This window comes from Protopterus annectens, chromosome 9.part0 (assembly GCF_019279795.1).
Source record: "Protopterus annectens isolate FY-2018-M chromosome 9.part0, PAN1.0, whole genome shotgun sequence".
Taxonomy (NCBI): domain Eukaryota; kingdom Metazoa; phylum Chordata; order Ceratodontiformes; family Protopteridae; genus Protopterus; species Protopterus annectens.
In genome coordinates, this window is record NC_056743.1 from 630,533,993 (window position 1) to 630,973,992 (window position 440,000).

Genomic DNA, 440,000 nt, shown 5'->3' on the forward strand with positions numbered 1-440,000 from the left:
GGATAACTAATGCAATCCACAGAGGTTCCTCAGTAAAAGAAAACAGGGCATAAGTAACATGTCGGATGCAGACCACCTCAAAGTCCTATCCCTGTATTCTGTCTACTACAGGCTACTGAGGGGGGTCTATGCCTGATGTACAGTGTATTGTCAAATCCCAACCTGACCGACCTCCTGCATATCCAAAAAACAAACAGCACCAGAATTACCCATACTAAACACTTAAACCTTACCTGGGATATAAATAGAACTTGCTGGAGTGACAGGTATATATCCCAGAGACTATGCTTTCTCTGGAACAGGCTCCCCATACATATGAAGCAGAGTTTCTCTCTAACCCAGTTCAAGTGTAACTTGGCCAACTGGACGGAGAACAAGAAATTCATCCTTAGTTTGGCACCTATGTCTCCAATGGACATGGGCAGCCTGTAAATGGTTCATCTCCCAGACCCCTTATTGTAAATGCTTTGTCTCCCAAGCCTCTGCTTACACTTATCAAGGGTACCAAAACTTGTCAGAGATTTGGGATGCATGGCTAATCTTAAAACGGCTCTAATGGTCATTAGGCTAGTTCACACCTATGAACCTATAGTAGAAAATCCAGCACTTTTAATTCCAGATTCTAAGGGCTTAACTCTCAAAATAAAAAAAAAACTCTATAATCTTTCTAATATACATATAGACTGCTGTTGTTTCATATTTGTCTTCCCTGCTTTTTGTGTGCATGTGTGTGTGTGTGTGTGTGTGTGTGTGTGTGTGTGTGTGTGTGTGTGTGTGTGTATGTGTGTGTCCAAGAGACAAAAATAACTTTTTTATCGGGGAGATACATTTTACATGAAAATGAAAATATAAGTTTCAAACAAACATATTACTAGATACTTCAGGAATGCATATGAACTGTTTACATCTGCCATTGCCTAACTATTTTAAGTTTTTCACAGTACTTCCATGGATCTACAGAATGATATATATATATATATATATATATATATATATATATATATATATATATATATAGGTTCATAGGTTCATAGGTTCATACTAGGCTATCTGCCCGAGGGCATTTACAAGCCTAGCCCATAGTTTTGTGGCCTACGCCACCCCTTAGGTTTGGGGAACTATGCCCATTATTTTGCTGTGCCTCTGTCGAGCAGTGACACTGAGGTAATCCCTGGGGTATACTTGCGATCTCCCATCCATTGGTCAAGATTTCTCTTAAACAAAGCCAGCGAGGTGCTTTGCCTCACATATACCGGGATTTTGTTCCACAGCATAGGGAGTCTTTGGGTAATGAATCTATCCCTCCAGCACGTTCTATTAATGGCCGTGTCAAGGTTTAGGTCTCCGCCTTGTGGCTCTGATGGATCTAGATTTTGAGGTGAAGCATGTACATCAAGTCAGGGTTTGATAATGCCTTGTATGTCAGGCACAGGTCACCCCTGAGCAAGCGGTGTTTACTGAATAGAGTTGGAGTTCTTTCAGTCTGGCAGCATAGGTCAGATTTTGAGACCCATAATCCTGTTGGTGAGGAACTTCTGCGGCCTCTCCAGCTGCTGCAAGTGTCGGGTCAGATACATTCCGAATGGGGCATTGTACTCAATCATTGGTCGGATGAGTGATGAATATAGGGAGACTATGACCTCTCTTGATCTAGATGTGAATCCCTTCATGATAAGGTGGGCAATGTAGAAGGTCTTCCTAACTATTTTTGCAACATGGGTGTCGAATGACAGACTGTTGTCAACCTGGGTCCCCAGGTCCCTAATAACCTCTTCTGTGCTCAGTGGATTTCCACCTATATGGTAGCTAGGGGTAACCTTGTTTTTCCCGAAGGGTATGACTATGCATTTTTGGCATTTAACTTTAGGCCGTGGCTCTGGCACCAGTTATCCGATTCGTGAGACCCTTCTGAAGGATATCTGTGTCAGATGTGTTTTCGACTACGCACCCAGTTTGCAGTCATCTGCAAACTTTGTCAGCCATAACCTCCCGTGTTTGCTTGTACTTGAAAAGTAGATGCTAAACAAGAGTGGGCCCAGGACTGAGCCCTGTGGGACACCACTTGAGACAGGCTTAGAGTCAGACATGGCACCGCAACTCTGACCCTGTGGGTTCCGTCACTCAGCCAGTTTGCAACCCATCTTGTGATGTATGGGTTAACATTTAGGCTGATGAGTTTTTCAATGATACCCGAGTGGGGTATTGTGTCAAGGCCTTCGCCAGATCGAGGTAGGCTGTATGGACTGCCTTTCCTCATCAATGGCCTTGGTGACTGTTTCAAAAAGTCAACCAAGTTTAAAAGGCATGACCTGCCCTTGACAAAGCCAAACTGGGTTGGATCCAGAGTCTGCAAATTCCTATGTCTTTATTTATGAGATCCATTATGATCCTCTCCATGGCTTTGCAGATAAGGCTTGTCAAGCTAATGGGTCGGTAATTTCCAGGGTCGGTGGAGGCACCGCCTTTGTGAAGTGGGACTACAGTCGCTGTGCGCCACTCCTGGGCACGTATCCCGAGGTGACGCTACGGTTCAAGAGCTGCCCTAACCCAGGATTTAATTCCTCGTTCCGTGCATGTAGCACACAGCCGGGACACCATCAGGTCCCATGGATGCTGTGTTTTTGCCTTTGAGAGCGCTGCTCACTTGGGCATTAGAGATGTTTGGGGGTCTGCAATCTGTTGGTATAGATATCTCTCCTTTGGGGAGGGGAGAAGTTTGCACTGAACCTGTCAGCCAGTATGTTGGCAATGTCTGTAGGATCAGTAATCTTCTCATCATTTTGAACTAATTCTGAGCATATCTGGGAGTTTCCTCCCAGGTTTCTAACATAGCTAAAGAAGGCCTTATGATTGTCTTTAGAGTCTTTAGCTATTCTTCTCTCAAAATTTGCTTTGGATGATTTTATGAGGGCTCTCAGCTTTTTACTTATAGTGATCAAAGGCGTCTTACCTTTCAAGGATTTTGCTCTATCATGTAGTAGCTTCCTCCTTTTGTTGTAGAGTTTGTTTATGGCTGGGGTCCACCAGACTGGACGCTTGCCTTTGGTACAAAGAGTCTTTGTTTTGCTTGGGATTGCCTTATCCATGCAGTCCTGCAGGTGCTGGTAGAAGGCATTTGTAAGTGATTCAGCGGCTAGAGTACTGTTTTCCACCGCTCAGGGGCCTTAAAGGAGACCACACTAGTCTTTAGAAGTGCAAAGTCTGCTTTCGAGAAGTTCTTTACTGTGGTCTATTTTGTTTCAGGAGGGGGTGGGATGAGGACCTCCAGCCAGATTTGTTTGTGATCTGATCTCACCAGTGAGGGGTATACTTCTGGTATTGAACATTTGCTCCCATGTTCGTGATGATGAGATCAAGTATGTTTTCTCCTCTTGTGGGGATAGTGACTAGTTGTTCCATGGCATTTGAGTTTATGAATTCCAGGAACTTTTGGGCCAGGGTGTTTGGGCTTGAGTAGCATTCCCAGTCTATATTTGGGTAATTGAAGTCACCTAGTATGATGGTATTAGGGGATACATTTATTCCCTCCAGTGTTTTCAGGAAGGCCAAGTGAGATTCCTGAGTTTGTGAGGGTGGCCTGTAACATGCTACAATTTGTAGAGCAGTCTTGCCTATGGTTAACTGCACCTGGATGGTCTCCGATGCATCGTGCGTTGCCACCAATCTTGAGGTGTAAGTATCCTTGATGAATATGGATACCCCCCCTCCTTTCTTGGTATTGTCCGGATTTTGGGGCCGGAACGCATGATATGAGGTAAAACCTGATAGTGCTGGGGTGCTCTCAGGAGCCTTGAACCAGGTTTCTGTCACAGCACAGACATCGATGTTCTCCATACTGAGAAGGGCCTCGAGTGAGTGCATTTTGAGATTGAGACTTCTGGCATTGAGCAGCATTACCCTTAGTTTTTTTCCTTTTTTGTGTTCTATATATATATGGGTCTACTTTGTTTCGTTGAATCTCATTTCACTGAATTTCATTTCATCCCGACCACTTCGCTGAAAACTCAAATTACTGAAAATTAATTTCACTGAATCTCATTTCACTGAACTATAGTTAGTATATATGGCACTGTGTAGAGTACTGTAAGGCAAGTAAAAGGTATATGCCCCTTTCCCCACTGTAGTGTGATCCTGGAGTTAGTATATATAGTTAGGGGGGGTGGGGGGTGTTGCCTCCCTGCTTAGTTTGAGTACATATTGTCTTATGGAGAGAGTTAGTCATTGGTGTTGTAACTATGCATGTCTATTGTTTAAAATGTATTGTTTTGAAGTTTTTGGTAAAATAGAATATAAAACAATCAAGGTGGGGGCTATGCCTATTCAATATTCGGAGACAATTGCACATTGACTGCAGAAGCAGTACGTTGCTATGTATTAAGAAGGTAGCTGATGTGCAATACAAATGCATATACATTTGAGGTATATATATATATATATACAACACATGGTAAGACTAGCACAATTAAAGCAGAATGCAGAGATATCTGTACTGTGTACCAAAGCTGTCTTCTGAAACAGACTTACATCACAGTCCAATGAGTACACTAGAAGGGCAGGGGTCCCTATGCTACTACAGAAGCCCCTAGAGTGATGCCATTAATCAAAATGTTGGAAAAGTGTACCTTCCATACCTCTCAAACAAATCTGGACAAGACCAAAGATAATGGTTGGACAGAGGCCCAAAAATAGGGACAGATTTTAAATATTGTTCTTATAAACTTAAAAAAGTTGCTAGAATAGGTTCATAGGTGTGTACTAGGCTAACAGCCCTGGAGCCTATATAAGCCTAGGCCAAGTAGATTCCCTAGCATCATGTTGTCCAAAGTTAGTTCCAAGTGCCCCTGTCAAGCAAGGCCACTGAAGTGATCCCCGGGGTGAACTTCCTATTGCCCATCCACTCATCAAGATTTCTCTTAAAGAGGGCCAGTGAAGTGCTCTGCTTGACGTGAATGGGAAGTTTGTGCCAGAGTATGGGAGGTCACTGGGTTAGGAACCTGCCCCTCCAACATGTTCTGCTTATTGTGGAAATAAGGTTTAAGTCATTGGAGCATGTGGCACGGAAGGATTGGAATTTCTTTAGGTGCAGCATATCTAGCAGCTCTGGGTCAGGCATGGCTTTGTAGGTCAAACAGAGATCGTCTTTAAGTAGGCAATAAGACACAGAGTATAGCTGGAGTTTTTTGAGTCTGTCTGTATAAGGCATGTGTCTAAGGCCTAAGATCCCCTTAATGAGGTATTTTTCTGGTCTTTCCAGTTGTTGTAGGTGTCTAGTGAGGTATATACCAAATGGGGCATTGTATTTTATAACAGGTCTAATGAGGGATGAGCAGAGAGGGATTATGACCTCTTTCTTCCTGGATGAGAAACCTTTTGTAATGAGATGTGCCACATAGAAGGACTTCCTGACTACAGTGGTAATGTAGTTATCAAAGGAGAGGTTGCTGTCAACCTGTGTCCCCAGGTCTCTTATCACACCTTCAGTGTTTAGTGAACTACCACTTACGTGGTAGTTCATGGGCACCAACTTTTCCCAGAGGGAATTACAATGCACTTTTTGGCATTGAGCTTAAGGCCATGGTTCTGGCACCAGTCACTGGTGTCACTGAAGCCTTTTTCAGAATGTCAACATAAGGTGGAGAATCAATAATGACTCCCAGTTTGCAATCACCTGCAAACTTTGTCAACCAGAGTCCCTTTGTGTTGGCTTGAACTTCAGAGACGTAGATGCCAAACAGAAGAGGAACAACAGGTTTTGCATTATCGTGCCCTTTCTGAAGGAAATGAAGTGTGAAACTCGAATGTCTCTCATTATTTAGCAACTTTAGTTCTCAGTCACTTGTTAGAAAACCGCAAATTTTATGAGGAAAAGACAAAAAATATGAGGCAAAAATCTGGACATTCTATGAACATCTGGACAGTTGAGAAGTATGGTACCTTCACATAAGCAGGACTGATATGTACAAGCTGTTTTTTTTCTCTATTTTTCTCTCTTGCATGTTCATGACCATATAGTAAGAAAGCTTTGAAGCACAGCTTTAGACTCTTTATTTCTTAATATTAATTAAGGTTGTTCATGTAGGGCAAATACAGAATAAATGGCGATGTGGCTGGGGATCTGCTACAAGTGCTTGTGTTCTAGAAACCAGACTTGCTCGTTGACACTTTTGTGAAATGGCATGGGGTCTCCATTCCATTAGCTTGAACTTCATAATTGACAAAGCTTTCCCACAACCCAATCCTAGTAAACTAAGCTACACTCCGAGAACCCCTGACTTAAACTGTAAAAACTCTCACCAAGTCCATAACTTCAACCTGAAGCCTTACTCAACTTTACCCTCTTGTTCTGATCCTTATCTTCCCTAAACCTAAAACTCCTCTCCTGCTCCTTTTATCTACATTTGCTGATTGCTTCCTAAATCTAATGCTCCCATTTTGTAACCTAAACCTAAATTCCCCACTCATTGCCTAATATTAAAACTTCCTTCTTGATTCCTAAGCTTACATTCTCCGGATGCTCCCTAAGCCTTAAACTTGCTTTCCACTTCCTAAACCTAAATTCCCCAATCATTCCCTAAACCTAAGACTCTAGTCTTGCTTCCTCACCTTAACAGTCCCATCTGGTTCTCTAAATTTTAATCTTCTGATTGTTCACCAGACTTTAACTCTTACTAATCCCTGACCCTAAGTGTAACTCCCCAGTCAGCCCCCAAATGTAGCAGATAAACCTCCCCCATTCCCTCACCATTCCGTGCTGCATTTACTTTTCTTGAACTTGATTACAGGATCATGTGACAACTGGCAGCTCCTCTCTCTTCTCAGGGTTTCATCTTGCCCGAACACAGAATCAAGTCTGAGTGTGAATGGCAGCTCATGCAAGCTGTCATACAGAAGATTTGTCTGTGAGACTGTTATCTACAAACCGCTGGGACTCGAACACGTGAATTACATGCTGAGCCATCTCCATTCATTAAAGCAGCAAAAGTAAGGGAAAAAGGAGAGAATATGTTGTGACATGGCAGGAGAGAAGAAACACCATGCTCATCAGCATGGCAGACTAGGTGCTTGTGTCAGTATAACATCAAAAAGACAGGAACAAAAAAGTTATTTTATATGACAAAAATTATATTACTAATAATAATTCAAAAGAAAAACTTTCAGAACTTTTTATGAAATAGCCACGGCAGTGTGATTTGATTTTTAGATCAAAAATGTTGACTAACAAGGCTCAGTGTACAATTTTAATGATATTGTCTGCAAATATTTTAAGACAACATTTATGAAGCTAAACAATTATGGGAATTAATTAATGGTGGTACTGTTATGAATGTATTTGTATTAGAAAACTTTGTGCATTTATCAAAGCAAATGGGACAACCATTTGTTATTTTGGGGCCTGCTAAAGTGAATCCCAGACCATGTAGATTGAATTGATAAATAATGGACTTACATACACCAAGTCTGAGATGGTCATTTCTTGGTATATTCCCTTTTCCTCTCAGGTATGGTGATCTCACTGTTTGCATATATCTGTTCGGAGGGGGTGGTGGTATGGGGTGTAGTTTAAAAGTGAAGTGTGATGTTTTAGAGTGTCTCCTTTCCTTGGTTTTTGGTCTTTTTTCCTCTGGCTTGTTATCAGTCTGCATTTCGAGTACTCACATTTCAATAAGGAGCCATCAAAGAGACAGGCGGGTATTGCAAATATGTGTGTGTGTGTGTGTGTGTGTGTGTGTGTGTGTGTGTGTGTATATATATATATATATATATATATATATATATATATATATATATATATATATATGGGTCCATTTCAAAATACTGACTTTCAAAATACCTAAACTCAAAATGCTGAGACCAAAATCTCTAAAGCTCAAAATACTGAAAACTTAAAAAGGTGAAAAAACACAGGATACCAACACTGATTATATTCCAGCACAAGTACATACAGAAACAAATAAAAGACAAACCATATTACTCTTCTGCAAGTATAAGCAGGGGGGCAAGCCCCCCTGTACCCCCCACCCCCTGCTACTTAAATATATCAACTCCAAGATTGCACTTTAGTGTAGTGAAGTGGAATGTCAGAGTTGATACATTTAAGTAGCAGGGGGTGTGAAGGAGGGCTTGCCCCCCCTGCCTACACTTGCAGAAGAGTAATATGTTTCTGTATCTAGTTCTGCTGCAATATAGTTGTGTTGCTGTACTGTATTTTTTTTTCGATATTTTGAGTTTCGGTATTTTGAGTTTTCAGTATTTTGAGCTTTAGAGATTTTGGTCTCAGTATTTTGAGTTTAGGTATTTTGAAAGTCAGAATTTTGAAGTGGACCCATATATATATATATATATATATATATATATATATATATATATATATATATATATATATATATAGTTATATAGTTATACAGATATATCTTTAAGTATGTTGATACAAGTACCATGATTATTTTGTGTGATGAATAAACAAGCATTTAAACACACTTTGGAATAGCAGGAAGCCTTAAAAGCAGAATGTCTGAACATAAATATATTTTTAAAATAACTGAACAAGATCATTTAGGGAAGACCTAGGCCTAGTCGTGTAAAATGATACAGTTGGCATAAAGGCTAAAATCCAGGGTTCTGTCCTAACATCATATTACTGTTTGAATAAAGATCACGTTTTCCCATATTTATATGGAATCTATCTGAGAAACATGTAGGTTGTTTTCATCTCAAAGATAAAAGGTATCTCCAGAAGTAGGAAAAAACAAACAATTATTAAGGAAAGGTTACCAAATTAGGGGCACTTTTTAAATACTGACACTATTACATTAACACTTCTCAAACATATTCAATTTTAGGATGGATAGAGACATAATTAGGAACATTCCTAACAAATGGGGACAGTTGAGGGGCGCAAATCTGTCTCTTCCAGTTCAGCTTGTGAGGTCTGCTAGCAGAATGCAGACAAAACACAAATGGAATCATAGGAAGTAGCAGAAACCTTAGTTGGTGCCTGTGGAGGGAAATTCATGTGGACCACTACTTTAGGCATTAATTGTGGTGTGCAGTTTCCTCTACATAAAGAATACTGGCTACAGGCTGCATGCTGCATCAGTGCTAGCTACTCAGTGTAAAAAAATGGTTCTATCTGATTCGGTCACATTGACTAATTTTCTCAAAAAAGGGCGTGGGTATTTGTCAGTGCTAAGTGAGCTGAAGGCCAGATCCATACCACAGACCTTGTGCCAATGGTGGGAGGAAATAATCCACCCCTATTGGCCAGTGTATGCATGTCATAAAGTCCATCAACTATGGTCCAAAAAAAGCTATTGGCGCAATAGTGTCCAGTTGATGGGATGCATTATGTGAAATACATATGCTGTGCAAAAGCTGAATGCAAGAACAATCAACCTGCAAAAATGATCTAAGAACTGTTACACTGAATTTAGGTTCACTAACTTGACACACCTTGGAAGTGGATGAGATGATGGTAAAAGAAGAGACTGGACATTTTGTGTACCCAGGAAACATGGTGGATGGGTAGCACTCCAAAGTCTTTTGACCTGAGATCTAGTGCATAGTACTCAAAGCAGGATTGATATGTACAAGCTGTTTTTTTTTCTCTTTTTTTTCTCTCTTGCATGTTCATGACCATATAGTAAGAAAGCTTTGAAGCACAGCTTTGGACTCTTTATTTTTTAATATTAATTAAGGTTGTTCATGTAGAGCAAATACAGAATAAATGGCGACGTGGCTGGGGATCTGCTACAAGTGCTTGTGTTCTAGAAACCAGACTTGCTCATTGACACTTTTGTGAAATGGCATGGGGTCTCCATTCCATTAGCTTGAACTTCATAAATGATAAAGCTTTCCCACAACCCAATCCTAGTAAACTAAGCTACGCTCCCAGAACTCCTGACTTAAACACTGTAAAAACTCTCACCCACTCCTTACATTTAACCTCTTGTTCTGATCCTTATCTTCCCTAAACCTGAAACTCCTCACAGATTTGAAGTGATGTGAAAATGTGGTGAAAGACAGGGTCTTCTGAAAACAATGACAGATATCATCAAAATCAATGAAGGATTCATGGCAATCAGACTCCTGTACAAACATGGGGACATCTTCTTGATTTCAGTATATGTTCTAGAACAAGGCTACCGTGGTGAGGAAAAGAGAGCAATTACTCAGCAGTTGCAGGATCTCTTCAGTAATGAGTTGGTCTTGAAAATGGGTAACCTGAATACTCATAATGTGACAGACAATCAGGATATGAGGATCATTTACATTGCTTTTGTGGGGTGAAACATGAATAATGAAGGAGAGGCCCATATATGGTGTGCCAAGAGACAGTAACAAGATCACATACAAGAGTAGCCAGTTTTGACCATCACATATAAAGAAAAGTATACCGGTCAAGTTATAGATTACAAATTCATCCCTAGTGAAATGGTGGCCCTCAGTATAAACCACTGCTGGCCGCAATCAGCTCTAAGCAGTGGTCAGAGAATCTCTAAGATCAACAGAGACTTGGATGAGGAGCTGGAAGCTGACTGGAGAAAAGGCACAGCAGTTCAGGGAAATACACATTGCTTTAGCACCTTAGGAAGAAGAGGAAATAGATGCTGCAGCAAAGAATTATTGTATTTCAAAGCAGCATGTCCAAAGAAGTTATGATAGATCTGATGCTGGGCCAGCTGTGGACATAAGGTACATTAGAATAAAGCTTCCGGTAAAATGCACAGGTGCAGGAAGTTGTCAAAAGAAATAAACAGTGCAAGGATAAGTGAGAGATAGATAAGATGGACCAAGCTAAGAAGGAGTACTGACTGATTTACAATAAGCCAAAACAGAAATCAGTCCAGCATGCAGAGACCAAAGCTAAATAAACCAAAAACCGTGGGCAAAATATCAAAGCACCAGGAGCTGAAATAAGTAAATATTAAGGGTCTATATTATATAGATGAAATTTCAAAATCTGGAACGCTCACATGAGTGGAAATGCAGGTAATTGAAATTACTATTGTGGGGGGCTGCACCCCCCCCTGCTAAATATATATTTCCACTCTGAGATCGCACTACTGTGAGGAAAGGGCAAATTTTCCAGTCTTCACTGTACCGCTGACTCACAATAGCAATTATGAAGAATGGCATTTTCGACACCTAAGCCGTTTGAGATTTTAATTTTTCTTCGATCTAATAGGGACCCAATATTAAGCACTTTTGTTTTGAATATGAAAGACTTCATCAGAACACCAATGTACACTCAATATTTTCCTGTTATAACTTTAATCCAAAAGCCATGCGATCTCATGTATTTGAAAGGTCATTTATTGAATCATAAAAAAATATTTACAATAAATACCAAAAATGCTCAAATAAATACCCCTAAAATCACAGCTTAGCTGGTTGTGTTTTTAAAACACTAACAATATAAATATTGTCATTTAAACAGGAATGAGGGATGGGGAACGGTTGTGATTTTACGGGTATTTATTTGAACATTTTCGGTATTTATTTTAAAGATTTTTTATGATTCAATAGATTAAGTTTCTATATATTGTTATGGAATTTTTAAATGCTTTTAAGAATTAATGTGATGGAGTAAACCAGAATACTTTGCGCTGCGATTGTATGCAGAAGGCCCAATGGCTTTTGGATTAACGTTATAATATGAAAATATTGAGTGTACGATGGTGTTCTGATAAAGTCTTTTATGTTCCAGACAAAAGTACTTAACATTGTTTATCAATAAATTTATTTATTTCAGCTCCTGGCAATTTGGTAATTTGCCCACAGTTTTTGGTTTATTTGATTTACAAAGAGGGCAACAGAGCAGTGACAATGGTAAAAGAACAAGATATCAGAGGAGTTCTAAATGCTTCTGAAGGGTGACTCAGTAGACAGCACAAAGCAGCTCTGTCAGGTTACAAGGCAAAGTGAAATAACAGAAAGAAATTTATAAGGGATGTCAGCAACCATCTGCTGACCAGTCCAGAAGATACCAAAGACAGCTGGAAGCAATATTTCAAAAAAAGATTGTGAATGAAGAAAATCCCACAGAAGTGGCACTCCTGTATGAAGGAGGAATAAGACCCCCCCCAAAAAAAAAAAAAAAACTTACAGAGCTCACTATGGAATATGAAGTCAAGCACAGAGGCAGACTCAGATGACATCACAGCATAAATGATCATAAAAATGATGGGTGCGTTAGAGGTGAAATAGCACCTGAGGTTATTCATCACAGCAAATAGAGTGAAGCATATTCCAGATGGCTGGAGAATAAACATTCTAATGGCATTGTACTAGGAAGAGGAGACATTCACAACTATGGACAGGACAGAGGTATCAAATTCCTGTCCCACTACATGACAGTGCTGGAGAGGGGGATTGATACCCAAATACACAGAGTAGCAGAGAGTAAGATAGGAGATGAGCAGTTTAGATTCAGATCAGGATGCAGTACAACATGCTTAAAGTGAGACAAAAAGTGGAGAAGAAGCTGAAGATGGTAAAAGGCTCTAATACCTATAGACATATATTAAGTACCTAAGAACCTAATGAACCTGTACCACAAATTCACCACTGGTTTATCACCCATTTTCATCATAGATAGGGGCAACAAGTAAATGTCTTAACATTTCTTTGACATATCCACCTCTAGGCTATTCATTTACAAAATATAAGGTTTAAAAAACTACCATGAAAATGTAAGGTTAGGCTTTCTAAGATCCTCACAGATCAACATATTGCCTCTGATGGTTCAATGTCTTTGAAACATCTGGCAAATAGCACAGAAGATTAAAACTCTGAGCTGTTAATGTGCTGCTTATTGTGCCCATGGTATAGGGCTTGAGTCCTTCCACCTTCATTTGACTACTGTGTGATTTTGAGCAAGCTACTTAACTAGTCAGTGCTCCCAAGGTGCCCTGGAAAGGTGCAGTTCTGCTTAGACATTGCATAAAGATGCTTTTGCACAGCAACATTTTAATAAGCACCTTGTAAATGAGAGCCATTGACACATCAAGGCTTGTTCATGAGACTACCAGGATACCAAGCCTCAAGCATCTGAGTAGCTGTTGATAGTGCGGAATGTGATTCACCAACGCACATGCTTTATTTGGTGCAGTTATTCCATTGTAGTGCTGCTCAGAATATCTGAGCTGAGGAGGGATGCTATGCCTGTTGCACTGCCTGCATGTATCTACATCTCTAATTACTGCTTCTTGCACTGTGCAACAGCACTTATTTGCATTTTGTGCTATTCAGCTAAACAAAGATTCTTTATGAATTTTACCCAATGCTTCCAAATGCAGGAATGAAAGGGTCACGTGTTAATAGAGCTTGTTTATATTTCCCATTTCTAAATTTATATATTCTCCCTGGAAAATATATTTGAACTCTTTACAACTTGTCTAAATGAATGTTATTGTAATAACAAAATAGAGTGTCTAAAACTGACCTGACGAAACATATGCATAAAGGTACTACTAGGTCAGCACTGTTTCTTAATGACATTGTTCAGAAAAATATATATATAATGTACAGACTCTTTTGTTACATAAGAAAATTTTACATTCAGATTCAGATTTTCATTTACCATTGACCCAAAATCTTTACTGCAATTTATGCTCCTCAGTTTAACATTTCTCAAAGTTTCCATTGAGTATTAAAGTTAATTTTCTCGCTCCAGTAATCAAAATCATTTAGAACGTTTGAAATGTGTTTATATTTTTATTATTAGCAATAATATGATCTAATATACAGTCATCAATAAATGTATCGAGCTGGCAATTATCGTAGTAAATATCAGAGAAAAGAATATTCATTAATAAGGGAGCTACTGAAACTACGGTAGCTGTTTCTTTGATTGCCAGTAGATTAAAATTATGGCAAAACAATTTTTGGCAACAGTGGAGTTTTCCCTTTTCTCTATTGTTGTGTGACATTGCAGTAGGTAAATGCATGTTTGGGGTGTGTGGAGAATGTCCTCCCGCATGACAGTTGCAGGGGGGACTCATTCCACTGCAAAAAAATAAATTGCCTTTGATTTTTGCTGGAAGGTGTTTCAGTGTGTTTTTTTTTCAATCTCTGGGCAGTCAGATAAATGGCTGTTGATATTTTTACATGATTAAATGAAGTATCAAAAAACAGTTTAAGGAGAAACAGGGTGCAGAGGGTTCCTTAAAATGGTTAAGAACCTTAAATGTTATCCTGAATTTTCTCTTGATTAAGCAGTCATTAACCCAGTTCACAATGCATATACTTTACTATTGTTTAGATTAAATAATCTTTTCATGAGGAAATAACATGGGATATAATTTAATGTTTCTGCTAAGTCAATGTAAATGTAAACTACCAAATACTAAAGTTCTTTATCTACAGCAATGCTGACATAATTGTAAAATGCAGCAAGGTTAGAAAAACAAGGCCATGATGCAATAAAACCACGTTGGTACAAATCTGTATTTATTAGACACTGAATAAGGAATTAATCAGACTGTGTCAAAACATATATACAAATGGATTCCCTTCACAAGCTCAAAGTTTCTTGAATTGCAAATGGTCGAGACCAAAAATGTAAAACAATTTTTTTTAAATTTTTTTATTGCAATTTCAAAGTTTCAAAACTTTGATCTTATGGTCTCGACCATTTGCAGTTCAAAGTTTTGAAACTTCGAGTTTGTGAAGTACATCCATAGAAATACATTAGACTTATGGGTCTTTAGTATGGGGGGGGGGGTACTGTTATCTGCTTCCTTAAAGATGAAAATTAATTTAGTGCATTTCTGAATAAGTGGTACATAAAGTTAATAACAACTCAAATAAATGAATGAATGAACAATTTCCAATAATTCTTTATATATTTGTTTAGTATTTGATAACCAAGGCAAAGTACTTGTCCCCATAGACATTTTTTGGACAAAGCCCAGAAGCACTGTCTGAGTAAGTTACTTGTTCAGTCACAGTGTAGGCATATGGAAGCTGAGGGAAATCAAACCCTGGACCACAAGAACAAAATCTGAGGGAATCAAATACTAGACCACAGGAATTCTTCCTTTATGTTATAGATTATCAAGGCTAGAGTTGCATTTATCACCATATTAGTACCTTTCTTGACTTTATATAACTCATAACAAACCTTGAGCATCTTTTCTTTCCCCTTCTTCCTGTCTCAGCAGGTGTCCCTCAAGGGTCAATACTCAGTTCACTACTTTTCTCCATATTTCCCAATAAACTATCCATAGCTACCAACAATACTACTATTATTCAATATGCTGATGACTCCTCCCTTATATGCTCAGCCCCAACTCTTCCCAAACTCCTGAAAATAACACAAAAATCATTCCTTGACATACAAAAATACTTATCAACCTATCAGCTAATACTCAACCCAAATAAAAGTAAACTGATGATCTCTACTAAAGGCAAATTGCAAGTAACTCAACCTCCCTTCAGTATCTTCTCATCTAACAATGCCAAAATAGAAGCAGTAGAACACACACAATTTCTTGGGGTAACAATCAATAACTCAATAAATTCAACAAATATTTGGCTTTAACAATTAAAAAGGTGCATATTAAAATTGGTACTCTCTATTCAGCAAAACCTTTCCTCACCAATATCACCAGACAAACCATAGCAAGAACATATCTTCTTTCCACCCTACTATATGCCTATCTCATATTTACTAATCTAAAAAAACTGACCCAAACAAACTCGAGGCTTGCTATAACAGAATAGCTAGATTTGCCCTAAACCACCCAAAAAGAACTCAACACTGCTCTACACTACAGGAACTAAACTGGACTGAACTTCCCACCCTCATCCACTTAAACCAATTAACTATCACCCACTCCATCATCTACAAACCAGACTACTACCCAGCTCTCAAAGACCTAGTACTGCAATACAACAATGACAGAACTTTAAGATCCTCTGATAAATTATTACAAAAAACACAAAAGTCAATAACAGCTTTGGTGAATCCCTCTTCTCATACAAAATTTCCAAGATCTTCCACAACAAATCGTAAACACTACTAATACAAAAAAATTCAAATCACTCCTCAAAAACTACCTAAATGACAAATGGCTATCCCCAGGAGGACCATTCACCTCACCCCTCTCCAGTCATCCACTCTACTCTTTTACCAACATCAATTATCAAAGTCTTAAATTCCTCTAATCCTCTCTTTGTACAGAAATCCTGACTCATTAAATACATACTCTCTCTATGCTTAACACATTCTTCCTACAGCTCAGACTTCTTTCTGACTATCTCAAGCTTTCTACACTCCCACTTATTCTTTCCTTCATGTTCTCCATCACAAGATTGCCTTAGTATACACAACTGTGAATTAGTAAAGTCATGTTTCATTTTTTTCTTCTCTGTAACAGAGCTTTTAGATTCTGAGCTATGTCATGTAATATTTTGTATTTGTATCCATGATCTGTAATTTTTTTATTTTATGGGATGTAATCATTTTTTTTCAATGTATTTTTAGTTTCTAGGTAATAGAGGAGCTTTTCTCCCTGGGCCTCTGCTGAAAAAGGGCCAATCTGGCCTAGTTGGACTTTTCTGGTAAACAAATGTAAAATTTAAAAAAATTCTGGGGCAAACATTTACTGGAGTATCAAAGAAAAGGGTAAGATACACAGGGAACTCATATTAATCTGAAATATGGATGTTATTTTCTCTAATAGTCCTCCCTTTTTATTTAATAATCTATTCTTATTGGATAGGTTGTTTGTGATTACAGAATGTTTAACATGACTTGCATAGCTGTAAAATACTTTGCAGATATCAGTTAGTCCTATTGTTAAATGGTATCCAGAGTTAGCTTATTACTAATCATCTTTTTAGTTCTGCTGTAATAATTTTGAATCTTTTTTTTTCAAATTGAATTCCTGATAGAAATCTTCTGAATAGTAGTTTCTTCTTGTTATATAATTTATTTTTGTTAGAGGCTCACTACTTAGATTTATAGTTGCCTTTATTACTTACTGGTAAGTATTCGGCTAGCTGCTCTTATGGGCTATTTTAAGCCTAGCCAATTTCCCCCAGAGGTGAGACTTAAACCTTGTACCTTGTGTCTGTGAGATAAACACCTTAACTGTTATGTCAACTCCAACACCTTACAAGGGGCACATTAATTAAATTGTCACACATCATAGCCAAAATTGTTAGCTGGTATACCTCAACAGTGCTCTGTTGAAATAAAAATTTCCAGTTCCATTGATGCATGTCATAATTAATTTTATGATAATAAGCACTTCTAAAACATTCTATAAACGTCATTAAAAGCTTTCTTTAGTCTCAATGGTCTAACCTTAGCTAACACGGTTTCTACAGAATTTGTCAACTGTTAGTGCAGAATTATCAGGAAGCAAGTAAAAGCTGGAATTTGTAAACAACACTGAAATATGAGTACCTGTACATACATATTGGATACCAGTCAGCATTACAAACTGTATCATTTCATTTTTTCACAGTCAGTGATGTACTTTGATATGAACTAAGACTATAGTTTTGCCTTCCATAGTACTTTCTGGTGCAGTTAAAAAAAATATATCAGTTGGCTACATTGTATTGCACAGGTCTTACACTGACAGTACAAATATCTGTGTTTTTACAAAATACAGATTATGGACAAAATCAATTCCTCAGCTTCAAACTACTTTCAGCATGCATATCTTACCCACCTCTCAGGGTGCAGTGCATGTGACAGAGTAAAACTCAGTATAAAGTTATATAGTACTGTATTCAGCACAAGAATTGAGGTCTACTCTGACAAGTGCTTTCTGCCTGTATAAAATATATCCTTTAGCTAGCAAATAACGTGGTGTAACATACAGTATGTCTAAAGAGGACGAGGAACCAGTTTTGTTGGGTATATTGATTTGCTTATGTCTTGCTACTTTTCTTTCTTGGAGCTAAACAGCATGACCGGAGCTCCAGTATTAATTAAATCACTTGTTTCCTGCAGCAAAATTAAACCTTTGGAAATCGTTTTAAGTGTATCAGACATTTAAGAGTCTTGACTGAATATGAACTCAGAATTAATGCTCACTATATCCATGTTTGATAAGTTTTTACTGCAGTGTAAACTGCATCAGATTTTTATTATACAGTGATGCATAACATTTCAGTCTATTTCAGAGTATTGAAAGGCCAAATTATCAAAACCCATATAGTTGAGTTATATCATCGACAATTCAGTCTGTCGAACCATTCTGACTGAGATTGTGGCACAGTGTGGATCATGGAATTTGCCCTTTTCCCCACTGTAATGAGATCTCTGAGTTGGTATATATAATTAGCAGGAGAGTGTTGGGGTGCAGAGGGGCTTTGTTTCTGTTGTTTGCAGGCATTGTTAGGGCTTGGGTTTTTTGTCAATGGACTCAGTTGTCGATCATATGGTCTCAACAGTATTGGATTCCACAATTCGGCCAGTTGATACTTTGAAATAGATTCTATACATTTTACTGTATACCTATAGCAATGTTACATTTGTGTATTGGGCTTCATTTATACTTATGTCTATTCTAAGAGTGCCCTCTGCTGGGATTCCTAATTAGTTTCACTTGAACATTTTGTAAATTGCTCTAAACTAAAGTATGTCCCTCTTCCCAGGAAATAAGATGTATGTTAGAAAGCATGCATAAATGGGTTGAGTGCAGTATCATGTATGAAATGAACTGCATGAAGCTGTACTCATCATTTTGGGCCAACCAATCATCTAATATAACTTCAGTCACATTAAATTTTGTTATGCGCTACTCTCTGTGTTAATTTCTTTTCGGACTCTGAATAAATCATATACAGATTAAATAAAAATGCTAATTGGTTGCTAATTTCAATGAAAGCTTGTTTTCATATTTAGTAAGCAGATATGTTATGTTACGTTTTGGTTTCAAACCAATGGAGGTTGCATGTAGCAAATTAATAGGCAGAGCTAATTAAAGTAAGTGTGGTTACATTAGTGAGAGGCTAATCTTAGAAGGACACTCCCAATTTTACATAAATGACTTGCAATCTTTACACCATTGTGCATACTCACCAGCTGTTCTCTAACATTAGTTGACATGTTTAGACTGAATACATTGTGGAAAGATACACAATGCACAGATGTCATTTATTTATTTTGTTTGTTATCAAGGATGGACTGATTGGGCTCAATAAAATGCTCATTTTTAGTGGTGCCCTCGGGAAAAGCACATCAGATAACATTCAAGTAACTGTTAGAAAAAGTATAGACATTAAATCCATGATGATTTGCTCCATGGCCTTGCAGATAAGGCTAGTCAGGCTAATAGGTCTATAGTTCCCGGGGTCAGTGGGAGCATCACTTTTGTGCAAAGGAATAACGATGGCCATTTTTCATTCAGCTGGGGTGAAGCTGGTGCTTAGTCTATGATTTTAAAGAGTACCCAGTTGTGTTGCTAATTCTTGTTTGAGCCAATGCAGTATGCAGCCTGGGATGTTATTAGGTCCCACAGATGCTGTGCTTTTGGTCCTTAAAGAGGGCATTTATGATCTGCTCTTTAGAGATACAAGGCAGAGGATAGGTGGCAGGGATGTCATGAGGTACATGTGGTGGGACAGGAGAGTGAAGTTTTCACAGAACCTGTCGGCCAACAGGTTAGCTATCTGCACAGGACAGCTGTTGTTTCCTACAGTGAGAGGTGATTTATGGGTTCTATATTATAACATCGAAGTCTTAAAACTTCGAATGTTATAATATTGACCCCAATTCAGCGAATGCTTGAAATAGCGAAGCTGCAGAACACTGAATATTTTCCTAAGGAAAGTATTCAGTGGGCCGTTTCTGCGGCTTTGCTATTTCCTCGACTGTGGTGCAAAGGTGACGGACCGAGTTAAGGTAAGTGTGCGAATGGACCAAGGTAAGGTGAGTGTGTGATAGTTAGGGACCTTAGGATTAGGGAGCGGGTAAGATGAGTGTGCGTTAGTTAGGGACCTTAGGGTTAGGGAGCGGGTAAGATGAGTGTGCATTAGTTAGGGACCTTAGGGTTAGGGAGCGGGTAAGGTGAGTGTGCATTAGTTAGGGACCTTAGGGTTAGGGAGAGGGTAAGGTGAGTGTTCGTTAGTTAGGGACCTTATGGTTAGGTTTGGGTTAAGGCAAGTGGATAGCTAGTAGTGTATGTACTGTTTAGTGTAGGGTTCTGTGAAGTGTGTATGTGTGGATTATGTATTTTGGTGTGCTTGTGCTGTGTGTGTGTATTCTCAGAACAGCTAATTTTTTCCCTTGGAAAAAATTTGCTGTTGTGAGCGTTCGAGTATATCACATTTCGAGATTCCAAGGTCGAGCTTATGGTGTTCGATATTTTGGAATTTTGATGTGATATAGACCCAATTTATGCATGGTATACAAGGCATCCTTGGATCCCATTCTGAATGATATTTTGCATATCCACAAAATGAACAGCATCAGAACCACTAGATCTAAGGATTTAAACTTTGCTTGTGACTTTAAATAGGACATGTTGGAGGGACAGGTATGTAACTCAGAGAATCCTTTTTCTCTGGAATAAGCTTCCCATCCATGTGAAGCAGAAACCTTCCATAACCTTATTCAAGTGCAATCTGGACCAGTGGATGGAAAATCAGACATTCACCCCAGTCTGACACATATATCTCCGAGGCACTGAGGAAGCCATTGAATCATGCCAGAACAAACATACATCCCCCCCCAGTGGCAGCTGGTGACTTCAAATCAAAGGAGGGGCTGCAGGAGACAGCTGAATGGGTGGGGGGTCAATGGGCAGGCTGTGGCCAACGAGAAAGGGGCAGAGCTATTCTCAAAACCACCAAAACTGGGACTTTAATTAAATGCTCTGCCCTGGGTACCAAACCGTCATTATGATAGTCCAATCAAGACAAATGAAGTGAAGAAGAAAAAAAAGTATTTCAATGCATTGGCTACATGACAGTTTACCTAATATCTAGATGGAACAAAAAGGCATGAAAGAATAAATTATTTTTAAATACATTACTGGAATGGCAGTCAAAATCAAGTAAAAAAACAAGCAGCACTCAACTCAAACCACTTCTCCTCACACTGCAGTTCTAATAATTTATATTCAGCTTTATAAAAGTACCAAGTAACATGCTGAAAGCAGCAGTCTCTGTGATACTGATTACCCCCACTTGTAAAAATGTTTCTTATCCAAAAAAGACCTGCTGCCTGACAACAACTATCTACTTGTTTCATGGGGAAAACATGATCAAAGTAAAAAATGAACAGCAAACAACAAACAAGCTCAAGATAAATTGCTTAAAGGATTACTGCACAGGTTATGGACCACACATGATAGACTGGCATTCTGTTTAGTTTATGGGTAAAGCCTGCAAAGATGATTGCAAGTCTCCAACAAATGTAATGAGCTTCTGAAATACTGTAATCCTGTCCTTTATTACAAATACTGTCATATGCATTTCAATACCCAAGACTTATACATTATCTAGTTATGTAAATATTCTCTGCATGGCAAAAACAAAAAGGCTTTCAGCATTGGTAATTCTTTAACAGTATGCTTATTAAAGCTTACTTGCATCTTACAATCTCAGACAAGCTTACCTGATGGTCATTAAAGCATTGCTACTTAAACACAGAGCAACAGGCACTGCAACAACATGCATTTTCAGAATAATAAGAAGCATAAATCAACAGTATAAAAATATGACAGAAAACCAGACCATTCTGCAAAATCAAGGACAGATGAAAAGCCACTGTAGTACTTGTGTCTACGTTGTATGGGGGATACTTTGCACACTTACACTGCATAACTGCTCCTTGCCTTGCATGGACACATCCAGAGTCACTACATGGGGGAGTGGGGTACAACAAGTATGTCAACATTTGAAATGTCTGTGGCTGACAGTGATGGCCCTGACACATTTGTCATACCTCTCAACCTCAGAGCAAGAAATCTGGAAAAAGCCATAAACAGAAGTGGGACAAAGGGCCGAAAATAAGGACAATTTTTAAACATTGCTCTTATAAACTTAGAAAGATAATAGAATAGTAGGTCTTGCATTAGTATGAATTTTCTGAAGGGTATGAAATCTGAAACTCAAATGTCTTCATTATTTTCTAACTTCAATCTTTAATGATTTGCTACTAATGTTTCCAGAAAACCACAATTTTATGAAAAATGGACCAAAAATGTGATGCAAAAATAGAAAATAGCCACACAATACAGCTGGGAACCTGTCAAAGAAGTGACACTTTTTTTAATATTAGTACTGTTAAGTTGAGCAGCTGGCAAAATAAGAGAATCTACATGCATTTCTACAGTAAAAGTAGTCTGTAACTCTGATCATTACAATTATTTGTTAATTGTAAACCCTCCATGTTTCTTCCAAAATTGCCATTTTGCGGAGGGATTATTAGGGGGAGAGCAACATTTTGAGCCAAAATCAGGGACAGTTGAAAGGTTTGGATATATAATTCTATAAAGTGATTTATTTGTACATACCTCTCAACCTCTTAACACAGGTAATCTGGACAAGGCCAAATATATTGGGGGAACAAACAAACAGTACTAAAAATTGCTCTTGTATAAACTTAGGCAGTTGACAGAATAAAAGGTCTTGCTTTAGCATGCATTTTTCTGAGGGTATGAAGTCTGAAATTCAATGTCTGTCATTATTAAGTGACTTCATTCCTAAATGATTTGCCAGAAAACCACAAATTTTATGAGGAACAAACCAAAAATAAGACGCAAACATCTATTCATTCTGCGAAAATCTGTACAGTTGAGAGGTACAGTTCAGCCAGGAGAATTGTGCAGCAGAAATCCTACACAACGGACTTAGCTCCCTAGGTGTGGACAATAAGTACCCCCCCCAAAAAAAATGAAGATCTAAGAGACGTGATTGCTTCAATCTGGCTTCAGCACTTTCAGTAGCATTCAGACTCAGTCAGTAAAAATATTCAGTAACAGAAAAAGTTTGTGACTGTAGACAGTTGATTTAACTGGTTCCTAATCGAACACATCCAACTAAGAACTGGGGGGGGGGCATACCTGAGCTGATCAGATAATCAATAAACACCTTCATGATTGTATTAAATTAGATATCCTTAATAATGGATATATAATAATAATAATGGTTAAGGTGTTTGTTTTACAGACACAAGGTGCAGGGTTTGATTAGGCTCACTGACAGAACCCACACTGTAAAAGTTGCAGACTCCAAATCTAACTTCAAACCAGTGACAAGTGGAGTGCCACAGGATTCAGTCCTGGGACCTCTCCTGTTTGGTATCTACTTCTCTGAAGGACAGGCTAACACAGAAGGCCTTTGGGTAATGAAGTTTGCAGATGACTGCAAACTAAGAGCCATAGTCAAGTCCCCAAATGATGTGGACATCCTACAGAAGGGCCTCACTGAGACAGATGCCTGGTGTCAGAGCCATGGCCTCAAGCTCAATGCCAAAAAATGCATTGTCAACCCCTTTGGTAAAAACTCTGTACCCATGAACTACCACATTGGCAGCAGTCTACTTAACGCTGAATGTGTGATGAGACCTTGGGACCCAGGTGGACAGTAGTCTCTCCTTTGATGATCACATTGCCACTGTAGTCAGGAAATCCTTCTACGTGGCACACCTCATCACTTCTGTGGCTCTGCCACAAGAAAATAACTTTATTGGGTGGCGTAAGCCAGGGAACCTTGTTGACTAGGCTTACTTAGGCCCTTGTGCTGATAGCCTAGTACCTACCTATGAACATATGAATACAGTACAGTTGCTAGGGTTTACTATCAAATGACTGAAAATCAAAAGACTGAATCCAAAAAAACTGAAAATTCAAAATATTGAATACATTTTTAATGCAAGGGGAAAGTCCCCCTGGCCCCCTCATGTGTGGGGCTGTGCTCCCAACACCCATGCTAAATATATATACCAACTCCAAAATCTCACAACACTGGAGAAGGGGCAAATTCCAACATTCAATATTTTGAATTTTCAGTCTTTTTGGGATTCAGCTTTTTGATTTTCAGTCATTTGATACTAAACCATTGTTAGAGGGCATTTTTAATGTATTGTTTTGAACATTTTTTCCAGTAAACAATGGAACAAAATGCATGTACCAATAATGACAAAACTGCCCAATTTAGAACATTTCCATCATAAAAGTCTACTCAAACTTCTACAATATACCAGTATCAGTAAATATATACAATCTTTGCAGAAGTGAAAGTAATCTAATTCCACATTAAAGAGATCTGTAACTAATGAAGAGGTTGCTGCTAGCAAACAAGTTTATATTTCATTGTTTCATCTACAAAAAGTACTTGTTGCCCTTGAGGAATAAATTGCCTATGTTACATAAAAAAATGATAAGCTAGTAATATTGCAACAGGGAATGGATGGCAAACTGATAACAGGTTCATAGTTACTAGGTATCTCCAGCAAAGAGGACATTCTCAGGACTGCAGCATCCACCCCCTTTAAAAGTGCAACACAGTATAGTATCAATAATGCATGCAGACTCTGCATATGCAGTACTAAACTTCTCTTCCCCTGACGCTCTCAGCTCCTGTAAAATGCACTCAACACTCAACTGTATCTCTCAACTTTGCAGCACAAGAAATCTGGAAAAAGCAAAAATTTATTGGGGGGGGGCAAAAGCCCCAAAACCAGGGACACATTTTAAACATTGCTTGTATAATCCTGGAAAGTTGCTAGAGTAAAATGTTGTATTACCATCATGCATTTCATTGTCAAGACTTGAACCCAGGACCCTGTGTACTACAGTCAGAGCAACATACCACTATGCCAAATCAGCTATTTCTTGAAAGATGGGAAGACTGAAACTTAAATTGCTATCATTTAGTGACTTCAGTTCTCACCATAGCTCTCAACCTTTTAGCACAAATTACCTGGACAAAGCCATTAATGGGGGAATACAGCCCCCAAACACATTCAGTGAATTCAGTTCTCACCATTGTTCTCAACCTCTTAGCACAAACAACCTGGACAAAGCCAATAATGGGGGAATACAGCCACAAAAATAGGGACAATGTTCAAATAGTGATCTTATAAACTTAGAAAATTGCTAGAATAAAAGGTTGAAGTCTGAAGTCTGAAATTCAAATGCCTGTCATTCACTGATTACAAAAATCCAGAAAACCACAGATTTTATGAGGAACAGTACAAAAATATGAGGGAAAAATCTCAACAGTTTTCACAAATGATGGTGGGTAGGGAATTCAGGCTCTTGCTACCTTTACCCAAGGTACAGGGTTTAAGCCTGAGTAACCCTAGCCACCAGGTATATGTAACTGGAGCATTACATGCACACACCTCTTTCCCTAAGAGACAGTACCTGTATATATTCCTCTGCAGCATATTTTACTTGCAGAAACAGTACCTCAGTATATTCCTTCAGCAGCGGATGGAGTGTCAGATACAAATCCCCTTTCCTTTCCTTCCGGGAGCCAATCAGTGGACGTTGCAGTCTGATTTCCTCATGTATGTGACTGCAGACATTATAGTCCAATCTCATTCCAGTCTATGTGGTACATTTGGTGTACAGATGCCTCTCTTTGTAATCCAGCCTGGTTAAACAGCAGCCCGGATAGGAACTCACTGATCACGCATGCGCAGTTCTGCGACTCACAGCTATCTTCATTGTATAGGTGGGGGGCTGCAGTCCTGCAGTCCAATAGCATGAACTTCCACTGACACAACTTTAAGACAACCTCTAAGGTACAATAACTCATGATTGTAAATGTTTAATTTCCCATGCTCCTACTTACACTTATCAAGGGTACTAGATCTTGTTAGAGATTTGGGATGCATGGTTAGGCTTAAATGCCCCTAGCGGTCATTAGTATACAACTATGAACCTGTAAACCTATTTATTCCCTGAAAGTTGAGATCTGGGTGTTGAGAAGCAGGCCACATGTCATTCCTATAGTAGATTCCCTTTCGTCTTATCCCTTACATAGCAGGTGGCTTGTGAACTCTGCAATGACTACCTGGCTGGGGAGAGACATGTTTACTTGCCCACATGCCTACCTCTCTAACTATATAGTGTTCATTGATGCAACAGTGTGATTCTGCCTAGTCACTTCCATCAGCAATCACCTATATGTAGGTGTCATAAATTAAGTAGTTCTTGCTGCTCCTTCCTCCGAGGACTGGTGAGTTGGAATGATTTGTTCAAACTCCACCATTGCCAATGCCACCAGTCAAAACCCAGGATGACATGTTTTGGAATAAACTTGTCATCTTCTATTACTTAGGATTTTACTTTGAAGTCCAAACCCTTGATTCTGGAACTGGGCCCCTTAGAAAGTGAAAGCACCTAATATTAGTGTACTGTTCCAGCCTGCCTTATAGCGCCTGTCTGTATAGTAACAATTTTAATTCTAGTATGACCTGACTGACTTGAAAGATACCAATTAGAAGTAGTTAATAAATGCATGGCTGTAGACATTTCTTCCAATAAACTGTTTAAAAAGGTAATTACATGCTTTTCTTATCCTCTTCCACAGCTGTCTGGTAAGCCAGTCACAGCCAATGGGCCTTTACAGTGGTAAGAAACAATGAGTGGCCACTGGGAGAAAGGGAGGGAGCAGACAGCTAAGAGAGGTAACACAAACAAGATGGTAGCAATAATGGCAGGAAAGATGACAGGTAGGAAATGAGGTATAGTGGAGGGAATTAAAAGGAAGGTGAATGTTTATGTAACTTATGTAACTTAGACAGGTTGTGCAGTTTGCTTAAGGAGATACTAACACTGTAGTTGCATCAAGACCAGTAGTTCCAGCTCTCCATTAAAGAAGAGGGAAATGGCAATTAATAAAGCAGTAGATACTTGCTGTACACAGGGTGATAATTTAAGGATCAGGAATGAATTTCTTGTTCTTCCTGAATGTTTTTTAAGGTTTTTCTCTTCACTGCAAATAGTAGTAGTAGCAGAAACTATTCATAGCTTTGGCCCTTTGGTAGCATCCCTATAAAAAAGTGGTTATCAGAAAATAGTTGCATGGATGATGGGATTCTCTCTGGATAGAAAGTCAGTCCTAGGACTTGATATTTAAGATGGATTAAAGGGGAATAAACAGTTGAATAGCTTTGCTCCTTTAAATGATGGCCAGATGTTATTTATTTGCTTTATTTATTGCAATTTGTAAACAGGGATGGTAGGTTGGTAAAGTGACCCTTCAAAGCCACAACCCAGGATCCCAAGAAGCAACAGTAAAACAACAGATCAGTGTAACAATAATATACAATAACAAAATAAGAAGGAAGAACATGTAGGCAGTACAATACAGAGCATTTGCAATAAAATTGGCATCTAGTAAACATTTTAATGGTAAGTTATATATAAGGTTCACAACAGCGATTAGTTACATATTTACAGGAGTGTTTGGGTGCCTATCATTTTATCAACAGCACTTTTATTGGGTGACTGATGGAGTTGCAGGGAGGGATAGGCATTACCAACCTGGGGTGTGAGGATCAACCTATTAGAGTCTCAGGGTGAGCCCTGGTAGAGGCTGGGGATAGCATTTTGGTAGATGTGCCTGGCAAGAAGTGAAAGGATGGAATCATGGCTGAGCTGCTGCAGTGGTGGGGTGACATGCCACATATCTCATTGCACATCTGCCCCTCAGGCATACCATTAGATCTGCAGGGGAGGAAAGAAGTGAGTAGGTCATATTAAAAATCACCCCCCTCCAGACAGATGCAAAGATGTGCAGAGCTCCTGGATGCCTAAGGTCATGACCAGCCTCAGCAATGCTAGTAGACCTTGGCATGATGGGGTACATGGGTGCCAGGATGATAAATAAATAAATATATAAAAAAGAATAAATATATAAAAAATATATAAAAAGGAATAAAACAACTTTCATCAACAGTGGATTTTTTTTACTGTTGATTAGGTATATTAAGTTAGGTGATTTGCAGGGGGCTTGTCCCCCTGCAAAGAAAATTACCTCTGAGGTTTGGAGAATGTTGTTTTGATTGTGATCAATTGCTCTGCACTTAATGAAAGTATTGTTGATTATGCAACATGTATTCCTGAGTTCAAAGATGTAGAGTATAAGTTTGTTGTAAAGCTAGTATCCAATGTCTCGAAAGAAGTTATATGTCACTTCCTCGAGAAGATGTTCTTTCAACCTTATTTTCAACTCATCTAACATATTCTGTGACCTTAATGTTAGAGAGAAAGTCAATTCATGTGGCTGGGGCAATTTTGATGACTGCTCATTCCCCTATTGTGATACCAAATTGAGGTTTAACCAGTATAATGCCTCCCTCTTGGCTATCTATGAGTCCATATGTTGGTGGAGGGCGTTATTGCACTAAAATAATGTGCTATCTGTTAAATTATTTTGTGTTTGTGTTTTTATTAATATATACATTTTTTTATATTTTTGATGCAAAGTAGTTTCTCCATCTAATGTTTCAAACTTGCTGTAGCAGATGTAATTGCTGTTGAAGGACGTAGTTTATATCCAAAACATATGTATTTTACACACACACACACACACACACACACACACACACACACACACACACACACACACACACACACACACACACACACACCACAATGACATGTATAATGAGAAACATACACACTGAGACAGAGAGAAAGAAAGGTAGGCTGACAGAGAGATAGACTGATATAAACAGATGAGAGACTGACACATATACATGTACATGTATATATGCATATACATATAGATAAAAGTATACACAGAAACACAGACAGACATGCACACACTATCTTTTTCTTTTGTTTTACTTTTTTATGCTTGCCAAACAGCAAAGCAGCATTTAGTGATGTAAAAATAGCTGCAGTTTGCGTTTTTCCAACCCATTATTCACTGCAACTTAAAATTCTGGCTTGAAGTGACAGATTTATATTTACTGGATGATATCTGTACATTAAGACCCTGTTAAGAGTATGTTTATTCTCCAATAATGTAATAATGTACACTTAGCCCATTCTCTAAGCATTATTGAGATTCTGCTGTTTATTGGTAGCAAGTGGAATCTTTTTAGCAGGTCACCCTGATGGGTATAGTTGCTGACTACAAGTACAAATTGACATATTTTGTTTTCTACCATCTGATGCCTTTGGGCACTTGCACTAGAGTAGAGTAATACATAAGCTGTGATTAGCAAGTTGTTCATTGAGAAGCATAAAGCAGAGAAAAACAAACTGGAAGCATCATTGGACATACAATGAGAGTACTAAGTCTGACAATGAATGCAAACAAGACTGAAGGTACTAAACTTGTATATAGAAGACGTATAACCATGTTTTACCAGGAAATTGTATTTCTGGAGATGTGTATCAATCATTCTTGTCACCAAGACCAAAGCTTGAGAGGTCATATTTATCTATAACCACTGTGAAAAGTATAATTTCATGGTAACTGTTATAGCAAGTATTCTTGATACTGCATGCATTTTCCTAATTTTATGGCTGATATTCATAGTCTGGGGCTTCACAAATGACTTACAATTATCTGAGAATAACGGCTCTACATGGATATGCAAATAAGGTCAATGAAAGTCATTTATGATGAATATGGGAAAGCAAAGTCTTTTAAGAAAACTCACCCGCAGAGTGGTTGTGAGCAAGAGCAGATTGTGTAAAGTTCAGCATTATGAAATTATAAAGAACTTTGCCAAAGCCTGAGGGTTTGTATTATTATTATTATTTTTTTAATCTCTTAGTCTTTAAGGAAAGATGCAGACTGTGCTATGCTTAAAACTTCATGGACCCTTGCAGTTTTATTAAAAAATAGAAAGGAATAGATAGGAAAGACTGAAAATGTGGAGACAAACAAAGAGGAGAATACACAAGGAAAACATCAAGAGGGTTTATGCTGGATTATGTAGGAGAAGATGGGCACTATGTTTGTGTTGGAGGATAGACCCCCCATTTTTTTCAAATTTTTTTTTCTATGAGCGGGTAGTGTATGTGGGAAATAGGTAAGAGGATGTAGAGGAAAGGATGAAGGAAGAATGGCTGAGGCTGCCCCTTAGAAAATATATATATTTTCTGCAACTCTACGCATAATTTCAGATACTGTGGCTTGCCTATGCTATTGTCATATTGGTTTAAGAAATATTCATAAAATCAGGAACTTGTATTAAAGTCATTTTTAGCAAGGAGACTGATGTTGTTGTTGTTGTTCCTGAACACTTAATGGTGGTTTTGAAAATGTAGCAGCATTTTATTAAATAGTAACTATATAAAGAGATCTTTAAGTGTTGCAAAGCATAGCCACTGTAAGACAAACTGCAGCTGCACAGTTTAACAATGTTTCAAAGATGGAGGATAGGGTTAAAAAAGTTGCATAGCCATCAGGACCAACCTAAATGTGAAATTCTTGCAGCATTAGGAACAGCAAAATGAAACAATTTTTACATTCCCAAGACATCTTTCACAAATTATGAAAAACACATCTGACTGTACTCATTCATGTGTGATTTTGTCTAGTCTGTTATTTTAGTGAGTAGCATTTCATTATAATTAGCATACCTTTTTTCTTCAGTAATGTATGTAAACCTCACTATCTGAGACAAATAGAAAATCACAAATTATTTAAAACACATACCTGGGGATTTAATAAAATCTGTGTAGGCATTGTGTAAAGCCTACACGGAAGGTACCATGGCTGTGTATGTGTTACCCCCTCAGTAGTACGCCATGCATATTAATGAAGGTGCATTACTGAGGAAGAGCCATGTAACACGGTTATTGAATCAGTGTAGGGAGTGTGTTACTGTGTCCAAAGATGAGTAACACACCCCCTACACTGTCAAAGTGCCGGATATCAATATATGGATATGTAATAAAAAGTTTAATATATATTTTTTGTGCTTGCACGCTGCAGTGTGATGCACAGCAGAGGACACATGCCAGACATCTAAAAATAGAAACTGGATGCTTTTAATTATGAATGAAAAGGTCAAGTTTAAGCATAGCTGAGCAGGTTTGCACTGCGTGCTGCAGTGCTCAGCTGTGCTTAAATGTAGTGGAGAGATATATGTAAAAGTATAGCAGCATCCCACACAGCCACATGGTCAAATGGGTAGAGTGCCAGCCTTATGCGCAGTTGGTGCAGGGTTTGAATACAAAAACAGGTTATTTTATAGATACACATTATGAGAATTATATTAAATCCTGAATACATTTTGTATGATTACACAGACAGGTTATTATATTTATTTTGCAAATATGCATTTATGAGAAGTACTATTAACCTTTGATTGATTTTTGTATGAATACACATACAGGTTATTAATCATTTTATGTTGCCAATACACATTATAAGAAGTATGTTTAAACCCTTGATTGAATATTGTATGTATGCTGTGAAGATAGGTGAAGGCTGCCAGCCTAGCCAGATAGAATTTTGTAGATAATTCTGTCATTTGTAAATATTAATATAGACCACAGGCTTGTTCTCTTAAATGGGAAAAATGGTTTAAATGTGGAACTGCAAAAATGTAACAACAGTGCACTTTGCTATAACAAAGCTGACAAGTCAATTCTTTGATGTCAAAATTTGGAGCCAATATGTCTGGATGAAGGAATTCTGCCTATTGTTTTGAGGCCAGAATTAATGGTTAGAATTTGCATGTATAATTTCTTTTATTGCTCTGGTTCCTGACCAGCTATGAGATCAAAGGGGCTATTAACTTCTGAGAGTCTATTAGCCTGGGAACCAGAAAGAAATGATGTAATCTGAAATGAATCAGAGGTACTGTGTTATCAATTTAAGAACAGAAAGAATAAAAGCATTAGAGCATTTGTCTTGAGACCATCCAACATCACCAACTCTGCCCGTATCTATATGTAAGTAGGATCTTAAACGTTAGTGTTTTCTCTTAAATATAGCTAGAGAATAGGAAGATTAGACTAGTTTATTTTTCTGTGATGTCAGGACTTTTCTACCGTATTATTTTAAGTATTTATCTGTGATCTCTGAACTCTTGACTAGCACTGTATAGTAAGAAGTATTGTCTTGTGTTTTAATTATTTATTATTAAATATTTTAAAACTTTTCAACTGCGGCTGATTTGTGTAGAGATAATTTAAGCTCTAAGAGTACATTGCATGTATATAGTGATACTGTACCAAGACACTCCAATAAGCTTTGCTGTTCAGTCACATGCACAATTTGGATAATAATAATACTGCACAGTAATAATTGGACACCCTTTAATAAGGGCCTTTGAGTAGCTGATAAATATTAGTGGGTGGTGGCAGCTGGTACTACCATATAGCCTGGGCAGAAAGGGGGCACAGCTGGAGAATATGTGCCAGCCTTCCCCAGGAGTGTCTGTGTGGTTGTATATAACTCTAATCTCAAAGTGTGTGTGTGTGTGTGTGTGTGTGTGTGTGTGTGTGTGTGTGTGTGTCAGCTTCTTGGGCAGGGACACGAAGCACTGGTTTGACAGAGAGGCTGCTGGAGGTTTTAGCTTGCCCATTAGGCTGAGATCTGGACCCTATAGCTATGCCAGTGGGGAGTCTTATTGGGGATCTCGAGAAAAAGGGAGAGACCAGCCCCAGACTGACTGTGATCTCTGTGTGCTCTTAAGGGAAACTGTACTTTACTGTGTGTGTATTTAGTATCCTTTCCCTATATAGACATGCCTCACTTGGGTTAGTGGTGAGGATTGAGGCTCCTTGATTGCTGGGCCAATGCATGGGCGTCACATATGCACAGACTTGTTCTTAAGCATTTATGTGATAAATGCACATTATGAGATGTATTTTTAAATCCTGCTTTGCTGCGGTCAGCTAAGCTCCACTAAGCACAGCTAAGCCTTGCCAAACACTGTTTAAACAAGGAATGTTTTAGCAGTGCTTAGCTGGTTTCTGTATTACTAAGCAGCGTGAAGCATTGCTAAGCAGTGCCAGTTTAAGCACTGCTCATATGAGCTCAGCAGGTTTGCACAGTGCTAAGCAAAGTACCGCATTTTTAAAAATTGCCCAATGGCAGTAAAGGGTGGGAAAACAAGCTTTTTAAAGTGCAACAGGTGGGAATACAGCAGAACCAGTTGGAGTTTGAACCTGGCAGGAGCTATGGCAGGTGTTGGAGAAGGTGTAGGCTTCTGGGACCAGTGGTGGGGCATTCTGGAGTCCAGGATCAAGGTTGGACTCCTTGTAAAATACCATGGTGTCTGGCTGCTGCAGGGTCAGTACCAGGGATCAAAGTTCAAGTCAGAAGCCTGGGACCGGCTGGCATGGGATCTCATGAATGCTACAGGTATTCCCCACACAGTGAGTAGGTCCATCATCATTTTGACAATCTGAAGCTATGGAAGAGGAGACTTCTGGACACCTGGGTCCAGGATGCTCTAGATGGGAATGCGCCACAAGTTTGTAAGTGCTGCTTGCATTGTTTTGCCAGTACCTAGTCTAAATGTGTGATAGACAGGTACTCATAATGGTGTGCTTCTCTCCCTATAGCTGCAGAGGAGAGAGCTCCCAACCTAGAGGCCCATGCAGGGTGCCTGGCCAGGTTGCACCACGAGTGTGGTGAGTACAGACGTATCTTGCAATCTATAGTCATATAAGCAAGAAGGAGTAGTGTATTAACTGCCATTAGGTATACACAGTTTTTATGTTACTGCAATGGATTTCTTCAAAGAGCTGGACTGCAATAAGTGAGTAATGCCAGGTGTAGTTCAATAAAGATGGAAGCATGAAACCTGAGAATGTTATGGAAATAAAGTGTCTACTGCATTAATTGTGGAATTGCAGTTGTATTGCAACACCTGCATTATATGAACTGTTCTGCAATAAAGACTGGAAAATATACCAATCACTGCATGAAGTCACCCCTAAAAAAGCTTTGTTTTGCAATATATGTGTATTTTTGGCTGTTGTTCATGAAATCAAGTATTACATCTGCTGTGAACTAAAAACACAAAGAATACCACTAAGTGAGTGAAGGTTAGCTAATAAACAGTGTTCTGCTAAGCTGTAGATTTGGAGCTGTACTACAAGATATAATGCATTCAGATATTTGTTCTGTGCTAAGATTTGAAGCAGTAATAGGAACACCCAAGGTATATTGTGTATATCATGATTGTCTTGTGTTAACAATTGCATTTCAGCTATATGCATTGCTGCTCTGAGGTATGCTGCTGCAGGTAAGTATGAAATAGCTGTAGACTGCAAATATACCATCTGCAACTGTATATGGGTCAGGTAGCCAACCAAGTACTCCGATATGGTTTGTACACATCACAGATATTTCCACCCACTAGGGGTATATTGCGTACACCTGCATTCTATGTATTAATGTACAGTTCACCTAGTATCTCTGTCATGCATGAATCTCATGCATGTGCATTCAACTGTTAGTGCAGTCTTGTATAACAATCTACTTCTATTATCAGGTCATATTTTGTTAGCAGGTGAGCTCTAGGCAAATATCAGTCAGTCAATATGCAGTAGTGGCCCTGTAGCTCAGTTTGATAAATGCTAGGTCTGATGTACGTTTTTTCACACACAGACCAGGGTTCGAGTCCAGTGAAAAGTACTAGTAAATATTATTGAATCAGTTAAGTATTGTGAACAGATGTTCTCCCCACAGGAATTACAGGTAAATAAATGGCTGCAGTAGCCCTTAAATGTGTTAATAATTTGTGTTTTCAGATGTAACAGAGTGTCAACAGCATTGCTCAGCAATGTGATAAGACCTCAGAAAATAAAGGCAACAAGTACGATACTAATAAAAGTTATTGCAATAAATAAAATATTTAATTGTGGTATGGGTGTATGCCTGGTGTGTCTGTGAATGTCTGCTGATAGTCTAACCCTATGTCTGCCAAGGATGGCATGATAGTCGTAAACTTTCTGTACTGTGCACAATAAGTGTCTCTCAAGTGTCACGCTGTCATGGACTATGATCATTGTTGCCCAATCCCTCTGTCACAGATATATCATAGACACGATTTATGTCAATAGCACAGTCACACTACATCAGTCCACAGTACACCTTGGTAGTCACATCTGTCCCCGACATGTAATAGTCCTCTGTAGTTGTATATCTGTAAGTGTTACAGCTTAGCCCATACTGTCAAATGCGGATAGCTTGAGAGGTATGTATGTGCTGCAGAAGCTATAGGCCACATGTATACATAAAGGAAGAACAGATTTGTAGAGTATGTAAGAGTACTGTTGAAAACAATATATCCTATACTGGTATTACTGGACTGCATCCCCCCCACCCCTTATCTACATCATAATTTATTATTGTTATATATTGGTTATGGTTTGCTATTAACATAAGTTCTTCTCAAAACATTATGTTGGGCCTTGTGTTTTATTATTGTTATGTATTATAATGGTTGCATACTAACATACCTTGTTGGATTACCTACGTTGTTGGCCTTATGCTGTAACTGTTACTGGTATGCTGTTACTATGCTGACTGTTATCTCACTTATTGTTGTGTTCCATATACTATACAATATTATGTTACTGGGTTATTTGCAATGTTCTGGCATGCTGTTATAACTAACTAAATGTTCTGTTCATTACTAACCTATACACTTTGAAATAACTCAACACCATAGTTTGACTGGGTAGGCCAGTTCCTGGCAATCCACCTACCCTACCTCAGCTGGCCATGGCACCTGGTCCCAGCACATCTGGGACCCAAGCACGTGGTGCCCCCTTTGCTGACTCTACACCACCTATTGATGTAAACACCTCAGCTTATGGGGCCCTTCCCCCTGGAAGCGGGGGTGGAGGGGGGTTGTCTCCCAGGAACAGCTACTGGTGATGGTACGCAGGATGGTGCATTGTGGCTATGAGAATTGCCTGTGCCACACTGAGGGCAGACTCACCAACCTGGAGGGGCAAGGTATCCCTGGTGCCTAGCCTCCAGCACATCCACTTTGGGGTAGTGAAGGAGCAGTGGTGACTCTCCATGAGTGGGTAGCTCAGGATCACTGCTGCCATCTGGGGGCACATGGTGCTCTGATTCCACAACACCCTCCCCGTCCAAGGTGTTTACCCCCTCATGTGTCACACACTACCCCTGTATGCTGTCTTGTTTGTCTTGTCTGTATGCAAATGCAACCCCTCCTAACCAACTTACCTCCCCACATGTACCTATATCCCTTTCACAATGTTCCACTCTCACCTTAAAAAAAAAAAATCACCTGTGCCACAAAAAAATATCGCCCCATACATAGCTCTCCATTTCACATCCATGTCCACTGGACACAATCAATTATTGAATGAATTAATCAACAGAGTTATTTTGCCCTCAGCCCTCTCTATGGGGTGTGAGGCTCCAAATTCTAAATTCTGTACAGCCCGCATAGCTGTTGCTGTACAAGAAATGGAGAGCTATGGTCCTTTTCTACACCCTTCCTGCAAATCCCTACTTGCCTTTCAGTATGTTTTTCCCCCTGCTTGCCCCCATTTCATCACTTTCCTATCACTCCTTTTTTTTCTTTTCTTTTTATAATTAGCATGGTTTTAAGCAGAGCTAAGCAGTGCTGCGTGCCATGCTGCACCACTCAAACCCAATTAAAACTGCTTAAAAGTGCCTTAATCACCTTCTGTGTTTCTTGCCCTGATAGACACATCTGCAAAATAATCACCCCCTGTCAAGTCTTAGAACCAAGCCCCTGTCAACTACAACATAGTTCATTAGCCCACTAGGCCACTCAGCTCTGAAGTCAAACAGGTGTTTCCATAAACATATCCTGATTGCCAATGACACACTGCATGCACGTATAATGGGAAAATTGGCAGTGCACTTCAGACTGTGATGCAGACACCAAACCAGTATACAGCCAAATAAATAATGATGGATATATGTGAGGCCTGGTATAGCAGATATAGCCGTCAGCTGCACAGACTGTTATAGAATGTCTGCAGTTGTGCCACCTACTTTTGGCACGGTTTTCACAAAACCATTTCTGTGCACTAAAGTACTGACAGGCCAGTGCAGATTGAGGTTAGAAAATCATGACAGACAGTACAGTATCACACATCATACCCATCTGAACACACATGCTAATGTGAATCCTGTGTAACAGACTGTATGCATGCACATATATCTTGCAAATACACATGCTGCAGTATTGACTCAGTAGCTCAGTCTGTTAAATTCCTGGCATGCTGTACATTTTGTCAACCACAGTCCTGTATTCAAATACAGTGTGTTGCACTTCAGTTGTATGCTTGTGAATACAACAAATAATGACTGAGTCCTGTAATTTTATCCAAATCAGGTTGCTGCTACTACATTCACTGCTATCCATGTTAGCACATCAAAGGCCTGTAGGTAGGGACACATTGCACAAATATGTATAGGCTACCTCTATGTCACCTACCACTCTCCAATTGGCACTGTTACATAATATATGTAGCTTAAGCACATACCTCAACCTGGACTATTATGGGTACCCTCACCCTGGCTGTGCTGTAATGACAGAACTGACACTGCTCCCTCACTGACACATAAAGCTTGCTGTCCTTCAATGTGTATACACTCCACAGTATGAGTCCTGGGCAAAAAGCTGCAGCTGTAGCCTGCAACATATGCAGCAGTATGTTCATCTACCTGCTACAGACCTACCATAACTCACAACCCCCTAGAACAAGGGATCCACACAACACCCATACATAAAGGGATGGGGCAAAGGTTAAGTGACAGAGACATGTGTCACAGTCTGCCCCTACAAACATACAGAGTAGATAAACCAGCAGCTATTGCAGCAGCATGCATATTCTGATGTGTATGACGTATGACACTCACATGTGTCTTCCCCCTTACTGACCTCAATCCACATTAACACTGAACTGCCACATAATCAGAAAGTCATTTGACAATGCCCAAACATATCATGCAAAACTGTGGACATACCACATGCATCTCAACAGTGGACAGTATTTGTACCTGCCCTCTGTGATGCTGTAGTCTCCACACCTCAGTAATATCCATCTCAAAGAGTAGGAAAGGGGCCAAGGCCTACATGAAGGCCTTAAATATTGCACTGTTGTGCCATGTCATTGGCTAATGAAAGTGCAACCCAGCTGTTCAGGATGCAATTAGAAAGTCTGAGTCATGGACTGGTGCACAGGCAATCACCTGTTATCAAGCATTACCTACAATTCAAAATGATGTGAAGATACTGAAAGCAAAACACAGCATCCATGGGACCTGATGGTGTCCCCGGCTGTGTGCTCCCCTAACTCAATGAGGAATTAAACCACAGCTAGGACAGCTGTTTAATCATAGTCTTACTGGATACCAGGATGGGGGGGGTGTGAGTGCTGCTGCTGGTCCTCCTCTTCACAAAAAGTGCTCCTCCACACCCTGAAAATTACCGACATTAGTTAGACACAAAGCCAGCTTGCAAAGCCCATGGAGAGGGAGATAATGGACCATAAAAACAAAGACATAGGGATTTGCAGACTTTTTGCATCCCAGTCAGTTTTTGTTTGTCAAAGCAGATCAGATCCTTCTAAACTTGTTGACTTTTTGAACAGTCACCCAAAGCCATTGATGAGGAGCCATTGAGGGAAGAAGCTACCTCGATCCCTCCGATCTCGATCTACAATACAATACCCCACCTATCATTGAAAAAAATCATTCAAATAAATGTTAAGTCAGACTCAAAGCCTGTCACAAGTGGTGTCCCACAGGGCTCAGTCCTGGGGCCCACTTTTGTTTGGCATCTACTTTTCCAAGTACAAGTTGCCCACCTTATCATGAAGGGATTCTCTCTAGATCATGGGAGGTCATAGTCTCCCCTATACTCATCACCATCAGACCAATGATTGCAGCTGGAGAGGCCACAAAAGTTCCTCACCAAAGGATAAAGGGTCTCAAAACATCTGTCTATGCTGCCTGACTGAAAGACTGCACCTCAAAAAATAGATCCATCAGAGAGCCACAAGGGAGGAGACTTAAACCTCACACAGCTATTAATAGGGGCGTGCTGGGGATGATAGATTCATCAAGACTCCCCTATGCTGTGGAATATAAAATCGGTATATGTGAGGCAGTGAGAGGCATTGTGTGGCCTTGAGAAATCGCACAGCAAAATAATGGGTATAGTTTCCCCATACTAAAGGGGTGGGCTGACAAAATTGGGATAGCCTAGTATGAACCTATGAACCTATGAACCTAAAGGCAAGCAGCTGCATATGGTAAACAGGTCTGTAACTTGCTGTACCAAGAAAGACTGTGATTTTGGAAGCATTTTTTCTTCAGGATTTCTGCAGAAAAGATTACAGCACTCTACCAGATATGTAATACAAGTCCCCATATAATGGGATGCAGATGGGAGGATGCAGTTATGGGGAATTGGGGAATAGGGGTTACAACAGTAAGCCTGAAGTACATCTCTGGAATGACATGTTGCTGACAGTGTGCTGTGCAATGACTATAGGCATGCCTCTCAACTGTGCCTGCTGTGACTTAAATCACAGCTCTGGCCTTCTCACTCCCTCCTACAATGGTCAGTTCCTGTATGAATGCTACTGGATTGTGTGTTAGACATAGTGACAGTTAAGTAATGGTGGACACAGCTGGCATATCACATGATGTACTGTCATTCAGCTCCTCTCAGTCTGTAAATGTCACACCAGAATTGTTCAGACATTGTACCAGTTTCCCTGACTGTCCCTGGTGTACTCTGGCTAGGTTACTGTTTTTTTGACATTCATAACTCATTACTTGACAGCTATGGCTACCATACCTGGCAACCCCATAAAGCAGGACTGCAGGTCATAGCCATTAATAGTGAGGGGGCACAGGCTCAGCCTCAGCAACAGAGTGTACATATTGATCATACAAAGTAAGGGTATGAATACAGTAACATATATTACTGTAGCATAATTGTTTTCTGTGGGTTCTGGCGCATGACAAATAGATTCTCCACATTCTAAGACCAACCATCAATTATTGTCCAAATGTTTGCCAAACATCCATGTGTCTTACAAAGGGACCACATATATTAGGCACACATACACATTCTGCAGACATCTGTGTACTGTAGAAATAGGTCATCTACAGGAAAGATACCCTACAGCACATTTGCATTGCTGTCTGTCATTGTGGCACATGGATGTTGCTGGACTGTCCACATATACGTGTAATAACACATCTATTTGTCAAACAGTGGCTGTCTGACATGGTACTGAGAGATTGCCCATAGGGGACACACCACAGTAGATGGCATTGAAGGGAGTGGAGACATACATCACACTCCATCATGGTGCACTGGGACATAACCAGTATTGCTATGTTACTGATAGCCACATACATACTGTGTTGATAGATGGTGAGGTATGATGTGGGAGGTAGCAGTGGATAGTGCAGGCTGATTTGGATGTGCAGGGTCTGTACATAGTAGAGAGCAATGTATGTGGTCCTGTGATGTGTTCCCCTATTCTTGTCTTTCAGAAAGGATGTATAGATGGAGGCATCCGCTGTTTTCAGCTGCAGAAAATTATGTTATCCTGGATGGCCCCAGACTACATCATAACATTCTGCAGTCCAGGACTTGCCAGAATCATGAACAATGTGCAGTACTGTCAGCTGACCTCATCACAGCAGTCAACCTCGTAGGGCTACAGGACAGAAGCTACAAGCAGGTCCACCACAGGGTGACAGACAAGTTAAATGCTGCATGGCAAAGGGCTGTTGCTGTGACCAGGGACTGTGCTGCCACCAGTGGAGGGCTTGCAGCAGGAGAAATACTCGGCCACAGAAGAATTCCTGGTGAATCTAGGATCAACCACCAGCTCCCATTATGTTGGGCCTTGTGTTTTATTATTGTTATATATTATAATGGTTGCATACTAACATACCTTGTTGAATTACCTACGCTGTTGGCCTTATGCCGTAACTGTTACTGGCATGCTGTTATCATACTGACTGTTATCTCACTTATTGTTGTGTTCCATATACTATACAATTATGTTACTGGGTTATTTGTAATGTTCTGGCATGCTGTTACAACTAACTAAATGTTTTGTTCATTACTCAGCCATCCATCATCCCATACCTCGTATAGGTGGGTTTCACAGCATCCACAGCAGAGGAACATTCAGGTAAGCCTCCTGTGTTCATCGCTGTAATGCTGTATCAGTCATTGTGGCAGCCTCTGCATACCAGTACATGGATATCAGATCAATCTGCATTGGGGGTGGGGGTTGTTTGTAATGCACAGTTGTGCACACATACTCAGAATATCAGAGATGTAGGCAGTATTACAGTACCTACTGTACATGCTGATATACGCACATATTATCCTGTAACAATGCCACATTTGGTATTGCTGACAATACCTCTCCCTCACATTTCCATAGGTATATCAGAATCCAATGTCCTGTACCCGGTGAGTGTGATACTGTTTTGTATGGATTACATATACCCTAAGAATGTTAAGGGCTGCCATTTTTTTGTATACATAACTGATATGCTTAGCCAGAGTACAATACTTATATGCTCATTTTAAGAGGAGTTAACTGAATTACATTGAATCGGTAATCACAGTAGTGTACGTGCAGGAGCTGTAACATATTTGCACTTATTTTTGTGAAGGTCTATGCAGTCTGCTATACAGGGGGCAATAGTATGTTCAAGATGGGTGCACTCATTTTTAGGTGTAGGTCTGTCACATACACTGACATATACTGACATATTGCTTATCTCACAGGTGTATAGTAGTGTCAACATTAACCAGATGTAGCTGCAGTGCATGTGGTTTAAGTGGGCTGTCTTGTCTGTGTATGTTGTAGTCTGCTTGTGTGTTGGGCATGGAATCAGAAATAAGATGTGGTATGTTTAATGCAGTTGTGGCTCCTCACCTGTATGTGTGTGTGGATCATCATACATAACAATGCAGGTAGTAATGTACTTATTTTGTCTTCCTCCTCAAAGGCGACTGTGGAAGTTGGAGTCTGTCCCCCTCACAACCTGATGTCAGTGTCTAATCGGACTCTGATGATGATGGTGGCCATAGTGAGGTACAGGTGGCATTGCTGGGGGCTGAATCTGTCCCATGGGTTGACATTCCACTCCCTCCCCCTTTGTCCCCACACACAGTCAGTATGTTCACACATACCCAGTCACCTGAGGCCACAGATATTGGACAGTAAGAGTGTGCTGGCATAAACTTGAGAGTGTGGCAACAATGGCATCAGTGAGTGTAGACCCTAGCCATAACCAGAGAGCTGGTGGGGTCCCAGACTGGCAGATTGACAGAAGTGCTCAAAGTAGGACTGCTGCCCATCCACTACCTGTCACAGGTGTCACATCACAAGTCGCTCAACACATGTTTCGGGCCATCATGAAGGCACAGGCACATTTCGAACACAGCACCAGATGGATGCTCAGGATCATGGATGCATCACTGTCTGACATCCGTGACTCCCTCTACCACATTGGTGATGTCATGCATCATTTCACTGATGTAGTGCACAGGGGGGAGGGTGAGACATTGTCAGTCCTTGACTGCACATTATCTGTGCTAGAATATGTGGTGGGAGTAGGGCATTGGACACGTGGCAGTAGGCCAGCAACAACATCCACTGAGAGTCCATGTGGTCATGCACACTCACACCCCCATACTGCCAGTACCTCCAGCACTCCAGAAGGGAGGGTGCTGATCACATCATAACATGGCAGGCCATGGGCATGGGGTTCTGGGAGATCCTGTGAGAGGCATGGGGCCAGCAGATACCAATCACCTTCAGTGACTAGTACCGCATCTGTCCCTGGCCATGGTGGTGACAGTGCCACTCTTGGTAGAGCCAGTTCCTGTTTTCTTGGCTAGAGATGGTGAACTGTCCATTCTGCCATGCATGGTCCACAGCTGTCCAACATATCCATGTGTAGGGCTATCATATGGCTTGACTGTGTACATGCACATACTCATACATCACTGTTACTTGCAGGTCACCAACATACACATACAGCACGTCTCTATATCTCAGCTGACCAACACCCCTTCCTGACTCCCACACACGATGTCAACTGCTTGGCACAGCCTAAGCCTCTGGCACGCCATATCACACCCTGTGCATGTGATGATACCTGTGCCATACCACAGATGCAGAGACATGCAACTATATGTCTGATGCACAGGGTGACTATAGTACATTACTTGACATGTTGTAGTGTGGTTGTGTTATGCCATGACAGGTGCTGTATGCTGGGGTATGTCATGAGTACACATCACAATGTTTGTATCTTTGTTACATGATATTAGTTTGGTGGTGGTGTAGCAGACTGACAGGTGTCTCTTAGAACTTTGCATGTTTTTGTTGCAGAGGTCTGAGTAGCTATGCTGTGGAGACTTGGCAGTTCAGTAGCTCAGGATGGCATGGTTGTAAAGCAGAAATATGACATTAGCAAGGTACACTGTATATGTGCATGGTTACCTAGGTGCGTGTGTGTAGAACAGTGTGTCTGGAGCAATGAGGGCAGACAGCGTAATCCTGCATACATACCCCGTGACAATCCATTCTACCCTTGATACATGTTGTGAGTCCCCTGCACTGGCCTAGTAATCAAGGAGCCTCAATCCTCACCACTAGTACAAGTGAGGGATGTACACATACGAGTAAAGTACAATTTTCCTTAAGACCACACAGAGAAGACATTCAGTCCAGGGATGGTTTCTCCCTCTTTCTTCAGATCCCCAATAAGACTCCCCACTGGGACAGCTATAGGGTTGAGATCTCAGCCAAGTTGCCAAGCCAAAACCTCCAGTACCCTCTCTGTCTAACCAGTGCTTTGTGTCCCTGCCCAAGTAGCACACACACACATACACACACACACACACACACACACACACACACACACACACACACACACACACACACACACACACACACACACACACACACACACACACACACTTTGAGATTTGATTTATACACAAACGTAAACACACACCTGGGAAAGGCTGGCACATGTTTCCTAGCTATTCCCCCTTCTGCCCAGACTATAAGGTAGTACCAGCTGCCACAAGCTACTACTTAAATACTTTTAAGGTCCTTACCAAAGGGTGCCCAATCTTACTGAGTAATGTTACTATTAATCCAAATGGTAAGTGTGACCTAGACCAAGGCTATTTAGGAGTGGCCTATACAGTGTCACCAAATACATATGCAAGTACTCTGAGAGCTTAAATATCTCTAAACAAACCAGCCATGATTAAAAGGTTTAAATATATTTAATAATAAATAATAAAAGAACAAGACAATACTCAAGCAACACAGTAACTACAGTGTTCAGAATCATAGGAAATATTTTAAAACAACATTGCAGGACAATCTCAAATAAATACAGAAAACAGCTAAACTAATCTTTACTATATTCCTATCTATATATAAAAGAGATTACTGTACCCTAGACTTACTTACAGACAACATGCAGGTGTGAGTGCTGAATAGATGTTTCTAGGTCCAAGACAAGATAAAAAATGTACACACTTTCTCTGAGAGAGTTCTTAAATTAATAATCAACATTACCGCTGGATCCACCACACTTTATTACACGTAGCACCTTGCTTTATTGTTTTATTGGTTAATTAATTGTTATTGAGGGATATTTATACTGGGGGATGTGGGATGTATAATTGTAACTCTTAGAAGGCTATTTCAGCCGAGGCACTAAGTGTAATAAAGTTTGGTGAATCTGTATCGTGTCGCTTTATTCTCTGCATTGAGTTTGTGTGGATTTTGTGGTTTTATAGTTTTCCATGGCTACAGATCCATCTGCTAACATTCCCTGGATTTTGTGTGAGAATAATACAGAGATTTCTACAAATTCAGGTTTAAATTTGTCTTCCTCGCAGAAAACACTGGATAATTTTATTGTGCAGAATATACTGTCGAGTGACACAGTTAATCCTAGTATGCAAGCCAGAGCTTCAGGCATTGTTCCTTCCCAAAATTTTGGGGAATCTGGAACTAATAACATTTTTAATAAATGTACTGAGGAAAGATCGTATAGATTTAATAACCTGTTTGCTTGTATTGGACATGTTGCTAAAGGTCCCTTCTCCAGTGAAGTGCAAAATTTGAGGATAAGTTTGAAAAACTTATCTATAAAGAAACACAGTGTCATTTTAACTTATTAGGGCTCCACTGGTATGCAGAATTGAATATTTCACTACTGTGGCTATAAGCATTTAAGAGCCCTTCCACTCCCTTTGACTCGTCTGATGCAACAGATGCAGCTTTAAAGATCGGTGGCTGATGGCTGCACATAAAAGTGCGATGGAGTGGGTGCCATTCTTAATAGTGAGAGACCAAATGCAACAAATACAACTAAAAGAAGAGTTAAATAAGATGCATGCAGATATTATAGCTGAAATTGGTCCTGTTAAAATGCAGGATTTGTTTTCCAATATGAAGGATAAACTGAATAAATTTGAGAAGGAACAAGTGGATTACAAATTAGGTAAGATCAGAAGGGACCTGCATGATTATAACAGTGGGCGGGTCTTCCTTTGGGAAGCTTAGAATATAGATGCTAAGAAAAATGAAGCTGCGGGTTTTAAACAAGGACAGGAAAAAACAACATACAGTCTCTTTTGTTTCTTCGAAGGGTACTGGATAGATGACGGAGTTGGACAGTGATATCTGGTCTTATTCTCCTCTTCCTCCAGCTAAAGAACAGGAATAAAATGAACAGCAATTTCAGAATAATGGAGGATATGCAGGAGATGGTAGCAACAGAAAGACAGGTATGGCAAACATGTTGACAACTTATGAAGGACCTTGTAAATAAACATTTAAATGAGGTAGATGGCAATGACGTTCAGTATGATGATAATTATGTTAATTTATCTGGCGGTTGCTTAACTAATGAGGAATTTAATGTGCTTAATTTTGGATTAAAATTTATACAGATGGTTACACTGAGACTACATGTTTAAAAATAAGAAGTTTTTCAGTTAGTGAGGACATTGCATTTAAAGTATTTTTTGCAAGTAAGAATCAACAGAATGTTATTAATAATTACCTATAAAGTAATAGTGAAGATGACAGTTTTTATTCCTGTTTGTTTGATGATTTTGAAGGTATGAGTCATGTGAATGCTTATTATTTGCTGGATATTGCTGCTGTGAATTTTAAAAGTAAATTTATTCCCCCCATATACTAATGAGTGCATTAAACAATTTTCAGAAATGTTGAATTATGCTGTATTACAGTTGTGTGCAGAATATGAAAAAAATAAGTCACATTGTAAATTTAATATGACTGAAAGAGAATGGGTTGCTTTAAAACACATTGCTGGTAGGAAGGACCTTGTCATTAAACCAGCTGATAAGGGTAATAAAGTGGTAGTTCTCCATTATTCTCAGTATTTGAGTATGTGTGAAAAACATTTACAAAATGGTAAAATATATGAAGAAAGTGATATAAAAAAGTACTATGAAACAATGCAAAACAATGTTAATCTTATGGAAAAAGGTTGTTGCATAGGGTATTTCAGTAAAAAGAGATGGATGCTAAGTTTAATATTGAAGGCTGTAGCTTAGCAACCTTTTATTGTCTTTCAAAAATTCATAAGGATAATGTTAATCCTCCTGGAAGACCAATTGTGTCAGCTATTAATTATTTTTTACACAATATTGGGGTCTTCCTACATAATTTTCTATTGCCTTATGTACAAAAGATGCCTTCATATATTAGGGAATCATTTGATTTTTTGGAGAAGATATCACAAGTAAAATGGAATAATAATATGTATTGGATTTCAGTTGATGTTCAAAGTTTATATATGAACATTAAACATAATGATGGTATTAAAGCCTTACACCATTTTCCAGGGGACAGTCCGGTTTCACATTAAATGGTTGAGTCAATATATTTTTGTTTAAGTAATAATTATTTTAGTTTTAATAAGAAGATATATCATCAAGTACAAGGTACGGCCATGGAGGCACCTTTTGCCCCCATATATGCCAACCTTTTTGTGGGTAAGTTTGAAGTAGATTATATTTACACAAATAAGTTTCTACAAGAACATGTTCTTTTTTATTTTAGATTTATATATGATTTGATTTTTATTTGTGAAAATGGTTTTGAAAAAATGCATACTTGTTTGATCAGATGAATAATAATGGATATAATTTAACATTTGATGGAATGCAATATGGAAATGAAGTGAATTTTCTAGATTTATATCTGACTGGCATTAATGATCAGTATACTAGAACATCAGTCCACCGCAAATTTTCTGACAGTGGTCAATATTTATATGGCTCGAGTTGTTATCCCCCACATACCATCAAAGCTTTACCATATGGGGAGAGAGTGAGTTTATCAAGAATTTGTAATAGTGAAAGTGACTTAGAAAAGGAAGTTCATCAGACATTATCTATGTTTTTACAGAGAGGGTATGACATAAATATTCTTAAAGAATCAATGGGAAATTTTGATAAGTCAAATTTGAAGCAGTATAATATATATATATATATATATATATATATATAAGAATAGGGGGGATTTTCATGAGAATAAGGAAGTGGAAAAATATTTTTTGTTACCACTTAAAATGTGTTGGGTGAGGATATTTTTCAATTTGTCAAGTACTAATAGAATTTTCTCAAAAGGGATGAGACATTGAATAAGATATTGTGTAGTGTGCCATACATTGCTTATAGAAGAGGACAAAATTTAAAAGATAAATTGGTGAGGGCTTATTTTGTATTACCAACTCAGGAAATTAGACCAATTTTGAGAGAAACAGGTACTGTTCCATGTAATAATTGTAGTGTTTGTTCCTATATTGTTCCTAATTTTAATCTTATTACTGGTAAGGTATTCAAATCTGTTACTAACCTTTCCTGTGATACTGTTGGTATTATATATGGTCTCAGATGTCCCTGTAATCTTTTTTTATATTAGAGAGACTAAAAGACAGTTTAGAACTAGATTGCAGGAACATATTAGAGACATTAGAAAACAATTAGAAAGTTCTATAGCAACACATTTTGTGGATAAACATAATAGTGGTTATAGTTTGTTAGAAGCAGCAATTTTAGAAAAAGTTTTTGTGAAGGTGGGGGATGACGCATTGTTGAAAAATATATTATTATATAAATAAACTGTTTATATTTTAAAATATTAACACCTTATCCCCGAGAGGGTTAAATCAAGAAGTGAACTGGAAGAGTTTACTTTAAGATGTGTAAAAACTTTTTTATTTAATTGCTTTATTGTTTTATTGGTTAATTAATTGTTATTGAGGGCTATTTAGACTGGGGGATGTGGGATGTATGATTGTAACTCTTAGAAGCTTATTTCAGCTGAGGTGCTAAGTGCAATAAAGTGTGGTGGATCTGTATCATGTCATTTTATTCTTTGGATTGAGTTTGTGTGGATTTTGTGGTTTTCTAGCATTACTGCTGGGTTAGCTCAGATGACATCACTCTTTGTCACCTGCCTTCACTTCCCAAGCTAACAGAAACTTAACAAAAATTTTAATTTTTCTGTGGAAAAATACGTATCTCTCAGATGTTTGCTCAGAACTGGACGTCGTAAAACAATTAAATACTTTTACATTTTAGACCTAGTAATTGCTTTTCTCCAAGAAAATAGAAATAAACTTCTAGCTGTAGACATTGTCTCCTTGCTGCACTGAAACTATTTTTATAGCACATTGTAAGGCACTTTTAATTTCAACTTATTTTCTTGAAGTTCTGCAAGTTAGCTCTGTATGCTCCAGCTTCTACTATTAAAACATACATTTGCACAGGTATATAGTTTATATTCATTTCTGTTCTTTTCCAGTAGGGTAAACTGTGGTTACTTTCTTAAAGCTAAGTATATAACATACAGTTCTGTATAAATCATAGCAATATTCACAAATAACATATAATTATTTACAAAATTCCAGATAGCTGGGCTGGCAATGTTACAACCCCTCCGCTTTGAAAACTCAAGCTAGTTTTTTAAGTGACCCTTGAGAAATGTTGCTTGAGAGGGTTGAGCCTATCTGGGAATACTTTACCCCATTCCCTGTCTTGAGAGCCCATGTGCGTTGGCATTGCTAAACCCACTACAGTGCTGCACTGTCATATCATATGCTTGCAACCCTAGGGTCCACCTTAGTAACTTGACATTTTGCTGGCTGGCTCGATGTAGCCATGTTAAGGGATTGTGGTTTGTAACTACAGTGAATTACCTTCCATACAGATAAGGCTGAAGTTTCTGCAGTGCCCACACTATGGCTAGGGATTCCTTTTCTACAGCTGCATAGCATTCCTCCCTGTGTTAGACTCTACGACTGAGATATACCACTGGGTGATCTTCTTCCTCCAAGGAAACCTGGCTAAATACAGCCCCCACCCCATGGTTTGAAGCATCCACCTACACAACAAATTCTTTGCTGTAATCTGGACTGACTAACACAGGGGGTCCTCCCAAACCTCCTTTAAGCTTCTGAAATGCCTGCTCACATGCTGGGGTCCACACTACCTTATCTGGCCTGTATTTCCTTGTCAGGTCTGTGAGGGAAGCAGCTATAATGTTATAATTGGGGATTAATTTTCTGTAGTACCCTGCTGTTCCTAAGAATGCCTTCACCTTCTTTTTGGTAACAGGGGCAGGCCATGCCTGAACGGCTTCCACTTTGGCAGGTTCTTTCCTGATCTTACCACTCCCCACTCTATGTCCCAAATAGGAGATCTCTGCCATACCCACCTGGCATGTACTGGGCTTATTGGTCAACCCTGCTCTCTGTAATCTGCCCAGCACCTCCCTGACATGCTGAAGGTGCCCTTGCCAGGAATAGCTGTAGATGGCAATATCATCTAGGTAAGCAAAGGCAAAATCTCCTGCTCCTGCTAGGATATGAGCTACCAGCCTCTAGAAAGTCACCGGGGCATTTTTCATCCCAAAGGGCATCTTTGTGAACTCATACAAGCCAAAAGGAGTGACAAAGGCTGTCCTCTCTCTAGCACTGGGAGTCAAGGGCACTTGCCCATAAGCTTTCTTAAGCTCAATGGTGGTAAGATACTTAGCCCCACCCAGCTGTTCTAGGTCTTCATCTGTCCTAGGCATGGGGTACTCATCTGACTCTTTGTGACTATTTCATTTCCTGTAGTCCACACAGAACCTGGTGCTGCCATACTTTTTCATACAAGCACCAGTGGGGAGGCCCAGGGACTGCTGGACTCCTGAATTACTCCTAGTTCCAACATTTCCTGTATCTCCTGTCTCAGAGTCTGTTTGATTCTCTCAGGCACCCTATAAGGGGCCTGCTTAATAGGCCTTTGAGTTCCTGTATCCACATAGTGCTGCACCAGGTGGGTGCACCCTGGTTTCCCAGTGAACATGTCCCCAAACTCCTGTAACACTGCTCGGATTTCTCAAACATGGTTAGGGGATACCTGCTGGGACATTGCTACTCCTTTCATTGAGGTGTCAGTCTGAGCCTCACTGAGGAGATCAGTCACCAGATCCCCCTCAGACTCCTCCTGAAATCCACTGCAAATATTTAGCACAAGGGCCTCCCTATCATAGTATGGTTTCATCATGTTAACATGCTACAATTTGTGCCCCTGCCTCCTGCCTAGCAGTTGTACCATATAGTTAACACCACTGACCTTCCTTGCTACCTTGTAGGGTCCCTCCCAGGCTGCCTGCAGCTTGTTATGTCTGACAGGAATGAGAACCGTTACCTGCTGCCCTACAGCATACTCTCTAGTTCAAGCATTCCTGTCATACCAGACCTTTTACTGCTGTTGGGCTTCTGCCAGGTTCTCTTGGGCCAAGCCCATGGGTTTTCTGAGCCTTGTCCCGAGGTTTAGGACACATGCTGTAACAGACTCATTATGGAATTCACACTCACCCTCCAACTCATCTTGAGTCAAATCTAGGGCTCCCCTCACCCTATGCCCATACAGAAACTCAAAGGCTGAAATACCTGTGGATTCCTGGGGCACCTCTCTGTAAGCAAACAACAGATGGGCCAGATATTTGTCCCAGTCCCTCTTAAACTGGTCTGCAAATGCACGTAACATCATCTTGAGTGTAGAGTTTAACCTCTCAACAAGACCATTAGTCTGGGGATGGTAGGGGGTGTTCTTTAGGTGCTTCACCCCACACTACTTCTACAGACAAGCCAGCAGGTCTAACATGAAATTGGCACCTCTGTCAGTCAGTCTTTCTTTTGAGAGACCTACCCTGCTGAAAATCCCTAACAACACATTTATTACCTTTTCTGTCTCAATGGAGGACAGAGCCACTGCTTCAGGGTATCTGGTTGCATAATCTACTACCACTAGATTATACTTTTTCCCTGTGGAACTTGGGGTACTCAGAGGCCCTACAATATCCATAGCTACCCTCTGAAATGGATCTTCAATCACAGGCAAAGGCATCAAAGGAGCTTTTACATTGTCTCCTGCCTTGCTTACTTTTTGGCACTGCTCATAGGTCCTGTAGTACCTTGTTACATCTCTGGAAGTCCCAGACCAATAGAAGTTCTGCAGAATAGGTATCTTTGTATCTTTTATGCCCATAAGACCTGCAAAGGGAATATCATAGCCTATGGTTAGAAGTGCCAGATGGTAGGCTCTGGGCACTATCAACTGCTGTATTCTCTCACCCTCTAGCCCTCCCTCAGGGGTCCACTCTCTATACAGTAACCCTTTGCCCCAGTTTATAGATTCCCCATTCCCTTGAGAATCAGGTACCTCACTAGCTACCTCCCTCAGGCCTTGTAATATAGGGTCTGAGAGCTGAAACTGTCTCAACTCTCTCTTTGTAACCCTTCCCAGCTCTCCTTCACAGTAATTCTGGTATCCTCTGACAGCAGTGCCTCACTGTCAGCCTGGGTACTACTACTCACATCTGCCCTTGTAGTCACTGTCCAAGGGAACATCAGTATCCAGAAGCAGCTGTGGCTCACCTTAAGTCTCACTGCTACAGGGTAGCTCCCTCTCTGAAATAACCACCTCACCAGTCCTGGCTGCAAGTGTGTGGTCTGTCTGGGTCTTCCCCAGGCTACCAGTTTCACATGCTTCTCTCCAAGTCTGACTGCATGTGACTGCATGCACACAGGGCACTGCATTATCAGCATAATTCCCTGTCAGCACATCTGCAGGGATATCCTTAAACACACCTACTTGCTTGCTTCCTTTTCCACCCTCCCAGTCAAGGTGAACCCTAGCCAAAGGTATTGGAAATGGGGTCCCTCCTAAAGCTCTGACTGGAGTAGACTGCCCAAGCAAGTAGTGCTCCTCTGTAAACATTGCAGGCTTCACAATGGTTATGTCAGAGGTTGTGTCTCTCTTAGTCATGGCCTTGTTCCCATTCCCTAATATAGGATATAACCTTTTGTGGTAGTTTGGTACCCTTGTTGTCTCGAGGTAACCTACTGTTGGCATTTTGTCATTCCCACTTACTGGCTCTCCCATCTTTTGTTCCCCACCTTGCCTCAGTCTATATGCTACATGGCCCCAGTGGTTTCATTTGAAACATTTAACCCTTGGTTCTGGGCATATACCTGGACTAGTGGCTTCTTCTGCTACTGGTGGACTCTGATGGGGCAGTCTGGGCTGCCCACCATGGGTTCCCTTAGACCCATAAGCAGCACTGGGTGTCCCTTTCCTGTGCAGTGATGCCCTGCCTGTTAGATATAGGTCTCCCTTCTTCCCCAACTCTTCTGCAGTAGTGCATTGTCTATCAGGGTTCCTATTATTTAAGAGAACGTTTAAGTTTGCGAACCCAGCTATCTGGAATTTTGAGTGTGATTATGCTAAATTGCAAAATGCCGAAGGCATGGAACACCGACTTTTTTCCTAGGGAAAAAAATCTCTGGGCCGTTTTCGGGACTTTGCCATTTCCTCCACTGTGGTGCGATCTCGGAGTTGGTATATTTAACTAGGGATGGGTGGGAGACACAGCCCCCCACATCAGGGGTGTTGGGGGTGAAGCCCCCCACTTTATTTTGTGTTTGGATTTTTTTTTTTACAGATCAGTGATTTTTTTCTTTAGGAAAAAAATTGCTGATCCGTGTGTTGGGCATTTTGGATTTTTAGGTATTGTGGGTTGATTGTATAGCATTTGCAATTTAGTGCTAATATAATATAGACCCGTCTATCAGCTAACGAGATTCTCATGTCCTCAGACAAAGTGCTAAAGCCTTGTTCCCTCACCAAAAGGTCTACCAGCCCTTCATAAGTGGTGACCTGACATCCACTCACCCATCAGTGCTTAATTCAGCAACATATTGACACATACTTTCACCTGCCTTGTGTCTATGCTTATGAATCTTCTTCCGATAAGCTTCAGGTGTTAGCTTAAAACATTCTAGCAAACAGTTCTTTACAACATTATAATTTAAACAATCAGTATCAGATAGTTTATAAATAGTGGTTACAGCTTTACCATGGATTAAGGGGGTCAGGAACCATACCCAGAGTCCTTGGTCAACATTATACTGTTTACATACCATTTCAAACATATGAATGAAACTATCAAAATTACCCCCTATGTAAATTGTGGAAGAAATTTACTGACCTTTGTTGCTTCTGGGGTTTGGTTACTCCCTTCCCCATTACCTCCATGACTCTGGCGAAGAGTCAGCATCTCCTTTTCATATTGCCTCTGCCTCTCAATGTCCTCAGCCTGCAGATGTTGGAGTTTCTCATTTTCCTCAGCCTTTAGACATTGCAGTTTCTCATTTTCCTCAGCCTTCAGATGTCTCAGTCTCTCCACTGCTTCTATTTCCAAATGATTGGCCTCCATAACCAGTCTCTTTAACTCATGAGGGATTTTTATGTCCTCTGTGGCAATGTTGAGCTGTCCATTTTCAGAGTGTTGTACATCTCCAAGGCCAGTCTGATTGTCCTCCTGCTTGCTATTCTGTGATGCAGCTGTGACTAAAGCTGCAATCATATCTGCTTTATTCAGGTTGGGATGCACCACTCCTTTAGTCTGGCACATCTCAGCCAAATGGCTCCTTGTCAGTGTGCCATACTCCTCTGTTGACATGCTTGCCTGCTCCCCCTGACTAACTATGCTAACAAAAAAATAAAAACAATTGTAATATGAACTCTGAATGTTCACTGCATGGCTGATTGAGAGTACAAACACCTTCAGTGACTACTGTACACAAGCTACAGAAATTCAACATCCACACCACTGCAAGGCAATTAATATGTAATGTGACTAACTCACCACTGTCAACCAATTAATATGTGATGTGGATATCCAACCACTGCCAAACAATTAATATGTGAGACCCCTGCACTGGCCTAGTAATCAAGGAACCTCAATCCTCTCCACTAGCACCAGTGTGGGATGCACACATTGGGAGGATGACAAGTACACACACAGTAAAGTATAATTTCCCTTAGGAGCACACAGAGAACACAATCAGTTTGGGGCTAGTTTCTTCCTCTTTCTCCAGATCCCCAATAAGACTCCTCACTGGCAGAGCTATAGGGTAGAGATCTCAGCCAAGTGGCCAAGCCAAAACTGCCAGCACCCTCTCTGTCCATCCAGTGCTTCATGTCCCTGCCCAAGCAGCTGACACACACACACTTTGAGATTTGATTTGTACACAAACACACACCTGGGAAAGGCTGGCACAGGTTTACTAGCTATGCCCCTTCTGCCCAGACTTTAAGGTAGTACCAGCTTCCACCAGCCACTACTTAACTACTTTTAAAGCCCTTACCAAAGGGTGCCCAAACTTATTGTCTAATGTTACTATTAATCCAAATGGTAAGTGTGACCAAGACTAAGGCTATTTAGGAGTGGCCTATACAGTGTCACCAAATACATATGCAAGTACACTGAGAGCTTAAATATCTCTAAACAAACCAGCCATGATTAAAAGGTTTAAATATATTTAATAATAAATAATAAAAGAACAAGACAATATTCAAGCAGCACAGTAACCACACAGTTCAGAATCACAGGAATATTTGAAAACAACATTGCAGGACAGTCTCAAATAAATACAAAAAAACTGATAAACTAATCTTTACTATATTCCTATCTACATCTAAGAGAGATTACTGAACCCTAGGCTTACTTACAGACAACACACAGACAGAAGTGCTGAATGGATGTTTCTAGATCCAATACAAGATACAAAATGCACACACTTTCTCTGAGAGAGTTCTTAAATTAATAATCAACATTACTGCTGTGTTAGCTCGGATGACATCACTCTTTGACACCTGCATTCAGCTCCCAGGCTAACAGAAACTTAAAATTTAAAATTTTTCCATGAAAAATGCATATCTCTCAGATATTTGCTCAGAACTGAAAGTCGTAAAACAATTAAATACTTTTACATTATAGACCTAGTAATGACTTCTCTCCAAGACAATAGAAAGAAACTTCTAGCTCTAGACATTGTGTCTGCTTGCTGCACTGAAACTACTTTTTATAGCACATCATGAAGCACTTTTAATTTCAACTTATTTTCTTGAAGTTTTGCAAGTTTACCATGTATGTTCCAGCTTCTGCTATTAAAACAAACATTTGCACAGGTATATAGTTTATATACATTTCTGTACTTTTCCCATAGGTTACACTGTGGTTACATTCTTGAAGCTCAGTATATAACATACAGTTCTGTATAAATCATAGCAATATTTACAAATTACATAGAATTACTTACAAAATTCCAGATAGCTGTGCTGGCAGTATCACATGTGTCACCTAAGTGTTCTGTGGCAGATAGCATTTATGTCAAGGTAGATGTGGGCTATTTAGGGCCTGCAGATACTCACAGGGCCTGAAAATGTATGACTAATGCACATACATAGGCAAGACAGACACATTGTTGAAAGGGGATATATTTACATATGCACATAGGGTTGCCCTTTTTTTGAGATTAGAACCCCTACCTATCTAGGTAGTATATACTATAATACTATGTACTTATCAAATGCACCATGGAGCTTATGTGTTCTGGGATTATCTACCAGTGGTGCTAAGGTGAATGATATCAGCAGCTGTTGACAGGGATGCCACTGTTGTGGAGGACAGTAGTAACAGGGCCATAAATAATTGATCACTGTACAGACATAGGCTTGATAAGCATTTCTGTACTACTACTACAAGTAGAGAATTATATAGAAGGATATATGAGCATCACTATGCAATAGGTAGAGGGGATGCAGAAAATGCAATGGCTAAACATTATATAGATAGCAAATGCAAAATTAATTTTAAATGCTTAGTTATTGATGCAATTCATCCCAAAGTTATAAACATTAACATTGAAGAAGAGTTGGGTTGGCTTGAATATTGCTGGCAAGTCAGATTAAATGCATGTTTTTACCCTGGACTAAACAATAGAGAAGAATTCATTATGTATCTAAAAAGAAAGGGGCTTAAGCATTAGCTTTAGTATTCTTGTCTTTTTAATTAACTAATTCCAATTTATGGGTTAATTATGTTTCAATTGATGTTTTAATTGATTTTAGAATGATATATAAGTGTATTGCTTTTGCTTCACCACCAGTCTGAAGAAATCTCTGATGTTAGGAGATGAAAGCGCTCACTTGTGGTGGAATTTTGGAGTGATTCGTGTCTGGAATAAATCCTGGTTTTACCTTCGTGCTGTGTCTGTAAACGCTTTTTACTTTTGGAGTTTGTTTTGCGATTTAGCATTCTTTTTGGCTGCTTTTGTGGATTTGTGCTTTTCGTTGCAGTTTTGACAGGCATGGAGAGAGGTGTGGCCTCGAAAGGCTCTACAGGTTTCACAACTGTTTCCGCCGGTTGTGTTTTGAATGACACACCGAGCGGTTCATTTATAATTAATGAAGAAGGTATGGTCAATACTGTGAATAAACTGTCTAAAAAAACTGTGGTTAATAACAATGAAGAAGACATCCTAAAGGGATGTTTAGCTCCACCGTCTAACCCTTTTACGAACTGTGACAATAATGGTGTACAGCCGGAAATGAGTATGAGTGCCGGCGTTAATATTAAAGAGCTGTTTAATGGGCTGGAGAAAGATCTTACTACAGTAAAACGCCTACAATGGGACAATTTGTTTTTTGAAAACAGCTTGAAAGCCCAAGTACCGAAGGGGCTAAGGGTTAAAAATTTACCAGCAGGAAAAGACCTGCCAAAGGAGTTTACTGATAAATGGTTGAACATAAACCAAAGGGCAGGTTTACAATATATGGAGCTATTATATGAAGCCAATACCATCAAATTACAATAATTAACTGTTAGAATTAGAGAAAACCACAAAATTTTGAAAGACAACACCTCCAGAGACAATTTTGGTAGCAAAATGGTGCAAATTCAAGAAAAATTGCACAAGTTGAATGACGAGCTGTGTCAAAGAAAAAGAAAAAAGTTTTTTAGAGACAAGAATGAATATGCTAATGGTACGGCTTCAGCATATGGGCTGAGGCTTGAAACAAGTGTTAACGAAAATGGTCAAAATGAGTTTGATATGGGAAATAAAGCTGCTGGAGAAGATACAAGTTTATTAAGGAGGTCGGAAAGACTTGGAAACAAAAATCAGATTACAATAGTGGCGGAGGTCCATGCCAATATGGCAGTGGAAATAATACAACATGCAAATGAACAAGCAGTTAAAGCCAAAACCAAAGATAATTTTAGGAATAAAATGAATGAAATACAACATAAAGTGAATGAGAATAAGCAGATTATTGAAGTATATCAAAGAGTTGACAATCAAAATAAAACTTGGGCCCAAGTGACAGCAGATGGCTATAAAGATAAGCCTTATTATAATAAACAACAGCAAAAAAACTGGGGGGCAGAAAAGTTCCAAAGAAGAACTGGAATTACCATCAAAAACAGTGGAAGACATAAATAATGTGAATTTCAAAATTGTTAATCTGTGTGAGAAAAATATCTCCTATGAAGAATGTTGTATGCTGAGCAAAGGATGGAATTTTGCCCCTGCACAAAGGGCTGACAAACTTACTATGATTAATGAATTAAGAGACTATGTTAGAAAGTTAAATTTCAGACTTCTTTTGAAGTCAGAAATTCAATAGCTGTGATTTTTATAAACCAAGCTGCTATAATCCACCTCTGTGTAAAGAATTAGAAATGTTCTTGAATGTTTCAAGTGCAATTGTTAGAAATGTTAGATAATGATTCTAAATTTAAATATTACAATGTAACAAAAGGAGAAAAAGAGTGTTTTGATGCCCTATTAAAAGATGAAAACATCTTATTTTTTAAAGCAGATAAAGGAGGGGCAATGGTTTTAATGGGAAGACAAGATTATGAAACTAAAATGAAGGAATTATTATCGGATTTTAGTTTCTATAAACCAGTTAATATGAATGAGGTTAGAAAAGGGTTCTCCTTGATAGATTCTTGTATAACAAAGTGGTTTTATGCTAGAAGAATTGATGACAAGATAAAGTGGAACATTACCAATAATAACCCCAAAATTAGCAGAATTTTTGGTATACCAAAAATCCACAAAAATATTGACTGCCCTCCATTAAGACCAATAGTTGTTAGTAAGAACAGCAAGACTGAGGGTATGTCTATTTTTGTGGACAAACACCTACAAAAAAAGTAGTACCAAACGGTATAACATACATAAAGGACAGCTATGATTGTATAAAGAAACTAAATGAATTACAAGTCTCTGTTACAGATATATTAGTAACTCTTGATATAAATTATCTTTATACTATGATCCCTAACAAAGAAGGGATGGAAATGGTCAGAATGGGATTGTTGCAATCCAAAGCATTTTCTACAAATACTGTAAGTTTGCTCATGGAAATGATAGATTTAGTTTTATCATATAACTTTTTAGAATTTTATGATGAATTGTTTGTACAAGTCAATGGGATGGCTATGGGTGCAGCCTTAGCACCCAGCTATGCCAATTTATTTATGCAAGGATGGGAGATGGCCAATATTTTTGGAAGTACTTTTACAAAGAATGTCACAAAAATGCTGAGATTTATTGATGACATTCTTATAATTTGGAACGGTTCTGTGGAAGAACTAGAAGCATTCTTAAATTATATTAATAATATATGTTCATATATCAAATTTACTCATACTTATAGTAAAGAAAAAATCAATTTTTTTGGATCTCACTATTTATAAGAAGGATGGAAGATTATTTTCAAAGATTTATAAAAAGGAATGCCAAAATAATATGTACTTACATTACTCGAGTTTACATCCCAAGAAGACAAAATGGAATATTGTTAAAGGCCAGACTAATAGAATCAGTAGTCTAACAAATGATGAAAACATTTTTTATAAAGAAGCGAATAGTTTTTGTAAAAAGATGAGTAATAGAGGATATCCTGAACATATGTTAAATAAAATTATGAATGAAGAAGTTCTTAAAAGAAACAATGTGATGATAGATGAAGCCCATACAGAATATAGTATGGACTTCACGACAGCTTTAGGAGTACAAAATAGCATTGATTCTTACGAGATCAAGAACATCATTAGAAATAATTGGGCCATCTTCAAAGGTAATAAGGATTTCCTACAGAAACTAGGGGATGAACCCAGATTTGTGCAGAAGAGAGCTAAGAATTTTAAAGATTTTTTTCAAACCAAGTTAAATAAATGTAAGGTAATGGAAGAAAGAAAAGGCATGTTTAAATGTTTCAATTGTAATTATTGTCAATTTTTATACACAGAAAGTAATGAAATATTATTAGGAAAAACTATAGTTAAGGTTCTGGGCAAATTTACTTGTAAGTCCAAAATGTAGTTTATTTATTAGTATGTTTAGAATGCATGTGCTTCTATATTGGTAGAACAAGTAGAGAATTATATAGAAGGATATATGAGCATCACTATGCAATAGGTAGAGGGGATGCAAAAAATGCAATGGCTAAACATTATATAGATAGCAAATACAAAAATAATTTTAAATGCTTAGTTATTGATGCAATTCATCCCAAAGTTATAAACATTAACATTGAAGAAGAGTTGGGTTGGCTTGAATACTGCTGGCAAGTCAGATTAAATGCATGTTTTTACCCTGGACTAAACAATAGAGAAGAATTCATTATGTATCTAAAAGAAAGGGGCTTAAGCATTAGCTTTAGTATTCTTGTCTTTTTAATTAACTAATTCCAATTTATGGGTTAATTATGTTTCAATTGATGTTTTAATTGATTGCTTTTCCTTCACCACCAGTCTGAAGAAATCTCCGATGTTAGGAGATGAAAGCGCTCACTTGTGGTGGAATTTTGGAGTGATTCGTGTCTGGAATAAATCCTGGTTTTACCTTTGTGCTGTGTCTGTCAACGCTTTTTACTTTTGGAATATATATATATATATATATATATATATATATATATATATATATATATATATATATATATATATACACACACACACACACACACACATATATATATATATATATATATATATATATATATATATGTATATATATATATATATATATATATATATATATATATATATATATATATATATATATATATATATATATATATACATGGGCTGAAATTTGCTAAGTGTAGGAGCATGCCCAATGTGACCATCAGTACTTACAAGATGACTCCAGGCCAGAACTATGTGTACTCCAGTCCAGGATTTTGTGTGCTACAGCCAATTGGTTGCTGCAGCTGATTCAACAGTCCAGCACTTCTCTGATATTATGCCCAAGGGAATTACCAGCTGTGTGTTCACATAATATCTGAGTCATACCTAGAGTGTGTACAGATTGTAATAGACTGTACAGGGTTTTGCATCATATGTCTGCTATATTTTACGTAGCATTGTGATTTTCTGGTACATCAGTGGCAAATTACTATAGATTGACATTAGGAACTGATGACAGACAGTTAATTTACTGACTCCGTACATAGCAGGGAACCCATGCTATTGGACAACCTGTTATTCTTTGCACTTTCTACATTTGTGTGGCCAACAGTTAATCCTTCACCTTATATGTGGGCCTTTGTCCCACTCCTTTTCATGGCTTTGTCCATATTGCCTGTTCTAAGTAGATGCAGGTATACTGTGACTGAGGTACATGATGTAGCACCACACACAGGGTTACAGACTTCACGCCTCTAACTGTACATGTTTTGCATGATGTCCAGCATTTCACCCCATATGCCTGCTCTGCTCCTCAGACAGTTGTGTTTTTCTGGTAATATACTACTACATGGTGCTCACTGACTTGTTGTAGGTAATGACATATTTACATGATGGCCTTTGCATCCTGCTACTACTCTGACTTGTTACAACCTGCTGTTATACTAACCACCTAATAGGTTACTCAGAGCATGTGTAATGTCCATAGCTGTTGTCCCTGTCCCTGTATTGTCTAGCTTTCTTGCAGTAACAAATAGTGACATATTGACAGTCTATGGGACTGCTACCACAGGAGTACCTCACATGCAAAATTGTAAATGCTGTTAGCTTAGAACCATGAACACCATTAACCATGCTACTGTACTTAGCCCACTAAGCCACACCAGCCACCAGAGAGTAAAGTTTAATTCCTGACACTATCAACAGCAGGCAGACATACACTTTTACCCCTGTATTTTGAGGAAATAGAACATGTCACCAGGTTGTTTGGCACAGCCCTGGGATTGTGTGGTCTGCTGCTATACCCTTGCAAACATACTGTTACTGCAGTTGTATAGGAACACGGCTGTGTTGGAGATAAGGGACCATAGCATTGGCAGTCATGTGTCTGTCCTATGACTCCACTGTTTGGCATTTCCTTCGCATACTGCAGTGGGTTTTGCTGCCTTGTGGCCTACTGCATATGATGGGGAAGCCAGTACTGGATAGGGAGTTCCTGTTTTCCCACATAGCTGTTAGTTCTCTGCAGGTATCCCAGTAGCCCATTCTATTCCCTTGCATACATTAAGTAGGCCCATACATATGCTATCATAGTCTAGTACCCCATACATTTGTTGTAAAGAAGAGTGACTTACCTTATAAATGCAGCAGTTGAGATAACAGTGCTTTAGGGCTGACTCTGTCTGATGCACATTGTACACAGTCAATACATGGTAAGGTACAGGTTATGTGGTTTGGGTGGCATCCTTTTTACTATGAATGTGAGTTGGAGCGAAGTGCAAGTCTCTAGGACCCTAGGTTGTCAGTGCATGTGCTATGCATTGTCTCTTGGCCAAGGCAATACTGGGCATGCCTACATTTGCCTACAGGGACAGGCTCAGGGGGTTCCTCCTCTGAGTCCCCCTGTGGGTCTAGCTGTGGAGACCTTGACACTGGTGGGGGGCTGTGCGTCCCTACCCTGTAATGATCCTGCCACAGCAGTTTCCGCAGGATCATATTGTGTAGCATGGCACATACTGTGAACATCTGTGCACATGTGGCTGGAGAGTACTGCAGGGCTCCACCAGATATATCGAGCCAGCCTAACCGTGAGTTGAGCAGCCCAAAAACACGCTCTATGATGTTCCTAGTTTGTGTGTGTGCCTCATTATGGCATTCTTTGGTAGGTGTGTGTGCATTTCTGATGGATGTCATCATCCACGATTCCAGTGCGTAACCAGTATCCCCCAGTAAATGGCCATACAGGGTGTCCCCCCTGTGAAACATCTGGTACAGCTGTGATGTGTGCCAGATATGGGAGTTGTGATAACTGCCAGGGCTGCTGGCACACACACTCATGATAATGCCCTGAGCATTGCACATAACCTGACAGTTGATGGAGTGATACCCCTTGCGGTTGACAAAGACTCTACCCTCCTCACCTGGTGGTGCTTTGATGTGTACATGAGTGCAGTCTATGGCACCCAGTACCTAAGGGTAGTGTGCTACATGATGGAAGAGATGCATACTGCTGGCCCTGTCCTCAGGGGTGTGGGGTAAATAAATCTGCTCACTGGCATATGTTTGCATGGCATGTAGGAATTGGTGAAGTACCTTGGATGCAGATGCCTGTGAGACTTCCATCATGTCCCCAGTTAGTCTTTGAAAAGTACTTGTACCTAGTATTCTAAGGGCTACACATACCTTTGTTTCCACTGGGATGGGTTCCCCTCTGTTGGCTCTGGGTCTGAGTTGAGGGCAGCAAAGCTCAGTGAGTTCTTGTAGTATGTCCCTGTCCAACCTGCAGCACACTACAATCTCCAGCTCATGTAGCTCTTGGAAGGTTACCCTGGGCCTGAACACTCTTCTCCATCTCAGTCTAAGCCCATTGTCAGCAGCATCAGCATTGCCCTCAGCCTCTAGCACATAGAGATGTAGCAGAGCAGCTGCCGCCCATAGCATTCTGTCAGTTAAAATTCCCAAGTCTGTACTCCAATGGTGCAGAGTATGGGTGAAAAATCAGATTGTAGGGTGTATGCATACTTTATAGTGGTGTGCTGCAGGTGCAGCCTGTGTGGTTGGCTAACTGTGATGCATTCCATCTGCCAGGTATATCATTAAGGGGTTTGAATGGCTCAGTATATATGTAACTTGGAATATCAGTAATTTAGAAGTGATTGGCTTTCTCAAGCGATTTCCTTTTTTCCCCCCTGCTAAGCACTGCAGCGAGGTGCGCAAACCCGCAGCGCTGGTGTAAACAGTGCTCAGCAGTCTGGACACCCCCCCATGCACAGGCATGCTCAGTCATCTGCTTCCTGGATCACAACACAACCTCATTTGCATGCAGTTCACCTGCTTATGAGGTGATGTGCATGCCACGGACACTTCTCTGTCCGCACACTCCTGCATGCCCCTCTGCTCTGTTTACTGGATCGCATAGCTGCTTAAATCCATGTTAACTCCGTGCCACTCTGCCTACACAGAAAATCACTCTGTTTAGGCTTCATTGAATTCTCCCCATAGTCTGAAACAGCATCTAAACCTGTAGAGTTCAATTGTGCTAGGTGTTCAGAGGTGAAGTTTTCTGAAAAAAAAACTGTAGTGAAATAAAACAAGCATGTCTCAGAGAGATTCATCAGATGAGGGCAAACCTCCTCACTCACTTTCTGAGAGATGCACTGCTGGGCAAAAGTGGGATTTAGTAAGTATGACACTCAATCCCATTAAATATTCTGGTCAATGTAGATGAGCAATCCACAGAACAGACTTCAACCATGTAGTATTGACCCACACAGGTGCACTGTTAACAGCTGTCCTGAAGTACAAAGACAAAATAGCTGAAAAATTGGACTTATACCAAATCTGAGATGCCATTTCTCAGAATATTTCATTTTCATTGAGGTATGGTGATCTTAGAGTTGGTATATATAAATTTGTGGAGTATATGGGGTGCAGGGGGCTTACCCCCCTGGAAAGAAAAGTTTAAGGAGAAGAGCGATTTTTGAGATTTGGTTTTCTCCTGGCTTTCGGTGTTTTGGTTTTTTTTTGGCTTTTTAGCACTCAACATTTCAAGTGCTGATATTTCAGTAGGGAGCCATCATATAGTAATGAGAATAGATTAAGACATTTTAAATGAAACTACTCATAAATATGGTTCGGAATTCTCTGAAAGAAAAGGATTTTTATCTGTTTACAGTTTTGAGTTTTAGAATATATATGGTCTATATGAAGAATAAATGTCATGAGCACAATGCAATATTTTGTGCATGCAGCAGTGACGTTTACATACATTACTGAGAAAAAAATGTAGGTTAATTTTAATGAAATGCTTCTCACTAAAATGTTAGCGCAGACTAGACCAAATGGCACATGAGTAAGTACGGTCAGATGACAAGCTCTATCTCTGTAAGTCAAGAAAGGGAGATTTAAGTGAATATTGAACTGCATTTTACAAAGGAATTTTCTTGAGGTATTATACACAGTTATGGAGTACTGTTCAGTTATACAAACATCAATGCATCGTACCTGCTTATATAAAATTTATAAGAACAAACATCACAATAGTGCTCTAAATTCATTCCCTGGATTCAGAAACACTGCATCTAGCCCTTGTCTGATTACTGGGGGTGCACAAAGAGTAGTAGTTCTCATTAACAATGATCATGGTCAGTCAAGTGTGAGTGAAGAGCAGCTCATTAAATACTCAGCTGAGGCCACAGCAGGGACTGCGAATGGACCCTGAAGGAGAAGGTGCAGTCGCAGTAAGGGTCATTTGTTGTGCATGAGCCTCTGTGGTGCTTATTGCAATCTTGCATGCACAGCTGCAGCTAGAGAAAGAAATTATGTGGCAGCCTTATAGGCCATGATATTTGTGCTGATATATGTTATGACCCAGAAATGCATACACATATATACATGCTGAGAAGATAACTTGTGCAAGGTAATAAGGAAATTAGGAAGAAGCTAGATGGCTGGAGTAGCTACTAGGGCATGCAAGCAAACAAGCAAACATACAACAGACAAGACTGCAAAGGGAGGTCCCGGCACAATCAGGGAAGTGGAAGGCAATGGAGAAAGGGGCATCATACACGTAGCTATAACTGTCAGCTAAATGAAGATAGAAAACATAAAACACATATTTGGGTGGGGGAGACAAAAGTACAAATGTATCAGACAAATGCATGTACAACATCTGCAGTCTGACCATTTTAACTTTATAAAAATGCAAATGTCAGGAAACAGCAAATCTACTGTATTATTGATGTGTCTATGTGCAACCCCTATGGGACACAAACTCAAAACCTTTCTCACTTGTAGCTGTACTCTATGTTGTATGTGCTGTCATGCAATGACAATTAGCTTATGTGGGCAGCCAGTACTGCCCAAGGCCAATATATGTAGTGCATGATTGTGGTTGTACTTAGTAGCTTGATGTATGGAACATGGCAGCCCAGCTCTGTACTATACAGTGAACAGTTCCAGTTCTCATCAGTTGTTCATGGGTCCCAGTGTTATTCTTCATGACCCACTGAATACAGCACAATCACTGATTTGGAAGCCCTAGATGGGTATGGATTAGGTGTCTTTATCCATTTTTGACCATGCTAATGGGTGAAAATGAGAATGTACAAAAGTGATGTAAAAGGAAAGGCAAGAATAGGATAGAAAAGAAGGTGATAGAATAAGAAATCAGCAGGATGGATGTGAGGAAGGTGGAGTAATTTTTATTTTTTGTGGGTCAGGTGCCCATTTTTCATTCAGAAAGAGAAATTTAAGTTGGGAAAGTAAGTAAGGGACATACAAAGAAGATAAGAAGGTTAGATTAGTTAACAGAGAAGGCAGACATAACTGACAGGCTGGGCGACCATGATCCCACTAGCTGTTCTATGGCTACATCTGTTGTGGATGTGTCCACATGTAGTAAAGGACACCCTGTGATCATGGCTGTCCCCACAGTGGCATGCTTGTGGTAAATCCATTGCACTTCCTGATAGAGCTGGCTGTCATGGGCAGGGGCATTCATGGGATGCTGAAACCTCTGCTCTGCATATCCTGGGTCTGTCCAGTAGATCGAGCCACAGTGCTGCAACTCCTACTGAGGCTTTGTCCCAGCAAACACACACACACACTCACTCTTACAGCACCACCACAGCTCCTTGCACATCACACACTTTCACTACACTGACAGTTTTCAAAGAATTTTACGTTAAAGGCCCTCAAGTCCCAACAACTGATATGACAAACTACAGCACGCTCTACTTTCATAATCCTCAGCATTTATACACTTTCTCGTGAAAGACATCCACTCCTGCCTCCCTTCCCCACCTGTGAAAATGATGATAACTGACCCCTGCCCTTTGTGCATTGTTACATAGGTTGCCTACAGCCTATGCATGGGTAAACATGGCTTGGTATTGGTTCTACATGCATCATTTTTATTGTAGTCTATCTTGACTACTGTATTCTGAAGCTTTGTGCAAGCTGCTGCCTCTTGTCCAGTACCAAAACTTACTGTGCCCACTTCTGATTGACATGATCATCTCCAGCTGCTGGTTCCTCCACTGACTCCTTGCCTGATTCAGCCTCCATTGCCTGGGGTGTTGGAGACTGGTGCCCCTACAAGTGCCCCACCCTGCTGTAATAGCTTCCTGAGTATGATACTGTGTAACACTGCACACACTGACTGTATTTTTGTACATCTGACAGGGTCATAATGTAAGGGACCACTAGATGAATCCAAACAGCAGCCTAACTACACTCAGTAATATTTCTTGTTTGTGATCGGGCACTGTTGTTCCCATAGTCTATTTTATTTAGTGGATTTCTTATGGATGTCATGAGTCAGGGTTCCAGGCCATATCTGGCATCAGAGCAAGATGCCCCCTGGGGGAAGTCACCGTCTTGCAAACCATTGGTACAGGTCACACATGTGCCATATGTGGGAGTTGTTATAATTGCCTGGCTGGCCTGCGCACACATTGTAGATTATAGTCTGTGCATTACAGTTCACGGAGAAGTACCCTTTGCGGTTAAAGCACCTTCTTCCCAGTTCACCAGCTGAGACCTTTATTTTAAAGTGGGTACAGTCTAGGGCTCCCAGTCCCTCAGGGAAATGGATTACATCACACAACTCCCACATGGTGTTGTCTCTCTCCTCTATGGTATGCAGGAGCCACGTATGTTACCCAACATGCTGAAGCATGGTATTTAAAAACTGATAGAGTAGGTAGGTACCTGAGGTACCCCCACTGTGTCCCAGTAGTTCACTGAAAGGTCCCTGAAGATAATATAAAGAACACATACCTTAGAATTCATTAGAATACATACGCCATGACTCTCACTGGGTTGCGGATGACACCTACACATTTTTACATTTTCTAGGATGGTGTACCTATATACACTGCACTAGTCAATAATGTTGGTATCGTAGTGTCCATGAAATGTTAAGACAAGTTGGGTGACCTGGGATCTCCACTGGTGATGTTGTATACCAGTAGACACAGCAGAGGCAATGAGAGCCTCTTGCAGATAGGTATTTACTAAAGTTAACTAAATATTAAAACAAAATTCAAAAACAAAAAAGATGATGATAGTTCCAACAAACACATTTATCGTTAGCGCTTTCGTCTACTACAATCAGTAAACATCTTCAGACATCAACCATTCATTCACACAATGTTTAAATAGTTTGTGTAACCATGACATCCCTTCCTGAGATTCTTAAAGCTGCATTCCACATAAAATTCACTTGTCAATGCAAATGTTATGACTGCATATAAAATATCAAATAACAAATTCACTATTAAGTGATTGTGTGATTATATAAAAAAAAAAAAATATATATATATATATATATATATACATATATATATATATATATATATACACACACACACACACACACACACACACACACACACACACACATACAGTTATTATCTGTCTAGTAATTTTAACTTTAATACACACTTCAGGGAACTGTATTCATTTAGATTCAGGGAAGACTGGGCATTTAATCTTAGTTGCCACAATAGATCTCTTTCCTCTAACCTTAATGGCCAAGCTCCCCCACTAATGTCTTGTTTCACTTGATCAATAACCATATACCGAAATTCATGATCAGGGTACTCCATGACATGTCCAGCCAGGGCATTGTTATGATTGGCTTTAGATATAGTGTACTGATGTTCATAGATACGTTGTTTTACACAACATTCTGTTTTTCCTGTATAGAAACTTGGGCATAATTGGCATTGAGCCAAATATACCACATCTTTTGTTTCACATGTATATTTCCCATTGATGTTAAAAATCTTGCCACCTATTTTAAATTTTGCAGTAACTTCTATATATTTACAATAGTGGCAGTGCCCACATTTTTTCATACCCCTATGTGGTATGTAAAATTTCCTCTAGACTCTAGTAGGTTTTCCAAATTCAAGCCACGTTTGAAAATAATTCTAGGTGTGTCACCCAATTTCTGATTAATTCCAGTATCTTCATTTATTAAAGCCCAATTTTTAATCAAGACATTCCTAAGTGTGCTGGCATCATTTCAAAATGGGGTAATGAAGCTCAAATTATAGCTAGTATTGGACATATTATGTCCTATAGGGGCATCCTGTACTGACTCACTTGATGTTTGGCACCTAACAGTAACTGTGCCCTGGTTTAATATTGCTGCAAAGTGCCCCACTTCCCTTTTTATGGTGACTTCCTTAACAATGTCATCCACCAATGTTGTTGGATATGCCGTCTTGATAAACATCTGTCTTAAAAGTTCACATTCCTGATGATAATCATCATGGAATGTCACCATTCTAGCAGCTCTAACTATTTGCCCCTTTATCACAGAGCTTTTTTGGTACTTAGGGTGGGGGCTGCTATAATATAGGAAGCTGTTTGAATATGTTGGTTTTCTATAGATGTTGGCAATATATCTACCATTGATGTTGTCCTTGGCTAGTCTCACATCAAGATAAGGGATTTGGTGCATCTAAGAATGAAGTAAATATATCTTACCAGAGAGTTGAAACAATAATAAATGATTTATTTCTGGAAGCTACTATTGATATTGATACATTTAAGTATTTAAATATGACAGCGCATAGGTATCCGGTTATGTTTGGAGCACCACAAATTCACAAAGATCTAGGTAGCCCACCCCTCTGACCCATTGTGGATGGTTGGGGGTCATTGACCTATGCCTGTGCTAAGCTTGTAGACTCTAATCTTAAGACATTTTTGAATGGGGAATCACAAATATGTTCAGATTCATGGAAATTTTTGGAAGATATTAATAATTTAGAATTTGTTGAAATGTTTAATTTCCTTACTATTGACGTATGTGGTTTATACACAGTCATACCCCAGGAATTAGGCATTTCTTGGACTAGAGAATTTTTATTTAAGAAAGGGGTAGATTCTGAAGAAATTAATTTGATTTAATGTTTATTGGAAATTATTCTCTCCATCAACTTTATTTTGTTTGACAGTCCTTTCTACCTTTAGAAAACAGGTGTCACAATGGAGTCACCATGTGGAGGCAGTTTTGCCAAATGTGTTATGGCTCATTGGGAGCAGGAACTACTTTCTCCTAACCACATGTTTAAAGAAAAAGTCCATTGGTACACATGATACCTGAATGACATTTTTGTCATCATTAAAGGTGACGAGAGGGTGGCAAATTATTTTGTCAATGAAATCACTTCATTAACAAACTTTTGACACTTTACATCATCATTTAACACGTCTTCTATCCCTTATCTTGATGTGAGACTAGCCAAGGACGACATCAGTGGTAGATATATTGCCAACATCTATAGAAAGCCAACATATTTGAAAAGCTTCCTACATTATAGCGGCTCCCTCCCCAATGACCAGAAAAAGGTCTGTGATAAAGGGGAAAATAGTTAGAGCTGCTAGAATGGTGACTTTGGATGACGATTATCATCAGGAATGTGAACTTTTAAGACAGATGTTTATCAAGAGGGCATATCTAACAACCTTGTTTGAATGACGTCATTAAGGAAGTCACCATAAAAAGGGATGTGGGGCACTTTGCAGCAATATTAAACCAGGGCACTGTTACTGTTAGGTGCTAAACATCAAGTGAGTCAGTACAGGATGTCACTATAGGACATAATATGTGCAATACTAGCTATAATTTGAGCTTCATTACCACATTTTCAAATGATGCCAGGACTCTTAGGAATATCTTGATTAAAAATTTGGCTTTAACAAATGAAGATACTGGAATTAATCAGAAACTGTGTGACACACCTAGAATTATTTTCAAACGTGGCTTGAATTTGAAAAACCTACTATAGTCTAGAAGGAAATTTTACATACCACATAGGGGTATGAAAAAATGTAGGCACTGCCACTATTGTAAATATACAGAAGTTACGCAAAATTTAAAATAGGTGGCAAGATTTCTAACATCAATGGGAAATACACATTTGAAACAAAAGCTGTGGTATATTTGGCTCAATGCCAATTATGCCCAAGTTTCTATATAGGAAAAATGGAAGGTTGTGTTAAACAACGTATCTATAAACATCAGTACAATATATCTAAAACCAATCATAACAATTCCCTGGCTAGACATGTCATGGAGTACCCTGATCATGAATTTCGGTATATGGTTATTGATCAAGTGCAACAAGACATTGGGGGGAGGAGCTTGGCCATTAAGATTAGAGGAGAATGAATTATTGTGGCAACTAAGATTAAATGCCCAAGGTTCCCAGGGTCTAAATGAGTACAGTTCCTTGAAGTGCGTATTAAAGTTAAAATCACTAGACAGATAACTGTGTTTTTTTGTGTGTGTGTGTGTGTGTGTGTGTGTGTGTGTGTGTGTGTGTGTGTGTGTGTGTGTATATATATATATATATATATATATATATATTTTATAATCACACTTAATAGTCATTTTTTTATTTGATACTTTAGATGCAGTCATAACATTTGCATTGACAAGTGAATTTTATGTGGAATGTAGCTTTAAGAATCTCAGGAAGTGATGTCATGGTTACAATTTAAACTTGTGTGAATGAATGGTTGATGTCTGAAGAAGTTTACTGATTGTAGTAGATGAAAGCACTAACAATAAATGTGTTTGTTGGAACTATTGTCATATTTACTAATGTTGTCTCAACCCATAACATTATTTAGTAATTTCTTTGATCTGAACATGAGCATTCGATGGAGTTCAAATATGCAATGGCTGCAGCCTTGTTGCACTGCATTTATGAATCACACCACCAACTTGTTTTGCCTCATTAGCATACATGGAGAGATGCATTTTAATAAAGTTGCTCATTACCATGCCATTACACAGCTTTAGCTTGGCATGCCTGTGTTGTCGATCCTGTTTTTTATGAGTTGCACATACCCTATGTATGTCTCCTTGTCACATAAAAATCACTTACCCATGATGCAGCAAAGTTATTTGAACCAGCCATTGTATTCAGACAACATATTATATAGAATATCAAATGCTTTACAGGGTATTCTGTATTTTGCATTTTTCTTTGTCTTATTTTTGATAAAAGGCTTATCAGTTGTATTTCAATAAATCTGTCCAGGACATTCCCTGAGGGATATCACAGTGAATAAGTAATGTGTCTTTTGTAACAGATTCTCATGGAATATGGTCATTTATGAGAAAAAAGGCATTTTACTGGACCTCTTACAAGGATAATTCTTCGGTAAAAGCTGAATGGCATCTAATAGGGCCTTATGGAAGCTTGCCTTTCTAGGTGAAGCAGAAAGATAAGGAAAGGGATGTCATGTTTTAGCAAGTGAAAGTGCCTAAAATTGGATACCTTCCAAATGCAACTTCTAGACTATGTTTGCTTACTGGAATTTTTATATTTAAGTTGGTCTAATTGGCTTGAAGGATGTAAAATGAGTTGATTAACAAACCCATGGCAGAAGCCATTTCTTCAAGAAATCTGTATTGCCTTGTTTTGCCAAAGTAAGAACATGGTTTCTTAATTTAACTGCAAATTATTTTTTGTCAGATAGCCTAAAATGTTTATCATGTTTTGATGTTTATTATATTTAATGCAGATTTTCAGCAGCATAGCCCTTTCAATATCCGTTCATTCATGACTCTGGAGTGCGGTGTGCATGACAGGAACTTTAGCTGCTGCTGGTTTGGAGGCCTTACAAGAACTGTATACATGATTCTAGTGGTTTTCTTAGCTTTTTATCAGTATTAAGGTATTTTTAGCAGTTCTTATTTATTTATTATTTATTGACATTTGATTACCAGGAAAGTTATTTTGTTTATCGTTCTCCTCATTTAGACCATATAACAACTGGGTAAAAAAGTGTTTAAAGCTTTCTAAGCTCTTATTCAGACAAATTCCAGTTAATCGCTGCACCGTGTTTTTGCTATTTAAGTGGTCTAGCTGTTAGAATTAAAGCCTGTTTTTTTTTTTTTTTTTTTTCTGGTGAGAGAAGAGAGAGCCAGGCTAGTTCAAGAGTTTTGATTGCTTTGAGGTAGCTTACAGTTGTAATTGCTATTGGTTGTTGAGTTCTGAGAGCTTTCTTTGAATCCTTAGCACTTATTTTAAATGAATCTACTACCAGTGCAATAATGGGAGAAGCTATTTTTAACAGTTCTTATATGATTCAAGTTCTTTTTTTTTATTAGTTTAGCTAATTTTACCAGTTTGAGATATTTGCTTTCATCAGCTTAAGTTATTTTTGAATCCATCTGCTATATAGTTTTAGGCTTATCAAACCCATCTACTACTGGTTTCCAGGTCTTGCAACAATTGGCTAAGTGATCACTTCTAGTGACTTCCTTTGCTTTTTACTACTTTTAAGTTATTTCATTAGTTCTTAAGTGATTCAAGTTCTTTCTTTGTCAGTTTAAGTTATTTTGTCAGTTTAAGCTGTTTGTTTTTATCAAGTTTTCCACTTGTTTTAAATTTGGAGTTCGTGTGTAGGGCTGTGCTGCATATAGTAGGACTGCAACATACACTATATGGGTACACATGATTTTTTTCATTTTGTATCTGTACTATTCTTAAAACACTTTTAGTATGTAATCCGCAACTAAGAGTGGGGTTTCCCCAGGCTGTGTAATGTGTCACTATTCAATGCCTTGAGCCACTGTTCTACTACAAATTGAGACCAGCTATCCCCTTCTGTTTGTGAAACCATGACATTATTATGTCCATCAATAACAGTGGGTCATTTGTGCAGAGTGGCATTGAAACCAATGCTCAAGTCTCATTTTGTTCCTACACTTATTAAATAGAAATAGACATTCCACTGTACCCACCCCACAAAACAACAATTCCTTCATCTAGTTTTGCCTGTGCACTATTTTACACATTAGAACAAACCTACTTATTTCATACAAATAGTTTAGTTTGCACTGATCTTTGGAATTTAAATTAAATTAAGCTACTAAGTCACATTCATCTTATCTGCATACATCTCCATCTAATACTTCAAGCACTGGATATTATGGGAAGTCATCCCAATTGTTTTCCTTTTTTTGCCAGCCACTTAGCTCTTAGTGTCCTCAGGCAGTGTAGGAAGAGCCTTATGCTCACCGATAATTAACTGTTACTTAATGCCAGCCCAAAGCCATGCACAATGAGCCTCATAAACTCACCATGAATGAAAGATGTTTTGGGTAGATACCTACATGAAAAAAATGTCCCGTTTTAAAAAATGGAAATGTGTAGAGCATCTCACCCAAATTTTGGGCACGTGTTTAGACACGATGGAGTGCACTTGTCAAGATCAGGGAAGAGAATTTTTGCAGCAGATATTTTGCAATATTTGACAAACACAAGGCAGGATTTTTGCCAGGTCAAAAATTTAACAGTTCACAGATAACAGCATTTGATGCATCTATAATGGTTCTTTATGATAGGATCATTAATAAAATGTTTTATTGGAAAATGTGCTACATTCCCATAAGATTGATGCTGTTATTATTTGTGAAACATAGGTAAAGATCAATGACAGGAAACCAGTTCTGTCAGGGTATAAAAATCAGTTAGAGGTGTTATGATAGGGAATAAAGATTGCTACCATTGCTGCCTCACAGCAGGAGGTTCTCTGGTTTGATCCTCGTCTGGGGTGCCTTCTGTGCAGAGTCTGCATGTCCTCCCTGTGGTTGCATGGGTTTCCTCCGGGTGCTCCGGTTTCCTTCCACATCCCAAAGACATGCTGTAGGTGGATTGGACACTCCAAATTGGCCCTAGGTGTGAGTGTGTGCATGTGTGTGCCTTCTGTGGAAGGTTGGGCACTGGGCTGGTCCACTCGACACCGTAAAACTCCACTGCCAACCATGAGTAGACAGGTGACCCGCTATGGTGACCCCTAACCGGGAAAAGCCAAAAGAAGAAGAAGAAGAAGAAGAATGGAATAATATTGATTCAACAACATTAGTAAGGAAATTATTTACAGTGTATGTTCAGGAACACCAATTGTTTCAGATTGTAAGAAAGCCTGCCAGGGAACTGAACATTCTAGACATTGTTTATGTTCCTAAAGCAATTACTGTTACTTCATTCCAAGTTTTAGCACTGTTAATGTGCAGAGATCATGAGGTTATAAAGGTTAATTTCTTGCTAGATAATTCTGCCAAATTGAAATCTAAACCAATGCACAGAAGATTAATAACAGATTATATGCAATCAGAACAGCCACTATGTAAAACTTACTGAATTGATGTGTTCAGTGGAAAAACTGCAGAAGGAATGTGGAAAGTTCTGAAAGAGAAATTGTATGAATGCAAAAAATAAAAGAAAAATTATGATAATGACCAAAACAGAATGACCAGTGAAAAACAGCTCTACTTTCCACAAACACTTTTAATCACAGAACACACTTCTCTTAACGCCTCGGCCGTAGCATGTATAGGCTACGGCCGAGGCACTAAGAGAAGTGTGTTCTGTGATTAAAATTGTTTGTGGAAAGCAGAGCTGTTTGTCACTGGTCATTCTGTTTTGGTCGTTATAGTAATTGTCAGTTCTACCAGGAGTGGTTACATTAATAAAAGAAAAATGTTTAACATCAGGATCTAGGCACACAACATCAGAACACATTTCCATAACAAAAAGGTACTTGGTTAAGGTGAGAGACAAAAAAATATAAGAAATGGAAAAGAGGTCGAACTATGACTTTGAAAACTGAAATAAACATGCTGGACAGACTAATTAAACAGAGTGCTAGCTAGACAAGATCAAGAAAAATTTGAAGAAAATTTATATACAGATATTGATCATAATAGGAAACCATTTTATAGATACATAAGATGTAGCAGGAGTAAAGACATCCAAATTGATAAACTTTGTGTAGAATCCAAAATGTATTATCAGACACACCAGATTATAGATGTATTTATAAAATATTATGCAAAGCAGTTTTATTCCATAAAGGGAGTGATATGTTGTCCTAGTGACATCCAGGTAACCTCAGATACTGAAATCAAATTCGATTATATAGCACAAGGAGGATACAGAATTAGTATTAATGACCTGAGAATACTTTTGCATGAACTTACATTACAGTTATATCTGTTATTTACTAAAAATGATGACGTCATTGTTTGTTAGTTACATTACACCCAAAACTTGAGTATGGAATAACAATATGGAAACCCTATAGAAAAACAAGCATGAGTAAACTACAAAGAGCACAAAGGAAATATACCAAGGGCATCCACAGATGTGAAAATTTAAGTTATTATGAAAGACTAAAATATCTGAACTTGTACAGTGTATTTTACAGATATCTAAGAAGAGACCTTATTCAGATTTGCAGGGCATTTAGAGACAACTACCTCTAGAAATGTCTGGGGTTATCAGAAAGTGCTAGAGAATCATCACACAACCTATGTAGAAGATTCTATAGGCATGAGAAGTGTACTTACTGGTTCTCTGACAAAGCAGCTGATACATGGAATAGACTACCAAATTACATTAAAGCAAGCACTGGTTTAGATATTTTTAAGAACACCCTGGACACTTATTATGGAAACACATATTTTGGTATATTGGCAAGCTAAAAGGGCATTTATACCCATGCTTGAAATATTTGTATGTATATATGTATGTATGTATGAATGTATGTACTATGTCAAATAAATATGGAGACATTCCTCATGAATAGAGGCAAGCAGTTGTTAAACTTCTCTTTATGGGAAAGGGTAGGAGGAAAAAACAGATCCATAGGTTTATTTTCATGTTGTGGAAAATAATGGAAAGGGTTATATTGGATAAATTATTGTCAGAATTGGAAAGGCTGGGATTTGAAACCATATATCAGCATGCATATGTTGAAAACAGATCTGTTACCACCTGTAACATGAAGTTCTATAACAGTAAAACAACAGCTTTGAATGAAAAAATGTGCTGTGACGTAAATTATATAGATTTAACTTCAGCATTTGATAGAATCATACACAAAATACTGAGCAATAAATTCAAACAAGGCATTGATTTACTCTTGATGAGATGGCAAATATCATACAACAGTTAAGAAGGTGAAATTTGAGGTTACAGTCAGGGTGTCCCTCAGGGCTCTGTACAGACCCATACTTGATTAGATTATATCTTTCATGTCTATCTTTTTAATCTGATGTGTTCTACAGTTTGTATGCAGATGACTTGAAAATGTGTAAACTGATTACGTGTGTTACAGACAGGGCATGTTTGCAAAATAATTTCACTAAATTGGCAATTTGGGTACAGGCGAAAAATGTGCTCATAAATACTTCAAAAACTAAGCATATGAGATTTGCGAGACATAAAATGAAAGGCAAATACTTAGTACAGCGCACAGTGATTATAACTGTAGATTCATTTAAGGACCTGGGAATATGGACTCTAGCACTGAGTTTTTCTAATCATTATCAACCATTTGGTTAATGATTGTTATAGAACTATAGGTTGTATAAAAAATGTATAAAGTCTAGCAAATCAGAAATTATGAAGTTATTGTTTGTTGTTAGACCCAAACTTGAGTATGGAATAACAATATTGGAACTGTATAATAAAAATAAGCACAGGTACACTGTACAAATTTAAGTTATTATGAAAGCCTAAACTATCTGAACTTGTACATTGTCTCATATAGATATTTAAGAAGAGTCCTTATTCTGTTAATAGGGCATTTAGAGACAACTACATTTGGGAATGTATGGAGTTATCAAAGAAGTAGAATCATCAAACAAACTATATAGAAGATTCTATAAGAATGAGAAGTGTACTAACTGGTTTTCTGAGAGAGCAGCTGATGTATGGAATAGAGTACCAAATTACATTAAAGCAAGCACTAGTTTAGATATTTTATGAACAGCTCAGACACTAATTATTATAGGACAACTGTTCTAGCATATTGGCAGGCTAGACAGGCATATTGCCAGTGCTTGAAAATTTTGTATGCATGCATGTATGTATGTATCCTCACTGTCACCACCACTACATTCTCAACAAAACATCATACTCGGAGACTGCTAAAACATTTTAAGAAAACCTCATAGAGTTAGTCAGACTAGGTCTCAGTTGAAATTCTCCAGTGCATATACACCTACAGCATTCAGTTATCAAAAGTAAGATTGCTCCTCAACGCTCTGTGTAGTGATTGGTAACTCAGTTGTTAGGAACACATATTCCTTACTCACAAGGCTGACTAAGGATAACCTTATAGTCAGCTGACTTTTGGGTGCTAGGATCTCTGACATTACAAGAACCCTAAAGACCCTTTGCTGGGGATAATATGACTACAACATGGTGGTAGTTTACATGGGAGTGAATACCATGGGAGTGACATGCCAAGAGATATGTCAGAATGCTCTATATGTCTGACAAGTGCAGGTTAGATTCTGGACTGCAGTGAAATCCTTCATTTGCCAAAAATGATGCCTGGGAACAAAGAAAAAATAATTGACTTCACCAACAGAATGAATAGGTGTTATCATTCTAGGGGGATCCAGTATGTGCCAGCATGGAATGAAATGGTTAATTGTCCCACTTACTTCACTTGGGATTGCCTGTACCTTTTATTTAAAGGCTTCCACACACTGGGTCAAGCCTTTGCTGCTCATATATTGCCTTTTTAGGTAGATCATAGTTAATGGAAATTTCAGTTTAACAACTTCATCAAACTGCAGTATGGACCACATTAAGGTTGCTCTTCTCAGTGTGCGATTCAGGAACAGATCCATGTTTGTGTAATTACTAAGGCATAGTTTATGTGCAAATAAAGTATTCTCTTCACACCTGGGTTTTGAACCTCATCAAAAAGTATTAAGGTAAAACGTTGACTCCCTCCATGGTTCTGTACTGGGACTTCTTCATTTTGAAATTTACTTCTATGATCTCCAAACTGAGAACCAGGAGCTCTGGTTAACTATGTTTACAGATGACAACAAACTGGAGGCTATTGTCAAGATCACCACTGATAACTGTACCCTTTAGAAATACTGTAAACTACTTAATATGTGGTATACTGAAAATGGGGTCAAATTTAACACAATAAAGTGTGGCATCATTTTGTTTGACAAATATCCTGTACCCTCAAACTATAGTATATATAGTACTCTATTCTTCTTCAATCACAATGTGGGCAAAGAATCACAAACCCTTTCTACTTAGCGCAACTAATAGCTAATGTTATATTCAGCAAAAGTAAAGATGTATTCTTTTATATTCAGCACTAATCAGGCCAGTTATAGAGCACAATGACCAGTCAGTATATACCCCATTTGACATATCAAATAACTAGAGAAGCCCCAAAGTTTCAAAATGAAGTAGATTTTAGGCTTACAGACCTAAGAGAGGCTAGATGTTCTATTCCTTTACTCAGTATCTTATAAAATTTTGAAGAGCAGTTTATGTCTCACCTATTGGCACCTTTAGAAACCTTGTTCTCCTTTATCTGTTATATCTCCATAAGTCTAATAGATTAATAAACACCAGAACCAATGACCTCAATCTTTACAGATAAATGCAAAATGGTGGAACAATAGATTTATTATATAGTACCTCCCTCTTCTCTGGAATAAGCTGCCCCTGCAGGTTAACCCGTGCAATATATTACCATCCCTCAAATAGAACATGGATGACAGCATGGGTATCTTCAAATTTATTCTGAGACTAACTGGCCTAGCCTTCTTTGAGAAAAGGGGTACAAATGGAGGTGGGTATTGGCAATGCATTGATGGGCATGTGACTTAATTGCCTTGTAACTCATATGAATGTTATATGGTATGCACAGAGCAAACATTTATAGCTGTTTAAAATCTGCTTATCCACTAATAGACAAATAACCTGATGTCATCAATGTACAACACGTGTGAGGAAGCAGTTTAGTTGTCACTCCTACCTTACAAAATCAAAAAGGGTTATTCCCTTTCACAAAGCTAAAAGAGTTTGGACAGAAGATCAAAACACATAAGAACTAATACATGTTTTCTACATCCGTGTGATGCATCTGAGGAGGCACTGTTTTTCATATATTTTACCAGTAGGAAGATACATTGTCTTTGAACCTAGATTTAACATTTTGTGTATGATAATGTTTTCACTGCCATGCAAACTGTTTCAGTTTTTTCTATATGACAATATATTTTATTGAATTTTTCAGTAGTGTCAGATTTATACATTTTCTTCTTTTATGCTCACTTCTGTTGTAAATAAAGACTGCCCCCTGCTGAAAATTGTAAGCAATTGTGCATGAAAATTCTCAATCACAATTAAGTTAATAACAAGATTTGGTAATAATAAACTGTCTTAAGCTAAAGTAAACTGATGTCCCCAGAAAGCAAGATGATGTTAATGAAGAAGACCATGCTGTGTAAAGATGATAACTGCAAATTATGCTGGCATGTATTAGATGAAAAGTGCTACATGAGTAAAGACGCACTTGTCATCTGGGTTCTACCCAAGATCAGATTGATGCACAGTGATATTAGAATTCACAGTGCTGGTTCTCTGTTTGTTTTGAGTTCATTTGGTGCATATAGACCCTTTTAAACCCTTTAATTTGTTATACTTTATGGTGAACATGTAAACAAGAGCAAAAGTGGGTGTAAGTGCATTCGATTTTCTTTCTTTCTTTTTTTGGCTCTGGTTTGGAAATATTTAACATACTTTTGTATGTGAATGGCTTCATGCCACCGACATAGGTGAGGATTTAATATACTCCATGTAGGAATAGTGGGAAGTATCTGTGGCTCCCCCTCTGCAGCGTGCCTTGCATATTAATGAAGGAGCTCTCCTGAGAGAGACCCATGTAACATGGTTACAGAATTAATGTAGGGGTGTGTTATAGTGTCTGGAGATGAGTAACACACCCCCTGCACTGTTAAAGTGCTGGAGGGCACTGAAATATAAAAGTAAAATGTTATTTCTTTCTTTCTTTTTTTTTTTGTGTTTGTGAGGCACAGTGCTTAGCAACGGACACATGTCAGACATCTAAAAGTAGAAATTGGACACTTTTACTTTTAACTTTAAGGTCATGTTTAAGCATAGCTGAGCATATTTACATGGCGCTGTGCTCAGCAGTGCTTAAATGTGTGAGCTATATAGAACTGTTGTATAGGTGTAGTCAGCATATCCCCAGCAGCTGAATGGTTAAAGTCATTGCCTTGTGTACAGTGGGTGCACAGTTCAAATACACAGGCTATTCAGCTTTTACATGCGATAGCAAAATGTTATAGAAATGTACTTTTTTAATTATGTATACATTGACATTTGTTAACTGGGTTAGTCCAGCTGGGCCAGAAGCCCATTTTTAGTGGAGACCTGAGGAGAATAGCCCAAGTTACACACATGTGTCCAATACATTAAAGTCATACTCCAAGATAACGTAATTAGAATACATAAGGTTAGGAGATAGATAAAGTATCATTAATGAACAATTTATTGCAATATTTTTTTTTATATTTAATGAACACTGGTTTGCTCTTAGCTAAGCTCTGCTAAGCACTGCTAAGCCAAGCCAAGCAATGCTTAAACAGGACTCGTTTTAGCAGTACTTAGCAATGAGCAGCTCCACTTAGCTGGTTTGGGAACTGCTAAGCAATGCCAGTTTAAGCACTGTTTTGCTAAGCATAGCTGGTTTGTGGGGTGCTAATCTTTGCTTAGCATTTTTAAAAATGGTCCAATGACAGTAAAAGGTGGGAGCACAGCCTTATTTAAGCTGAACAGGTGGGAATACAGCTAGAACCTGTTGGAGTTTGACCAGTGCAGGAACTGTGGCAGGAGAATGAGAGGGTTTGTGCTTCTGGGCACAGTGGTGTGGCATTTTGTAGTCCAGGGTCATGCTTGGGCTCCTCATGAAAGACCATGACATCTGGCTGCTGCAGGGCCAGTACCAGGGGTTGGAATACAAATCAGAGGCCTGGGACTGTCTGATATGTGACCTCAGCAGTGCAACAGGTATCCCCCACACTGGTGAGCAGGTGTATCACTATTACAATGACCTGAAGCATAGAAAGGGGCAATTATTGGCCCAGTAGATCCAAAATATTTGGGACAACAATGCTCCACAAGTTTTTAAGTACAGGAAGCATTGATTTGCCAAAGTCTAGTATGAATATCTGATAGACAGGTATGGATAATGGTGTATTTCTCTCCCCACAGCTGCAGAGGACAGAGCTCACAACCTGAGGCCCATGCAGGGTGCTCGACCAGATTGCACCAAGAGCGTGGTGAGTAAAGATATATCCAGCAATATATCGTAATATAATTAAGAGAGAGTACAGTACTAACGGCCAGTAGGTATATTCTGTTTTGAGTGTACTGCAAGAAATGTGTTCATAGACCTAGACTGATATAAGTGAGTAATGCCAGGTACAGTTCAATACAGATGAAAGCGTGAAACCTGTTAATTTGAAGGAAAGAAAGTTACTACTGCATCAATAATGTTAAGGAATAACAAATGTATACTGTATTATTAATAATATTCCGATAATAAAGTACAACTGCATTCATAATGTGAAGAGAATAAATCAACTGCATTCATAATTTTCATGAAATAAAATACAACTACAGTCAGAATGGTTAAGAAAATAAAGTTAGTAATGCAAACATTGTGGAATAACAGCTGTCTTTCAATACCTGCATTATTTAAAGTGTTCAACAATAAAGACTGTTAGATGTATACCAATCACTGTTTCATGTCACCCCTAATAAAGCTTTGTTGTGCCAAATGTTGTGTGTATTTTGGGCTGTTGGTCAAGAAATTGATTATTACAACTGCTGTGAAGTAAACACGGGTATAATACCATGAAGTGACTGAAGGTTGGCGATAAAGAACTGTTTTGCTAAAGTGTAGATGTGTAGCTGTACTACAAGATATAACGCATTATAATATTTGTTCTGCACTAAGATCTGAACCTAGAGTAGTACTGTCTAAGGTATAATAGTGTGTTTATCTCAGAACTGTCTTGTGTTAACCTTTGCATTTCAGGTATATGCATTCCTGAACATAGGTATGCTGATGCAGGCAAGTATGAAACTGTAATAGCTGCAGACTGCAAATATGCCATCTTCCAGTGTTTATGGGTCAGGTAGACAACTCAGCACCCCAATATGTTCTGTACACATCACACATATTCCCATCCACTAGGGGTTAAATGTGTACACCTGCACTCCAAGTATTAATACACAGTTCACCTACTATCTCTGTCATGCATGAATCTCATGCATGTGTGTTCAACTGTCACTGTAGTCTTGTGTGACACTCTACCTACATTACCAGGTCAGACTTTGTTACCAGGTGAGCTCTAGACACATATTAGTCAATCAACACACAGTGGTGGCAAATAAATGTCTGTAGTAACTGTATGAATGGTATAGTAATTTCTGTGTCCAGATGTACTAGTGGGTAAACAGCATTCCTCAGCAAGGTGATAAGACTTCATTAAATAAAGCATCAGCAAGTACGCTACTATTCCTAGTTAATAAGACAAATAAAAGGGTTTATTAGTTGGTAGGGCTGTATGCCTGGTGCATCTGTGAATGTCTGCTGATAGTTTAACCCCATGCCTGCCAAGGATGGCAGGATAAGTGTAAACTGTCTGTATTGTGCACAATACATGTCTCTCAACTGTCACGCTGTCATGGAGAGTAATCACTGTTGCTAAAACCATTGGACACAGATATAACATCCAGTTGAAGTATGTCAGTAGCACAGTCACACATCATCAGTACACAATACACCTTAGTAGTCATATATTCTCCAGTGACATGTAATAGTCCCCTATAGTTTTGTACCTGTAGGTGTTACAGCTTGGTCCATACTGTCCCATGTGGATAGCTTGAGAGGTATGTACATGCTACAGAAGCTGTAGGGCACTTGTATACATAAAGCAAGGACAGACCTGTAGAGTAGAGAACAGTAATGTTGCAAACAATATAGCCTATACTGTTGTTAATGGAATGTCTCTCTCTTCCCCCACCCCTTATCTGCATCAAAAATCATTATTTCTATACTATGAGTATAGTTTCCTTTTCACATATGTTGTTCTCAAACACCTAATGTCGGGCCTTGTGTTTTATTGTTGTTATATATTACAATATTTGCATACTAACATGCTTTGTTGAAATACCAATGTTGTTGGCCTTATGCCATAACTGTTACTGGCATGCTGTTGCAATACTGACTGTTATTCCATTTATTCTTATGTTCTGTATGCTATGCAATTTTATTGTTCTGGGTTACCTTGCATGCTGTTATAACTAATGGTTAAATGTGCTGTACATGACTAATCTGTGCACTTTGAAAAAACTCATCACCATAGCACAAGTGGGTAGGCCGGTTCCCGCAGATTAACCTACCCCACCTCAACTGGCCATGGCAGTGGGTCTCAGCACGTCTGGGACCCAGGCTGGAGCTGCACCCTCCAGTGGTCCTGCATCACCCATGAGTGGAACCACCTCAAGGGACATGGCCCATCCCCCTGGGCACAGGCACTGAGAGGGAATGGTCACCCAGCAACAGTTCCCAGGGATGGTGCACAGGATTGTCCAGTGTGATGTGGACAATTGACTGCACCAAACTGAGGGCAGATGGTGCACCTGGAGAGGCAGACTGGCCCCAGCACAGCCACCATCAAGGCCATGAAGGAGCAGTGATGACTGCCCATGGGTGGGGAGCTCAGTCTCACTGCTGCCATCTGGGCACACTTGGTTCTCTAATTCCATAACATCCTCCCCATCCAAGGTGTTTACCCCCCTCATGTGTCATATACCACCCCTATCTGCTGTCTTGTCTGTGTCTGTTTGCAAATGCTACCTCTCCTACCCAACTTACCTCCCCACATGTACCTATATCCCTTCCCCAACATTCCACTCTCTCCTTAAAAAAATGTCCGTCTGCCCCACAAAAAAAAAATCTTGCCCCATACATAGCTCTCAATTTCACACACACACCTACACTTCAATCAGTCAATCATTACAGCAATTAATCAACAAAGTTATGTCACCCACACCCCTCCCTCTGGGATGTGAGGCTCCAAATTTCATATTGTCTACCACCTGCACAGCTGTTGTTGTAGAAGAAATGGAGAGCTATGTTCCTTTCCTACACCCATCCTGCACACCCCTATCTGCCTTTCTTATTGTTTTTAACCCTGCTTGCCCCCATGTCACCACTTTCCTATTGCCCCTTTTTTTCTTTTTTTTTGGAAATAGCACGGGTTTAAGCAGGTCTAAGCATGGGTTTAAGCAGGGCTAAGCACCACTTCTCATCATGGCACATCACGCAAACCCACTCAAACCTGCTTAAAGTGTCTTATAACTGCTTTAATCACCTTCTGTCTTTCTGACACTGTTCTGTACATCAGAAAAATGATCATCCTAGCAAGTCTCAAACCTGGGATCCTGCTAATTATGATATAGAGCATTGGTCCACTACACCACTCAGTTTTGAAGGCTAACAGGTGTTTCCATAAACTTATCCTGTTTATCAGTGATGCACATGACAAAAATATTCAGCCCTGCCAAGTGTCAAACTCAGGACCCTGTCAACTATAGCACAGTGCATTAGCCTTCTAGACCACTCAGCCCTGAGAAATAGTAGGTATTTCCAGAAACATATCAATATTGCCAGTGACTCAATGCTTGTACATACAATGGGAAAAATGACAACGTACATGGGACTGTGATATAGACAGAAAACCAATACACAGAAAAATAAATGTTGATGGATGTATGTGAGGTCTAGGATATCAGGTAGAGCTGACAACTGCACATACACCTGCTAGAGTATTGACTCTGTAGCTCAATCTGTTACATTCCTGGTATGCATAACATTTTTCAACCCACAGTCCTGGCTTCCATTCCAGTGTTTTGCATGTCAAGTACATGGTTGTTGAAACAATTAAATGACTGAGCCATCCAATCTTAAGCGCAAGTTTTTTCTGCTATTGCAGTCACTGCCACCCATATTAACACCTCAAAGGCCTGGAAGTTGGGACATGTCACAAATATGCATATGTGTCCTAAATGTCACTTACCACTCTCTGGATGGCACTATTATATAACATATGTACCAGAGGCACATGCCTTACCTGGACTGTTATTGGTACCCACACCCTGGCTATGCTGTGACAACAGAGCTGACACTGCTCCCTCACTCACATATACAGCTTGCTGTCCCATGATGTGTTTGCATTCCCCAGTATGATTCCTGGGCAGAATACAGCATCTGCAGCCTGCAGCACATGCATCAGTATGTTCAGCTACCAGGTATAGACCTACCATACCTCCCAACCACCTAGAACAGGGAATCCACACAACACCCATATATAAAGGGGTGGGGGAATGGTCAAGTGACAGGGACATGTGTCAAAGTCTTGCCCTACAAACATGCACAGCTGAAAGACCAGCAGCTACTGTGGCAGCATGCATATTCTTATGCAAATGATGCATGACACTCACATGTCTGTCTCCTTACTGACCTCAACCCACATTGTTAAACTGCAAACTGCCACATAATTAGAAAGTCTGTTCACAATGGCAAAACATAGCATGCACAACTGTGGACATACCACATAAATCCAAACAGTGGACAGTATTTCAACCTGCCCTCTGTGATGCTGTAGCCCCACAACTCAAGAATGTCTTTTTGACAGGCCCGGAAAAGGGTAAAGTCCTATATGAAGGCCTCAAATACAGCACTGTGTTGCCATGACTTTGGTTAATGAAAATGCAACCCAGCTGTTCTGAATGCAATTAACAAGTCTCAGCCACAGATTGGTGTGCAGGCAGTCAGCTGTTCATGAGCATTACCTACAAAAGGCAAATTTCTGCCTATGGTACACAGGTCTGTGACTTTTTCTATAATGACTGCACTATCCTAGCATTCTACCACAGGATGTCTTCCCATAAAGGAGTACAGCACTATACCAGGTATGCAATAGTATTCTCCATTTAATCAGATGCAATTGGGGGGTGCAGGCATGGGAAATAGGGATTACAACAATAGGTTTGTGGTAAGTATCTTGGAATTACATGTCACTGCTAGTCAGCTGTCCAGCAGCTACAGCCTTCTCTTTTGGCTCTGTCTGCTGTGATATTGATCACAGCTCTGGTCCCTGAGTCCCCCTCATAAGTGGTCAGCTCATGTATGAATGTGACTGGATTGTGTATTAGACAATAGTGACAGTCAGTAGTGATGGGTACAGCTGCCATATCACATGATGTACTGTCAGTCTGCTCCTCTCACTCTGTGAATGTCACACAGGCATAGTTCAAACATTGCCCAGGTGTCCCTGACTGTTCTTGATGTGCTCTGGCTAGGTCACTGTGTACTCAACACCTGTATAGCATCACCTGAGAGCTATGGCTAGCATACCTGTTAACCCTCTACAGCAGGACAGCAGGTTATAGCCAGTAGTAGTTGGGGGGGGGGGGCACAGGCTCCACCTCAGCAACTGAGTATACATATTGAGCATGCAATGTGAGGGAATGAATACAGTACCAGATATTAAAGTACCATAACTGTTTTCTGAGGTGTCTGTCGTGTGACAGCCAGATTCCCCACAGTCTGATAACAGGCATTACATATTGTCCAACTGTTTCCAGACATGCACATTTGTCTGGCAGAGGGTCCACATATATCAGTCACATGTACACATTCTGAAAACATCTGTGTACTGCAGATGTTGGACACCCACAAGAAGGATACTCTACAACACATTTGCAGTGCTGTCTGTAATTGTGTCACACAGATGTTGCTAGACTGTTTCCATACACCCGTGGTACCACTCACCTATGTGTCAGATGATGGATGCATGGCATGGTACTTTTATGTTGCCCATAGGCGACACACCACAGTAGATGGCAGTGATGGGAGTGGACACATAACAGCACAGTCTACCACAGCACACAGGGCCATAACTGGTATATCTAGGATCATGCAAGATTACTAAGCTATTGGCCCTAAGGCCCTCACAAGCCTAGCTCAGATTTTAGCACATGTGTATGCAAGTCAGCACCCAATGCCCCAGTCCAACAGGGACACAGGGGTATCCCAAGTAGGTAGGTCCTGTTAACCATCCAGTTAGCCAGGTCTCACTTGCAAATTTGTAAATAGCTACCCTGACTGATGTAGACAGGGTCTCCATTCCACAGCTGGGTGAGTATATGGGACACACATCTGACCCGCCAACAAGTCCTGTTGATGTGACACTAGGTTGAGGATATATGTGTGAGTTAATAGTTGTGCAGCAGTTCCCATCAAGGTGGAGTCCGTGGTCACCTTGTATGCCAGACAGAGGTAATCTCTGAGGATTCTGTCTGAAACTGGGTAGAGGAATGTGCTAATCTGTGTATATTAGATGTGTGAGGCCATGCTATTCCCTGCTGGGGAACCTCTGTGATCTCCACAGCTGCTGCATGTGCTTTGCCAGGTAAATGACCGCAGGGCATTATACTCAATAATGGTTCTTATTAGGGAGAATACAGGGATGTTGTGACCCCCATGTCCCTGAATGACATATCATTATGTATGAGGTGGGCCATGTGGAAGGTTCTCCTTACAATGGAAGCAAAATGATGGGCAAATGTCATGTTGTCATTAACCTGTGCGCACATAACCCTCCTGACTGATTGCATGCTTAGGATGTTATTAGGACTGTGATAATATGTGGGGACATCACTCTCCCCAAAGGGAATGACACTGCATGTCATGGTATGCAGCCTGAGGCTATGTTTCTGGCAACAGTGATGTGTCTGCGTGAGAGCCTCTTGGCAAATGTCCACGTCATTAGGGAATCCAGTGACAGCACCCAGCATGCAGTCATCTGCAAACATGGTTGACTGTAGCCCAATGCCTGTGCCCTGCACCTCAGAAGAGTACATCACACAAAACAGAGGCCCAAACACAGAACACCAGGTTATGCCACTAGTTATGGGTCTACCGCTTGGGAGCATTCCCCTATGTGGACTAGGTGGGTCCTGTCAGTGCACCAGTGTGCTACTTATCTGGTGACATATGGACTGATCCTTAGGTGGGAGCTTATGCCAAATGGGGCATCCTGTCAAAGTCTTTGTCCAGGTCTAGATAGGCAGTGCACACTGTCACCCACCATCCATGGCTTTGGTGACTGTGTCAAAGAGGTCATCCAAATGTAACAGACATGATCCCTGCCTTGACAAAACCTAACTGTGTGTGATGGAGTTTGTGGAGGTAGCCAATGCCCTTGTTAATGATGTTCACTATAAACTGTGCCATGGCCTTGCAGATCAGCCTACTTAGGCTGATGTGTCTATAATGTGCTGGATTGGTGGATGCCCCACCTTACTGTAAAGGGGTGACTGTGGGTGTCCTCCACTCAGCTGGGACAAAGGCAGTATTCAGGCTTTGGTTGAATAGGTCATGCTTGAGGTCATGTAGGATGCATCCTGTGATGTGATAGGCTCTCATAGCAGCTCTATACCATGACTTTGAGGTGGCAGTGGTGACCTGTTCCCTACATATAAGGGGAAGGGAGCAGATACTGGGGATGTCCTGATGTACTGATGGGGGGACAGGGGGTGAAGCCTACACTGAATCTATCAGGCATCATGTATGCTATAACTACAGTGCTTGTATGTCTGGTGTCCTTGACCACCACTACTGAGCAGATCTGTGTGCTTCCTATGATGTTGCAGACATATGTGAAGAAGGGGAGATGATTGTCTTTAGTGGAGGTCACCAATGTAGGCTGAGGGTTTGCTTTGCAGGATTCCAATAGTGATGTTATTTGCTAGTTCTGACTAAGGTGATATTGTGTCAAATGAGCACCTGCCCCTACTTTGTCTTGAACAGCAGTATGTCATCCCAGTTATAGACACTATTTATTGCAGATGTCCACCAGACAGGTGTACGTATCCTTGCAGAGGATGATGTAGTCTTGTCGGGTATACCTGCCTCCATGCATCTATATAAATGCATGTATAGTGCTTCTGTGTATTTGTGGATATTGGTGCCAGTTCCTACAGAGGGGTTGGGGGCTGCAAAGCTGTGTGTACCACCCCTCAGGAGGCTGTATTCAACTTTGGAGTTGTGTGTATGTCTGACCTTAGCTAGATGGGTATTGTGGGCGATGGTGACTGTAAACGTGACTGCTTTATGATTGCTTTCACCATGGAGGATGACACTGTCAGGTTGCTGCAGTGATTCCCCATTTTGTCTAATATCAACTCCAACAGACATTCATTTCATGTGCGGGTAGCACCTAGCTGTTCACAGATGTTTGCATTTCTACTGTTGATGGCTCTCTGGCCATTTGTGTGATGGCATGAGTACATCTTCCAATGCATGTTTGGGTAGTTCAGGTAAACCCAGGATCAGGGTATGGAGCTGAATCCTGATGCAGTTGATCAGGTCCATATAGGCAGAATGGGCTTCCTGGTCACATGTGGGGGCCAGTAGCTAGCTATGATGTGGATAGGTGTTTTGGCAATGGAGAACTGCCCATGCAGTGTACCCTGTACATCTTACTGCCTGTACAGCCTGGAGGTGTGTATGTCTTTCATATATAGGGAAACCCCATGTCCCATGGCTTTACCGCCCATACTTTGGGGTCTGATTGTATGATAGGATGGGTTACCATGTAAGGGTGGGGTGCTCTCTGCAGCTTTGAACCATGTATATGTGAGTGCACAGTTGTCAGCATTTCCCAGGGTTATGAATGCTTTCAATGAGCGCAGATTCATGTTTAGGCTCCTAGCGTTTAGCAGCATGGCCTTCAATGTGTGATTTGCTGACAGTTGTATGTTGGTAGTATTATCCTCACCATGTCTCCTAATAAGGGCACTATGGGGGTGGCAAAAACCATTGCTAGACACATGAAGGCCATTTGAGACAGATGGAGGCTATCTCTGGCAAAGCAGAGTCTGTTGATCATATCATCCCAGGCTCTCAGGTATTGGATCCCCCTGGAATGGCACAGGATCACAACCCGATTGTTAAGGTCAATCATTTCCTGATTGAATTGTGGCATCACTCTGGGTGACAGTGAAATGCTGCATAAGGCTAGGGACATACCTGCCTGGGACACATAATCAGCGTGCTCAATCATGGTGCACTGCATACAGTCCAGGGAGGTACATATCAGGTCAGGCACACTAACATGGACTGTGACACACTCATGACAGTACCTGTTGTTGAGAGACAGCAGTGTGAATGTGATATAGCAGATTCTGGCACCTGACTGACAAGTAACTGTGACCTTGTCCATATACAGCCTGGTGAGAGGCACATCTGCCTTTTAATTTCTCCAAGTCTTTTAGGTTTCTAATACCATGATGGGAATAGACCCCATTCCTAAGTCAAAGTACGATTAAAGTTCCTGAAATTAGTATTGTTTCACTCTTTGATGTTAGCCAAAAGTGTTTTTCGCAGCACCCACAATGTGCCCAGTAATGACTCTTTCTGCAGTTCGTATGGTGTTACATGAATTGGTAACATATCCGAATACCATTGTAAATTCTTTTTTATAAGACCAGTTGCTTCTACTACTACTGGAACTGTCGGGTATCTTTCTTCCACATGGCTCTCATTTCTGTCTGCAGATCAAGATATTTTATGACTTTCTGTCTCACTGTATGCAAGACACTGTAGTCACTGGGTGTGATGATTTCAATGATCAATGCTACTTTTGTCTTCTTTTCTTGGACCACTATATCCGATTTTCTAGCATCTGTCTTTTGAACTGTTGGTATTGGGTGATCCCATGTGATATAAACTTCATCATTTTCTATAATTCTTTGTGGTTCATGTTTTCAGTGTTTTTCAGCCACTTCGATACCATAATGTTTGCACAATCTCCAGTGTAACACTCTTGCCACATTATTATGCCTTTCAGTATACAGTCCCTCTGCCATTAGTGCATCACGACCAGCAACAAGGTGTGTTACTGTTTCCAATTTGGTTTTACAAAACCTACATATGTCTGTTTCTCCCACATGTTCAATGGACTTTGTAAACCAGCATGTACATAGCCCACTATCTTGGGCTGCCAATATTAACCTTTCATTTCTTGATGTGAAGTCACCTCTCCTTAACCATTCCTGCATTCGTTCTTGATCAACATGAGGCTCTTTCAGAAGTGTTCTATACTTGCAACTATATTTATGTCTTTTCCACATTTCTTGCCTTCTCATTTGGTCCTTCACCTTATATTCTTTCTTTTGTTTTTTAGCACATTCAGTCGCTGTCTGGTTTTTATCTACTTCTTGTTTGATTTCCACTCCTGCTGGACGTCGATATGCTTTTACTAAATTAAGTAGAGATGTCATCTTAGATTTATTCTCTTCATGTTTCAAAACTTTCACTACATTTGGATCTTGTGAGGTCAGTAGATATGCGTGGAGTCTCACGATTGCAGATCTATACATGTAATCAATTTCAAGGAGGCCCATCCCTCCTTTGGAACTGGGAATATGTTATCTTGGTATACAATGATTTTTATAAATCATTTGGTAAGCATGAAGCATCCTTCTTGTTTTAATACCCAGTCTATCCAACTTTTTGGGGTCAGTCAATCACTCCAAAACTATAAGTTAGGACAGGAAGAGAAAATTGATTTATAGCTTGGATCTTGTTCCTAGATGTCAATGCTGTTTTTAGGATTAATTTAAGTCTTCTAAAGTACTCCCTACTGAGTTTTATTCACATTTGTTCATGTTTTATTGCAGATCCTTCATCATTTCCAAAATATTTATACACTCCCTCTTGCTCAAGTTCTTTTATATCACATTCTTGTCCCAAACTGATGTTTTCTTGGTGCTGCAGTTTTCCTTTTTTAAAGGTTGCTTTTGCATATTTATCAAGACCAAATGACATTCCAATATCATCTGAAAAAGTTTTGACAACCTGCAGCTGTGCTTTCAGTTCCTCATCTGATGAGCTATACAGTTTTAAATCATCGACAAAGAGAAGATGAGAAGTCATTAGACTTTGTTGTTTTCTAGGAGCCAAATTGTAGCCATGGCCTTAGCTGTTAAGTAAACAGCTTAATGGATTAATGGCAAGGCAGAATAGCAACAGTGATAATGAGTCACCCTGGAATATCCCCCTTTAAATTTTTATCCCTGGGATAATAATCTGTCCTTTATCATGGCTTAATTGCAAAGTGGTCTGCCACTGTTTCATGGTTACTGTAATGTAGTCAATCAATGTAGTGTGTATCTTATGCATTTTTAAGAACTCTTTTATCCATGAATGTGGGATACTATCAAATGCTTTTTTGTAGTCAATCCATGCCATACTTAGATTCTTCCCCTTTTTACAGTTCTCCACTGTAACGTTCCATATGACATTCTTTTATTGCCCTTTTGTTCTACTGCCATAATTGAGTTTTCTTCTAAATGAATGTAAACTATGTCAGCGTCAGTTCCCATGTATGGTTTATACGCCGTTGGAAGACAAGTTATTGATCTATAATTTTTAGGGTAGCTTGCAGGTTCACTCTTAAGTAAGTGCATTGTTTTTTCTGTTTCTAACCAGTACGATGTGTGTTTGGGGTGTGCATATAAATAGTTCTTACTTATGGCTAAATCCTCATGCAAAGAAGTTAATACTTTAAGCCAAAAGTTAGGTACTGCATCTGAGCCTGGGGTTTTCCAGTTAGAGGCTTTCCTCAACTTTGTTTCAATCTCTCTGGTTGTTATTTCATCCCATTTCATATCCTGTACCTTTAAACTTCTTATTCTTTCTTTTACTTTTTCTATCCATTTAGCATCTTTGTTATATTCCACAGGATCTTCATAGATACTTCTCCAAAATGTACCTACTTCCTCTATTTTGGCAGTCTTTCAATTCCTTTTACCTTATTTCCCATTTCTCTATAAAACTTTTTGGGTCATCAATAAATTGCTTATTTTGTGGTTTTCCCTTATATTTATCTTTGTATCTTCCAAGTCTTTCTACCTGTTTTGAAATGTTTAGTTTATCTCCAATAGTCCATAATAGATCCTGGTCTGTTCTAATACCGCGCATTACTTTTATCACATCTATCTTTCTTAGTATTTTTATTGATCTATTCCCTCTTCTATAATCTTCTAACAATGACACTTCTTGTCTTAGCTGCTTTATAGTTTTCTCTATTCGATATTTTCATGATGGCATTTGCTTTTGTTCCCTCTTTTCCCTCCCTACCCTGTGTTCCTGTGGTAGAACTTTATCGGTTATTAATTTAGCAGACAGTAATATATTCTGTTTACTTCTGTTATATCACATGGATCTCTATGGATAGTCCTAATTACTGTGTTCATTTGTTTTATCAAGCTTCTGACTTTTGAGGTTTTATTAACCTTCTGCAGTCTATTTCTCTCATTGATCTTGATATATCTGTCTTTGTTTATTAAATCAAGCAACTCTTCTGTTAACTCATTTTCTTCCAAACTGGGGGCACATCCCTTATTCTCTGTTTCCTGTGTGCATTCTATAGGAAGGTCTATAGCATCTTCTTGTGGTACATTCTCTTCAGTTTCATCCTGTGTCATCTGTTCTGTGATATGGGAACTCACTAGCCTATCACTCTTCAACATTGACTGCATCAGTTTCCTGTTCCTTTCCTTGCTGTCTAGCTTTAAATGAATGTTTATACTGGTTTCCTGTGGAAGGCTCCAAAATTTCTTGATATGGCAAATGACCAATTGCTTTCTGTTCCACTGGTTTCCCCTTAATTTGGATATCCATTGCTCTATCCTGTTGTGGTGCTTTCTGTATTTGATTTATTACACTGAATCATTCTCTTTGCAGCTGTTCCATAACATCAGTTTCTATTTCTTTGACTTCAACATTACTAATCTCTTTTTCTACTTTTCCTCTTAGTCTTCTTATTTTTTGTATTATAATGTTTTCCATATCCAGATTCCTTTCCTTATATTTTTCTTCAAATATCTTTGGTGCTACTCTTTTTGCATTGGTTAGTTTTGCTTTCTCCTTTGCATAAATATTACACCATATTAAATCTCTTTTCCTTTCCCCTGTCCATATTTCATCTTCACATGTCTCCTGATCTTCTTGCTTTTCCTTATTCTGGGGACTCAATCCGTCTGTTTTAGACCTTCTACACTAAATCCTTCACTTCACAGGCACTCCATAACTTCAACTTCTATTTCTTTAACTTCTGCTTTACTAATCTTCTTTTCTACATTACATCTTTGTGCTGTTAATCTTTTTATTGTGAAATTTTCCATATCTGGATGCCTTTACCTGTATTTCTCTTTGAATATCTTTGAGACTGCCTTCTCTATATTAATTAATTGACTTTCTCCTTTGCATAAGTATTGCACCATATCAAATCTCTCTTTCTTTCCCATGTCCATATTTCATTTTTATATTTTTCAAATATCTCTAGGTTTTGTTGTTTATATTTTCTCACTTTCTCAGATGCTTCTTTTTCCAAAGAGATCAACGTTTCTTGATCAATATACTGTTTTTAAAAGTCTGTTGTATTAATGAACACACATTTTTATTTGAAGCTTGTGAAAGTTTATCCTGCGGAAGTATTTTTCTTTCCTCTAATTTCTCTCTTAATCGTTTTGTATATCTTGTATCTGGACATTTTGGGCTTTTTGCATAGTAGTAATAATACATCATTTCTTTCTTATCCTCAATAGTCCACTCTATTGTCTTTATGGTTCTTTTTTGGCCAATCAATTTTTGTCGTTTTTGTGAACTGCTACTTCCTTCTACTGACAAGTAACTGTGTCCTTTCCCATATACAGCCTGGTGAGAGGCACATCTGTGTGTCTCACAATGGAGTCTTATATGACTAATATGTTTTATTTATGGTGACACCTTTGTGGCTGTGAGACACAGGTGTGTGGCTATGTGTGGTATGTGCTGTGGAAGGCTGTGGAGTTCATGTATGTCTTTGCCTCGGAGGTCTCCTTTGTTAGTGGATGTGTATGTTGTGGACATATGCATATGTTGGTGTATGTTGTGTAGATGTGAGTGGTGTGTGAGGTTTGCTGATTGTGATGACAACTTGTTCCATGCCAGATATCCGACCTTGACAGGGAGAGAGCATGGAGTGTTCATTGCATCTTTCACAAATTGTGTTCCTTGGTGGTGTTTGTGGATGGTTGTCTGTGTGCATGAGGCAGTTGCTACACTGAGCCAGGATGCCCATGTCAACAAGACTGGCAGGGGAAACTGTAGGACATTGTGCAGCCATATATTTCAGACTCTGAGGGACAAAGGCCAGGGAGACCTAATGGATTGGCCTACAGCCCAGGTGCTTAAAACAGGAATAGGAGGTTGACACCGCTGCATACAATGTAGACAGGCTATAAACAAACAGTAACAGGTGTAACAGTAAAATGCAGTGGAACACCTAAGAGAATATGTAGCAAGTAGTAGAAAACAGCAAGATCTGGAGGGAAATGCATGATATATTGGCACTATGTTGGTGATAGCCACATACGTGCTGTTGTGATAGATGGTGGAGTATGATGTAAGAGTTAGTAGAGGATGTTGTTGTTGTGTCTTTCGGCTTTTCCTGGCTAGGGGTTGCCACAGTGGAACTCCGGTCCGCTAATGATTGGTAGTTGATTTTTACATGCTGAGTTACCAGCCCTGATGCATAACCTTCAACGAAGGTACGCCCATTCACGCATGTCTCCATGGAGAAGACGCTCTAGCTGAGAATCGAACCGGACAACATCTTACTGTGAGGCGACAATGCTACTGCAGCACCACCACCTCGGGATGAGGATATTGCTGGCAAATGTGGATGTGTAGGGTGTGTACATAATGGAGAGCAATGTATGTGGTCCTGTGATGTGTTACCCTCTTCTTGTCTTTCAGGTGTGATGTACTGACATAGGAACCCACCATTTTCAGATGAGGCTAATGCTGTAATACTCGAATGACTGACACTCCATCACCAGATCCTGCTGTGGAGGAGTCGCACTGTGGGCAGACCTTGTGACATCAGTGAATTATGTCGGGCAACAGGAAAGGAGCTATGAGCAGGTCCAACACCGTGCCACAGACTTGATAAATAATGCATGGCAAAGAGCCGCAGCTGTGGCCAGGGACCATGCTGGCACCGGTGGAGGGCCTGCAACACTACAACCACTCTTGGCCATAGAGGAGTTCCTGGCAAACCTGGGTCCAGCCACCAGCTCACATAGATCCATCACACCATATGTTGTGGAGGTAGGTGGCACAGCTTCCACAGCAGAGGAGGGTCCAGGTAAGCCTACTGTGGTCATCACATTAGTACTGTAACAGTCATAGTGGCAGCGTCTGCATACCTGTACATGGATGTCAGTTTTTTCTCCATTTGTGGCGGTGGTGGTTTGTAACACACACATGTGCATACATATTGAGAATGTCAGCAATGTGTGTGGAATCACAGTTCGTATTGTACATGTTGATATATGCACATATTATTCTGTACCAATGCCATATTTGTGTCTGCTGAGAGTACCTCTCCCCCACAATTGCATAGACACCTCTATTGTGGCCAGAGTCCATCATTCTGTAGCCGGTGAGTGTACACCTGTATTGTTATGGATCATTTATACCCTAAGCATGATCAGAGCTGCCAGTTTGCCATGAACACAACTGTTAAGCTTAGCCATATTACAATACTTGTATATTCAGTTATGGAGGGGTTCACTGCAGTGCATTACATTGGTAATCACAGTAGCATATTTGCAGGAGCTATAACATATTCACACATAGTTTTGTGAAGGTCTAGGCAATCTGCTATACAGGGGGCATTAGTATTGTGGAAAAGGGTGCACTGTGTTAAAGGTGAAGGTCCATCACATACATTGACATGCCACATATCTCACAGGTGTATAATACTAACAACATTAACTGGACGTACCTGCACTGAAATTAAGGGCCTGTCTTGTCTGTGTCTGTTGTGGTCTGCTTGTGTGTTGTGCATGGGATCAGTAATAAGGTGTTATATGTATAATGCAGATGTGGCATCTCACCTGTATGTGTCTTTGTTTGTGAAGCAGCAGCCATAATAGTGCAGGGAGTAATGTAGTTAGGTTATCTTCCTCCTCACAGGTGACCATGAGGGTTGGAGTGTGTCCCCCTCACAACCTGATGTCAGTGTCTAATTGGACTCTGGTGATGATGGTGGCCATAGTGAGGCACAGGTGGTGTTGTTGGGTGCTGAATCTGTGCCATGTGTTGAGATCCCACTTACTCCCCCAATGTCCTCGCACACAATCAGTATGCCCACACATGCCCAGTTCCCTGCGGTCACAGATATTGGACAGTCTGATGATAGTGGCATCAAACAGGAGAGTGTGGCAACTATGGCATCTGTGACTGTGGACAGTAGCCATTGCCAGGGAGTTGTGGAGAAGACAGCGGGGTGAGACATTCTCACTCCTTAACCATGCATTGTCCATGCTGGAAATGTGGTGGGAGTAGTGCGTTGGACATCTGGATGTAGGTCAGCAACAATATCAGCTGAGAGCCCACGTGGCCATGCACACACTCCCATAGTGGCAGTGCCACAAGCACTACCAAAGGATGGGGTGTTGTACACACTACAATGTGGCAGGCCATGGGCACTTGGTCCTGGGAGGTCCCGCAAGGGACTTTGACCCAGCAGAAAAAAGTCACCATCAGCAAGTGGTGGTGCCAGTGGCACTCCTGGCAGGACTAGTTCCCATGTTCCTGACCAGATATGGTGAACTGTACATTTTGCCATGTACAGCCCACAGCTGTCCAACATACCCTCATGTAGGGCTAACACATGCCTTGACTGTGTATACATACACACTCACACATCAATGTCATGTGCAGGTCACCACCAGACACACTATGGCCCAGCTGACCAGCACCCTTCCAGACACACTTATACTTAGTGAGTGCATGTGTGTAAGTATATTCCCTTGCTGCTGTATTTATTTCTTGCCTATGTGTGTGCAATACCAATACATTTTAAGCCTGTGCCTACCTGTGAACCCCTCCTTGGCCTACTTTGCAGGACCTGCTGATGTCATCCACCTTAGATGCACAGTTACACACTCTCCAGACACACATGCTCTGTGGTGCTTGCGATAAGTATGTAGCACTATACTGTATACACCTAGATAGGTAGTGGTTCTAACCTCAAAAATGGCAACTCAGTGCATGTGTGTAAGTATATCCCCTGAAGTTGTGTGTATGTCTTGCCTATGTGTGTGTAATGCCAATATATTTTAAGGCCTGTTCCACCCTGTTAATCCCCCATTGGATTACTTTACAGGGCCTGCTGTTGTCGTCCACCTTAGATGCACAGGTACATAAGCTCCATGGCACATGCAGTAAGTACAAAACACAATATACTTACACACATGCATTCACTGTGTTGTTGCTGCTGGGATTAGAACCACTACCTATCTAGCTGTATACACTTAAATGCTATGTAGTTATTGCATGCACAATGGAGCTTACATATTTGGATAGTGTCTGCCACTGCTGTTGGGGTGAATGACATCAGTAGCTGCTGACAGAGAGGCCACTGTTGTGGAGGACAGTAGTCACAGGGCCATAAAATGAATGACCATTGCACAGGCATAGTCTTGTTGGGCAAGTGTATTCTGCTGTATGTGGAATATATACACAAACACACACACACACACACACACACACACACACACACACACACACACACACACACACACACACACACACACACACACAGTGGCTGATGTGAGATGAGAATGCCTACCTACTGTTACACACTATAGTTCACCATACTATTTGCACGTGCCACTAATTACAGTTGGTATATGAGTGGCTGCATCACTCTATGCCTTTCTGGGTCTCCCCCTCTTTTTCTCTGTCTCTCTCTCTCTGTATATATATATATATATATATATATATATATATATATATATATATATATATATATTTATATACATATGTTACCTATATATATATATATGTACCTATATTAAACTCAGCAGATCCATATATATCTTATATGTGCCACATATGGATAGATATGGGTAATCATGTCTGATGGAGATAGGGAGAGACAGTTAAGGTATACATAGCTGTCTATATGCACAGAAATATACGGACATCACAGTTCGGGTTCAGACATGGGCTGAAATTAGCTAAGTGTAGGAGCATGCCCAGTATGACCATCAATACTTACAATGAGACTCCAGGCCAGACCTACCTGTACTCCAGTCTAATTGTCTACTGAACTTGATGAAACAGTCAAGCATCTCCCTGATATAATGCCTGAGGGATTTCCTGGCTGTGTGCTGTCCATACTATCTGACCCTTATCTAGGGTGTATACAGGGTGTATTGGACTGAACAGAGTTTTGCATAATATGTTGGTACATTTTACATAGCACTGTGATTTCTTATGTCAGTGGCAGATCATTATAGACTGATGTGAGAAACCGCTTACAGACATTTGAGTTACCAACTCCATACAATGCAGGGAACCCATGTTACTGTACAAACTGTTCTTTTCTGCACTTTCTACATTGTTTGTTTGGTTCCTCCTTCCCCTTATATGTGGGCCTTTGTTCTGCCTTGCTCCAGTTCCTGGCTTTGTCCACAGTTGCTGCTCTATGTAATTGCAGGTATGCTGTGACTGTGGTAAGAGATGTAACACCACATACAGGGTTATGGACTTCACACCTCTGAGTGTCCCTGTTTTACAGGTTGTCCAGCATTGCTCCTCATATGTCTGCTGTGGTCCTCAGATGGTTTGTGTTGTACTGTTATAATAAGGCTACATGTTGCCTATACCTCTCAAACCCTTAGAGCCAAAAATCTGGACAGGGCCATATATAATGGTGGGACACAGGCCCAAACATGGGGACAAGATTTTAATATTGCTCTTACAAACGTAGACAGTTGGTAGAATGGTTTTGTATTAGCATGCATTTACTGATGGGTTTGAAGTCTGCATCTGAACTGTCTGTCGTTATTTTCTCACAGCAACCTTTATTGATTTGCCACTAGTTTGACAGAAAACTGCAATGTTATGACAAACAGAACAGATATATAAAGCATAAATGTGGACATTCTGCAAAACTATACATTTGTGAAGTATGTAAGGTGCCCACTGACTTGTTGTAAGTATGGACACAGTAATGTGGCAGCCTTTATATCCTTGTGCCATACTGACTTGTTGCAACAAGCTGTTGTACTAACCACCGTCTAGGTTACTCAGAGCTGTGTACTGTCCATATCTGTGGCCCCCTGTCTCTCCATTGTCTCTGTCTTTGTCCAGCTTTATTTTAGTAAGAAATACTGACATATGGACAGTCTATCGAACTCCTACTATAGATGTAGCTCATATGCAAAACAGTAGGCGCAGCCAGTCTCGAACCATGTACCCCATCAACCATGGTAATGTACCTAGCCTACTAAGCCACGACAGCCAACAGTCAGTGCATTTTATGTCCTGACACTATCATGCACAGACATACATAGCACATTGACCCCTGCATATTGGGGAAATAATACATGTCATCAGGTTGATTGGGACAGCCCAAGGATTGTGTGGTCTGCTGCTATTACCTTGTAAGCATAATATTACTGCAGTTGTATGGGAACACGGGTGTGTTGAGGGTAGGGGACTCTAGCATTGACGGTCAAGACTCTGTCCTGTGATCCCACTGTTTGTAATTCCCTGGCATATTGCACTGGGTTTTCCTGGCTTGCGGCCTACTGCATATTATGGGTCATCCAGTATTGGACAGGGAGTTCCTGTTGTCCCACACAGCTGTCAGTTGTCTGCAACTATCCTGGTAGCCAACTCTATTCCCTTGCATATATGCAGCAGGTCCATGTGTATACTACCACAGTCTGCTGCAGCATTCATTTGTTCTGCAGAAAAGTGACTTAGCTTGTGCCTGCAGCAGTTGAGATAACAGTGCTTCAGGACTGTCTCTGTCTGATGCATGCAGTACACAGCCAATACAAGGTAAGGTACAGGTTGTGTGGTGTAGCTGGCATCCTTTTTACTATGTATGTAAGTCAGAGTGAGGTGTCAGTCTCTACGACCCTAGATTGTCAGTGCATATGCTGTGCATTGCCTCTTTGCCAAGGCCAGGGCATATTGGGTGCACCTACATCTGCCTACAGGGACAGGGTCAGGGTCAGGGGGTTCCTCCTCCAAGTCCCCCTGTGGCTTTGGGGACCTTGGCACTGATGGGCGGCTGCATGTCCCTTCTCTGTGATGTTCCTGCTGCAGCTGTTTCTGCAGGGATCATTTTGTATGGCATGGCACATACTGTGAACATTTGTGCACATGTGGCTGGAGAGTACTGCAGGGCTCCACCAGATATATCAAAGCAGTGAAACCGTGACTTGAGCAGCCCAAACACATGCTCCATGATGTTCCTAGTTTGTGCATTTGCCTCATTATGGTGTTCTTCAGTAGGTGTGTGGGCATTTCTGATGGGTGTCATCATCCATGGTTCCAGTACATAGCCAGCATCCCCCAGTAGATGACCATATTGGATGTTCCCCCTGGCAAACATCTGGTACAGCTGTGAGGTGTGCCAGATGTGGGAGTCATGATAACTGCCAGGGCTGCCAGCACACACATTCATGATAATGCCCTGGGCATTGCACATGACCTGGCAGTTGATGGAGTGATACCCCTTGTGGTTGATGTAGACCCTACCCTCCTCACCACATGGTGATTTGATGTGCACATTAGTGCAGTCTATGGCACCCAGTACCCCAGGGTAGTGTGCTATGTGGTGGAAGAGGTGCATATTGCTGACCCTCTCCTCAGTGGTGTGAGGTAAATAAATGTGCTCACTGACATGTGCTTGCATGACATCCAGGAACTGGTGGAGTACCCTGAATGCAGATGCCTGTGAGACCCCAATTATGTCCCCAGTTGGTCTTTGAAAAGTACCTGTAGCTAATATTCTAAGGGGTACACATACCTTTGTTTCTACTGGGATGGATTCCCCTTTGTTGGCTCTGGGTCTGAGTTGAGGGTGGCAGAGCTGAGTAATTTCTTGTAGTATGTCCCTGTCCACCCTGTAGTGCTGTACAATCTCCAGTTCATGTAGCCCCTGGAAGGCTACTCTGGGCCTGAATACTCTTCTCCTTCTCAGTCTGGGACTATTGTCAGCATCAGGGTTAGCACTGACCTCAACCTCAAGCACATACAGATGTAGCAGAGCAGCGGCAGCCCCTATCATTTTGTCAGCTAAAATTCCCAAGTCTGTACTACAATGGTGCAGAGTATGTGGGAAAATGAAATTATAGGGTGTATACATACTTTATAGTGGTGTGCTGCAGATGCAGCCTTTGTGATTGGCTCATTATGCTGCATTCCACCTGATAGGTATAGCACTGGGAAGTTGAATGGGCCAGTTTCTGTTGAACAGGGCTTACCAGTCATTTCTACCTGATTGGTTTTCGCAGGATATTTTCTTTTTTTTTTTTTTTACATTTTTTTCTTATTTCTTTCACTGCTAATCAGTGCGGTGCACTGCACAAACCCGCATTGCTAGTATAAACAGTGCTCAGCAGTTTTGACACTCCCCCAAACATAGGCACACTCAACATTTCTTAAACAAGCTAAAACATGTGCCATAGGGCTGAACACAGCTCAGCAACATAAGACATACCCCCTGCTTAGTTGTGCTTAGCTGAGTGCAAATGGGTGCCTCTAAGCTCCAATCTGCTTACACATACTGTGATACCCCCTCTTTTGATGTCATCTATCTGTTGTACTACTACCTACATGGTTCTAGCCCTACCTTGGGTTGTATCTGCGGACACTGCAGCCCTTTTTCTATTCAGTAACCCCAGTTCATTTACATACAGCTAATTGCGTATGCCCTGGATACTCCCCTACTCCAGGGCCTGCCTCCTTAGCAACCACTGAAACCTGCCACTGTAGGACTCTATGCTGGGCACTATAATGCAATATTTTTGTAAATGTCTAATTTTAATTTTTTTACATTTTTTTTTGCCATAACAGCATGTTTGCCCATCACAGTGCAAACATGCTAACATAATATATGTGTTAAAAAAATAATATTTTTTAATGATTTGCATTGCTTTCTGGACTCACTGGCCATAGTTTTGGCCATTTGCCTGTCTACAGTGCCATATCCACCCTTTTTTGGGGGGCTTTTATAAGCACTGTTTAAAATTTACAGTCCGGTACACGGTTTCTATCCACTTACATTTCTTACACCACCACAGCACCTACATGGGTGCCTTTCTACTTATTATATTACAAATCAATCTCATTTGCAAGGATTTCACCAGTTTATGAGCTGATTTGCATTCCGCGGACACTACTGTGTCCGCACACTCGTGCATGCCCCTCAGCCCTCTTTACTGGATCGCTCGGTGGCCATGTTCCGTGTTGGGGCCATTCTACTATACCTACATGGAGAATCACTCCATGCAGGTTTTATTGAATTCCCTCCTCAGTCTTTTGCTTATTTTTATTGTTTGTAATTCTGGTTGTTAACCTTTTACATAAATGCTGAAAAAATAGAAACTTTGAAAATTAACACAAAATTGAATCAGAAGATGTGAGGATTGCAACGTGCTCTTGTTCTCTGTTGTTTGATAAGCTTCGATTTGGTACCACAGGAAAACAAGTACATATTCTTCAAGATCATGGCACATCTGTCAGGTTAAGGAGCACTTATTTTCTGATCACAGTAATTAGCAACCTATCTTGTACCTTACAAAGCAAAGAGAGTTTTTGAGGTGAACCTTATTTGTTTTATTTACATTTTTACTCATAATACTGGGCACTTGGTGTTTGAAGTAGCAGTAGTGATCTGTACCCTATAGGTTATGAAGAGCACAGGAATGAACATTATCCTGTTGCTTATCACTGCATTGGATATTCTATTATGAATTTCACTGAAGGCGATGAAAGACTTTTTAAGCCCACTAAGCCAGTAATTAACTTTGATCATCTTAACTTGAGAATTGAGTCTTGTCCAGAGAAAAAGATAATTGGCATGCATTTATCCTTTGAGTCTCATAGATCTTTTTTATGAAAGTATTTTTCATTACTTCTCCCTTGAATATAAGTATTGCAATTCAAATTATCCTGAATACATATACTGTCTTGGAATGACAATGCACATTCAAAAGATAAAAAAAAGATTGTTTTCTCATACAGTTATTTCACAGGAGGCAAACATTTCTAGCTAGTAACATTTGAAGATAGTGAAATTTAGCTATGATATTATATTTTCATTTAGAATAGATAGAATAATTGCTTAGGGAATATAATTATTTGGTTCATAGTTTGAAATATCCCTAATGGTGGTCTAGATCCATTTATTCTTGGTTCTGTCCATTACTCAGGTGATAGAGACTGCCAAAATAATGCTGGTTCATATATATAATTTTGTAGGGCGTTGTCATCAGTTGTGGCATATATCACTGAATCTTGTGGATGTGGAGCCTTCTATATGGGTAAAACCACAACATGGGTCTACTCCCAAATTTACAAGCATTATTATCATGTCAAAAGAAAAAAAAATAATGCATTAAGCAACCACAGACATCGTTGCAGCAAATATTTAAAAGTTTGTGCTTTATGTTATTGATTATGAACTTAAAGAAATTAGAAGGAGGGTGGTGTACAAAATAGAAAATTGAGATGGGAAAAATTAATGGATGCCATGGATATTCCAACATAAATGCTACTGTTAGATGTGGGTATATTTAAAAAAGTCCTTTGATTCCTGTATAGAGGTAGCTGAACAAGTTTAAGTGTTTTAAATGTATAAAATTTTCATCATCAGGTAGATTTATTAGAGTTATATTTCAGTTTGTGATCATTTGCCTTGGCTTTCAACAACTCATGAAAGTATGCAAATTTATGTTTTTAATTTTGAGTTTGTAATACTGTTTGAAAAAGTCATACACTACATCTCTGTAGATGAAAGTGCTTACCATTGATATAAATAAAATATTTTTAGATTTTCTTTTGGTTTATTGCCATTTTTTTCTTTAAGCTTATTTAGCTGTTAGGGGGGAGTGACTGAGCAAGACTGAGATATAGAACCTAGGAAATTAGAAATTGTAAACATGTTGAATGCAAAATTAGAATTTAAAAATAAGTTTTTGAAACTGAAGAGTTTTGATAATTCTCCCAAGGCAGTTAAGGGTTTGGCCTTCTGATTAAGGTAATTCAATGTAGATGACTTTGCTTCAAGATACGGGACCAGGGGAATCAGTACAATATGTGTAAGTCTTTAGAAATGTTGAAATCTTTAAGAAGTTATATGAGTCATTATATAGTCAGGATGGTGTAGATCCACAAAAGGTGATACGGATGACAGCTTTTTTGAATCTTGTCATTTCTTAGACTAGACATAGATCAGACAGAAAAGTCTGTTGACCTACATTACCTTGGAGGAGTTGCTGGCACTGATTGTATGTTCTCTGGATTCTGATGGGATATTTGTGGAGTTCTACCAGCAATGAAGTTGGACTGAATAATTCAGTTGTTGCTCTGGACTTTAAATCAGAACCTAAAGAATGTAAAAGTGCTTCCTTCATGTTGTGAAGCTGCATTTCTGGTAATTCCAAGGGATGGTAAATAGTATTTTTGTCTGGATTCTTGTAGGCTTGTATCTGCCCTGAATCAGAACTATAACATTTTCATGGCCATTGTCATACTCAGGCTAGCATGTCTGATTCCCCAATTGACAAGTCTTGATCAATGTGATTTATATTAAGAAGACAGTCCTTGGACAATATTAAGACTCTGATGCTTATGCAGGAAACTGCACAGTCGAAGAACCCCTTGCTAGTGGTCAGTCTGGATGCCAAGACTTTTTGTAGGATGAAATGGAATTATTTGTTCTTGGTCCTGAGGAACTTTGATTTTTTTGGGGAATATTAACATATGCTTATAAGGAGTCCTGGTTCCAATTTAAAGGGAATGCAGGCTTCTTGACTACTTCGAGTTGGGTAGTAGTGCTAGACTGGGGTGACTGCTTTCCCCCTCCTTTCCTCTCCTTACTTGAAACCTCTTGTAGAGGCATTCCATAGCTCTGCCATTTGTGGTTTCAATCTAGCAGGGCAAGATGATAAACATTCTTTTTATGCTAATGACCTGTTGTTTTACTTGGGAAAACTCAAAACAGATTAGACTAATTTATTTGCCTTGTTAGGGAGATTTTTAAAAATGACATGCTATAAATGCAAGTAAAACAAAAGTTATATTTTGTTTTTTTCATTACTTTATTTATGTAGCCAGTTTTCTGCATTGTATAAGTACAAGTTTGTTAAATATCTGGTGATCAGGTTGCTTTGACTCTGGAGGCCTCAGCAAAAAACTCTTATAATATAGTATTGGGAAAATAAAACAGATTTTATTCATAAATGGAAAATTCAGCCATTGGATTTAAATGAGAGGACAACATCTATACATTTCCTGTTGTTTTATATACTTTTCAAGCAATTCCTTTGTATTCAAACTCTCAGATTTTTTTTCTATAATTAAGAGGACAGATGACAGTTTGCATGGGATAAATCACTAATGTCTAAATAGAACTTGCCAAACCAAACTTTGTACTATGTTGGTGTGTATCCCAGGTACACATTTTTTGTTTGTGGCGTGCTCATGATTCTGTCCCAGAATGGGAAGAACTGGGTGTACTTTGCAGGCAAAGAAATGAAGGACCTTCATGGTTTACATCTTAGGATATGTTAGAGCAATGGAAGTTAGAATTGCAATTGGCAGGTATGGATGGATAACACTGGTCAGTTATGACATAGTCGAAAGGGGTGTGGAAAGAAACAGTAGCTCCTACTCAGGTTAGCTTAGCAATGATAGCAAATGCCAGTCATTTGAAGCATTGCCTAGCTGCTGATTAGTGGATTAGATATTGTAATCAATTCCAGGATTTTTTTATTTACTCTTGGAACTGATACCAACAGATGCTTGCTCTTATTAGCAAAGATTTTTTTATATGTCTTGGACTGGCAAAATGGATGGGATCCTTTACTAAGATAAAAGAAGGGGGTTGATAGTGGAAAGGACTTATAAGTAGACTTTCAAAACAGCTGATTCAGATTAAAGGGTTATTTGGTGATAATATAGAAGAGAAGTGGATGATGTTAATAGGAGTGCAAGATAGTTCCACTTTGGTGTTGATCATTTGTGACCCCTAATTATGTAATCTTGTTATGAATATTTTGATTTTTTGGATCAAAATGTCTCTAGAGATATTTTTGTACAATGTATAGGTTATAGAATGCATTTTCTAATGTCTCGGCACATTATTGGCATTGTGGAGGTAGCCCCATAAAGACTTAGGTGGGTATCATCTTAGAGAGTTAAAGCTAGACTTAAATGTTATAGTGTGAGGCTAATGTAAATAGTGTACATAGTTATTTAAGATGTTATGTATAAATACTATGGAATTCATTCAAATGTATTTGAAAAATAAAAAAAAAACTTTTTGAGAAATAAAAAGCTAGACTTAAAGCATCAGTTGGCAATTTGGCTACAGATATAAGAGATTAGTTCATAAATCAAATGTTTTCTTGATGGCTACTTCCCATGGGGAAGGAGGGGCGGAACACAAACATTCACTCTTCCTTATTATTTTTCTTACTCTGTAAGGAGGTAATAGCTTAAAAATGGAAGTCCAAAGACCATTTTATAGTCAGTCACTTGGGTGTTCCTACAGAGTGAGCTGATGAATTTGGAGTCTGTCAAGATTACTGAAGAAACAAGACATGGCTATAGTAGAAAATGGCTCCCATGATTACAGTGACCCAAAGCTATATCAAATCTGGTACAGTTTTGGATTTGAGTCTAGTTATAGAATATTTAGAGATATCAGTTGACAAGCTGCATAGTAGAATCCCACATCAAAAAAAAAGGAACTGCATTTAAGAGAATGCATGTTGTAGAACATTATAAGATAAACATTTATGTTTTATTCAGCTTCTCATCATCCTTTAATTATCCAATCTTTTCTGCTGATGCTTTTCCTCTTACAATTTCATATTGTTGAATATTTTTCTAAAAAAGGTCCTTGTTGTGTTTAAAGATGTTGTATGAACCTGTTAATACATTGCATGCTGTGTTGTAAAGGCTGCTATAACTTAATAATTTTGGTTGGTGAAGTTGTCTAATGCACATATTTTGGAAAAGGAGACATAGCATATTCCATGTCCCTATAGAAAAGTCAGTGTAAATGTTTATAAAATGGTTAATTGACTGAATGACCAATTTATGATTTCATATTGGGACCACTGCTGATAAAACCAACACTGTCATGGTTACTTAATTCCCAGGACTATGGACTTCTGTGCCACTCAAATGAATTTATATGCACTCCATCTTTACAGACACACACACACACACACACACACACACACACACACACACACACACACACACACACACACACACACACACACACACGCACACACACGCACGCACACACACACACACACACACACACACACACTGCTGATCTAGAGTATGATCTGACATTCTGAATCATTAAAGTCAAAAAGCCTGGAAAAGTGCTTTCTGAGTTTCTGACATTACATTTCCTATTTCAGTTCAATAGTTTCAAACAAAAAAATTTGAAATGCAAAATAAATCAAGAAAAGGTGATCAGAGAAGGCTGTATAAAGATACAAAACAGTGTACTAATTAAACTCAGAGAAAATGGTTCCTGCTTATTAGAGTTACTGCAATAAGTGTGTGATTCATAAATGTTTTTACATCTAAAACCTGATCTCTATTGATAACTTCCAAAAGTGAATAAATGATCAATGACTTCTGCTGATAAAAATGTCTTCCTATTCACAATATAGAACATGAATAAGTAGCATTAAGATAGTCCTTCCCTAAGTGACATCAGTCTGAAGGAAAAAATACACTAAAATTAGCAGGTCACATTTACCTTCATAATATATAACTTGATCACTCAGTGGTATGTGCATGGGTAGGACATGGAGGGTCAAGTGTGGGGACCATCCCTCTTCCAGGACACAGATCTAGATTGTGCAAGGCACTCAGCTGTGACCTAGAATATCAGTAAGGCACAGCCATTACTTTTGCTTTCCTAAATCTTCATCTTCCTTCCTTCTCATACCATAGCCTGTCGCCTTTTATAGGAAGACTGGACCACTGGCCTGTTTCTTTTTGTCATTCTCCTGTACTGAACCCTAATGTCCCACTCATGAACTTGAATTTGGGTTAACAGGGTAGACAAAAGTCTGTTGTTTTGTAATTCATTCATTGGTGCATTTAACATGTAATTGCTTTGAAAAACAATATTATTTTCATCAGGCCATTAGACATCTTTCTGCTGGGGCACACTCAAAGTGAAACTCCAAAGCATGTGTCCTGCTATGAGACAGAGGTGAAAAAAAAGGCTCATTTCAATATTTAAGAGGTCTTTATCTCTGAATCCACTCATCCGAATAGAATAACATGTCATAACAAGACATTTAAAATGTCATGCAAATTAATTGAGCAAACTTATCTTAAAAGGAACACATTAACTGGTGTGAAAATGGAAAGAAGTGCTAATTCAGAAAAAGTAAGGGGAAGGGTAAGAGTGCTGTTGTAACATGCAACTTTATATTTTGCATTTAATCTTATATTACATCTGTAAGCCAGGCAGGAAATTACATGGTTATCAAAATGTAAGAAAATATAAATGTAGGATACAGTCATAAGAAATGCAAAACATTTTTGATATTGACAAAAGAAAATGGACACAATCAGAAGTTGAGCTGTACCCACTTTAAGTGTAAAATGGAGTTCCTGTACTTGTTATTAATGGTGCAATGTCTTTAACAGTAATTTAATGACAACTCTGGTACTTCTGTTACTATTCTTAATAACTGAAGTGCTACTTGTAGGACACACACACATACACACACACACACACGCACACACACACACACACACACACACACACACACACACACACACACACACACACACACACACACACACACACACACACACACACACACACACACACACACACACACACACACACACACACACACACACACACACACACACACACACACACACACACATACACACACACACACACGCACACACACACACACACACACACACACACACACACACACACACACACACACACACACACACACAAACTGTCATTTAGCGCTACTAAATGTCAACTCTATAAAGTCCCACCTGGTTCATCAACAGTGCCAAAGGTCTTGCCATTAAGTGTACACATTTTTTCTGCTAACTTTTTTTAAATAATTGCTTCATAAAGATATTTAAAAGCAGGTTGTTTATTGTGATTTGTGTCTTGTTAAAACACTACTGCCCTTATCAAGGCTTTTGCTTGATTTATACTCCTGCTGTGTAGAGCCATCAATCAGGTGGTTCTTTTGTAGAAAAACAGACAGTGCAGCTTGTATAGTTTTCTCCCTTATCTACTCTTCCTTTGCCCTTCAAAGTGTATCATGTGTAGCAGCTTTGCAGCAATGATGAGATCCTGAAACATACATGGGAGGATGGTATCTGTACGACAGAACCCAGACCCTTCTTTTTTGGCAGAACTACACTCTTTGGCCAGTTTTTAGTGTAAAACTGACATTCTTTTGCAAACTCCAGATGATGCCTTATCAAAGTTACACAATATACTCAATGTCTGACACTCTTGGTAAGTTTTCAGTGTGACAGATGGCATTCACTTGTAAATTCTGGGTGGTAGCTTATTTAAGTTATGTGAAGTTATGCTGTGTGAATGTGTATGTGTGATTGTATGTGTGTGTACTCACGTGTGTATTTGTTGCATGTATCTATTGATACGAGTGTGTACATGCAAGTTAATAGCTAATTTGTCTATTCACACTTGTTACAATATGTCCACCCTGATCATTTTGAGTTTTCTCTACCGTTTCTAAGGCGATATCTCTCATGTACTTCATAGCAGTATCACTGCATTTGTGTAAAGTGTGCCTTAGTATACATCATCTGGAAAATCTGTAGGAGGCATGGGAAATTCTTCATTCTTTGTAGATATTTTACATTACATTGATGACATTCTAAACTGACACATGCGAATAGATTGATAAACTCAATATCTTTTAGGTTGAAATACTACTGAAATTGTAACATAGACAGGAACACAAGGCACCCGACAATGTTTGCATTCTGATGGAGTTCTTCAGTATCCTTTGTCATGTTGTTATACTACTGTAGAATATGGCGTATTTTGACATTTACTTCTCTCAGTGCTCCGTCATCCACCCCTGATTTCCTGGAAGATTACACTTGTTGTACTTTGTGGAGGATAATACCATGCTTTTTATAAAGGAATCTGGAGCATTTCTCCCCGGGCCTCCGCTGAAAACAGGATCTGTGGAACCTAGTTGGACTTTCTTGGTCAACAAATGATAAATAAATAAATAAAAATAGTTCAGAATATAGATCAGAGTTCCAGATTACTGAACTTTGGATTCTGCATTTGTTGAAGTTGCTTTGAGACATTCTTGACAAGTAGCCATGCAGATTCTATAGGATGTCAGAATATAATCTACAAGATAGGTTTTATATGGGAGTTGTAGGAGTACCCCATCAACCCAAAGTATGAACAGCTCAGGTAGTAAGACAGTGCAGACTCTGCAGAACAGGCATTATATTGGATAAGCTGCAGACAACTCAGGCAATAAGGCAGTACAGACTGTGCAGACAAGGCATTACATTGGATTGGCCAGGGTTACCCATTAGCCCATGCTACAGACAGCATAGGCACTAAGGCAGTGCAGAATCTACAGAACAGGTGTTATATGGGATGGGCCTGCTTTACCCATCAGCCCAAGCTACAGACAGCTCAGGCACTATGGCAGTGCAGACTCTACAAAACAGGTATTACATGGGATTGGCCAGGGTTACCCATCAGCTCAAACTACAGACAACTCATGCATTAAGGCAGTGCAGGCTTGGCAGAACAGGTGTTGTATGGGACTGGCCAGAGTTACCCATCAGCCCATGTTACAGGCAGCTCAGGCACTAAGGCAGGGCAGACTCTGCAGAACAGGCATTATATGGGATTGGCCATGGTTGCCCATCAACACAAGCGGCAGACAGCACAGGCACTAAGGCAGTTCAGACTCTGTAGAACAGGTATATGGGATTGGCCAGGGTTACCCATCAGCCCATGTTACAGACAGATCAGGCACTAAGGCAGGGCAGACTCTGCAGAACAGGCATTATATGGAATTGGCCATGGTTGCCCATCAACACAAGCGGCAGACAGCACAGGCACTAAGGCAGTTCAGACTCTGTAGAACAGGTATATGGGATTGGCCAGGGTTACCCATCAGCCCATGTTACAGACAGATCAGGCACTAAGGCAGTTCAGACTCTGTAGAACAGGTATATGGGATTGGCCAGAGTTACCCATCAGCCCATGTTACAGACAGATCAGGCACTAAGGCAGTGCAGACTCTGTAGAACAGGTATATGGGATTGGCCAGGGTTACCCATCAGCCCATGTTACAGACAGATCAGGCACTAAGGCAGTGCAGACTCTGTAGAACAGGTATATGGGATTGGCCAGAGTTACCCATCAGCCCATGTTACAGGCAGCTCAGGCACTAAGGCAGTTCAGACTCTGTAGAACAGGTATATGGGATTGGCCAGGGTTACCCATCAGCCCATGTTAAAGACAGATCAGGCACTAAGGCAGGGCAGACTCTGCAGAACAGGCGTTATATGGGATTTTTCAGGGTTGCCCATCAACCCATGTTACAGACAGATCAGGCACTAAGGCAGTGCAGACTCTGTAGAACAGGTATATGGGATTGGCCAGGGTTACCCATCAGCCCATGTTACAGACAGATCAGGCACTAAGGCAGTGCAGGCTCTGCAGAACAGGCGTTATAGGGGATTTTTCAGGGTTGCCCATCAACCCATGTTACAGACAGATCAGGCACTAAGGCAGTGCAGACTCTGCAGAACAGGCGTTATAGGGGATTTTTCAGGGTTGCCCATCAACCCATGTTACAGACAGATCAGGCACTAAGGCAGTGCAGACTCTGCAGAACAGGCGTTATAGGGGATTTTTCAGGGTTGCCCATCAACCCATGTTACAGACAGATCAGGCACTAAGGCAGTGCAGACTCTGCAGAACAGGCGTTATAGGGGATTTTTCAGGGTTGCCCATCAACCCATGTTACAGACAGATCAGGCACTAAGGCAGTGCAGACTCTGCAGAACAGGCGTTATAGGGGATTTTTCAGGGTTGCCCATCAACCCATGTTACAGACAGATCAGGCACTAAGGCAGTGCAGACTCTGCAGAACAGGCGTTATAGGGGATTTTTCAGGGTTGCCCATCAACCCATGTTACAGACAGATCAGGCACTAAGGCAGTGCAGACTCTGCAGAACAGGCGTTATATGGGATTGGCCAGGGTTACCCATCAGCCCATGTTACAGACAGATCAGGCACTAAGGCAGTGCAGACTCTGCAGAACAGGTATATGGGATTGGCCAGGGTTACCCATCAGCCCATGTTACAGACAGATCAGGCACTAAGGCAGTGCAGACTCTGCAGAACAGGTATATGGGATTGGCCAGGGTTACCCATCAGCCCATGTTACAGACAGATCAGGCACTAAGGCAGTGCAGACTCTGCAGAACAGGTATATGGGATTGGCCAGGGTTACCCATCAGCCCATGTTACAGACAGATCAGGCACTAAGGCAGTGCAGACTCTGCAGAACAGGTATATGGGATTGGCCAGGGTTACCCATCAGCCCATGTTACAGACAGATCAGGCACTAAGGCAGTGCAGACTCTGCAGAACAGGCGTTATAGGGGATTTTTCAGGGTTGCCCATCAACCCATGCTGCAGATGCTGCAGTAATGTTCAGATAATAAACAGTATATTCAATGCAGGAAAAGTATGAGAAAAAGCTCATTATAGCGAATGTGACTGCAGCAATGATATTGAGTATATTAATGAAATTCATCACAGATCCCTTGGAAGAGAAGCATTTCAGAAGTGCTTTGGTGACTGGTGTTTGCCATACAACAGCCACAAACTGTAGTTTCTGGAACTCTGTAGCATTTTTTAAATTATTTCAGCATTGAAATTAAAAAAAATATTCAAACTTCCAGGCTGTTGTCAGGCTCTGAACACTGTTCCCACTGAAATCTATGGCTACAATGCCTATGCAGCCACAACCTCTGTTCAGTTCCTGAAGTTATAAATGACATGCATTTTAAGGTTTTTGCTTCCTGGCTTAGTATGGTGTATGCAGAATGCTGTCTGATAGTTTACTGCAGAAAATGAAGACTATGAGTTGCTAACACACTTTATTCTGTTGTCGTGTCCTTCATTTCGTCAGTCTCTGTTTGTAGACTGGGTGCTTCCGAGCATCATGTGCTCTATGCAGTGGTCCCAAGTCACACCTGAAAAGAGGTACTTCTGCCATATGCCTTTCTTGGTTAAAAGATAGATACATTAAATAAATGCAAGAGATGTGCTGATTATAAATTGCAAGTGACCTGTAAGAATCAAAACTTAATGTATATAAAAGTTGGATCTGCTTTCTAAACTAAAGTAATAATACACCACTCATTCATTAAAGCTACTTGAGTTCAGACAGCATGGTGCTGATGACTAAGCAAGGGAAATGGGTCTTGCAATGTAATGTAAGGCAGTGACACAGATATATCTGTCACATCATGACAGAGAGAAATGTAGCATGACAGAAGTGGTCTGCCTTTCTCATCAGTCCCAAATTATCAGTCTCTGAAACATTTAAGTGACTGAATCAAATAGTGTTTACACAGCATGAACATATTTCTGTACCTCTGAGCATTAAAAATCATAACACCAGCCTTTACGTTCATAGTAGAGGGTCAGAAAGATGAACACTTTCTTATTTTTTTTCAAAATAGAAGGTGTTTATATAGTAGACTCTACAGGGGGAGACTTTGTATAGGCAATGTCTCTCAACTGTTCAGATTTTCACAGAATGTTCAGATTTTTGCCTTACGTTTTTGGTTTGTTTCTCATAATTTGTGGTTTTCTGGCAAATAACCAAATATTGAAATTACTAAGTAATGCCAGACATTTGAGTTTCAGATTTCATATCCTTCAGAAAATGTATGCTAACACAAGTCCCGTTATTCTAACAACTATCTAAGTTTATAAGAGCAATGTTTGAAATCTGTTCCAATTTTTGGGCCTTTGCGCCCCCCATTATTTTAGCTTTGCCCAGATTTCTTGCATTAAGACATTGAGATGTATGGTATAGGCTTAGTTTCTTTATTTTATATGATATGTGTCCATAAATAAACCTCACCTTATGAGAAGCATCAGTAAATCTAGGAGAAGCAAGGCTAAATCTGAAGGCCAGAATCATAGCACTGTGCATAAATCATAGCAGTTAAGAGGTATGAGCATGGATCTAAAGTTGCAGTCATTTTGCCTAACATGTCTCTTTCTTTTCCCATGCATACCTGGGTGAAAATGAATTGGCTGAATGTTTTGATAAGAAGCTTGGTTTGGGACCATGGCAGGCAAAGGCTAAGTGCTGAGAACATGTGGAACTTGAGCTCAGCTATTTCAGGATAATCCACACTTGACCTTAAAGCAATGTCATACAGTTGTTTTCTATAATAATGGTGCATCTGAAATAGGCCTGATAAACAATCAACATTCATCTATATTTCACAAGTTATGTTTACTTTTAAAAGATCCTAGCTACTTAGTTGACATTCATACCCCTCAACTCCTGCTAAGGTTCACCTAGTGACTCAGGGTATGACTGATGTCTGAACTGCAGAGGACACCATCATCTCAATAAATATTGCCTCTCTTATGAGATTAGTTATGCTTTTGGTGAGCAAGAAGAAAAATGACGTGACGTTTTGGGTTTGTATTCACATGGCCTCAGCTTGATCAATAAAGTTAAAAACATTGTCAATTTAAAGTTAAAACTGTTGGCAATCTAAAGTGAAAAGGCCTGGTAATCATTAAAGTATATTAACTGTTGAGACACTGTTTTGTCTACCAACTCCAAGATCACCATACTCTGGGTAAAAGGGAGCATACCAAGAAATGGTATCTTGGGCTTCGTATGTGTAAGTCCGATCTTTTGGTCATTCAGTCTCTGCTTTTCTTGACCCGCAGTAGCGGGCCCCAACATTTCAAGTGGTTACTATACAAAGTTTAAATATAATGAATGTGTAAATAATGAATGAAAGATATATGGAAAAGCATTAGTATAATAAAGCAACTCCTGTTCTTTTTGATAGATGCATCAGGATCTTTCACATCCACCTGAGCTACCACCAACTCAAACTGATGGGACCTTGGTTTAACATTTCACCTGAAAGATGAGTTGAAGTTTAAGTAACAACACTTGAGATACTGTTTCTATAGGGTTGTTAAGTGGGCTCTCCAGGCTGTCCTGTAGTTGTGCGGGTGGTTGGGGTCTTTGGAGTTGGGTATAGTGCAAGTGTTGTAGCCTTACTGTCAGAGGGCCAGAGAACAACTGTAAAAAAAAAAAAAAAAAGTTGGAGTTTTGATAGCTCTCCATCTCACCAGGCATATAGTCAGAGGATTATGGTACTACTTGTTTATACATTGCCTGTTGCGTTACAGAGTCTGGTTTGTTCAAATAATTGGCAGTGAGTTGACGCAAGAGATGGGGAGGGCTGAGGGCAGATGCAGAGGATGCCAAGCGGACACTTAAGTAAGTGTGTTAAGCAATTGTAGTAATAAAGGACAGAACAAGGATTTAAATAGCGAGCAAATAGTTAATTTAAATGAATAAAATTTATCAAGAGTTTCTCAAGAATGAGATGAATAATACAGCAAAGTTTATAAAAAAGATGAAAGGGGGAGCTAACAGTTTTTTAGGCAGGGCTGTAGATCTAAGGTAGTTTTCACAAACAATATTGTTAACTAGTCTTGTAAGGTAATACTAACATAACATACAGTGGAAAATACCATCCTAGGCACAGGCCACTGATGTGAAATAATGTGGGCAGCAGTGGTTAGAAAAAGGGGGTGCGGGGGATAACTGCATGGGTCCCTCTAGTGCATTTGGTTAACTTGATCAGCTGGCAACCAAATGGAGTGGCAGGCAAACCTAATTTTGTAGATATTCAGGAATTGTTTAAGTAGTGCAGTAATCAAGGCTTTGAATTTTGTGATAGCATGCAATAATAGTGGTGGGTTTGTTTCCTCTGTGGCTATTGAGTAGGGTTGGTGGTGCAACAGGTAGCACCTGCTATTTGGTGCTAGAAGGGCATAAAGCTCTGGGGTCAGCTCCCACTCCAGTTTTATCATTGCATGTTGGAGCATGGATGCAGTTTTTTATAAATAGTTTATCAGTTATTGCCATACTGCTGTGGTTCATGCCAGGTAAGGATGAGAGGGGAAGAGCAAATCACAAGAAGAGGGGTACATGGAACTTAAACACCACATGAGCCCTCCTATGACAACAATAGCTAGTGGAAAAAGAGAAGGTATACTGTGATCTCGCTTTTCTTTAGGATAGCCACAAGTCGCAATAGGGGTGGGGTGGGAAAATAGCATATATTTGTATACATATGTATATGCGTGTGTGTGTGTGTGTGTGTGCCTACTGTATACTGAAGTTTTTTGACTTGATTGGTACCACAGGCATGTAAAGAATTCTAGTTGCTGAGACCCAGGGCAACAAAGACCAAAGATGTGGGGGCTGGGCTTGCAACACCAGATAAGAACAGACTATTTAAAGGGAGGAAAAGGAATCTGAATAATTAGGCGACAGGTTTGATGTACCTCATAGCAGTGACCTTAGAGAAGTATACACATCAAGGGCTGCCAATGGTAGTGTACTTTATGCCTCTGAGAGATTCAAAGAAGTTGTGTGGGAGGGTGCACTGGCTCTGGTATGGCCAGAAGTTCCACTAGCTGAAGGCATTGGATAAAACACTACTGTGGGAGGTAAAACATGCTGACACATGGCTAGGTACCACAGATAAGCCTCAGTTCTTACAGCAGGGAGACAAGTTACTAGGAGCTGCTGGGCCCTTGACATTAACATTGACAAATGCCTTTGAGCAGCATACCCTTTGTAGAAACAGTGCACATGTTGTGGGGGAATCCATCTATTGTAGGGTATGTCAAAAAGCCATCCATCACCTCAGAGACCTGGAAGAGCCTTGGCTTGCTTCTAGGGTTATTTTTAGATCTTACACAAGTGGTTTTGTCAGGGGAGCAGGTGAATGGGGAGGTCCGGTTATCCCTATTTACAGGCAGTGTGACTATTGTCTCTTCAAAGTTGAGGTTTATTAACCATATGCCAGCTAGCTTTCCTGACAAGGGGTCAAGCAGGCAGACTGTAGAGAATTTTGGCTGTGGCTTTCCAATTAAAGCCTGGCTAAAACCAAAGAACAAACTTTGCAGTGATCTGTCACTGGCAAGCTGAAGGGAGGGCTTCTTACATGGCATATTAGACAAAGAGATCCATTTATTCCAGCCAGTTGGTCCATTTGTTATAGCACCTTTTTTAAGTACATGGCCTTTCCACTGGAGCTAGTGTTCAAGAGTCTATCAGTCAAAAGACACAGAGGTCAAGTTGCAGTATACATTTCTCGATGTTGTCAGAGTCATACCAAGGGCTGAAGTGTTCACATGGATGGCCAAACTGGACATTGAGTCATACTTCCACTTATTGCTGGTACCCTGGAAGTACTGGCACCTACTGGAGATGAGTTTGGTGAATAAATTTTACTTCGACAAAAAACATCTCTAGGGGCTGCACTGTGGCTTATACCATCTTTGAAAAAATTAGCACAGCATTGCACTCTATCTGACAGTCATGGAAGGACAGTGTATGTTGGTGAATTACCTGGATGATTTTCTAATCATGTGCCTGTCACACTGCCAGCCCAGCAATCTGGAAATTTGTAAATAATTCTATGTCATTTTTGAATATTGATATGATGTATGAAGAAATGTATGTTATGTACTGAGATTCAAAAATGTAACCACAGCATACCCTGCTGGAAAATAGAAGATTAACTTGCAAAACTTCAAGAAAATAAGTTGAAATTAAGTTGCTTTATTATTGTGCTATAAAAGTTAGTTTCAGTGCAGCAAGGAGACAGGATGTCTAGAACTAGGGTACCTTCTGCATTGTTTTGAAAGTGTTTTATTGTTTTATGTCTTCCAGCAGTGGCAAATATCTGAAGGATATGTATTTCTCACACAGATTTGTTAAATTCTGTTAAGTTTCTGTTTAGCTTGGTAACTGAAATCAGGTGACAAAGAGTGATGTCATCCAAGCTAACCCATCAGTAATATTTGATATTAATTTAAGAACTCTCTCAGAGAGACACTGGGCATTTTGTATTTTATCTTTGACCTGGAAACATCCATTCATCATCATCACCATCTGCACTTGCTTTGCTGTAAGTAAGATTTAGGGCATAGTATCTATTTTACATATAGAAAGAAATATAGTAAAGATTAGTTTAGATATTTTCTGTATTTATCTGAGACTGTTATGCAATGTTGTTTTAAAATATTTCCTGTGATTTTGAACTTTGAAATAACTGTGTTGATTGACTGAGTATTGCTTTGTTCTTTTATTCATTATTATTAAATATATTTAAACCTATCTTTGTGGCTGATATTTGTGAGCATATTTAAGCTCTTAGATACTTACATATGTATTTGGTGACACTGTACAGGCCACTCCTAAATAGCCTTGCAAGACTTGGTCAAAACTACCATTTGGATTATTAGTAACATTGCACAGTAGGATTGGATATCCTTGGTTAAGGACCTAGAGTAGCTGATAAGAGTGGTTGGTGGCAGTGATAACTAACTTATAGTCTGGGCAGAAGTGGACATAGCTAGTAAACCTGTGCCAGCCTTTCCTAGGTATGTCTGTGTGTTTATGTATAAATCAAATCTCAAAGTGTGTATGTGTCAGCTACTTGTGCAGGGACACAAAGCACTGGTTGAACAGAGAGGGTGCTGGAGGTTTTGGCTTGATCACTCAGCTGAGATCTCAACCCTATAGCTGTGCCAGTGGGGAGTCTTATTGGGGATCTGGACAAAGAGAGAGAAACCAGCCCCAGACTGACTGTGGTCTCTGTGTGCACTTAAGGCAAATTTCACTTTACTGTGTGTATACTAGGCATCTTCCCATTGTGTACATCCCTCACTGTTGCCAGTGGTGAGGATTGAGGCTCCTTGATTACTGAGCCAGTACAGGGGTGTCACAGTGCCCAACAAGGGTGAGACAGCTGGAGGGGATAAGATTCAAGGACCTATGTGCAACACTAGGAATGCTACTAGTTCTAGACAAGGAAGAGGATTAGTCCGAGGTGATAAAGTTGATAACCTTTAACTGTAATAGCAGACAAACTGATGATGGAGTCATGTGCACACAGCATGAGGGCAGACTATACCAGTGCACTACAGCAGATTATAACTTTCATGAAAAACCTACCAGATAGTGAAAGAGTAGGGACAACTAGCTTAGTAAGGAAATTTTTTGTGCACAAGTGAGATTGTGGAGATGCAGCTGCAACCACTGGGTGTACCTCGCTGATATCTTTTGGTGTTGTAGGGAGCACATATCCCATATTTAAAGAATGATTGGGTAGTGACCAGAATACTGAAGAGTTGGGAGAGGATTAGAGAACAAATCTGAATTTGCCAAGGAAGCCACTTGGCAAATTGCTCCTGCCAACACTACTAAAAGGCTTGAAGGTGGCACTGAGCAGCTACCAAGACTTTGCTGCATGGGCCAGTCTGTTCCCCGTGATGTATTATGGGGCTTTCAGAGTTGGAGATCTAGTGCTCTGGGAGCTAGCCACATCACAGGACAAGGGCTTGAGGAAGCATGACTTTGTGATGGTCATGGCTGTAGTGAAGACTTGGTTATGTTCTTCTAAAACTGACCAGGAGGCAGCAGGTCAACAAGCATTAATTTGACTGGTGAAGGATAGGGCATTTTGTCTGATGGCATGGCTAACCACTCTGAACCACTGGTTTCAGAGATGGATCTGGATGGGCTTGTCTCCAGGACATGAGATGGGAGGCCTATTACAAAGAACCAATTAATTTTTTTTATCTTAGTTTACTAGGAAAGTCTGACTGGGATTGATCCCATTTTTTAGCAGATGCCTGGGGTGAAAAACTAAACAGTTATTACAGATACAAAGTACAAAGAACATTGCAAATACATACATAAAGCAACACAGTAGGAGTTTTACACTGCACAGGGAGAAAAGCTGTACACTTTTGTACAAATACAAAATATAGAATATATGCACTTTATATACTTATATTAAACCATTAGACAGATGGTCAGCAGTGTGTGTGAGAATTGGAATCCTTGGGTAGAAGATTATTCCCTTTTCACAGGGATTGTGCAGTCTTGGAGTTAGTGTATATAATTATCAGGAGGTGTGGATGCTGACCCCCCCCCCCCCATGGGGGTGCAGGAGGCTTGCCTGCCCTGCAAAAAATGATGTTATTTGTTTGTTTTGTTGGAAAACTGGCATGCACTAAGGTTCTTTCTCATCACATGTGTAGTAGTGTGTCAGAGTTTGGCTTGTCAACCTTTTGTGGTCGATATATGGTCTACTTGGCTACTTAACTAAAGTGAGACCCATAAATATATATATATATATATATATATATATATATATATATATATATATATATATATATATATATATGGGTCTACCTGACATGGTCGACAGTTCATATGATCGACACTCATTTGGTCGACAGTTCATTTGGTCGACAAGCAGATTTTCCCCCTTCCCCAATGTTGTGCAACCCTGGAGTTGATATATATAGTTAGGGGTGAAGCCCCACCTAAAATGCTTGTCGATCAAATGAACTGTCGACCAAATGAACTTTCGACCATATGAACTGTCGACCATGTCAGGTAGATCCATATATATATATATATATATATATATATATATATATTTATATACATATATACATATCTATGGTTCTACTACATAAGATCGACAGACCATTTGATCGACTCTTATTGGTACCCGTCTGTCACAAATCACTCCTGACACTCTTCTCCACCCATTCCACCCTGCCTGTACTCTCTTCTTCACCTCTCTTCCACACTCACCATTACTCTGAACTGTTGATCCCAAGTACTTAAACTCATCCACCTTTACCGACTCTTCTCCCTGCATCCTCACCATTCCTCTACCCTCCATCTCATTTACACACATATATTCTGTTTTAGCTCTGCTGACCTTCATTCCTCTCCTCTCTAAAGCATATCTCCACCTCTCCAGGGTCTCCTCAACTGGTCCCTACTCTCACTACATATCACAATGTCATCTGCAAACATCATAGTCCACGGGGCCTCCTGTCTAATCTCATCTGTCAACCTGTCCATCACCACTGCAAATAAGAAAGGGATCAGAGTTGATCCTTGATGTAATCCCACCACCACCTTAAACATATCTGTCACTCCCACCACAGTCCTCACCAATGTCACACTACCCTTGTACATATCCTGTACCACTCTTACATACTTCTCTGCCACTCCCGATTTCCTCATACAATACCACAACTCCTCTCTAGGCACCCTGTCATATGCTTTCTCTAAGTCCACAAAAAACAATGCAACTCCTTCTGACCTTCTCTGTATTTCTACAACAACACTCTCAGAGCAAATATTGCATCTGTAGTGCTCCTTCCTGGCATGAAACCATACTGCTGATCACTAATCATCACCTCCCTTCTTAACCTAGCTTCCACTACTCTTTCCCATAACTTCAAGCTGTGACTGATCAATTTTATCCCTCTGTAGTTACTGCAGCTCTGCACATCACCCTTATTCTTAAAGATAGGTACCAAAACACTTTTTCTCCACTCCTCAGGCATCCTCTGACTTTACAAAATTTCATTAAACAATCTGGTTAAAAATTCCACTGCCATTTCTTCTAAGCACCTCCATGCTTCCACTGGTATGTCATCTGGGCCAACAGCCTTTCCATTCTTCATCCTCTTCATAGCTGTCCTTACTTCCTCCTTGCTAATCTGCTTCACTTCTTGATTTACTATCCCCACATCATCCAACCTTCTCTCTCTCTCATTCTCTTCATTCATCAGCCCTTCAAAGTACTCTTTCCATCTACTCAACATACTCTCCTCACTTGTGAGTACGTTTCCCTTACTGCCCTTTATCACCTTTACCTGCTGCACATCTTTCCCAGCTCTGTCCCTCTGTCTAACCAATTGGTACAGGTCCTTTTCTCCCTCTTTAGTGTCCAATCTGTCATACAACTCTCTATATGCCTTATCCTTAGCCTTCGCTACTTCTCTCTTTGCCATGATCCTCATCTCCTTATACTAACGTCTACTTTTTTCATCTCTTTGACAATCCCAATTCTTCTTCGCCAGCCTCTTCCTCTGTATACTCTCATGTACTTCCTCATTCCACCACCATGTCTCCTTGTCCTCCTTCCTCTGTCCAGATGTCACACCAAGCACCTTCCTAGCAGTCTCCCTTACTAGCTCTGCTTTAGTTACCCAGCTATTTGGTAACTCTTCACTGCCACCCAGTGCCTGTTTTAACTCTTCCCTGAACTCCACCTCACAATTACCCTTTTCAATTTCCACCATTTGATCCTTGGTGCTGCCCTCACACTCCTCCTCCTCTTCTTGATCACCAACATCATCTTACAAACTACCATCCTATGCTGCCTAACTACACTTTCCCCTGGGTGCAGTCATCACCACTTCATCCAACTCACTCCAAAATGTTTCTTTCTCGTCCATTGTACACCCAACTTGTGGAGCATATGCACTAACAACATTCATCATTACACCATCAGTTTCCAGCTTCATAAACATCACTTTATCCGACACTCTTTTCACCACCAATGCACTCTTAGCATACTGAAAACCACCAAACGAAGCAATAATATATATTACAGTGAACTGCAGGAATTAGACTGCAGAAATATATGATATTTTATTCCAAAACCATTGTGCTTCATTCCAGTGCTCTTCACTCTAGCGCCTCGGCTACAACATAGCCTTTAACAGAGTACATCCATTATCTAAAAACAGTCATCTTGTATATTAACCTTTAAACAATTAAACAATTATTCAATTAACTTAAAAAAATTATTTTTTTTAAAAGTTCATTAAACAAAACTCTTCCAATTACATTCTTTATTTATGCCTCTTGCCTGTAATGCATTAAATTTCAGTATCAGGATGGATTCCTTTTTTCTTAAAAAATATTTAATACTTTCTTCATTTAGAAATTCATCCTTTACTTGTTCTAAAACTGAAACCCTTAAACTTTCCAATTTACCCTGATGTTTCATATTAAAATGTTGTGCTACTGGACTAATATCCTTTTGATTTTTGGTATCTCTGATGTGTTCTTTAACTCTTTCGTTCAAGCACCTTTTTGCCTCTCCTACATAAAACTTTTGACATTCACAGCTCAAAGCATACACTACCCCCTTACTTTTACATGTAAAAACTCCATTTGTTTGAAACTTTTTACCATTAATCATGGGAAATGTGGGTACTATATGTTGACATATTGAGCATTTGCCACACTGTTTTGTACACACAATAGGTACTTCCTTACTTCCTCCATAAATTTAAGCTGTGGTCTTTTGTAAGCTTCTTTCACTAGAAAGTCCTTTATACTACACCCCCTTTTATATGAGAAATGTAACCTTACATTCTGAAGGGCAGAAACCTCTTCTTTCAGGAAGTTCCAATATTCAGATAGCAGTTTTTCTTGGGTGGCTGAAAATAAATTATACACTGACACATAAAATATTTCTTCATTTTGATCTGTACACTGTCCAGTTATCAAACTACTACCTTTTTGTTTTTTGTAAGGTAAAACCCTTCCTTTACGATTTATCCTTTTTGAACTTTCATTGATTATGCTATCAGTGTAGCTCCTTTTACTAAACATTACTTCTACTCTTTCAATTTCCTCTATTCGTTCTCGTATATCACTACATAACCTGCTTACTCTAAGTAGCTCACCATATGGAATCACTGTCAGAGTATGTTTGGGATGACAACTGGTGGCATGAAACATAAAACTGGGCTGATCAAATTTTCTATGAATGTAAGTTTTAATAGCTCCTATATCAAGTACTTCTAATGTAATGTCTAAATAATTAACTTTCGTCCCTGTTTGCAATCCTTCAAATTTAATAGCAGATTCATTGTCATTCAAATAAATCACAAAGGCATCAACCTGTTCTTCTCCCCCCTTACATATAAGAATTAGGTCATCTATAAATCTACAGTAATCAGGTACATATAAATTATAAAACCTGCTTTTATAAATATGATGGTTTTCTACCAGGCCCATAAATAAATTTGCATACATGGGGGCGAAGGCCGCCCCCATGGCTGTACCTTGTTTCTGCCTATATAAAATTCCATCGAACATAAAAATATTATTAGTTAGACAAAACAGGAGCAATTCCTTGATGTACTGTGTGCGTGGATAATCACCAAAAAATGATCAATTGCTTTCATGCCCAGATTGTGTTGGATGTTAGTATATAAACTAACTACATCTAGAACTATAAAATATACCCCCTTCCCCCACTGAACTTTTTGATTCTTTCCAGGAAATCAGATGAATCCTTTATATAAGAGGACAATTTTAGTTTCCCTGTTGACAAAAAAGAGTGTAAAAAACAGCTCAAATTATAAGTTAAATAATCTCTCGCTGACACTATTGGTTGGCCAGGTGGAAAAGGCATCGCTTTAAGTATTTTTGGTACTCAAAAAAATGTTGCCATTTTGTTGTTATTACATATAAATTTGTTTTTGGCATCAGATGCTTTAAAATAATTTAAGCACACTCCCTTAAATATCAGTGCTTCATATTCCACCCTAGCCCGTTCGTAAATCAAAAAATAAAATAGGTGCATACACTTCTTCATTGTCTAGATGCTCCCTACACATTTTTAAATAATCATTACAGCTCATCACCACTAACATGTCCCCCCTTATCTGCAGGTTTAAATATTAACTCATCATTATGACTCAGTTTTAACGTTTCCCATTCTTGTTTGGTCAAGTTATATTCTATACTCTTTTTGAAAAAGTCATGAAATTCTTTTTCTATCACCAAATTTATCATATGATAAAACCTTTGAATGTTCTCATTTTTAAAGGGTGGCATAAAAAAGTTATTATTAGTTACACTGCTAATGTCTAAGAGACAGTAAGTGTTATTTTCCACATCAGAGTCACATGAAATAAATTCATCACTGCTAGATGAATATGCATCAAATTTTGAATCAATAAACTCTAAATTACAATTCTTAAAAGAATCATTAGTATCCACATTATAATTAAAAAATCCTTTAAATGCAGTTTCCGAATCAGTTTAAACAAGTCCCCTTTTACTTCATGTAATCTGGGTAGGACTGAGGGAACAAACTTCAGGCCTATATTCAAAACTGCCATTTCAGTATCATTGAATACATAACCTGATAAATTAACAATATAAGTATCCTTAAACAGATGGTCATTCAGTACCTTATTATTGTGTCCACTTTCCCCTCTTGGTATGTCAGCCAAAACCTTGTTCTCTGTTGCTTTCTGGCCCGTACCAAGAACGTTTCTTGTTGTTGTTTTTATAGCCATACGGGAGACAAAAAGTTTGTCGAAAATTCTCTCTATCCTGTGGATTTGGTAAAGCTGGATAAGCCTCTGTCTCCCCTTCCCATTCATCCATTGAGGAGACAGCACTCTCGCCTAAAATGCCAAGGAACTGATGTGAGGACTCATTTTCTTTTCCTTGTTGAAATCTCACTTGCTGGCGCTTCCCTTGTTGATTCTTTGTTAAAATGAACGCCCTCTTGTGGTCATAATCACGAATGTCTTTGTGTAACTTTTTTTTCTTTTATTCCTCCAACATCTTCTCATAGGCGGATAAATGATCGTTCATGCTATTTAAATATGTATCCAGATCTTATTCTGAGGACTCGTTAATTATACTAAAACAAGTCTGTTTATTCTCTTCTCCCAGTTGATCTCTCTTTAATGATTCCCTCTCCACCAAAACTGCTACCCATTCGCTACTACAGCGGTGGGCTGCTGCTATCCATCTATCATAAAATACTTTTTCTTGTTCCTTGAATAAGTCAAATGGGGTGGAGGGACTCTTAATTGTACGAAGATCTTGTGGTGTAATTTTCAATTCCTGATACCTTTTAAGACTCATAATATTAAAGTGTACAGCAGTCTCTTTATATATTAACTTCTCCACTTTTTTGAACAGTTCTTGAACAGCTGGTATAACTGTAGATTCATTGCTCTTGCCTATTAACTGAACTTGAATTGAAATTGAATTTAACTTGAAAAAGGATTAACCTTTAAGTTTGCTCTTGCTTCCTCCCATTTTTTGAACAGAGGTAGTGAAATATTGGACAAATTACTCACAGTCTTATTGGCGTTATCCACAGAAACATTGGGTCGCTGATCTTGTGGTATACTGGATAAAGCACTCGCTCCTTGACTTGAGTTGTCCGTAGATATAGTAAGTTGCTGACCTTATGGTATGTTGAAACTACCACTCAATAGTGAAAACTCCATACCCGTTTCCGAAAATAAATGAGGCAAGGAAGAAAATGAATCCCTGGACATAGAGATAACCAAAAACCACCAGACTAAGTAATAATATATATCACAACGAACTCCAGGAATTAGACTGCAGAAATTTATGATATTTTATTCCAAAACCAATGTTCTTCACTCCAATGCTCTTCACTCTAGCACCTCGGCTACAACATAGCCTTTAAAAGAGTACATCCATTTTCTAAAAACAGTCATCTTATATATTAACCTTTAAACAATTAAACAATTATTCAATTAACTTAAAAAACTTATTTTTTTTAAAAGTTCATTAAACAAAACTTTTCCAATTGCATTCTTTATTTATGCCTCTTGCCTGTAATGTATTAAATTTCAGTATCAGGATGGATTCCTTTTTTCTTAAAAAATATTTAATACTTTCTTCATTTAGAAATTCATCCTTTACTTGTTCTAAAACTGAAACCCTTAAACTTTCCGATTTACCCTGATGTTTCATATTAAAATGTTGTGCTACTGGACTAATATCTTTTTGATTTTTGGTATCTCTGATGTGTTCTTTAACTCTTTCGTTCAAGCACCTTTTTGTCTCTCCTATATAAAACTTTTGACATTCACAGCTCAAAGCATACACTACCCCCTTACTTTTACATGTAAAAACTCGATTTGTTTGAAACTTTTTACCATTAATCATGGGAAATGTGCATTTCTCTTAGCATACTGTTCCTTCAGGATAACTCCTACGCCATTTCTCCTCCCATCCACACCATGATAAAACAATTTGAACCCACCTCTGATACACCTAGCCTTACTCCCCTTCCATCTGGTCTCTCGCACACACAATTTACCAGCCTTCCTTCTGTCCATTATATCGGCTAGCTCTCTCCCTATACCAGTCATACTGCCAATATTCAAAGTTCCGACCCTCACTACCACAGTCATAGCCTTTCTCCTCTCTTTCTGCCTTCGGCCATGCCTTCCACCTCCTCTCCTCCTTTGGCCAACAGTAGCCCAATTTCCACCAGCATCCTGTTGGCTAATAGTACTGGTGGCGGTCATTGTTAACCCGGGCCTCGACCGATCCAGTATGTAAATATTTACTGGTGTCTGCGTGAATCATTTGGCCAGGTTTTATGCTGGATGCCCTTCCTAATGCAACCCTCCCCATTTATCCAGGCTTGGGACCAGCACAAAGAAATGCACTGTGCTTGTGCACCCCCAGTGGCTGGGTTTTATATATATATATATATATATATATATATATATATATGCGTCATCTTCATGTCACCTAAAGTTTATTTGCCCGACAGAAATTTCAGGCAGCCCAATTGCCTGACAGTTCATTTACCCGACAGTGCATTTCCCCGACAATTAGAAAAAGGCAAGTAAAAGGTATATGTCCTTTGCCCCACTGTAGTGTGATCCTAGAGTTAGAATATATGAACTTCAAAAATCAGGTGAAATGGTAAAACCACGCAAACTATTTAATGTTAGCGCTTTTGTACAACAAGTTTTATGTACTTCAGACATTATTTCCCAGAATCCACTGACTTATAAAGGCATCTTCATTAAAACAATTATGTACATCAAATCACATTAACAAATAAGTGAATTGATTAAATACTTAAAGAACCGTTCCAAAATCCACTGCTAAAAAACATTTAGCATTCATACCAATGTGTACTGTTATTTGGTAAGATTGGTTATGCAATAAACTAATATGTTAAATTTATATTTAAACATGATACAAACATAATACACTTTTTTTAAAATATTAAATTTATATATGTATATGTATACTACAAAAGACATTATTAATTAATAAGAACAAAATCATCTATCCAATGATTTTAACTTTAAGAGACATTTAATAGAACACGTCTCATTAAGTCCAGGATAAGTGAGTGCATTGGTCTGGAGTTGCCACATTAGCTCCCGTTCTTCTAGTTTAAGCTCTCATGGGCCACCCCTGCTATTTTTACCAACAAGATCCACCACTATAAATTGAAAACTATGTGACTGAAACTCAGCTATATGTCTAGCTAGAACATTAGTGCCAATATTCCTAGTGATATTATATAAATGTTTGTATATGCGCTGTTGTCTTCCCCAAATAAAAAGCTGTACATTGGCAGCAAGTAGCCAAATATGCAATGCCTTGACTATTGCAAGTAAATTTCCCGTTTATAACATACTTAATGTCATGTATAAAAACGTGTGTACCTGTCTGAATGTAACGACAGTAATGGCAACGTTCACATTTGAACATTCTGTCATGTATAAAAACGTGTGTACCTGTCTGAATGTAACGACAGTAATGGCAGCGTTCACATTCGAACATTCCCCAGGACTGACTGTGTGTAATTCTAGGGGTCTCCAACAATGTTTTTAAACTGAGCCCTCTTTTATAAGTCACTAAAGGCCTCATCCCTAAGGAATTTGTTATCGTACAATCTTTTAATATAAAATTCCAGTTATTAACAAGAATATTCTTAAAACCTAAGGCATCAGCAGAGTATTGTGTTAGAAAATTGGTGATGAAATTATTTTCAGAATCAACGTTTATGGATTCTTCATTAACTAAAAAAAGTTTGTGAAAGTGAAACTTCCAAGTCTTGGGAATATCCCCTTGACAGGATTGGTTTAAAGTTGCCTAATTCCCGTTTTCTTCTAACTTCTACTATAAGGTGGTCTATAAGGGTGTCTGGATATGCATGTTTAATAAACATGTTTTTAAGTTTATCACATTCTTCCCAAAACTCATGATTTACAGATATCATTTTGGAAACTCTTACCAGCTGCCCTTTGGCCACTGCTCTTTTTTGATGATAAGGATGATTACTATGGAAGTGTAAGAAGGAATTGGAATGCATAGGTTTTCTGTAAAATTTTGTTGCATACCTTTTATGTATTTCATCCTTATAAAGCCTGATATCAAGAAAATTAATGGTTTGGTTATCAAATTGAAAAGTAAAATCCAGAAAATTGGTAAACCCTGCCATGGTTTCAACCAACTGGGTTGCTTCTCTTTCTTCACCTTTAAGGATGAAAAACATATCATCTTGTTATCTGACATACCAAGCTATCTTTTCATTGAAATATCGGTTCTGAAAGAGAAACGTCTGCTCCCAAAATGCCATAACGGCATTGGCAAAACTGCCACCACATGGGGAGCCCATGGCAACTCATGTTTTTTGTAGGAAATACTCCCTTTTGAAAATGAAATAGTTATTACTGAAAACTATTTAAAGAAGTGTAATAATAAGGTCAATACTAGTTCCTTCCACTCTTTTAATTAGCAGAAATTCCCATACCCATTCAAGTCCGAGATCTTGAGGTATGACTGTATACAGGTCCTTAATATCTACAAGTGAAACACATTGAGAACTTACTGAAGCAGAAGGGGTGAATGGAGAGTGACAGAGACAGATGCAGGGCTGTAGCCAAAAATCTTCCTTTTGTGATCAAACCTAATGTTGCTGCCCCACCAACCCAAAAATGTACTTAACCCTCAGAGTGCTACCCCCAGATATACAGTAATGGGAAGTGTAATTTTAAACTGTTCCTATTTATACCCATAAAAAGATATTTGCAGAGATGATTTATTTTCACATAACTATTCTTTGTATATCTCTATACTGTTAACATTTGTTTACACAGTTTTAAACTTTCAGTGTTTTTTGAGTGTTGAAGTTTTCAAGGGATGCTCAGAAAAAAAATTACTCATCTGAGGACACTGAATATGCCTTGGACAGATGCAGAGGGGATTAACAACAATATGTTTTGTGATTGTACAGGAACATCTGTATGGTGTGTTATCATCATTAATATGTCATGCTATGTGCAATACATGCTTGCTATAGGGAGAAATAAGGGGTAGGAGAGCGCAACAAACATGAAGATGTAAGCAGGATAAGGTTAGCTTAATAACTTTCCTTGGCTGGAATGTTTTTGCGAGCAATGTCTTGCTGCACTATTGAAATCATATGTTAATGAAATGTACATGGAGAGAAATACAGATGTTTGCAGTTAAATATATGATAACAATATGAAATGTCATGAATTAATTAAGTGGCCTGCAGTTGTAATCAAACCTATGACACTATGCAAACATGTCACAAAACAGAGTAATTATCTGAACACACCACATAGGAACTTCTACTTTACTGCAGCCAGAAGTCTAACAAGTGTTATGTTAGCTGTTTCACAGTACTGCCTTTAGTCTGTCTTTACTCTATATTGCCACAGGGCAACAGATTTGAGCACATTTGCATGAAAGTAACCAGACCACTGCTGATTAAATTGAAATCATCAGCTTTTGCAATAAAAGTTAAACAGTGTTCACTAGCAGTCAGCGTTGTTGTGCTGTGTCAGTGTCTGCGCAGATGCTGATGACATAAAGTGAAGGCTTTTCCATTGGCCATTTCTGGCCAATTTTTTGTTTTGTGTGAATCTATTTTTGACCAGTTTAAACATGTGAAAAAAGGGTGAATAGGATGGAAATGGGGTTGGCAAGTAGAGGGTAGGACACAGGGAAAATACAGGAATTTGCAGGAGGGTAGTGTGAGTGCACAAGAGCTATTCACTTCTTCACAACATAAATGTACATTATGCATACAATTTCATGACTTTGGAGTGTCACTACACCAGTGATGGGTGACAACAACAGAAACATATTGTATAGTTAATTGAACCAGATCAAGTGTGTCAAGATGACACTTAGGCAAAGTAGAGATCTATATATGGGGCATAATTTTTTTGTGGGACAGATGCCCATTTTTTGGGTTGGTCAGAGAGAAATGCTGTGGAAAGTGCTTAGGAATGAGAGGGGTGGTAGGTATGGTAGGTGTGAAAGCATCTATTGGCATACAAGACATAGAAGACAGATTGGAATGGTGATGGAGACAAACGGTTAGAAGACACCATGATTGGAAATAAGTAGTGGACATCAGAGTTGCACCTACATCCAGATTGAGAACAATGAGAATCTAGTCCTCACTGTCAGGACTGTCATGACTGTCTCCTGCAGCAGCTACCTAGGTCAGTGTCAGACATGGCATCATTTTAGCAATCTGATGCAGAATATTTTCATTGCTGCTGATATGTGCGCTGAGGTCCCTGTCCATGCTATTCTCCATCAGCCTTGTCAGCTTCTGCCAGGTGAAAAAAAAAATGAATCACAGTTGGTACTGCACCTGGAGGGTAGCACTGCACCAGCAGCTGGGATAAAGCTACCTAATGCAGATGAAGCAGGTAGGGCAGGGGCTGTGGAGACAACATTGACAGGTTGTGAACTCAAAGTGATGGATGCCTGTACTGCCATCTGTGGAGATATGGAGGGCCGAGCCTTAGTGGTCAGTCTACCTCTCTGTGCTGTTGGCCATTTTGTTTTCTGAAGCAAGATATGCAAACAGAAGAATGTTAATAAATTATAATCCCCCCAAAAGAGAGGTAGGGCAGTGAGGGGGGACAAAAAATGATTAATTAAATCCATGGCATGTCACATTAATTTATTTATTCAATGCAATTTTGGGGACAATACATAAACAATTATGAAAATTTATTATTGTACACCTTTACCACATTGATATATGATGCTAAGGTATGATTGTATTATGCAATAGAGAAACTTCCCTGCTAGAATGAATATAAGAAGAAGCAGCCTTTATTTCCCCATGATGGATAGGGTATATGCATTCAAATGTAATATTTACAATTATCATAAAAAAATAATTGCTGCTTCTAGGTATTGAACCTACACACAATTAAGATGGTGTTCTCATTGCCTAACGCAACCGGCAAGATTTATTGGTGAAGTCATGCATGCTTGTTATCAAGGTTGAGTTATGCCTGCTTAAGATGCTAATGATTGAGGGGCTGAAAATAATTTTCTGGTTTGAATTTTGACCTAAGTCATACTTACCATCTGCCTGTCTGAGACAAGTTAATCCCTCCTGGTGAGCTTAACAGTTTGCAACTATTTCCTCTGCATCTGTACAGTACAAAAAAAAAAGAAATATATATGAAAGCATAAAGCATAGCTGTGGTGGATGGCTAGATAAAAAATACTAGTACACAACACACACTGTCAGCAGTCAGGAAATCTCAAAAAGGTTTTCTTGTGTAGTCGAACACAAATAGCAGCAATAAAATCCAGTTTAATAGTAAAACTGGAAAACCACCGGATTGAGCGCTTTCATCCCCTGACCAGGGATTTCATCAGAATCAACACTCGCTTCATTTGAACTAGAGATGCTCCACCTTTAGGGCTTTCAGCTGCAAAAGTGTTTTGTACTAGTGGTTTTGGTCAGCGCTGGTCGCTCCATTTTGTACATTTAATTAGATAAAAAAATACCATAAATTAGACAGGTTATGGATCAGTATTCTTCTATAACTGAGGTGTGTTCACAGTCTGAAGTTCAGCCTAGGAGGTCCTGTTTGCACTTCTTTAGGTCACTATAGTAGTGGCAACACTGTTTTTCAGTGCTTTCAATGCCAGTTGCACTGGAGACAGTCTTGGTCAAGCTATTACAAGCCTTAGCCTTATACTGAGTCCTGGTATAGTCCTCCCTGCAGCCACTTATGGCTGTAGCAGTTCATGAGGAGTGCCACAATTATAAACTACAACAAACCATGCTTTGTTATGGTTTATGAGTGTCTTACATGCAGTTTCTGCCTCGTGTAGTGCCACAATTATTCTGCCCTCCTCAACACCCCGCTTTGTGCTTTAAATTTATCACAATTCTCTCTTTCGCCAGCCATGTCTGTGAAAGTCAAACTAACAAGATATGTTTGAATTGGTTTGAATTGGTCACAAATTCAGATCTCACTTGTAACTGGTTGCATGCAAGATGTACTGACTTGACAACTGAATTTGCATAAATGAAAGCATGTGGATTCCTTGGAAAACACATTGGCATTATACAGACAGTGCAGTGGTGCAGCAGTTTGTGGCTTTGCCTCACAGCAAGAGGTTGTCTGGTTCAATTCTAGTCTAGGGTGTCTTCTGTGTGGAGTCTGTATGTCCTCCCTGCATTTGTGTGGATTTCCTCCCATGTTATAAAGACATGCATCTGGAAATTTTCTCCCCAGGCCTCCACTGAAAATTGATTTGTTCCAAGTTTGACTTTCCCGGTAAAATGAAGTAAAACACTGCAAAACTCACCACCAAAGATATAAAATATCACTCTTTTATTAACGAAACAGACAGATAAGCGCTTTCATGTACCGGAGTACGCTTCATCAGATCTACTTAATGATGCTTATCCCTTCACTTTTATACTCAACTTAGAAAACAATTACTCAAATTATTCAATTAATCATTCAATAGACATAAAAATTGCTAAAATCATTCTTAAAAGGGCATGTCAAAATCTTTATGTTATCTTTCCCGGTAAACAAATAAATAAATGTAAAATAAAAATTCCTTACATCATATAGCAATTAAGATGTGAAATATGGCATTAAACTTTGCCATGTGTGATGCTCAACCTTCTGACACAGGTTCTGATGTTCAGCAATAGCATAGCTTTTAATCCTTGCAGTTTGGAAGGAGAAAGATGATGAACTGTGATGTATTGTGATCTTGAGACATACATAATGTTAAAATATTGTTGTGCCAGTTGGGAAGCGAACCCATGGGATAAAGAATGCAAACATTTAAACTTACCTTATTAGTTGATATTGCCACAGAAGAATTACTGTTTAAACATCATACTTAGAGATATATTATCAATACATTTACACGTTATGCCACAGAGATAGATATGTGACAACTTGAATTTTTTTATTCAGTATTGTCAATAGTACTGAGGCAAATGTATCAATTCTAATCTCAGTTGCACTGTTGATGGCATTCTCAATTAAATTTGTCAATTTTACCTTGTGAAGTGAACAGCTGTTTACTGTTACTGACCACTGCCAATCAATGGAGTGCAATGACAAATGGTGCACAAATTATAATGAAAAAGGCACATTTTGAAACAAGTACTGTAAATGTACATTTCTGATGTTTACTCAACTTTATCTTATAACAGGAACCTGTATGGATTTGAACCATCAAACCAGAGTATTAATAACAATCATTGATGAGTAATTACCCTATTTGCCACAAACAAAGACATATATTAGCAAGGATAAAATGTTTTTAGATGTACTTAAAATGTGACATCATATTAAGTCACATTGAAAGTGCAACAGAACCAAGTTATGACAGTTGTCCTTTCTCATTTGCCAGTAAATGTCTGAATGATTGGGATTATTACCAACAATTAGGACACACATGTAGACATACACTATTAAACAAAGAGTGCAAACACTGCAAGTGTATTTCTCTCTTTCTTTACTGTGCCTCATTCTCTTTCTATGCTTTCCTAAGAGCAATGCTACCTTATTTTTATTGCATGTGCTATCTCTAGCAATGCTTAATGTACTCCCTTGAATATGTATAACATTTATTAGTAAGAGGTTGTAACTGTGGTCATTAAAACATCATTTGAATGTCAAGAATGTTTCTCTTCTAACTCAGTGAATGTACTTTCAGATGTTTTAGTAAGTCACTTCTCCCTAAGACACCCTCAGTAAGTGTACATCATGTCATCATGTGAAACACTGGTTGTTCCTGCAGTCAGACTAATCATCATAGATGCTTGCAGCCATTAGCGTGTAACACTTCTCAGCATTTGTCCTTGTGTTGCTAGACATGTGCATGAAAGTGTGTAGCTCCTTACACCATATTTAACTTCCCTGCACTTAGTGCAGATTATGGTATTCAGGAATGCTAATGATTTTATACCTCACTGGCATACTCACTGTGCTGACTCTGCACTATATAAAGGTAATTGTGTAACTAAAGAGCTTGTATCATAGTGGGGAGACTGATTAGATCCAGAGAGCTTCATATTGCTAAAGACACACAAAGTTTGGAGAGTTTTCTACTTTCTACACTGCTTTCTTTTCAAGATATGTTGCAGTTTCTTGCATAATGATTTTTAGTACAACACTAAGGATGAATTGCAAGGTCCACTATAAAACATGTATTTATCTTTCTGATTTTTCTATCCTTTACTGTTGAAATAGCCCATGCATATTAGTTGTATATTCATTTTAACAAAGTATGCTACAGAATGCTACCTGACCTATATTTTGTAGGATTTATTTTATAGTGGAATTTGAAAAGTTAATGCAGATTAGTGAAGTGTAACTTCATAGCAAGATCAGGTGTTTTTACATGTGTTAGCACAAAGAAATGTAAGTTTATGATATCTACCTGGTTGTCCTCCACAGCAGTGGAGATGGCACTATAATAGTTTTTTTACATTTCTACTTGTACATTATGAATTGTTATTGTTGATGTTGTGATGAATTACACTGCTCTCTGCATTACAGAACTGTTATATATAGTTATTTTATTAGAATTATTTCTTTTGGAGGGGGGCTGTCCTAACTTGCATGTAGTCATAGTGATCTGTCCATTGTAGGGTTGCTATGGTAGCCCAAGAACAGGTGCCTATTTGAGGTGGTTCTGCGTCTGAACCACCACTAACTGAAACAGAGGGGTTCCTGTCAACTGTCAGAGATCCAAATAGCTCAGCTGAGGTTTCCCAGAGACTTCTTCATGTTGGTGCTCATTTGGACTACAGATCCAGATTGTCTCAAGCAGAATTCCAAGTATGCAACATACATGTGTCATTGTTATATCTGTATATGCATATATCTTATAAGTCTGATATATAAAGAGCCAATGATAACTGTGACTCAGATGACACAGAAATAGAGAGACAGAGGAGTGTGTGTGTGGGGGGAATAGGACAGGTCAGTAGATTTTTGTATGAGAACATTATTCATCAGTGCATGTAAAAAGAATTGTTCCATGTTTCTTGTTTCATTTGAATTGTGCACATATCATCATTCTTTCCTTTCCCTTCCTTACTTAGAGGTACATCTGGATTTCAGGCAAGAACACCTGCGTATAGTAAGCACACATATTTGGTTATAGTTATTACTGCATATAAGGTAGATTCAGATGTAACTGAGATTAGAATTTGTGTTGTTTTAGCATCTATTATAGTTTAACAAACCTTTTATATAAGAAAAGATTTTGATCAGTTTTATTCTCTGTTTCTCTGTTTGTTGTGTTTCTTGCTTATTATCATAGGTGATCCTGAGAGTGGCACTGTGGAAGTGCTACCACCAGATGCTAGAGTATCGGTAGTCTCTGATGATGATGGTAGTGAAGTGGCACAGTCTAGGTGTGTAAAGGTTCTGTCTGATACTGAGGTTGTGGCTGTCATATCTCCTGTCCATATTTTAGACACAGTCAATATGCCTATGCATACTAATGATACAGAGAGCTCTGATAAAGAACAGGTTAATCGTGACACAGTTGTTTAGTGGAGTGTGCTTACTCTTGTTGCAGAGATGGTTGCTTTTCCCTGTAGACATTGTGAGGGTGAGGTGTCACATAGGAGAAGTGGTAGAGGTGTTCAGAGGAGTCCTGTCCACCTTCCTCCTGATGCTGGTGTGTCATTAGGTTCCACCAAACGTATTTGTAGAGCATTCTACCATGCATGGCTCATACCTCTCCAAATTCCAGGATGTATTGCTAGCACAGTGCTTGATTGTATTCATGCAGACACACATAGAAAAAAATAACTTTCCCATACCACTTCACACACACACACACACACACACACACACACACACACACACACACACACACACACACACACACACACACACACACACATGCATAAAAACTATTTAAATGTACTGTTGAGTGCCACATATCTGTTGTTACTGACCATAAGCACTGCATACTCTGATAGATACATGTGTTTCTTACTCGCACACACTCACTTCTTTGGTGTCAGCCTTGCTTAATACCACCCCCACCCTGTGCAAATACTGATGTTTGACCCCTGCCCTTTTCACATGTATGTCTGATGCGCACAGTGGATAGCTAATGCTTACTTATGCACAAGTTTGCACTTATCAGTATGTATTGCAGAAGAAAATGTATTGATTTCTTGCTGTTACTCATTTGTGAATTATTGCTTATATAATTGTTGAACCTCATTGCATTTCAGTTAGTACTGTAAGTAAAGCAGTGGAAGCAGTAGGTACTTCAGTCCTGCTTTTTGGTATAGTTGTGAAAATGATGGTGTAATTGACCTGTTCCTTGTTTTGTACATTGGTCAATTGATATACTTGATGACGTTATTGGTTAGAATACATAAATGCATAGTGCAAAAATCAGACACAGGAGACATTACTGACATTAATGTACACCTCAGATAAATGCTCTGCTTAGGGGCATTTCCATATTTCCATATGAGAGTTCTCTGTTATGTAATTTACAGGTTCCCCACTTACCTTGTAATTACTGCTATTAACAACTGTGTTCTTGGGGACTGTCCCTTTCTGATGCTAACACAGCACAGACATTACATGGTTAAGTAAAGATTATGGAGTTTGACAGACAACAGTTTTCCTTTATGTATATGTGTGGGATTCTATTCTTTGACCAGGTAGTGATTGTGTCCTCTGCCTCTTAGCCAAACCCAGGGCATACTATGCATGCTTCCATCTGACAACACCAACTGCAGCTAGTAGTTCATCCTTAGACTACTCATTTGCATCTGCTGCTGCTGGCCCTTCCTGTGGTCCTTGAAACTGTGGTCCTGTCCCTAGCTGTTCTTGTTGAAGCAGTTTCCTGAGAATTAAATTGTGTAACATGACACAGACTGTAATTATTTTGACGAGTTGCTTGGGTCATACTGCAGTGCACCTCCTGATATGTCTAGAGACCAGAACCTTGATTTGCGCAATCTAGACACACATTCTATGATATTCCTAGTTTGAGCATGGGTCTTGTTGTGTCCATGCTGAGTGGAGTTGTGTGGGTTTCTAATGTGTGTCATGAACCATGGCACCAGTGCATTGCCTGCATCCCCTACTAGATGCCCTAGACCTGGTGTACATCTTACAGGCATGCCATATGTATGAGTCATGCAAACTGCCTTTACCTGCACAGACATGGAGGATGATCACTTGGGCATTGCAGACAGCCTGATAGTTTATAGAGTGGAAACCATTTCTGTTGATGTACCTTCTTCCCTGCTCACTGGGTGGGGCTTTTATTTCTATGTGTGTGCAATCTATGGGAACACTTCATGGAGGTGTGCTACTGCTTAGAATTCCTGCATGGTTCTTACTCTCTCTCTCCTGTGGGGTGCGTGAAAAACAGATGTTATCCCTTGCATGTAGTAGCATTGCATTTAAAAACTGATGTAATGTTCTAGAGGCCGATGCCTGTGACATCAGTAATATTTCTCCTATGAGTCTGAAAAGTGCCAGTAGCTAGTTCACATAATGCTACACATGCATTTGTTTCCACTGGGATGAGTTCTCCATGATATCCCTAGGGCCTGGGGTGGGGGGGTGGGGGTGGCAGAGGTTGCATATTTCCTCCAGTGTTGCCCTGTCCACTCTGTAACACTCAGCAATTTCTGTGTCATGCAGTCCATGATAAGTCAAATGGGGTTTAAACACCCTTCTTCTTTTTACCCAGTGTCTGGTAGCAGCAGCAGAACCTTGACTTAAAGCCTGTTGCACATACAGCATAATAATAACTGTAGCACCCCATAACATGTTTTTGTAAGTGTAATTGTGTTGTATTCCAGAGGTTGGTGTTCATGACAAATGGTTATACTGAGTGTGCATGATTGCTTTATAACTTCCTGAATAGCTCTACCATGTTGGATTGGTTAATTAGCATGTACTTTAGCTCTTTATGTTGTCATTAGCATATTCTGCCATTTGCTTTTGTTTTCCAGCTCTACAGATCATTTAATTAATATCAAATACCGTGCTGTCATGTAGTTGGTAATAAATCTGGGTGACTTTGTTTTTAGTTACCAAATGTAGTCTGAAGTCACCAACAATACTTTTACAATATACTAGCAGACAGGACGTCGAGACAAGAAAGACACTGTAGCTTGAGTCTCGTTCTTTCCTTTTTCTACATACAATTTCTTGTATTTTACTGTATGTACCAGTCTGCAGCTACTGCCTCCTTTGATGCATTGTTTACTTATTATAAAAACCTAACATGTTCTGACTCATGTAAGGCTGGAAAAAACTGATCTAATGTTTTGAGCTGGAAGTCCTTTTTTTTCTTTTGTTTTAGTTGACTTGGCACTTGCAATTGGCATTACTGTATTTTAAATAAACTGAAATTCAGGCCCATGAGACATACCAGACTGGGTTGTTACATTTCACTGAAAATTCCCTATACAATACACCTGCATTCCTCTGGCCTGTCACTGCTCTTCCAGGGTGTGCCAATAACTCCTTTCTGGAAATCCCAGACATAACCTTTCACTGTGTCCCCTTGATTGCTTGAGAAGTCAGTCTATCAGCAAAAGACATAAGAGATGTGGAGTAAAGACCCCTTGGGGAACAATGGATGAAACAATAAGTGATGGCATGTTGCTGCAGTCAATCTGATTCCCTTTCTGGAGGACCAACTTGTAATCATGTCAACATTCCTGGTGTGCATCTCCTCTGAACAGTCATTATGCAGTCCTCCTTGGGCTACAGTTAGCATGTGAAGATCGTAATCTCCATCATACAGGTAGCTAACCCTTACCTACCCTTCTCCAAGATAGTAGAGTTGACCATCAGCTGTATCCCCTAGATGGCCCCAACATTGACTTGAGTCTGTTCTTGAATTCGAATCACTAGTGGCAGGAGAGATGGTATGCTTACTTTTGTGCCACTGGGCTTACTACTCATCTACTTTACAAAGCACAATACTTACTGGTACTGCACTGAGCTGGAATTAATTTATTCCTGTCTTTATGATGGGCTGTAAAAAAAAAAAAAAAAACTAATGCTGTTTAACATTTATTAACAGACAAATCAAGGAGTATAGTAAATGTGTGCATCCATGTGTGGGTGCATATGTGTGCATGTATAGGCTTGAGTGTGTGTGAAATGGTGGTTGTGGAAGGTTAGGGTGGGCATATTATTTTTATGTTGTAGATTTTCCCTTTTTAATATAAAACTAACAGGTTGGTACGTCTATTCAATTGGGTGTCTGTTCCTCATCACAGCTACCATTTGATGTACTGCCAAAAGCATGCTTTCAGATTTTGACTGCTTCACACTTTTAATTTGTTATGATACAGTCATATGATCCTAGCTTGAACATGATGTCATCAAAGTTTACCACTGCAGACTTGTCAACATAACTCAGTGCTCCCAGAGAAACCTGGGTGTCCTGGGGCACTGCAGGGGCCTGCTATACATTTGCAGTTATTTCTAGGACTGGCTTCTCCCCTTTAGAACTTTCTGCAAATGAAACTACTCTCTAGCATTTCAAGGGTGGGGGTGAACTTTTTCAGTGGTTTGTTTTCAGAATGTGTAATTTATTTAAAATGAAATTAAAAAAATACTCAATATGATAACAGATATTTGTGAAAACCACAACTTGAAGGAGAATTGTCTGAAAGAACATTTATGCCAACACCCCAAATAAATAAATTGTTCCTTCCTAATGTGGCTTCACTCTCATAGGTTCATAGGTTCATAGGTTCATACTAGGCTATCTGCCCTAGGACATTTATAAGCCTAGCCAGAATGTGTTTGGCTTTCGCCACCCATTTTAAATTTATTTTGCTATGCCCTTTTTCGAGGTTAGTATACTGTGCCTCTGTCTAACAGTGACACAAAAGTGATACCCGGGGTAAACCTACGATCTCCCATCCACTCATCAAGATTCCTCTTGAAGAGAGTCAATGAGGGACTCTGCCTAACCTGGACTGGGATTTTATTCCAGAGTGAAGGGAGCCTCTGGGTTATGAATCTGTCCCTCCAGCATGTCCTATTTATTTCAGTGCTGAGAACTTATTCTCAAACTTACTATCATACTTACTCTCAAACTTATTATGCAGAGGGAGACCCCCTGCATCCCCTTGACTTTAATCAGCTCCATGGTCACAGCATCTCAGGGATACAATAATTTTGGAGAATCAGTAGCTCACATAATCAGAAAAAATGCAAATAAGATTCATATAATTTGCTTCTAGCCAATAGCTGACCCACCACTCTCTTTTGCTGCTTAGATTTGATCACATCTTCTAGCTCATGGCTTCAAGAAAATCAGCTTTTCTTCAGTGTTTCTGAATCCACTTAGACCTCAGTGTCACTCTTAGTTAAGATATGGGTCTTAAAATTAGGAAAATGAAATGTGCTGGTCATTCTGTTTGTCCTAATGAAGCATGTAGAGCCTTCTGAAAGGGCTATAGCGTCCATGCAGAATACCTTGTAGTATGCATTCTCCTGTTCATTGTTAAATTTGACATATGTTTATCTCATATCTTAATTCACTTACCATTTTACTGGCTTTGTAACAAAAAACACTTTCTTACATTACGTCTGAGTCACAATTACCTCAAAATACCAAATCTGAAAGTATGCTTTTTCATTGTTGTTCACTACTGACTCTGTGGAAAAATGCTTTCGTTAGTCATCTCTGAACCATACTTCATGATGCAACTGTACATATGCCTAGTACCATATCTGATTAGTGCATGTATATATGACACAATTTGGACAATATTCTAGTTGAGGTCTAGTATACAAGAGTTCAGATAAAGTCTGAGAAATGCTTTGAGATTATAGACTGGATTAAACATATACCATTATGCAAACTAGGCACTGCCTTATAGAATCTGCAAAATGTACTTACATCATTGTTTCTGACATTAATGTCTACACCTTGTACCTGATACCCACTCACTGTGGTGCTTGTCTTGTCCTTTGATGTCTTGCACCTCAGAGTAATTTACATGTAAAATGGACAACAGATCCATACACTTCAGAAGTACAAATATTTGACTTTAACCTTCAATAGAACTGGATGCTCAAACTAAACTGGAACTCTCATTCTTTTTTCTCTCAGACCCTCACTCTGTCACTGTAACTACTTACACACACACACACACACACACACACACACACACACACACACACACACACACACACACACACACACACACACACACACATCTATACATATATATCTATAGCTATCTCTGTCTCTCTCTCTTTATATATATATATATATATATATATATATATATATATATATGTGTGTGTGTGTGTGCATATGTAGAGACAGTGTAAAAGAGAGATACAGACAGAGACAGAGATAGAGACAGAGAGAGAAATGCACCCACCACACACACACCTATCCACACCCCCACACACAGCATAGATACACCCTGTTGAACATAAACAAAAAGACACAGCATTAAACTTCTCCTTTAACAACAAAATAACGAGATCCTTCATACTATCTGTTTGTGATAGAATTTGAAATGAACTCTAAAAATCAGTAATGTAATGCAATTCTGCAACAGCAATAAGGTGCTTCCTGTATATACTTCAGTATTTAAAGGCATTTGCTATTTCTCGAGTCAGTAGTTCTACAGAGTGACACGTTTCTCTTTTGTGTTTTTACTCAAGTTAGAATTCCCGCATGTCTTGGCTACAGTTCTAACACTTTAATACGGAGCATATTGTGTATATTTTTAATAACATCTTGTGATCACTTATTAAAGATGTTTTTCTTATTTTATACGTGTACTGATTAATTAAGTGGCATTTGCTTTTTCCTGTGTGTGTGTGTGTGTGTGTATTTGTGTGTGTGTGAGTGTGCCTGTGTGTGCCTAAGTATGTGTGTGTGTGTGTGTGTGTGTGTGTGTGTGTGTGTGTGTGTGTGTGTATGTTTGTGTGTGCATGCGTGCGGGCGTGTGGTTTTGTGTGTGTGTGTGTGTGTGTGTGTGTGTGTGTGTGTGTGTGTGCGGTATGCATAAGAAATATGTGGCTCTATGTGCAGTTTAGCATGACATGTAAGGACATCTGCTGATTCACAGAATTACTTCCTGTTGTGAAGTCTTTTGCTTCTGAAACAAACAAAAACATTTCTAACTACTTTTGACTGTGGATTGATTTGGGCCTGAGACATACTAGTCCTGCAAAGTGCCTGTTTTTACTGTGGTGTTTAGCATCAAAGACCACGCCTATTTTTAATGTACTTCTTTTCATTACTCATCACATCTGGGCCACAGGGTAGACAAAGAGTATGAAAACAACAGTGCTTGTAGGATATCATCTGTTCAGCAGTTGAAGTATAGAGAGCCAAGTTATGATGTTCAGCATGGTTTTATTCGTCTGTTTCTATGATTCTGCTGTTTCTGCAAGTAAGTGCTATTACCCACACAACTCTTTATACCTTGCCTTATAACTTAATTCTTCATATGTTTGTATGGAAGGCAGATAATATATTGAGCTGTTTTGAAGCTTTAAACGTACATTCATTGCATATGCTTGACCATTTATTTCTATTAATTTATTAATCTGTTAGTTGCATGTCACAGTCTGATCCTGTTGAACTATTTATACCCAAGAATAATCCTAATACCGTTATATAATACAAGAGCAAATAATTTAAACATTCATACAAGTTTACAGCATTTAAAATTCTGTATTTTACATGAAATTAAAATGACCTTTACTCACAAGATGGAATAACAATGCATTGCTAGAAAGATTATATGTTTCATTAAAGGAGAAAGTCAAAGTGAATTAAACCATTTCAAGCAAACAGTGTCAAAAATAAACATTCTTTCAAGTAATTATTAGACCTGGGGCCAGATCCCCAAAAACTTGCACTCAGAATAAGTCACTTACTCTGAGAGCAAGTCTTTTGGAATCTAGTCCCCTGGTGTAAGCCTGTTTATAGAAAGGTCTTAACATCAAAGTAAGTCACTTAGACCGAGAGCAAGTCTTTTGGAATCAGGGCAGACTTACACCGGAGTAAATCATTTACACTGAGAGCAAGTCTTTTGAAACTGCGCCCTGTTTTAAACCAGATAAAAAACATTTAGTCAATATAGCCAAATAATGGCTTTATTGCTGGTAAAATATTTTTAGCTAGTGAGGAAAAAGAGGTCTTGAAAACTTTTATATACAGGAATTGTACTGTGACTTGTCCTTAATTGTGGAAACAATTGTTTTTAGAAAATGTGGCCTATTACTGAATCAGCACTGTGTAAAATGCGGCCTATTACTGAATCAGCACTGTGTATGCTAGTTCATTTCTTTGTAGGGATAGCAAGAACAAAGTCTGCATGCCATGTGGATCATAGTTCCATGGCAGAGACAAGTTATTTTAGTGAGCTTACTAAAGGGAGTAGAACTGCTAACATGAATAAGAATGAGCCTGATAGATAGGAGTTGTGCTCTGTAGGTAACTCTGAAGTCAATTTGCACTCATTAGAAGACAGCAGTACATTAACAACAACAACAACAACAACAGAACAGCAGTACATTTCAAGCCTTAGTGTTAGTAACAAGGCTAGTAAAGAAACATGAAAAGGTTTTGGACTGCCTGAAGCTTCTTAGCATTTCCTGTAAAGTCTAAAACTACAATGAATAAAATACCAGAACATTTTGTGCGGCAGCTTTTGTAGCTATAGGTGGAAGAAAGTTGAAAATGCTCAACATTTAACCTGTTTTTCCATCCTAACATTCCCTTTTTATTTGCTTCTGAAAGGAAAACAATGAATGAAGATCTACTGCAGGGTGATTTTATGTGTTAACATTTGAAACTGTTGGTTTAGGATAGTGTTTATTTTTCATTCAATCAATAAGGAGGCTATACTCAGTGACAGACTCAAATGTCATGTATACGTTTTAGTTAGAATGACGTAGGAACCAGTGGACTAGCAGCCTGAATTTATTGCATATAACCTTATATGTGTGGCTTTGAAGAATGATGGTTTTGTCTACGTGTATCATTATGTTCCATTGAGGAAGGTTCAAAGGAACAATATTTATGTAAACAGAGAAGAGAAGGAGTAATCCTTTGGTAAATCCCTGAGAACCTCTAAACTTCACAAAGGATAATGAAAAAAGGGTTTCATTGACTTTTAAAATAATGGTTTTAAGAGCAAGATACCAATAAACCAGTAAATGACTCAAATGCAACAGTGATGTTTTTCTAGTTGGGTGTAAAAAAAAAAGATGGTGACGGACTTCAGCATTATAGGAACTTCTCTTTTTTTAAGGATTTTGCTAAAACTTTGTGAAAGAGGAGAAGCTATTAAGGGAGCACATCATTTTAGCTATTTGTAAATGACCTTTAGTTGTTGGTGATACTACAGAGTTCTTCAGTTGTTTGATGCTCACTGTTAGGTTGCCTACAAGAAATAAAGGTAGTAACTAACTAGTGCATTACTAGTGACTTTGATGTTTGTGATAACGTGACCATTAAGGTTAGGTTTCATAGCATTAAATCTGGCAGTTTTGGGGGTGGGGGTTTAAAAAAAAGCAAAGGATTATTTTGCCAGCTGTCCAGTATGACATTTAGTTGCATTAATGCATTTTTCCATGCTCTCTCAGTAGTTTATTACAGACAAGTCCATCCATCTATGCTTATGAGTGTTATCTCACTTATATAATGATCATGTGAACAGCAGCTGTCATCCATGGAGTTTACTAGGCAGGTAGGGAATAAAAATAGATTGACAGGCCATTCTTTGTGTATCTCACACACACACACACACACACACACACACACACACACACACACACACACACACACACACACACACACACACACACACACCTAGGGACAATTTAGATTTATCAGTCTGCCTAATGTGTGCCTTTGGGATGTGGGAGGAGAAAGAAACTGTAATATCTGGAGAATGCACATGAGTGCAGAGATGACATGTGAATTCTGCAGAGAAGGCACCCATGCCAAAAATCAAACTGGAGAACATCTTGCTGTAAGGTAGTAATGCTACTCACTCTTCTATTATTCCACTGATTCAGACCAATAGATGGTCCTTTATGTGGCTACTTTACATATTTTCACCAATAAGAGTTCACCTGAGTTTTTCCAACCTCCCTGTACAAGCATACCACTCTTGCTGCCTTCTACTCCTGAAGTACTTCCATAATAGCCAGTAGTCCCTTCAGTAAGGGGAAAGGTCCGAGGTACAGCAACCGCAGACTAAGATCAACTATTTGAAAGTTGCAGTTATGGTTCTCAGAATTTAACAGGCACCTCACATTCTAAAATGTAAAAAAGGGCAAGCTATAGCTATTTGGTTACTTGAGGCAGTAAGATTCACTGCTGTTTCAGAGACCAGTCAGGGTAGGAAGGGCACACAGGTCAATCAGTTTATATGTCTGGATAAGGCATGGGGGGGCTGCAAGAAACTGCCAGATGAAATCCAGGGAAATATTTATTCAGACTTCAGCATGATAACACTGCGACCAGGTATAAATTCCTTTTGTTGTCATATGTCCACTGAACATTTGCTACATTCCTCAAAATGCTATAGCTTTCTATTGTATAACGAAATCCTGGTGATTGACTGATTACAGAATGAAACAGCATATGAGAAACAGTGTTTAAACTTCAGTTGACTGACACAAAAACATTGCAAAAGATAAATGAAAAAAAAAAAGAAGATTGACATCCTAACATCCAAGACACAACCTTGAACCATGCAAAGTCAAGCTACTATTTTTTTTTGCAGGGGAGGGATCCCACATCCCCCACTAGATGCATATATATATATATATATATATATATATATACAGAGAATGCACAAACACCAGCATAGTGCATTTTCCTCACCCCAAGGGATTGTTGATTTCACACAGCTATTGACCCACTGTTTGTTGACCAAAGTGTGTCAACATTTGGGAGTTTCAGTTATAAAAAGTGCTCCCATAGAGACTTCTCCTGTAGCACTTGTGCCTAATTCTGTATCTATAGATTGTGTAAAAAGATAGGTAGGGGGCTTGAATCCAGCATTGATCAACTAATGTAACTGCATGTTGTACCGTCATGTAGAACTGTGTCTGTGACAACTACCCTTATTAGGGGTTGGGGGTTCGTATAATGGTTAAGGTGTTTCCCACACAGACACAAAGTACAGAATTTGTTTCTCACCCTTGGAAGGGAAATTGGCTAGATTTAAAATGGTCACCAAGGGTAGCTATCCTTGTACTTACCTATGAATATATATATATATATATATTTTTTTTTTATTTAACATTCATTTTAGTGGGAAAGTACAACTGGCCCAGAGCCTATTTTCCGCACAGGCCTGTGGAGAAATGCTTCAGATGCATGTCTTTGGAATATACATATGTTTAAATATGTGCACATATACATATGAATTCACTTTAGAAGCTTAAAAGCCCATAACATTGAAATTCAAAACATTGAGACCAAAAGCTTGAAAATTCCAAATACTGAAAATTCACAACATTGACTCCCATAACATTGAAAAAAGTTAGGAAAGCAACATGTACTATCTCGGAGTTGATATATTTAAGTAGCAGGGGATGTGGGGGGGTGCAGCCCCGCAGTGGGGCCTGCCCCCATTTTATAGTTGGAGAAGTATAATATGGTTTGTTTTTTATTTGTTTCAGTATGTAGTTTTGTTGGAATATATGAAATGTTGGTTTACTGTGTATTTTCAATGTTACGGGATTCAATATTTTGAATTTTCAGTGTTTTGAATTTTCTCTTTTGAATTTCAATGTTATCGGCTTTCAAGCTTCTGAAGTGAATCCATATATGTGTATATATATATATATATATATATATATATATATATATATATATATAAAATATATCTGTGTATTTATATATGTGTGTGGTGTGTGGGTGTGTATATATAATATATAATTATATATACATACACAGACACATATATATACACACACACACACCCAAACTATTGCAGTGTATTCAGATTTGTGTTGTCAATTGTCGCTTGTGTATCTTCGGTGCCATTATATTATTGTTTATTATGTACATGAATATAAAACACATGCTTGTCTGATAAATGTGTTAGAGTAATATATCCCCCTATCTATGCTTGTCCAATGATAACAAATGGTAACACATGACCCGTTCTGCTGTCCATGGCACTGCAGCTGTATGGCTCATGCCTTGTTTATAAAGGATGAAGGGGAAGGATAGTTTCACTTTATTATAAAAAGACAACAAATCATAATCTCCAATTTTTCTTGCAAGAATTATTAATATGAATCTTTTTGGCATAATCAGTAAGATTGTTTAAATTTCACTTAGTCATGTGATGCATCAGATAACACCCAAAAGATATAATATAATCAAAAAATAAATAAATACATAAGTAATTAAAAACCAAAATAAAAAAAAATAATTCTAATGCATGTAATTAAAAAAAAAAAAAAAATATATATATATATATATATATATATATATATATATATATATGTATATAGATATACAAATATATAAAAAGATATTTCCTGGGATTCATTAACAATTGTGTAGGATTTGAGCGAAACTTGTTCATGCAATGAGTAGTAGCGCTCGTTGAATATGCATGCTGCTCATTGTGTTTACACATTTCCAAGGGCAGCTTCATGGCCAGAAGCAGTACTGTCGACAATGAAACCGTGTTGGGAAGCACAAACACACAACGTAAACAAAACTCCTTGTCTGTAGGCAAACTTATTATGCAAGCATGTGCAGACTGCTTATATGAAGGAAGGGCAAGTGGATTATAAGAATTTAGATGCAGAAGATTTGAAAATTAGGAGAACGGAGGGAGGGGTCTCCTACCATTCCTATGCAAAGTAGTATCACAATTCCATCTAGTGTTAATAGTGCAGAGATAAGTACAAGGGGAGGGTAAATGGAACAAATGTACTCAGTTAATGCATTAAATATGATGATGTTACAAAGAAACATTTTCAATAGAAAGATGTCCATATTAATAACAAATAATCCTGTTTTCAACTGTTTGCCCAAATGCATAACTAAAAAGGGGCATGCTAATAATGAATGTGAGAGGGACACAATGCAACATTGTAAGAAAGGCTAGTAAATGTGATATCAATGTTCATAGAATGCCAAGTTACAGTTAGCAAGGAGAGTTGATACATTAGGGGCCATTTGCATACAGTGCAGTTATTGAATATGTCATGTACAATATATACAGGGAGTGTACAAACAAGGCATGAGCTGTACAGCTGCTGTGTTATGCACAGCTGAAAGGGACATGTTTTATCACTTGTTATCACTGGACAGCCATAGTTGGTGGAATATACTACCCTGACAAATTTATTAGACAAGCTTGTGTTTTATATTCATGTACATCATGAACAGTAGCATAATAGCACTCCAAGTACACAAGTGACAAACAACAAGGTCTGATGACACTGCGGTAGTTCAAGGTCTTCATTTGAGAATGGAGCACATCTACTACATGATTATACTGGGCATGCTCACAAGACAATACAGTGAACACTGTCATAATAGCATGTAACAATACAAACACACAAGAAAGTGTCTGAACACAGGCCCAATCACACTTTATGATGATCTGGCATCATGCAATACACAAAGACATGTTATGTAAGTAAAGCTGTACAGTGCGAGCCCATAAATGTTTAAGGAAGGCATGCAATACAATGCATTCTTATCTGGAACGTAAGTAATGCCTGTGAATAATCAATGACATTCTCAACGTTTGCATCTTGCCACACTAGAACACATGCCAGGCCAGATATCAGAAAGATGCATATCAACCTGTGATGCGACAGAAATAGGCATATTGTGTGTGTCATGATAAACACACTTTAATGGCTTGCAGCACTTCCCTATTGTAATGCATACGGATCCACTAGCATGGAGAATAATGCCTTAAAAAATTTGCCCTTTGACTGTACCATAAATACTTCCTTTGCCTAAGGCCACTCCAGACTGACAAATTATCTGACAGACAGATGTTACCTGATTCAAACCCCTGCCTTTCAGACTACACACACTACAGACCTCGGTATAGACTGCATCTGCCACACAACATAGCACTGGATCTTCTTGCAAGTTCATGAAATAGGATCATAGGATCACAGGGGGATTACTAGGCTATTGGCCTGGAGGTCATTTCAAGCCTAGCCATTTCATCCCAATGTAATACCATAGAAATGTTAGTTAATACCCAAGATTGCATTTAAGAATTGATTGCCCATGTCTAGGAGGATTGTAGCCTCTATTCCCAGTAAGAATTTATGGTGCCCCATCCACTCATCCAGGTTCCTTTTGAACAGTGTCATAGAGGTGCTCTGTTTCACATGAATATGTAGCCTATTCCAAAGACATGGTAGTTGCTCCAGCATGTCCTATTTAAGTCTCAGACCATATTCAGGTCCCTGGAATGGGTGGCCCTAATCCTGTCTGGTTTATGGATATGCAGCAAGTTCATTTGGTTTGAGTCTAAGATTACTCTGTAAGCCTGGCATAAGTATCCCCTAAGAAGTCTATATGATGCAGAGTAAAGTGACAGGGACTTCAATTGGTCTGTATATGGCATGTACTGGAGTACCTTAATCTTCTTTATGGCAAACCTGTGATGTCTCACCAGTTGCTGCAGGTGCTTTGTACGGTACATGCTGAAAAGGGTGTTATACTTAATTATGGGCCAGATTAGTGCAGAGAATACAGGGTTTATAACCAATTTTGCTCTCAGGACGATGCCTTTACTAATCAAGTGTGCCATGTAGAAAGCCTTCTTTACTACAGTAAACACATGGCAGTCGAAGTTAAGGTCACTGTCAACTTGTGAACCCAAGTCCCTTACCACTTTGTGGGTACTTAGGGTATTGTTGTTGATTTAATTGTGTAAAGGGACATTGCTTTTGCCAAAGGGAATGATGATGCATTTCTTTGTATTTGGTTTGAGGCAGTGACTAAGACACCAGTAATTGGTCTGCATAAGACCCTCCTGGAATATACTGACATCATTTGGGGATTCAAAAATTGCACCCAGTTTTCAGTTGTCTGCAAACTTGGTCAGCCACAACCCCCTTAGTTTTGACATGAACTTCTGAGAGGCATATACCAAGCAGTAGGGGTCTAGCACAACCACTGTGGCACCCCACTGGTAATAGGTCTGCTGGTTGATGTGGAGTCACCTATTCTGATAGTGTGCTTGGTTTGTGAGTTAGCAACCCATCTTACAACAAAGGGGTTTACATTCAGTTTGCTAAGTTTATCGGTAATGCCCAAGTGTGGGATTGTGTCGAAAGCCTTTGCCAAGTTGAGGTATGCTGTCAGGGGCCCTGGTCACATTTTCAGAAAAATCCACAAGATTTAACAGACAGGGTCTGTCCTTGACAAAGCCTAATTGGGTAGGGTCCAGGGTTTGAAGGTCGCCTATGTCTTTATTTATGATGTCTATAATGATAAATTCTATGGCTTTACAGATGAGGCTGGTCAAGCTTATGGGTCTGTAATTCCCTGGGTCTGTTGCTAGGTCACCTTTGTGGAGGGGAATAACTGTTACTGTTCTCAATTATGCAGTAGCAAAGCCTGTAGTTAGACTATGATTGAAAATGGTATATAATGGTGATGCTAGTTCATGTTTTAGCTTGTTTAGAAGACAGCCAAGGATGCCGTCTGGTCCCATAGAGGCTGTGTTTCTTTTGCCTTGGACAAGGTTTTGATGACCTATTCTTCAGATATGTAGGGAAGGGGGGAAGATTGCGGCAAGGTTTATGATAGATTTTTAGGGGATATTGGTGTGAAAATTTGCCAAACCTATCCACTAGCAGGTTTGCTATCTCAGTGAGGTCAGTGTGTGTGATACCATTGGTCATTCCTTCTGCACATGCTTGAGTCCTACGTTTTAGGCTACGTATGTAGGTGTTAATGGCCTTATGGTTATCCTTGGCTGTGCTGGTTAAGTTTTACTCAAAGAGGCCCTTATAGGATTTGACAAGTTGTCTTATTTGCCTGTTGAGATGGAGGACAGTGCTTTTCCATTGTTGGGTTCTCGCCTTTGTTTTCATGGACAGCAACGTTTTGCATTTATTGTAAATTTTGTTGATGCTGGATGTCCACCATGGCAGCTTGATTTTACTTGGGGCTCTGGCTTTGATTCTTTCTGGTACAGCCAAGTCTATACACTTATGCAAGTGATTGTACAGGGCTTTAGTGTAAGCTTTGGTGTGGCTACCACTTTCAGCTGGGGTGGGGCTCTAAATGCATTTATACCTTCACCTAGGAGGGTATAGCTTGCTTTGGTGAAGTTTTTTAGTCTGATTTCACCCTTTGTGAGTTCTGGTGTTAGTGTCAGCAAAAAGGTAAAAGATTTGTGGTCAGATTTAATAATAAGGGTATGACAGTTGCTGGAGTGGATACTTGGAGTTGTCCAGTCTAACCAGATGGGAGGTGAATTTATCTCTAATATAAATAGGAACACCACTTCCTTTGGCTCTCACATGTTCATTTTGCCATCTGAAAGTGTGGAAGGCATTGTAGCCTTGCAAGATCAGGGCACTCTCTGAGGCCTTGAACCAGGTTTGTGTGACGGCACAGACATCTACATTTTTCAGTGAAAGAAGTGTTTCCAGGGTGTGCAGTTTTTGGTTTAAGCTCTTAGCGTTTAGCAACATGACCCTTATTTTGTTATAATAAGCAAATTTCACTTTGATAAGTTTGTCTTCCAGACCTCGCCTGAAAAGGCACTCTGGGAGAGGCAAAAGCTTTTGCCAGCAGCTGAAAGCCTAGACGTGCCAGGTACAAACTGTCTCTGGCAAAGCAGCGAGGTTTGTCGACCATGGCTTCCCAGGCTGACAGGAAATGGATCCTCTTTGACTGACACCAAAAACAAAGCCAATTATTGAAATCAGTCAGCCACCAATTCCAAAACATACACAGGAGCGAAAAACAGCAGTTAAAAATCAGTAAAGTCTTGCCACAGGTAAATGTTCCAAAATTCAAATGAAACTAATAGTCAAAACCAAGGCGTAAAAAGTAAATAAAAATTGTTTATTGACGGGCGTAAAAAAGTAAGCGCTTTCACCCTAAGGCTTCATCGGACTATAAAAACATTCATCAGAGAATTATTTAAAAAACAAGAAAACACCATAGGCTGAACCAGTCATACATGTCAGTAGTGTCTATTAAGCACATAAAGGTAAAGATCTCCTTTTAAAGAAAGCGCAACCATGTACATAAATAAATCAAGGCAAAATACTCAATATGAACAAGACAAATGTCTATTTGAAATCATTGTTGGCGTTAAAAAACTAGACTTCCAAAAAGCCTATAGATTACATTATAGGGGCGTCCTTGATTTCGGTCTGGGCAATCTCCTCTTCCGGAGGATGGGTTTCAAGTGGATCTTATCATTTAACCCAGGTGTTCTGTCCACTCTACAGTGGATGATCCAACATAACTCGCATTCCTCGGTATAATTATCTATATCGCCCCCTCTAATACTGGGTGCAATAATTTGTATAACATAAAATTTAAAACAATGTGTCACCCCTAACTGTTTACAGTGTTTGGCCAGAGCATTGTGGTCTGAACCAACACGTATATGATAAACGTATTCTCTAATGCGTTCTCTCAGCTGTCTATTAGTCTTCCCAATGTAGAACGCTGCACATGATACACACCTAGCAAAGTATACCACATTTATACTCTGGCAATTGGCCTTAGTATGGAAACGAAATTCATGTCCAGTTACAGGTTTTACAAAAACATTGTCAGTATCAATATACTGACATTGTCTACAATGATTACATGGTATAGTATTATAAGTGGATGAAGTAGATAAAGTGTTGTTCAAATTCATAGGGTAGTGACATAGCATTTGTTTCAAATTTTTCTTGTTTTTATAAAGAAATTTAGGTCTTGAGCCCACAACATCACTGATATCATCATCAAGTAAAAGGGTTTCACAATGTCTCTCAATAATTTCTCTTACATGTCCAATGCCTTCTGTAAAAAACAAGGGTACTTTCAATCCACGTGCCCTCATTGGTTGTGCGATGTTAACATTATTACCCCAATCTGAGAAGTATGGACGTGCCCTTGAAGTCCTTAACTCATTCACCAACAAGACCGCCTTATCCACCTCTCCTTTATTATAACACCTCTCAGTAAGCCTATTCCTAAGATTTAACACTTCTTGTTCATATCCCTCATCCAAAGGATTAAGTCTGGATGCTCTCATTACTTGTCCTTTCACTACATTGTCAAAGACATGCCTGGGGTGCATGCTGTGCCTATGAAGTAAAGTGTTCCTATAGCATGCTTTCCTATGCATGGATGTATTTAACAATCCATTCTCAAGTCTTGTTATGTTGACATCTAGAAAAGAGACATCATACGTACAGAAACATAAGGTAAAACTAAGGAAGTCAGTTAAATTGTTCATAACGGACACAAAATCCATAAGACTAGCTTCATCACCCCTCCAAATCAAAAAGAGGTCGTCCACAAACCTCCTGTAAAATCCAACATGTTGTTGAAAGGCTTCTAATGGAAAAAGAAGTTCTTCCTCCCAGTCAATGCCATCCTTCTGAAGGTAAATATTACCGTTAAACATAAACACATTATTATATAATACTGTTTCCAAAAACAGCACTAAAAGATCTATTGTGTTACTGTTCAAGATGGATTTCGTGGTTAAATAACGTTGTAATCTGACAACTCCTAAGTCATTGGGAATGACTATAAACAGGCTCTTAACATCTAATGTTACTAAAATATAAAAATCATCATCCCCTAAAGTCCTGGTATAACTATATAGATCTAAAAGAAACTGTTTGCTATCTTTCAAAATCAATGGGTTAGCCTCCATGACCGGCCTTAGATGGTATTCTAAATCGATTGAAAAAGGTTCAGTGAACCATCCCTGCCCAGCAACTATAGGGTGCAAGGGTGGCTTAAGGATTGATTTATGAACCTTGGGCAAACCTTGAATTACAGGTATAAGTGGATTGTTCACCCTTAAATACTTAAACAGACTCAAAGTGATGTTGTGACTCTTGATCAAATCATCAAGCATATCATATACCCTAAAAACCTTGTTGGTTACTTCCGACAAATCAGTTTTTGAGTAGAAAGCCTCTTCTTCTAACATAACCCTCATACTCTCAAAATAATCGGCACGATCCATTAAAACAATGGGACCTCCATTGTCAGTCAGTCTAATTACTATCGAACCATCCCTACTCAAGTCTAAAAGTGCCTTTCTCTGCAAGTAAGTTAAGTTATATCTCTTATCCCTGTTCTTGACACATCTCCTCATAGTACTTATATAAGTCATTTTCCACTAATCTGGAAAAAGTATCTAACCGAGGATGTAGTGTAGGTGTGTAGGTACTAATGGGACGGAATTTAACTGGAAGTTCATTGCCATCATTATTTCCTTCATTATCACCAAAATCTAATTTCAGTTGAACATTCCGCACATACAATTTAATGTCTAAAATAGAATCAGTTATATCACCATTGTTGGTGGGTATAAACGTTAGTCCTTTATTGTTTTTTAAATAATTCTCCGATGAATGTTTTTATAGTCTGATGAAGCCTTAGGGTGAAAGCGCTTACTCTTTTACGTCTGTCAATAAACAAATTTTTATTTACTTTTTACGCCTTGGTTTTGACTATTAGTTTCGTTTGAATTTTGGAACATTTACCTGTGGCAAGACTTTACTGATTTTAACTGCTGTTTTTCGCTCCTGTGTATGTTTTGGAATTGGTGGCTGACTTACTTCATTATTGGAATCACTGGAGCATTCATCTCTTGGTGGTCCTTGCTTTAATTATTGAAATCAACCATTTTTATTTATACTGTGGCATCATCATTCTAGGCGAGGGTAGTATGCTGCTCAAGGCTAGGGGCCTACCTGCCTGGGACATATACTCAGAAAGCTTAGTCATGTCTGTCTTCATATTGTCCAGTGAGGTACATCTCAGGTCATTCAGTCTAGCATGAACTATGACAGAGTCATAATGGTACTTGTTGCTGAGAGACCTGAGTGCATGAGTGATCTGATGAATCCTGATACCGTACAGGCAGCTGACTGTGACTTTCTCCTTATCCAGCCTGATGAGTGGGACATCTGTGTGTCTCACTACTGAGTCTCCAATGACTAGAATATTTGGTTTTTGAGTGTTACACCTAACGGGCTTAGTAGGTGACTGAGACATTGGTGTTGCTTTGTGCCATGGGTGCTGTGGGAACTGTGTTAGTTGTAGCAGTCTTGTGATTTGGAGGTCTCTGGTATCTCAGTAGATTTTCTGAGACAACATCCACGTATGTTGCTTTATGTGTTGGATGTATACTATGTGTATGAGTATTGGTACTATGTGCATGTATAGTGGTGGGTGGATTGACAGCCTCTTCTGTGTTACTGTTTTGAGTGTGAGAGAGCATGGATTTATAATTCTTGGTATAGATACATCTCACACATTCTGTACTAGAGTGAGTTATTAAAGGGTTGTTGGTGTACATGAGGCAATTGCTACACTGCCTCAGGAAACCCAAGTCAACAAGGTTGGCAGGAGAAACAAGGCTGGTCCAACTGTCCATAATGCTAGGCTGAAGACTGTTGCCACTAGGGGTGACTTTTCAGGATCTGTCAAGGAGGAGCTCAGTGGATGGATAGTTCTGCCTGGGGTTTTTTTCTTGGTAATTTAATAGCTTTCAGCTCACTAGCAGTATTTCTTTGACTGTGAAAGTACTAAAGATGAGGGCTACACTAATGTGCTATAGCTGTTACTAAGGGAAAAACTATTGAATTAATCTGTCCGGCTATGATGCACAATTGTAGTATGCGATGCTGTGCAACATGCAAAGAAGAAGAAACCTGTTGAAATGCAGGACTTTAATACCAGAAGCTACAAACTGAAAAAACTTCATAAAAGGCTCAAAAGAACCACTGAGGATGCTTATTCCAAGCCCTAGACCAACCACCCTTCACCATACAGGTTCCAATCAGCACAATCCTCTCACTACAGTGCAGAGAGGTCCCTTCCATTTCAAGATAGCCTAAAAAATGTGCTCAGAACAAACAGCCCCTACAAGCAGACCCAGATGCAGCAAACCTGTATCTGGACTATGCTATAGCTACTAGCTACCCTAGTTTCTGTGGGAACCACTAGTGAATGTTTATCACGGCAGAAAAATAACAACAAGACACTAAAAAATGTTTACAATAGTAGAAAATCAACAAGGAGATTCTAAAGAATGTTTTAAACAGCTAATATATCAGTTATTATAACACCGCTTGACAGGAAAACCAGAACAAGCAGAACAAATTGCTTTGCAACAGTGAAAAACACCAACAAATACTTAACAAACGGTGAAAATTGCAAAATAAACTTAGTAAACAGTGAAAACAGCAATAAAATTCAATTTAACAGGCACAGTAAGGCAGACAGTTGCAGTACAACAGTGTAGATTAGTACACAGTATATAAATACAGCATTAAAGTAGGCAGCAGACAATAAAATGTGCAGTAAATAGTATAAAAAAAAAAAAAAAACAGGCAACCTATGTTTTTTTGGAAGCTCAGAAGTGTCTAGTCATCTGGTATCTCAGCTCAGAGTTGTGGCTGGTAGCCCACCTCCTTTCATCTTGGTACAAACAAGCAGAAACCTGCTCAAATGCAGGGCATAAATACCAGAAGCAAAAACCTGAAAAAAACTTTAAAAAGGTTAAACAGGACCAATGAAGATGCTTATTCCAAGTGCTAGACTAACCACCCTTCATCAGACAGGTTCCAATCAGCACACTCCTCTCGTTAGAGTGCAGAAAGTCCCATTCCACTCCAACATGGCTTGGAAAACATGCTCAGAACAAACAGGCATTACAAATATACCCAGATGCAACAGACCAGTATCTGGACTATGCTACAGCTACTAGCTACTCTAGTTTTGGTGGGAACCACTAGACAATGTTTAACACAGCAGAAAAATAGCAGATATACACTAAAAACATTTAAACCAACAGAAAATCAGTAGGAAAACTCTAAAGAAAGTTTTAAACAGCTAACAAATTAATGTGTGAAGTAATAAAGGACATTTGAATATGTCTGCAATATGATTTTGTCAGAATGATGACAAAGAGGTAACTATACCAATGTTCACAGAACTTTGAGAAGTGCAATACCAATGTTTCTTGGGCAATGAAGCTGTTCCTACTGTTTTATAAAACAATGTCATACATTTGAAACACACTGTATCTGTGTAGATATGCTGCAGAAGTCATTACTGAATCTATGTGGCACAGGAGCACTCACAAGACAACATTTGCAAAAGAACTGTTTCACTGACAGGATATTACAAAAATGACTTTATGTTTCTTTCCTCAAAGAACACAATGAGAATTTAAACTTTGAGCAGTGTTGTTTTTGTAATGTCAGTGCATTCATATAATATTGACCTTTTCTGGAATTGAACAGCAAGCTACTTAAGTCCACCAACTACAGACATGTGTATGAATCACACGTGCCACAGTGGAAGTCTTAACAAAGCTGCGAGACTCCACCTATGTGAAGTCATTACATCGTATGATTGTGTTGCAGTTTGTATGACATAAAAGTGCTTGGGGTAGGTTTCTCCCATTGTAATTATACACATTATAACAGTTGTGGATTTCATTCATGCATAACAGCATTAGGGTACATAATGCTTACTGTCAGCCAGTGCAGACTTTGAACACCTGACTATGTGACAACAGAAGCTACGTGACACTGGGAAGAATGAACAGGGGTATGTGAGTTTGTAATTTCTTAAAAAAAAACTTGCTATATGTGTCCTTTCCATACAACATTGCCTGCTACAAGGTATACCCCAACACAAGTGATGAGTAATGCAGTCATCCCTGTGATGTGAGAATGGCAGTCATGCATAATGTGTGAATATTCATGGATTCAAACTCATGTTTATGAATGCCAGAGCATACAGAACATTACCTCCTGTCCTGGCACCACAAGAAAGACCTTAATATTTCACATGGGAAGGCCAAATTATTATCCAGTAAAGCATTTCTGTGTGAAAAATGAGTATAAATTGTTGTAATAGGAATCACCAGATATACATGTACACAGCAGATAACTGGCTGACAACATTGTTACCTACCTGCACATGCACAGACATACTGACACAAGTGTGTCTAAGGAGCAGTGGCTGCATTTGAACAGACTACCTAAGATGACAAGGTACAGAACACTGCCTGAATCACACGTACCACATAAGATGTTGTTTTATAATTGTGACAGTGCCTTTTTTGAATGGATGACATCACAATTCATTCATACACTGATGTTCTTCTAAAATGTATGAAGGTAGTTAATGAGCACAGTAACAATACTTGTATTAGAAGCCTTCTCTGCATAGCACAACAGATAAATGTACAATAGTCAGGCATTGCTGGATTCAAACCTCCTCCCTCTGTATGTATGCAGTCTGCAGAGCACAATATCAACAACTAGCACCACAGGATAACTCATACAACCATTGTGATGCAGTCCATTTCTGACAGCATGATGTAAGCATTGTATTTCCATAAGTGGTTAATGTCTGGGGGTAATACAAATTTATAGACTAGTCTTCTGCCAGTGAAAATGCATCTCCTTTGTATTATCACAGACACAGTTGTACATGACAGTACTCACAGTCATATTAGTTACCTAGTGATGGATTTGAATCCACTGCCTATCTCATTTCACAATCTATACAACACAGACTTAGCCACAAGTGCCACAGGAGACGTCTAAGTTGCAAGGGCACAGAGTGTACTTTTGACACGATGACCTCATCATTGTGATGCAGAGAAGATGTTTGTGGTAAAAGTGGGATAAGGGGATGGGGACATCCTCTCTCATGTTAAAATCTTCCCCTGACTGGAACTTGGTACAGCACATATGTTCAAGAAGTTATACATACCTGATATTGAAGCCACACACACATTTCCCCACTCTGTTATCTGAACCTCCTGTCATTCTATTTATACAATATAGAGAGCATATTATTATGTGAAAACACCACAGGAAAAGTCAACCTCTTTATGGGAGAGAGAGCACTTTTGGCATGATGACCTCATGAGAGTGTTGCATTCAGACCATGACATTTGCTCCTGTAATATCAATTGATACTATGCCACAACTTGAGTTAATGCAACAACACTTCCTTATTGTAATGGGTATGGATCCCCTACCATGGAGGGTGATGCCTTAAAAATATTGCAGAGAAGAAGTTTGTGGTAAAAGATGGATAAATGGATGGTGGAATATGTGCTCAAGTTAAATGTTCCCCATGACTGGAAGTTGATACAGCGCATCTGTTCAGGATGACTTGAACTTCCTACCTATTCTAGCTATACAGTTTAGAGAACACAGTATTAATCACAAGAGCCACAGGATCTGACTCTTAAGGGGACAGCATGAACGTTTGACATGATGACCTCATCCATGTGTTGCAGAGATAATGTTTCTGTTAAAGGTGGGATAAAGTGCAGGAGGAGGTGTGTCCAAAGTTAAATGCATTCTCCCAAATGGAAGTGGACACAGCACATCTGACACTCAGGAGTTACTTACCTGTCACTAGACCCCCCCCAGCACATACACACACAAGTTCCCTGGGTGTGAATTGAACATCTTACCTATCTAGTTACATAATATGAACTGTAAGAGATGCCAGAGAAGTCTGACATTCAATGAAGTGAAAGTGCACATTTGAACTTAGTAAAATTTCACTGTTTGTAACATCTTTTACTTTGCCACACAGGTTTTGGGACAACTGCATGTGTTTGTGGACAGTGTCCAAACACAAATGCCAAGAGGTCCAGCAAGACAAACAACGTTCTCAGTAGAAAAAACACTTTAATGTGAAGAGCAAAGCTTTTGGATAAAATTCTTTATCAATACTGAAAATACAAATGCAAATGCAGAGTATATATAGGTCTAAAAAAGTCATATGACCGGCAGCCAAGAAGTCACATGACCCAATCATTAAAACAAAACATGTAGAAATAAATAAATATGCAAAGCTAAAAAATGCAACAGCATAATGCATACATGAAAACAAAAAATATTTAAAAAAGGAAGAATGTATATTTTTTTAAAAAAAAGCAAAGTTTTAACCTAAAAATCACATGTACAATCATATACATAAAGAGAAAATCTCATAATCTAGATCTACTCATTCTAACCAAAATAGGTTTAAGGCTGACAGTACTATTCAAACCAGGGGGTGAGTCACCCATCAATCTAATTATCCAGTTGTATTCTTTAATTTCTAATTTGTTATTGATATCACCACCTCTGGGTGAGGGTGAAACATGGTCTATAGCTTTAAATTTAAATACATGCTGTTCACCAAAACATAGCCTGTGTTTATATAAAGCATTAGTGTCCACACATCTTCGGATTTCAGACTTGTGTTCTGTGATCCTATCTTTAAGTTTACGGGTGGTTTTACCCACATAGAAAGAGTTGCATAATACACAGGTAGCGAGGTAAACCATGTGGGTGGTAACACAAGTAGCAGTTACATTGAACCTAAACAGCCTCTTACTGACTGGGTGTTCAAAGATACCTAAATGTTCATCATCAATGTCATCACAGCACGAGCAATTATAACATTTTTGTGTGCCCATAGTGCTGGATGGATGTGTTGTGATATTTGTAGGAAAATCTTTGTAACAGAGGACACTCTTGAGGGTTCTCATGTTACGATATGCAAAAAGGGACATTGCCCAGCATTGCTTTTAACTCTTCAGATGCCATCAAGATTAGCCAATTCTTATGGATAATACGTTTAATACATGGTGTATTTGTACTAAACGAAGTAACGTATCTTACTTTCATCTCATTCTGGATGGACACATTGGGCAAGCCAACAGCTTGTGTTTCTATGGCGTCATTTAACATAACAGGGGCCACCCTCGACTTTCTTTCCTCTAGCACATTTAGTTTCTCATTATTTAAGATGGTAGCATCATAACCACTGTTAGTGAAATCAGCTATCATCTCATTCAACTGTTCGGAGAAGCTAGGATCTTCCGTGTTAAACCTACTGGCTCTATAAAATTGAGACCTGACAGTACCTCTAAAAACATGTGGCACATGCATACTACTTGCATGAGTGTACCTTCCTGCACAGACTTCCTTTCTATGGAGGCTTGTTCTAAGTGTACCACCGTCAAGACTCAAGTTGATATCTAAAAAATTAATAGTAATTTCAGATGAACACATTTTGAACTTCAAAAAAGATGAGATTGAATTGATGTACAGCATAAAATCATTCAAATCCTGTAACGTGCCCCCCCAAATCAAAAAACAGTCATCCACAAATCGTTGAAAGAACTTTACATTATCTTTATATGGATTCAAACCACTGAATAAATGTTTCCTTTCCCACTGGTATAAAACTAGGTTGGCATAAGTATTGGCTACCGAAGTACCTATAGCCACACCTGTAAGCTGAAGATACAAGGATTCATTGAAAAGGAAAACATTATTTCTCAACACCACATCCATGAGAGTACATATTTTTTCAATTTTGTGGAAGTTGGGATCAGGAGATGAGAGTAAGAATTCCCTCAACAAGTCCAGGCCAATATCAGTTGGAATGACAGTAAACAAAGATACTATGTCTAGGGTTACCAAAAGGTACCTTCTTAGATGTAGAGACGCCTTCTCTATGTTATACCATTGCTTAAGCTTCTGAACAAAATCAATGGTGTCACGTAAGATAGAGTCACATTGGCTAAGATATGGTTGAAGTTGATCATGCAAATAAACTGAAAGTGGCTCTGTTACCCAACCAGCACCTGAAACATATGGCCTCATTGGTGGATCAGTGAGGGATTTGTGGATCTTAGGGATGCCATATAACTGTGGGGTAATTGGGCACGGTACGGTCAAATAATTGAATAGATCTAAGTCTATGTCACCTTGGATCTGTAGGTCATAAATTACCATATTCACGTATGAGATACATTTCTTAACATCCAATGGGGTGATTTCCTTAAATGCAGTGTCATCACTAAGTAAACTAGACATAGCCAAAAAATATTTGTCTCTATTCATAAGCACAACTGCACCCCCCTTATCAGCTTGCTTAATGACAATATTTATGTTAGATTGCAAGTCTCTGTATGCTTGAAACTCTTCATAGCTAAGGTTAAAACATTTTCTATCATTATATTTCTTAATATTTATATCAAACATTTGTCTAATTTCTGCTTCACATACATCATGGAACGCTTTGACAACAGGTACATTGACAGGGATGTATGTACTAAGGCGTTTGCAGCCTTGAGTCAACATCTGTGTGTTGTCAAATAACAGTTTTAGATTTAACAGTCTCGTGAACCTTTTCAGATCTGTCAGTGTCGAAACTAAATCATCTGCACATGTGGGGATGAAGTTCAAGCCCTTAGAGAGAACAGAATAGTGTGTGTCGTGCAAAATGAAATCTGACAAGTTTAACGTACCTCTGTAGACTTGCGGCTCATCTTGCCTGAGCCTAAAGGGCTATCCAGTTTTCTTTTGTTCATTCTATTTGGTGTTTCATTCCGTGTATTCGATGAATCTCTCGTGTTAATTACACGCTCTCTAACCGCTTCTGGATGGTCCAGACTGAAGCGTTTATTGGAAAAGTTTATTTTAGTCTGCTGTATCTGCGGCGTTTTTTTTTTTGTATGCATATGTATTCCCAGTAGTAGCACTAGCATGTCTGCCATCTGTGAGGCTCTCAGAGGAGCCGGCAACGCCTCCTATTGACGTTGAGGACGTAGTGCGGACAGAACCATCAGCTCCGTGTACCAAGGGGGTAGTTGACTTTAATTCCGAGTCATTCTGAGTTAACTGAACACTACTCGAACCAAAATCATCAAGGGAGTCCAAGCCATCATCACGAACATGCACAGGGACAGTTACATCAGTTTTTCTGTATTTATGACTGTTGTCTCTAGGCCAAGAGAAAATGTTACTTCTTGTGAAATCATTTACATCTCGGAGAAGCTTACGCTTTTCGGTAGCTTCCATCCTTGAATCAAGTAACTGCATTTTTTCCACCATGCGCTCATAATTACTAGATAGGCTCGTAAATGCAGGCATATTAACTAAGTCATTCTCCATTGACATAATCTCCTTCTTGAGATCATCTTCAATAGTCTGGAAGACATCATTCATCAAATGCATGTAGTCTATTCCCAGTTTAATGTTTAGCTGTTGCCATTTCTTAAGTAACTCAGGGTAAGTGTTCCCGTAGGAGGGCATTTTCAGGATTCTCAGCCCTCTGGGAACAATACCTTTGTTAATATAGGCAATGAAACTAACGCGCTGCCATTGCAGCCACTTAAACAAACTTGTTTTCCTCTCCAATAATTGCAAGGATTTGTTAAAATCCAAAATTACATCCTGAGCAGGTGCAGGTACATCCATGGATAAGCTACTGGTATTTTCAACAACAGTTAGCAGAGGATTAACCTCAATGTTAATCAGAGATTTAATGGAAGTCATTGAGTTTGCCATAGAGAAGCAAAAAGGCTGCCAACAAAAAGACCTTGAAAGTAGCAAATCTTCTGAATAGGCAGAAGAAAATGTCCAAACACAAATGCCAAGAGGTCCAGCAAGACAAACAACGTTCTCAGTAGAAAAACCACTTTGATGAGAAGAGCAAAGCTTTCGGATAAAATCCTTTATCAATACTGAAAATACAAATGCAAATGCAGAGTATATATAGGTCTAAAAAAGTCATATGACCAGCAGCCAAGAAGTCACATGACCCAATCATTAAAACAAAACATGTAGAAATAAATAAATATGCAAAGCTAAAAAATGCAACAGCATAATGTATACATGAAAACAAAAAACATTTAAAAAAGGAAGAACGTATATTTTTTCAAAAAAAAAAAGCAAAGTTTTAACCTAAAAATCACATGTGCAATCATATACATAAAGAGAAAATCTCATAATCTAGATCTACTCATTCTAACCAAAATAGGTTTAAGGCTGACAGTACTATTCAAACCAGGGGGTGAGTCACCCATCAATCTAATTATCCAGTTGTATTCTTTAATTTCTAATTTGTTATTGATATCACCACCTCTGGGTGAGGGTGAAACATGGTCTATAGCTTTAAATTTAAATACATGCTGTTCACCAAAACATAGCCTGTGTTTATATAAAGCATTAGTGTCCACACATCTTCGGATTTCAGACTTGTGTTCTGTGATCCTATCTTTAAGTTTACGGGTGGTTTTACCCACATAGAAAGAGTTGCATAATACACAGGTAGCGAGGTAAACCACGTGGGTGGTAACACAAGTAGCAGTTACATTGAACCTAAACAGCCTCTTACTGACTGGGTGTTCAAAGATACCTAAATGTTCATCATCAATGTCATCACAGTACTGCTGTGCAATGTCCCATTTTTTGCATATCATAACATGAGAACCCTCAAGAGTGTCCTCTGTTACAAAGATTTTCCTACAAATATCACAACACATCCATCCAGCACTATGGGCACACGAAAATGTTATAATTGCTCGTGCTGTGATGACATTGATGATGAACATTTAGGTATCTTTGAACACCCAGTCAGTAAGAGGCTGTTTAGGTTCAATGTAACTGCTACTTGTGTTACCACCCACGTGGTTTACCTCGCTACCTGTGTATTATGCAACTCTTTCTATGTGGGTAAAACCACCAGAACTTAAAGATAGGATCGCAGAACACGAGTCTGAAATCCGAAGATGTGTGGACGCTAATGCTTTATATAAACACAGGCTATGTTTTGGTGAACAGCATGTATTTAAATTTAAAGCTATAGACCATGTTTCACCCCCACCCAGAGGTGGTGATATCAATAACAAATTAGAAATTAAAGAATACAACTGGATAATTAGATTGATGGGTGACTCACCCCCTGGTTTGAATAGTACTGTCAGCCTTAAACCTATTTTGGTTAGAATGAGTAGATCTAGATTATGAGATTTTCTCTTTATGTATATGATTGTACATGTGATTTTTAGGTTAAAACTTTGCTTTTTTTTTTAAAATATACATTCTTCCTTTTTTAAATGTTTTTGTTTTCATGTATGCATTATGCTGTTGCATTTTTTAGCTTTGCATATTTATTTATTTCTACATGTTTTGTTTTAATGATTGGGTCATGTGACTTCTTGGCTGCCGGTCATATGACTTTTTTAGACCTATATATACTCTGCATTTGCATTTGTATTTTCAGTATTGATAAAGGATTTTATCCGAAAGCTTTGCTCTTCACATTAAAGTGGTTTTTCTACTGAGAACGTTGTTTGTCTTGCTGGACCTCTTGGCATTTGTGTTTGGACATTTTCTTCTGCCTTTTCAGAAGATTTGCTACTTTCAAGGTCTTTTTGTTGGCAGCCTTTTTGCTTCTCTATGGCAAACTCAATGACTTCCATTAAATCTCTGATTAACATTGAGGTTAATCCTCTGCTCACTGTTGTTGAAAATACCAGTAGCTTATCCATGGATGTACCTGCACCTGCTCAGGATGTAAGTTTGGATTTTAACAAATCCTTGCAATTATTGGAGAGGAAAACAAGTTTGTTTAAGCGGCTGCAATGGCAGCGCTTTAGTTTCATTGCCTATATTAACAAAGGTATTGTTCCCAGAAGGCTGAGAATCCTGAAAATGCCCTCCTACGGGAACACTTACCCTGAGTTACTTAAGAAATGGCAACAGCTAAACATTAAACTAGGAATAGACTACATGCATTTGATGAATGATTTCTTCCAGACTGTTGAAGATGATCTCAAGAAGGAGATTATGTCAATGGAGAATGACTTAGTTAATATGCCTACATTTACGAGCCTATCTAGTAATTATGAGCGCATGGTGGAAAAAATGCAGTTACTTGATTCAAGGATGGAAGCTACCAAAAAACGTAAGCTTCTCCGAGATGTAAATGATTTCACAAGAAGTAACATTTTCTCTTGGCCTAGAGACAACAGTCATAAATACAGAAAAACTGATGTAACTGTCCCTGTGCATGTTCGTGATGATGGCTTGGACTCCCTTGATGATTTTGGTTCGAGTAGTGTTCAGTTAACTCAGAATGACTCGGAATTAAAGTCAACTACCCCCTTGGTACACGGAGCTGATGGTTCTGTCCGCACTACGTCCTCAACGTCAATAGGAGGCGTTGCCGGCTCCTCTGAGAGCCTCACAGATGGCAGACATGCTAGTGCTACTACTGGGAATACATATGCATACAAAAAAAACGCCACAGATGCAGCAGACTAAAATAAACTTTTCCAATAAACGCTTCAGTCTGGACCATCCAGAAGCGGTTAGAGAGCATGTAATTAACACGAGAGATTTGTCGAATACACAGAATGAAACACCAAATAGAATGAACAAAAGAAAACTGGATAGCCCTTTAGGCTCAGGCAAGATGAGCCGCAAGTCTACAGAGGTACGTTAAACTTGTCAGATTTAATTTTGCACGAGACACACTCTTCTGTTCTCTCTAAGGGCTTGAACTTCATCCCCACATGTGCAGATGATTTAGTTTTGACACTGACAGATCTGAAAAGGTTCACGAGACTGTTAAATCTAAAACTGTTATTTGGCAGCACACAGATGTTGACTCAAGGCTGCAAACGCCTTAGTACATACATCCCTGTCAATGTACCTGTTGTTAAAGCGTTCCATGATGTATGTGAAGCAGAAATGAGACAAATGTTTGATATAAATATTAAGAAATATAATGATAGAAAATGTTTTAACCTTAGCTATGAAGAGTTTCAAGCATACAGAGACTTGCAATCTAATATAAATATTGTCATTAAGCAAGCTGATAAGGGGGATGCAGTTGTGCTTATGAATAGAGACAAATATTTTTTGGCTATGTCTAGTTTACTTAGTGATGACACTGCATTTAAGGAAATCACCCCTTTGGATGTTAAGAAATGTATCTCATACGTGAATATGGTAATTTATGACCTACAGATCCAAGGTGACATAGACTTAGATCTATTCAATTATTTCACCATACCGTGCCCAATTACCCCACAGTTATATGGCATCCCTAAGATCCACAAATCCCTCACTGATCCACCAATGAGGCCAATTGTTTCAGGTGCTGGTTGGGTAACAGAGCCGCTTTCAGTTTATTTGCATGATCAACTTCAACCATATCTTAGCCAATGTGACTCTATCTTACGTGACACCATTGATTTTGTTCAGAAGCTTAAGCAATGGTATAACATAGAGAAGGCATCTCTACATCTAAGAAGGTACCTTTTGGTAACCCTAGACATAGTATCTTTGTTTACTGTCATTCCAACTGATATTGGCCTGGACTTGTTGAGGGAATTCTTACTCTCATCTCCTGATCCCAACTTCCACAAAATTGAAAAAATATGTACTCTCATGGATGTGGTGTTGAGAAATAATGTTTTCCTTTTCAATGAATCCTTGTATCATCAGCTTACAGGTGTGGCTATGGGTACTTCGGTAGCCAATACTTATGCCAACCTAGTTTTATACCAGTGGGAAAGGAAACATTTATTTAGTGGTTTGAATCCATATAAAGATAATGTAAAGTTCTTTCAACGATTTGTGGACGACTGTTTTTTGATTTGGGGGGGGCACGTTACAGGATTTGAATGATTTTATGCTGTACATCAATTCAATCTCATCTTTTTTGAAGTTCAAAATGTGTTCATCTGAAATTACTATTAATTTTTTAGATATCAACTTGAGTCTTGACGGTGGTACACTTAGAACAAGCCTCCATAGAAAGGAAGTCTGTGCAGGAAGGTACACTCATGCAAGTAGTATGCATGCCACATGTTTTTAGAGGTACTGTCAGGTCTCAATTGTATAGAGCCAGTAGGTTTTACTCGTAAGATCCTAGCTACATCGAACAGTTGAATGAGATGATAGCTGATTTCACTAACAGTGGTTATGATGCTACCATCTTAAATAATGAGAAACTAAATGTGCTAGAGGAAAGAAAGTCGAGGGTGGCCCCTGTTATGTTAAATGACGCCATAGAAACACAAGCTGTTGGCTTGCCCAATGTGTCCATCCAGAATGAGATGAAAGTAAGATACGTTACTGCTTAGTACAAATACACCATGTATTAAACGTATTATCCATAAGAATTGGCTATTCTTGATGGCATCTGAAGAGTTAAAAGCAATGCTGGGCAATGTCCCATTTTTTGCATATCGTAACATGAGAACCCTCAAGAGTGTCCTCTGTTACAAAGATTTTCCTACAAATATCACAACACATCCATCCAGCACTATGGGCAATACGAAAATGTTATAATTGCTCGTGCTGTGATGACATTGATGATGAACATTTAGGTATCTTTGAACACCCAGTCAGTAAGAGGCTGTTTAGGTTCAATGTAACTGCTACTTGTGTTACCACCCACGTGGTTTACCTCGCTACCTGTGTATTATGCAACTCTTTCTATGTGGGTAAAACCACCCGTAAACTTAAAGATAGGATCACAGAACACAAGTCTGAAATCCAAAGATGTGTGGACGCTTAATGCTTTATATAAACACAGGCTATGTTTTGGTGAACAGCATGTATTTAAATTTAAAGCTATAGACCATGTTTCACCCCACCCAGAGGTGGTGATATCAATAACAAATTAGAAATTAAAGAATACAACTGGATAATTAGATTGATGGGTGACTCACCCCCTGGTTTGAATAGTACTGTCAGCCTTAAACCTATTTTGGTTAGAATGAGTAGATCTAGATTATGAGATTTTCTCTTTATGTATATGATTGTACATGTGATTTTTAGGTTAAAACTTTGCTTTTTTTTTAAAAATATACATTCTTCCTTTTTTAAATGTTTTTTGTTTTCATGTATGCATTATGCTGTTGCATTTTTTAGCTTTGCATATTTATTTATTTCTACATGTTTTGTTTTAATGATTGGGTCATGTGACTTCTTGGCTGCCGGTCATATGACTTTTTTAGACCTATATATACTCTGCATTTGCATTTGTATTTTCAGTATTGATAAAGGATTTTATCCGAAAGCTTTGCTCTTCACATTAAAGTGGTTTTTCTACTGAGAACGTTGTTTGTGTATGTGGACAGGCCAGTGTAACATCACTATGCTTGTGCCATGTAATGACATACTTATCTGGTAAGATTTATATACAGTTATTAATTTACATTGCATTATTGTGAGGGACATTTACCTGCTTCATAGTTTGGGATGTCTGTGACAACCACAATTCTAAACTAGTGGAGAATCAAGCAAGCATTCTTGCCAGTTCATTCTGGAATGATTGCATGGAAATAGTAAACATTTATGTTGTCGCTGTCACTTGTCTCGTCTCATGGTTGCACAATGTGCATTAACAATACAGACCCTTCCTAAATATGACAGCGCACTTCAGAATAACAGTGATGGATTATGTGTGAAAAGGTTACCCACCATTATAACATAGTTGCAAGTGTAACTGCTGGAGTGCAGACATACATTAGCAGACTGATTTAACTTAGTCAGCATCACTCTGAAATTCAGATACCTAGTTTTTCAAAGTCATTAAAGGCATACATCAGTCATACAACCTAAACAAATAATTATGTGTTGTAAATGTTTTTCTACTCTCTGCCTGAAGTGCAGCTGTGACAAGTCCACTTGCACTTCTGATGGCAAAGTAGTAACACATGCCTTATCATACCGTGAGGTGTTAAACTTAGAATGGAAATTAGCAGTAGTGGATGGTGCTCTGTGCTGGCTTTCATGCAAATAAGCACTATTCACATGCACCCATGTCTGAATCTGATGGAATATTGAACAAATATGTCTTAATGTCATGTTTCAGGTGTCATGATTTATACATTTGTCAAGACAGTTGCAGTTCTTAAATCCTTATAATGTATGCTACAGGTGTATTGAAACACACAAGGACCAAGCATGTTATTGCTGGTGGAAACATACGGAAATGGTTTTAAATCAAGAAGGTTTATGTGATGACACAGAAGGGGTGAGAAGAAGTTGACAGTTGGAGACAGGAATATACATACAGATGTAGAGATTTATTTATGCTTCATTTTTGCATATATTTGTGTTGTGTTACTGTAATTATTCAGGCAAGATCTATAGATGACAATCTTCACAACAAAGAGAAAGTGCATTAATACAGCAGTTGGATAATGGCATGATAAGAAAATGTGTAACCTACAGTTACACCCACAGCAGTCATAACAGGAGTCATAACAAACATTCAAAAACACTTTGGCATACATCTGGATTCAAACCTTGACAGAATCCCAAGAAAAATGCACAGACCTGAGTCTTATCTAACCATACCATATAGGAACTCATACTTCACAAAGTTCAAATATGATAACAGACTGATGAAAAGGAGAATGTCTGCATTACTCTTCATTGCCCTTATGACAACTGTATGCTGTACATTCAGCTCTTCAGCTTGTCCAACTAAAGATTACTGCAGCTAAAAATAGCTAAGCACAGTAACATGAAGGTTACCCGAGCAATGTGTCCGAAGTCACAAACTCACAAGATTTTGCCATAAATTGTGTACATCCCTGAAATTCAGCAGTTGCCAAAAAGTACCAATAACCAAAAGAAAGGTAGCTGAAGGAGAATCAGGCAGTAAATGGTAAAAAATCCCGCTTTAATCCACTAGGCACTCAGAGGAAGTTCATTGAAACAAAAACACAGTGTGATTTTAAAGCGTATATGTATCTGTTATGTGGTGCTGTTACAGTTTTTGCCTAGTGGATTAAAGCTGGATTTTGTACCATTTACTGCCTGATTCTCCTTCATCTGCCTTTCTTTTGGTTATAAGTTGTGTATATCCATTTAGCTTAAGCTGCAGGTGTTTCTCGGTGACACTCATTGCACAAATGCAGAGGAGAAAGCTTAATGAGACAGAAGGAAGAAGATACATAGACAGGGGGAGAGGGAGGCAGGGACTATGTAGCTTTTGGCAGAATTAGGGCAATGGTGTCTCATAACAATATGTAGGCAAAAGCTACATACAAAACTGCATACTGAAAGTAGTAACACTTAGTGAATGCCTAAATTAGAACCCTGGACAGTATGCAAAAATCTATTTATAGAGCTGAGTGTTATCTCATCACCTCACAAACTTTAAACCATATGATTGTAGAACAGTAACAACTTACTAAAGCCGTACGGGTGAACAGAGAGAAGAGAGAGAGAGAACTATCAATAGTATTTTTTCTGGGACATGTAAGACCATCTGTATGGTGAACATCAGTATACCATCAGGAACAAAAAAAATAAATAAATTGACAATGCCCTAGCTAAACACATTTCTATTAACTCGATCCACTGTTTTTCATTTAGCGCTATAGATCATATAGAGAGAGGAGGCCCATCATCTTTGTGGTTGAAAGAAAAAGAACTAGTTTGTCAACTGGAACTCTTACTTATTTCCTCATTAAGTTGTAATGCTCTGTACAATAAACTGCTTACAACAGGGAACGAAAAGGGGTGGGAGAGTAAAACCAACATTAAAACGATCATCAAAACGAAAAACTACTGAGAAGGAAACAAAATTGGCAAGACACGACTCACTCACTAAAAAAACTTACTGAAATTTAATATAAAAGTTAGTGCTTTCATATAGAACAATGTCAATACTTCCTCAGACAACATAAAACTGTAAAAAATGTCCTTATATACAAATTAGTAAGCAGTCACATGATAACAGTCAGCTGACTATGAAACCAAGTCAAACTTTTCAATTTCAAAATGCAAGCAATGGAACATATATCAAACTAGTTCTTTTTGTTCCAACCACAAAGATGACACGGGGGTTCAATTTACTATTAGGGACGGAAAGTACTTCTGTAATGGGAGGTATAACTTATTTATTTGGCTAAATGTAAAATCTGCCCAAGTTTCTATATAGGAAAAACTGACAGGAGACTTAGGGAATGAGTATATGAACATCAGTATACCATCAGGAACAAAAAAAATAAATAAATTGACAATGCCCTAGCTAAACACATTTCTATTAACTCGATCCACTGTTTTTCATTTAGCGCTATAGATCATATAGAGAGAGGAGGCCCATCATCTTTGTGGTTGAAAGAAAAAGAACTAGTTTGTCAACTGGAACTTGATGCCTTTCAGGCAACCTGGCTTAAATGATATTTGTTGCATTGTTTGCATTTTGAAATTGAAAAGTTTGACGAGATAATTGTTGTAATTGTTTACTAACTTTTTCTTAGTGGGTGTTAACACATTATAACAATATGTTTTGTCAACATGTATACATTTATATATATGTTTTAATTTTTATTTTTCAGTATTTACAAGTTTCAGTGTAATCATATGACTTGGTTTCATAGTCAGCTGACTATCATCTGCCTGCTTACTAATTTGTATATAAGGAATTTTTTTACAGCTTTATGTTGTCTGAGGAAGTACTGACATTGTTTTATACGAAAGCGTTAACTTTTATATTAAATTTCAGTGAGTTTTTTAGTGAGTCGTGCCTTGCCAATTTTGTTTTGTTTCTCAGTAAAACCAGCATTAAGACAAAAGCAGGATAAGGATGACTTACTAAGTGTCCCTGTTGGGGATGCAGTGTTTTTACAAATGATGTCTTGATGTAGTATTCAAATAGTACGCTAATAAAATGTTGTAAATGAAGATAATTGCATATGAAATGAATATAAAATGTTAGTAAATAATGATTTGACCTACAGCTGTAACTGAACCCATGACACTATGGAAAAACATCAGTTTACAGACAGGGGAATTATCTCAACAAGCCACATAGTAACTTTTAGTGCATTACATCCAGCAGTATAACAACTGTTACAGGAACTGTTTCACAGGGATGCCTTTAGTCTGCCTTTACTCTGTATTCCCATAGGGCAGTAGCATACCTCTCAACCTGGAAACATCAAAAATCTGGACAGAGGCCCGTGAAAATAGGTACAAATCTGTACGCTGATTAACATAAAATTTGCATATATAATTATGTAACCCCACCCACTCCGATGGAATTGTGGGATACCAACTTTCAAACACAAACTGAAAAAACACAATCAAAATATGGCCCCAGACAGAGTCCCCCCTGAAGCCATTCCAATGTCCCATTACTTTGCTATTTTGCCCCATTTACCATAAACACTAATATGCATACTGCTTACTTCTACAATGATTATTTGTATTTCATTTAAACTTTTATTTTACATTTTATAGCACAAATAATGAGACATCTGCTAAACAAAGCAACACAGTCTCACAGTGAAAACAGACTTAAAATTACAGCTTCTCTGCCATTGAAACAGCATTGACATCCGCATTCAAAGAAAATGCATCTGGCCAGTGGCGGATAAAGATTTAATTTGGCTTGTTTTAAAATCATAGGCCCCTTGCACAGGACACACACACGTTTTCTTTGATACACCTTCCTTCCCGACTGTATATATTCCTTATATAATGCAGCACACTTGTTAGTGTGTTTTAAATTTATTATGAACATTTTTCAGCAAGCAATGAAACAAAATGCATGAACCAGTAATGACAAAAATGCTCAATTCAGAAATTTCCATCAGGTTAATAGTTACTAGGTATCTCTGCCAAAGGAGGACATTCTCAAGAGTGCAGCATCTGGAAACAGCATTGGGGGGGACAAAGGCCCAAAACCAGGGACACATTTTAAAAATTGTTTGTACAATCTTAGAAAAGTTGCTTCTTGCTAGAATAAAATGTTGTGTTAGCATGTGTTTCCTGAAAGATAGCCATTTAAGTTTCCTGTCATTAGTGAATTCAGTTCTCATTCTCACTAATTTCCTAGAAAACCACATATTATAACAGGAGCAGCCCAAAGAGCTGGTCTGGGTAGGGGATTCAGCTCTTGCTATCTGTACCTAAGGTACAGGGTTTGAGCCTGACAACTAATTACTAGTTATGCTTACATACACACACACACACACCAAAGCTTTCCAACTTGGGAACTTGCAGTGGTGCACAGTTAAACTGAAAGCACACACACTTAAACGGCCAACTCAGCAGCATAAAGCTTTCCAGCTAGGGAACTTAAGCAGAAACAGCAGAGGCATGCAAATGCACAGTTAAACTGAACCTTTACAATGAAAATGCAATGACCAACTTTTCAGCTCACACCCCTTCCCAGCATTTACAATAAAGAAATAAAATGACACACACTTAAACGGCTCGCTCAGCACTGCAGCATAAAGCTTTCCAGCTCAGAAACTTGCACAGTTAAGCAGAAATGGCAGAAGTCAAGCAGAAGCACACAATGCACAGTTTAACTGAAAGCTATCCAGCCCAGGAACTTGCACAGTTTAAGCAGTTTTACCATAAATTCAAAAGAGTAGCAACAGAACATCAGATGAGTGGAACCAGTGCTTCAGAATATTAGTATAATGCAATAACTGTGACTGTATATGTCTTACGAAAAGGCAAAAAAATCAGTTTCACCATGAAAGTTTTAGTAACAAAACGGACATGTAAAGCACATCTGTCATCATATCTACTGTGGAACGAGGGGATTTATATCAAGAAAGCATTTATGAATGGACTGCATTAGCCACGTTACCATAAAAAGCAGAAGAAAAAAATGGTCTACGGATATTCAACAGCAATTTAAAATACTAAGCACAGTAAACTTCACACTTGTCATCTGATTATGCTCTGTGGGAATACTGTCAACACAAATCTCATGCAGTAACACGTGTCATGCCTAGTTGACCTTACAAGTTTTCAAGTGGTAAAAAGACAAAAAAAGATGCAAAGTACATATTGCAAAAAATAGATTAGAAAAGAATGATATATTTTACAAATGCAGCAGTTGCATGAGGCGGCGTGGTCTGCATGTTTGTCCTCTCATATGATAATACATGGGTAGCCATGACTTCTAAATAATAAATCTGACAGTGAATATATTTCTATAGACTTTTCCATTAAATATTCTGTTTACAAAGGAGAATCCGTTTGTCTCATCCTACTGTAACCATGCGCATTCACCATAGCTCTCAACCTCCTATCTCCAAAATGAGGAACACACTAGCCCTCATAATGGGGAACAAATGGGCAAAATGTGGAACACATACTAATGGCTTACTAACAAATGTCAACTAGGAAGGCCATAGGATGGTTAAAATATGCTGGTTTTACTTATAAAGATCTTTTAATGAATTAATATGATTCATTTATATTTACCATGAATTTCACTTAAAAAAATTCTTAACACTGAATGTGTGACAGAGTCTTTCAATGTGGAACTTCAAGGAACTTTGAGGAACATGAACTTTAAGACCCCAAATGAGGTGTGTTCCTTGTAATGAGGTACACTTGAGAGATATGAAGGTAACTGTATGTTAACCCAGCAAGCAAGTTGAGTACTTCAGACTTCAGGTTTACTAAAATATGTTCAGCCCATGGAAATTTCTCCTTTAACAACTTAGCTTACTGTGATACATTTTTTTCATTTCTCAAAAAAATTACTCTTGATTCCTTGTGATAAAATAAAAGTGTATTTCATGAGTGTAAGGAATCTGTAATTGCAACTTACTCCCCAGGGACAAACTTTTGACATCACTGAGATCAGGTTTCATTTTCCTGTGTAGGTTTAAGAAGGAACACTTAATATTTCATAATATATCTTATGGGAGATATAAGGCTCCTCCATCTTTTCACTACCACCCTGAGTTTTTTAACAAACTTAGTACCACAGTCAGCAAGCACTTTGCAGAATCTTAGCCTGCAAATACTTTCATACCTATACTCAGCACAGTTTACCTCTTTTGCAAATTAGCAATCAACTCCGAGAAACTACACTGGTTAACACTGGTGCAGCTGATGATGTGCCATTTCAAATAGAAATACACAACCCACTTTCGGAACTGAATGCCAAATGAGGATAATGTGTCCACTGCCACTCTTGTTTCAGTGAGGAAATCAATAAGAATACGTCTATTTAAATGTTTTATTAAAGGAAAAGTATATAAAATTCCTCTGTATCATACTCAGTCTTTTAAGCAAAAAAACTAAAAATGGGGAGCTGGGGCCATACGTGTGTATTTCATTACCGGATGTTATCCAACTCTATTAGAAAAAGAAATGGATGCATTTTGGGCATCTGAGAAATGAAGTTATGCCCTGGCACAACCTATTTGTTCTATTAATAGAATACTTGCCTGGTTTAAAGTAAAAAGTGACCATCACCTGAACCCAGATACCAGCTGAATTTCTTACTAAAATATAACACTCTTAGTCTCCACTATTTTCACTGTAACATTTGTAATTGTTAGTGACGTCTGTAATCACACACACACAGACACTCACACACACACACACACACACACACACACACACACACACACACACACACACACACACACACACACACACACACAAACAACACAACACTTTGTTTCCTTACCTAATGCCTTGCTTGCTTCATCCGGTTCTTTCTCTCAGCCTGCAGCCCAAGCCCCAAAGCCAAAGTCCATTTACGTTGTAAAACTCCAGTTGCCAGCCCATTCGCAGCATTGCAGTACTTTGAAAAAGTAATAAAGCGTAAACCCATTCTCAGCAGCATTAGTGCTGCTACTGTTTAATTTTCATTTCCCGCCTGCTCATAGCCAGCCGGAAATAATGATGCAAGCTCCTTGAGCTCAATTCCGACTGGCTGGTAGCGTTGATGGAGCTGACATCATCGCGCACGTGATGACGTCAGCTCCGACAGCGCGAAAATTCAAAACATAAAAAAAAAGAAAGCAAAAAAATTGGAAATGAAGAGGTGCCACTCGGGAATTGTGGCACCCCTTCATTTTGACCCCACAACTCGGTAAAAACCGAGTAATTCGGGACGGTTGGGAGGTCTGGCCAGTAGTTTTAAGCACATTTGCATGAAAGGAACAGGACTACTGTAGCTGAAATTAAAATCTTCAGCTTTTTGCCATAGGAAGTTAAACAGCATTCACTGTCACTAAGCATTGTTGGGTGATACTAACTTCCTTGAAAATACCTTGACAAAGGGGCTTTTGATGGGGCATTTCTGTCCATATAAGTTGTGTGTTGTGTCTTCTTCTTTCGGCTGCTCCCATTAGGGGTCGACACAGCGGATCATCTGGTTCCACTTCTTCCAGTCCTCTGCATCTTGCTGTGTCATACCAACCACCTGCATGTCCTCTTTCACCACATCCATGAACCTTATCTTAGGCCTTCCTCTTTTCCTGTTACCTGGCAGCTTCATCCTTAGCATCTTTTTTCCAATATACTCTGCATGCCTCCTCAGCACATGTCCAAACCAACGTAATCATACCTCTCTGGCTTTGTCTCCAAACCTTCCAACTTGGGTTGACCCTCTAATATACTTATTCCGAATCCTGTCCACCCTCTTCACACCCAGTGCAAATCTTAACATTTTTAACTCTGCCACATCCAGCTCTGACTCTTGCCTTTTTGTCAATGCCATCGTCTCCAACCCATATAACATAGCTGGTCTCACTACCCTCTTGTAGACCTTGTTGTGTATTGTGTATGATTCTATTTTTTGATCAGATTAAACATGTGAAAAAAGGGTTGCTAGAATAGTGGTAAAAATGGGGGTGTCAAGCAGAGGGTAGGACAGAAGGGAAAGAAAACAAGAATTTGAAGGAAGGTGGTGGGAGAGCACCATAGCTATTCACTTCTTCAGAAAATAAATACAGTATTGTACACACAATTTCTTGACTTTGATGAGTCACCACACCAAGGATGGGCAACAACAGAAGAATGAAGTATAGCCAATTGGACTAAATCAAGTGTGTCAAGATGACACATAAGAAAAATTGAGAGCTATTTATGTGGTATATATATATATATATATATATATATATATATATATATATATATATATATATAAAATAACCACCAAAAGGAAGCAGCAATTCAATCAACATAGAGGCTTTTTCCAGCTAATAATCTAAACGTCAATGCTGAGTTAGAACTTCTTTATTTCAAAGAATAAAACGTGAGCGCTTTTGCAGAGATACTCTCTGCTTCTTCAGACATTACAAAATCAAGCAGCCATCATCAGTTATATAGCAAACATCAATCAAGCAATGATTCAATTAACCAAATTAGCTACAATCTTAGAATTACTACTTGGTAGTACTGTTGAAACAGCCTGCTTCTATAAAAACCTAAAAACACATTAGATACCAAAGTATCCTATATAACACTTAGCAAAAAGTACACCAACTAAAACAAAAACATAAACATTACGATAATACATAACTTTAAAATAAATATATATAAAACCCCTAAAATATGAATCTTGAGCCCATCTACTGGAGGGCTCTGGCTTTAAGAACCGGCTTAATAGTAACACTTTCATTTATACCCCTGCCCCTGTGTGCTGCCAGTCTAAAGATCCATTTTAACTCAGCCTGTTCTGTTAGATTAACAATATCACCCAGCCTAATGTTAGGATATTGTACATGCAATACTTGATAATAAAATATATGATCAGATCCTTCTAAAAGTATATGCTTAGCTGGCGCACTACAATCTTGCTTCCTTTCTAAACAATATACATGGTCTCTAATCCTCTCTCTTAATGATTTGTTGGTCTTACCAACATAGTATTTAAAACATTTGCCACAGTAACATACACAATATTGCGCATGTTGCAAGTACTGTGATTCCTCAATTCCCATAGATATCCTGTATCCGGGTTCTTAAAGAAACGGGATTCATCTATAAATATACATTGCGGACAACTACCACATTTCCTTGTGCCAAATGGCACAAAATTTTCCACTGACGATGGACAAGCACCTATATTCCTATAGCAAAGATGTTGCTTTAAACATTTCATATTTTTATAAGTAAACAATGGTTTGTCACCCACTAAGTTTCTTGTTTTCTCATCAACCAATAAAATATTCCAGCTAGCCACTATTGCTTGTTTAATCTTTTCTGTGTTGCCACCGAATAGTAGCAACACTGATAAAGATCTATTAGAGCCAGCGGCTGGAACAGTTTCTATCTTTTTCTCTGAGAAATAAGGTTTGGCTCTAGTGCCCCTCATCCCCGAAACTTCAGCGTATCTCTCAACTATAAGTTTTTCCTCATAGCCTCTGGATAAAAAATCTGATTTTAGCCTATCCAACTCCTCTTGTAATCTCACTTCCTCACAGCACTTTCACAATATTCCCAAATATGGATGGATTGTGCATGCTATTCCTATGCAAAAAAGAAGCTCTATAACAAGCCTTCCTATAAACAGTGGTTTTAAACTCAGAACCCTCTTTATACACAGATACATCCAAAAAATCAATGCTTTTCCAAGAATGTTACAGTAAATCTAAGAAATGAACTACTGCTATTCAAGTTCATATGAAAGGACTTGAGACTATCCACAGTGCCATGCCAAATGAAAAAAAGATCATCCACAAAACACCTATAAAACAGAATTTGGCCATTGCCTAGCAAATGGTTCCTTTCCCATGCCACCATGACCAAATTCACATAGGCGTTGGCACAGCTAGTGCCCATCGCTATCCCTTTCTTCTGTAAATAGCAACCTTCATCAAAGAAAAACACATTGTTCTCCAAAACTGTTTCAAGTAATATAGTAATAAAGTCTGCTTTAACAACGTCAACTAAACCACTATCCAATAACAATTCCCTAACCATCTTAACTCCATTTTCATTAGGAATGCAAGTAAACAATGATTCTACATCCATTGTGACTAATAATAGATCTTGTATTGAGTCAACATTCCTAGCAAAATCATATAGATCTGATAAAAACTGTTCAGTGTCCCTTAATACATAGATATACCTCTGAAGTACTTGTTTTAATTCAAAATCTAAATAAATAGACATTGGCTCAGTTCAATACATAAAACTATATGACAAATACATAAGTACACCTTGGCTATATCCAGATATGATAGGAAGGCATTAATGTGTCATAGAATCAATCACCTACAATGGTATGATGTGACCAAGAATCATGTATGTCACTGTGCCATATCAGATATCTGTTTTCTAAGGTAATACTTGCATTTGAAAAAATGTGATTGTTAATGTCATGCAGTATTGCAGTTAATATATTATAAATAATATTCTGAAAAAATCTAATGTGTGTTTCTGAGTAGTGAACCCACAGGCAATTAAATAGATGTGTTCATTGCCTAATGCAATCACCAATAGCATTGGAACAGGCTTGTCTGCTTGATACAAAGTTAAGGTATGCCTGCAGAAGATTATATACAGTAATGGAATGAAAATGCTTCCCTGCCTTGCATACTGACCTGTTGTATACTTACCCATTTTTCAATGAGCTGACTTAGTCTCTGCTGATGTGCCTCAAATTTTCTCTGCTGCAGCTGTACAGTAGAAAAAATTGAAATTAGAAAGCATGATAAATAACTGAATTGGCTGGCCAATTAATACCATATTATGGACTATTGATGGGTCAGTATAGTTACACAAGTGAGAGGTGTTTGCAGTCATAAATACATCCTCCCATCAGCTCAGGAGGTCCTGCTTGTACCTCTTTATGTCACTATAGTGCTGATGACATTGTGTGGGAGTGGATGCCAGTGCACTGAAGACAGCATGAGACCCAGTATATTCCCCCTGCAGTAGCCTCTAGCTGCAGTGCTTCACAAGGAGTGGCACAAAAATCTTGAACTCCTCAGCATTCCACATTTGTGCTCTAAATGGAATACTATCCGTATCATCTCAAGCCATGTTTGCAGCAGTCAAGCTCGAAATATGTGTCTGAATTGCCACCGAATTCTAATCTTGTTTGCAACAGCTTGTGTGCAAAGATGTATTTGTGTAATTGGAACCACATCAATGTCTTGCCAGACACATTGGCACTGATTATGTCAAGAAGCACAGAAGGTATTAAAAATGGCAGCAAGATTTGGCCATGTGTGATGCTCAAACTATTGAGACATACCAATGTTAAACACTGAAATGATTTATGGTGTTTGTTATAATCATCGTTGTTTGGAGGAAAAATGGCATGACTTGTGACCTATTGAGCTTTTGGGACTTATGCATTAATACAATTGAGTAGTACTACCTGAAAATCAAACCCATGAGAAAAAAAAGATCAAATGTTAAACTTTGCTTATTAGCTGTCATTGTCACAGGAGTACTTACTTTTAGCATAGTAAGTAGAGGTATAAACATTTAAGAATGAGTGGAGATATACTTCAGAGATGCTGCATGTCTGCAACTCTACTTAGTCATGGGACTGCATTTCTATGTAAAAAGCAGTATTTGTGTTTATGATTATGTTTCAAGTGCATGCATTTGCATTACCTGAGTAGTACATGGTGTGTTAGGTTACATACATACTTTATAAGACATACAGTCATAAACACATAATTATGATATGTGATAAGTCATAAGAATTATAACAAAAATATTGTTGACATCATCCATATGCATATGTATTCTAAATCAAATACATTGTCACGTTTAACATAATTTACACACATTAAATTGGGCTTCTATAGCAAGCATTAATGAAACATTTGTTGCAATAAACATAGTTATGATACTCATGTGCATATACTATGGCATTACTTATCAAAATGTGACAAATTTCATTCTGACCCCCTTTTGTAAAAGTATCTGTCAACTGGATTCAAACATTGTATCAGCTGCCCTCTTTCTTTAAGCTTGCTTCACTTACACCTTGTACCATGGGGATCATTAGCTGACAGGTGAAATTTATTCCCGGTATATTATCCAGAGTGTAGACATCCACACATTAGTGCCAGAATCATTTGTACTACAGAAGGTGGATTAAATTAAATTTTTTATTTTTTCCATAGGAAGTGAAGCATGTTTCCACTCTGCTGACTGGAACAAAAATGCAAAAGGCATTATAAAAAATTAAAAATTAAAAAAAGGACCAAATTAAATTATTTAATGGATATGTGTGGCATTGGCATGACACAGTCATCCTTTTCACATATGCTTGCACCATCACAAGTAGCATTTTAGGCTACACATAACCAGGATTTCATGTCATGGCAATTGTTCTGAAAGGGGACACAGACAAAGGACAGGAGGTCATTCTTACCACAGCACATACAATTACTTATCAAAGTTTACAAAATTTTATGTTTCATGGTGACAAATTGTGACATATGGATACTTTCTCCAGCTTATATGACGCATATGTCCATGTTACTCATGTTACTACTTTTGTGTTAGCACACTGTAAAAATTGATATCTTACAACATCCGTAGCACATATTATTATTACTAATGAGAAGAGGGATGTAGACTACAGGTAAGATATTTTGCATGTTTTACAGACTTTAGTTTGATCATTTCAGATACTGCATTGGGTGTCAATAGTTATTCTAAATCTAACAATAAAAAAATTCTGTAAACTGGATTTGAATCTACATCACCTGTCTTATGTCTCTACATCTACACTCACCTCTCATTCACATTGTGCCACATACTTATCTGATAGGTGGAATTTTCTTCCCTAAGTACTATCCAGGGTGCTGAAGTTCATGCGACTGTGCCAGGCTTGTATGTACTACAGAAGGCAGCCCAAACTAAATTTTTCACTTTTTCCTTTAAGAAGTGAATTGTAGTTCACTGCTAGGGGCCAATGCCAGTACAGAGCACACAATGCAAAATGGCACACAAATGATGAAGAGAAAAGATAAGCAGGTTTTACTGAAATAGAGGAATAATTATGAAACAAGTAGTTAAAATAATAATTTCTTATAGTCCATCAACTTTGTTGTGTTTCAACATGAGCATATGCTCCTTAAACATCGTTATGTTCATACAAACACCACCATCTCTAGTTAGAACCTCAGGAGAGCAGGGCATTTTTAAGACACACTTGAAATTCTAATCAGTATGTGACACACACACACACACACACACACACACACACACACACACACACACACACACACACACACACACACACACACACATATGCACACACACACACACACACACACACACACACATATGCACTAGCACACACACACACACACACACACACACACACACACACACACACACACACACACACACACACACACACACACACACACGTGAACACGCATGCACACACAAACACACACACACATACATACACACACACACACACACACACACACACACACACACACACACACACACACACATGTATACTGTGAAGATAAACAGGAGGTACATATACTCAAGATGTGACATAATATCAGTTGATATAACAGGTGCAACAGAACCAAGTTCTCACCGTTGTCTTGTGAAATGTGCAGCTAGATGTGTGGATGGCAGTGATACTGGCATGGGGAAGATAATCTTTTCTCATACAATATAAAATAAAAAAAAAATGAACATTGCACCTCTTGTCTTCTGTTTATTTTGTGAGCATCATTCCATTATCTATACCTCCCTAATAGGACTGTTTTGTTCTTTGCTTTTCAGTAAATATGTTTCCATAAGTAATCAACTTCCTTAGAATTGCAGATACAATGTACTGAGAGGCAGAAACTGTTGTTGTAAACATTTCATATAAATGTTAAGAATGTTCCTCTACTAAGTCAGTCAATTTATTTACAACTTTTTTGTAAGTCCCATCTCCTTGACACACCCTTGGTAAGTGTACAACAAAGTGGACTGAGTATGAAAACCTGATTGGTGCTTCAGTTGCACTAATAATTCACACTTTCAGGCACTTAACAGGTAACACTTCTCAGTGCTTGTCCTTGCAGAAGTAGGGTGTGTGTATGCAGTTGTGTAGATCCATACACCATGTTTGCATTCCTTGCACTTACTGCAGATTTTGGAAATCATGTTACTGTTGTAAACATATTGATGTATTTTAACTTTCAGTTTGGTTTGCATTTCAAAATACACGTATTGTTTTACTGTCTGCAATATTCTCTGCAGCTATTGGCATGGGCATGATTACCACAGCTATTTGTTGACCTTTCAGAATTCTGTACATAATGATGGCAGTTTAATAGAAATGGTCTTGAAAGCTGACTACTTTTTTCTGAAGATTGTTTTATTACTTATTTTCAGGGTCAGAGGTTTCTGCATTATTGGATGCATACTCACATGAAGCCTTCCTTCCTCATGTATTTTGTTTATGATGGATAGATCCATTCATAGATTTTGTTTTGGTTTATTATTTATTTATTTATTTGCAATTTGATTACCAGGGAAGTCCACTGGGCCAAATTGACCCATTTTCAGTGGAGGCCCGGGGAGAAAAGCTCCAAGATGCATTATGCAATTTAGATACAAATGATAGTTAATATTAAAGATCTTATGTCGAATAGTTACTCATAAATGCATTCAATATCATGCATAGTTAACAAATTCATTAAGTTTGTAGGTAGGGATCACATAGTTTCATTTGAGGAAAACAGATATGGGTTAGGTGTGGAAACAGTTTATATACAAACCTTATAAGAAAATGTAAATACACTTTACATACACACATCAACAGTAGAATGCTATTTACAATATTTACAAGGTTGGGCTGTGTGAGGGTAGCTGTAGGAGGTTAGAGCTTAGAGCGAAGCTATAGAAATTGTTGAGAGCTTAGATAGGCTCATAGGAAGATAACTATGTGAGTTGTAGAGTTTGGGAACCAGAGCAAGAACCCCCTTGGATTAGGTTGGGTGAAGGCAGGTACATTTCCATTTAGTGGACAGGTGCTTGAATAGTTGAGTTTTGAAGTTTTCTGAGTTTGGTATGGTTTTTTGTGTGGAGGAAAGGGAATTCCATTTTTTGCCTAGTGAGAAAGATAGGAGAAGTTGGCCAGCAAGTTTAACAAATAAATTATATATATATATATATATATATATATATATATATATATATATATATATATACATACATATACATATATACACACATATATATACATACATATATGTGCAAGAGGAACCTACAAAAATACAGTAAGAGCTACCCTGACATGCACTATTACAGGTGAAAGATTTCATGATTTAATTTCATTTGCTGGGGCTCGTTAGCTAGACCAAGTTGTGCTGTGGTCAGAGATAAATTTTGATGTCTGAGACTACTGTACATATGCAAAGTAAACATTCTGCTCAGGCATACATATATCAATCACAGATGATAAGCAAAGGACAGCCAGGCCTGTTGTATGTTATGAAATATACTGCAAACTGATAATAATGATCGTACATACATGTACCTTGCATTGCTACGTGGTACTAATTGTCTGACAAATGTACATGAAATGTTTTCCATAATCACAGTAATTTGGTGGGGGGGGGTAGCAACTGAACCCACAGACATCCTCATCAGTGTAAGAAGGAAAACACTTAACAGGAAGATCCATTTGTCCACCTATGCAGGAGAAGTCACAAAGAAACACTTTTAATGTTGCACAGTCATACTAATAACTTTGCTTTATGCCAGTAATGGCAGGTGTGCCACTGATTTCTTTACTAGTACCTTTGCTCTATGACAGTAATGACAGGTATGCCATTGGTTTCTTTACTAATACCTTTGCCCTATGCCAATAATGGCAGGTGTGCCAGTGTTTTTTTACTAGTAACTTTGCTCTATGCCAGTAATGGCAGTTGTGAGACTGATTTCTTAACATACATGATTGTGTACTGTCTATTATTGTTACTATTAAAACAGATATTTTTTATGACAGTATGCACTCTCTTATATGAGCCAATCTGTTTATTTGTATCTGCTTGTTCCCTTCAATCTCGGCTGGGGCTTGAGACATAAAAAGGGCATAATGAAAAACTGGAAGCTGACACACAGTGGCAGATTATTTTGATTGCTAAAAGATATGATACTTACACTACAGGGGTGGTGACTGCACCTTAACTTCATCCTCCCATCAATGAAAGAGATTAGGTTTGAGAAGACTCATGTCAATGTAATGGTGACAGCACTATTTCCCTGTGTGCAGGATGCCAGTAGCATGAGTGACCACCTTAGCCAACTATTCCAGTCAACCTTAGACTGTGATCTATTAAAACCTTCTTGCAGATCGAAGATTTCTAGAACAATACAGAACTTCTCCTCAAATCACCCCTGTACTCTAAAAGGAGCACTAATCTTTCCTTCTCCAGCCATATTATCACACCTTAAAAGATCTCAGGAAAAATGGCAGAGAACTGACACCCAAAAGAGTTCTTATGTGTGCCAGCCTCTGTGCAATGATGGGCATCAATGAGCAACTGATTAGTTAGGTAGATGGCAAACTGAAAATATAGATACTGGGTTTTTATGATTCCTGTGGCACTTTTAAGTTGTGAAACATGGCAATCCTCCATCCTTGTGTATCCTGTTGAAAATGCATGTTCTCTAATGACTTCATCTGAAGTTACTTAAATATAGAATGACAATTCCCAACTCCCTAAAATACTTGGCAGCCGTCTCATCTTCAGAGCTGTCCAAGTTTGCTTAGGTGTCCACAAAGTATCATGTAAAAATCACCATGATGTTTATCGAATTTGTTTATGATACAAATTGAGTGACTCAGAAACAATAATGAGCAGAACCCTGGCTAGCATAATCATCATGCCCAGAGGAGTGAATCTACATACTATAAGTGCAACAAGAAACACAGAGCCTCATTGTGTTACAAAAGAAAACAATTTCAGACATGTTGAAGTTTGAATCCTGCTAAGGGTGTTTTTCAAAAATATTCTTCTCATGAACATAACTGCTTAGAAGAAGTAAATGCTACTTTTGCACATTTGTTTACTTGTATAATGATAGCTTTGTGTATGTTCTTTGCTCTAACACCTATAAGGGATGTCATTTTGTCAGTACTTGTATCACTTGTTGTTCACAAATGTATTAAGGGATACATTGCAAGTGTAATGATTCTAGTAGTGTGCATAAATGTTAGCACAGATGGTAGTCTAAAATTTCTCTAAATATTAAATGATTGTCATATACCTTGTATTGACTCTTAACCAATGTTTTAAAATTATGTCTAATCTATTATAATTATTTGAACTGCAGATGTTTTTGTTTTATTTTTGAAAGATTGTACAATTGTTGTTCTAAAAATGTTTTGTAAAAATGTGTAGCTTTTTTCTCTGGGCCTCCACTAAAAATGGGCTTCTACCCAGTCAGACTTTCCCGGTAATCAAATGCCAGTAAATAAATAAATAAATAAAATAGATACACCCCTGAGCTCCTACTGAGAATAATGTTCAATACTTTTGTAGTGTTGTGTGCCTTCCACATATGTAATTAATCTCAACATTTTCATCAGTGCTTTTGCTATGGTCAGGTGTCATACATTCGCAGTTATGTGCTTGTATTGTTGATAATTTGTATTCAGTACAGAATACATACCTGACAGTTACATAAAGATTGTGGATACAGATATCTTACTGTCAGGCACAACTACAACATACTACATGGCCTACTAGGATAGTAAAAGTAGTGTAAGGATTATTAAAGTTATGCTGGAAGAGGGCTGTTAAATCCACTGTTCTCTATACTAACAGTGCTGTGCTTAAAAACAGGGCCTTAAGAAACATACTTCATCAGGTGGTGCTTCCACATCCACCTGCAAACCCAATACCTTATAGTCTCTCTGCACTTCATTAAATCTGACTAAGTTATGGTTTAGAAGTACATTGGAGCTCCAACAAACACTTTCATCTGCACAAGGTATGATCTTGGGTATTGTTTTTTTCTTACGTTTTTAGCTGTAGAGATATCAGTTGCATAAGTAGTTGTGGTGCTGGGTTGTACTTACACTGGATATCTTGTTTCTTTAATGTATTCACAGGCAAATGTTTATCTGGAAGCAGCACTACCCTTGTTTGATGTTGGAGTATCTGTAGTGTTTGATAATGATGATGGGGATGAGCTGTCACAGCCAGGGTGAGTAGGGGGTGTGTCTGACTCAGAAAATGTGACCACTGCATTTCCCTGTACAAACTAAGGATATGGCCTCTCTGCCTGTGGATAATCAGAGGACAGGTTGATGGGAACACTGTTCATCAGAGAGGTGTGCTGGCCCCCTGTAGACTGCTGTCTGAATCTGCCCCTAGCACTCCTTGGCCAGGAGGGCCACACATGGGGGTCAGTCATGGTGCTCTCTAGAGATATTATCACTGCCCTTACCATGAGGTTGATGTGTCAGTGGCTGCAGCCGAATATATATGCAGGTCCATCATGGAGTACAGGATACTTTCATCACAGCCATGACAAAGATAGTGAGAGCTGGCCTATGGGAGTGCATATCCCATATGTGTGATTTATCAGATAGAATGACTCATACATTGGATTATGCAGTGTCTACACTGGGTCATCTGGCCAGAGCAATGGTCTGCCCTCATAGCTTGTCATCTGATATATCTGCAAATGTTAACCAACTTGGCTTTGGATGAGGTAGGTCCTGCTCGTGCAGTACACTTCCATAACAACATTGGCAGTGGATGTGTTTACACCTAAAAAAGACTGTGTTTGTTGTCATGGCTGTTCTCATCCTGGCAGATCACCAGCAGATGTCAGTCAAAGTCATGTAGTACATCAGCATCTAGCTAAGGTTGTGATACAGCCTGTGCAACTCTTTTCAGGGCCATTTCCTTTGGGTGGGACTATACATAGGAAGCTGAATCCTCTGTCACACATGGTCTGAACCTATGTGGCAGGCTGAGACACAATGTTGCACCAAGTGCTGAGACTGTGCCCCTACAGACACACACACACACACACACACACACACACACACACACACACACACACACACACACACACACACACACACACACACACACACACACACACACGTGCCACCACAGTCCCCAGTGCATCCCACACATCCACTGACCTTGGCCTTCTTGACATTAACTCCCCAATCTTGTTCTTGCAATGCCTGCAAAAGCATGTTTTCTTTTGGTACACCTCAGCATTTGTACTTACACCCTTCCTTGTGAAAGACACGCATGACTGTATTTCTTTGTCCACTTGTGAAAACTATAATTGTATCCTGTCTTTTGTATATTCTTACCTGAGTTTCCCAAGTCTGATACATAGTGTGGCCAGGCTGTCCATGGGTAAACTCATTCTGGTCTTTTTGCATGCAACAATTTTATTGTAGCAGATCTGCATAACTCTTGTGTATTCGTGTTGTACAACTATGTTCAATCTGCTGTCTTTTTCAAGTACCACAAATACTGCACCTAGCTACATCAGGCATTGCTATCACCTCCTCTAACACCTTGAGTGTCTCAGCTTCCACTGCTTGTGATGCTGGGAACTGTTGGCCCTGTAAGAGGCCACCCTGCTGAACTACTTCCTAAGTGTAATATTGTGTAATATTACACATATGATCAGTGTTTGGCACATATAATGGACCCATACTGCAGGGCATCTCTGGATGAATCCAGACAACTGAAAGATGCTTTCAGTATCCCAAACATGTGCTCTGTAATATTTCTGGTTTATGATGGTGGTCGGTTTAATTGTGTAGATTCCTGATGGGTATCATGAGCCAGGGTTCCAGAACATATCCAGCATCACCAACAATATGAACCTGTGGGAAGTCACCCTTGCAAATCATTTGTACAGGTCACATGAGGGTTACATGTGTAAGTTGTGAAAACTGGCCAGGTGGCCTGCACACACATTATAGATGGTACCATGTGCATTATGGGACAACTGGCAGTTAATGGAGTGATAATTCTAGTTCATCAGCTGGGATCTTTATTGCAATGTGGGTACAGGCTATGGTCTCCAGAACCTCAGGAAAAAAGACTATATCACAGAACTGCCAAGTAGTATAGGCTCTCTTCTCTGAGGTTTGCGGGAACTACATACGCTCCCACACTTGCTGAAGCAGGACACCAAAGAAATGATGTTGTATTCTCAAAGCAGATGCCTAAGATGCGACCATTGTGTCCTCAGTAGGTCACTGAAACTCCTTGTAGTTGATAAATATAAAGCCACACATACCTTGGTACCCACATGATTAGGTATGGGGCTGCAGATGAGGTCAACACATTTGCATGATTTTTTGCAAGGTGCTGCTGGCCACATGGTAATGGTTCACTATGGTGGTGTTGTGGTGGGCATGAGATGCTAAGTACAGTCAGATGACCTTATAGCTTGCACCTCTAGGGGCTTCTTCACTCATACTCATACAAAGCAGCTACAATGACAGTCTCCTGCAGATACACATTTACAATGGCTGTAGCAACCATAAACATATGTGTTTGAGAAACTCTGAATGCAGGCATATGGCTGAGTTCAAATCTAAAGTGAGCTCAGCATACATGCTCAGCATTTAGACATTTCTGAATCACTCTGCCATCTTATTTTGCCTTCTTGACATGCACAACATTTCATTATCTAGTCATTAGCATATAACACAGCTGACCATTTATTTGTCTTGACCAAATTGTGAAGCTGAATTTTTTGAATAGCACCCATCCTGAGTGTGGATGCTCGTCATGCAAATTTCACTTAGCATGATGCATAAATGTTTTCTGAATCAGGCTCATAGTGTTTTGTACAATACTTAGTTATGTTTATAATGAGGCAAATTGGCTTATGATTTCTTCAACAATGTATCTATCAAGCATGTTAAATAGACTTGGACCTAAGTCATATTAATACTGAATTCTGTTGATGAACTGTCTGACTCTCCTTTTGTCTTTCCGCATCTTGGTCAATGCCTCAAATTGCTGTGCTTGCTAACTGTTTAAAATTCATATTGCTATGGCCTTTAACATATATTACATTTTTCTCAAAAGCCTTGTGGCAGTATTGCACTCAGATTCTTGTGATAAAAGTACAGTATTTCTAAAATGTGTCTATAACTCATTAATGATAATGATTAATATAACGTTGATGTTGCACTGTGATGAATAAATTTGTTAATCAAAATTAAGCAACACATTATTCCCCGTATAATTTTTTTTAATTCAAAGAATAACTTCATTAAAATATCTTCAAAGTAGTTTTTGGTCCAATGAGGTTTAAAATGAAAATAAAACATTTTGTCCCTGTCTGGAGAAATGTTGCTTTTTTAATTATTTCCCAAACATCAGTGGTGAACTCTTTTGTAGTGCAGCCAGTTTTAAGTTTTCTGCTATTAATTAACTTTTAATTTTTGCATACTGGTATATTTAAATGTTATGTATGTTGTTGTTGTTGTCTTTTGGCTTTTAGGGGTCGCCACAGCGGAACTCCGGTCCGCTAATGATTGGCAGTAGATTTTCACGGTGCCGAGTTGCCAGCACGACGCCCAACCTTCAATGAAGGCACGCCCATTCACGCATGTCTTTTGGAACGCCACTCGACCCACGGGGAGGACATGCAGACTCCACACAGAAGGCACTCCCCGCACACTAGCTGAGAATTGAACGGGCGAACCTCTTGCTGTGAGGCAACAACGCTACCGCTGCACCACCGCGGATTCTTATAATGCATTAATCTCTGGAAAACGGATAGAGTGCAACAGTAAAGCACCTTAATATATTTTGTATTTGTTATTATGAATTATTTTATGTATTTCCTTTTAGTTTGTTGTGATTGCTATCAAATAATTTGCAAAAGAGTTCAAAGAAACCAACATATGGTATCTGGTTAATAATTGTCTTCCAGTATTCTTTTATGTTAGAGATTCACATATTAAATGTTTCCTGTCTTTTTATAGAACAATTAGGTATGCTTGCTGTCTCTCTCATTCTTTTACTTTTATCCCTGGTAAGTTGATTAGTAAGCCTAAATATGAATTAGCCAGTTTCACTGCTGTCAATAAAGGCCAATAATGACAAATGTCACAAAAAAGTCTGAAAGATTCACATCTGCAGTGGGGTTTGGCTTTATTAGCCTGATTGTACCAATAATGACTTAAAAAGTAAAAAAATCGTGGACATTCAGTAATTATGTAGCTGAAACACTGGCATGTCCTTAAGAGGTCATTTGCATATAACCCATGGGCCTCCATTACAGGAAGATTAAGATTTTACATGGTAAAGACTCTAGCTTGGCAATGAATTGCTATTCTTATTTTAGTAATTTAAAATACATTTCATAGTTGGGTGAAAAATTATTTAATGTAAAACAACGAAATGGAAATCTTGAAACTTCTCCAAAAATTTGCTGCCCTGCATCAGTTGAAAATGAAATCATCTATATAATTTTTTGTAAAATGTAGCATGTCCGCAAATGTAAAGATCACAATATGTTTAGTTTTCAACAAAGATTAAAACCTAATTGTGACCCACTCCCAACTGAAGGGTTCACCACCACTTCGTTCTGTTTAGCAACTTCTGTAAATGTCATTCTTACTTAGTTAATTGTATTTAACCTTAAACTGTTTGCATTTTCTGTACCATTTTCTAATATTCATTTTCACTGTCATGACAACCTAAAGCAGTTTGATTTAATAAGGGAGATGCAAATATATTTTTTCAATATGTATCTGATAATAACTCTGAGCTATACAAGAGCAAAAGTGTCAGAACTAATAATCACTTCGTACCCTATGTGTACATTTGCATTAGGACAAAGAGTTCCCCAGAAACCAACATTTGTGTGGACATACTAGTTGAACTAGTGCATGTACATACCACAAACTAATCTGTATTTGAAGTTTAGCATGCATTGTGTAGTGGAACTAGTGCATGTACATACCACAAACTAATCTATATTTGAAGTTTAGCATGCATTGTGTAGTGGAACTAGTGCATGTACATACCACAAACTAATCTATATTTGAAGTTTAGCATGCATTGTGTAGTGGAACTAGTGCATGTACATACCACAAACTAATCTGTATTTGAAGTTTAGCATGCGTTGTGTAGTGGAACTAGTGCATGTACATACCACAAACTAATCTGTATTTGAAGTTTAGCATGCATTGTGTAGTGGAACTAGTGCATGTACATACCACAAACTAATCTATATTTGAAGTTTGGCATGCATTGTGTAGTGGAACTAGTGCATGTACATACCACAAACTAATCTATATTTGAAGTTTAGCATGCATTGTGTAGTGGAACTAGTGCATGTACATACCACAAACTAATCTGTATTTGAAGTTTAGCATGCGTTGTGTAGTGGAACTAGTGCATGTACATACCACAAACTAATCTGTATTTGAAGTTTAGCATGCGTTGTGCCCATGTAGTATTTGAAAATACCATAATCTCAGTGGAAAAAAGTGTGAAATACGTACATTTATACGTGCTATTCAATCACACTGTTCCTGTGCACTTTGTATAACCACACAGTGTTCCTGCATATTTAAAATATCTTTAAATGAGTAGTGTCTTACCTCTATCCTCTGTTTTAGCCCATATCTCCCTTTCTCTGCTTATTTTTTAAAGTCAGTGTTGTTTTTTTCTTAACTCATGCACCATTTTCTTGTGTTCTCCACAGTGCTGCACATTCCTACAGCAAACTGCACCTCTGTTTCTTAACGCAGTATGTAAATACAAACATGTGGTTTCTACAAAAGTGTGGATTTAGTGACCTACTGCCTTTTGATAAAGTCAGACTCTGTGGGGTTAGTGAAGTATTAGAACCACAGAGACTCAAGGAAAGGGGATGTTAGATATGGTGAACATATGGAGTATATACCTCAATAGTATTTTGAAGTATATGGGGTATATACCCCAAAATCCTAGTGAGCAAGTTTCTGAGATTAGCTTGCCATGTGTGACACACAAAGTCCAGAGAATGAGTTTGAATATAGACCTCATGGAAGCTACATCACATCTCCTGACTGTGTGGCATTATTAAGCCTCCTGATGAGACAAAATCTATGGTAGGATGATTTCCTCTAGAACCAATACTGTGCTAGATAAGATACTAATCACTAATATCTAGGCCGTTAGCATTAAAGGGATATGTCCATATAGACTATCTTACTAGTTCTTCCATACTGGTGCATTTATGGTTTCCCATAAGTCATTGCATACTCCAGATTCCATCCCTGTGCCATTTTCTTCCTCATTACTTCTGGTATTTCCTCATAATTCACTGCCTTATATAGCCAATGCACTGTGCTGATGTATCATCATGATGCCCATGCTGTAACCACAGACTTTGCTGTGCCATGATTACTAACTGCATGGGGGCTCCTTTACATCCACTCTCTCATAGACCAAGAGAGATCCCTGGTGATCTAATGGTAAGGATTTGGTGCTCTCACCACCATGGCCTGGATTCAGTTCCCAGTCTGGAAATTACAATGAAAATTTCAAAAATTCCTTTCTTCTCTGAACAGTACTGGGTATGTTATCAACTCCCGGTGCTAGTTATTTAGAAGGGGGTAGAGGTCATACAGGTGATTGGAAACATTTCATTACACAAGAGACTAGGTCAGTGCTAAAGAACAATTTAAAGCATATAAAAATGTAGGTACCCAATTTATGAAGGGAATATATATTGCTATGTGCCATGGATATATGGTTATTTTCTTCCTATCAAAAATGTGAGACATGATAGTGTGAGACCCAGTACTTCAAAAACAAACTGGATTCAGCCATTATAACAGTAAACTCATGAGATATATAGTTTTTTAAGGGTCCCCTTGGACCTTTTTGTTACTGGTCCGGCCCCCAATATCTAATATATACTCCAGGTCTACCAGCTACTCTCTAAACTCTCAGACTTACTCTATATTTTTTGCTAGGGCTGGTCATGGATTCTGAGGGTGTCCTGATGGTTTGTCGTATTTGTGCTTCCATCCAGGAGGATTTTTTGCTTATGACCTACCCACACAATTTCTCCACCCCCCACCCTTATTGACTACACCTGAGCTCAACTCCCTCTTTGGCCACACCTCTCTTTAAGGAGCATATCAATGAGCACCCTCCCACCTGTGATGGGCATGCTCATCCCTTCCCTGCCACTCTGCTAATTGAGTCTAGAAGTCTAGACTGGCTGGGCCATAGTCAGAGCTTTATAAGTTGATGCCACTGGAGCAGCAAGACTCATATTTTTGATGTATTTTTGCACCCCTGATATACATTTCTTCAACTGCGGTGGTACAACAGTTAGCATTGTTGCCTCACAGCGAGAGGTTCTCCAATTCAATTCTCGGCTGGGATAACTTCTGTGTGGAGTCTCCATGTCCTCCCTGTGTTTGCACGTGTGTTTCCTCTGGGTTTTCCTGTTTCCTCCCACATTCCAAAGACATGCATTTGGAATGCTTCACCCCAGCCTTTGTTGAAAATGGGCTCTGTCCCAGTCAGCCTTTCTGGTAAACAAATGTTAAACAAATAAATAAATAAGTTCTCTCTGCAACCATTTGTACCTCAGAGTAGGGGAATACTCTGTGATACCACAGTCTAAGAGTAACAAATGTTAAACAAATAAATAAATAAGTTATCTCTGCAACCAATTGTACCTCAGAGTAGGGGAATACTCTGTGATACCACAGTCTAAGAGTTAATGCATATTCCCCTATTTGAATTTTTTTCATTTCTGAACATCGCAAATACTGTTGTAAAAAATTCATAAGACTCCTAGGGTACTTACTGCTGGGGCTTCTATTTCAGCAGTTCTGTGATCATCTGCTCCTTATTGCAACTGTAGGACTCAGCGGTATGAATCTCAACATTTTGACAAATAAGTTATGATTCAAATAAAAAACAAGAAATTCGACAAGTTACTGTTATACCATTCAAGTGAATCTCCACACATTTCCACATCATATACCCCAGCTTACATTTACTAACTTCAAGATCTCTGTACCTCAGAATGATTGGGGTGGTGCTGATGGTGGTGGGAATACTCTGGCATATTGCAATCTCAGCCTTAGTGTATATTCCTGTCATTCGTACTTGTTGTTCCTCTATTCTGAGGATTTCTAAGGGTTACACTTGTGGTCCTTGAAATTTCATCTTCCCCGTGTTATTTATTGACATTTGATTAATGGGAAGTTTTTCAGTGGATGTCTGGGGAGAAAAGCTCCAAAGTATTACAAAAACATTTTAAAAACAATAATTTTACAATCTTCAAAAATAATGCAAAAACATCTAGAATTAAATATATATTCCAAATTCAACACAATGTGAAAACAATGGCTAAGAATAGCTACATATATACAGAAAATTACAGACCCATAAATCTGACTAATCTCATATGCAAGGCCATGGAATGAATGATCATGGATCTGAAAGACAATGACATAGGACATCTGCAAACATTGGACCCAACCCAGCTTGACTTCATCAAGGGCAGTTCATGCCTACTCAGTCTGATGGACTTCTTTCAGAAAGTCACCAAGGACATGGATGAGGGTAAAACAGTGCATACTGCCAACTTTAACCTGGCTAAGGCATTTGACACAATTTCACTCTCAGGTACTGTACATAAACTCACAACATTGGGCATAAATCCATACATCACCACATTGATATAGCCTGTTGGCTCACAGACAGGACACATGTTGTTAGAGTAGGGGAATCCAGCTCCAGCAAGAGGCCAGTTACTAGTGGTGTACCACAGGACTTAGTGGTGGGACTGCTCCTGTTCAGAATATCTTTCTCTGAAGTCAAAGCTAATGTAGATAGCCTTAGGCTGACCAAATTCACTGAAAACTGCAAGTTGGGGAGTAATCATTGAATCCCTCAAAGACATAGATATCCTCAGAAAGGTCTGACTCAGACAAACAATTGTTGCCAGAGCCATGGCCCAAAACTAAATGCACAAAAATGCATAATTATACCCTTTGGGAAGTCAAATATCCCTGCAAATTGTACTAACATTAATAGCACACCCCTGGGAAAGGACCCAGTGGTGAGAGATCTAGGTACACAGATAGATGGTAACCTGAACTCTGACCACCATGTGTCCATAGTGGTGAGGAAGTCTTTCTATGTGACACAGTTTATAAGTAAAGACATGGTATCCAGATCCAAGGAGGTTATAGTCCCTCTATACTTGGCCCTGATCAGTACAGGAATTGAGTACAATACACCTTTCAGCATTTACCTGACCAGGCAGTTGCAAAAAGTGGTACAGCCTCAGAGGTAGCGGTTCCTTACAAAAAAAAACAAAATACAGCATGCAAACAGCATGTCCTACGTCGATTGCATAAAAACCCTATTATTTTACTGTGTTTTCTACTATTAAGGGGTGATCTATGCCTTACCTACACGGCATTCTATCCTGATGGAACTGTTACACATTCACAAAACAAACAGTGTGAAGATTACCAGATCCAAGGATCTAAACCTGGTCTGTGATGTGAACAAAGCATGCTGGAGGAATAGCTATGTCTCTCAGAGACTACCCTTTCTCTGGAACAGGCTACCTATTAACATGAAGCAGAGCTCTTCTCTGATGGTCTTCAAAAGCAATTTGGATTAATGGATGAAGAATCACTCCTGGGATGGTGCCTGAATCCCTTATGGACAGGGGAAAGTCTGTAAAATACCCAAAGGCGTAGGCACAAACTCAAACCATCCTCTAGCCCTAGGGTATCAAACAGCTGGGTAAATCCAGCTAATAATGCCTGGGTTTGTAAGGGCTCTTCAACCCTTATCCAAGTAATGTCATACGAAACTATGAATCTATATGACATTAATTTAATATTTAGAGAAATTTTAGCCAGTTTATAGACAAATTAAAGGTAAGTTAATATAATACAAACAGGACTTGCAATATGAAGTGAGAGAATAACCAGGGTTATGACATATTTAGAAAGAGAAAGAGAAAAAGAGAGTATCGTCATGCTTTATTGTATACTTTCCTGCTGCGTATGGCATACTATCAGTTCCTCTTCGCAGATGCTGGCAAACATCTTACTTTGCATTCTTACCGGTGACTCTTCTCACCTTTTTTAGCCAACAGACATCATTGAACAAAACATTTGGAATGCTTTTTCATCTTTGCTAATAGTTACTTATTTTGAAAGCCATATGACTTTTGACAACTGTTGCTATAAAATATATACAAAACGAACCAGTATTCCAAAAGCAGAGAAAAACAATAGAGTACATAAATATTTAAAAGCAAATTTAAATATAAATAACATAACTAAAATATAAAAGAGGTAGTGTATGCATCTATATTTTGCATCTGTAATGTGTGAACTTTCAGTTAGTTTTTAGAGAGCGGTATAAACATATCAGGCTTAAGGAAATCTTAATAGCTTTGTTGATGCAACAAGCATGTAGGTATCAAACAATCTTTATAAAGTGTATGAGTTTACATGGGTCCACTGTGAGGAAATATATAAAACCTAATGAAATAATTCAACAAATGAGGACAATATCCTAAAATGTGATTGTAACAACTCTTTTTTTCATGTTTCGGTAAACTCTTCTAAGCAAACAATTTTTTTGGGACTTCCAGAATGATGATGTCACTTGTACAGGTTAACATTTCATATTGACAAGTTTTTGCTCTTACTAAGTGTCTACTCTTGCAGACATAATTGCCTTCACTAGACATGACTCTTTAGCTGACATCTGTAAATTTATGTTACCTGCCAATGGTTAATCTCCGTCTAGTTTCACTAATTTCCAACTAGGTGAACTTTGCAGGGTATAACATCATCCATTATCTCTACACTGAAGGCCAAGCCTCGTAAGCATCTTTCAGTTGTAATTTCGTCAGTTAAGCTAATAATGTTTTCATAATGCAGTAAAAACATTACTCAATAATTTATTCACATCAATAAGAGCTTACAGAAAGAAATTGATACTGACAGTGAGTGATTGCCAGCATTTTAAACAAGTAGACATCAACCGATTCCATCTGTTCTGGAATATTTGCACTGCCTGCTTCAAATGGTTGTATGTGTAAAACTATTGATTTCCTGCATGATTGTGCATTGCTGTCTGAAGCTATTTTAAGAATTCTAGGTATTTTAAGAATTATGGTGCATTCAGTTAAACGGAAATCATGCATTATAACCACACTTAAGTTTCGGTTTTAGTAGCACCAATTATATGCGGTACTCAGACTTTACAAGAACTGATGGAAACAGTGCATTATGTTCCCATATACAGAAAAATGATCAGATTTTTATGGTTCATAGGTTCATAGGTAGGTACTAGGCTATCGGCCCAAAGGCCTACGTAAGCCTAGCCAGCAAGCTTCCATAACTTGTACCACCCAAGAAAGTCATTTTCCTGTACCACTGTCCAGCAGAGACACAGAAGTGAACCCCAGGGTGTATTTCCTATTTCCCATCCACTCATCAAGATTTTTCTTGAAGAGTGCTAATGAAGAACTTTGCTTGACATAGATGGGTAGCTTGTTCCAGAGTATAGAAAGTCTCTGGGACAGGAATCTATCCCTCCAGCGTGTCCTGTTTATTGTGGTGACAAAGTTTAGGTCCCTAGAGAGTGTAGCTCAGAGGGATTGGGATTTCTTTAGGTGTAGCATGTCCAACAGCTCTGGGTTTGACATAGCTTTATATGTTAGGCAGAGATCACCTTGGAGTAGGCGATATGCTACAGAGTAAAGCTGGAGTTTTTTGAGGTGGTCAGTGTAGGGAATTTGTTTGAGACCAGTAATCCTCTTTGTGAGGTACTTCTGTGGCCTTTCCAGCTGCTGCATATGTCTTGTGAGGTACATTCCAAAAGGGGCGTTGTATTCTATAATGGGTCTAATGAGTGACGAGTAGAGGGGAACAATGATCTCTTTTTTCCTGGATGAGAGCCCTTTTATGATGAGGTGTGCCACATAGAAGGACTTCCTGACTACTGTGGCGATGTGACTATCAAAGGAGAGACTACTGTCCACCTAGGTCCCAAGGTCTCTTATCACGCATTCAGTGTTAAGTAGATTGCTGCCTATGTGGTAGTTCATGGGTACAGAGTTTTTACCAAAGGGGATGACACTGCACTTTTTGGCATTGAGCTTGAGGCCATGGCTCTGACACCAGGCATCTGTCTCAGTGAGGCCCTTCTGTAGGATGTCTACATCATTTGGGGACTTGACTATGGCTCCTAGTTTGCAGTCATCTGCGAACTTCGTTAGCCAGAGGCCTTCTGTGTTAGCCTGTACTTCAGAGAAGTAGATACGAAACAGGAGAGGTCCCAGGATGGAACCCTGTGGTACTCCACTTGTCACTGCTTTGAGGTCAGATTTGGAGTCTGCAACTTTTACAGCATGGGTTCTGTCAGTGAGCCAGTTGGCAACCCATCTTGTGACATAGGGATTTATACCTAGTTTAGTGAGTTTAGCTATAATTCCAGAATGGGGGAGGGTGTGATGAAAAGCTCAGTGACTTGGCTGTATGGCAATATTTCAGATTGTGCACTGGAGATTGTTAAATCATTTCAGCAGTTATATCTCACGCTTCTTTATGATAAAGGTATACTTCGATTTTATAACCTTTTCTGCCTTTTTCACATTTTAGGCCATCCAATAAATTTTCCACATTTTAGGCCATCCAATAAAGTTTTAGGACTTGACACATACAGGGTAACTTTCAGCATCACTGATAACTTTCAACATCTCTGTTATTGTGTTACCTTTTCACATTATTGCTGTTGTTGAAGGCTGATAAAGACTGGAACAGTGTTTTAGTTCACTTATTCCAATCATAACACACAAACACGGACTTTAATGGAGTTATCTACAGGTAGAGATTCCAAAGACATGCATCTGGAGCATTTCTCCCTGGGCCTCCACTGAAAACAGGCTCTGTGGAACCTAGTCGGACTTTCCCGGTCAACAAATGATAAATAAAATAAAATAAATAAATAAAAATAAATAGAGCCTGGATATGACATTACCTGAATGACTTCCCAGAATGCCCTTGGATGGTAGCATCTTGTAATTGGGAATATCCACCTTGAAATAGTTTTAAGCACTCTGGTACTATTTCTCTGTTTCACATAGGATGCCTGTTTATAGATTTCACAGCATTCTGTAATGGAGCTCATGCTGAACATTGTCAACTTTCATTTTTACATATTTTAAAGTAAAGGAAGGGAACATTTCAACTCAGCTAATAACAAGACTTTATCGGAACAAGGAATTGTTTTGTCTTTACATTAGCAGGGAGTATCAGGCATCTTACTGAAACAATGCGACTATACAAGCTGCAATCAAGACATTAAATATGTATCATTAGGCAAAATATGAAAATTTTTCTCATTTTGGCAGACCTTATTTATGCTGAATAATCAAACAAGTTATTTGACGGAAGGCAGAAAGCAAGAGCCTTATTCCGTTGGCATGGTAGTCGACACTTTGATGTCTTCTAAGGTCAATTTCATTGACACATTCTTTACAAATCCACTGCCTTTCAGAGAAGATGACAATCCTAGTTATCCAGTAGCCCAATTCCTTCCATTTTCCACAAAGGCTGTTTTATGTTTATTTTATGAATTCTAGAAGTTTCTTACTTTTTCATCCCTCAAATACTTCTGGAAGACTATTCCATGTGTCTATTATGCTTTTTTGAAATGAATCTGTATCTGTGACATGCTATTGTTTCTCCTGACGAGAATTATGTCTAGCAAGGTATGGAGAATAATCCATACTGGTGCAGCAGTAGCGTTGTTGCCTCACAGCAAGAGGTTGTCCCGTTCAATTCTCGGCTGGAGTGCAGGGAGTGCCTTCTGTGTGGAGGCTGCATGTCCTCCCCGCAGTTAGGTGGGCGTTTGAAAGACATGCGTAAATGGGCGTGCCTTCGTTGAAGGATGACCGTCGAGCTGGCACCTCGGCGTTTGTCAAAATCTACTGCCAATCATTAGAGGACCGGAGTTCCGCTGTGGCGACCCCTAACTGGGAAAAGCCGAAAGACAACAACAACAACAACAACCACACTCATTTTTATATTAGTGCTGAATGATTTTTCTAAAGTCAAACATCCTTCTTTCGTAGCCCATTTCTTAAGAATCAAACCTGCCACTGTAAATGCAGGTTTGTAATTATCCAGGCATGCCTACTTGGCACAGGTGGCACATGCCTCGATATCCACCTTGCATACAGATAAGAAGATGTAGAGTCAATGAAAATAGACAGGCAGAGATGGAGGTGAGATCGGTTGGTGGATCACATGTGGATCAAAGGGAATTGAAGCTGACACTGAAGACTTGAACAGCTTCTACATTACAAAAAAGAGAAAAATATGACAGAAAACCAACCTCTAGCATAAGAAGATATACATCCAATATGGGCAATAAAACAGTGTTAAAACCATGTCAAGGAATAAGGAACAAGGCAAAGGACAGGGAGTCTGGGATCAAACAACTAAGAAGCAACAACTTTATTTATTTTCTTGGTCCACCAAGGAGACACTAAACACTGCTGAAGGACATTGATTCACCAAACAGTTCATAGGTTCATACGTGTGTACTAGGCTAATGGCCCTGGAGCCTTTGCAAGCCTAGCCCATAGGATTACCCTGGCATTGTGCCACCCGACCTTAGTTCCCAGTGCCTCTGTCGAGTAAAGCTACTGGAGTGATCCCCGGGGTGAATTTTCTATTTCCCATCCACTCATCAAGGTTTCTGCTGAAGAGGGCCAGTGAGGTGCTCTGTTTAATATGTATGGGAAGTCTGTTTCATAGCATGGGCATCTCTGGGTTATGAACCTGTCCCTCCAGCATGTTCTGTTGATTGTGATAATGAGGTTGAGATCTCTGAAGTGTGTGGTGCGGAGGAATTGGGATTCCTTTAGATGTAGCATTTCTAACAGAGCTGTGTCAGACATGGCTTTGTAAGTCAAGCAGAGATCGCCTCTAAGTAGGCAGTATGAGACAGAGAATAGTTGGAGTTTGTTTTAGTCTGTCCATATAGGACAAATGTATAAGGCCTAGGATCCTCTTTGTGTGGTACTTTTGTGGCCTCTCCAGTTACTTCAGATCCTACTGACTGGGGAAATGATGATTCACTTAGTGGTTAACAAACTTTGAAACTTACTGAGGTTCATTTAAGAGGTTCAAGAAGTCTGAGCTTCAGAGGTTCATGGAATCCTAACTTTTATGAAGATAGTCAACAACTAAAACTCTTTTCTTGTTCTGTACCATAATATCAGCATAGTTTCAAATGGAATTTTCATATTACTCTTATGTGGTAACCCTAAACCTGACCCTGCCGTAACCCTAATCCTACACATTAACTTACTAAAACCCCTTTCCCTAACAGTGTGTAGAATATGAATGGCCAAAAGCATGTGTTTAAGGGAATTGAGTCAATGACAATCTGTAGGTATCAAAATGTACTTTGTACTGTGAACTCTAAGTAAACTGTAAATAGTGGAAAAGTACTGAAAAACAAGAGATTTGCTTAAAAGCAGGAAGTGTGCCTTATTTGGAAGTATATCCGATTTTCTTTCTTTACCTAGGGATGTAGTGACATGAACTGCTTTGAGCCTATGGGTAAAGTGCTGATTGGTTAATTGCTGTCTGTAATGATCTAATTGGTTCAATTTATATTTTTGTACTGTCAGCAGCATTAACGGTATATAAGCTTATGCATTCCTTTGTTCTGGGAGTCTCCCTGGTACTTTCCATGAGGCTCCCATGCATGTGTAATAAATACCACTGAAAGAGAGGAAGTGTGTCATGTCTTCATTAAAGTTAAAGCCAAATGCAACAATTGGTGCTGTTTACTTGGATCTGAATTGATAGTGGCTGCGGCAGTCAGGGATTGAACAAAATACTGCTAAAGAGTCCACAACAGATTTTTCTGTTTTTGTGGTGTTTCTTTTATTTCCTGCACTCGCCTGCTCTAAAATTTGATTTTTGGGATATTAGTACTTTTGTAGGGGTCACATAATTCCTTTCATTCAGTCGTTCTAAGGTAAGTGGCATGAATTTCCTTTTTTTTTTACCATTGATTGTCCAGTATGAGTGTGGGTTAAACGAAAAACTGGCGACGTAGGAGTGAAAGGAGATACGAGAGTGGGGAAAAACAATGCTTAAAAACATTGCAGCTAAATCTGTGAGATACAGTATAGCTTATTGTGTGAGAATGGGAGTGACTGTGGGAACCATAAAAGAGCCAGAAAGAGGTACATCAGCTGGTTATATGTATTTTTGCGTGTCCCGGGACAGTTCATAGGTTCATAGGTAGGTACTAGGCTATCGGCCCATGGGCCTACATAAGCCTAGCCAACAAGGTTCCCTGGCTTACGCCACCCAAGAAAGTTATTTTCCTGTGCCACTGTCGAGCAGAGACACAGAAGTGATCCCCGGGGTTTATTTCCTATTTCCCATCCACTCATCAAGATTTTTCTTGAAGAGTACTAATGAAGAACTTTGCTTGACATAGATGGGTAGCCTGTTCCAGAGTATGGGAAGTCTCTGGGATAGGAATCTATCCCTCCAGCATGTCCTGTTTATTGTGGTGACAAGGTTTAGGTCCCTAGAGCATGTAGCTTGGAGGGATTGGGATTTCTTTAGGTGTAGCATGTCCAACAGCTCTGGGTTTGACACAGCTTTAAATGTTGGGCAGAGATCACCTCAGAGTAGGCGATATGCTATGGAGTAAAGCTGGAGTTTTTTGAGGTGGTCAGTGTAGGGCATTTGTTTGAGTCCAGTAATCCTCTTTGTGAGGTACTTCTGTGGCCTTTCCAGCTGCTGCAGATGTCTTGTGAAGTACATTCCAAAAGGGGCGTTGTACTCTATAATGGGTCTAATGAGTGCCGAGTAGAGGGGAATGATGAACCCTTTTATGATGAGGTATGCCATGTAGAAGGACTTCCTGACTACTGTGGCGATGTGACTATCAGAGGAGAGACTACTGTCCACCTGGGTCCCAAGGTCTCTTATCACGCATTCAGTGTTAAGTAGATTGCTGCCTATGTGGTAGTTCATGGGTACAGAGTTTTTACCAAAGGGGATGACACTGCACTTTTTGGCACTGAGCTTGAGGCCATGGCTCTGACACCAGGCATCTGTCTCAGAGAGGCCCTTCTGTAGGATGTTCACATCATTTGGGGACTTGACTATGGCTCCTAGTTTGCAGTCATCTGTGAACTTCATTAGCCAGAGGCCTTCTGTGTTAGCATGTACTTCAGAGAAGTAGATACCAAACAGGAGCGATCCCAGGATGGAACCCTGTGGTACTCCACTTGTCACTGGTTTGAGATCAGATTTGGAGTCTGCAACTTTTACAGTGTGGGTTCTGTCAGTGTGCCAGTTGGCAACCCATCTTGTGACATAGGGATTTATGCTTAGTTTATTGAGTTTAGCTGTAATTCCAGAATGGGGGATGGTGTTGAAAGCCTTGGCGAAGTCAAGATAGGCTGTGTGAACCACCTTACCCTCATCTACGGCTTTGGTGACTACCTCAAAGAAGTCGATCAGGTTCAGGAGGCATAATCTACATTTCACAAACCTGAACTGGGTGGGATCCAGAGTTTGGAGGTTACCAATGTCTTTGTTTATGAGTTCCATGATGATACATTCCATGGCCTTGCAGACCAGGCTCGTCAGGCTAATAGGTCTATAGTTCCCGGGATCAGTGGTGGCTCCCCCTTTGTTGAGTGGGATAAATGTTGCTGTGCGCCATTCAGTGGGCACAAAGCCTGATGTGAGGCTATTATTGAACATGGTGCTTAAGTGGGAAGCCAGTTCATTCTGAAGTTCGTGTAAAATGCAGCCTGGGATGTTGTTCGGTCCCATGGATGCTGTGTTTTTGGCTTTAGAGAGTGCAGCTTTCACCTGCATAGTTGTGATTACAGGGACTCTGCATTCTTCCTGTATAGATATGGGTCCTTTAGGGGGTGAGGGGGGGGGTAAAGTTAGCACTGAACCTATCTGCCAAGATGTTGGCAATATCAGTTGGTTCTGTAATTTTCGTGCCTTTGTGCTGTAACTCAGAGCAAATCTGGGTATTGCCATTGAGATTCTTGACATAGCTATAGAATGCTTTGTGGTTGTCCTTGGAATTAGTGGCGATTTTATTTTCATAGCTAGCTTTGGAGGATCTTATAAGGGATCTCAGCTTCTTACTGAGGCTGACCAGGGAGCTCCTCCACTCATGGGATTTTACTCTCTTTTGCAACAGTTTCTTCCTTCTGTTGTACAGTTTGTTTATGACAGGGGACCACCAGATTGGCTTCATTTTTTGGAGGATAGCATCTTGGTTCTGTTTGGGATAGCACGATCCATGCACTCATGTTGTATGTTGTATGTTTATAAATCAGTGGATCACCCTCACTAAAGTCGACGGTAAACTTGCTTTCCCAGAAAATGGCAGTTTTAATAAAAATATTTTGCTTAATCTTCAGGGAAAATTAAAGAAAAAAGGGAAAAAATTCCAGAGTTGTGTTGGGCAGCATTTAATGATTGGATGACGGAGGCAAAAGAGAGAGAAAAAGATTCAGTAATGAGTAGTCTAAAAGACAATCAGCAAAAATTAAAAGAACAATTGAGGGAATTACAACACACTGTGAGTAACTTAGACATAGTAAATGGTAAATATTTGAAGGATCCACCCTTTTTGGGGCTTTATCCTGTGAAGGAATTAGCTAAATTACAGATAACTGAGTCTTCAGAGGACAGTAATGCTTGGTTCCCTCCTCCACCTACTGCGTCACCGGTGGCCCCGCCATACGGCCCCCCCCCAGCTCAGTAAAGAGCTGAGATGTCGCAGCCAGACTCCAGCAGTAGAGATGGAGAACAAGCTGCGAGAAAACAGTCCAGTGAATCTGATGAAGAACTAAGCGACAAAAAGGAATCAGGGGGAATAAGAACTCACAGCCAGACTCACAAGGAAGCAAAAGCTTAAATGTATTTAAAATCTAAACCCTATAATAAAGGAAAAGGGAGGAGACCTTTACACCAGCAGAAGCATTTTGGGCAGTTTCCCACTATTATCGATGGTGAGGATGGCTACTTTGGGCAGATAAATTTAACCCAGACACAGATTCTGAATTGTCAGATGATGACAGACTGCTGCCATTGAGGGAAGTACCCAACCCAGCCCATGCCAGAAATGCACAACAACCACCGACCATTGTAGTACCTAGGGTGTGGTCAGCGGTTGATTTCCAGGCCATTACTAGGTCATTACCATCCATCCGTACTAACCCAGCTAAATTTCAACGTGTGTTAGCGGGACACATTAGCCTACAGAATCCCACGATAGAAGAGGTCAGAACAGTCCTTCAGTATGCCATGTCAGCTGATTTAATGAAATGAATTTGGGACCATGCTAACGTCCCTAATCCAATTCCGAAACATAGTGTACAGGGGGATAACGGATTTGAAGTGGTTAGACAATGTATAGTGGATGCTATCACTGTAATAGTCCTGCCCACACCCAACTGGTCCAGGATTAAGTCAGTTCTTCAAAAAGAAGATGAACCTGTGGATGGATATCTAAATCATCTCACTGAAGTCTTTGAGGCTTACATTGGTTACCCAGAACCCACCGAAGGACTGGCACAAAGTGGATTATCGGCTGCCTTCATGGAAGGGTTGCGCTCACAAGTATGGGACAAATTAAAGGAGGTATGTCTAAACTGGCCCAGTCTTGGACTGCATGAATTGGTCACACAAGTGCAATACCTATCTGACCATTTAGCAAAGGAAAAAAAAGAGTTACAGGAAAAATTAAGGCACAGATTCAAATGTGTACTGCCTTTGGGCAACGTGGAAGGGGAGGACGAGGAAGATGAAGAGGAAGAGATGGACGTCAAGAGGCGGGAATTCAAAATAGACAAATCTGCTAGGAGACACAATCAACCCCACCCCAAGGTTACAATAATCAGACAGACTGTTTTAATTGTGGCCAAGCAGGCCATTGGAGGAATGAATGTCCATATTTGGCTGAACAACCTGCTCCACCCACTGATAAGTCACAACAATGGAATTCCAATTGGACACCACCCAATTGGCAGCAGCCATCAATGGCTCATTCACAATGAAGGTTCCCTGAATGCCAACAACAGCAGTTGTGTCCCATCATTCCAGTGGATCAAGACGGACCTAATGTCATGTTGCTTGTCAAAAATAAACCATACCCATTCCTAATTGACACTGGAGCAACTAAATCCATGTTAGCAGGCAAAGTGGCACTAAATATCCCTCTCTCTAAAAATACAACCAGAGGGGTAGGGGTCTGTGGTGTCCCTATTGAATATTATGAAACCATCCCCATCCCAGTAACTTTGAGACCTTTGCAGAACAATCACGCATTTCTAGTAGGACCCTCAGCACCTTTAAACTTATTGGGAAGAGATTTGCTCTGCAAAATGGGGGCCACTATTTTTTGTACAGCTGATGGGGTATATCTACAGGTACCCTCCCATGAACAAAATAGTATTTTGGCTGCTCTAAATGAAACAATCATTTTACAAATTATGCACGTGGCATCCAACCCTAATACAAACAACTATTTGAACTCATTACCCTCCCATCTATGGACCACTCATGATAATGACGTAGGATTTTTTACTTCGGCCACTCCCGTAACAATAACCTTAAAACCTGGGTCAAAGCTACCTTGTGTGCCGCAGTACTCTCTGACAGCTGAGGCTACATCTGGCATTGTCCCCATCATTTCTGCTTTGATGCAACAAGGAATCATAATTCCTACAACTAGCCCATGTAACACTCCAGTATTACCGGTAAAGAAACCTGGTAAACAAGTTTACAGATTTGTGCAAGACTTGCGAGAAGTCAATAAAGCTGTTTTGCCTGTTTTTCCAATTGTGCCAAATCCAGCTATGATTTTGAGCTGTATACCACCTACGGCACGTTGTTTCATGGTCATAGATATCTCGTCAGCTTTCCTCTCTATCCCGGTGCATTCTGATAGTCAGTGTTTGTTTGCATTCACTTACCAGGGTCAACAGTACACTTGGACCCAACTACCCCAGGGATATGTAGAATCTCCAAACTTATTTTCCAGAGAAATGCACAGACAACTACAGGATTTACAGTTACCACCCTGTTTAGTTTTGGTCCAATATGTGGATGATATTCTTATAGCTTCACAAGATACAAAGTCTTGTATTGATGACTCTCTTCTAGTCCTAAAGTTTTTAGCTGAATGAGGCTTCAAGGTAAATAGAGCTAAACTACAGTTCTGCGAAGAAAAGTTGCAGTACCTGGGACATATCATTTCTATGGGTTCGCGTCATATACTCCCAAGTAGAATCACCTCTATTCAAACTGCCTCTCACCCTGTAACCCAGAGACAACTCAGAGGGTTTCTCGGCCTGGCAGGTTATTGCAGACAGTGGGTGCCCAATTTCTCAGAAATTTCGGCCCCTCTGTTACAGCTCTTAAAAAAGGAAGTAACAGACCCTTTGCCCTCGCTATCTGAGCATGAAAATGCTTTTCAGGCTATTAAACCAGCCTTAATAAACCCAGCTGCCCTGGGATTACCAGATTACTCCAAACCATTTGTTTTCTTTTGCTGTGAAAGAAATAAAACAGCCCTGGGCCTCCTAGCTCAAACCCGCTCAGGGGGCTATCGATCTATAGCATATTACAGTACTTAGTTGGACCCTGTAGCCTCTGGCTATCCACCTTGTTTGCGGGTGGTAGCAGCTGCTGCTATTCTGGTTGACATGGCGGCACCATTGACCCTGGGTCATAATACTATACTAACAATACCCCACTCAGTACTAGCACTACTATTGAAAACAAAAACTCAGTATCTTTCCAATGCTCGCCTCACTAAATACGAGTTAAGTTTATTAAGTAATCCTGCTGTATAAATTACACGTTGCCCACCATTAAACCCTGCCTCCTTAATACCAACTAGTGACGAGGGCGAACCACATGACTGTATACTTCTTGTTGACTCTGTTCTTTCTCCTAGGGTGGACTTGCATGATGTTCCTTTGCCTAACCCTGATTTAGTTCTTTTTGTGGGCGGATCCTGCTTACGAAATAATTCTGGTGAACTCCAGGCTGCGTGGTCTGTATGCAAGTCATCTGAAATACTGCAAACTTGGCAATTACCACCTGGCACCTCTGCACAGGCTGCTGAATTAGTGACACTTTCACATGCATGCAAAATAGCCAAAAACAGATCTGTTACCATCTATACTGACTCACGTTATGCCCATGGCATTGTTCATGATTTTGGTACCTTATGGAAAGAAGGAGGTTTTTTAACATCCTCTGGAACAGCTATTAAAAATTACCTATACATTAATCACTTACTACAAGATTTGTTACTACCTTCCGAAATTGCTGTTGTTAAGTGTGCAGCTCACCAGTCTAATGACTCATTTATAGCTAAGGGAAATAATTTGGCCGACTGGGTTGCCAAGCAGGCTGCTCTTTCACAGGCTGTTCAGGGACAAGTTTTGCAGCCTACTTTACAAGTGGTTACATTTGACACCACTGTTATAAAAACTTTGCATGACAAAGCACCGGAATCAGAAAGAAAAACATGGCTGGCACAACATTGTTTCAAACGCTCTGATTCAGTTTGGCAACATCCTGATGGCAGGTTACTCTGCCTTACATCCATGGTAAATTCTCTTATTAAAGCTTATCACTTGCCAGCTCATGTAGGGATACAAGCATTAATAAAACAAATCCAAAAGGATTGGTTTGCCCCAGGACTTTCTGCTTCTGTGCAACATTCTTTGATCATGTGCTCCATTTGTTTACAGCATAATGTTTCAAAAGGCACTATGGCTCCTGCTCAACCTGTGCAAAAACCAATGGGACCATTTTGCCCCTTACAGTGGGACCTTATTGAACTCCCACCTTGTACACATTTTAAATATGTTTTGACTGTTGTTGATGTTTTTTCTGGGTGGTTAGAAGCCTACCCATGTGCCAAAAATTATGCTATTTCTGTTGCAAAAAAACTGTGTTATGAACTAATACCTCGTTTTGGTGTTCCCTGTCAAATATACTCTGACAGAGGGACACATTTTACTGCTCAACTAATCGATTCATTATGGACAATGTTAGGCATTACTTTAAAATTCCATTGCCCTTATAGGCCACAGGCCTCAGGTATTACTGAACAAATGAATCAAACTTTAAAAACTAGACTTGCTAAAATTACTTCAGAAACAGGCCTTACTTGGGTACAGGCTTTACCACTGGCATTATTATCTATGTGAACCCAAACACATCCTACTAAGGGTCTTTCTCCTCATGAAATTCTCATGGGTCGCTCTATGCATATGCCTATGATGTCACCACCACCCATTTCTGAATATGATACTTTTGATAATGATATTCTTTTGTATTGCAAATCTCTTGTTTCTTTTCAAAAGTTTCATCACCGACAAGTGGCAGCAGCACAGCATCTTCCAGATCCCTTCCTGTCATCTGCCCTACAACCAGGTGATTGGCTGTATGTTAAATCCTTTTCTAGAAAAACGGTGCTTCAACAGCGCTGGAAGGGGCCCTTCCTGGTTCTCCTGATGACTTCATCTGCAGTTCGACTTCAAGGTTCCCCGGTGTGGATCCATGTGTCACACGTTAAAAAATTTGAACCATCAGACTCCCAGCAGCCCCTTGCATTTCTTACTCCTGCTCCTGAACCCATTGCAGCTTGCACCAGAAGCAAAACTGCCACAGTTCCAGATGATGCCTGATGACAATGAGTTCCTTTGTCCCATGGCTTCAGCACCACCTCCTACTACACCAGTGCACCGTGCTTTTCCTCAACAATACTGGATGGCCATTCTTATCACCATTCTTCTTGTACTCCTTTTTCTATTCTGGCCATTCCTATTTACAGCAACTACCATTTCCGTTCACAAAAAGGCAGTCTGGTATCCACCTTTCAACACCTACAAAGCTAATACATTTACTTATGCATCATCCCTCAATGTCTCTGACTGCTGGATCTGTACTGCTATCCCCTCTGTCCATGGGGATTGTCACTGACTGCATTCCTACTAAATGTTACTGACACATGGACAAGCTTGCTTAATAATACAGATAATATCACATCCGTCAAATCAGTTGCTCTGCAACTGTCTGTTCTCCATGATGGCATTTTGTGTTTTCAACGAAGCTATTCGGAAAAACATCACTGCACTCGTAAGATGGGCTAGAGCAAGTGTAACCATTCAATTCAAGGGTATAAATTCACAACCAATGGCTGTCTAATGCCATTTTATCCTATCTATCAAATCCTCAAGAACACTACCTTCTCAAATGATAGCATTAAAACGGTGGTCTGGACTGTCTTTCATGAGTTTATTCCTGGAAATCCAACGCTATCAAATATTACTATCTTAGTACAGGACTGCTATTTTATCTGTGGAAAAAAGGCCTACAAGTGGCTGCCAGTAAACTGGTCTGGTAGCTGTTTCTTAGGTTATTTAATCCCAGCCATTCGACATGCAACTACATTACCACAAGGAAGAATTAGAAATACTCGAGAAATAAAAACACCCTCTAATCCAGTGGGAAATGTAGATGCGTTGTGGATCTATCATCATGATCTTGCTCATGCAAGTACTAAAGGACTGGCCCGCATGGACCTTGGAGATGATGTCATATCTTGGGCAGGCGTAATACCTGCTTATGGGGCTGTAAAATAAATCTGGGAATTGAGAAAGCTTTCTAAACTTCTTGAAGTCTTAAGCAATGCCACCTTTTCTGCTTTAGAATTAGTGACTGATGAATTGATGGCTATGAGGGCTGTGGTCCTACAGAGCCATATGGCACTCGATTGAGTGCTTGCTATGAAAGGGGGTACTTGCGCTTTAATCCAGGAGGAGTACTGTACATTTATTCCTGACAATCAGCACTTAATTACAAGTCATCTTGAACTGATTCAAAAAGTCTCCGAACTTTCTAAGGCCAAAGAGGCCGATAATTCAACATGGGCATGGTTAACCAACCTGTTTTCGGGTTGGGGTGGTGGACTATTAAAGCTGATTTTATTAATTGCAGTATTAGCTATTGTTGCTTTCCTTGTTGTGTTTCTAATTAAGGCACTGATTTTAAAATGAATGTCTTTTAAAACTACTAAAAAGGTGCCAAAGTTTTATATTCTTGCAGCTATAAATATGGATAATGAAGTAAAAATGTTTGACAATACTGAAGGGACTAATGACATGGTAATGTTGGATTTGGGACAAATGTATGATAGACTAAGTGGTGATGCTTACACAGCATCAAATGGGGGTTAGTAGAATATGAACGGCCAAAAGCATGTGTATAAGGGAATTGAGTACGTGACAATCTGCAGGTATCAAAATGTACTTTGTACTGTGAACTCTAAGTAAACTGTGAATAGTGGGAAAGTACTGAAAAACAAGAGATTTGCTTAAAAGCAGGAAATGTGCCTTATATGGAAGTGTAACCGATTTTCTTTCTTTACCTAGAGATGTAGTGACATGAACTGCTTTGAGCCTACGGGTAAAGTACTGATTGGTTAATTGCTCTCTGTAATGATCTAATTGGTTCAATTTATATTTTTGTGCTGTCAGCAGTATTAACAGTATATAAGCTTATGCATTCCTTTGTTCTGGGAGTCTCTCTAGTGCTTTCCATGAGGCTCCCATGCGTGTGTAATAAATACCACTGAAAGAGAGGAAGTGTGTCATGTCTTCATTAAAGTTAAAGTCAAATGCAACAAGTGCCATTACTCAGTCCCTTAGACACAGACAGAGGCAATATTAAGTATGGACAACACCAAATATATCCCCTGTCTTGCCCTTAGTGTAGTCATAACCCAAACTCAAAACCACAAAAACTTGCACACCCACACATCACTCATTCTATGCCCTTAACTAGCTCTTAATCAAACTCTAACCCACAAACACTTCAACAGAATCTCACCTCTGACATCAAAATCACTTGCCTTAACTCAAAGTAAATCCAATATGTAACGATGAAACCTCATTTGGCAAATTTTGCACTCACTTTATAACAGTGAATCACACCCTTTTGTTCTGCTGATGAAAGCAACATTCAACAAAACAAGTTGCAACTGTGTGTGTGTGTGTGTGTCTGTGTATATATATATATATATATATATATATATTTATAAAGATATATATATATATATATATATATATATATATACGGATCCCCTACACTACACTGACACGCCACAAAGCCAACACTCAAAACAGCGACACCAAAAGACCGACAAATCACAAAACCGACAACTCACAAAACCGAACACCATAACACCGACACACAAAACGTAAACTACACATTAGACACAACTATATATGCACTAACCTTAACCCAAACCCTAACCCTAAGGTCCGACACTACCGCACACTTACTCTACCCACACCCTAACCCTAACTCACGTAACCCACCCCGAAACCTAAAGTCCGTCACTATCGCACACGTACCCTACCCGCACCCTAACTCACTTAACCCACCTTTAAACCTAAAGTCCGTTACTATCGCACACTTACCCTACTCACACCCTAACCCTAACTCACTTAACCCACCCCTAAACCTAAAATCCGTCACTATCACACACTTACCTTACCCGCACCCTAACCCTAAGTCCGACACTACCGTACACTCACCTTTCCCGCACCCTAACCCTAAATCCCTCACTATCGTACACTTACCGAGTCACGCTCACACGTTGCCCATGTCAGTGTTTCGACTGTCGGGATTTCACCTTGTCGATCATCTGTGTCGTCGGTCTTCTGGTGTTGGTCTTTTGGGCGTCGTCTTTGTGGAGCATCGGTCTATTGTAGGGGACCCATATATGTATATATATATATATATATAGAGAGAGAGAGAGAGAGAGAGAGAAAGATACACATAATAGTCAGTTTAAAGTAGGAAAATACACAAAATTAGGAAACTGGAGTACTCGAGAAAATTCTGGTCATTGTGGCTTGTGTAGTGGATGAAAAGATCAATGATGTCCAGTTCATCTAACCAGTAATCAAATGCAAGAAAAAAAACTTATGCAACCATATAATGATATTATTTTCAATTTTCTGTTTTTTGTTATGTTCCATATATAAGTTCATAGGTTTTCAGGTGCATACTAGGCTAATGGCCCTGGAACCTTTACAACCCTAGCCCATAGAAGTGCCCTGGCATTGTGCCACCTGATGTTAGTTCACAGTGCCTCTATCAAGTAGAGCCACTGGAGTGATCCCCGGGGTGAACTTTCTATTTAACATCCACTCATCAAGATTTCTCTTGAAGAGGGCCAGTGAGGTGTTCTTCTTGACATGTATAGGAAGCCTATTCCAGAGCATGGGCAGTCTCTGGGTTATGAACTTGTCCCTCCAGCATGTTCTATTGATTGTGGTGATGAGGTTGAGGTCTCTGGAATGTGTGGTGTGGAGGGATTGGTATTTCTTTAGATGTAGCATTTCTAGCAGGGCTGGGTCAGACATGGCTTTGTAAGTCAAGCAGAGATCGCCTCTAAGTAGAAGATAAGAGACAGAGAATAGCTGAAGTTTCTTGAGTCTGTCCATGTAGAACATGTGTTTAAGGCCTATGATCCTTTTCATGAGGTACTTCTCTGGCCTCTCCAGCTGTTGTAGGTGTCTAGTGAGGTACATGCCAAATGAGGCATTATACCTGATGATTTGTCTAATGATGGATGAGTAGAGAGAAATGATGACCTCTTTCTTCCTGGATGCAAAATCCTTGGTTATGAGATGTGACACATAGAAGGACTTTCTGACCATAGCGGAAATGTGGTGGTCGAGGGAGAAGTTGCTGTCAACCTGGATGCCTAGATCTCTTATAATATCTTCAGTGTTTAGTGGGCTCCCATCGATGTGGTAATTAGTGGGGACTGAGTTTTTGCCAAAGGGAATGACAGCACATTTTTTGGCATTAAGCTTAAGGCCATGGCTCTGACACCAATCATTGGTCTTAGTGAGGACTTTCTGTAGGATGTCTGCATCACTTGGGGAGTTAATAATGGCTCCCAGCTTGCAGTCGTCTGTGAATTTGGTCAGCCAGTGTCCTTCTGTGTTGGCCTGGATGTCTGAGAAGTAGATGCCAAACAGGAGAGGACTCAGGACCAATTCCTGTGGGACTCCACTTGTGACTGGTTGGCAGTCTGACTTGGAATCCGCTACTTTCACTCTGTGGGTCCTATCTGTGAGCCAATTTGCAACCCACCTAGTGATATAGGGGTTGATGCCTAGTTTGATGAGTTTATCAATAATTCCTGAATGAGGACTGGTATCAAAGGCCTTGGCCAGATTGAGGTAGGCTGTGTACACTGCCTTACCCTTGTCCACAGCATTGGTGACTGATTCAAAGAAGTCAACCAGGTTAAGCAGGCAAGATCTCCCTTTAGCAAAGCCAGATTGCTTAGGGTCTAGAGTTTGGAGATTACCTATATCTTTGTTAATCTGGTCCGTGATAATGCACTCCATAGCTTTACATATCAGACTCGTCAGGCTAATGCCCCGATAATTCCCAGGGTCTGTAGTTGCTTCTCCTTTATAGAAAGGGATGACTATAGCAGTGCGCCATTCAGTAGGGACAAAGCCTAAGGTAAGGCTGTGACTGAACAGGGCACACACATGTGGTACCAGTTAATTTTATACTTCATGTAGAACACAGCCAGGGATATTATCAGGTATGATGGATGCCATTTTCTTGGCCTTGGATAATGCAGCTTTTACCTGTGCTGCAGAAATTTTGGGTCTGTCCTTTTGAGGGGGTAGAGAGGGGTAAAGTTGGCACTGAATCTGTCAGCCACTATGTTGGCAATATCTGTTGGCTCAGTATAGGAGGTACCATTGTTCAATAACTCAGAGCAAATCTGGGTATTGCCATGGAGGTTCTTGATATGAGAAAAGTTGTTTCAGATGATTGCTAATATTTCATTTAAAATCAAGATAAGCCACACATATATCCTAGTTTTATCATCTGTTGCTTTGGTCAGCTACTCAAACACACAAATGAACAAACAAACAAACAAACAAACAAACAAACAAACAAACAAACAAACAAACAAACAAACAAACAGATTTTATTACATTCAATTGACATGTTCCCGCTATGTTGCAGCACATTATACACCAAGCATCAGTACTGACATTTCCTTCTTTCAGACATGGTGAGGATAAATTATCAGTTTGCTGGCTTTATGCATTTGACTTGCTTTTGTTCTTGACAAACTTCATCATACTGTTTGAGCATACAAAAGGCAATATAAGTGCATAAGTGGTCTATTTCATGGAATGAAAAGTGTCCATTTGTATTAGATAATTGTCTTTCTTGTAAAATGCATGCATCATAACTGTCTACATCACTAGAAAGACAATTTTTCTGTATCTTAAACAAGGTATAGTGATTTGGTATAGACTAGATTCGATATTTTTTAGCATCTAGTTAGGACATGAAGTTGTTTGCCTAAGGATTTTCTACTTATGAAATCTAGGAAGTTTTGTGCATCCTTATATATGGTAGTATAGGTTTCCCAGTTATTTGAAGGTTAGTTGAAATCTCTCAGGTGAACAATATTAAGTTCAATGGAAAGGGATTCTACTTTTGTTAAATATGCCTCTTGGGCTGCAGGTGACATAGAGGGAGTTTGGTAGTTGGCCATGATATGACGTGGATTTTTATTGATGGCAAGGTATGGAGAAGCTCATGCCCATTGTCTTGCCTTATGGGTCTTGATGTGGTTTGACTTCTGCAGTACACAGGTAGGCCGTCAACACCACAAACATAGTCATTTTTGGAGGTGGATCTGAACGAGTGGTAGGCATTGAATCTGGCACTTAGGAGGGTACTAGTGCTACACAGAAGTCATGCTTCTGTAACAGTATAGATACCTGCAGTATCAAGGGTCAGGAAACTGCAATGAATGCAAGTTCTTATTCAAGCTTCTAGTGTTAAGCAGTACTACTTTTATATACCCTTGAATTTGTTTGATTATGTTGGCAGTTTGGAGAGACTAACCTTGTCAAAACAGGCACTGGGGGGGGGAGGGCTTGAGAAAATTTTAGCCAGTACATAAAAGACATGAGGAAAGATGTGCAAAACACCACCTCACAAAACAGGTAGGATTGTCAGTCGTGATATATTAGAATGACAGCAATAATTAAGATGTCAACATCCTGTACTACCTTTTCAAAAATTTAATGAGATTCATTAGACAGAATCTACCCTTAAAACCAGATCACTGTGGGTCTAGACTGATGAGAATTTTTATATCATAGTTTATCAGGTCAGTTATACTATGTTCCATGGCTTTTCAAATAAGACTTGTCAGGCTGATGGTGGGACCATAATTGTGGTGTTTCCTCATTACTACTGTGCATAGTTCTCAACATCTTAGCACACAAAATCTAGACAAAGCCACAAATAGTGGGGGACAAAGCACCAAAATAGGGACAAATTTTAAATATGGCTATTATAAACTTAAAAGTTGCTAGAATAAAAGGTCTTGTGTTACCCTATATTTTCTAACTGACATGTAGCCTGAAACTCAAATGTCTGACATTATTTAGTGAATTCAGTCCTCTCTGATTTGCCACAAAAATCCAGAAAACCTCAAATTTTATGAAGAACAGACCAAACTTATGAGGCAAATATCTGGACATTCTGTGAAAATCTGGACATTTGAATGGTATGCTGCTGTGTGCCAAGCCTCAGGGACAAAGTCAGTGTCTAAACTCAGGTTGAATAGTTTTAGGAGTGCCCCTGCCAGGGTTTTGTTTAGTTCTGTTTATTGAACAGACAGATATATTGTCGTGTTCCATGGAGTAAATATTTTGAGTCTTAGACAGTATCTTGGGCACATGTTCTTTAGCTGTGATAGGGGTCTGTAAATTCAGGGATAAGTAGCCTTTGGATAGTCATTTCTGGGGTGCAATTCACACTTAATTTGATTGCTAGTATGTTATCAATGTCTACTGTGTCAAAGTAAGTGGCACCATTATGAATTAATTCAGGGCACTGTTGTAGGTTATATCTTGGTTTCCTAACCTAGCTGAAGAAGGCCTTGTAATTGTCCTTATTTTCAGATTCATCCAAGTTCATTTGCTACTTTAGTAGACCTAATAGTCTTCCTTTTAGTAAATTGTCTGACCTTGTCCTCGATATGTGTATCACTTGTCACTTGATTTATGTTGGTGGACCATCAGGGTGGCTTGGGATTACCAGATCTATACATTTATCTTCATAGGCATAGAATTCTCTTGTGAAACTGCCAGGTATGGCAACATTTGTTGTCATGCTAGCATAAGTGAAATTTGAAACTTCAAAATAGAATTTGATGAGATTAATATGTTTGATATCCTTAAATTCTGAGATACTGATTTCGGTGGGTTTAGAGATTTGGAAGGTGAAGATACCTAGTTTATGATCTGACTTAACTGAGGAAAGTGATTATAGGGGGGTGGTACACAATGAAGCTATATTCATAAAAATGAGCTCAAGAAGATTATGTTCTCTAGTTGGTTTGCTACCAGTCTGGTCAGCTCAGTTCTTAGTGATTATAGTCTAAAACTTTTGAGCATATCCTACACTGGAGTTATAGATACTTCAGTTTATTGAAAGGGAGTTAAAGTCTTGTTTATAGAACGTTTATCAAGTACATTTAGGAATATTACATGATTTTCAGTGGACATATTGGGTGTCCTATAACAGTATAAACTGATTGTTGGTTCCAATTATTGTAGGATCTGCCTAGAGGTGAAATGATCCCTAACAAATACAGACCTGCCACCACAGGTGCCATAATGTCTGAAGGCATGGTAGGTGAAAAACTCAGGTATGGGGGGGTGGAGGTGATTTAAACCAAGTTTCAGTAATTGTGCAGATATGGATTTGTTCCAAATGCAGGAGAGTCTCATTGTTAGGCAGTTTGTTATTGAGAGTTTGGTATTCAGCAGAGCCACCTTAATGTGATTCTGTTCTGGATTTGATATCCTAGTTATTTTGGGATGCCCATTTTCTGAACTCTCTCTAAAGAGGCTCTGTCGGAGGAGCAAGGGATTTAGCCGGTATGTGAAAGCCCTGGAATGAGACGTGCAGGTCACCCTTTACTAAGCAAGTAGGATTGTCAAGCATCTTGTCCATGCTGACATATATTGGATCCCACTAGAATGATACCAACTATTTAGCCAATTGTTAAAGCCAGTTATCTTTTCTTTGCACCTCGGCATCATTCTTGTAGAAGGATGGATTTGACACAGGACCAGAGTCTTGCAAGCATTTGAGACATGCATAGAGTTCTGAAATGTCTCTCGGCATATCCCTCAGGGTTTGGTGTCGCAAGTTGTTCACACCCATGACGTCTACCACCATGTCATTGTAATGTTTGTTCGGTAAAAGGGTCTTAAGGTACCCTTGAGATAGTCAGAGATCCTGGCACCTGAAAGACATCTTACTATTACCTTGTCATTGCCCAGCCTAGTGAGAAGAGAATCAATGTTCAGAACGATTATAGTGTGTGTGTGTGTGTGTGTGTGTGTGTGTGTGTGTGTGTGTGTGTGTGTGTGTGTGTGTGTGTGTGTGTATGTGTGTGTATGTGTTGGAGGTTCGAATTGCGCTCATACATAATTAATTCTAACATCAAATGGGATAGGTTAGTTTAAGCACCAAAAGTGAAGTTGAAGAGGCTTAAAATGACCTGCAACAGCAGTTAGCCTTGTACTTACCTATGAGCCTATGAACCTAGGCATATTAGTGCCAAACGTATTCTACTGATTTTTTTTTCAATTAGAGATATACATTTAAAATTTGTCCCTGATTTGTCACCCCATTCATTTTGGCTTTGTCCAGAATCCCTGAGTGAAGAACTTGAGAGGCATGCACTTAACTTTAAAAGTAATAGCAATAAATGTTCCATTTGTTTTGCATCTTCAGTCAGGTAGTGCAAGGACTTGAAGTGCTGGCTATTTCCCACATTAATTATTGCCATTTCTTATTGTTATTCTTTTTACACTGACAGTCTCACAAGTTGTGTGTTACTTTGATTGGAGCTCAAGTTCTTCTTATGGTAGTGTTTAGTGTGGAAGTGTCTGTATGTTGGGAGGATGGAAGGTTGCATTGTGCTCATTCATACTTGATTAGATAGCCATATTTTTAATGGAGAAAGTGTATGTATCAGAGTATGTACTGTCGGTTATGTTGAACATTACTGGAGTCAAGAGCAGCCGCCATGCCACTTTTCTTTTCTTGGAAATAGGCTTTCTTATATTTTAACACAGTCAGACATCTTAGGTGTACACAGTCAAATGAGACTAAAATAATTGCTGGGTACTGGAGCTGTCTGTGGATCAGAATTGTTGACACTGACTCTACATATAGTGCTTTAAAATTAGTGCTAGTGTACTCTAATTCCAGACAAAACCAGAAAATAATCACCTCCCACATGTAGAAGAACCTAGTTTGATGTCAAAGCCAAGAAGATGTCCTCATGTGTACTTGTGTAGCAAATGCTCTGAGTTTACACAATTAAATTGGATCACACAAGCCAATTAAAGACACACCACTTCTGTAAGAAATAACATATTTTGCCCAAAACAATAACCGTAGCCTCTATACTTACTAAGGCATTACTTGCTAAACCAATTCTAAATGCAAAAATCCACTACAGTACAAACACAATTTAGTACTTTAAAATTAATTATAGCACACTAATTTTTTGGCACCTGACCAGAAAATAGTTTTTTTTCTGTGTTTAGTGGACGTTGTCGCCTCACAGTTAGACGTTGCACATTCGATTCTCAGTTGGAGCGTCTTCTGTGTGTCAACATGCGTGAATGGGCGTTCCTTTGTTGAAGGTTGTGCGTTAGGCCCGGCAAGCCAGCACGTAAAAATCTACTGCCAATCATTAGCGGACCGGAGTTCCGCTGTGGCGACCCTTAACCGGGAAAAGCTGAAAGACAGTTAGACAGTTTATAGTGGAATCTGGTTTGACGTCAAAGCCAAGCAGATGTCCTCCTGTGTGCATGTTTAGCAGCTCTTATGCATGACAGTATACTAAGTATCCCTTAAACATAGGATTTTTTTCATTTTTCGTTAATAACTTCGATGCTATTTTTGACTTGTACATCTATATAGACCTTCCTTCTGACCGAGATGGTAAGGCGGACTAAAACACTTTTGTTATTTAACTAAGGGAAAAGGGTAACTAATTACAATATTTTTTGCTTTAGCAATATTATCAGTTACCCTGCACTTGGTATGATGCGGAAAAATTGAATTCTCTGAAGGCATCTTCTTTGAAGCAATATTAATCAAAAGTGAATTCAGTAAAATACTATATTTTATGCAGGGTGTCAGGCCTCCTATACTCCCATGTGACTGATACATACTCCTACCCCAAGGTAACATTCAGTAAAATACAATATTTTATGCAGGGTGTCAGGCCTCCTATGCTCCCATGTGACTGATACATACTGCTACCCCAAGGTAACAATCCTTGCTGAAGAAAAATGAATTTACATTTCAAATTAGATGATTCTGCCTATGTGGAAATCCTATGAGGATTTCATATTTTCTTCTCAATATAAATCCCATTACCTTTATCTGCTAGAGATTTTTATATTTAACTGTTACTCATAACGTCTTTAAAAGCTATTTATACAACATTAGTTTAAGAAGAATGATTTTGGCATGGAAGGGTATCTTGCTTGCCTGAAACAAAATACTGGTACATGGATCTTGTGAACCTATGGGTATTTGACATTTCTAGGCACAGTGTTTGTAGTGGGGAAAGGGATGTAAAAAAAAGAAGTCTCACCATGGTGATGTATGTTTACCTCTGAACAGGTAATTATTTGTAATTAGAAGCATAGAAGTGAGATAGTCTGACAAATAGCATATTTTTGGTACTGTTGAGAAGAGATGACTGTAGAAGTGTAGGTGATAAACTGTTGTGATATAATTGGCATTATGTTGAAGTGGGACTGACTATAGCTGCCTTTTATATTTTTAACATTTTACATTCAGCCACATTCTTTCAATTTTTGTAGCAATGGTATTTAATAGTTCTTACATGTCTTAAGGAATTGATTTTGGGACCTCCTCTATTGAACATGGCTATACAAATGCAGAAGTTTTGTCCCAAATGTTTATGTGTTGGTGAGTGTGAAAACTTTCCCTTCCAATCACAATTGTAAAATAACAGAAACATAGCACAAAAAGTGGGATGCAGTAATCAGCATGGTAAAAATGCTGAAAAATGTTAAAAATGGAAAAGAGCAGCTCTCGTATGAAATGAAGGCTTATGTTGTTGTTGTGTCTTTCGGCTTTTCCCAGTTAGGGGTCGCCACAGTGGAACTCCGGTCCGCTAATGACTGGCAGTTGATTTTTACGTGCTGAGTTGCCGGCCCTAATGCACAACCTTCAACAAAGGTACGGCTATTGATGTATGTCTCCACAGTAGACGCTCTAGCTGAGAATCGAACGGGACAACGTCTTGCTGTGAGGCGACAATGCTACTGCAGCAAATGAAGGCTTATAATAGTAATAAAAATACATACTGCAAGATTTGACATTTAGGGTACAATATACCATTTCAGAATGGAGCTGCGTATCAACAGCGATGCCTAAGAGATGGCTTAGGAGGAATGTATCTACAGATATGTCACTTGGAAAAATCAGGGCTTGAGTGCTGGAAACTGGTGAAATTATGAATAACTTTCATTAAATATATATTTTATATCCTTCTCTTATGACTGTAGAGTCAGTTCAGATCAGGCCAGGAATCTGTTCACTAGTTGCATAATTACAATCAAATTATTTAAAACTTAGGGACAGATTTTAAGAATCCTCTTCTAACAACCTCATATGATTAACTGTTATAATACTGTTTTAGCTTTCTGTTTTGAAATGTGAACATATAAAATATGGGTCTATATCAGAATAGCGAAGAGACGTTTAATCTAAAGCCTCTTCGCCAACACATAAACAGCGAATGCACTAAAGCGTGAACGCTCCCCACTGTAGTGCGATCTGGGAGTTGGTATATTTAGTTAGGAGGGGTGTGGGGGGGCAATATGTCTGAAAGTGTGTGTGTTTTTGTGTTAGTGCCACCAATTTCTTTCCCAGGGAAAGAAATTGGTGTTCTGAGCGTTCGCACTTTAGTGCATTCCCTCTTTATGTGTCGGCAAAGAGACGTTCGATTAAACGTCTCTTCTCTATTCTGATATAGACCCTAAAATACAACTATAGTCAGCCCCACCTCCCAGATAATACCAGTTGCTTAACTGTCATTGTATGAAATCATTTTATGGAATAGAATAGCACCTGGTATATAAAATAGATTTCCTGGACGGTATATTAAATTTTGGGTTAAATGTTAAATATGGAATTATAACAGGAAAAGATTCACCAGATTAAAAATAAGCCTGTTTTAGTAGTTATCATTGGATTTAAGGATTTACTGTAATTTATTGCATTGCTTAAATGGGATGCAAATAATCAACAGCAAACATGTAACACTACCTGCAATAGTACTCCTAAAGCAGACATCAGCCCCCCCCCCCCTTTGCCATTTTTTCTACATAGGGTCATGGTATTGTGTTAACTGTTGACAACTCTCTCGATTCAGTGCCACACTCCTGCCTTCTTCAACACTCATGCCTGACTGTCACAGATCTTCTTTCACACAATCCGTCCACCTCTTTGCTGGATGGCCTCACTTCCTCTTACCTTCTTCCTGTCTGTCCCAAATTTTCCTCACCAGATTGACTTCTCCTTTTCTGCACGTGTCCAAACCACTGTAATCTGTTCTCTTTGATCTTTTCTGAAATTGGAGCTACTTTGGCTTCTGCTCTTACATTCTCACTTCTTCATCTGTCCCACAGTGTATATACTACCACCCTTCTCAGGCACTTCATTACCATCATCTCTAGCTTCTTCAACTGTTCTGCCTTTACTGCCCCAGTTTTTGTACCATACAGTAGTACTGGTTGCACCACTGTCTTGTACACCTTATTTTTTAGCTTCTTTGGCATTCTTCTGTCATAGACTACAACTGAAACTTTATGCCAGTTGGCTGCAGCCCCTCTGATTCTAGCTTTGACCTATTCATTCAGTCTTCCCTTCTCCTCATCCACCCCTCCCAGGTACTTGAAGCTGTTTACCTGTTCCTCTGTCTTCCCTTCTGTCTTTATTCTCAGCTTCTTCTGATTTCCCTAATTTGCTGCCATTACCACCATCTTATCTGTGCTTAGTTTCATCCCATGTGCATTCAGTTTTGCATTCCATTCTCCTATCCTTTGCTGAAGTTCTAGCTCAGAGTCTGCCTGTAATGCCACATCATACTCCTAAAGAATTGCAATTAAAATAATTAAACACTCTTAAATAATTGTTTTTATGAGGTAAAGTCCCCCTGAGCTATCACTGTCTTGATGTCTACATATACAAACTCTGAGGTCACACATATTTTAAGAAAAAGTAAAAGATGTAAAAGAAACATAAATCTACTTCCCACAATCCAAAACAAATCTTAACATGTGTGACAAAACAAGTTCTGATGTGCTAAAATGTTGTTGCATTATATGACATGATCATATTCCGGATGATAATCTGTAGTATTCCCGTTTTAGACCACATTTCCACAACTGTTATTTTAGGGTCCCTCATCATAGTGTAATTACTTTTCAGGAGAAAACTGCATAATTATGTTGCCACATTACACAAGTTAGAACCATTGAGTCAGGGTGCTGAACAATTGGATTCACTGTATTGAGGCATCTATGTTACATGTATTTGCAGAAACACTTTTAAATGACACAGAACCAATAATATCTCCCAAAATACATTATAATAGTTAGCTTTGCTTGGTTTGCAATCTGTGCCACTGAAATGAATCTATATGGCACAGTTAGGAAAGAGAAGGTTCTTGTTTCTGCTGATGATAACTAGGGAGGGCATACAGTGACAATGTCACTTCAAGGGTGGGAGATGGCAAAGAACAGTTTTATTCATTTCATTCATTCATTTTCAGTGCCTATATTATCCATTTCAAGGTTGTAGCAATTGTGGACAAGATATGAATTCATTGTAAAATACATATGCACTCACGAGACAGTGCACATGTGCTTACACATACAGACATGCACACATATATACACAGTACATGCAGACTGGAATTTTACCAGTTCGTATCTTTTGGATGTGTGAGGAAACTAGAGACTCCAGCAAAAGCCTTTATTGACAAGGCATGGACATGTAGTCATTGCAAAGAAGGCACTACAACTGGGAATCAAATCAAACAACCGAAGATGTCTATCTTTACTTCAGGTGTTCAGCAGTGTTGAATTGTGCACCAACCAAAGTTCAAATGTTAGAGTGGTGACATGGAGAGGAACCTTGAGCCCAAGTTCAAATGTCAGAGTGGTGACATGGAGAGGAACCTTGAGCCAAAGTTCAAATGTCAGAGTGATGACATGGAGAGGAACTTTGTGCACCACTGATGTCTTGTAACAGTTTGGAGAATGAGGAAGAGCTGCCACACAGTGGGGTTCAATAGTTCTTATTACTAAATTATAATAGTGATCTCATTTTTTTGCATCAAGTGTATACTGTATTAAAAAGATTTTTACCTCCCAGATGATAGGAAGTAGTCTGGGCATTTTCCTGTATTATGTATGTTTTCAGGTCTTAAGTACAGATGGAATACATTCAGTAGATGAAATAGAATTATTTTATGTAGTACTAAACAGCACAATCAGTCTAATGACTTGTACTTATTTTCTTTCATTCAGGTGCTACACATTGCCATCGACTTAGCACAAACTAATGTGTATATATCGGGGGGGTGGTAGAGATAGGATACATGCAGGAGGTAGGCAGATGAGAAAGTTTTTTATCTTATTTTTGCTTTCAGTTATTACAGGACCAAATTTGAAGACTATATGTTAGAACAGTACCTTATATTTGATGTTAGGTAACACTTCTCGGTGTCCTAATCTAAAGAGGTAATAACAGGTGCATAGGTGTAACCAAATATACTCAGTGTACTCAACTGAGTGAATTGTTTTCTGAATATGTCTTTGGAACATTGACATTGCAGTTTATAGGTTTCACAATGTCTGTAAGTGACTAACCTCAGCAAATTTCTGTGCACAACATGCTCCAATAAACAAAAAACAAAACAACAAACTGAGACAGACAGACAGACACACACACACACACACACACACACACACACACACACACACACACACACACACACACACACACACACACACACACACACACACACACACACACACACACACACATATTTTAAAGTTGAAGGGAGAAAAAAATTAAAGTAATGTGTACATTTCTAAACTATAAAGGGTAAAGTGCAATCTTGGAGTTGGTATACTTAAGTATGTGACGGGAGCACCATGAGAGATCTAAGTACAAAAGAAATTATGGCTGCACCCTTGAGTGGGGGACTGAAACACCCCATATACAAATATGTACTGCTGGCTTCACTTCTTCAATGGTAGGTTTTTGTATTATTTATTATTTTGTTGTTTTGTTTGTTTGTTTGCTTGTTTTTTTCTTTTACATTACCTGGGTATCTATCTTCCAGTGTCCTGATGTAAAGGAGTCATTACTGGAGATTATTTTATATACAACTGATAAATAGATTTGGGGCATGGCTTGGGGGCCCAGCACAACTAATCAAACTGGTTTCATCATCAGTGCAGAGTGGCTTACCTGTGATAGCTTGTGATGCAAGTGAAGAGTAACTAATTATGAAGCATTATCTTATCTTCCAAACAATGTAAAACACAAAAAACTCCATCAAACCTGACTTCATTGACTCTTCATTATTTCATTGACGAGGAACTATTATATTAACAGAAAAAGAACAAAATGAAAAAAAGACCCACCACCCACCACCACCAGGACAAAACAACAAACAGCAAGACAAAAAAAAACTCTGTGTGGGGGGCTTCACCTCCCACACCCCCCTAATTAAGTATACCAACTCCAAGGGAGTGAAGGGGCAACCAGTACCATAAGTTCACCATGGTCTTTCCTGGGGATTTTTCTCTTCCTTCTTCGATTTGATTTGATGGGATTTGAATTTGATATGATGATGAAGTGAGCTTTGAGACAATGAGAGTTGACAATGTTTTATTCCAATTCTTTGAAGGAAAAGGAATTCAACTGGCAAGATAACTAATGATCAGCCTGGCAATATTTTATATTACTGGGCTATCAGACTCCATTTAACTGCTTGTATCATTTAACTTAACCACTACTGCAGGTTACAAGTTACTTGCTAACAAGTTGCTGACGTACAAACCGGCACTGATGGGAGGCTATATTGCGGTTGGGCTATGGCCTGTTGTATCAAGAAAAAGAAAGATCAAAAAAAGTGAAAGTATTTCCAAATTCTAAAATCTGTTTACAAATTTAATTTACAAAATTTCACCAAAACTTTAACAAATTTATAAATTCTTTTAATATTATGGAATATTTCCATAATTTCCAAGGCATGTAGCAGAGATTACAAATTGAGATGATCATGTTAATGATTAACTGTGGAAATGTGTCAAGTATGTATAGTGTTATTAAAATTGATAATTGCAGTTTATAAGTACGGCCAGCAACCAGCATTATTTGTCTTGCTGATATTAAGGAAAAGGGAAGTTTCATTTTGGTATTGTTATTCATCTCTGTTATATAAACTGCCTAATTCACAATATATTATCCTTCAGTAGTACACAGGCATAGATGCTTGACTCTCATTCTCATATCGGTACTTTTCCGTTATCGGGGCAACATTTGTTAAGAGTGCATGGAATGTTAAAACACACTTGCAATTATTTTGCAGCTGATGCTTAATTGGGTACTTTTCAGTGTGCAGCAGATTGACTCGTTTTAAGAAGAATTTGTGATTTCATCTGGAAAAATCAGATTATTGTCTCACCACCTTACTTCCTGACAGCTTTGGGTTAGATAGGGAATCACTTTCTAGAAGAGACAGAGCTCTCGTGGACTTTTGGTTTTTAGCTTCTGAAAAGTGATTACTGCAATTGTCCTCCCACAGAAAGTTATAAGGATCCTGAAGAAGATGCTGAGCTAAAGGAAATAGCAATGTACCTTAAATGAATGACCTGAAATACTTTGACATCTTCAGATTGTTTGGTAGATACTAGTTCCTTTGTTATTATGCATTAACGTCTATGTTATCTGCTATACCTTGACTAGCAACAAGTAGTAGTAGTAGTCTTCTTTCGGCATTTCCCGGTTAGGGGTCGCCACAACGCAACTCTGGTCCGCTAATGATTGGTACTGGGCTGAAAATTACCGAAATTTCCTTAAATAAGTTTCCGATCCAAGGGGCGTGCTGTGCATCCTAACTTTGTTCTCTGCCATACTTGTCATAGTGAGTTTTAGGCAGATAACTGTTTGACTCAGATAAGAAACCATATGTATTTTACAATTATGCTGTCTTAATATCATGTAATGGTGAACTGCTGTGCTTCTGTAATGCACACACATGAGCTGATATTTCTGTGAAAGCAAAGAAACACTGCAGCACATACATCCGTGTCTCTTTTGATTTTCAAACATGCGGTGTCAGGGCTGACAGCTGTGCAATCTTTGCATTCACGTGCTTCTACATTATAAGTGTTGCCCTGATAACGGAAAAGTACCCTCATATCATTAAGTTGTAAAATGTAGACCCTTACTTAAACATATATCTAAAATGAGTAGTCACTAGCATTTAAAAAGATCTTATAGGCTTTGCTAAGACTCGTGGTGCACAGAAAGATCTTAACAGGTATAAATTATAATAAAAATAATTATATTTAAGCATATATTTAGTTCCTATAGGAATTGAACAGCTGATGTTTTTCTTGCTTTAATATTTTTTGTTGATTTGTTTATTTTTAGGACTCCATTCACTTCGATACTTCTATATGGCAGTACATGGAGCACCTCCGGATTTTCCAGAGTTCATTTCTGCTGGATTTTTAGATGACATCCAGATTGACTGGTATGACAGTATTACACAGAATTATAAACTCAAGCAGGAATGGATGAATCAGAGTGAAATAAGTAAATACTGGCTGCAAGAGAAAGAGAAGCTGAAACACTCTCAGAAGGCATTCACAGTTAATGTGAAGACAGGCATGGAACGTGTTAATAAAACAGAGGGTAAGTATTCCTTCACAGGAACTAAAGGAACCTAAGACAAACTCTGTCTTTAGTGAGACTACTGAATGTTATACTACTAGAACTTTCTCTTCTAATGTAGATTTTCAGGTTATTGAGAGTTCTGTTAGCAAAAATTAGTTTATCAAAGATCACATTACTTAAAAATCTTTGAACTTTGATGTCTAAATGGCCACTAAACAAAGGAAAAAAAATAAAGAAAAGAAAAAAACACAGAGGATGAGGTCTAGCCTTAATTAGGTGCACATTCATACTAAATTGTTTTGAGAAAACTTGTACCACATGATATGTAACTTCTTGTAAATGACTCATTATCACTTAAAGATACAGTCCCCATAGCTCACACCTCTCTTTTTAAAAGTAAAAATGGGTATATATTTTCTATATGATCTATGAGGAAATATTCATTATGTTAAATTTATTATAAACTAATATTAACACTATACTCAGAATAACACTTTTATGCATATTCAAAAATATTGTGAAGAAGTGCAACATTAAGTTCATAGAATTAACTTGATTAAAACTCAAAACCAAACAAACCATATGACAATCTCAGAGTGATAGGAGACATTTTAGTATGGTAGAGTAAGTGCTTCCATCTGCTATAATTTCAGGATTCAGCAGCACAATCACATGACTGACAACTCCCATTGAAATGGATCATTGAATGACCTAGCTTTGAGAACACTTCTGTAATTTAGTGAGACATTAATTTGATTGGGAGTTGCTAATTTTGTCATTATGCTTGTTTTTACTGTTTAAATACTCTTTTCATTTCATTACCTCACATGATGAAATACCTAATGTGAAAGGCTGTACCAGATTGAGTAAGAAAGCAGCCAAAGATGAGATTTTCCATGGGTAACTCTAGTATGCATATGGAAAAAAGTTAGCAGGATCCCTTAAGCTTAAGTTGGAGAGTATTTTACTGATCCTCTAAGTGGCTGATTACAGGATAATGATTAATGAACTATTTTGCAATAATATAATCAGTTTAACTTTAGTTTTTAACTGTAGTGTTTTCAATATCTGTTGCTATGCTAAAATGTGTTTTTACTTTTCTGTTTCCTTCAGACTTTAAAAAAGTGTGAAAGTTCACAATCTCAAAAGTAATTGATATCCTAGTGAGATACAAGGCTAAGGGGAGTAACATGAAGGTAGACAGTAACTATAGTGTGGGTGTATGAGTATGCTATATCTTTGCACGGGATGAATGTGTGAGCAAGTACTTGTCATTATTGAGGGAAAGTAGATTAGGTTTCCAGAGGCATGGGAAAAGCGGTGAGGGACAGTTACTCCTACCATTCCCATCTGTTCAGCTCTGTCCCAGCTCTATCCTAGTCTAGTCTCATTAGCTCATCCTGCCTAATACAGAGAGAACAATTGAGTAGGCATACCCACTTAGGCCCTGAACTTGTCTGACTGAAGACTGCTGGAACAGGGCTAAGTTCTGAGTTTTTTTACTGATTAATTGGGTAATTTGTTTAAATCAGTTTGCTCATTTTCTCTTGTTATAAAAAAAACAAAAAAAAAAAAACAAATTTGCACTTTATCTTCTTTTACTGTATTTGTGTTTCTTCCTAGTTTATTACCATATTTTGCTTTTGCCTCTTCTTAAAAGTACTCAGTTATGTTTATTCTGCTGCATTCTAAGTCTTTTGGTTAAAGCACTTGGGCTTCAGACCAGTTGTTTTACATTAAGAAGGTTTGTGGACTGCATTGTTGTGGCAGAACAGGTAGCTTACATCCTTCTAAGTTGGGAATTGCTGATTGAAGGCTCGGTGTCTGTTATTCTAAAAGTGTATTAGTTCTGGTTTAAGCACTTGGCCTACAGGCCAGTTATTTTACATTAAGAAGGTTTGTGGTCTGCACTCTTGTGGGAGGAGAGGCTAGATTCTGCCCTTCTGAGCTGGGAATTTCTGGTTAAAGGCTTACTGTGCCTGCTTATTTGAACTGTTTTTCTGATATTGGTGCGCCTTGTCTGATGTAGCATAGACTATATTCAGGCCTGCTGAATCTAGCTTTGTTTGTGTAACTTAAGCACTAATCCAGGCCATCTTTTTTGGAGAAGGTTCCCTTGCACCCTTATGGCAGGAGTGAGCAGTTAGAACCTGCCTGATTGAATATTGCTGGAATAGGGCTCAGTTTTAAGTTTTTTTAACTGGTTAATTGGGTAATTTGTTTAAATCAGTTTGTTCGTTTTCTATTGTTATAAAAAAATTGCACTTTATTCATTTGCTTTTACTGTAATTGTGTTTCTTCCCACTTTATTACCTTATTTTGCTTGTGCTTCTTCTTAAAAGTACTCAACTGTATTATTCTGCTGCAGCCATTACTGATTGGTAGTAGCCTGATTAAATTGCAACTGTTATTCTAAGCCTTTTGGTTTAAGCACTTGGGCTTCAGACCAGTTGTTTTACATTAAGATGGTTTGTGGACTGCATTGTTGTGGCAGGAAAGGTAGCTTACATCCTTCTAAGTTAGGAATTGCTGATTGAAGTCTCAGTGTCTGTTATTCTAAAAGTGCATTAGTTCTGGTTTAAGCACTTGGGCTTCAGGCCAGTTATTTTACATTAAGAAGATTTGTGGTCTGCACTCTTGTGGGAGGAGAGGCTAGATTCTGTCCTTCTGAGCTTTGAATTTCTGGTTAAAGGCTTATTGTGCCTGCTTATTTGAACTGTTTCTTTCTGAAATTTGTGCGCCTTGTTTGCTGTAGCCCAGAAGTTAGTAGTTTATTGGCCATTTTGGGGTAATTTCTATCTCTTTCATTTCCCTACTATAAAAACCACATTGGCATGTTTTTTTTGCACTTGTATTCAGCTCAGCAAGTGTCTGACAGGTGTCCTGCAGAGTTCTACAGCAGCAGAGAGACAAAGCAGAGAATTTGGAGTGATTAAGTATAATTTTTCTGCATTTTTTTGCTGTCTTTAACTAATTCCGCCTAAAACTTCAATTATTTAGCATTTCTGTGATTTAAAAAGCTTGCTTCTGCTACTTATTGTACTTATTTACTGCCTGCACTTGAACTAAGTCAGTTTTTGTGTTTAAATAATCTGTTTAACTGTTGTAGGCTACACACTAAAGTGCGATAGCCATTTCTGTGCATTTAAAGTGTTTTTTTTTATTGTATCTGCTTTATTTTCTGAAGAAAACAAAAAAAAAAATACTGTTTGCCACCTTTCTGAACTAGTATAGTCCAGTTTTTAGGTTATTGCTGAATTCTGTGTTGCCCATACCTTACTTGGATAGAAGGAAGTTTTTCTGTTCACCTGTGAGAGAGAGGAACTTTGAGCAGCCTATCTGTCCCTGGAGGAGCGGTTTCAGCCCAGAAGTTAGTAGTTTATTGGCCATTTTGGGCTAATTTCTATTTCTTTCATTTCCCTGCTATAAAAAACAGTTTTGCACACTGGGCAGTGCCGGTTAGCTAGGGTATAACTATTCCCGGCTACACAAAGTCTACTCTTCAATTTTTCCCCTTGGAACTAGACAAACTTTCAACTTAAGCACTCAAACCATTCATTTCACAGCCCAGCACTTTCTCAAAACCCATAGCAACGACTAATTAACCCTAGCACTAGACCCCCCCCTATACTGTCCAGAAGGACAAGGCTCTCTATTCATTCCTACCAGACAATCAGTAAAACAGCTCATTTCACCTATTCAGGCATGTCCAAAGGGCAGTTTCAGGTGTACTCTCCAGTCCAACTGGTGAGTCTGGGCATTTTGAGGCAATGTTACAACTGCCTCGTGTACACAGACAACCCTCTCCTCCTATCGCCAAACACTAATATATGCAAGAGATGCAATTATACAGCCAAACTGGAGACAAAGCTCTCTCAACCCAAGACTGTAACTGACGGTCAAGAGGAGAAGGGAAATACATGCAACACACCACCAGTCTCACATAGACCTACTAATCCAACACCGGCAAATAACACATATAAATACATGAAAACGTACTCAGAGGTTCTAAATAAAAATCTGCAAAAGCAACAGAGACCTCCAAAACAGATATCCAAGCAACCTCCACACCCCATCAAAAACCATGAAACACATACTTCACATAATCAGTGTGCCACGTAATCACAGCCCTTAAGGCAAAATAACATACCCAACACACTAGAGATAGGCGAGACTATAGTCAGGCACACTGATGTCCCACTAACTAGGCTGGACAAGGAGAAGGTTACTGTTAGATACCTGTCAGGTGCCAGGATCTGCCACATAATGCAAGCACTCAGGTCATTCCAGAACAAGTACAAATACAACTCTGTCATTGTCCATGTTGGTGTGAATGACCTGAGATGTACCTCCCTGGACTACATGAAAAGAGACATGGAAGAGTTCTCTCATCACATAGCCCAGGCCGGTATGACCCTGACCCTGAGTAGCATCCTACCCTCACCAAGAATGATGTCACAGTATAAAGAAAAAAATGATCAATTTCAACAATTGGCTACATTTCTGGTGTCATTCAAAGGGGATCCAATATCTGTCCGCCTGGGATGACATGCTTGACGAGCCACGTTGCTTCGGAAGAGATGGCTTGCACCTGTCACCCTTAGGCTTTCGAATACTGGCCAAGGCTTTTGCCACCCCCATAGTTCCTTTTTTATGCAAGGCTCAAAAGACAAAACCACCACCGTAAATAGCACTGTAAATAGCACAAGTAGCCAAAAATTTAGGGTAATGCTACTCAACGCCAGACGTCTAAACCTCAAAATGCATGCACTCGAGGCACTCCTCAGTATGGAGAACATCGATATCTGTGCAGTAACAGAAACCTGGTTTAAGGCTCCAGAGAGCATCCAAGCACTACCAGGCTATAACTCATACCATATTTTTCGGCCACAGAACCCGGATCGAAACACAAAAGGTGGGGGGTGTATCCATATTCATCAAGGATACCCACACCTCCAGGTTAGTGGTGCAGCACGAGGACTCAGAGATCAACCATGTGCAACTAACAACAGGCAAAACTAAAATTCAAATTGTAGCTTGCTACAGACCACCCAGCATGACCCAGGACCCCCATTCCACATTTCTGGAGACACTGAAAAATATGAAGGTCCTATCAAACACCCTAATATTGGGTGATTTCAATTACCCAAACATTAACTGGGAAAACTTCTCAAGTACTAACTCCCTTGCCCAAAGCTTCCTAGAATTTATAAACTCAAACACCCTGGATCAACAGGTCAACGCCCCCACCAGAGATGACAACATATTGGACCTGGTCATCACCAACATGGGTGACCAGTGTTCCACACCGGAGGTCAACCCCTTGCTGGTTAGATCAGACCATAGACTAATCACTTTGGATATCCACATTCCGCCCCCACCCCCAATCAAGGAAACCACCCTGAAAAACATTTCAAAAGCAAACTTCACATTACTTAAGACCGAGGTGGAAAGGTTCACAGCCCCCATGCTAAAGGACAATGCTGTCCAAGCTGCTGAATCCCTTACAAAGGCACTCTATGAGCAACTGCAAGAATGCATGGATCATGCTATCCCAAGCAAAACCAAGACTCACTCCTCCAAGAAAAGGAAAACAGTCTGGTGGACCCCTGCCATTAACAAGCTTTACAATAGAAGGATGAAACTAGCACAGAAAATAGTAAAATCACAAGAAGGAAAGACATCCCTGATCAGTATCAGCAAGAAACTACAATCCTTCATAAAGTCATCCATGGCTAGCTTTGAAAGAAAAATTGCCAAGGACTCCAACTATAACCACAAAGCTTTCTTTAGCTATGTCAAGAACCTAAGTGGAAACTCTCAGATCTGCTCTGAGTTAGTGCAGAATGGCACAAAATACACTGAACCGACTGATATTGCTAACATTCTGGCAGACAGGTTTAGTGCAAACTTCACTCCCCTCTCACCTCTAAAAGGGTCATAACCATACCAGAAGAATGTAGAGCCCCAGCAATCACTGACACACAGGTTAAAACAGCCCTATCCAAAGCCAAAAACACAGCTTCAATGGGACTGGGCGGTGTCCCAGGCAGTGTCTTACACGAGCTCCAAAATGAACTAACCTCTCACCTAAACACACAATAGTTATCCCGCTCCACAAAGGTGGAGACACAATGGACCCCAGGAACTATCGCCCTATAAGCCTGACTAGCCTGGCTTGCAAGGCTATGGAGTGCATAATCATGGAACTCATTAACAGAGACATTGGGAACCTCCAAACATTGGATCCTACCCAGTTTGGCTTTGTTAAGGGCAGATCATGCCTTCTAAACCTGGTGGACTTCTTTGAGACAGTTACCAAGGCTTTAGATGAGGGAAAGGACGTCCACACAACCTACCTAGACCTTGCAAAGGCTTTTGACACCATTCCCCATTCTGGTATTATAGACAAGCTCACCAGTTTGAACATAAACCCCTACATCATGAGATGGATTGCCCATTAGCTCATGGATAGAATCCACATGGTGAGAGTTGCAGGCTCTAGTTCCGACTGTAAACTGGTTACAAGTGGCATCCCCTATGGCTCAGTCCTGAGACCCCTCCTGTTCGCTATATACTTCTCAGAGGTACAGGCAAGCACAGGAAGACTATGGCTGACCAAGTTTGCAAATGACTGCAAGCTGGGGGCCATAATTGACTCTCTGGCTTATACAGACATCCTCCAGAAGGTTCTCACTGAGACAGATACCTGGTGTCAAAATCATGGCCTCAAGCTAAATGCCAAAAAGTGCATAGTCATCCCCTTTGGAAAAAACAAAGTACGCGCGAACTACCACATATGTGGTAGTCTCCTAAATACAGAAAATGCAAAGAGGGATCTGGGGACCCAAGTAGATAGTAATCTCTCCTTTGATAATCATATTGCCAAGGTGGTTAGAAAATTCCTTCTATGTGGCCCACCTAATCACAAAAGGGTTCGCATCTAAAACAAAAGAGGTTATTGTACCCCACTACTCATCACTCATCAGACCCATCATAGAGTACAATGCCCCATTTGCGATGTACCTTACAAGACACCTGCAACAGCTGGAAAGACCACAGAAGTACCTCACCAAGAGGATTACTGGCCTCAAACAAATGCCCTATGCAACCCGACTTGAAGAAACTCCCGCTGCACTTGGTTGCATGCCGCTTACTCAGAGGTGATCTCTGCCTGACATACAAGGCCATGTCCAACCCAGAATTGATGGACGTGCTCCACCTAAAAAAAAAACAAATCCCCGAGAGCCACATGCTCTAGGGATCTAAACCTCCCCACAATGATAAACAGGACATGCTGGAAGGATAGATTCCTGTCCCAGAGACTCCCCATGCTTTGGAACAGGATTCCAATCTACATTAGACAGAGCCCCTCACTAACACTCTTCAAGAGAAACCTTGATGAGTGGATTGGAAACAGAAAATTTACCCTGGGGATCAGTGTGGTGGCTCTGCTGGACAAAGGCATAGGGAACTAATGGCTCTGCTGGACAGAGGCACAGGGAACTAATCTAAGGGGGTGGCAAAAGCCAACACATTCTGGCTAGGCTTATAGATGCCCTTGGGCAGATAGCCTAGTACTTACCTATGAACCTAAGGTATAAGTCATTATATTGTGTTATTGCATCATAATAATTAGTGCAGTTTGTATACCTCTTTTTATTAGTAAAAAACTGAATCTCCAGTAGGGGTTCAAAGTTTGAGGACTGAGGTAAATCACTCAAGTTTGAGGACCATGGATCATAATGAAGGAGGGACTGGGTAGAAATATTTAACTTATGGGAAAGAGTACCACCAGACTGTAATGTAGAGGGTTTAAACTATGTAAGATGTTTTACTTTCGGAAGTGCAGCTGTGAAATATATATGTTATGAAAAAATTTAAAATAGGGAGTGCAGACACTGTCCTAGATTAAATGTTTGACACCTGAGGAACACAGGGACTTAGCAGCAGTTCTAAGTAAGTGATCATGAGGACCATAAAATGCCTAACCAAACACATTTAAGAAGACACAGTTAAAAGTTTGTGCCTCCTTTTTTACTTAATAATGCTTGCCTCATAAATTGAACATGGCTGTACATGACAATCCTGGTGAACGTTTATGGCTACCCATCCACTCATCAAGACGAGCCTTAAAGGTATTCATAGTCAAACTGTGACATGTGGTCATGACTTATTCCATAGGGTGGGAATACAATGAGTTAAGAACACATTTCTCAAGTGTGTTTTGTAAATTTGGTGGTGCACATTTAGATATCTAATGCAGGTGTTTAACTCATTCTCACCAATGTAGCTCTGGAAGTTTGCACTGTAACTTCCAATGGGTGGAGCTTATGCTTTTTTTAGAATCAAATTATGAAATTATGTCCTCACATTTCAAACAAAATGTTCACTTCTCTGGAACCATGGGGGCTAGTAAAGAAGTGTAAATGGCAAACTGTTCAGCACAAACTGCTTTTTTAGTGATAATATTTTTTAAGTTCTAAGTCTTAAACTAGATTTTGTAAGTCACAGTAAACATAGTAACTACTAAGCTTTGTAAATCATACGTCTCAAATGTACCTCATTATGAAGAACATACCTTATTTGGGGTCTTAAAAAGTTCATGTTCCTCAAAGTTCCACGTTGAAAGGGTCTGTCATACATTCAGTGTTAGGACGTTTTTTAACTCATATCCATGGTAAATAGAAATGAATCATATTAATTCATTAAATAATCTTTTTTTATGAATAAAACCAGCATAATTTAACCATCCTATGACATTCCTAATAGAAGTTGATAGTTAATTCACCAGTGTGTGTTCCACATTTTGTCCATTTATTCCTCATTTTGGAGATGGAAGGTTGAGAGCTATGTTGTAAATAACATAAAATACCTCAGCTACCACTCAAGTTACACACATACTGTCAGCAGCATTTTATTCATCCAGCTGAGAGTTTTCATAGGAGGTTAAGCAGTTCTGTCTGTGCTACTTGATTTTTAAGATAGTTAGAAAAACATGAAATATATGACAGTATAAATAAATATTGTACAAACAACAGTTATTGGGCAGGATTCGCGAAGGCTTGCACAGAGTGTAAGAGACGTGTAACACTCCATGCAAGCCTCGCGTTCCAGCAACAGCCCAAAACTCTGTGTAAGAGACCAGCTAAAATGTGTCTTACACGGACTGGGCGTGGATATGCTAAATACCTCACTTGCAGCCGAAAGGCATGCAAATGAGGTAGAGTAGCGATCCACGAAACAGAAAGCAGCCCGTGTAAGAGCCGTTTTAGCTGCAGAAATGTACTCAGTTGACAACTGAGTACGTTTCTGCAAAAACCACAATGGAGCCATGTCAGCTCCAAATAAAGGGTGCATATGTGTCAGGCAGCATGCCAATGGCCAAATATGTGGCCATTGGCAAGGTACCCCGATGCAAATATTAAAAAAAAATATATATTTTTTTCGACGATCGGCAAACGGGCTGCGCTGTATAAAACATAAAAATGAAGGTTATAAACCCACAAATGTGGGTTTTATGCAATACATGGAATGACAATGCAGGGACCAGCAGACCAAAAACAACATGGCCACCATTTAGTGGTTGCTAAGGGGGGAAGCTGAGTCTAAGACATGTAACTAAGCATTAGTAGGCAATCTGATGTAAATGAGGGTCAGGATACTGAATCCCACAGTCACATAGCAAATGAGCACATTCTGAGTAGTGTAAGAGATAGATAAAGGGGAGGAATAGAGTAGGAGATAGGTGACATCACAGGGGGGAATGGTAGAAAGAAATGCAGTTCATTGGAGGTCAGTGTTACATGACAGGTGAGAGACACAGATCATGGAAAGAGGAGTGCCACAAGATAAGCATGGGAAAGTCAAGAAATGGAAGGTGTACACTGTTACTTACACCAAAGTTTCTTGCTGGGCGTGCATGCGCACATGTGCGCACCATGAGGAGCGAGTAGTACAGTGTGCGCACGTGTAAGACAGACGGAGCATGTGGGAGTGTGTTGGTAGATATGTAACACCGTTTGCGCTGGTGTGCGCGCGTTTTAACCTGAATAGGCAGATCCTGAACTGTGTAAGCATGTGTGCGCGCATGTAAGCCACTGTGAGCATGTTTCTGCTGGTATGCACGCTGCTCCCCCCTGAAGAAACAGAAAGGAAAAAGGAAGCAACAGAATTAGTAGGAAGCTAGCAGGGAATACTGCTGGAGCCAGCAGGTGAAAACAATTAGAAGCAGGCAATTACACAGGCAGAATAGTAGCCCAGCCCAGCACTTAAAACTCTGCAAACAGCAGTGCAGGATGTTTCTCTCAAGAGACACTGCAAGACAGGAGTAAGCTATTAGAAGTGAAAACTGAAAAAGCTGAACTCAGAGCAGAAATGCTAGGGGCTGCCATAGCTGTCATAATGAGACATAGGCGACTTGCTGAGGGTGGTGACAATGCAGATGGTGCCAGACAACCCACAGTGAGGAGATGGAGAAGAGTGTACAGGCCCAGGGTCACCTACCATGGGTTACATGAGCTGGAGATAGTAGAGCGCTATAGAGTGGACAGAGAGCTCCTGCAGCAAATTGTCGAGCTGTGTAGGCCACGCCTCACACACAGAACCAACAGAGGGGAACCCATCCCAGTGGAAACCAAGGTATGTGTTGGCCTAAGAATACTAGCAACAGGTACATTCCAGAGACCAACTGGTGATATGATGGGGATATCACAGGCATCGGTCTCCAGGGTACTGCACCAGTTCCTGGATACCATGTCAGCACATGTCGGTGATCATGTATATTTCCCCAATGTCCATGAGGTATTGGCCAGCAATATGCATCTCTTCCAGCAAATAGCGGAATACCTTGAGGTAGTGGGTGCAATAGACTGCACGCACATACGCATCAGAGCACCAGCTGGTGAGCGGGGTAGGGCCTACATTAACCGCAAGGGCTTCCCCTCCATCAACTGCCAGGTCGTGTGTGATGCCCAGGGCATAATAATGAATGTGTGTGCTGGCTGCCCTGAGAGCTACCATGATTCCCACATCTGGCATTTGATGCAGCTGTACCAGACATTTGCCAATGGGGACATCCCACACGGACACCTAGTGGGGGATGCAGGTTATGCACTGGAGCCGTGGCTGATGACACCCATCAGAAACACACACACACCTGAACAGGAACGCCATAATGAGGCACACGCACAAACACGTAATGTAATAGAGCGTGTGTTTGGGCTGCTCAAGTCACGGTTCCGGTGTCTGGACACATCTGGTGGAGCCTTGCAGTACTCACCAACTACATGTACCCAAATTGTCATGGTATATGCTATGCTACATAATATGATCTTGCGAAAACAGCTGCAGCAGGACCAGCATAGGGCTGGGCCAAACAGCCCCCCACCATTGCCAAGGCCATCACAGGCAGAGCGTGACTCAGAGGAGGAACAACCTGAGCCTGCCCCAGTAGGCAAAAGGAGGCATGCCCAGTATGCCCTGGCCTTGGCAAAGAGGCAACGCATAGCACATACACTGGCTCAGTAGGAACCCTGGGAATGATACCCCTCTCTGACTCACTCAAATAATAACAGGGATGCCTAAAATGACATGACCTGCTCACAAACATGTACAGGGAGTGTAATATGTGCATCCGATAGAGGCAGCCCTGCAGCACCACCTGAGGCATGAATGCCATGTGTTAAGTAATGTAACACCATATGCACACTTGAGGACCCTGACTAACATCCACCCTCACCAAGCATGAAGCCACAATATGACGATGGGATGATCAATAGCAATAATTGGCTGAAGTAATGCAGTTAGTCAAAGGGGAGCCAATGTGTTTCAGCCTGGAAAGACATGCTGAGCATGACATGATGCACCACCTGCTAGGGGTGGCGTGCACCTATCAGTCCAGGCCCCATGGATACTGGCAAAGGCTGTCAGTACCCACAGCATGCCCTGAATAGGTAAGTCTCAAAACACAAACCCACCTTCATAGGTACCACAAGGAATAGGAACCTAGATGTAATACTACCCAATGCCAGAAGTCTAAACAGCAAGATGCTTGCAGTGTAAATGCACACAGTATGGAGAATGTTGATATCTGTCCTGTAATAGAAAACTGGGTCAAGGCTCATATCAGCACCCTAACACTACCAGGTTACACCTCATACTGTGCTGTACAGCCTCAAAACATGGAACAAGCTACAAAAGGTGGGTGACTAGCAATAATTGTCAAGGATAACCACACCCCCATGTTGGTACCACAACAAGAAGCAGCATGGACTAGCCATGGTCAAGTACCAGTGGCTAAAACTGCCTCCCAGTATATAGCCTGCTGCAGACTACTGTCCTAACACCAGGAACTGCACCTGGCCTATGTTGGAATACATGAATATATCAAGCCCCCCAAACCACATTATATTGGTTGACTGAAAATACCTAGACATACACTGAGAGCATTATACTAGCACCAACACAGTAGGAGAAAAGTGCCTAGAATACATAAACCAAAATGCCCAGGAACAATGTACCACATCCACAAGAGGGGTAAGCATACTGGATGTGATAATCAGCAACATGCGTACTGGATGGCAAGATGAGAAGTGTATCCCTCACAGGTAAGACCAGACCATAGAGTAATCACACTGGATATACACATCCTGACCACAGTCCCTGGCCAGAAAACCACAGTGAAAAACATGTGTAAAGCATAAGTTGCACCCCTCCAAACTGATGTGGAGTCCACTAAAGGCCCTGTGCAGGTGCAAAATATGGGACAGACCACAGAACCTGTTATACAGGCATTCCATGAACACAGCCAGGAATGCTTGGATTATGAAATCACAAATAACAACAAGACACAATGCCATACACGCAGGCATCTGGCATGCTGGACTCCAGCCATTACCAAACCATGCAAGAGAATGAGGAAGCCACTACATGATAGAGCAAACATAAAAAGGGAAGTAATCACTGATCAGTAGTATGGCAATAAAATATGTCCACACATACAATCCACGAAGGCCAGCTACAACAAGTAGAATCTCTGAATCCTGAGGCAATGTTACACCTGCCCCAAGTACACAGACAACCCTCAACTCCCCCCAATAAATACAAATATATGTGAGAGATGCAACCATCTATCCAAACTGGAGGCTGAGCTCCCCCAACTCAGTACTGTCAAAAATAGTCAGGAGGAGAAGGTAACCACACACACACCACAAACCCAGTCCCACATAGACCTATCACAACTGTAAACCAAACATATAAACACAGAAAAACATTCCCGGAGGCCCTAATTACAAACACATCACACCAACAGAGGCCTCCAAAGCAGACCCCCAAGCAACCACAACCTCCAAACATAGCACATGCAACACATAGTACACAAAGCTGGTGTGCCAAACAGTCACAGGCCAGAAGGAGAAACAACATGCCTGATACAGTTGTAATAGGTGTCTCTATAGGCAGACACACTGCTGTCCCACTCACCAGACTGAACAAGGGAAAGGGTACAGTAAGCTGCCTGTAGGCTGCTACAATACGCCACATAACACAAGTATGCAGGTCACCCCAAATCAAGTAGAAATATGATGCAGTCATTGTCCATGCTGGTGTGAATGACCTGAGATGTACCTCCCTGGACAACATGAAAAGAGACATGGATGAGCTCTCTGAGTATGTACTCCAGGCCGGTATGACACTGGCCATTTGCAGCATCCAACCCTCACCAAGAATGATGCCACAGTACAAACACAGAATGATCAGCTTTAACAGGTGGCACAATTACAGCTGTCAGTCCAAGAGGATCTAATGTCTGTCTGCTTGAGATGTCATGCATGACAAGCCATGCTGCTGTTCCAGGGATGGCTTGCACCTGTTACCCCTGGGCGTCTGGATATTGTATAAGGCTTTTGCCACCTCCATAGAGCCATACGTAGGCAAGGATGAAAAGACTAACCCACCACCCTAGAAAACATAAGTGGTAAGAAACATAAGGGTAATGCTGACCAATGCCAGATGTGTAAACTGCAATATGCATGCTCCTGAGGCACTTCCCAGTATGGAGAACATCGATGTCTGTGCAGTGACAGAAACCTGCTGCAAGCCTACTGACAGCACACCAGCACTTCCAGGTTATACCTCATATCATGCGTTATGGCCACAACACCTGGACCAAAACACCAAAGGAGGGGGAGTATCCATATGCAGCACAGACACCCATATGGCCAGGTAACTGACAACGCATGAAGCAGCAGAGATCACACATGTGCACCTAACTGTAGTCAGAACTGCTGTACAGTCTGTAGCATGCGACAGACCACACTCTCACACACAGGAACCCCACCCAGACATCCTGAAGACACTGGACAGTATGAATGTCCCACCAAATACCAAACAAGGTACTCACAAATTACCACATAGGTGGTAAACCATTATGTATGCAAGGAGTAATCAAGGACCTAGGGACACAAGTCAACAGTAACCTGTTATGTGACACTCACAATGCCAATGTGGCTAGGAAGACTGTCTATATTGGACACCGTATCATGAAAGGATTCACATCTACATCAACAGAGGCCATTGTGCCCCTGTACTGTTCTCTTAGCAGACCCATAATCTAGTACAATGATTCATATGGGATGTACCTTACCTAACACCTGCAGTGGTTAGAAAGACATCAAAGGTACCTCACCAAGAGGATAAAGGGTCACAAATATATGTCATATGCTGACTGTCTGTAGACACCCCAGCTGAATGCAGTCACAGACTGCCTACACAGAGGCATTGTATGTCAGTTGTACAAGGCCATGTCCAACACAGGAGTAATGGACATGCTCCACCCAGGAAATCAAAGCCATTGGAGCTGTGAGAGTGACAGATGTCATCCTCAACACATAATGAAATAGGATGTGCTGGAGGGACAGATACATAACCCAGAGGCTCCCCACACCCTGGCACAGGATCCCACTCCATGTTAGGCAGAGCCCCTCACTGACACCCCTCAACAGGAATTTTGCCAAGTGGATGGATGATCGTAGATGTACACTGGGGGTCTTCACTGTGTCACGTCCAGACAGAGGCACAGTAAAGTAAATCATAAATGGCCATAATATTCACATAGCAAGGCGAAAGACACACACACTCTTGCTAGGCTTACTAATGCCCTAGGGTGGATAGCCTAGTATGAACCTATGAACTTATGAAGATACAAATTGTACAGGACACTAAGGATAATCACAAGGCTTACTCAACTGATGGTAGGAACCATGTTGGGAATTCACAGATATGCTCCGAATCACACAAATATTACAAACAACATACCAAACACACACACATATTGCCAACATACAACCTGACAGGTGCAGTGCACACCCCCAGAATGCAAAATATCTATCCAAGCAGACTGCTGGCCCCTGACATTGCAGATGCTGAGGTAACAGCCATCATCTACAAAGCAAAACACACAGCAGCAAAGGTATGAGATGGTGTCCTGGGCTGAGTCCAACATGGACTCCAAGAAGAATGGAATGCCAAATCACACTACTGCTCAATGTCAGCCTTACCACAGGATATGTACCCAAAGAGCAGTGTACAACAACAGTGGTCCTTCACAACAAAGGTGTTGCCTGAATGGATACTGCAAACTACCACCCCAGGATCCTGACAAGCTTGGTCTGCACAGCTATGGAAAGGATCAGCATGTACCGCAGACATAAAGCTATCGGGGACCTACTGACACCGGACCCTACCCAGTGTGGCTGTCATAAGTGCATATCCTGCCCCTAAACATGTTTGACCCATTTGAAACAGTCATTAAGGTCATTGATGAGGGCAATGTGGTCCACACAGCGTAGCTGGACCGTGCCAATGCTTCCAGACAATACCCTACGTGTTCAGTATGGATATGTTCACCAGCTTAAACATAAACCCCTATGTCAGTAGAGGGGTTGCAAACCAGACCAAGGACAGAACTGACATGGTCAGACATGCTGCATCCATGTCAGACTACAAACCAGATATAAGTGGCATCCCACAAGGCTTGGTCCTGGGATCTCCCTCGTTCCGTATATATGTCCCATAGGTACAGGCCAACATGGAAGGACTGTGACTGAACATGTATGCAGAGGAGTACAAACTGCCCACCATATCTGACCCCCAGCTGACACAAGCAACCCACAAAAGAGCCACATAGAAACAGACAACTGGTGCCATAGCCATGTCAGCAAGCTAATTGCAGAAATGTGCATAGACAATCACCGTGGATATACAGTAAGTGCCCACCAATTACCACACAGGTGTTACACATTACATACCTAACATGTAATGAGAGACCTGGGGACACAAGGTGATAGATATCCTGCATTGGACAAACATGTGGCTGTAGTGTTCACAGAAACATACCATATACCCACCCAATCATGAAGGTTGTCAGATCTAGATAAGGGGAGGTCACTGTGGCTCTGCAGTCATCCTTCATCAGCATCACAATTGAGTACAATAGCCCCTGTGGGATGTACCTCAGCAGACACCTCCATCAACTGTAAAGTCCACAACAGTACCTCACCAGGAGTAGCATAGAGCATGAACAGATGCCATGTGTTGCCTGATTAAACAAACTGCAGCTCCACACACTGCCATGCTGCCCACCCAGAGGCAAGCTGTGCCTGATGTATGAAGCCATGTCCAAGCTGGAATCAATGAACATGCTGCACTTTGTACAATCTGAATGGCAGTGAGCTATGCACATGAGAGACCTAAACCCCAGCACTGACATACATAGGACAAGCTGTACTGAATGATCCATAACACAGAAGTCACCCCCACTCTTGAGTAAACTCCCAGTACAGGTTAGCCAGAGAGTCACCCATCGACACTCCTCAAGAGGAATCTTGATGAGTGGATGGGAGATGGTAGGTTTACCCTGGGTATCACTGTTATGTCACAGGTAGACGGAGGCACAATATACTAACCATGACATATGTCATGGCAAACTCCAGTTACAATGTGTGTCGAAGGACAAACACACTCTCTGACTTGCATCTGAAATGGCCTAGGGCACATCGCTAATGTTTGCCAATGTCCACCTATGTTGTGGAATACACTACCAATGTTGGACAAGCCTGGTTTAGGTAGTCCATATCTGAACATAATGCAACATGGTCATATGTGCACAACTGGCCCCTACACAGTCTGTTGTGCTCACTATGAAGATTTCAAACAGTGATAGGACTAAAGCCCATGATACTGTCCACCACAGTGAAAGTACTGAACCAGTACACTATACGGTACTACAGTGTTAGGTCAGTATGAAAGGATGTTGACAACTGTATGCAAAGTATCCCATGCAATCCCTGCAGGCACAGTATAATCCTTGTTGTGGTCAGACACAAAGCAGTTGGCCAGTAAGTACACTACATGACACCCAACACACAACCATAAACGTGAGATATTGTTGAAGTTCACACTCACCCAAATATGTGGTGGACTGCAGAGTTCAACATATGGAAAGCTCACACTGGGCATGCTCGCACACTTTGATAAATGAGGCATATGCCAGACAACATGCCATGGAAATGCTGAACTGGGCATGCTCACACACTTAGGCCATACCTCCGTTTAGCAGTTGGCCACACATATCTGGTATTTGTACGTGTCATTCCTGGAACCAACCACAACACAGCAATCTGCCCAGTGCACACAGTAAATTACTACAGAGACATAAGTGATATAGTCGATCCCCCTCATATTCAAAAATCTTCCACAGATACACAAGTTGTTCATAGGAACAGGGAATGCTATGGCAATAGAGACCTGCAAACAGTCTAACAGCAAGTAATATTGTGCATCTGACATTTAAACATATGGGTGTAGAGGTCAATACTAGGCTGTTTGCCCTAGGGAATGAGAGCTTAGCCAGAGTGTGCTTGGCATCTGCATCCCCAGTACAGTAGGCTACTGTGCCACTGTAAAGTAGGCCACATAAGGCAACGTGTGAGGCTAGTGTGCTGTGCCTCTGTCAAGCAGGGACACAGTGGAGACCCCAGGGTTTGAATGTGCTAAGCCACATCCATGTTGTTGGTGTGTGCTGGAAGAGGGTTGCTGAGGACCACTAACAGTAAGTGGGCGTCAATAACAAACTGAGGGGAGCCCTATCTGCATTGTCTGGACAATTTCACTGTCAACACTGTGTTGTGATGATTATGTGGGATTGAAGTGTCGTGCCGGTACTGTTCTGAGATATCCTCCTTCTGTGGGCTACAGCTCTGCAATGTATTAGCTCACTCTGTCTGTTGGACGGCTCATATACGGCTGGTGTATACCTGACAGGTGTCCTGTTGTGGAGCAGTCATGGGTATATGTGGGATAGCATGATCAATGCAAACCTTACACATGCTCATAGAATGCAATTGCCAAGGATTATGCAGAATGGCCAGTATAGTCCCCCAGCATGGGTCCTTTGAAGTCTTCCACCCCAGTCTTCACAAGTGTAGAGTCTGCTTGTACTAAATACAGTTTGTTTGCAGTGACAACCTTGCCTGGGGGTGGGGATGGGATATGGATGTCCAGGGAAAGGTGGGTATGGTCAGATATCAACAATGGTGGTCTACCTCTGGTGTGGAACAGTGAGTACCCATGTTGCAGATGGACAGGTGAAATATGTATTCCCCCATGTGGCTGTGGTGAGTGGTACTGCCATAGCACATGGACCCACAAATTGTAGTGGCTGTAGGGTAATGTTGTAGAGGCCTGAGTAGTTCACACACAATATGCCTGTACCTGACAAAACTGGAATGGTATATGTGAACACCTGCATATCCCGGCACTGTTCCCAGGGAAGCAAAGTGCATGTCCTGGATGTGGGAGTGGTGTTCTGGACTGGTTGTGTTGTGTGTTACAAGTGCTGTGGTCACGAAGCATGGTATAGAACATAATTATTGTTATTGTTCGGCATCTACTTCTCAGAAGTACAGGCCAACATGGGAGGTCTTTGGCTGACAAAGTTTGCAGACGACTGCAAACTGGGTGCCATAGTGGAAAGTGCATCGGACACGGATATCCTTCAGAAGGGACTCACGGAAACAGATAGCTGGTGCCAGAGCCATGGCCTGAAGTTAAATGCCAAAAAATGTATAGTCATACCCTTCGGGAAAAACAAGGTAACCCCAAGCTACCATATAGGTGGCAATCCACTAAGCACAGAAGAGGTTATCAGGGACCTGGGGACCCAGGTTGACAGTGGCCTTTCTTTTGACACTCACATTGCTAAAGTGGTTAGAAAGACCTTCTACATTGCCCACCTGATCATGAAGGGATTCACATCCAGATCTTGTGAGGTCATTGTTCCCTGTACTCTTCACTTATCAGACCAATGATCGAGTACAATGCCCCATTCGGGATGTATCTCGCCCGACATCTGCAGCAATTGGAGACCCAAAGTTTCTCACCAAAGGATAAAGGGACTCAAAATCTGTCATATGCTGCCAGATTGAAGAAACTCCAGCTCTATTCAGTCGCATACCGTCTGCTCAGAGGTGACATGTGCCTGACATACAAGGCCATGTCCAACCCGAATTAATGGACATGCTCCACCTCAAAATCCAAATCCACCAAAACCACTAGAGCAAGCGACTTAAACCTTAGCACGGATATAAATAGGGCGTGCTGGAGGGATAGATTTATCACTCAGAGACTCCTATGCTGTGGAATAGAGTCGGTCCATGTGAGGCAGAGCACCTTGCTGGCTCTGTTCAAGAGAAATCTTGACCTGTGGATGGGAGATCGTAGTTTACCCGGAATCATCTCTGTGTCACTGCTGGACAGAGGCACAACAAACTAATGGGTACAGTATTTTTTCATATAAGGGGTGGCGTAAGCCACAAAAATTCGGGCTAGGCTTATAAATGCCTTGGGGCAGATAGCCTAGTATAAACCTATGAACCTATGAACCTATAACCTGCCAGTGCGATGTGCATATCTGACCCTGGAGTAGGTGGCTGCAAATGTATATATATGCTATCCCCCACCTGACAGGTAGTACTAGATGTACATACCTCTGTAGAAATAAAGATGTCAGCACCCTATAAATACTGCAGGTACAGAACAGATGCCCAGTAATTTGGATAGTGCGCTCTGCTAATGCATCTCCCTCAAGTGTCATAATATAGTTCGGTAGGAGTTCGAACCATGCAAATACTCAGTGTGTGTGGGTGAGCGGGGTTGTTGTGTGTGCAAGCCTGTGTGAGGGAAGTGTCCCTTTTGGCAACTGGGAAAACACTCTACAGGATGCACATTCCCCTTTCTAAGCACTGATGATGTCAGCACCCTATAAGTACAGCAGGAGAAGGGAAACCTCCCAGTAATGCGAATAGCGCACTCTGCTAATGCATCTGTCATGAGTGTCATAACATAGTTAGGTAGGGGTTTGAATCCTGCAACTGCCCAGTGTGTGTGGAGGGGGGTTAGTGTGTGTGCAAGTCTGTGTGAGGAAAATGTCCCTTTTGGCAACCAGGATAACACTCTACAGGATGCACATTCCCCTTTCTAAGCACTGATGATGTCAGCACCCAATAAGTACAGCAGGAGAAGGGAAACCTCCCAATAATGCGAATAGCGCGCTCTGCTAATGTGTCTGTCACGAGTGTCATAACATAGTTAGGTAGGGGGTTTGAATCCTGCAACTGCCCAGTCTGTGTGGAGGGGGTGGGGTTACTGTGTGTGTGAGGGAAATGTCCCTTTTGGCAACTGGGTAAACACTCTACAGGATGCACATTCCCCTTTCTAAGCACTGATGATGTCAGCACCCTATAAGTACAGCAGGAGAAGGGAAACCTCCCAGTAATGCGAATAGCGTGCTCTGCTAATGCATCCGTCACGAGTGTCATAACATAGGTAGGTAGGGGTTTGAATCCTGCAAATGGCAAGTGTGTGGATAAGGGGAGTGTGTGTGCTGGCAAGTCTGTATGAAAGATATGTGCATTTTGGCAATTAGGAGAACACACTACATGATGAACATTACCCTTTCCAAACACTGATGATGTCAGCACCCTATAAGTACAGCTGTAGAAGGGAAACCTCCCAGTAATCCGAATAGCACACTCTGCTAATGCATCTTTCTCAAGTGTCATAACATAGGTAGGGGTTTGAAACCTGCAAATGGCAAGTGTGTGTGTTTGGATGAGGGGAGTTTGTGTGTGTGCAATTCTGTATGAAAGACATGTGCTTTTTGGCAATCAGGAGAACATACTACATGATGCACATTACCCTTTCCAAACACTGATGATGTCAGCACCCTATAAGTACAGCCGGAGAAGGGGAACTTCCTAGTAATCCAAATAGTGCACTTCGCTAATGCGTCTCTCTCATGTGTTGTGACATAGTTAGGTAGGGGTATGAATCCTGCAAATGGCAAGTGTGTGGATAAGGGGAGTGTGTGTGTGCTGGCAAGTCTGTATGAAAGATATGTGCATTTTGGCAATTAGGAGAACACACTACATGATGAACATTACCCTTTCCAAACACTGATGATGTCAGCACCCTATAAGTACAGCCAGAGAAGGGGAACTTCCTAGTAATTCAAATAGTGCGCTTCGCTAATGCGTCTCTCTCACGTGTCGTGACATAGTTAGGTAGGGGTATGAATCCTGCAAATGGCAAGTGTGTGTGTATGTGTGGGGGTAGTAGGGTGTGTGTAATTGCAAGTGGGAAAGAACAGATCTTTTTGGCAACTACTACAATACACCAGATGCTGCATATTCCCCCAGTAAACACAGGGGATGTCACCACACTATCAGTGCAGCCAAACAGGGCTAATTGCCCAGTAATGCCAATAGTGCGCTCCGCTACTGGGTCTATTACCACTCTCAGAGCACAGATAGGTATGTTTTGGAAACCCACAACTGCCACGTGTGGTTGTGTCACACATTATGACCATGTGTGGGTTGTTGTTCATAACAATGCATGCCATTGCCTAAACTAGCAATGGCAATGAACACATGATGTATGTGTGTGACACATACACATATATACCTGCGACCTTCAGTAGTTACCATGTCTGACATGTGCCTCAAGTGGATAAATGGTATTCACAATGCATAACATTATGACTGTGTCTTACTGTGCAGGGGCCGCATGTGGTATGTGTATATACAGTGTGAGTTGTATATGGTATACTACCAACAGCAGGGGATACACATGTGGTCTGGGCCATATAGTCTACATGTAGTCGATGAGCAGGTGCTGCATGTTCCCACCTGTTGTGGTATTGGTAACATGTTGTTCCACTGCAATTCAGTGACTACATGCTGGGAACCTTTCAGCTAGTGTGTTGTAGCTACAGTAATGCTCATGCACAATGTTTGGCTGGATGCAGTCCAGCCATATAAAGACATTTCTAGAGACTGTCATATTGCCAGTGTTGTTAGGGAGGACAGGTGGGTTTCCTGTGTATGGGAGGGTTGTGTGTGCCAGACTATGAACCAGAAGGCAGTCCAACACACTGTTAGCTGCTCATGGATAGGCCCTGATGCTTTGTGCTGTGCCAACAACCTGGAGGTGTGTGTATATGTGGTGCCTTGAGATACCACCCCCCTGTCCATGTGTGTTACATGTGTAGGGGATAACAGGCATGGTATGAGGTATGACCTGGCAGTGATGGGTTGCACCTGTGAGCCGTGAATCAGGAATCTGGTACTGCACAGATATTGCAGTTTACCGTGCTGAGGACAGTGTCCAGTGCATGCATCTTGTGGTGTACACTGCTGGTGTTGTGTAGCATCACTGTTAGTGTCCTATCCCGTGTGATACCTGTGGAGTTGGCTATATAATCTGTGTCCTGCAGCAAAAGGCACTATGTGTGTATCAAGGGGCTTCACCAATATACAATGGCCCATGGGTGTCACATGCAAGCTGCCCCTTGCAAATCATTGTGGCTTCCCTAGCATGTAAGCACACGTTGACAGCCATTGCATACCCTATGAATGACATTGGAGATTGAGCAGAATGTAGACATAGAACACACTTCCTACATATTGTGGTAGCATACCTGGTGAGGGTATGATGGCAACCAAGGTCAGGCTCATACTGGCCCGTGCCACATGCTGGGAGAGCCCTTCTATCTTCCCTATCATGTAGTCCAGGGAGGTATGTCTCTGGCCATCCATAGTGGCATGGACAATGACTGAGTCATATGTGTCCATGCCTCTGACTGACCTGTATGCATGTGTTTTGTGGTGGACCATAGTGCCCCACGGGCATATCACTGTGACCTTCACCATGTACAGCCTGTTGAGCGGAATCCCACTGCAACGGCCAAGAGAGGTACCTGACATCTGTAGCAGGTGTGTTGTGTAGCCCTACAGGCTGTGAGTGTGTGGCACACGGGATGTGTCTGTCTATAATTCCTATAAGAATTGAATATATATTTATTTGCATTTGTGACTGATTGTAAAAGTTTTATCTCAATATTACTAGCTTTATAGCCCTGCTACCTGTGCTAACCTCTGTTCTATCTCTTCATTTGTCTCCCTTCCTCCCCAAAGTACCTAGCTCTACACTGTTCTGAACCTGCCCTAGCCTCAACCTATCTGGTGACTTAAGAGCCCAACCAACCTCCATTGGCTGAATCTGCTTGACTGTTTTTCTTTGTACCTTCTAGCAAGGAAGGAAGGAAGAAAGTAGGTTATGGACTTATACCTAATTGTTCAGTAGGCCTCTAATATCTATTTTTACCTGGGTTCTAAAGTTCGCTTGGGTTTGTGTAACCAGCAGCCTTACCCCCCCTTTTCAGCTACCCAACAGACAATCCACCTCCTCACTTACAATAACCTACTCTCTTAGCATTAGATCTTCCATAGCTCTTGACTAGCTAGCTCTCCCAAACACCTTCCTCAGGACTAGTGTTGTCCACTAGGTGGCACCCTTATCCTACTCCCTTATTCACTGCTTCTTACTGTCTCTCTCTGTCCAACCTCTGCAATTTCAGTATATCTCTTCTTATTTTCCTTCAATCTCATCCTATCTAGCACTCACTGCCTCTCTCCCGATTTTACCCCTGCAACTGTACTATACCGTCTTAGTTCTTGATTCTGCTTCTCCTCTCATTCACCTACTGCTTAACAGTATTTTACCCTCCCCCACTTCTTATTCGATTGGAATCCAGTAGCATTCTAAAACTTCCCTACTCAGGCACTACCTCACTTACCCATAGTTTCCTGCATTTCTGATAGTCTCATTTCCAGATTTTCCTTCGATTGTGTCTGCCCACTCCATTCGCCCTACGGGCTCACTCCGCTCCCCTACCCTACCCCCAAATCCCACCCACCCCTAGTAGTCCTACTCTTATACTTCCTAAACCACACCCCTCACCCATCCTGCCTATTATCCACCCAATCAATTTACTCCACCTAGCCACACCCTCCTCCTCTAATTCTTTCACTAGTGTCTACTTATACATCTGTTTTCCCAAATAGCATCACTCCTTTCTCTACATAGGTCTCTCCCACTCCTACCTCTCCTTCATTACTTTATCCCACCAAACCTCCTCAGTTTTTGTATATTTGCAGTTTATCAACATGCCAACTACAATAAAAGTCCTCATAACCAACTTAACACTCCTAACTATATTCTTACCTGTCCTGAACTCAGCCGATCTCCTAACCCATTTTGAAAAATCCAAACTGTTCCTCTACAACCTCCCTCCAAGACAAACAACCACTGTTGATATCTTCCACTCCCATAAACACATTAACATAATTTCCACGCCCTATTATATGTCACCTCAATACCATCGATGCACACACATAAAGCTTAACAACCTGATTACAAAGAAATGGAAACTCCTAATAAACTATTCACACAACCCCATATCTAAACCACTAAGCCCTATCTTAAGGGATGGTGACATACACCCTAATCCAGGCCCTACCATAGCAGCTACAATAAATATCCACTGCACATCTTACCTAAACCCGCCTACCTTAAGCAAACTCTCCAACTCTCTACTTATAGCACATCTCAATACCCACAGTATTAATAACAAAATTGCCCACATTCATGCTCTCCTTGAAACTCACTCCTTTGACATTTTCTGCCTTACAGAAACGTGGTTAAAACCAGGAACAAAGGATAATGAAATTATCCCTCCTGGCTATAACATATTGAGACAAGACCGCTTAAAACGTAAGGGCGGGGGAGTTGCACTCCTCTACAAAAATGGATTACAGATCTCCTCTATAACTGAAAACCCACCCTTGCACAATAAGGCTGAAGTCCTAATCTCCAAACTGCAAATCAACCCAAACAAATCCCTCTATCTGATCTGTATCTACCTACCCCATGGTTTTATTCAAACTATCAACTTAACGACCAGAATCAACAAACCAACTAAAAAAGAGAGCACCTTAGACTGGATACTTATAAATAAAGACCCACATACTTATAATGTAGGTACCTTACCAGATGATCTAAGTGATCATATGCTAACATATATAACAAGACAAAAGAATAATATCTCTATCACTCCAGCCTATAGGATAACACAAACAAAGAAACACTTTAACCCTGTACTCTTCCAAAATGAACTCAAAGCTTGTGACTGGAAACCTGTAAAAATACTCCCACTAGATGAAGCTGTCAAACATTTTAACTCTAAATTTCTTGCAATCCTAGATGAGCATGCACCCAAACGATCTATTAGAATAAAATCCAAACCAGCCCCCTGGCTAACAAAAGAGACTAGACAAAAAATAATACTTAGAAATAAAGCTTGGCACAAATGGAGAACTAACAGAACCTCCCCTGAAAGACAAACCTTTAGACAACTGAGAAACATAACTAAAAAGGCTATACTCTCTGACAAAAAGAACTACTATAGTAAGCTACAACAAACACACCACAAGCAGCCTCAGAAATTTTGGACTAACATCAATAGACTCGTCAAACCTGGTCACTGTAGCACACCATCCCCTCATGATTCTGATCATAACACTCCACTTCAAATAGCCAACAACTTCAACACCTATTTCACAGAGACCATACAGTCCCTAGCTAGTCAGCTTTCCACTGATAACATGAGGCTCCCTTCTTCTACAGCTGGATCTCTACCAACTTTTAGATTTCATCCTATTTCAACAACTTTCATCTACAAAATCCTACTAAAGCTTAAGCCTTGTACTCCTTCAGCTGACCAGTTACCTTCTGAGTATTTGCAAATAGCAGCGAAAGTTATTGCCTTTCCCATATCCATCCTACCCAATAGAACCATTAATGAAGGTAACATTCCAGACATCTGGAAAATCTCCCACATCATCCCCCTACATAAAGGTGGTAAATCCAATGACTACTCTAATTACAGGCCAATAGCTCTCCTATCACCCTTAGCTAAAGTCATGGAAAAATGCATTAATCATCAGTTACTCAACCACCTAACTAAACACAATATTCTGGCTACATGCCAGCATGGCTTTAGACCATTTCATAGCACTACCACTGCTCTACTATCTTTCACTGACACCATTAATAAGAACCGTAATAACAGCATCCTCTCTTCTGCTCTCTTCATCGACCTTTCAAAGGCTTTTGATATGGTTAATCATCCCCTACTTATAAATACTCTTGAACTTCTTGCTCTAGATCCCCCAGTTATACAATGGTTCAAGTCCTACCTTATCAATAGGCAACAGGCAGTTCTCTGGGAAAATAAACTATCATCCCTCCTACCAGTCACCCTTGGAGTCCCCCAGGGCTCCATTTTAGGACTTCTTCTCTTTTCTTTATTCATCAACAACCTTCACATAGCAGTCCCTGAAGCTACCTGCTTTCAATATGCCGATGATTCCACACTTATATGTTCTGCTAACTCCACATCTGAACTACTCTATCTAACTCAAAAAGTATTTAAGAAAAAAACAACCGGCAAAAATACAAATAAAATCAAGAACACGTAAAAAAGTGACAAAGCAACAAATATAGAAGCCACTGGTAGAACTTTACTAAATTAAAATCACTTAAGTGCTTTTCGTCAGGCAAGTGCCTGACTTCTTCAGAATACAATCACATAGTAACAGTAAGACCACACATTTTTATACTTAATTGTTTAGAGAACAAACACTGCATCATCTCATTAATCAATTTACCATTTAAAGTGAAAATGACTGACAACACCATATTCTCATAAACCCCTACTATTTAAATAAACACAAGTATTTACAGCAGTTAAAACTTGGTTGATTTAAATCATAAACTCAATATTAATCATCTCTTGAGACTTTTTAGTTTTAAAAGGCTCGAAATTGAACAAACATCATTTATCCCAGGGTAACAGTACGCATGTAATCTTACCTGCCAAGATAGCTCAGCTTCCTCTAATTGTAAAGATCTAGGTCCACCCCTCTGGTTAATCTCAATGTAATCTATTGCAACAAAACTAAAACTATGATTGTGGTTAATTGCAATATGTTTAGCCAGTGCGTTTTCCATCTTCAAGTTATATTTTAGTCATATTAAGTTTGACACGGATATGCTTGATTTGTTGTCTAAAGGCTTCCGTTTTGTGCCATCTAAAGCTATTAATATTGTTGACACTGTTCTTGATATCAAACTATTTGCTAGGAAGCTCAATTTTAAGTTATTAATGGGTGACCACCTAGATACTGATGTTTCTAACAAACTGTATGTACCTAGTACTTTTAATCCTCCGTTGCACCCTGCCATTGAGCTTTTTGAAAGATGTTGTGAACAAGATGTCAGACATTTGGGTAAGGTTAAATCTTACAAGTATGGGTGTGGTAACAATATTTCTAGGTCGGAAGAAGAGTTCCTTCAATTTTTTAAAACTCAAAACTTAAGGTTCTGCAAACCTGACAAAGGTGGTGGGCTGGTGGTTTTTACTACTTTGGATTATGAGAACCGTTTACATGCGGTATTAAACTCTGGTAAATATATGTGTAGTTCAAGATCTGAGGTCAATACTGCTTATAAGATAATAAGAGACAGTACTGAAGACCTCTTTATTGAGAGTAGAATTGACCTGGAAACGCACGCTTATTTGACTACTTCCTTTCCTAAATACACGTGTGTTTTCGGTATTCCTAAAATCCATAAGAGCATTCAAAATCCCCCACTTAGACTGTTGGTGGATAGTAGAGGATCTCCAACGTACACCTGTGCCAAGGTAGTGGATGCTATACTTCAAAAATATGTCCTTATGGAAAATCAGATCTATAAGGATTCATGGTCCTTTTTGGATATGATTAAAAACATTGATTTTAATAAAGATAGCAACTTTTTAACAATAGACGTCAAGGACTTATACAGCAGCATACCCCAAGACATTGCACTTGAATGGGTCAGTTATATGATGAGAAAACACCATGCACCAGACAGAGAGATCTACTTGGTGACTTTGTTGGGTGACCTCGTACTCTCCTACAATTTCTTTACTTTTGCGGGAGAGTTTTACTTACAAAAAGTGGGTGTAGCAATGGGTTCCCCATGCGGTGGTAGCATAGGCAACTTGGTTATGGCATATTGGGAATCCCATTATGTATTCTCCCAACAGAACACCTACTATGAGCATTTTTTATTATATACGATGTTCCTTGACGATATATTTATCCTTTTGAATGTGTGTGAACAAGAAGTTGATAAAATGTTACAGTACTTTAACAACAGTACTGAATTTTTAGAGTTTACACACACATTCTCAACTGAGAACATTGCTTACTTGGATGTGTGGTTAAGCAAGGACTTGACGCTAAACTGCTACACTGCTAAAATTCATCGAAAGAAGACATATTCTAATACCTTCTTGCACTTTACCAGCTGTCACCAGTTCTTTCAAAAGAGGTCTGCGGTGAAGGGTCAGTTGGTTCATGCTGCAAGAATGGTTACACTGGACATGGACTTCAATGATGAATGTTTAACACTTAGGAACATGTTTTTGTCACGTGGTTACACGGAAGGGCTTTTGGATGAGCTCATACAAGAAATAACTAACAAAAGGTGTCATGATATTTATTCACCCTTGTTACCAGTCATTAAAATCAATTCTAACAACATGTTAGTTGGTGATGCTGTGAGTGATTTACCACATGAGCCTGTATGCCCTGTAACCCTTAACGACGACAGCCAACAATATAGGCGAGGGTTCAACAACCATCTTAGTTCTGAGGGATTTGAAGCAACCACTACTACTATGGCACTTATGGTTGAGACTACCAAACCATCATTTATCACAACATTTAGTATGGACAGTGGTCAATGTACAGACATTATTCTCAAGAACTGGGAAATGTTTAAACTATACCCTAGTATTTACAGCAAACTAGACTTCAAACCTAAGGTTGTTTATAGAAAGGGAAGAAACATGAAGAATATCTTAGAATCCAGAAAACCACGTCTGGTTCTGAATGTAGGAATGCATAAATGCCGGTGTTGCAACTATTGCAAATACATCGAGGAAAATACACATTTCCACATTAACAATCATACATACAAAATAGGTTTTAAACTCAATTGCAATTCAATCTTTGTGGTTTATTTAGCTAGGTGCAAGTTGTGCCCAGCCTTCTATATCGGGAAGACCGAAAGAAGGCTAAGGGATCGCATATATGAGCACATGTATATTATTAAAAACTTGAAGATGGAAAACGCACTGGCTAAACATATTGCAATTAACCACAATCATAGTTTTAGTTTTGTTGCAATAGATTACATTGAGATTAACCAGAGGGGTGGACCTAGATCTTTACAATTAGAGGAAGCTGAGCTATCTTGGCAGGTAAGATTACATGCGTACTGTTACCCTGGGATAAATTATGTTTGTTCAATTTCGAGCCTTTTAAAACTAAAAAGTCTCAAGAGATGATTAATATTGAGTTTATGATTTAAATCAACCAAGTTTTAACTGCTGTAAATATTTGTATTTATTTAAATAGTAGGGGTTTATGAGAATATGGTGTTGTCAGTCATTTTCACTTTAAATGGTAAATTGATTAATGAGATGATGCAGCGTTTGTTCTCCAAACAATTAAGTATAAAAATGTGTGGTCTTACTGTTACTATGTGATTGTATTCTGAAGAAGTCAGGCACTTGCTTGACGAAAAGCGCTTAAGTGACTTTAATTTAGTAAAGTTCTACCAGTGGCTTCTATATTTGTTGCTTTGTCGCTTTTTTACGTGTTCTTGATTTCAAAAAGTATTTAACTTAGTAGAAGACTGGTTCCTAAAACGCTGCCTTCTTTTGAACGCCAAAAAAACCAAGCTTCTACTCTTTGCTCCCACCAGTAGGTCCTCTCCTATTGATTTCTCTATTATATCTAACAACAGTACCCTTATCTCTCCCGAACAAACTACCAAACTATAAGGAGTCACAATTGATAACAACCTCAACTTTGGTATGCATATAAATAACACCATTCAAGCAGTGAACAGAAAAATTGGCTCCTTATACAGAATCAAACCCTTCCTAACTCCTCTAGCTAGAACCACCATTGCCCACTCTCACTTAATCTCAACTCTTCTCTATGCTTCTCCTATTTATACTAATCTAAAAAAAATAATCTTCTCAAACTATCTTACTCCTATAACAATATTGCCAGGTTTGCCACTGGCAATGCATTTCAAACACACCACTGTCTGAATCTTAAGCAGCTTGACTGGCTTGAACTCCCTAACATGCTAACTTTTTCCCAACTCACCATTGCTCACAAAATCTTTTACCAACCTAATAATACTCCAATTCTCGCTAACCTCATTACCCCTTATAATAATCTGATTTCTCTACGCTCTTCAGGTAAATTACTTGCTAGTATAAGTAAGTCCAATAACTTGTCAGGCGACAGCATTTTCTCCAATACTGTTGGGAAATACTGAAACCTTCTACCTACTAATCTAACTCTACTTCCATCACTGTCACTCTTTAAGCAAAAACTCAAAATTCACCTAAAATCACACTGGTTATGTCCCTGCACTAACCCTGATTAATTAACTAATTAATTAATTAACCACCTTTCCTTTTTTCTTTTTACTGCCTATGGTTCTACATCTCACTCTATATACCCCTCTGTATGCTAATATCTGGTCTCCGAAAACTTATAACCACAAGTGTTTATGTTAACCAACAATGAACTATAGTGTATCTTGCTTATCAAATAATCTCACAACTGTTATATTATTGACCTACTTGTATTTTTACTTTGAGTATGCCTTCTTTTGATTGTATATACCTCTTATTATTTTTTTTACTTGTACTTGTTTTTGTTATATAATTGCATAATACTGTTTATACTATGTTGGAGCTTTTCTCCCTGGGCCTCTACTGAAAATGGACATATATCCAGTTAGACTAGCCCGGTCAACAAATGTAAAATAAATAAAATAAATAAATAAATGTGTGTGCCATGTGTGGCATGTGCTCTGTTCTGACTTAACGTATGCCTGTGTGCCAGCTGCGGAGGTGTGTGATGCTCAGGCAGGATGATATTCTGAGTCTACAGGTATGCCCCAGTGTGTTCGGATTGCTGTCAGTGCGGGTCTATGTCAGACTGGTATTGTAGTCACTGTAGTATGTCATGCCACCTGACAGGGTATGGCAGTACTGGCTTCAGAGTGCTCAGTCCCCAGATTGGCTATGTGGTGGCATCTCACACATGTGTTGTATGTTCCTGGCCAGGAGAGGGTTGACTGCATACATGTGGCAGCTGTGACATTGCCACATGACTCACATAAACCACAACTGGACCATAGAGGTGATTCACAGGTTACCTTTGCACATGCTACCATAGTAGTGTGATTGCCATGGTGATTACCAACACATAGGGCCAATGGGGAACAACATACTGAAGGTGAGTATGTGTGGGTGTACTGCTACTGATTTCATAGCACTGGCATATATGACTGCACACATGGGTAAATGCCAGGGAAGTCATATGCAATGTGTCACAGGCAATGTACATGCAAACAGGACAGACAGTGATGTTCTGTCATGTGGTAAATTGACATACGTATAATACTCTATGCAGATGTCACTAGGAATCCACAGAAGCTCTGTAACTCTGCATTGCAGGTGGAAGCAGTGTTCCAGGGAACCCCAAGCAAACATGCATGCAAACAAAGCTACAGTAAGCAGGGCTGGAAGTAGTCCATTGTACAACAAAGAAGGGGTAACACTTCCAGTAGGTAACAGTGGTACCACTCCACTAAGGAGGCACCTCTACTGACCCTGGGATTACCGCCCCATAAGCTTAACCTGCCTAGTCAGCAAAGCTATGGAATGAGTCATTATGGGATACATATACGGCGATATTGGGTACCTGCAGACACTTGATCCCACCCAGTTTGCCTTTGTGATGGGCTGCTCCTGCCTTTTGAACCTGGTTGGCCTTTTCAAAACAGTCACTACAGCCATTGATGAGGGCAAAACAGTCCATACAACCTACCTGGACTTGCCTATGGCCTTCAACACAGTACTCCACTCAGGCATCATAGACAAGCTCATCAGCTTACATGTTACTACATATGTCACATGATGGGTTGCACACTGGTTGAACTACAGAATCCATAATATCGATATTGCGGGAGCCATGTCAGACTCAAAGTCTGTCACATGTGGTATCCCACAGGGCTCTGTCCTAGGACCCCTCTTGTTTGGCATTTACTTCTCAGATGTGAAAGCAAACATGTGCGGGTTGTGGATGACAAAGTTCCCAGATGACTGCGAACTAAGCGCCATAGTCGTTACACCAGCTGACACACACATCCTACAGACAGGCCTCACTGCAACAGACAATTGGTGCCAGAATCATGGCCTAACACTGAATGACATGTAATGTATAGTCATCCCCTTTGGGTGAAAGTACGTGCACACAACTTATCACATGGACATACCTATAGATACAGACCAATGACACATATGGAGGGTTCACAGTATGTAGACTATTAACTTGTTACTTTACATTACCTGTGTTTGTCGCAGCTGGTTGCGTTACCGTTACTATAGCTTCCTGCTGCTGCTAGCCCAGCTTGATACTGACATTGATGACAGCTTCAACTTAGTTTGTCTTACGTGCGTTTTTGTTTGTGTTCTTATTTTCGTTTTATTTCTAGTTTTCTTTCTCTCTCTCTCTCTCTGTCTGCCTCCAGACGGTGCAATGAAAGTATTGCATGTGTGGAGTGGGAGTACAGGATGCTTTTGTAGGTATCTGCGTAAGTCCATGTGATGGCCTCTGCAACAATTGTAAGCCAGCATTTGCTAACTGCATGCAGCCAGTTGTGTACTGATTGCAGTTCTCACTGTGATTTCAGGACAGTGCTATAAAAGGGTATGTGAGATAGGCATTTCCCTTTCAGATTGTAAGGGCGGGGACCATGCTGGTATGCTGTGGACACTGTTCTGTGAGTGTAAAGGTTAGTATCTCTCTCATGATTCAGGCTGTGTTGTAGATTCACATTTCTCCATTCATCTCTCCTGTTTCCTGTACTAAGTGTGTATGTACACTGACACCTACAACTATATATATATATATATATATATATATATATATATATATATATATATGTATATATAAATATACATACATTTATATATGTATAATAACTGACATTATTACCTACTAGCTACCAACTGGCATGGCTGTTTCTGTTCACACACTACTATTATAGAAATCCACTAGATTTGACAGTAAGTATACATGACATGTTTTGTGTACTACACATCCTATATTCCCTTTACATTCATTCCTACTATTACATGATATATTTATTTTAGCACAATGTTCTTGTATAACAGTCATGACTTAGTGGTAAGTCATGCAGACTACTGTTTCCTGGGTTCGGGACTGACAGTGGGAATTTATTTTGCTTTTGAACTGACTACAGGACCTGTCAATCAGAGTGACTAAGGCACTTTTAAGCAGTTGTAACTGGGTTAGCGCTGGTTTGCATGGAGCTCCCGCATGCGCACTGGCGTTCAGCTTCGCGCACACCCACTTACAACCGCTTAAAAGTGCTTACTCATGCGCACACCCGTGCTATTTTCTTTGAAAGAAATGAAAATGGGGAGACAGGAAAGTGGTGAAAAAGGGGTCACAAAGAGGGTATGACAGTAGGGAAACAAGCTTGGGTTTTGCAGGAGGGATGTAGGTAAGGCCCATAGCTGCCCATTTCTTCATCAGCAGCAGCTGTGCATATGTTTGTAATTTGGTGTGACATTTGAAACTTTCCACCCCTGAGAGAGGTGTCAGGACAACAATAATACTTGTTGTACAGCCAATTGTAATTGATAGTTTCCATGTCCAGCAGACATGTGTGTGGAATGGGCAGCTATGTATGGAGCGTAATTTTTTTGTGGGTACAGAGTGCCCTTTTTTTATTTTTATTTTTTCAGGTGAGAGTGGTATGTCAGGTAAAGGAAGTCGGTATAGCTGGGGAGGTAGGTTGGGTAGGTCAACAGACAAGACAAACAAGACGCATACAGGGACGGTGTATGACACGTGTGGGGGGTTACACAATTGACGGGGATGGATGTTTGGATATCCAGAGCCCATGAGCCCACAGATGGCAACAGTGGAACTGATATCCCCACCCATGGGCAGTTGCCACTGTTCCTTCACTGCCCAGGACAGGGCTGTGCTGGGGGCTGTGTAGGCCGGGCAACAGGCATGCCCGTAAGTTGTGCCACCTGTGCCTCAAGCTGGCGTAGGGGCCCAAGAACAGAGTCCCGGATCTCCCTACACACCACAGTCTGGACGCTATGGAGGGTGAGTGGTGGTTCTCCTCCGGCCACACTTACAGAGGGGGGATGGGCCCCATCCCCTGCAGTGCTTCCACCTGCAAGTGGCACAGGGCCACCGGAGGAGGGTCCAGACTGTGCACTAGTGCCAGGTGCACTCGCCAGCTGAGGTGGGAGAGGTGGGTCCGCTGGAACCCGCCTTCCCTGTCGTCCTATGTTTTGCATTATGTCATGACAGTTTGGGTTAGTAACATACAATACCATTCGCGATTAGTTGTAACAGCATGCATTAGTATTCCCATTAATCAAACACCCAGATATTCACACCATTGAACAGCGAGCGTAACACATGCATAATTTGAACAGCAATACACAGTCCAACAACATGCAGGGTTGATTGATGGCAACAGGCCATCAGGTTTGGATGTATGAACAGGGCAGATGCATCAACGTACATGCAAATATGTATGACCCAGCAGGATAAATGTCCAGGGGCGTTAATTGTGATTGCACATACCAATTTCAAGTGGAATGGATTATATGTGGTTATAGGGTGGGGTGAAGAAAATATAATTAACACCTTCAAATACCAATACATATGCTGTACATTTCTAATAGCTGCAGATATATACACACTACTGTTCTAACTACAGTTTCCTGTATGATAACTACTTCAAGTTGGTGATAGGACTGTTACTGCTACATCAATATACATTTTATTGTTATTCATACACGTTCATATCTGGCTTTGTTCAGCTACATCATCCTGCTACATTTGCTTTATATAGCTATAGACAACTGTGGATGTTTGGTATTTCAGACAATCATACTATCTGCATATTGCAGACTGGGAGCAACATATCCAGATTTTGGGATACACATTCCAGCTGCAGCAACACTTTAAACACATTTCACAGTTTGGTTCTGCTTGTCACATTCATTTCATTCTGTACTGACTGCAGTATACTTTATTCAGGGGTTATTACTACTTTATTGGTGGATTCATAACTCTTTCTCACACTCTCTCACTTGTTTTCATTTTACTATTCAGAATGGTACTTACTTCTAGGCTTTATTGACATGTTTTACCTGTAGTTATTACAATCCTTTCCAGCAGTCTCACTTCTGTCATGTTTCAGTATTTTAACAGGGATATATTTCACACATGTGATTTGCTCATCTTCTGCAGCTGTACTTTTCAGCCTGCTGCAGGTTGTGTACTATTATATTACAGGTGGGGCATCTTTATTTCAGACTTTATTTCAGACAATTTCATTTTTCTGTTTGGATTACAGACTGCAACACACTTTTGTAATCAAGCAATACTTGCAAACACTCTTACACTGTTACTTGTACATTTTATTACTTAGTGACTACACTGCACTCTTTTGCTAACTGTCATACTTTTATATTTCTTTACAGTTACTGGGAGAGGATTACTGACCTGCCTGGTGGCACAACCGCACCACCCTATCGCCATAGGCTCTGCGGTTCGCAGAACGGACACCTGCAGCTGTAATATAAATGAAGTAATATTGGAATACACATCTCCATAAAATCAGATAGTTTAATTTCTTACATACATTATTAAATGTAACTTGCTCAGTAGTGGGGTGTTGGGCATTTGCCGGGCCTCCTGGATCCAAAGGTTCAATTGGTCCTGCTTATGTCTCTTCAGGTCCGCATGGTGGTGACGGACCTGCTCACCAGTCCTTGGAATCCCTGTGGCACTGTTGAGATCATGAGCCAACCGGTCCCACGCCTCAGCCCTATATGCTCCCCACAGGACCTGGCCCTGCATGAGTTGGGCCTCATGATTGTGGACTAGGAGCCAGACCATATATCTGGACTCCTCAATGCCCCACCTCTGTGCTCGAAAACAACTACCCTCACCTACTCCTGACATTCTGGCTACAGGTTAGTTCTACAATCGTTTATGCTGTGTATTCCCACCTATGGGGCTTATATATGCCGTTTTTCCCACACTTATCTGTGATTGGCCATTTTGGAATTGTATCAGCTTCACAAAACCTGCTTTGTCATGCTCCACTTTCTATTCATTTCTATATATTTGCTATTACTGCATTTCTAAGTACAGCTGTCATGGCTTAGTGGTTCAGTACCTTGACTATGGTGCATGGTATCCTGGGTTCGAACCTGGCCACTGCTTTTTATATTTTATGACTGTCTAGACAGGCTAGGGGGTGTGTCTGTGTAAAGGCAGTTTTGTTACAGCTTGCTCAACGTTGCCCGTCGGTTAGCTTGTTGGCGCAGTGCGCAGCTCCGCGCAAACGGGTTACGCTGGTTTACGCTTCATTTGGCTGTCAGCACGCATATTACACTCAGCTCAGCTAGGGGCACACAGTTTCAGCGTGTTAAACCACTGCTTACCTTCGGGCACTCATTTTACATCTGTTAAACCACTGATCACCCACGGACAGATGCACTCACCTTGTTAAACTGTAGCTCAGCTCTAGGCACATCTGGCATTCTTTATTATTTGGTTATCTCACATTTCTTCAAAATAAATGGCCCATTTCATTACATTTTACATAAAATATAATTTTATATGTGTACATATATGTCAGGGACAAGTTTCGTGCTTATTTCACTGAAAATAAAAATTGATGTTGTGGGGGCTCGAACCATGACTGCCTGCTCTTCAGCTGATGTCTCTACTGCTACGCTATTGCTTCTTGGTTTGCTTTGCATATTTAGTTCTTATATGCTTTTCCACTGACTGCTAACTGTGGCTAAGCGCCGGGCACGCCCGCACAAACGAGCACACTCACAGGCAATTTAAAAAAATATATAACATGTTCATTTCTATATTTTATGTTCATAGTCTGTGGGGGCATGTGTTGTGTTGTGTTTATTCACAGTTCCATGGACTCTGTCATGGGTGTTTACTTTGGGCACTTTTACTCTTCTAGGGGCATGTCCGCTTGCAGGGCTTGGCCTATGGACACGCCCCCTACTATCTTCCATGGACCGTGTTAGCCTTAGGTGTGTTTCAGCATGCCCTCATGCATATGCATGACATGCTGACGTCACACCGTTTAACTGCAGCCTCCGTGTAAGCCTTGTATTTCTTACACGGAGGCTTCATAAATCCTGCCCAATATCTTTTTTACCTGCACTAGAGACAGGTCAAATATTGCTTTAAGATGAAATCTCTTAATACTTTGCTTGTAGCATAATTTTGGAATTATTAATGCCAATAGGAACAAGCAGTATTTGATGCCTAGAGGTATCAGGAGGATGTAACATGAGAAATGCCTGGAAGTTTCACTCAACTGTAATGAGATAAATTGCCACTGGTTTTGCAAAGAAACAGAAGGTAAAATAGGAATGGATCTTTCATGGATAGAAAAGCAAGACACTAGTCATCTTAGAGTGGCCTATAGGCTACTGAGTATCAGGAGAGGTGTATTAATCTCAGTCCAATATCAGCCTTATACAGTTAGTCAGTGACACTACATGTCCAAATCTCCAAACCAACAACCATTCTCTCCTGGATTTGATAATCACTAACAACCCTCCCATTATTTCCAAAATATATGTTCTTCCACCCTCATTCAGTGACCACTCACCAATAACATTACAGATTATCCAGAAATCACCAAACCTTTCCCCCAGACTAGTTACCTTCATACTCATATCTATAAACAATACAGAAAACCTCAAAACATGACTAACAGCTATTGACTGGTCTCCCATTACTAACATACAGAACCCCAACTCAGCTGCCATGGCTCTTACACAGACAGTCCTTCAATTTCAAGACAAATTAATCACTCTCATGCAGTGTATTTTCAAATGCAACACAAACCCTGGCTAACCAGTATACTGAAAGTTCTGCTCAAACTTAGGGACAATGTGTGGTCTTCACAGAGACAAAACTCCTCACCAAAAATTGTAGTATCTTTATTGTTCTACATAACCTACTAACCAAGTGATACTCATGCACAAAACCAGGTCTATATTATAAAACCGAAAATACTTTACCGTGAACGCTCACATGAGCGAAAATGCCAGTAATCAAAGTTGCTATTGTGGGGGGCTGCACCCCCACACCCTCCGCTAACTATATATTCCAACTCTGAGGTCGCACTACAATGAGGAAAGGGCAAATATCCCACTCCTCACTGTAACACGACCCCACAATAACAGTTTTGATTCCCGGCATTTTCACTCATGTGAGCGTTCATGCTAAAGTCTTTTCGTGCATCTAATATAGACCCCACAAAACCAACTATTTCAGGCACACACAACTTGTTCTAGGCAAACCCAAACACATTTGTCAGGAAGTAAATCTTCTCACTGGCCAAAATCTACAGAAAATAACTCACAAAAAAATTGAAGCCAACTAGAAAACATACCCCTGGATGCACCCTTTGGTGCAGGCTACTTACTGCCATAGTTTATATCACTCTGCAAAGACTTTCTTATTATACCATATTTATAACTTCTGCTTAACTCAAAGCATGATGCCAAACATATGGAAAACTACTCTTGTCAAACCCCTTTCCAAACAGCCTCAGCAAGAAAATGGCTCCTACTTCTGCCCTATCCCCATTTTCTCTACACTTGGAAAAATACTTAATAAACTAATCTACAAACATCTGTCCACTTACATCCAATAGTACCACCTCTTCACTCTTAAACAGCATGGATTCTGGGCTGACCAGAGCACAACAACAGCACAATGGTCACTTACAGATGAGATATTTCTCAACATGGATAATGAAAACCTTTTTTTAGGAGAATTCTTCATTGACCGTACCAAAGCTCTTGATCTTATCGAATATCTCCTCCTTAACTCCCTGCAGGAAATCAGGGTTGACCCCAATTTGGTCAGCTGGTTCCAAGATGTTTTAACAAATAGCTATATCAAAGTCAGAATAGGCTTATCCCTATCCCCTCCAGCACCCCTTATAAAAAAGCTACCCCAGAAATCTCTACACTCCTCACTGTTGTTTTCAGTCTTTATTAACAAACTACTCTACAACCTCCCCAACCTTTCTGTCATGGTTATCCTTTGATCCAGTCCCTTACATTCAACTACTCAAACCACTATTCAGTCTGACCTCCACTACCTTAATTCTTGGCTAAACAACTATAACCTACTGCTTAACCTTTCTAAAATACGAGTATGATATTTGGAACCTCACAAAAGCTGAAACAAACATCTAAAAATGTTAACATCACTGATCTCAATGGTTCCCCAACAGAAACAACCATGTTCTTTAAACACCAGGGTTTGTGGTTAGAACACTCACTTAACTTCTAAACCACATTGAAAACATTCTTTTACTGTGGTCCTGGAAAATAGTTCTCATTATTTGTAGACCAGCTAGGGCTGCAAAAGGCAAATGAGTCCTCTCAGCACAACTTGAATACTGGCTACCCCATCATAGCTACAGCCTCTAAAAAACATATACTCTGTAGCCCATTAAAAACAAAATCTGTTGATTCATTTTGAATACCTCCCCACCTCTGGAACACTATTTGCACCACCCTCTCCAAAGCCAAATGGCTACCAGTCTCCTTCAGAGTTGAGGTATTCCTTGCGTCTCTTCTTTTCAAACTACTTCAAGCAGGTGCTTTCTTAAGTCTTGGTGCAAAACTCCATAATAAAACCACCCCTGCAATCTCTGCAACCTCTCCTAATTAAGTCCTTCCCTCACTTCAGACACCCCCAAACCAAACTGCACTGTATGGATCAATCCTTCTCCATTCTTGAACCCAAAAGTGGCAATCTCTCCACTCTCACCTAAAAGATGTCTACTCTTTCTCCACTTTCAGAGCAGAACTCAAAGAACACCTCTGTCAAAAACCTGACTGCAAGTGCTTTTCCACTGGAGACATCATGTAATTCCTCCTTCACCTGAATCACTTCTACTTCAACCCTCTATTCTTACTTACTGCTTCTCTCCTATATTTACTACTAAAGTTAATCAACATGTGTTTTTCTACTTTGTAAATAATATGTACTCATTACTTCACTTGTCTGTGGAATTCTCTACCTTCTATGATTACTTCATGTTTGTGATTTGATCTGTTTTATATTTTAATTGATTTTTTTCATCTGGGTTGTGCCTGCAAATGGTTTATTGTGATCACTGTACTACTCCTCTGTAATCAAAATAAAAAAATAAAAATAAATAAATCTGCTGTGATTGTTGAAAGGTTACGGCCTTTATTTTTTTCTAAGATATCTTTGGATCCTTTCTAGTTGAGCAATGTGCTTCTATTTATATGCACCAAATGAGGCACTGCATTCAGCAACTGAGTCTGCTAAGGTGAGAGCACAGTTACAAGATGACTTCTTTGGATGCTGAAGATATTCCCTTGGAAACTAACTGGACCAGCTAGAAGGATTTTATGACTATAGTGGAAACATGATGGTCAAATGAAAGAAATATTCAGTTAAGTAACCATATCTGTTACGACAGTGTCTGTCTGAAAAGAGGTGCTATTTATAACATGTGAGGTGGGAACAGCTTTATTGCTAAATGCTTCAATGTTGCACTTTTTTTGCATTTAACTTGTGACAATTTTCAATACATCAGGTATGTGCATATTCCAGCCCTTGCAGGAGATAGGTAGTATCAGTGGACATGCATGTAATAGTACCTAGCTTGCAGTCATCAGCAAACCTGGTCAACTACACTTCTAGGATATTGGACTGGATGTCTAAAAAATAAATGCCAAACAGCAGATCAGTACTGATCTCTCTGGTACCACTATTAATTGCAATTTTACATATGGAGAGGGTAGCAACAACTTTCACAACCCAGGACCTGTTAGATAGACAATCTGAAATCCAGTGGAAAACACAGAGGTTTTCATTAAGTTTGTCTAACATTTTAACAATACCAGTATGGGAGATAGTGTCAAAAAGCTTTAGCCAGATGATGAGAAGCAGTGTGCAATGAGTGGCTACTGTCCACAGCCTCTGTAACCTTTTCAAAGAAGCTTACTAGGTCCTGGAGACAGGATCTGCAGTTCACAAAGCCAAACTGACTGGGATGTAGATCAGATAGCATGCCTGTGTCTACATAAATGAGTTTTGCTGTGATCCAGTTCATGGCTTTACATATAAGGTTGGTGAGACTGATGGGGCCTATAATTGTCTGCATTTGTAGTGGGACCACCCTTGTGAAATGGAGTCACAGTGGCTGTTCTTCAGGCATTAGGGATGAATCCTGTAGGTAGACTAAGGATGCCCGGTTTAAGCAGAATATGAGATGGCGCACACTGGACACTGATGATAATGCAGCCTGGTATGTTGTCTGGTCCCATGGAAGTAATAGTTTTAAGGCTTTATCCAAAGTGATTTCAGGTAAAACAAAATTTCCAGGGATATTGGGAACAACAATGTGTGTAGATGGGGTATAGTACCAAATCTGTCTGCTGGTATATTGGTTATATCCTTGGAATTTGAACATGTGATATTACTATAAATGAGCTCAGTGGATTATTGGATATTATTTCTTAATTTCCTGACATAACCGAAGTAAGATTTTTGGTTTCTTTTGGAATTTGTAACAACCTTAAATTTGTTTTCTGTCTTGCATTTTCTAATTGCACTCTTACATTCCCTACTGGCATATCCTGAGATAAAGTCTTCCTACTTTTCCTCATTTCATCCTTTTGTTATATAGTTTAATGCAGGCATTCCACTACAGAGGTTTATGCCTAAATTTACCAATATATTTAGTCAGAAGTGAAAGTGGCAGCTATCTCAGTTAGATCTAGTAACATGAGATTGTAGGGGAATTTTGCACAGGTCTTCTGCTTGCTGGTAGATTTGCCCTGGTGAAGTCCATAAAGATGGTTTCTTTTGGTGATACAATGGTATCACTAGGCCTGACAGAGAGAAGACTGACTTGTGGTCAGATTAAACAGGGGATGGGGAGATTTAAGGTGGGGCAAAGGCAGGGGGATGGGATGCTAAGGAGCAGGCCCAGGATATTAGCGTCTCTAATTTCAAGGTGTAGAATACGTAGAGTTCTGTTTGACACTTAGCCTTTGTTGAATAGGATGAAAAAAATGGAGACTTTATTGGGTAGGTCTTGTATGTTTCTAAAAGAACAGAACACTGTTAGTAATTCTGCATGAATATGGGAAAGAAATACTAGAAGGCAGATTGATAACTGGGGCAACTTCAAGGCATAATTAACAGTGAAGAATATAAGAAGTAGTATACTTGTAAGTAGTAGTAGTATAGTATTAAGAAGTATCATGTACAAGCCAGTGCATTTCTTTGTGCCAGTCCCAAGCCCGGATAAATGGGGAGGGTTGCGTCAGGAAGGGCATCCGGCGTAAAATTTTGCCAAACCATACATGCAGAAAACAGTACAGAAATTCATACCGGATTGGTCGAGGCCTGGGTTAACAATGACCACCACCAGTACTGTTGGCCAACAGGGTGCTGGTGGAAATTGGGCTACTGTTGGCCGAAGGAGGAGAAGAGGCAGAAGGCATGCCCAAAGGCAGGTAAAGGCTAGGACTGTGATAGTGAGGGTCGGAACTTTGAATGTTGGCAGTATGACTGGTATAGGGAGAGAGCTAGCTGATATGATGGACCAAAGGACGGTTGGTATATTGTGTGTGCAAAAGACCAGATGGAAGGGGAGCAAGACTAGGTGTATCGGAGGCGGTTTCAAATTGTTTCATCATGGTGTGGATGAGAGGAGAAATGACATAGGCATTATCCTGAAGGAACAGTATGCCAAGAGTGTTTTGGAGGTGAAAAGAGTGTCGGATAGAGTGATGTTTATGAAGTTGGAAATTGATGGTGTAATGATGAATGTTGTTAGGGCATATGCTCCACAAGTTGGGTGTGCGATGGATGAGAAAGAACATTTTTGGAGTGAATTAGATGAAGTGGTGATGACTGTACACAAGGGTGAGAGACTGGTGATTGGAGCAGATTTCAATGGGCATGTTGGTGAAGGGAACAGAGGGGATGAGGAAATGATGGGTAGGTATGGTGTTGAGCAAAGGAATGCAGAAGGTCAGATGGTAGTGGATTTTGTGAAAAGGATGGACATGGCTGTGATGAATACATATTTTAACAAGAGGGAGGAGCATAGGGTGACATACAAGAGTGGTGGAAGATGCACACAGGTGGATTATATGTTATGTAGAAGGGCCAATCTGAAGGAGATTGGAGACTGTAAAGTGGTGACAGGGGAAAGTGTAGTTAGGCAGCATAGGATGGTGGTTTGTAGGATGACATTGGTGATCAAGAAGAGGAGGATGAGTGTGAGGGCAGCACCAAGGATCAAATGGTGGAAATTGAAAAAGGGTAATTGTGAGGTGATGTTCAGGAAGAGTTAAGACAGGCACTGGGTGGCAGTGAAGAGTTACCAAATAGCTGGGTAACTACAGTAGAGCTAGTAAGAGAGATGGCTAGAAAGGTGCTTGGTGTGACATCTGGAAAGAGGAGGGAGGACAAGAAGGCCTGGTGGTGGAATGAAGAAGTACAGGAGAGTATACAGAGAAAGAGGTTGGCGAAGAAAAAGTGGGATTGTCAGAGAGATAAAGAAAGTAGACAAGAGTATAAGGAGATGAGGTGCATGACAAAGAGAGAGGTGGTGAAGGCTAAGGATAAGGCGTATGAAGAGTTGTATCAAAGGTTGGACACTAAGGAGGGAGAAAAGGACCTGTACCGAATGGCTAGACAGAGGGACCGAGCTAGTAAAGATGTGTGGCAGGTAAGGGTGATAAAGGATAATGAGGGAAACGTACTCACAAGCAAGGAGAGTTTGTTGAGCAGATGGTAAGAGTACGTTGAGGGGTTGATGAATGAAGAGAATGAGAGGGAGAGAAGGTTGGATGATGTGTGGATAGTGAATCATGAAGTGCAGTGGATTAGCAAGGAGGAAGTAAAGATAGCTATGAAGAGGATGAAGAACGGAAAGGCTGTTGGTCCTGATGACATACCTGTGGAAGCATGGAGGTGTTTAGGTGAAATGGCAGTGGAGTTTTTAACTAGATTGTTTAATGAAATCTTGGAAAGTGAGAGGATGGCTGAGGAATGGAGAAAAAGTGTTTTGGTACCAATTTTTAAGAATAAGGGTGATGTGCAGAGCTGTAGTAACTACAGAGGGATTAAACTGATCAGTCACAGCATGAAGTTATGGAAAAGAGTAGTGGAAGCTAGGTTAAGAAGGGAGGTGATGATTAGTGATCATCAGTATGGTTTCATGCCAGGAAAGAGCACTACAGATGCGATGTTTGCTCTGAGAGTGTTGATGGAGAAGTACAGAGAAGGTCAGTTGGAGTTGCATTGTGTCTTTGTGGATTTAGAGAAAGCATATGACAGGGTGCCTAGAGAGGAGTTGTGGTATTGTATGAGGAAATCGGGAGTGTCAGAAAAGTATCTAAGAGTGGTACAGGATATGTACGAGGGTAGTGTGACAGCGGTGAGGTCTGTGGTGGGAGTGACAGATGTGTTTAAGGTGGAGGTGGGATTACATCAAGGATCAGCTCTGATCAGCTCTGAGCCCTTTCTTATTTGCAGTGGTGATGGACAGTTTGACAAACGAGATCAGACAGGAGTCCACGTGGACTATGATGTTTGCAGATGACATTGTGATTTGTAGTGAGAGTAGGGAACAGGTGGAGGAGACCCTGGAGAGGTGGAGATATGCTCTAGAGAGAAGAGGAATGAAGGTCAGCAGGACTAAGACAGAATATATCTGTGTGAATGAGAGGGAGGATAGAGGAATGGTGAGGATGCAGGGAGTAGAGGTGGTGAAGGTGAATGAGTTTAAGTACTTGGGATCAACAGTTCAGAGTAATGGTGAGTGTGGAAGAGAGATGCAGAAGAGAGTACAGGCAGGATGGAGTGGGTGGAGAAGAGTGTCAGGAGTGATTTGTGATAGACGAGTACCAGTAAGAATGAAAGGGAAGGTTTACAAGAGGATAGTGAGATCAGCTATGTTATATGGGTTGGAGACAGTGGCATTGATAAAAAGACAGGAGTCAGAGCTTGACATGGCAGAGTTGAAGATGTTAAGATTTGCACTAGGTGTGACAAGGATGGACAGGATTAGAAATAAGTATATTAGAGCATCAGCCCAGGTTGGAAGGTTTGGACACAAAGCCAGAGAGGCAAGATTACATTGGTTTGGACATGTGCTGAGGAGGGATGCAGAGTATATTGGGAAAAAGATGCTAAGGATGAAGCTGCCAGGTAACAGGAAAAGAGGAAGACCTAAGATAAGGTTTATGGATGTGGTGAGAGAGGACATGCAGATGATTGGTGTGACAGAGCAAGATGCAGAAGACAGGACGAAATGGAAACAGTTGATCTGCTGTGGCGACCCCTAATAGGAGCAGCCGAAAGAAGAAGAAGAAGATGTAGTAGTAGAGTTGCAAGTAGTAGTAGAGTTGTAAGTGGTAGTATTGTAGTAAGTAGTGGTACAGTAGTAAGCAGTAGTATAGTAGTAAGTAGTAAGATATTAGTAAGTAGTGGTACAGTAGCAAGTAGTAGTACAGTTTTGTTTGTCTTTTCGGCTTTTCCCGGTTAGGGGTCGCCACAGCGAAACTCCGGTCTGCTAATGATTGGCAGTCGATTTTTATGGTGCTGAGTTGCTAGCCCGACACTCAACCTTCAGCGAAGGCACTCCCATTCACGCATGTCTTTCAGAGGCCACTCGACCGCGGAAAAGTAGTACAGTAATTAGTAATAATATAATACTAAGTAGTAGTATAGTAGTTAGTAGTAGTAGTAGTAGTAGTAGCATATTTCTCGGTTTAATTTCTCCATGTCTTTTGGGTTTCTAGTACTATGGTGGGAATGGACCTAAGTCCTAAGTCATGGAATGATTAAAATTCATGAAAATTCATATATTTTTTTAGTTAATTTTATACATTTAACTTTATTATGTGAGCTGGTCCTCTGCACAAATCCTGAATTTTGTTACAGTATGGAGCTGGAGCGCTATTATATTTGAACATAGTATGTATCAAAGTTGAATTTCAGGAAATTGAAAAATGTCATTTCCTGTTTTTTAGGATATTTATGCAGCGTTCTTCATTTGTATACAATTTTACCTCTGATGAAGCTACATACAACTGTGGCGAAAACGCTTGTTTTATCTTTTAATAAATTGCATTAAGGTCTTTTCCGTGGAATTGCTGTTTTCTGACAAGGGGCCTCTAAGTGGTTTTTACTCGTTTTTCTAACGTTTGTTCTGGTGTGTTTTGTTCTATGGCGACGAGGAGCCCTGTTAGTCCCGGCAGTCCACGAACTCAAAATATCGTGCCAAGCGGTAATGAAGTTACGAACGTGGATGTTACCAGTTTATTAGCTGGTCTCTCTCGTAGATTGGACCAGCTTAATAGTAGGATGGATGAGATGCAGTATGCTTTGCGCTTACCATCCGCAGCGACTTCTGGCATTACTAACTTGAAAGGGTTGAGTCAAACCAGTTCTGAAGATAGTATCCCTGCTGGACAACCAAGCAGGCAGCAAGGGACCGGTCATTCTAATATAACGCCATCTAACAACTCGTATGAGGAGCTGTTATTTCCGGACAGTGTACTGGAGCCTTGTGAAGGGTCCGGGCAAGCGGTAAATTACGCTGGAGCTGTAAGGAGTAATGGTGCACTTCTTAATTCTCGGGAGGTCAGTACAACAGTCCTTCCAAATAATAGAGTGGACGGTGCAAACCCTGGTGTTCCGAACCTAAATGGCTGGCTGTTAGATACAGCACATTTCGCTTTTGGACAGCAAGGTATGCAAAACACTAACGTTGAATTGAATGTGGAAAATGAGTGCTTAGCTGACAAACTAAAATCTTTTGATGAGAAATTGCTTAAATTAAAGAAATTACAACTGGAGTCGGCCTATTTTAAGCAATGTGTGACTGAGAACTTAATACCAAAGGGGCTGCGGAACAGTTTTGCACCTTCAGGCCTTTTAGTTGACAGGGCCTTTTACACCGACTTGGAGGCACTTTTCCAGCAGCAAGGTGTCCAACTCCTTGAACTTATAATTAAGCATTATGCTTTAAAAATTGATTTATTAATGGAGCAGATTAATAGTTTGGACAATGACATTAAAACTGACTTGGACTTCGCCAGATATAGGTTTGATTATGGGCGGATATTGACCAGCATTGATACTTTATTATTAAAGCTGAAAGTTAATAAAAACAAAAAACTGGTAAGAGATAGGGCGGCCTATCTCAATAATAGTGCCTACCCCAAATTGGTGTTGCCCAACACTACTGTGTCAAACTATACGAATAATACTCAGGTTTCTGAATTGGTGGATGACAATTATGGCCTTGATGACATAGTTGAGGAGGGTACTGAGGGCCAGGTTAATACTGGACCCAGACGTAGTAATAGAATAAAGGGTTTTGCTAGGAATAATGGAGGTCCTAGTGGTAACCAGTATAAGTTAAATTCCAACAATGGAACAGCCAATTCTAGCAATGGTAATTTTTTAGGGCAACGCAACAGCAGGCCTTACACGAACAGGAGGAAGAACCGACCAAACTTGTAGATGATTTGGATATTACTGGATCCCCATTACAGAGCATATTGAATGCATCTGTTGTTAATGATAAACCTACTATATTAACTAACAAGAAAGGGGATTTTAAGATCTATAACTTTTCTGACATCACTCTAGATGAACAATTAATTGAATTGCTAGCACTTGGCAACTCTTTTGTCCCAAGTAGATCGGGGAGTATTTGTAGAGAAATTATAGATCTGAAATGTTTCGTGAGGAAACTTAATTTAAAACTACTGTTTAATCAACAACATGACACGCATAACGCTGCTGCAGCAGGTAGTGATGGTAACTTACCAGCATTAAAACTAGCTAGTGTTTTTAACCCACCGTTACATACAGTGTTGCAATTATTTGAGAACACATGTGAGGTGGACTTTAGGTTCCTAGCAGGTAACAACAGTAATATTGAAAACAGGAGTGATTTTAACATCACTAAGGAACAAGTTACACTACTAGATGACCTTTGTCGTCTACCTGTACGCCTCATTAAACCTGATAAAGGTGGGGGTCTGGTGGTACTAGACAACATCTTCTATAATGAGAAGATGACTGAAGTGTTGAACACTAATGCTTACATTAAATCATCTATGAGTGAAGTGAATGGTCAGTACCGTAGAATCAGGGGATATTTCAGGGACTTGTTCCTTTTAGGAAAAATTGACAGTGAGATGTATAATTACATAGATATAAATTTACCTAAAGTACCTGTCATGTTTGGAATCCCCAAGATTCATAAAGATATAAAGAACCCCCCTATGAGGGCTTTGATTGACGGAAGGTCATCCATCACATATCCCTGCTCTAAACTTATTACCAATATACTAGACAAGTATATTACAGCTATACCTAGTATTTGTAAAGATTCCTGGTCCTTCCTTGAAAATATTAGTGCTATTCCATACAACTGTGAGAATAACTTCTTAACTATAGACGTGGTAGACCTATACACTTCCATACCGCACCAGGAAGCGGTGGAGTGGATAGGTCTGATGCTTCAGGAATGTGGGGCTTCCAGACTGGAAGTTGATCTAGTAACGGAATTACTTGACGTTATTTTAACGTCAAACTATTTCACTTTCAATGGAGAATTTTTTCTCCAAAAGCGAGGAGTAGCAATGGGCTCTCCTTGTGGGGCCAGTGTGGCCAACTATGTAATGGGCTACTGGGAGGCTAATATTTTAAGAAAAATCCCAGGTCTAATGGAACCTGTTATGTACTACACCAGATTCCTAGACGATATTTTTATATTGTTTAGGGGTTCAGAAACCCACGCTACAAACTTTGTTGAAATATTAAATACAACAATGGAGTTTTTGAAATTCACTTTTAAATTCTCAGAAAATGAGATAGACTACCTTGATTTCAAACTGACCAGGGACCCCAGGAGTGGCACTTTGACATCAACAGTGTTCAGAAAAACTACGTACTGCAATTCTTTCCTGCACTTCACCAGTTTCCACCCATACAAACAGAAACGATCGATTGTAAAAGGACAACTGGTGAGGGCAGGGAGAATGTGCAGTACAATGACAGATTTCACTATAGAATGTGAATTACTGAAAGAAATGTTTAAGAACAGAGGGTACCCTGATCAAATGCTACTTGACTTAATTGAGGAAGTCACTAATAAAAGAATCAACGGCTTCTATAAACCCTTACTAGTACAAACTATGCTTACACAGGCTGACTATCACACTGATATAGGCACAGTAGAGTTGAATGCGAGTAATGAGGAGCCTGGTGTAATTACGCCTATAGCAAAGGAAAGTGATTTTGGTTTAAGTTTTATCACTACTTTCAGTAGAAATTCTAAAGGAATTTCAGCTATAATACGCAAGAACTGGCACTTCATTAATTCCAACTCCTATCTGGCTGAAAAGTTAGGCAATATTCCTAAGATTATTTTTAGAAGGTCTATCAATATTAAGGAACTGTTACAAAGAGACATAGCCCAAGATGCATTCAACAAAAGGAGGGGGATGAAGCAATGTGGTTTTTGTAAGTACTGTAACAAGGTAAAAACAGGTGAAACATTTATGGTGAGGGATAAAAAATATCTTATTCGCTTCCCATTAAATTGTGAGAGCAAGTCCATTATATATATAGCGATGTGTGTCTGTTGCCAAGCGTTTTACATCGGAAAGACAGACCGTAGGGTCCGAGACCGTATATATGAGCATTTGTATGCCATTAGGAATGGCAAGAATGATAACGCTTTGGCAAAACACATTGAATTAAACCCAGGCCACGATTTTTATTTCATGGCCATTGATCATGTGCCATTGAAGATCAGAGGCGGCCCATTCTCACTGATCTTGGAGAATCGAGAGTTAGAATGGCAGTTGCGACTGGATGCGTTTAGACATCCAGGACTTAACAACAACTGCAATATTACACCTGTACTGAAATTAAGAAGTTATCTTAGATAAAATAAATGCACTTGTTATATGTATTTACAATTGTCAGATACTTATACACGTTTAGGATGGGACCTATGAAAAATGGGTTGTTTTACACATAACACCTGATTGTAAAATATTGGTTATCTCCGTCTTATAATATGAATATTATTACTTGATGGGGTTTCACCTATTGGAATACATGTGGATTTATGATTTAATGTTTTAAGTCAAGTTACTTTGAAAAAACACACATGTTAATAATGAATTTTTTAGTTAGAAACATTTTTGATGTTAAGTGTAGTATTTTATATGTATATTGTTAATTTAATATTTTTTTAGTTAATTTTATACATTTAACTTTATTATGTGAGCTGGTCCTCTGCACAAATCCTGAATTTTGTTACAGTACGTGAGCGCTGGAGCGCTATTATATTTGAACATAGTATGTATCAAAGTTGAATTTCAGGAAATTGAAAAATGTCATTTCCTGTTTTTTAGGATATTTATGCAGCGTTCTTCATTTGTATACAATTTTACCTCTGATGAAGCTACATACAACTGTGGCGAAAACGCTTGTTTTATCTTTTAATAAATTGCGTTAAGGTCTTTTCCGTGGAATTGCTGTTTTCTGACAAGGGGCCTCTAAAGGATTAGAAATAAGTATATTAGAGCATCAGCCCAGGTTGGAAGGTTTGGACACAAAGCCAGAGAGGCAAGATTACATTGGTTTGGACATGTGCTGAGGAGGGATGCAGAGTATATTGGGAAAAAGATGCTAAGGATGAAGCTGCCAGGTAACAGGAAAAGAGGAAGGCCTAAGATAAGGTTTATGGATGTGGTGAGAGAGGACATGCAGGTGGTTGGTGTGACAGAGCAAGATGCAGAAGACAGGACGAAATGGAAACAGTTGATCTGCTGTGGCGACCCCTAACGGGAGCAGCCGAAAGAAGAAGAAGAAGATGTAGTAGTAGAATTGCAAGTAGTAGTAGAGTTGTAAGTGGTAGTATTGTAGTAAGTTCTGGTACAGTAGTAAGCAGTAGTATAGTAGTAAGTAGTAAGATATTAGTAAGTAGTGGTACAGTAGCAAGTAGTAGTACAGTTTTGTTTGTCTTTTCGGCTTTTCCCGGTTAGGGGTTGCCACAGCGGAACTCCAGTCCGCTATTGATTGGCAGTCGATTTTTATGGTGCTGAGTTGCTAGCCCGACACTCAACCTTCAGCGAAGGCACTCCCATTCATGCATGTCTTTCAGAGGCCACTCGACCGCGGAGAAGTAGTACAGTAATTAGTAATAATATAATACTAAGTAGTAGTATAGTAGTTAGTAGTAGTAGTAGTAGTAGTAGCATATTTCTCGGTTTAATTTCTCCATGTCTTTTGGGTTTCTAGTACTATGGTGGAAATGGACCTAAGTCCTAAGTCATGGAATGATTAAAATTAATGAAATTAGTGATGTTGCAATCTTTGATGTTAGCCAAAAATGTTCTTAGCACCCACAATGTGCCCAGAATCTATTCCTTCTGTAATTCACACAGAGTTATGTACCATATCTAAGTACGACTGTAAATTCTTTTTTATGAGACCCATTGCTCCTACTACTGTTGGAACTGTCTGGGTAAATTTCTTCCACATTGCCCTCATTTCTGCCTGCAGATCCTGGTATCCTGTGACTTTCTTTCTGTCTGTAGGTAAGACACTGTAATCACTTGATGTAGCATTTTCAATGATCAATGCTACTTTTGTCTTTTTCTCCCCAGAACTACTATATCTGGTTTTCCTCACATCTGTTTTTTTAACTGTTGGTAATGGGTGATTTCCATGTGATATAAAATTCATCATTTTTATATTGCTTTGTGGTTTATGTTTCCGATGCTTCTCAACTACTTTAATAATGTAATGTTTGCACAACCCCCGATACAACAGTCTTGCTACATTATTGTGCCTTTCAGTGTACAGGCCCTCTACCATTAATATATCACACTCAGTAACAAGATGAGTGACAATTTCCAGTTCTCTTTTACAGAACCTGCATTTGTCTGTTTCTCCCACATTTTCAATGGATGTCGTGAAAAAAAGTGTCCATAATCCACTATCCTGAGCCGCCATTATTAACCTTTCCTCTTGATTTTTGTCCACCTCTCCTTAACCATTCTTGTGTCAAATCCTGACTGTCATAAGGTTGTTCCAGGAGATCTCTATACTTGCCACAATATTTATGTCTTTTCCACATTTCCTTTCTTCCCATTGAATTCTTCTCCTTATATTCTTTCGTTTGTTCTTTGGCAGATTCAGTTGCCTGATTTATGTTTACTTTTGGTTTGATTTACATTCCTGCTTGATGCTGATATGCTTCTGCTGAACTAAGCAGGAAAGTAATCTTAGTCTCTTTCTCCTCATGTTTTATAACATTCACTATTTCTGGATATGTTGAGGTCAGCACATATGTATGCAGTCCCACAATAGCAGATCTATGCACGTAATCAATTTCAAGGAGGCCCATATCTCCTTCAGAATGGGGAATATGCAATCTTAGTATACACTGATTTTTAGCATGAGTATTTTTCTTGTTTTCCTGTCCAACTGATCCAATAACTTTTGGGGCAGTCAATCACCCCAAAAATGTAAGTCAGAACAGGAAGAACAAATTGTTTTATAGCTTGGACGTTATTCCTAGATGTCAAGGCAGTTTTAAGTATTAATTTTAGTCTTCTAAAGTATTCCTTACTGAGTCTTATTCGTATTTGTCCATGTTTCATTGTTGATCCTTCATCAATTCCCAGATATTTAAACACTCCCTCTTGCTCACATTCCTGTCCCACACTGATACGTTCTTGGTGCTGTAGTTTTTATTCTTTAAATGTTGCTTTTGCACATTTATCAAGACTAAATGACATTTTTATAGCATCTGAGAAAGTTTTAACTATTTGTACTTTGTTTTTTCAACTCCTCACATGCCTTCTGCTCCACTTTGCTGCTCCATCATGTTGCAACATTACCTGTGCTAAATTTATGTACACTGAATCCTTCACTTCACAGATAATCCATGACTTCACTTTCTATTTGCTTAACGTTTACCTTATGAATCCTCTGTTGTACATTTCCTCTTTGCTTTCTTATTTTTTGTATTGTGAGATTTTCCACATCCAGATGCCTTTGCCTGAATTTCTCTTAAAATATCTTTGGAGCTGCTTTTGTATTGATTAGTTTGGCTTTCTCATTTGCATAAATATTGCACCATATTGGATCGCTTTTTCTTTCCTTTGTCCATGTTTCTTTTTTATAGCCTTCAACAATCTCTTGGTTTTGTTCTTTATATTTTTGCACTTCCTCTATCACTTCTTTTTCTAGGTGGCCCAACATTTCTTCATTTATGTAATGATTTTCATAGACCTTTAGTACTACTGCATTTTGTACTGTTTATACTGTTTTACTTGTATTTGCATTGCTAGATACTGTTTTATTACTGTAACTGCATTTTTATTGAATTAATTAACTGCAAACTGCTTTTTCATACTGAGAGTTGTATTTTCTGTTTGTGAGTGCTCTATCTGTTGATTTTTTTGAGGTTTTGTGTTCTAGTCAAGTAGCACAATCTGAATAGAGGCTTGCTGTTTTCCAGGCCTGGTTGTTTTGCTTGTTGAGTTTCCTGTGTTTCTGGCATTCATCTTCTGCTGGTAGTGTCTTGTCTTCACTGTTAATTAGAGAACCAGGGTTGCCTGACCTTCTCGAGCACAAGTGATTGGTTGAAAGAGCAGGGGCTAGCAGGACAGGGTAGAAAGTTGAGCTTCTAAATTCTTCCATCTTTTCTGGTATTTAAACCCTGTGTCTGCAGGGGGCTGTGCTTGTTTTTACCAGACTGAGATATAGTGATTCATCACTGTGAAAAGCAGAAATTCCCTGAGGCTTCAAGAGCAGAATACATTTTTCTTACATTTATTTCGTTAAATTGCACTTCTTAATGCTTATAGTTGTGCTATACAGCCAGTCTACTACATTTTGCACTGCTATAAAGCTTTTCTTACTATTCACTGCATTTTTATACTGTTTAATACTGTTTTAACTGTATTTTCATTGACTGATAGTGTTTCATTACCGTAATTGCATTTTTATTTAATTACTTAACTGTAAACTGCGTTTTCATACTGAGAGTTGCATTTTCTGTTTGTGAGTGGCCTAACTGTGCTTTTCTGTGCATTTTTGTGAGGTTTCTGTGTTCTAGTCAGGTAGCATAGTCTGGGTAGAGGCCTGCTGTTATCCAGGCCTGGTTGTTTTACTTGTTGAGTTTCCTGTGTTTCTGGCAGCCATCTTCTGATGGTAGTGTCTTGTCTTCACTGTTTGTAAGAATAACAGGGTTGCCTGACCTTCTCTAGCATGAATGATTAGTTGAAAGAGCAGGGCCTAGCAGGACTGGGTAGTAATTCGAGCTTCTAGATTCTTCCAGCTTTTCTGGTATTTATAACCTGTGTTTGTAGGGTGTTGTGTTTGTTTGCTCACTGCGCACTGCCGCTGTGCTTTTTTAACCCATTGTGAGGTGTCTCGGTTGCATTTTTTACCTTACCAGCACTCCTGTGTAACTGAAGCCCTCTCTTGCAACTACTGTGATTTTATCCAGCCCTACTCACACCTATAGGTACGCTATTCTGATAGCACCCACTCTACCATCCTTTACCTCTCTTCCACAGATTCTGACAACCATGGACGAACAATTTCTGGTTGTTTCTCCTGATAGTCTTGTTGATATGGGCATCCTGAGTCAGTGTAGTGACTGCCTCATGTACACAGACAGCCCTCTTCTTTTACCACCTAGGAAGACAATATGTGAGAAATGCAATTACATTAAGAACCTAGAATCCTTGCTGTCTCAATCACAAGCCAGTACATCTGACACTGAGAAGGTTGTCTGCACAAACACCACAAGCACCGCACCTCTAACACCACCCACACCTGTACAGTACATTCCTACATATGTTAAGGTTCTGTTAAAGAAACTCCAGCTCTACTCAGTGGCATACCGCCTGTTCAGAGGCGATCTGTGCCTGACGTATAAAGCCATGTCCAACCCGGAATTAATGGACATGCTGCACCTCAGAAAATCCAAATCCCATCAAGCTCACAGCTCGAGACTTGAACCTCAGCACTGAAATAAATAGGACATGCTGGAGGGACAGATTCATAACCCAGAGGCTCCCTTCACTCTGGAATAAAATCCCAGTCCAGGTTAGGCAGAGTCCCTCATTGACTCTCTTCAAGAGGAATCTTGATGAGTGGATGGGAGATCGTAGGTTTACCCCGGGTATCACTTCTGTGTCACTGTTAGACAGAGGCACAGTATACTAACCTCAAAAGGGCATAGCAAAATAAATTTAAAATGGGTGGCGAAAGCCAAACACATTCTGGCTAGGCTTATAAATGCCCTAGGGCAGATAGCCTAGTATGAACGTATGAACGTATGAACAAAAACATACCTAAACAAAAGAGACCTCTGAGGCAAAAGCACACATGCACATCACAACCTACTGCACCAAGTACCACACACAGTACACATGCCTGTGTCTCACAGCCTCTGAGGCCCAGCCACAAACCCAACATGCTAGTCATAGGAGACTCTATCTTGAGACACACAGATGTGTCCCTCACCAGGCTAGACAAGGGGAAAGTCATGGTAAGTTGCTTGTCAGGTGCTAGAATCTGCCATATCATTCACGCACTCAAGTCTCTCAACAGGTACTGTTTTGACTCTGTCATAGTATTTGCTGGTATGTATAACTTGAGCTGTACCTCTCTGGACTACATGAAGAGAGAAATGATCCAGCTTGCTGAATATGTGTCCCAGGCAGGTATGTCCCTAGCTTTAAGCAGCATCCAACTGTCACCCAGAATGATGCCTCAGTACAAACAGAAAATGACTGACTTTAACAATTGGCTTAGTTTCTGATGTCATTCCAAGGGGATACAGTACTTAACAGCCTGGGAGGACATGATTGACAGACCATGATGTTTTGCCAGAGATGGCCTTCATCTGTCTTTCCTGGGCTTCAGAATTCTGGCAAAGGCTCTTGCCTCCCCCATAGTGCCTTTTATAGGCAAAGTCATGAGGACAATATTACCAATATGAAAAAATCTTCTAAATGAAATGTAAAGGTGATGCTGCCAAATGCTAGGAGTCTTAACAGGAAACTGCTCTCATTGCAAACATTCCTCACCCTGGAAGATAGCTGACATTTGTGCGGTTAATGAACACTGGTACAAAGCTGCGGAGAGCACCCCAGCCTTACCAGGTTACTTATCCTACCAAGCTTGCAGACCCCAAACAGAGGGCTACAAAGCCAAAGGAGGTGGAGTTTCAGTATTTATCAAAGACATACACACCTCCAGGCTGGTCAAACAGTAGACACTCCAGGTGCAGTTAACTATTGACAAAACACTTATTCAAATCATAGCTAGCTAGCTACAGACCCCCAACCATGACTCTGGAGGCCCACTACACCTATCTGGACTTACTTGAATCCATCAAGATTCAACCCTCTACCCTGATCCTGGGTGACTTTAACTACCCAACCATAGAGTGGAAAACCTGTTCTAGCTCAAACACGAATGCCTAGAAATTCCTTGACTTTATCAGTGCCAATGCATTGGAACAACACCCCCACAAGAAGTGACAATATCATGGACCTGGTACTAACCAACATGAGTAGCCACTGTAGCACCCCTACAGTGTCATCCTCCTTGGTAAGATCCATCCATAAAGCAATAATTTTCAAAGTGATCATCTCTCCTGACCCCCCCTGCCAGGGTCGAACAAAAAACCTTTTCCAAAGCTGACTCCAACTTCCTGAGAGCAGGTATAAGCAGCTTCACAGCCACCATCCCTTCAGTTGAATCAACCACTAATGTTCAAGCCTACACCAAAAAACTATATGAGCACCTATATAGCTGCATGGACTAAGCAATACCTGACAGGACCAAATCATCTTCCTCAAGGAAGAGTAAACCTGTCTGGTGGACAGCATCAATAAACAGACTCTATAATAAAAGGAAAAAAAATTGCTGGCCAGGACCAAGAAAGAGTAGGTGCCAAGTTGGAAGCAATCTGTCCTTTGAACAAGCAAATAAGGTCACTAGTGAAATCCTCTAAGGCTAACTTTGAGTCCAAATTGGCCACATCCACTAAGGATGATCACAAGGCCTTCTTTGCATATGTCCACAATCTCAAAGGTAACTCCAAATTCTGCTCTGAATTTGTGGTCAAGAATACCACATACACAAATGCCATAGATATAGCCAACCTGCTGGCAGACAAGTTCAGTAAAAACTTCACCCCCCCTTTCCCCCCTGTCAGTAAACCATGAAATCCTCAACATCTGCACCCCACCCCTCATCACCAGGGAGCAGGTTATTAATGCCCTCTCAAAAGCAAAAAATACAGCCTCCATGGGACCCAACAGCATCCCTGGCTGTGTCCTACATGAACTCAGGCAAGATCTCTTAGCACCACTAGGCACCCTTATAAACCAAAGCCTGAGCACTAGCTTTGTCCCAACAGAATGGTGGACATCCACTGTCATCCCACTGCACAAAGGTGGAGTGTCCACCAATCCAGGCAATTATAGGCCCATCAGTCTAACTAGCCTGATCTGCAAGGCCATGGAATACATTATCATGGACCTTATAAACAAGGACATTGGCAACCTCCGAACACTTGATCCCATACAGTTTGGTTTTGTCAAAGGGAAATCATGCCTGTTAAACTTAGTCGCCTTCTTCAAAATAGTCACCAGAGACATGGATGAGGGCAAGACAGTGCACACTGCCTACCTTGACCTAGCCAAAGACTTCGGCACTATTCCCCACTTGGGCATAATAGATAAACTCTCCCAGCTGGGCATCAACCCATATGTTACCAGATGGGTAGCTAACTGGCTCACTGATAGAACCCATTCAGTCAAAATAGGGGAAGCCACTTCTAGTAGTAGACCCGTAACAAGAGGCGTACCTCAAGGATTGGTCTTGGGGCCTCTACTGTTTGGGATATACTTTTCTGAGGTGCAAGCCAAAACCAGTGGTCTGTGGCTGACCAAGTCTGCAGATGACTGCAAGCTGCATACTGTCATAAATTCCTCTAGTGATGTGAACATCCTCCAAGAGGGCCTTAACCAAACTAATGACTGGTGCCAGAAGCATGGTCTCAAACTGAATGACAAGAAATGCATCATTATCCCATTTGGAGAAAATGGTGTCCCCACTAATTAACACATTAATAACAATATGCTAAGTACACAATCAGTCGTGAGGGTCTTGGGCACCCAGGATGATTGCAACCCGACTTTCGACCACCATGTTGCCTCCATTGTATGCAAGGCTTTCTACATGACCTACCTCATAAGTAAGGGTATTTTATCCAGGAACAAGGAGGTCAAAACATCTCTGTACTCCTCCCTTATCAGACCCATTATTGAGTACAATGCCCCCTTCTGCATGTACCTTGCCAAGCACATGCATCAGTTGGAGAGACTACAGAGGTTCCTGACCATGAATAAAAACTGGGTCTCAAACACCTATCCTATACAGATAGGCTAAAAGCCCTGACCCTATACTCAGTCTCATGCAGACTGCTCATAGGTGAACTGTGCCTGGCATACAAGACCGTCTCAGACTCAACCTTGATGGAGTTGCTGCATATCCATAAGTCAAACTCCACTCGCTCAACCCACACGCAAGGTCTGATAAGGGCCTCTGAGCCAATAGCTTAATATTGTCCTATGAACCTATGAACCTATAATGAATGTAAACTTTTATTTGAAGCTTTTGACAATTTTTCTTGTGCAAGTATTTTTCTTTTGTCTTATTTCTCTATTAATCTTTCGGGATATCTTCTATCAGAAAATTATGTCCTTCTAGCATAATAGTAACAATGCACAAATCCTCAGTAGTTCACTGTGTCATCTTTATGTTTTTTTTTTTATCATCCTGTCAGCTTTGGGGTTTTTATGGACTACTACTTCCTTCTACAATAGGGGGCCCATCCCCCTTGAGCCTGGCCTATTGACCCATTGTAAGAATGTTTTTGAGTCTTGGGAATTCTGCACTGCCAGTTTTTCCAGTCCTAGTTCCATTGCATATACCAGGATTGGGCACGGTTTTATCCTGGGAACTATGCACCCAGTTGTCTTTTTTATTTATTTTTTAACCTACCTCTCTCCATGAGATGTGCTATATAAAAATACATTCTATATATCGGTGTCATATTGGTGAGATTTTGTGAAAGTTGGGTCCACCACGTGAAGGTACTCACGTGAAAGCCTGAATTAGTATCTTTCAGGTAGCGAAAAGCTGGGCAGGTTATATCATCAGCTGGATCAGTACAGATAATCTATGGGAAACGGGTGGAGGAGAGTCTGTTAACTTTGCCCAGAGATGGAGAAACATTGGAGCAGAGGTAAGATAGGGGAGTGATGGAGAATTCTGGAATCGGAGGAAAGGTAATTATGAATTATAAGTAGAATTGCTGCAGAAGAATTTTGGTTGACTGCTGTTGTCATTGTGATGGCTAACAGCAGCTGAGGAGCACTTCTGCTGGGGGGGGGGTAGGCATTCTTACAGAACCTGCCGTGGAATCATTCAGACCTAGCTCCACATGAGTGGCAGGGGGTTCTACATGGAACACAGGATCAATGAGACTATTAAGAAAGAGATGATTTTGGATAAATCAGTTATGGAGAAGATAGATAAGTTTTGGCTTGTAACAATTATAGCTTAGAAGGCAAAAAGCAAAAAATTGCAACAAAAGGGGTATCAGTGTGTGGATGAAACATGTGCAAGGGGAGGCTAAGAAGGGAGGATAAACTTTGCTGATGAACAAGTTTAGATGGGTATGTAGTAAGGTCTCCCAGAGTGAAGTGCAGATGTGTTGGTGGGAGGTGTGAATGAGAAGAGGGGGATTGTAGTAGAATCATACTCTGGACTGACTGTGGATAAAGAAAGCGCTCTGAGGGAATATTTAGGAGAAATTAAGAAGTTTGCTAAAAAGAAGGACAGAAGTAAATGGGGGTGATTTTAATTTTATACTGGATTTCAAGACAAGGAAATTATATAAAAAATGTAATATATAATGTAAACAACCATGGTGAACCTTGCTCTTTCCACACTGTCGTGCGATCTTGGAGTTGGTATATTTAGTTATGGGTGGGGTGGGGGTATGGGGGTGGGGTATGAAGCCACCTATTTGGAGGGATATTGTTTTGCTGTTTATTGTTTTGCCTGGTGGTCAAGTGGTTGTTTACCCTGAGTGAATTGCTGTTGATCCGGGTGTTCGAAGAAATGAAGATTCGATAAAGTGGTTTCAATGAAATGGGATTCGATTATCTGGTATGCCAATGATTTAAAGTAAATCCATTTACATATATATATATATATATATATATATATATATATATATATATATATATATATATCAGTAGACTGTTTACCACAGGAGACAGAGGGCTTTGTAATGTAGAATGTAAGACCTAGCAACTGTGGATGAAAGAGAGATGTATGTATTACCTAGGTACCAGCTACCAGATACTCAATGGTGAAGACAACTTCAGACCCAAGGCAGTAGGTGGGTCTTGGTATCCCCCCTCTCTGCAAATTTCTTGGATTCTTTAACTGAACCATAATGAAGGGAATTCTATATTGTTGGTCATCTGTTTTCTACTTGCTGACCAGTTTCCTAAGACTGCTTATCCCAGAAGTATACAAGTAGGTTACACTGCTGCATGGCTCACAAGGGGACACAAGCATTTCCATGCTCATAAGCTCACCATCCCGGGAAAGAATATTAAAACAGCTTGTCAGAATAACACCAAGTTGAATTTAAACTGTTCTGCAGTTCATATTTTGCAATGTTGTCTTAGTGTATTATCTGTACAGACTTCTGCAAGAGTCCAAGTCAAGTTCTAAACAGAAATAAAACTTCTGTACCACAATAAGCATAGCACCTAATTAGGGATTTGACCAGGATTTTTTGAATGGTACATCAAGTTGTACACCATCTTCAGGAATGTAGCTTTCCAATGCCCATGTGCGCGTGCGCGCACACACACACACACACACACACACACACACACACACACACACACACACACACACACACACACACACATGCGTGCATGTACACACACACACACACTTATGCATGAATGCATGCACACACAGACACACACAGACAAACACATATACACACAGACATAACTGTTGCCCTGACAATCCTAAATGAATTAAAATCTTCTTGAAACGATAGATTAAATCAAAAGATGTTTTGTTCAACCAGGCATCCAAGGAATAAAGCCATTTTCCAAAAATAATCAATCTTAAACCAAGATAAGATTGCCGGGAATATTTTACTGTAACTCGAACACCTATAATTGCACAACATAACTGTTATTTTTAAAAAGTGTATGCTATGAGATACATGCCACATGCCTGTTTATGCTCTTGCATTTAACAAAATGATCCTGCAGTGGACTCACAGATACAGAACCACAATTTATATCACAAACAAGTTCTATAGCTATGTGGACTCATCACATGGTACATTTGTTTGAGGCATTGCATTATAGAACATTGTTTAATATGCTGCATGTTTTACCACTAAACCTTTAAGGTTACTATGTTAACATAAAACCTCTAATTTTTGCCACTTCAGTCATAAACATTAATATGTTTTAGGTGGTTTGCCTATTCTTGGGGTAACTATGGACTAAATCCTTCTTTTTCCAGTACATACACTGACTGCTCCGTCAGAACTGAATAAACAGCCTGCTACAGCTCACATCACTACAACGCCAAAATATACACCTTGTCTCCACTAGACAAATATCTACTGAGAGTAATAACATATGTGCAATATTGGTTCCTCTTCCCTTTCTTAGTCAGTATTGGAACCAAATGCGTTCTATCAGTGCAGTGTGAATTAGACTGACTGATAGCCTGGTGAGGTTTTACATTTTCAAATTATGTCTGAAAAAGACAGGCAGTAAGAAGTAGGCAAGCAAAGCCTTCCCCTTAGTAATCAATAGGCATCAGTTAGCAAAACAGCTCTATCAGGATCGCTTTTCCTTGAGGAAATAGATTTCTATTTTTTAAAAAATCTGTATTAAATCATCTCAATTTAAAATGAACATGACTGCACATGCATTAATAAAAATGAAAACAAACATCAATAACATTTACCGTTGTTATTTTCATGATCCATACATGTATATTTTCTTTTTAGCATTCAGTCCAACATTATAGAAAATTGCTCAGTTCCTGCCTTCCCTTAAACTCACTCCATCTCGTGAACTTTATTCTGCACGTGTTATTCCCACAGATTCCATTTCTTTCTGCATAATCTACTCCTTCCCTTTTCTACAGATATCATCTCCACTTCTTTTACCCCCTTTACAATATTCAATACTTCATTTACGGCTAGTTCAGAATTTGATTTTCATTTTCTAGTAATTGCTTTTTGGGCAGCTAATAGAATTAACTTAGTGAAGTCTAATTATGTATAGGCAATTCAGATAATTTACCCCACTTCAAAAGAATAGTTTCCATAGTTACAGCCCTTTGTTGCCCAACATTTTCTGACACAGAATTCTGTACGGAATGTTGCCAGCTTGTTACATTCTGGAAACACAAATTTCCATTTATCTCTTCCTTTCGCATTATACCTCCACCATTGTCATCAGCCTGAGGAAAAATATCTAAATACCTATACAAACACTTCCTTGCAAAAATCTTAAACCTTTTGGGCTTTATGGCACACTTAGGAGCCACACAGATGCCCTTACGTTGCTCCTTTATGAACTGCCTTTCCACTTTCTTTTCCCAATCTTTTCTAACCTCTTCTGATTCATTTTTATACTTACCATGCAAAATTTTATATGCCCTTCTAATTATCCCTTTTTAATATCGGCTTCTGTTCTAGATTCATCTATGAACTCTACTAGAGCGGATCATTCACTCAGCATTCACCTAACTCTTTCTCTTTGCCTATACTCTGTGTTAACAATCTCTTGTAATGAATGCAATCTCTGACTTAACAGTCCAAACTTTTGCTTAGCCTCATCCCAACCTATTACCTTTTCACCTTAATTATTTGCTTCCACTACCTTGGTTCCTTTGCTAATTTCCTCCAGCAAATTACAGCCTACTTCTTATATATTTTTTATACCAGTTCTTGTTGTAACCTCTATTAATAAAGTCTCATTTCCCCATTCCTATGATGGCTTACTTCTTAGAATATTTTCTTCTTCTTTATGAATGCAATATAATTCATATAATGTTTGGTTCTTGTTATACATGCAAACTCCTACTCTCTCCTTATTTCTGAAACTCCTCCACTGTTTAATCATCATGCATTTCTACTCTGATTTATAACTGTTTGCATGAGTTATATATATATGACCCTTAACTGCATTATAACTGTCTTAAGTTATGTATATGACCCTTAACTCCATAGCTCTAAAGTATCACTTCAAATCAAATAATTCTAAACAATTTTTTCAATGGGAAAATCAAATTATCTCACTTAACTCTTGCCTTCTTTCCCTCCCAAGTAATTTCCTTCATTTGTTTATTAATTATCCACAGTCTTTCCACTGGTTGAGAAAATACACCAGACCTGTATATAAAACTAAATGGACTGAAAACATATTTGCTGCTTATATCTTACTATAACTCCTACTCTCTATATCAAGGGCTTCCAGCTTTTGAATTTTTGTATTACCTTTTTAGACTCTTCCCATATATCCTTAGCTGTCACAAGAGAATCAGTTTTACTTCATACACCTATATACTTCATCTTGTCATGTCCCCATGAATATAGATATTGCTGAAACAATTCATTTCCGGATAACTGTTTACCACTATAGCCTCTGTTCTATCTTAATATGTTTCATATCCGAAACATGCTGCCTCAGAATGCCCATAACACTGAAATATCATATTCTGAATATATCAAGTACAAAATAATACCATCTGCAAATAAAATTAACTTTTATTGATTACCACAACAGTAATATTCTTAAATTAGTAAGTCCCTTGCTTTCTTTGCTAATAGTTCTAAATATAAAGCAAACAACAAAGGGGAAATACAACATCCCTGCCTGTGTCCTCTGCTGAAATAAAGCTCGTCAGAAAGGATCCTTCCTGCCTTAATTCTTGCCCCCAGCCCTTTATATATCCATTTCCTTAAACTTATTATTCTATCATAGAACACAAATGTTGCCATTCCCCTATTCAGATAAACCCCGCTAATTCTATTGAATGCTTTCTCTGCATCAAGAACCACCAACAATAGCAGCATTTTCTGTTTTCCTCCGGATCATAATTGCTCTTTAGTGTTGTTGAATGTTTGATTTAGCTAACATGGACAAAACACTTTATAATTATGTTTTAATAATGAAATGGCTTTCTACAAGCTATGTGTGATGGGTCTTTACCCTCAATGGTAATATAGCCACAATGGCTTTTGTACAAAATGCCAGTGCTTTCTTCCTTTTAAAATATTGTTAAACAAATCTGGACAGATCTTTATCACTGTCTTCCTTCCTAACTGCCAGTCTTCCACAGGAGTACCATCTGTTCCTGGAAACTTCCTTGTTGACTGATTATACAACACCATTTTTATTTCATCCCTTTCTATCTTCGCTATTAATTGTTGAGCCTCATCATCCTCTAACCTTGGTATAATTACATCTTCCATAAATATTTCCATTTGTGTCTTTTATTGGTTTCCCTGTTCCAGTACGTCATGCAGTTTTTCATAAAATTTATGAAAATTTTCTAATACTTTTATAAGATCTGAGAATGAGTCTTTCTTTTCATACCACTTTTGCAAAATGCTGTTTCAGCAAAAAAGTTGCTATGAAAACTACTTTCTAAGATAGTGGAGAATTCCTTTTTCTCCACTGTTTTGCAACCTTGTGTATTTATGTCTGGGGGGTTTGGGGTCCCCTCACATGGAAAATTGCTTTGAGTTTCCACAAAAGTCATGTCAGCAAACTATTTCTGCTGAAACTGGATTCAGTGATTCAGGTGGTGTTGCTTTATTGACATGAATCAATAGGATCTTCAGTTACTTTCCCTGTTGTAGGCCCTCTCAGTTTAGTGATAGTCCTTTCCACTTTCTATTGCCTAAGTCATTGTGCTAACATTTGATGTGCTATATAGCAGTTATCAAAATACTTGCTTAATAATAATAATCTTTTTAAAGTTATGCACATTATTCAAATACTCCTCTACTTCCCATCTAATACTCTGCAGTTGTTTCTCTTCTTGTTTTGTGAGATTCAACTTCTTCTTCTACAATACTTTAACTATTTTAGCCTCCCTAAATAATCCCTGTTACTTCTTTCCCATTTAACTTTCATGCTTATTTCCACCATGTTTAAAACACCATTTTAATTTATCCCACTCGTGGGCTATCCATTCTGAAGAAATTTCTATTTTCCCCAATACCATTCAGATAATTTCCACTACTCATTCCTTAAATTCCTTTATTTTTAACAAATACGTGTAAAAAGTGCCAAATCTTTTATATTTTACTTCTTTACCCTGTATATTTATCTTAGCTGCTAGTGCATGATCTGAAATACATATTGGATGCGCCTCAATTAAATACACATATAACTTTAAAATACAGTTTTTCTCCAGTCTAGCCCAGTTATTGTACCTTGGGGAATAATATGTAAAGTGTGTCTGAACTTGCACTTCCATATTAAATATTCTCATATTATTCTTTCAGAAATCTACTGTCTTTTGTTTTCTTTTACTTCTCTGTCTTCCTGATACCACTCGCTCAGATTCCAGTCCCCATTCATAAATGATATTCCCCTCCTGAAAACTTTTTATGTCTCCACAAATTCTGTTAGGTGGAATTTAAATACATGACAATGTAATTCTATTCCCTTGCTAGCAAACACTTGCCACCACAAATCCACAAGTAGTGTCTTTTTTTCTCTTTTATTGCTGTTAGAGTTCCTCTGGTAACTGATATTACTACTGCTCTTTTCCTTTATCCAGAATGTTCTGCTGAATGTCCACCACAAAATTCTTTTTGTCAAATTCATGTGCTAATTTTTATCTAAGTGTGCCTCCAGTAATATTGCTATTTGCATCCTATATGTCTTAACATAATTCAAAAGTCTTTGTTTTGTCTGTATGTGTAAGGCCATTCATATTTCATATTAATACTGACAGAGTAGCTATTGTGATATATTACATTCTTGAATGTATATTTTCAACTTTTAGCTTACATTCACATACTAGTATCTTGAAGACTGATCTGTTATGCAGTTGCTTCTTCTCATCTCAGTTTGAACCCATGTTTCCTTTTCAAGACTCTTAGCTTCAATAAAAAAACTCCAAAATTGATTTTTAGAATTCTCCATCCTTTTTTACTAACATTAGACGTACAAAAAAAATTAACATTTTCCAAAAGTAAAGTTTACCCAAATCAAAAGAAAAAACTGCACAAATTGATGGTGCGCGTACAGATATTAGTTATTCTAAACTTAAGATTACTCATGTTAAAGTGCAACTTAGAGCCTGTGTTCCAACTTACACTGATTGCTATTTGTACTTTTCCTATCTCTATTCCACTCAGATGTGAAAAAAACAGCTTGCACATTTTAAGTAAATATTAACTTTTAACACAGAGGAAAAGTACACTGCTTACCCTTAAACAAATAAATGAAATTGTGCACTGTTATATTGAATATATTAAGTACTAAGGTTGCTTGGGAGGCAGCAGATTATACAACGTATTCACTTTTCACTGTTTCAAACTTCATTTATTTTTCTCTGAACTGCTCGCCAATATATCTTTAGATATTAATAAAACAGTTCCATGTATGTCACTCAGAATGCATTCTTCAGACCTCACTGCTTATCTCCAAGTCAAAGCAGTTGATAATGGTGGAAAACAGCTAATAACTTTCCACATTCATGGAAAATCTTTGTAGATTTCATTCAGAACAGAATCTTCAAACATCTCATGATTAATTAATTGCACCATAGGAGGATATAAATCAATTAAAACCTCAATCAGAAGAAATCAGACCTCAGACTAAATTAGTGCTTTTGCTCATGTACAATTTTAAAACATGAACTTCATCAGAAACTTTATTTAAATGGTCACTCTAGACAGTGCAAACAACATGTGGAAGTTTAAAACTACAGTAACAGTTCTAAATTCAAAAAAATATAAATAGAACCTTGGCCACTAGGTGGGCATTATCAATTATCTTAAACAACTTAATAAACATTTAATATTTAAAGTTCCATTGAGGCCTGGGGTGTGTCAGCTTGAAGTCTCACTTGCTATTGTAATTCCCTGACCTCCAATAGAAGTTTATCATCACCAAAGGGAACAACCACTTTGCCCAAAACTGCAAACTTAAAATTGGAGAAATGGGAGCACACTACATTATGTTTAGCTAAAGCATTTTTACTATTTGTGATTCTAATTGCTCTTTTATTCTGTCACTTAATCTATGTATAGTTTTTTCAATATAGGAAGAGCCACAATTGGAACAGATTACAATGTATGCAACATCTTTGAATTGGAGAGAAAAGTTTTGTGCTGTTAACTTGACATTAACTTCAATCAGAATATGTTGGCAGCAAATACCGTGTCTACAACTGTTCATTCCCGTGGAACCAGAGGGTTGTTTCTTCTGATATTACTTTTCATTTTCCAGAAATGACTTCAAGGATGTAGTTTTTTATAGCAGAAGGACGGGGATGGTCCTAGAGCTTTTGCTAATTCTTGATTAACATTAATGATGCTCTAGTTTTGGCAATACAGTGCCTGATGCTATGTGAATCTAATGAAATATGTAGCAGAAAATGCGAACAGTCATTACTAATGGGACCTGTGTTAGTAGTAAAACCATATTTCAAAACTGGTTGGTGCTGAGAATGTCTATTAGAATAAACATAATGAAAACAATAGTTAGAGAGTTCAATGGGGTAGTTTTTCTCTATAAAATAAAGAGACTTCCAAGAAAGCTGCATTCTTTAAAAAACTGATCTTCTTCACTAACAAGTCTACTTACATGTACAAATTGGCCCGTCACTATGTTTTTCTTTATAAACAGGGGATGTTGACTGTTGTAGTCCAGATAATTATTTCTAAAGGTGTCTTTACGATAACCCACAAGAAAGGGTAATGGCCAAGAAATTAACTGTTTTACCTATACCTGATATGGTAAAGTCAAGAAACCATATGCTCTCTTTAACATTTTAAATAAAATCATTTAATTTGACCTGAATGCCCAGTCAGAGAAAAAAAATATATCCACTATGAAACGCTTGTAGGGATGCACTTGGTTGAATTCTCTCAAATTAATGAGTGTGCCAACCTACCAGGAAATAAGCACTTGATAAGCGTAAGCCAGTGCCATTTTAGCACCCATGGCTACACCTGTAATTTGATGGTAAATGTTATCATTGAAAATGAAAAAGTTGTTTTCCAGAACTAATTGTAGAAGTTTACCAAACTCTGTACCAGCATGGTTTATGAGGAATCTCTCCACTAAGCACATGCCATCTACATGAAGAATGCTACTGTACAGAGCAACTATGTCAAGTGTAACCAATAAAACATTGCTTGAGGAACCCATAAAATCAAGGGAATTGTTGACAAAAATATAGACCTCATTCAGGAATTCCTAAGAGTCTTTCAGATAAAACTAAGAGTTTTGAATTATAGGGTTCAGATAAAAATAGAAAAGTTCAGCAATAAATCAAGTTTTAATTTTTTTTGGAGGAGACAGTGTGTCTCAAAGTTGGGTTAATTTGATTTTTGTGAATTTTCGGAATGCCAAACATTTTACCAAGACAAGGATTCCCTACGTGCATGAAGTCAAACTCGTAATCTGTTATGAGGTTGTCATGACTTTAATCAGTTTCTCTCATGTTTTAAACCAGTTTGCTTAAATCCCATGTAAATAGCTTAAACTAAAGCTATTAATTTAGGCATCCACCTCTAAAAATAATAGAAATCATCTTATTCTATATATAAAAGTATCAATACACATTTACATTTTCCCATTCCAGTAATCCAAGATCACAGCATTATATTAACTTTAACTTGATTCTTTCCTGCCTTTTACTTTGTTACATTGTATAATTTAGCTATATTACAGCTAAGAAAAATGTACTTTCTTACTTTAACATCTTTAATGGATGTAATAGTCACTGCTAAGACTCCCCCATGTCAAAATTTAAAAGACCTCTGATTGAACACTGTACAAAACCGTTTTATAATACACCATGCCATTAATGTCATGACTTTTATACAAATAGTAAAAGAGCAAAATATGCTTTACTCACACTTACTCCTTCTGTCCAGTCATAGTCTTCTAAACATTAATGGCATAATGATGGGTTTATGCTTTACAGCTCACCCACTGGTTTAACATAGTCAAAAAATTTCCAGTCTTTCTCGGACACTTTTTGCAAAGCCACATTTTACATGCTTAATGCTATATATAATGTGATTGATACTTTACAATCTCATGTTTACTAAATAATTTCTCACAGTTGCTGATCTTTGCCTGATCATCTCTATCACCCAACATTAGCCTCTAGTTCAAGTTCACAGTACTCATGAGCCTTCTATTCAGCTCCTGTGTTTTGTTTTCTGTCACTCAGGCATATACTATGGGAGCAATGGAAAATGTTTAACTGACAAAGTCTCTCTATGGGCTTTGTTGTTGTTAGAAGAATGAGAAGCAAAGTTCTCTCTTTTTAGGCCTGCTTTCCATTCAAAAATTCTTTGATCTTCCAGGAAAGAATATCATGAAGAGAGCCAGATACAGCTACCTGAATTGAACAGCTGCATCCCAAAATTTCCTGATTGGTAGGAAAACCTTCTTTCTCTTCCGACTGGTCTAAAGTGAAAAATTATGTTCTACAAGCATTCTGCTGACTTCAATGTTTAATACAGTTTTTCTTGAACAGCGTTTTCTTCTTGAATGGTTGCCCCTTTACTAATATAGATCTCTGCTTTCCCACAACTTAATTTGGAGCATGCACATAATGTGCACTATCAATTAACAAATTATTTTGTGGAACACAAGACCAGTTGCTTATCTGTACTTTCCTTCCAGTTGCTCTGGTACAGTAGAATATCTCAGGTTTTCTCTGTGTGCTCTTTCTTCTTGCTCTATGTTTTTAAAACAGCTCTTCTTGAGCAGCCTCGTTCTTAGCCATAATTGTGGTAATTTCATTCATTTACAGTTTTATCAGTTCATCTAAATAACTAGTTAAATCACCTTTTTCAGCTTTTTTTTATTTGGTATATTGTTTGAGTGCATTTGGTATATTGTTTCTGCTAAATCACTCAAAGCCATCTTCTGTACCAAAGCTGAAACTTGGATTATTTTTTGCTGAACATCTGCCAGAGTTTTTTCTTCTTCTTTTCTGAATGATTTTTCTGGCTTTCTCTAAAGTACTGCTTTGCTGGCATCTAGGCAGTGTAATTTCTAGTCAGTTACTGAATTTTATCAACATTGATAGGCTTTACTGACTTTTTTTCACAGTTCTTCAGTTTGCACACTGGGAGAGTTCTAATCAACCAATTGATCATTGTACAGCCATCTTTGAAGACAGGAATTGGATTTTTGACCTCTGGGGTTAAAAAGGAAAATGGAAAAGAGACTTGAAGGAGCTACAAAAGCAGTTTGAAGGGTATCCTTGAAGTCTGAAGTCTGAAGGCATCCCCCTAACCCAAAATGAATATGAGCTTTTTTGAATTATCCTTGTTTACAGTGAGGATTGATGGATAGAGTAATACTGCTTGAGTGATACAGAGTACAATCTGGTACATGTTGAAGTACTGCTGCTTTACTTGGGAGAAGCCTTGTATCAGAAAAGCTCAGTCTTATTGAACAAAAGCCACTGGGTTTTGAAAAGAGCATGTGTGTGAACTTGTATGACCACTTGCCGAAACAGACTTTGTGACTGCATACTTCTGTTACTCCCCATTGTTGCAAGAAAGCATTGCTTATTTTTAACCACTTTAAATAAACTTTAATTTGAAGTGAAAGTTGACTTCCAGAGACGGATTCTATTACTAAACACGTAGCACAGTACTACATTGATGGATTGCATTTGGCAGAAGAACATTTATTTGGTTTTATCCTCTGCCTGAGTTTTGAATTGTTTATCCCTACATCTGAAAGGGATGTAGGTTTCAAGAGTTGATGTTAATTCTTAAATGGTAGAAAACATGGAGTGAACTACATGAGAATCAATGGGCAACTGCTAACTCTTGTGCCCATAAAGGGGCCTACTGTGGCTGAAGGAATCCTTGCGGCAATAAAAAGGATTGCTTTGAGGAACTCTTAAAACCCTTGTGCCTTTATGGGTATTTTCTCTAGAAAAGTAATTCACATGCCAGTGAGAATGGTTCCCTTGAAGTGCATGCAGTTTTTTTTTTTCTGGTGGAGAACTTCTTCTGAAGCCAACAAAATATGTGCACTGAACTATATAGTTGTTGATTTTTGTGCAAAATGGAAAAAAAATGAAGTTTTTAGAGAACTTTAATAACACTTTAGTGAGAATAACTACAGCTGTCAAGGAGAGATATGCAGTCATTGAGCAACGGATGTTTAGCATGCAAAACCAGTTGCTAACAATCATGATTCTGCCTCCATCCTTAGTGGGAATCACAATAACAATGGCCATCTGAAGAAACCCAGAAAAGAAGATGATATGCAGCTAAAATAAATTGGCCCCAAATGGAGTGGACGAGAATAGTGTCCTCTTATTTCACAGAGACTCACTTAAGACCTGGAGGATGCTGATCACATAGGTATGAAAAACTGAAACAAGAAATTGTGCCTAGGCCCATAGCATATCCCAAGCTACATTCCATTAAGTTTGGACATTCCGGATGGATAGAATTTGAAAGTGTGACTAGAACCTCATGTAGATAATTTAAGTAAACGTTTAGAAGTTTAGCCTGTAGATAAATTTAACAGGGCAGTCCTTATGAATTTAAGAAAGTGGGAATTCTAGAGTGATCCTAAGTCTTCTAAGCAGCTACCTCTTTTATAGAACATCTGTTGTTAATCGAAATTGCAAATCTTTAGTCAGATGTGCATGCATCAAGGGATAATAATGTCTTTACATCAAGATAGCTCTTTTTGTACAAGCAAAGGGAAGTGTTATCATTTGAGTTAGTGTGTATTAAATGTTCTAGAAAGGGAATATGTTCAAGTACTGCAAGTTACTGATAACAATACAGTACCTCAAACAGCTGCTAGCCAAAGAACTGCACCTGAAAGTGTGGCTAAGGAGTATTATATGCTGAATTTGTAAGTGTTTGAAGTATAGAATCTACCTTTGCCACTGTGGTGTTGCTAAACTTGTAGATGTAATAGGTAGAGGGAAGGGAAATGCAAGTATTGTTGGACTAAGTAGATCACAGTATGTGTATAAGCATAAAATAACAAGTAAACTGAAAACTGAAGTAACATGTACATGTAGACAAAAGGGAATAACATCAAGAGGAAAAAGAGACTATAACAATAGCAGAAATGCATGCCCTATGAGGCAAAGTGCTATAGCAACTAGACATAGTGCCTAACGTAATACATTCCCTAATGGGAATAGCTGTGAAAGCCATGTGGGAAAGGTTCAGCAAGTTATACTGTCAGAAATCATAACCCTAGTAAAGGGAAATGTGTAGTATTAGGAAGTACAGAACAGCTAAATGTTTTTCTCTTGGTGGAAGGGTTAGATAAATCTTACCTAACGGTTCCAGTAGTTAAAAGTTATAAAAGAAGCTGGGAAGAGCCTGACAAGGAAGGTAAGTCTTACCAAAAGGTTCTAGGAATTAAAGTGATAGAAGAGATCAGTGAGAATTTGAAAGTAAGAAACCAGAGTTTACAATATATTAAGAGAGGTAGATGTAGGAAATGAGGATGAGACGGATGTGCTTCAGATTTAATAATAAAAGAAAGGAGAATTTTAACAGATCATTAAGCTTCTCCATACTATGCCAAAGCAAAGAGCCAGCTAGAAACAAAAGATGCATTGTAAGAGTATAGCAATTAAAATGACAACAGAAGAAGAGAAAGGGAAACTACCAGTATCCCAGGTAGAAGAAAACTATTTTTGTGAGTTGCATTTTTTAGAGGATGAACTGGATGAAGGCAAATAAAGGCTGCGCTAGTATTCAGAAGAGAAGCAACTACACCATCAACTTAACGTCAGAGTGCTGAGAGAAATAAGGCTAACTTGTCTGACCTGCAGATAAGCCATGTTAGTTTCAAGAAGGCCGAGTTGAAAGATAGAGTAGGTTTAGAAAGAATTTAGCAAGATTAGATGGAAAAGTGAAGAAACAGAGCAGTCCCACTTCATACACATGCTTTGGCTTACGGAATGACCTGCTCTACATGGTAACTGAAAAAAAAAGATATGGATCCAGTTAGTTGTAATAAATTTAGGAGATAGCTGCATTTTAAGTAGACATTTGGGAATGGACAACACCAAGGCTAGGATTTTAGCTAGGCTTTACTGTCCTGGTGTTGTGAAAGAAATAGGGAATTTTAGTGCTGCTTGACCAGAATGTCAAAAACACCATACAGCCCAAGGTTCAAGAATCCTTTGATACCCTTACCTATTGTGGATGTTCCATTTGGAAAGATCACATTGGACATTCAAAGTTCACTTGTAAAACTGAATATGGCCTACAAATATATCCTGGTAATTTTTGATTATGCAATAAAGTTTCTGGAGGCAGTACCACTAAGAACAATCAATACAAAAGTCTGTAGCAAAGGACTATTACTGATTTTTATGGGAAAGTAATTCCCTGGGAATTTTTATTGGCCACGGCACTCCATTGAAGACTGGAGTAATGCATGAACTTTGTCAGTTTTTTAAAGTGAAACAGCTAAGTACAACAGTATACTACCCTCAAAAAGATGGACTAGCTGACCACTTTAATAAAACCGTAGAGTCTATTTTATGAAAAGCTACTGGAGAAACTGGAACCAGCTGCATCCATATATTCTATTTGTTGTAGGATAAGCATCCAACTTGATTCACACTATATACACTACTGTGTGGTAAGTGTCCATGAGGCTTGCTTTATGTAGCAAAAGAAATCAGGGAGGAGGAAAACACCCTCTGTAAAAGAGTGATAGAATATTCTTCAGACTTGCAGGACGGGTTACGAACAAAAACACTTATAGTGAAAATGAGCATTGCTTCACTGGTGGATGAAGATTGAACTCTCTAGCTTCAGTTACCTGAGGTTCAGCCTGCTGATGATCGGAGTTCCTTAATAGGAAATTACTGTCAGTGAGCTGGGCTTGCCGTGGGGCCCTTTTTAGAAATCTCCCCATTCTTTGAATTGGTGTGACCACGGAATTGGTATATTTAAGCTTGGGAAGTGCGGCGGGGGGGAGGGGGTCTTGCCCCTATCTCAAAACACTTAAAAAATGTTTTTTTCAGATGTGTTTCTTGGTGAACACAATCTGGGAACTCCAGTTCTCGGTGCATTTAGTTTTGTTCACTCATAGCGCAAGCCAAAAGAACATGTGGAAAGAGAACAGTTGATATAAAATGAAAGCATATAACAAAATTATTAATGTCAGAGAATCCAGGTCAAGAGATAAAGTACCCGAGTTAGTATCCACTGCTCAGAACAAGTTCTGTGAGAAGTAGCAAGCACCATTTGAAACTGTGGAAAACCAATCAATCAATTAATCAATGAAGTAAATTATAGTTTCTGACACCTAGAAAAGAAGGAGACTGCCACACAAATGTTCTGAGCTCTTAGACAGTAATTAAAGTTTCTGTAGTTAAGTATGCTTGCAGAAGTTAAGGATCCAACAGCATATCCTGGAGTTCAAACTGGGGAGCATAATCAATGCCTCAGAAACAAGAAGTAAAGGGGTTTATACTCAGGAATAAGACAGATTCTGGGAGTTGCCTAGTAGAACCAGTTTTCTATAGGATAACACAGAAACTATGCCTGATAAGAAAGTAAATTTAAAATCATACCGAATATCAGGATCCTGATGTCAAGCAGTTTAGGAAATAATGGAGAAAATATTAAAATTTGTGGTCATAGAAGAAGAAAATTCTGGTCTGACTGGAATAGTCACATTGCATCATACCCCTGACCTGTTTTCAGAAAAGTAAAAAGCATATCTAAACTTGAACATCGCTTGCCCTTAGTGAATGAACTGATTGAAAAATTGGGCAAAGCTAGGTTTCTTCTCACGTTGGACCTAGCCTAATACTATTGGCAAATTTCACTAGCTCCATAAACTAAGGAAAATGCCATTTTACAATCAATATTGGCCCATTCATTACATATTCCTTTCTTTTTTTTGGCTCTGTGGAGCATCTGCAACATTCTAGAGAATGAAGGACAACATTCTTACAACCCGTGCCAAATGTGCGTCAGTCTATCCTGATGACGTATTAATGCTATATGAATACTAAGGAAGCCAGTTTACTAAAATCAAGCTATCCTAGGTGTATCTGCATCAAGCTGGGTTAACTGAAGTTTAGAAGGCATCTCTAAGATCTGAAAGGAATAAGAGCAATTTGGAATTACCCCTATTTGTGTTAAGGAGAAATAAATGGAGTTATCCAGTTTATATGATAAAGAGTAAAACCTGGTACCTGTCTTGTTGTTTTTATTAACCAGTTTATGAGAAGCCTTGCATCATAAACAATGAACGTGTTTTTTAATCAGAATCCGGTGAGTCTTGAAAACAACCTGTGTGTGGACTTGAATTTTACTTAAGTTCTTGCTGAATTTGTTTGTGACTATTGTTTTCTGCTACTCCCCATTCTAGTAAGAAAAGACTATTCACTATTTAATACTTATAAATGCACTTTAATTTAAATTAAACTTGGTTTCCAGGGACTGCTTCTATTGCTGATGATACAGAGAAATGTTAAACTTCAGACTACTCATTGCTCTTTCTTAGATGACTGCCACAAGATTTAACTTCAGTCACGGAACCATATGACATTACCGCTTAACTGCTGGGAGAGCTTGAAGGAGAATGAATGCATTTCTTATTACCAGTAGTGAAAAGCTGAACTATTTTGGGTCAGTCAACACAGACAGAAGCATACAGTGAAGTGACTGATCAGGACATTTAACAAGTAGAAAGGTACCTGTGCTGTGCTCCTCACTGTCTTTGGACTATGGGGATTTTAAGTCTGTGGCAGTTAGATTCTACATGCTTGGAAAATATCCCATGTCACTGTGAGATAACATCAGAATGCCCCATTTGGTAAATTATTGTTGCCTGCCTCCAGAGAGACACTGAAGGAGATGTGGTGATGTTTCAAGTGCATCAAACTGATTCAAGACCCCAGCTTGCTATATTAGCTGAGTAAGTATTGTGTTGTCAGTACTTCTGGAGGATTCATGACTCTGTGGTCTCCAATAGTGAGCTTAATAAGAGATAAAGACTCCAGAACATATGACGAAGCACCTCATTTATCATGAGGCAGCAAGTGGAGAAAAAGATGCAGCCACATAGTATCCTATGATATCCTGTATACAAGATCCAATGGGTACTAAATGCACTGAATGCATACTGCAGTATTCCATGCATCCATACCCTTAATCATTGATAACTGCATTAAACAAATTTTACATTGTCATGTGTGTGTGTGTGTGTGTGTGTGTGTGTGTGTGTGTGTGTGTGTGTGTGTGTGTACGTATGTGTATTTGTACGTGTGACGGCTGTGTGTGTTCATGTGCGATGTCTCTGTGTGATGTGTGTGTGTATGTATATACATACATATATATATATATATATATATATATATATATATATAGATCTAGGACTATTGAACAAAATTCAATAGTCCGAATCCACAATAACCAAACGCATTTTAATGAAAGCACTTTCACCGAAAAAGCGCTTTTGTTAAAGTACGTTCTAAAAAAAAAACAATAAATCTTCTTTTATGCAGGGGGGCATGCCCCCCTGCACCCCCCACTTTTATATTCTCACTCCAAGGTTGCACTACAGTGGGGGAAAGGGAATTCTCCCTTAACTGCACCGTAGTGTGACTGGCACAACCAGCATACTTAACCGAAAGTGCTGCTTCGGTGAACAGCACTTTCGTTTAAGTATGTTCGGGGATTTCTGCTTCAGCAGGAAGTGCCATCGGGGATCTGTACAAATCCCTCATATATATATATATATATATATATATATATATATATATATATATATTTGTTGCTGTTGTGTGTGTGTGTGTGTGTGTGTGTGTGTGTGTGTGTATATATATATATATATATATATATATATATATATATATATATATATATATATATATATATATTTATTTATTTAACATTTGTTTACCGGGAAAGTCCGACTGGACACAGGTCCTTTTTCAGCAGAAGCCTGGGGAGAAAAGCTCCATGAGTAAAAGTAAATTTTCATGAACACGTTACAATAATCAATAAGGTATAAAGTAAACAAAATGTAGTATACATAAGAACATACAAATTTGTTATATCTTGACAACAAAACCTGGGCTTTGTACATAGCTAGAACTATTTGTAGGTATGACTTATGTCAAGATATAAGGTTAAGACCAGTTGATAGGAACAAAGTATTAAACACCGGGGAGAAGTTGGATATGTTTTGGCTATACTGTGATGTATTAGGGCACTCATGAGGTGTTAATACAGGAATATAGCCATTTATTTTTTAGATAAGCTTTAAGTGATGGCTTTAAGTGTTTAGTGGATGAGATTGAGAGAATGGAGTTAGGAAGGGAGTTCCATATATGACATATATAGTTGGAAAATAAAGATTCTCCTGCAGTGTTGTTGGCCTTGGAGACTGAGTAAGTTCTTGTTGTTAGAGCAAAGTGGTCTGCTGGAACTGTAAGGAAGGATGAGATTTTGTAGTACAGGGGATCTAGTTAGTTGTGTTACAATTTTGTGAGTTAGGGAGAGTTGGTTGTAAAGAATAATGTTGGGAAGCTCAAGCTAGTCTAGTATCCTTAAAGCTGTACAATGATGTGTTCTATATGGGCAGTCAGATGCAAACTTAGCAAATTTATTATAACATGCTTCTAGCTTAGATAAGTCAGTTTTCCTTAGATTAGTTAAAATTGGAGAGGCATATAGTAAAGTGGAGAGCAGATAGGTTTGTGCTAATGTAATTTTGGCCATTGTGGTCAGGAACCTTTTGTGCCTATATAGACTTCCATAGGTTCATAGGTTCATACTAGGCTATCTGCCCTAGGGCATTTATAAGCCCAGCCAGAGTGTGTGTGGCTTTCACCACCCCTTAGGATGAGAATACTATATCCATTAGTTTGCTGTGCCTCTGTCCAGCAGTGACACAGAGATGATTCCCGGGGTAAACCTACGATCTCCCATCCACTCGTCAAGATTTCTCTTGAACAGAGTCAGTGAGGGGCTCTGCCTCACATGGACTGGGATTCTGTTCCATAGTGTAGGGAGTCTCTGGGTGATGAATCTGTCACTCCAGCACGTCCTATTTATATCCGTGTTGAGGTTTAAGTCTCTTGCTCTCGTGGCTCTGGTGGATTTGGATTTTTGAGGTGGAGCATGTCCATTAATTCCGGGTTGGACATGGCCTTGTATGTCAGGCACAGATCACCTCTGAGCAGACGGTATGCGACTGAATAGAGCTGGAGTTTCTTCAGTCGGGCATCATATGACATATGTTTGAGCCCCTTTATCCTTTTGGTGAGGAACTTTTGGGGTCTTTCCAACTGCTGCAGGTGTCGGGTAAGGTACATTCCAAATGGGGCGTTGTGCTCAATCATTGGTCTGATAAGTGAAGAGTACAGGGGTACAATGACCTCTCCTGATCTGGATGTGAATCCCTTCATGATCAGGTGGGCAATGTAGAAGGTCTTCCTAACCACTTTGGCAATGTGAGTGTCAAAAGAGAGGTTACTGTCAACTTGGGTCCCCAGGTCCCTGATAACTTCTTCCGTGTTTAATGGATTACCACCTATGTGGTAATTAGGGGTTACCTTATTTTTCCCAAAGGGTATGACTATACATTTTTTGGCATTTAGCTTAAGGCCATGGCTCTGGCACCAGTTATCCATTTCTATGAGACCTCTCTGGAGGATGTCTGTGTCTGATGGAGTGTCAATTATGGTGCCCAGTTTGCAGTCATCTGCAAATTTTGTCAGCCACAATCCCCCTATGTTTGCCTGCACTTCAGAAAAATAAATGCCGAACAAGAGGGGCCCAGGACTGAGCCCTGTGGGACACCGCTCGTGACCGGCTTAGAGTCTGACATGGCACCAGCAACTCTAACCCTATGTGTTCTGTCCTTGAGCCAGTTTGCAACCCATCTTGTGACATATGGGTTTACATCTAAGCTGGTGAGCTTTTCTATGATGCCCGAGTGGGGTATTGTGTCAACGCTTTTGCTAGGTCAAGGTAGGCTGTGTGAACTGCCTTACCCTCATCAATGGCCTTAGTGACTGTTTCAAAAAAGTCGACCAAGTTCAAGAGGCAGGATCTGCCCTTGACAAAGCCAAATTGGGTAGGATCCAGTGTCTGTAGGTCCCCAATGTCTTTATTTATGAGTTCCATTATGATCCTCTCCATAGCTTTGCAGACAAGGCTCATCAAGCTTATGGGGCGGTAATTTCCAGGGTCCATAGAAGCACCGCCTTTGTGGAGTGGGACCACAGTTGCCGTACGCCATTCTTTGGGTACGTATCCTGTAGTAAGGCTAAGATTAAACAGCAGCCTTATGTGTGGGTTTAGTTCCTCATTGAGTTTGTGTAGCACACAGCCGGGGACACCGTCCGGTCCCATTGATGCTGTGTTTTTTGCTTTAGAGAGAGCAGCTCTCACCTGGGCATCTGAGATGTTTGGGAGGCTAGACTCTGGTGGGATAGATATTTCTCCTTTTGGGGGGAGGGAGGGGAGAAATTTGCACTGAACCTGTCTGCCAGTATGTTGGCAATGTCTGTGGGATCAGTGATTTTTTTATCATTTTGGACTAATTCTGAGCATATCTGGGAGTTTCCACCCAGGTTTCTAACATAGCTAAAGAAGGCCTTATGATTGTCTTTTGTGTCATTAGCGATTTTTCTCTCAAAGTTGGCCTTGGATGATTTTATGAGTGATCGTAGTTTTTTGCTAGTATTGATCAGAGATGCCTTCCCTTTTAGGGATTTTGCTCTGTCATGTAGTAGCTTTCTCCTCTTGTTGTTGAGTTTGTTTATGGCTGGGGTCCACCAGACTGGGCGCCTGCCTTTGGTGGAAAGGGTCTTGATTTTATTAGGGATTGCTTGATCCATACATTCCTGGAGGTGCTCGTAGAAGGCATTTGTAAGGGTTTCAGCAGCGTGGGTTGTGGTTTCCACTGGCTCGGGGGCCTTGAAGGATACCACTCCAGTTTAAAGAAGTGTGAAGTTTTTTTTTGAGAATTTCTTCATTGTGGTTTTTTTTGCTGGGGGGGGGGGCGGGATGTGGATCTCCAATGAGATTAATTTATGGTCTGATTTCACCAATGAGGGATATACTTCCGGTGTGGAGCATTTTGTCCCCATGTTTGTGATGATCAGGTCTAGTATATTTTCTCCTCTTGTGGGAATGGTGACTAGTTGTTCCATAGCATTTGAGTTTATGAAATCCAGGAACCTTTGGGCTAGGGTGTTGGGGCTTGAGTAATGTTCCCAGTCTATGTTTGGGTAGTTGAAGTCACCCAATATGATGGTATTTGGAGAGACATTCATACTCTCCAGTGTCTTCAGGAAGGCTGTGTGGGTTTCCTGAGTTTGAGTAGGTGGTCTGTAGCATGCTACAAACTGTAGGGCAGTTTTACCTATGGTTAATTGCACCTGGATGGTCTCCGATGCTTCGTGCGTTGCCACTAACCTGGAGGTGTGGGTATCCTTTATGAATATGGATACTCCCCCTCCTTTTGTGGTTCGGTCCAGATTTTGGGGCCGGAACACATGATATGAGGTATAACCTGATAGTGCTGGGGTGCTCTCAGGAGCCTTGAACCAGGTTTCAGTCACAGCACAGACATTGATGTTCTCCATACTGAGGAGGGCTTCAAGGGTGTGCATCTTGAGGTTTAGACTTCTGGCATTGAGCAGTATTACCCTTAGTTTTTATAGGTTCATAGGTTCATAGGTTTATACTAGGCTATCTGCCCTAAGGCATTTATAAGCCTAGCCCAAATTTTTGTGGCTTACGCCACCCCTTACATGAAAAAATACTGTGCCCATTAGTTTGTTGTGCCTCTGTCCAGCAATGACACATAGATGATTCCCGGGGTAAACCTACGATCTCCCATCCACAGGTCTAGATTTCTCTTGAACAGAGTCAGCGAGGTGCTCTGCCTCACATGGACCGGGATTCTATTCCACAGCATAGGGAGTCTCTGAGTGATAAATCTGTCCCTCCAGCACGTCCTATTTATATTCGTGCTAAGGTTTAAGTCGCTTGCTCTAGTGGTTTTGGTGGATTTGGATTTTTTGAGGTGGAGCATGTCCATTAATTCCGGGTTGGACATGGCCTTGTATGTCAGGCACATGTCACCTCTGAGCAGACGGTATGCGACTGAATAGAGCTGGAGTTTCTTCAATCTGGCAGCATATGACAGATTTTGGAGTCCCTGGAAGGTTTTACAGAAAAGCTCCATGAGTAAAAGTAAATTTTCATGAACACGTTACAATAATCAATAAGGTATAAAGTAAACAAAATGTAGTATACATAAGAACATACACATTTGTTATATCTTGACAACAAAACCTGGGCTTTGTACATAGCTAGAACTATTTGTAGGTATGACTTATGTCAAGATATAAGGTTAAGACCAGTTGATAGGAACAAAGTATTAAACACCGTGGAGAAGTTGGATATGTTTTGGCTATACTGTGATGTATCAGGGCACTCATGAGGTGTTAATACAGGAATATAGCCATTTATTTTTTAGATAAGCTTTAAGTGATGGCTTTAAGTGTTTAGTGGATGAGATTGAGAGAACGGAGTTAGGAAGGGAGTTCCATATATGACATATATAGTTGGAAAATAAAGATTCTCCTGCAGTGTTGTTGGCCTTGGAGACGGTGAGTAAGTCCTTGTTGTTAGAGCAAAGTGGTCTGCTGGAACTGTAAGGAAGGATGAGATTTTGTAGTGCAGGGGATCTAGTTAGTTGTGCTACAATTTTGTGAGTTCGAGAGAGTTGGTTGTAAAGAATAATGTTGGGAAGCTCAAGCTAGTCTAGTATCCTTAAAGCTGTACAATTATGTGTTCTATATGGGCAGTCAGATGCAAACTCAGCAAATTTATTATAACATGCTTCTAGCTTAGATAAGTCAGTTTTCCTTAGATTAGTTAAAATTGGAGAGGCATATAGTAAAGTGGAGAGCAGATAGGTTTGTGCTAATGTAATTTTGGCCATTGTGGTCAGGAACCTTTTGTGCCTATATAGACTTCCATGTTTCTTATGGCCTTTTTTATAGTTAGGGAGACATGCAAGTCAAATGTTAAGGTATTGTCTAGTTCCACTCCATGAAGCTTTGTATGGGATGTTGGGGAGATCACAATATTGTCTTTGGCTATTATATTAAATGTTGGGCATGAGGTAGATGTCTTGTTAGGTTGGAAGAGTAATAATTTAGTTTTGTTCGGGTTCAGGAGTAGATGGGCATTGGCTAACCATGTTTCAACAGAAGTGAAAGATTCCTGTGTTTGAGAATGAAGAGTTGATAGAGAAGTGGCAGCACAGATAAGTGTTGAATCATCTGCATACTGTATTATAGAACCATGTGGAGTAGCTGTGTGTAGATTATTAGTAAAGAGGGAGAAAAGGAGAGGGCCCAAGATAGATCCTTGGGGGACACCAATGGATAAAGGAAGGCCTGCCATAGAACAGATTGTTGATGGCCAGATAAATAATTTAGTTATGAAACCATGCTGTGGCAGATGGTGAGAAGGATAGTTCAGTTAGTACATCTATTAGTTTGGAATGGGTGACCATATCAAAAGCTTTTGATAAGTCTAGAAAGATGGCAGATACAAAGTTGTTATTTCTGTGATGGTTTAAGGTATTAGTGAAGGATAAGAGAGCTGTAGTGGTACTATGTGATGGGCGAAACCCATGCTGTTTGCGAGAAGGTTATTTGTTAGTAAGAATTTCATGACCTGGAGATGAATACACCTTTCGAATAGCTTAGAAAGAGGTGAAAGAATAGCAATTGGCCAATAGTTTGTCAGTTCTGTGGAAGGTCCCCCTTTATGAAGTGGAATTACATGGGAAATTTTCCACAGTTGAGGGACCTTGTTTTTGAGAAAGGATTATAGATTCAGCTGCAATTTTGAGGTATTCACTGGGTAAGTTATCTACGGCAAGTGTAGTAGGTTTTAGTTTCTGCAGTAGTTTTTTTATAGTGGCTGTAGGAACTGGGGAGAAAGAGAATGAGGTATTGCTAATTGTAGACTTGGCTGGTTTGGTATCAGGAGTAGGAGTCTGCTGTTTCAAATGGGCAATTATAGATTCAGTGAAATGTTTGTTAAAAATGGTAGCTATGCTATTGGAATTATTGTGGATGTTTGGTGTTGGTGTAGTAGATTTTCCTGGGTGAAGGATTGAGTTTATAGTTGGCCAGAATTTTTGAGGGTTTTTTTTGATATGTGTTTTGAATGTTATGATAGAAATTTATTTTATCCTGTTTTATCTGTTTTGTGCCTTATTTCTGCATTTTGCATTTTTGACACACACACACACACACACACACACACACACACACACACACACACACACACACACACACACACACACACACACACATACATGTATAAATGGAGAGAGAGATGCTGTCACATTTATTTCAAACTTTTTTGATAATATGCATTTATATACAAATGTACACAGCACTGTCATAGCTCAGTTCATAATATATAACATGACCATTCTGTCTAGCAGAATTTTTAATCCAACTTGCATATCTAGAAAGAGTAGCGATATAAAAACCGAGGTCCTACTCACTGAAGACATCAATTACTGCTCATCAGAGCAATAGTCATTAACAACTGAACTGGCAACTGCAACATCAACTGGGAAATTGTGCTTGAGTGAATTTGAATGGGAATTGTACTCAGAATGAAAACGTAAACTCTGTGACAGTCCTTGGGTAACATTATCTATGTCTGGTGTATTCTCAGCTGTTCAATATTTCATGCTAAGAACAGTCCAGTTCTATATAGGAGTTTAGAGTTGCTGTGTTTGGACAATATAGGACATTCTAATGACAATGACTTTTTGCTGCATTGAACTAGAACCATAGCAAGGTCATCTGGTATCTTGTACTGTTCCCAAAACTAGGATCAGACCAGAAAACAAAAAAGCTCTTGTCCACTCCAGTAACTGTAGCTTCAGCAAGCTCTTTCTTCTGAACCCTAGTTAACTGCTGATCTAAATATATCAGCACTATTTTCCAAAGTGAAATCTGTTTCAGACATCAGCTGCCTTCTCATTCTGCCTTCTGTGATAGCACACACATTTCTGTCTTTCACTAGTGAATTGTGCAATCACCAAAGTCACAGTTCTTAGCTCTGTGCCTTAAATCAGTCACATATATAATGATAGGCTGCTGTAGTGCCTGAGTCTTACTAAAACAAATGTTTAATATATAGCAAATTCTTCTGACTTGCAGCATTGCCAAAGTTTGAGGTTTATAATGTTTTAAGTCAGATATTTACTTTTTATTTAAGCTGAGTATTTTATTTATTTATTTATATTTGTTTATCAGGGTAGAGCACTAATCACAAATGATCGATTGTAGGCCCATTATGGGTTACATGAGTAGTAAAATAGAATTGTACATCAACATGATGATGACATGTAAACTACATGAGCAGTGGAAACTGAGCACATACACAGAGGTGAGCATGTAATGTAATAAATGAATACAGGAAACCGTTCATTTATATAGGGATCTGCATATTTGTTGTGGTCAAACAAATGTTTCAAAAGCAAAATAAATGTATACATTTTTATAAGAAGAAGCAAGAAAAAAAGCAAGTGCAATGTGGGGAAAATAGGAAGGAGATGAGAAGGAAGACACAGAGCTGGGCAAGAAGCTTGAGTATAGATCATTCAGTTGTATATCAGTAGCATAGCATCTGCAAATTAGTAAGAACCCTGTTGAGTATGTGATGGATTAGATTTTGAGAAGCCATGTTAAAGCACTTGGGTATTATCTACCAGGTGGCTGGCAGGTAGGTGAGAATAGGTATGGAAGTAGAAAGAGGGTGAGAGGGGGGCATCCTCTCTTAGTAAAGTACTCTGTGGGAGGCGCAGATTTATGTTACATGCCCTATATTCGGATAGCTGCATTCATAATGCTTTCTTAAGAAAGTGATTGAAGTGAAGACTGAAAACCGAATAGTCAGTGAGTGAGTTCAACTAAGTCATGAAGGAGTGGCTCTCAGAGTCTTGGCGCAAGGACAGAGAAGCTATTTCTAATAGAAAACCTGAAAGAAGTTGTTTTTAGAGATGAACCACCTATGTCTTGGCTGCTGAGGCTATAGATCATAGTTACAAGAGATAAATTGTGTGTGTGTGTGTGTGTGGGGGGGGGGGGTTCTGGCTGAAGTACTTCAAAAAGAAGTGAGCTAAGAATAAGATTGGGTCTAGTGTGCATTGCCAGCCAATTAGCCTTAGAAAGCATGAAGCAATGGTGTTCATTCTGAAGGAGTTCTGATATAAAGCAGCAGATTTTATTTGAGATGGCTTAAAGGGTGGTTTATTTTTTTTCAGAGGTAGAGACAAACAAGGGGTGTCTGTACTCAGGTTGTGACAGAAGGATACCCTTGTCTGTATACCTGCACTGTCATGGGTATAGAGGAACAGAGGGAGAGATCTTGGTTCATAGTTTCTCAGTGTGATCTTGGAAGCTGGAGGATTGGTCTGGCCATATACTTAGACATCTAAAGGAAGTGGTAGAGACAGTGAAATTACTATGATGTGAAAAAGTTAAGGGGGGACTTGGTTAGTCTTATTTGGCGCCAATTGTGTATCTGAAGTATATCTTTTTGGAGTTGTGTTTCAATAGATTTTGAGATGGTGCCAGAACTATAAATACCTTAATTCCATCATCACTTGCCGGATGCAGAAATGATGAAAGTTGAACATGTTTATTCGTTTTTAGGACAAATCTGAAGCATAGCTGTAAATGGTAAACTTTTACTATTTGTACCAACTGCTTGAAACGTCAGCCAAATTTCCTGATAAGAATCAATACTGTAAGTGAAGTGGACTGACTTGATGAGTCATTGATGAGTCTTTACACTGGCATCTTAATGAAGTTAATGGCATTCTGAAGAGTCTAGAAGGCATTGCACTTTTAACAATGAATGGATACTGTAATGTTCTTCTCAGACATATGGCACTATCAACATGAGTTATGGTATTTTTTTTGAAGACTTCATTCCGATATCCTTCATTTTATTCAAAGACTTCAGTTGTGATTACCTAGATAGATGAGCTGTTATTGGAAGTATTGCTGTTAAGAGGTTTTGGGTACCTTTTATAGGAAATAGTACTCTTTGGCAACTTTTCATTTTCTGCTTTCTTGTAAAATCTCAGCTGAACTGTCATATATACTTTTATGTAAATGTATACATTAAAGACATTTTGAAGTGTGTTGTTTATTGGTATAGATTTTGCCTCACATAAACATGAACAATGCTTCCTTGTAAAAATATTTACAGTATCTCTCAAATCCCGATACTTTCAATTCTGACTGTGATTTAGGATTCGATAGAATTTCATTGGTTAGAAAATGGAAAAGCCCAAACTATTAAAAAGAAGTTTCCAGAGAGAATGTCACAATCCCACCATGACAACATATTTTGAGATGACTTCTGTAGGGTTCACTGCTTGTGGATAGCATGGTAAGCTTAATAAACACAGACACCAAAGGATGTAAAGTAGCAATAATGGAGCTAAGCCATGAGGTAAAAAGAGAAAAAGGCACAGTCATGTGTTCCTCCATGGGCAAGTTACAATGGGGATTGAATAAACATTACAGTATACTGTATTTCTTTGTAAATAAGACCTAGTATGGTTTTCCAGGATGGTCATAATATAAGCCCTACCCCAAAAATAAACCCCAGTTAAGATCATCAACAACACACGACGGATGTGTTGAATTATAAAATATTATTGACACATGTTGACTGAGGTTATTGTACTCTGCTCACCATTTTTGGACCATTCGGACACCCAACTTCTTCTCTTTGCAGAAAGTCATAAGATTCTTTCCCTGGGATTCCTCCATGATTCTTACTGTAACCCTAATCATCACTCACACTTGATGGTTAAAATCCTTGGTCCATAAACACTGGCAGGTGTACTTTGATTGGTCAAAGTATGGACAACGAGCGTAAAGTGCACGCACTTGATAATGAATGGCTGTGGTTGTATCTTCTCTTCTTAACACCTCACCCCCAGACAAGACGACTGCAAAAAGAAAGAGCTATTCCCTTGAGTACAAGAAAGGAATTGTAGAGGACTCCCGGGGTAAGAATCTGCAAAGAGAAGAAGTTAGATCTCCGAATGGTCCGAAAATGGCATGCAGTGTATGATAACCTCAGTCAACAGGACAACAAAGGAAATGCTAAGAAGTGTAAGTGTGGATCAGATCAGCAACCATTATTTCCTGAGCTGGAAGACGTCTGTGAATGGATTGCTAATAGGAGAGCAAAGGCTTTGGCTGTGCGCAGGGCTGATATTCAAGCATTTGCCCTTGCAATACACCACAGTTAGAAATATCCCCAGAAGAATTCAAAGCATCACAACATTGGCTGGATGGCTTCCTTCAGTGATAGGAACTGTCTCTAAGAAGATCAACAACACTGTTCAAGCTGGAAGATACTGAAGTTATTAAACGTGCACTTGCGTTCAAGTCCTTTTTTGATGGCATCGACTTTTATAAATACCAACTCTCCAACATGCTTGCTATGGATGAAACTGCAGTGTTAATGGGCCAAGGATCTCAAACAACAATTGATCAGAGTGGTACCTCGTCAATCTACATTCCCTCCACTGGTTACGAGAGTGCACATTTTACCTGTATTTTGGCAATTCATCTAGATGGAAAGAAAACCCCACCTCTAATCATTAGTAAGGGCAAGCAAGATAAGATTGAACGTGTTTCAGGCATTTACATTCTTGAAACCGAAAAAGCCTGGTGCACACAAGCAGTTATAAGGAAGTGAGTCGATGTAATGCTGCCACTTGTTTTGCAAGGTGGTGAAAGAGGTCTGCTAGTCTGGGATTCAGCCAGCACTCACCATGCTAAAGAAATGAAGAAATTCCTTGCATGGAGAAGAATATATCAAATAATGATTCCCACAGGAATGACTGCCTATCTCCAGATTCTTGATATTGCAATAAACAAGCCATTCAAGGACTATTTGTGCATGGAACTCAATGACTACATTGAAAATAGAATGGAGAGAAATCAGCATGGAAACTTTGTGAAGCCTAGCCTCAACAGGTCGTGACTTGGGTGAAAAATTCATGGGATAAAATCACTAACAGCTGTGTTGCCAATGCACTAAGAGCAGGCTACATGAACAAGCAGTGCTCATTTAAGGAGAGCTATATTGCTAGGCATGACCGATTGGGGCCAATGGTTCTACAGGAAATGAAGTTGCAAGAAATTCAGGCCAAAATTCGGGGGGTTGGAGACTTATGACAATGTTCCAGAAGAAGATGACATGACTGTATTTGAATAACTGTGAAAGCCAAGGTGTAGATATTCTGAAGTTGAAATGTTTGTTACATGTTTGTTACATGGTTTATGTAGAATTCTCACACAACTGTTAACGCGTTACTTAGAACCGTTGTCCAATAACAGAAAAGTATGAAATAAATGTCAATTTGTGTACATGAATAAATGTTGATTTTTGTACATGAATAAATGAATAAAGGTAGATTGTTGTACGGTGGGGGTAAGTAAGGCATCCCCTGATAATAAGCCCTAAAGCGTATTTCAGCGGGGGAAAGAGTATAAGACTCGACCTTATTTTCGGGGAAATACGGTACATTACAAGTGAGTGTGTGTGTGTGTGTGTGTGTGTGTGTGTGTGTGTGTGTGTGTGTGTGTGTGTGTGTGTGTGTGTGTGTGTTTGTTGGATAGCAGAATTCAGACTACTTTCAATTAGTAAAAGTAACTTGCCTCTGAGAAGTAATTTTTAATTCATATTTATTCCGTTATTTTTAATTTGAAAAAATCAGAAAATTTTAACAATGAAATTAAAGGACTGATACTGATACAAACTATATAATAATAATAATAATAATAATAATAATAATAATAATAATAATAATAATATCAAAAAAACAGTATTATTTAAAATAAAGTTTCCTTTAATGCTTACTGCAAAACTCAGTTAAGGGATTCTCCCATACAAAAAGATAAGAGGATTTAGCTGTCAAAAAATTCTATGGTTAATGAAGTGCTTGCACTTGACCTAACTGCACTCTTATCAACTACCACCCAGGTACAGAGGATGAGTCACTTGCAGAACAGTATACATGGGAAATTCAGAGTAGCAATTCAACCTGCTTGCCCTTAAAATACGAGAGGTGACTGAAATACATGGACAGAACCTATATAAAGAATACAAGGACCCCAGAGCCTGCAGAGCCCATCGTACTGTATGACATTCCACATGGAAGGAATCCATAAAAACAATACAAGGACCCCAGAGCCTGCAGAGCCCATCATACTGTATGGCATTCCACATGGAGGGAACCCATATAAACAATACAAGGATCCTGGAGCCTGCAGAACCTGTCATACTGTATGGCATTTCATCTTCTGCACTTCCAACAAGGAAACAGTACTGCATTCCTTAGTATAACTGCACTAAATACACCCGAGCAGTAGATTTTTATACATAGCACAATATATGTGCAGTGTTAAATCTAGTATATTTTATATAGCTGTGTTTTACTTAAATGTTTGATATGTTTGATTTTACTTGATTCATTGCTATACTTTTAACCCTTTCTTCCACTTAACCTAGTCCTTAATTAGTTATTTTTGTCTCATTTTTCCCGATTACCAGTTTGCTTGATATTACCAGTTAATATGAGATGCCTTCTTATCCAAAGAGGTCTTGCCCTTCAACTAGCAGGTAGAAAAAACATAGCTCTTTCAGCATTCCATATAATCTACTTGTAACTCAACAATTTAACAGTATCCTCTAGTTCTTTCTGCAGTGCTGAGAACTAACAAAGTTGGGTCATATTGCTGCTCTCAGATTCATATTGCTAGATCACTTTTCCTTTATGGCCAAATCATCAAAATAAAGTACATGAACCAAGTGAACCTCAGAAGCAGTCTTTTTTGCTGTGGGCAATACCTTGCACCTTCTTGAAGTGATAGGCATGCCTCCTAGTCCCTCAAACTTAAATATATCAAATTTGAAGTCATACAACAGTGGAGAATAATAAAACTCCATTATCATCAAAGTTGTTTTGGTCAATTTACTTCAGCTGTTTTACCTTTGCTAAAATTACTGTTAATAGAGTGACGTTCCTGTTGTTATCTGGCCACCATAGTGAGAGGAGGCAATGAAGATTATGACAGAATCCAAGCAACAAAACTAGGAAACTATGCAAAGAAAGGCACCAACAGAACCGCACACCACGTACTTAAAAAATAAATGAGATTTATCGAGCGCACTTTCGTTGAAATACTTCTTCAGAATCTGACAGAATCAAACTTTAGCAGTATAAATTCTAATTTCTAGCTCATAGCCTTACCCCTATGTGCTATGCAGCCAGGCAAAAGACTTTTCACGGTTAGGGTCTCAGACTTTTACATATGTTTTTTTATATCACTGCATGATAGCAGCGTGACTAGACATGAGTGATTTTCTGCAAATGGTTTTCTGTTAAAGGATGCTTTTGTCTGAGTGTGCTCTGCAGAGTCACTATAAATAGCAGCAGTATCACCTTTTACTTTGTGGTGTAAGTTTATTCATTGGTAGTTTCTTTATGCAGAATGCCTTACACATCTTAATGACTGCCAGTACTGGAAGGAGCAATACTCCAAATTAGGCCTAGCTGTATTGTGTGTACTCTGATGATAATTCTACTTACTACCTACAGATAGCGGACAGGGAAGGTAAAAGTGGTCTTCTGAAAGGTAAAAACTCTTACCCTAAAAAGCATACCAGGTTATCAATGTATCCTTAGATGTGTTTCTGCAGCACAGGTGAAGCTTACGCAGTTTACATGATTATTCATGACATATCCAGTTACAGAAAACCAAGAGTTCAACCTGTTTGCAGCATTCTGAATCAGGTAAATGTATATGTTCATAGGTGTTTACTAGGCTAATGACCACAGGGGCCTTTTTAAGCCTAGCCATACAATTGTCCAGATTGCACTTGAAATGGGTTAGGGAAGAACTCTGCTTCACATGGATGGGGAGCCTGTTCCAGAGACAAGGTTATCTCTGGGATACATACCTGTCTCTCTAGCAGGTCCTATTTATATCACAAGCAAGGTTTAAGTCTTTAGAATGGGTAATTATGGTGTTGTTTGTTTTGAAGATATGCAGGAGGCCCATCAGAGCTGGAACTGAGAATGCCCTGTATGTCAGGCATAGATTTCCCTTCAAAAGCCTGTAGGAGATAGAATACAGGGATTGAGCCTTGAGACGGTCTGCAAAGGACATTTTACTTAAGCCCTATATTCCTTTAGTGAGGAACGTCTGTGGATGTTCCAATTATTGGATATGGCTGGTTAGGTACATACCAAAGTGGGCATTGTTCTCAATGATAGGTCTGATAAATGCTGAATATAGTAGAACAATGACTTCCTCGGACTTAGATACAATACCTTTGTTTATAGGTTGTGCAACATAGAATGATTTCCTCACTGCTGTAGACACATGATGGTCAAAGGCTAGATTATGTGCGTCCCTAAGTCCCTGGCTAGTGGGTCAACTCTAAGAGGTGTGTTGTCAATATGATAGTTACCTGGGTTGGATGACTTCCCGAAGGATGCTACTATGCATTTCTTGGCATGTAGTTTTAGTCCATGACTCCGACATCAGTTGTTTGTCTGTGTCAGCCCCTCCTGGAGAAAATTTCTGTCAGTGTGGGATTCAATGACACCTCCTAATTTCCAATCTTCTGCATATTTAGTTAGCCAGAGACCACTGACATTGGCCTTGACTTCAGAGAAGTAAATGCCAAAAAGGAGCGGTCCAGGAACTGATCCCTGAGGGACTCCACTTGTGACTGGCCTTTTTGTAGAGGTGGACTCCCCAATTCTAACTTCCTGGATCCTGTCTGTGAAACAGTTGGCTATCCACCAGGTAACATATGGGTTTGTAGTTGACCTCTTGAGTTTGTCAACAATGCCAGAGTGGGGTATTGTGTTAAATGCCTTGGCCAGGTCAAGGTAGGCAGTGGAAATCATTTTGCCCTCCATTGCTTTGGTAACCTTCTCAAAGAAGTCCACCAGGTTGAGTAGGCATGATCTGCCTTGACAAAACCAAACTGAGTTGGTCCAGTGTCTGGAAGTTTACTGTATCACTATTGATCATTTCCAGGATAATTCTTTCCATGGCTTTACATATAAGACTAGTGAGACTTATGGGTCTGTAGTTTCCAGGGTCTGTAGATGGCTCACCTTTGTGCAGAGGGATGACTGTTGCTGTTCTCCATTCATGATGCATGAATCCTGTTTGGAGGCTGTATTTAAATAGCAATTCCAGAGGGTCTGATAGGTCATGTTTTATGCTATTTAGAAGGCATCCTGGAATATTGTTTGGGCCCATTGATGCAGTGTTCTTGGCATTAGCGAAAGCATTAAGGGCCTGTTCCCTAGTGATAGCAGGGGGAGTTATATTTGATAGTATTTTCTGAGGGAAGGTTGATGGTGAGAGAGGGTTAAAATTGGAGCTGAATTTACTGGCCAGTAGGTTTGTTATATCTTCTGACTCAGTACAGGTGGCTCCATTTACAATGAGCTCTTCATACAATTGTGCATTGCCTTTAAGGCTTTCTATAATGAGCCTGGTAACAGTGCAACTGTGAAGTCACAATGGGCATTTCTCTAAATGGTTTGTCTATTTTGGGCATTTTGTAAGTGATTGAAAGGATGAGTACTTGAAAATGCTTGTGGTCACCTGGGAGTAATTCAGACCTAATAACACTCTTTTGTAGATTTGTATGTGAGCGAATGGATGGATGATTTTATTGATGGCCTCCTTGGAGCAACTTAGACCTAAAAATAAATTTTGTGGTGGCATCCTGAAAGCAATTCATACTTAAAAAAATAGTGGTGCTATTATGAGCTTTTCTCAGTCTAATCATGATGCAAAGTTATCATGAATATCTTAACATTATGAGGGCTGGAGGCTCTCCATGTCAAACTCTAGATATATATATATATATATATATATATATATATATATATATATATATATATATATATATATATATATATATATATATATATTTCAGACTATTTTGATGAATATGAAAGTGCAGTATGGTCAACATATTTGCTTTTTAATATATGCTAGTTTGTATTACGTCATGTAGAGGAGACAGTTTGGCCAATGTGACCACAAATACTAAAAGTGATCAGCCAGTTCGACTCAAAGGTGTAGACCAGGTTTGGCAGGTCCTCAAAAAGAAGTTAATTCAAAATCTTGTCACAATTCCTCTGACAGAAAAACAGAAGGTGGATATCATAGATAATTTATATAACATGCAAAAGCTTTTCTTATGATTCTTGAGAAAATAAATAGATAATGTCAGTTTGTAAATATTAGCTGTGCAGTTGCACAACAGGAGCCATGTCTCAGTATGTCAAATATGCAAGTGAATGCATGACGTAGATCAAACTAATGGGAGCATAATGAGATTTAAGTGAACAGAAGAGAAAATGTCACAATTCATAGATATAAGCAAGGATACCTGTGTGTTTCACTGAGTGTCTTTTCATAGTGAGAAAGCATGACAAAAATGTTGGTATTGTATCTAGTAGTCAAGTGCGTTGTTGTGGTAGTTTGTGCTCAGCTCAATTCATTTAGCTGCCATCAGTGCTGAGATTATGCAGTCTCCCAGGTGAGCGGTATGAAATGATACTGACTGTAGTTGACATACTATTTCCTGACTGAAGACCAGACGATGAGTCACTGCAGCGTGGACTATGATATGATCAGCAGATTGCTCATCACATTTCACCCACGTGTTGCATTTGCAGGAATGTAAGGTCTTCCACTGTGGTATATGTAGACTTTGCAGATTTATCCGTGAGGACTTTAAGTAACCTACTGGGAACATTTTATATATTTCAGAGAGACCTGTTCCACAACTACTCAGTAAGTTCCAGAATAATATGCTAGTGTTGCTGCTGCATTTGAAAGACTGTATATGTTTCCCAGGTCTGCAGGGCAGAGTCTGCATGATGCATGGCTTCTGTAACATTATACACCTCCTCAAGGTACTGTGTGCCATACAATGCAGGCAGTTGTCATTAAAAGCTCCACCTGGCCCACATATAGAGATATGTCAATAGGAATGTCTGGTATTTCCAAAACTGCCAGGGTCTATATTAAATCAGCGAACACTTAAAAAATCGAATGCTGATTTATCGACACCATGTAAGCGAAGGCTTACAATCCCGAACACTCGGAACAGAGATTTTTTTCCCAGGGGAAAAAAAATTGCGGTTCCACAACAAAAATAAAAAATAAAAATAAAAACTTCAAAACATTACATAAAGTGGGGGGCTTTGCTCCCCAAACCCCCTTACTTAAATATACCAACTCCGAGATCGCACTACAGTGATGAAAATGGCAAAGTAATGGAGGCGGCCAAGCAATTTCTTTCCCAGGGAAATGAATCGCTTATATGCAGTTTCGCTATTTTGCTGTTTTGTGCTTTCAAGTTCAGTCAAGACGCATTTGAAGGATTGCGTCTTCAATCATATAATAGGAATCCAATTGCCAGGTTGTCTGCAGTGCAGAGGGGACTATTTCTAGTGTGTGTGTGTGTGTGTGTGTGTGTGTGTGTGTGTGTGTGTGTGTGTGTGTGTGTGTGTTTAGCTACCAGGTAGTTCTCATGATTCCTGCATATGGTATACATCTGACCTGTATATCTGCTTTCAGTTGGTTATTTCCCACAGTGCCATCCAGTTGGTAGGTGCTAGCAATATGCATGTAGCCAGTCCCCCTACAACAAATATTTTATACATAACACATTTGCCAGTTCCATTGTAGATGGTGTGGCAGCAGACTGTGTCTGGATGCCACTTCTGCACATCTGCTGATATGTCACATGCATTTCAATGGGCAACTGAGTTGATGGCACTGATTTGTCTCTGTTGCTGTTCTGTGGTAGGTATGCCCAACACAGGAGTAGTGCATCACTCTAAAGCTGCTGTTTTAGACAGTAGAAGCACTTGTGGGGCTTTCAGCACTAGAGCTCCCTCCCTCACAGGGAATGGAGTGCATTCAACCAGTACAGCCACAGGGTGCTCAATATGTTCTGATGTACATACACTCCCTGTGGAGGGTAGCGTCCCACAAAACAGTGAAATAGAAATAAGTGTCACTGTATCCTCTAACTTTGCCACGTGTCCACATGTCTCAGCATTGTCACCAGACTCTGCAGAGGTTTTGACATTGCCACTTGTTCATCTTCAGCCATTTCTACTTTTTTCCCTTAACTGCTTCTGCATATGAATACATAACATACAGGATACCAGAGTGACCATGGATGGCCATCTGATATGTAGAGCAAAGGTCCAAATGAATCATATTCCTTGTTACACAACCTTACCTTCTCAGGTGACAATGCCCTATTACATTCCTGATGTGCTGTAAAAGAAATATGCATCGTCAACTTAGGATACACCCAGCATGTGTAATAACTGTACATGCTAGACACTGATACATACTACTAACCTGCTCAACAACCCATTGACTTATGTGAGATACATTAGCCCAGCACTTACATCCACATCATGTCTGGGTATAAATGCTGTTGCAGTTTCTCCTTCAAGTGATTCAAGAAACTATTCCAATTTTGTCTTTTTTGTGGACCCTTGAGGGTCACCCCATTGGGTGTATCTCTTAGGTGCAGTGTTGCATTCCTTCTGTTTGCCTTCTGTTTAACACAGCTGATCATATTCATTATGCAATGGCTACATTGGGCCAATGTGTGTCTGTAACCACTCGCCACATTGATGTCCAATGTCGTGGACGGTCAGTTGGTTTGCACTCTCTATCTCTCTCCCTCTCTCTACCATAGGTCATACTGTATTAATGCTTGAAATAGTTCAACATTGCTGAAATTCTTCAGATGCTCTCTGCCTTATGCTGTGTACATGATGATTGCTGTTTGGATGCATGAAATATATGGATATGCATATCTAAGTATATCTAAGTATATCTAAGTATATCTGTAAGTTGTTGTTGTGTCTTTCAGCTTTTCCCGGTTATGGGTCGCCACAGCAGAACTCTGGTCTGCTAATGATTGGCAGTAGATTTTTACGTACTGAGTTGCCGGCTCTGACGCACAACCTTCAACGAAGGTACGCCCATTCACGCATGTCTCCACACAGAAGACGCTCTAGCTGAGAATCGAACAGGACAACGTCTTACTGTGAGGCAGTAAATCTTTTAAATTTCTAGTCTCCCACCAGGACACAAGTGCTCTTCAGCAATTACATTCTGCTTGCTGAGCACACTCAAGCAAATCTGCTGTCTGCGGCTACCACTCCACCAATACAGTATAAGAAGGAATCAGTACTGCAAACTAAACAAGGATATACATTTTGAGCCTCAAGAGCAGGAGCACACTCAAGCAAAGTCTGCGGCTACCACTCCACCCATACAGTTCTCAGTGTGCTAATAAAACTTGACTGTTGTAGCCTTGTGTCTCCCCCCCCCCCAGCTAGTACAGTAATCCTAACTGTCCAGTAGACAGTATACATTTAATTCAGATCCCTATGACTAAATTAACCATCAAGCAGCCCTCTCCGTGCTTTCTACCTTAGTTTGTATCACTTGGAGGCTCACTTGTTTATGTGCATGAATTATTAACCTGTTTCCAAACTAAGTTATGGCACTGTGATGTGGTTACTGTTGCAGCACTCTCAGACTGTAGCAGTAGCACCTATTCTCCTGCTTTATCCACACTATCCTCAGATTTGTATCTTTTACACCCTCCTATCTCCTCATTACTTCCTTTGACCTGTCTTTGTCTCCTTCTACTAGCTTCATCCTCTCTTTTTTTCTCTCTCTCTCTTCAGAGCACACTCAAGTAAATCTGCAGTCTGTGGCTGCAACTCCACCCATACAGTATAAGAAGGAATCAGTACTGCAAAACTAAACAAGGATATACATTTTGAGCCTCAAGAGCAGGGTCAGTCTACCCAGGCATTCTACTTGTATGTTTTATGAGAGTGAAGCTATTACATTAGCAGTATTTCTTAGTAGTTCTCAGCGTGCTAATAAAACTTGACTGTTGTAGCCTTGTATCCTCCCCCGCCCCCACCAGCTAGTACAGTAATCCTAACTGTCCAACAGACAGTATACTTTTAATTCAGATCCCTGTGACTAAATTAACCATCAAGCAGCCCTCTCAGTGCTTTCTGTCTTAGTTTGTATCACTTGGAGGCCCACCTGTTTATTTGCATCTCTGTACATTCCCCTTCATTGCTAATGTATCTCCCTACTCTAATCTAATCTGTGCACAGACTGGTTACTAATCAGCAAGTCAATGTGAAGACACCCTCCCAACCTTAATAAACTTTGCTGTCTCTTCTCTCCTTCATTTTACAGGTAGTTTGAATTATTGCTTACCCCCTCTGAGGCCTTCACTGATTTCCACTGATTGCCTGTCTGGTTTCTTTGCATTCCACCTGGTTTACACCCCTTGTGCTATCTCCCTCCCCCAATACTATTAGAATCCTGCTGAGCATGGAACCATCTTTAAATTTCTATTCTCCCACCAGGACACAAGTGCTCTTCAGCAATTACATTCTGCTTGCTGTTAAGCCATAAGACCTCAGAAATTTGTTTAAAGTGTTCAGATTTGTAAAGTAATACTTACTTTTTTCTCTTGTCTTGGTTGGCTCTGCCCCATTCCATTCTCCCTCGCTAACACTCGGACTCTCTCAGCTCCCCTGTCCTGCCCCCATTCCCTCCCGCCCCTGCTACCTCTACATTTATAGTAATCACAGCCAAACCCACAGCTCACCTCACATCATCTCCACCAATCACAGCTCCTCAAGTCATATCACATTATACCACACCAACTTGCTCCACACAAAATACTCCCAATCACTCTCATTCCCACCATGCATTTTTTACATCACCCACACTACTTCCCCATCCACATATAGTGCAACCCTATAATTCCTATTCAGACCCCCCACCTATTACCAACTTAAACTTTATAACCATGACTATCACACAACTAAGTCTAGTCTGTCTTCTCATAATTCTTTACAACACCACAAGTTATCACTCTAGCAATATCCCTAAACTTAGCAGCACAACACTGCATTATGCACTCTCATATACAGACACCACACATTATAATAATATTTGCCCACAATTGTTCAAGAACTACATAATGGACCAATTCAGAACTAAACACATATGCTCTCATTCCTACTCCAAAAAACACAATACTTTCTCACACTCCTCACTAAACTCCAACATCTGTATCACCATTTTAACACCAGGCTCACCATAAGTGGGGATATCCACCCCAACCCAGGCCCAAATCCATCCTGTCCAACACAAACTGCTCCAACACAAATGTCAGAACATAACACCCCCACTATCTTCATCCCTGGGCAAATCAACACCAGCAGCAAAACCAACCATTTTTTAATGCTAAATATTAATATTAGATGTATAAAAAAGAAAATTCCTGAACTCCAGGCCACAATAGCATACTACTCCCCAGACATAGTTGCTTTAACAGAAACCTGGCTAAATAAAAACATAGCTAACTCAGACGTTCTCTCTACCAGCTACAATATCATTAGACAAGACAGACCACTTTGTAAAGGGGGTGGAACTGCCTTACTGTACAAGTCCAACTGAACTGTATGTCAATTACCAAACTCCTACTCCTCCCCCAATAATTGGGATATACTTATCTCACAACTTCAACTTTATCCTAAAAAGGTCATCACCACAATTGTGATCTATATTCCACCTGGTAATACACCTGCTAGCCTTGAAGACTTATTAGCCTGGTGTTCTTCCACATACTCACAAGAAACCCTTATTCTGGGGGACTACAAATTAGATGGGATCACCTGTATATCAGAACCACCAAGCAATCTAATAAATATCCATGGCTACCAGCAGCTAGTCCAAATTCCAACTAGATGTGATAAAAAATCTAAAAGGAAATCCATCTTTGACTGGGTCCTAACTAACAACCCCACATTGTACCCTCACACAGGCAGTCTCCCAGACACCTTAAGTGACCACAACATGATATACTTTATACGTAGTAGAACAAGCATATGCAAAACCACTAACTATATATCCACTAGAAACACAAAAAAATTCTCTCCTGATGTCCTCAACACTTTACTCTGTAACTGTGACTGGACCCCCCCCCCCCTAAAATCCCTCCCACTTGACCAGGCTGTAGCATATTTCAACAAAACATTTCTACAACACCTAGACACTGTCGGTCCATTGTGCAAAATCAAGGTTAGAACCTCTACAAACCCCTGGCTCAGTAAAGAAACCAAACAAATCCTTAAGTCCAGAGACACTGCCTGGCTTTACTATCAAAAATCAAAGAAACACAATGCTTAACTAAGTACCAAGAACTGCGCAACCGTGCAAAAAATGCATTAGGCTGGACAAAAAATCCTACTACACAACATTACAAACTAAATACCAACACAACCCCCAAACATTTTGGAAAAATGTAAACCAGCTACTAAAATCCACCCAAAAGGCTACCCCCAAACCAACCACCCCGACACTAAATTTCCCATTGAAACACAATTCAACTCCCACTTTGTGAACTCAATTCTATCCTTAGTATCACATGACAGTTCCTTCCTCACTATCCCCACCAACACAAATAACACTAATACAAGCTTTACCCTCAAAACAGTTTCCACCACTTCAATCAAAAGCATGCTCTCCAAACTAAAAACGTCATCAACAGCAGCCGACCTACTCCCCAGTTATTTCTTGAAACTCACAGCAGATGCTACTGCTATCCCAGTCTCTACTCTCATAAACAGATCAATTGTTGAAAACTATGTGCCCAAACTCTGGAAAATATCCTATGTTACACCCATACATAAAGGCGGGACCTCCACTGAACTTAATAACTACAGACCCATTGCTTTACTCTCCCACCATGCCAAAATCCTAAAAAAATGCATCCATACCCCAGATGCTAAACTATCTCCTAGACAGCAACATCCTGTCACCTACTCAGCATGGTTTTACACCTCCCGTAGTACCACTACAGCCCTCCTCTGCTTCACAGACACAGCAAACCATCTCAAAAATGAAGGCCTACAGGTGTCAACTCTTTTCTTGGATATGTCCAAAGCATTTGACACAGTCTCACACCAAATCCTGCTAAACAAACTAAACCAATATCACCTATCAAATTCCACTCTTACCTGGTTCCAAAACTACTTAACTGACAGGTACCAAGCTGTGAAATGGGAAAATTCTCTCTCTCCTCAGCTGCCTATAACTATAGGAGTCCCACAGGGTTCTGTCTTAGGACCACTACTGTTCACAGTCTTCACAAATGACTTCCATATCTCCACACAGCATGCATCTATCATTCAGTATGCAGATGACACTACCTTAATCTGTGCTGCACAAAACATTCCCACCCTCCTGCAAACAACTCAACTAGCATTCTCTGACGTTGAAAACTACCTTACCAAAGCCCAACTTAACCTCACTCCAAAGAAAACTCAGCTTATGATTATAACCAGTTCTAACAAAAACACTGATAACAGTCAATTCACTATCTACTCCACAAATGCTACTCCAATCGCTCCAGTGGCACAAGCTAAGCTATTGGGAATAACCATAGACTCCCACCTAAAATTTGATAGTCATCTCAACTTAACTATTAAAACGTACATGCCAAACTGGGATCACACTACCATATCAAACCATTTCGTACCAACAACACAAGATCAGTCGTTGCTCGCTCCCAACTTCTATCCACCCTACTCTATGCATCTCCCATTCTGACTAATCTCAACAAAACTGAACTAAGCAAAATGGAAGCCTGCTATAACAGAATTGCCCACTTTGCTGCAAATTGCTTATATAGAACTCATCACTGTACTACTTTGAGACAGCTCCACTGGCTTGAACTGCCCAACCTCCTAACCTACAATCAGCTATGCCTCTGTCATTCTGTCTATTACCTCCCTAATAAGTGTCCTGTCCTCAAACACGTAGTACAACATCACACAGCCAAAAGGCCTCTTAGATCATCAAGCAAACTACTACTAGAAGTCACCAACAGCTACAATAGCTTTGGAGATGCGCTATATAATAGTTCAGTGGCTAAAAAATGGAACTCTGTCCCCACTAGCATTCAAAACACTTCATCCAAAGCCTCCTTTAAAGTCCTCATCAGGCAACATCTCAAGCAAAGTTGGCAGTGCCATGATTAAAGTCCTCATCAGGCAACATCTCAAGCAAAGTTGGCAGTGCCATGATTGCTCCCCAGGCTAGTGAAAGAGGATAAGGTATACATACTAAATCTAGAGTACTTGATAATAGTTTTCAATCTTACTCACAAACACTGGCTAATCTACAGTGTATGTACTGTACCTGTGTACTATGTATCTATTCTACCTATGTTCCAAATTTCAGCTGTACACCACAAATCTATTAATTACCTTCATTTTTAAATTAATATTTTTTTTGTTTGTTCTCTCCACTTTAACTGTTGATGAGACGCATACCACTGTAAAAACACGTCTTTTGTAATTTGTGTGTATACTGATCATGTCTAAATAACTAAATGTATCTGTAATTTTTCTTTGTGGAGCTTTTCTCCCCGGGCCTCTGCTGAAAAATGGCCTTTTCAGCTCAGTCAGACACCCCCAGTTAACAAATGTAAAATAAAAAAATAAAAAAAAAATAATAAAATAAATAAATAAGTATATGTGTACATTTACTGTTTACCTTTGGCATATAGTCACAGTATGTAGGCTAAGGCCTTTAAGGTTTACTATAGTACAATATAAATACTTCTTGACAGAAATTAGCTTTTAAAATTGCCTGTTAATATGGCATAGGAAACACCCATTAGGGTAACATGGCATAGGAAAGCACCCGTTAGGGTAACATGGCATAGGAAACACCCATTAGGGTAACATGCACAGGAAACACCCATTAGGGTAACATGGCATAGGATGCACCCATTAGGAGCACATTAAGGTAGCTGTAGTTATTAAAGTATTTTAGGGAACCATGGCAAGCATAAAAAATGTTCTGCTAGCACAAATAAATACACCAAGGTAACATGCACCTGATATTTAAGAACATTGTCAGAAGGGCAAATATATACATTACCAGTGTATGCCGCAGTGGTATGGTGGTAGCGTTGTTACCTCACATCAAGAGGTTCTCCCGTTCAATTCTCGGCTTGGCTTGGGAGTGCCTTCTGCGTGGAGTCTGCATGTCCTCCCCGCAGTTAGGTAGTGTTCAAAAGACATGCATGCATAAATGGGCATGCCTTCGTTGAAGGTTGGGCATCGAGCTGGCACTTCGGTGTTTCATAAAAAATCTACTGCCAATCATTAGCGGACCGGAGTTCCGCTGTGGCAACCCCTTACTGGGAAAAAGCCAAAAGACAAACAACAACAACAACAACCAGTGAAATTCATATAACTATTGATAGGAAAGCTATTACGGAAACCAATACATAATTGCCAAAAAACATAGTTTATTATTGAGATTTATTAATTATCACTTAGCTGAAGCTACAGTCATTATCACTGTTAGGAGAAGCTTCTTCTAGTTGGTTCACATTCAGTCTTATACATTCCTAAGCAGATGTGTAGGAAATGAACAGCATCATGCAGTTAGATTGTGAAGGACATACAGAAATGGGTATCCCATGTGTAGCAGTAAGAACTCAGCATTCGGTGTGGAACAATGTTCTTTAACTGTAGCATGTGCAGTGTGAGCAACAAGAAAGACAGGACTGGGCACTGTCGAAGAATGTAGGACAGGAACAGAGAAGGTTCACAAAAGCATTCACCACATGCAATCACAGCACTGCTTAACCATAATATCAAATTAAGTCAGTTCAGAGCAAGTCAGATCACTAGCCATTTTAGTTACTTGGATAGTGTGCCATGGTCCAGAGTGTTATATGCAGATTGTAGGGCTGAAATAACCAAAATGGAGAACAGCTGTCTTGCTATCAAGAGAATATTTAGACAAAAATTTCTCTTTTAGAATTTTGACTATGAATTGGAAGTGTAAAGGATTGCAGAGTCTGTGAATGAACAAATATCTGGTTGCAGCTAGTCTTTCTGCTCAAATTTCTGTGCCATGTAGAAGAGGAGTATTGGTAACATCACTCCTTTCTGCACCTTCATTTTTAACTTCTTTTGCTATTCATCTATCACACAGTGCTTTGTTGTTGTATGCTTCACCTCTGAATCTCACTTTGACCTCCTCATTCAGACACTCCTTCTCAACCATACCTCCCAAGTATGTGAAGCTGTTTACCTGTTCCAGTGATTTCCCTTTTATCTCATTTTTAAGTTTCATCTGATTTCTCTCCTTTGTTGCTATGACTCCTTTCTTATCTGTGTTCAGTTCCCATATACTTTTAGTTTTGCATCCCAATCCCCAATTATTTCCTATAGTTCTTGTTCAGCTTGCGGTAACATATCATCTGGATACAGTAGCTTTGTTGATCTGTCCCCCCCCTCACCCATCCGGTTTGCTGATATAGTTTACCACCAGTATGAGATGAGCCCTAATACACCCTTACTTCCACTGCAAAACCCTCTTTCAGTCTGAACATTTTGTAGTTGGGTCCATATACATCGCCTGCACTATTTGTTCCAATCCCTGATGCTTAATTCTAATTATCTCTAAAGTCTCTCATAATTGGAGAAAAGGCAAATAGCTGATTTTTCATGCAAGATTTTTGCCTTTCCCCTTAATCGTGTGATTTCAAAATGTAAAACCTGCATTTGAAATGCTCCAAGTAAGACACAAACATCACAAAGTAAAACTCTGACACTTTTACAAATTTTTTCTTTTTGATTTTAGTGTAGAGGAATAATAATTGATGCAGTTGTACCGAAAATGTTCCTTATAGTGAAAAAAATCAGCACTTTTGCTTACATTAACACAGCTTTTCATTGGTCATCTTGGACTTTGTTATGAATGTTCAAATTTGAAAAACCCAATTTTTCAATTAGTTTTATTCAGAAGCTTGTAGGATTAACTCTTATCACAGTCATATCTCTCAACTGTCCAGATTTTTGCAGAATGTCCAGATATTTGCCTCATATTTTTGGTGTTTTCTTCATAAAATTTGTGGTTTTCTAGAAAATTATTGAGATTTGAAAATACTAAACAATGACAGACATTTGAGTTTCAGACTTCATAGCCTTCAGAACATACACAGTAATTTACAACCTGTTATTCTAGCAACTTTCTAAGCTTATAGGAGCAATTTTAAAATCTGTCCCTATTTTTGGGCCTTTGTCCCCCCCGTTATTTCTATCTTTGTCCAGATTTCTCATGCTGAGAAGTTGAGAGGTATGTATCACAGTTTTCTAGGAGTAAACCAAGAATTCTGTGCAGACCCTGTAACTGGTATGTAGAAAAGAACCAGATAAGAAACAAATTACCAGGAAGCCATGATTCAACTACCGGAATATTTAATAAATAAAAACAACACAGTTACGCACTTTCATCTTAATGACTTCTTCAGAACTATTCCATTCAGGGCAAAACAAACCATTCTTTTATATATATATATATATATATATATATATATATATATATATATATATATATATAAAATATATCTATATCTATAATCTGTATATATATATTATATATACATATATATGGATTCACTTCATAACGCTGAAAGCTCCAAACACTGAAACTCAAAACACTGAAACCAAAACACTGAAACTTCAAAATCTTGAAAACTCAAAACACTGAAACTCAAAACACTGAAACACACATATCATACATATACTGAGTTTAAACAACATAAATCATAGCACTTTCCACCAAGCCCCCCTGCACCCCCAGCTACTTAAATATGTCAACTCCAAGATTGCACTGTGCCCCCTACACCCCCTGCTACTTATATATATATATATATATATTAACTCCAAGATTGCACTTCACTACACTAAGTGCAATCTTGGAGTTGATACATTTAAGTAGCAGGGGGTGTGGGGGGTGCATGGGAGCTTGCCTCCCTGCTTACACTTGGTAGAATGTGCTATGATTTATGTTGTTTAAACTCAGTATATGTATGATATGTGAGTTTCAGTGTTTTGGTCTTCTATATTATGACGTTTTTTAATTTTCAGTGTTTTGAGTTTTCATTGTTATGAAGTGAATCCATATATATATATATATATATATATATATATATATATATATATATATATATATATATATATATATATATGTATATATATCACATTTGATCCAGCAAATTTACATTTCATCAAAATGTAAATTCACAACCTCACGTATGCGAAAGTGCATTTTTTCGAAAATGCACTTTCGTGTAAAAACAGAAATAAAAAAAAAAAGAAGTAAAAACATGCAGGTTGGTTGTACATCAACGTTTAGTGTTGATTAAGCAAAGTATTGCTGAGATCATGGTACAGTGGAGATAAAGGAATATTCCCTTTTCCCCACTGTAGTGTGATCTCGGAGTGAGAATATTAAAGTAGGGGGTGTGTGGGGCACAGCCCCCCCCACATGGGGGTGCAGGGGAGCTTGCCCCTCTGCATAATTGTGTTTACTGTGGGGTTTTTTTTTACATTTTATTAATTTTTTTACACAAAAGTGCATTTTCGAAAAAATGCACTTTTGTGTAAGTGTGGTAGTGAATTTATGTTTCGATGAAACGTGAATTCGCTGGATAAAAGTAGATCTATACATATATATATATATATATATATATATATATATATATATATATATATATATATATATATATATATATATATATGGGTCTACCTGAAAATGCCAAAATCGCAGATCGCCGACAACGAGAACACCGACACCGGAAGATCAACAACGGAGAAGACCGACAGTTGAGAATCCTGATGCTGAGAACACCGACATGTTAAGGTAAGTGTGTAATAGGGATGGACGCTAGGGTCAGGGTGTGGGTAAGGTAAGTGTGTGATAGTGACAGACGTTAGGGTAGGGTGCGAGTCAGTTAAGTGTGTGATAGTGATGGAGTTTAGGTTTAGGGGGTGGGTTAAGTGAGTTAGGGTTAAGGTGTGGGTAAGGTAAGTGTGCGATAGTGAAGGACTTGAGGGTTAGGGGCGGATTAAGTGAGTTAGGGTTAGGGTGCGGGTAAGGTAAGTGTGGGATAATGACAGACCTTAGGGTTCGGGTTTGGATTAAGGTTAGTGCATAGATAGTTATGTATGTAAGGTTTAGTGTAGGTTTGTAAGGTTTTTGGTATGCTTGTGTTGTGTGTGTGTTTTTCGGGAAAGGTATTTGTTTTGTTGATTGTCTGGATTTTGGTTTGTCGGGCATGTGAAGTTTCGTGTTTTTTAACCTTTTTTTTTTCATTTTTTTCGTGTCGGTTATTTCGTTGTCTGTGTTTTGGCATGTCGGTGTTATCAGGTAGACCCATATATATATATATATATATATATATATATATATATATATATATATATATATATATATATATATATATATATATATATATATATATATATATGTAGTAATTTCCTGTAAGAATTGTTTCTTATTTAGTTTTCTAGGAATGACAATATGAATTACTTTTGGTAACAGTTAAACCAGCACTGCACAGATATGATTGCTGTTGATTGTAAGTAAAGATTGCGTATTTTAACTATGCACTCTGCCAATGACAAAGTTTCTAAGTTGCACATATTTGCTTAGCCTAGGCTATTTCTTGGGTATGTGTTTCAAACTTTTGAATGTATTTATTAGAATACAAAACATTGTCCCCTTAGTTTTAGTCAAAATATTTGTGTGATTTTTGGTTGTCACTGAAAATCTGCTATCATGAAAAGAGCAGTATTCTGGTTAAATAATCAGTCTGTCTATCCATCATCTGTCTACCTATAGGTTTGTACTGTGGTGTTTGTTTTCTTTCAGGTGTGCACACAGCTCAGAGAATGTACGGCTGTGAATGGAAGGAGGGCAACATTGCTACTGGATTTGTACAAGATGGTTTTGATGGCCGTGATTTCATTGCTTTTGATTCCCAGGCCCTTACCTGGACAGCAGCAGTACCAGCAGCTGTGATGACCAAGAACAAGTGGGATGCTAACAGAGATGGGGCCAAACAGTTAAATCTATACTTAAAAGAGGAGTGTGTTTCATGGCTCAAAAAGTACATCCAGTATGGAAATACTACATTGGAAAGAAAAGGTATACTTTGTATATAGATGGTATAATAAATATTTTAAGTAGTTCATAATTAAGCAATATAATGTTACAGGATATGTGTGTTGTTATGCAATAATTCCGTTTGAGTGAAAGCATTAGAGACATAAAGTGTTTCCACCTTTTCCAAGGTGGGTGTTGTTATACAATACCTTAAAGTGTCAGTGATATATATATATATATATATATATATATATATGTGTGTGTATGTATTAATGTATATATATATATATATATATATATATATATATTACACATATATATATAAACTGAAATCAAGATAGTTTTTTTTAACTGCTTCTTTTCATTTGTATACCAGGTTGATTGACTAGTGTATATTCTCTTCTTTTGTTGTGACATTTGTATGGCCTACATTATCTTCCGAATATAATTGGTATATCAGCACATTTACCCAGTTATCAAATAAGTAAAACACACAGAAACGCAAATGTGGATGGCGTAGAAAATATTTTACAGCCCATCCAGTACCAACATTTTAGTGCCATGTAAGTCCACCATATACATTATGAATGTGCACTGAAAATCATGTTACTTTAACTCTAAATACTGCAGGTGCTGCTCAGCACTTATTTCTGTTTTTTTCTTGTATATAAATATCAGTATGCCTGCCTATACTCATCATCCGAACTTGATTTGTTATTTTTTTTTCTGCAATTATTTGCATCGACATCCTGGCTGTAGTGATATTTAAATAAACATTCTAGCATGCATTATTTTTGGAGCTATTATATTTTGATTTTTATTGTTGTAGGGCTGTCAGTGTATAGCTGTTTGACTCAGGACACACATTTTCAAATTCCCACTGCTTTTGTTTTAAATTGCATTTGTCTTATTTTTTGGATCAGCAGAACTGCCGATTCAAAAACCCACTGCTTCTCCTGGCTGAAGAGATATTTAAACACAGACTCTAACAAAGTGGATGGATGCATGTGGCAGACATGATGCAAAGTTGCAAGGAGCATTTTTGTTTCACTGCACGAGTGTGACCAGTATAGCAATAAGTTTAATGTCTGTGAATTAAATCAGTTCTAGTTGTGAGTTTTATTATTTATGTATTGCATTTAGCAATAATCCTATGCTTCATATTACATTATAATAATACCCATTTGTTAACAAGGTAGGCCCACTGGACACACAATCCCTTTTCAGGGACGACCTGAGAGCAATGTCTGGTTAAGTGACTTCCTCAAGGTCATACTTTAAGCAAATGAGGGCTGAGGGAATCAAACCCTGTACCACAGACACTACTGCTCACAGCCTTAACCCTCTGCAGACACTAGATTTTGCTTGGGATACCTTAATTAGAATATGAACAGTGAGCGAAAAGCTTGAGAAGCTGTTCTGTGATTCCTCTTCTTTATTTTTATTGATAGTTGAAACCAGGGCATTGCTGTGAGCTTCCTGTCAGGCTGTCATGTCTGATTGTTAGACAGAGGGATAAAGACATGACTCAGGATTCAGTAATCATGTTTGGCTTGGTGTTAATTTTCCATGTAAAAGCACAACTGTTTGTGTGCTATCAAGTGATTATGAGACTGGAATCCTATCTTGAACATCTTACGTAAAGCTAACAAATGAGGTAGACAAATTATCTCTTGATTCCCATAGCTGTACAAATGCACCTTATCTTTTGAGTTGGTTCCAGATTAAGTATTACTCAGAATACTTAGATAAGCACGTCTAACTTGACTTTGGTGTCAAGGGTCTTCAATTTTTTTAACTTTCCACTCAGGTTATAGCTTCATCTCAGACTTCTCCTCTCATTAAAACTGGTGAAGTGGATGTTATTACTGTATCTTGGACTCTGAACAAAGTCAGTCAAACAGTGACCAGTCATTAAGTAATGATAATTCAGTTTATAACATTCTTTATTCAGTAAATCATGCGCACTCTGTAAGTCCTTCTCAAGCACTGCTTCATCATTCTCCTACAGAAATAGACAATCCAGTCTCTCCACCTAGCCTGCTATTATTGCCTCCTTCTGAGCTGCTACTGCAACCTTAAATAATTATTATAAACAAAAAAAGTATAAAACAGCTCAAAAAATGCCCTAAAGGGTCCAAGCTAAATTATTAGCTACCAAATATATCAGGGAAGAATGTTAGTTTAATTAACTTCACTGTTTGTACTGAGATGATTACTACCTTGTACTTCAAAATTATTACTCGGGGGTGGGGGGACCCCGTTGCAGGTTGCTCTGTTGAGAGCAAATCTTCATCTCATACAGTGCTCAGTATGAATACCTGTAATCAAAGATATTATTGTTCATTTTACCAAAGGGAAAAAAAATGCTCCCAGACAGAGACTTTATGTAAAAAAGCAGACATGCTGTGTGATAATCAGTGGATATGCACATTTTGACTTTGGATAGTGATAACTCTCAGTCAGCTATACTAACAAGACTCTTCATGCTCCTCACTCAAGTGTCCAAAAAAAAAAGAAATTTTCTAACCCTTTAACCTCTTTCCAAGTGCTGCTTATAGAACATTCCAGTTTAAGGGAATGAGTATTCTACTCCCAATAATTAATTGACAGCATTTTACTTTTTTCATTTCCTCACCATGGTTTGATTGACATAAGAGACTTCTTCTTCTTCTTCTTTCGGCTTTTCCCGGTTAGGGGTCGCCACAGCAGATCACTTGTCCACTCATGATTGGCAGTGGAGTTTTATGGTGTCGAGTTGCCAGCCCGGCACCCAACCTTCCACAGAAGGCACACACACACACACACACACACACACACACACACACACACACACACACACACACACACACACACGCACTCATGCCTAGGGCAAATTTAGAGTGTCCAATCAACCTACAGCATGTCTTTGGGATGTGGAAGGAAACCTGAGCACCCGGAGGAAACCCACGTGACCACAGGGAGGACATGCAGACTCCACACAGAAGGCACCTCAGCTGAGGATCAAACCAGAGAACCTCTTGCTGTGAGGTGACAACGCTAACTGCTGCACCACCGTGGCCACCCCTGGTTGACATAAGAGACACTAATTTTAAATTTAACAATGATCAGATAAAGTTATAAGCTGGTCATTATTTTTTTCAGCATTAAATGACTTACATAGGTTTAATGAAAATGAACTGTCAGAGACTGACAGCTCTTTGTTTATGTGTACAATTGTGGGTTCATAGGTAAGTATTAAGCTAGCTGCCCTTGTGGACCATGTTAAGCCTAGACAAGTTCCCCTTTGGTGCTTGAATTAACCTAATCCATTTGGTGTTAGATTGGCATTACCAGTCCCATGGCCAATTAATTATATATTATCCCTAATGAGAATAACTGGAATCATACTATAGATAATTTGAGGGGACCCATGCATGGGATAAAGCATTTAAGAGTTGCCTCTCTATTAGTAGCACAGGGGACAGTCTTGGGGAAATTTTCTGTTTTCCATGTATAGACCAAAGTTGTGCTTAAATATGGACAACAATGAGTTTTGTTTATGTAGATAAAGAGTCCAAAGGCAGGCAGGCTTCAGTATTTCTTTCACCGCTAGAAAAGCTGGATCTGCTATTTTATTATTTTATTATTCAGACTTCAAGCATTACAACTGATAGTTAATATTCAAGGTACTTGTATAAGTAATAGTTCCAGAGCCCCAGGACTAAATAGAAAAGATGTTACTAATTTTGTTAATCCTGACTTCAAAAATTCATTTCCTTGACGGCACAAATAATAATTGTCATTTACAAAGTAGTGTGAGTTGTGAATCATTCACTTACATAAAAACACAAAATTTGAATTATACTGCACAGATAGTCATCAGATATGACTATTAAAATTGCTAGCAGTTTTAATAATATGCTGGTTTAAATATGGCTTGAACAGTGAACCTTTAAAGTTGGAGATAACTACTAGAGCAATGTCATGTGCAGTTGTTTGACGTCCATCACAAGTCTCTGTTGTAAATCTTTTTAGTTAACATTTTGACCTCTTTATTCTGAACATGTATAGTGCTCAGAATTTGTGTTTGCTTCTAAAATAGTATTTTGATGCTTCAAAAGACCATTGGATCTTCAATATTTCCTGGGTAATCTTTAGTTTGGGCTAAAAATCATAAACTGAAACATAAAGTTTATAAGTGTGCAATTATGCACATCAGTAATATCTGCAAGGACCTACCTTTGGTTGGAGGCTGCTGTGTACTATAAAGACTTTGGTGCTATCATCTCTCTGATCGTTCTTTTGATGTGCATGTTCAGGCCATATATAAGAAGGCCTATTCTGTCTTGTAGAACATTCTGTTGGTGATTTGCTGAAGCCTTGACAACTTTATTTCACTCACTGATAAGACCTGTAATAGAATTTGGTGTTTTCTTCTGCATTCATACTGTAATTGCCTATAAAGGAAACTTGAGTACATGCACTTTTTTTTGTTTACAAGGATACGTGTCAAATTTAGGCACATTGAATAAGCACAATGCCTCAGAAGTTAAACTTATTTTCTGTCAGTTACAGAAAATTGAGAGACAACTTAATGAGTACCTGTAGAGCTAAAACTAATGAAACGTCTACTGCTATTTTTAATCTCCCTATTTAATATCGTGGTTTAAATATCAGAGACAATTCTCTTCTGTTAAATGTGGCCATCTAAAATCACAAATTAAAAAGCAATGCATTCTATATGAGAACAGTTTGATTATGGAGCAGTAACAATACGAACGCTGGTAAAGTACCAAGTTGGTAAATTTCAAGAATATCAAAGAAAAAGCAACTGGAACAATGTACTATAAAATGTATTCACAAAATAGCAAAGCTTTCGGATTAAGCAACCCTTATTGGTTGTGCTTAATTAATTGATTGATTAGTTGAATAATTATCTTAAATTTGTATTTAAATGTGGATGCAACTGATTGTCTTATCTTGCACTGAGGAAGGGTTGCTTAACCTGAAAGCTTTGCTCTTTTGTGAATAAATTTTATAGTATGCTATTCCAGTTGCTTTTTCTTTGATAAACAGATTATGGAACAGGATATCTGTTGCTATCAGGACTGTAGCAATGCTTGCATTCTTTAGGCTCCTATTAGAATTTTATTTTGGGAACATTTGTACGTCTCACACTCTCTTTAATGACCATTTTTTTCATGAATCTGCTGAGACCTATAATTAATCTGAACAAATTTTGTGTCCTCTGCATAGCTTAATCCACCGATATGCTTAAGACATGTAGTCTGAAGCAATGGTAAGCCTTTTATGGGTGCCTTGCATTGTGGTGGCTCACTGCAGTGTTCACTAAATGACACACTTGAATCAGCTATCTCCAATGTTTTTCAAGCACCCTCAAAACCTTGGAGAATACTCTTGACACATTATAGCATGAAGAAATCTGAGAAAAATGTAAAGAGACCCCATTAAATGTTGTTTTTACTTTGCTGAAAACCTTCATAACTCTGGTTGCTATCATCTTGATTAGCAAAGATAGAGAATTACAGATCTCCTACATTTTAGTTTCATACAGTCAGAACATATCCACATTTATTCAATTACTGGCTCTTGGTCTAAATGTAAAGAAAGCACTGCCTCCATAGCCTGGTTTAGCACATACCACCCTGATGGTAATTTTAGTGCTGGTTCTGTTTTTGTCAAGAATCATATCACCTCCAGGCAGATTCCCAGAGATCCAAAAAGCAGAATTTCTAGAACTCCAGATCACCATAGATAAGACAAACATCCATCTTATAGTTTGCTACAGGACACCCTCCATGTGCAAAGATAATCATGCTAAATTCCTGAAGGTATTAAAAAAAAAGACAAGAACCCCAATACTTTGGGAGACTTTAGCTACCCCACAATTAACTGAATGAACTGGAACACCTACACCTACATCTCCAATGTAGGGAGTGTTTGGATGTTTTTAGTTTAAGTAACCAATAATTCCCTTGAAGAGATAGTTAATAAACTCACCAAATAATGTAATATTCTAGATCTGGACCTCATGAATATAAACTCTGCATGTACCGTTCCCTGGTCTCTTCTTCCTCAGTTGTCAGTCCATAAACATGTGATATTTGACTTCAACATCTCCAAATAACTTAACACCAATGTATTTGAATTTAAAGATGTTAGATCAGTAAACTTCATACAGGCATATCACAAAACCTCAACAGTCACATAAGACTACATAAACCTCGACAGTGACACAACAATCAGCTTCACAAAGGAGTTGTACACTCACTTAAAGAAATGCATAAAATTAGCAGTTTCAACCAGACAAAATACAATGGCAAATTAAAATACAGACTAATCTGGTGGTCCACCAACATAAAAACTTTACAACTACAAGAGTTAAAAAAAAAACTCCTTAAATTATACAGCTGATTCCAACTTCCACATACATAGGATAGATAAAAATACATACTACATTCAAATGAAAGTCTAACAAACAATATAATGAGGAACCTATATCTTCACCAGCAGATAAATAGAAAATGATGGAGTGATAGATTCATTACTCAGAGCCTCCCTCATCTCTGGAATAAGCTGCCCCTACATGTTAAACAGTGTGATACATTATCATCTTTAAAACAGAGCCTGGACTTCTGGATGGTGACCCCCAGATTCACCCCAGCACTAATTGGCATAGCTAAGGAGGTACAGCCCGAGGGTGGGTACTGATAAGCTATTGGTGAGAGGTTGGCATAATGGCTCAGGTACTTACCTTACAAACACAAGTTGCAAGGTTTAATTCTCACATGAGGTAATTGGCTAGACTTAAAATGCCCACAAGGGCAATTAGACTACTGATCTATGAACCTATAATCTATGAGCCCATATTAGACTAAATTTCCTTGAAAGTCTCATGAATCCTTTGAATCTTATGATGGACTGCAGTGAACTTAATGGTCAGCGTGCAGTAGATGAAAAAATAATTCTATAAAAGTACGTTTTCAATAATGTAGGTTTAGAAAGACATTCAAATTCTTATCTATAGGGTAAGGATGCTTATACTAAATAATTGGAATATGATCACTCATAAAGTACTTTCGTGACCAAAACTCTTATGTAACATTCACTTTAATTATTCCCTTCACTCCATATCCCCCCAAACTTTTATATAATAACTCCATAGTTACACATCAGTGGGGAATGAGAAGGTCTCCAAAACAATGCACAGCAGTTTCAATCCTTCCCTGATTTAACTCTAACATGAATCAGCAAATGATTTCTGAGCAACTGTTGCATGAGGAAACACAGAATGGCCATAAAAGGGCAGAAGATATCCTGGATATGGAAAGAAGATGGAAAATTAACAAGGGGTAGGAGGCTGAGAATGTTAGCCAGGTTTGTTCAGTGGAATATCTCAGGTGTGCAGGACTGGATTTTAGGTGACTGTAATGGACCAACGATGTACCTACAGTGTGGCCTCTTCAAACAGTATATATCCTCTGAAGAAGCAGAATAGGAATATAAAAAGGAAGTGGAAGGTGCAGTCAGGAATAAGAATCCTCATTAACATCTAATGTACGTGAAGAGGTCAAGAGGTGGTGACAAATTAGGTGTGGACTTTTTCCTGGAGGGGGCTCCTGTTATCCAGGTTACTTACATCAGGTTGCCCCACAAGAAGGACCGAAAGGAAAAGAGAACAAAGGACTTTAGAGGTCAGTGTCAATAGGAGCCATGATGACAAACATTACAAATGGGAAGACCAAAAGGTGGACAGAGTAACTACATATGTGCAGAAATAAACGAGGTCAATTTTGTCATTGGGTGGGAAACCAAATATTTAGTTAGGAAGCACTATGGAGTTCAATGCTCGTTTATTATGTGTACAAGGCCCTTATTAGCCAGTCATTATTTTTCATAGTCATTGTGCAGTGTTTATAGCAAGCTTTAAGGGCATTGTCCTTAATATTTCAATATGTGATAACGATGACTGCAGTTAAACAGTGTTTTCTGCTTGGGAAGTTCTAATGTACAGCTGTGATCAGTATTTGATTTTTCTTGTATTTACTTTTTGTTTCTGTTAAAAATACTTTCCTGCCAATGAATATTTTCTCTAATGCTTTTACTTGTAAGAGCTAATAGTACTATTGGATGTAAAGAATGCTTTAATTTTATTGACACAGTTCATTATTTTATTCTTTATTTTTCTTTATTTTTTTCTTCCTTTCAGTTCGTCCAAGCACTACCTTGTCAGTGAAAACATCTCCAACAACGATTATTTGTTCATGCTTTGTTGTTGGTTTTTATCCCAGTGAGATTGATATAAACTGGATTAGAAATGAGACAGTGAAAATAGATCAAGTGGAATCTAGTGGTATCCTACCTAATTATGATGGGACATACTCCCTCAGGCAATGGATTGAAATAGATCTGGATGATTGGAATCACTATTCCTGTCAGGTTGAACACAGTAGCATGGATGTACCGGAATTGCATAAAAGTGGGAGACAGTGCTACAGTATGTATTTTTATTACTTTATTGAGATGTCATATAAGAATTAAGTAATTAAGTATTCCTTTCTTTCTACATGCTGTTTCTTTAAGTAGGAAGTGCCAGAACATCTTAAGCATAATAGTTAATCAGCCAGGCCCATCATCTGAGCTGCAAGTAATGAATAACATAAAAATAAAACAATCTAGTTTATAAGAGTTTGTTCCAAATTAATCTGTTAATATGGATTTTCTTATTCATTTTATATATATATATATATATATATATATATATATATGTATTGTTTTTTTTTTTGTTTCTTTTTGTTTTGTTTTTAACTATTTGTTTTCCTCCACAAGTAAGTGTCTTTGGTGTTTAACTGTATAAGCTGAATTAGCCCTACCATTTGAAACATGACTTCATGTGAACAAAAGATTCCACATAACATTATAGCATTCACAATGGCACTCAACTATTGCTACAAGTTTAGTGAATTTTTATATAATGCCTTTTTTATGTGGCTAAAAGTGAAGAAAAACGTTGGTGCAAAGCTCATTGATTCTTTGAAGAAATAATAATAATCCAGTCCACAGTACTAAGGAAGTGTTACACTGCTATGATGTCAAAATAAGTTATTTTCTTTTTTTCCGTAGTTGTTGTCTTACTATTTACAGTTCTCCAATAGGAATCAAGTAGAAAAAAGGACTGAAAAATATTGAATTCTTCATGATGTCATTGTTGACATCTGTAGTTAAAAAACAAAGTTTTTTTTTTAATGCAGTTAGTCCTGCGTGGTGTACCTGAATATGTTAGTGTAAGTTTCATGATCAAAGACATATGTGACTAACTATTCCATATAATCAGGACTGTACCCAACTAGTGAGTCTCAGGTAAGCATTCTATTTTGCATTTTATTTTTATTTATTTGTTTAGTCATCATTTGATAACTGGTCACTGTGCCGAAGCAGTAGATGTTTTTCATCCATGGCTTAGAACAGACATTTTTTTCCACAGTTTGAATATGCTAACAATGTTTCTTAGATCCTACAGTGATCTCAGGTTCATGAGTGCTGACAAGGGTGGGGGCATGGTAATTATGCAACAAGATGATTACACTCAAAAAATGTTCAATATGTTGTATAGTGGTACCTATGAAGAAGTTTCTGTTAATGAAATACATCTTGGGTATAAGATAATAGACTGGGAATTACTGGATATGCTTACACAGGAACAGATTACCATACAGGAATACAACTACATGACAATTGATTGGCCTAGGATCCTGGTAATTTTTGGGTTCTCTAAGATACATAAGGATATAGCTGACCCACCTTTAAGGCCTATTGTGGATTCTGGGAAATCTAAGATCAGTTATATAGCCAGATACCTAGATAAACAACTTAAAATTGTAGAGACTAATATTCCTAATTTCTGCAGTGATTCTTGCAGTTTCTTACATTTGTAATAAATTGAACCCCTTCTTTGATGGTGTATTTATAAACATAGATGTAAAAGATTTGTTTAGTAGTATTCCCCATGAGCAAGATAAGGAATGGTTTTGTTTATATCTTTATGAAGCAATGAAGTTACATCAAGACAAAATTAATGTTTACAACCAGTTATTAGATATGGTTTTAACTACATATATTTTGAAGGACATTATTACAGACAAATGGAGGGGGTAGCCATGGGGTCTGCCTGTGGCCACCTGTTTTCCAATATTGTCATGGGATGGTGGGAAAGAGTATTCCTGTATACAAGTCCATTCTATTCTTATATTAGTATGTATGTCAGGTACCTGGACAATTTGTTTGTTGCTTGGAAAGGGCCAACGCTAGAAATCAATAATTTTATTGAATATATTAATCAGACAACCAATTTTTTTGGAATTTACCCATGTTGTCAGCTGTGATAGTTTGGTATATTTAGATGTCCTAATCTTAAGCAACCCAGAATGGTTCAAGTCAAATATTTATAGAAAACTAACATTTTCAAATACATACTTACATTATTCCAGCAACCATCCTACCCATGTCAAGAGGGGTGTTGTGAAAGTCCAAATGGTTCATGCAGCCCATATAGTCTCAAATTATGATGATTTCTTAGGGGAGTGTACCCATATATCAAATATGTTTTATAACAGGGGTTATCCTAGAAGAATGGTGAATCAAATACATAATGAAGTTATTCTGAAATGCAACCAAGGCATTTATGCTCCATTGCTTTGTGAATATCATGAGAGTTTGGAGATGGTAAGTGAAGGGAATAGTAACCATGTCAATATGAATATTAATAATAATAATAATAATAATAATAATAATAATAATAATAATAATAATAATAATAATAATATCCCTGTCAGTGACACAAATGGTGGCCTAGATGGTGGAGGTAACAGGACTGTAACAATGGTTTGTCCCTTTGTTACAAGTTACCATGATAATGGCAAAATAATTAGTGATATTATAAATAAAAATTGGAACATTATAAAAATGGAAACAGATCTGATTAACAGGCTAGGTTTTAACCCTAAAATTGTATATAGGAGGGGTCCAAACTTCAAAAATATTTTAGAGCGACAGCAAGTAACCTCCAGGGTAGGTAAGATGTTTCCTTGTGGTACTTGTAATCAATGTAGATATGTACATAGTGGGTCAAGTATAAATATTAGTAACAAGAAAATTAAAATCAGGGGTAGGTATAGCTGCTACACACAAGGGGTAGTTTACGTTGCATGTTGTTCAGATTGTCCAACATTTTATGTTGGAAAAACTGAACATAAGCTATCCCAGAGGATATATGAGCATATCTATGACATCTCCCACAGTAAGGATACAAATGCCCTTTTCAAGCACATAAGTAAATTTCCTACCCACAGTTTTACATTTTTAGTAGTGTATCAGGTTGCGAAAGACCCCCTTAGGGGACCCTGGGAATTAGTTTTAGAAAATAAAGAAACATGGTGGCAAATATACCTGAATGCTGGATCCCCCCCGGGACTAATGAAATGATTTCTATCAAAAGTCTCCTTAAATTAAAAACATATAACAGGTTGTTTATACTATAATATTTATTATATTTACAATATTTTTATATTTATATTTTTAAGCTAATATATGTACAATATAATGTATTTTGAAATATATGGTTTATCAAGTATTTAATTGTTCTTAAAAATTTTTTTTAAATGTATTTGAGCTAGCATTGGTTGTTGTACTCTGTGATGTCATATTTTGTCAGTATAAAAGGGTTGTTCAGTGTATTGCAGTATATCTGAAGAAGTTTGTTAATTTATCAGACAAAAGCACTAATAATCTCCAACTAACATACCTTGCCATAACTCTTAGTGACCTCTTTACTAACATACCTTTCCATATAGGCATCAGAGGAAATTGAGAGAAAAGTGTATCGGGATGCACAGCTAATCTTGTAGAGACCCTGGTGGTCATTAGCCTAGTGTAAACCTATGAACCTAAAAAGCACTTATGCTGGGGTCTTTGTCCCATCATTTTGTGTGTGTGTGTGTGTGTGTGTGTGTGTGTGTGTGTGTGTGTGTGTGCGTGTGTGTGTGTGTTCGCGTGTGTGTATGTATCAATATTAACTCCCTCTCTCTCTCTCTCTGTATATATATATATATATATATATATATATATATATATATATATATATATATATATATATATATGGACCCCATTCTTAAGTCAAACTACGATTAAAGTTGATGAAATTAGTGTTGTTTCACGCTTTGATATCATCCAAAAGTGCTCTTCACAGCACCTGCAATATACCCAGTAACAACTCCTTCTGCAATTCGTACAAAGTTACATGGATTGGTAACATATCTAAATATGATTGCATATTCCCTTTTATAAGATCCGTTGCTACTACTACTATTGGAACTCTCTTATCTTTCTTCCACATCTCATTTCTGCCTGCAGATCCTGATATTTTATGACTTTGTGTCTCCCTGTATGCAACACACTCTAGTCACTGGGTGTGATGATTTCAATGATCAGCGCTATACTTGTCTTCTTTTCTTGGACCACTATATCCGGTTTTCTAGCATCTATTTTTTGAACTGTTGGTAATGGGTGATCCCATGTGATATAAACTTCATCATTTTCTATGATGCTTTGTGGCTCATGTTTCCAGTGTTTTTTCAGCCACGTCGATACCATATTGTTTGCACAATCCCCAGTGCAGCAATCTTGCCACATTATTATGCCTTTCATTATACAGTCCTTCCGCCATTAGTATGTCACAACCAGCAACAAGGTGTGTGACTGTTTCCAATTCAATTTTACAAAATCTACATTTATCTGTTTCTCTCACATGTTCAATGGACTTTATAAACCAGTGTGTACATAGCCCACTGTCTTGGGCTGCCAATATTAAGCTTTCATCTCTTGGTTTGAATTCTCCTCTCCTTAACCATTCCTGCATTCATTCCCGATCAACATGAGGTTCTTCCAAAAGTTTTCTATACTTGCAACTATATTTATGCTTTTTCCACATTTCTTGCCTTCTCATATGGTCCTTCACCTTATATTCTTTCTTTTGTTTTTTAGCACATTCAGTTGCTGTCCGATTTTTATCTACTTCTGGTTTGATTTCCATTCCTGCTTGATGCCGATATGTTTCTGGTAAATTAAGCAGAGAAATCGTCTTAGATTTATTCTCCTCATGTTTCAAAACTTTCACTACATTTGGGTCTTGTCAGGTCAGCAGATATGTGTGGAGTCCCACAATTGCAGCTCTATACATGTAATCAGTTCAAGGAGGCCCATTCCTCGTTCGGAATGGGGAATATATAATCTTGGTATACATTGATTTTTATAAATCATTTGGTGAGCATGAAGCATCCTTCTTGTTTTCCTATCTAATTTATCCAACACATTTTTGGACCAGTCAGTCACTCCAAAACTGTAAGTTAGGACAGGAAGAGCAAATTGGGTTATAGCTTGAATTTTGTTCCTAGATGTCAATGCTGTTTTCAGAATTAATTTATATCTTCTAAAGTATTCCTTACTAAGTTTTATTCACATTTGTTCATGTTTATTGTTGATCCTTCATCAATTCCCAAATATGTATACACTCCCTCTTGCTCAAGTTCTTTTATATCACATTCTTGTTCCAAACTAATGTTTTCCTGGTGCTGCCGTTTTCCTGCTTTAAAGGTTGCTTTTGCACACTTATCAAGACCAAATGTCATTCTTACATCATCTGCATTTTATTTTTCTATTTATTTATTTGTTTCACTGAATATTGTGGTCTCTCTGTCTCACTGCAGTTGATTTCCCACCCTCCCTCTATGTTCTTGTTGTGGTATTAATTTTGGTGGCTTTGGAATTGCCCACCCCTCCTGTAAATTTGTGCTTGAGCACTCCTCCTGGGTCCATCTCATTTGCTCATTCAACCGAGTATAGTGAGATCATATTTTGATTTCAGACACTCCTACCAGTCCCATCTGTTCAGCTCTATCCCAGCTCTATCCCAGTCTAGTGTCATTAGCTCATTCTACCCAATGCAGAGAGTATATTTGAGACTGTCAACCCACTTAGGTCCTTAAACCTGAATTATCTTCTGTTTCTCCTTTCTCCATATCCATTTTACTAAAAAAAAAAAACTTTGCTTGAATCTCCTTGTGTTCTGACTGAGTGTGGTTCTTAGCTGATAAGTATATTTTTTGGCACTGTTTAACTGTTCAGAGTTGAATAAAACAATAAGTGAATTCAGTTCAGAATGCAGTTTGAATAAATTGCATTTATTTAAACTGCATTTGCTTTAAAATTGCTACACACTCAAGTGTGCTAGTTTGCAATTAAATACCGAAATGTGTTTTAATAGTTGTAAATGGTAACTTCAAATGAGCCTTGTAAACAGATGTTTTTAATGTTAATCATGAACTTCAATGAATTTTATTGGTCGGCACAGACCACATGTGAGTATATTAGGTGATTTTAAATTACATTTGTTAGTCTGAAGAAGTCTTACATGTTTGTGGAGACGAAAACGCATTTGTGGATGTTAACAGCGTTTACGTTTTGCAGTGATTTGTTTTCTGTGCTTGCAATAAAGTGTGTTGGTCATCGCTGGTGAACTGCTTCCGTGGTTATTGGATTTACTAGTTTGCAATTCACTTGAATTGTTAGTGCTGTTTTAGCTGCTTTTCTGTAAAAAAAAAAAAAGCTTGTTGCCTGACTTTCCTGTAACTAGTCTAGTCCAGATACAGATTTGCTGTATCCAGGACTGTTTGTAAGCTTAATCCAAAAAAAGGTACAAGCCAGATAGCCAGTCCAAGATGATTGTTTATTCCGCAAATCCACGAACCAACACTGATAAATCACAATGCAAACCAAAGAACATTAATGTAGTATAAAATATCCTAACGTTTTCGTCGTATCACTTCATCAGATGAATACCACAATCAAAATTGACTGTTTAAATAGAAGTTTAAAATGTTGACATCCAATGAAAATACAAAAACAATTAAAACCTTGTTTAAATTGTGATGTGTTTGAAATATTTTGTTGAATGCTAAAAATATACCATGTATGTACGTATTTAAAAAAACTGAGAATATTATTCTAAAAACTAAATATTCACTCAGTCAGAACACAAGGAGATTCAAGCAAAGTTTTTTTTTTTTAGTAAAATGGATATGGAGAAAGGAGAAACAGAAGATAATTCAGGTTTAAGGACCTAAGTGGGTTGACAGTCTCATTCCAAAGACATGCATCTGGAGCATTTCTCCCCGGGCCTCCGCTGAAAACAGGCTCTGTGGAACCTAGTCGGACATTCCCGGTCAACAAATGTTAAATAAATAAAATAAATAAAAAATATTCACTGTCAGGACCTGATTTTATGAATCACAAAAATCAATAAAATAATAAAGAATTGAATTATATGTAAATGAAAGTGTGTCAAGTATATACAATTAAACAGCTCCATCTGTTGGTGAAAGTAGAAAAGCAAGGATATATGGAATCCCCAATCTCTAGATCCCACACAGTTTGGTTTTGTGAAGGGTAGATCATGCCTGCTCAACTTGGTTGACTTCTTTGAGTCAGTCACCAGAGCTGTGGATGAAGGCATGGTGGTTCATACAGCCTACCTTGATCTGGCCAAGGCCTTTGATACCATTCCCCACTCAGGAATCATACAAAAACTCACTAAGCTAGACATCAACCCCTATATCACTAGGTGGGTTGCAAACTGGCTCACAGATGAAACCCACAGTGTGAAAGTAGCTGACTCCAAGTCAGACTGCTGACCAGTCATGAGTGGAGTCCCACAGGGATTGGTCCTGGGTCCTCTCCTGTTTGGTATCTACTTCTCAGAAGTCCAGTCCAACATGAAGAGACTCTGGCTGACAAAATCCATAGATAATTGCAAGTTGGGAGCCATTATTAACTCCCCAAGTGATGTTGACATCCTAAAGAAAGGCCTCACTGAGACCAACGACTGATGTCAGAACCATGGCCTTAAGCTCAGTGCCAAAAAGTGTGTTGTCATCCCCTTTGGGAAAAAAACATTTTCCATGAATTATGACATTGATGGTAGTCCACTGAGCACAGAAGGCATTATAAGAGATCTGGGGAAACAGGCTGACAACAACTTCTCTTTTGACCACCACATTGCTGCTGTGGTCAGAAAGCCCTTCTTTGTGGCACATCTCATTACTAAGGGTTTTGCATCCAGGATGAAAGAGGTCATTGTGTCCCTTTACTCTTCCCTCATTAGGCCAGTCATTGAGTACAATGCCTCATTTGGCATGTACCTAACTAGACACCTGCAACAACTGGAGAGGCCACAAAAGTACCTCACAAAGAGGATCCTAGGCCTTAAACACTTCTCCTATATGGACAGACTAAAAAAAACCCCAAGTATTCCCTGTCTCATATCGCCTATTTAGAGGCGATTTCTGCTTGACTTACAAAGCCATGTCTGACCCAGCTCCGTTAGAAATGCTACATCTAAAGAAATCCCAATCCCTCTGCACCACATGCTCCAGAGACCTCACCCTCATTACCACAATCAACAGAATGTGCTGGAGGGACAGGTTCATAACCCAGAGACTGCCCATGCTATGGAACAGACTTCCTATACATGTCAAACACAACACCTCACTGGTCCTCTTCTAGAGAAATCTTGATAAGTGGGTGGGAAATCGAAAGTTAACCCTGAGGATCACTCCAGTGGCTCTACTCGACAGATGCACTTGGAACTAAGATCGGGTGGCACAATGCCAGGGTAATGCTATGGGCTATGCTTGTAAATGCTCCAGGACCATTAGCCTAGTACACACCTATGAACCAGTGAAAAAGTTTTAACAACCTGCAGCTGTGCTTTCAGTTCATCATCTGATGAGGTATACAGTTTTAAATCATCGACAAAGAGAAGATGAGAAGTCTTTACACTTTGTTGTTTTTTTAGGAGCCAGATTGTAGCCATGGCCTAAGCTGTTAAGTAAACAACTTAATGGGTTAATGGCAAGGCAGAATAACAAAGGTGACAAAGAGTCACCCTGGACTATCCCCTTTTGAATTTTTATCCCTGGGATAATAATCTATCCTTTGTCATGGCTTAATTGCAAAATTTTCTGCCACTGTTTCATGGTCACTGTAATGTAGTCAATCAGTGTAGGGTGTATCTTATACATTATTAAGCACTCTATCATCCATGAATGTGGGATACAATTTTTATTTTTATTTTACATTTGTTTACCGGGAAAGTCCGACTGGACACAGGCCCATTTTCAGTGGAGGCCCCGGGAGAACAGCTCTAAATACCAATACAGTTCAAAGGAGACAAAATGGTAACATATAAGAAAACATAACATCATACATGTTAAGAATACAATTGAGTATAGATAGCAGAGATTAGCAATGTAGTAAGCCATTTATTCAAATGCTTCAAATGCTTTTTTATAGTCAATCCATGCCATACTTAGATTCTTCCCCTTTTTACAGTTCTCCAGTATGACTTTATTTAACAACAAATGATCCTTTGTTCCATATGACTTTATTTTATTGCCCTTTTGCTCTACTGCCATAATTGAGTTTTCTTCTAAATGACTATAAACCCTGTTAGTATCAATTCCAGTGTATACTTTTACGTCGTCGGATGGCAAATTATTGGTCTATAATTTTTAGGGTAGCTACTTGCAGGTTCACTCTTAAGTGTTTTGTCTGTTGTTAGCCAGGTTGGTGTCTGCTCAGGGTGCACATATAAATAGTTCTTACTCATGGCTAAATCCTCATGCAAAGATGTTAATACTTTTAGCCAAAAGTTACGTACTGCATCTGGGCCTGGATTTTTCCAATTAAAGGCTTTTCTTAACTTTTTTCTCTGGCTGTTACTTCATCCCATTTCATATCCTGTACCTTTAAACTTCTTATTCCTTACTTTACTTTTTCTATCCATTGTTATGCTCCACTAGATCTTCATAGATATTTCTTCAAAATGTATCTACTTCCTCTTTTTTGGCAGTCTTCCAATTCCTTTTACCTTATTTACCAGTTCTTTATAAAACTTTTTTGGGTCATCAATAAATTGCTTATTTTGTACTTTTCCTTTATATTTTTCTGTGTATCTTCCAAGTATTTCCACTTATGCTGACATTTTTTGCTTATTTGTGATAGTGTGTGATAGATCCTGGTTTGTTCTAATACTGTGCATTGCTTTTATCACATGTATCTTTCTTAATATTTTGTTGATCTATTTCCTCTTCTATAGCCTTCTAAGAGTGACACTTCTTGTTTTAATTGCTTTATAGTTTTCTCTATCTGATACTTCTATGATGGTATTCAATTTCTCCCCTTCCTTTCCCTCACTACCCTATGTTCTTGTGGTAGAACTTTATCAGGTATTAATTTAGCAGCAAAGTAATATATCCTGTTTACTTTTGTTATAGCACATGGATCTCTATGGACAGTCCTAATTACTGCATTCATTTGTTTTATCAAACTTCTGACTTTTTGGGTTTTATTGACCTTCTGCAGTCTGTTTCTCTCATTGATCTTAATATATCTACCCATGTATATTAAATCAAGCAACTCTTCTCTTAGCTCATTTTCATCCAAACTGAGGGCACATCCCTCTTCTGTTTCCTGCGGGCATTCTATAGAAAGTTCTATAGCATCTTCCTGTGGCACGTTCTCTTCAATTCCATCTTGTGCCATCTGTTGTTCTGCCATATGGGAACTCACTGGCCTATCACACCTCAGCATTAACTGCATCAGAGTTTCCACAGTTTCCTGTTCCTTTCCTTGCTGTCTAGCTTCAAGTGAATGTTTATACTGGTTTCCTGTGGAAGGCTCCAAAATATCTTGATATGGTACCTGAACGATTGCTTCCTGTTCAGCTAGTTTCCCCTTAATTTGGATATCCATTGCTCTATCCTGTTGAGGTGCTTTCTGCATTCATTTTTCTACACTGAATCCTTCAATTTGCAGGTACTCCATAACCTCAATTTCTATTTCTTTAACGTCTCCATTACTAATCTCTTTTTCTACTTTTCCTCTTTGTTTTCTTAGTTTTTGTAAAGTTTTCCATGTCATGATTCCTTTCCCTGTATTTTTCTTCAAATATCTTTGGTGCTACTCTTTTTGCATTGGTTAGTTTTACTTTCTCCTTTGCATAAATATTATACCATATTAAATCTCTTTTTCTTTCCCATCTTCCTGCTTCTCCTGTATTTGGCGACTCACTCCATCATGCTGTGATGTAACCTGTATTAGACCTTCTACACCAAATCCTTCACTTCGCAGGCACTCCATAACAGTATCACTAATCAGATGATGATGGAGCCAGCTTTCATAGTTGGAGTTTACTAATAGCTCGACAGAAGTATTCAATGCTTTGTGATTTGTTTTTGTCCAAGTGCTCATTTTTCTCTCATTTGTGCATAGGTCTTTCGTGTTGCACATTTCATGATAGATAGATAGATAGATAGATAGATAGATAGATAGATAGATAGATAGATAGGTAGATAGATACAGATATAGATATATGTATTTGCACATTATATATATAAATATACAGTGCATATAAAAAGTTTACACACCCCTGTTAAAATGCCAGATTTTTGTTATATAAAAAAATGAAAACACAATAAATCATTTCAAAACTTTTCCCACCTTTAATGTGATCTATAACCTGTACAATTCAATTGAAAACCAAACAAATCTGTTAGGGGAAAATATAAAAAATAAAAAATGTACAATAAGCTGGTTGCATACGTGTGCACACCCTTAAACTAATACTTTGTTGAGGCACCTTTTGATTTAATTACAGCATACATTTTAACAGGGGTGTGTAAACGTTTTATATCCATGTATATACATATATACATACACACACCAGAGAGAGAGAGAGAGAGAGAGATACATATATATAGATATATATATATATATTTACACAGTCTGTGTATACATACACACATCCACACGTACCTCTCAAATTCTTAGAGCAAGAAATATGGACAAAGTCATAAATAATGCGGGGGAGGGGGCAAAGACCCAAAAATAGGGACAATTTTTAAATATTGCACTTACAAAATTAAAAAGTTGATAGAGTAAAAGGTTTTGCATTAGCAAAAATTTTCTAAAGTGCATGAAGTCTGAAACTCAAACGTATGTCATTATTTTCTGATTTCAATCCTTAATGACTTGCCAATGATATGCCAAAAAGCCAAAATTTTATAGGTTCATAGGTAGATACTAGGCTATTGGCCCTAGGGACTATATAAGCCTAGCCAAAAGGTACCCTGGCTTTTGCCACCCAAGAAAATTATTTTCCTGTGCCCCTGTCAAGCAGAGCCACAGAAGTGATCCCTGGGGTGAATTTCCTATCTCCCATCTAATCATCAAGATTTTTCTTGAAGAGTGCTAATGAGGAGCTTTGTTTGAAATAGATAGGTAGTTTGTTCCAGACTATGGGAAGTCTCTGGGACAGGAATCTATCCCTCCAGCATGTTCTGTTTATTGTGGTGACAAGGTTTAGGTCCCTAGAGCATGTAGCTCGGAGGGATTGGGATTTCTTTACATGGAGCATGTCAAACAGCTCTGGGTTTGACATAGCTTTGTATATTAGGCAGAGATCACTTCTGATTAGGTGATATGTGACAGAGTAAAGCTGGAGTTTTTTTGAGATGGTCTGTGTAGGGCATCTGTTTGAGGCTGGTAATACTCTTTGTGAGGTATTTCTGTGGTCTTTCCCGTTATTGTAGATGTCTTGTGAGGTACATACCAAAAGGGGTATTGTACTCTATAATGGGTCTAATGAGTGATGAGTAGAGGGGAACAATGACCTTTTTTCCTGGATGTGAAACCTTTTGTGATGAGGTGTGCCATGTAGAAGGATTTCCTGACTACTGTGACAATGTGATTATCAAAGGAGAGACTAGTGTCCACCTGTGTCCCAAGGTCTCTTATCACACTTTCAGTGTTAAGTAGACTACTGCCTATGTGGTAGTTCATGGGTACAGGGTTTTTACCAAAAGGGATGACAATGCACTTTTTGGCATTGAGCTTGAGGCCATGGCTTTGACACTGGGCGTCTGTCTCAGTGAGGCCCTTTTGTTGGATGTCCACATCGTTAGGAGTTTTGATTATGGCTCCTAGTTTGCAGTCATCTGCAAACTTTGTTAGCCAAAGACCTTCTGTGTTAGCCTGTACTTCAGAGATGTAGATACGAAACAGGAGAGGACCTAGGACTGAACCCTGTGGTACTCCACTTATCACTGGTCTGAAGTTGGATTTAGAATCTGCTACTTTCACAGTGTGGGTTCTGTCAGTGAGCCAGTTGGCAACCCATCTTGTGACATAGTGATTTATACCTAGTTTAGTGAATTTGTCTATAATTCCAGAGTGGGGGACGGTGTTGAAAGCTTTGGCAAGATCTAGATAGGCTGTGTGAACCACCTTACCCTCATCTACAGCTTTGGTGACTGCTTCAAAGAAGTCTATCAGGTTTAGGAGACATGATCTGCCTTTTACAAACCCAAACTGAGTAGGGTCCATAGTTTGGAGATTACCAATGTCATTGTTTATAAGTTCCATGATGATATGCTCCATAGCCTTGCAGACCAGGCTCATCAGGTAATGAGGCAGTAGTTCCTGTGGTCTATGGTGGCTCCCCCTTTGTGGAGTGGGATAACCATTGCTGTGTGCCATTCAGTGGGCACAAAGCCTGAGGTGAGGCTATGATTGAACATGGTACTTAGGTGGGGTGCCAGTTCATTCTGTAGTTCATGCAGAATGCAGCCTGAAATGTTGTCAGGTCCCATGGATGGTGTGTTCTTGGCTGTGGAGAGTGTGTTTTTTACCTGTGCAGCCGTGATTACAGGAACTTTGCATTCTTGTGGTATAGAGATGGGCCCTTTAGGGGATGAGAGAGAGGTAAAGTTAGCACTGAACCTATCTGCCAGGATGTTGGCAATAGCAGTTGGTTCTGTATATTTAGTGCCATTGTGCTGTAACTCAGAGCAGATTTGAGTGTTGCCATTGAGATTCTTGACATAGCTATAGAATGCTTTGTGGGTTGTCTTTAGAATCAGTGGCAATTTTGTTTTTGTAACTAGCTTTGGAGGATTTTATGAGGGATCTCAGCTTCTTACTGAGGCTAACCATGGAGTTCCTCCAATCATGGGATTTTACTCTTTTTTGCAACAGTTTCTTTCTTCTGTTGTAGAGTTTGTTTATAGAAGGGGACCACCAGATTGGCTTCCTTTTTTGGAGGATAGCATCTTGGTTCTGTTAGGGATTGCATGATCCATGCACTCGTGTAGTGCTTATAAAGTGCAATTGTACAGGATTCAGCAATCGGACCTCTATTGTCTGTCAGCATGGGTGTCGTGAAGTTTGCCACTTCTATCTTAAGAAGTGTGAAGTTAGTTTTGGAGAAATGTTTTACGGTAGTTTCCCTAATGGGGGGTTGGGGTGGGATGTGGATGTCTAGGGTGATTTGCTTGTGGTTGGATCTGACCAACGAGGATTTGACCTCTGGTGTGGAACACCAGTTGCCCATGTTGGTAATGACCAGGTCTAGAATATTGCTGCCCCTGGTGGGGGTGTGGGTAAGTTGATCAAAGGCGTTGGAATTTATGAATTCCAGAAAAGGTTGAGCACAAGAGTTGGTACATGAGTAGTTTTCCCAGTTAATGGTGGGGTAGTTGAAATCACCCATTATTAGGGTGTTAGGTTGTACCCTAATATTTTCCAGTGTATCAAGAAATGAGGACTGGGAATCCTGGGACATGGTGGACGATCTGTAGCAAGCTACAATTTGCAAATTGGTCTTTCCCAGAGTTAGATGCACTTGGATAATCTCGGATGCATTATGCTGAGCAACTAGCCTGGAGATGTGGATATCCTTAATGAATATGGACACTCCTCCACCTTTAGTGCTTCGGTCCAGGTTAGGTGGCCGAAAGGTGTGGCATGAATTATAGCCTGGTAATGCAGGGGTGCTCTCTGGAGCCTTGAACCAGGTCTCTGTCACTGCACAGATGTCGATGTTCTCCATTTTAAGGAGTGCCTCGAGTGAGTGCATTTTGAGGTTTAGACCTCTAGCATTAAGTAGCATTACCCTCAGATTTTGCTTGCTTGTACCTGTTACGGTGGTGAATTTGTCATTTGAATCTTGCCTTAAAAAGGCACTATAGGGGTGGCAAGAGCCTTAGCCAGTATCCGGAATCCCAAAGGCAACAGGTGCAGGCCATCTCTGGAAAAGCATTGTGGTTTGTCGATTATGTCATCCCAGGCAGACAGATACTGGATCCCCTTAGAATGACACCAGAAGCTTAGCCAAGTGTTGAAGTCAGTCATTTTGTCCTTGTACTGTGGTACCATTCTGGGTGATGGCAGGATGCTACTCAGGGCTAGGGTCATACCTGCCTGGGCTACAAGATCAGAAAGCTCCTCCATGTCTCTTTTCATGTAGTCCAGGGAGGTACATCTCAGGTAATTCACACCAACATGGACAATGACAGAGTCATATTTGTACTTGTTGTGGAGTGACCTGAGTGCATGTGTTATGTTAAGTACTAAAAACTGTTTTCCTGTAGACAAGTGAGGAAAGTTGAGTGCTGTAGTAATTTGTAGCTTATTTAGTGCTTACAATGAGTTCTGAACAAGTGCTGAGCTCAAAAAAACAGATCTGAGTGCTGAAACTAGAAACCTAGCTAGTTCTAAGAAACAAAATTAAGCTAGAAGGCTTCCCTCCAACACAGAAAGGCTTGGGGGCTCAGAAGCTTACAAACAGTCCTGGATACAAAAAATCTGTACCTGGACTAGACGACTTACAGGAAAGGCAGGAAACAAGCTTAGAAAATATATATATATATATATTTTTTATGTAAAGTGGAAAGGAGAAAGGAGGAGCAGAAGCTTACTGGGGTGACCTTCTCAAATGTTCTCCCTGGAATAGGTAGAATGAGGTAATGACACTAGATTGGGAGGAGTGTCCCTGATCAGATTTACAGTAGGGGAGGGAAAATGCAAAGCCACCAAGTATAAAAACAGAATACCAATAGGGAGGGAGGATGGGAACCAAAAATCAGAACAAACAAACCCAGCCAGATGCTTAACAATTGTAGAACATTTATGAGGAAAAGACCAAAAATATGAGGCAAAATTCGGACATTCTGCAAAAATCTGGACAATTGAGAGGTATTTTATATATATATATATATATATATATATATATATATATATATATATATAGGTTACATTCACAATTTCAAAATACCAAAATCTTGAGTTTTAAAATCTCGAGTTCAGAATCTCGAGATCCTGGAATCTTGAAATTGTGACCCCCCTGAAACATGACAGACATGTGTATGCACGGGGCAAGCCCCACTGCACCCCCACACTCCCCAGCAACTTAAATATACCAACTCTGAGATCGCACTACAGCAAGGAAAAAGGGAAATCTCCCAGTCTGCTCTGTATGCTGATCTCTGTTCAGGATTTTGAAGTTTTAAAGCTTCAAACGTATGATCTTTGATCATATGATATTTGAAGTTTTAAGCTTCGAATTCTGAATGGGATCCCATATATATATATATATATATATATATATATATATATATATATATATATATATATATATATATATATATATACACACACACACACACACATATATATATATATATATATATATATATTATTTGTGTGTGTGTAGATATATACAGACATAGATATATCTATATATACAAAGAGAACCGTATTACAGAAGATTAAATAATATCAATATAAAAACTTCATTAACTATTGTATAGTGGATGAAATAAAACTTGCAGACACTAAACAGTTCATTAAGCTTTCGCTCTTATTAGATGAAAGAGCTTCCTCAGAATAAGTAATATAACAACAATTACAGTATATATACTGAATTTATCACATGTGCGTCCATTTTAGAGCACATTTTATGTTAACACAATCATTTAACCCTGGAAATACTTAAATATGACAATTAGAACTAAGAATATGAATAATGCCCTAGCGAAAAATAGCATTTCCTGCAATTCTTTCAAGAAGTTTCATTTTATTGTTCTTGAACAAATAGAATGTTTTTTTGGTGACTGGGAGTTATTTTTAGAAGTCAGGGAACTTAAATAGCAGTTATTGCTTAATTCTGAAGTATTTCCAGAGTTAAATGATTGTGTTAACATAAAATGTGCTCTAAAATGGAATTCTTAGTACTGCTTTACTTTTGTTATATATATTAATATTAATATTCTTGTTTGTATACATATACATATTCATGCTACTAACACACTTCTTGGAATTCCATTGGTTCTATTTGAATGTCTCATTATTGAATCTATGGTTACTGTACATATGTTTTGATCATTTTCATTGGTTAATGTACCCACATGTGATAAATTCAGTATATATACTGTAATTGTTGTTATATTACTTATTCTGAGGAAGCTGTTTCATCTAATAAGAGCGAAAGCTTAATGAACTGTTTAGTGTCTGCAAGTTTTATTTCATCCACTATACAATAGTTGAAGAAGTTTTTATATTGATATAACTATATATGTCTATATCTATACGTATATTTCTATATTCTGTATCTATATAGATATGTATATTGACACACACACACACACACACACACACACACACACACACACACACACACACACACACACACACACACACACATAAAATACTGGCAATGCTCCGAGCATGCTCTGAGACAAAACCTTGGAGCATGCAGAAAAAAAACAAAGCTTTTTGCAGGAGGTAAGTTCCTTCTAACCCCCTGTTATTTGAGTATACCATTGTACAAAACTGGAGAAAGAGCGTATTTCAAAACCCCGGTATCATGGCAATCTCACAGTAAAATCAACAGCTTGCCTGTTTATGATGCCAGAACACTGGACCATCAATCAAGGAGTCTCAATCCTCACCACTGGCAACAGTGGGGGATGTACACTGGGAGATACAAATGATAGTCTGACTAAGAGCAAGGGTATCAGGAGTTACCCAAACAGTGTCACCAAATAAATATGCAAGTGCTCTCAAAAATTAATTATCTCTACACTACACAGATCAGCCACAATGAAAGGTTTAAATATATTTAATAATAAATAATAAAAGACTAAGACAATACTAAATATATATTCACAGTGATATCAGAGTTCAAAACCACAGGAAATATTTAAAACAACATTGCAGGACAGTCTCAGATAAATAAAGAAATATATCTAAACTAAGCTTTACTATATTCCTGTCTGAATCTAAGAGAATTACTATACCCAAGGTAACTTACTTAATTAGAGCAAGACAGATGTTGTGATAAATGGTTCTTATCAGGTCCAAGGCAGAATACAGAACAAACTGTTTCTCTAAGAGAGTTCTCAAATTAATATCTCAGATATCACTACTGGAATAGCTTGCAGAATGACATTATTTCTTGTCATCTGACTCTATCCCAGGTGAAACCCCCACCGCTGGGAGTTGGTAGTATTTAACATATACCTGTGAAAATACATAGACCTCAGATCTTTGGCAGATGCTGGAAGTCATAAAACAATTACATTTCTCTACATTTCAAGACTAGTAATTATTTCACCCTAAGGATAATATGGAAAACTCAGCACAGACTATCTGTCCCTAGTTCATTGAAAACTGAAAGATAGCATATTTTATTGCGTAGCCATAAAGTAATTTAATTTCAGCTATTTTTCTGAAGTTAACCTCCTGTATTCCAGTTTCCACTGTTAAAATATATGCACGTATACAGTTACAATTGTGTATATACATTTCAGTTCTATTCCAGTAGGGCACACTGTGGTTACATTTCAAGCACAAGCACTTTATAAAATACCGTTTTAATACACATCTCTACAAGCCAGTTTGCTATACACAGACCATACAGTTCTAATACAGTTGTAACACAAGCATCTTATATAGATCATGTTGATATTCAAAAATGACATATCATTATTTACAAAATTCCAGATTGCTGTTCTGTCCGTATCTCCCTTTGTCACACTGTCAATCAAATTAAGCAGTCAGGAAAGCTGTCGACTAAACTACCATTCGACTAGTTTCAGTAATTACATACATTTTATACACACACACACACACACACACACACACACACACACACACACACACACACACACACACATGCATGTGCACACACACACACACACACACACACACACACACACACACACACATATATATATATATATATATATATATATATATATATATATATATATATATATATGGGTATACTTTTTTTCGTTGAATCTCATTTCACTGAATTTCATTTCACCCCAACCACTTTGCTGAAAACTCATTTAATTGAATCTCATTTCACTGAAGTGCATTTAGTATATATGGCACTGTGTAGAGTACTATATGGCAATTAAAAGGTATATGCCCTTTTCCCCACTGTAGTGAAATCCTGGAGTTAGTATATATTGCAATTTTCCTTTAGCTGTCTGGAATTCTTATTTTAGATGGTATCAGTTTGTTTAGAGAAATAAACTAATGCAACAAAACCACAATGTGGATTGCCAATGGCAGCCCACTAGCACATATACATGGCTTCTATCTGTTCTACTAGTGACTTGTGTTCTGAAACAGACATGAGAAGCTGGTAGCTCTGGCTAGGGGAGAGGTAAGATGATGTGGTTGATGGCCAGCTTTCCTGTTAGATGGAGGAAAAGTGAGATGCTGATGATGGTGTGTCCTTAGATAACAAGATATTCTCAGTTTATCCTTCTGGACTTGGGGTATGGTGAAAACATCATGATATGATTTCACTAGCTAATGACCTAAGGTATGCAGACCTGCTCTTTACATACATTAAGGCTGCTGGTAACACAAATGCAACTTCACATTATATCTCTTGCTCCTTGGGGCAAAATTGAATGTGTACAATAAGGTCCCTTTCCTAATGAGGGATGCATCCAGGACTCCCCAGTAAGGAGTGACTGAGAAAGTTGGGACTGGTCATTAGTGGAAGCCAAGTGAGAATGGCTTCAGGCTACATGGGGGTTATGGGTGGGAGAAAGTTAAAAAAAAAACAAAGTTGGATATTTGTAAATATCCTTAAACGAGGGATATATTATTCAGTCTTACTTGAATGCTAATGGGCATTGGTTTGGTTTAGTGTAGTTAAGATTCAACAATTATACAGAATCTGGTTGTTAAGGATAATAGAGTTCTAAACCAAACCAATGCTCATTAGTACTCAAACAAGACTGAGTAGCCCCAGGTCTCCCACATTATGCAGTGTTAGTGGACTGAAATCAGATCTGACCAATTCTAGGTCCCCCACAAACAAAATCACACAAAAAGTTGGATGAGTTTATATAGGAGAGTTTATGAATGAGAACAATAACATGGCCCAATTATTATTTTCTGTGGTTTAGCAGTATAACAAGGTAAGAATTGAGATAGGACATGAGGCATATGTTCTGAGAATGAGTCTTACTTAGAGTAACTAACAAATATTGCTGGCTAGTTAATTGCATTTTTTCAGTATTTTCAGAATGAATAATAAATAGGATGAAATGCCATGGTTAAATCAATTAGCAAGTTCTCCATAAATTCCCAAGGCACATGCTTTTATAAAATAAACTGATGGAGTTGAGGAGTACATTTATGGTGGCTGCAGCTATGCTTGAATCTATGATGCCCTTTGGAGAGATGTCCAAGCTATTTTTGTGCTCTTTAACCTTTGAGTCAAAAGTGGATTCTAGTATTTTTGCTACACCTGACATGAAGATCATTTGGAGAAGATACTGATGGTGGATGGGTTGTCTTTAACATATTTTGGAAAAGAACAATGGCTTCTTTCCAGGATTCTCTGAAATTGCTTCTTTGTATAGATAGGTTTAAATGTGTTAGAATGGAATGGAAATGAAGAAGTGAGAGGTCCCAAGGAATGGTGGGTAAAGCCCACCAGAACTATCTATTCCAGCAGAAAAAACATTTTCTGTTAGACCATTGATGGGTGGCAGGGTTGGAATAGGAACACAGAAGCGAGTATATTGTCATTGTCACATATCCCTACCTTGTCAAGATTAGGGCATAAATCAATCAATCAATCAATCAACCAATCAATCAATCAATCAATCAATCAGACAAGTAGATAGTACAGATTTTTTTAACCATGTCTCACTACAAGAACATTGAAAAAGAAAATATATAAAAAAAATAATTCTGGATATGCTACTCTGAGTTTGCCCTTCTTCAGGAGCTATGAATCTAAACCATCACAATAAACATGCATTCCTGGTTGCTAATGAATAGTCTTCTGATATATGACATTAATCTTGGTTCAGCTATTGTAGGCCATGTTTTTAGTAAATACTCATGAATGTATAATAAATGTGCATCTCTTAGTTTGATATTTGATTTTTTGGGGGGTATATGCTGATAATTAGTGCATTGCATGCAAAACTGATATGAATGTCTGATCAAGTGGTCCAGGCATGTCTGCTTTTATGGAATGGATAACCTGAATGCATCAGAATTAAAATGAAATTTCTTGGTCTGCAGACAGTCTTGAACACATATGTTTTCAGCAGCATTGCCAGCTGCTGTACTTTTGATGAATTTTGTATAATCTGTGAATATGGCAAATACATTCCTGCATAAATATGTATGAAATCTTTGGATTGCAGAAATTACTGTTACTCATCCTTTTTCAAATGCAGAAACATTTTTCCACCAAAGATCAGATTATGCCACATAAAACCAAATGTTTTCTCATTACTAAAAGGCATTCTGCATGAAAGTACAATTCTTATGTCAAAAGGTGAGACATTATAGAAATGGTTCTACTTTCTATCAGCTGAATAATAAGCAAACACATCAACAAATTTTATAAACCTTTTTTTTCTATTCTTCTTGTCAGTGCCCTTGCTTGACAGTAAGCCTCTGTTTGTTGACCAGCTGGAGTATTTGTTTCCTTGTCTTATGGCCAGTGGCAGAGATGAGAGACAGCTGCAGAGAGACTATCATTCTTGCAAATTTAGGATTTTTTGTCCTTAACCCCTGTCCTGCTGGCTTGGCACATGTGTGACTGAGATGGAGTTTGTAATATCAGCCTGCCGCCACACCTGTGCTTTCAGTCTTATGCAGATTAAGAATAAGTACTGCTTTCAGACTTGAGTAGACATCTCTAACCCTTGTACTGCCCACTGTTATAGACCCACCCTCTTGTAGGTGTCAGTACCGCAGTGGACTGAACCACTTCCCTTCCCCAGGAATGATGAGTTTGCATTGCTTATACTCTACTGCTACTCCTGACTGGATTACCTGCTGTCTGGGTCGCTAGTAAATCAAAGATAATCTTGATCATAATCAGGGCGTTATCCTTCACTGCTATATAGTCAACTACTACAGCAGAGATTATGACATTAAACTGTAATTTCCTGTTCTTCATGTTATGTCCATAATATAGCTTTGCATAAAAAAAATGTTTCAAAAGGTTAAACAATATGTAGGAGTCAGAGTTACCACCATATTTTAATTGATAAAATCATGTAAATCTGTTATGCCTCTCAAGTTATGTAGTTCTCTTTTACAGATGCATTTGATACATTTAAGGTGCACCTGCTTCCTCCTGTTTTCTTAACATTTGCTCTAAACTCTGAAACATTCATCTGATATATTCTCATGCAACAGACCTTATTACAAACTTTCTAATTTTCTGGAATAAAGAAATAAATGACACTTCAGAACAGACCTTTTGCATGTAAACATCTAATGCTATTTGTTGATAAGTGTGGCTTATATCTAATTTTTAAAACTTCTGACAACCTATCAGTATTACAAATAGGTCTTTCACTGGAGATTTAAAGTGCTTTTTCAGAGAAGGTGACTGGTTAACTATCTGTCTTCACAGGACCTAGATAGCGCATCCCTATTTAGAAGCTCTAACACAGAAGCATCCCATTCTGGGTACTTCACTGGAAAGATGATTTTTCTTTCTTTCAGCAATCTGTTTATTTACTCTTTTACCTTTGCATCCATTCAATAAGGAACTGATGTGGCTATGAAACACACAGGTTTGGCATCTTCGGGAAGATGAACAGTAGTTGTGGTCCTCTTTATTGTGCCCATTTCACCTTTCAACACAGCTTCATATTTAATAAGCATTTCTTCTAAATCCTCCTTTTCAGAATGTATATACTTTATTTCTCAAAGGTTTAGATGAATGCTAATTCTCCATCTTCTCCCCTGGAAACTTTGTTTACTACTTTTAACTCTTACCAAAAGATAATGCTACGCCTACTGAGTTACAATACATTTTTATCAGAAAATTCAATATTGGGTTCATAGGTTGGTACTAAGCTATCAACCCTAGGGCCTATACAAGCCTAGCCATAACAATTCTCTGGCTATTTCTTCCCACACTATTTACTTCCCTGGACCCCTGTCTAGCAGGGAAATAGTTCATAGGTTCATAGTTTAGTACTACGCTAACTGCCCTTGTGAGCCATTTAAGCCTAGCCAATTATCCTTTGTGAGACTTAAACCCTGCACCTTGTGTTTGTAAGGCAAACACCTTAGCCATAAGCGACCCTCCCTCCTTTGCATAATTATTCCTGTACAGATTTTCAGTATGGTTTCAGATGGTTGCAGAATGTGACAATTGCTATTCTGAGTGCTTTTTTACCCATTATAGTGACATCAGTATTAACATTAAATGTTCACAGGACTCCCTTCTGCTTTCACATTTAAGAATACAGGGTATACCTTGTTCATTGTCAGACCCTGCATACTGTGTAAATAAAATGCTTGCTCTGCATTTTTCTGTATGTCTTACATGAGAAACTTTATGCTTTCTCAAAATGCTTTTATTTTCTTATTCCTACGAACACTTGTTATATGTCAAGTTTTCCACAGGCTCAGTGTTTTCCAGCTTAACGTTATACTTATAAGCCATGTACTGTTTCCCAAAGCATCTATAATATGCATATACCTTTCCCATGCTAAGTACTACTAAAGTTATTTTTCTTTGAGTTGTGCACATTTTGTTTGCTGCTTCAGCTGCTGATGCAAACTTCAAGGCAGTACGAATATTATCTTATCTATTGATGATAGTCATCTTTGTATTTGATTGTCATTTATTCAATATACAAAACTATCTTTAAATATAATAACCTTGGGCTAACATTCTCAATTCATCCACATAGTTACAAATTGAATGTGTCTGGTTTTATTAGGAGTAAACTCACAAGGCATAGGGAGGGCTAAAATGATTTCTTATAATCATAGAAGTTTCACACAGTTTTTTAAATTTATCAGGATTCAGTATATTTCTTATTGAACTATTGTTCTGGTTAAGCAGACATTGATGAAGTGTCTATTTTCCTGTTGACGTGAAACTTCTTGGGACGTTGTGAGAGCTTGAAGTGTAATGGAAAAGTGAAATTGAAGTACGTAAGTCAAACTCCACACTTAAGGGCAGAGTTTGACTTCCGTACTACTACTTCAGCTTTTCAGACACACACACACACACACACACACACACACACACACACACACACACACACACACACACGCATGCATGCATGCACACACACACACACACACACACACACACACACACACACACACACACACACACACACACACACACACACACACATAGAGACAGGAGATTGCAGATTGAGAGAGAGAGTAAGAGCGATCTTGTGTGAGTGAATGCAGGTATGACAGTACAAGAGACTGTGTGTGAGAGATTGAGAGAGAGGAAGTGTGAGAGTGATCTTCTATGAGTGAATATGTGTATGAAAGCAGAAGAGACTGTGTGTGTAAGAGATCAAGAGAGAGTGTGAGAGCAATCTTCTGTGAGTGAATGCATGTATGAAAGCAGAAAAGACTGTGTATGAGAAATCAAGAGAGAGTGTGCGAGTGGCAGCAAAACTGGAATCAGAGAATGTAAGGGTGTGGTGATAAACTAGACACCAGGATCACATCTGTAAAGTGCTGAAATGGCATTAAAATTACTACAGGAAACAGGAATGGGGTGGAAAAAAACATCAGACACCAGAAAATGGTTTAAGAGCAGTAATAGCACTGACATTACTATGGGGATCAGGCACAGGACACCAGGGATTGCTTTAAGTATTGTGATGGTACTGAAATTACTATGGCGATTAGGGGGTGGGGAAGATTCACAAGACTACCAAGGCTTACTTTAAGTGCCATGATGGCACCATTTACAACAGGGATTGTGGAGGTGGAGGGCATGCACTAAACCACCAGGACTTACTTTAAGTGTCATGATAGCACCAACATTACTATGGAGTTCGGGGGTAGTGGTGGGGCACCAGGGATAAAGTGAAGTGCAGTAGTGTCACAGGCATCCTAAGGGGGATCAGGGGGTGGGCACATACACTGGACACAAGGGATGATCCTGTAAAGTAAATTACCAGTGCCAGCATCATAATGGGGATCGGGGATTGGGGCATACATGACACCACCAGGGCCTACTACATACATGCCATAATAACACTAAAGGACTATGGGTTGGGGAGAACCATGGGAGGGAAGATAGAGAAGGGACAGGTCCAGGGACTGTGGTGTGTGTGTGTGTGTGTGTGTGTGTGTGTGTGTGTGTGTGTGTGTGTGTGTGTGTGTGTGTGTGTGTGTGCGTGTGTGTGTGTGTGTGTGTGTGTGTGTGTGGGTGTGTGTGGGTGTGTGTGAGTGTCTTTCTATTTGTGTGTGAGAGAGAGAGAGTGTGACTGGGGGAAAGTCATTGAGAGAGACAGTGAGAGCAAGCTTATTTGAGTGAATGCATGTATGAAGGCAGAAGAGACTGTATGTGTGACAAATTGAGAGAGTGAAAGCAATCCAGCAAGACTGTGTATGACAGACAGTCAGGAGTGAGAGCAAGCGATCTCCAGGCAGCAGTGAAGAGGTTTGCGCATACCTCAACCTTTTACAGCAAGAAATTTGTTTTTCACACTTCCTTACAGAAGTTTCACTTCTAATGTACTTGGTGACCATACACACATTTTTATTTTTTTTGTCATTCACATTATCAATAAAAATGTTCTGGTATTTCAAAATATTACACACATCTGGATTTCCACAGGGAATGCAATCAATGTATCCGCCGTTCCCATATTTTCTTTTAATTTCTCCACCTCCTTCCATGTTATTTCAAGTGCCAGGAATTATTCCAGTCTTTAGAAAGCTCATTGACAAAAACAGGTATATCGTGAACAGAAAGTCTGATGTTTTCAGTGGGGCAAAATGGTTCATAACTTTTTTTTTTGTTTGCCCAACACCTGATGACCATCAAGCCCGTCTCCTCATTTCCAACAACACACATTCACTCCCCTTAAAAAGGTAGGTGTTAATCATAAGGAGGGGAAACTATTACTCAGGCAACATTCAGAGAATTCTTTTTACTTTTATGCTCCTAACTTCTCCCTTGGTGGCTGCTATGCAGACTTAATGACATGACTACTACTAGTGCCTGCACCCCTGTACAGATAAATCCAGTCAAGGCTACATTAGAAACAAGGCTTGGTAGAACCCACATACATCTCTGGCCAACAGTGCCTGAACTGCACACTTTTTTCTCTCTCCAGCAGGTTCAGGTATTACAGTGGGCTACATTACCTACCTCCCTTCCTCCCAAGATGGGTGAGCTGGATTCAGCTACTCACTCCCACTAGTCCTCACAAGCTCCTCTAGTGCCTTGGGCACTAATTAGTTTCACATCACATGGATTCAAGTCATGGCATTATCACTCTGCATCATGGATCATGGCATGTTTTAAACGGTTTATTATGTAATCCATACTCTGTTAAACCACCAGCAGCTCAGCAAGAAGAAAAAAATATTTTAATATATAACAGCACGATATGTCTAGTCTGAATTGGCTTTAAAGCAATACATTACAAGTGAACTATTACTCTGCAATACATGTACAGTCTAGTAGAATATTTATTTATTTATTTATTTATTACTTTTTACTTATTTATTCATTTATGTCTGTTTGCTTGTTATCCAAGGTAGTAGATGAGTCCCTGAAGGATGAATTTCAGGCACAGTGGCTTCAAAAGGTTACATAGAAATGTTGATGTGTAGTTATTGAGTCTGACTCCTAGTGACCTCAAGGATCATGTTGCATGCTCGGCCTATATATCTACCAGAGATTCTTCACCTTCTTGCAAATTCACATGATTTACTGCAATAATGCTGTCTATCCATCTTAGCCTTGGCTTGTCTCTTGTGTTCAGTCTTTCCTAACCTTAGTTTTTCAGTGGCTTGTGTAGTGAATTCTATCATTGTATAAGCTGTCCAAAGTATTTGAGTTTTTGTTCTACTATTAGAACTTCCGCTGAGCAGTCTGGACCGCTTCCCTTAAGTGTTAACTGATTTGATGTCCTTGTAGTGCATGCAGTCCATGCAATTCTGAAACATTTTCTTCAACATTGCAGTTCAAAAGCATCAGGGTTTTGGTGCACATCCTTACTTATAGTCCAAATCTCACAGCCTGAGAAAAGCATAAGCGCAGGAAAACACACAAGAAAATTAGAAATTAATTAAATACAGACATTATAAATATTAACTAGAACAAGTACTTTCAATTGAGTTACAAAGGTCTGAATAGTTTTCAAATTTTCATTATGCAGTTATTAAAATATGCACAGTTAAGTTAGGTTTTACAGATTCCTGGGGAAATTAAGCTAATCAAAATAGTGCAACCTTATCTGATGACATGTTTCTTTTCTTGAAGCAAAAGAACACCATTATGACTTTCTGAAAAGGCAAAGTGGATTCCACTCACACTATACCCTCATCCAGGAACTACTTTTCCTAAAATAGTGCCCACCACACAGACTAATGACAATTCTATCAACTGCTGTTTCTTTAAGGCAATATTGTAAAGTGTTTTAAAATCTTTTATAGTATTCAATGTGCTTTCATCACATTAGTTTTAAAATATTGGCTTCTGTCTTATTCAAATGCAAATTCCCATCAGTGTACTGATTATCAATGATTGTTTAACACCAGTTTTCTTTGAGTCTTGTACAGTGTTGCACAATGTAACGTTTAGAAACATATGTTATACCATTGTTGTTGTTGTTGTCTTTCGGCTTTTCCTGGTTAGGGGTCGCCACAGCAGAACTCTGGTCCGCTAATTATTGGCAGTAAATTTTCATGAACGCTGAGGTGCCAGCTCGACATTCAACCTTCAATGAAGGCACACCCATTTACGCATGTCTTTCAAACGCCCACCCAACCGCGGGGAGGACATGCAGACTACACACAGAAGGCACTCCCCACACTCCAGCCGAGAATCGAACGGGAGAACCTCTTGCTGTGAGGCAACAATGCTGTAGCTGTTTTTGGCCTGTTTGCTTTTTGTCTCTTCATGGCTGAAAAGGGTGAGGAGGCCAGCTCCTACACTTGGCAACCAAATGTATAACTAACTAACTAACTAACTAACTAACTAACTAACTAACTAACTGACTGACTGACTAACTAAATGAAAATGGCAAGATAGCTGGAGGGCAGGTAGTTGCTGGGTATAAACACTGGCAAAATGTATTTAGGAGAGTAATAGGAGTGAGTAATGCCAAAGAATGAGATCAGTAACATTCTGAAATGTATTTAGCGGAGTAATAAGAGTGAGTAATGCCAAAGAATGAGATCAGTAACATTCTGAAATGTATTTAGGGGAGTAATAAGAGTGAGTAATGCCACAGAATGAGATCAGTAACATTCTGAAATGTATTTAGCGGAGTAATAAGAGTGAGTAATGCCAAAGAATGAGATCGGTAACATTCTGAAATGTCAAGGCAGCGATGCCTAGACAGCTGGTAGTTTAGGAGTAAATGACCTACTGATTGTAACTTGCTTAGCAGGTCATTACGTATGTATTTTTGTCTACTTTTTGTCTGCGGTTCACTTTCTTCCTAATGCCCATTGTTTGTACTTAATATACTATTTTCTTTTTCCTTTTTTTTCTGCAGTCCCAGATGAAGGAGAGAAAGAAAAGTTAAACAGTAACATGATTGCTGGAGTGACACTCATACCTGTGTTTATCCTAGCTGTAGTAATTGGATTATTAATGTGGCGAAGAAAAAGAGGTATTTTATGAGAATGAGAAATGCTAATTATTTATTCGACATCTGATAACTGAAAAATGCTAATAATCAGCATCCTAAGCCTCTCAGCAAGTCTATTTTATGAGAATTTGGAAAGTATGACATGAACAAATAGAAACAGTGCAATAATCTGCAAAATATAAACAAGCACAAAATATTAACAAATCTTGAAAATGCATATGTATAAAGAAAATGTATTATAAGTGTTACTGGGATACAGCAGCTGACATTACATTAGAAGGGATTTGGACATGCTAAGTAAGATCCAAGGAAAAAGAATGCAACACAGAAGAGTTTAGGATTTTAGAATGCTTTATTCATATTTGAGTTTTTGGGTGTTTGGATATGTTTCCTGTACAGACTGGATGTGTTTCCTGTACAGACTACTACCGATAATTTCTGGTACAATCTTCTTACACCATCAGAACTGAAATATATATTGTGCGAGTTGTGGACATGCCTTCTCTGAAGAAACAATACTTGAAAGATATCCACAGCAATTTTCATTCTTTAGGATTCAAATTTTGCATTTTCTTTCAGAAACTGCTTTATTATTGAACAAAATGAATTCCCTGTACAAAGTGTATTGTCAAATTGTAAAGCTTGTTTAACTTTGTTACCAGAAACTGATTTAGTGTTTAGTAAGAAACTAACAATAATAACCTGGAGTGGAAAAAAAACGAACTCAAAAAGAATGATACTACAAAAACCAAGATTTGAATTTTCTTATGATGACCGCGTGGTCTGTAAATAATGCAAAAACAGACAGTATGGAATCTTTCTCAATGTCTGTCTTACAGAGGATATTGCTGCTCTGCAACATACTCCCCATTCATGTAAAACAAAGCTCATTCCTGTCTGTATTCAAGCACAGCTTAGATCTGTGTATTGGAAACCGAAACATTAGCCCATGACTGCCACGCCCTGTACTACTATTAATGGACAGGCAGCTCTCAAATGCTTCATCCCATGCATGGGCCCCCCTCAAAGTATGTATGGTATGATCCCAGTTGTTCTCACTAGAGGTAATATATAATTATTGACCATGGGATGGGTAAGGCACATCTAACACACCAAATTGGATTGATTATTCAAACAACAAAAGGGAAATTGGCTAGGCTTAAAATGGCTGCAAGGACAGCTAGCCTAGTACTTACCTATGAACCTATGTCTCATCACACAGATTGCAATAAATGCTGGCCTTAGAGCAAGAGATTTTTCCCATTACTGAAATAATTCTGCCAAAAATGAAAAACAGAATTTAAAGGACAGGAATTCTAACTGGTGTTCTAACATGTCAACCCAAGTAACTTTAAAATAGGTTAGAGGATGAAGAAATAAAAACAGGAGAACATCTTCAAAGTTATGGGCTACATGATGATGCAGCAAATAAGGGATTTTTTTATTTTCTTCTTTACTTGAATCCATAAAGTTCATAATCTATCCCAAGTTTTCTGTTGAACTGAGTAAAACACACACACACACACACACACACACACACACACACACACACACACACACACACACACACACACACACACACACACACACACACGTATATAGTTAGAGAGAAAGAGAGAGAGAGAGATCCCTTCATTGCTGCACCATAGACAAATATTCATCATTGTCAAGTACTTCCCTTACTCAGGTAATGAATGGATTAAGACAATGATTGGGCTAATTCTGTTTTGAATTGAAGGGGATGAAAAATCACAACAGATAATAGTATAGCTCAAAGTTTCTTACAACAAGAATCATGGGCAAAACCAAAAAAGCAACCAGAAACAAAGGTCACAAATAAGGGATAGATTTGACATATTGTACTTTTGACTTAGAAAGTTACTAGAATAAGGTTTTGAATTAGCATGCATTTGCTGAATGACAGGACGTCTGAAACTCAAATGTATGCATTACTTAGTGACTGCAATCCTCAGCAATTGGCTAGAAAACTTCACAAGGGAGACATTAAAAGTAAGAGATAAATTAGGGACAGTCTATAAACTCAGTGATAACTGAGCTCTACTGCTAATCAGAAGGAAATTCTGATCTCTCACAAAATTGTTTTTTTTTCTACTGTCAAATCAACATTTAGGTAGAGTCTGTGGCAGAGGTTTCTTATAATTGTAGATGATTCCTCATAATAAATGGAAAAATAAATAATTTCTAAGGTGAAAAAAGGATGAAGTCACAAGAATTCTCATTTGAAAAGCCAACATTGAAGATAGCTTTGCTTATTATTTAATGTAATGACATTAGAAGTAGCAGTAATTTTGTATATGACTATTAAATAATTATGAAAACTAATATGTAGCATTTCATTCCAAATTTCAACGTATTATTTTCTACATTTGAAGTTGTTACTCGTTCTCAGACTTAAGAAACAGCTTTGTACTTCTTTCTTAATGGTAAAAAAATAACTTTGACCTTGTCTAAACAAACTATTAGTTCTCTAACACATTAATATAGTTGAAGTTATCTTGGGAGGAAAGACTTCAGAAGTAATAAATCTATGAAATAGATGTATGACAAATATTGCACAATATTTTTGAAACAAACCCATTTCTTTTGAAAGCATAATATTTATGAAAGTGCAAATACTATTTTAGGGGCTGGGTATTTAGTATTATTGCAAAATGTTAGAAAAGGAATGTTCAATGGAGGGAGAAGGAGACCACAGCTAGAAATCTGCAGGTTTATAGGTGGATAATGGCAGAACAAGAGGATAGGAGGGAAAAATGTACAGTCTCTCATATGGGATAAGGTAAGGAAATGTTATTTGTCTGGGGATTTATTTGGTTTGGGGACATTTAGAAATTGGGAATGAACTTAACTGGATGACCCGGGTTATATTTTTATTGTTGTTTTGATTAAGTATGGGTGAAGTGTGCTAGTTAATATTTGAGAATTGATTCTACTGTCTATGAAATTATAAAAAGTTTTTTTTTCTGTTTTATAATTTACTCATTTGATAATGTTCTTATTTTACTGCTCATTTTTATGGATCTTTAAATAAATAAAAATAATATTTATAAGACTTTATTATAAACCTTTTCAGTGTAGTCTTTTTACACTAGATTTGCAGATAGTACTCCATCCTATTTATTTATCTATCTGAAGTATCTGTACATAAAAGTAGCAGGCATTTTCAATTAGAATGGCTACATCTTTCTCTAAAAAAGCAAATTTTGTATTAAGTTGCAGGTATTTTTCTGCTTTATATAATAATTCCTAAACTATGTTCAGTTATATAAACTTCTCAGATTATATGCAGAGCAGGATCTTCCGTATAATTAAGACAAAGCTGCTTTTATTTCTAGCTTATGAAACATGAGTTATGCAAATTGCTTTGCTTCTGGGGTGTGCTTCTTTATGTATAAATGTCTGAAACAGTGATAAATCTAAATTAAGCTCCAGATTCATGAATATCTACACTTAGTGCTGCTATCTACAAACAAGATGGTGTACAATTTTCTATTGATTAAACAGCTGCACATTTAGTGCACAGCCTCAAACCAAGGGTAAATGGAAGAATATGCTAATGAAAGCATAAATAACAAAATTACTTGCTAATTAATCAATGTAACATGGTGAAGCTATTCAGGAATGCATAATGTCACTGTGTACACTCAGCGCACCCTTTTTCCCCTGAAATCCTAAACTCTTTGGAATAGAGCCACGATTACATTTAGGGAAAAATGTTAGGGGTTGCTGGTGCCATTATTAACGTTTATGTGCAACAGATTTTAATTCAAGGTGGTGCTGCCAGACCTTGGCTAAGAAGGGGAAGGGTATTTAGCCTTTGACTTATCACAAACTGCAGAACACAGAAACGGTAGAGTGATACTGGATGGACAGGGAAGCACTACAGGAAATATACATCTGCTGCCCTTACCTGAGGCCCTGAGGAAATCATGGAGAACCCATCCTAGTGGAAACAGAGGTATGTGTAGCATTATGTTTATAAGCTGCAGGTACTTTTCAGGGACCCACAGGGATATAGTAGAACTGTTGCAGGCCTCAGCTTCTAGAATATTATATCATTTTCTACATGCAATGCTAGAAGATGCAAGGGAAACTATCTCTTTTCCTGTACCCCATAGCAGATGTAGTTATGCACAATATGCCACGGCTGTGGCTAAGAAGCAAAGCCTAGCATGCATACTTATTACCTAGATGAATACCTAAGTGCATACAGATATTTAGCACTAACTGAAATCTTGACAATGTGTGACAGAAAATAAAGTTCTGATGTAGCAAGGAGATGTGAGAAGGATGAACGTGTCAATGTAATACACTTCTTGCTTTGGTCATTGCTAGCTATACCCTTTGCTTTAAATTGCCATTCAATTTTTTTAATGCCTTTTGCATTTGTGTGTTGCATAAGAGTATGCAAACATGGTTCAAGACTGAAGGAAAAAAATGAAAAATTTAATTGAGCCAGTGCACAGTTGTCAGCACTCTGGATAGTACTGAGCAAAGAAAATACAGCTGTTACTTTGCTTGCTCTGTGGCACAAGGTGTTAAGTACAGTGATCTTAGAGAAAGAAGACAAGTGATGTGCAGTTGAAATCCAGTTTACAGATACTTTTACAGAGGGAGGCTGGAGTGCCATTTGTCACAGCATTTTGATAGGAATCTAACACTAAATACAAATTTGTATCGTAACTATGTTTATTGCAACATAGAGGGGGGGTCAGACTGCCATTTGCCACAACATTTTGATTAGGAATGCAACACAAAATGCAAATATTTGTATCATAACTATGTTTATTCCAACAGTTGTAGTATTAGTGCTTGCTATATAAGGCTAATATAATGTTTGTAATGTATATCATAAGTATTTATGTAGAACAGTATGTCTTGGGAAGTATGTATGCAACATACTCCGACATGTATTACTCATGTCATGCAACTCCATGTATCTGAAATGTGTTCACAACCACAAAAAAACTGCCTTTTACATAGAAATTCAGTCCCATGACTACTTAAAGTCACATACATGCAGGCATCTCTTAAGTATATCTCCATTCATGGCATTGACAGTTATTGAGCAAAATTTAACATTCGTATCCTTTTTTCTTATATGTTCAATTCTCAGGTGCTACTATACAATCTTACTAGTGTGTAAGTCCTAGTATATATATATATATATATATATATATATATATATATATATATATATATATATATATATATATATATATATAGGGTTCCTATTACATAATCAAACTTCCAGAAGGTCAAACACCAGATGTTCGAACTTGGAAGATCGAAATGTGATAACATTGAAACATTAGAACAGTGAATTTTTTCCCAGGGAAAAATATTTGCTGTTCCAAAAAACACACACACAACACAAGCACACCAAAAACCTTATAAACCTACACTAAACCTTACATACACAACCATCTATGCACTAACCTTAACCCAAACCCTAAACCTAAGGTCCGTCACTACCGCACACTTACCTTACCTGCACCCTAACCCTAAAGTACGTCATTATCGCACAGTTACCTCACCCGCACCTTAACACTAAAGTCCGTCACTATCGCATACTTACCTTACCCACACCTTAACCCTAAAGTCCGCATCGTACACTTACCTTACCCGCACCCAAACACTAAAGTCCGTCACTATCACACACTTACCTTACCCGCACCCTAACCCCAATGTCTGCCACAATCGCACACTTACCTTAACCCATTCTGTAACTTTCGCACCACAGTGGAGAAAATGTCGAAGCCGCAGAAATGTCCAACCGAATTCTTTCCCTGGGAAATAATTCGGACTTCCATGGCTTCAACATTTTCAACTTTCGAACTTCCAAATTCGAACTTCTGGTGTTTGACCTTCTGGAAGTTCAATTACGTAATGGGAATCCATATATATAATATATATATATATATATATATATATATATATATATATATATATATATATGTGTGTGTGTGTGTGTGTGTGTGTGTGTGTGTGTGTGTGTGTGTGTATCACAAGCCATTCCATTTTTCCGTCAGCCAACAGTGATTATTACAAACACCCTTAAAGCATTTCAATATTTAGCACCGAAACATGTGCCAATAGGTTGAGCATCACACGTGACCAGATCTCACTGCCATACTTCATACCTTCTCTGCTTTCTGACATAATCAGTGCAAATCTGTCTGCCAAGCAATTGCTGTGCTTTCTGTTGTACAAATGCAGCTGGTAAAAGGCAACGTTTCTTTGTGCACAAGCTGTTACATACAAGATCTGAATTTGGCATCAGTTCAGACATATAGTTCTAGCTTGATTTCTGGAAGCATGGCTGGTGAAGGTAGGGATCACATTCCATTTGGAGCACAAAGGCGGGGTGTTAAAGAGTCCAGGATTTTGTGGTATTCCTCATCAAACACTACAGCTAGAGACTGTTGTAGGGGATTATACTGGGTCTCAGTATAAGGCTTGAGGCTTGGAATAGATTGGCAAAGGCTGTTTCTAGTGCAACTAGCATTCCTCACACTGTGGTGCAGTGTTACTACCATTACAGTGACATAAAGATGCGCAAGCAGGACCTCCTGATATGATGGGAGGATGAATTTCAGATGACAAACACTCCTCAAATGTGTAAGTGCAGTAATACATCAACGGTCTATGATGTAGCATTGATTAGACCACCAAGACAGCTAGTCATTATGCTCTCATGTCTTTTTTTTTTCTTTTTTTATTATACAGCTGCAGAGAAGCCTAGCATAGGTATGCCTCAGGTCTGAATGCAAGGCAGAGAAGTATTTGTAGTCCATAACATTGTATCATTTTGAACAGGCATGCCTAAACTTTTAGATCAAACATACATGCCTGCTCCAATAGATCTTGTTGACTGCATTAGGCAAAGAGTACACCACCTTAATTGTGTCTGGGTTCAATCACCAGAAATGGATATTTAGATTTTTTTTCAGTACAGAATTTATAAAATATTAACTGCAGTACTGCATTCAATTAACAATTCAATTTTTTTGCAAATGCGATTATTAAATTTGAAAGTATATAACTGATATGGCATAGTCAAATAAATGTTTCTATTTGTCATATCATATCATTGTGATTGTTTTTTATGACACATTAATGCCTTCCAATCATATCTGGATTTGTCAAAGGTGTACATATTTGTTTATGTATTGCAATTATAAAATAATGGAACATGCCATTGATCTAATTCTCCTTTTTTTGTCTCTTCCCACCCTATTTGTCTGTTTTTTAATATATATTAGTTTTTTATGAATACACTGCTCCTGAAAACAACCATCAGCACAGGGAGCTAGACTGACAACTGCCATTCAACCCACCATATCTCCACAGGTAGCTGCAGCAGCACCAACAGAGGCAGCACAGACATCCAGCAACACCTGGGCCACAACTTGTCATCATTGCCTCCACAGCTCCTGCCTTACCTGCTCCACCTGCGTTAGATAGCTCTGCCCCAACTGCTGGTGCAGTTCTATCCTTCAGGAACAGTACTAGTGGATCTGGTGATTTTGTCACTCATCAGGAGCTGAGAGGGCTGGTGGTGGACATAATACAAAAGGGCTACAGTGCACAAATCAGCAAAGTTGATAAGGTCCTGCATTGTATTGCAAAATCAATGCCATATCTGGCACTGACTCAGGAAACTAACACATGAGATAGTGATGACAGTTCCGAGGGTGAGGATTAGATTCTCAATGTTCTCAAGCTGGATGTGGGTACACCTCCAATGTCCCCTTCCTATCCCCAGTCATGGTGTCCCTAAACTTTTTTCTGTGCATCACCATCCATTTCTGCTTTGTAAGTTCTATATGTCTGTGCATGCTATCTACCCTGCCCTACCACCTGACCCTCTCCTTCCTAAGCAGATTTTTCAATATTTCTCTCTCTCATAAAAAAACAAACAAAAAAAAAACAAATGGGCACTTGCCCCATACAAAATATGCCTCATACATAGCTCTCCACTTCACCTATATGCCATATTGGTGCATTTGAGTTGGTCTAATTTGTTATACAATATTTTTCTGTTGTTATCACCCATCCCTGGTTTGGGAACTCTCCAAAGTCATGAAATTCTGTGCACAGTTATATGTATGTTGCTGTCCCACCACCATCCTGCAAATTCGTATATTATTTCCTCTGTGTCCTATCATTTGCTTATCCCCCATTTTCTGTATTGTCCTAGCAACTCATTTTTCACATTTAATCTAGTCAAAAAACAGGCTCACGTGCAACACACATGGCCAGAAATGACCCATCAAAAGCCTTCACTTTTTGTCCAAAGCATTTGGATGGATCTTGGCATCACTTAAAAATGTTGAGTGACAGTGAATAGCATTTCAAGTCCTATGTCAAAAACTGGTGAGGTTTTGTCATTGCTCACGCTAGTCTGGTTACCTTCATACAGACGTGCTTCAGTCTGCTGTGCTATAGGAATACCAAGTAAAGGCAGAGTAAAGCCACTACTTTGAAATAGTTACTCTAACAGTTGTTAGACTGCTGGATGTACTGAACTAATAGTTCCTATGTGGTGTGTTGAGATAAAACTCTTGTCTGTAGCCTGATGTTTTTTGCATAGTTTCAATGTTTCAGTTACAGTTGTAAGTTAAATTATTATTATGTCATTTTATAGTCCTATCATATGTTTAACTGTAAATGTATGTATTTATCCCCAGTTACAACATTTCACGAACACAGCATTTGAATAGTGCAACCAGAACGCATTTGCAAAAACATTCCATCCCCAAAAGAGAGACTAAGTAACCCACCTTTATCCTGCTTGTGTCCTGACATTGTTTCTACTTTTCTACCCCTTCTTGCTACACACAGCAAATCCTTTATTGTACAGAGTATGACATTAAGATTAACACATCATAAAGATGATCCTGAATGTCCCATAAATAAAACTCTTGTCATTTCTCTCTCTCCACCCCTTCTGCTTCAGTAAGTTGTCACCGTCTCTTCAATTGTGTGATTTAAACTGTGTCAGTTAGGAGCTCCTTTGTGGCATGCTGCAGAAATACTCAGATCAACAGACTGATTTTTGGGTAGTTTCATTGGTTCTAATTCAGAAATGTGTGAAACTGCTACTCTCTGTTTTTATTAGACTATATCATGTAAGTTGTTCCCTACATATTGTTTGTAACCACCATTTCCCTGTTTCTGTCATAATGTACTTGCTCCCTGCCTCCATCTCCCCCTCTCTATGTTTCTCCTCCCTTCTGTCATCTGTCTGTCTCCTATGCCTGGTGCTAAGCAGCATGTAACTTAGGGGAAATGGAAGTACACAGCTATACTGTTAGGAAGCTTGCTGCCCAAAAGTTCTTGGCTTTGTGACAAAAGTTTAAATCATGAGACTTAAGATAACACATTTCTGTTCTGCATTGGATCATTTATTATGCTCCTGGCTGTAATGTAAACCTTATGTAATTGTTATTACTCTGATGAAGTCTGATGCCTACAATCTCACTTGCAACATTGTTTTCTGTCTCTTCAAATCAGTAAAACTAAGGTTGTGAAATAACATTTCCTGTGTGGTGTGTTGACATAATTCTCTTCTGTAAAATGCTTTTGGCATAGTATTAAGAGTTGAGTTCAAATGCAGAAATATGTGAAATCATATTTAATGTTTTTTCCATTACTATTATGCAGATAAGTGTTGTCTACATTTCTTAGTACCCCCCCCCCCCCATTATCTTGCTTATGTCTCAATTGTTTTTACTTGTTGACTCCTGCTTGGTCCCTGTTGGAAACACTTGATTATACATAACATGACGATCAGGAAAAACATAATAGCAACCCACCACAAAGATGTTAAAAATGACCCATAAAATATAAAATCCTTTGTCCCTGTCTCTGTATCTCTTTCTGCTTCCACTTCTGTATCATCGCTTTTTACTGTTTCATATTTATTATGCTCCTGAATGTAATGTACACACTATGGGATTTTATAATTATCACAATGAAGACTAATATATGCATTCTACTTTGCTTTAATCTGTTGTCAGATTTGAACCTTGTGAAGTAGGAGTCTATGTGTTGTGACTAGAAAATACTCAGCTCTGTAGATTTGTTATGGAGCACTGTTAAGGTCCAAATCCAGATGTATACCAAAGTGTTAGTGAGCATATTGTATAACTGGCTACAATTTTATTAACACACCATTATCCTGTCGGTGTATTAATTATGATGACAACCGAAGACTAACACATAGCAACGATGTGTAGAAATGGAGTGTAAGCAAATCATTTCCTATGTCTCTATTCCTGTTTCCCAATCTCTCTTCTCCATTTAGTGTCCTCAGCTTATGTGTGAAACTTGACTTCGCACATCAGTGGTGAACTATGGTAAATGTCATTTTACATATTATGGCAAAAGATGAAGACTTTAATTTAAACCAAACTAGCATTAATATATCACTCAAATGTGCTTACCCCCCTGCAGTATGTAAAATACAGACTGGTAGTACTATTGTAAGGCAGTTCATGTAACATATGTGTTAGGCTGATAGATGTTATATACACCTTATAGGAGGTTACACCTGTCCTTCCCGTGATAAAGGCTGATGCCTAGATTTTCCCTTGCTTTAATGTATTGTCAGTGCCCCTTCAAATGTGTCAGCTAAATTAAGAATTCTTGAGTTCCTATGTGCAGAGCTGAGATAATTTGCCTGTCTGTATACTTTTATTTTATACTGGTAAGGTTTGAATCCACATGTATGTCATTTATTTATTTAATGTTTTCACATATTAATAGTATGTGTGTAAGTGTGTGCTGCATATACTGTCAAACAACGGTATCATCCTTATGTCCCCAGAAAAGTTCCACTCTCCTACACTGTCTTCATCCATATTGGCAACACCGTACTGTACACAGCAATACAGCTGAAGTGTACAGTGTTTCTAAGGATGTACACATTTCTGCATCTTAATTTTTTGCTGCCATCCCTACCCTTGAGAATATCTTGAGAATCAATGGCAATTGGAAGCATTAGGAAAAGCCATAGATTTAATTTTGTAAATCTATGTAGGTCAGAAAATGCATGATAACATGATGCAAATATATGCAGAAATGAGCCATAAACTATTCTTTAAGTATGTTTGTATGTGTATCCCTGTCTCCAAATGTCCACCTCTTCCCACCCCTTCTGTATGATCAAATAAACCTCTTTGATTCAACACTGTTTCCATAAACCTTATTTCCACCAAAAATAACATGCATGGTCCATCAAGTGTTTCACAGTACACCTGTATCATACATATAAGGAGTGAAGGACTGCAGCTGTCATGACAAATGTGTAAATCATGATACCTGAAACCTGACCATAACACATATCTGTTCTGCATTGCATCAGATTCAGATATGGTTACACGTGTACTGTTTATTTGCATAAACATCAGCTTGGAGCACCACAGAAGTTCAACACCTCAAGACATGATTATGCATGCACTAATACTTTTCCATAATCCATGCAAAGGAGCTTGTGAGTAGTGCACTTCAGGGAAAGAGTTAAAAAAATCACAGCAAAGAATTATGTGAGTAGGTTATATAAGTTATGCAGGTGTTGATAGAATTTTGAAACCAAGGTATCTGTTTTTCACAGTGATGTTCACTCAGTTAATTCAGTCTTGTTAATGCATGTCTACTCTCCAGTGGTTATATTTACAACTTTATTACAATGGTGTTTAACATTTTACACACAATACATCAGTGTTATTTAGCAGTGGACTCTCATATTTTGGAAGTTTGCATGCAGTCATCCCAGGGTGAACTGTCATGAATGCTTGCTTGACAATCCACTGTTTTGCAAGTGTGATTGTCATTGAAGCAACATAGTATGGAACAGGTACACATCTCTCACAGAAACACAATGTCCATGAATGACAGTATATAGATGTAATCAGAGCAGTATACAATTACATGGGACAAGCACAGTGCTTTTACATCAGTTATACAAACATATGCATTTGCCACAAACCTGTGATGCATGCTAGTTAATCCTCAAAACACTGATGTGTCAGTACTTACGAATGTGCATTTTCACATATTCAGACTTACATTTTTCCTGTGATGCTTTCAATTCAATTCATTCTGTGGTCTATAGATTGTGTAACTAGTTAGGTAGGTGGTTGGAATCTGTTGGTTTTTGTGTCAGGACAGTAAAGCTTCAACAACAGATGTGCTGTGTCTACTTTAACTCAGGAAAAATTTGTCTTTTGAGGCAACTCCCTCTATACTTTATCCCACTTTTAACACCAACATCTCTTCAACAGAGTGATGAGGTCATCCTCAAAAGTGCTTTCTCTCCCCTTTAAATGTCAAACTACTGTGGCACTCATGATTCATACTGTACATACAGGATTATACAAGTAATTAAGTAGGTGGTTTGAATGTGACAACAGTGAACTTGTGTGTGTGTTTGTGGTTTCAGTGTCAGTTAAGTGAAGCTTTAACACCAGATGTGCTGTGTCTATTTCCACTCAGGAGAAAAAAATAACTTTTAAGACAGCCCCCTTTGCATTTTATCCCAATTTTGACACCAGTGTTTTCTCTGCAACATACTGATTAAGTCATCCTGTCAAAACTGCACTCTCTCCCCTTAAAAGTAAGACTTCTCCTGTGGCACTTGTCATTCATATTGTGCTGTCTAGATTGTGTAACTAGAAGGTAGGAGGTTTATATCTCCCAGTGGTGAACTTGTGTGTGTGGCATAACTGTCAGATATGTATAATTTCCTTAACAGAAGCGCTGTATCTACTTCCACTCAGGAGACACACTTACACTGAGAGACGACTCCCCTTATCCCACTTTTACTACAAAGATCTTTTCTGCAGCACATTCATGACGTCATCCTTTCATAACTACACTCTCTCCCTATAAAAGTCAGACTTTTGTGTGGTGCTTCTAATTAATCATGTGTTCACTAGGTTCTGTAACTCAGTAGGTAGGGGGTTTGAATCCAGCATTGCTTAAATGGTGTGACTATGTGTACTGTCATGTATGACTGGCTCTCTGACTAGACCCCTTATGTACATTTCCATTTAGGAGACATATTTTCATTGTCAGATGGCTACCTTGTAAACTTTTTAGTATTCTCAGTCAAAATCCAGTTTTAGAAACACAATGATTACATAATGCTTTCAACATGGCACTATCCTATAGTTGCAATATCACTTATCCTGTTTTGCTGGCTTTTGATACTATGGTCTGCAGACTGTATAACTAGATAGATAGGTGGTTTGAATCCAACAATGACTGACTACTGTGAGTGTGTGTGTTTTTCTGTTGTGCTGTGTAGGAAAGGCTTCAGTACAAATAGGATGTGTAGCTGTCTAGTGTTATTATGTTCTCCCACCACTTTCTTTCCTTTTTAGCAGAAACATTTCCCTGTTAAACAATACTGATGTCATTCATTCAAATGTGTACTGTCACATGTGAAAACCAACATCTCATGTGGCACTAGCAGTTCAGGCAATGTTCTGTACCTTGTGATCTTAGGTAGGCAGTTTGTATCCAGCCATTACTCTTTGGAGTGTTGTGTCAGTATGACTGAGAATGTGCATGTAGGTCAGTGGCGGATCCAGGAATTTGCAAAGGGGGGGGGCGCAGTCAGGTTAGTTGACTACTGGTTGAAAGCGGGACACTAGATTTGGTGGTTGTGAAAAGATTACTTTAAGCTCTGACATCATGTGTGGAAAGACATCTAATATAATCATCCAGAGAATAGGACATTATCCTATAATTTGGCACTGCTCTCACCCACAAAGACTTACCCTCAGAGACTGAACCTTCCCCGTTCAGTATGGCCTTTCTGAAAAATTTGAAGAGAGACTCTTGATGTAGTTCTTGCTTGGCTCCTGAAGACATGGCAGCACTTTTTACTGATATACTGCAGCTCATGTCAATACAAGAACTAACTGCTCCTGTGTCTAATGTACATAATAAAACAATGTCAAGTACTACTGACTTAGGCAATGGCCACAACAGCACATTGTCATTATGCTGAAGAACGCATGCAAAACACTTCACAAATTATCTGTTCTCTGCTTTGCCATGTTGTCATTACTTTACAAACTTGTTTGTCTGTGGATGGTTTGGAAACAAACTAGAGAGGCACGATTGCATTGCTTTGCACATGTGCTGAGGAGGGATGCTGTATATATTGGGAGAAGAATGCCAAGGATGGAGCTGCCAGGTAAGAGGAAAAGAGGAAGACCTAAGATAAGGTTTACGGATGTGGTGAGACGAGACAGGACATGCAGGTGGTTGGTATGACACAAAGATGCAGAGGACAGGAAGAAATGGAAACAGATGATCTGCTGTGGCGACCCCTAACAAAAAAAGTTTAGTTAGTGAATACAAAGCACACAAGATAACATTCAAAAGCAAATAATTCTGGTATTCTGGTGTAATCCACCATAAAAGCACTGGCACTGGATTGTATGCATCTGAGAAGCTTTGAATAGGAGATTACCACAAGATAAGTGAGCAAGGCTGGTACATGTCATCACTACCATGAAAGCCAGACTGAGCCATGCACAGAACCTTGTAGACACACAGATGGACTAACTAGGAGGTGAAGATAATAGTCTCATCTTATAGCCCAATATTCACTTTCAAAGTAGCAAAAGAACCATAGCATGGTTGTCAGACAGCCTCATCAGTTTGATCAAGAGAGTTACTGACTGACAATTTCACATACCTTTGAGAAGTCAAGGTGAAAAAGAACCAACAGCACCACAGAGATTCAATTCATATGTAAATCCATCCCTTACAAGAGGATTAACAAAACCCAAATGCACTAAACATGCTTACCAAAGTTACTACAGTAGCACTCTGGTGCTATCATTTTTATCATTACACAGTATACGAGGCTGTGAAATCTTTTTATATGTCTTCAAGATAAGCAAGCCTGCCACATAACTTTGTAAGCCAGTCACAGAAAATTCAGAAAAGCAACCCAGGATTTCCCTCATAATGCTTTATAATCAGGTATCAAAGTCATGGCCTCAAGCTAAATGCCAAAAATGCATAGTCATCCCATTTGGGAAAAACAAAACACCCATGAATTATCACATAGGTGGCAGCCCCCTTAATACAGAAGAGGTATTAAGAGATCTGGGGACCCAGGTAGATAGTAATTTCTCCTTTGACAATCATATTGCCAAAGTAGTTAGGAAATCCTTCTATGTAGTCCATCTAATTATTAAAGGATTCACATCTAGAAATAGAGGTTACAGTGCCCCTCTACTCATCACTCAGACCCATCATAGAGTACAATGCCCCATTTGGGATGTACCTCACAAGACACTTCCAAAAGCTGGAAAGACGACAGAAGTACCTCACCAAGAGGATTACTGTCCTCAAACATATGTCCTATGCAGCCCGACTGGAAAAACTCTGGCTGTACTCAGTGGCATATCACTTACTCAGAGGTGATCTCTGCCTGACTTACAAAGCCATGTCCAACTCAATTGATGGATATGCTCCACCTAAAGAAATCCAAGTCACTGTGAGCCACTCGCTCTAGTGAGCTAAACCTCGCCACAACAATAAATAGAACATGCTGGAGGGATAGATTCCTGTCACAGAGACTCCCCATGCTTTGGAACAAAATTCCTAACTACATTAGGCAGAGCGCCTCACTAACACTCTTCAAGAGAAACCTTGACGAGTGGATGGGTAACAGAAAATACACCTCATGAGATCACTTCATTGGCTCTTCTTGACAGAGGCTCAGTTAATTAATCAATGGGGCAGCAAAAGCTGACACACACTGGCTAGGCTTATAAATGCCCTCAGGCAGATAGGTTCATCACAGACTGCAGATTTGAACAATAGGAATGAAATGACAGAGATAAAACATAAAAAGAAACAGAGTTTTCAACCACAGGTGCATTATTCTCTGGACTGAGTTACAAAGCAGTCATTACCCTGGTACATCAGGTTCCTTATATAGGGATTCTGCTCTAAGCTAACCAATTGTATTCCTCAGGTCTATTAACTTGTATTACAAGCTCTGGTAGATGCCATTGCTTCATAAGTAAAAGACATTACACCATAATGCCAGCTGCAATCAAAGTTTTGCTCATTTGCTTCATTAGTTCCACTGTAAATTCAGCCAGTCTATCATTATAGCACAACTCTCTAAATCCCACCGTGTTTCCACACTAACTGCAGTAAACATTTTAAACTTGAAAAGGTCTTAGTTTTGCAGTTCCTGTGACAGTTCTTGGGATATATTATTCCAGATGCAGTGTAATCGTGTATTGATGCCAAGTAAATTATGTCATGCACAACAGAACTATTAAATTCATATATTTGAAATGCATATTCTAGGATCTCCCACTGCAATGGGTAATTACTTTCTCACATTACATGTGCCCCAACCCCCAAATAGCCAGTAACTCATCAGCTGAGAACGCAATTGTATTTACACACATCAAAACACAATGCCGAATCAGTACATAATTTAACTTCCAGAAGGCTTTCAACTCATTGTATCACCTTCCCAAAAATACTGCAGTGTACACCCAGATATAACCTGAGAACTATATATGACACTCAGAAACAATTTTACTCTAGATATATAACAGCTTATTATAATAAATTCCATTTTTTTAACATTCCCCAGTCTGAGTAAGAGTATGGTGTGCAGAGAGTACTGTTCCAACCTGGGTGGCAAGCTAAAATAAATAAAAATATTTCAGTGTCACAGAAAATCACACCTCTATATGTACATTAAACTGACTAGCAAACAGGAAAAACAATAATAAAGTAAACCAGATAATTAAGCATTACTTTACTTAAGGGTTTACAATAAAACATGGTCTGTAGGAACATGCACAGTTTAATGGACTTAATATTAGCATACAGAACAGTAAAGTAACCAAGTACTAAGCAGCACAAACCAGGAAAAAATATCAGGATTCACAGCAATAGGGCAACACACAGAAGTACCACAGAAGTCACAGGAAAATAAAGTTGAATTGAATTGAATTTAATGAAGCGCTTTTCGTCTGTGATATACACAGACTTCCTCAGACAAAAAGTATTACAAACACATTTAACTGAACAGCAGCTTAAATATACAGCAGTATTAAGTCAAAGGTTCAATTAACCAATCAGGCACACCTTGAACCATGAATAAAAATTTTTAAAGTTAAAACACAAGCTCACAAGACTTGGGATCAATCACTCACATTGTATTAAAATTAAAATTAAACTAGACAGTCATAAAATCAGCCAGTTATTAGCTTAACATGTAAATAGACACTAGTCACTTCCTGATATAAACAAGTGCAGGTCACATAACAGTTCAAGTATGTTACAAACTCATAAAGGCAAAAAGACTATCTAAGCAGGTTCTTAAGTTTAAGAAGGCTGCTAATAGAGCAGCCTTCATTAAGACCTGGTAGAGCATAGGCATTTAATCTAATTTGCCATCGCAATTCAGACGCCTCTAGTAATAGATGTACAGGGGCTCCTCTGATAGTGTCATGCATTTGTTCTATAACCATAAACTTAAAATGGTGGTCTTTATGCTGGATGATATGTTTAGCAAGAGCATTTTCATCTTTCGCTTTATTAATTGCATATTGATGTTCGTAGATCCGATCTTTTAATCTACGCTCGGTTTTACCTACATAAAAACCTGTGCATTTTTGGCATAATGCCACATAGACCACCATTTTAGAGTTACAAGTGCATCTGCATCTAATGTCATATCTAACATTATCAATGTCGAATCGGTTAGATTCAAGAATATGGCGACATTGATTACAGTTTTGACATTTGAACATCCCAGGAGTACGGGTACTCTGCCGCTCAGGTTGTTCCAACAACATTTTCATGTTTTTACCCCTTCTATATGTGACCTCAGGTTTAACTCCCAGTTTGTTCAAAATTGCAAGATTGGAACGGAACAAGTTCCAGTTCTTAATAATAATGTCCATAATAGACCTACTACTTGGACAGTATGTAAGAATTAATCTAGTGTTATTATTGTGTATAGGAGTAGTTCCACCTATACATTCTAACCTAGGCTCGCCCAACCCAGTAGAACTGATGTTCAATATAGGTTTGTAAAAACCACTAGATCTTTTGTTAATCACCTCATTGACTAAATTGTCTAGTAAGTTGCGGATAGCCTCTATGAAGGAACATATTCTTAAGTAAGTCACATTCCCTAAGAAAATCATCGTCCAGGCTCACCATCCGGGCTGCTCGTACGAGCTGACCCTTAGCCACAGACCTTTTTTGGTAGCTGGGATGGCAGCTACTAAAATGAAGAAAAGAATTAGAGTAGGTAGGCTTTCTATATATACTGGCCACATATTTATTCAAGATGTCATTTTTCGCCAACCATACATCTAAATAGGCTATTGCTTCAGTGTTAAAGGAAGAGGTAAAAACTAAAAAGTCAGTGGAATTATTAAATAAATTTAATAATAACAGGCTATCAGCTTCTTCGCCCTCTAATAAAATAAAGATGTCATCCAGGTAACGGGTGTAGTACTTGATCTTGGACACTACTACCGACTCATTATTTAATATGTTCTCCCTTTCCCAGTATGACATCACTATGTTAGCCAAGCTGGCTCCGCAGGGGGACCCCATAGCCACCCCAGTTTTTTGTAAATAGAAATTCTCTCCTAATAAAAAATAGTTGTTATAAAGGATCAAGTCCAACAGTTCAATCACAAGGGATATTTCATGGGGCGGGGCACCCTTACCCTTAAGGAAGAAGGCCACCCAGTCCAAAGCTGTCTGCAGAGGTATACAAGTGTATAAATCCTTGACATCTATTGTCAGGAAATTATACTCTCTTCTGAATGGAATGTTGTTTAACTTATCAAGAAAAGACCAAGAATCTTTACAAATTTGCTCTTCATCCTCGAGGTACTTCTGCAGGATAGTATCAACCAGCTTGGCACAAGGGTATGTAGGAGAGCCGCGCCCATCAACGAGTGGGCGCATAGGTGGATTAACAAGATCCTTGTGGATCTTGGGTATACCAAAGATGCAGGGGTACCTAGGAAATAATGTGGTAAGGTATTTGTGTTGACTTTGATTAAGTCTACCCTCAAAAAACATTTCGTCCAAGGAACTCTTAATTTTATGATATGCATGGTTTACCTCAGACCTTGAACTAATCGTATACGCATCATTAGACAATAGGCCCAACATCCTGTCAAAGTAGTCCAATTGATCAAAGACTACCACCCCACCACCTTTATCGGGTTTACAGATTCTTAAGGAATGTAACTTAACATATTCTAACAGGGTCATTTCAGACTTCCCTAAATCGTTGGTACATTTACTTAAATACAAATTACTATGTCTTAAATCAAGTTCACAGGTGGATTCAAACGCTTGTACTAATGGGTGCAGAGGTGGGTTAAACATACTAGGGACAAACATATCAGATGGAGCATCCTGACTGAAACCACAAGTTTCAAACAGCAGATAAAATTCAATTTACGAGCAAACATCTTAATATCAATGATGGTGTTCACTAGATCGAACTTCTGTTGTGGTACATAGGTGTATCCCTTAGATAAAAGATCGGCCAGTTCATCAGGGATCAACACGTTGGAGTAATTGAAGATATTAAAGTCACCAAGTTGGTTGGTAGAGATGACTGGACCCATACGTTGGTTAATGGGGGGAACCACGGTATCAGTCTCTACATCCTGCAAGTTATCAAGAATAGACAAAGGTGAAATGGCACAAGGAACCTCGTTTACCACACAAGCCGAGGCTTCAATAAGGCAAGAAGACAGGGGTAGAGCCAGGTGAAAGGTACTCCTGGTATCTACTGCCTCTGAAAAAACTGTTTCTGTTGCTTCCCCTTAAAAGATTGCTGCAAGTTGTTGCTTTGCTTAGGGATAGCACCCTGTTTGTTGGTAGAAAAGTGTACCTGTTGCTGGCCCATGGTCGTAGTGTGAGGACCCTGCTGTTGTTTACGGTTCATAAGTCTCTCACTCCTTCTGACCCCTTGGTCAACAGGGGTATCCCCAAATGTATCAAGGTCCCTGATGTTATCCGATGCTGACTCACCTCTACAGTTTGTGGTGGGAGGATCCCCACTACTACCGTTAGAATTCCAAGCTTGTGATGGCGCAGGGGGTGGATAAGCCACCCCTAACTGGTATGCTTTTAAATCGCGCTCAAGTTTCTTAATTTTGTTGGATTCTTGGTCTTTTCTTGATAAGTTAAACAACATTCCATTCAGAAGAGAGTATAATTTCCTGACAATAGATGTCAAGGATTTATACACTTGTATACCTCTGCAGACAGCTTTGGACTGGGTGGCCTTCTTCCTTAAGGGTAAGGGTGCCCCGCCCCATGAAATATCCCTTGTGATTGAACTGTTGGACTTGATCCTTTATAACAACTATTTTTTATTAGGAGAGAATTTCTATTTACAAAAAACTGGGGTGGCTATGGGGTCCCCCTGCGGAGCCAGCTTGGCTAACATAGTGATGTCATACTGGGAAAGGGAGAACATATTAAATAATGAGTCGGTAGTAGTGTCCAAGATCAAGTACTACACCGCTACCTGGATGACATCTTTATTTTATTAGAGGCTAAGAAGCTGATAGCCTGTTATTATTAAATTTATTTAATAATTCCACTGACTTTTTAGTTTTTACCTCTTCCTTTAACACTGAAGCAATAGCCTATTTAGATGTATGGTTGGCGAAAAATGACATCTTGAATAAATATGTGGCCAGTATATATAGAAAGCCTACCTACTCTAATTCTTTTCTTCATTTTAGTAGCTGCCATCCCAGCTACCAAAAAAGGTCTGTGGCTAAGGGTCAGCTCGTACGAGCAGCCCGGATGGTGAGCCTGGACGATGATTTTCTTAGGGAATGTGACTTACTTAAGAATATGTTCCTTCATAGAGGCTATCCGCTTAACTTACTAGACAATTTAGTCAATGAGGTGATTAACAAAAGATCTAGTGGTTTTTACAAACCTATATTGAACATCAGTTCTACTGGGTTGGGCGAGCCTAGGTTAGAATGTATAGGTGGAACTACTCCTATACACAATAATAACACTAGATTAATTCTTACATACTGTCCAAGTAGTAGGTCTATTATGGACATTATTATTAAGAACTGGAACTTGTTCCGTTCCAATCTTGCAATTTTGAACAAACTGGGAGTTAAACCTGAGGTCACATATAGAAGGGTAAAACATGAAAATGTTGTTGAACAACCTGAGCGGCAGAGTACCAGATTCTGGGATGTTCAAATGTCAAAACTGTAATCAATGTCGCCATATTCTTGAATCTAACCGATTCGACATTGATAATGTTAGATATGACATTAGATGCAGATGCACTTGTAACTCTAAAATGGTGGTCTATGTGGCATTATGCCAAAAATGCACAGGTTTTTATGTAGGTAAAACCGAGCGAGATTAAAAGATCGGATCTACGAACATCAATATGCAATTAATAAAGCGAAAGATGAAAATGCTCTTGCTAAACATATCATCCAGCATAAAGACCACCATTTTAAGTTTATGGTTATAGAACAAATGCATGACACTATCAGAGGAGCCCCTGTACATCTATTACTAGAGGCGTCTGAATTGCGATGGCAAATTAGATTAAATGCCTATGCTCTACCAGGTCTTAATGAAGGCTGCTCTATTAGCAGCCTTCTTAAACTTAAGAACCTGCTTAGATAGTCTTTTTGCCTTTATGAGTTTGTAACATACTTGAACTGTTATGTGACCTGCACTTGTTTATATCAGGAAGTGACTAGTGTCTATTTAGATGTTAAGCTAATAACTGGCTGATTTTATGACTGTCTAGTTTAATTTTAATTTTAATACAATGTGAGTGATTGATCCCAAGTCTTGTGAGCTTGTGTTTTAACTTTAAAAATTTTTATTCATGGTTCAAGGTGTGCCTGATTGGTTAATTGAACCTTTGACTTAATACTGCTGTATATTTAAGCTGCTGTTCAGTTAAATGTGTTTGTAATACTTTTTGTCTGAGGAAGTCTGTGTATATCACAGACGAAAAGCGCTTCATTAAATTCAATTCAATTCAACTTTATTTTCCTGTGACTTCTGTGGTACTTCTGTGTGTTGCCCTATTGCTGTGAATCCTGATATTTTTTATACAGAACAGTAACCCATAGCAGGTGTTACACATGCAGAGTTAACAGCAAGTCTTGAAATGCTTGTGTAATAGTGTTTCACTTAATTCGGTCTTATAACTCTCTATATGCAACACCAGCTTACAGATGCAAAGAAAGTCCATCACTACCGCAAGAAAATCATCTAGAGTAACTGTGTGGGCAAGTATGAAATCCTAAATGATTGTGTCTGTAGAAAGAGCTGGTGTATTTTATCTCTAGATCCAGCTCAGCATATTCACATGCACAAGTAACTGCCAAATTGTGCCGCATTTTGAAACACTGCTTTCACTAAGCTCATGAAATAACGCCACAACACATGTACCCCCCCCCCCCCCAGAATCACAGCGGGAGAACCCATTATGCTAACAGCTCAGTCTGCTTTTACTGCACATGGCTATGACTGCAGTTTTTTTATTAACAGAAACAAAAACTAGTGAAGCTCTCAGGAGGAGGTATCCCACGAATATCTGCATAACAATGGAGTGTAACCTAACATCTTTACCCCCGTTTCTTTTAAGTAGATGGCAACCAGATTGTACATGGCTAAACTGATGAACAAAAATATTTTAAATATGAATCTTGCCACAATAAACAGCCAGTCCAAATCCCATTGAGTAATATGACAGTATCTAGAAGATCAGTCACAATCCTTTATGAAGGATTCTGGAATCCAAGATTCATTTAAATTACAGTTAAAAACCAGAAGTCTGACAATTGGCTTATAAGCTTTTTATAAGTGATCACAGCTGCTTGTAAATGCCAAACTATTGTTTAACGGTTCAGTAGTCACTACCAGATGACACCTGGAGCAGGCACACCCTTTGTACAGCACTGGGTAGTTAAGCAATCTGAATACACCTCACACAATCATTAGACAACATAGTCATTGATGAAATCAATGGAACAACTGTATTCTACAAAGGAGATCTGGAGACAGGCTGCATCAGCCTCACGTCCACTCCAGCAGTACATACATAATCTTTCTGTGTACCATTTAACAGATGATGCAAAGAATATGAAGTGTATATATATATATATACACACACACACACACACACACACACACACACACAAAATATGATGCAGTACAATGCAATAAAAAATAGTTCACTGATTTTTTTCTGATTTTCAACTTAATCCAGTTTAGGGTCAACCATAAGATTTCCTGGCACTTAATTTGCACAAGGCAGGCATACTAATCCTGGAAACAATACATACAAATTACAGAATGCAAGCACACACTCACATAGTGTACAGAGTTACAGGAAACTTGAAAGATTATTAGCTCACTTACAGCACGTCTTTTGAGATACTGGACGACACTGAAGCACACAGTCAAAACCCATATGAACGTTGGTGAGACATGCAGGCTCTGCACTGAAAGACAGCCCAGTTAATAACGGGAGAATTGAGTGCTATGTGGCAGCAACATGTAAACTTTCAGTGATGACATAACAGTTACCAACAAGAGAACAGAGCATGACAAAGATATAAAAAGTGTATCTGAAAAACAGAAATAATTTGGTCTACCACTGAATAGAGAGAAATATGAGTCTGACAAGAACAAACCTCAACAAAGTCTAAGCACTATATGATCCCTTTAAAATGCCAAGAGCATTATGAGTTTGAAAGACATGACAAACTATAGTGCAGTCTTCAAAGACTTTAGCATACTGAGTACCCCACTAAGAGAATTAAATAAGACTGTATGTGACTGGACAAAGACATCAAAAATATCTATATAAACTGAAAAAGAGCCCGAGTGTAGATAAATAATTACTTCATTAATTAATTAAATTCATTCTTCATTGCCTATTTTCACCATTTCTGAATGATAGGCAGAATAGGTGCACAGATATACTAGTATCAAGTGTCTACCTCCCACGCAAAATATGCAGGATTTGATTCAAAGTTTGGGGCTAGAACTAGGGTTGCCACCTTTTCAAATGCCCAAAGTGAGACATTTTTGGTACAAATGTCAGATTGTGCAGGGTGAAACATACTCACGGCCAATACCAAGGACATAACTTCACATTTTTTTCCTAAAATAAAAGCTTATTTTTGTAGCATTTTAGTTCCTTATTCTGTTTCGTATAACATTTAGGTGTTTTGGAAACAGAATAACTGTTTTATTCCACTATTATATAAAATATAGGAAATAATTTAGTCATAAATTCTCAGGACATTTGCCATTTTTTCAATTTTTTTGCAGGACACAACTGCCCAATGAGGGACTGTCTCTTGCAAAGTGGGACAGGCGGTAACCCTATCTAGAACATTTTATGAACCAAACTATAAATCTGTCTTGTGTTCGCCGAAATTAAACTGAAAATTATTCACTCTGCAAAGTAATATTTAAAAACTCTTACATCCACGGCTTCTATCTCCATTGGGTGGTACGAGAAAGTGTCTTGTGTGAAATAAATCCCTTAAAGTAGCATACCTCTAAAAATACACACGGCCGTGGAAAAACAGTGAGTATATACCTACACAAACCAATATTAGCATTATTAAAAGATACGCACGTCATAAGCAACTAATATCATGGGAAATGAATGCGTAAGAGGAGGCATCCCTAACTTTCAGCTTTTGCATCAATCCTGGAAAGTTGACTTCTCTAACGCTTTAAAGTGACACTAATAACAGTGTGTTTATTTAGTTCTGATTTCTTTGACAGATTTGAAGATCAGTGGGAAATTCCAGCTAATCTGTGTGAAAATGAAGCAGTACTTTACTAAAACAAACAAACAAAAAGATCTTGCTCCTTTCCATCATGGAGTTGACTCAACCACTGCAAACTTCATTGGTCAATTCAGTTCTGTACACCGGACTAGAAATGCCCTAGGCCCACTGCTCCCCAAGACAAGGCATTTAATAATGACCCTTTAAGCTTCCTCCTTGCTTTGTATCCCCAGTTAAGGAGACTTCATGTCTTCAGGAAGAAAACTGTGGTCATATAACATCCCTAGTCACCTGTGAAAATTTATACTAATTCTGCCATCAGATGATTATCCACATGATCTCTGGCTATGCCCCACTGCCTGATATTTCCCCACTTGGTTGAGTTTTGTGGAGACTGACTATGATTATTAATGGATAAACATTGTTAATGGAGATAGCTATATAGTGTTTCTAAATAACTAATTTTCAGGTCACATGACCAGTAAGGGCTTCATCAAGTTGTCATAGCATGCTTGGGAGTTGTCCCCAATAGCTTCAGAGGGATAGGTACAGAGTTTGGATTCCCTATGCTCATACCTCTCAGGGCAGTAGCCCCAGCTGTTGGAACTCCTCCCCTGGGTCATAATCAGCAAGCAAAACTAACCATGCTTTTCCACATCCTCAGTTTTGTTGTCTAATCCCAGCCTACAGCCCATCAGTGAATTGCAGCATATCATCTCAAAGCCCATCAAGGATCAGGTCTTAGATAACTGCCTGAGCTGGTTGAACTTCTAAATCCAATTAGTTGGAGTACTGATTGGCTGAAAGCACAAAAATGTAGATGGCTAGGCTCCTGAATGTTTAATCTAATTTGGGGATGGAATTCTTGGTTTGACCCAGACACTGGACCTTTAAAACTTTTATATAACTACTGTTTCCCTTTGCTTCCTATTCCTGAATTTTGTGTTTCCAGTTTTTTTTCTCCTCTCACAGTGCATGAAGAATTTTTTTATTCTTGACCTTAATTAACAATTGGGTTGCATGGTTCACTATTCATTGGCAAATAATTCCAAGTCACTGAACATAACATTGGTTTATTCATATATAACTGGCATATATACTTTATAGAAGCACATACAATATCTTCTTTTTTGGCTTTTAAATGCAGTGTTTGCTTTGCTTTAGTGAAAGAAAAATAAGCTTATAGTGAGAGAAGACTGAGAGCAGACATTTTGGAATCTAGTCCTTGTAGTAAGTCTGTTTATACATAGGCCTTACACTGAAGTAAGTCACACTGAGAGCAGGTCTTTCAGAACAGGGGCAGACTCACAGAGCAACTTTTTTGGAATCTGGCCCCTGGTCTTTCTGTGCAGGTATAGCTTATTTTATAGCTTTATTTGATTAACGTTTTAATTGGGATTCAAATGTCAGGTAGGTACAGTCGTATGTTTTGAAAGTATTTTAAAATGTATCAGTTTTAGTCAAACATCCATTAGCTTTAAGAAACTACTGTGAATCTCTCTTAATAATCCTTTGATAACATCCACTTTAATGCATTCATTGGTTTGATTTATAATAGTATACTACTCCTGTATTTCTAATCATAGCAGGTATTTACTACCCTTACAGTCACAGGAGAGTTGGAGCTCTGCATCCCCTCCTATAGAACACAAATTAATTAACATTTTGTCCAGTATCATTGCAAATTACATGCATTTTGCTTTGTTTATATTTATCACTACCCTGCTTCATTTTGCTACTTGCTGCATTCTGCCTGTTGATCATGTGGGTTTTAAAAGTAATAAACTACCAGTTAAGCATATTTGCCATCCAATCAGAGCTACACAGGTGATCAGCTATTCTTACCCTTAACATTCTAGTCACCACAAAGTTTCTTACTTATAATGAGAAACGGAAGAACAGATTCCACTTTCAGTGAAAATAAAGCTCTGACAATTAATAGGACACCAGTCTATTGCAGGATGCACACATCGGTTTAGAAAAAAATACACACCGGAGACTAATAAATGCTTGCCGATGTTTGTAACTTTCTTACAGCACTGGGCTTATTGCAAATTTTCTTTGCGCCTAGCGTATGCTTCAATAAATATTTAAAAAAAAAAAAAATAGCACATTACCTCAGCACAGCAGATAGTTGTTTCCTGGTACTTAGTTTAAACTCTCTGGTAGCGATACAATCACAGCTGACCAACATTACGCGCCTAAACCACAACAGGAATGCAACTGGAGGAGGATTGTTATACTAAGTTACTAGGCTATTGGCCCTAAGGCCCTTATAAGCCTAGCCAGGAGTTTAGCCCATGCATAGACAAATCAGCACCCAATGCCCCTGTCCAGCAGGGACATGGGTGGAATCCCAAGGATGTATTTTCTATTTCCCATCCAGTTATCCAGATTGTGCTTAAAAAGGGGTAAAGAGGTACTCTGCTTGACATGGAGAGGGAATCTATTCCACAGATGGGGGGAGTCTCTGGGACCCAAATATGTCCTGCCAGCAAGTCCTATTGATGACACAGACCAGGTTGAGGCCGCGTGTGCGGGTTACTCGAGCAGAATTTGACTTGCAGATATGCAGCAGTCCCATCAAGGCGGGGTCCGAGATCGGCTTGTATGCCAGACAGAGGTCACCTCTGAGGAGTCTGCATGAAACAGAGTAGAGACATAGGGCTTTAGCCTGTGTAAGGTAGATTTTTGAGGCTCTGGAATCTCCTGGTGAGGAACCTCTGTGGTCTCTCCAGCTGCTGCATGTGCTTTGTGAGGTACATGCTGAATGGGGCTTTGTATTCAGTAATGGGCCTTATAAGGGAAGAATACAAGGATGTTATGACCTCCTTGTCCCTGGATAAGATACCCCTACTTATGAGGTGGGCCATGTCGAAAGCTTTCTGTAGAATGGAAGCAACATGGTAATCAAAAGTCAGGCTGCTATCAATCTGGGTGCCCAAATCCCTCACAACTGACTGCGTGCTTAGAACACTGTTACTTATGTGATAATTTGTGGGGACATCTCTCTCCCCAAAAGGGATGATGATGCATTTTTTTGTCTTCAGCTTTGTTTGGGTGAGACCCTCTTGGAGGATGTCCACGTCACTAGGGGAATTGATGACAGCTCCCAACTTGCAGTCATCTGCAAACTTTGTCAGCCATAACCCACTGGTTTTGGCCTGTACCTCAGAAAACTATATCCCAAATAAAAGAGGCCCCAAGACCGAACCCTGGGGTACGCCACTCTATACGAGTCTACTGCTTGAGGTGGCTTCCCCTATTTTGAATAGGGGGATTCCATCAGTGAGCCAGTTGGCTACCCATCTGGTAACATACGGATTGATGCCTAGTTGAGAGAGTTTATCTATTATGCCCCCTATTTTTATATATCTATATATATCTGAGGAAGCTAGGGGGTTGGCATTATGGGTAAGGAAGGATGCTCTTGAGCTTTGCTGAAGACCTTGAGCTTTAGAAATGGCCGAGTCGGATCCAATGGATCGGATCCGACCCCATCAGTCAGAATAAATGACGAGATGGACAACACTCATGGTACGTTATGCTAAGTACATAACTTTTTTTTTTAAATACACATGAAAATGATTTTCATATACTTGTTTAATCATCTTCTAGTCAATCACACTGATCTTAGCTCCAGATGTTGTTTAATCAACTGCTGAACTGTCACTCTGATGCTTGCATCATTTGCCATACAATGTTTACTATATGGAACAACAGTTTGGTTCCTGAAAAAAGATTACATTTTCTATAAGAATATATGCTGTGTTAGCAGAATAAGACAGTAATATAAATGATGGATGGAAAACCTGAATGCAAAGGCTGGAAAGCAACTTGCAAAGGAATCTCTAAATGTTACTCTGAAAATTTGGTACCATATTTTGGCCTGGTTTGTGACTGAAAGCAGTCTTTAGAACAGCTCACTTAACCAATTAAGATAAATAGATAGAATTTAGTGAATATGTGTTCTTTGAATAAAATGTTTTCTTTAATGCACATTTTAATTTTCTTATGGCTGTATTGTCTATTATTTTACTTTAAAACTGGATTCATTTAATTATAAATTGTTGAACCTCTATTATTTTCTAAGGACACTATTGACATCACAAGAGAAGAGGGAGAAATAGACTAACAGAAAAAATATCTAGATTGGTTTATTACATGTACTACTGGAGTGGAAGGGGGAAATTGCAGTCACCTATGCAGATCATGGAACAGGCCAGTTACGAAACGCTGATCCAAATAAGGTAATAACCAAGTACAAATGCGGAGAAATTACGTCCTCATAAAAAGTATGAACAATTTTGACAGACTATATCGGAGAAAGCAATATTCAGGAGCAATGTGAACTAAAGGATGAAAACGAGGAAGGGTCAAGAAGCTGAAGCAGTGCAAATTGAGAATAATTTACTTTAAAAAAAGTACTGAGAAGCGGCAACAAATGAGGAGTGAGAAAGTAAAGTTAAAATGTGAAATATATAAGAACTATTTGCAAAAAAAGGTGAAAGTTCTCGGAGAGAAAAGGAACACGATGACAAGAAAGAAACTGAAACATTACAAGAACAATGGGACAGCAAAAGATCAAGATCCATATTTACACCTCTTCAGAAATCAACTAAAGATGTTTGTGGAGGCTGCCTTTAGAACCCAGGAAAAGATGCCTGCTGTCTCTATTCTTCCTATTTACAGAGCAGATCAAGCCTAAATTCAGTCCTGACTTTTTCTAAAGCATTGTCCATGTTCTACTCAGCAGCACCCATGATGCCAGCACAGGTCCTGAGGATGTGCAGATTACAATACTGGCAGAGCTGTCAGCATCAAGACTGTGAGGTCTGACCTCCAGTTCACAGTCTCTTCTGTCAAAAACACTGACGTCAACCTGGCTGCTGGTGCTGACAGCCTAAAAGAGGTTACTAGCATCAGTAATGCTAAGCCTACCCTTATTTCTTTTGATTTGGGAGTTTTACAGCAGCACCTGCTAAGACTTTACAGCAGCATATGTTTTATGGCAGCGAGTACCTGATTTTGTAGCAGTATGGTCCAACAGTGGGCCTTGGTAGTGTTTATTAGGCTAACAACCACAAGGGCCATTCTAAGCCTAGCCATACATCCCAAATCTCTGACAAGTTTTGGTACCCTTCATAAGTGTAAGCAGGGGCCTGGGAGATGAAACATTTACAGGCTGCGCGTTTCCATTAGCGACATAGGTAACAAGTCAGGGATGAATTTCCTGCTCCCCATCCAGCTGTCCAAGTTACACTTGAATAGGGTTAGGGAGGAACTCTGCTTCACATGGATGGGCAGCCTGTTCCAGAGACAGGGTAGTCTCTTGGATACATACATGTCTCTCCAGCAGGTATTTATATCACAACAAACTAATGGGCACAGTATTTCTAACATAAGGGGTGGCGTAAGCCACATAACTTTGGGCTAGGCTTATAAATGCCTTAGGGCAGATAGCGTAGTATAAACCTATGAACCTATGAACTTCAATGGGTTCAGAGGTTTAAAGGAGTATAATTGGCTATCATCCCTGGTGGTACATTTTAAACTTAGCTGTGTTATACCATATGTGTTTAACTATCATTGCCATAATATTATTTATATAACTTTAGTTTGTAAAGGATTCATTTTTAGGGTCATACTGTCAGTATATCAAGGGACCGTACTGAACGGTAAGGTGTTTAAGCACTGCCTCTGTCCATTAGGGGCCAGTCTTGAGGAAAATGTCCTATTTCCCATACGTTGGTATAAATTATGTTTGAATAGGGACATGAATGAACTTTGTTTTTGGTAGAATGGAAGTCTGATCCAGAACAGTGGTATTCCCTGAATAATGTACTTGTCACTCTAAACCATTCTGTTTATGTTGCAGAAGAGGTTTCAGTCCCTTTTTCCTAGTTTGTTAGCATTCTTCATGACTCAAGGTATATATCAAGTTTTAATATGTATACACCACACACACACACACACACACACACACACACACACACACACACACACACACACACACACACACACACACACACACACACACACACACACACCACTATCACTTACAGACTTGGATTTTTTTGCCAGTCTGCCAGTCATTTTGTTTGCTATCCACTCTGATCTGACTGTCTCTTTAGGCAGTGATTTTTTTACGTTTCTAATTCTTTACTTTTCAAGATATTAGGAAGGTTTTAACATGACTTCAAAAAATGATGGCTCACAGACATTTTATTCAATTTTGATCAAATGCTTTTTGTTTTACTTACTACAACCAGTTTACATTTTGATACAAGAAAGCTTATTCAAATTATAACATTTTTTAAATTAATAAATGTATTTTAATAACTGAAGATGCCATTACATGATTTACTTAATCCATCCTTCATAATGGTATCTGTACTTTTTTATCTAAGTTAAGGTACACTTGCAAAGTCAACGCAACTAGAAGCATTTATGTAATGGCGATCTTGAGGGTTATAACAGGGCTGAAATTCAGAAAACACATGCATTTGATGCACCCCAATCTTAAAAACAAAACATATCACAGGTAAATAACACTGGCATTAACACCCTGCACTTACAAAGCCAGACGATATTCAACAGCATATTTCCATGTTTAAAATATCATACCCTTAATGCAATAGCTGATCCTCACATTTTGTTTCTTTTGCTGCAATAAAAATAAAGAAAAGCAAAGCAGACGGGAAAAAGTTGTTTGTGGCAATAATGATATACAGACTCACTCTTTACCATTTTTGTTTGTAAATGCTACTAAATACAGGAAATCACCTGCAGCAGAAGCCGGATAGTGTAAACAGTTACAATTCCCGAAACCAGAAATTTACGAACTACAGTGCCCGACATAATATTAACACAAGGACACGAGTAGCCGTCTCTCATAAATAAATACGTAAATAAATAAATAAAAAAAAAAATAAGTACCGCTATATAACTACCGATTAAAGAACAGACTTACCTATTAAAAGTAGAAAGACTCCAGTTCCATAGTCCAGGACTGCGTTTAGACGGGATTTGTACTGAGTATCTCTTTCTGAACTCATTTCCCACCCTTTTCACTTGTAAATTCTCAACCTGCTCACCACTAGTTACCTCAGTCAGGATAAAATAACGCAACGTGAGACTTCATGCGTTTGACAGTATTGATGAAAAACTGAAAGCAACTGCCTCTCCTCCTCCCTCCCTCCTTTAGCCCTTTGGCCAGAGACAGTTTATTCAGAATCCAGATTAACTGAGATGTAAATACAATATTATCTCACCTTCAGCCAAATATAAAAACAATCATCTGACTGCAACCTCCAATCGTATTTCCATTGTGTATTAGCCGCGTTTCATGACAAGATGACATCACAGGATTGTGCGGAAAAGATGCACCCACAAGACTATTTTTCTTTTTTCTTGAAAAAGTTTTAAAATGGGCCGGCGTGCGCCCCTGCACCCAGGCCTAAATCCGCCACTGTAGGTAGCAATGTTTTCTTCCAGCTATATGTACATGTATAGTTGGGGATGCCTCTTACAAGAACTTCTGCTAATATTTCACAGAGAAATGCTTTATTTGGTACTGATGATGCCATTTGATGACATTTGGCATTCCTAAGAGAAGTGCGAAAGTTTTTCCTGTGATGTGAGGAAATGAGAAACTGATCTTTATGTTGTTGCCTTAGTATGATATCTGTTCAAATCCATGATTATCTACACATTGTGCAGGATTGCCATTCTACCGTCACAGTGACGGCCACAATACTCATCACGTTTATTTGGGTATACTAAGCATCACACAATATTGTGTGAACAAGAGACATAGCAACAGTCTTTTAAAAATATTACAGGCAGATATGTCCCTTGCCTTAATAACATGATGTGATGCCTTCAAATACCCAAATATCTCACAATTATTACAACGGTTCAACCTCGGCTTGCTCATTCTTCACAATGTTGTGTAGCTTCTTTTGTCACATAGTCAGGTATTCAAAACCTGCATTGAGTGATTATAAGCAGTGTGTGCCCTTATACAGCTATGCCTGAATGACATCCATCACAGTTACAATGTGTACAGTTACAGTGAGAGAGGCCTCCCTCATTCCTTTTATATCATACAAATTGCTTACAACACAATGATATAATGTAATGACACCAGTTGTGTTAAGATTTGCGCTGTGGTGCATGTGAATCATACACATTTCATTTGTTGGTGGACTTACATAGCTTGTTGCTCAATTCCAACAAATGGAAACATTATATGAATGTACTGACATTACACAAACACCACTGCATGAAGTTACTATTATACATTTTTACATTGGACAAACAAATATAAAGGCATTTTGTGATTTCATGGCAGTAAAACAGTTGTTCTAGGAATGTCATAGTATGATTGCTCCTGTGGCACATCCATTGAGTACTGACTTGTATAGCATATTTATACAGATAGACTGTGGTTCGATTCTAGGACAGTATGTGTACAAAATAATGGACAAAGCTTCCTTGGCAAAGAAGCATTGATACTGGACTACTCACAGTTGTATGAACAGTAACATTGGTATCTGCTTTTCATCATTCTGACAAATTAACATTGTACAGATTAGCATTGAATCCCCTTTCTTACTCAGTTATTTGTGACAAGTTCCATCATTATCTTCTGTGGTAGACACAGTCAATACACAGCTCTGTAGAGTATATGGTATGATAGGCATGGGTTTGAATCTGATAATATCTATCTGCCCGATGACTGTGTCAGACAGGAGTGCCTTTGGTAGAGAAAGGAGTTAAGGCAATTAGAGGGCCACATTTTTAAGGTTTTGTACTCCAAGGTAGGGGATCCATACAAATAGCAATGGGAAAGTGCCATAAGCCCTTCAAGGGTGTTCTTCAGGACACAAACAATATGCCTATTTCTGTGGCATCAATATGTGGCTTTCTGATATTTGTCCTGGCATATGTAGGAGTCTGGTTAGATGCAAGTGTTGTTTATGCCATTGATTGTTCACAAGCATTATTTAATTTCCAAATAATAATTCTCTATATTACATTTCTTCATCCAGACATCTATGTATTACTACAATTCTTTTCTTCACACTGTAGAGCTTTATAAGACATGAGGGCTTATATAATATTTCTTACTGTATGGAATGCTGCAAGACCATCAGCTTGGGGCTATATTATGACACTTTCTTGTGTATATCTGTTGTTTACTTGCTGTTATGGCAGTATTTGATGTAATTCCTTGTGAGCATGCCTGGTTTAATGATACAGTAGATGAGCGCCATTTATGACTGGAGACCTTAAACTAATGAAATGTCATCAGATCTGTGTTGTCATTTGCCACTTATGTATTTTGAGTGTTACTATATTACTGTTTAGCATTTACATTGATTTACAAGACATGGCTGTCTAATTCATGTTTAAAGGTAATATACCCCCTTTCTATGGTTAAAAAATGACAACAAATGGCAATAACAAGTCCCTTTCTGATCCGCATGACTTCTTGTTTATACATGATGAAGTGGAGAATACAGCAGTACTGTCAATTAGCACAAATAAATTCTCCTGGATGAGGGAAAATCTGTGCATACAGCCTACCTTGACTTGGCCAAGGCTTTTGACACTATCCCCCACTCAGGCATAATTGACAAATTCATCCAGCTAGGTATTAACCCTTATATTGTTAGATGGTCAGTTGGTTGCTAACTGGCTCACTGATAAAACCCATATAGTCAAAATAGGGGAATCCACCTCCAACAGCAGACCAGTAACCTGTGGTGTTCCACAGGGATCAGTCCTTGGACCTCTACTGTTTGGAATCTATCTGTCCGAAGTACAAGCTAAAACTAAAGGTCTGTGGCTGACAAGGTTTGCGGATGACTGCAAACTGGGAGCAGTCATAGAATCTCCAAATGATGTCAACATCCTGCAAGACAGTCTTACACAAACAAATAATTGGTATCAAAGTCATGACCTTAAACTCAATGCAAAAAAATATATTATCATCCCTTTAGGTAAGTGCGATGTTTCTGCTAACTACCACATCAATAATAACAACCTAAGTACACACTCATTGGTGAGATACCTTGGCACACAGGTTGACAGCAACCTTACCTTTGATCACCATGTCTCCAAAGTGGTAAGTAGGGCATTCTATATTGCTCATCTCAGGAAGGGCATTGTAGCCAAAAAAAAAGAAGTTATAACCTCTCTGTACTCTTCCCTCATCAGCCCAATAATTGAGTACAAAGCCCCTTTTGGTATGCACATTTCCAAGTATCAGCAGCAATTGGAGAGACCATAAAGGTTCCGCAAAAGACCTACTGGGGACATGATGGCAGTCTCACAGGCATCGGCATCCAGGGTACTCCACCAATTCCTGGATTCCATGCTACTACACATGGCAGTGAGCACATATATTTTCCCCTCACCCCTGAGGCAAGAGCCAGCAATATGCAACACTTCTACTATGTAGCACACTACCCTGAGGTACTGGGTGCCATAGATTGCACTCTTGTACACATCAAGGCACCACTTGGTGAGCAGGATAGAATCTACGTCAACCGCAAGGGGTACCACTCCATCAAATGCCAGGTCGTGTGCAATGCCCAGGGCATTATCATGAATGTGTGTGCTGGCAGCCCTAGTAGTTATCACAAATCCCATATCTAACATGCATCACAGCCATACCAGATGTTTGCTAAGGAGGACATCCCACATGGCCATTTACTGGGGGATGCTGGCTATGTCCTGGAACTGTGGATGATGACACCCATCAGAAATGCGCACCCACCTAACAAAGAATGTCATAATGAGGCACACATACAAACTAGGAACATCACAGAGTGTGTGTCTGGGCTACTGAACTCATGGTTCTGGTGTCTCAATATATCTGGTAGAGCCCTGCAGTACACTACACCCATATGTGCACAATGTTCCCAGTATGTGCCATGCTACGTAATATAATTCTTTGGAAACAGCTGCAGCAGGATCAGCAAATGGAAGGGATACACAGCTCCCCACCAGTGCCTAGGTCACCACAACTACACTCACAAGAGGACTTGGAGGAGGAGCCCCTTTTATGATGTCCCTCTATGCAGACATAGGCATGCCCAGTATGCCCTGGCACTGGCTAAGAGACAATGCATAGCACATTCACTAACAACCTAGGGCCCTAGGGACTTACACCTTACTCCTACTCACATACATAAAGTAAACAAGTTGAGTTCAGGCAACCCACACGACCTATACCTATCCATGTATTGGTTGTGTAGTGCTTGCATCACACAGAGTCAGCCTTGAACTACAGGTCTCTCAACTGCTGCATTCACAAAGTAAGCCTCTAAGCTACACACTCATTGTGAGGATTACTATAATATATAATTTTTTAAAAATTTTTCCAGATCTTTTGGGTTTCTAATACCATGACAGGAATGAACCCCATTCCTAAGTCAAAGTATGATTAAAGTTCATGAAATTAGTATTGTTTCAATCTTTGATGTCAGCCAAAAGTGCTCTTCTGAGCACCCGCAATGTGCCCAGTAATGACTCCTTCTGTAATTTATACGGAGTTACATGGATTGTTAACATATCTAAATATGATTGTAGATTCTTTTTTATAAGACCCGTTACTCCTACTGTTATTGTAACTGTCTGGGTATCTTTCTTCCGCATTGCTCTTGTTTCGGCCTGCAGATCCTGATATTTTATAACTTGTGTCTCTCTGTACGCAAAACACTGTAGTCACTGGGTGTGGTGATTTCAGTGATCAACGCTACTCCGGTCTTCTTTTCTTGAACCACTATATCCGGTTTTCTAGCATCTATCTTTTGAACTGTTAGTAATGGGTGGTCCCATGTGATATAAACTTCATCATTTTTTTATGATGCTTTGTGGCTCATGTTTCCAATGTTTTTCAGCCACTTCAGTACCATAATGTTTGGACAATCCCAAATGCAACAACCTTGCCACATTATTATGCCTTTCAGTATATAGTCCTTCTGCCATTAGTATGTCGCAACCTGCAACAAGGTGTGCAACTGTATCTAATTCAGTTTTACAAAACCTACATTTGTGTGTTTTTGTCCCAAACTGATGTTTTCCTGATGTTGCAGTTTTCCTGCTTTAAAGGTTGCTTTTGCACATTTACCCAGACCAAATGGCATTCTTATATTATCTGAAAAAGTTTTGACAACTTTCAGTTGTGCTTTTAGTTTCTCATCTGATGAGCTATACAGTTTTAAATCACTGACAAAGAGAAGATGAGAAGTCTTTACACTTTGTTGTTCTCCAGGAGCCAAGCTATGGCCATGGACTAAGCTGTTAAGTAAACAGCTTAATGGGTTAAGGGTAAGGCAGAGTAGCAGCGGTGACAGAGAGTCACCCTAGAATATCCCCCTTTAAATTTTTATCCTTGGGATAGTAATTTGTCCTTTATCGTGGCTTAATTGCAAAGTGGTTTACCACTGTTTCATGGTCACTGTAATGTAGTCGATCAGTGTAGGGTGTATCTTATACATTTTTAAGCACTCTTTTATCCATGAATGTGGGATACTATCAAATGCTTTTTTGTAGTCAATCCATGCCATACTTAGATTCTTCACCTTTTTACAGTTCTTCACTATGACTTTATTTAACAAAAATTATCCTTTCTTCCATATGACTTTCTTTTATTGCCCTTTTGTTCTACTGTCATAATTGACTTTTCTTCTAAATGACTATAAACTCTGTCAACATCAGTTCCCATGTATACTTTATATGTTGTTGGAAGGCATGCTATTGGTCTATAATTTTTAGGGTAGCTTGCAGGTTCACTCTTAAGTAGGAGCAATGTTTTTTCTGTTGTTAACCAGGTTGGTCTGTTCAGGGTGTGCATATAAATAGTTCTTACTCGTGGTTAAATCTTCGTGCAAAGATGTTAATACTTTCAGCCAAAAATTAGGTACTACATCTGGGCCTGAGGTTTTCCAATTAGACGTTTTTCTTAACTTTGTTTCAATCTCTCTGGCAGTGACAGTTAGATCACTGTCATCATTACTACTCTTAGAAATGCAAATAAAAATTCTCCTAAAGACACAATAGCCATGCCCATGTACTAACCCTAACTAACACTCACAACATTACTGTATACCTCTCTCCCGAAATCCTTAAAGTGGGATTAGTAATCCTTCTCTTACTCTCAGTTTAGTCTAGTATTCTTAGGGAACTATCACTGAATATGTACTTTGTAACACTCATCCTGCTGTGAGCACAAGTGTTCCGCCTTGTATATAGACCAACTGTCTTTTTACTTTGTGTAATATTTGTTTAAGTGTATATATGCAAACTTTTTTTTCTTAGTATTATATTTTATTAAACAACCGTAATACTTTATTTCAATCCTTACTTATTTCCTAACGTACCTTATGATGAATGTCAAACCCTTTACCATGTAAATAGTACTGTATTGTTTTGTTAAACTCTGTAGTCAATTTCTTTAAAGTTAAGTTCTTTGATGAAAATCTCCATCAACAACGTATTTAAATATTTTTTAGTTTTGCTGTCCTGTTTTATTAGCTTAATTTGGAGCTTATCTCCCCGGGCCTCTACTGAAAATGGACATGTATCCAGTTGGAATAGCCTGGTCAACAAATATAAAATAAAAAATAAAATAAATAAACAAATAAATACTTCATCCCATTTCATATCCTGTACCTTTGAACCTCTTATTCTTTCTTTAACTTCTTCTATCCAGTTAGCATATTTGTTATGTTCCACAGGATCTTCATAGATACTTCTCCAAAATGTATCTATTTCTTCTTTTTTTAGTGGTTTTTCAATTCCTTTTACCTTATTTCCCAGTTATCTATAAAACTTTTTCGGATTATCAATAAATTGCTTATTTTGTACTTTTCCTTTTTATTTGTTTTCGTATCTTCAAAGTCTTTCCACCTATGCTGAAATTTTTAGTTTGTTATTTGTAATAGTGCATGATAGATCCTGGTCTGTTCTAATTCTGCGCATTGTTTTTATCACATCTATTTTTTTTAGTATTTTTGTTGATCTATTCCCTATAATCTTCTAACAGTGACACTTCTTGTCTTAACTGCTTTATAGTTTTCTCTATTCAATATTTCTATGATGGTATTCAATTTCTCCCCTTCCCTTCCCTCACTACCCAGTGTTCTTGTGGTAGAACATTATCATTTATTAATTTAGCTGCACAGTAATATATCCTGTTTACTTCTGTTACATCACATGGGTCTCTATGAACAATCCTAATTACTGTGTTCATTTGTTTTATCAAACTTTTGACTTTTTGGGTTTTAGTCACCTTCTGCAGTCAATTTCTTTCATTGATCTTGATATATCTGTCTATGTCTATTACATCAAGCAACTCTTCTCTTAGCTCATATTCTTCCAAACTAAGGGCACATCCCTTGTTTTCCAATTCCTGTGGGCAGTCTATAGACAATTGTATAGCACGTTCCTGTGGCACATTCTCCAGCTTCATTCTGTGCCATCCATTGCTCTATCATAAGGGAACTCATTAGCCTATCACTCCTCAGCATTGACTGTATCAGTTTCCACAGTTTCCTGTTCCTTCCCTTGCTCTCTAACTTCAAGTGAAGGTTTAAACTGGTTTCCTGTGAAGGCTCAAAATTATCTTCATATGGCACCTGACCAATTGCTTCTTGTTCCACTGATTTCCCCTTAATTTGGATATCCATTACTCTATCCTGTTGTGGTACTTTCTGAATTAGATTTTCTACACTGAATCCTTCACTTTGCAGATACTCCATAACCTCAGTTTCTAGTTCTTTAACTTCTCCATTACTAATCTCCTTTTCTACCTTTCATCTTTGTCTTCTTATTTTTTGTATTGTAAAGTTGTCCATTTCTGGATTCCTTTGCCTGTATTTCTCTTCAAATATCTTTGGTGCTGCTCTTTTTGTATTGGTTAGTTTTGTTTTCTCCCTTGCATAAATATTACACCATATTGAAGCTCTTTTTCTTTCCCATGTCTGATAATATATCATATGTATGAATCTGCTACTGTTATGCAAGGAAATATAGTGGGCTAATTGGACAGATGTAACATCCACATGGGACTACAGATACCCAGCCCAGTAGTATGTGTTCCTTAATAGTCACTAGGCCTCATGGTTGGGATATTCACTACATCAGGAAAGGGAGATATTAAACAGTGGGCTCACATGTTATTTGGACTACTGTTTACCCACACTGATCATGTGCTGTTGTTCCCCCTCCCCCAACACAGCAGTGTACCCATACAACTGCTTTAACAGAAAATCACCTGTAGTATATCGGTGGACCAGGCAATCTCAGGGCTGTAACATAGTTATTGCTCACACCATTGTATGTCTCTCCTCATACAGGATAACAATGTACATATTTATGCTGTTGATTGTGTGATGAATGACTCCTGTCTGTCTGGTGACCTGAGTGGCACAGTGGACTAGGGAAGCTAGCACAGGTGATAGTGTTGATAGTTCTAATCTGGAATTACTCACATCTTTTACATGTGAGGTAGTACTATGTTGGTGTTTTCACAGACTGGCATACCTCTTAGTGCAAGAAATCTGACAAAGCCAGTAAGACTTGTGGGATAAATGACTGACCATAGGGACAGATTTCAAATATTGTCCCCATAAACCTATAAAGTCACTGGGAGTAAAGGTGTTGCATTATTACATATGTTCTGAAGAATATAACATATGAAGCAAAAATATTTGTCTGTAAGTAGTATAATGTAATGACATCAATATTCAATAATTCAACATAAAACCACAAATGTATGAGGAACAGACCAAACATATGAGACAAAACTCTGGACATTTTGTGGAAATCAGGACAGTTGAGAGGTATGCAGACTGCCAGTCTGTTGGTGGTGTAACGTTATCAACCACAGTTACAGATTAAGTACAGCACACAGCTGGGGAATGCTGTGGGGAGTTTGAGTGAGGTGCAGTACTGCAGAAACAGAGGTGGATGTTAATGTCTGTAACATACAAACTCCTGGACTGGAGTACAGGTAGGTGTGGACTGGAGTCACCTTATTAGCACGGACAGTCCCACTGGGCATGTCCATACACTTAGCTAAAATGAATGCAATCCTGTTTCCCCTTCATCAAAATGACCTGTTATCTATAAATGTCTATGCATACAGATTTACATATACATATCCGTCTGTCACTATCTCTCTCTCTCACATGCATAGTATAGCTATCGCTATGTTGTGTTAAATAGATATCTACTGATATATATAGCTGTGTATATTAAATTGATACATACACTCCCCATATATCTGCATAACACACATGCACATATCATACACACATGCAGCTACAGTTATCTATACATTCCTGTTATATACATAAATATATGTGTGGATGTCTGTATTGTGCAACATACCCTAATAATGGTGAGTAATTCTCCACTATCACACAGCCATGCTGTTGTTCAAAGGAGCCAAGCTAAGGTTAAAACAGTACAAATTCCACTTACCCACAGACCTCTGTGCCTGCTGGATGTCACGATGTAGACAAATACAGATGAGCAGGTGCTGTAATGTATAATGTTGTCAACGCATGTATGAACAAGGCAACTTGTCTCTGCCTACAGGTATGCCTATGTAACTGTAAGCAGCCACATATGGCCATACTGGCAATTGAACACCCATAGCTAGGATAATCAGTTATTCCACTGCTAGAATGCTAGATGCAGATAACAGTATGAAGCAATATCACTCTGCAGGCCACAGATGCTGATCAACATGGACCTAGTTTGGGTAATGCACATGTACTGTGCCTGCAGTCACATATACAGCAGACTTAACGTGTGTCATGTGCAATAACTACTGTGACCTATAGTGTATTAGACTAGATAGGAAGGGGTTCTAATCTTACTCCAGCCCACATGGTGCATGACTGTGTCAGTGTGTATTTGTGTGTGTGTGTGTGTGTGTGTGTATCCTCCTTCAAATGAATGGACATGCCCTCATGGGCTATTCACCTGCAATGGTTATGCACTTTTTGGCCCTGTAGCTTGCTGCTGGCTTCCACACTGCCCTCTCCTACAAGTCCTGATGATGTCAGCCACCTTAAGACCAACAGCTGACAGCATAATATCAGATGTAAGCCGTGGCATATGTGATAAGTACCGTGATCTATAGTGTATAAGATTAGATAGGTAGGGGTTCTAATCCCACTCTAGCTCACTTGGTGCGTGACTTTGTCAGTGTGTATGTGTATCCTTCTGCAAATGAGCATACATGCCTCATGGGTTATCAAGCTTCAATTGTTATGCACTTTTTGGCCCTGTAACTTGCTGCTGGCTTTCACACTGCTTTCTTCTACAAGGCCTGATGATGTCAGTTACCTTAAGACTACAAGCTGACAGTGTAATATTAGATGTAAGCTGCGGTACATGTGGTAAGTGCCATCGTGTCTAGTGTATAAGACTAGATAGGTAGGGTATCTAATCTTACTCCAGCCCACTTGGTGCATATGCATATATCCATATGGCATAACCTTGATTGCAGTGTTTTTTTTATAGTGGGTGATGTGGCCTCCCAAAGGACTGACGATAACAAAGCCTGCATATGTGATCAAGCATAATATGTCCTAAAATGATAGTACTAGCAGACATGGTATGTATTACATGCACCACTTACTGTGATCTGTAGAATGTACCATTACATAGGTAAGTGTACACACCTACATACAGCCAACCTGCACTATGTGTGTGCCTTGGCGTGCCCTGTACACACTGCTTGGAAGTGTTGCTAGCCTCAATGTATCCATGTATTTTTGTGAGCCTGTTAGAGCATTTTAAAACATGTTATGGAACTATGTGATCTATCAATTAAACACAGTGAGAACTGTAACCTTCAGCCATCATTGGTTGGAAAGATGTTCACTGTTGTACAACCAATACCAACAGGTTTGGGAAGTACATCCCAGACTGGCACTAGTATACTGAATGTGGCAGTCATCACAGCTGTCATTGTGTGCAATGGCACCCTTGCCATGTCACTACACAGGCATATTGTACAACTGTAGCACCCACACTGGTTCCAAGGTACACCAGTACACATTGTAGATAACATGTCCTATGGAGTCCATTTCATGACCATAAGTGTGTAGTCTGTCTCCGACATGCTTTGGATGAGATGTATGGCTATATATAGAGAGGTGTCAGTTCCCACTGTGTACCTCCTGTGTATCCATGGCAGGACTAACACATGCATTACCTGTGCTAAACACCAACATCAGTGTGGTATGCATAGTACATGTTGGTGAGACAGGTATATAAAAGAGCGCAGTACACCCTACATGAAACAGACCCCCCCCCATTCATGACACACATCATGTGTAGGTTACACATTGGGATGCAGAACACAATAATCATAACTGTTGCTGGGCACCTGTTGGTACTGGAGACATCTCCATCAAAACCCTGGTGGCACTTATGTAGGGTAGCAGACCTTCTCACAGCTTAGGGATGCATGAGTATGCTGAATGCCAACATTGTCTTTGTTAGCCTGTTATACACATATGAGCCTATGGGGCCATGCAGTTATAGTGCTGTACCTTGCTGACGACATATGTCCGCTGTGCTGACATGCCATCCTGTGCTGCTCAATTTGCACTGTGTATCCATAGGTTACCCCAAAAGACTCCTGTAACAGAAACATAAACAGGCACATGACACACCTGCCTTTGTGTAACTATACAGCCAATTAAACAACATACAACATAAGGAACACATAAGGTACACAAGTGTATCTGGTGTACACATAACAAATGCCAGCATACAATATCTCTAAATAACCACTATAAGTGGCCTGGTAAACTAACACTGCATTACACAAGTACATGTTAAGTAATATAGTCACCCTGTGCATTAGACCCATAACTTCATTTCCCTACATTGATGTCAAGGATGACAGGGATATGGCACAGGTATCATCACTTCCACAGGGTGTTGTGTGGGGATGCAGGAGGCCTAGCCTGGTCCAAATGGTAAGACAGCATGTGTGTGGGTCAAGGGGGAGCATGTAAGATGGACTATGGAGAGGTGCTGTGTGTGTCTGTAGGTGACCTGCATTTGACAGTGGTGTGTGAGTGTGTGCATGTACACAGTCAATGTCAATGCTAGTTCTACACGTGTGTATGTTGGACAGCTTTGAACCATGCATAGTAGAGCTGACAGTTTGCCATCTCTGGCCCAGAACACAGGAACTGGCTCTGCCAGGAGTTGCACTGGCACCTCCATGCCCAAGGTCAGAAGCAGTGCTAGTACCAATGGTGACTGCTGTCTGCTGGGATTGTGTCCCCCACGGGACCACCCAGGATCATGAGCCCATGGCCTGCAATGTCATGGTGTGGACAGCACACTCCTCTCTGTAACACTGGATATACTGCCACTACAGGAGCATGACTGTGCATGGCCACATGGACTCTCAGCAGATGGTGTTGCTGACCTACATCCATGGGTCTTGGACTCAACTCCAACCACACGTTCCAGCACAGACAATGTCCAGTCCAAGACAGACACTGTCTCAGCCCACTGTCTGTCCACTGTATCACAGAACTGATCCAGGGTGTCCCCAATGTGGTGGAGGCTGTCATGGATGTCAGACTGTGTGGCATCTATAACCCTGAGTATACACCTGGTGCTCCATTCAGAATGTGCCTGTGCCTCCATGATGGCCCCAAACATGCACTGGGTGACCTATGATGCGACACCTGCAACAGGTGGTGGGTGGACAGCAGGCCTCATGCAAGCACCTCTCTCAATCTGCCTGTGTGGGACCTTGCCAGATCTCTGGCTATGGTCATTGTCTACACTCACTGGAGCCATGGTTGCCACACTTTCCTGTTCAGTGTTTCCACCCTCTGACTGTCCAATATCTGTGACCTCCGGGGATGGGGTATGTGTGGACATACAGACTGTGTGCAGTGACAATGGGGGCAGAAGAGTGATGTCTACCTCTGGGAGAGATTCATCCTCTGACACCCCCACCTGTGCCTCACTGTGGCCACCATCATCATCAGTGTCCAAGGAGACACTGACATCAAGTCATGTATGGGGCAGATTCCAACCACCACGGTCACCTGCAATAAGAATGAAATAAGCAGTACATTAATACCTGCACTATTGTGTATGGAAAGCATCCAAGACTCATAACAATGAGGACCCACAGCTGGATTAGCGGTCAAACAACCTCCTTCTCTGCCTTAGTCCACAAAGCTCTACCCCGGAACACAATTCAAATGAAGCTCTGGACCTTTATAGCCATCACTTATAGTAAATCAAGTCAAACATGACCAGTAATATTTACCTTTTACTTACTCAGTATGATATTATAGTTGAAAAACAACACATAAAATCCAGTACAACCCTCTTCACAATTATATGGAAATACACATTTCACTGCTTAATGTATTTGCCTTCAACCTGCTGTATTTTAAAATGCATGTTAGATTCCTTGCCTCATTTAAACCAGGAGCCTTATCTGCTCTTACCTGTAACTGCCAAAGTGTATCTATTTGTTGCACTACACTCCTGTGACTACCCCTTCTCAAAACCTTAGGTACCTTTTCCAATCTGGCATTTAATAATATTATGTGCTGTTTACACACATAACTACATGTACATAGGTCATTATTTAATTGTTCCTTAACAAAACAAGTATCATACTTACCAGGGCAGGACCATGGCCTTGGCCAATACCTGACAGACCTGTGAAAAGTTGAGGGAGAGTTAATATCAGTACCACTGCATGTTGCAGCACAACAAGGTAATACATCCATATATCTCACATTTACAGCAGCTACTGTGTTACTTGTATTGGTCCCAATCTGCATATGAGTGTATACCTGAGGTTACACCCCCCCAAGGAACAAAAAACCTGACCCCCACATAAAAGTATCTACAGCCTGACACACTGATACAGCAGTACAATGCTGATTACAATAAGCTTATCATCATTCTCCTCAGCTGTGGAAACTGTGGCACCCACTTCCACGATGTACAGTGTGATGGATGCTTGGGAGCTGTCACATGTGCCTAGGTATGCCAGGAATTCCTCAGTGGCCGAGAGTTGTTGTTTCGCTCAGGTCCTCCACCATTGACAGCATGATCCCTGGCTATATCCACTGCTTGTCGACGGGCAGCATTAATCACGCATCATGGTGTTGCTGCTCATATGTCCTGCCCTGCTGGCTCATGGCATTAATGTCATGGACAAGGTCTGACCACAATGCAGCCCACTGTTCCTTATTATGTCTCCCCCTGGATAGCAGTATGTCATGATTCCGCATTAGTCCTTGTAAGATTATCTCATTTCTGCATCCAGGAAGGGTGGGTGTCTTCTGTGGTACATAATTCCTGACAGACAACACAAAGGGAACACATTACAGGATCAGATACATGGACATCCACTATGAACAGATACAGCAAGGGCAAAATGGCCAGCACTATCCACTGCTTGCTCACACATGTCATACCCCACAGTGTGACAACAAACAACATGTGTGTATCACACTGAGATAGTATCAATAGTGAGGTATTTCCCTGTGTGCCATGAGAAATTCTGCTGTATGATCATACACTTAACACTGCATTCTATGGTGGTGTGTCCACTAAGGCCAACCACCCAATAATATGTCATAAGACCAGTGCCAGACAAATAGCAGTGCGCTATTATAACCACTATGAAGGGACAGTTCAACAACAGCGGTGTGCCACAATGACAAAAGACAATGCAGCCTTGGAGTATTGTATGTTCCCTGTAGGTGTAAGTCAACAGGATATCACTGACATGTCATTACCACAAGTGTATGACCAGCTTACTGCTATAATCCCTATTCCCCATACCTCTATCCTCCAATCTAAATCCTGTTATACACAATAAAATCAGTTACATACCTGCTAGAGTGCAGTATTGTTCCATTAAACTGTGTATCTGGTAAAGTTTTACAAAGGTGTGTGCTGTGTGAGTAAGGTCTCATACAGAATGGTTCCCCATAGCCAGCTGCCTGCCTTTTAAACATGCTCCCCATCAGCAGGTGATTATCTCTAAACCAGTCTGTGGTTCTGAAATGCTAATTGTGGCCAAAGCTGCTGAATTGCACTATCATTAGCCTATGACATGCAACCACTGTGCAATATATAAGGCCTTCATATAGACCTGGGTCCTTTCTTAGCTTCTGAGATGGACACTACTGGGGTGAGGAGACTACATTATCACAGAGGGGAGGTCTCTAGCAGAAACCTTTACATAGAGCTGTGTGTACCACAGGCTGCAGCTGCTGCTGCAGGTAGTACACATAGGCAGAGAGTGTGAACACTTTGGAAGACAACAAGCTGTAGGTGTATCTGTGTCAGCTGTGTCAGCCTTGTTGTTGAGGCAGTGCCAGGGTGAGTGGATCCCTTACACTCCAGTTAAGGCATGTGTTTAAGATACCTATGTTAGGCAACTGTGTCAATAACAGAGTACTAGGCGACATATTGTACTGCTATACAGATATGTGAAGTGTTTCCTTACCTGCAGGCCTGTGACATCATGCACTGAAAAGTGGTTATTTAATTTGCAATGCTTTGTGTGGATAAAGATTATATTAGTGATCCATTAATTGCTGTCTTCACAATAATGTAATTGAAATGCAGCACAACACTGGATTTGAAACCAGGACTGTGTGTGGTAAAATGTACTGTATGCAAGTCATCTAACAGACTGAGATACTGAGTCACTGTTACAGCAGGGTTACTTGCAAGATATATGTGCACACATACAGACTGTGACAAACATTTTCTACATGCATCAGTATGTTGCATGGTTTTATATGGATGTATTTCTGCACCGGATTCCCAGTTGAACATGTATTTTACCATGAATGCCTTAGCAGATAACTTTCTACATGTTGCTGATAAAAGGGCACATTTATCTCCTATCACAGGTGACGGTTACATCCATTATCATGTGTTTGGCTGTCTATCAGTGCATTATTGCACCAGAATCCAAGATACACTCCCATTTTTTTCCATTACATTTTATTCCAGTTTGTGCAGTTTTGCACGGCATGCAGTTCAGCTGAAACATGCCTAATGACTGCAACTGGCAATTACTGTTTTGTTTAAACCACTTGTTTTAATTAGAGTTGAGTGGCGTGGCAGGTTAATGCATTGTGCTGCAGGTGTGATGGGTCTGGGTTCATAACATGGCAGAGGTGCTTATTTTGTACATGTGACTTACAATGTTAGAAACAGGTATACTCATTATAGTTGTATTTAGCTGAGCTAAGCGAAGTTGCGCAATGCAGCGAGCTGTGCAGGTCCACGCTAAAAAAATGAAAGGAAAAGAAAAAGGTGGAGATAGGAAAGTGGTGAAATGAAGACAAGCATGGGAAAAAACATATTGAAAGACTGGGAGGGATGTGCAGGAAGGGTGTAGGAAAGAACCATAGCTATCCACTTCTTGTACAGCAACAACTGTGTATTTTGACAGATATGTACATGAATTTTGATTTTCAAATCACAGAGAGAGGGGTGAGGACAGCATAACTGTATTGTCAAGCCAATTGGACTGAATTATGTCTGTCCAGTGAACAAGTGTGCGAAATGGGGAGCTATGTATGGGACAACATTTTTTTTTGGACAGGTGCTCATTTTTTTTTTTAAGGTGAGAGTGGAATATTGGGGAAGGGACATAGGTACAATTGGGGAAGGTAAGTTGGGTAGGTGAGGATGCATTTGCAAACAGACAAAACAGACAAGACAGCAAACAGGGATGGTGTGTGACACATGAGGGGAGTGAACACCTTTGACAGGGAGGGTGTTGTGGAATTCGAGTCCCATGTGCCTCCAGATGGCAGCAGCATGACTCATGTCCCCACCAATGGGACTGCCAGCACTGCTTCTTCACTTCACTGAGGGTGGCTGTGCTGGAGGCTGGGCATCAGAGTGATGCTGCCCTACCAGGCCGGCCAGCATGCCCTCAATCCAGCGCAGGCATTGGTCATAGCCACTGTGGACTATCCTGCACACCAGGACCAGTAGCTCATTATGGGTGACTACTGTCCTTCTGCCACCACTCCCAGAGGGGGACTGGGCCCTGTCCCCTAGGGCGGTACTACTTGATGCCACAGGTAGTGCAGGGGCAGCAGAGGGAGACCACTGATGTGAGTCTGAAATGTGATGGGACCCGGTGCCATGGCCAGTTGAGGCAAGGTAGGGCGATCAGTTGGAACCGGCTTACCTTAACGTGCTGTGGTACATGAGGTAAAGCAATAAGTTATGGTTAGTAACAACCAAACCATTGTTAGTAGTAACAGAATGGAACATCATATTTATTAATCCAAATACATATTAATGGATATTATGTGCAACACAACATAATGTAACATAACAGTCAGTATGGTAACAGCATGCCAGTGTTAAGTAAACCATAAAGACAACAAAACAGTTTAGTAAAACAAATTAATATTGAACCATAATAGAATATGACAATAATCAACCACATTTTCCAAAATATAGTTTAACAAAATATATTAATATTACATCATAATAAAACATAATCAGCCAAATGTCCAAAATATAGTTAGTTTAATAGAATTTGTTAATATTAAATCATAATGAAACATAATAATCAACCACAGTTTCTAAAATATTGTTAGTTTAACATAAGATGTTAATATGAAATCATAATGCATTACAATAATGAATACATTAAGATAAGGGGTGGGAAAGAGCGAGAGAAACATTCCATTAGTGAGATTGCATATGATATCCCTTATTCTCCTACAGCTGTTGTAGCACGTACATACCTCTCAGGCTGATAGCATGGGACAATAAGGGCCACGCAATAACAAATGCATGTACAGAACTACTCAGAACAGTTTCACATGATGTGGACTTATATAACTACCAGGATGTTCTGTAAACAGATTCGGTAATACATTGCATTCCAAGTAATAATTTATGTGGTAAACATGTGACAGACAGATTAGTCAGTTTTCATTACATTACGAGAAAACGTGACAGTTGAGAGGCATGTTTGTGTACAGTAAGTAAACTAGACAGCCATCATGGCTTAGTTTACAGCCCTGGGGGAGGAATCCACTAGCTGTGACTGCAGGGGACAATTACAAATAATTTAATAATTGACCGCAGCTGCATATTACAGACATGCAAGAGATACAGCCATACTAGGATTACACCGTTTTATTTCTGACTCAGCAATGCTGATGAACACATTCTTGCTATTGAGTGTAACATTCCGTGAGATCTAAACACAACATCTAGATATAATATGGGCTAACTCACCCATAACATTTCTGTGTTTTTGGGGAAAGAGAAATTGTGAGTATTACGTGACTGATACTGAAAATGTAGTACTACATAACACTGGATTAGAACCCAGGACTTGTGTGGCAAAACACATTATGTACAAGGAATTTAACAGGCTGAGCTACTGAGGCACTGCTGATTACAGGGTGACTGATACTTGCCTAGAGATAACCTGGTAACATACTATGAATTGTGCAATACAAGTTACAGGATTTTCCTGTAGCATAGTAGTACTGTTACAGTGTTATACTAGACTGCAGTGACAACTGAGCACACATGCATGGCATACAACCATACTGCATATAGGTTCATAGGTAGGTACTAGGCTATTGGCCCTAGGGCCTATATAAGCCTAGCTAAAAGGTACCCTGGCTTTCGCCACCCAAGAAAATTATTTTCCTATTCCACTGTCGAACAGAGCCACAGAAGCGATCCCCGGGGTGAATTTCCTATCTCCCATCTAATCATCAAGATTTTTCTTGAAGAGTGCTAATGAGGAGCTTTGTTTGATATAGATAGGTAGTTTATTCCAGAGTATGAGAAGTCTCTGGGACTGGAATCTATCCCTCCAGCCTGTTCTGTATATTGTGGTGACAAGGTTTAGGTCCCTTGAGCATGTAGCTCGGAGGAATTGGGATTTCTTTAAGTGGAGCATGTCCAAAAGCTCTGGGTTTGACATAGCTTTGTATGTTAGGCAGAGATCGTCTCTGAGTAGGCGATATGCAATGGAGTAAAGCTGCAATTTTTTGAGACGGTCTGCGTAGGGCATCTGTTTGAGGCTGTTAATCCTCTTTGTGAGGTATTTCTGCAGCTTTTCCAGTGGTTGTAGATGTCTTGTGAGGTACATAATAAAAGGGGCGTTGTACTCTATAATGGGTCTAATGAGTTACGAGTAGAGGGGAACAATTACCTCTTTTTTTCCTGGATGAGAAATCTTTTGTGATGAGGTGTGCCACATAAAAGGATTTCCTGACTACTGTGGCAATGTGATTATCAAAGGAGAGACTACTGTCCACCTGTGTCCCAAGGTCTCTTATCACACTTTTGGTGTTAAGTAGACTACCGCTTATGTGGTAGTTCAATGGTACAGAGTTTTTACCAAAAGGGATGACAGTGCACTTTTTGGCATTGAGCTTGAGGCCATGGCTTTGATACCAGGCATCTGTCTCAGTGAGGCCCTTTTGTAGGATGTCCCATCTTTTGGAGTTTTGATTATGGCTCCTAGTTTGCAGTCATCTGCGAACTTCATTAGCCAAAGACCTTCTGTGTTAGCCTGTACTTCAGAGAAGTATATACCAAACAGGAGAGGACCCAGGACTGAACCCTGTGGTACTTCACTTGTCACTGGCCTGAAGTTGGATTTAGAGTCTGCTACTTTCACAGTGTGGGTTCTGTTAGTGAGCTAGTTGGCAACCCATCTTGTGACAGGGATTTATACCTAGTTTAGTGAATTTATCTATAATTCCAGAGTGGGGCATGGTGTCGAAAGCCTTGGCGAGATCTAGATAGGCTGTGTGAACCACCCAACCCTCATCTACGGGTTTGGTGACCACTTCAAAGAAGTCTATCAGGTTTAGGAGACATGATCTGCCTTTTACAAACCTGACCTGGGTGGGGTCGAGAGTTTGGAGATTACCAATGTCATTGTTTATAAGTTCCATGATGATACGTTCCATAGCCTTGCAGACCAGGCTCATCAGGCTAATGGGGCTGTAGTTTTCGGGGTCTGTGGTGGCTCCCCCTTTGTGGAGTGGGATAACCATGACTGTGTGTCATTCAGTGGGCACATAGCCTGAGATGAGGCTATGATTGAACATGGTACTTAGGTGGGGTGCCAGTTTGTTTTATAGTTCATGTAGAATGCAGCCTGGGATGTTGTCTGGTCCCATGGATGCTGTGTTCTTCACTTTGGAGAGTGTGTTTTTTACCTTTGCAGCCGTGATTACAGGAACTTTGCATTCTTCTGGTATAGAGATGGGCCCTTTATAAGATATGAGGGGGGTAAAGTCAGCACTGAACCTGTCTGCCAGGATGTTGGCAATATCAGTTGGTTCTGTATATTTAGTGCCATTGTGCTGTAACTCAGAGCAGATCTGAGTGTTGCCATTGAGATTCTTGACATAGCTATAGAATGCTTTGCGGCTGTCTTTAGAGTCAGTGGTGATTTTGTTTTTGTAACTAGCTTTGGAGGATTTTATGAGGGATCTCAGCTTCTTACTGAGGCTGACCAGGGAGTTCCTCCAATCATGGGATTTTACTCTTTTTTGCAACAGTTTCTTTCTTCTGTTGTAGAGTTTGTTTATGGCAGGGGACCACCAGATTGGCTTCCTTTTTTGGAGGATAGAATCTTGGTTCTGTTAGGGATTGCACGATCCATGCACTCATGTAAGTGATTATAAAGTACATTTCTGTAGGATTCAGCAGTTATACCTCTATTGTCCGTCAGCATGGGTGGTGTGAAGTTTGCCACTTCTGTCTTAAGAAGCATGAAGTTGGCTTTGGAGAAACTTTTTACAGTGGTTTCCCTAATGGGGGGTGGGGGAGGGATGTGGATGTCTAGGGTGATTAGCTTGTGGTCGGATCTGTCCAACGAGGAATTGACCTCTGGTGTGGAGCACCGGTTGCCCATGTTGGTAATGACCAGGTCTAGGATATTGCTGCCCCTGGTGGAGGTGTGGATAAGTTGATCCAAAGCATTGGAATTTATGAATTCCAGAAAACATTGAGCACAAGAGTTGGTACATGAGTAGTTTTCCCAGTTAATGGTGGGGTAGTTGAAATCGCCCATTATTAGGGTGTTAGGTTGTACCCTAATATTTTCCAGTGTATCTAGAAATGAGGAGTGGGAATCCTGGGGCATGGTGGGGGATCTGTAGCAAGCTACAGTTTGGATTGTGGTCTTGCCCAGAGTTAGTTGCACTTGGATAATCTTGGATGCATTATGCTGAGCAAGTAGCCTGGAGGTGTGGATATCCTTAATGAATATGGACACATCTCTGCCTTTAGTGTTTCGGTCCAGGTTAGGTGGCCGAAAGGTGTGGTATGAGTTATAGCCTGGTAATGCAGGGGTATTCTCTGGAGCCTTGAAGCAGGTCTCTGTCACTGCACAGATGTTGATGTTCTCCATTTTAAGGAGAGCCTCGAGTGAGTGCATTTTGAGGTTTAAACTTCTAGTATTGAGTAGCAATGCCCTCAGATTTTACTTGCTTGTACCTGTTATGGTGGTGAATTTGTCATTTGAACCTTGCCTAAAAAAGGCACTATAGGGGTGGCTAGAGCCTTAGCCAGTATCCAGAATCCCAGGGGCAACAGCTGCAGGCCATCTCTGGCAAAGCATCATTGTTTGTCGATCATGTCACCCCAATGCAGACAGATACTGGATCCCCTTAGAATGACACCAGAAGCTTAGCTAATTGTTGAAGTCAATCATTTTGTCCTTGTACTGTGGTATCATTCTGGGTGATGGCAGGATGCTACTCAGGGCTAGGGTCATACCTGCCTGGGCTACAAGATTGGACAGCTCCTTCATGTCCCTTTTCATGTAGTCCAGGGAGGTAAGTCTCAGGTCATTCACACCAACATGGACAATGACAGAGTCATATTTGTACTTGTTGTGGAGTGACCTGAGTGCATGCATTATGTGGTGGATCCTGGCACCCTACAGGCAGCTGACAGTAACTTTCTCCTTGTTTAGCCTGGTGAGTGGAACATCAGTGTGCCTGACTATAGAGTCACCTATGACTAGAGTGATATATTACTACAGCTTTATTTCACTTCCAACAATAGTGGTAAACACATATTATTGTTATAGGTTTGAAATATCTGTGAGGTCCACACACAATATCTGGCCATGGAGTAGGCTACCTCACTCATATACCTTTATTACCTGAAGAAAGAGCATTATGTGACTGGTATTGGCCTAGAGACAGTGCTGAACTGTACTATGTGTTAAGCAATACAGTTTGTAGCCATTAGATTTGCATTCTACAGCTATTACAGTATTATACTTGACTGTAGCAACTTTACCTTTCAGATGCAATGCATACAGCTCTACTGCAATGGTAATTTATTTATTTATTTATTTTACATTTGTTTACCGTGAAAGTCCGACTAGGTAGTAGCCCATTTTCAGAGGAGGCCAGAGGAGAAAAGCTCAAGCAATAGTAACATAATTAGTAATTAGTTATTCAGATAGTAGTACATTGGTAGTTAAAGCAAAAACATAGATATCAAATTTTACACACATTACAAAAATAATGGCAGGTAGATAGTAGAGCATGGTAGTATAAAGCTAAACCTTGCTATCAAATATTACCTTCACATTACAGAATCACAGCGGTTACATACTTTCATCAAAATGGCAACTAAGACATGCAAGTACAGAACTGGTATAACATAAGTTTGTGATTGCATATGAACTACTGAAGGGAGTGAATGAGGCAAGAAAGGCAAGGAAGGGAGGAGGAAGGAGATTATCCAGGGGTAATATAGGTGCAGAGCCAGTTATTGAAGAGGTGTTTTTTGAGTAGTTGCTTAGAGGTAATTTTTTTGGGAGTGGTGAGTATGTTTTGTGGAATACAGCTCCAGATTTTGGTAATGTGATTAGCAAATAGAGCATCACCAAAAGAGTTACTAGATTTGTGGCTTTTTAGTAGCAGTTTATTGGATGAGCGAATTGTATAGGTGGCGTAGTAGGGTTGGACTAGGTGTTTTAGAGCTGGACAGGCATCTGCTTGACAAATGAAATTATGAGCAATTGTCAGTTGGCTAAGTGATAGAAGATGTGGTAGTTTTTGCCATTGCAGTTGTTTTAGGGCAGTGCAGTGGTGTGCTTTGTTGGGGAGGTTGGCAGTGAAGTTAGCAATTTTGTGGTAGCAAGTTTCTAGCTTGGAGAGTTCTGATTTTCTAAGGTTAGTAAAGATGGGGGAGGCATACAGAAGTGTGGACGAAAGGTGGGTTCGAGCTAGGGTCAGTTTGGTGAGAGGGGTAAGAATGTTTTGAACCTATATAGACAGCTGAGTTTAATGTGCATCTTCTTGACAGTAAGGGCTATGTATTTGTCATATATTAATGAGCTGTCTTTTGTGACCCCTAGCAGTTTAACGTTATCTACTGGATCAATTTTGGTGTCATTAGAGAAGAGGATATAGAGAGGGGAAGTGGGTTCTGGGGATTTATTATGTGCAAATATCATAAGCTTTGTTTTGTTGGGGTTTAATATGAGGTGGTTTTCCTTGAGATATAGTCCTATATCTGAGAAGTCTTGCTGGGTTTTGAGTTGTAGTTCTGGGTAGGAGGGGGCTGTGCAAATGACTGTGGAGTCATCTGCATATTGCACTATGGTAGTGTGTGGAGTGGTAGTGTTAAGTTTATTTGTAAAAATAAAGAGTAGGGGACCGAGTACTGAGCCTTGAGGGACACCAACAGTAATGGGTGGTGGAGGTGATAAGTCATCAGCCCACTTGACAGGTTGCTGTCAGTTAGACAGGTAGCTGTGGAACCAAGTAAGAGCTGAGAAAGAAATATGCATGGATGCTAGTTCTTGCAATGGAATCTGGTGGGAAACAGTGTCATAAGCTTTGGATATGTCTAAGAATATGGAAGAGACAAGGTTGTTGTTATTTTTGTGGCTGTTGTTGGTATCTGAGAAGGTTAAGAGCGCAGTGGTAGTACTGTGTTTTGGTTTAAAGCCATGCTGAGCATAGGAGAGCATGCTGTTTTGTAGTAGGTAGGTCATAAGTTGGGAGTGTATGCATTTCTCCAAGATTTTACTAAGGTGTGAGAGTATAGCAATGGGCCTGTAGTTGTTTATTTTTCTGGAAGGTCCTCCTTTATGGAGGGGAATGATGTGGGAGACTTTCCATAGCACTGGTACATATTGTTCAGTAATGGAGTGATTGATGAGAATGGATACTGGGTAAGAAATGGAGTCACCTCCAAGTTTTAAAAATTCATTTGGAAGTTGATAGGTGGCACGAGTAGTGGGTTTAAGCTTAAGAGGGAGTTTTTTTATGTAACTAGTCTAGATGGGTTGAAATGAGGAGGTGGGGGAATGAAGGTCAGGAGTAGTGGGTGTAGTTCAAAGGGTGTAGTTGCTGTTATTTAATAAGGTTTGGATGGAGTTGATGAAATGTGAATTGAATTGGGCTGCTAATGATGTGTTGTTATTTGGGACTGATGGTGAGGGGGTGGTGGTTTGGCCGGGGTATAAGAGTTGTTTAATGGCGTGCCAGAATTTTTGAGGATTATTTTTATGTTTTTGTAGCATTAGGGTATAGTATGACTTCTTGTCATTATGGGTTTGTTTTTTAGCTAGATTTCTTAGTTGGTGGTAGTTCTGTAAGGAGGGTAGAGTTTTAGTAGATTTATAGCTTAGCCATGCTCTGTCTCTTTGTTTCATGATATTAATTGTATCTTTGGTTAACCAGGGAGTTGGGGTGCTTTTGCAATGGGTTTCTCTGATGGGAGCATGTTTAGGATATCTAAAAATGATTTATTGAAATATTCAACTGCTTTGTCAAGGGGAAGGTGCCTTAAGGGGGACCAGTTGTGATGTTTGAGGAGGGAATTAAAAATTACAGCAGAAAAAGTTTTTTGTTGTATGAATCTGTTTATAGATTGTGTTTTTTGTTGTGTTAGCTTTTTGCCTAACTAGGTAGGTGGGAGAGTGGTCGCTAAGTGCATCAGGGAGACAGCCGGTTTGGGTACAGAGGTGAGTATGGTTTGATAGAATCCAGTCTAGAACAAAGTGTTTGTTATTGTGTTTATCAATTCTTGTAGGGGTGGTGATTAATTGGGAGAAGCCAAATAGATTGACAAAGTTAGTTGGACTAGTGGAGGTACATGAAGCCCAGTCTAGATAATTTTGATGTACACCATTTTTCTTGGTGTTATTGGTATTGTTTCTTGTTTTATTGAACTACAGTTGTTAATACTCATTTATTGCACTACAGCTGCAATTCCACATTAATTGCACTACAGACTTTATTGTATATACTTTATTGCAGTTAGTGTTTTACTCTTCATTTGGCATAATACATCCATACTCACCACGCTCATGGTGCAACCTGGCCAGGCACGCGGCATGAAACTTGACATTGAGAACTGCCTCAGCTACAGCTGTTGGGAGAGAAGCACACCATTATGCATACCAGTTTTGCAGACATTCAGATTACATATTGGTAATACAGAAGAAAAAGTACTTACATACTTGTGGGGCATTCCCTGCCATTGCCTCTTGGACCCAGGTGTCCAAGGTTCCCCTCTTACATCGTTTCAGGTCATCATGGTGGTGACAACACTGCTCACCTGTGCAGGGTATACCAGTAACACTGGTGAGTTCTCTGGCCAGCTGGTCCCAAGCCTCCGCCTTATACTCTGAGTGCTGGAAACCACCCTGCAACAGCCTATCATCGTGGTTTTGTACAATGAGCCCATCCATGACCCTATAGTCCTGAATGCCCCACTGCTGCGCTCGAAGGCACACACCTCCTCCAACACCACCAGCCATATTGACAGGTGATTGAAATCCAATGGATTCTGCAGAATTCCCACGTTTTAACAATGCTTTTTCAGACTTCAAAATAGTTCATAACAAAAGCAGTAGTTTATAAATGAATTTAAAATCAAGTTAGCCAATCAGGACTGCTAAACAATTAATTTATCATGCATATTAAAGCAACAGATCACAATATGGTCACATATATTCTTAAAAACAGTTATTAAATGTTAATAAATAAATAGATAGATAAAAACCATTGTGTAGATTAGTGGAATAGCTAAATATATAGAAAGACTAAAAAGCTATACAGTACTAATATATATGTAACCTAATGTTTATAGGGGCGTGATATCAAAAAGGGCTTAAGTGTAGCCCTTTCATTTAACCCATGCCCTTTATGTCCCTCTAGCTTAATAATCCATCTATTTTCACATTCTTCTGTGTAATTCTTTAAATTACCTAGTCTATTCATTCTGTAAACTAACTGCAGTACATTAAACTTAAAAGTATGTGTTGTCCCTGTATTCAAAACATGTCTGGCCAAAGCATTATGTTCATCTTCCCTATTAATGGCATATATATGCTCCCTCACACATTCTCTAAGGCTTCTATTTTTTTGCCAACATAGAAGCAGGAGCATAATTGGCATACTGCCATATACACTAGATCCCTAGATTTACAATCAGCATAAAAGTTAAAAGTGTATTCAATACCTGTGTCAGGATGTACAAAGACATTTTTACCAGACATGTAGTTGCATTGATTGCAGCCTCTACAGGGAAAAGTCCCTTTCCTATTAGATAAACTGACAACATTTGTATTGTTTTCATAACACAACAACCTTTTTAAAGATTTAGTGTTTCTATATGTGAAGCTTGGCCTATCACCCACTAACTCAGAAATTCTTTCATCAATAGTTATAATGCTCCAATTCTTACTAATCACTTCCTTAATTTTCGAATTGACATTACTATATGGAATAACAATTCTATTGACACTGGGAGTTGTGTTCCTTTTTCTTGTTCCAGATTCCTGTCTATGATGTCTATATAAATATAGACTTTCCTTTTTCAAAGCAATCAGACCCTAAGACTATTCCATTCCTTTTTAGTAAATTTGTTTTAAAATTGTTCCAAGTTGCAAGTTTCCTTAAATCTAGAGGTGTGTGCAATGGGAAAGCACAAACATTTCCATTTTGATATTAATGGAATTTTAAAAACATATTTCTTAACTGTTTTAAAAATCGATTTCATGTATGAAGAGTCTAAAGACTAAAATGAATTTCCTTCTAAGTAAATTTTATTAACCAGATGAAAGGATTGTTACATATTTCTAATTTATCATATTTGATAAACTTAGAATAATTTAGTATAATCTGCTCCTGAACAGTTTTCCATTGACTAGTGTAGGTTTAGCCTATTCAGAGTATAATAGATTTAAAATTTGCAGAAAAAGAATAAGAGTCAACATCATACTCCCATAATCTTATTATTATAAGAATGAAGTTAACATTTTATTCTATTTTCTTTAATTTTTTTTTGCCAGGTATTAAAGTTTTTGAATGAAATATGTATATAATCTTTGGTAATATATTAATTTCAGCAAGTGTTAACATATCCTCAAAAGTGAAAAAAAAAATTCAATTTTTTAATAACAGGTAGCACTTCATTTTTTTTTATTTTTTCAAATTTATTATTAATAATCGTATTCACATCTTGGTATATTTTTATTTCTAAATATTTTAGTTCTTTTCCATTCCAATTATATTTATATGCATTTTTAAACTTACTATCTAGTAATTGATTTAACACTAAAGTTTCAGTTTTATTATTATTAAATATCAGTAACAACACTTCTTGAAACTTTTTGATTTCCTCATCTATTTCTTTGATTGAATAATTTAAATATCATATAGCTAGTAAAATATAATATGCAAAAACTGTATTTCAGATTGACAATCTTTAATTGAGAATCCATTGATTTTTTTTTCATTGCTTCTTGTACTATACCTAAGGGTTTGATAACTAATACAAATAGTAGACGGGACAAGAGATACCATTGTTTTTTGCTGTTGTTTAAAGTGTGTCCTTATGAAATGTAAGATCCTGTTTTAACATATGCTTTACAGTCTGTACAGGCTTTTAATATTCCAATACATTGTTCTCAAAATGCAAACACTTCTGAAGTTTTAAACAAGTAGTTCCAATCTACAGAATCAAAAGCTCTCTCGATATCTAATAATTTGGGCCAATTTCTTGTTCATTTCTTTAGCTAAATCAAAGATAGTTATTACCTTTTTATATTATCATATGTTAATCTATTGACTATAAATCCTGTCTGATCTTAAATAATAAACTATATCTCTTAATTTTGTAGTGAAGATGGAAACAAATATTTTATAGTCTACATTTAATAATGAAATAGGTCTGTATGAGGAAACTGACTTATTATACTTTCCTTGTTTATGTGTAGATGAGATTACAGAAAATTTCCATGAGTGAGGAGTTATTTTGTCACTCTGAGTTATCTTGAAAATATCACTCAGTAATTCTAAAATATTTGATGGAAGCAGATTATAATTCCATGCTTAAATCATCTAACCCTGGAGCTTTATAATTTTTCCCTTTTTTAAGGATTATTTAACTTCTATTAGGGTAATAGGCATATGCAACAGAGATACTTGTTGGTTATTAAGTTTATTAGTAACAGTCATAAGGATTATTATTTTTATCTTTATTAAGATCCTCACAGATTTTTTAAAAAATAATAAGCATTACTACTATGTCTGAAGTAAGCTTATTAGTGTGACAATTTCAAATAGTATTGATTTGTGCCTTTTCACTTAACATCTTACTTCTATTAGCTAATCTATGTATATTTTTTGAAGTCACTGCATAACAGTGCAATTTTATTTTTTTTCTAGAGCTATCTCTACTTTATGCATTAAAACTGTTTGAAATTCTATCATTAATTTTTTAATGACTTCAGTATTAACTAATTTCTTTGTTTCTTGTTCAAACCTCACTTTGTATATTTCACTTTGTATTTCTAACAACTCTTTATCATATCCTTTCATTTTATTACTAGCCCATCTTCCCATTCTATCTTTAATATGCATTTTGAAGGTGTCCCATAATATTACTTTACTAACCTAACCATTATCACTCAAAATTCTTAATTTTTTCCTTAAGAGAACTCTTAAATTATTTTAATTTCAGTGCATATACTGGGATTCTATAAATAATCTGAAATTTCAGTGCATTATGATGAGATAAAGGACAAGGAATAGTTTTAAAATAATTCACTTTATTAAGTAAATCTGTAGAGGTATAAATCTTATCAATTCTAATGTGTGTCCCATCTGCATAAGAACAATGAATGAAGAACAATTACTTATCTTCTGGTTTTACTATTAAATCAACAAAATTATTATTATTAATCCATCTGTTTATCCACCATATTGATTTAATTATATATGAGTCTAATTGATTCCTCTAATACTAAGTCTACAACTGTAACTGTATATATTACTAATACAACCAAACCTACCATGGATACCAAAGTTCCTAGCTTGTCTACTGAATAGACAAACTGCTATACTATCTCTCTACCTACCAATACCTAAAATTCTTCAA

At 39.1% G+C, this 440,000-nt stretch overlaps 1 protein-coding gene across 1 annotated transcript; it reads left to right on the plus strand.

The window, feature by feature from the left end:
• The first annotated feature begins 145,340 nt into the window (after positions 1-145,340).
• LOC122811388 (major histocompatibility complex class I-related gene protein-like) lies at positions 145,341-388,126 on the plus strand. The gene is made up of 6 exons (XM_044083200.1): positions 145,341-145,632; positions 232,962-233,225; positions 341,330-341,605; positions 349,776-350,063; positions 378,529-378,645; positions 385,911-388,126. Exons 1-6 carry the CDS (start codon positions 145,578-145,580, stop codon positions 385,964-385,966), a joined length of 1,056 nt encoding a protein of 351 aa, XP_043939135.1. The 5' UTR covers positions 145,341-145,577; the 3' UTR covers positions 385,967-388,126.
• The last annotated feature ends 51,874 nt before the right edge of the window (positions 388,127-440,000 follow it).

What these genes read in the sequence shown, in the direction of transcription:
- LOC122811388 (XM_044083200.1), top strand. Translation starts at nt 145,578, where the DNA reads ATGATGTTCAGCATGGTTTTATTCGTCTGTTTCTATGATTCTGCTGTT. An exon ending in ACGTGTTAATAAAACAGAGG is followed by an intron (nt 233,226 to 341,329) that starts GTAAGTATTCCT and finishes GTTTTCTTTCAG; the next exon opens with GTGTGCACACAGCTCAGAGA. An exon ending in TACTACATTGGAAAGAAAAG is followed by an intron (nt 341,606 to 349,775) that starts GTATACTTTGTA and finishes TCTTCCTTTCAG; the next exon opens with TTCGTCCAAGCACTACCTTG.